Source organism: Aquarana catesbeiana, linkage group LG03 (assembly GCF_042186555.1).
Source record: "Aquarana catesbeiana isolate 2022-GZ linkage group LG03, ASM4218655v1, whole genome shotgun sequence".
Taxonomy (NCBI): domain Eukaryota; kingdom Metazoa; phylum Chordata; class Amphibia; order Anura; family Ranidae; genus Aquarana; species Aquarana catesbeiana.
In genome coordinates this window covers 551008384-551550507 of record NC_133326.1, presented here as the reverse complement: position 1 = coordinate 551550507, position 542124 = coordinate 551008384, and the positions used below count along the sequence as shown (strand labels likewise).

The following is a 542124-nucleotide window of genomic DNA, read 5'->3' as shown; positions in this document are numbered from 1 at the left end:
GAAAGTGGGAGAACTGGGGGTGACAGAGATATGATGGGACCGGAGACAGTTGAGGGGACCGGGGATGACAGAGATGTGATGGGACCAGGGACAGAGAGGGGACTGAGGATGACAGAGATATGATGGGACCAGGGATAGTGGGGGGACTGGGGATGACAGAGATATGAGGGAACCAGGGACAGTGTGGGAAATGGAGAGGACAGAGATATAATGGGACCGGGGAAAGTGGGAGAACTGGGAGATATGATGGGGCAGAGGACAATTGGGGGGACCGGGGATGACAGAGATGTGATGGGGACAGAGAGGGGACTGGGGATGACAGAGATATGATGGGACCAGGGACAGTGGGGGGACTGGGGATGGCAGAGATATAATGGGACCAGGGACATTAGAGATATGATGGGACCAGGGACAGTGGGGGGGGGGGGCAGAGGATGACAGAGATATGAGGGGACCAGAGACAGTGAGGGGACTGGGGATGACGGAGATGTGGGGGGAGATATGATGGGACCAGGGACAGTGGGGGGACTGGGGATGACAGAGATATGATGGGACCAGGGGCAGTGGGGGAAATGGAGATGACAGTGATATGATGGGACCAGGTACAGTGGGGGACTGGAGATGACAGAGATATGAGGGGACCAGGGACAGTGAGGGGACTGGGGATGACAGAGATATGAGGGGACCAGGGACAGTGGGGGAACTGGAGATAACAGAGATATGAGGGGACCAGGGACAGTGGGGGAAATGGAGAGGACAGAGATATGATGGGACTGGGGAAAGTGGGAGAACAGGGAGTGACAGAGATATGATGGGACCGGGGACAGTTGGGGGGACCAGGGATGACAGAGATATGATGGGACCAGGGACAGTGATGGGACTGGGGATGACAGAGATATGACAGGACCAGGAACAGTGGGGGAAATGGAGATGACAGTGATATGATGGGACCGGGGAAAGTGGGAGAACTGGGGGTGACAGAGATATGATGGGACTAGGGACAGTTGGGTGGACCGGGGATAACAGAGATATGATGGGACCAGGGACTGAGGGGAGACTGGGGATGATGGATATGATGGGATCGGGGACTGGGGTGACAGAATCATAGCTGGTTAGGGTAAATAAAGACACCAGTCCATCTCCACATGATGGACCGGGGACAGTAGGGAGACGTAGGATGACAGAGATATGATTGGACCAGGGACAGTAGGGAAACTTGTGATTACAGAGCCTTGATGGGACCAGGGACCATGGGGGGTGGACTGCGGATTACAGATACACAGTAGGGGGGGCTGTGGAACATAGATATGAAGGGACTAGGTTGGCTGTAGGTATTACTGGATGTGCAGGGGATTGAGGATGACAGAGACATTACTGGATGTAGTGGAGGACTCAGAATTCTGGAGCCATTACTGAATGTAAGGGGATCTGGAATGCAGGAGACATTAAAGGTGGGGGGTCATAGACACATTTACCGGATGTAGTGGGGGTCTGGGGATGCTGGAGATATTACTTGGAGAGGAGGGGGGATTGGGGATGATAAGGACACTATTGGATGTAGGGGGGCTGAATGTGACAGTCAGAGACATTACTATATTAGAGGGAGATTGGGGATGATATAGACCAGGGATCCTCAAACTACAGCCCTTCAGCTGTTGCGGAACTACACATCCCATGAGGCATTGTAAAACTCTGACAGTCAAAGACATGACTAGGCATGATGGGAATTGTAGTTCTTGAACAACTGGAGGGCCATAATTTGAAGTCCCCTGATATAGACATTACTGGTTGTGGGGGACTAAGGATGATGAAAACATAACTGGATGTGGTGGAGACAGTAGATAGGACCATACTGTCAGGTCCAAAAATATTGGGACATCAACACAATTCTAATCTTTTTGGCTCTATACACCACCACAATGGATTTGAATCAAAACAAACAAGATGTGCTTTAACTGCAGACTTTCAGCTTTAATTTGAGGGTATTTACATCCAAATCAGCTGAATGGTGTAGGAATTACACCACTTTGTATATGTGCCTCCCACTTTTTAAGGGACCAAAAGTAATGGGACATTTGGCTGCTCAGCTGTTCCATGGCCAGGTGTGTGTTATTCCCTCATTATCCCATTTACAAGGAGCAGATAAAAGGTCCAGAGTTCATTTCAAGTGTGCTATTTGCATTTGGAATCTGTTGCTGTCAACTCTCAATATGAGATCCAAACAGCTGTCACTATCAGTGAAGCAAGCCATCATTAGGCTGAAAAAACAATACAACCCCATCAGAGAGTTAGCAAAAACATTAGGTGTGGCCAAATCAACTGTTTGGAACATTCTTGAAAAGAAAGAATGCACCGGTGAGCTTAGAAACACCAAAAGACCCAGAAGACCATGGAAAACAACTGTGGTGGATGACCGAAGAATCCTTTCCCTGGTGAAGAAAACACCCTTCACAACAGTTGGCCAGATCAAGAACACTCTCCAGGAGGTAGGTATATGTGTGTCAAAGTCAACAATCAAGAGAAGACTTCACCAGAGTGAATACAGAGGGTTCACCACAAGATGTAAACCATTAGTGAGCCTCAAAAACAGGAAGGCCAGATTCGAGTTTGCCAAACAACATCTAAAAAAGTCTTCACAGTTCTGGAACAACATCCTATGGACAGATGAGACCAAGATCAACTTGTACCAGAGTGATGGGAAGAGAAGAGTATGGAGAAGGAAAGGAACTGTTCATGATCCAAAGCATACCACCTCATCAGTGAAGCATGGTGGTGATAGTGTCATGGCGTGGGCATGTATGGCTGCCAATGGAACTGGTTCTCTTGTATTTATTGATGATGTGACTGCTGACAAAAGCAGCAGGATGAATTCTGAAGTGTTTCGGGCAATATTATCTGCTCATATTCAGCAAAATGCTTCAGAACTCATTGGACGGTGCTTCACAGTGCAGATGGACAATGATCCGAAGCATACTGCGAAAGCAACCAAAGAGTTTTTTAAGGGAAAAAAGTGGAATGTTATGCAATGGCCAAGTCAATCACCTGACCTGAATCCGATTGAGCATGCATTTCACTTGCTGAAGACAAAACTGAAGGGAAAATGCCCCAAGAACAAGCAGGAACTGAAGACAGTTGCATTAGAGGCTTGGCAGAGAACCACCAGGGATGAAACCCAGCGTCTGGTGAGGTCTATGCGTTCCAGACTTCAGGCTGTAATTGACTGCAAAGGATTTGCAACCAGGTATTAAAAAGTGAAAGTTTGATGGATGATTGTTAATCTGTCCCATTACTTTTGGTCCCTTAAAAAGTGGGAGGCACATATATAAACTGTTGTAATTCCTATACCGTTCACCTGATTTGGATGTAAATACCCTCAAATTAAAGCTGAAAGTCTGCAGTTAAAGCACATCTTGTTTGTTTCATTTCAAATCCATTGTGGGGGTGTATAGCGCCAAAAAGATTTGAATTGTGTCAATGTCACAATATTTATGGACCTGACTGTAGATGGTGGAAGATACTGACATTACAGAACATAGAGGGAATTATGAATGGTGAGATGCTGGAGGAATCACAGCACCCAGTGCCCTTATCTGACTAGAGTTACCATCTGGCTGGGATTTCCCCAGCTTGGTCAGTAAAAAGGGAATTGTTTCCCAATGATATGAATACAAGGCTGGTACTTTTCCTAGAAAAGGTGGCAACCTTATATCCAACACGCCTGGTGTCAGACAGCAGTGGCATCTCTTGACTTTGAGTCACTTGAAAGGTAAGTTAAAGTGACTGTTCAAATCTAACATTTCAAATGACTCTGTTACCTGTAAAGAAGAGACTGCACCTTTACCTCTCCTGCTGCCAATGCTACCAAACACTGCTCTCTTTTGTAAAATTGGTCTAAGAAGTCCACTGGGAAACTGACACTTCCTGTGGTGTCAAACTCCTTGGTTCCCAGCAGGAGGACGACTTTTACTTTACAGTAGTAGCATTCATTCATAAATGAATGCAGAGCAGGACCCGAGCTGTCATGCTGGGTTCACACTGCAGCAAACTCCGGCTTACAGCAGGAGTCCGGTGCGTCCCCATTTACCATTTCAGTCCGAATTTTTGTCTGAATTCGAACCTGAAACAGACGCACAGGACTCCTGTGCAATTCGCACCGGAGCCGCTGTGGAGATATGTGAACCGGCTCCATAGAGAGCCTGTCACAATCTCCTGCTATGCAAATTGGATGTGGAGAAACCTGCATCCAATTCGCAACATTGTGAACCCAGCCTCAAACTGATAGCACAGTCCTGCAGATTACACAGGGAGATTGCTGCTCTTCCTGTGTAATCATCAGAGCTCTGTGGCAGTTGGGTGTTTTGGTCTGTTTATCAGGGGCACACAAAACTCCTCCTACATAGCAGACTGGTGTCACACTGATGGTGGAGTGCCACTGGATACACAAGTAGGGCCCTTATCTCCCATTCTAATCTGCAGGACTGAGCCACCAGCTTGACATGTCAGTTCTGCATGAGACAGCTGTGCAATTCTGAGGCAGGAATCGCTTCCACCTTAGCCCCACTGACCACCAACGTAAGGAGTATTTTTCCCACTGACCTCCAATGTAAGGAGCCATTCTTCACACTGACCAACAATGTAAGGAGCGTTCTTCCCACTGACCCCTAATGTAAAGAGCATACTTCCCACTCGCCAACAATGTAAGGAGCATTTTTCACACTGACCCCCAATATAAGGAACATTCTTCCCACTGACCACCAATGTAAGGAGCATTCTTCCCACTGACCACCAATGCAAGGAGCATTCTTCTCATTGACCACCAATGTAATGAGCATCCTTCCCACTGACCCCCGATGTAAGGGGCATTCTTCCCACCCACTGACCACAACTGTAAGGAGCATTCTTTCCACTGACCACCAATGTAAGGAGCATTCTTCCCACTGACCACTGATGTTAGGAGCATTCTTCCCACTGGCCCCCAATGTAAGGAGCAGCCTTTCCACTGACCACTAATGTAAGGGGCATTCTTCCCACTGACGACCAATGTAAGAAGCATTCTTCCTGATGACCACCAATGTAAGGAGCATTCTTACCACTGACCACCAATGTAAGAAGCATTCTTCCCAATGACCACCAATGTAAGGAGCATGATGAAATGTGTTGGGTGGAACTACACACAGTGATGTCATCATGTACTGGAGGGGCGCGGTACACACACTCTGGAGAGGTCTGTAATAAATGGTGGCCTGTTCCCTATGCAAACTTATGCTGTGATATCCTAAGGGCCCTTTCACACAGGCTTTCTGATCAGGTCCGCCTGTCTGATTTTCAAGCAGGCCTCTTTAGAAGCTCCATGTGAGTCTATGAGCAGGCTGATGTAAAGGCACCTCTGTCCGTTTATACCCACCTACCTCTGCATCCATCCAGGTTCGCAAAAAAAAAAAAAAAAAAATGGAAAAAGACTGCGTCCTTTTTTGTTTTTGTGGACCTAAAGTTATCGGAGGTAGCCTGATGTAATTGGAAACAAATTTACATTCAGCCACCCATAGAGCCATCACAGGTCTGCCCCTGTCTGCTGTGCAAATGAGGACACAGATTGAATGGACAGGAATGTAAAAAACTGACATCTGTTCCATTTTTTTCACCAGTTCAGTAGGGGATCTGCTCACGAATCACAGCCATGGCATGTGTACACCCCCAGATGCTGCAGATAAAGAGGGTAGCGGTTGATGGGTGGTAAAAGCGTCACTCAAATTGGAAAAATGGACTCTAGATGGACTTTTTAGGCACCACAACATACACAGTCATCTAAAAATAAGTAGTTTATTGTTAAAAAAAGCTTAAAAATGACAAACAAAGTGAGATTAAAATTTCCTAGCACTATATGCTAGAAAAGTTACCACATAAACATCATTGTGACCACTCATAGGCCATACTGTAACTTCTTTGTATAAAACTTGTACAGATGCAGTCATCAATATCTATGTAGGCCTGGTATAGATTGATCTAAAGGGTAAAAAAAAGGAGCTCTATATGTTTTGCGCTGACGTGCTTCTTCAGGACCTTGAGGTAAGTATTGTAGTGGATAATGATATGCCATGGGTTACCTTGGTACTGTAGAACGTGGGCTAGAGGGCTCACCGGCAAAGATTCAAATAGTATAAGGGTCCAAAACAATAAGCAAAAGGGTAGTATATCAGTAAGGGGATATATCAGTAAGGGGGATTTACTATATAGACATTTATAATCAGAAACCCAAAATACTTGTAAGATAACCTCCACCCCTAATCGCCACACTGGACCTGCCAAACAGTCCAGCAAACAATAGAAGAACTGGTTCACACAGTATACAACAGGCTCACCAACGTCTGTTCACCCAGACTCAAAAGCGTGGCTCACCCACAAAGTTTTAACGCCCCCCCCTCCTTAAGGAAGGAGCGAATGTATGTGTTACTTGACCAGCTTTAGCTAATTGATTACTTCAGTCTGGTGAGTTTGCTTCTGTTCATTCTTGAGTGGATCTAAAACCCGCCATTTTTTGTGGCATGCTAGTCTCAGGTCGAATATGAACATTTCCGTATGACAGGATAAGTGACGTAATGTGTTGAATAGTTTTGTATGTATTCTTTAGTTTCTGAGCATGTGTAGTCTTGCTCTGACAATTTTTTTCGTATGAAAACCGTACTAATGAAACGAAAATCAGACGTTGAGTTCTCATCCGACAAAAATGTTATAGTCTACACATCCAGATTTTGTCTGACAAAAAAGCAAAATTGACTGTCGAAAGCACCAAACTAACGATCTGAAAATCGTCAGACAGCTCGTCGCACAAATTTTTTCCATCTGATTTTCGTATCGTTGTGTACGGGCCTTTAGGGTCCATGCATACTGGGCTTAAAAAATGCTGCCTCTACAGGAGATTTGCATTTTTCTTCTACTGCCTATAGAAGCAGCTCAATGTTATCCTATGTGTCCATGCACATTAGGGCTTTTAGAGGCATACTGTATTTCAAGAGGAGAGTTTAGAGGCATAAAACAAGAACAAACTGAATTTAAACACAGGAGAAAGTTATCTTGGAAGTTTGGAGTTTGTTTATACTCCCAAATAATTTCTCCTGCATTTTAAATAAACCAAATGAAGGAGTCTAATGTGAATGCAGTCCAAGGGAGACATGGTCCCTACCTCACATAAATATAACTATATTACCAAAAGTATTGGGACGTCTGCCTTTACACGCAAATTAACTTTAATGGCTTTCCCTGTCTTAGTCCGTAGGGTTCAATATTGAGTTGCACTTTGCAGCTATAACAGCTTCAACTCCTCTGGGAAGGCTGTCCACAAGTTTTAGGAGTGTATCTATGGGAATGTTTGACCATTCTTCCAGAAGCATATTTGTGAGGTCAGGCACTGATGTTGGACGAGAAGGCCTGGCTCACAGTCTCCGCTCAAATTCATCCCAAAGGTGTTCTATCGGGTTGAGGTCAGGACTCTGGGCAGACCAGTCAAGTTCCTCCACCTCAAACTCGCTCATCCATACTATATTGGGATGAAATGGAGCAGAGATTGCAAGCCAGGCCTTCTCGTCTACATCAGTGTCTGACCTCACAAATGCGCTTCTGGAAGAATGGTCAAACATTCCCATAGACACACTCCTAAATCTTGTGGACAGCCTTCCCAGAAGAGTTGAAGCTGTTGTGTCTAATGACACAACAGCTTATTGGCTTTTCTTTCCCACTGCTGATAGCACGAGGAAGGGAGAAGAGAGCCGATAACCGGCTTGTGTTAAAGGGACATCTACACTGATAATCAGGGCACTGATTATTTGTGTCATGATTACCAGTGCAGTGCCACCAGTGCTGCCAATCAGTGCCCACCAGTGCTGCCAATCAGTGCCTGCTCATCAGGGTCTCCTATCAGTGGTCTTTTTTCATTTGTTTAGCTAAAAATAAAAAACCAAGAGGTGATTAAATACTACTGAAAGAAAGCTCTATTTGTGTGAAAAAAAATGCAAAAAACTTTATAAGGGTACAGTGTTGCATGATTGCGCAATTGTCATTCAAAGTGTGACAGCGCTGAAAACTAAAAATTGGCCTGGATAGGAAGGGGGTAAAAGTGCCCAGTAGGCAAGTGGTTAATGTGGAATGTATGTTCCTTGCTAAAGAACATTATTTTTTATCAAGTTGTTATGGGTAAAGTTCCGCTTTAAAATGGAACTTTAGGCTGGCTTCACTTTGCCGCACGGAGCGGCTCACAGCAGGGGTCCGGTGCATCCCTGTTCACCGTTTCAGGTCCGATTTCAGCCCGAATTTTTGGCTGAATTCGCACCTGAAATGGATCAGAAGACGCTCAGGACTCCTGTGCAATTTGCTCTGGAGCTACTCCAGAGATGTGTGAACCAGTTCCATAGAGAGCCAGTAACAATCTCCCAACATGCAAATTGAATGCGGGGAAACCCACATACAATTAACAATAGTGGGAACCCAGACAGACCTGGAGCAAGGCTGGAGGCAATTTACAGCACACACTAATTCTGGTAGCATAAATATTAATGTTCCTTGCTAAAGAGCATTATTTTTTATCAAGTTGTTATGGGTAAAGTTCTGTGGAATAAAACCCTCCTATCCTTTTTTTTAACAAAAGAAAACCCTCCTATCCTTTACATTGCAGCCAAGAAAGCTGCTTCTGTCTGATCTGCAACTGCCATGGTGCTGCACATGTGATCAGTTATGACATCAGACATTGGATGATTGGACAGTTGGATTAGGGACACAAGCAAATGTGACAGTCATGCCGTGTACACACGTGCGGTCTTTTCGACCGGACTGGTCCGACGGGACGAATCTGTCGGACAATCCGACCGTGTGTGGGCTTCATCGGACCTGCAGTGGACTTTTTTGGGCGAAAATCAGACGGACTTTAGGTTTGAAACATGTTTCAAATCTTTACGGCGGACTCGAGTCCGGTCGAAAAATCCGCTCATCTGTATGCTAGTCCGATGGACGAAAACTGACGCTAGGGCAGCTATTGGCTACTGGCTATCAACTTCCTTATTTTAGTCAGGTCGTACGTCATCACGTATGAATCCGTCGGACTTTGGTGTGATCGTGTGTAGGCAAGTTCGATCGTTCAAAAGTCCGTCGGAAGTCCGTCAAAAGTCCATCGGAAAGACCGTCGGACCGTTGATGCCAAAAAGTCTGCCCGTGTGTACATGGCATTAGAAACCCAGCATTCCAGGAATGTAACTGTTTTTTGAAACTGTTAAGTTGATGGGTTTAGTTCTGCTTTATGATTTACTGCTGTTCAGAGGCTTCAGGCTTCAGTAAAATGGCAGCCTCTGGCAAGATGAAACAGGAGCAAAGCTGAGGGCAATTACAGCACACACTAATTTTGGTAGCATAATAATTAATGTGGAATGTATGTTCCTTGCTAAAGAACATTATTTTTTATTTTTATTTTTTAAATTGTTATGGGTAAAGTTCAGTTTTAAATTAATTAAAGATGATCACTGTAAGCACCCCTGTCAGTGTTAAATGGTTTGTCTCAAGCTTTTAAAGTGGGAGTAAACTCCCATCTCTGACTTGTACCTATAGGTAAGCCTATATATACACCTATAGGTATTGTAAATATCTCCTAAAGGTGCACCGTTTAGGAGATATTTACTGTATATGCCGCCGATGACGTCAACATCATCAGAGTCCTGTGCAGTAAACGGCAGCTCCCCCGCGGACCCAGAAGGAAGACGAGTGGCGATGGAAGTGGTCCCCTAGCAGTGATAGTGCTTCGCTGGAATGCTTCGTTTTAGGGTTGCACCGATACCACTTTTGTAAGACCAAGTACAAGTACTGATACTTTTTTCAAGTACTCACTGATACTGATACTTTTTTTTATGTCATGTGACATTAGCACTGATGGGCACTGATAGGTGGCACTGCTGAGGAGTTGGCTGTGTCAGTAGTTTTTTATTTTTATTAATTTTTTTACTATTTTATACCATCTTTTTTAAATTATTTTTTTTACAATTTATATCTTTTTGTTTTTTTTTACAATGCTTTCTTTTTTTAGGGGGGGGGGAGTGGACAGTTTTTTTTTTTCATTATTTATACAATTTTAAATATTTAATTATTGCAATTTTCCCTGTTTTTTTTCTTATCAACCCTGTTGGGGGGGGGGGGGGGGGCTTTGGTGAGATATCAGGGGTCTAAACAGACCCTTGACATCTCCCCTTTTAAGGCAGAGAAAGAGACTGAGGACACAGATTCATAAAGACAGTTTACAATGCTCAGTTGTGAATAGACAGTCAGTGATCACTGACTCAGTGCATTTGGAAAAGGAAGGAGCCGGTAAATGAAAGATTTACCAACGCCTTCCTGACAGATCTGGGACAGGGGGGACCGGAGAAGGATCGGAGGAGGAAACGGAGGGGGATTGGAGGAGGACATGGAGGGGGAGCGGAGGAGGACACGAAGGGGCAGCAGAGGAGGACAGGGATGAGGAGTGGAGTATGACACGGAGGGGGGACTTTAGAAGCATGGAGGAGGAAACGGAGGAGGACACAGGGGACAGTTGAGGGTGATCGGCGCGGCGGTGGGGGCTGTTACAAGCACCGATCACCCTGTATACAGGGCCGTTGATACCACTAGGCAAACTAGGGTGCCTGGCCACTGATGTTCCTACTCTCTTCTCTCTGCAGCAAGCAACTAATGCTGGCCATACACTATACAGAAAATCGTCCGAACACATTTTCGAAAAACGAACGTTCGACTGTGACCGCAAACGATCGTGCCATCATGTAATGACCGATAAATTGTTCAGTGGACATGAATAAATAATTTTTTGTTCGGTTTTTTACATATACCTAGTGCAGACAGTTCGGACGGGAAACACATTAACCTTGCAATTTATCGTACGTTCGGCAGAAATTTTCCAAACTTCCTGTTCGTTTTTTTCCCACAAAAACGTCACAAACGATTATCGATTTGTGCCCGTTAACTTGCCGAAAAACGAATGAAGTGTCTATACGAACGATTTTTTGGCCGATTTTTCGTATAGTGTATGGCCAGCATTAGTCTCAGCATCCGTTCGCACATAGTGTCAGAGGCGCAGCGGCAGCAGAGGACTGTGTCTGTGTCCTGACTCCCGAATGAATGGAAGCAAGCAAACATTCATTGATGGGTACTGGAAGGCTGCATTGATGGGCGCTGGTAGGCTGCATTGATGGGCACTGGTAGGCTGCATTTGATGGGTGCTGGTGAGGCTGCATTTGATGGGCACTTCATTAAAAAGGTGGGGTATACATGGGCAGAGCAAAGGGGGTGGATTCAGGGGTGGAGCCAATGGGGGGGGGCAGTAAAATTAGGTTTTGCCTAGGGTGTCAAAAATCCTTGCACCAGCCCTGCCTGTATAGATTTCAATAAAGTGGCTGAAAGCAGCGGGAGGTAGAGGAGGGGAAGTGGCTGTCAGCTGCTTTATTGAAAGCTATACAGGGAGATCGGTGCTTGTAATGGCCCCCACCGCCACATCAATCATCCCCTGACTGCCCAGGTATCAGATTAGGCATCAGAGCATTTGCACGAGTACAAGTACTTGATATCGGCACCGATACTACTTTCGATATTGGTGCAACCCTACTTAGTTTTCAGGTAAGTTTCACACATTGTGCTAGTTTGCGATGTAGACTAGAACATTATGCCTTTACCTTTCAGGTTAAAAAAAAATAAGTCACCCAGCGATTTACTACCTCTTTAACCACTTCAATACCAGGCACTTAGACACCTTCCCGCCCAGGCCAATTTTCAGCTTTCAGCGCTGTCGCAATTTGAATGACAATTGCGCGGTCATCCATCATTGTACCCAAACGAATTTTTTATCATTTTGTTCTCACAAATAGAGCTTTCTTTTGGTGGTATTTGATCACCTCTGCGGTTTTTATTTTTTGCGCAACAAATAAAAGAAGACCGAAAATTTTCGAAAAAAAACAAGTTTTTATTTGTTTCTGTTACATTTTTTTGTAAATAAGTAAGTTTTCTCCTTCAATGATGGGCACTGATATGGCTGCACTGACAGGCACTGATACAGCGGCACTGATGGGCACCGATGAGGTGGCACCAATGAGGTGGCACTGATGAGGTGGCACTGACAGGCACTGATGATGGGCACTGATAGGCGGCACTGATAGGTGGCACTGATGGGCACTGATAGGTGGCACTGGTATGCGGCACTGATGGGCACTCATAGGTGGCACCGACAGGCACTCATAGGCGGCACTGATGGGCACTCGTAGGTGGCACTGATGGGCACTCGTAGGTGGCATTGATTGGTACATATGGGTGGCACTGATGGGTACTTATGGGTGGCACTGATTTATGGCACTGATGGGCACTGATAGGTGGGCACTGATGGGCACAGATGGGCACTGACAGGTGGCACCGATGGGCAATGACAGGTGGCACTGATAAAACATTGGGGGCATTGCTGGGCAAATCTTGGACATAATGGTGCCAATCAGTGCCCATTTGTGGGCACTGATTGGCACATATTGGGCACATTGGGCACATGTGGATGGCCATGGGGTACATACCTGGCCATCCACATGTTGCCCATTGCCTGGTGGTCCTAGTGGCGATCCCTGGTGGTCCAGTGTGGTGATCTGAGGGGGGGCTGCGCTGATAAACAATCAGCGCAGACCCCCCCTGCCAGGAGAGCCGCCGATCGGCTCTCCTCTACTCGCGTCTGTCAGACGCGAGTGAGGAAGAGCCGATCAACGGCTCTTCCCATTGACAGCGTGATCAGCCGTGATTGGACACGGCTGATCACGTGGTAAAGATCCACGTGTGTCAGGCTGACACACCGCTCCACCGATCGCCGCGATGCGCGCCCCCGGGGGCGCGCGGCGGCATGTTATCCTGCTGGACGTCATATGACGTCCAGTCAGGATAACAGAACCACTTCCCGGACGTCAATCCGCTATAGGGCGGGCGGGAAGTGGTTAAATATAGCTCCCAACTGTCAATGATTTTGAGGGACAATCCCTGATTTGGAACAAAGTCCCTCTGTCCCTCATGTTGGTCTGATCTATATACAGTGCCTTGAAAAAGTATCCATGCCCCTTGAAATTTTCCACATTTTGTAATGTTACAACCAAAAACATAAATGTATTTTATTGGGATTTTATGTGATAGACCAACAAAAACTGGCACATAATTGTGAAGTGGAAGGAAAATGATAAATGGTTTTCAAATCTTTTTACAAATAAATGTTTGAAAAGTGTGGCGTGCATTTGTATTCAGCCCCCTTTAATCTACCTCTACCTCTAACTAAAATCGAGGGGAACCAATTGTCTTCAGAAGTCACCTAATTAGTATATAGAGTCCACCTGTGTGTAATTTAATCTCAGTATGAATACAGCTGTCCTGTGAACCCCTCAGAGGTTTGTTAGAGAACCTTAGTGAACATGAAGGCCAAGGAACACACCAGACAGGTCAGGGATAAAGGTGTGAAGAAGTTTAAAGCAGGGTTAGGTTATAAAAAAATATCCCAAGCTTTGAACATCTCACGGAGCACTGTCCAATCCATCATCCATAAATGGAAAGAGTATGGCACAACTGCAAACCTACCAAGACATGGCCGTCCACCTAAACTGACAGGCAGGGCAAGGAGAGAAGCAGCCAAGAGACCCATGGTGTCAGGAACGGTGTCATTACTGGTTTCACCTGCTGGTAGCACTGTTGCGCTCAGCACCAAAAGGTATAGTTTTGGTGGCCACCAGCGGGTATCTCCCTGCCAAAACTACCAACCAGCTATCAAGCACACCTGTTGGGGTTTGCTGGACTATATATGCCCGCCCTTAACCAAGGCTCAAATGCTTCAGAATTTCCTTCTGCTAGCCTTGTTCCTGCCTGAACCTGCTTTTGTCCTGGACGCCGTTCCATGTACCCTGTCCTTTTGACCTGTACCTGCTCCCTGCTCCTATTACGGTCTGTTTCCTCATACCTGGCTTCTGTTCCCCTTTTGCTTTTGTCCCTGCCTGGGTTATTTATGTTTGTTTCCTGTGCTTATGAATATATAATTATTAGTTAGATAGTTAGGTGTTTTGGGGTTTTTGCTGTGTCTTGTACTTATTACTTGTTTATGATTTGCTGTTTGGTTTGCATGTGTGTCTTTATCTTAAACAAACTTACTTTTTTCACTTACTCGTTTGTTCCTGATTCCTTGGTGCAGCCCAACGATCTGATCACCTCTATTGGATGTCTGTGTATGGCATCCCCTTTCACATAAAAATATCAACCTAAGCGCATTTGGATAAAAGAACTGATCATCAAACTCCAGCTGCAGTAAAAAGCTCACTAATCAGCAAATGGCAAAGAAGCAAAGTGACGATATAAAAACAGTTTTCTGCGCTTTGGGTTGATCACATTCATGTAAACATGCAGAACACACAAAAAATTTATAAAGTCCTATTAGGTGATGAAACAAAGTGCTTGTGCTTAAATTGACATCTCCTGTGCAATGGTGTTCAGACTGGGTGCCCCACATATATGTGCACTCACCTGGATATTGACCAACTGTCACTAGTATGGTCGTTTAGGCATGTGGGGATACCCATAGGGAGCCTGTTGAAATGACGTCTCATGCATGAATCCACAGCTCAGGTGGGAGAATCTGTCCACATGACAACTATTAGTCGTGCACTTCACAAATCTGGCCTTTATGGAAGAGTGGGAAGAAGAAAGCCATTGTTGAAAGAAAGCCATAAGAAGTCCTGTTTGTAGTTTGCAAGAAGCCATATGGGAAATACAACAAACATGTGGAAGAAGGTGCTCTGGTCAGATGAGACCAAAATTGAACTTTTTGGCCTAAAAACAAAACGCTACATGTGGTGGAAAACAAACACTGCACATCACCCTAAACACACCATCCCCACTGTGAAACATGGTGATGGCAGCATCATGTGGGGATGCTTTTCTTCAGCAGGGACAGGGAAGCTGGTCAGAGTTGATGGGAAGATGGAAGGAGCCAAATACAGGGCAATCTTAGAAGAGGGCCTGTTAGAGTCTGCAAAAGACATGAGACTGGGGCGGAGGTTCACCTTCCAGCAGGACAACAACCCTAAACATACAGCCAGAGCTACAATGGAATGGTTTAGATCAAAGCATATTCATGTGCTAGATTGGCCCAGCCAAAGCCCAGACCTGAATCCAATAGAGAATCTGTGGCAAGATTTGAAAATTGCTGTTCACAGACGCTCTCCATCCAATGTGACAGAGCTTGAGCTATTTTGCAAAGAAGAATGGGCAAAAATGTCACTATGTATAGGTGCAAAGTTGATAGAGACATCCCCAAAAAGACTTGCAGCTGTAATTGCAGTAAAAGGTGGTTCTACAAAGTATTAATTCAGGGGGGCTGAATACTAATGCACGCTAAACTTTTAATACATTTTTTGGAAAAAAATTTGAAAACCGTTTATCATTTTCCTTCCACTTCACAATTATGTGTGACTTTGTGTTGGTCTATTACATAAAATCCCAATAAAATACATTTACGTTTTTGGTTGTAACATGACAAAATGTGGAAAATTTTAAGGGGGTATGAATACTTTTTCAAGGCACTGTAATTGTACATAAAGTGCACTATTTATCTTTTAAAAAGTGTTTCCCAGTTCTTCTAATTTCTAAATTTCTGCATTTGTAAATTTCAAAAGCCAATATAAAGGAATAGTAGTCATAAAAAAAAGCACTTGTGGTTTTAACTAATAATTTATTTTGTATAATTCTTCTTTAAGGGGGCATGACAGGGGGTGTGTCCTATGCCTACATACTTTTGCTAATAGGTGTCCCTCGTTCCCACCTTAAAAAGTTGGGAGGTATGCTTTAAAGAGGAGTCACCCCCCCCCCCCCCCCCAAAAAATAAAAAAATTAAAAGTCAGCAGCTACAAATATTGTTGCTGCTGACTTATACTATTAGTGAACTTACCTGTCCAGGCATCCAGTGGTGTCCTCACCAGAGCCAATTCTGGAATCGGTTCTCGGGTGCTGCTGTCGCCATCTTGGCTAAGTGAAACCAGCAGTGAAGCCTTAGGGCTTCACAGCCGGTTTCCTACTGCTCATGTGCCTATCCTACTGAGCTTTGTCAATGGGCTGGCTGGGGGGGGGGGGGGGGGGGAGCTGAACTTCTGGATCACTTTGCGGCTGCGAACTGAGCCAGAAGTGGGAGGAAGTACCTGTCAAAACCAGGTCCCCCCCCGCCCCAAAAAGGTGTCATACGTGGCAGCAGAGAGGGGAGGAGGCAGACAAATGGATCTTCCCTTTTTGGGTGGAGCTCCACTTTAACTGCCATTTCATGCTTGACAGTTTAAAAAAAGGGTTTAGTTCCGTTTTAAGGTTTGCATGTCTGGTACATTAAAACACGTTATATTAAAGAGGAACTAAGGTTCCGCTGTAACAAATAGTGAGAGGACAGGCTTTTTTTGCAGAAGAGACCTGCAATAAAATACACCTACCTACCTGGCTGCCTGCCTGCTGTCTTCTCCGGGGTTGTAAACTGAGCTGTGCATGTTCAGCTTACATTGCTGGCCCTGGCCTCCTGTGCATTTGCAGGAGTGACGTCATCCTGCGCCGGCCAATAAAGACGACCAAAGACCTACACCAAGGAGAAGATGACAACACCAGCTTGGTACAAGGACCATTGAAGGAGAGGTAAGTATTGGTTCCTTCAGTTCTGCTTTAAGGTGGCCCATTGAAATGAATGGGCTGTCAATCAACTCCCCTTTTACGACAAAGAAAAGTGAGAATTTTTCGATTCAGTGCGTCACCATGCAGTATGTTACTGCAACTCTTATGCATCAGGTTAGTATGCTGGGGTGCCATCTAAAATGAATGGAATGGCAATGCACTAAATCATGGGTCTCAAACTGGCAGCCCTCCAGCTGTTGTGAAACTACAAGTCCCATGAGGCATTGCAAGGCTGACAGTTACAAGCATGACTCCCACAGGCAGAGGCATGATGGAACTTGTAGTTTCGCAACAGCTGGAGGGCTGCCAGTTTTGGATCCTAAAGCATGTAACATGTATTTTGGTAATCTTCGCAACCTACAGGTAAAGTGTCAATGGCCATATATAAAGCTGTATATTAGACCTCGTATACTGTGTATCATACCATGTTTCATAGTTACATAGGCTGAAAAATATGCTCTATATATCATTATTTTCACCAAGATTCACACATTTTTCTTAGTGAATCTTTTGTGAAAGCTGAGTGAATCTTGGGTAAAAATAAATAGCCCCCATATGGACTGCAACCAAAAGACAACATGTAAGCCCCCATGTAATATATGGATATTTTATTATCATTTGTATGTCACCAATAGCAATTCTTGCTAGTATTCTCCCCGGACGTGTATTTCATAGACTTTCGTTTAGAGTTAGACCAATTAATAGGCATACATAAACTCCTGCCAGTCTGCGGCAAGTGCGGCTGCGCGCCGAACTACGTCTCCCGACACGGCCGGAGTCTTGTAGGCCGAGAAGAGACGGCCGATTGGCGGAGAAAGGTAGATGTTTTGTGATTGGGCAGAACCGGAGAGGTGGCTGATTGGTGGAGGAATGAAGACGTGTTGTGATTGGGCGGAACGGGAGAGGCGGCTTGTTTGGTTTCCAGGTAGACGGTGAGAGCAGGCGGTTGAAGGAGCGGGTTGGAGAGGTGAGAGAGCGCCTTATGTCGGGGTTTCTATGTCTGTATTAGGAGGGGGCTCTGCGGTATAGCGAGACATAGCTCTATACTGAGCGGCTTCTGTATGCTGAGTAGCTGTTTCCTCCTCCACCATCCCTTGTAGTGGACAGAATAACATTTGGACACACTATGTGCCTGGTGTCTGCTGAGGAACCTGCGCAGGTGCAGGGAAGATGCCCATTGCACCCTGGGAGGGGGGGGAAATAGGGCGATGGTCCTGAATTTACCACAATTCCTGTACACCGCGCCAAACAGCAAAACTTCGCTGGCCATTGACTTCAATGTATTACATGTAAAATCTCAGTTTTTCTGCAAAATGCATTGAAGGAGAATCTGTTTTAAAAGAAATATTGCTGCTTGTCCTTACCAGTCTGATCATCTTTACAGCGTTCTTGTGGTCTCCTAATACAGTATGGACTGTGGCGATGGTTCTCTGTGCTGCTGGTTTCTTGGCATTGCTTGATTTCCATGACAGAGAAATGCTGAAATCCAAACTGGGCACGTGCCACGCTTGTAAACTAGGTGTCATACTCTCTCCCTCCCAAACCGCTCTCCCCGCAGGTATAGCTTACTGATTTCATGCAGGAGCAGAGGAGGGAAAGATCCTCATAAATTAATGGACAGATCTGTCAAAGGTAGATATAAAAGATTTACTATGCTACATTAGTAAACATTTTGCTCATAGGCGTGCGCACTGCAGTGGCAGCTGGTGCTCAGAATTTTTTTGGGGGGGGGGCGCAAACAAACTGAAAAATACTGCCCCCCCCCATCAATTGCAGCCTTACTGTGCCCCATCAATTGCAGCCACTTGTGTCTTACCCTGGCAATAAGCACGTGCACCCCCCCCCCCCAGGTCTTGCAGCTGGCACTTGCACACACCCCCTCGGGTCTCACAGCTCTAGACCCCCCCTCTCCCTCCATGGGGTCCGGCACTTACCCGAAGACTCGCATCCTCTGTGTCTCTGTCCTCTCTCCTACTCTCCTCCACACTCGGGCAGCGGTGGAGGTGCCCGGTCCTTTCATGCTTCCTCTGCTTGCCAAAGCGCCACTAGGCATCCAATAGGCAGGTTTGCCTGGCACTTTGGCCAATCGGGAAACGGGTCTCACCAACCTGCCTCCTGATTGGCAGGGAGGCACTGTAGTGTGAAGATAGCGCTATGGTCACACAATTGGGTGGGTTCAGGGTGCACTCTCTGTGCCCCAAGCACACCCTTTTTTGAAGCCGATTAGAGCCTCTGGCTCTAATCACATGCTTTAAAAAAAAAAAAAAAACACCCCCACCCCCGCCATAGGAATCCATGTGTCCAGCGTCCTGAAAGGGGCCAGGCGCATGGATTGGGGGGGACGGTGGCGCAGGTGAGCCCTCAATGCACGGGCCGTCACTGACACTCACTGTGTCCATTCATAACTGAAGCATAGTAAAATGTAAATACAGGAAGCGGCTCAGCACAGAGCACTTCCTATTCATTTACTGTCCAATGCAGCTGAGGCTGTAGAGCTGCACGATTCTGGCTAAAATGGGAATCACGATTTTTTTGCTTAGCAGATAGATCACGATCCTCGCGGCATAACATCATCTTTCACATTAAAACAAAAAAAATTAGGCAAACTTTTTACTGTTACTTTTTTTTTTTTTATTCATTGAAGTGTATTTTTTCCCCAAAAAATGCATTTGAAAGACCGCTGGGCAAATACAGTGTGACAAAATATTGCAGCTATTGACATTTTATTCCCTAGGGTCTCTGCTAAAATATATATAATGTTTGGGGGTTCCAAGTAATTTTCTAGCAAAAGATATTGATTCTAATTTAAACAAGTGTCAGAAAAAGATTTAGACTTGGTTAAACTTCCTGCATTTACACATTGTTAAAAACTTGGCAGACTGCCTGGATTTTTTTTCTTTACACACAGAAGTTTATCCCTTTGATCGAAGAAGGAAGAGTTTGTTACAGTGTTTCATGTTAAAAACTTGGCAGACTGCCTGGATGTTTTTTCTTTTGACAGCTGAGTGAGCAGATACGTCTCTCCACTTGTTATATGAAAGAATCGGCAAACTCTGCACTAGAGATCGTCAGGGGGGTTGAATCGAGATCACAATTTTTTAACGAATAATTGTGCAGCTCTATGAGGCTGCAGAGAAAGACTAGGGAATCCCTGACCTCCATCCCTTTCTCAAATGTGAGACATCATCGGGAGTCCGTTTTGACCCCTGATATTTTGTCAAAGCCCCCCAGTGGGGAACTTCTAAAAAAGAAAAAAATACCCCAGTCCACTGCCCTCCTGCCACCATCCATGTTTTTAATACATTTTAAAATGTTTATAGTGATTTGTGGGTGTTTTAGCTCATGCGTAGATGTGTTTTTACAGTGGGTCCAGGCCACACAGGCACTACTTGGTAACCCACTTTTAATAAAAGAAAAGCAAAGTTCAACACAGGTGGATAGCCCACGCAAGGGTTCTCCAGCAAACACAACAAATGAAAATTACAGAGCCACCTGGCTGTTTGGTCTCCCAGACCACAAGCTGTTCAGGCTCTCTCTGCCTAGATTGCAGTGCCTTGCTGCATGGGCCCATTCCTGTTCTCAAGCTTGCTCACTCCTCCAGAGACTTAGATTTCCTCCAGCCCTCTGGACCTGCTAACTGCTTTTGTGGCCTCCCAGACCCGCGTAGCTGTCCCAACTCTCCCAGTCTTAAAGTGGAGCTCCAGCCCCCCCACCAAAAAATTTAAATTCAGAAAATACTGTAGCTGCTGACTTTTAATATTGGGACACTTGTCCGTCCAGGGATAACGCGACATTAGCACCCCAGCTGATTTTTCAATCGCCTCTCAGGTGGTGCTGCCGCCACCATTCCTGTTGAGGGAAACCGGCACTTCCCTACTGGGAATGTGTGAAGAGCGCTGTGGTTTGTGAATGGCCCGGTGGTGGGGGAAGGAGGAGGGGGCCGAACTTCCGGGGGAACCTTGCCATGGGGACAGGTACCTGTCAAAAACAGGACCATGAAGAATGAATGTAGCCACCCATCAATAGTATGTCAGATCACAGCAGCAAAAAAAAAAAATGGAATACAGTGTATAATGCATATTTGGATAGAATTTTTTTTTTTTTTAACCAGGGTACAGTCTCACTCTAATGCCCCGTACACACGGTCGGACATTCCGACAACAAAATCCTAGGATTTTTTCCGACGGATGTTGGCTCAAACTTGTCTTGCATACACACGGTCACACAAAGTTGTCGGAAAATCTGATCGTTCTAAACGCAGTGACGTAAAACACGTACGTCGGGACTATAAACGGGGCAGTGGCCAATAGCTTTCATCTCTTTATTTATTCTGAGCATGCGTGGCACTTTGTCTGTCGGATTTGTGTACACACGATCGGAAATTCCGACAACGGATTTTGTTGTCGGAAAATTTTATATCCTGCTCTCAAACTTTGTGTGTCGAAAAATCCGATGGAAAATGTCCGATGGAGTCCACACACGGTCAGAATTTCTGACAACACGCTCCAATCGGACATTTTCCATCGGAAAATCCGACTGTGTGTACGGGGCATTACTGGTTCCCAAAACAGTTGCATTGAAAGCGGAACTACAGTTCCGCTGTGACAAACCACGAGCAGGTAGGCTCTTTATTGTAGAAAAGACATGTCTCTTCTAAAATAAAATATCTAACCTACCTGCTTGCCGCATTCTCCAACATGTAAACTGAGCTGCACATGTGATAACATCCTGCGCTGCCCAATGAAGTCTGGCACCCAGAGGAAGATGCTGGTGCTGGCGAGGGACTCGTATTGTTAAAGAAAACGTAAGTTTAGCTCTGCTTTTAGGAATGCCATAAATCGTAACTGCCAGAGTTTCTTGTGCTCTCAAGTGAGCTGTCAAGCCATCAAATGGCTGGTGTCATGTTCAGCACAATGGCAGCTGCATATCAAACAGGCAACAATGGCATTTTCCTTGGCTGTAAAGGTTAGGAGGGTTTAGTTCCACTTTAAAGTAGAACTAAAGACCTGCTGTTAAAAACTGCAAACAGGCAGGCTGTTTATTGCCAAAGAGGCATGCAGTGTCTGCTTGCAGTCTTCTTTGGAATGTGTACACTGAGCTGCAGAAGCAAAGCTCAGTTTACGTTCCAGCATAGCACCTGTGGGCCCGAGGCTTCATGTACACTAGCTTTAAAAAAAAAGAAAGCTCTCCTGGCAACAGCTTTTGAGCATTTTTTTACTTCTGTTTTTAGAAGAAAATAGTGTTATCCTATGTGTCCATTCACACTTATTTGAACTTGTGGGAACGCTCCTAGCTGCTGCTAAAAGCTGGCACCAAAAAATTCTATATAGAGCATTTTTCATGCATTTTTGTTTAGGCCCCTTTTTAGATGGGGTGCACTCCGTCAAGCGAATCCGCCTGCTCAGTGAAGTATCTCTCTCTGCTAAGCAGGTGGACGACTGGTCTGTATCTGCGCCGTTATGCAGAGCGGATACAGCCCGCTGTTCTCTATGGGGCGGTCAGATGGAAACAGGCCACCTGTCCATTTCCTTCCGAGTGTCATTCCATCCGCTGGACCCCATTCATCTGTTTTTTAGCAAACGGGATTGGATCAGATGCTGGCGGGTGTCAACGGACACATGTCCACTGACATTTCGATGCTACATAGAGAGCTATGGATGGTCCGATCGCATCCACCTTAAAAACCTGACAGGCAGACCCGATCAGTCTGACAGTGTGAAAGGGGTCTTATATTGTGCATCGAGCCAGAATGATTGCATTCCTGTGCAGGTGTGATATCCCATGCCAGCCAATGAAGAAGGCCACAGACACCCAGGAGAAGATGCGGGCAAGGGATGTGAACCTTTGAAAGAGAGGTACGTTTTTAGCTCCACTTTAAGTAGCTCTGTGACGATATAAAACCTGTCCCTGACCACTTCTAAGAGGTCTGTGTTCTAAAAGGAAGCTGCTCTGGGAACTTTGTTTTAGCTAACACAAAACTCTCTTATGGACATCTACTCAGAAGCTCACTGACTGCACACACATCTAAACCACTAAACTATGTGTTATTGGGAAAAAAATATTGAATCTATTAAAATCCCTTTCTTCTTTTTTTTTTCTTTGCAGTGAATTTTGCTGGAGTGAGCTATGGATCGTACTCCACGCCAGGAGACTCGGGGAGTCAGGTATGAGACTCTGTTAGCAGTGATTACATTTATTCTAATCCTTAAAGTAAAGCAAATTGACCCTCCTTTATTACTGTTATTGTAATGCATCTAGGCTGCATAAACAATAACATGTATGGGCTTCTTTTTTATTTAATTATTTTTAACACCCAACTGCATACAAAAACTCTCCTGTCTATCCTGCAAGGTGTTTATTCTCCTTTTCCCTTGCAGAACTTTTTTCCACTTGTAGATGTCCTCCATATTCAAGGGTTTGACAGCCAGCGTTATTCAACTTCTTTTCCTGTGAGCTTAGGCTGACCTGGATCTTCCCCTTAGCCTGTGACCTGGAGAAGAACAACAGTGATGAGCTCATCACTTTCTGTTCACTCCTCCTACCATCATGCTTCTTCTCAGCACATGAACCGATTGGCTACTTGTTCTGCTTCTTCCTCTCTATCTGGCTGATAACTGGTCAAATTCAGGTACTCGCTCACACTGCTCACATTTAAAAGATACTTTTATTTAACAATGGATTACGGTAATTACAACAGAGCTGTTTTAATTTGTGTTTCTTATATCTAGAGTTCAGCTTTAGAGAGATTCTGTCACTTTTTCCTGAACAGGCAAATGACAGGGTCACTTTAAGGCTTCATACTTTTTGACTCCTGAACACTTCTTCCTGGACATTAGGTCTGAAAACTGTACCAAGATGAACAACTCAGTACACACTTCATGTTCACCTCATTTTGTCATAAAGACGCAGACAGTTGGCTGTCATTGTATTGCGTGGCAGCAGAGAGTTTGGTAGTTGATGAAACCTAGCCAATGGTCACAGGGATGCTGCATGCATGAATGTTCACACAGATAATTTAGCTGCATTTTCCCATAAAAAGGACCCGATTGGACACAGGTTTCTGTGATTTTGGCTTATAGGAGTCCTGTGTACCATGTGAACATTACATCAACCCTCATATCATCATATGTCATTTCTTTCCACAGGTACAGAACACCCCAGACCCCAGAGCCCTCCATATTGTCCAGCCTTGCTTCTCACCAAGTAGATTCCACCCCTCTACCTCCCATAAATGAGCGCTTGGCATACCTCCGCCCATCCCGTGAGTTGCTGGAGTATTACCGTAAGAAGATCGCAGAGTTTGATGAGGAGCACGAAGAGTTGGCAAAGAAGTTGGACCAATACAAATCCACTTATGAAGAGCAGGTAAGTTTGAGGGTGTGGGGATTGTAAAATAGTTTTTGTGTTTGGAATAGATTGGCAGGATAGTGTGCTGGTGGGAACCTGAAGCAGAATTTCCCATAGCAACACTGTAGTTTTACAACATTTAACCCTTTCACTGTCTGGGCCATTTTTTTTTTTTTTTCTGCACACACTAAAATAATCGTTATAGGACTGAAGATTAGTTAAAACCCCCAAACAGTGTATTTTCCAGAAGCAGAGACCCTACAGAATAACTTTTTTTTTCTTTTTTTTTTTTTTATTGTCACACAATATCAATACGACTTTTTATTAAGCACAAATTTTCAGTGAAGAATATATTGAAGTTATTAATGTTACGGAGTGCAAATGCAATTTATTATGCAATTTTCAGTAAAATACAGAATGAGGTTGTGATGAGTAAATGACTACCCAAGCTTTAAAACTGCATGCGTCTGTGAAATGGTGTCCGTATCCAACAGGTTATTTGTTTAGAGTTCACGTTAAACAGTGTCCTAGGATTAGTGCTCTTGATCTGACATGCATGGTGTTATGTAACGTGTAGCATAACCAACATTTTCATACGTAGGTGTCCCTGAAGTGTGTATTTACCTACTGATGGGGGTGGTTCAAAGAATATTTTATTTTTTTTTCCACTGTATTGCTGTCACATAGGGGACCAATAGCCCCTGTGTGATGGTGTGTATATATACTATGACATGTTTTTGTTAAGGAGACTTAAAGGGTCTTTTCAGACCCCTGATACCTCCCCTGCTGAGGTAATGGGATGCAGATTAATCATTGGTGGAAGCAATCCAGCATCTGTACAGCTATCAGATCGCTTCCATCTGAAAGCCAAAAGTTGGGTTGTAGCTAGGGCTGAAACAACTTATCGATTATGAAATTAATCAATTACTACTATTTTCATAATCGATTAATCGGCCAGTAACATAATGAAGTTAAAAATAACTAAAATGAACCCTTTATAGTAAAAAAGAGCAAATCACTACTGTAAATATTACTTTCACAGTTCTACAGTAAAAAATGAACCCCTTACAGTAGTGATTATCTGCTTTTTTTTTAATTTTTTTTTTTTTTTTTTGTACTATAAAGGGCTAATTTCGTTTTTTTTTTAACCCCATTATGTTACTTAACGTCTTAGACCTGGTTCACACCTATGTGTTTTTTGGTGCGTTTTGCAGAAACGCACTACAGTTCATTTACATGGTTTCCTATGGGACACGTTCACATCTATGCTTTTTTCAGCCGCTGTGTATTTGGAAAGGGTCAGGGACTTTTTTTTTTTTTTTTTTTTTTAACGCAAAACGGTGCTTTTTTGGTTCAATATACTTCAGTGCAGAAGCTGCAGAAAAGCATGTAATGTGTTTTTGCAGCAATTTGTGTTTAATCTGCCCAACAACAAATTTTCCAGCAAAAATGCAATATGCAGCAAAATCGCGTGCGCAAAAATCAAAACGCACAACAAAAAGCACTGCAGAAACCCATCAAAAGCAAACTGCATATGTGTGTACCGGCCACACGGATCAATTTTCAGACGAGAATATTCAGACGATAAATCTTTGTACATTCGCTGAATAAAAGAATGTTGTTTGAAATTTTCACTTGTTTTTAACATTCTGTTTTTAAAATTAATGTAATTTCTGAACGAAAACCACATACACTGTCTGAAAATTTTCCATTTCTAAATTTTCCCGTCACTTGAAAATGATTGCTTTTTTTTTAAAATTTGATCTCTGAGTCTGATATTTGCCAGATTCACCCTTTTAATAGTAATAGCCTCTAATAGTATATACAGTATATCTCTTCTGTCTGTTATTCTCAGAGTGGATTAGATATTTTGCTCCCTAACCATATACTTGGTTATTTTATATTTACCACTGCATAGAGATATTTAAGAATAAATTGCCTTTTTTTTTAAAAACTTTACATTTTAGCTAACTTATACACCACACTTTTTTAAGGTTATTAAAGTGGAGGGCCACCCTAAAATAAAAAAAGTACATCAATATTCTTAAAAAATTTTTTTTTTTTAACTTACCTGAAACCCCTATTGCTAGGCAGTCTTCCTAATCTGCCTCTTCCTATTCCACGGCGTTGCCTTCTGGGACGTGTGTGTCCGTGTCTCTCCCAGAAAACATCGGGGCCATTCACAAAGCGCCGCGCGACTCGCGCATGCACAGTAGGAAACTGGCAGTGAAGCCGCAAGGCTCCACTGCCTGTTTCCCTTAGTTAGGGTGGCGGCGCCGGCAGCCGATCCGATAGACGGATAAATAGTGAATAATTCCGCGCCACAAAAATAAGTGGTTAATAGAGCAGCTACACCCTGAACAAAATGAATAAATTCATAAATGCATACGTGTGAAAAAAGGGGGGGTTGGGGAGCGCTAGATAATTGTCAAAGAAGCTAATGCACAAAAAAATCCCATTAAATGTGAGCTAAAAATAATACTATCAAATAATGAAAACCAGCTTGCCTGTGTGCATAGAAATTGGATAAACAAAATCGTAAACCTGGAGGCAAAAAATAATTGTGTTCAATAATAATTGTGCAACCGTAACATATAATGTCAAATAAATATCAGATGTGTAATATAATAAAAAAGTCCATCAAAGGTAAAAAATAAATTGTATAGAATCCTGATGTGAATCTTGATATCAAGACGTGAGCAGCAAAATCCCTTCACCATCACTGAAAGACACCAATGTGCTCATGGAAATAGATGTCCTCTTACCAGATGAAGTTGACCAATTTAATGAAAAAAAGGTCAAATAGGCTTTAGCAAGATAATGCTTGCTGCAATGGAGAAAACTGAACCAAACTCTTGTCCTCACATCACAGGGTCTCACGCATGGCATATAAAATAGATGGAGAGGACGGATCGGCCTCGGGGGGCCAACATCGCGGGCTCGCTGGAGAGGTAAGTGTCCTTATTAAAAGTCGGCAGCTACAGTGTTTGTAGCTGTTGACTTTAAAAAAAAAAAAAAAAAAAGGCTGCAACACCCCTTTAATCGATTATGAAAATAATCATTAGTTGCAGCCCTAGTTGTAGCATGATTCCAGTCTTTAACCCTTTTACTGCTATCTTCACCCTCCCAAATATAATTTTATTTTTTATTCCATGCTAAACTTTTGGTGGTTTCCTGCTGTATTAATATACTTCTAAGCCCAACAGATCCAGCGTTGTCTACTTCTTGTGCCCCCCCTCCTACTCCAGGTCCTGTCCTACACCATCATCTTTATCGTTTACATTGTGAGGATCCAGCTGTCTCTTCCTGGTTTCCCCAATATTGCAATACTAGATCTCTGCATTTGCATGAGATCTTCCTTTCTGTTTAGGTGGATGTAATGCCTCCTGGGATATCTGATGCCTGTGTCCCAGGAGTTAGTAAAGGGGAAAACAAATAATTCTCCTTGCCTAGGCAAGAGTAAGGGTGTGGCCAGGCAAAAAAATAAAGGTAAAGAACAAAAAATAAATATCTATACTTTCCCTTAACGTCTTTCAGGACAGCACCTTGAGAGCGTGGCTCCACCCACTTGACAGGAAACACACCTCCACCAAACTTTAAAAGGAGGCTCCTTCCCACTTATCAGTTTTTGTGTTTCCTCCGGAGGGAACACGTGGGTGTTTGGAGCTCTCAAGGCGCTGTCCTGAGAGGCCAGGCTCCCTACTCCACTATTTTTTGTCCTACCTCAAGAGAGCCGGGTCCTCCCATTTCCACAGGTTTATGTGGTACCGGGTGGATGGGCTCCTTCTCCTTCGTCAGTGCCAGGACTGCTCCAGGGTGGGGTGGGGGGGTGTCAGGCATGGCAGGCACTTTTTTTGGCCAGGACATGCTTTTTTTCCTGACGCCGCCGCCATCTTGGGAAGGGCAGTCAGAGGACTGCATCCGCCGGATGTGAGGTAACCGGAAGTGGGGCAGCATCCGACGAGCAGACGTTAGGCGGCATTTCCGCTGGCAGTGCAGGGGGAGGAGGGAGGAATAGGTCTGGTGCCTACATAGTTCCGGTCTGGCGCACAGGCGTTATTAGTGTCCGGAACCGGCGTTTTCGCCACAAGCATCACGCTGCTGCCTCAGCATGGACTCAGGAACTGCAGCAAGTGGGACTGGCACCAGCAAGGCCCAGGTAAGGAGCAGACTGTAGATTCTGCTCAACTTTACTGTGGGGTCTCTCTCTAGCTCTCTTCTCCCTAAATGTTTAGTGGGGCTTGAGGGTATTTTTTCCCCCTGGTGGCGGAGGGGCCTGTCAGGGCACATGAGTCTGTTGTTTTTTCTCACACTGCAGCTGTGGTGAGCATCTTGAGTGTTCAGGCTGACTAAAGGATGGTTTATCTTTTTTTTTCTCTTTTTGTTCCCTTATCATGGCAGACCAAGAGCTCTGACCCTGGGATTAAAAAGAAATGTCCTTCATGCAAAACTAAGTTAACTGAAGGCTGGAAAAAGACTATGTCAAGCATGCATTGACTCCTTGGTGAAGGAAGAAATCGCATCTGCCAAAAAAGAATTGGATGCTACCATTCAATCCTACAAATCCATCCACAAGTCAGCCCACTACCTCACAGTCCTCTCAAGGCTCACTGTTAGTCCCGGTAGTGGAGGCAGAAATGGGTCCTCTGAACCAGGAAGGGCTTTCCCCCTCTCATTCAAATGACTCAGATGAGGATGAGCTGGAGAATGTCTTCCAAATATAAATTGTCTTTGGATCAAGTGGACCGCCTTTTGAGGGCTATTTTTGCTACTTTGGGCCTGGAGGAGTCCATGCAGTGATTTCTGAAACAATCAAAGAATTGGCTGATCCTGATAGGAAACCATTCTTCTCTAGGGCTCATAAGAGAAGGTTCCCTTTTGATGAAGACCCAGCGGCTCTCTGGAATAAGGTTCCAAAACTTGATGCAGCCTTTTCTCAGGTGTCAAGATCTACTGATCTGGCATTTGAGGACACGAGGATCTTAAAAGGCCCCTATGGATAAAAAAATGGATCAACAACTCAAGTGGGCTTGGCAATCCATTATGGGCAACCTTAAGCCAGCAATGGCAACTACTTGTGTCTCCAGAAACTTGGAGTATTGGGTAAATCAGCTTAAAGCTCATATAATAGCGGATTCCCCTAAGCAAGAAATCCTTGATTCCTTTTCTACTCTCTCAGCGGCCGTAGCCTATCAGGATGGCAGCTAAAGCCGCAGCCCTTACTAATTCAGTTAGACAGGCATTATGGCTAAAAACCTGGCAGGGGGACGCAGCATCTAAAAATAAATTATGCGGGGTCCCTTTCTTAGTGGATTTATTGTTTGGCCCTTGACAGGACTGCAGATAAAAAGAAATCTTTTTTCCTGTCAAGAAGGAAAAACAGCCAGTCAAATGTTTTTTTTCGTCCTCAAAGGGCTCTGGAACAAAACTAGCCTCAAGAGAAAAAGAAAAGTTGGTCAGGGTGGAGGGGAAAGGGCAAAGGAGAATGTCCTTTTCCATCCTCCATTAAAGCGCTACGTAAACTGTTGGCGCTATATAAATATTGTATAATAATAATAATAATAATCCTCCTGCGTCATCCAGCAAGACGCAATGACAGCCGGTTACAGGTGGGTGGAAGACTTCAGGGCTTTCTCCCCTATTGGGCAAGCATAACAGAAAACCAGTACATTCTGAATATGCTAGCCCAGGGTTACGTAAATAGAATTTTCAGATCTCCCCCCAGAAAGGTACTTGGTGACAAATCTTCCAAGGGATGTAACAAGGTCCCTAGCAATGACGCACCTGTTAAAGGACCTGATAGATCAAGGGTTTTGACTCTCGTTCCACAGGGGGAGCTTTATCAGGGATTTTATACCCATATATTCCTGATAAAAAAGCCATCCGGAGATTTCCGATTAATCCTAAACCTCAAATCGATCAGTCCTATACAAAAGTTTTCGTATGGACTCTATCTTCACGGTCAAACCTATTGACAAAGGAATGCTTTATGGCATCAATAGACCTTCGAGATGCCTATCTGCATATCCCCATAGCCCCGCAGTCTCAAAAATTCCTAAGGATGGCGATAAATTTGGGGAAAGAGGTTCTGCACCTACAATTCAAGGCCCTCCCCTTTGGCCTTTCTTCTGCCCCACCAATATTTACAAAGATAATGGCAGAAGAGCTTGCACCTCTCCGCCTGCAGGGGATTGCGGTAATTCCGTACTTGGACGATCTACTCTTCTTTGCCCCTTCCAGGGAAAAATTTGTTAGAGGACCTCGGAAAAGCCCGAGGTCATCTAGAAGCCTTGGGTTGGATTATAAATATGCAAAAGTCAAATTTCAATCCGGCCCAAGAAGTACTATTTCTGGGGTATCAGACCTGTTCAATAGAACAGAGTATTTCTCCCAGAAGAGAAAAAGGTAAAAGTCCAAAATGTTGTAGCCTCCTTACAGACAAATCCAGGAATTATCAGTCAGGCAAGTCATGTCATCCCTAGGAACCCTAACCTCAACCATGCCAGCCATTCAATGGGCAAGGTTACATTTCAGACCTCTTCAGACTTTTCTCCTGAGAATATGGAATCGCAGGACAGAATCTCTGGAAGCAAAGGTAAAATCCCCACCAAAGTCAAAAGATCGCTTTGGTGGTGGAGAAGCCAGGAAAATCTGTCAAAGGCCTGCTTTGGTCTTTTCCAATAGAAAAGGTGGTAACGACAGATGCCAGCGTGTGGGGTCGGGGAGCTCACTTGGATCAAAACTTCACGCAAGGAGTGTGGTCTCAGGCAGAGGCAAAGAGGTCCTCAAATTGGAGGGAACTAAGGGCAGTCGCCTTAGCATTAGATGCCTTCTCTCCAATCCTTCAAGGTTCTCATGTCCAGGTCCTCTCAGACAACGCCGCTACCATAGCCTACCTAAACAAGCAAGGGGGCACAAGAAGCAAAACACTGCAGTTGCTAGCTTCAAAGATCCTGGTTTTGGCAGAAAATCATGTACTGTCCTTATCAGCAGTCCACCTCAAGGGCACCCTAAATGTAGTGGCAGATTATCTAAGCAGAAGGCGGATTCAGGAGGCAGAATGGAGCTTGAATCCGGAAATTTTTGCAATGATTACCAGGGCCTGGGGTCAACCACAAATAGACCTATTTGCGTCAGAAGAAAATATGCAACTCCCGGTATTCTTCTCGATTCACAGAAACGACAGTTCCCAGGGGACAGAGGTGTTAATTCAGCCCTGGAACTTTCATCTGGGTTACGCCTTTCCTCCTTTCCAACTGATCCCATTGGTATTGAGGAAAATACAGAGGGGAAAAAGTGGCAGTAATTCTAATTACTCCATTTTGGCCAAAAAGGGCATGTTTTACCACCATTCTACAGATGGCAGTCAAACCATCTTGGCAGCTGCCTCACCGGCAAGACTTGCTCCTACAAGGTCCGATACAACATCTGGAAGTGGCCAGTCTAAGCCTCACTGCTTGGTGTCTGAGGAGCAGTTGTTAAGAAACAAAGGTCTGTCACAACCTTTGGTAACTACATTACTTTACAGTAGAAAAATAGTGACCAGAAAAAATCTATGCTAAATATTGGAAAGTCTACAAAGCAAATTCCACAATTTGGATGTAAGAAGAACTTTATTACAGTATCTGGAAGTAACAAAAAACTTTCGGTCCTCGGACTCTCTGTTTATACTTTTTTCTGAAAAAAAGGGCCAACAAGCTTCTAAGGGGTCAATAGCTAGATGGCTTAAATCTGCTATTCTGGCAGCCTACTCTCAATGGGGGCTATCCCCCCGCTGGGAGTTAAATCACATTCTACCAGGGCTCAAGCCACTACATGGGCAGAAATAGCTGGTGCCACCCCAAATCAAATTTGTAAGGCGGCTACGTGGTCAAGTTACCTTACGTTTGTCCGTCATTACAGACTAGATCTTCTGTCAGCAAGTGAACAGGCTTTTGGCAGAAAGGTCTTGCAGGCTGTGGTCCCTCCCTAGTGGGTAAGTCTCTATTATCCTCTCAAGGTGCTGTCCTGAAAGACGTTAAGGGAAAAATCAAGTTAGACTTACCGGTAACTTGTTTTCCAGGAGTCTTTCAGGACAGCAGCAACCCGCCCTTATTGTATTAAATTACTATGCTGTGACTAACCATATTCTGATTATGTGTTCCAGTTTGGGCCAGAGGTTCACTACTACTACTACTGATGATAAGTGGGAAGGAGCCTCCTTTTAAAGTTTTGGTGGAGGTGTGTTTCCTGTCAAGTGAATGGAGCCACGCTCTCAAGGTGCTGGCCTGAAAGACTCCTGGAAAACAAGTTACCGGTAAGTCTAACTTGTTTTTTTTTTAAAAAGTGGAGGGGCAGGATTTGATTGCAACAAACCTTAAAGTAGAACTAAAGGCAAGACTTTTTTTTCATATTGGATAAATAAGGGAAGGTTAAAACTCCTTTTTCCTGGTGTGTTTTTTTTTTTTTTAACCATCTCTGTCCTATTGGGGAGATTTACCTTCACTTCCTGTCCCATAGCCAAAACAGGAAATCCCTGCTAATTAAGGGAATCTCATTTGGGGGCGCCCAGGTCACCAGAACGAGTGTCCCAATTGGAAGAATTCTCCTCCATTCCTGTTCGGGGGACATCCTAAAATTTGGAATTCTTTTTTACTTTCACTTTGGTTATAATGATAAACAGGGCAAATAGAGAGTTTGAATCTCCCTAATAGGGGCAAAGGTAGCAAAAAAAAAAAATTTAGACGGGTTTTCTAATCCATGTTTTAAGGCTTTCATTTTGCACAGGTGATTTGATCAGTTTCACTGCCTTAGTAATTACCACAGCTGTTTTCATCTGAGGGAAATCCTGAAAACATGACCTGTTGGGGCGCCTTGAGGACTGGGATTAGAACAGTATTTCTCAACTCATCTCAAATCTATCCAAAAAAAAAAAAAAAGTTTTGCTTTTAGTTGTACTTCAAATTTTAAGTGAATGTCTGCTTTAAGTATAGGTCTACCTAAGTGTGCTCATCCACCTGGATTAAGGTATGGCATGCTTTTTATAACCTCCACTACCTTCTCACCAGCCATATTGTATGATTGTTATTCACAGCCTTCTTTGTCAAGAGAAACGCTAGGAAAACTTTTTTTTTTTTTTTTTTTTTGTGTCCTGGCAACATTCGTCCAAAAGAAGCACCCGTCCTTGTACAAATTCTAACAGCGGGTAGGGGTTGTTCCTTTCACTTCATAGGGACATACAGTATAAGATTTCCTTTTGCTTCCTTTGTGGTCACTGGGACAAGGAAAGTAAAGAGAAAAGGGACCACAGATAGCACTAATAGCCTGGCAGTGGTTCTAATTCTTTTCCACTTTGCAGTTTTTACTCATGAATGTATTTGCCACAAACCAATCGCCTGCAAAAATGTAAAACTGGAATGGCAGACAGTCCTGACTCCTTTTTTGTAGCCCCTTTAGTTCTTTTGCAGGATTTACCCAGTGGGCAGAGGCAGCTATACAAGAGAAAAATAAAGGGGTAACTAGTAAAGATTGCTGTTTGGTGTTTCCCCTCTAATCTTGGCACTGCCTTGAAGGAAATCTGAGAACCCAGCAGTCATCAAGAGTCTATGTCCACAAAGAGAGAGATAGTCCTGATGATTGCAGAAGTGTACCTCTGGATAGAGGGTACAGACAGTGGCCAGTTAAGTGGAGGCTGCCTGGAGACACAAGAGTCAAAGGTGTGTGTGTGTGTGTGTGTGTGTGTGTGTGTGGGGGGGGGGGGGGGTGCACTTGGAGATGAGCACAGAGGGACATATACAAGGCAGGGATTGGAAGCATGGGGGAGGGTCATCGGCTTAGGCAGTTGCAATGTGTTGCTCACATAATGAAGCCATACTTCTCCTCGCCCTATAAAAGAGCACCATTCAGGAAAAACACAGAAGTGCTGTTGACTGCCTATCAGACAGAAGACCTGACACTGGATCAAGAGATGTAAGTATTAGCATACACTACCACAAACGCAGGCAAAACCTACAAACTTCCACCGTTTAAACAGCAATGGTTGTAATTATAGGGTCACCATACAGTACGTTCTCTTCTTCCTTTTTTTTTTTTTTTTTTTTTTTTTTTATTATTATATGTGTGTTCGAAATTAGAGATGCGATGAAATTTCGGCCCCGAAAAATTTTGGCTGAAAATGTTCTCTGCATTTTGCTGATCAGATAAAAAGGTGGCAATAATGGCACCGAAAACGCATGCTATTTTACTGCGATTTAGCCACAATTTTACCGTGCTTATGGTGTATGTTTCATAGGTCATGTTACTCAAAAACTGCTTTAAAAATGTAATATGGGTGTGTGTGGCGATGCGTTCTTGCTGCATTTTCAATGCATTTTAATAGGGAGTTGCGTTTTGGTGGGTGGTGGTGGTGGATTTTTTTTTTTTTTTTTTCTGACAAAAAATGCAGCAAGCAGGATTTTTGTGGACCATTCTGAAGACATACATAGAATTTAGAGGGATACATTTTTGTTGCTCTAAAGATGCCAATAATTGCTGACAATAAATTCATCTAAATTTATGCTGGTTAATTAAAAAGTCGAATATAAAAAAATAAGTGGTTGATGTTTCTGTTCTAGCACAAGCTGCAATGGGAGATGCGTCAGCGGGATGAGGGGATTGCGGAGCTGCAAAAAGCTCTCAGTGACATGCAAGTCTATCTATTTCAAGAGCGTGAGCATGTGTTGAGACTGTATTCGGAGAACGACCGGCTAAAAATCAGGTGGGCATTATACATGAGTTTTGTGTTGCCTATAAGATAATTGAACTTGGCTTTGAATATCATATCATTTACACCATTGTATTTCCTCATTTACTTGACACTACATGCTCTCCAGAATCTACTGCTAAAAGGGGTCTGACTTTGCACATTTTGTTCCACAGCATAATCTTTCTATATAGCTTCTTGATCTTTCAGTGTATTGAGTTTGGTCTCTGGCTCATGCTTCCGCCTATTCTAAAAGGTTTTATTTGGTTATCCTGGCTGACAGGTGTTTTTATTCAGCATGCACAGCAGGCTGTCCCAAGTGTGTTGTTTGTACAAAATAGACCTGTGTAATGCAGTCTCTGTCACGAGCATTAACAAAGGAATCTTGTTTTGTTCCCACTGTAACTTCGTTTTATTACCTGTTAATCCTGTTGTGTGTTTGTTTTTAACCAAAACAAGCTGTACATCAAAAGTGGAAGTTGGAGGGATGAGACAAACCATTTAACATGGACAGGGGTGCTTACAATGGTCAGCTTTTATTTAGTTAAAGCAGAACTAAACCCTCCAATACTTTATAGCCAAGGAAGCTGCCATCTTGGCCTCTGTTTGATCTGCAGTTGCAATGGTGCTACACATGTGATCAGTTATGACACCAGCCATTTGCTGGCTTCACAGTTCAGTTGAGTGCAAGAGTAAATGTGACTTATCATTCATGCCGTGCGTTGAATTTAACTGTTTTGGGAAATAGTTAATTTAATGGGTTTTGTTCTGCTTTAAAACATTTATCCCAAAGGGGGGAAAAATGGTTCCTGTAACTGTTTAAAAAGGTGTTAGGTGGAGTTGGGCTTTAATTTGTTGGTCACTTCTAACACTAACATAACTCTCCAGGCAGTGCTGCTGGCAAGGGTGTTTCTGCTGATCCTCCATAAATAAGGGGAGCCCCCTGTGTTACTGGTCAGATCACCAGGTGAAATGGGGGGGGGAGCCTAAAAACCTAAAACGAATACAACAAAAAATATAAATACTGCGCTATCTGTGTAGAAAAAAGTGATATACATTTATATGGATCTAAAAATCCACTGCAACCTCTTGCGAGACATACACAATCGTATAAAATTCAAAATTTTGGTTGCGCTGATTAATATTAATCCTCTAAGTGATAATACCAGTTGAATGACACAATAAAACCAATTAATAAACGATCCTGTGAAAAAAAGATACAAAATAATGCATTTAGTAAAAAAGTCACTATTGAGTCCTTAATAGAAAAAAGAGCCAAGAAAGTTCATATGCTGAAAATGGTACATCAATATATTCCTCCGGTGGCACACAAGCATAACACCACAAGAAAAGTGCAAAAAAAGAAACGGGATAGTACCTCCACCTCTGTACACGCTGCCGCTTACCAGCTATAAGTTGATCTCCTATTACGGGAGATCAGATGCGCTTGTGGCTTATTCCTCCGCCTCGGGTCTCTATACAGTGCGCCAATACTCCCAGCGTCCTCACTAAATAAAAAGCTTCATGCACAGATGCATTCCATAGGTCCTCATGAAAAGACAATGAAAGCTAGCATAGTGTAAATCCTTAATTTGATTAAAAAAGGTCATGATTGCACTTACAATTAGGTTGTTCGTTTAAAAACAGCTTTAAGAATCAAGCTGGCCGGCTCTCGATGGCAGCCTGTTGCTTCTGGGATCTGCGTACACGTGGTGACGTCAGCACGTCGCTCATCCCTGCATACGTTTCGTCACACCTGACGTCGTCCTGGGGCACAGGCGGCGTACTGACTCACCACCTTTTATAATTGTCATAATAACCACTTCCGCCCTGTTCCGAGCTCCCAGTGTCATTTGTTCCACATCCGCCATATTGGAACCTCATACTCAGTTGAGCCACTCAGGTTATTTTAGTTATATTGATATCCATAGGGGAGGGCATTTTCCCAGAACCTGTGATGGCGGATTCAGTGCTACTAAGGGTTGGTTTAAATCGTAAGATGTGGGCATCCGCCAGGTTCCAATATTGCGGATGTGGAACGAATGACACTGGGAGGTCCAAACAGGGCGGAAGTGGTTATTATGACAAGTATATAAGGTGGGGAGTCAGTACGCCACCCGTGCCTCAGGACGACGTCGGATGTGTGACGAAACGTATGTAGGGAGGAGCGACGTGCTGACGTCACCACGTGTACGCAGATCCCGGAAGCAACGTGCTGCTATTGAGAGCCGGCCAGCTCGATTCTTAAAACTGTTTTTAAACAACCTAAGTGCAATCTTGCCCTTTTTTAATCAAATAAATTAAGGATTTACACTATGCTAGCCTTCATTGTCTTCTCATGAGGATCTATTGAATGCATCTGTGCATGAGGATTTTTATTTGGTGAGGACGCTGGGAGTATTGGCGCACTGTATAGAAACCCGAGGCGGGGGAATAAGCCACAAGCGCATCTGAACTCCCGCAATAGGAGATCAACTTATAGCTGGTAAGCGGCAGTGTGTACAGAGGTGGAGGCACTATCCCGTTTCTTTTTTTGCACTTTTCTTGTGGTGTTATGCTTGTGTGCCACCGTGGAGGAATATATTGATGTACCATTTTCAGCATATGAACTTTCTTGGCTCTTTTTCTATTAAGGACTCAATAGTGACTTTTTTACTAAAGAGCCTGGAGGCAGCCCACCCCTCCTTAAAGGCACAGGGGCGCACTGGACACCCAGTATATAGCACAATGGCAGCAAAGGTGTCCATTGTCGTCTCCCCCCACCTGTATTTCAACAGTACAAACAAATGGCCACTGCCCTCACCACAGTGGTGTAGTGGGTAGCTTTCTCGCCTAGCAGTAAAAAAAGTTGCTGGTTCGAATCCCAACCACAACACTACTGCCTGGAGTTTGCATGTTCTCTCTGTGCCTGTGTGGGTTTCTTCCGGTTACTCCGGTTTCCTCCCACACCACAGACATGCTGGTAGGTTAGTTGGCTTCTATCCAAAATTGGCCCTAGTATATGAATGTGAGTTGGGGACCTTGGGTTGTGGGCTCCTTGAGGGTAGGGACCGATGCGAGTGTGCTATGTGTGTGTGGAGTGCTGCGTAAATTGACAGCGTTATATGGGTACCTTTAAATAAAATAATATAATAGATGAGCATCTTAATGAGACACCAATGTACAGGGATAGGGACAATTGTAGACACTCACCCTCACTCACTCAGGTTGAACTGGATTGACTGGTGTCTTTGTTCAACCTTACTATGTAACTGGCCTTGGGGGCAAGGAGCACATGGAAGGGCTTTCATGTGCTCCTTGCTGCGAAGGCCAGTTATAGGCCAATAGCCATTTGTGTACAGTTCTCAAACTAACTAGCACAAACCAATCAGCATGGATCATGATTGTGTGTGCACAGGGTGGATTTGATTTAAATCGAGTCGATTTAAATCGCTAGTAAAAAGGCTTTAAGTTAACTTCATTTTAAATCATAGTTTTTAAAAAGCATCTGTCATCTCTGTCCCGCAGCGGCTCCTCCTCTGACCCGCTATTGGCTCACCGACAGTCACATTCACTTTAATGGGATGGCTGGGGATGCGGCAGTGACACAACAAGGCGGGATGTGGCGGCAGGAGGTGAGTGGATGCCCGCTAACAGACGCTGTCATGATTGATCTGAAATGACAGGTGCTCTTTAAATGTAAGGACTTATTCTTGCTGGTAGTTGGAATCTTTATTTGCAAACAAAATTAAGGTTTCTTATTTAGAATAATTAGCTGTCGGGTTAGTAAAACAGCGATATCCAGGGCCGTTGCTACCACTAGGCAGCCGCCTAGGGTGCACTGCTGCCTAGGGCGCCTGGCCACTGGTGTTCCTACACTCTCCTCTCGAATGGAAGCAAGCAAACCTTCATTGATGGGCGCTGGTGGGCTGCATTTAATGGGCGCTTCATTAAAAAGGTGGGGTATACATGGACAGGGCAAAGGGGGTGGAGTCAGGGGAGGACCCAAAAGGGGGGGAGCTGCAAAATGAGGTTTCGTCTAGGGTGTCAAAAATCCTTGCACCAGCCCTGGCGATATCGCAACTGATTTAAGGTTAATCACACATAGTTGAACTACTAGTCTCTCTTTTTATTTAATTAAAACAATAACATTATATTACATATTCTTGTATTCGTTTAAACAAAGTGAATATAGGCGTGACTGCGCTAACCTCAAATAAGTGAAAATGAAGCAGCTACAAAAAAATGTGACAAACCTATAAAGCATAAATGGTGAATGTTTGTAGCGCTAACACAAATGCACTTATATTGATATATAAGTGAAAATATATGAATAACAACAGATGTACAAAAGTGACGTGTATAAAAAATATATATAACAAAGCCTAATAATTGAAAAAATCAATTGAGAAAAGCCTGTACATCAGGGGTCTCAAACTGGTGGCCCTCCAGCTGTTGCAGAACTACAAGTACCATCATTCCTTTGCCTATGGGACTCATGCTTGTAACTGTCAGCCTTGCAATGTCTCATGGGAATTGTAGTTCTGCAACAGCTGGAGGGCCACCAGTTTGAGACCCCTGCTGTACATGTACCACCAGTAGAATCAAAGATGAAATAAACTGGCACTGTCCTGCAGGCAGGACATCAAAAAATGGCACATCTTCAGCAAAGGGGAAAAGTATATGTACTCTTACCAGAACGGTTGGACTCAAATGTCAATGACAGTCATAAAGGCATTGGTGCCAAAATCGGCGGATAGACGGAACTCCAAAGAATCCAGAACCTCCACAGATGTATGTGGGTGGCCACCAAACGAACCTCCAATGGAAGGAAAACCACAACTGGATCCTGGGTGTCAGAGGACTGGCTGAACAGCTGGGCAACTCTCATCCAGATGGTATGCAAAAAAGAATGCTTCCATATAGTGTAGGTCAAAATAGTAGGTTTTTTATTTCTAAAAACTGGCATACAGCAATAAAAAAACTGTGATCACAAGTAAAATTCAAGGCAATTTGGGGAGCGATAAGCCAGCCCAGGTTTTTTTTTTGTTTTTTTTTTGTTTTTTATTGCTGTATGCCGGTTTTTAGATCTAAAAAAACCTACTTTTTTGACCTACAGTACGCTATATGGAAGCATTCTTTTTTTTTTTGCATACCATTTGGATGAGAGTTGTCCAGCTGTTCAGCCAGTCCTTTGACACCCAGCATCCAGTTGTGGTTTTCCTTTCATTGGAGGTTCGTTTGGTGGCCACCCATATAAATCTGTAGAGGTTCTGGATCTGTTGGAGTTCCGTCTATCCGCCGATTTCGGCTCCCATGCCTTTATGACTCTTTGTCGTTGACATTTGAGTCCACCTGTTCTGGTAAGAGCACATATACTTTTCCCCTTTGAAGATGTGCCATTTTTGCTGTCCTGCCTGCCGGACAGTGCCAGTTTATTTCATCTTTGATTCTACTGGTGGTGGATGCACAGACTTTCCTCAATTGATTTCTTCAATCATTGGACTTTGTTATATATATATTTTTTATACACCTGTTATTCAAACTGAAGTGCATCAACAAAATATCTTTTAAAAAAAGAAACAAATGAACTTAAACTGAATATATCAGCTGGGTCCACATAACTTCAAACACGGTCCTTTCATCACAGCACGTCTTATGTTTCATTCGGGCCACCAGGCCTTGCATCTCTTTGTTCCATTGCTTGCATTTTTCACACATGCCTGCTTTACCCATAGCTAGAGGAACTTCATTAAAAAATTCCCAAACTGGGTCTCTTTTACGGCCTGCGGCCATTTTTCTCCTTACCCACTTCCGGACCGCCCACCGTCATTATATGTTGGTACTTTGAAGAGGAATATCGTTGTTATGGCACCAGCTAGCTGCCCTAACCCAGGTATCCTCTTCTTCAGCGGGCGGTCTGCTTCAAGGTAAACATGGTCTCTGCGGCGGATTCGCCGCAAGATCTCTTTTGTCGGATGTGTGAGAGGCGATCGGATCCTTTCCCTAGCCTGATATGGAGACAAGTGAGGGGAAGATGGCCCCCACCCGTCCCCATATCATTGCAGGGTGGAACCAATGTCAAAACGTCACTTCCGCCCATAGATCTTAAAGGGCCTTTGTCATTTAAAAAAAAAAAAATTTTTTTTTATTTATTTTTTTAATGGATTTTAGTGTAAATGTGAGATCTGAGGTATTTTTGACCCCAGATCTCATATTTAAGAGGTCCTGTCATGCTTTTTTTTCTATTACAAGAGATGTGTTCATTCTTTGTAATAGGAATAAAAGTGACACTTTTTTTTTTGAACAGTGTAAAAATAAAGTAAAATAAGGGTGCCTGGTACTGAAGTGGTTAAATAGAAAACTAGATACCGTATTTATCGGCGTATAACACGCACCGGCGTATAACACGCACCCCAATTTAGGAGGGAATTTTAAGGAAAAAAAAACTTTTAGGAGGGAAGTTGAAGGAAAAAAAACTTACATTTAAATGCCCATCATTGCAGCCTTGTCAGTGCAGCCTTGTCAGTGCAGCCTTGTCAGTGCAGCCTTGTCAGTGCAGCCTTGTCAGTGCAGCCTTGTCAGTGCAGCCTTTCCCAGTGCAGCCTTTCCCAGTGCAGCCTTCGATCCCCTGTCCTGAGCTTTAAAATCGCCGACCGCGATTTGAAAATGGCGCCGCCGGCGCCGAAATACACCGAGCCGGCCCGTGGCTCTTTCCGGCGGCTCTCGTTCACTTTCGGCTCCACTCGTAGTCCCGAGCGGAGCTATCCGAACCTAGCCGAGTAGGTTCGGATAGCTCCGCTCGGGACTACGAGTGGAGCCGAAAGTAAACGAGAGCCGCCGGAAAGAGCCGAGGACCGGCTCGGTGTATTTCGGCGCCGGCGGCGCCATTTTCAAATCGCGGTCGGCGATTTTAAAATTGTGACAGCTCGGGATCGCAGGGGATCGGCGTATAACACGCACCTGCGACTTTCCCCTGATTTTAAGGGGAAAAAAGTGCGTGTTATACGCCGATAAATACGGTAGATGGGTAGATTTTTTACTCAAAAGCATTTTATTAAAATAAATTTGATTAAAAATCAAAAAATCTGATTTAAATCAAAAGAATCCTATTTATTTATTTATTTTTTGTGTAAGCACCATAACTGCCAATCATGGTATGACAGCACAGATTGCCTTTGCCTTTGGAGATCAGGAAGTAGATCTATAGGGGTGACATGATTGACCTTAAATACATCAAGGGGGTGAATAAGGTTCAAGAGAGCAGTTTGTTCAATATGAAACCAAAATCAAAAACATGGGGACATGATCTCAAACTAACTGGGGGGGAAGTTCAAAAGTAATCTTAGAAAGCATTATTTTACAGAAAGGCTAGTTGATGCTTGGAATAAACTTCCAGCAGTGGTAGTGAGACAGTCAACAGTAAATGACTTCAAACATGCTTGGGACAAACGTAGATATATACTCGGACAATAAGGGTCGGTTCACGCTGAGGCTGCACGACTTACAGCGCGACTGCCTCAGGCGACCCAGGACACGACTCAGCGTCCCCAAAGTCGTACAGGAACCTTTTTCTAAGTCGGAGCGACTTGCTCCGATTAGAACGGTTCCATTGCAGAGAACGGGACGCTACTTGTCAGGCGACTAGGTCGCCTGACAAGTCGTCCCAGTGTGAACCGAGGCTCAAGTTAACGGGGGAAAAAAAAAGATTCGATTACTCTTTCCGCCGTCACTTTTTTCTATGTGTATATATGTGCACATGAACTTTAATGGCATCCCAGTTTTAGTCGGTAAGGTTTAATATTGAGTTGGGCCCACCCTTTGCAGCCATAACAGCTTCAACACTTCTGGTAAGGCTGGCCACAAGGTTTAGGAGTGTGTCTATATGGGAATGTTTGACCATTCTTCCAGAAGCGCATTTGTGAGGTCAGGCACTAATGTAAACGAGAAGGCCTAGCTCGCAGTCTCCACTTTAATTCATACCAAAGGTGTTCTTTTAAGTTGAGGTCAGAACTCTGCAGGCCAGTCAAGTTCCTCTACCTCAAACTCGCTCATCCATGCCTTTTATGGACCTTGCTTTGTGCACTGGTGCGCAGTTATGTTGGAACAGGAAGGGGATATCCCCAAATTGTCCAAAATGTCTTGGTATGCTAACGCCTTAAGAGTTCCCTTCACTGGAACTAAGGGACCAAGCCCAACCCCTGAAAAACAACCCCACACCATAATCCCTTCTCCACCAAATGATTTGGACCAGTGCACAAAGCAAGATCCATAAAGACACAGATGAGTGAGTTTGAGGTGGAGGAACTTGACTGGCCTGCAGAGTCCTGACCTCTACCTGATAGAACACCTTTGGGATGAATTGGAGACTGAGAGCCAGGCCTTCTCGTCCACATCAGTGTCTGACCTCACAAATGCGCTGGAAGAATGGTCAAACATTCCCATAGACACACTCCTAAACTTTTTTCTGGGAAGGCTGTCCACAGAGTTGAAGCTGTTAAAGCTGCAAGGGTTGGGCCAACTCCATATTAAACCCTATGCATGAATACTGGGGTGCCAAAAAAAGGGGGCTTGGAGGTATGCTGCTATGACCCAAGAAGGAACTTTTTGTGTTTTGGGTTCTAATAGTTGTTAAAGCTGATCATCAGGTAGAAATGTTATTACTTTTAGACAGGTAATTTACCTTCAATATCTTCTTTTTTTTGAAAATGGTCATCAGGTCTCATAAATCACATATGCAATCCTGCAGAGTAAGGGCTCAGTGTCCCTTGGTACCTATGTGTAAAATTCGTGTCTGCTATGCTTACACCTGCCCTGGGTCACTGGCCATGCAACATCCCCTGTGTGGTTCCTTTTTTCTAGGGCTCTCTGTGGTGGGTGTACCTGGGCATTTCAGACTCCTGATCTGTGCCTTCAAGAACATGGCATCGCTTGAGAGCGAGGAGACTACTGGTGTTTCCCGCCTGTGTGACAAAACATGTCCACTCCCATTGAAAGCTACAACTTCCACTGCATTGTGAGAATTTTGTAGTTTTCTCCACTGCCCCTGCAAAGTAAATGACATTGGCGCTACATTAATACCTCCTCCCGGTGCCTTGGCATAGCTACATTTTTGTCCTTCTAAAACGGTGATCTCACAGACTTAAAGTTAATTTACTCCAAACCCAGGTAGGTTAAAAAAATAATTTGTTTGTAATGTGTATGGGTCAGAAGTAGAACTGGGGCTTAGCTTTATTCCCACCCAAGCTGTTATGAGTTTAGCTTGGACACCTACCTAAACATTCTTTATTTCAGAGAACTGGAAGACAGAAAGAAAATCCAACAGCTCCTGGCTCTGGTTGGAACCAGCAGTGGGGAAATCACTTATTTCCACAAAGAGCCTCCAAACAAGGTAGGAGAAAAAAAACTTAAGCTACTTTGCCCTACTTTGCTTTTTTCAGGAATACAGTACACAGCCCTATGTTTTCTAACACCAATGCGTACTAAAGGTAGCCATGTTTGTGAGTGGAACTAATTTTCGTCAGAATAATCCCAACACTACTACAACACATTCTACTACTAATGAGCATGACCACAATAAAGACTAATTTGTCATTGCATCTTTTTAACAGTTGGGAAATGTTTTGTTGCATAGGAATGTCTATTTTGTGCTGTGTATTACATATCATGTCTTTCCTATGAAATTCTCCTCTTCCTTTCCGGTAGACACAATAAAGTGAGAGTAAATCTTCAAATTAAGGGACAGAGGCTCTGACCTTTCCTTGATCTCTTTAAAACAAAATCGTTTTTGCTAGAGATATTAATACTATTATATGAAAGCTACTTGAAAATGCAGCAGAGAATTGAAAGCTTAACTCCAGCACAAAAAACTTTTATTGAAATATATTCCTTAATGGCCGCAAAGGATATCCAATCCTCTGTGTGCACCAATGCCCTAAACTGTACAAAACCAGCTCATATCTTGTAAAATTTGCAGTGACCTCACTGTGCTGCAAATAGCCTATGTTGAGATCAGAGCTGTAAGAGGGATCTACAGGTTTCCAGCAAAAAAATACAGGAGGGGGCAGGTACAAGACCAGTCATCCTGCACAAGGAGAAAGGGCAGCAGTGATTGGTCTTTATTTCAGGAAGTTCCTGCGCAAAGGAAAAGTTTCATGTTGAAGAATAAAATGGGGGGGAAAAAAAGCACTGATCTGGAAGACTACACAAAACATTCCCAGAATTCATGTAAGAATACATGTGCCTCCTGTATTTAGACAATACTGTATTTTCATAATCATGAGTTTAGCTTTAAAAGGAACTTGTTAATGGACAGCCAGTCTTTAATTGGTGTTGGCTTTGTCAATACATACCATTGCCTTCCTGAAAATCGTCCATTATACCCACATCCCGCACTGTATTGCAGTTTCTTGCATTATAAGTTATGCTGCGCATGCCTAATCTCAAAATGGGAACAGAGTTGATTATAGGAACACTGCTTGCTACAGGGACACAGAGGTCTTTTGTGCAGAGAGGAGAGTTTTTGATAAAGCAATGGTAACTATTGTTTTTATATTTTCCTTATGCTGATTTTATTTAAATGTTCCACCCTTAGGTCACCATACCACAGCGCATTGTCCAGTCAGGAGATCCACATGAAAGGAAAGAACGTGTGGGCCGCTTAGGAACAGGTGGGTGACTACAGATCAGTGTTAAAACAAAGCATTAGACACATATTTCCAGATTAGAAACAGTTTCTTGATTTAGAATAAAGGTAATCTGTGGGTTCTCTTGATGCCCACCCCTTGTCTATTGTAACAACCTTTTTTGTCATGCTCCCCCACCACTCTGTTAGGCCCTTGTCACACTAGAAATCCTGACGCTGTCTGTAGCTTTCCAGTGGCAGGATCACTGCGCAGAGCAGTATTTGTCTCTCTCTTGCAGGCTGGAGCAACATACAAGCAGTTTTTTCCCATACTTTTTAGGCGCCATGCACACAAGCTTTTGAACATGAGCAGCATTTCTTTTTTTCTGCGAGAATTTGGCAAAAAAATGTCCTTAACCACTTCCCGACCGCCTCACGTAGATATACTGCGGCAGAAGGGCACGTACAGGCAGATTAACATACCTGTACGATGCCCTTTAAGAGGCGGCTTGTGGGCGTGCGTGCCCGCCGGGAGCTCCGGGACCGCAGACCCGATGTCCGCGGGGATACCCACGATCGTCCCACGGAGAGGAAGAACGGGGAGATGCTAATGTAAACGAGCATCTCCTCGTTCTGCCTAATAACACTGATCACCGCTCCCTATAATCGGGAGCGGTGATCAGTGATGTTTCACGCACAGCACAGCCCCCCCACACACACACAGCTGGAATCACTCCCTAGGACACACTTAACCCTCACAGCGCCACCTAGAGGTTAACCCCTTCACTACCAGTCACATTTACACAGTAATTAATGCATTTTTAATTGCAACAGTCGCTATATAAATGTGAATGGTCCCAAAATCGTGCAAAAGTGTCCGATGCGTCCCCATAATGTCGCAGTCAAGATAAAAATCGCTGATTGCCGCCATTATGAGTAAAAAATTATCAATAAAAATGCCATAAAACTATCCTCTATTTTTTTTTTTTAGATGCTATAACTTTTGCGCAAACCAATAAACGCTTATTGCGATTTTTAATTTTACCAAAAATATGTAGAAGAATACATATCGGCCTAAACTGAGAGAAAAAAATGGGGTTTTTTATATTTTTGGGGGGATATTTATTTATAGCAAAAAGTAAAGAAATAATGCTTCTTTTTTTTTTTTTTTTCAAAATGGTCGCTATTTTTTTGTTCATAGCGCAAAAAATAAAAACCGCAGAGGTGATCAAGTACCACCAAAAGAAAGCTCTATTTGTGGGAAAAAAAGGATGTTAATTTTGTTTGGGAGCCACGTCATACGCGCAATTGTCAGTTAAAGCGACGCAGTGCCGAATCGCAAAAAGTGCTCTGGTCAGGAAGGGGGTAAATCCCTCCGGGACTGAAGTGGTTAATGTTACAATATGCATGGGTGTTTATGCACGTATGGCATTTGAGAATAAATGCATTCTACTGACCAGAATGTTTTTTCTGGCCATTGGAATATATTTTATTGCTTACACTCAAACTCCTCCCAGAACACACCTATGGGGTATGTGTTTGTTTTTTTTTTTTTTTTTTCCTTATAATTCTGCCTGTAAGCACTTCTCTTCAAATACTCCTGAAATGCGTATGTGTGCATGGCCACATAGGCTAACGGAGGTGATTTTACAGGCTGAAAAACAAACAAACCGCTGAACACCTGTATAAGCAGCATTTTTTTTTTATGCTCCGTGTGCATAAAGCGTTAGCGATCATGTTGCTTGTGAGGTCTCCACAGTGATGGGATCGCTAGTGTGAAATGAGTCTTAAGCCTCGTACACACAATCGGATTTTCGGCAGGGAATTGCGCGATGATAGACTGTTTGCCTAAAATCCGACCGATTAGTACGCTCCATCAGACAATTGTTGGCCAACTTTTCGCCAACAAATTGGATGGTAGGCTGGTAAATTTTCGGCGGACAACGGTCTGTTGTCTGATTTTCCTATCGTGTGTACACAAGTCCAAAGTACAAACGCGCATGCTCAGAATCAATGCTCACCAAACACGCAGAAGGTGCCCAAAGGGTGGCGCTCAAAAGCTGAAATTCCTCATAGTACGTCACTACGTTCGTGTTTGTTGGCAGACAATTGTGTGCCGTTAGTATGCAAGACAAAATCCAGGCACACAAAAGTCTGGTGCTTTGTCTGCCAACCATCCGATCGTGTGTACGAGGCTTAAGACTGTTGAAACAGTCATAAATAACAGATGCTTCCTGGGGGGGAGCATGTGGCCTTTCACAGGATCCAGTGCTTGGACTTAAGTGGTCTATGACCAGGCCCTAACACTGTCACATGGAGAAGGAAAAAGGTTAATTAACCCTCTGTAAGCTGTGACAAAGCTTGCGCAAAGATTAGACTCTGGGCTTTGACAAACGGAGAAGCGGTGGAGCACAGTAAATGTGCATCATGAAAAAAATTATGAAAACATTTTTTTTCTTTAGTGAATTTCACTTTTATATTGAAAAATGTAATTCCATCAGTCTGTAGTTTATGATTTTTTTTTTTCTTCTTTTGCAGCTACAAAAAAAGGCCCACTTAGACTGAACATAAAGGCTGACAGAAATCAGGTGCCCGAAAAGCCAGATGACCAGACTCTTCTGTTGCAGGTGAGTTGGTGTTGCCTGTTTTAGGAAGACAGAATGCAAAATTAACCATTTGTATCCTGAAGTTGTAATGCTTAATCTATTCTAGTGTGTATCTGTGCAATACGACAGTTTCTCAGTTCCTAAAAAAGCTATTAAACATGCAAATTCCTCGTCTCCCAAGTTCTGCCAGGGCAAATATGTCCCCTATGTCTTAGGATTGGGCATCCAGACCTCAACACCTCTTCTCTCCTCATACCATGGCTGCTATCACTCCCTCAATTCACCCTTTGAGCATCTAGCGCTTTACATTTTTAGGACCCTGTCTTTTTTACTAGTTTACTCACCCCATTACTCCCATACTCAACCCATTCTATCCACAGCCCCATTTTAATACGATTTGAAGCGCTTCTCAAATTACACCTGGACCATGGCATGGTTTACTGGTTGTTAACCACTTCCCGCCCAGCCTATAGCAGAATGACGGCCGGGTGGTGGTGGTGGTTCTGTTATCCTGACTGGGCGTCATTTGACGTCTAGCAGGATACTGTGCCGGCGCTCGCCCGTGGAGGCATGCAGTGTGGCGATCAGTGGTGCTGCATGTCAGTCTGAAACACCGCATCTCCGATTGTGGTAAGGAGCCTCTGACGGAGACTCCTTACCACGTGATCAGCTGTGACCAATCACTGCTGATCATAGCGTGAACCAGGAAGTGCCGGTAAACGGCTATTCTCAGATCTCGCTGACAGGGAGAGCCGATCGGTGGTTCTCCCTGTCAGAGGGGGGTCTGCGCTGATAATCGGCACATTGATTATCAGCACAGCCCCCGATAGATGTGCCCATCAGTTGCTATCAGTGACCCATCGGGAACACCTGTCAGTGCCCATCAAAGTACCAATCAGTGTCCATAACAGTACCAATCAGTGCCCACCACAGTGCTCATCAGTAACACCTGTCAGTACCTCATCATCAGTGCCGCCTATCGGTGCCCATCAGTGCTGCATATCGGTGCCGCCTATCAGTACCCATCAATTCTACGTTTAAGTGCCTACTCATCAGTGCCAACTCATTAGTGCCTGTCAGTGAAGGAGAAAACAACATTTTATAACAGAAACAAAGAAACTTTATTCATTTTTAATTTTTTTTTTTAAATGTAGGTATTTTTTAGTTTAATAAATAAAAACCCCAGAGGTGAATAAATACCACCAAAAGAAAGCTCTATTTGTGGGAAGAAAATTATAAAAATGTAGTTTTGGTACAGTGTTGCAAGACCGCTCAATTGTCATTCAAAGTGCAACAGCGGTGAAAGTTGAAAACTGTCCTGGGCAGGAAGGGGGGAAAGTGCCTGGTATTGAAGTGGTTAAAGAAAAAAACGGAAAGACTTTACTTCCTGTCGTTTGTCATCCAAATAGATGTGTCATCATGTCAATATGTTTGCTGCCTATCATAAAAGAACACACAAGGTGGACATCTGTTTGAGATTGCAATGCCCTTATTGTAAGGATGTCTTATGTACAGTCGTCACAGGGTATTATCAGCACTGCTTGCTTTCTTCCTCAATAAAAATATTAAATGTTTAAAAAAATAAAACTGTTAAATTGGAGCTCCTGTTAAAACTTAATGAAGTATCTCCCATAAATTTTGGCAATGTAATCTACATGTAGGTAGAACTTATCCACCTCTTGTAATCTTCACTGCTGAGAGGGTCAGAATTCAGTCAATCGGGCCCCAGTCACACTTCTCATAGCACGATGGTACGTTCCATGCCTCCTCATTCTTCAAACCCCCCCCCCCCCGCCCTGTTTTTCATGCGTTTCCACAGGTTTCCTTAATGTTCGCATGACAAATGTGGCAAAATTGCACCACATTTGAGGTGCTGTCAAGAAATAATGGCATTGCAAGCAGGTTGTACGTTTCTGAAAACATCGTCAGAAACGCATGATTCTGCCTACCTTTTCAGAGAGCGCCCAAGTGTGAATGGGGCATACTGAACACACTTGCAGGGAGGAGCAAAGTGATATTCTCGTAATTGAAATGCTGTTCCTTTTTACAAGGGCAGGCTAGGGAAAGAAAGTGAAACAAAGCTTTGGCAGGTTTTTTTTTGGCTATAGTCTGGTATTAAATGAAATACCTATAAGTGTTGTACTGACTCATTACTTGGCAGATTGCATTTAAAGGTGAACTAAACCCTCCTATCCTTTGTCAGGGAAGCTTCCATCTTAGCCTCTTCTTTGATCTGCAGTTGTCATGGTACTGCGCATGTGATCAACTATGGCACCAGCCATTTGATGGCTTGACAATTTGGTTGAGAGCCAACATAAGCACTCTTATAACTGTAATAGTTCAAGGCAGGAATATTCCCTACTAATGCATAAGTCTCTGTGTGTCCTAATTTGTACAGGTGGAGGCACTGCAGGCCCAGTTGGAGGAGCAGACCCGTCTCTCCAAAGAGCAGGTAGAGTCATTGCTGGATGACCGGAGGATCCGTATGGAGGAGGCTCAAGTGCAACATCAGAGGGACCAGGACAAAGTCAAAGAATTGACAGATAAGTGAGTTTCCAAAGATGGATTTCTTTTGATTGCTCATTACAGTTTCTACATATCTTACAGCAGCCCATCACGGGTATGTGATGGGTAGATTGTGACCGACCCTGCATTTTTTACATTTCAAGTCAGAGCAAGAATGTGAATACAGGGTGAAGGCAAGTCCTAGATTGTGGCAGCTCTGACATGTCATATGATACAGCTCAGGGGAGACCTGGGAGGACTTTTCTCACCCTGCCAGACCTCCGTTTCAGAGGGAGAGGGTGTGTTAGTTACTCCTGACCTTGGCACTGTTTGTGTTGCTGAACTGTGTCACTACTGACCTCTGACTGCCACATTGCATACTACTGACCTCTGAAAACTGCGCTGCATTACTACTAACCCCTGAACTCTGCATTACATACTACTGATCACTGCACTCTGTATTACCTACTACTGATCCCTGCTTGAAAAAAAGCACTACAGACTGGTGATCTTTGATCTGTTCCATGATGTTCATCTGCAGCTCTAAATTCTCAAGAGTTGCCTACCCCTGTCTGGTGATCCTCCTTACCTCTATTCTGTGATATAGGACCAAAGAACAGGGGAATTTTAAATTAACTGGCAATATCATCTAAGTGGAATTGATAAATCTTGAATGTGGATAATTTATTATATACAGAGGTTAGAGGAAAAAAAACAACAAACCCAATATAGATAGGTAGATAGATTAAAGTTTTGGAAGAGCAGGCATCACATTGATGTATGAAAAGGTGCAATATGTAAAAACACACAAGCTTAAAATTCTATTATCTCTGATGGGGTTGACATGCTAAGTAGTAATGCTTGTCGCATTTATTCCTAAATCTCAGGTTCAAAGGAAATTTTTATAAAAATTGAATTTCCCTTGAGCATAAAAATGAACTCTGTATTCTGTTACTTACTGGACCTCGGCACCCTGTGTTACTATTGACCGCTGAATTCCTCGTTAGTTACTACTGACGTCTAAGAGAAGCACTCTGGGCTTGCTAGATCTAGGGGAAAGATCTCATACAATCTTAGTTGAATGGTGTATGGGGGATTAATACTGACTTTAAATCATCAGCATGTGCACCATATAATATGTACATATGTACATACAAATGAAGAAACCATCATAAATTCAGTTATGTATAAAATGCGTATGTATGAGAGAGAGAGACTGCTTGACTCTGAGCAGGTCGGGAACCCAAACACTGCAAGAGAGAAAAGGGATGGGTAGAGAGACAACAAGCTGTCAATAGTTTAGCAAGTTTTAATAATAATAGGTATATGTGCAGCGCTAAATAGAAACGGTCATATAAGGCCGTATGATTGACAGTGGGAGGACAATTGTGAAGAGTGGATGATGGGAGCAAAACCACCACCAACATATGGAAGGCTTACCAGAGCTATTGGACTCAACAAGGCATACGTCTGAGTCATCAGGGCTTGTGGTGAAACCACACCAATACAGCGAACGAGCCTTGCTGATGTCATTGTGTGAACTTGCAGTCTGTTTTACAAGCGCTTTTTATCTTCTCAATGTGAGTGTTCCTCTATTTTTAATATCCATTGTTATGTGGATTTACACTATGTGGAACTTCTGTTTCATTTTTGGTGGCATCTTGTGAGCACATGGGAAAGATTTGGTCAACCCACTTTTGAGTTTTCCTTCTTTGTTGAGAGCTATTTGAATGACCGAGTGATCATCATCCGTTGGTGCCATTAGTTGCAGACGTAGATGTTCGTTGTATTGGTGTGGTTTCACCACAAGCCCTGATGACTTGGCCGTATGCCAGCCCAATAGCTCTGGTAAGCCTTCCATATGTTGGTGGTGGTTTTATTCCCATCATCCACTCTTCACAATTGTCCTCCCAGTGATGTCCGAAGGTGGTCATCCACTTATCAGGATCTACAGCATATTCCAGCTGCCATCCGTTGACTTTTTATTAACTTGTTATCACGTTGTGGACTCTTTCAAGTGCTGATTCTATTTTTCAGGTGACAGCGCAGTATCTTTCACTTTTTATACTAGCAAGTTTTATTAAGTTAAAATACAAAACTTATGCACTTATCCCTTTTCTTTACTCCTGACCTCTAAGGCTGTGTTACTTACTCCAGCCCCTGAACTCTACGATACGCCAACTTTACTGCTAACATCTAAAATCTGTTACTTAGTTCTGATCCCCTACCCACGGTATTGCTTACTACTGAACTGTATTTTGTTTTTTTCACTGACCTCAGGACTTTGCATTTTTATGATCCCTGAACTTTTATTTATTTTTTTTTTTTCCCTCCCCCCAAACAGGGCCTTGCTAGGTTATCACTGTTAAGAACAAAAGAAAATGTGTTGCACACTGTTGATCATCTCTAGTGTTCGTCTCCACATTTCCAGGGTTGCCTGTCCCTGTTTTACAATTAGAAGTGTGGCTTTTAGAATGTGTCTCTATATGCATATTATAGAAGTTTTTTTTTGCCCAGGTTTTATAAATAAAAACACACACACACACACACACACACACACACACACACACACACACACACACACACACACACACACACACACACACACACACACTTGTGATCCACTTATCTCTGCTTTTGTGCAAGGCAGCATTCACTTTTTTTTTTTTTTTTTTTTTGCGTGACAACATAGGACACCCCATTCTCAAATCCTGTGAGGGAGCAGGGGGTATGGCAGATCTGCAGTGCTTGTGTCGATATCCGTGTTAATTTTAGTCTTTTGACTAAAATGGCATTTTAGTTTTAGTCTTCTTTTAGTCTTTTGACTAAAATGGCTTTTAGTGTTAGTCTTGTTTTAGTCGACTAAAATAGTAATCATTTAGTCGACTAAAATGTTTTAGTCGACTAAATTAACACTGGTCGATATGCACACAGCCAGCTTGGGAGCGCGCTCAGGTGCTCCTTCAGCGCACAGCTTGCTGAGGGGGCATTCAGAGGAGAAGACAGCACAGGTAAGTATAATGTCACTCTAACCCGCCTACACGCAATAGGTCATATCCCCACTTAAAATACTACTTTTGGGTCTGTCCAGTGGTGTTTGCTTATTGGAAACGGGTAGGTTTACTTATCCATCTCTATACCAGTGAGATATTACTTCTTGGCATTCTGGATGAAGAAATATGGGCATGGTATGCTAGAATCTTTCTAAAAGAAACCTTGTTTATGGAATGCAAAATAATAGCCATTAAATAGATGTAGTTCACCACTACCTTTTTACCCAGTGGATATCAAATAATCCTGCATGAGAAGATTACACTGTATATGATAATCAAAACTGTCCACCTAAACATTTGAGATACGTGCAGTAAATCAACACTCGCTTTTATAGAGGCAGTATTCAGTAGTTGTAATGGACCGCCTAAGTACCCGAGGGGCCAGTCCTGTGGGCTTCGTATTATATGTTTAGTTGTTGCCCTTCATTGGGGAGGGCTAAGAGATGGAGGCTTGTTTGTGTTTTGTGTCATTATTTCTGTGACTGTTTATTGCCATGCTGTAAATAAATTGATTAGGACTGTATACATTTGCATGGTTGACAATCCTGTGTATGTGGTATATTTGCAATAAACTGTTTCTGTAGGTTGAACAAGACTCAGAAGCTCCTCTATGAGAGCACCAGGGATTTTTTACAGCTGAAGTTTGAAGGTCGCGCCAATGAGAAGTCCTGGATGGCAGAGAAGGACCGACTTCTGCAGGAACTTGATCGTTGCCGGGAGCAGCTGACATTGAGCTGTGACCCAGATCGGGAGAGAGAGCAGGAGATGGTAATCTTTAGACTGTCACAGTCTGAGAAAGCAGCACGGACATCGCGGAGTGAAGAAGTCAAGGTGATCATATAGTGCTGTGCAGACTCTAAAAGCTATGGGCATGGTCTAGGGATTTTGGAGGTTGGGGAGTGGGTATGGATTTATAACCATACAAAGGTTGAATTTCTAAACTTTTTCTTTAATCCTGCATTAGGATGCACAGGGTGAAGTGATTCAGGTGCCTTGGGTTATGCTGCTGCCTTCCAGAGAATGGACACTGGCAATAAAACTGTAGGACAAGCCATTTGACAGTGGTGGCGTCAAACCCTGGCCACCTTCACTAACTTGTAACAAATGACTGGTGAAACCCACACTGCACTGTCACCGATATGCGAAACTCTCAGCCTCGCACTGCGCAAAGATTTTCTGGCATGTGGGACCACCATTTAAGTGTTGGGCAACTGAGAATGATCATCGCTGGGCATAGTTGACTACACAATTAAACCCTTCTACCCCATTGCTGCCACCAGATATTTTTATTGTAAAATAAAATAACAAAGGTGTTTTTGGAAGAGAAGTGGTATCGCAGGAGTAACCACATATAAAATATTCCTGAGTTGTGATAGCAGGTCCTTTTTGAAATTCCAGACCCTTGTAGAAATATGACTTGTGTTTTAAAAGGCTATGGAGATGCACTCCTGGGATTATGGAAAGGAATTCACTGCTGTTATGTGTCCCTATTCTACAAAAAATGTCATGGCTGACTTTGTAATTCTGAACATGGCTGCCTTTCCTCGCACAGCCATTTGGGGTGCCCAGTCCACATTATCACAAAGCCCAGTATAATCCCTCCCATTCCCATCTTGCTCCAGTTATTTGCTAGTGTCCTTAGAAGAACAACATCTTTTCTAATCTGAGACACGTAAGTAAGACACTTTTTTTCTTTCCATTTCATCTAGTTTTTTTTTTTTTTTTTAGCAAGTTTCTACAGTGGTTGCAGATCACTGGGAGGAAGAATTGGTGCCAGCCTGTAATGTGTCCTGCAGGCACTGAACTCTGCTGAATGTACTCTTCTATACACTTGTGTGTAAGTTAACCACTGAGTGCTCTACAGGTCTTGGGCCAGCAGTGCATCCATCTGGTGGAGCCCTGTCTATAAATATTCCCTTGGGAGTATGCCCACCAGGAGGGTCAATATCGCTTGGATGGGGCGTGTCCCCTGGATCCTGCCTTTCCATCCCCAGTGTCTCTGCTGCGGGAGCTGCAGGGTTTCTTAGGAACACCACTGCAGTAAGTAGGAACTCTTCTCTTTATTCAGGGGAGCCTGGTGGCAGCTTAAGAATCTATAAAAATTATGGGGTAGCTTGCAGTGTGCCTCTCATGGGACCTGTCACAAATAGCTGGGACCACTGTCCCCTACCTGAGGCGCAACACCCTTCAGAGTCGTATTTAATTCTTTCAGGACTGGCTCTCTCCTCTGTCTTGTCCAGGAAGGAATTCTCTGCTACTATGTTTGCGTTTGGGGAAAATTTCAACCATGTTAGCTGAGTCTGAGGGATCACAAGTGGGCTCCTACACCCTCTCATCCAGAGTCACTATCTAATTACCCTGTGGCTGCAGCTGCTTCTACATGGTCAGCTAAGGATGAGGAGGATTGTACTATATCATTGTTTGAAACGTTTGTGCATGAGGAGTCTGACATAACTCCTAAACTTAAAGATACCATTTCTTTCTCGAACATCACGGGACACAGAGCCACAGTAATTACTGATGGGTTATATAGGTATCACTGGTGATTGGACACTGGCACACCCTATCAGGAAGTTCAACCCCCTATATAATCCCTCCCCCTTGCAGGGATACCTCAGTTTTTACGCCAGTGTCTTAGGTGATGGACGTGTAAAGATGTCCTGTGCTGAGCTCCAAAGGGAATATCCTAAGATCCTATACTGGGGCAAGCCAGGCGAACCGGATCCATTCAAAGTGTCTTTTCATGGCCGAATTGAATGGTACCCGGGCCTCGTGTCCGAAGAAACGAGGTTTTACCTGTAATGCTTCTCTTTTTAGAGAGCTGGACCCCGCAGATCAGAAAATGGCTTTAAACTTCCTAATTTCTGGCGAGGTGCTTTACGGTCCCAGAACTGTTGGATCCCCCTACTGATGGGGGCCCCAGTCTCTGATGGTTTTTTCAAACGGAGCCCACCGTGAGAGGTGAAGATTGGGTCTGTGTAAACAGCACCCTGCGGCTGGATAAGGTAAGAGGAGATTCCACAGAATTTTTGAGTTCTAGTGGCTTTTCTCCTTTAAGGTAAATGCATGCTATGCCTATTGTGACCACCGGGGGCTGCCAAGAGCACAAACCTACACATGCTGACTCTGTCTCAGGTGTTGTAATCGCTGTTTATGTCCCAGCGTCTCAAGCAGGCTGCAAGCAGGTAAGGTGGAAAGGGGGATTTCTCATGTTTGAATGTTCCCCCCCCAGGCTAGAGAGGGGCCACAGGGGTCTAGAAAGTGGTTATACCACCCGGGCTCTGCGGCCTAATGGCCACCATCTCTCAAGATAGCCGTTCTACCCCAGGCAAAGATCACTGCTTTGAGAGAGCTGATTCTGACAGTAAGGACCAAGAAGGGTCCCTCAGTCCGCCTTTGTATGAGGCTACTAGGGAAGATGGTGTCTTCATTCGAAGCAGTTCCCTATGCTCAGTTTCACTCAAGAATGCTGCAACACAGTATTCTCTCGACCTGGAACAAGAAGGTTCAGGCATTAGACTTTCCGATGCACCTGTCGCATGCGGTGCGTCAGAGCCTCAATTGGTGGCTCATACCCGAAAACCTGCAGAAGGGGAAATCCTTTCTACCGGTTACCTGGACGGTGGTAACAACAGATGCCAGTCTGTCAGGTTGGGGAGCAGTTCTGGAACAGGCTGCGGTCCAAGGGGTATAGTCCAAGACAGAGGACCTTACCCATCAACATTCTGGAGATCCGGGCGATACATCTAGCTCTAAAAGCCTGGACTATCAGGCTACAGGGTTGTCCGGTCAGGATCCAGTCCGACAATGCCACAGCAGTGGCTTATGTCAATCATCAGGGAGGCACCCGGAGCCGAGCTGCTCAAAAAGAGGTGAACCAGATCTTAGTCTGGGCAGAGATGCATGTGCCATGCATATCGGCAGTTTTCATCCCGGGAATAGAAAATTGGCAGGCGGACTATCTAAGTCGCCAGCAGTTACTTCCAGGGGAATGGTCTCTGCATCCCGACGTCTTTTGGGCCATATGCCAAAGATGGGGGGTTCCAGATGTAGATCTCTTTGCATCCCGATTCAACAAAAAGATAGACAGATTTGTGGCAAGGACAAAAGATCCTCTTGCATGCGGGACGGATGCGTTGGTGATTCCGTGGCATCGGTTCTCACTGATTTACGCATTCCCGCCTATTCTGCTACTACCACGACTCCTTCGCAGGATCAGGCAGGAAAGGAAGTCGGTACTTCTGGTGGCCCCCGCTTGGCCCAGAAGGACTTGGTATGCAGAAATAGTAAGGATGACGGTGGGTTCCCCGTGGACCCTACCGGTACGCCCAGACCTGTTATCTCAAGGTCCAGTGTTCCATCCTGCCTTACAAACGCTAAATTTGACGGTTTGGCTATTGAGACCCACGTTCTGAAGAGTCGTGGGCTCTCAGGTCCTGTCATATCTACCTTGATTAATGCAAGGAAGCCAGCTTCCAGGAAGATTTATAGAGTCTGGAAGGCTTATATAACCTGGTGTGAATCCAGAGGTTGGCATCCCAGGAAATATGTCATAGGTAGAATCCTTGATTTTCTACAGATGGGATTAGAGATGAAGCTGGCCTTGAGTACCATCAAGGGCCAGGTTTCTGCTTTATCAGTATTATTTCAGCGACCACTTGCTTCGCATTCTTTGGTCCGAAACTTTATGCAGGGGGTGAAGTGTCTTAATCCTCCGGTTAAAGCGCCCCTAAACCCCTGGGACTTGAATTTGGTCCTGGCTGCGTTACAGAAACAGCCTTTTGAACCAATAAGTCAGATTCCTTTGGTCTTGTTGACAAGGAAGTTAATTTTTCTGGTGGCCATCTCTTCTGCTAGAAGAGTATCAGAATTAGCAGCTCTTTCCTGTAAGGAGCCTTATTTGATTATACACAAGGATAGAGTGGTACTACGCCCTCATCCTAGTTTTTTACCGAAGGTGGTTTCTGATTTTCATTTAAACCAAGACATTGTTCTACCTTCCTTTTTTCCAGATCCCTGTTCTCCGGAAGAGAGATCTCTACATTCGTTGGATGTAGTAAGAGCAGTTAAGGCCTATCTAGGGGCAACTACTCAGATCCGCAGGACGGATGTTTTGTTTGTGCTGCCAGAGGGTCCCAATAGAGGACAGGCAGCGTCAAAAGCTACCATTTCTAAATGGATTCGACAGTTGATCATTCAAGCTTACGGTTTGAAACAGAAGATTCCTCCGTTTCAGATCAGGGCACATTCCACAAGGGCTATTGGTGCTTCTTGGGCAGTGCATCACCGGGCCTCTATGGCTCAAATCTGCAAGGCCGCAACCTGGTCTTCAGTTCATACATTCACCAGATTCTATCAGGTGGATGTGAGAAGGCATGAGGATATCGCCTTTGGGCGTAGTGTGCTGCAGGCAGCGGTACAGGGTCCTCAGGTCTGATTGCACCCTACTTGGTCGTGGTTCCCCCCCTCAGGTAGCATTGCTCTGGGACATCCCATCAGTAATTACTGTGGCTCTGTGTCCCGTGATGTTCGAGAAAGAAAATAGGATTTTTTTAAAACAGCTTACCTGTAAAATCCTTTTCTTTCGAAGGACATCACGGGACACAGAGGTCCCGTCCCTCTTCTAATACACTATATTGCTTGGCTACAAAACTGAGGTATCCCTGCAAGGGGGAGGGATTATATAGGGGGTTGAACTTCCTGATAGGGTGTGCCAGTGTCCAATCACCAGTGATACCTATATAACCCATCAGTAATTACTGTGGCTCTGTGTCCCGTGATGTCCTTCGAAAGAAAAGGATTTTACAGGTAAGCTGTTTTAAAAAATCCTATTTTTGTTCCTTACTGATGCGGTATGCACCTGCCTAGACTTGGAACAGCCTATGTCGACTATACAGTGCCTTGCAAAAGTATTCACCCCCTTGGCATTTTTCGTGTTTTGTTGCCTCACAACCTGGAATTAACATGGTTGGTTTGAGGATTTGCATAATTTGATTTACAGAACATACCCACAACAAATAGGTCAAAATAACAGAAAAAGTCAATGTGCATAACCATTCAACCCCCTAAAGTCAATACTTTTGTAGAGTCACCTTTTTGCGGCTATCACAGCTCCAAGTCGCTTTGGATAAGTCTCTATGAGCTTGCCACATCTTACCACTGGATTTTTGTCCATTCCTCCTTGCAAAATTGCTCCAGCTCCTTCAAGTTGGATGGTTTGCGCTTGTGAACAGCAATCTTTAAGTCTGACCACAGATTTTCTATTGGATTGAGGTCTGGGCTTTGACTAGGCCATTCCAACACATTTACATGTTTCCCCTTAAACCACTCAAGTGTTGCTTTAGCAGTGTATTTGGAGTCATTGTCCTGCTGGAAGGTGAACCTCCGTCCTAGCCTCAAATCACAATAGTGGTACAGGTTTGCTCAAGAATATACCTGTTTAGTACCATCCATCTTTCCCTCAACTCTGACCAGTTTCCCAGTCCAAACTTCTGAAATGCATCCCCACAGCATGATGCTGCCACCACCCTGTTTCACTGTGGGGATGGTGTTCTTTGGGTGATGTGTTGGGTTTGCACCAGACATAGCGTTTTCTTTGATTGGCCAAAAAGTTACATTTTAGTCTCATCAGACCAGAGCACCTTCCTCCATACATTTTGGGAATCTTCCGCATACCTTTTTGCTAACACAAAACGTGCCATTTAGTTTTTTGCTGAAAGTAATGGCTTTCTTCTGGCCACTTTGCCATAAAGCCCAATTCTATGGAGCGTATGGTTTATTGTCGTCTGTACAGATACTCCAGTCTCTACTGTGGAACTCTGCAGCTCCTCCAGGGTTACCTTAGGTCTCTGTGCTGCCTCTGATTAATGCCCTCCTTGCCCGGTCCGTGAGTTTTGGTGTGCGGCCGTCTCTTGGCAGGTTTGCTGTTGTGCCATGTTCTTTCCATTTGGTTATAATAGATTTGATGGTGCTCCTAGGGATCATCAAAGATTTGGATATTTTTTTTAAAACCTAACTCTGACTTGTACTTCTCGACAACATTGTCCCCTCTGTGGAGAGTTCCTTGGTCTTCATGGCAGTATTTGGTTAATGGAGCCTCTTGCTTAGGTGTTGCAGCCTCTGGGGCCTTTCAAAAAGGTGTGTGTATGTAATGACAGACCATGTGACACTTAGATTGCACACAGGTAGACATAATTTCACTAATTATGTGACTTCTGTAGGTAATTGGTTGCACCAGAGCTTTTTATGGGCTTCATAACAAAGGGGGTGAATACATATGCACATGCCAATCAGTTTTTTATTTCTGAAAAATTGTTTTATGTATATATTTTACTTCACCAACTTGGACTATTGTGTTCTGATCCATCACATATAATTCAGATTAAAAAAAAATTGAACTAGAGGCTGTAATGTATAAAATAGGTAAAAAGCTGGGGGGGGGGGGGGGGGGTGAATACTTTTGCAAGGCACTGTAGATGGTTACCAGATTAGGGTCTTTTCAAAGCCCCATCTTGTTAAGACCTTTCCAGTGCACTCACTACTGCAACCTGTTTTGTATGGTGATTAGCCTAATCTTCACTTCCAAGCAATTTACCCAGCAAAATCCTATTGCGGGGCCTTTCCCTTTAGTGGACAGGACATGGATATTCCTGTCTTAACAAGGCTGATCCATGTGGAGGACATCTTGGTGTTTAAAGGCCCTGTGGATAAAACCGTATTCTCCTGCCTGCAACCTGCCACTGTGGTCATGTCTGTCTGCCAGACCTTGGGCATTAGGTCCAAAGATATGTCAGGATTCTGACTCCTAACAGATTTTCTCCCCTCAACAACTGAAGGGTCATGCCTGTGGATCTACTCTACTGTGATGTCCTAGCAACTATTATACTCCTAATTTCCAGAATGGGTCTCCTTTTGCTATTTGGTGTACACTCAGGACATGCTATCCAAGGGCTACAAGCTAGAATTTTTAGATTTCTACATCCGTCGCGCTTCAGGTTGTCAAACCTGCGAACGTCCCTGCAAAGACTAGCGGAACTTCACGCTGCTCTAGCACAGCTGCTTTCCCAAGGGGTCATGGTTATTGTTCAAGAAGAAAGATTCAAAGGTATCTACTAGGGCATGGGGGGCATTCACACCACACTGGATCTAAAGGTTCTCAACCTATTTCTTTTTGGTACTAAAATTTCATATGCAGTATGCCAGGTGAGTCATTGCTTCCCTCCATTTGTGAGATCTTTTAAAATCAATGGACATAAAGGATGCCTACTTGCATGTTTCCATTTTTGTGGCATATTAACACTATCTGCATTCTTCAGTGGATTTAAAACATTAGTTTGTTGCCCTTTTCTTTGATCTGTCCACTGCTCTTTGGGTCTTCACCAAGGTCCTAATCCCTGTATGTGTTCCGTTTTTTTGCTCTCGGGGCATCCACATAGTGGGATACCTGGGCAACCTTCTTCTGATGAAAGATGGCACAGACTTTACCAGCCCAGTGTCCAATCGACTGTTCAAATTCGAGGTTTGGGTGGATCTTTACCAAGTAAAAAACAGTTTACCCAGTAAAAAACTGTTTAGTAGAGTGGAAAGATTAATTTCTTTAATGTATCTATTGCTGTCTGCACCCTCCTGTCTTGGTGACAGCCGCTACCTTGGAATGTTTTTTGCATGGGCAGTACAAAGATTGGAAGTGAAGAAAAATCTCCCCAGTGGTGTTGGACATCCATAAAAACCTGAAGGAGATTTTAAATCTTCTCCAATCTTTCCCAGGCTAAAAAACATTTGGTAGGAATTAAACACTTTTTTAATACCTTCCACACCGTAGTCACCTTGCCTTGTATCACTAGAGCTTTCTTGTTTTCTTGTGACTTGTAGAGCCTCACAGAACAGCTCACACAGGCTCACCGGCTGGCAGACATGTACCGAGAGCAGTGCGTGGCCCTGGAGGACGAGCTGGCAAAGATCCGGGAGGAAGGAGACGTTGGACGGGAGATATTCAAGGTAAGATCTAGATAGGGAGGTTTATGGGTATGGAAATCTTAAAGGCTTCAAAACTTACACACAAAAATAATACAGATATTCAGAGGATTGATCTGCAATATGGAATAGAAGATATAAGTGTCAACAAACCACACAGTACAGTAACCAATGGATACTCTGTCTTCTCCACTCAGAACATAGAGCTCAGCTGATCTTCTAATAAATAAGTTGACCTTTAGTTAATAATTGCTTATTCCTGGTTGACGTAAGTTGTATAGAAAGTTCTGGACTTAAGTATTGCATTGAATTTACCAGTTAACACTTCATAAACCTGTAGCCAGTGAAGGATTTAGAAATGATCGGTCCAGCTCAGAACAAAGCTCTCAGACGAGACTTCTGTACATTCCAGAAGTAAAAGGCAAACATAACTTTCATACCTCACATTCCAGCTGTTCCCATCACAGCCCCCTTTTAGTTCTGTCGTAAAATAAATTAGCAGAATTATAGTCTAGGCTTTCTATTTAAAGTGGAATTCCCAGGATTTTTATACTATTCAAAAGCCTTATGGTTTCTCCCCCCAGCCCGTTGCTAATCTCCTTTTTATATTTCAGGAACGTTCTGACAAGGTTGCTAAACGTCTTCAGCTTATGACCCAGCGCTATGAAGCTCTGGAGAAACGTCGCAACATGGAGGTTGAGGGATTCAAAACAGACATCAAACTTCTCCGCCAGCGGCTGCGAGATGTGGAAAAGCAGCTTTTCAAGGTGAGGGTAAAGGAAAGGCCTGCTTCCCCACAAGTTATGCAGGCTGAATTGACATCTCCACTTTGCTCAGCCTGGGAAGGAGTCTTGTCCCACTCACCAATCTAGGCTATGTAAAGCAAGGAGGAAAAAAACTTGGTCACCTGATCTGCAGAACAAGAATTATGAAAAAGTAGTTTTAAAAAAATCCCTACAGCTTTAGTCACATTACTCACCTGTAATGAAGTATGTCCCACATTATGCAGGCTGTTGGATCCTCGCAAAATCTCCTGTGCAGGCATACCTTGTTCTATTCTGGTCTGCCAGAAAAATAAATCCAGGATCAAGTTGCCTGCACAATTTGGGAGTTACTTCATTACAGGTACGTGATGTGACTAAAACTAGCTCCAGGCTCCTTCAGAAAAAAAAAGTCATCAGTTACAAATACTGTAGCTGCTGACTTTTAATATTGGGACACTTGCCTGTCCACGAATCCAGCAGTGTCTTAACCCGAGCCGATTTTTAAGTTACAAGCGCCGATCTCCCTGTATAGCTTTCAATAAAGCAGCTGACAGCCGCTTCTCCTCCTCTCCCTCCCTGCTTTATTAAAAGCTATACAGGGAGATCAATGCTTGTAACTGCCCCCTACTGCTGCACCGACCATCCTGGACTGTCCCTCCATTGCTCCTCTGGTCCCTCTCATCCCGGATCTGTCAGGATGGAGAGCGAAGGAAGGAACCGTTGTCAATAACCGGCTACTTCCTTTCCTGAATGAACAGATTCAGGATCACTGACTGTCCATTCATAATTGAGCCGAGTAACCTGTGTTTACTATGCCTCTGTCAATCTTCAGGCTGCAGAGAAAGGGACTGGGGAATCTGTTCTCACTCCTATTCCCTGTCTCAAAGTGGAGATGTCAGGGATCCCCTGATATTGCATTAAAGCCAGCCCCCCCCCCCAAAGAGAATTGTAAAAAAAATAAATAACATAAGAAATATTAATTGTAACGAATAATAACTACTGACACAGTCCACTTCTCTACGGACACCATCTACTGCAACCTCGTCCCCCCAAAAAAGAATTGTGAAAAATATAAGAAGACATTAAATTGTAAAAAAATTAATCAAATTTGTGTATATGTGTGTGTGTTTATATAGTGTGTGTATATATTATATGTGTGTGTGTGTATATCCTTCATCCTGCAATTTCCAATATCTGCAGGTCACGCTGAACATTGGACCTGACCAGGATCTGGCAATCCTTGGTGCGGTACGCCAGGGAAACAAGCGTACGCACAAACTCCAGGGGGAACTGCGCAACTTGAAGGCCAAGATCTATGGCCTGGAGAACGAGCTTCGAATTGGCTAAATAGAGTGGTCTGGCAAAACTAAGTTTTTAAGAGGATTTTCCCAAAGACTGTTCAAATTAGCCACTGTTTTACAACTTTCATTGTGGTTTGTGCAGGCTTATTTGATGAAGAGTTTCCTGTTGAGTTGCCTATCGTTTTGAAAATGCAGAGGGCCGCCTAATGGGCAAGATGACATTTTTAGCTCATCGTTTTGCTCACATGCAGTGTCTTTGGGTTGCAGGCTGGCCCACGGAACTGATTTGAAGAAGACCTAAACTCTCTATAAAACTTTTTAAATAGAAAAGAAATCACTAAAGTGGTTGTAAACCCAGAAAAAAAAATCCTTATAAAAGGATTAATAAATTGTCTAACAATGTGTGCCCTTTATTTTCTAGTGTTTCATTATAGATATAACTTATTACCGTAATCCTGCAAGTTACTTTCAGTTCTGGATTTACTCTGACAACCGTCTGCAGGTTGATCTAGCCTCTTCAGTGTTGCTGCCTCAGTGTGTATGCTCCTGTTTTTTCTGTTTAGTCCTTCACCTTCTAGCTGCCCACATCAGGCAGCAATGCCTGCAACAGGGCTGTTCAGTCTACATGATTGACAGCTTTCTCTTTCGTTCGTTGACAGACACAGCGTTCCATTATTCAGAACAACAGGGTTATATCGCCCCCTACAGGAGTAGGCCACTAGGCAGAAAAAAGACTTGGCTATGCCTATGGGCAGTCCTAGGTGATATACACCCCCCTCTCTGCTATAGGCCTTCATTTTTTTTTCTGCCTAGTCAGGACCTAGTTCCCTGCTGGGATCTCGGGTCCTGGAAATTTTTTTGTTTTTGCTTTTTAAACTACTTTTTAGGGCTGCAACTAACCATTATTTTCATAATCGATTAGTTGGCTGATTATTGTTTCGATCGCTTAATAACCTTAAGTGTGGTGTATAATTTATTTAATATGTAAAGTTAAACAAAAAGGCAATTTATTCTTAAAGTGGATGTAAACCCAATTTTTTTTTTTTTGTCAATGTAGAGTATAAGATTTCCTATTATTTGAGCCCAGTCTTGCCACAAAGAGTTAATACAGCTCTGGGCAATCCTCTTTTATTGTTCAGTGAGATAAAACTTGACAAACAGAGAAAAACTTTGTCAAATCCTCCCCCTTGCTGTGAGTGACAGGTGATTTACATCTCGTGCACTAGCCTAAGACGTGCATTATTTTTAATTCCCTCCCCCAATCCTTTCTTCAGCAGCTCTACAAGGATTGGCTGTTCCACACCTCAGCATGATTTGGCATGCTGAAGTCATGTGGTTACTTTCCTGTCTTTTCACTGGATGTTAGAGATCATAGCAGAAGTTCAGTGTAAGAAATACACAGGAGAAAATGCATATTGACAAGGGGAGTGTAGAGGTGGGCGGGGAGTCTACTGACATGACGACTCCACCCACCGAGCTCCAGATAACAGACCCACCCACAGAATCTGCAGTTTTTCAGGTCCCATAACAGACAGAGGGGAGACATTTGACAGGTAAAGAATCACGCAGGAGGCATGTATATCCTTATAGATAACCCCTATGGCAGTAGTTTAGAAAGGATGACATTGGGTTTACATCCACTTTAAATATATATATGCAGTGGTAAATATAAATAACCAACTATATGGTTAGAGAACAAAATCTTTAATCCACTCTGAGAATAGCACAGAAGAGATATACTGTATATACTATTAGAGGTTGAATCTGGTAAATATCCTCAGACTCAGATCCTTTTTTTTTTAAAAAAAAAAAAAAGTTAGACTGTTTGCAGATTTTCAAACAGAACTGTAATATATTATATGCTGGCCATACAAAAACAATGTCATTTTAAGAACGTTTGTTTGATTTTCGAATCGTTAGTGGGGTCAAATCGATGTTCGTTTTCAACCTCAGGGCAGGAAAATTTAGAAATAATAGAAAACTGCTTGGTCAAAGGAATTTTCAGACAGTGTATGTGGTTTTCGTTCAGAAATTACATTCCTTTTAAAACCATGTTAAAAGCAAGTGAAAATTTCAAACAACTTTCATTCAGCAAATGTACAATGATTTTTCATATGAATATTCTCGTCTGAAAATTGATCCGTGTAGCCAGCATAAGGCTCAGTACACACCTATGCAGTTTGCTTTTGATTTGTTTTTACACTACTTTTTGCTGTGCGTTAAGTACAGTATAGAGTGCCCCAATAGCAAGGTAAAGAAAACTTCTGCCTTTTAGAACCACTCATTTCCTGCCCAGGACTACATGTCCCATGATGCATTGCTCCTCACATTCACAAGTTCTCAGGCACTTATTGACCTGTATGGATGATGTGCTGAGCCGTATGTGTGCTGCACTGTATTTCCTGATATGTAAACGAATAATGCATTCTGTATGCAGGCCAACCAATTGGCTGGCCGATTAATTGATTATGAAAATAGTAATCAATTAGTTGTTTCAGCTCTACTACTTTTTTCCTCTTGGATTTTTTTTCCTGTGAGATCTACAATCAATTGCCAGACTGGGCGACGGGCTGGACACTAAGATCCAGTGGGCTCCCCAGTCTTGCCAGCGAGCGCGTGCAGACCGCAGCTACGCGCTAGTTCAGTTGCGACATAGCCCAACTGGCTGGGGGCTAGCCCTGCGAGTTAAACGTCTCACGAGGTTGCATACAACTGGGTCTCGGCGAGTCGCAGCGTTCCTCATGGCTGACGGCCCCCCACTTTGGTGGCAAGGAGGACCTGTCTGGGAGCGTTACCCGTGCACTCGCTGGAGCGGTAGCTAAGGGGCCCCCCTCCCCTCCTCTCTTTCCCTGGAGTGGTGTGGGGCGCGGGTACTCCTTGGGGTGGTTGGTCCCTCTGGGGTTCTCCTCTACATCCCCCCCTTCCCTGGGTGAGGCCTAGGCCTCTGGCTTAGGTGCCTCGGACACTCTGTCCACCCCCCCCCCCCCTCCAGGTTTGTCACTATGGGGGGGGGGGTACACCTTGGCACCTGCTGGATGGTTCGGTGGGTGACCAGGCATCCGCAGATCCGCGGCCCTCCACTAATTTCGGCCACGGCTATTGCTACCTACCGACCGGGAGATGTGTGGGGCGGGCGGTGAGGCCGCCGCTTTGTTGCGGGCATCCACCCTCCTTTCTTGACTTTAGCCTGGTACAGTCCCCCTGCGCACATGTGCACTTGCGGTGGGCAGTCGAAAATTTAGGCCGTGGCTTGCTAGTCCGCATGGCCACGCCAGACGCCTTCTTCCAGGGGGGCGGTGCTGTGACGGCCTCTGATGTCGCCCCCCCCCCCCTTTGGGGGGGTTGTTTGAGTGGGCCCTCCGTAGGCGCCCCCCGTGAGGGGCCTTAGTGGATGCCCCCTGTTCTGGGTCTCAACCAGTGCCCCCTGTGAGGGGTCTAGTGGTGCCCAATGTGCGGGGTCTCAGCCAATGCCCCTGTTAGGGGTCCATTGGTGCTCCCTGTGCGGGGGTATCAGTAGGCGCCCTAGTGCGGGGTCTCGGCCGGTGGCCCTTGTGAGAAGCCTCGGTCGACTTCCCTGTGCGGGGCGGAGGTTTCAGTCGGTGGCCCCCCTTTGTTCTTTGCGTTTTCACAGGTGACGCTTAGGCATATAGGCTTGTAAATGGCGCCCTCCCTGCCTCATCGGTCTCGACTGACCCCATGTCTAGCTCTGCCGTCGTGGATGTGGCCTATCTTGTGGGGTTGGTGGCCACACTCCCTGTCCTGTCAGTGAGGTTGTTACTCCATAACTGCAGTGGCGCACAATAAGGTGCTGGTTGTCTCCCTTATTACATCTGTGCAGGAAATTTTAAAGATGGAGGATGCAGTTGTGGCTGCGGCGGAGGCGCCGGTCCCCTTGGCACCCATAAACTGTCTCGCACGGCAAAAGCGTTCCCTTCTCCCTCCTATTTTGGAATATTTGTTCGTATAGACTGGGAGTGTCCAAAGCGTTCCTTTGTGGTTCCAAAGATGCTTCGATGTGAGGTACCCCTTGTGGGGTTCCTCCTTAAAGAGATGAAGTGGTTCTTCGCCCTTGTCCGTGGTTCCCTCCTCTGATTCCTTTTGACTAAGGACGTTGTACCTGTGGTAAATCCCTTAGGACATTTTGACCTGTGTCCCAGGTCAAAATGTCCTAAGGGATTTACCTTGCATGCCCTGGATGGGTTCGGGTGCATTTGGCAGTCACAGGGTTTTTTCGGAGATCAGACTCGCTGTGTGTGATCACGGACGGGTCAAAAAAAGGGCTGTCCGCTTCTCCTGCAACCTTTCTAGATGGATCAGACAGACAATGACTGGTCTATTCTATCAGGGGTTGAGTTCCTCCTTCCCCTGTTACGGCGCATTCTACTTGGCTGCTTGGGCCTTCCATCAGGTGTCAGCTGCACTGGTTTGCAAGGCAGCCACTTGGTCGCCGATGTACACTTTCACAAAATTCTACATGGATGTGCTAGCATCTGAGGATGCTTCTTTTGGCCACAAGGTGTTGCAGGCTGCTGTCTATTCCCTCTTGAAGGGGTATTGTTCAGGTTGGGCTCCTGTTACCTGGTTGGCTCTTGTGTTAGCCTTGGGATGTTTGGCATTGCTTTGGGACGTCCCTATGGTTCTGAATAATGGAGCACTGTGTTACTAAACCGCTTGTTACTAAACTGAAGGCCTATAGCAGAGAGGGGGGTGTATATCACCTAGGACTACCCATAGGCGTAGTCAAGTCTCTTTTCTGCCTAGTGTCCTACTCCTGTAGGGGGCGATATAACCCTATGGTTCTGAATAATGGAGCACTGTGTCTGTCAGTGAACCCGGAGAAATTGATTTTAAGGTATGTCAAAAATCCCAATTTTTCCTCTACTCTGTTTTGCAATGCCCGGGGAGGAGGACCTGGGCCATTCAGAGAAGAGGAGGCATGTTACCTGCACAGATGAAATGGAGGAAAAAAGGTATTTCATCATTGTATATTTTAGCATCTGATGTATTATGTTGATGGTGTGCCCTACTAATGACCTGTACAGAGCATCTGGGTTTACAACCACTTAATGAACAGGAAATTCTCTATATTGCATTGATGGTAAGATCTTGTAGCTCTGCAGTTCAGGCCCAGAACTTCAAGCAGCAGCAGAGGATGCTGATAATTATGGAAAAGAATAGCTGTGAAGTCCTTCAAGTAGATCTGAACCCTAAGGCTCCATGCACGCTGGCATAAAAAAGTTGCTTCTTCAGGAGTTTTGTGTTCTGCCTGTAGAAGCGGCTCAATGATATCCTATGTGTCCATGCCCATTAGAACGATTACAGGCATATTTTGAGCTCAACGTTTAGCGGCAGGAGAAAAAAAAAACACCTTCTGGTTCACGTTTAGTTTGGAGCTTACTGGCAGAAAAACGTAACTCTCCCAAACTTACATTTAGTCTTCGCCAGACATCCTCCACGCAGGAGCACTATTGGTAGACAATTGGCACCCAATAACAGGAAGTGCTTAAACAATAACCTCCATGGCAGGATTACCAGGTAGTATATTAATTAGAGCTGAAGATTAACAAAATATCCATTACAACTGGGGGGAGTGTATCTACTGGTGTCATGTAGGCTTTACGTGCTCATTTGACACTTCAGTTTGGAGTTCTAGACTTAAAGTGGACAAAAAAAACACCTGCAAGACAAAGGCATAATGAGATAGTATGCATAGGATACTAACTCATTATGAATTACTTACCTGAAATCGAAGCCCCTGCAGCCGTCCTCGTACACCGATCTGGTGGCCGACATCGCTCCCGGAGTTAATTCTGTGTATCGCAAGCTACGGCGCTATGATTGGCCGTAGCCGCGATGACGTCACTCCCGTGCATGCGCGCGGGAGATGCCGGTAATGGCACGTACGTGCCGTTGCTTCAATGCGCATGTGCCAATGACGTCGGCACATACAAATGCAGGGGATATCTCCTAAACTATTCAGGTTTAGGAGATATCCAGGGTAGCTACAGGTAAGCCTTATTATAGGCTTACCTGTAGCAAAAAAAGTGTATTTGTAAGGGTTTACAACCACTTTTAACCTGCAGCTCTATATAAATTCTCTAGTTTTGTACCGTTTTAAAAAACACTTGCAGCTCTCCTATTCCTTTGCTGTCCTATTAATACAGACTATGATTTTTTTTTTTTTTGAGGGTTTAGATCCGCTTTTACTTTTGCCAATGAACAAAAATGTTTGCCTCCTTCTTAAATGTTTGTTTTTATCAGATATTTTTTTATCATGGCATATTTATTAAGGTTCACAAATATAAGTTATTGCAAAAAAAAAAAATAAATAAATAAAAATCAGTTGTGTAGTTTGAGTCATGTTTCTCTTTAGTGAAATTTGTAATTCCACATCAACTTCTTCTTCATGCCTGAACTCCAATTCCAGCGTGGATCCCTCAGCAGTGGTTAAAAAAAATAATAATAATTACAGAACCCACCCCTCATTCATTCATTTCTGCCACTAGATGTTACCAGTCGTCTAGATCGAATGACGGCCAGCCTCATTCTACCTCCCTTCCTGAGTCTTCCTGGGCTCAGAATTGTACTTCTCTGAAGGGAACTGACATGTCATTTTGTGTGTGCCATTCAATGCAGGAGTAAGAACCGCCCACCACTGCCAAAGGAGTACTAGTTATGCTACATGATTGGTCACAAGTTCTTTGGAAAAAGGTATGGGGGGCTGTCTTTGACACACAACTTCATTGGGGAAGGTAAGTACAATCATGTGAAAAGTACATATACCCTATGGAAATGACTTTTTTTTCCCCCAATGTATTTGAACAGGCAAATATTAGCTCTTGAATAAAATAGTTTTCACAGATAAAGATAATATACTTGAACAATTGACAAACAAAATGTACATAGTGGGGGGGAAATTAACAACTTTGTGCAAGCTCATGCTTGCACAGCACTTCTAAAATTAGAAAATGGAGCAGAAGTTGCTCCTTATTAACAAGGGGCACAAGCCCCTTGTTGGGAGCGATCACTTCTCCGTTCTGTGGTTGTAATGGGCACAGGACAGAGAATGAAGAAATTAATCTGCACACACCGAGCTGTCCCTGCTTAGCTCAGAGTCAAGGGAGGAGGAGGGTGTTAACCTTTGTGTAAATCATTGCATGATCACAGGCATGTAAGCTGTCTGACAGCTCGCACCCCATATGACAGGGTCACATCTGGTGGGAATCTGCTTCAATTTTCTATATGGGAAAACTGCTGCATTTCCTCTAGTAATCAGGTGTACACCTGCACTAGTTTCTACTTCACTCTGAAAAAAGCAGGTCTATCTGCTTTGGTAATGTGGCACAGGGTGTTAATTCCCAAAAGTGTATTTATTCTCATAATAAATAATAATGCAGAGCTCCCTAAGCTGCTCAGTGTTTGGATGCCTGGCACAGGATGTAAAACGACTGACAAATGATTTCAAATTAATAATTTCACTGTAAGGAAGATACAAGGTAAAAATGTCCATTGTTTCTGCTTGCTTCATGGCATTCTATGTAAATATTGGTTAATGTGTAGAGGCGTTGGCAACGCACAGGTCGCTGTCCTAGTACTCTTCTGAGTCTTGAACATTTATTGGTAACTGTAAGGGCAGGTTTGCCAAAGAGGGAACATCCTCAGAATGCGGTGCTGCCCTGCCTATTTGGTGTAGAGTTTTTCTGTGTTAAGGCACTGTCTTATTTTAACCACTTGCTTACTGGGCACTTAAACCCCCCTCCTGTCCAGACCAATTTTCAGTTTTCAGTGCTCTCACACTTTGACAATTACTCAGTCATGCAACACTGTACTCAAATGATTTTTGAAGTTCTTTTTTCATACAAATAGAGCTTTCTTTTGGTGGTATTTGACCTTTTTATTTTTTGCGCTATAAATGAAAAAAGACTGAAAATTTTGAAAAAAAAAAAAAAAAAGAATTTTTCTTAATTTCTGTGATAAAACTTTGCAAATTAGTTTTTTTTTTTTTTAATAAATTTTGACCACAATTTATACTGCTACATATCTTTGGTAAAAATAACCCGAAATTATTTGGTCTGTGTCTAAGTTTTAGAGTCTACAAGCTATGGTGTAAATCATAAAAAATTTATCACACCAAGCCAGGAAAGTACAAATGCCCCCCAAATGACCCCTTTTTGGAAAGTAGACATTTCAAGGTATTTAGTAAGAGGCATGGTGAGTTATTTGAAGTTGTAATTTTTTCCCACAATTCTTTGCAAAATTTAAGATTTTTATTTTTTCACAAAATTGTCATTTTAATAGCTTATTTCTCTCACATGGCATGTGCATACCACAAATGACACCCCAAATACATTCTGCTGTTCCTCCTGAGTATAGCGATACCACATGTGTGGGACTCTTTCACTGCCTGGCCACATACAGAGGCCCAACATGCAGGGAGCACTATCAGGTGTTCTAGGAGCATAAATTACACATCTCATTTCTTAACCACCTATTACACTTTTGAAGGCCCTGGAGCACCAGGACAAACACCCACAAAATGACCACATTTTGGAAAGCTAACACCCCAACGTATTTTTTTTTTCCAGAAGTTTTTGGAAAATGTGGAAAAAAAAAATGAAAACACATTTGTACGTTTATAAGATATCTCCAACACATAGCATTTAGATAGCAAAAATTACACCCCAAAATACATACTGCTACTCCTCCTGAGTATGGCGATACCACATGTGTGAGACTTCCTGGCCACATACAGAGATCCAACATGCAAGCAACACCGTTAGGTGTTCCAGGGACACATAGCATGCACATACCAAGAATTACACCCCAAAATACATTATGCTGAGCAAAGCCTAAACAAAAGATTACCTGTGGTTGTAGTAGTGCAGTTGTACACAGGAGGATAGCACTAGTCCAGGCAGCAGGCAGGGACTTGGTCAGCAACGGCGAACACAATTGTCCAGGCAGCAGGCAGGGATACTGTCCATATACAGTCCAGGGTCAGTGCAGGCAGAGATATTGTCAGAAGTGCCAAAAATATTGATCCTGGTAGTAGGCAGGAGCATATGGTGTGGTCAGTGCGACAGGCACAGACATAATGGCAGTAAGTCCTACAGGCAGCAGGCAGAACTATGGCCTCGTTCAGGACAGAAAAGGGACAGGGGTAGAGGCTTCTCCCACCCAAATCTCTTTGAAGCCTCCGAGTCTCCAGACCCTAATCTAGGAAAAAAAAAATTTCTTCATCTGGAAAAACAATTCTGGAGCCCCTCACATATGTGAGACCCCTGTGTTGAATCCTACTAGTCCAGTAGCAGGGTACAAGATCAGTCCATGAGGCAGGCAAAAAACATGGTCAAACAGTACAAGGTCAGTTCCAGATCAGGCAGAGGTATGTACAGAATCATTAGGCAGAAGCATGGTCGAATAACAGTGCAGGGTCAGCTCCAAATCAGGCAGAGGTATGTACAGAATCGGCAGACAGAAGCGTGGTCAAATAACAAGCCAGGATCAGTTACAGAGCAGGCAGTGGCATAAGGTGTGTGAAGGCAGGAACTGAGGATTACGTTTACCATACTTCACTAATAATTTATTGAAGTATGGTAACGGCGAAAACCTTCACCTATGCAGAGGCATGGTTGGGAAAAATATTGGGCACAATAATATGTCTCTTCTGACTCCTGCTCTGGTACACACGTTACATTTTTTTTTTACGTTGTTGGCCTGTTGGTCTGGGAGGGAGTTTATCTGGAAAGTGGCGTTCGGAGAGTCGACTAAGAACATCTGATCGGATGTTTTCTGGTGGGCCGTTCGGGACTATAAGGGCAGTGAAAACTTCCTCCTGGTAACCAAGGAAGCATTTGGGGTTTTGGGTGGAGTTGCGGTAAATGACATATGAGTTGTATATGGCCAATTGAAAAAAATAAATTGCAACTTTTTTATACCAATGGTATATCCGTCTTGTGGCAAGGTATGGTTCAAGCATTGAAGTCGACTCCCCTAGTGAACAAATTATATTCATAGATGCATTTTGGTTTTTGGATGGGGCCATTCCTTCTGGGGATTTCCACGAAGGTATCATTGTGGATCGAAGACATGTAGACATCCCTTCTGTCCCTACACTTCACTGCCAAAATCTCCTTGTTTTGCAGACTTGCCATTTCTCCTTTTTTCAACTTCTTATTGACAAGACTGAGGAAAGCCCTTACGGTCCTTTTTTACGCTGCCACATGCTGGCGTCTTCTTCCGGTGAAGGTTGTGGAACAGGGGCAGAGATATATAGAAATTGTCTACGTATAAATGGTAACCTTTCTCCAGTAGAGGGTATATGAGGTCCCAAACAATTCTCCCGCTTAATCCCAAGTAGTCTGGGCAATTAGGGGGTTGCAGCTGGGTGTCCTTCCCGTCGTACACTTTGAACCCTGTGACTCTGTCACATAATTTGTATACCTTCCCTCCATAGCGGGCCCTTTTGCTGGGAATAAATTGTTTGATTTTAAGCCTGCCACTAAATTTAACAAGGGACTCATCCACACATATGTGTTGGTCCGTGGTAAATGGCTGGGGGAATACTTCAGAAAAATTATTTAGAAGTGGCCGAATTTTGAAAAGCCTGTCTATAATTTGGGTCATTTCGGGGAGGGCACTGGGTATTATCACTGAAATGGAGGAACCTCATTATCATGAGGTATCTGGTTCTGGCCATTAACTTGGAGAAGATTGGCATGGGGTGGGTTGACCAATAGGAATTCAAAGTGTTTTTTTTGGTGAGTCCCATACAAAATGTGGGGCCTAAAAAAAAACCTTCAACTCCTCCACCGTAAGGTCTCTCCACTCGTAGGGACGGGCATAATAGGTTGCACTGGGCCACAACTGTTGATGGCATGTCCTCTGTAAAAATTAAATCAAAAAAATTGATTGGGGAAAAATTCTCTGTGTCCACCTGGACTCCTGGCTGGGCAGTGAAAGGGGGAATGTTGGCTTCTTCTGAATTAGGAGGAAGCCACAAGGGGTTCTGAAGGGCATAGGGAAGGTTGGCATGGGTCCTTGGCCTTTCTTGCCAAGGTATTGCGGTGCTGGTGGATGCCACTGCCTCCTCACCAGAGCGCCTTCATTTTGGCGGGCAGAATATCTTCCTCCTCTGAGTCACTCAGTGTTCCACTACTGAGGACTGGCTCATAATTTATGTCCGACTCAGAATCGGAGTTTGAAAGGGAATTCGAAAAAGAGAGCTCCCTGTTGCTCTCGTCGGCCTGGGAAAGTATTTGGTACGCCTCCTCGGCAGAAAAGCATTTTTGGACATGATTGCTGGTGGTGATGCGACTACACAGGTGTGTGCTAAGCCGGCACTGATGAGGTGGAAGAGATGTGCACTGATGAGGTGAAACAGATGTGCACTGAGGCAGCACAGATGTGCACTGAGGCGGCACAGATGGGGACTGATGAGGTGGCACTGATGAGGCAGCACAGATGAGTACTGATTGCACAAATGTGCACTAATGAGGCGGGACAGATGGGCACTTATTTATGGCACTGATGAGGCGGCACAGATGTGCACTGATTGCACAGACTAGGTGGCACAGGTGGGCACTGATGAGGTGGCACAGGTGGGCACAGATCCCAAATAGGCACTGCACTGATGGGGCACTGTTTGGCACTGTAATTTTGCGTTTTAACTCACTGGAGCACAGATCGCTGTCAGATCCTCTCTCTCCCCTCACACGCGGCCTCTGTGTGAGGAGAGAGCCGGTGTTCTGCCGAGAAAGTTCTGCTCGGCGGATAAGGACCCCCCTCTACTGCGCAGGCGCAGCGCCTGCGCAGTAGGATCCGGCGGAAATAGCCGAAGGTGAATAGCTGAAAATCAGCTGTACATAGCACCTGTAAGAGGGCCCCTCGCGGGCTCGCTTCGCTCGCCACGCTTCGGGCACGGCCTCGCTTCGCTCGGCTCTTTTTGATTCTCCCTCTAGGTCCACTTGGATGGTGGGGAAGGAACCTGGACCTAGGGCGCAGGCACCGTGTACAGCTGATTGAAGAGTTTGAGCTTCGGCTATCTCCAGCGGCTGGCAGTAGTTCGTACTGTGCAGGCGCTGCGCCTGTGCAGTACAGGGGCGGGGGGGCCTTATCCGCCGAGGGAACTTTCTCGGCAAGACACCGGCAATGAGAGATGATCTCATATGTTTACATATGAGATCATCTCTCATTGGCCACGCCGATCGCGCTGTAAATGGCCACTGTGATTGGCCATTTACAGTGATCTGTGACTGGCTGTGTCCAAGGGACACGGCCAGCACAGAATTTCCCCGATGCGCACACGGGGAGCGAGGAAAGGGGAGGACATCCTATGACGGCCTCCCAGAAATTGAAGTCCGCGCTTTAGCCGTCATTCGGCTATGGCCCAGACTTCAAGTGGTTAACTGACAATTGCACGGCCCTGTGATGCTGTACCCAAAATGAATTGTGTCCCCCCCCCCCCCCCACAAATAGAGCTTTTTTTTTTTGGTGGTATTTGATCACCTCTGCTGTGTTTTTTTTTTTTTTTTTTTTTTTTTTTTTTGCGCTGTAAACAAAGACAATTTTTACTTTATTTTTATTTTTTTACTTTCTGCTATAAAAACATATTTTACAAAAAAAATCGAATTTCTTTGCCAATTTAGGCCAATATCTCTTCAGCTACTTATTTTTGGTAAAAAAGATATCCCAATAAGCATATATTGATTGGTTTGAGCATAAGTTATAGCATCTACAAACTATGGGATATAGTTATGGAATTTGTATTTTATTTTTTTTACTAGTAAAGGCGGCGATCAGCGACTTATAGTGGGACTGCATTATTGCGGTTGACAAATTGAACACTGACACTTTTTGGGACCACTGCTATTATTACAGTGATCAGTGCTAAAAATATGCACTGTCACGGTACTAATGACACTGACTGGGAAGGGGTTAAACATCAGGGGTGATCACAGGGTTAAGTGTGCCTAGCTGGTGTTTTACTGTAGTGTGGGAGGTGCTTTTACTAAAGGAAGGCATGCTTGGCAGAGAAGCAGGAGCCATGCCTTCCCTACTGACAGAATGGTGATCTGCCTTGTTTACATAGGCAGATCGCCGTTCTGCCTGTGTACCGAACGATCAGTGGGTGCTGGCTGAAATTGGGTCCATGGGCCCCACTAATGGGCTCCCACTGTGCTTAATCACAGCGGGAGCAATCTGCTGGCGGTACGCCCGATACCCGGAAGTGCAGGATCACGTGTGTATATATACACGTGATCCTGCGCAGTGCAGCCGTCCTGTAGCATTAAAACTGCTATAGGGCGGTTGGCAAGTGCACAAATAATACTACGTTTTTAAAAGCTTCTGTCGGGCAAAGATCAAGTCAGTATGTTGTACACTATATTACCAAGAGTGCTGGGACACCTGCCTTTACACGCACATGAACTTCTCTTGCAGCTCTTTGCAGCTATAACACTTTCAACTCTTCTGGGAAGGCTGTCCACAAGGTTTAGGAGTGTGTCTATGGGAATGTTTGACCATTCTTTCAGAAGTGCATTTGTGAGGTCAGCCACTGATGTTGGACGAGTAGACCTGGCTCGCAGTCTCCGCTCTAATTCATCCCAAAGGTGTTCTATTGGGTTGAGGTCAGGACTCTGTGCAGGCCAGTCAAGTTCTCCACCCAAAACTCGCTCATCCATGTCTTTATGGACCTTGTTTGTGCACTGGTGCGCAGTCATGTTGGAACTGGAAGGGGCCATCCCCAAACTGTTCCCACAAAGTTGGTTTTATGAAATTGTCCAAAATGTCTTGGTATGCTGACACCTTAAGTGTTTCCTTCACTGGAACTAAGGGGCCAAGCCCACACCATAATTCCTCTGCACCAAATGATTTTTTTTTTTTTTTTTTGCTGCTGTGATCTGACGTTAAGAGGGTGGCTACATACATTATGGTCCCACTGTATGTAGGGGCATCCCCACCCCCTCTTGTTCCTGCCCTAGATGGATTAGGGGCTGTGAACTGAGATTTTTAGTGTACAGAACAATGCACATGCTTTCAATGTGCACTGCTCATTCCAAACAGAAGTGAGGGAAAAATCGGGTTCATGAGCTCACAGAGTACATTACAAGAAGGCAGAAAAACAAAGTAAGAAACAATAAAAAAAAAAAAAAAATAGAGTACAGGGCCATTAAGCAGTGGATTTGTATAGATGATTTTGGGTGAATAAGGATATAGTTTAGTGTCACTTTAAGGCCTCATGTACACTGCTGCTGGTAAATGGGGATGAGCCGAACACCCCCCTGTTCGGTTCGCACCAGAACATGCAAACAGGCAAAAAATTTGTGCGAACACCGTTAAAGTCTATGGGACGTGAACATGAATAATCAAAAGTGCTAATTTTAAAGGCTTATATGCAAGTTATTGTCATAAAAAGTGTTTGGGGACCTGGGTCCTGCCCCAGGGGACATGGATCAATGCAAAAAAAACTTTTAAAAACGGACGTTTTTTCGGGAGCAGTGATTTTAATAATGCTTAAAGTGAAACAATAAAAGTGTAATATTCCTTTAAATTTTGTACCTGGGGGGTGTCTATAGTATGCCTGTAAAGGGGCGCATGTTTCCCGTGTTTAGAACAGTCTGACAGCAAAATGACATTTCAAAGGAAAAAAAGTAATTTAAAACTACTGTGGCTAGTAATGAATTGCCGGTCCGACAATGCACATAAAAGTTCATTGATAAAAATGGCATGGGAATTCCCCACAGGGGAACCCCCAAACCAAAATTAAAAAAAAAAAAAATGGCATGGGGGGTCCCCCTAAATTCCATACCCTTCAGGTCTGGTATGGATATTAAGGGGAACCCCGGCCAAAATTTTTTTAAAAAATGGCGTGGGGGTCCCCCTCAAAATCTATACCAGACCCTTCAGGTCTGGTATGGATTTTAAGGGGAACCCCACGCCCAAATAAAAAAAAAAAAAAAAGGGTCCCCCCAAAAATCCATACCAGACCCTTATCCGAGCATGCAACCTGGCAGGCCGCAGGAAAAGAGGGGGGGGGGGGAACGAGAGAGCGCCCCCCTCCCCTCCTGAACCGTACCAGGCCACATGCCCTCAACATTGGGAGGGTGTTTTGGGGTAGCCCCCCAAAGCACCTTGTCCCCATGTTGATGGGGACAAGGGCCTCATCCCCACAACCCTTGCCCGATGGTTGTGGGGGTCTGTGGGTGGGGGGGCTTATCGGAATCTGGAAGCCCCCTTTAACAAGGGGACCCCCAGATCCCGCCCCCCTGTGAAATGGTAAGGGGGTACAAAAGTACCCGTACCATTTCACAAAAGTGTCAAAAATGTTAAAAATGACAAGAGACAGTTTTTGACAATTCCTTTCAATGCTTCTTCTTTCTTCTATCTTCCTTCGGTTTCTTCCTCCATCTGGTTCATCTGGTTCTTCCTCCGGTGTTCTCGTCCGGCATCCTCCTCCGCGGCGTCTTCCTCCCTTCTTCTCGGGCCGCTCTGCATCCATGATGGGAGGCTCCCGCTTTGTGACCCTTCTCGTCTTCTGACGGTTCTTAAATAATGGAGGGCGGGGCCACCTGGTGACCCTGCCCCCCTCTGACGCACGGGGACTTAATGGGGACTTCCCTGTGGCATTTCCCGTGACATCAGAGGGGGCGGGGTCACCGGGTGGCCCCACCCTCCGTTATTTAAGAACCGTCAGAAGACGAGAAGCGTCACACAGCGGGAGCCTCCCATCATGGATGCGGAGCGGCCCGAGAAGAAGGGAAGAAGACGCCACGGAGGAAGATGCCGTATGAGAATACCGGAGGAAGAACCAGAAGAAGAAGAAGAAGCCGAAGGAAGATAGAAGAAAGAAGAAGCATTTAAATAAAGGAATTGTCAAAAACTGTCTCTTGTCATTTTTGACACTTTTTTTGTGAAATGGTAGGAGTACTTTTGTACCCCCTTACCATTTCACACAGAGGGGGCCAGGAGCTGGGGGGTCCCCTTGTCAAAGGGGGCTTCCAGATTCTGATAAGCCCCTCGCCCGCAGACCCCCACAACCACCGGGCAAGGGTTGTGGGGATGAGGCCCTTGTCCCCATCAACATGGGGACAAGGTGCTTTGGGGGGCTACCCCAAAGCACCCTCCCAATATTGAGGGCATGTGGCCTGGTATGGTTCAGGAGGGGAGGGGCGCTCTCTCGCCCTCCCCCTCTTTTCCTGTGGCCTTCCAGGTTGTGTACTCAGATAAGGGTCTGGTATGGATTTTTGGGGGGACCCCACGCCATTTTTTTTTTATTTTGGCGCGGGGTTCCCCCTAAAAATCCATTCCAGACCTGACGGGCCTAGTACAGCTTTTGAGAGGAACCCCACGCCATTTTTTTTTTAAAATTTTGGCCGGGGTTCCCCTTAATATCCATACCAGACCTGAAGGGCCTGGTATGGAATTTAGGGGGATCCCCCACGCCATTTTTTTTTTTTTAAATTTTGGTTCGGGGTTCCCTTGTGGGGAATTCCCATGCCGTTTTTATCAATATACTTTTATGTGTATTGTCGGACCGGCAATTCATTAATAGCCGCCAGTAGTTTTAAATTACTTTTTTTCCTTTGAAATTTCATTTTTCTGTTAGACTGTTCTAAACACGAGAAACATGCGCCCCTTTACAGGCATACTATAGACACACACCCCCCCCCCCCCCCCGGTATGAAATTTAAAGAAATATTACACTTTTATCGTTTCACTTTAAGTATTATTAAAATCACTGCTCCCAAAAAAAATGGCCGTTTTTAAAACTTTTTTTTGCATTGATCCTTGTCCCCTGGGGGAGGACCCAGGTTCCCCAAACACTTTTTATGACAATACCATGCATATAAGCCTTTAAAATTAGCACTTTTGATTTCTCCCATAGACTTTTAAAGGGTGTTCCGCGGCTTTCGAATTTGCCGCAAACACCCCAAATTGTTCGCTGTTCGGCGAACTAGCGAACAGCCGATGTTCAAGTCGAACATGAGTTCGACTCGAACTCGAAGCTCATCCCTACTGGTAAACGGACGTTCAGAGGCAGTTGGGTGCTTTTTTCAACTGCCCCTGAGCTCATCCAATGTTATCTTATGTGTACATGTACACAGGTTCGTTTAATGTCATTTTTAGGCAGTTGTGCTTATAGGCTTTTCTTTGAAAGCAAAGGAATGAGTTCAGACGCTGAAGTTTCAGATGCCAAACACGGTAACTCGCGTTTAGCTGCGTTTCTTTTTTAAAAATTTCAAACATTTCTAAACACAAACACGGCAAAATGGATGTTTTAAACGTGGGTTACTATCTGTCAAGTTAAATAGTTCAGGAGAGGTTGTAAAAACGTCCAGTGTACATTAAGCCTAAGTCCCAAAATACTTTTCTTGCAACTGCGGGGTGCATGTTTTCTTAGAGAACTGTCCGATGCAAGCTTTGCAGTACTATAGAAGGAAAGCTGGTTAGGAAGGTGGTAACACAACACAGAGAAATCAGAGGGAAAACATTGTGCTTGGCTGTGTATGGACAGCTTTTAGGCATCATTGGTGGTCCCCAATCAGCAGGAAAGCCATATGTGCTTGTTGGCTACCTTTTCACCATAGCAGAAGCTTAGCAGCTGAAACACCCATTGCATCGCTGGGGGGTGCACATTGCAGGGGCTTCTATCCTTAAGGCTTCTATCTCTAAGTGATTCTTTCTACAAGTGATATGCACTTCATTCTCTGCCTCACCTGATCATTCCTTCTGTCTCTTTACAGGTATGTGTCAGCTCATCCACATTTTCCACCGTTAACTGAAATTGGAATCTGCCTGCTGTCTCTGTGTGTGTGTGTGTCTCTGGTATGTGTCAGCTCATCCACATTTTCCACCGTTAACTGAAATTGGAATCTGCCTGCTGTCTCTGTGTGTGTGTGTCTCTGGTATGTGTCAGCTCATCCACATTTTCCACCGTTAACTGAAATTGGAATCTGCCTGCTGTCTCTGTGTGTGTGTGTCTCTGGTATGTGTCAGCTCATCCACATTTTCCACCGTTAACTGAAATTGGAATCTGCCTGCTGTCTCTGTGTGTGTGTGTGTCTCTGGTATGTGTCAGCTCATCCACATTTTCCACCGTTAACTGAAATTGGAATCTGCCTGCTGTCTCTGTGTGTGTGTGTCTCTGGTATGTGTCAGCTCATCCACATTTTCCACCGTTAACTGAAATTGGAATCTGCCTGCTGTCTCTGTGTGTGTGTGTCTCTGGTATGTGTCAGCTCATCCACATTTTCCACCGTTAACTGAAATTGGAATCTGCCTGCTGTCTGTGTGTGTGTGTGTCTCTGGTATGTGTCAGCTCATCCACATTTTCCACCGTTAACTGAAATTGGAATCTGCCTGCTGTCTCTGTGTGTGTGTGTCTCTGGTATGTGTCAGCTCATCCACATTTTCCACCGTTAACTGAAATTGGAATCTGCCTGCTGTCTGTGTGTGTGTGTGTCTCTGGTATGTGTCAGCTCATCCACATTTTCCACCGTTAACTGAAATTGGAATCTGCCTGCTGTCTCTGTGTGTGTGTGTCTCTGGTATGTGGCCTTCTCTATCTGTTGCCCTGTGCGAACAACCATGACATTATTTGTTTTTCTGGACTGTCTTACCTAAGTTTTATGTGTTGATCTTGTCTTGGCCTCTTGCTATTCTGACTTTTGAAGCAAAAAGTTCACTTTGATTGCCAGGCACTCTTATAGTCACTCATGATTAATTAACGAACTTCAACCCCACCCCTATAACAGTATATATTTGAGCATCCTTAAGGGGTCAGCACATTGCTGGGGGGTGCACATTGCAGGGGCTTCTATCCTTAAGGCTTCTATCTCTAAGTGATTCTTTCTACAAGTGATATGCACTTCATTCTCTGCACTTCAGCGATTGCACGAAGCAAACAATTACAGCAATCTGCACTGGAAAGCAGCTAACAGACTACAGGTGACCCTGTCTCTCTCTTAAGCTCTCCTTCCACTCTGTAACATGCACTCTCTACCACTACTTCTGACACTCCTGACCTCTCTCCTCAAACTCTCTTACCTTCACCCCCCCTCTCCACCCGCCTGCTTATACATATCACCCTGCCTTCTGTCTTCCCCCTACTACTGCTCTTACCAACTCTCGCTCATTCTACATCCATACACTGATAAAACCTCCAGTACTCTGAAACATGCCCCTTCACATAAATCACAGTCCCACATTACCTCCCTCACCCTCCTGCTTCTCCTAATCTCTGGTGACATATCCCCAAACCCTGGGCCACCATCATCTGTCATTGCCCATTGCTCCCATCCCCCTACACCCTCTGGCAGGAGCCGCAACCCACAGAACTTGGTCTCTATTCCTCTTTCCAATACCAGCCCCCCCTTTTCCTGTGCCCTGTGGAATGCACGTTCTGTCTGCAACAAACTCACCGCCCTCCACGACCTCTTCATCACAAATTCCTTTAACCTACTTGCCATTACTGAAACCTGGCTTCATGAATCGGATACTATTTCTCCTGCTTCCCTCTCCCATGGGGGCCTTCTCTGGACTCACTCCCCCAGACCAAGTGGACGGAAGGGAGGTGGAGTGGGAATCCTTCTAGCTCCATGCAGCACCTATCAGGTTCTTCACCCACCTCCCTCTCTGATACTCTCCTCTTTTGAGGCACACTGCATTCGTCTTTTCTCTCCCATTTCTCTAAGAATTGCTGTCATCTACCGGCCCCCTGGACCGGTATCAGCCTTTCTTGATGACTTCTCTGCCTGGCTACCCTACTTTCTCTCTTCTGAAATCCCCACAATTATTCTTGGGGACTTCAACATCCCTGTCAACACTAACACTACTATTACTTCTAAACTTCTCAGTCTAACCTCATCGCTTGACCTGAAGCAATGGATACAGGCTCCTACCCACTCCAATGGCAACACCCTTGACCTTGCCTTCTCCTATCTGTGCACTCCGTGCAACCTTTCCAACAATCCACTCCCACTCTCTGATCACCACCTTATTAGTTTTGCTCTCTCCTTGTCTTCCACCTCTTCTCCCTCCAACCGCCTAACAGGTACACGCAGAAACCTTCGCCACCTCAACCCTTCTCTTCTCTACTCTGCTACTGATCACCTCTATGACAAAATCTCCCCCCTGTCCTGTCCCAACCTAGCTACTTTCGTTTACAACAGCTCACTGTCTTCCTCCCTAGACAAGCTGGCCCCCCTCACTACACGCAGAATTAGGCCCCGACTGCTACAACCCTGGCAAACAGATGACACCAGAAGTCTCAGAAAACGTAGCCGCGCTCTTGAGCGCCTGTGGCATAAGACTAAGACCCAGGAAGACTTCACACAATATAAATCTGCCCTCCTAAAATACTACTCCTGCCTTCACACTGCCAAACAGACCTACTTTATCACACTCATCAACACCTTCTCATCCAGTCCACGTCAACTCTTCTCTACCTTCAACACTCTACTCTGTCCTCCACTGCCTCCACCCACCAACTCACTCACTGCCCAGGAGATTGCCAATCACTTCAAAACTAAGATTGATACAATTCATGAGGAGATCGCCAATGCGCAAAAACCTCCCCCATGCAACACTCCATGTCCACAGATACAATCATTACTTCCCTCATTCAACCCTGCTACTACTACTGAGGTTGCTAAACTTTTATCTAGCACTCATCTAACCACTTGCCCCCTGGATCCTGTTCCCTCGCAAATGCTACGCTCACCCTCTGACTCGATTCTACGCTCTCTAACTCACATTTTCAACCTCTCCCTCTCTTGTGGCATCTTCCCAAACTCTCTAAAACATGCGCTAGTCACCCCCATACTAAAAAAGCCCTCACTGGATCCCACCAATCTCAACAACTTACGTCCCATCTCCTTACTCTCCTTCTCCTCCAAACTTCTTGAAAGACTGGTCTACAACCGATTAAGCGACCATCTGACCATGAATAAACTTCTTGATCCCCTTCAGTCCGGTTTTCGCCCTCAACACTCCACGGAAACTGCTCTCCTTAAACTCTCAAATGACCTACTAATGGCTAAAGCCAATGGACACTATTCTGTACTACTTCTCCTGGACCTCTCTGCTGCCTTTGACACAGTGGACCACCCCCTCCTCCTCAAAAAACTCCACTCCTTTGGTCTCCGTGACTGTACTCTTCGCTGGTTCTCATCCTACCTATCCCACCGCTCCTTCAGTGTCACTTACAACTCTACTTCCTCTTCTCCTCTTCCTTTTTCCGTCGGGGTCCCCCAAGGTTCTGTTCTCGGACCTCTCCTTTTCTCAATCTACACCACCTCCCTGGGTCAATTGATTGCCTCCCACGGCTTTAAATATCATCTCTACGCTGATGACACCCAAATCTATCTCTCCACCCCCCAGCTCTCTCCATCTGTCTCCTCACGCATTACCAACTTATTAGCAGACATATCAGCCTGGATGTCACATCACTTTCTCAAACTCAACCTATCCAAAACCGAGCTCATGATATTTCCTCCCTCAGGTGCCACTTCCCCTGATCTCCCTGTCAAGATCAACGGCTCAACTATCAACCCATCTCCCCACGCCAAGGTCCTAGGTGTAATCCTGGACTCTGAACTAACCTTTCGACCCCACATTCTATCACTATCCAAAGCTTGCCGCCTCTGTCTTCGCAACATCTCCAAGATACGCCCCTTCCTAACCAATGACACCACAAAGCTTCTAATCCACTCCCTGGTCATCTCCCGCCTTGACTACTGCAACTCCCTCCTCATTGGTTTACCTCTAAATAGGCTATCCCCACTTCAGTCCATCATGAACGCTGCGGCCAGGCTCATCCACCACACAAACCGCTCAGCGTCTGCTACACCCCTCTGCCAATCCCTCCATTGGCTGCCACTCAGTCACCGAATTAAATTCAAGATACTAACTATAACTTACAAAGCCATCCACAACCTGGCCCCTAGCTACATCTCTAACCTAGTCACAAAATACCAACCTAATCGTTCTCTTCGCTCCTCCCAAGACCTCCTGCTCTCAAACTCCCTTGTCACCTCATCCCATGCTCGCCTTCAGGACTTCTCCAGAGCCTCCCCCATCCTCTGGAATGCTCTTCCCCAATCCGTCCGATTTTCTCCTACCTTATCCACTTTCAGACGATCCCTGAAAACTCATCTCTTCAGAGAAGCCTATCTGGCCCCCACCTAACAACTGTACATTTATCTTCTCAATCAGCACATCACCCACAGCTATTACCTCTTGTATCTCTTAACCTTCCCTCTTAGATTGTAAGCTCTAAGTGAGCAGGGCCCTCTGATTCCTACTGTATCAAATTGTATTGTATTTGTACTGTCTACCCTCAAGTTGTAAAGCGCTACGTAAACTGTTGGCGCTATATAAATATTGTATAATAATAATAATTTATATTCTTAAAGAATTTCTAACAGCAAAGGTTTTCCACAGCTGAACACTAGAGGGCAACTATATTCCTTAAAATGGAACTAAACTGTATAGGAGCAACACAAACTGAAAACACTATCTAATTCTTAAAGGATAACTAAACGTTTGTTGTTAAAAAAAAACAAAAAAAAAAAAAACAAACGTAATACCTCCTCTGTGCAGTTGGTTTTGCACAGAGTGGCCAGATCCTCCTCTTCTGGGAACCCTTGGTGGAGTTCCTCTTTTTCTCAAGTGCCCCATTGGAGAAGCGCTGTCCCTTGGGGCACTCATGTGGGCCCGCTCCCCTGTCCTGCTGTTGCGTCTATTGACACAGACAGCAGGACTTTGCCCCGACTCCTGCATCATTGGATTAGATTTACAGAAGCGGGAGCCAATTGCTGCGCTGCTATCAATCTATCCAATCAGGACCTGAGACACCAGCTACAGCTGGTGTGCTCGTTCACAACGCTGGAAAGACCAGGCTCAGGTAAGTAAGGGGGGGGGGGGGGTCTGGGGGGGGTGCTGCACTATAGAATGCATTAAGGTGAAAAACCACAGGGGTTTATAACCCCTTTTTAATAATCAAAGCAAACTCGATCATCCATCCACGTCTCCAAGCTTTATTTTGATGAGAATTCACATTAAAAACACCCCTCTACCATTTCTAGCCATGGCCATCTTTAGTAGGGGCAGATTTATGTAGCGTTTACTTCCTGGAATCCATCTGCCCTTAGGCCAACCATGCAGGCAGGAGGGTGTGCTTAGCTGAGAAAACCCCTCCTCCAGCTGAGAGAAAAAAATTTCATGAAGACTCCTGGGATGTTTGACATTTTTATTTTTCGTCTCTCTCTATTGTTCTGTATTTTATGCTTAACTGTAATGTTTTATTGTTACTGTGTTTTATTGTATTTGCTTTGCAGGTATGGTACGTCCTACTGTTATACAGAAAGACGAAGTGCAGCGCTAAGAGTATCTAGCATCTACTAGACAAATATGTGAAAAACAAATAAGGTACTATGTGCATATGACAACATATAAATGTAAAAAGCCGGCAGTAGAACCAGCTATAGTAAATCAAAGTGTCCAAGTCCAGTGTAAACACACATTGCACTTTCTGCAAGAGAAATATCCCTTGCAGTCCTGAAAAAAAGACACTGGACGGGGGGGAGAATCGATAGTGTTAGGTGCAATTTCCCCCCGGACGGAGCGTGCGCCACGAAAAATGACACCAGCCCGGTCTGGCAGGACAGGGCCCAACACCCGGTAATTTTTTTAAATCCTCCAATGCCTGTCAAGTATCCTCTTAATTTCTTTATGCTGTACAGAGAACGAGGTAAAGAAAGACCATTTAAATTGGTTTTCTTCCTGTGCTCTGGGGCAATCCACCAAGAGTGAACTCCTCTCCACCATTCGGACCTCACTAATGGTGGCATCGAGGTGCGAGGGTTTGTATCCCCTCTCAACAAATCTTTCCCTCAGGGTCAGGGATTGGGACTGAAAGTCTTCAATGCTACTGCAGTTTCATCGCATACAGAGAAACTTTCCCTTGGGAACGGATCTGAGCCATTGATGGTGGTGGCAGCTGTCTACTGGGATATACCCGTTACGATCCGTGGGTTTAAAGAACGTCTTGAGAACCAGCTGCTGATTGACCACTGAAATCTCTAAATCAAGAAAGTGGATAGTCAAACAGTTACCTGTTTGTGATCACTTTTACCTCATATGGCTTTTATCCAATAAATCCCATTTTTTTTTTTAACCTACACCATGTGGAGCTTCCTTTTTTCCTTCTCCATGGCCCCATTTTGAACTGCTTCCTTTGGATCTTCCCGTTCCGGAATTGGACGTATGCGGGAGCTGCTCAACTTCCACCTGTGACTACCACTCTTTACCGGTGACCGCGGCCTGTGGGACATCATCCGGCTGGATATCACAGGAGACCATCCCCACATGCCTATTTGATGCACTGCTATACGGTATGTGCGTCCTACGGATCTGGTAAGGGTATCCATTTATTTCCATTGAAGATCTGTGTGCTGTGATATCTGCTGTTGCCTTTCCATTTGAGTGCCCATACACCTTCTGGTGTCTACTGGTACCCTCCTGTTGGAGAAGACGCCTTTCTTACCTCACATGTTATGGACTTTCACTATTCACTTGGACACTTTGATTTACTATAGCTGGTTCCACTGCCGGCTTTTTACATTTATATGTTGTCATATGCACATATGTACTTAGTACCTTATTTGTTTTTCACATATTTGTCTAGTACATGCTAGATACTCTTAGCGCTGCACTTCGTTTTTCTGTATACTTAGTGGACTTGGTTTGTTTGTGGGTCAGCTGCTTCGGTTACTTTGTTGCAATTTTATTTGGTTAGGCTTAGCGCAGCTTTTTCTATATTTGTTACTGTATGTCCTACTGTTATACTGTAATGTTACTTTGTTATTGTTAACCATTATTTGCTTTTTTTTTTTTTTTTTTTGCAGCATGGGTTTATTCTGACAGCAACAGGGTTTGCTCTCACGATATTGTCCCCATGCTTTGGCATATATATTTTTTTACTTTTTGGCACAGATTGTAATCAAAAAAAAGTTTTATTGAGTTAATGTTTTATTGTTACCATTGTTTGCTTTTCAGGTACTCCATTCAGCTGCAACACAGATTTATTTATTTTGACAGCAATAGGGTTTGCTCTCAGGATACGTAAATCCGTGATTCCAGAGCTGAAGGAGGTGATTTCACCACCACAGTTAAAAAAGAGCATATATTTTTTTATTGTGTGCCCATCATTAAAAGTTGGTGGATGCAGGGCGGTATTCTAATGGTGGGCATACCACTGATCAATCGATTTGTCTGGAGAAATTTGTTCTCTTTTTTCGTTTAGCCCACAGGCTGCATGAAAAAAAGAACATTACAATATATGCCCAACAAGCACCAGCGACGTACTGGTATGTTGCTGGACTTTGAGTGGTTATACCAGAATAATGCCTGCAGGTTTAGGTATCCTCTTGGTATTGTTTTTTTCAGCCAGCATTTGGCTTTCATGTAAAAGCAATTCTAGAGGCTAATTGGCCACTAGACTGCTTTTACAAGCAGTGGGAGGGAACGTCCCCTCCCCTTCCACCATCTTCCATGGTTTTCTCGGGCTCTCCTGTCCCACAGGGAAATCAGAGATTGCAGCCAGTGGTTCTGCCAGCTGACCATAGAGCTGATCGGAGACCAGAATAGCTCCAATTATCTCTATGGTCTAAGAAACCATGATGTCGGTTTTGCTGGATATAAACTGCGCCATTGGGAAATTTTGGAAAGCATCTTATCACACCGATCTTGGTGTGGTCAGATGCTTTGAAGGCTGAGGAGAGATCTAGAGTCTAATAGACCCCAAATTTTTCAAAAAAAGAGTACCTATTGCTATCATAGGGGATATTTACATTCCCTGTGATAATAAAAATGATAAAATGAAAGGAACAGTGTAAAAATAAAGTAAAAAAAGCAAAATAAATAAAAAATAAATAAATAAAAAATAAAGCACCCCTGTTCCCCCACCCCAGTGCTCGCGCGCAAAGGCGAATGTAAGTATCAGTCTCGTGTCGTATGTTAACAGCAATTGCACCATGCCCTCGAGAGCAGTAATTCTAGCAGTAGCCCTCCTCTGTAAATCTAAAGTGGTAACCTGTAAGTGCTTTTAAAAATGTATGTAGTTTGTCGCCGCTGCACAGTTGTGCATAATTTTAAAGCATGTGTTTGGTCTCTATGTACTCAGCATAAGATCATCTTTTATATTTGGGCAATATAGTGTGTTTTAGTGCATTAAAATAAAAAAAAAAGTTTTTTGTTTTGTTTTTTTTTACACAGTATTTGAAGTGAAAACACAATTTTTTTTAGAAGAAAAAAAAAACAAGCACGGTTCTTTTCGTGTGAAACGCATCAACTGATCATCATTGCAATTTTGCCTGGCTTATGATAATAAAGAAATTTCTACAGCATCCTCTGGATTCAAGTGTAATCAATTTTTCTTCTCTTCTTTACATTGCCTACGGTAATGAGGCGGGATTAGCACCTTGGACCGGGTGTGTCCATTTTTTGCCCTTCAGCGGTGTGTGCGCCTTTGTTCTACAACCAAAAGAATGTGCTATTTGTGGGGGAAAAAAAAAAGACGCAAATTTTATTTGGATACAGAATTGCATGACTGCACAATTACCAGTTAAAGCAGTGCAGTGCCAAATTGTAAAAAAAAAAACTCTGGTCATTAAGGGGGGGGGGGGGGGGGGGGGCAAATCCTTCCGGTCTCCAAGTGGTTAAAACAAGCCTTTTTCAGGGATCGGCAAGGTGTCCGCACACAGACACTAGTCGTCTTTTTTTTTTTTTTTTTTTTTTTTTTTGGGTCTGCTCTGCTGAGTCTGTCACTGTCAGTCAGACCCTCCCTCACCCCCCGCCGATGTCATTGCTCAACTCCCTCCTGTAGTGCACTTCAGTTATTATATTAAAGTAATTCTAAAGCTTTTAAAATAAATAAATAGGTTATACTTACCTGCGTTGTGCAATGGTTTTGCACAGGGTATCCCCAAACCTCATCTTCTGGGGTGTCGGAGCTCCTGGCTCTTCTACCCTTGCAAGGTTTTTTTCTTAAGAGTAGGGTTTAATTATTTATGTATTTTATTTTTTTGTTGTTGTTATTTCTGTATTTATTTTACATTTTATTACTATTTTATTTTTTACATTTGAGCAGAAAATCGTGCAAATGCGCACAAAAATGTGCGAATGGTGCGTTTCTATTCATTTCTATGGGAATAAAAACGGAATAAAAACGGGCCAAAAACGCTCAAATTTGCCTGATTCGAGCTACAAAAAAAGCTCCAGAACTTTTTTTGAGCTTCAGGCAACTTGGAGTGGAGGTGTGAACTGTCTCCATAGAGATTCATTGTTTTTATTTATTTTTTTTTCCTCCAGCATTTTGGAGCTTCAAGCTCCAAAATGCTGAGGTGTGAATGGGGCCTAAATGTTACTTAACTGCAGCAAAGAAAAATCAGGTCTCCTGCCCAGACAAGGTTGTGCCGTGTAAACCTAATGACTGAATAGACAGAAATATCTTTAGGCGTTAAAATGATTCCTTCATCTGTGTATTTAGCTTTTCACCAGGAGTTCAACTTTCCCTTGTTATGCCCAGACAATGATCTGTTTTGGACCTGTCTTGTGCTCTCGCTGCAGATTTGTGGGCAGGGGGCGCTCTACATCAGCTGGTCTGTGTTATCTGATATTGGCAGGAATTGCCAACAGATGTCACAGGGCTGAATAGCAGGGACATGAGGTATTGTATAAAATAAACACAAAGAACTGGATTACTGGTAGGAACAGCTGGTTAATATATGTGCTTTCATTTTAACATTTGCCCTGCACATAATAATCTCAGCTGCACCTAGTGTACATTAGAGTAGAACAGAGATGGGGGACACCTGGTAAATGGCAAAATAATATCAGCGTTTCCTGCTGGAATTAAGGCAGCCCATAGATGGGTCAGTTTTTCATTCAACCGGGGGTTGAATGAAAAAAAAAAAAAAACGAACCAGATTCCCTCATACACACATTCAAGATAGATGGGGGAATCCCTGCTGTTTTGTCATTGTATTCTGACAGTAGGGAGACTTCCTCCCTACCCACACCCCATAACCTGCCCTGTCAGAATACATAGATCAGTGTTGCAGGCCATAGCCTGTAGCAATGACTGAGCAGGGAAAATCCGACAGGACGGTTGTACAAAAGTCGATCAGTAGATTGACTTCTGTACAACCACAGTGCCCTATACATGGATCAAAATTCGTCCAGCCCCTGCTGAACTGGCTAATGTATCCATGATCCATGTATGGCCGGCTTAAGAATTGGATATAGAGGCAGGTACACACTAAGGATATGGATCATTTTTTATTTCAAAGGTTTACAGCTACTTTAAAGTGTGATCTAACACTAACTTATCTAGCCCTGTAAAGAAGAAATCGGTATACATACCTTTTTTTGAAGCCAATCTGATCAGGTCTCCAGCAGCGGAAGCTCTGCAGAGGACATAGCCGACAATGGCTGTGAAATGAATGGGGAGTGACGTCACCCAAAGAGTTACTATGGGGCTTCCGTTGTCGGCTGCCTCCTCTGCACCCGCCTACACAGCGAAGCCATGGCTGACAGCTCAGCATGGGATTGAGTTGGATCCGCTTCAAAAAAAGGCATGTATACTGATTTATACTTTACAGGGTTAGATAGGTTAGTGCAGGGATATGCAATTAGCGGATCTCCAGTTGTTGCAAAACTACAAGTCCCATGAGGCATAGCAAGATTCTGACAGACACAAGCATGACACCCAGAGCAGAGGCATGATGGGACTTGTAGTTTTGCAACAGCTGGAGGTCCACTACTTGCATATCCCTGGGTTATTGTTAGATCATGGGTGGCTGTAGAGGCAGGGATTTTAGTGTTAGGGTGGACTTCTAATTTAAGGCAGAACTCTGACTAAGCAGCTAAACTCACACTTGCAATATACATATAACAATTTTAGCTGACAAAATATGTCATTCTTTTTCGCTAGTCTTGCGGTCCAGACATACCTGCCATGCTATAGCATTAGAGCGCGACACATTTGCTGCTGCTTGTGTCACCAATAAGTTCTTAGCATTATCACACTGCTGTGGCCCTCTGTGTGCTGCACCCTCTTTCCTTGGTGCTTGAAACGTGTTATATTGGCAGCATTGTTTTTTCATTGTTTTATGCTGAGATTGTGCTTGGCTCACAGTGCAGAACCTCTCATGCTCAGCTATACTAGCAGTAGTTAGATATTTAAAATGCATGTATAACTGGGCTATAAAGGATTTTGTATTTTTGGCATAAATTCAGCTTTATTTAACAGGGTGTGGCAGTAGGATGTGCCATTGGACCATTGTAGCACCCTCAACTACACCCAAGTCAAGTGTTCTATACTTAAGAGAAGTATGGGGTTTGGTTTTTTTTGCAGATTTATACTTACCTAGGTGGATGCAGCATCTGTCCCCTGCCTGCTCTAACACTGAGAACCGAGTGATCTAACAACGCAGATCGCTCGGGTCTCACAACTCCCCGAGCAGAGAGCTGGTGTCCATCAGTCACTGCTCTCTGCTCTTCCCCTTCCTCGCTCACTGGAGTGCTGGGCTGTGGAGGGAGCGGGAGCAGCCGGGTCAGGCTCTCAGCGGCTCATTGAGAGGCTGAGGCGGGTGCCAGTCCAGGCATGTGGGCAGATCCCAACTTCAGTGTCGTGATCTTGCCCAAGCCTGGACCGGCTCTGTGACTTCAGCAGACTTCAGTCTGCTGAAAATGGGTCACAGGAGTGCAAAACAAACTGCACTCCTGTGATCCACAGGAGAAGTACAGCCAAACGAGCTTTGGCTGTACTTCTCCTTTATTAGCCACTTCCTGCTGTCACTCCTGGGGTATCCAATGTGCATTGTTCTGAAATCATCAACGCGTCTTCTTTCAGGTCAGGCACTCATACTGTATATGAACACAATTCCTCCTGTCAGCCATGCATACCTTCTGTGCTGTCCACCAGGTGAGCCATTGTCCGCCGTGAGTTGGGTCAGGGAAAAAAAATGGCACTACATGGGATAAAGGAAGTTCCTTAGATAAGCTATTATTCATTGTTTTCTGCAGGTGACTTCTTAACCACTTAAGGACTGAGCCTCTTTTTTAGATGTGTTGTTTACAAGTTAAAAACAGTTTTTTGTTTTTTTTTTTTTGCTAGAAAATTACTTGGAACCCCCAACATTATACATTTTTCTTTTTCTAACACCCTAGAGAATAAAATGGCGGTCGTTGCAATAATTTCTGTCACACCGTATTTGCGCAGCGGTTTTACAAGCGCACTTTTTTTAACAATACACTTTTTTGAATTAAAAAATTAGACAACGGTAAAGTTAGCCCAATTTTTTTTATACGGTGAAAGATAATGTTACGCCGAGTAAATTGATACCCAACATGTCACGCTTCAAAATTGCGCCCGCTCGTGGAATGGCGACAAAACTTTTACCCTTAAAAATCTCCATAGGCAACATTTAAAAAATTCTACAGGTTACATGTTTTACGTAACGGAGGTCTAGGGTTAGAATTATTGCTCTAACTCTACTGATTGCGGCGATACCTCACATGTGTGGTTTGAACACCGTTTTTGTATGCAGCCGCTACTCACATATGCGTTCGCTTCTGCACGCGAGCTTGGCGGGACGGGAGGTGCGTTTTAAAAACTTTTTTTTTTCTTATTTATTTTACCTTGTATTTTTACACTGTTTTAAAAAAACAAATTGTGTCACAGATCAAACGGATCACATTTTGAGGATAGTTATCTTTAAAAGCCATTAAAACCCCTTTGTGTCAACTTGTGTGCATGTTATCAGGCCAAAATCACCAGGGTATATAAACTTTTGATCAGGGTAATTTGGCTAGTTTCTGTTGTCATTATGATTTTAAAAAGAGTAAACACAGTTGACTGATAATAAATAGCTTCAGCCAAACACTAACCATGAGTGAAAAATGTTTTTTTGTTATCATTCATATTCTCTGAAAAATGGCCAAGAAATCATAAATTCTGCCAGGTATGCAAACTTATGAGCATGTATGTGTGTGTGTGTGTGTGTGTACTTACCGTAATTTTCCTTTCCTGGATCCTCCCCATGTCAGCCTACTATGGGTCAGCTCTGCCCCGTCTGACCCCTCCAGGACCACCTCTTTTCTAGCCCATAAAAGGGTGGCTGTCTGCCCACACCAGTGTTCAAAAAAACCCTGCCTCGCGACGGATAAACTGGGTGGGAATCCTCCGGCTGACATGGGGAGGATCCAGGAAAGGAAAATTACGGTAAGTAGGGATGTACCAAGCAATATTAAGAAGGGAGGGAAGACAAAAAATAAGCCAAACCCTCAATGCAATGCTACTCAAAATTTTTAATGGGCAACAGCCGCCGTAATAACTGTAGAGCCAAATGTTTCCTTAGGCGGACAAGCCATATTAAGCTTGTAATGCCTAATAAAAGTTGTTGGGCATGCTCCAGCTTGCTGCTCTGCAAACTACCTCAGGGGCGACCTTCGCATATGCCCAGGATGCTGCCATACCCCTCGTTGAATGTGCTTTGATCTCTGAAGGAGGAGGAAGGCCCAGCGTTTTGTATGCAATATGCATGGTCTTGACAAACCAGGAAGACACAACTCTGGATGTTGCTGGCATACCCTTTTTAGGCCCCATTGGGAAAACCTACAGCTGATCTTGTTTGCCAAAGCTTTTAGTCCATTTCAGGTAGGTTGAAACCACAGAGCCCAGGTCTAACCTACTCCACTCATCAGCTGTATCTGCCGGAAAGGCTGGGAGAATGACCTCCCAGTTCATACGAAATTATGTGGCCACCTTAGGTAGAAAGCTCGGAATCGGTCTAAGGACTATCTTGTCTGGGAGCACCAAACAATATGGTTCTTTAGATGAGAAGGCGCACAACTGGGAATTTCTTCTGGCCGAGGCCACGGCTAGTAAAAAACAAAAAACTGTTAAAAGAAATAATGAACAAGAAAAAGCTTGATCAAACGGCGGAACCAGCAATGTTCCCAAGACTAGTGTTAAGTCCTTTTTTGGAAAAAAACTATTTCAATGGAGGTCTGATTTCTATGGCTGCCCCTAAAAAAAATCAGATCACCAACGGATGTAGAGCATATCTTGTACACGACATAGCGGACAAGGCAGGGATTTGACCCTACAGGGAATTATAAGTTAACCCTTAGAGACTACTCTGCAGAAACTCCAAAATGTTAGATACTGAAGGAGATCCAAGGTCCCATCCCTCTCCGTAGTATTCCAGATCCGGTGATAGGTTACATTCGTTCTGACAATCCTGTATAAATGTCATTAACTTTATCCTCCTGCGGTTCAGGTGTCAGGCCCCACTCTGCAGGAGATTTTGACAAGGAGGCAGAGGGAACCACAGCTCCCTGAGCCAGTAAGGTAGAACTACTATTGCTGTGACCCTTTCTCGCTGAATCTTCAGCAGGATTTTGAGAGCCAATGAAAGCGGCAGGAACACATACACCAAGGGGAAGTTCCAAGACCTGGACAGAGCACCCTGACCCAATGCCTGTGGATGCTAGGTCCAGGAGAAGAAGCAAGGCAGTTGACAATTCTCCAATGCCATAAGATCTATCAAAGGCGTCCCCCAGACCCTGAAGATCTTGAGTAGGTACTTGGGGTTGAGGCCCCATTTGTTGTGATCCCCAAAGCCTCGACTCAAGCGATCTGCTAAAACATTGCCAGGCCCTGGGAGTTAAGATGCTGTAAGAGAGCCGAGATTCTTCTCTGTGCAGAGGAAGATTGACATGCCACCTGAAGGAGAGGGTAACTTCTTGTGCCCCCTTGATGAGACACATAAGCCACCGTAGTTTTGTTTTTCAAAAGAATCCTGACAGCTCGACCTCGCAACATAGGTTGGAACACTAAGAGTGCGTCTGACAGCATCCAATCCCAGGAAATTTGAACTCTTTGCCCCACAAAGGTAGCGTTGGCCTTGAACCTGCTGTCCCAGGCAAGTGTGCCCTGCAGCCTGCCAGACTGGCATTGGTCGACACCACTATTGGCTCTGAGGCCTTCAACGGAACTCCACGGGAAAGATTGCGAGCTACTGACCACCAACCAGGGACCAGATTATCGGAATTGACAAATGATCCCACTGAAGAAGAAAGTTGCATTGAAACCTCCTTCTGCGCCACCTGACCCACGGGACTACTGGAACTGCCGATCCGTGTTGAATTGTACTCCTAAATACTCCAACATTTGGGTCAGATGCATCTGGCTCTTCCGAAAGTTGATCAACCAACCGAAACGAGTTAGTGTTTTGCAGGTGAATTCACATGAACTAGAAGGAGCTCATTTGACGGACCCAGAAGTAGCATGTCATCTAGATAATGAAATATTTGCACTCCCTTGACCCTGAGAGTCGCAACAACAGCAGACAGTAGCTTTAAAAACGTTCTCGGAGTCATGCAGAGACCGAATAGGAGAGATTAAAAATGAAAACGAGAGCCTTCCATGGAAGGCCTGAGAAAGCGATGGCGAGATGCGTCTATGGAGACATGAAGATACGCATCCGCCAGATCGATGGAAACCATCCAGTCTACTGACTCCACAACCGAAACATTTCCAATGACTCCATTTTGAATGGTGGAACCTTCATGTAAGAATTCAGGACTTTGGAGGTCAAAAACTGGTCCGAAACCCCCTGAAGCCTCTGGGACCAAAAACAGAGGGGCAACATACTTTTTGACCCAATTTGTGCCTTGGAACCGGAAGGATGGCCCTTGCTGCCAACAGCTCCCCTATATATCCTTGCAAACATTGCCTCCTTTCCAAATCCGTAGGAAGTCCAGGTTCTATGAACAAGCTCTGAGGGGGCCTTGTTCTGAACTCGAGACAATAACGTGATCGAATGATGGCTACAATCCAGGCATCATGTAATTTGTTCGCCCAAACCCCCCCACCCTGAATTGGGCTAGTCTTGCTCCTACTTGAGGGGGTTAAGCGGAGACAGCTTCAGAAGGACTTATTTGAAGCCTTAGGCTCTCTCTCCACTACTGCAAGTTGTTGTGCGACCTGACACATGCAAAGTCGCATGACAAGTCAAAACCCAATCATTTCAATGGTCCCCATTGTAATTGGTGTGACTTAAGTCGCAGGGATGCCAAAAAAGGTTTTTGCACTACTTTGTTCCAACATCTGTGCGATTTGTTCTCATATGGTTTACACAGGTCGAACGACATCGCATCACAAATCGCGCAGCAAAGTCGCTGTGTAAATCGCGCGACTCTGGGGACGCAGCAGTGGAAACACAGCCCCAGGAGTTTTTGGCCCTGGGCTTGGAAGGTTTCTGGAAGGTTGAACCAGCTCCCCTCCACTGTCTGAAAAACTGTCTGTAAGCCCTGGCCTCTCTGAATCCTTCTTTGGATCTCTTGTTAAACCGAAAGGGCTGCTGTGTCTTTTTCTCTTCTGCGGGATTAGGCCAGATCTGCCGCAGGAAACCCGCTGAATTGCTGATTCTAAGTCCTCACGAAGAGTAGCTTCCCATCAAATGGAACCGAACACAGACTGTGCTGAGAAGGCTTATCGGCCGACCAATGCTTCAACCATAAGGCTCTGCGGGCTGTGATGGAATATCTTTGCTGTCATCTTGACCTGGTCGACAGCCACTTCAGCCACAACTCTACAGCAGTCTGCAAGAAGAACTGCCACTTCCCAGACTTTCATCCAAACATCCATCCACCAGCTCCGCTACCCACACTCTTAGGCTCCATTCACACTAGCGCGTTTTTTGATGCATTTTGCATTTTGCAGAAATGCATGGGAATTTTTTAACATGGGTTCCTATGGAACATGTTCACATCAATGCCTTTTTGTATCTCTGCATTTTTGGAAAGGGTCAGGGACTTTTTTTCATGCAAAATGCAGCGTTTTGCATGTAATAGAATTCAATGGACAAGCATCAAAAACGCAAGTGCACCGTTTTTGCAGCGTTTTTGATGCGTTTTTGCCATTTTTTTTTTTTTTTTTTTTAATTTTTAAAAAATTTTTTTTTAGACTGTAAAAAAAAACTGTAAAAAAAAAAAAAAAGCGCAAAACGCAAATCGCGGCAAAAACACGGCAAAAACGCCGCAAAAACGCTGCTCAAAAACGTGGCAAGCATGAAAAAAAAATCTCCAAAAACGCTCAAAAGCAACATGCATAGGTGTGAATCCAGCCTAAGGCTGGATTCACACCCATGCACTCCCAGCGCATTCCGCAGAACCGCACCATAGAACGTGTTCCATAGGAGACCATGATAAATGGACGGTAGTGCAAATCCGCAAAAAGCACCAAATAACGCACAGGTGCGAACCTAGTCCAAAAATAAATAAATACAATTAAAATAAACTTCTCCATCCAAATCTTCAGTGCGTAAGGCAGCTAGGCAGGCAGGCAAAATTCCCCAGTCCTAGAAGGTACAGGATAATAAAAATACTCTGACGGACAAGCAGGGCCGGACTTATCATTGGGCTTGAGTGGGCTCAAGCCCATGGGCCCCGCGTAATAGGGGGCCCCGCGGGCAGGGCTGGATTCACAGCAAACTCCCGCCCGCTAGCCAACCCATTTCGCCGGCACCGCTGCTTATTATTTAACGGGGACCGATCGGGCTTGTGTACTCTCACTTCCTGGTAGCGGTGGAACGCAAGATAGGGCCTCCCATGTCTTGCATCATTTACGGCTGCTTACATCACGTCCGCCCTATTGTGCGTTTCACCGCTACCAGGAAGTGAGAATACACAAGCCTGATCGGTCCCTGTGAAATAAGCAGCGGTGCCGACAAAACGAGCTGGCTAGCAGGCAGGAGTTTGCTGCCCCCCCCCCCCCAAATGTTAGAAATCATGGGGCCCCCGTACATCCTACCTGACAGGGCCCCCTTCGACCCGGTGGCAGGCGACATGACAAGTGACACCCTACATCAGCTGGCAAGTGACACCCTGCATCCTCTGGCAAGTGACACCCTGCATCCCCTGGCAAGTGACACCCTGCATCCCCTGGCAAGTGGCACCCTGCATCCCCTGGCAAGTGGCACCCTGCATCCCCTGGCAAGTGGCACCCTGCATCCCCTGGCAAGTGACGTGGCAAGTGACACCCTGCAATCGCTGGCAAGTGGCACCCTGCATCCGCTGACAAGTGACGTGGCAAGTTACACCCTGCATCCGCTGACAAGTGACGTGGCAAGTGACAATCCGCATCTGAAGGCAGGTGACGTTGGCAAGTGACACGCTCAGGCTCCGACTGATTCTGCTTATGGTGAGTTGAACTATTTTATATAACAATGTGATAATAGAAATATTGCACTTCAATCATTTTTTTTGCGATACAGCACTGCATCGATTTAACTGACGATGCTGTACCCAAACCCTCGGCTACTCTCGGCTCCGCTCGGGACTGCGAGAGGACCCAAGAGCCGCCGAGATACACAGGACTCTGTATCTCGGCGGTGCCATTTTTAAACTTCAAAACTGCAATGACAAGGCTGCAAATGACACTGGGGCAAGGCTGCAAATGACACTGGACAAGGCTACAGATGGATGGACAAGGCTGCATTGATGGGCATTTAAATGTAAGTTTTTTTCCTTAAACTTCCCTCCTAAAAGTTTTTTTCCTTAAAATTCCCTCCTAAACTAAGTCCTGCCCTGCGGACAAGTAACACAGCAGCAAGTAATGAGAAATCTAGAAGGAGGCTTACCAGAGCAGAGTATCAGATTGACCAGCTGGAGACTGAGATCAGCCTAGAGGACAGAGGCTGCTGCAAATCAGCAGTGAGCATTCTGAAGTTTGCTAGGCAATCCAAAGAGGAAGCTGCCTCTGACCTCACCTGCTCAACTCTGAGCTTCCTGAAAGGAGTACATATGCAGGCGGTGAACTACAAGTCCCAGCGAGCCAAACCACTGCCTGAACACACAAAAACATGGAAGGAGAGAGTGCCAGCACCTGCCTAACAAAGGTATATACAGTCATTTATACTGCCAGTGACCTTTGCCAGTAATACACAGTCATTTATACTGTACCATACAATCCCAGCACCACGGGAACCCACCTCCTCAGGAGATTTACAGCCTATATGGGGGGTCTTCTGAATCGGGAGAGGCTGAACCCGACAGGATGGATGGATGGATAAGCGAAAAAAAATAAAAAAATAATTATATATATACTTTAAAAGGACGAAAAAAGAACACTGGTGTGGGCAGACAGCTGCCCTTTTATGGGCAAGAAAAGAGGTGGTCCTGGAGGGGTCAGAGGGGGCGGAGCTGACCCATAGTAGGCTGACATGGGGAGGTCCAGGAAATTATATAATCACACACACTCTGCATTCAGTGTAGTCAATTTTATATATACAGTGCAGGCAGTCTAGTGTGTGTGTGTGTGTATATATATATATATATATATATATATATATATATATGAGTACAGGCAGTGTAGAGAATATATATATATATATATATATATATATTAGTAAAGTTGGGGGTTGTTTAGCCCAAGTGTAGCGCTTACAAGTGAGCAGAGTCTTAGCCAGATATGCAGTTTTTGTTTTGTTTCTTTGGCCCACTTTTATTAAATGAAAGAAATGAACAGTCCGCTCAGAATTACTCAGGCAGAGGTTTTCAATCTTCACACAAAGATTAAATATCCACACCAAACAATGGTAGACTCAGCCTCCTGGCTTATACTATACATACAGCCATGCGGATCAGGCCTTTGTCTGTTTTCCACAGACCATTCCCTTGTCAGTCCATAGATAACAGCCACTCGCTGCTCTGACCCTCAGGCTCGGATTGCTGGCTTCTCTCAGTGCACACCTGCACTCCTCGGGAGGGTGGAGCCCAGAAACATAGTCAGGTGTCTACAAATAGGCCAGCACACACCTGACCAGTCAGTGTGCTGGTGGATCACAAAATCAAGGCCCAGGACTGGGGATTCCATCCCACCCGAATCTCTAAGAAATCCCCAGGCTCCAGGTCCCAAAACAGATTATCCTAAAAAAATGAGGAAACTGAAAAGCCAGTTTTGGTTGAGAATCCTGCATCCTACCCCTGGTGGGGTACCACATATCCCTCCCCCCTGTTTTGACACTGGAGGGGGCCAACACACAAGTTTCTTTTGGCCCCTCTGTGCCAGCTACTATTTACAGTACAATCTTGTCTGACCAAACTTTTTTTCCTAAAGGGGATCTCTACCCAATGGCTCCTTTGGTGTCTCCCTCTAAGCCTCACTGTCACTCTGCTACAGGCTCTAATGAGTCCTTCCCAACTTTTTTTCCAGATCCTCTACCAAAAGCACTTCCTCTCCTGAAATTTTAACGGGGTACCTCTGGCCTTTCGAACAAACCTACCTCCATGCTTCTGGTTCCCAGGTTTACCTGTACCTTTGGACACCACATTTTCATGTACCATTTTTACTACCTGTTCTCCTAAATCAAATGTGTTACCAGGTTTCTCACACAAACCTATTTTTGGGCTGGTGACAACAATCCCTTTAACCGCTTCAGCCGCGGACCATTTGGCTGGCCAAAGACTAGAGCACTTTTTGCGATTCGGCACTGTGTCTCTTTAACTGACAATTGCGTGGTCGTGCCACGTGGCTCCCAAACAAAATTTGACGTCCTTTTTTTTCCCACAAATAGAGCTTTCTTTTGGTGGTATTTGATCACCTCTGCGGTTTTTATTTTTTGCGCTATAAACAAAAAAGAGCATCAATTTTGAAAAAAACGCCATATTTTTAACTTTTTGCTATAATACATATCCCCCAAAAAAATATAATTTTTTTTTTTTTTCTCAGTTTAGGCCGATACATATTCTTCTACATATTTTGGTAAAATAAAATCGCAATAAGCGTTTATTGATTGGTTTGCGCAAAAGTTATAGTGTCTACAAAATAGGGGATAGTTTGTAATGGCGGGGATCAGCAATTTATTTTTTTTTGCGACATTATGGCAGCAGATCGAACACTTTTGGCGCTATTTTGGGGCCATTCACATTTATACAGCGATCAGTGCGATTAAAAATGCATTCATTACTGTGTAAATGTGACTGGCAGTGAAGGCGTTAAGTGTTTCCTAGGGATGTGTTCTAACTGTAGGGGGGATGGGCTACGTGTGTCACAACACTGATCACCGCTCCCGATCACAGGGAGCTGTGATCAGTGTCCTGTCACTAGCAAGAATGGGGAACTGCTTGTTTACATCAGCATTTCCCCGTTCTTCCTCTCCGTGAGACGATCGCAGGTATCCCCGCAGACATAGAGTCAGCGGGACCTGCGATCACGCTCGCGGCACGCACACCCACAGTGCCGCGTCTTAAAGGGCAACATACAGGTACGTTAATATGCCTGTACATGCCATTCTACCGACGTATATCGGGGGGAAGCCGGTCGGCAAGTGGTTAACCATATTTGTCTGAGCCACGGTCAGGATCTCAGCAGTTCTCTGGTCCATGGAGCAGCATATGCACTCTTCACTGACACCAACAACTGACCAGCACCACCCTGGACCATAGCAGCAGAAATGCTTCCCATCTGGCTGTTAGGAGGTGAAACCTCAGACATTTTGGACTAATTTTTCATTTCTCAAAAGCATCTCCCATATACCATTTTGTCAGGAAATAACCCAGAGGCAACTTTTAACAAGAGTAATAAATTCAGGAATAAACCACTCCTGTCTTGTTCTTCTTTGTTCTGTACAGCCTGCCACTCTGTGCTCCACCTAGTGGTACTCTGCAGTACCAGACCGTCAGACTGTGGGGGAGACATGCTAGTAAAGATTGGCTGTACATCCCAAAGTTCAAGCATCTCCTTTTAATACTTTGGCTACAAACCAGACCCTTGATCCCAGAACCACTGGGAACACAGAGAGACTCATTCGCTGAGACTTGAGAAGTTGCAACTTTCAAACAAACATCCTCCTTGGGAGGGTGGAGCCCAGAAACATGGTCAGGTGTCTACAAATAGGCCAGCACACCTGACCAGTCAGTGTGCTGGTGGATCACAAAATCAGGGCCCAGGACTAGGGATTTCATCCCATCCGGATCTCTAAGAAATTCCCGGGCTCCAGGTCCCAAAACGCATTCTCCAAAAAAAATGAGGAAACTGAAAAGCCAGTTTCCTCCCAAATAAACAGACCCCCTGGAGCCCCTCAACCCGCATGGTTGAGAATCATGCGTCTTTCCCCTGGTGGGGTACCACATTACCACAATATATATATATATATATATATATATATATATATATATACATACACACACACACACACACTGCAGTCAGTGTACAGCATATTGACATGGTTAAGGGGAACCTTATGCTAGAATTAAGAAAAAAAATGGCATCGCCCCCCCCCCAGTCGATACCAGGCCCTTTGGGTCTGGTATAGATTTTAAGAGGAACTCCATGCCAAATTTCTAAAAAAAAGTTAGCGTGGAGTCCCCCCAAAATCCATACCAGACCCTTATCTGAGCAAGCAGCCTGGCGGGACAGGATATGGGGAGGGGGACAAGGGCCTCATCCCCACAACCCTTGCCCAGTGGTTGTGGGAGTCTGCGGGCGGGGGAGCTTATCTGAATCTGGAGATCCCGCCCCCCCAATGTGAATGGGTAGGCGATGTCCATCCATCTTCAATCACGGCGCAGATGAACCCGAAAAATAGAAACAAAAACCCAAAAATAATCCGCCTCCATGGGAGACGTCCCACCGCCTGCTGTCTTTTCGCAGTGAAAGCTATTATATAGGCAAGGGCAGGGCCACCCGGTGACGTAACCGAGTGACCCTGCCCCTTCTGACATCATGTGCCGTCAGAGGGGGCGGGGTCATCCGGTTACGTCAGCTAGTTGCATCAATCTAGTGGAACGAATTCCCTTCAGAAGTCACCTAATTAGTACAAAGAATCCACCTCTGTGTAATTTAATCTCAGTATAAGTACAGCTGTTCTGTGAACAGAGGTTTGTTAGAGAACCTTAGTGAACAAACGGCATCATGAAGGCCATGAAACACACCAGATAGGTCAGGGAGGTTATAAAAAAAAAAACCAGAGCTCTGCACATCTCATGGGGCACTGTTCAATCCATCATCTGAAAATGGAAGGAGTATGACGCAACTGCTAACCTACCAAGACATGGCCGTCCACCTAAACTGACAGGCCGTGCAAGGAGAGCATTATTCAGAGAAGCAGCCAAGAGGCCCATGGTAACTCTGGAATAGCTGCAGAGATCCACAGCTTAGGTAGGAGAATCTGTCTGCAGGACAACTATTAGTCGTGCACTCAACAAATCTGGCCTTTATGGAAGAGTGGCAAGAAGAACGCTATTGTTAAAAGAAAGCCCTAAGAAGTTCCGTTTGCGAGAAGCCAAACATGTGGAAGAAGGTGCTCTGGTTAGATGAGACCAAAATTTAACTTTTCGGCCTAAAAGTAAAACGCTATGTGTGCTGGAAAACTAACACCGCACATCACCCTATATACACCATGCCCACCGTGAAACATGATGGTGGCAGCATCATGTAGTGGGCATGCTTTTCTTAAACAGGGACAGGGAAGCTGGTCAGAGTTGATGGCAAGATCGATGGAGCCAAATACAGGGAAATCTTAGAAGAAATCCTGTTAGAATCTGGAAAAGACTTGAGACTGGGGCAGAGGTTCACCTTCCAGCAGTTCAACGACCCTAAACATACAGCCAGAATTACAATTGATTGGTTTAGATCAAAGCATATTAATGTGTTAGAATGGCCCAGTCAAAGTCCAGACCTAAATCCAATTAAGAATCTGTGGTAAGACTTCAAAATTGCTGTTCACAGATGCTCTCCATCCAATCTGACAGAGCTTGAGCTATTTTGCAAAGAAGAATGGGCAAAAATGTCACTCTCTAAATGTGCAAAGCTGGTAGAGACATACCCAAAAAGACTTGCAGCTGTAATTGTAGAACCACCTTTCACTGCAAAGTATTGACTCAGGGGGGCTGAATACGAATGCACACCACACTTTCCAGATACTTATTTGTAAAAAAATTTTGAAAACCATTTATTTTCCTTTCTCTTCACAATTATGTGCCACTTTGTGTTGGTCTATCACATAAAATCCCAATAAATGGGCCTTCCCGTTTGCACAGAAGTTCTCCTTTAAAGGTAAATCCTACACCTTCTCAAGCTTCCCGGAAGGAGAGCGTGTACTTCTGCAACTGAAACTTATTTCACAGGACTCAGCAATGGACACTTCCAGCCTACAACCAGGATCCTCCAAGTGATAAACACCTATGAGCCCCATCTCCCCGATGTGGCACACAACCAAGAACAAGCGAGCTAAGGATAACAAGCCTCCCTGATCCCTGTGGTGCAGCTTTGTTCCTCTTACTCCTGGTAACCCCAGGCTTCTATCTGGATGACCCCCCTTTGTTTACTTTTTTCTATTCTCTGCCAACAGTGATCCCTACTCCTGTCCCGGCAAGACCTACAAAATTGACTCAGAGCTACTGGTATCTTAAGGTTTATGACACATTTAATGTACCCATGTATAAATGGGTGGGTTGCCCTTTTTTCACGGGATTCCCCAGGTGGGTCATCCTCTGGGATGGGGGTATACCTGGTCAATTGCATCTATTATCCAGGACAGGGGTGGGCCACAATTGAGGGGTAAGCCCTCTGTTATGTTATGGTTTACATCTTTCCTGTTTGGCTGACCTCTACACCTCACCCTGCCTCCCCTCAATTTTCCCATGAACCGTCCTCTTGGCTCTTAAATTTCCTCTCTCTACGAATGGAATTTCAAGCCCAAGTTGAGAGCTTCAAAAAAGTTGTTGATTTCAATCACTGGAGGAAGCTTTCTTCCTTCTTTCAGTCTAGGCTTACAGATGGCCTGTATGTGCTCATCTCTCTCTTCTTCCTCTACTTTTCCACAAATTACTTTTCTTTCCTAGTCGTCCCCAGATGCCTCCTCCCCAAGACACAGCTCCAAGGATCCTGATACTCGCTCGACCAAACTACTGCCCCCTGAGACAGAGTTTCGCCAAGGTAGGTGACAATGTAATGGAATGCTACCCAACCCACTTGCTTCATGGCCTGTGAGACAGCACTAACTCCCCCCCCCCCCCCGTATAGCCTCCCATAACACGTAGGGAATGAACTCCCTAATCAAAAGATGGAAAATCTTTCATGCCTTTCAGTCCCAAAAAATTGATGTAGTTTTGCTGCAGGGAACCCACTTCCCAAAACAGTTCAGTCCCTCCTTCCTCCAAAAGCATTATCCTCAGATGATTTTTGCAGCAAATTCCACTGCACAGAAACTTAATAAAACCGAACCTCTTCCATTGGAGATTTAACAAATCAATTTTAAGTGACCCCATTAGAGTAGTGGAACTGGAACAAGCTGTAAAAGAATATTTTCTCCTTAATGATGTGGAGGGAATCACAGCGGAGACACTCTGGGCGGCACACAAAGCGACGACCTGAGGCAGGTTAATTCAAATAGTGTCCCGGATAAAAAGGGAAAGAATAGAAGATATAGAGAAACTTAAAAAGGAATTTGCCTCCTTGCGTTCAAAGCATAAAAAAGACCCTTCAAAAGGTCCCTATTTCACAACTGGACACATCACGTCTAGCTTTAAACCTAGCGCTTACAATTAAAGCAGAAGGAAGCATTAGATGGAGCGGGGCTAAATTTTACCAGCAATGAGATAACATTGGTCCTATGTTAGCTTCAAAACTGTCCCCCTAAATCCGCCTGTTTGCGGTTCTGAAAATTCGGATGCCAGACGGTACCTTAACCCTAAATCCACTTTGCATAACGCAATCATTCCAAATAGTCTACACTGACCTATATAAGGCAGACACAAACGTAGACCTAACTGAAATAAACTCATTCCTAGACAACCTCCCACTACCATTGTTAAGTAAGAACCACACCGACAAGGCCTAGAGGCTCCCATCACATCTGAGGAAGTATTGGAAGTCATCCAAAATCTGAGAGGGGGCTCCGCCCCTGGCCCAGACAGCTTCTCCATTCGATACTATAAAACATTTGCAAACAGGCTTCTCCGTTCCATACTATAAAACATTTGCAAACATCCTGGCCCCAATCTTAGCTAGATTCTTCAACTCTAAAAGGGAGGGCAACCCGTTAGATAATCAGCTTAATTCGGTGTTCATATCAGTCATTCCTAAACCGGATAAAGACACGGGGACAGTGGGGAACTACAGACCCATATCATTGATCAACAATGACATGAAAATCCTTGCAAATAGGGTGGCCTCCTTTATCAGTCTATACATACCTAAGGACCAAGTGGGCTTTATACCTGGAAGACAAGGCCCAGATCAAGTGAGAAGAGCCATAGACACGGGGTTATTTACTAAAGGAAAATACACTTTGCACTGCAAGTGCACTTGGAAGTAAAGTCGCTGTAGATCCGAGGGGGACATACAAGGAAAATAAAAAACAGCATTTTAGCTTTCACATGATTGGATGATAAAATCAGCAGAGCTTCCACTCATTTCAGATCTTTTAGATTTAGAGCGACTGCACTTCCAAGTGCACTTGCAGTGCAAAGTGGATTTGCCTTTCATAAATAATCCCCATAATCTCCATCCTACAATCAGGGTGAGATGGAGGTCCTCGTCAAGAAGGAATGCTCCTCTAGCTTGATCTCCAAAAGGCCTTTGACTCGATCTCCTGGCCTTACCTATTCGCAGTTCTGCAAAGATGGGGCTTCGGCCTGAACTTTCTGGGGCTAATGGAAGCCCTTTACTTGGGACCAGGAGCCAGGATTAACCTACAGGATCATTACTCGGAACCAATTAAGATAGCCAGAGGGACTCGTCAGGGTTTTCCACTTTCACCCCTGATATTTGCCATGGCGATCGAATCCCTAGCAATACCATTCGGGCCCATCCTGATGTGAAGAGGGTGCAGTGTGGTCAATCTTCAAATAAGTGCGCTCTTTTCGCAGATGATATATTCCTCTTTATCACTTCCCCGATTGTATCCCTTCCCAATATCTGTAAATTACTAGACAAGTTTGCTAAAGTGTCAGGCTTGCATGTCCATCTCTATAAATCTCAAGAACTGAACGTGTCCCTCCAGGATACAGTGGTAAAGCAACTGAAACAATCGTTCAAATTTGCATGGAGTGACTCGACCATCCGATACCTGGGGATTTATCTTACTCCAAAGATCAAACAACTTTATTAGGCAAACTACCCTCCCATGTTCCACAAACTGGAATCCGATCTTAAGACGTGGACTTCCTTTAACCTGGCATGGATGGGTAGAGTGAATTCTGTTAAGATGACTCTGCTCCCCAGAATGTTGTACCTATTCCGCTCACTCCCAATCCCGATCAGAAAAGATAATCCTTAATCCTTCCAAGAAGATAATTAAGTTCATTTGGGGCAAGCAGGGTTATCACTTCGCACAACGTATCCTTTACAGTCCCAAATCCCAGGGTGGGCTGGGTCTCCCCGAAATTACTTTGGTACTACCAAGCTGCCAGGCTGGCACAATTATCCACTATATATTCTAGATTGGGGAAGCCATATTGGGTGCACAGAGAGACAAGCAGTGCCTTCATTCATGCTAGACTTCCTCCTATGGTATCCCCCGAGGAATAGACCCCCAGTGATCTCTCCCACCCTGTCTCGCTCACTGTCCCTATGGGACACCCTACGTAATCTTCACTGTTTGGGCTCAGAAATCCAACCTCTTGCACACATTTTTCACAACCCCCAGTTTATCCTGGGTACAGGCATTAGCACCTTCAAATGGTGGTTAGATAAAGGCATGTACCAAATAGAACACTTCTTCTCCTGCACAGGACCCCTATCACTTACACACTGTGTAAACGAACTTGAACTCCCTAACTCTGAAAAATGTAGGTTCCACCAAATCTCACACTTTCTTCACTTGCTCTGGAAAAACAAACCAGAACCACCGACCGTTCACGGAGTATAAACGATGGTGTGGTCAGGTCATGGAGCAAAGGGGGGGCATATCTATAGTCTACTCGTCACTGGCGAGTAGTTCCACAAAACTCCCTTATATGGAGGCATGGGAAAAGGATATACAAGAGGACTGGGATTTGGGGGATTGGCATAGATTCTTTTCCAGATCCTACAAAAGACTCTTTAACTCCGCCTTCATAGAAGCCAACCTCAAGCTTCTCACGAGATGGTAGCTAGTCACTACTAGAATTGCTGCCATCTACCCCTCCGCTTCTCCGTTATGCTTCAGGGGATGTCACACACTCTGCAGGTTGTTACATGTTTGGTGGGAATGCCGAAAATTAGAGGGTACTGTGCAATCCCACAAACTCCCTCAGTAGTCCTACTTAATTTCCCCATCCCAAAAACTCCCAAACATACCCAAAAACAAATCCTCTTTATGCTGGTGGGACCCAAATTATCCATAAAGCCTGGAAACAACCCAAGGTCTCTCTTATCGACTAAAAGAAAGATCTCATGGATCATGACCCAGGAAAAGATAGTGAGTTCCATTCTAGACAAATCTAAAAAGTTTGAAGCAATCTGGGAACCATGGGCCCAACATGTTGGTATCTCTCTCCTACATAGATCCAGCTGAACTTAAGCAGACGAGGGGACATCTTGGAGGCCGACTAGTTCCTTCCTACTCTTCTCTAATCTACCTCTTGCTTTTTCATTCTTTCCTTTTTTCATATCTCCACTTCAATATATGTTTGCATAGACACATGACATTGTTTATTTGTTTGGAGTTACTGTCAGGGCTGGGCTCAGCCCTTCCTTCTCTGAGCTGTCCGCTCAGCTGTCGGCTAATTGCCAGCTCCTATCTCTCCACAGCTACTCACCTGTTGATGATATCCTGCTCGTCAGACCTGCCTACTTAAGCCATCCAGCCCAGAGGATCTCTGCCTTCGCCTTGGTCAACATCACAGATCTCCTGCATTCCTGTTAAAGACTTGCTTGGCTGACATCCCTTCTGGCTCCAGATCCTGCTTGCTGTTTTACGACGCTCATCTCCGGCTCCCTGACATTTGGCTTGTCTAACTATCTGTTCCGGTTCCTGAACTCTGGCTATGTTTTTGACTACATTTACTCTGTTTACCTTTTTTTAATAGTATTAAACAAGTGTGATTTAACTGTACTTCTGTCCCAGTCTGATTCATGGTTTCTGACAGTTACATATCTTTAGTATGAACCAGGAATCCTTGGTTTGTTTAAGTGTTCATCTACAAGAATGTGCGAAGTGAATCCTTCTAGACACTATTTTCATAAGCTAATTGATCCAGTTACCCAATAATGCTGGTCGATACAACGTAAACTCCAATGGAAGGTAACAGCAAGACCTCTTAGGCCTAGGGATGGGAGGTGGCAACTCCAACTTCCCCACGACACAGCGTGTTCCCATAAGGGGTGTCGGGGGCAGGGGTGCTCTCATCAACTCACTACTAGCATCCGCAAGCATCTGTAGTACACACTACAATAATCTATGTACAAGTGAAATAATTCCAGTTCAACAAAGTTGTTCCACTGTTTACTCTGCTACTGTTTTGAGAAATGTCATTATTACCTTTTTCTGTACTGACTTCTTTTTGAAATTCAATAAAACATTTGAAACATTAAAAAAAAATCTCAATAAAATACGTTTACGTTTTTGGTTGTATCATGACAAAATTTGGAAATTTCAATGGGTATGAATACTTTTTTTAAAGCACCGTACACAAATGTATTAGGGGCATTTACAATATTACATTGTAGTAACAAATTACATGCATTACTGCGATGTGATGCCAATCATTCTAAATAGCATCCCATCATACCTTGCAGATGGATGTGTATCGTGGTGCCTCATTACACATTGCATCTGACTAAATAAAACGGCAAGTGGTATTTGATTAAGCAAATATTCAAAATGATGGTGATAATAGTTATAGGTGTTGCTAGTCTAATTGTGCCAGTGTATGATTTTTTTTTTTATGATCTTCTCTCATGGCTTCGCACAACAGATTAATAACTGTTTATATAGCTACACATGGGTCCTGGGTGTGTCAGAGTAGTGCCTCCTGGGAGAGATGCAGATCAATAGGTGTGCAGGTGTTCAACGTCTAGAACCAGTTTTTCCCCTTTGTGTACAGAAAAAAAATTGTCACACCTTGTATACACAGTGCTGGGAAAGACTGAACACCACATTACACAGAGGATAGGGGGAGGTCATACAGCAGGTTTATAAGTGAGGGTTAATCCTCATCACCACCAAGTTCTGGAAGGAGTGGAAAGATAGGCTTAGATGTAAACCTAACCATTAAATCTCATAATGGCTTTAATATGTTGTCATTTTCAATATTTTTAAATCTACAACTCTATTTAAAAATAATACCTGGTGATCCTGCCATAAATGTCCTTGTTCGTGTGCATCCTGGTAGGTGGTGACAATGCTCTGTTCCTGTGTTCCAATTGTGCTACTGCATTGTCACCCAGATTAATACCACATTACACAGGCATGGTTCACTGTTACCGTCAGGAAATCTGCCACGAGAAATGCTCTGCAGTCGTCACTTGAGTGCTTTAGACAGGATGTAGCTAGGGGTGATCAGCAGCACGGAGATACAACAAAGAATGTGATTCATTAATACATCATCAATTTTTTTTTAAGGAAAGCAGTGAAGGTACCTGAATTAAACCTTGTATCAGCGTTTTGCAGTCCTGTGTACAGCAGGGCTGGAGTGTAAGAAGAAGAAACAGTACAAGAAACCAATTAGTTTGTGTGCCGACAAGGAGCATGCTGATAGGAGGAGAGAGGAGTGACAGAGAGATGAGCTCATCACTGTGCTGCTTCTCCTTTCATTGTCCAGTCATAAACTGGGGGCTGGTCCAAAGCAACGTTTGTTCAGAGGAAGTGATTTGAGTCATGTTGGCCATCAAACAGAGGACATCTGGCAGCAGAAAACGAGTACTGCAAGGCAAATCTCTAGATGGAAGCTGAATAGTGCAGTAAAAGCTGTTTTTTTATTTTATGTCTTAATTAGCTATTCATTTTTATGTTGATATAGAATCCTAAGTGTGACTTGGTTAAATTGATGATAGGCAACTCCTATCCTCATTGATTAGTGGTTCCAAATTAATAATAACTACTGCAGTAGGGAACAGACACAAAAGATACGCTCAGCATCTTTCTAAATTACTGTTCTGCTTTATTATGACGCAATTGAAGGTTTTTATGCACATGATTACATAGGTATCACATTAATATAACAATTGTACATTTATGGTAACAAGGGGCGTTACATAGGCAGGCTAATTCTAATCAGGACTCGAAAGAATGTAAACATGTACTGAAAACATTATTAGTGCCGTGTGCACAGTGATGGCAGAGTGCAATACATACAAAATAGAATACAATTATATACAGAACTTACAAATTTCCATTACAGTCTCCCCTCTTTTGATTAATATTTTGATCACTAACCATACCTGCTATCACCTTTAACCTGGAACCACCACACGCTTAGGTGGAGGTAGTCCTGACCAAAGAGGCAAAAAAAAGCTACATTGTGGAGAAAATAATAGCTGAGCAACTTTTTCATTACAAAATGACCTTTCATTGTGAAAAACAAATGATTGATAAGACATATTTACAGAGTACTGGCTGTACACTGCTGTGGCCAGAATGGCCTTCTAGCTGAATTGTTGGCATGCTGACTCATCAGCACATGTAAACACAGACAATGCTACATAAAATGGAAGACGTACAAAAGACAAATATGACTTCAACATGGCTAAACTACTTCTCAAATATATATATATCCCTTACAATTAAAGTAATTGAATCAAAAAGTACCCTAGACTGTGATCACAAGAGGGAAACAAATCAAACACAGAGATTTCTTTAATTTGGTCATTTTTGCAGTGTCTGGTGTGGATCCAGGTGACTTTTCCTTCAAGTTTTGCAAAAACTGTACATGAAATAGATGCTGTATTGAGTCTCCAAACATTTCCTTATATATAAATGTCTCTTAACAATCAACAAGTCACCTGGCTTTAGTTTTAGATCCTTCCAAACTTTTAGGATCTGGAATTGGGGAGAAAACACATAAATGAGTTTGTCAAAAACCTTAAAAGATCAGCAACATTCTCTGTGAGATCCGAATGAAGGACTTCAGCTGCTGAGACAAAATATAAGCAAGTGAGTAACACACTCCCAAACCAAATCCCATAGGGAGAGAGTCCAACATCCCCCTTAGAGGCTTGATAAAATATAAGAAAACATTCAGGCAAAAGTTTTCTAGTTTCTTACTCTACTTTTTCCGCTACATTGTAGACAGTAAGGGGTGTAAAAATAAAACCTCAAAACTTCTAGTAAGGACTCTCCTATAAAAATGATTTCCTCTCTTACTCTCTGTACTTTCTGCACTCTATATTTACAAACTACTTCTGACAACACATTTTACTGTGGCCTTTGCAGTAGCATTTGCCACTGGACATCCAGAAAACATGTCCATACAGACAAAATGCATACTTGTAAGATCCTAACTTGGGCATCTGGATATATCTTTTTGTAATCTCTGGAAGGGATGTTCAGCTTTTGGTAACACCTTTGGTAACAGGTAAAACAAGAAGTGGTATGTTATAAAAACAACTGTGGTGAAACCTGGCTCTATCCCAAGCTCATTTACTAAGGCAGCCATAACTGCTTGTGACTGATGACACGGTCCATGGGTCAAGCTGGAGGGAAAAGAGTGGCTGGCAGACATAAATGATCACCTTTTCCAAAGTCCTGTTTCATAATAAGTTGCCCCCAGTGGACCACTTGTTCTTCTCGTTCTGGGGTCCTTAAAGTTGAATTATTAATCCCAGCTATACTGGGCCAGAACTAGGGTGGAATCTGTGAGTTGCACAGACCCATCAAGTGTCCGGGGCTGTAAATGCAGCATCCTTAGTCACCTGGTCTGCTTTCATGTGTTAAAGTTAATATGGCTACCTCAGCAAGAACCTGGAAGGCTGAAAACAGCCAATCAACTTGGCATGCTTTATTGGTTTACCTGCCGAAGTAAAAACAAACTTCTGGCCCTTCAAATGGAACCAAAAGCTCTCTATATCTTGACTATCTATATAAATGTACACTCTTTTTATAGCTCACAGGCTTTGCTAAAACATGGAGCTCTGTTTCTTGAGCTGGGGAAAAAGGATCCAATGACTTTGAATACAGAGTATCCTTCTGGGTGATAAACTGCATACTCAAATCTACAAAAAATTAAATATCTGGGTCTTCAGGGAGTGTGTCCTGAACTGGGCTCACAGCAGCTGATTCCTACGTCATCAATTTAACACGTGTCTTTTCCTTTCTTTTGAATTAATGTACGCATTTTTCATTGTTAGATTTGTACATAAACAAACTCATATTTTAAACCTTTAGACAAACATTTAGTTAGCTGTATATTTGCTGCACAGAATGTCGGACCATTAAAAATTAAATGTTTGACCAAAACAATATCTAACTTTGTCTAATAGCACCTTTGCATAAAAGCTGCAGCTCTGATATATCGGGGTGAACCCTTCATTACTGGGTCCAGCTTGCATAAATATATTACAATGGCTTGTTTTCTATCATGCTGTTTGTGTAAGAACTCTAGTTTCAAGTAATTTACAAATACTGTACTGGTGACCCCACAATAGGGATAAAACTTTTTCGCAGAAGAGAGTTTAATAAGACTCGTGGCCACTCATTACAATTAGAAGAAAAGAGGTTTAACCTTAAACTACGTAGAGGGTTCTTTACTGTAAGAGCGGCAAGGATGTGGAATTCCCTTCCACAGGCGGTGGTCTCAGCGGGGAGCATTGATAGCTTCAAGAAACTATTAGATAATCACCTGAATGACCGCAACATACAGGGATATGTATTGTAATTCTGACACATTTTCACACACATAGGTTGAACTTGATGGACTTGTGTCTTTTTTCAACCTCACCTACTATGTAACTATGTTTCAAAAGACAACTTTTTCCTGGCAATATTATAACAAATGATAACAATACCCTGTGGTCATGGAGAGATGCCCATAAATCCAAAATATTCTTGCTTTTATACCACGGCACTTACAAGGAAAAGGGGCACATCATTTCACAAATCCACACATTCTGCTTTGGATTTCAAAAATAAAAATAAATAAAAACAAAAAGATCAACAATCTGTATGATGCACCAGAAAACATCAAAAACTATAAAACAACTGGCTGCAGGTGGCATCTATCCTAACAAGGTGTGTGGACTTAATGTGATAGGTCTGTTATATTTAAATGTTATTTATAACAACTCTCACATCATGGACTGACATCAAGTTATTATCAAGAACCTTGAAATTTCATTTTTGTAGAAAAACTTCTTATGTATCCCATCCATCTTGGCTTTGTTAAATATTATGGCAGCTTTATTCCAAATAACAACCTCATCTTAATCTTTTTTTTCTCTCAATAAGAGCTTATTGAATAAATGTAAAATTACAAAAATTGTTATCTTAATCTAAACGAATCCCATTTTTACAAATTTCCCCAATAACCTGGATTTCATTTCCAACCAAAGGTTGTCTAAACCAGTTTCAATATATCTATATTATTAATAAAATTGTTAAACTCATATTAGAAATTAATACTCATTATTACTTAATTTTACTTAATTTCCCTTTTTTAAATGCACTGTTTCCACTATCAAAGGATATTCAATTTGTGTAATACACGGTTAAACGTAACCTTCATTTTACCATGTTTGGAAAACAGATTCAAAATAATTGTGATCACATTGTTTACCATTAGATTCGTTAACCCGGCACATTTTGTTATAAATGTTTTGTCTAAAAAACTGGAATTGGCATGGTGTCCTTCCAGCTTATCACTGACCTCTCATCTCAGCCACATTTCTTTCATGAGAGCACAAAGGAGGGGGTCACATCTGCATACATGACACACACAAGGGATAGAACTAAAGCTCCCAGCATTCGCACACGCATACACCAATATCTCTCTAAAATCGCTTACATTTTTCCCATTTGTGCACAACACATGCATATCATTCTCTCACTTTCTTTTAACTCTTTAATATTTCCCTGCCTAAATTCTGTTTTCCTTATTTTGTTCAGATATCTCTTATATCTAGCTTCTATGATCAGACGGGCAGCCAGAGTGCTCATCCCATCTTCCCTCTCTGACAACATATAAAGTATTCTGTTTTAACTCTCATTTCTCTGTTTCTGACTCTAATAGTTGTAGTGCCTGACCCCAAATTCATCCCACAACTTAACATGAAAATTTCCCTTTCTGTCTAGTGTTAATGTCAGCCTTGATCCATCCTGCTCACATAGATAGCTGTTTCTCTAGCTGTTTACTCTGCATGATTCTTGGTCCCTGTGGATCTTGGTAACCCAGTTACCCAATGTGGATCACTGTCCACTTTAACCATTAATCTAGGGGCTCAGTATAGGCAGAACCGCACCTTCGGTTCATATATAGCTCTCCTCTTGCGCTGGGCATTTTTGAGGGTCTCTTACCCTTCATTCCCTTACTTAATTCAATGCCCATAATGACTGGCCAGTCTTCTCTCTCTTCTCTACGTGTGCCCATACCCTCTTGCCTCTAAACTACTTTATCTAGCAGATGTACTACATATACCTGTGAACAGCACTATTCTTCCCTTTCTTATATATAGCACTCCGATGGACAATAGACAGGGACAACATAACATATAACCACCAATCAATACTGTTCGATTAAGGGGAGTAAAATAGGTACCCTTTGTCCCAAAAATGCCTTACCGATCAAGGAAGTCTGATAACTCAAATGTAAGCAAAAGGCTTACCTCAGCCGGCTGATTATCAGAAATTCCCGGATCGTCTCAAGCTCCTCATTTCGGATACTCAGGGTCACCTGGAATCCCCTCCTAAGGCAAAGCTCGCCATGCTGACTTGGTTAAATTGATGATAGGCAACTCCTATCCTCATATTGATTAGTGGTTCCAAATTAATAATAACTACTGCAGTAGGGAACAGACACAAAAGATACGCTCAGCATCTTTCTAAATTACTGTTCTGCTTTATTATGACGCAATTGAAGGTTTTTATGCACATGATTACATAGGTATCACATTAATATTACAATTGTACATTTATGGTAACAAGGGGCGTTACATAGGCAGGCTAATTCTAATCAGGACTCAAAAGAATGTAAACATGTACTGAAAACATTATTAGTGCCGTGTGCACAGTGATGGCAGAGTGCAATACATACAAAATAGAATACAATTATATACAGAACTTACAAATTTCCATTACAGGCTCCCCTCTTTTGATCAATATTTTGATCACTAACCATACCTGCTATCACCTTTAACCTGGAACCACCACAGGCTTAGGTGGAGGTAGTCCTGACCAAAGAGGCAAAAAAAAAAACTCCATTGTGGAGAAAATAATAGCTGAGCAACTTTTTCATTACAAAATGACCTTTCATTGTGAAAAACAAATGATTGATAAGACATATTTACAGAGTACTGGCTGTACACTGCTGTGGCCAGAATGGCCTTCTAGCTGAATTGTTGGCATGCTGACTTATCAGCACATGTAAACACAGACAATTCTACATAAAATGGAAGACGTACAAAAGACAAATATGACTTCAACATGGCTAAACTACTTCTCAAATATATATATATCCCTTACAATTAAAGTAATTGAATCAAAAAGTACCCTAGACTGTGATCACAAGAGGGAAACAAATCAAACACAGAGATTTCTTTAATTTGGTCATTTTTGCAGTGTCTGGTGTGGATCCAGGTGACTTTTCCTTCAAGTTTTTCAAAAACTGTACATGAAATAGATGCTGTATTGAGTCTCCAAACATTTCCTTATATATAAATGTCTCTTAACAATACACAAGTCACCTGGCTTTAGTTTTAGATCCTTCCAAACTTTTAGGATCTGGAATTGGGGAGAAAACACATAAATGAGTTTGTCAAAAACCTTAAAAGATCAGCAACATTCTCTGTGAGATCCGAATGGAGGACTTCAGCTGCTGAGACAAAATATAAGCAAGTGAGTAACACACTCCCAAACAAAATCCCATAGGGAGAGAGTCCAACATCCCCCTTAGAGGCTTGATAAAATATAAGAAAACATTCAGGCAAAAGTTTTCTAGTTTCTTACTCTACTTTTTCTGCTACATTGTAGACAGTAGGGGGTGTAAAAATAAAACCTCAAAACTTCTAGTAAGGACTCTCCTATAAAAAATGATTTCCTCTGTTACTCTCTGTACTTTCTGCACTCTATATTTACAAACTACTTCTGATAACACGTTTTACTGTGGCCTTTGCAGTAGCATTTGCCACTGGACATCCAGAAAACATGTCCATACAGACAAAATGCATACTTGTAAGATCCTAACTTGGGCATCTGGATATATCTTTTTGTAATCTCTGGAAGGGATGTTCAGCTTTTGGTAACACCTTTGGTAACAGGTAAAACAAGAAGTGGTATGTTATAAAAACAACTGTGGAGAACCCTGGCTCTATCCCAAGCTCATTTACTAAGGCAGCCATAACTGCTTGTGACTGATGACACGGTCCATGTGTCAAGCTGGAGGGAAAAGAGTGGCTGGCAGACATAAATGATCACCTTTTCCAAAGTCCTGTTTCATAATAAGTTGCCCCCAGTGGACCACTTGTTCTTCTCGTTCTGGGGTCCTTAAAGTTGATTTATTAATCCCAGCTATACTGGGCCAGAACTAGGGTGGAATCTGTGAGTTGCACAGACCCATCAAGTGTCCGGGACTGTAAATGCAGCATCCTTAGTCACCTGGTCTGCTTCCATGTGTTAAAGTTAATATGGCTACCTCAGCAAGAACCTGGAAGGCTGAAAACAGCCAATCAAATTAACTTGGCATGATTTATTGGTTTACCTGCCGAAGTAAAAACAAACTTCTGGCCCTTCAAATGGAACCAAAAGCTCTCTATATCTCGACTATCTATATAAATATGCACTCTTTTTATAGCTCACAGGCTTTGCTAAAACATGGAGCTCTGTTTCTTGAGCTGGTGAAAAAGGATCCAATGACTTTGAATACAGAGTATCCTTCTGGGTGATAAACTGCATACTCAAATCTACAAAAAATTAAATATCTGGGTCTTCAGGGAGTGTGTCCAATTTAACACATGTGTCTTTTCCTTTCTTTTGAATTAATGTATGCATTTTTCATTGTTAGATTTGTACATAAACAAACTCATATTTTAAACCTTTCATTAGACAAACATTTAGTTAGCTGTATATTTGCTGCACAGAATGTCAGACCATTAAAAATTAAATGTTTGACCAAAACAATATCTAACTTTGTCTAATAGCACCTTTGCATAAAAGCTGCAGCTCTGATATATCGGGGTGAACCCTTCATTACTGGGCCCAGCTTGCATGAATATATTACAATGGCTTGTTTTCTATCATGCTGTTTGTGTAAGAACTCCAGTTTCATGTTTCAAAAGACAACTTTTTCCTGGCAATATTATAACAAATGATAACAATACCCTGCGGTCATGGAGAGATGCCCATAAATCCAAAATATTCTTGCTTTTATACCACGGCACTTACAAGGAAAAGGGGCACATCATTTCACAAATCCACACATTCTGCTTTGGATTTCAAAAATAAAAATAAATAAAAACAAAAGGATCAACAATCTGTATGATGCACCAGAAAGCATCAAAAATTATAAAACAACTGGCTGCAGGTGGCATCTATCCTAACAGGGTGTGTGGACTTAATGTGATGGGTCTGTTATATTTAAATGTTATTTATAACAACTCTCACATCATGGACTGACATCAAGTTATTATCAAGAACCTTGAAATTTCATTTTTGTAGAAAAACTTAATCTTTTTTTTTCTCTCAATAAGAGCTTATTGAATAAATGTAAAATTACAAAAATTGTTATCTTAATCTAAACTAATCCCATTTTTACAAATTTCCCCAATAACCTGGATTTCATTTCCAAGCAAAGGTTGTCTAAACCAGTTTCAATATATCTATATTATTAATAAAATTGTTAAACTCATATTAGAAATTAATACTCATTATTACTTAATTTTACTTAATTTCCCTTTTTTAAATGCACTGTTTCCACTATCAAAGGATATTCAATTTGTGTAATACACGGTTAAACGTAACCTTCATTTTACCATGTTTGGAAAACGGATTCAAAATAATTGTGATCACATTGTTTACCATTAGATTCGTTAACCCGGCACATTTTGTTATAAATGTTTTGTCTAAAAGACTGGAATTGGCATGGTGTCCTTCCAGCTTATCACTGACCTCTCATCTCAGCCACATTTCTTTCATGAGAGCACAAAGGAGGGGGTCACATCTGCATACATGACACACGCAAGGGATAGAACTAAAGCTCCCAGCATTCGCACACGCATACACCAATATCTCTCTAAAATCGCTTACATTTTTCCCATTTGTGCACAACACATGCATATCATTCTCTCACTTTCTTTTAACTCTTTAATATTTCCCTGCCTAAATTCTGTTTTCCTTATTTTGTTCAGATATCTTTTATATCTAGCTTCTATGATCAGACGGGCAGCCAGAGTGCTCATCCCATCTTCCCTCTCTGACAATATATAAAGTATTCTGTTTTAACTCTCATTTCTCTGTTTCTGACTCTAATAGTTGTAGTGCCTGACTCTAAATTCATCCCACAACTTAACATGAAAATGTCCCTTTCTGTCTAGTGTTAATGTCAGCCTTGATCCATCCTGCTCACATAGATAGCTGTTTCTCAAGCTGTTTACTCTGCATGATTCTTAGTCCCTGTGGATCTTGGTAACCCAGTTACCCAATGTGGATCACTGTCCACTTTAACCATTAATCTAGTTGCTCAGTATAGGCAGAACCGCACCTTCGGTTCATATATAGCGCTCCTCTTGCGCTGGGCATTTTTGAGGGTCTCTTACCCTTCATTCCCTTACTTAATTCAATGCCCATAATGACTGGCCAGTCTTCTCTCTCTTCTCTACGTGTGCCTATACCCTCTTGCCTCTAAACTACTTTATCTAGCAGATGTACTACATATACCTGTGAACAGCACTATTCTTCCCTTTCTTATCTATAGCACTCCGATGGACAATAGACAGGGACAACATAACATATAACCACCAATCAATACTGTTCGATAAGGGGAGTAAAATAGGTACCCTTTGTCCCGAAAATACCTTACCAATCAAGGAAGTCTGATAACTCAAATGTAAGCAAAAGGCTTACCTCAGCCCGCTGATTATCAGAAATTCCCGGATCGTCTCAAGCTCCTCGTTTCGGATACTCAGGGTCACCTGGAATCCCCTCCTAAGGCAAAGCTCGCCATGCTGACTTGGTTAAATTGATGATAGGCAACTCCTATCTTCATATTGATTAGTGGTTCCAAATTAATAATAACTACTGCAGTAGGGAACAGACACAAAAGATACGCTCAACATCTTTCTAAATTACTGTTCTGCTTTATTATGACGCAATTGAAGGTTTTTATGCACATGATTACATAGGTATCACATTAATATTACAATTGTACATTTATGGTAACAAGGGGCGTTACATAGGCAGGCTAATCCTAATCAGGACTCGAAAGAATGTAAACATGTACTGAAAACATTATTAGTGCCGTGTGCACAGTGATGGCAGAGTGCATACAAAATAGAATACAATTATATACAGAACTTACAAATTTCCATTACAAGCGCTACTACTTATTATAAGAAATAGGAAGTAGCTGCTCACAACTTCACAATATGAAGTGGCGCTATGCTTCGAAAACTAAAAGAATATTGAAATGATATAAAGGATTGCAAACAGTAATATTACATGTGTCTGATCTCTTAAGGTAGAGATTGAATAATGTGAATAATAATAATATTTTATCTACTGAGTTTGTACTTTGCATTATTTGCATCACTGGTGTTTTTGGTTACAATACCCAGTAGGGGTATTATTTTATTGTTGGATTGTAATAACACATAAGAATATTAATTTGATAATAAAGTCTGATTTTAGAATATAGCCCTCCCTATTCAGCTCTTTAGGTATCATATGTCTGCTGCCATGCTGCCATGCAGCACTGGAACTTTGAGTACAGTAGATAAATATCATTATTATTCATATTGTTTAATATCTACCTTGAAAGATCAGACACATGTAATATTACTGTTTGCAATTCTTTATATAGTTTCAATACTCTTTTAGTTTTTGAAGCATAGCGCCATTTCATATTTGAAAACAATTATATTCATTTTTATCTTGTTTTATTTATTTTTTGGATTGAATTCTGCTTAAAAAAAATGTTTCACTTCTGTCTGTGTTGCTGTTAGAGAAATTTCCAGGCACTTTATGTCCTGGGGACAACTTTTTACCAGACGGGAAGTAAGGGTACCTCTCTAACATAGCCTCTGATGGCAGTAAAAGTGTATATATGTAAATATATTAACTCGCGCTAGAAGTGAAAATATGTAGATTGCAGCTGCTGTACACAAAATGCTAACACTTGGACAAATGAAAAAAACAAAAAAGATGTAATTTACTTTTATTTTTCAGTAAAACCTGACAGTCCTATCTATCCCCACGCTATCCAAAACAATAACAAAAAAAGAATATTGTATCAAGTACTTACCATAATTTTCCTTTTCTGATGCAAATCTATGGGAGCATACATATGATAGAACTCCGCAGCTTTCTCCACCCACAGGCCCAATGTAAATCTATAAAAGGAATTAAAGAGAGACCTGCCCCCAATATCTATAAAAAAAACAAGATCAACAGAGAGAATCCATATGCTGCCATCAGGGCTGGACTGGGATAAAAATTTGGCCCTGGAATTCATCCAGACTGGCCCACTTTAATTGTGCAAACAAGCACAAAAACAGTATATAAACTATACGCAATTGTGCAAAAAAATAAGTAGCATAACATCCTTAAGGAGTCCTCACTAACCGCTTTTATTATTTCACTTATTCTCCTCTGTATTTTTCTCATCTTTCTCACATCACTGCGTGAAGTTGAGCCTGAACCAAGAAAGCCATTACTTTGACAGGCTGTCACTGAAACCGGCCCACTGAGCCATCGGCCCACCGGGAAACTCCCTGTAGTCCCGATGGCCAGTACATGCCTGGCTGCCATAGATTGGCACCAGGAAAGGAAAATTATGGTAAGTATTTTACAAAATTTTGCGTTTTCCTGATGGTAGCATGGCAGCAGACATATGATACCTAAAGAGCTGAACAGGGAGAGCTATAATCCAAAAACAGACTTTATTACATTTGTTGGAATTCAACATGAATATTGTATTTTACATATATTTCCTTACTATGCCTAAGAGAAGCCAGACTCCCATGGTTTTTGAAAAGACTGAAAGTTTCACACTTCCGGGAGGACAGGATGTGGCCTCCCAGGTTGGAATGTAGCCTGGTTAGCTCCCATTGCGCATGACAATGCGGGCTCCGATCTGTCTATGGGAATTTCCTGATTAACTGCTTTCCGCACAGGCTTCAAAGGCAGCTAAACTGACAGGGATGATGGATGAGTTGAGATAAAGGAAATCAAGGGCCTAGGTGTTTGTAGAATTTGACATCGGTCGGATGATGGCAATTCATGGACCAACACTGCCCCCCAGAGGACCGCTATGGCAAGACGGTCCAAATGATAGCCTGTTGAGGGAACGCCCCAGAGACACTGTGATTCGTCCAAAGGCAAAGTTGGGCAGGCAAAAGGGGGGGGGGTCTGGATGAGGTATGTTTGTTAAAAAGAAATGTTTGCTAGAGAAACAGTCTCTTTAAGACCTGAGGACCAGCCGAGGAGGATGTGCTAGGTATCAATCTTGTATTGTGTTATGATTGTAGGCCTTGTAATATTGCAATTTCTTGTAGTATCTTTATGTTAGTTTTCCTAATTATGCTGTTTTAATACATTCCTATTTTTATTGGGAAATAAATGTAACTTGTTTACTAAGCAGAGGTGTTTGTTATATCATTGTGCTTATCAGACTCATACAGATTAGCTACTATAGGGATTAGACAAATTAGACATGGGTGCAATAGTTATATATGATATATTAGATTGTATAATATTGCACCGAGTACTTCAATTGGCACCCAGAGAGAGTGTGAATTTTATTTTTACACAGAATCCACAAAAACCTAATGTATTTTTTGTATTGAGTCCCTGTAAGCATAAATCCTCAAATACACCCAGAACTGAAAATAGTCTCTAGTGTGGACAAGATTGGCGCTGGCTCGCGAATTCTGAAACCACGCTTGGATGGTCATGAAGATTCTGTGAAATAGTTCATCAAGGAGACGGACGCATAGAACCTGGTGAGATCTTCGGCTGGTATATGTATATATGTTAAACGTTTGTATCGTTAATGTGTTTTAGGCCTGTAACCAGTAAACGGTACTGGTGAGTGAAGGGATTGATCATCCCTGGTACTGATATAGCCTGCAGATTGACAGGATAAACCACACATCTCTGAGGAAAAAGTGGGAGAAATATAGATTTTTTTTTTTTTTTTAATTTTTTTTATTGATTTTCGTTTTTTCATTTTTATTTTTAATTTTTTTTTATTAATTTCATTACTAGTGTATTTTTTTATTTGGTCCCCACGTGAGTGTGAAATAGCGCTCTGTTCCAACAGAAGTTCAATGTGGCCTGCGATCTAAGGGGTTTAGAAATCAGTGGGAATATAGTAAGGCATTGACTAAGAGTGTGCCTTGTGTCTTCTAGACTGTAGAGCTGAGAGGAACAAAGTTGTTTTTAAACGGCTTTTGGATTTGTTTTTTTTTGTTTGTTTTTTTGTTTTTTGCTTTCTTGTTTTTTTGCTCTTGATTGTGGAACTACAAGTCAGAGTTTGCTTTCAAACAGTTTTATCTGTGTGTGTTTTGTTGTCTAGCTGTGGGCATTGTGTAAGCAACTTCAGTGTAGCTATGTGCGAATTAGCATAGCAATGGAAGCCATTGAAGGTTTTGTTAACAAGTATGGTTGTGTTAGATTTGAGTCTATACAAAAGAATGCATTAACACGCCAATACAATGATCTATTAAAACAATGCAGTACTCATAATGATGCCATAGAGTATAAAAAGTCTTCCAAAAAAGGCAAGAAACAGAGAATTGCCAATGCCATATGCATGTTGGTGAAAATGAAAGACATTGCGGAACAAAAAGAATTAGAATGGTATAGTGAGAGGAAACAATTATTTGAACAGGTACAAAGCGTAACAGAGAATATATTGGCAATGGTTGCAAAAGCAGATGCAAATGTTGCTGATCACATTCAACAATTAGTGACTGAGAAGTGTGTATTGGAACAGAGATTAGATGAGTTAGAAAAAACATGTATGTTGAAGGAACAATGTATCGCATCATTGAATCAGAAAGAGGCTGAGAGTTTGCGTGTTATCACACTGCTTAGGGAGGAATTACAGGGGGCACAGGCAACCATAATGGAGTTATCCTCCAAACATGCAAAAGCTGAATGTGCAATGGTGGAGGTACCCTCCGCACATGCACAGTGCTCAGCAAAGATAGAAGTGAAGCATGCAGAAAAAACAGATGCTCTGATTGCTGCAAGTGATGTTGCTATGACAGAAATCAATGGTGGAGATGTAAATAAAAGTGCGATAACTGTGCTTGAAAGTGATTCAGGAGTTGAAACTTCTGATGACTCCTCAGACGATGAAAGTATAAAGTCTGCTTATTCCAAGCATAGTAATCATAGTAATAATGTCCAGCAATGTGAGTTTCCACTGCCGTATGCTCAAAGAAGGGCCTATGCAGAGAGACCAGCCCTCAAATGTTTTTTGCGTAAAAGGGGGGGTCACATCGCTAAGTTTTGTGGGGCGGCAAATAATGGTATCAAAAGAAGATTGCAGTACCCCAAAACGACCCCAAGGCATTATGAAGTGTATTCTGCCTGATGGGGTAGCAACCCAAAGCATGGAGGCCATAGTAATCAAACCCATTTCCCTTTAAAGACCCAAATGTGGAGACTACAGACTGAAAATCATCAGTATGTGGAACAGTTACGTAAAGTCAAAATGGAGGTAGCCGCATGGTTATTCAAATGTAGCACTGGGGGAAACAAAGTTAGCAGCACTTAGTGAGCTGCATGGATGCTAAGAATTGTATGGTCAATGTTTCCTTGCCATATTTTATTTAAATACGACGCTCACATCTAAACCTTATACATAGCAAATGTTCCCCAAATTACAATTAATGAGAAAAGGCTTGGGGGACTTAAAAAGTCAATTGTCATGATAATTGTGTGTAATCACCGTCTTTGTGTTCCTTTTTCAGAGACCTTGGAAGAAGATAAAACTGGTTTGGATACTAATGTCTGTGTTTGTTTACAGGTTCTTCAAAGAGAGAACAACAGTGGGCACATTTAGCAAAACAGGGGTTAGGTTATGGTAAAGCCATAATCGATTATCAAATGGTACCATGAGCTCATTAATTAGTAATTGTTTGCAAACAATGAAAAAATAAGATAAACAATAGTTAGGCATTAAGGGTTTCAAGTGTTACAAGTGAAGTTACAAATGTTGTGATGAGGTACAGATGTTTTGTTTTTGTTTTTTGTTTTTCCCATTAACTAATTGTCTTTCAGATGGAAATGAGCACTCACTTTTCTCAGGAGGAAAATCCATGGATGTCTTTAATTAAAAGTTGAGTGTTTGTCATTGTCTTATGGTGGTTGTCTCGTCATGTTGTTTTTGGGTGATAATGGCCAGAATTTTAATTTCCTTTGTTATTAAGTTTTTAATTTTTTAAATATTTTTGGTATTTGTTTAGTCATCCATTTTATTTTGATTTGTTCAGGTGGAGAAATGTTTGTTTAGTAAAACTGAAAGGGGGGTAATTGGCTATTCCGTCAATTAGCAGCTGAATGGTCATGGGATATGTCATGCAGCTGAATACATCTTGTTGATTTAAGACAAGAGTTGTTGGTAGGAAGCCATTCTAGCTTCTGGAGTTCATTTTTTTTTACTCTTTGTTTTATGTTCATTCAGGTGGAAAAAGTTACAAGGTGTATGCTTTGTCCACCTGAAAGGGGGGTTAGTGCATAGGTCAGAAAGTACAGATAATGCATTGTCTTTTTAATGCTTTAAATTTTGAATTTTTGAGAAGCAACGTTCAAGTTCATGTTTTTTTTTCATTTTTGATCATACCATGGGGATCTATTTTAGAGTGGGTTAAGCCTAAAGAGGTCATGGTTGTGTTGATAGTTTGGTCAGAGTTGCAGATGCCAGGAATACTAAGTTCCTGGGTTCTAAGGAAGGAACTGTAAATAAACGTAGTAAGCGAACATATATTATGGATAAGAATTTGATCCTGCTCTTGTTTTTTTCACTTCCAGAGTCCTGGTGAAGCGTGATTGGAGAGGTCTCTGGAACATGGATGACAGATGTTCATCTGGTTGGCAGTTTGTCTGTGCCATACCACACTGCAAATTTGTTCTAACAGACATCAGGAGAGAAAGGACAAACAAAAGATTCAGTTTAATACTTGTTTTTGCTTGGACAATTTAGTGCTAATCCTGAATCTGAAGGACTGTGCCGATCAACAAGACTTGTGAGACATTTTTGCCAGAGTCTCTCCTGATAAATGCAAACGTGCTATTAATACATGTGCGATGGGTTGGAGGTTGGGGAAGGAATATACACATCCAATCTGTCAGAACCTGAAATGTAAAATATGTTTTTTTTTTGTTGTTGAAGGGAGGAAATTGAAAGAAGGAAAGGTTTTTAATGTATGACATGTATTGACGTAACGGAAGTAATATGGTGCAGGTACCCAGGAGACTGGCGCTTATACATAATAAGGTGTCGGTTGGCCAGACTAGAGGTTGGCCAGGTGACACATCAATAAGGTGGAAATTTCCTTGTATGGGGGGATACGCCTAGTTGATGTCTCACCGGAAAGGTTGAAACCCTGCACAGGCAATGCCAGTGAATACACACAGGAGCACGCTCCGTTAGATAAAGGGAACAAACGCTGGCTACCAGGGTACAATATGCCTTCACCACATGGCGCTGCAACATCTCACAGTGGTTGATAAAAACCTATTACCCTATATGTGCTGAGTATACACTGAATCAAGTGCGATCATTGTACCAGTGACTTGCTCCCAGAGATGTGCGGACACAGAATGAGGTTCATGCAGGGCGCGTATGTCTGAGGAGTAACCGGAAGAGGAGGGATGTATTCAGCACTATATTGGGGGAATAGGAGCTGGGCTGGGTGTTGTTAATGGGGTGGACATCGGCCTCCTGAGGAACAAACTCGCAGCCATAGCTTCAGAGAATAAGCGGGGCTTTGTTACTCAGAGAGATTGGTGGCATCCTTGATAACATTCAACAAAGTCACATAAATACCCAGGTTAAAGTGGTTCAAGATTTTGTCAACCATGTTAAGAGGTTGGTAGAGAATGTGATGGTATAGGACAGGAATCTGTCATTGGCTCTTGCTTGCACGAAGTGGCAGGTGGAAGTGTCAACCAGCATTGAGCTGATTGTACAATCTCTGTATGGGGGGCAGTGGCCTTATGCGTTAGCATCACAGCTCAGTAAGATTTTACCAAAGCACATCTCTTACACTGATCCAAGTTGGTGGTCGAATGCCTGGATAGGCTGTACTAATTTGGATTATGAGAGATGTTATGCTTCCTCATTGATCCCATATACAGAAGTGCAGACTCAATCTGTGTATTCGGTGATATCGATGGGCTTGCTGACTGGGGATTCTACTTTGTTGCATCTGATGCTAACTTACCCACATGTGATCAGAGAGGACGGGAGCTGGAGGCAGGTTGATATTTCCCTCTGTCGGAGGCATGACCATGATATCCTTTGTATGCCAGGTCAATACACAGTGGTGGATGAGAAATGTTGGGAAGATTCATCACTCTGGATGGGGAGAACATTGCCTCAAAGGGAACACCGGTGTATTATTTGGGACATAGGAGAGTTTGTTTCTTTGTCCTAAAGGATACTAATGTATCGTTAGTCATGGAACTAGGATGTTCTGTGAACCTGACAATATCTAGAGGAGCATGGTGTACCCTTGGCGGTGTCTCTGAAATCCAGACACAGGAATGGAATTATGTGGTACCGCATATTGCCAATCTGTCTGTGGATGTCAACCAGAACCGCCCTGTTAATCTGAGAGCCCTGAACCTTGGTATGGGAAGGAAGATACAGGAATGGTTAACAGATTAGGATAGAGATGAGAGCCTTATGAGGATGCTGCAGCAAGAGAGAGCTAATGCTACTATAGCCATCTACCATGACCAGAATGTAATAAAGGAGGTAGTACATCAACTAGAAAATTATGTGGGAGGGTCTTGGTGGGAGGTAATATTCGGACATTCCAGTAAGGCCAACAGTATTTTGAATTATTTGATACATCCTGTGGTAATATTACTCATTAATGCTGCAGTTTCATCATTGGTTCAAGTTGGTATGTGTTGTTGGACTCGACATTTGTATAGGAAAGTCTCACGTTTATCTATACAAGTGGAGGGACGAATTGATGGTAAGGTCTCTTCATACATGGTAGAGGCTTTGCTGCCAGTTCAGAACCCGGAAATACCACTGACGTGCCAGAATTGTGGTAGGAAAGGCCATTGTGAGCGAACCTGCCTAATCCCGGCCCGTATCTACAGTGAGGAGGTATAGGAGGTTGGGAATGGGATGTGTAGTCTGATGGATCATAGGTATATATGTATATATTATGGTAATGGGTTGATTTCATGTTATGGTATAGTGTGATAAAGGTGTATTTTAGGCTAATAACATGGTCCAGAGGCCCTCCTCGAGACTCTATATCGGAAAGCTGGTTGATAGGTTGCTCTGAATGTGTGTTGGTGAATGGTGAGTGAATGGACACCCCTTGCCTGTACTGCACCCCGTCCTGAAGATATCGGAGAGAAGAATACACAGAGTGGTGACATGGAAGCTGTCACGGAAGAATGATGTTGGTGTGTCACCCAGTAGCAAAGCGGCATGTGTTGGGAAACACAGCACGTTAATACAGTTAAGGACTGTTCCATAGGTACTGGTTCGAAAACACATGTTGGGGAGCAACATACGTTAAGACAGTTATGGCTGTTCAATAGGAGCCGTGTCTGAAGAAGGCTGGTATGCGCCCTTCAGGCGCAAAGCGGCTTTTGTTGGAATTCAACATGAATATCGTATTTTACATATATTTCCTTACTATGCCTAAGAGAAGCCAGATTCCCATGGTTTTTGAAAAGACTGAAAGTTTCACACTTCCGGGAGGACAGGATGTGGCCTCCCAGGTTGGAATGTAGCCTGGTTAGCTCCCATTGCGCATGACAATGCGGGCTCCGATCTGTCTATGGGAATTTCCTGATTAACTGCTTTCCGCACAGGCTTCAAAGGCAGCTAAACTGACAGGGATGATGGATGAGGTGAGATACAGGAAATCAAGGGCCCAGGTGTTTGTAGAATTTGACATCGGTCAGATGATGGCAATTCATGGACCAACACTGCCCCCCAGAGGACCGCTATGGCAAGACGGCCCATATGATAGCCTGTTGAGGGAACGCCCCAGAGACACTGTGATTCGTCCAAAGGCAAAGTTGGGCAGGCAAAAGGGGGGGGTTTGGATGAGGTATGTTTGTTAAAACAAATGTTTGCTAGAGAAACTGTCTCTTTAAGACCTGAAGACCAGCCGAGGAGGATGTGCTAAGTATCAATCTTGTATTGTGTTATGATTGTAGGCCTTGTAATATTGCAATTTCTTGTAGTATCTTTATGTTAGTTTTCCTAATTATGCTGTTTTAATACATTCCTATTTTTATTGGGAAATAAATGTAACTTGTTTACTAAGCAGAGGTGTTTGTTATATCATTGTGCTTATCAGACTCATACAGATTAGCTACTATAGGGATTAGACAAATTAATACATGGGTGCAATAGTTATATAGGATATGTTAGATTGTATAATATTGCACCGAGTACTTCAACATTGGACATAGAAGCCTGAATCTTCTTTCTGTCAAAGTCATAAGCCTTCACCGCTTCCAGAGGCTTTTGCTGAGCAATCTTGTTTACTGGACAATCTTGACAATCCAAGATGACAAGGTTCTTGCTGAAGCTTCCCCCTACGAATTTGCCTGATGGATACACAAGCATCCTCCTGGAGTATCTAAACTAGGAAGCATCTTGAAGGTAGGCATATTAGACACTTGGCACATCCAGCTTGTGTAGCATAAGTTCTGTTTCTACCAGAAAGGATAGAAGTACCACTTCATTTGTTAGAGGAAAACCGAAGCCACCTTGGGTACAAACGTGCTTGAGTGGTCTAGACTAGGGTTGTCCCGATACCGATACTAGTATCGGTATCGATACCGAGCATTTGCCCGAGTACTTGTACAAATCGAGCAAATGTTCCGATGCCTAATCCGATACCTGGGCAGTCAGGGGTGCTCCTGTCCCCCTCCATGCTCTGCTCCTGTCCCTCGCCGTGCTCCACTCCTGTCTCCCTCCATGTACCGCTCCTGTAACCCATTGTGGTCCACTCCTGTCCCACGTCATGCTCCTCCGCCCCCTCTGTCCTCCATCTCTCAGGATTGAGAGCGGAGGAAGGAGCCCTTTTCCGAATGAACAGTCAGTTATTACTGACTGTCCATTCATAACTGAGCATATTAACTGTGTTACAATGCCTCAGTTTATGAATGAGGAGGAGCCTCCGTCTCCTTTCCATTCATCTTCAGTGCAGCTGATGCTGCAGTGAAAGGGACTGAGGAATCTGTGCCCTTACTCCCTTTCTCTGTCTCAAAGAGGAGATATCGGGGGTTAAGCCCCCCCCCCAACAGGGCTGATTAAAAAAATAAGAATTGTAATAAATAAATATTTAAAAGGTTAAATTATAAAAATAATAAAAAATATAAAAAAAAAAAAAAAACACACTGACATCATCCACTCCCCCCCCCCCAAAAAAAAGAAAGCATTGTAAAAAATAAATTGTAAAAAAAAAATAAAAATAAAAAGCTACTGACAGTCCATGCATCATCAATACTGCATATTAGTGTCACGTGACATTAAAAAAAAGTATCGGTACTTGTACTCGGTATTAAAAAAGTGGTATCGAGACAACCCTAGTCTAGATCTCAATTTGTCTGAAAGGAAAAAATGTAGGCATATGTAGCCCCAAGCGCTTGCAATTCTGATACTCTGGCCCCTAAAGTTATACCCACTAAGAGCACCTCTCGAATGATATGCCGCCAAGGACTGCTTTCTGCGAACAGAGCCCAGACATGGAAATCCAGGACCAGAGGGAGATCCCACTGGGGAATGTTCCTCCTCAGAGGCAAAGTTTCAGGACTGACCTCCTGAAGTGTTCAGCTATCTTCTCACATGCCCGCTTTTTCCTGGTGAAACCTTTATAGAACTTAGGCAAATCTGCAAATCCAGACCAATGTGAAGAAAAAGATAGCAACTGGGCAACCTTCAGGTTGCGAAGATCAAAATATTGCTCAACTGTGAAGACTGTGAATCTGTTCCAGACTTTGGGGTAAACAGGCTTTGTTGGCTTCCTTCCTGGAACCTATCCAGGATTTAACCACTGCCAGAGGGCGGCATTTTCTCCAATCCTTCCCTCTCAATTTTCAGGCCATTTTGGAACAGGATTTGTAAGAACACTGGTAGCTGAATTGGTGGGTCCAAACTGAGTTCCATGATTAGGGTAAACCAAGCCCTGTGGGGTATTTTAGCATGCTTGCCATCTCAGTGAGACTCTGACAACAGTCTCACTCTTCATTACCAAAGGCAGTAGAGGAAAGCGAGTGTGTGAATGGATGGGGATGTAAACAGATTCAGTTGAGGGAGGCCCCATACTTGAGTGTTATGGGCAACATCTTCTGATGAAAGACCCATTCACTGGGATCAAAAAAACACCTAGTGAAACAATCCACTTTAATATCCCGGGCACCCAGAAGTTTCACCGCCCTTATCTCCTGAAGATCTCCTTCAGTCACGGCCTTGATTGGTTTCACTTTTCTCAGTAACCCGCCATCTGTTCCCCTTTGCCTCTGAATGTATGCCACTGCTGCTGTGTTGTCCATGTGCAGAGTAAATCAGGCAAGCCTGAATGTGAGGTGACAGCACAGTTAGTGCTATCCCAGCTGCTCAGACATCCCATACATGGGAGACTACCGCATCTGCTGGGACACTCTACCCACCTAGTGCTCTGAGATGACGGCAGGTGGAGTACCACCCTGCATCGTTGGCACTGGCAGTAACAATGGTTCAGGGTAACAGACCTAACAGATAGGAACGAGTGAGGGTCCTCTGACGCACCCATCACCAGAAGCTCCTATACATCTGAGGAGAAATGTTTTGAATTGGATCAGGTGCTGCCTGCTGTGTTGTAAAAAGGAAATTGTTTGGAACGTCTAGAGATTCCAGTGTGCCCAGGGTAGTATAGCAATACAAGACACCATTGCCCTCAGGAGACCCATGCATTGTGAAGCTGACATCACTGACAAAAGATATCACCTTCTGAAGATTCTCTTGATGCTTAGCCATTCCTGGAAAGAAAGAGAAAGATGCTCAAACTTCTCCCCCATATCGATGGCTCGTTGGGTCGGTCTCTTGACATCTCCTATCCATCAAAAACTTCTCTGGTTGAACAGAATAATCTCCCATGAATTAGTAGATGGTCTGGACTCTGTAGAACGCCACTCATAGAATGCCACTCAAGTAGTGATGGATTTAAACCCCCCATTTCCTCAGAGGGGCAAACACAGTGTTTAGGATCTTCGTAAAGGTCATTGATGAAGTTGAAAGCCAAAAGGGAATGCAGACAAACTGGAAATGTCCCTCTTCCACAGTGACTCAATTTCTCTAAGTTGAACACTGGTCTCCAGTCTCTGGTTTCTTTTGTATGAGAAACAGAGGAGAGTAAAAGCCTGCAAATCTCTCTGCATGAGGAACTGGTATCATTGCCCTTTGTAGCCATAGAATGTTAATGTACTGAGAAGGGATAACCACCTTCTGAGCAGAATGTGTTACTCTGGTACGTATGAAGAAATGCTTCAGAGGGTGATTTCTGAACCCCCAAAAGTACCATGGAAATGTACTCACAGATGGTGCTTGCCCATCCATGCACATATCCGCCCCCCTGGCCTCCATCACACCAGCCTGTGAAGGGGGGACTTCAGAGAGGTTACTTGTACATCCTTCCATCTGCTCTTGAAGCTTTCCATTCTGGTGAAAGGATCTTGAGTCCCGGAATGTGGACCGCGCCAAACCCAGCGGAGTCTTGACCTGTTACGAGGTGGAAGGCCAGACTAATCTGGAAATGCTGCATTCAACTTCTGATCAAAGGGAAAACTTACAAATGGCATTTACAACCTTTCTTCTCTAGAACGAACCTCCCGCTGCCATACCAAAGATGGCCATTAAGGGCAAATGCATGTGTGCGGATGCTACTGACAACCCCAGGAACACCGCCAAAGCGGCAAAAGAGAAAAAAACAAAAGCTAAAAGTGAACATAAAACCCCCTCTAAGGTCACAAGCAGAAAACATAATAGGGCTCATAGAAAATAGAGAAAAAAAGGATAGCACACACCTAGACAGAAAAACTGCAACTGAAATGCAGCCCTGACTCCAGATGCCATACACTGGCTCAGGTGGGCCACACGAGGTTCTGACCTCTCTAGTTAGAGAACTCCTCAGCCCCAAAAGACCACTAGAAGGGCTCAACATACCCCCCCCCCCCCACCTTCTTGGTGTTTTTAGCAACCTAAGCTGTGGGACTGCACCAAGAAGGAGCTGAACCCAGGTGGACTCCTACTTAGTCAGCAGGTAATGGACTTCTCATAACATCACAATCTTGCGTGTGTAGATCTTTGAAGACAAAAGGAGAATGGGACAAGTCTCTCTTTAGGGAGGACTGAAATGTCCAGTCTGAATATTCAGCAGGGCCTAGCCAATCTCTGGGGAGGTGTGCCCAGATGAAACTAGGTTGCTGTTAGTCTGGAGCCCTGATGTCAGGAGACTAGCCGGAGGAGAGTTGCCCATAGGCCTGGCACAGTGGCCAATTTCCAATATGGCTGTGCCCACACAAATACATGCACACGTATTGCGAACGCACATTCGCCATGGCGAAGACGTGTGCGTGCTGGCGCATGCAATGCATGTCAGATCCTGGTGCCCTCTGGCCTTTAAAAGAGTGACTACAGCACATGGACATTGCTGACTGGTCTTCAGCTTCCTGCTTCCTGATCCTGTGTTTGCTGTTGTTTCTGATAATCTGTAACCGACCCGGCCTGACCTTAGATACTTCTTGTCTCGCTCCCATCTCTGACCTCAGATTGACCACGGATCTTCTCCTGTCTCCTGTCCTGTGTATGGCCCGGCTTGCCTTATCACAATTCTGATATCTGATCTGCTGACCACTGGCTTCCAGACCTCTGCTACCGTCCCCGACTAAATCTTCTGCTGTGCCCCATCTACTGTGATCCACCTTGGTGCATACCTACTGTAATCAGTCTGCATTACCTATCTACAGTACACACCTGCTGCTCCAGCCTGCAGTACTTACCTACTATATCCAGCCTGCTGCACTCTCCATTGCAACCTGTTTCCTGCTGTGTTCAGCCTGCACCACCTTCAGCTCCCCTGGTTCCCACTGCAATCCCTGCTTCTTTGGGCTTTGTGTTCCCTGTTATCACCTTCAGGGGCACCAAGCACTCAGCCGCAAGGAGAGCCCTCTCAGCATTTTGGCTTCAGGACCAGGTACGTGAGACCTGAGGAGATTGTCTTTCCTGTCCTTGTGGGGATGGATCTGTGAGCTGAGAGAAGAGTGGATGGCAGCCCCTGGAGCTCTATGGACTGAATGCTGGACCACTTTGCAAGATGCTGCAGATATGGACTGTCAGGGTACAAAGATCCAGTGGGTAAAGCCTTTACCTGTGCTCATTATTTCATGGTCCCCAGCCATAAACCATGGACTGTTCCAGTCTGCCATTACTTGTGCTCATGCTACTTCATGGTCCCCAGCTCTGAACCATGGACTGTTCCAGTCTGCCATTAGAGCAAACCAAATGTCACCCCCCCTAGGGTTTACATGTACTTTAAATATTAAACAGAAGGAATATCAGAAAATGATGTTGCTTCCTAATTATTTCTCTGGTCATATTGTATTTTAGAAATTGTTTCCCCTGCCGCTAGGAACAATTTGTTGGACCAGGTCCTACCAGTAACAAGAATGTCTGCAAATTAGGAGATGCCGGAGAAGCTCCAACATAAATTTTGTATCTGAGCGGCAATGAGTTTATGGGGGAGGGAGGGGGGATTGGAGCCATCCTCTGATATCATGCAATCCTGGACCTACGAACACAAGTAAGGGGAGGTGATAATGCGGAGTATGTCTGAGAAATAGATGTATGGTCTTGTTGTCTGGGCACACCCTCCTCCCCGTGAAGAACATTAGCAACCCGATAGGGCCACTGGGCATTCCCTGGTGATAAGGTCGTGGGGCCCCATGAAGGAATACATTCTGTCAAGATTGAGAATAAATCTGTCCTTTACCTGCATGGGGGCGGAGGACTTTTATAGCCAGGACATGGGAATGTGGTCACAAGTTTGATTTTAATGTGTAGTGGTTATAGGGGGTTGACGTGATTAATGTTGCGGATAGGTTTTAGCTTGTAGGCTGAATTGTGAATGTTACCAAAATAAGCATAAGTAAATTTATTCGGAGATCTGCACCTGTTCCTTGCAATCTTTAACCTCAGTATTATTTCTGTTTTTTTTTGCTTTACAACTGTCACTGCATATACGATGACACACATCGCTGTACTGTGGGATGGAGAGGGGATCCTTGCTGGCTATCTCTCTCCACAAACCCACTTAGGCCTGCGCTCGATTACCAGTTCAGTGCTGGTGAGCGTCTTAGCACCATTGTGCTACTCCTTTAGAGTATATAGATCTTGCACCCACTAAGTGCGACTTAGATACTCCCTCCCCCTCTGTCTTGTTTCCTTTTTCACACTCACTTATTTTCATTATCTTTCTTCCTACTACCTCTAGTTCCTCCCCATTTGTACCCTCTGACCCCAGTCTTACTCCCCATAACTGGGGGACACGGAGGCTGTGCATGTACTTTCACTGAATACAAAAGGGCCTAAATGTGCCTGAAAAGAGACGTATGTTACTACATGACTTACGACATCACAAGACAGACATAGCATTTATCCAGGAGACACAAGGAGGTAATTTACCCATATTGAAAAACAAATTCTTCCCGGTGGTATATCACTCTACTAATGGGTCTGCCAAGACCTGTGGAGTGTCTATACTTATTTCCCGCAGTGTCCCTTGGAAATGTATTGAGGTGGAATCCGACCCGGATGGACGTTTCTTGTTCCTTAAGGGTGAGATTGGCGGGGTTCCGGTGACCCTAGCAAATATTTATGCCCCTAACAATCATCAGGACCACTTCATCGCTAAAATCATAGACACCCCACAAGAGGGCACCTGATAGCAGGAGGCGACTTTAATGTCCCGTTAATTCTTTCAGAAGATACCTCCGCAGGGCATTCCTCAGTCCCACCTAAAACTAGGAAACGAATCGCTCGCACATTGCACAAAGCACAATTGACTGATGCCTGGAGACTCCTCCACCCGACTGAAAGGGATTACACCTTTTATTCCAATCCACATAAACAATACTCCAGGATAGACTACTTCCTACTTCCCCACACCCAACTGCATGCCCTCCGTGACTCCTCGATTGGGTCCAATACATGGTCTGACCATGCCCCTGTTCTGTTGACTTACGCCCTGACAGACAGTTTCACCTCCAGAACAAAGACCTGGAGACTTAATGAAAGTCTTCTACAGGACGGAGAAGTACTTAAGGATATACTCAGGGAACTAAATGCTTACTTCAAAACCAACAACACTCCTGACAGTGACCCTGGCATTGTATGGGAAGCCCATAAAGTGGTGATCCGCGGAATCTTAATTAAGCAAGAGGCTCGCATCAAAAGATTAAGGTCGGCACAGATGACGTCACTTCTTCATGATTTACACCTAGCAGAAGCCAGACACAAACATGCCCAAACCCCATCAGTGGAAGCGGAAATTCTGCTCTTACGTAACAAAATTAATGACTTATTGCAATTCCGAGCCAAAGCCACGCTACAAGTATGTCGACGGGTATGGTATGAATCGGGGAACAAATGCGGTAAATTACTGGCCAAATCTTTGAGAGAACAGACCCTTGCAAATTATATTCCCCATATTGTGTCACCCTCGGGTCAGAAGATCACACTCCCACAAAAGATAGCAGGGGAATTCAAAGACTTCTATAAATCCCTTTATAACTTGCAGAAGACACCATCCTCACAACTGCAAATAGAGGACTACCTAAACAAATCTGGTATGCCCAAACTGTCCGCCGAGTTCAGTGAATTGATAGACGAGCCGATTACCATGGAAGAAATACAGACGGCAGTTAAGAACATGAAATCATTGAAAGCTCCGGGACCGGATGGCCTTACGGCCCAATATTACAAAATCTTACTGCCGTCTTTGGGAGAGTTCATGCATAAACTCTTCAATTCACTGGACTCAGGCGCACACATCCCGAGAGACACCCTTACAGCACATATAGTGTTAATTCCCAAGGAAGGGAAGGACACTACTGTCTGTGGGAACTTTAGGCCAATTTTACTACTTAATGTGGATCTCAAAATCTTCACGAAAATATTGTCAACTAGGATCCAACGTTATCTGCCGTCTCTGATCCACTTGGACCAGGTCGGGTTCGTCCCAACCATAGAGGCTAGGGACAACACAATCAAAGTCCTAAACATACTACATGTGGTAAATCAGAACAAGACTCCCTGTGTTTTTTTAAGCACGGACGCAGAGAAGGCCTTTGACAGGGTGGACTGGCACTTCATGACTTCTGTCCTAAGACATGTAGGCTTGGGGGGCAGGATGCTAAACTGGATTAATTCAGTTTATACTGTTCCCACAGCCCGGGTTCGTGCGAACGGGGTTTTGTCACACCCCTTTGCGATCAGAAATGGAACACGCCAGGGGTGCCCATTGTCCCCGCTCCTCTTCGCCCTATCACTGGAACCCTTCCTGCGTACAGTGCGTGCCAATCCAGACATAACTGGAGTATACATGGGAGAGTCACAGCAGAAAATTGCCGCATACGCAGATGATATGCTGTTTACCCTCACTAATCCGATGGTTTCCCTACCCAGCCTTCTCCAGGAATTCAAAACTTATGGAGGTTTTTCGAATTTGAAGATTAACTTCAATAAGTCTGAAGCAATGAGTGTAGGAGTGCCCCCGAGCCTTCTTACTACACTCAAGAATAGCTTTAAATTGAAATGGACTAACACAGCCCTGAAATATTTGGGCACACACATACCCCCCAAAATGTCTCAGATATTTGCCCTAAACTTTCCCCCGCTGTTGTCAACTGTCCGAGCTCTACTTGCCAAGTGGCATACAGGATTACATTCGTGGTTTGGTAGATGCAACATCCTTAAGATGTGCATCCTTCCGAAGTTCCTATACCTTCTTCAGGCCCTACCGATCAAAATCCCATCACGCTACTTTAATCAGACTAATGCCCTTTTCTTTGACTTCATATGGGCACACAAAAGGCCCAGACTTAATAAACGACAGCTAATACTACCCAAACTGTATGGAGGTTTGGCAGTGCCAGATCTTCACAAATACCAACAAGCAACCCATTTGACCAGACTTATCGACTGGAACCGCCACCAGTCCACTAAACTATGGACCCAACTGGAACAGACTCAATGTGCTATACCCTTGAACAGAGCCCCCTGGTGCCATAAATCATTACCAAGAAATATGAAAAATCATCCTCTGACAGGGGTAACCACGCGAACATGTTCGTCTCTCTTTACACGATCTCGTCTCACGTCTATTAACTCGCCGCTTCGCCCGATCTTGGGATCTCCAGAATTTGTCCCAGGGTACACAGACCCAGTCTTTCGCTCCCTACGAGCCTCAGGCTATTTTCAGGCGTCCCATTTCATTACAGACGGTCGGTGGCCCTCCCCTTCGTTTAGATTTTTGGAGGGCCCTCCAACTCGATCACTTTCTCAAAACTCTACCCCCTCCGGGAAACTTTGAGCAGACTACATACGAAACTCACTGTACAGAAGAGGGAGCTTTACCCTACACCTTGTCTGTCACCTACCAACTGTTGATCACGCCACCAGACGATCATCAAATGCGTGGCCTTATAGCATGGGAAAGGGACTTACAATGTACCTTCACGTCACGGCAAAAACAAAATATTCTCTACTTTACATATAGATCTTCAATATGCACTAAGATGCAGGAAACCAACTATAAGTTAGTCACCAGATGGTACAACACTCCCGTGAAAATACAAAAGTTCTTCCCATCTTCCTCGGATCTCTGTTGGAGGTGCTGGGGAGATCGGGGAACGATTCTTCATGTTTTCTGGACCTGTCCCAGTTTGGGGCAGTTCTGGAGGACCGTTCAACATATTGTACAGAAATTCACGGAACGTCCTATCCTAGCGGATCCGGCTTTCTTCCTCCTCCATGCCTCCAATATGTCAGGTAAGGCCTACAAAAAATCGTTGATTAGACACCTATTAGATGCAGCAAAGGCATGCATCCCCCTTTTATGGAAATCCACCAAACCTCCGACTGTGGGTATGTGGCTCAATAAGGTGGAGGAAATCAGGAAAATGGAAGATCTGGTTCTCACGGCCAGACATCAAAATGAAAAGTACACCAGGATCTGGTCCAGGTGGCTTATTTTTATATACTCTACTGAGGGACAGATCCTTCTGGAGAGAGATTAAAGGCTGGAGTTGGTTGGCGAGACCCACCGGCTGTCTTTACGAATACAGGCGACCCTAGTCATGTGCATGTACCGCTTCCGTATGCCCCTAACCCCCCCCCCCCTACCCTTCCCTCTTGTTTATATCTCCCCTCTTCTTCTTCAACCCTTTCCCCCCCCCTCCACTCCTACTATTCTTCTTTCATTTCTAACACTCTATTCCTGTTTCTCTGAAAAAGGAAAATGGCAAAGGAAAGGGCTAAGCATATATATATGGGGAACATTACAGGGTTGAATTTTCTATACTCTCTTCTGTAGAATAGACATTTTATCAGGAATGGAAAATGTTATTACCTTGTTTTCAGTTGTGATGAAGAAAGAGGCTGTGTCCTCGAATTCTATATATGTTAATGTTATTTCATTAGGGAATTGCCCTTTCTTGAGCTTGAATAAACTTATATTTAAAAAAAAAAAAAAAAATTGTTTCCTTGTGTACATAAAGCGCTCACTCGTTTACCATCTGGCCATCTCCACGACCGCTACCATCTTTGTTATTCATGTTAGATGCCATTAGGGAACCATCACCCAGCAGAGATGCTCTGCTGCATTGTCTGTCTTTTGGTCAGCCTAATATGGCATATACCATCACTGCACTTTACCAGCTATGATTAAACCTAATGCCGCGTACACACGAGCGAACTTTACGGCAGACTTTGCCCGGCGGACTGGATTTCGTCAGACAATTCGATAGTGTGTGGGCTCCAGCGGACTTTGTTTGCTCAAAAGTTGGATGGACTTAGATTTGAAACATGTTTTAAATCTATCCGATGGACTCTTCTTTCTAGCAGACAAACCGGTTGTCTGTGTGCTAGTCCGACGATCTCAAACTGACGCATGCTCTGAAGCAATTACAAGACAGAAGCACTCGGTCTGGTAAAACTAGCCTTCGTCTTGAAGCTAGCACATTCCTCTTCTGTGATCTTTTAATACAGCGCTTTTTGTAGGATTGATAATGCGAGAGGAATGAAGTTGTTTTTCTGCTTTATATTCACACAGAGTTCTCACAAACTACTTTCTTCATGATTTATCCTCATGCCATGACTAATATAATATTTGTAAAAAGCCAGATCTCCATAAATAAAAAAAATTAAATTAGATTTTGGACTCATCTTTATTTTTTTTTATTGATTTCAACACTTTTTTTGGTGTTTTTTGTGTGGATTTTCAAGTTACCACAATAACCTTAAAGGGGTTGTAAAGGTAATTTTATTTTTTTTTAAAAATAACTAACATGTCATACTTACCTTCACTGTGCAGCTCGTTCTGCACAGAGTGGCCCCGAACCTGCTCTTCTGGGGTCCCTCGGCGGCTGTTTCAGCTCCTCCCCGCAAGAAATAACCACCTTAATGCGAGCTCCCTCGCATGGTGGTTAGTTGTTGCGGGCGCGCTCCCGTGATACAGCCGGCGGCTATAGCCGCTCGCTGTATCACTCGGCCCCGCCCCCCGGCGCGGCGCCTCATCGGATGTGATTGACAGCAGCGCGAGCCAATGGCTGCGCTGCTTTCAATCCATCCACTGCAGCCAATCAGCGACCAGGCTGAGCTGCAATAGAGATGACGAGAACGAGCAGCGGAGATTCGAGGTGTCAGGTAAGTAAAACGGGGGGGCTGGGGGCGGCGGTATTGTCAAAAGTTTTTTCACCTTAATGCATATAATGCATTAAGGTGAAAACATTTTTACCTTTACAACCCCTTTAATATTTTGTGTTGTTTTAATGAACCTTAATGAGGTTGTTGTCCCTTGTTCATTAGACATAGGGTGGTGTCTTTAACAAAGGCAAATTCATTTTTCACTACAAGTGCTAATTCTACTTGGAATTGCACAGAAAGAGCATTTTGAAGTGCCTTCGCTGTGGATCCGAGGGGCACATGCAAGGAACCCCCCAAAAAAAAACAACTTTTTATTGCACATGATTTTATGTTAAAATCAGCAGAGCTTCCCCTAATTTCAGCTCTTCCCCTCAGATTTACATCGACTGCACTTCCAACAAGTGCACTTGCTGTGCAATTTCTAAAGTGAACTTTTCACTAGTACTTTTCACTTGATATTCAAAATGATTTAGCCTTTTGTCAAAAACACACATAGGGGTTGATTTACTAAAGGGAAAAAGACTGTGCACTTTGTAAAGTGCAGTTGCTCCAGAGCTTAGTAAATGAGCAGAAGCTCTGCTGACTTCCATCATCCAATCATGTGCAAGCAAAAATGCTGTTTTTAGAATCTTCCTTGCACGGGATTGGGTACTCTTTGCAAAGTCAAGCTTTTAACTCATTTCTGATGCTCTGGAGCAATTGCACTTGCAGAGGGCAACTGCCCTCTGCAAAGTGCACAGTCTATTTGCTTTTCTTAAATCAACCCCATAGTCTTTTTGACCTGTACCTGCCTACTCCCAAACAAAATGGCGTTTTTGAATCAAAACACATAGGCAATAATGTAAGGTAACCAAAAAATACATTTATTTTTGTTAAAAAAAAATTAGGAAGGCAACACTGGAGACACTTTTAGAATCTGGGAAGCCTTTCGTCCCCCAGGACACACATCAAGTTTGAGGACAAGAAAATTGGTATCTTAGGACTAGGGAGCACAGGGAGCACAGTCAGACCAGACAGAAGCCAGACAATCACTTTCGAGTCTTCCGTGGAGCCTTCCCTGCATGCTTCTCTGCAGCCTTCCCTCCACGCTTCTCTGCAGCCTTCCTCGGAGGTTGTGCCTCTGGTGGTGTACTTGGGGCAGGAGGAGGAGGAGGAGTGGCTTCATCTGCCAGATATGTGGTAGCACTAAGCTGCCCTCTCAAGCCCTTCTCAAATGCCTTAAAAATTAGACCCTCACAGAGGAGCCGTTGGCCCTTTTCCAACTCCAGCAATCTGCTGGCTATATAGGTGCCATACGCCTCCTCTGCATTGGGTGGTTTGCTCAGGATCTGGCTTGCTTCCCGTATGAGGCCTAGGGATTCCTGCTCAGTTTGTGTCATTCTCCTGGGCCTTTTGTGGAGAATGCGGAGGGGAGGCACCTGACACTCCGTGCGGCTTCGACTTGGCCCAGCCACAGCCTCCTCCTCTCTCCCACTGGGCAAGGCCTCCTCCTCTCTCCCACTGGGCAAGGCCTCCTCCTGGCTGAGGTCATCCTGTGTCAAAAAAAGGGACATAGTTGTAATTTTGTGTTATGCAATCACACACAATTTTCACCTCATGACTTTCAAATATAATTTACACAAAATAATAAAGGCTATCTATTTGAAACCACCATTATTTCAGCTGATCAACAATATCTGAAGTATCTTTTTGGCCACTACTGTCTAGTGATATGTCTACATATTAATCTTTGTGCAGAAGTCATTTTTTATGAAGCACTTTAAAAATTAACACGTTAACATCATTAATAACATTTACACAATCACAAATTACACAAAAAAGGATACCTGGCTGAAGCTGGGCGCATCAACTTCATCAATGATAAAAAGGCCCAGTTCATCCTGGGACTCCTCAGCTGGGGTGGAGGTGGATGGAAGGCTGGAGGGAAGAGTGGAGGGAAGGCTGGAGGGAAGGGTGGGGGGAAGGGTGGAAAGTGATTGCCTGGCTTCAGTCTGGTCATCCAGGAATCGCATTTTGTTGTAGTACCACAACTTGGGTACATATACTTGGTCAGCTGCTGCACCGGATCTGAGCGACTCCTGGATTTTATTGTGTTCCCGCTTATACATGTTTCGCAAGATACCAATTTTCTTGTCCACAAACTTGAGGTCTGCCTGGGGGACTCGAGTCTTCACAAACTCTAAAAGTGTGCCCAGTGTTGCCTTCTTTACATCCCTATTATAATATAGTGGGTGTTTGACCTCTCACAGGTTTTTCTTTTCCTGATAGAGCTCAATATATTGGCACAAAAATTCTTCCTCTTTAAAGGGATTCATTTTTTCTGAAAGACAAGACACAAGATCCAAACTAATGTCAGTCACAAATCACAGGATTATTTTTGTTTGTAATCTAGGGGACACATACATACACACACACACACACACACACACCAAACACACACACCCCCACTTTAATCTTACCTTCGTTTCTGACGCTCGCTACTTCCGCACGGACATACGTAGGCCATCGTAATAGCTTTATATACACTGCGCATGTGTCATGCTCCGCCTGCGTCGCCCGCCCCTGACGTTCTTTAGTACGATTTGTCCCCGCCCCTTCACTCTTCGTTGCGCAGTGGGAGTAGATAGCTAAAGATGGCGGAGAGAATCAGTGGAAGTAGCGCGGAGGAAAGCCCGGAGCTCCAAACATCCACATCCCGGAGGAGATATAAGGCCACCAACATGGCTTTTGAAGAGATGGTGGAGATGGTGTCCATATTGAGAAGGGAGGACTACGATGGCAAAAAAGGACCGTACACACGACCGAATATGTGTAAGGACAAAATAATGTCCTCAGTTGTCACCGCTCTAGAAGCAAAATTTGGCACAAAATGGTCGAAAGAACAATTGAGGAAGCGGTGGTCTGACATCAAAAGTCGGGAGCCAGAACAATATTGGCGAATAAAGAAGCTGCTTAAAAAAAGTAAGTACTTGTTGTGTTTTCCTATTGAGATACTTAACTTGCATGCTGATCCTTATTTTTGGACTTTATACAGCATAGTTCGTAAAGACCGTTCTTTGTAAAATACATATGATACTTTAGAAAATGACGTTAGTTTTTCGCCAAATACGATGGTACAGGGTTGGACATACATTTATGTCTTGATAATTTGTCAAATTCCCACAATTTGTTGATGTGGTGTAGATGTGTTGGAAAATATAATGCTTCTTCAAAAATGATTCAGTGTAATGTAAGGACAGGACACAGCAGCTGTTTCCATATCTAGACTCACGAGCACTATAGTGTACTATTTGACCATAAATACATTTTAGAGGGGTAATACACATAGGAGATAATTGAGGTGTCTGCATCTGTGAAACTTGCCTGAAAATGTGCATTGTTTATAATTGTTGTTCAGAGGGAATGTTCATCCTGTCTTCTAAATTTTTGATGATCAAAAAAGGCAATTGGCCACAACTCCTAACCAACGTTTAAGATTATTTAATAAAATCTAAAATATCCATGTGTTTTAACTATACCTTTTGTTCAATTCTCATAGGGGAGAAAAGACTCAGACAACAGTCCAAGGATCCCAGGACCCCCCCCAAGTCACCAGCCTGAGGCAGAAGATACCCCAAGCCCCAGCCCAAGACCACGCCCACCCGACGACCTGGAGGAAGGAGAGGTGGAGGAAGTGTGCGAGGTTTCAAGCCCACCAAGTGAGTGACTGACACCCCAGCTTAAGGTAATGTATTTTGGCGTGCATATTGTAACCCTTGTTTTTATTCACTCATTTTAGGTGAGTTTCTGGTTGTGGAAGGCCAAGCGGCAGAGCCATTCACCACAGACAGTGCCCAAAGACTGATTGGCCAGATAATGCTGTGGAATGGCCAACTAGATAAAATGCGTGACCAAATTCACAGCATGCAACTTCGCCTGGACTCCATGCAACAGGAAATGAAGAACATGATTGATGTTTTGGGTAGAATATAATAACATTTGGCCTAAAAACATCAATCATGTTCTTCATTTCCTTGTGAAGTTTGTTTTTTCTACTAAATGTTTTTAGAATTTATTTGTGATACCCAAATTTACATTATGATGCACACGGTGTGTCATCATGTGCTATCTTCCATCATGGGTTATCAATGTACTTGTTTTGTGTTTGCAACCCCTTCATCCTCAAAATGATTTTGTGGTGCTAGGAACCAAAAAAGGGATTGCACACACAAAACACGTACATTGCTCACTCATGATGGGAGATAGCACATGTTGACTTGACCCTTTTGTAAATCTCAATTTTGAGCATATTCAAAAGGAACGATTTCCAAGGGTGACATCACATGCACCGTTCTTTAAATGTTGAACTTTGTAAGTTCTTTAATGTTTTGTTATGTTTATAAAAACACTGTTGTGAATGTAAATATTTTTCAAAAGGTCTATTTTTGCTAAAATATGCCTTTAATAATGTTTAAAAAAGATATATTTTTACACCAATAAACATCTGTAAAAAAAATAAAAACCAAAAAAATATTCAAAAATGCACCTTTCAATGTGCACAAAGTAAAAATTTTATAATAATACAATGTGTGTGGCTGATTATTTCAGACAAATATTTTTTTTTTGGGGGGGGCCTGATTAAATAAAGGTAAATGCACTTGCCACTACTACAAGTGCACTAGGAGACAGACATAACTAAATGCAAACAAGAATAAAAACAAGATATTTTTGATCAATTATTTTTATTTTTTTGGTAAAATTACAGCTGTTGCTGAATAGCAATGGCCCCCCGACCATTAAAATAATGGTAACATAACGGTCACGCACTTGACGTGCGGTTCGGGGGGCCAAGCCAATACGGCCAATTTCTAGGCCTGTCATTGTGGTATCCTGTTCCAGTCTGGCCTAAGGCCCAACAGAAGATATATATGTTGCTGAATGTCTCCTTAAAAAGTTATGCAAGATGCAGCAAGCAAGTATGATGTAATTTAGTTTATAGTCCGCCAGATTAATTGCAGAAAGGAATAAACGGAACCGGCTGGCCAGAATCCCAAAGGCATTCTCCACAACTCTTCTTGCTCTGGCCAGCCGGTAATTAAATACCCTCCTCTCAGGGGTGAGTGTCCTTTGGGGGAACGGCCTCATCAAGTGCTCGCCGAGAGCAAACGCTTCATCAGCGATAAAAACTAAGGGGAGTCCATCAACATTCTGGTCATCAGGTGGCAATCCCAGGCCACTGGTCTGGAGACGCTGGCACAGCTCGGTCTGTGCAAAGACTCCTCCATCAGACATCCGGCCGTTCTTCCCCACATCCACAAACAGAAAGTCCAAATGTGCCGAGACCACCGCCATCAAAACTACACTATGGAACCCCTTGTAGTTATAGAAATAAGACCCCGAATGCGGTGGTGGCACAATCTGGACATGCTTCCCGTCAATCGCCCCGACACAGTTGGGAAAGTCCCAACGGTCAGCGAACTGGGAGGCCACAGTCTGCCATTCCTGTGTACTTGAAGGAAACTGTGGAGTGAAAAGAAAAACAAAATTAAGATAAGAACTTTGAAACCTAACTTGTATATCAGATTACACAAAAATATTAGTGAACAACAGCAGTCAAACATTATTAATATGTGTGTTTGTAATTGAAATGGTAAAAAACATAAGGCCCACTTATAAGATTAATCACCCCCTCTGATGGCCCATTGATCCATTTGAATGTGGGGGGAGGTGTTCTAATTAGGGCCCAAAACACACCTGACTGTTTTAAACATTTGTGGGGTGGGGGAGGGGTTCTAATTAGGTTAACAAACACACCTGACTGTTTAAAACATTTGTGGGGTGGGGGAGGGGTTCTAATTAGGGCACAAAACACACCTGACTGTTTTAAACATTTGTGGGGTGGGGGAGGAGTTCTAATTAGGTTAACAAACATACCTGACTGTTTAAAACATTTGTGGGGTGGGGGAGGGGTTCTAATTAGGGCACAAAGCACACCTGACTGTTTTAAACATTTGTGGGGTGGGGGAGGGGTTCTAATTAGGGCACAAAACACACCTGACTGTTTTAAACATTTGTGGGGTGGGGGAGGGGTTCTAATTAGGTTAACAAACACACCTGACTGTTTAAAACATTTGTGGGGTGGGGGAGGGGTTCTAATTAGGTTAAAAAACACACCTGACTGTTTTAAACATTTGTGGGGTGGGGGAGGGTCAAACAAGACAATGGAGCAGACAATATACATTGTTCAAGGGACTATAGGCTAGAGATATAAATGGACCCAGGATTGCATGGTGGGGAGGTTATTGAAGGTAAATATGCATGTAGGGCAATAAATGATTAATGTCCACAAACAGGCATGCATGAAGATAAAGGGGACATTCACAGCATATTGAAAGCATGGCAATTAGGTAAGGAGGACATTTATACAATACATTAAAAAACATTTAATACATATCATGTAATGTTAAAGGATAAAACTTACCTTCATATAGTCCTTCTGCAGGACCTGAATGATGGCAGAACAAGTCTCTGGGATTATTATCCCCAGAGCCTGGGGGGAGATGCCTGTCGAGAACTTCAAGTCCTGAAGACTTCTCCCTGTCGCCAAGTAACGTAACGTGGCAACTAGCCTCTGCTCCGCACTGGTGGCTTGCCTCATGCAGGTATCCTGCCTGCTGATATAGGGGGTCAGCATAGCCAGCAGACGCTCAAAGACGGGGTCCGTCATCCGGAGATAATTCCTGAAATCCTCAGGATTATTCTCACGGAGCTCACGGAGCAAAGGCATATGAGAGAATTGGTCACGCTGGCGCAACCAATTCTTCATCCATGAACTCCTCCTCGCCCTGTTCATGGACTGGACTCGGGTCAAAGTATTAACCCCAACACCAAGTCCCCACGCAGCACGAACTCGAGAACGAGTACGTCCACGCGACATGGCTTCAAAACGGTCGGCTGGTCAAACAAACTTATAACAAACGCACTAAAGAACAGCAAGGCCTATGAAGAACGACCTGAAAATCAGGAACGAGCGGACCAGAACGGCCTGCAAGGCAGGTTACGAACTGACCAACACGCACTGAAAAGCAGATACAAACCTCACAAGCACAAACTGAACCGCAGAAAACGATCGAAATAAGCTGAAGTGTGAAAAGCGCAAATCGTCTCTAACCAAACTTCTACTAACACGAGATAAACACGAGATTAGCAGAAGGAGCCCAAAGGGTGCCGTAGTGGGGCTTGAACTTCCTTTTTTCCTTTTTATAATCGTACGTGCTATACGTCACTGCCTTCCAAACCAGCGGACTTTTGCAGTGATCGTGTGTGGCCAAGTCCGTCCGTTTTTAAGTCCGGCGCAAGGAGCCGACAAAGTCCGGCGAAAAGTCCACCGAGCAAAGTCTGCCGTAAAGTCCGCTCGTGTGTACGCGGCATTAGGTTCTGCCAAGCAGTTGCACACAGCAAGATTTTTTAAGATAATGTGACCAGTACAGTCTATATTAGTGCACGTCGGCAGACACACAGATAAATCTGACTACCCTCAGGAGCCACTGAGTTCCAGCGGGTCAGCCTTTGAGAGTAATAAATATCCACTGGCATCAATAAGCTTAATATATCATAAAATATATTTTTTAAGTGTAAGTACCTGAATTTGACTTACCAACCTCTTGCAGGAGTGAAGTATGATAGAAAGAAGGAGTAGAAGGAGATCATTACTGTGCTGCTTGTCTTTTCACTGTCCAATCACTGGCTGGGGCAGATCCAAAATGATCTTGGCTCAGAAGAAGAGGTTGAATGATGCTAGCCATCAGACTGAGGACACCTAGCAGCAGAAAAAAGTACTGCAGGGGAAATCTCACATTTTAACCACTTCCCACCCGGCCTATAGCAAATTGACAGGCGGGCGGTGGTTTAGTTATCCTGACTGGGCGTCATATGACTTTCAGCAGGACAACATGCCAGCGTGCGCCGCGCGGCGATCGTGGACGGCGCAGATCCCTCGGACATAGCTCATCCCGATCACGGTAATCAGCCAATGAAATTGGCTGTTTACCACGTGATCAGCTGTGTCCAATCACAGCCAGTCACGTTTGTCAACACAAATGGCAGTTTCCAGGGATCTCTCCTTCTCTCCCCTCACACATAGATCGTGTGAGGAGAGAGAAGGAGAGATCTTTGAGTTAAATTTACTGTTTTACTGTCTGCACAACACCCATCCCCCCAATAAAGAGAACCTGTCACACAGTCCATCTGGATCTGTCACAGCCCACCTGGACCTGGACCTGGACCACCTGGACCTTATAGATGCTTGCCAACTCAGAATCCGCTATAATCCCCCCTTTCACCGCACAGCCAAGTGTGCAGCCCAGCACTACAAATTTTTCCCAATTGGATTATTTTTATCTATTTTTCCCACAAGATTTGCTGCAGAATATGGTGGACCAAACCAATCTGTATGCAGAGCAATTTATTGCTGCCAACCCCAATTCAATCCTACTCCCGCATGTTCCAGTGGCGACGTCTCACACTGGACGAATTTAAATTGTTTTTAGGCCTTACGTTCAATATGGGGCTTACAAAAAAGAACGAACTCCATGCCTATTGGTCCACCAACCCCATCCACCACATGCCCATATCTTCTGCTGTCATGTCCAGGACACGCTACGACATGATTATGTATTTTCTACACTTTAACGATAATTCGCAGTGCCCTCCCCGAGATCATCCCAACCACGACAAATTGTACAAGATACACCCCTAATAAATTAATTTTCCCAACGATTTGTTGAAGTGCTTATCCCAGACCAAAACATTTGTGAGGACAAATCCCTTATACATTTTACTGGGCAACTGCACTTCAAGCAGTATATCCCAAGTAAGAGAGCCAGGTACGGGTTAAAATTGAATGAATTGTGTGATCGAGCCACTGGGTACGTGTACACATTTCGGATTTATGAAGGCAAAGACTCCCAGCTCCAGCCCTGTGAGTGCCCCACATATATTGGAATCAGTGGGAAAATTGTCTGGGAGCTGGTATACCCCCTGTTAGAAAAAGGATAACATTTATATGTGGACAACTATTATACCAGCCTGCCCCTTTCTTCGCCACCTTTACCGTAAACAAACCCTGGCCTGCGGTACCTTAAAAAAAAAAAACGGAAGGGTTTCCCACAAAATCTATTGACAAAAAATGTACAATACGGAGAATCGGCATTCATGAGAAATGCGGAAGTGCATAAAGTGAAGGGACAAGAAAGATGTCCACATCGTCCTCTCTACCATCTACAACAACACCTTGGTGGAGATCCAGAGAAGACGCAGCCCCGTTGTAAAGCCTGAATGTGTCCACGACTACAATTTGTACATGGGGGATGGATTTAAACGATCAGATGCTACAACCCTATTTGTCAACCCGCAAGACCCGTTATTGGTATAAGAAAGTTGCATTTCATCTGTTTCATATGGCCCTGTTTAACCGCTTGCCACCCGCCAGCCGTCATATGATGGCCAGGTGGTGCGGCTCTCGTTCTGGGAGGGCGTCATATGACGACCCTCCATTTAAACAGGGAATGGGCGCAATCGTGTGCGCGTACCCCTGTTCCTTTGGTGGCGGCATATCACGGAGACACTGCTCGCCACCGAGAGGGGTGAACAGCCATTGGGCATGGCTGTTTACCACGTGATCAGCCGCAATTAAGTCCCGGCTGATCACAGGTGGTACTGCCCCACTTTGCACGGCGCATGTGCGGGACTTTGAGCGCACTGCGCGTGCATGTCGGTGGCGGCGTGTTCCCGGGAACACTGCTCGTCACTGACGCTGGTAAACAGTCATTGACCGGTGGCTGTTTACCACATGATCGGCTGTGATCCTTTCACAGCCGATCACTAAATGTCAAAAAACCGTGGTAACGAGATGTTACCGGGTTCTCCTCCTCACGCACCGATTGTGTGTGAGAAGGAGATTGTGGTAACATCTCGTTACCGCTTACAGTGTACACCTATCACACTGATTGCCCCCCCCCCCAATAAAGAGGACCTGTCACCACCCATCAAAGTACCTGTCGCAGTTCATCTGAGTACCTGTCAGTCCATATGAGCACCTGTCACAGTTCATCAGAGTACCCGAGTACCTGTCACAATCCAGAGTACCCGAGTACCTGTCATAGTCCATCAGAGTACCCGAGTACCTGTCACAGTCCATCAGAGTACCCGAGTACCTGTCACAGTCCATCAGAGTACCGAGTACCTGTCACAGTCCATCAGAGTACCCGAGTACCTGTCACAGTCCATCTGAGTACCCAAGTACCTGTCTCAGTCCATCTGAGTATCGAGTACCTGTCACAGTCCATCTGAGTACCTGTCACCGTCCATATGAGTTCTCCTCCTCACACACCGATCGTGTGTGAGAAGGAGATTGTGGTAACATCTCGTTACCCCTTACAGTGTACACCAATCACACTGATTGCCACCCCCAATCAAGAGGACCTGTCACCACCCATCAAAGTACCTATCACAGTTCATCTGAGTACCTGTCAGTCCATATGAGTACCTGTCACAGTTCATCTGAGTACCCGAGTACCTGTCACAGTCAATCAGAGTACCCGAGTACCTGTCACAGTCCATCTGAGTACCTGTCACAGTCCATCTGAGTACCTGAGTACCTGTCACAGTTCATCTGAGTACCCGAGTACCTGAGTACCTGTCACAGTCCATATGAGTACCTGAGTACCTGTCAACGCCCTTCAGAGTACCCGAATACCAGTCACCAGCCCATCAGAGTACCCGAGTACCTATCTGTAGCCCATAAGATTACCTGAGTACCTGTCACCAGGCCATCAGAGTACCCGAGAACCTGTCACCAGGCCATCAGAGTACCTGAATACCTGTCACCAGCCCATCAGAGTACCCAAGTACCTGTCACCAGCCCATCAGAGTAACCGAGTACCTGTCACCAGCCCATCAGAGTAACCAAATACCTGTCACCAGCCCATCAGAGTACCTGAGTACCTGTCTGTAGCTCATCAAGTTACCCGAGTACCTGTCTCCAGCCCATCAGAGTACCTATCTTCAGCCCATGCCTCGTAGAATATACGTTGGGGTGTTTGCTTTCCAAAATGGGGTCATTTTGTGGGTAATTCCATTGTCCTGGTGCTCAAGGACCTTCAAAAGTGTGATAGGTAGGAATGAAATGAGTAATGCTTTGGCTGTGCTGACAGTATCTCTTCCTGTACTAACTATGGACAGTATTCTTGCCTGCTGCCTGGACGATTGCTTTTGCTGTTGCTGACCACATCCCTGCCTGCTGCCTGGACCGATGCTCTCCTCTGTGGACCACTGCTCTACTAAAACCACAGGTAATATTTTGTTATTTGGTATGTACATGCTATGTGCTATATGGAAATATGGAGGGCCTTCAAAAATGTGATTGTGGTCAGAAAATGATATGTGTAATTTATGCTCCTAGAACGCCTGAAGATACTACTTCAATGTTGGGCCTCTGTACGTGGCCAGGCTGTGTAAAAGTCTCACACATGTGGTATCGCCATACTCGGGAAGAACGCCTGGAGGTGCTACTTGGATGTTGGGCCTCTGTATGTGGCCAAGCTGTGTAAAAGTGTCACACATGTGGTATCGTTATACTCAGGAGGAGTAGCAGAATGTATTTTGGGGTGTCGTTTTTGCTATGTACATGCCATGTGTTGGAAATATCTTATCAATGGACAACTTTGTGTAAAAAAAAAAAAAAAAATGCATTTTCATTTTTTTTCTACATTTTCCAAAAACTTCTGGAAAAAAATGAGCCGTTTAAAAGACTCATTATGCCTCATAGATTATATGTTGGGTTGTTAGCTTTCCAAAATGGGGTCATTTTGTGGGCAATTCCATTGTCCTGGTGCTCCAGGGCCTTCAAAGGTGTAATAGGTGGTTGAGAAATGAAATGTTTAACTTATGCTTCTAGAACGCCTGAAGGCGCTACTTCAATGTTGGGCCTCTGTATGTGGCCAGGCTGTGTAAAAGTCTCATACATGTGGTATAGCCATACTCAGGAGGAGTAGCAGAATGTGTTTTGGGGTGTAGTTGCAAGTATGCATATGCTGTGTATGAGAAATAACCTGTTAATATGATAAGTTTGTGTAAAAAAAAAAAAAAAAAAGAAAAAAATTGTGGGAAAAAAATACAACCTCAAAAAACTCACCATGCTTCTTACTAAATACCCTGGACTGTCTACTTTCCAAAAAGGGGTCATTTGGGGGGTATTTGTACTTTCCTGGCTTGTTAGGGTCTCAAGAAATGACACGTCAGTACATCAGGTGTGATCAGATATGATCAATTTTCCGTGATTGGCACCATAGCTTGTAGACTCTATAACTTTCACACAGACTAAATAATATCCACTAATTTGGGTTATTTTTACCAAAGATATGTAGCAGTATAAATTTTGGCCCAAATTTATGAAGAAAAATTACTTATTTGCAAAATTTTACAATAGAAACTAAAAAAAAGTGTTTTTTTTTCTCTTAAAAATTTTCGCTCTTTGTTCGCTTATATCGCAAAAAACAAGAAACCCAGCAGTGATTAAGTACCACCAAAAGAAAGCTCTGTTTGTGAGAAAAAAAAATGATAAAACATTTGTTTGGATACAATGTAGCATGACTGAGTAATTGTCATTCAAAATGTGAGAGCACTGTAACCTGAAAATTTGTCTGGGCAGGAAGGTGTATAAGTGCCTGGTATTAAAGTCGTTAAGCTAAATATTGCAGCAAAAGCTGGTTTTGTTATTTTATCTTTTACGAACTTAACAACCTGCCCATAGCCGAATGATGGCTACAGGGCAGTTCGATAACTTTGGGAGGGCGTACTATGACGTCCTCCCAGAATCGCGCTCCCGCGCGCCCCCCTGTGGCACGCACAGGGGAGCATCCGTGACCGCCGGATCACATGTAAACAAACCGGCGTGATATTCCTCCGGTTCCTCTCGGATGCAGCAGCACTGTGGGCTTGATGTGTAGTGCCCACAGCGCTGCTCAGTGACAAATCCAGCCATCCATCCATCCCTCTGTATAAGCCATCCACACTCAGCCATCCTGCCATCCACACTCAGCCATCCTGCCATCCACGCTCAGCCATCCCGCCATCCACGCTCAGCCATCCCGCCATCCACACTCAGCCATCCCGCCATCCACGCTCAGCCATCCCGCCATCCACGCTCAGCCATCCCGCCATCCACACTCAGCCATACCCAGCCGGATCACATGTAAACAAACCGGCGTGATATCCGGTTCTTCTCTCCCCTCTCCATCCAGTGTGAGCAGAGAGGGGAGAGATCGGATGCAGCAGCACTGTGGGCTTGATGTGTAGTGCCCACAGTGCTGCTCAGTGACAAATCCAGCCATCCATCCATCCCTCTGTATAAGCCATCCACACTCAGCCATCCTGCCATCCACACTGAGCTATCCCGCCATCCACGCTCAACCATCCTCCTATTCACGCTCAGCCATCCCGCCATCCACGCTCAGTCATCCCGCCATCCACGCTCAGCCATCCCGCCATCCACGCTCAGCCATCCCGCCATCCACGCTCAGCCATCCCGCCATCCATGCTCAGCCATACCCAGCCGGATCACATGTAAACAAACCGGCATGATATCCGGTTCCTCTCTCCCCTCTCCGTCCAGTGTGAGCAGAGAGGGGAGAGATCGGATGCAGCAGCACTGTGGGCTGGATGTGTAGTGCCCACAGCGCTGCTCAGTGACAAATCCAGCCATCCATCCCTCTGTATAAGCCATCCACACTCAGCCATCCCGCCATCCACGTTCAACCATCCGGCTATCCACGCTCAGCCATCCCGCCATCCACGCTCAGCCATCCCGCCATCCACGCTCAGCCATCCCGCCATCCACGCTCAGCCATCCCGCCATCCACACTCAGCCATCCCGCCATCCACACTCAGCCATCCACGCTCATCCATCCCACCATCCACGCTCAGCCATCCCGCCATCCACGCTCAGCCATCCCGCCATCCACGCTCAGCCATCCCACCATCCACGCTCAGCCATCCCACCATCCCCGCTCAGCCATCCCACCATCCCCGCTCAGCCATATCCAGTCGTACCCATCCATACTCAGCCATACTCAGCTGTGCCCAGCCATACTCAGCCGTGCCCAGCCATACTCGGCCGTGCCCAGCCATACCCAGCCATACCCAGCCATACTGAGCTGTACCCAGCCATGCTCAGCCATACTCGGCGATACTCAGCCGTACCCAGCTGTACTCAGCAATACCAAGCTGTACCCAGCCATACCGAGCTGTACCCAGCCATGCTCAGCCATACTCAGCCATACCCAGCCGTGCTCAGCCATACCCAGGCGTGCTCGCCTCTGTATGTGGCCAGGCTGTGGAAGTCTCCCACATGTGGTATCGCCGTACTCAGGAGGAGTAGGAGAATCTATTTTGGGGTATCATTTTTGGTATGTACATGCTATGTGTTAGAAATATTGTATAAATGGACAACTTTGTGTTGAAAAAAAAAAAAATGCGTTTTCATTTTCTTTCCACATTTTCCAAAAATTTGTAGAAAAAAAATGACATGTTCAAAAGACTCATTATGCCTCATAGATTATACGTTGGGGTGTTTACTATCCAAAATGGGGTAATTTTTGGGGTGTTTACATTGTCCTGGTGCTCCAGGGCCTTCAAAAGTGTAATGCCGTGTACACACGACCGGACTTTCCGGCAGAAAAGGTCCAACGGAATCATTCCGTCAGACATTCCGATCGTGTGTGGGCTTCATCGGACTTTTTCTTTCTAAAATTCTGACGGACCTAGAAATAGAACATGTTCCAAATCTTTCCGACAGACTCAATTCCTATCGGGAAAACCATACGTCTGTATGCTAGTCCAACGGACCAAAAACGACTCAAGGGCAGTTATTGGCTACTGGCTATTGAACTTAATTTTTCTAGTCCCGTCATACGTCATCGCGTTCTAAACGAACGGAGTTTGGTGTGATCGTGTGTAGGCAAGTCCGTTTCAGTGGAACTCCATCGGAAAGACCGGCAGAGTCTACTCTGATGGAAAGTCCGGTCGTGTGTACGCGGCATAAGAGGTAGTCAGGAAATTAGATGTGTAATTTATGCTTCAGAACACCTGATGGCGCTCTCTGCATGTTGGGCCTCTGTATGTGGCCACGCTGTGTAAAAGTCTAACACATGTGGTATTGCCATACTCGGGAGGAATAGCAGAATGTGTTTTGGGGTGTAATTTGTGGTATGCATATGCTGTGTGTGAGAAATAACCTGCTAATATGACAAAAAAAAGAAAAAGAAAATCTTAATTTTGCAAAGAATTGTGTGAAAAAATGACAACTTCAAAAAACTCACCATGCCCCTTTCTAAATACCTTGGAATGTCTACTTTCCAAGGGGTTTATTTGGGGGGTATTTGTCCTTTCCTGACACGTTAGGGTCTCAAGAAATGAGATAGGCTGTCAGTACTTCAGGTGTGATCAATTTTCAGATATTGGCACGATAGCTTGTGGGCTCTATAACTTTCACAAAGACCAAATAATATACACCAATTTGGGTTACTTTTACCAAAGATATCTAGCAGTATAAATTTTGGTCAAAATTTATGAAGAAAAATTATCAATTTGCAAAATTTTATAACAGAAACAAAGAAAAATGCATTTTTTTTACAGAGTTTTCAGTCTTTTTTCTTTTATAGCGCAAAAAACAACAACTCAGCAGTGATTAAATACCACCAAAAGAAAGCTCTATTTGTGGTAAAAAAGGACAAAAAATTACTATAGGTACAGTGTTGCATGACTGAGTAATTGTCATTCAAAATGTGAGAGCACCGAAGCTGAAAATTGGTCTGGTTAGGAAGGGGGTTTAAGTGCCCAGTGGGTAAGTGGTTAATTGGCTATTCATTTTGATTTTGTTATTTGGCTGGAGTTCTGCTTTAAATAAATGTATCATCATAGTGTGTAGAGTTTAAGCAAATATTAATTTCACCAATTTTTTTGAAAGTAATGTAGTGCTATCCCTGAAGGGGCCACTGGGAATATTTGACCCTTCCCTAATATTACAGTGGCTGCCCATCACCACAAGCACCATGAAGACCATGAGGCAAGTTTCTTTGGCATCTAGTTACCTTGCGCCTATGCAGAACTACTAGTAGGCAAAGCAATTTCCAGAACACTGCAACGTCACAGAGATCAATTTAAGGTCTTTACTCACAAGTCCCCAGGACAGGTGCCACCTTCCCCTAAACATGAGGGACAATCCTCCCTGAGACAGTCCTTCTCCAGGCCAGATGCCTTGTGGGGAGAGGTCCTGCAATCAGCTTCTAGGAAAATACATCCAAATCCTGATACTGCTGAGGCAGGGGGAAGCAATCAAACTCCCGGCCTGTGAAACCCTGAACAGACCAGGACAAACAATCACTGCTCCTTTTGGATTACAGAGGAAGCCAAAAACTGAAACTGAACTAGCAATTTTGGTTGATATTGAGCCCTGGTTCACACCAGATAATTGTCTTAGGATACTTTTGGAAATAATAATTTAGGCCCCATTTACACCTCAGTGTTTTGGAGCTTGAAGCTCCAAAATGCTGGAGGAGAAAAAAAAATCACTTATTCTCTATGGAGTGGGTTCACATCTCAACTCCAAGTCACTTAAAGCCAAATGCCTGAAGCTCAAAAAATTTCTGGAGCTTTTTTTGTAGCTCAAATTGGGAAGATATGCACATATTTGGCGCGTTTTTATTCGTATAGAAATTAATGGAAACGCGCCATTTGCGCAGTTTTGTGCTCATTCGCATTTTTCTGCTCAAATGAAAAAAAAAATAAAAATAAATTGTAATACTATATGAATAAATAAATGTAAAGTAAATACACACATAACTAAAAATCATCATAAATAAATAATAAAGAATATAAATCATTATTATTATTATTAGGGTGTTTAGTTATTTATTATTATTATTATTTTATTTTTTTTTAAGGGTTAGGGGTTAAAGTTAGGGGTTATTTATTTATTTATTATTGCAGACTATTATTTTTTGTATTTATTTATCTAGGATTATTTTTATTTATTTGTGAATTTATTTTACATGTATTTATTAATTTATTATCATTATTATTATTAGTAGTAGTAGTTTTTAACACCCTAAGAAAAATAAATAATAAATATCCCTAACCCCTAATCCTAACCCCCAACCCCTAATCTTAACTCTAACTTAACCTTAACTTTAACCTCTAAGATCCCTTTCACACTGGAGGCATTTTTCAGGCACTTTAGCACTAAAAATACCACCTGTAAAGCACCTGAAAAAAGCCTCATCTGCAATCCCAGTGTGAAAGCCCGAGTGATTTCACACTGAGGCGATACACTGGCAGGACATTAAAAAAAAAAAAAGTCCCGCAAGCAGCTTTTTTGAGGTGCTACACCGCTCCTAAAGTCCCCCTGTCCATTGAAATCAATGGGCAGTGCCGCCAAAGCGCCTGCAAAGCGCCTCGGCAGCGCCACTTTGCAGGGGGCTTTTAACCCTATATTCGGCCGCTAGCTGGGGTTAAAAGCGCCCGAAAAGCGCTACAAAAACGACGGTAAATCGCCACTAAAACTAGTGTTGGCAGTGTGAAAGGGCTTTTACTGTAACAAAAAAAAAAAAAATTATAATGAATAAATAATAAAAAAAAAATAAAAGCTGATGGAAAAGCTAAAAAGCTGAAAAACCTAGCAACAAATGATACAACGATGATAATTTTTTCTATTGGCTAATAAAAAAATTCCAAAGCCCAAAAAGCTGTATAAAAACACGTAAATTGCACATAAAAATGTGCCAATGTCACACATAACGTGAAAAAAAAAAAAACACCAGAAAAACACTCAAACAGACTATGCTCAGGTGTGAATGCAGCCTTATTCTCCAGTGGCTAATTGATTAAAAAAAGCTGAATTTTTGGTGTTACTTTAATTGTTGAAAACTGAAACATTGCGACGATTTGTAGCAGGTGGAAGACCCAAATGACCAACCCCAAGGCGCAGGTGACTCCTTGTGCTTATGTTTGACCTCTCCTCCAGTTATCTTAGCCGTCAGCTATCACCAGGTATGAATATCTTACAAAGCCTGTTACAGCAGTGTCATTAATCAGTAGACTGACGGAAAGAGTCAGGGAGGGGCCACAACTATGGGAGAGTCACCCCTCCCTAAGAGCAAAGTGCCTGAGCCCCAGGGGGCTGAAGAGGCGATAAGACGATGGGAGAAGGAGGAGGAAAGGACAGGCGAGTGACAGCAAGATGAGGGTGACAGGGGATGGCACTGTAAACAAGGGCTGAGTCTCACAGGTGGGGGCGTACAGGTGATACCAGGAAGAAACAGTGAGTGCAGAAGAGCACAAAGCTGTCTGTCCCTTTTACCTTTCAGCCTGAACTTGCATTCAAAATTAACCAGCATTTTATAACCTCTCAGCAAAGCATCCTGAAAACTGACACTCAACGAGCACTCTCCGCCTTTCCTGCAAGGTAACAGGACACCTGCCTGTGGCGACACGGCCACTTTCACTGCAGCAGTACCTGTCGCAAACATTCCAGAGAGGCCGGTTTGAGATCCGCGCTGGTCATGGCAGGGCGCAGGCGATGACCTCTGCTTCGAGGCGGTGGTGGGCCAGAAAAGGGGCACCATGCTGTACAGACGGGCGCAAGGCAAGCGGGCGTCCAATGTATGGGTGCGCCCGCTCCCAGTAAGGATGCTACAGAAGCATTTTTGGCTGCTGCTACTGCTTTCCATCCTCCTCCTGGGACTGTGGACGGTTTACCTGCAGCTGGCAATCTACCCGGATGGAAACCCAGTAAATCGCAGTAAGTTTGCATTTTCTATCCCTGTGGCTTCTTCGGGCAGGTTACAATATGATGCGAAAGTGAAAGCAAGGATTTTTGTAGCTTTTCTCTTTTTTGATTTATTAGAGTTAAATCCAATCATTAAAATATCCTATGAAATTTGAAACTTGTTAATGAAATTTCAAAATTTGTTTCAGTCTTTTTTAAATTTGCTGTCTTTATTAAAATAATACTTAGTAATCCTGCCATGGAGGTCCTGGTTCAGGCATTTCCTTTTATAGTGTGATAACTGTCTACCAAATGCTCTTTTGTGTTGTCACACTCTCACAAAGGAGACTACTGTGGGCCCTGACTACACACACATTGCACTTACACAACCCACTGTTGTCACTTTTAGGAAGCAAATCCAGAGCAAGGATGAGCACCTGATGCTAGAGTAAGTGCATGTAGACAGGAAGTTGCAGAAAGAGGCATACATGGATAGTAATATGGCTAGTTCAGCAGGGACTGGCCTAATTTCCATCCATGTATGGCCCCTGTGGTTGTACAGAAGTCGATCTACCAATCAACCACCCTATCGAATGTTCGCCTCTTGATTAGCGCTGCAGGCTGTAGCCTGCAATGCTGATCAGTGTATTCTGTTAGCAGGGAAGTCTCTCCACTGTCAGAATACAATAGCTCAGCAGGGAGGATTTCTCCATCCACATCAAAAAAGGACAAAAAAAATGTAGCACGGCCCCCTAGGGGACTGCTTGGATTCACCTGCTCATCTGCATCGCCATGACACTGCGAACCTTCCAACCCACCTGACACTCTGGGTTCAGACATCATTGCAATACGAGTAATATAAGTAATAGGACAACAATCAATGCATTTATATTCTATTAATGTTTACTGGAATACTTCAGTTAAGGTGTGGTTGTACAAAGAGCTAATGGTTCAACTGAGCAGCTCAAACTCAGTCAAATGACCATTTAAGAAATGTCAGTTGAAACAGGAGGCAACAACAGAATATGATATACACCTATGTACAGTGCCTTGCAAAAGTATTTACCCCCCTTGTCATTTTTCCTCGTTTTGTTGCCTCACAACCTGGAATTAACATGGCTTGTTTGAGGATTTGCATCATTTAATTTACAGAACATGCCCACAACTTTGAAGATCTTTTTTTTTTTACTGTGTTACTGTAAAGCACATAACAAATAGGACAAAATAACTGTAAAAGACAATGTGCATAGCCTTTTCTTTGAAGGCCAAAAAGTTCAATTTTAGTCTCATCAGACCAGAGCACCTTCCTCCATACATTTTGAGAGTCTCCCACATGCCTTTTTGCAAACTCAAAACGTGCCATTTTGTTTTTTGCTGAAAGTAATGGCTTTCTTCTGGCCACTCTGCCATAAAGCCCAACTCTATGGAGCGTACAGCTTATTGTCATCCTATGTACAGATACTCCAGTCTCTGCTGTGGAACTCTGCAGCTCCTCCAGGGTTACCTTAGGTCTTTGTGCTGCCTCTCTGATTAATGCCCTCCTTGCCCTGTCCGTGAGTTTTGGTGAGCGGCCGTCTCTTGGCAGGTTTGCTGTTGTGCTATGTTCTTTCCATTTGGTTATGATAGATTTGATGGTGCTCCTAGGTATCATCAAAGATTTGGATATTTTTTTATAACCTAACCCTGACTTGTACTTCTCAACAACATTGTCCCTTACTTGTTTGGAGTGTTCCCTGGTCTTCATGGCAGTGTTTGGTTAGTGGTGCCTCTTGCTTAAGTGTTGCAGCCTCTGGGGCCTTTCAAAAAGGTGTGTATATGTAATGACAGATCATTTGACACTTAGATTGCACACTGGTGGACATCATTTCACTAATTATGTGACTTCTGAAGGTAATTGGTTGCACCAGAGCTTTTTATGGGCTTCATAACAAAGGGGGTGAATACATACGCACATGCCAATTATCAGTTTTTTATTTCTGAAAAATAGTTTTATGTATATATTTTTCTAATTTTACTTCACCAACTTAGACTATTGTGCTGTAATCCATCACATATAATTCAGATTAAAAAAAAACATTGAACTAAAGGCTGTAATGTAACAAAATAGGTAAAAAGCCAAGGGGGGGTGATTATTTTTGCAAGGCACTGTACAGTAGAACACCACTTTGACATAACCTGAAAGGATAAACAAGTTGAGCAGCAATAAATAAGAGCAGAAATAAATATATACGCTGCGCTTTCAAATATACTCATCACATTATATATATGTGATAACCAAAGTGCAAATATGCGTGTGAGTCACACGCCATGATACATCCAATAACTAGTGACTCTGCAGTTTTAACCAGACTCCTGGACCCCTCAGCACTATACCTCGGTTGAGTAAAAAAGGACTGGATAATGGACTGGTTAAAACTGCAGAGCCCCAGAGGTGGTTCACAGCCATGTATTGACTAAGCTTAAGTGCAAAGTCACATGCTCAGAGGTGAGCGTTTAATACCCAGGGGGGAGCACTTGAGTGTGATCACTGTGGCTTGCTACACAGCAGTTTCCAAATCGCATGGATCACTGGGGCTTGTTTTGGATTATCTACAAATCGCATGGACTTTAGAAGCACTTTTGAATTGAAATAATTGGATGACACATATGCACATAGAAGCACTTTTTATTCATCTATATGTTTTAGTGGATTGAGTACACTATATATTTTTATGAACACTATATGATTTTATGAACAATAATTTTGATACAACCAATCACCATATGGATGTACCTCATTGCACTTCTTACTAGTGTGATTATTTATTTCCATTTATATGTTCATTTTCAAGTATTCATAATTATTTGTTGCACTATTGTCAATTTTTACAGTCACTAGTTATTGAATGTATCACGGTGTGTGACTCACATGCATATTTGCACTTTGGTTATCACATATATATAATGTGAAGAGTATATTTCCTCCTCACGCATCACTAACTTACTAACCAACATATCTGTATGGATGTCACACCACTTCCTCAAACTCAACTTTTCCAAAACCAAGCTTATATTTCCTCCCTCACGTGCCTCTTCCCCTGACTTGTCTGTCAAGAGCAATGGAACAACCATCCACCCATCCCCACATGTCAGGGTGCTAGGTGTTATCCTGGATTCTGAACTCTCCTTTTGGCCCCACATCCATTCACTTTCCAAAGCTTGCCGCCTCAACCTCCGCAACATCTCTAAACTACGTCCCTTTCTAACCAATGAAACCACAAAGCTCCTGATTCACTCCCTGGTTATCTCTCGCCTTGACTACTGCAACTCCCTCCTCATTGACTTACCTTTAAATAGACTATGCCCCCTTCAGTCCATCATAAAAGCTGCTGCCAGACTCATCCACCTTACAAACCGCTCAGTGTCTGCTACCCCTCTCTGCCAATCCCTCCATTGGCTGCCACTCGCCCAACAAATTAAATTAAAAATACTAACAATAAGTTACAAAGCCATCCACAACTCTGCCCCCAGCTACATCACTAGCCTAGTCTCAAAATACCAACTTAATCGCCCTCTTCGTTCCTCCCAAGACCTCCTGCTCTCTAGCTCCCTCATCACCTCCTCCCATATCCGCCTCCAGGACTTCTCCCGAGCCTCGCCCATCCTCTGGAATTCCCTACCCCAATCTGTCAGACTGTCTCCAAATGTATCCACTTTTAGGCGATCCCTGAAAACTTTCCTCTTCAGAGAAGATTATCCTGCCTCCATCTAACAACTGCACCATTTTCTCCATTAGCTCATCCCCCACAGCTATTACCCTTTTGTATAGCTTGACCCTCCCTCCTAGATTGTAAGCTCTAACGAGTAGGGCTCTCTGATTCCTCCTGTATTAAATTGTATTGTAATTGTACTGTCTGCCCTAATGTTGTAAATCGCTGTGTAAACTGTCAGCGCTATATAAATCCTGTATAATAATAATAATAATAATATTTGAAAGCGCAGCGTATATATTTATTTCTGCTTTTATCTGCATGTTTTTATGAGACGTGTTTAACGCTTGCAGCTGTTTCACGGTGCCTTTCAGGCAATTTATAATCAGAGGAGGATCACAGGATCTTTTTTATATATACTTAAGTTAAGCAGCAATACTGACAGTACTTCTAGAAAGAGAAACCCAGGCCGGCCTGTTTAAACTCTGATCCTAATGAGAGATGAAGCTAAACATGGATGGTGTAAGTAGCAATGACAGAATGTCCCCGTTGCAGATCTGATAGTCTTCACTGGCAGTCGGAGCTCATTAATTGTATCCAAAAGGGTGTAGTATCAGAGTGGTAGTATATCTTGTGATGACTGTAGCTAAAGAGAATTAAGTACACTGTTTAAATGAAGGTGCAGTGAAGTGTTCCCAAGGTAAAGCTGTCTGTGCACAGTGTCCCAATGAAACAAAGGAAAGGTTTGCAAAGATGGGCAATGGCCCTCTCACCAACGACCAGGCCGATTCAACGCCTTCTAGCTAGCGACTCCCGAATGGATGTTCTGGCTGCAGATCCGCTTGTGGTGATCCCCCATTATGGAGCACGAAGCGTGGGTAGCTGCACTGTAGAGACGGTGCTAATCAGAAGTCTGATAAACAGCAGGCAGCGCTGGATCCCTTCTCTGTCAGGTAGGAATGCTGTGGACTGCGTGGTAGGCCACAACCTCACTCTCCATGTGTGGAAAGGTCCTTCACACATGAGGCCTGGAAGAAGAGAGCTCAAAGCGGGTCTCTGGTTTCGTTTATAGTTCTTCCCAGCAATCTCCCTGGTGGTAGCCAAGATCCCTGGGATATGAAGTCCGGGTGCATAGTCATGCAGGGGAACAGCCGTCTCTTGGAACTACCAATCTCACAATCCCTTTGGTTGGGCTCACAAATATGAGGTCAGTCTGATAACGCTGGGCACTAGAGGGATAACATGGTATAAGTTGTGTCTGTGTGTCTGGGGAGGGGGGGGGGGCAGTGGGCTAGCAAAAAAGCGGGTCTTCCTCTTGCCATGGAAAGTCCGTCTTAACATAGAAGTCCTGGGAATTACACTTTCACATGGGCCAGATCTGTTTTTCTCAGCAGGGGACCTGTCCACTTATCCCCTACTGAGCTTAGCAGAGCAGGTGGATGACAGGTCCGTGTATGCTCCGCTTATGTAGAGCTGACATGGACACAGCCCACTCTGCTCTATGGGCAGTTGGATGGAAACGGACTGGCTGTTCATTTACAACCAACTGCCCTCAGTTTCCCTTCTATTTGTTTTGGCCGGATTAGGTCAGATTGGAGGTAGGCGGGTGTAAACGGACACAGGTCTGTTTACATCCGCAATACCATACAGGAGAATGCAGGGTCTGCTGGAAAAACAGGACTCTATTGGACCGCCTGTGTGAAAGGGGCTTTAAAGAGGGAGTCCACCTGAAAAAAAATTATTAAAAGCCAGCAGCTACAAATACTGCAGCTGCTGACTTTTAATAAACTTACCTGTCCAGGAGTCCAGCGATGTCGGCAGCCGAAGCCAAGCACTAGCTCGGCTCTCGGCTGCTGCCGCCGCTATTCTCGGTGAGGGAATAAGGAAGTGAAGCGTTGCGGCTTCACTTCCTGGTTCACTACTAAGAGGTCCCCGCTATCTCCTGGGACCTGTGTGTCTCCCAGGAGACAGCGGGGGGGGGTGCAGGAGGGGGCATGACCCCCGCGGGAGTCTATTCCCGGAAGTGGGTGCAGATACCTGTCTAATACAGGTATCTGCACCCCCCTTCCCCCTGAAAGGTGCCAATTGTGGCACCGGAGGGGGGGAGGAATCAGATTAGCGGAAGTTCCACTTTTTGGTGGAACTCCGCTTTAAAGGATATCTAAACTGAAGAACAAAAATGTTATATATTGCAGTTTACCAATCCTTAAGTCTAGTACACACGGGCCAAATGTCGGTTGGCATTCAACCCGTGTGTGCTGGAGCCGGTCCAACAGAAGAGGAAGCCACTTCAGGTAGTTATGTAGGTTAAACAATAAGGACCACCATCATTTTGAATTGCTTATTATCCATGTACCAATGCCAGATGGTTATCAAAATATTCTGCAAAGTTCACTTATCTAGAACAATGTATAAAGGGCACTCCCGCTATCTGGATCGACTACTAGAAACCAGCCTGTAAAGTCTCATAAAGGCTTGTTTTTGTTTCTATAAAAATAACAAACATGTTATACTTACCTGCTCTGTGGATTGGTTTTGCACAGAGCAGCCCGGATCCTCATCTTCTCGGTCCCTATTCGGCTCTCCTGGCCCCTCCTTCCTGTCGGGTGCCCCCACAACAAGAAGTTTGCTATGGGGGCACCCGAGCCGAGCTGCAACTCCATGTCCATTCAGACACGGAGCCCAGGTTTGGCCCTGCCCCCTCTCCTGATTGGCTAACTGACTTTGATGGACAGCAGCGGGAGTCAAGGGCCCCACCACTATGTCTCAGCCAATCAGGAGGGAGAGTCACGGAAGGCCGAGGCACTCGTGGACATCGCTGGACAGAGATGGGGCTCAGGTAAGTATAAGGGGGTACTGCTGCACACAGAAGGCTTTTTATCTTAATGCATATAATGCATTAAGATAAAAAAACCTTCTGCCTTTACAACCCCTTTAAAGGCAAATTTCATCTTTTCGGGCAGAATTTCACTTTCCATAATAAATAGAAGCATTTTCTATTGTTTTTTCTGGCCCAGCTATCCCAGTGTGCTTATCTCACCTTATTTACCTTATGTAAACAAGGCAGATTGCCATTCTGACAGGAGGAAAGGCATGGATCCTGTGTCTCTACAAAGCAGGGACTAGAATCCATGTCTTCCCCAAGTAAAAACACCTCCCACACTATAGTAAAACATTGGCTAGGCATACAGTTAACCCTTCGATCGCCCCTGATGTATAACCCCTTCCCAGCCAGTGTCATTAGTACAGTGACAGTGCATATTTTTAACACTGGTTCCCAAAAAGTGTCAAAAGTGTTGGTTAGTGTCCGATTTGTCCAGCGCAATATTGCAGTCCTGCTATAAGTCGCTGATCGCCGCCATTACTAGTAAAAAATAAATAGATAAAAATAAATACAAATATCCCATAGTTTGTAGACACTATAACGTTTGCGCAAACCAATCAATATATGCCTATTGGGATTTTCTTAACCAAAAACATGTAGCAGAATACATATTGGCCTAAATTAATGGAGAAATTCGATTTTTTTTTTAATAAAAATGTGTCTTTTGTTTATAGTGCAAAAATAAAAAATACAGAGGTGATCAAATACCACCAAAAGAAAGCCCTATTTGTGGGAAAAAAAGGACATACATTGCATGACTGCACAATTGTCAAAGTAATGTAGTGCCGTATCGCAAAAAATTGCCTGGTTAGGAAGGGGGGTAAATCTTCTAAAGGTCAAGTGGATAATCAAGGATAGGGATGAGCCGAACACCCCCCGGTTCGGTTCGCACCAGAACCCGCGAACGGACCGAAAGTTCGCACGAACGTTAGAACCCCATTGACGTCTATGGGACTCGAACGTTCGAAATCAAAAGTGCTCATTTTAAAGGCTAATTTGCATGGTATTGTCCTAAAAAGGGTTTGGGGACCCGGGTCCTACCCCAGGGGACATGTATCAATGCAAAAAAAACTTTTAAAAACGGCCGTTTTTTCGGGAGCAGTGATTTTAATGATGCTTAAAGTAAAAAAAAAAAAGTGAAATATTCCTTTAAATATCGTACCTGGGGGGTGTCTATAGTATGCCTGTAAAGTGACGCATGTTTCCCATGTTTAGAACAGTCCCTGCACCAAATGTCATTTTTAAAGGAAAAAATCTCATTTAAAACTGCTTGCGGGTTTAATGTCATGTCGGGTCATGGCAATATGGATGAAAATCAGTGAGACAAACGGCATGGGTACCCCCCAGTCCATTACCAGGCCCTTTGGGTCTTGTATGGATATTAAGGGGAACCCCGCACCCAAATTAAAATAAGGAAAGGTGTGGGGCCACCAGGCCCTATATACTCTGAACAGCAGTATACAGGCGGTGCAAACAAGACAGGGACTGTAGGTTTGTTGTTAAGTAGAATCTGTTTGTAATTTTGAACATTTTTAACGTGTTTAGCTCCAGCCAAAAAATCTTTTCTAAGCTTTTTGGAAAACATAGGGAAGGGTTATCACCCCTGTGACATTTGTTTTGCTGTCTTTCCTCCTCTTCAGAAGATTTCACCTCACTTTTTTGTCCCAATGAAAAATGTTTTTTGAAAATTTGGGTTTTTTTGTGGAACAAGGATTGGAAAGCATCAGTGGAAAGGAGAAATTGTTTTCCCATATTAACTCTTACAGGAGAGAATTTCCCTTCCTAGGGGTAGATTTCATCTCACTTCCTGTTGTCTCCTTCCGTTTGCAAGTAGGAGTCGTTTGTAAGTTAGATGTTTGAAAGTAGGGTCCTGCCCTATATACTCAGCAGAAATTTGGGCCTTAGGTGTTGCTGTGGCCACAACACTGTAAGCCCTCACAGGGCCCTGCTGTGAAATATTAGATCAAGAATTGTAATTACATGCCCCTGTTGAACAGGAGCTGAAAAATTAGGCCTTAGGCACTGGTGCTGGTGCCACAACACTGCAACCCCTCACAGACACTCTAGTTGGAACGCAGGAACGAGCCCTGCTGCAAATTATTGCTTCAAAAATTGTAATTACACGCCCCTGTTAGACAGGGGCAGAAAAATTGGGCCTTAGGCACTGGTGCTGGTGCCACAACACTGCAACCCCTCACAGACACTCTAGTTGGAACGCAGGAACGAGCCCTGCTGCAAAGTATTGCATCAAAAATTGTAATTACACGCCCCTGTTAGACAGGGGCAGAAAAATTGGGCCCTAGGCACTGGTGCTGGTGCCACAACACTGCAACCCCTCACAGACACTCTAGTTGGAATGCAGGAACGAGCCCTGCTGCAAAGTATTACATCAAAAATTGTAATTACACGCCCCTGTTAAACAGGGGCTGAAAAATTGTGCCTTAGGCACTGGTGGTGGCGCCCAGAACCAAAAATGTTCTTACAAGCTATCAGCGTGATGATTGAGGAGGAAGAGGATAATTACTCAGGGATAGTCACTCAGCATCAGCATAGGCAGTCTTTGAAGGGATCTGAGATTTCAAAAAAAATTATTCGGTTACATCAGCATCAGGTGCTTGGTAGCTGGTGGTGATCCAAGACTCATTCATTTTTATGAAGGTCAGCCGATCGACCGAGTCGGTGGACAGACGCACCCTGTGATCGGTTACCACGCCTCCAGCAGCACTGAATGTGCGTTCCGAAAGAACGCTGGATGCAGGACAGGCCAGTAGCTCAATTGCATACTGTGCAAGCTCTGGCCAGTGATCCATCCTCAAGACCCAGTAACCCAGAGGATTTTCGGTGGGAAAGGTGTCCAAGTCTGATCTTGCCCCTAGGTATTCCTGCACCATGTAAAACAGACGCTGGCGATGGTTGCTGGAAACGATCATACCTTGGGGCTGCGGACCAAAAAATTGTCTGAACGCATCGGTCAGACGGCCACCTTCTCCACCGCTCCTTCTTTGACTGACCGAAGCCTCAGCAACACGTTGTCCAGAAACAGGAGTTTGTAACCTCCCAGTCTCTGGGAACGCGTTGCACAGACCTTTCTGCAAGGCCTCCCGAAGATGTTTCATCCTCTGCTCCCTCTGCGATGGCAAGATAAGGTCCGCAACCTTACCCTTGTAACGTGGATCAAGGAGGGTTGCCAGCCAGTATTGGTCCTTCTCCTTGATACCACGAATACGAGGATCCTTACGCAGGCTTTGCAGGATCAGGGAGGCCATGCAGCGTAGGTTTGCTGAGGCATTTGGTCCGGAGTCCTCTGGGTCACTAAGAACGACATGGTCCGCAGCCACCTCCTCCCAGCCACGTACAAGTCCATGTGTTTCTTGGGACTGATCCCTTAAAGACTGCTGCTGATGCTGAGTGCCAGGCTCCACCTCCATACTGACACAATCTTCCTCCTCCTCCTCTTCCTCCTCGTCCTCTTCCTGTGTGATCGGCGGGCACGCAGGAACACTGTCTGGATAAAGGGGGCCTTGAGAGCTAAGGAAGTCCTCCTCTTCCTGCCTCTGTTCTGCCTCAAGTGCCCTGTCCATTATTCCACGCAGCGTGTGCTCCAACAGGTGGACAAGGGGGACAGTGTCACTGATGCATGCACTGTCACTGCTCACCATCCTCGTGGCCTCCTCGAATGGTGACAGGACAGTGCATGCATCCCTGATCATGGCCCACTGGCGTGGGGAAAAAAAACCAAGCTCCCCTGACCCTGTCCTGGTGCCATAGTCGCACAGGTACTCATTGATGGCCCTCTGCTGCGTGTGCAGCCGCTGCAGCATGGCCAACGTTGAGTTCCACCTGGTGGGCATGTCACAGATTAGGCGGTTCTTGGGCAGGTTAAACTCCTTTTGGAGGTCCGTCAGCCGAGCACTGGCATTATATGACCGGCGGAAATGCACACAGACTTTCCTGGCCTGCCTCAGGACATCCTGTAAGCCCGGGTACCTGCCCAAGAACCGCTGCACCACCAAGTTAAGGACGTGAGCCAAACAGGGCACATGGGTCATTTGTCCCTGTCGGAGGGCAGAGAGGAGGTTGGTGCCATTGTCGCAAACCACCATTCCTGCCTTAAGTTGGCGTGGCGTCAACCACCTCTGAACCTGCCCCTGCAGAGCTGACAGAACCTCTGCCCCAGTGTGGCTCCTGTCCCCCAAGCACACCAGCTCAAGCACCGCATGGCATCTTTTGGCCTGCGTACTTGCGTAGCCCCTTGAACGCCTACGGAGCACCGCTGGTTCCGAGGAAGAGGCCATGGAGGAAGAAGAAGAGGAGGGGGTGGAGGAGAGAGGTGTGTCACAATCAGCATTTTGGAGGCGTGGTGGCGGAACAACCTCCAACACTACTGCACCTTGTCCTGCATCCTTCCCAGCTGCCAGCAGAGTCACCCAATGCGCCGTGAAACTTAGGTAACGTCCCTGTCCATGCCTGCTGGACCATGAGTCAGCGGTAATATGCACCTTACCGCTGACCGCCCTGTCCAGCGAGGCATGGACATTGCCTTCCACATGCCGGTAGAGAGCCGGAATCGCCTTCCGTGAGAAAAAGTGGCGTTTGGGTACCTGCCACTGAGGAACCGCACATTCCACAAACTCACGGAAGGGGGCAGAGTCTACCAACTGAAAAGGCAGCAGTTGAAGTGCTAGCAATTTTGCCAAGCTAGCATTCAACCGCTGGGCATGTGGATGGCTGGGAGCAAACTTCTTTCGGCGGTGCAGCAGCTGGGGCAGGGAAATTTGCCTGGTACAATCTGACGTCGGTGTACCAAAAGCAGATTGCCCACAAGTACTTGGCTGTGACACACCTAATTCTACACCTTCATTCCTCTCACTGCAGGTCTCAGAGAGGACTGAAGGTCTAGTGGGGTTGGAAATCTCAGCTGATGAGGAGCAAGGAGAGATCCTCTTTGTTCTTTGGTGTGGGTCTTTTAGATACGCTTGCCAACGAACTGCATGGCAGGTCAACATATGTCTGGTCAAGCATGTGGTACCCAAGCGGGAGATGTTTTGGCCACGCGAGATACGCTTGAGACATATGTTGCAAATAGCAGCGGTGCGATCTGATGCACTCGTCTCAAAAAAGGCCCACACCAAAGAACTTTTTGAATAACGCGCAGAGACTGCAGCGCCCTGCACATGTGGAGCTTTGGGGTGTGATGCAGTCAATGTGCTGCCCTTAGGCTGGCCCCTGGAGGGCATCCTGCCTCGTTGGTGATGTGCTGCCGCCTCCTCCTCCTCCTCCTCCTCCTCCTCCTCCTCTCTCCTATCAGGCACCCACGTTGAGTCAATGACCTCATCATCCCCTCCCTCCTCATCACTGGAGCAAACCTGGCAGTATGCTGCAGCAGGGGGAGCATGACTGCCAGATTGCTGTCCTTCTTGGGCACCCCCTCTGTCCGCGCTCATGTTACTGCCTTCATCGAGCTCAGTATCGTCATCAGAGCCTTCCAAACGCTGGGCATCCTCCTGGAGCATGTACCCAACACTGTGGTCAAACAGTTCGAGGGAATCCTCATGAGGACATGGTGGAGCTAGGGAAGGAGTCACTGATGACATTGAGCTGAGGGAAGAGGCCGCTGCTTTGCCAGACAAAGCACCCTGGGCATGGGTGAGAGAGGATGAGGAGGATGAGGACGGCTTGGTCATCCACTCGACCAAGTCTTCCGCATGTTGCGGCTCAACACGGCCAGCTGCCGAAAAAAAGGCCAAGCGTGTCCCATGGCCACGTGCTGATGAGGATGCACCGTCTCCACGACCAGCACTAGACACAGAGCCTGCTTGCCCTCTCTTATTGGCTTGTGACTGTCTGCCTCTCCTTCTTGGCCTTCCAGACATACTAATGGCCTGTAGCTGCACTAAGCTGGGATAGAACACCTGTAATTTTCTTCAAGTAGCTTTATATACTGTAACCAGACAAGCCTGCCTGTCAGTAGGAAGATAACAGGAACGGATCTAGCTGAACACTGTGAGCAGGACGCACTGTACTAAATGTAAATAGTCTAGCTGCCTGACCGTGGTACTAATAGGATCAAATAGAACACCTGTAATTTTCTTCAGGTAGCTTTATATACTGTAACCAGACAAGCCTGCCTGTCAGTAGGAAGATAACAGGAACGGATCTAGCTGTACACTGTGAGCAGGACGCACTGTACTAAATGTAAATAGTCTAGCTGCCTGACCGTGGTACTAATAGGATCAAATAGAACACCTGTAATTTTCTTCAGGTAGCTTTATATACTGTAACCAGACAAGCCTGCCTGTCAGTAGGAAGATAACAGGAACGGATCTAGCTGAACACTGTGAGCAGGACGCACTGTACTAAATGTAAATAGTCTAGCTGCCTGACCGTGGTACTAATAGGATCAAATAGAACACCTGTAATTTTCTTCAGGTAGCTTTATATACTGTAACCAGACAAGCCTGCCTGTCAGTAGGAAGATAACAGGAACGGATCTAGCTGAACACTGTGAGCAGGACGCACTGTACTAAATGTAAATAGTCTAGCTGCCTGACCGTGGTACTAATAGGATCAAATAGAACACCTGTAATTTTCTTCAGGTAGCTTTATATACTGTAACCAGACAAGCCTGCCTGTCAGTAGGAAGATAACAGGAACGGATCTAGCTGTACACTGTGAGCAGGACGCACTGTACTAAATGTAAATAGTCTAGCTGCCTGACCGTGGTACTAATAGGATCAAATAGAACACCTGTAATTTTCTTCAGGTAGCTTTATATACTGTAACCAGACAAGCCTGCCTGTCAGTAGGAAGATAACAGGAACGGATCTAGCTGAACACTGTGAGCAGGACGCACTGTACTAAATGTAAATAGTCTAGCTGCCTGACCGTGGTACTAATAGGATCAAATAGAACACCTGTAATTTTCTTCAGGTAGCTTTATATACTGTAACCAGACAAGCCTGCCTGTCAGTAGGAATTTAACAGGAACGGATCTAGCTGAACACTGTGAGCAGGACGCACTGCACTAAATGTAAATAGTCTAGAAGATAACAGGAACGGATCTAGCTGAACACTGTGAGCAGGACGCACTGCACTAAATGTAAATAGTCTAGAAGATAACAGGAACGGATCTAGCTGAACACTGTGAGCAGGACGCACTGCACTAAATGTAAATAGTCTAGAAGATAACAGGAACGGATCTAGCTGAACACTGTGAGCAGGACGCACTGCACTAAATGTAAATAGTCTAGAAGATAACAGGAACGGATCTAGCTGAACACTGTGAGCAGGACGCACTGCACTAAATGTAAATAGCAGGAACGGATCTAGCTGAACACTGTAAGCAGGACGCACTGCACTAAATGTAAATAGCAGGAACGGATCTAGCTGAACACTGTGAGCAGGACGCACTGCACTAAATGTAAATAGCAGGAACGGATCTAGCTGAACACTGTGAGCAGGACGCACTGCACTAAATGTAAATTGCAGGAACGGATCTAGCTGAACACTGTGAGCAGGACGCACTGCACTAAATGTAAATAGTCTAGAAGATAACAGGAACGGATCTAGCTGAACACTGTGAGCAGGACGCACTGCACTAAATGTAAATAGCAGGAACGGATCTAGCTGAACACTGTGAGCAGGACGCACTGCATTAAATGTAAATAGTCTAGATAGAAGATAACAGGAACGGATCTAGCTAAACTGAATACAGTGTATATATATATATGCAACACCTGGGATGCATATATATACACAATACACTGTAAGTGCAGCTAACTGACTGACTGTTCTGCCTAATCTATCTAACTCAAATCAAATGACACTGTCTCTCTCTCTCTCTATCTCTCAGCACACCGGAACACACACTACACAGGGCCGCCGTGCAGGCGGCCTTATATAGTGTGGGGTGTGTACTAAATCCCCTGAGCCATAATTGGCCAAAGCCACCCTGGCTTTGGCCAATTACAGCTCTCTCTACTGACGGCGCTGTGATTGGCCAAGCATGCGGGTCATAGTGCATGCTTGGCCAATCATCAGCCAGCAATGCACTGCGATGCCGCAGTGAATTATGGGCCGTGACGCGCCACACGAATTTAGCGCGAACGGCCCATAACGTTCGCAATTCGGCGAACGATCGAACAGCCGATGTTCGAGTCGAACATGGGTTCGACTCGAACACGAAGCTCATCCCTAATCAAGGATAATCTTGACTCTTACTTTGACAAAAGTTCACATCAGCATACTGATTGTGAGATAATCAAACAGACCTTTCCTTTAAAAAAAAGATTTTTTGTTTTTACTTACCATTATTTTTTTCTCACTTCCTTGTTCTTCTAAGGCAACATCACCTTCAGGAACAACTTGTCCCTAAACTGAGAAGTCTTGCAGTATTATCATACTACACATACAGAGTCGGAGTGCATGAAGTGACACGTGCTCCAAACAACATTAAATTCATGAGACCTTGTGGAAAAGTTTATTTTTTTCCTTCAGCAGATGAATGTAATATCATACAGGAAATACAGGAAATGCGTGAAATGGGACACATGACGGTATGCACTTCATATAACACATGCACAGCCAACCACCAATGATGTTATTTACTTCAGCCCCGGAAGATTTGGCTGCTCTATGACCAGAGCATTTTTTGCGCTACGGCATTGCGTCACTTTAACTGACAATTGCGCAGTTGTGTGACACTGTACCCAAACAAAATTGACGTTCTTTTTTCCCACAAATAGAGCTTTCTTTTGGTGGTATTTGATCACCTCTGCAGTTTTTATTTTTTGCGCTATAAACAAAAAAAAGAGTGACAATTTCGAAAAGAACACAATGGGGGTTATTTACTAAAGGCAAATCCACTTTGCACTGCAAGTGCACTTGGAAGTAAAGTCGCTGTAAATCTGAGGGGGACATGCAAGGAAAATAAAAAACAGCATTTTAGCTTGCACATGATTGGATGATAAAATCAGCAGAGCTTCCCCTCATTTCGGATCTACCCCTTAGATTTAGAGCGACTGCACTTCCAAGTGCACTTGTAGTGCAAAGTGGATTCGCCTTTTGTAAATAACCCCCAATATTTTGTACTTTTTGCTATAATAAGTATCCCCAATTTTTTCTCAGTTTAGGCCGATATGTATTCTTCTACATATTTTTGGTAATAAAAATCGCAATAAGCGTATATTGATTAGACATGTGCGGCGTCAATAAATTTGTTTTGTTTCGTATTAGAATTAATTCGTATTTCGTAATTCGTGTCCGAAATTTCGTACAAAATACGAATTTTCGCTAGGTTCGTTAACTTTTCGTAACAATTACGAATGTTCGTTATGATGAATTTATCATTATGAGGGGCTCCCACCATCCCTTTGCTGTGCTGACTTCCTGGGTTTTTAACTTTTAGGTTTGTTAACTTTTCGTAACAATTACGATTGTCTATTAGGAATTTGGATCCGAAATTCGTAAACGAAATTTTGCATTTCGTACAAAATTCAGAAGCATAGCAATTCGTATTTCGGATCCCCCCCGAATGTACGCATTTACGGAAATTCGTACGAATTTTCGATTCGTACGAAACTAATCGCACATGTCTAATATTGATTGGTTTGCACAAAAGTTATAACATCTACAAAATAGGGGATAGATTTATGGCATTTTTATTATTATTATTTTTTTACTAGTAATTGTGGCAATCTGCGATTTTTATCGTGACTGCGACATTATGGCGAACACATCAGACACATTTTTGGGACGATTGACAATTATACAGCGATCAGAGCTATAAAAATGCATTGATTACTGTATAAATGTCACTGGCAGGGAAGGAGTTCACACTAGGGGGCGATCGAGGGGTAACTGTGTTCCCTGACTGTGTGTTCTAACTGTAGGGGGAGGGGACTGATTAGAGGGGATGACAGATCGTGGTTCCTAGCTATTAGGAACTCACGATCTCTCTCTCCTCACAGAACAGAACAGGGACATGTGTGTTTACACACACATGTCCCTGTTCTGCCTCTCATGCCCACGATCACTCGTCCCCCACAGTGCAGCAGGCGCGTGTGCCTACGATCCCGCTTAAAGGAGCCGACGTATAGCTACAATGGCTCACGGGAGCGTGCCGACCTGCCGCAGTATAATGACGGTTGGCCAGCAGTTAAAATGGCAGCATGGGAGCACAGGCAGATCTGAGGCAGTAAAAAATTGCCTACAAATAACCAGGAAGTTGCACACTTGTTGACTAGTTTAGCTACACAGTTGTCAGTTTTTAAAGGGAAGTGGGGGGCGGGAAGGTCTTCTCTAACCTTGTATGCTGTATCCAAGTCATCCATCCATATTATATCCAGCAGTGCAAAAAAGGTTAGCTTAAACAAAAAAAACAATATAACATATATATAACAGGGGGAATGACGCTTATGCTACGGAAGAAGTCAGATTAGCGACAAAACCGGTCGAGCGATAGCGTCATTTTGGAGAATCTACTGCTGAAACCACTGTGTCCAGTACATGCTGTTTTAATCGTCTTTTCATGTAAGTGCATTATCTTGATCCTGGTAAAAAAGGTTTTACACTATTGTGGCATTTGTCTCTCATTTGGGGTATATGACCTGATGTAATGGTTGAAGTAAAAGAAACCTGATGTTTTCCCGGGTGGTGGCTTGAAGTTTCTGCTGAGCGGACCTCTTTACAGACGTGGAGTTTTTACAGACATACGAGCCTATGTTGACTACCCCTGTAATAGGTGGTCAATGCTCTTTGGTAAGGGCACATTCTATTTTTTTGGTGGTGGTCTCGCAAGATGGAGGAAGTGGTGACACAACATTCAAACTTTCACTATTGTGTCACATTTGTGACTCTTGGACTCACTTGTTTATATTATTTATTTACTGTTTATTTCATTTAAGCGCAACATACTTGTTCACCTATATATATATATATAACATATAACAGCCACGCAGGGCCGGTACAAGGGGTGGGCGGAAGGGACGGATGCCCTGGGCGGATCAATTTATTGCATGAAGGGGGGCGCAGCAGTGGCGTACTAACTAGGGGGGGTGTCAGGCGGCTACCTCATCCTCCCCTGTATGAAACAGTGTGACATGCTGACAGCGCTGGGAGAGCTCAGGCGGACTGACCCATTGTCACAATGCTGTGTGTCTCACTCTCTGTTAAACTCTAATAGCCCAGTGAGTACAACTCCCCCCCCCTCCACAGAGATGGAAAAGGCTGCATCGGCTCTGCCCCTCCCTCCCCTCTGTTTCTGTGTCCCGTCTATGCTCCGTGCAGCCCGTGTGCTGCCTCTGAAAGGAATGTGGGGGCGGGAACATTTAAACAAGTAGCCGCCGACGGAACTAGTGTGATCTCTCTCTCTCTCTCTCTCTCTCTCTCTCTCTCTCTCTCTCTCTCTCTCTCTCTCTCTCTCTCTCTCTCTCTCTCTCTCTCTGGATTGGATGGGTGTTTACACTATGCAATCCGATTCCTGCACCATTTTTCAGTTCTCACTGCAATCTGCAAACTGATCTGGGGGTGTCATTAATTTTGAAATTGATACCCGTAGCAGTTTGCAAAGGGCAATGTGGACGGCCGACAAGCGACATGCAATGCAGGAATCCGCACTGGAATCGCTCCGATTTCTGCATCACATATATGTGAACCAGGACTAAGGATGATCTCCGGCATGTTCGCATGCTGCACATGCCGAGCCCGCCAGGAAGTCGGCAATGCGCTGCGCTAATCACAGGCAGTGAGACATTTCCTGATCTCTGCAGCCGCACATCGGGAAATGTCTCAGTGCTTGTGATTAGCGCCGTGCAATGCCGACTTCTTGGCGGGCTCTGCGCATGCAGCATGCGAACACGCCTGAGCTCATCCTTAACCAGGACTCAAGTGGGTTCACACTGATGCCCTGTGGTTCAGTTGCAGTGCTGGTGTATACACAGTTTTCCTGCATTTACCTCAATTTTCACTACAGTCCCACAGACTTCTATTAGGTTACACATTTTTGCAACATTTTCTGAAAGCGCACCAAATGTCCTCTATACTGAATCTTTGGTGTGCTTTCAGAAAACACAGTAAAATTACACAAGCTAATAGAATTCTGTGGGATTGCAGCTAAAAATGGGGATAAAATGCAAAAAAATGCGTATACGCCAGCACTGCGACAAACTCCATTACACCAGTGTGAACCCAAAGGCTTCAGGGTGCTGTTTAATGTAAAGGAGTCCAGAGGTGCAGGGGGTTTTGTAATGTAAAGGGGTCCAGAGGTGCAGGGTGCTGTGTAATGTAAAGGGGTCCAGAGGTGCAGGGTGCTGTGTAATGTAAATGGGTGCAGGGTGCTGTGTAATTAAAAGGGGTCCAGAGGTGGAGGGTGCTGTGTAATGTAAATGTGTGCAGGGTGCTGTGTAATTAAAAGGGGTCCAGAGGTGCAGGGTGCTGTGTAATGTAAAGGGATCCAGAGGGGCAGGGTGCTGTGTAATTAAAAGGGGTCCAGAGGTGCAGGGTGCTGTGTAATGTAAAGGGGTCCAGAGGTGCAGGGAGTTGTGTAATGTAAAGGGGTCCAGAGGTGCAGGGAGTTGTGTAATGTAAAGGGGTCCAGAGGGGCAGGGTGCTGTGTAATGTAAAGGGGTCCAGAGGTGCGGTGGCAGAGGCTGCAGCTACAGTGTTGTATTGTAGTGTTGTATTGTTTTAAGTGTTTTCTGGTTTTGAAAGGACACTGACTCTTTCTTTATACCTGGGGGGGGGGCGCAGTTTGCCATCTTCGCCCTGGGCACCAGATGGGCTTGTACCAGCACTGCAGCCACACATCTGTTTTAGGAAGGAAAGCCTAAGTAGCCAATAGTCCAAAATGGTCTTCGCTTACTCCTATAAATTTGATCAAAGTCCCTTCCACTCAAGTATCATAAATGGCCAAATTGCCACCAAGGTGAAAAGGCCAAAGCGTACCTCATCCTCCTTCAAATAACCTGTGAACTACGTAAAGGAAAACAAACAGAAGGGTAACCGGACTTTAAGTATGCCAATGAGAGCCCAGTAAGCACTACATTTTTTTTTCAAAATATACATTAAAAAGGTATAATAACATGTACCATACAACACAGGACATACCCTCAGAAAAAAACATTCCCTCAGAAAAAAAAAAAATGCTAAAAAAACCCCAAAACTGTAAGGCAAAGGCATAATGAGCTAGTATGCACCGCATACTAGCTCACTATGAAATACTTACCTTAGAAAGAGGCGTCAGTATCTAATCCCGGTCCACGCCGAGGGAGCTGACATTTTGCCCTTGGCGTGTCTTCTGGGTTCGCAGCTCCGGCGCTGTCAGTGCCCAGAGCCATGATGACGTCACTTCTGTGCATGCGTCTATTTCCCAGGAAGGTCCAGCAGCGTCTGCCGGACCTTCAGCTGGGCATTCACAGCGCATGCGCCGCTGATGTCAGTGGCTGCATTCAGGGCGAATATCTCCTAAACCGTACAGGTTTAGGAGATATTCATTTTACCTACAGGTAAGCCTTATTATAGGCTTACCTGTAGGTAAAAATTAAAAAAAGTTAGTATATAACCACTTTAAAATATACACATAATACAGAGCTTAGATATAGGTGATCCATAGTAGGCTGGTCTACTCGTTTCGCAGGGCAGTGCCCGCTTCTTCAGGACCGAGTAACTTAAATATCACAGAAAGCTCTGATTAAATATATCATCTAATAAGAAACAAAACACAGCTATATCACAGAAAATGTACACATATCTATACAATTGCAACATCTCATGCAATTGGTGAGGTCTACTCTGAAAAAAAGCAAAAAAAAAGGGGGGGGGGGGTGAAGGGAGAAAAATATAACAGGGGTTCTAACCCTCCATTTAAAACAAATTATATGACAGGGGTTCTAACCCTCCATAAGAAAAAAAAACACAACAACCATAAATTAATAAATGTGAATGCACAACAATAATCCAAATATCAGTACACAACAGACTGAAGAGGTTTTCTGTTTGCATCCATCAAGTAGTGACAAACCAAAAATAGGCGCCATGCCTTTTGATCAAATTTTTAAATAGATGTAGATCTTACCTGCAGTGGTAAAATGTATTCACTACAAAAGATATCCGTAGTATACAAAGAAAAAAAGAGAATAAGCAAAGACATGAAATCCCCTAGTGTAGATACGCCTGCCGGCCCATGAGACACTTCCAAGATCTATATATGCCCAAAAAGAAAAGAATGAGGGAGAAAAATCACCAAATAAAAAGTCACATCTGCATGCATTATTGGGGGGGGGGGGGAGTATTGGTAAATGCCTGCAAAAATCCATTTATCAAATATTATAAAGAGAGCTTGCCCAGGGGATAGAACTATTGGAAGCTGCACCTGTGAACTACATTGGCAATATTAGTTGCAGGTCTCTCCCATTTTGCCTCCCTCCTGCTGAATTTTCCAAGATAGCCACTTCTGCCTACCCCTCAGACCGACCCTGTAAACGGGAACTAAAATCTACACTCCTAGTGTAAAAACTACCATACTTCTGTAATAAGATATTAATTTGGTCATTGTGTTCAAATTCCCTGAAAAATACCGGAGGCCAGGTGCCCATGGTTCTCTGAGTGAACAAGACACATCTCCATAGGTCTGGTCAGACTGAAGTACCTCAGTGGTCAAACATTAGAAAGGTGGCATAAGATCCTTAATGCCCCGTACACACGATCTGACTTTCCGACATCAAAACCGTGGCATTTTGTTCAAAGGTTGTTGGCTCCAACTTGTCTTGCATACACATGGTCACACAAATGTTGGCCAACAATTACGAACGTAGTGACGTACAAGACATACGGCGAGCCAATAAAAAGGAAGTTCTATAGTCATGTGATATCTCCATTACGAACGCTAGTTTTACAAGACCGAACGCTTCCGGCTCGTACTTGATTCCGGACATGCATGAACTTTTGTGCGACGGACTTGTGTACACACGATCAGAAAGTCCGACAACAACAATTTGTTGGCGGAAAATTTGAGAACCTGCTAGCCAACATTTGTTGGCAGAAAGTCCGACAACAAATGTTCGATGGAGCATATACGCGGTCAGACTTTACGCCAACAAGCTCACATCCAACATTTGTTGTCGGAAAATCCGATCATGTGTACGTGGCATAAGGGTAAACTCCAGTCAGACATAAATATTTGACATTCAAAGGGTCAGACCACCCAAATATAAACATATGTTAGATGCGGGAGAGTCAGTCCCCTGACAATCTCTGCTATCTTACAGTGACTCTTGGTGAGGGCTCGGTGATAAGTCCCTAGGTCTGCATCCCTACACCCCATACCATCCCTACATTGATTTTCCCGGTCTGCATACCTGTTGTGTGCATTATGAGGGCCGCTCAACATCCCCGTGCTGAGTTCCTAGGTCTGCACACATGCTATGCCCATTATGAGGGGCTCCTGGATTAGCATTTCTAATGTTGCCATTATGAGAGGTTGCCACCATCCCTTAATTGATTTCAGCAGGTCTGGATACTTTCTGTGCCCATTATGAGAGGTTCTCACCATCCCTGTGTTGGTTTCCTAGGTCTGCACACCTCCTGTGCCCATTATGAGGGGTTTCCACCATCCCTGCACTGGTTTCCTAGGTCTGCACACCTGCTGTTCCCACTATGTGGGGTTCATACCATCCCTACATTGATTTTCCAGGTCTGCACACCTGCTGTGCCTATTATGAAGGGTTCCCACCAACCCAGCGCTGATTTCCTAGGTCTGCACACGTGCGGTGCCCATTATGAGGCAGGTCTATGATCTCTGTGCTAGGATTCTGGGTCTACATACCTGCCGTGCCTATTATTAGGGACCCCCCTTCAACCACACCTGCAGACCTGGGTTTTCTGCATTCCTAGCATTCATCCCTGAACATATAGGGCCCTAAGTGCAGCTCACTGCCCTCTCCTGCCATAGACTTTTACGAGCTGCAGGCAGCAGGGGCCCTAGGGTTGCCACCTCATCCCTTTAAAACCGAACACATATTAATTACACAGGTTGTGAGGCTAATTTATTGCAGATAAGGCACTAAGTGAGTTTAATTACCACTTTAATCAGCCACAGAACCTGTGTAATTAATGTGTTCGGTTTTAAAGAGATGAGGTGGCAACCCTAAGCAGGGCTGGACGTGGCACCTGTCCCTTGAGGGTGCACTAAAATGTCGGTGGGGGCTGAACATTGCAGGTAGAAGGCCTCATGTGCAAGGGGCCCAAAGGACAAGTCAAGGAAACACAGATCTTTAGATCAGGGGTTCAAGTTTATTAGCTTGAGACTGCCCTCTACTCCTCCCCAACTGCTACGGTCAAAGTAAAAATCCTTTGGATCCAAACCCTTTTCTATCAGCAACGGCACAAGACAAGGGTGCCCATTATCACCTCTACTATTCGTACTTACCTTGGAGCCTCTCTTACAACATGTGCGCCATAATCTGAATATCAAAGGCCTCGAAACTAACACATACCATCACAAGATTGCAGCAAGCGTCAGACATCTTTTTCTGTAAAAATGCTGCTGGCTTTTAGGAGAGTTAAAGAGGTTGTAAACCTCCATTTTCAATTTGTACCTATAGGTAAGCCTATAATAAGGCTTACCTATAGGTACAGTAAGTATCTCCTAAATGTGCACCGTTTAGGAGACATTTACTCTATACTGCGCCAATGATGTCATCGGCGCATGCGCTGTGAAGAAACGGCCCTTCGTGTTGTTTCTTCACTAGCAAGTGCCGTGACTGGCGGTTACCGCGCGCAAGCCCCTACTGTGTCCTCTTTGTTGGCTGACCTGGAGAAATGGAAATCCCTAGCCCTATCTTAGTTTGGCAGATGTAACCTTCTTAAGATGAACATCATGCCATGTCTACTATACCTTCTACAAGTGCTACTTATCAAAATATCACAAACATTTTCGGATGGTCAGGGCGGCTTTCATCAACTATGTTTGGCAAGGCAAATTGCCTTGTCTTAAGAGAACCTTCCTTATATTGCACTGCAGTGCAGATGACCAGAGTAACTGACTGGTGCAGACACTCCTCCACACACTCTGGGTCTCCCTTGAACAGGACATTGTACTGTTTCCTTTGGTAGGTCTCCCCGGCGCCAGCGCCCAACTCTACCCTATCCTCCAATGATACCTTCTAATGCCGCGTACACACGGTCGGACTTTTCGTCTACAAAAGTCCGACAGCCTGTCCGACAGACTTCCGGCGGACTTTCGGCGGACTTGCAGCAGACTTTCTAACGAACGGACTTGCCTACACACGACCACACAAAAGTCCGACGGATTCGTACGTGATGACGTACACCGGACTAAAATAAGGAAGTTCATAGCCAGTAGCCAATAGCTGCCCTAGCATGGGTTTTTGTCCGTCGGACTAGCACACAGACGAGCGGATTTCGGGGTCCGTCGTAGTTACGACGTAAAGATTTGAAGCATGTTTCAAATCTAAAGTCCGTCGGATTTGAGGCTGAAAAAGTCTGCTGAAAGTCCGGAGAAGCCCACACACGATCGGATTACCAGCCAGCTTTAGTCCGTCGGCGTCCGTTGGACTTTTGTAGACGAAAAGTCCGACCGTGTGTACGCGGCATAATAGAACCAACATTAAGTGAACTTTGTAGATACTACAAAATTGCAGCAACAACAAGCTTTCCTTTCCAACTTAAATTAATCATTGGCCACCCAGACTTTGTCCCTGGATACATGGACAAAGCCCCCAGGCTTCAACCTGAACATGGCCACTGCAGCCCAGGGTCCGGTGCGTTCCTGTTCACCGGTTCAGGTGCGAATCAGGTGCAAATTTTTGCCTGAATTCGCACCTGAACCAGATCCAAATGCGCACAGGACCCTTTTGGAATCCGGACTGTGGCCATCCCGGACAAGTGTCAACCGGCTCCATTGAGAGTTGGTCACACTCGCATGTCATGCGAATTGGATGCGGGAAAATCCACATTTAATTTACACGTATGTGAACCCGGTCAAAGGGTTAGTTCGCCTTTAGGGATGTTTTGCACAAATCTCCCCCATGAACTGCAGAATCTAGAACACTTTACCACACACTCTTCAACTTTTTTTTTTTAAAGTGCTTCATTGTCCTTCTGATCAAGTGCACTGACCTATTGAAACATCACACATGCTCAGTGTGTGAACTCTCTCCCCAAACTCAGCTGCTGCGACTACACTGAAAGAGAGTGCTCACTGCGCCTGTGTGTTTGATCCTGTGTTGGGGTGCATGCTTGCAGCAGGGTTGCCAACCTCCCACAGCATTTTTTACTGACAAAACATGGAAATTTTACTGGCGGAGCACAATTTTTACTGGCAACCTGAGAAATTACAGAACTCCTATTGAAAACGAACACAGTGAATATTTGAATAGTATAAACATGATATGGAAACACTTATAACACAGTAATTTGCTTGATTTACACTTAAAAAGTCAACACAGCATGAAATTATCAGCCCCTGATATTTACTGGCAGTTGTAAAAAAAATCACTGATTTTTACAAACTGTCAGTAAATTTACTGGCGGTTGGCAACCCTGGCTTGCAGTGTCCTGCCATTTAGACAGGGTGGGGGGTCGGATTGGCTATTCAGGCTGGGGTCACACTAGAACACACAGTGGCTCACAGCAGGAGTCCGGTGCATCTCCATTCACCGTTTCAGGTCCCATTTTAGCCCGATTTTTGGGCGGCATTCGGACCTGAAATAGATCAAAAGACACACAGGGCCACTCCGGAGATGTGTGAACCGGCTCCATAGAGAGCCAGTCACAATCTCCTGCAAAAAGTCTTCGGCTGGGTTCACACCTATGGGAATTGGATGCGGTTTTCTCTGCATCCAATTCGCATAGGTGTGAACCCAGCCGAAGACTTTTTGCAGACCTCGACACCTATGAAAATGACAGAGGGGTACTTTGTTTATAGGAAACCTATGGTCACATCATACAATTTCATTTTGTAACATAGTCATTGACAAGCCAATATACTTACTCGAAAAACTCCTTTCATATTGTGAGTTCTGCCTTTTTCTACAACTTCCTGGATTCCCTGCATGCATTGCAGAGTCTCCTCTGCACTCCTGCCCACCCCACAACTCTTAAGCCTAGTACACATGTTGGGTGGCATTGGCCAGTTCTATACAAACCAGCCAACATTTGGCCCACGTGTACCGCAGCCTGTCCAACAGAAGCTGGCTTCCGTTGATGGGGCATGACCGATAAATGTCTGCTGATTGGCATCCAATCAGCACTCTCAACCAATGGCTGAAATCTCTGACTGGTGGGGGGGAGGGGGCTGTCCCCCTGTCAGAACACAATAGCTCAGCAAGGAAGATTACTGTACTAACATCAGATTGTTAGTACAGATGTTCCTCCTGAGCTCTTCAGTTTTTTTTGTTTAACCCACTGGGTTGAACGAAAAAAAAAAACTACTAGTGTATACCGGGCTTTACCTGGCTCCTCTCTCAGTCAAGAGCTGTCCTGCCACCAATCCCACTCTCACCTCTTCCTAGTCTCACAGGAGACTCTAAGAGCATCAGGAGTCATAGGCTGCTGCTGCTGTCATTCCAATCCTGTAATGAGGGAGGGAGCAGGAGGCGGGCCCAGGCCGCGCTGTGTGTGTCTTTGAATGCACACAGCCCGGCGCAGGAACGCGCCTGCACAGGTGCCCCCTGCTAAGGGATCAACCACAGGAAAGGAGGAGGAGGAGTGGAGAGTGCAGGCGGGGGACTCCAGAAGAGGAGGTAAGAGACCATTTTGTGCAATACCATTAAAGCTGATTGGTTACTATGCACTGCTGCTCTAGATTCTGTCTGCTCCAGTTTTAGTAAATCCCCCCTCAGAATATCATATGACATTTCTTTGCCTAGATTAGGGGAACAGCAATTTAAAACATTCTTTAAAAAACCAACACTGAAATTAATATTTTGCAAATTGAACATACCTAGTCAAAATAATGTGGGCTCCTTTCCAATTATTAAGTTCTGGTGTTTCCTGAACATTGAGAGATTAAAATACATGATGTGGCATTTGCATGACAAATGGATGAACTGTACTTACACAAAGTATCACTGTAAATCTATTGAGTAACAAAGTTGTTACATATTAACAATTGCCAAATGTCGTTGAGTGTATGTACTGTATGTGGACACCCATTGAGTTTGGGAGTTTCCAGTAAAGGGTACTGTCAATTCTACAGCATACAATGTCTTTTTATAGAATTGTGCAGTTTGAGGAAGGTCCTCTTCTGTTCCAGGATGTATGTACTCCTGTGTACAAAGCCAGCTCCATAAGGACATGGTTTGAACAGCTGGTGTGGAGGAACCGGAGTGTCCCACACAGAGCCCTGACCTCAACCCTACTGAACACCTTTGGAATGAGCTCAGGTGTGTTTGGCTCTTGCTCCAAACCCACCTGGTAATCCCACCAGGAAGCTGTCACTGTCTTTGGCCAATCATGAGTGGCCAAGACATTCCTGTAGTCATTAATACATTCTTAAATGTATTTTTTTTTTAAATACAAGCAATCTAAGTATCTGAATTTGGCCTGGTATCAGCCTTTTGAAGTCCTTGTACAGCATTGCTTAAGTGTGAGAGGGAGAAGGAGTCAGTCAATTATTGTGCTGACAAGAAGCATGCCGATAGGAGGAGAGGGCAAAGCAACAGAGATAGGCTTATTGTGCTGCTTTTGCTTTCACTGTCCAATCACAGCATGGGGGTTGGTCCAGGATGACATTGGCTCAGAGGAAGTTGGTTGAATGACTGGCCATCAGACTGAGGGGTTCTCTGGCAGAAAAGAAGTACTGTGGCGGAGAGCTCTGGACTGAAAGTGAATGTTGTAACAAAAGCTGCTTTTTATTTTATCTTTTAATGGACTATTTATTTTTATATACTGTTTTTGCTAGAGTTCCGCTTTAATCTAATTGGATCCTCCATCAATCTTGCATCCGAATTCCAGAATGTTTGCCTAATAGACCTTAAAATAGAAGTATAGGAATCAGAGTTATTGCACATTTATACTTACCTAGGTGGATGAAGCATCGTTCCGATGCTGCATCTGTCCCCTGCCGGCTCTAACACTGAGAATCGAGCAAACACCGCCAATGGTTCTCACAGCCTCCCGAGCAGAGAGCTGGTGACTGTCAGTCACTGCTCTCTGCTCTGCCTCCTCCTCACTCACTGGAGGGCTGAGCTGTGGAGGGGGCAGGAGCTCTCAGTGGCTTGCTGCGAGTCTGAGCTGGGTGCCAGTTCAGATATGTGGGCAGATCCCAACCCCAGTGTCGCAATCTAGCCCGAGCCTGGACCATCTCTGTGACGTAAGTAGACAGCGGACCTTAGCCCCCTGTCTGCTTAAAATAGGTCACAGGAGTGCAAGACGAACAACACACCTGAGATCCACAGGAGAAGTACAACCAAACGATCTTTGGCTGTACTTCTCCTTTAAGTTCTCGGTTACACATGTGTGACTTGCCATGCGATTTGATCAAATTGAAGTGGTCAAATAGGTGAAAGTAGTTCCTGCACTACTTTTTGCAAGTTGAGGTGCGACTTGCATAGACATCTGTGCATGAAGTTGCACAGATGTCTTCCGAGTTGCACTGACATGCGACTTTGAAATCGTGTGGCTTCAAGTGAAGTCGCACAATTTCAAAGTGGGATTCAGTGAGACCGAAGAATTATAATGGCTTTTGAATCTATCAAGGACCTACACAGGTAAATTATGGTTTTTACAATACAGGCGGTGAACTGCGGTGCAATCCAGTGCACTGTTGAAAGACAAAGCATGTCAGCATTTTTCAGCACTACAACGCACTGCACATCACACCAGCGTTGTGGTATGAACAGGGCACAGTGTGGAAAAATGCGTCATTACACAAAGTGTAAAGGAGCCCTAAAAGAAAACGCTTTGTTGTGAGACGTTCGGCTGGTAGGTAGATGGTCGGTTTGGTGGTTGTTTATGGGTGAAGTTTGGTTTGCTGGCAGCAGCTGTGAAAGGTGCACACACTAATGCCACATCCTGTCCTTGCCTCCTATGTACAGCTGCTCCCGGTAATTGGTCCCTCCGGGGCCCCGTGTGTTTTAACACTTCAATATCACTGCATTATGGCTATAATACTGAGCCCCGGAGCAGTCAGTAACAATTCTGAAAAGCACCCAACCCATAATTAAGCAAACTGGAAAAGTGACAACCCGGAGCTACCAATCAGATAATAGTTTCATGAAGACTTTCCATTGTGATACAAAAGTGCACTTTGCGCAGCGTTTGCTGAATAAAGGCCAGTGAATGACAGGTAAGGAGCTATGTACAAAGGGCAGTGCATAGGTCCAGCTTGGGGATAGCCTAGAGTCAGGGAACATACTTATCATTTATTTATTAGACATCTGGAGCTGGAGAACTGAAGATCCACTGCTGGAACTGACATCTGTTCTCATTGGGGGGACATTTATTAAAACTGGTGCACACAGAATCTGGTGCACCTGTGCATAGTAACCAATCAGCTTCCACGTTTTTGCCCACGTTCACATCGGGCCGTTTTGATATGTCAAATCGCTGGCTAGTGCCGGCAACGGCACCATCCGAATCGGTGTGACGCTGACTTTGTGGCGCCGCACCGATTCCCAAAAGTAGTTCCTGTACTACCTTTGGCGACTTCAAGGGTGATTTCAATAGACATCTGTGAAGGAACCCGCACAGATGTCTCTGAAATCGCTCCCTGACATGCGGGTTTGGAATTTCAAACCCGCATCAGTGTGAACCTAGGCTTATTATCAAAGGATAATTGAACAGGCTGAAGTTAGAAGCTGATTGGTTACTATACACAGCTGCACCAGATTCTGTGTGCACCAGTTTTAGTAAATTTCCCCCTTGGTGCCCTGGATTGAGAAAATGTAGACACTATAGAGGGATAGGCTTTGTTTATATTTCATGTCTGAGGTTTACAACCACTTTATCCTGTCAGGACTCTGTGCAGGCCAGTCAAGTTCCTCTACCCCAAACTCACTCATCCATGTCTTTATGGACCTTGCTTTGTGCACTGGTGCGCAGTCATGTTGGAACAAGAAGGAGTCATCCCCAAGCTGTTCCCACCAAAATGACTTGGTATCCTGACGCCTTAAGAGTTCCCTTCACTGGAACTAAGGGGCCAAGCCCAACCCCTGAAAAACAACCCCACGCCATAATCCCCCCTCCACCAAATGATTTGGACCAGTGCACAAAACAAGATCCATAAAGACATGGATGAGCGAGTTTGGGGTGGAGGAACTTGACTGGCCTGCACAGAGTCCTGACCTCAACCCAATAGAACACCTTTGGGATGAATTAGAGCAAGGAATGGGGTTGCCACCTCATCCCTTTAAACCCAAACACATATTAATTACACAGGTTCTGAGGCTAATTTAATGCAGATACAGCACCAAGTGAGTTTAATTACCACCTTAATCAGCCACATAACCTGTGTAATTAATATGTGCTCGGTTTTAAAGGGATGAGGTGGCAACCCTAGCGGGGACTGCGAGCCAGGCCTTCTCGTCCACATCAGTGCCTGACCTCACAAATGCGCTTCTGGAAGAATGGTCAAACATTCCCATAGACACACTCCTAAACCTTGTGGACAGCCTTCCCAGAAGAGTTGAAGCTGTTATAGCTGCAAAGGGTGGGCCAACTCAATATTGAACCCTACGGACTAAGACTGGGATGCCATTAAAGTTCATGTGCGAGTAAAGGCAGACTCCCCAATACTTTTGGCAATATAGTGTATTTTTCAATAGTTCAAGAATATAAATCTACTTTGTGTGCACCAAATACCCCTGTAAGCCCCAAAATAATAGAAATCACCTTCTAAAAGTACTGTTCTGTATATAGACTGTGCAGAGAGCAAAGCTGTGGGAGGGACCTAGCAGGCTCCACCCACTACAGGCTGCCTGCAGAAAACTACAGGAGGGGGCTGAGACCAGACCAGTCTCCCTGCACAAGGAGAGAGAACAGCAGTGACCGGTCTTTATTACAGGAAGCTCCTACACAGAGTCGATGTTTCAGATTCAGATTGGATTACTGCACAGATCTGGAGGAAATACACAGAGCACACCAAGGATCAAATAAGAATACACATGACTCTTGTAATTAGACATTATTTGCTTGAAGCCAGAGTTTACCTTTAAGCTATTGAGTGCATTGCCAGGAAAGTGACTGATTTATTTTTGGTGTACAGAATGGGAGGCCTCTTATTTGTGTTTAACAACAAAGCCTGCCTTATAATTTATGTAATTTATGAGTTTATACTGGCACTAGTTGCCTAGTGCTGGCTGTCAGTTAGCTGTCTTTGTGCTGTCTGTCCCTGCTTACTGTGATACACCTAACTCAGCAAACACAGAGACCAAAACCACAAAGAAACAACATCACAACAACCCCAGACAAGGGGGGGCAAATTGACCAAGTAAACCTCATAGACTGGGACTTAAAGTGTGTTTAAAACCATTTTTAAAAAGAAAATTAGATTCTGTAAGGATTAGATGTCCTGTCAAGTTTTTATTGCTAAAATAAATAGCCAGCACTCCTTTTACACCATAAATTAAATAATAAAATCAGAGGTGTTTGTGGCATACTGCCTTAGGGCTCTTTCACCAGGGTGGACTGATTGGGTCCACCTGGCTGTTTTTTTAAGGTGAACCTGATCGGACCATCCATTGCCCTCTATGAAGTTTAGGGTTGGCACCTCATCCCTTTAAACCCGGACACATATGAATTACACAGGTTCTGAAGCTAATTTATTGGTGATAAGGCACTAAGTGAGTTTAATTACCATCTTAATCAGCCTCAGAACCTGTGTAATTAATATGTGTTCGGGTTTAAAGGGATGAGGTGGCAACCCTAATGGAGCTGCGGGTGTAAACGAACAAGGGTCAGCGTACACCCACCAACATCTGATCTGATCAGGTATATTTTTTGGGGGAGCGGGCAAACAGTGCACAGCAACCCATTCTTTCTCCCCCCCCCCCCCCCCGGGTCAGTCGGGTCACCAGGAACCCGCGGTCGGTTGGTCGGTTACCAACCGTGCACTTACCCCATTGATTCCTTTGGGGCGACAGGCCAATGGGACCACTTGCCCTTTTGGCCAATTGGGAAAGGGGTCTCAGGATAATAGCGAATATCCGCTGGTGGAGTCTGCTTGTGTAAAAGAGCCCTATTTGGCTACTTTCAGACCGATGCAGTTTGGTTGCTTGAACCGCGGGTGCAGCACAGCTAAACTACGTGTTGGAAGCGGGTTCGCTGCGCTTTCCCATACAGTTCTATTATGTCCTGCAGCATGCAAGAGGTTTAGTGCATTTTTAGAAAGTGCACCAAAACTGCGGGACACTATATAACTCTATAGGAAAGCACAGCTAACCTGCGGGTAAGCTGAAGTGCACCCAAATCATGGTCTAACCACACTGCATCAGTAGCCAAAAGGCCCTTCTGCACAGCATTCTCCCTCTAGACTAAAGCTGGGTCTTCACGTCTAGTTTTTTTTTTTTATTCATCTGGTAGGATGAACAAAAAAAAAAGAAATAAATCTGATTTCAAGCGAGGTGGATACAAGAATCCTCCCGCTGTGCTATTATATTCTGACAGTGAACGCCGATGCCAGAATACACTAATCAGCTTTGCAGCCGATTGGCTGCAGCGGCTGATCAAATAAACATTTTCCAACACTCCCATTTGACTTCTGTCAAACAGGGGGCTCCACACACAGATTGAAATTCTTTGTGTACCCAACTTAAAAGCTGGTCATACACTGTACTAATTTCGGCTCAGCAGTGGGGGGCCCTGTTGGTTGCCTTTCTCTCAACATCCCTTAAATAAAAAATCGAAATAGCCAGGCAGAAAATAGTCAACGGAACAGCGTCTACATTCAATCAGATGCAGCCACTGTTATATATTTGACAGTCGTTTTTCAGAATACAAAAGCCATAGTGGGAGATTCATCCATTAGCGCTGTATAATGTGGATAAAAAATCGATTCATTCTTTTTTTCGTTCAGTCAGCAGGCTGAGAAAAAAAAGAAACTATCAGTTTATGGCCAGCTTAACAAAGCACCCATCCTGGCACACCCAGAAATAGATAGATTAAAAAGCAGATATGCCCAGAGGTAACTAATTCCTCCTCAAAGGTGCAGACACACGCCAAAAGTGCTAGCAGTGACTAGCTTTTAAAGCAAGGTACATGTTTGCAACATACTTACCAGCCAGTCAGAAAGCAATTTAAACATGGTTAGGTGGAGGGTTTTATTGCTGCCTATGTCCCCGCCAGTGTTGCCAACCTACCAGATTGAAATTTACTGACACGACACCCAAAATTTCCTGGCACAGCCAAGTTTTTACTGGCATTTCCAAAAGTTACAAAATTACAGTTTTAAGTGCAAATTTTTGTATTTAGGCTACAAACAAGTACAATATGCAATTAGCAATGTGATTTAAGGTAGATATTAGGGAAAAAAACATATTTCTTATTTTATTTTCAATATAGTAAGTAGCTCAGGGACAGGACTCAGGAGGGCAAGAAATTAGAATAGGAAGGCACACACACATGAAGTTGACTCTTTGTCCCTTCAGTCCACTCCAGTCTAAACAACACTGGCAGTCCCGCTCCCGACCTGCCTGCTCCTGTCCTGCAGACCCGCACACGAGGCTCTGGCCGCTCCGCTTGGCTCCCTTGCACCATGACATCACACGACACGCTCGGGCACTGCATCCACCAGAGCTGCCCGAACACAGTAGCAGGGACTCGGATTGTCTCGGCCATCTCTGGACCGAGCTGAACATCACAGCCATATTTTTTACTGGCAACTTTTTCCTTTTACTGGCATTTACTGGCAGGAGAAAATTGCCTGTTTTTAACTGGCTGCCAGTAAAAATACTGACGGTTGGCAACACTGGTCCCCGCTGAGTATATACACCCTCTCTGTCCTAAATACTACTGTTCTTGGTCTGAAATTGATGGCAAATCCAACATTTGAGCTTGTTATCGGAATAGGAGGTAAAGGGAAATCTTCTAATGAGGGCTCTTGGGAGGAGTACTGAGGCAGGGTGCTGTGATGTTTTCAGGAAGCTACAGTATATACAGCACCCTGTTGGCCCTCCCACCAGCCACGATCTGCCTGTATTGTACAGATAAAGCACAGAGACCCAGTGTTGATGTCACTGGATCTAAAATAATATATGTATTGAAAATTGAAAGGTTTTACTTAAATATTTCAGTAACATGGTGATGAAGTAGGGAGGAAAGAACTAGGAAAGGCAAATAGATTAAATATCAGCTTTAAAGTGGAAGTAAAGGCCTTTTCATAATTCATACCTACAGGTAAGCCTATAATAATATTTACTTTAGCAGTGCCAGTGATGTCACCGGTGCATGCGCACTGCACTCCCAATGGACAGCATGCCGTCCATAGAGAGAGCCATGCCTCGCCGCGGTCGTGACTCCCACATGCAGGCACAAGGGTAATGTCATTGTGGCTCGGCCAGTCACACGGCCACAGCCCTGGAACCCAGAAGGAAGACCGGGTGAAGATGGAAGCCCTGGGGGAGCCGTGACAGTGCTCCACTGGGGGGCTTTATTTTCAGGTAAGTCTTTCATAATGTGCTAGTATGCAATGCATACTAGCATGTTATGCACTTTACTTGCAGGGAGAAGATTTATCATTTTCTTTTCTGTGGTTTACCGCCGCTTTAATAAAGCTGGGATTTCCAGATGTATTGAGTCCCATCATTGAAGCGAGATTGAAATATCTTTAAAAACTTTTTTTTTTTTTTTTTTTTTTAACTTAATGAACAAACGTGCCGTTTGTGACCATTTAAAGGGCTCCACGCTTAACGGTGAAACAGATCAGCCTTTATCTCAGAATCTACGTCTAATCACGCCAAGGTCATTCTATGAGCACAGAGTGCTGTTTTCATGTATGTTACATGAGTCTACTGATGGAGATCCCTATACTGAAATCAAGGGGAACCCAATACCCCCATTGACTTAGCAGAATGTATTTGTGTATCTGCTTCACAGACAGCCATTGTCAGGCCACCATGTCTCCAGGGAGCAATGCGGAATTTCTCTGTGATTCTGTACATCAGATAGAGACAAAGGCCTCAATTTACCTCGGGACATCAAAAAAAGCAAACTTCTCATTGAGACTGTAGTGTGTCTGATGGCAAACACAGCAACACACCACTCTAAAATCACTTTGCCGTGTTTGGGTTCAAAAGTAACTAGATACAAAACTATTCATGTGTAAATGATGGTGAGAAATTCACAGGTGACAAATTCTTTGAGTGCAGCAGAAACGAAACCACCTTCTTGTAAACTCAATTGCATATGAACTTTGACATGTCATTTAAAAGGTTATTTTCCATCTTTTTAAATTTGCAGCTTTTATTAAGGGCCACACATGTGTTCTTTCGAAGTGCGTTAATGCACATGCGTGTTGTGGCTCGTGTTAACGTGCATTGCATTAAGGCAGCCTTTCAATATAAATGGGCTGTCAACACACCTCAATGGATGAAAAAACATGCATGACCCTTTTTTAACAGTGCAGCCCATACCGTGCGATAGAGCAGATGCATTGTAGTAATGTGTTAACAGGAGTTTCCATAATGCACAAGAATGAATTGCCCCATGAATAATCCTTAGTGATCCTGTCATGCAGGTCTTTGTTCAGGCATTGCCTGCCGAAGAGTGTCAACTGTCACCCAGTTGTGCTTCTGCATGGTTAACTGTTGTGAATATCAGGAAGCCAAGCCAGGGCAATGATGTGCATCTGCCATTGGCACGAGCGTGTGCAAACAGGATTTTGTTAAAACAAAGCTTGGCAATTGATTATGCTACACTGTGCACACAGCAAACTAAATGTCATTGTTATGGTTTACTGGCCAACAAGAAAAAAGACGTTGATAAAACTTGCATCCAAAAAATTGTGCTCCACTGGAGGGCTTTATTTTCAGGTAAGTCTTACTCTTTCATAATGTGCTAGTATGCAATGCATACTAGCATGTTATGCACTTTACTTGCAGGGAGAAGATTTATCATTTTCTTTTCTGTGGTTTACCGCCGCTTTAATAAAGATGGGATTTCCAGATGTATTGAGTCCCATCATTGAAGCGAGATTGAAATATCTTTAAAAACTTTTTTTTTTTTTTTAACTTAATGAACAAATGTGCCGTTTGTGACCATTTAAAGGGCTCCACGCTTAACGGTGAAACAGATCAGCCTTTATCTCAGAATCTACATCTAATCACGCCAAGGTCATTCTATGAGCACAGAGTGCTGTTTTCATGTATGTTACATGAGTCTACTGATGGAGATCCCTATACTGAAATCAAGGGGAACCCAATACCCCCATTGACTTAGCAGAATGTATTTGTGTATCTGCTTCACAGACAGCCATTGTCAGGCCACCATGTCTCCAGGGAGCAATGCGGAATTTCTCTGTGATTCTGTACATCAGATAGAGACAAAGGCCTCAATTTACCTCGGGACATCAAAAAAAGCAAACTTCTCATTGAGACTGTAGTGTGTCTGATGGCAAACACAGCAACACACCACTCTAAAATCACTTTGCCGCTGTTTGGGTTCAAAAGTAACTAGATACAAAACTATTCATGTGTAAATGATGGTGAGAAATTCACAGGTGACAAATTCTTTGAGTGCAGCAGAAACGAAACCACCTTCTTGTAAACTCAATTGCATATGAACTTTGACATGTGCATTTAAAAGGTTATTTTCCATCTTTTTAAATTTGCAGCTTTTATTAAGGGCCACACATGTGTTCTTTCGAAGTGCGTTAATGCACATGCGTGTTGTGGCTCGTGTTAACTTGCATTGCATTAAGGCAGCCTTTCAATATAAATGGGCTGTCAACACACCTCAATGGATGAAAAAACATGCATGACCCTTTTTTAACAGTGCAGCCCATACCGTGCGATAGAGCAGATGCATTGTAGTAATGTGTTAACAGGAGTTTCCATAATGCACAAGAATGAATTGCCCCATAAATAATCCTTAGTGATCCTGTCATGCAGGTCTTTGTTCAGGCATTGCCTGCCGAAGAGTGTCAACTGTCACCCAGTTGTGCTTCTGCATGGTTAACTGTTGTGAATATCAGGAAGCCAAGCCAGGGCAATGATGTGCATCTGCCATTGGCACGAGCGTGTGCAAACAGGATTTTGTTAAAACAAAGCTTGGCAATTGATTATGCTACACTGTGCACACAGCAAACTAAATGTCATTGTTATGGTTTACTAGCCAGCAAGAAAAATGACATTGATAAAACTTGCATCCAAAAAATTGCACCTTTTTTAACCACATCAATACCGGGCACTTTCACCCCCTTCCTTCCCAGACCAATTTTCAGCTTTCAGCGCTGTCACAATTTCAATGACAATTGCGCAGTCATGCTACGCTGTATCCAAATGAAATTTTTATCATTTTGTTCGCACAAATAGAGATTTCTTTTGGCGGTATTTATTCATGACTCTGTTTTTTATTTTTTGCGATATAAGTGAAGAAGGAGCGGAAATTTGGAAAAAAAACAATATTTTCTTCTTTCTATTTTAAAAGAAATCCAATAAAATCAAATTTTGTCATAAATTTAAGGCCCCTTTCACACGGGACGGATCCGTGTTGATCCGCCCCGTGTTTATCCGCTGCTCAGCGGGGATCGCTCCGCTTTCCCCAGCTGAGCAGGCAGATGACAGGGCGGGACCCGCACACTGTGCAGGGACCGCCCTGTCAGATCTCCGCTCTCCCCTATGGGGGATCGGAGGAACACGGACCGTCTGTCCGTGTTCCTCCGATCCGCTCTGCAGACGGATAGAAAAATAGGATTTTCTTCCGTCCGCAGAATCGGACGAGAGTGGAGCCGGAAAACATCGGGTGTTAGCGGATGTACATCCGCTGACACCCGCTATCCCATAGGGATGCATGTATGTCCGTATTTCATCCGAAAACGGATGGATGAAATATGGACATACTGTCCGCATGTGTGAAAGGGGCCTTAGCCAAAATGTATTCTGCTACATGTCTTTGGTAAAAAAAATCCCATGTACGCAGATGATCATGTACAGATGTGCGCAGGTGATCACGTACATATGTGTGAAAACAATCATTGGGACATGTGATTTTACTGTTAAATCTGTGGGGGACAGGTGTTTTTACTATGTGAGAACATGTCTGTGGGGACATGTGTGTTTTACATTGTGTACATGTTTTACATGTGTGTTTTACATGTGTGTTTTACATGTGTGTTTTACACTAGTGATCAGTGTGTAAAAAGCTGTAAAAAAACAGCTCATACTCATTGATCACCAGCTGGCTGCATCGATCTGTGTGAGGAGAGGAGAGCCAATCGCCTAGCAACCGGCTCTCTGTTTACATCACATGACGGCTGTGATTGGACACAGCCGTCATGTGATCAGGAGGGCCAATCACAGAGCCCTCCTGCCGATCAGAGATACGCCGTGTCCGGGTGACATGAGCACATTGGGGTCGCGCCGCTGCGCGGGCACGCGCGCGATCCGCCTTCTTCTGAGGGACGTTCCTGAATGTCCAGTCAGAAGAAGAGACCGCCCACCCGGCCGTTTATGTGCAGTGGCCAGGTGGGAAGTGGTTAAAACGCACCATGCATTTCCACGTGTGCGAAACAGCTCTGCGTTTTCAGTGCGTGGGGTGCCATAAATTCATTTATTTCTGTCTGTTGTTTTGATTTTGGCATGCATCTCCAGAAATACTGCTTGTTGCTGGAAAAGCAATCCCTGTCTATATGGACACTGCACAGAACCACTTCTCTTTTCCTGTATGTTGGGTGTAATTCCCAATGTCTGTTCCTAAGCTGGCCATAGATAGATCAAACCTCAGCCGGTTCAGCAGACACAACTGAATATCGATCCATCTATGGCTGCTCCCATTCATCAGAAGTCAATGATGATCGACTTCTCATGATCAGGCTTGTTGGAAAATTTATGTTCGATCATTGCTGCACCCATCGTCGGCTGTAGCATTGTTCAGTGCATTCTGACAGCAGAGGAGTCCCTACCGTCAGAATACAATAGCACAGTGGGGAGGATTCCTCTGTTCACCTCAATTGTGTGGCTGATTGAAAAAAACAGATCCATTTTTGGCCAGCTTTAAGCCTAGTACACTCTATAAGTTTTTTTCTTCAACCCAGCGGGCTGAACAAAAAAGAACTGAAGCGCTCAGTAGGAGCCGCTTTACTAACGATGTTTGTACATCCGATGTTTGTACAGCAATCTCCCCCGCTAAGCTATTGTGTTTTGACAAGGGGACTCTTCGGTCAGTGCTCTTTGGCTAAGAGTGCTGATCGGGTGCCGATCGGCAGACCTTTTCCGGTCATACCTCTTTGAAAAGCCAGTTTCTGTCGGTTCTGATGCCGTACACACAGTCCGAATGTTGGCTGGTTTCTATTGAACCGGCCAATGCCGTCCGATATTCAACCCTTTACGCTGGTTGTATGGACTTGGAGTTTTCATCTATGGTGATTGGTGACATTACTCAACTCTAACCAAAGAGTATTTCTTTCTTTCTTTTAATTTTTTTATTTGTTTAATCTTTTTTCTTTTGCTGTCCCCATTGGGGGTATTAACTCTCAGTTCATGTCATGGTGACACCCAGTGTGTCAGGTTGTGATAGCATATCAATGGGAACTGAGGAAAGATCTCCCCAGTGGGAACACAAACAGTATTGAAATCTCACAGAAGTTCTAATCCTTCTCTATTCTGTCCTGACTCCCGGGCTAAAAATGTTTTGGTTGGAGTTGGGCTTTACTTTATTACTTTATGTACATCCTAACATAATACATTTGTGCGTGTATTTTTATTTTGCCTTGACATTCGCTTGAAGCATCTGTATTGCAGAGGAAGGGGGCTCTAATTGTTGGCGGACGCACCCTCTGTGTTGGGGTTTTGGGGATAAGCTGTCACTGCAGGATAAGGTCAGAAGATAAAGGAGAGATTCTTACATGAAAGTTCTCACCTGTGGAGCTCCATGAGGGGGCTGCCATCTGTCCCATTAACCCCTCCTGCTTGTACCTCATGGCAAACGCCATCAAAGCCATCCATATAATCTGAAAAAAAAAATATTTTTAAAGGGGCCCTTCACACTAAAGTGTCCTGTTGAGGTACGTTAATGCACACTTTAACATGCATTGATGCAAGGCAGCCTGTAATTTTGAATGGGCTGCCAGTGTACAACAGATTAAAAAAAAAACACGTATGACCTTTAAAAAAAAACAAAACACGTATGACCTTTAAAAAAAAAAAAAAAAACACAGCACACAACACACTGTATATGTGTTGTGGTGTGTTTCAGTGTGTTGTGCTCAACTGAGCAACACCCCAATGCACCACACATAAAGCAGGTACATTGCCATGCAATGTAGCTACACGTGTTAACGTGCATTTTAGAACGCACAGACACAGCTCACAAGCGTAAATGAGCCCCTACTATTATTATTTATTATTATTATTATTATTATTATTCTACAGGATTTATATAGCGCCAACAGTTTGTGCAACGCTTTACAACATGAGGGCAGACAGTACACTTACAATACAAATCAATACAGGAGGAATCAGAGGGCCCTGCTTGTTAGAGCTTACAATCCAGAAGGGAGGGTCAAATGGAAACAAAAGGTAATAACGGGGGTGAGCTGATGGAGAAATGGAAAAAAAAGTAGTTGTTAGGTGTGGGTAGGGTAGGCTTCTCTGAAGAGAAGGGTTTTCAGGGATCGTCTAAAAGCTAATAGAGTAGGAGATAAGTGGACAGATTGGGGTAGGGCATTCCATAGGATTGGAGAGGCTTTGGAAAAGTCCTGGAGGCGAACATGGGCATACTATTTACACTGTAGTTCACTCCAAGTAGCTGTTGTAGTTCAGGTCAACTAGCTGTTTGTTTATCTAACAGTTTTTAGGTTACAGTTCAGTCTAGAATTTAAAAACTAGAAAGTTTAAGAACAAGAAAAAAAATCTTTATAACAGTAGAGAGCTTAAAAGTGGTTGTAAACCCTTACATATACCCACTGACGTGACTGGCCTCAGGTGATACACAGATTAAGCAAATCCTCATACATAAGCTGTTCATGTTTATCTACAGCCCTTTCTTCTTTACAGTCTGTTATGGCATACGCATCAAGGAGTATTTCTGGGCTTCCAGAGGGAGGGGGCAGAGATCTGATGTCATACACTGCACAGCAGAGAGCTAAGTGTAATCTGAGACCTGAGTGTAGGGAAAGGACACACCCTCCCTCTATACAGTCTCATAAAGAAACATGCAGAGCCAATCACCTGCTGTGTGCTGCCGGGGGCTTTCATTGAGCCCTCCCCAGGGGTTGCCTGGTGTCCAATTAAACCATCATAAGTGACTCATGCAGATGGCAGAGGAAGAAGAGAGCAGACAGAAATCACAGTTATGCTTTGGATTCAGGCAAGTACACTTTATAGAAGAATGTGCTGTTCATTTTTCATTTCAGAGGTTTTCAACCATTTTAACAAATCAGATTTCATTTGTTTATTCCCTGGGGAAATTAAGAGTTCTCATTACTTATTATAGGCAAGTCCTCTGCTTTTGTTGGTCCAGTGATCTTTACTTTGCAGCTCCGATCCGAGCCACACAGCCTTTGCGGCTTTATACTACACATGTGCACCATGACAGTTCAGTACTATGGAAAAGCCATACCCTTAGCAACAGTAAATTGTTGTTGCAACACTTTAATTACAGGCTGATGGAGATGTTGTTCTTAATAGGGTTTTTTTTTATATCAGAAAATAGGTTTTATTGAGAAAAAATTGCAAAAGGTACAAACAGTCAGAGTTAACACTGTGGATATAGAAAACATAGGAATACTGTGTTTACATCACAGAAAATTTACCATTATTCAGAGTCTATACATTATATCAGGGTAAATATTCTGCACAGTAAGCATTGTAAGGAACACAGGGCCAAACAACAAACAAGGGAAAACACAAAAAAGGAAAATCAACTTGCGAAGTCTGTACTGTCCTCTAACCGAGCATCTCAAACAGGCAATATAGACAGGCAACAGGCAATATAGACATCTATCGTGTCTCACTTAGGCCCTTAGAGCAGTATCTGGGATCACAGCTGTCCCCTCGCCTATGTTTGGAGCAGTCTGGTAAGAACCAGTTGAGGGGGGCTACCCCAGGGTTTTCTAACCACTCTTGCCAGATTTTGGTGAATTTACCTGACACGTTCCTGTGTTGATATGAATTTTTTTCCCTGAACAAGTATAGTATTCACTTGTTGTATCCATTGTGGGGGCCTGGACGGAGAGCCAATACCGTGCAATAAATTTTCTGGCTAGATAAAATGGTCTAGTTAAAGATGTATATATAGAAGGGGAATATAGCTCTTCCTCTGGGCCACCAAGCAAGCAAGTAACTAGGTTTATTGGTAATTGTAGTTGATAGATACTATAATGATCCCAACCACCTCCTGCCAATATCGTACCAATTTGGGGCAATTCCATAGCATGTGGATCAAAGTACCCTGGTGCAATTTCGGGCACAAGGGGGAGTCTCTCCTACCCCACTTATATAACTGTAGAGGAGTTCTGTACACACGATGGAAGAATAAGGTGAACTAGGAAAAATTCATTTTCGTTCCCACACTTGGGCACTACTTTTTAAATGCATTTTTGCATAGCCAATACCCCTATGAACTTTATGTTAAAAGTTCTCCACAAAATATCCTGCAGTATTTTTGTCACGATCCATAAATGTATGGAAGCCTGGACAGGTAAGTGTCCTAATATTGAAAGTATTTGTAGCTACTGGCTTTTAATTTTTCAAGGGGATGGGGAGAGGGGGGGGGGGGGGTGGGGGGGTTTGCTGGAGCTCCTCTTTAAGTCTTCAGCAAGATTTACTATGTAGATTGTATTTTTTCACAGGGGTCGGCAACAAAACAAGGATCTTTGACTTAGCTAATGTGTCATCAGCTCTTGGAACCAGTGTGTGTTTGCCACTTATTGGGACCCATACCTTCTCAGGTTGTGACTCTACAAGCACCTTTTATGGCAAAGACAAAAGAAAGGCATTTTCTTTTGCTTGCGAGAAAGAGGAATACCTGACCGCATTTACAAATCTGGGTAGCAGTTTTAACCTGGGCCAGTCTACCTTTGAACTACTTTACCAATATGTGTACCACCTGTATGGCCAGTCATCTGCAAAAAATGTGAACAATGCAAGATACAAAGCATTCTGCATGGCATTGTCAGCTTTGCCAGAACTATCCATGTCTCCAACAAGTGATGCCCTTTACCAAAACTGTAAAAGGGCAAACTACCAAGCAGCCATAATGAGACCTTCTCTGAAAGGTATAATGTGTGCCCCATCACCCATTGGCAATGGATGGCACCACGAGGATGGGAAGTTAACAGTGACCTGAATGACTAGAAATCCTGTCCCTGAAAGTGTGTTGCAGGTAGTCCACTGCCACTGCAAGCAAGGCAAATGTGAGACTGGAAGATGTTCCTGTATGTCTGCAAGGCTGTCTTGTACTGATTTATGTCAGTGCAAAAATTGTGCAAATATTTCCGAAGAAAAAGAGGAAAGAGCTATATTGTACGATAGCTCTGATGACAGTGATAGGGATGAGACTGATGAGTGAAGACACGGTTTCGTATTTTCGGGTGATTTTTGAGCTGTAATGAATCTGCAAGTACATGTAATAATGGTTATGTAGCAAGGGGAACTCTGCTCGCAACTGGTTGAAAGACTTCACCGCTGGTCCATCAAACAGTTGCGATAAGTATTTGACTACAGCCGCTCTCCATATAGAGTGGTTTAGTAGTTTCCCTAATTCAGAATATGATTTATTACACCAGACAGTGGTGTATTCCAGCAAGCCCACAATGCCCAGTTCCTTCCTCACCTCCGTCCAGAGTCTCAAAAGCAGGTGTACAGTTGGACAGTCCAGCGAGACCTCCGAAAGTCCCATTTCCATTGGGGACATTGCAGAGTACTCCAATAGGGAGTGGACCGGCAAGGTCCTAGAAGGGTCAGCCACCACTGCAAATCCCACCCTGTGAGATGTTGCAGCCGCGCAGCCATACAATAAGTAAAGGAATGTGGAATAGCCATCCCACCCTGGTCTTTAGGCTATTGCAGTGTAGTTAATTTAATACGTGCCACTCCATTCTTCCATAATAGTGCTCTATATTGAGAATCTTGAAAATCTTGAGATCAAACCAATAGCAAGGTATCCAAACGGGGGCATTGTGAAGGACTTATAGCAGCTGGGGAGCCCACACCATTTTTATGAGGTTAGCCCTGCCTGTGACAGATAAAGGCAGTTTACACCAACTGGCACATTTAAGCATGAACTTTTGCAGGATGGGCTTCAGATTTAAGATTTTATAGTCTCTAGCATCTCCTGTTATTACAATTCCCAGATATTTAAAGGCGTGGACCACTTCTACCTGAGATGCAGATTCTGGGAGAGCAGATTTTAGGGGGTCTAGCAAGAGGAGAGACAACCTATGCCAATTAATGGCAAGCCCTGAGTATTGCCCAAACCGTTCTATAAGTTTCATAACAGCCTCCAGTGATCCAGCAGTGTCCCCTAAGTATATCAAGGTATCATCTTCATAGAGGGAGAGTTTGTCCCCACTCTCGCCACAACGAAACCCCACAATATTTGGAGAGGACCTGACCGTGGCCGCCTGTGGTTCCAATGCCAGGGCAAAGATAAGGGGTGAGAGAGGACACCCCTGCCTAGTACCTCTGTATAAAGGGAAAGCCTTGGATACAGTAGCTGCACCCAGGAGAGAAAGGATTTTCCCAACCAGAACTTCCTTAAAATGCCCAAAAGGTATTTCCACTCGACACTGTCAAAAGCTTTCGCAGCGTCGAGGGAGAACACTGCTCTATTTCTGGGATTATCCACTGGTAGCTGGATATTCAAAAATAACTTTCCCTGTTGTGTCCGAGAGATCACTGCCAGTAAATGCCCTGTATTTTCCCCTTCTTCAAAGTAGCATTGTTGCATGAAAAATCTTTTTTTTTCCAGCAGTGGTAGAAACAGCCTGTTGATAAAGGGTCTGGGCTTCCAACCAACTCCATTCAGAAGCCAACGAGGATTTGGCAATATAAAGTTCCTCAGCTTTTCTAGCCTCGTTATAAACCAGGGTTTCCCAGTCTCTAGTGATGTTTTTTTTTTTTTTTTAACTCCTTTTATTGAAAAAGATATAAGACATTGACAGTAATCAAAACGCATGAGCATAGAAAACAATGAGGTACATTTACATTGCACAAAGGTTTTTCGTAATTACAAATATGCTGCGTTCTCCTTCAAACCAATCCTGATACATATGCTCATTAACATAGAATCACAAATTTAGAGATAATTGTTACTCAATACCCTTAGCGATATTTTCAAGCATTGGTTGCAGTAATAGCTGAGGAGCACCAAGCATCCCACACTTTATTATACTTAGCCGGGCAACCTCTGTGTTCAAAAATACGTTTTTCATAAGGTATGGTAATACCTGATTTACCAACTGAAGCCACTTACCTATGGATGGAGGGGTGGTCTGAATCCATTTAAGTGCTACACCTTTACAAGCCAAAAATAGTGTTTCCATTAACATGGTCCTAATATGTCTCAACCACAGTTCTTCATCCAGGACCCCTAGCAAGCACACCAGTGCGGTACATGGAACAGGAACCGATAAAACTGCAGTCAATACCTCCGTCACCCGCTACCAATACCTTGCTATGACTGGACAAAGCCACATAACATGTGCGAAGTCCGCACACGGACGGGAACACCTAGTGCATGTAGAAGCAGGCAGACGATGCATTGCATGCAATCGAACTGGGGTCAGATATGATTGATGTAGCATATAAAGGTGGATCAATTTATTGTTGACAGCCGGAGATACAGATAAATGGCATGAGCATGCTTCCTCCCAGTCCCTGTCAGATAAATCAGGGATAAGTTGTTGCCATTTAGCGCGCGCCACCAGCAAAACTCCGCTAGTCATAGCAGACACAGTGGCAGCCCGTGCACTGTGGTCAAACGCCACACGGGCACCGCCTCCCCCATCCATGCGTCCGACCCCTTTCAGGACACCGGATGTATGAATTCCTATTGCAGGGGTGGGAGGGGGTGGTACTTTTTGAAGCACCTGATTAGAGCCAGAGGCTCTAATAGGCTTCAAAATAGGGTGGGCTCAGGGCGCAGAGAGCGCGCCCTGATCACACCCAATCGTGTGATGATAGCGAATTCATTTTCGCGATTTTCACACTAACCTTCCTCCCCGCAATCAGGAGGCAGGGTGTCTGCTTCCTGATTGGCCAAAGTGCCAGGCCACCCTATTGGATGCCTGGCGCTTGGGAAGAGGAGCGGAGGAGACGCTACTCTGAGAGGAGCTGCTGCAGTAAGTCCCCTCGGCTCTGTCAGAGCCGTGCGGGGGGGGGGGGGTGTAGTGCTGCCAGAGCTGCCATCCACGTGCGCACGGGGGGGGGGGGGGGGTGTTTGCTGCCAGAGCCAAAAACCCCGCGAGTGGGGGGGGGGTCGGTGGTCTCAGTGGCTGCATTTGATGGGCTCAGTGGCTGCATATACTGGGCACAAGTGGATGCATTTGATGGGCACAGTGCCTTCGTTTGATGGGCAAATGGCTGCATATGATGGGCACAAGTGCTTTGATCTAAACCATTACATTATAGCTCTGGTTGTATGTTTAGGGTCACTGTCCTGCTGGAAGGTAAACCTCGGCCCCAGTCTAAAGTCTTTTGCAGACTCTAACAGGTTTTCTTCTAAGATTGCACTGTATTTGGCTCCATCCATCTTCCCATCTACTCCCCAGCTTCCCTGTCCCTGCTGAAGAAAAGCATCCCCACAACATGATACTGCCACCACCATGTTTCACGGTGGGGATGGTGTGTTCAGGGTGATGTGCAGTGTTAGTTTTCTGGTACATAGAGCTTTGCTTTTAGGCCAAAAAGTTCAATTTGCGTCCCCCACATGGCTTCTCGCAAACTGCAAACGGGACTTCTTATGGCTTTCTTTCAACAATGGCTTTCTTATTGCCACTCTTCCATAAAGGCCCTGATTTGTGGAGTGCACGACTAATAGTTGTCCTGTGGACAGATTCTTCCACTTGAGCTGTGAATCTCTTCAACTCCTCCAGAGTTACCATGGGTCTCTTGGCTGCTTCTCTGATTAATGCTAACCCTGCTTTAAACTTCTCCACAACTTTATCCCTGACCGGTTTGGTGTGTTCCTTGGCTGTCATGATGCTGTTTGTTCACTAAGGTTCTCTAACAAACCTCTGAGGGCTCCACAGAACAGCTGTATTTATACTGAGATTAAATTACACACAGGTGAACTCTATCTACTAATTAGGTGACTTCTGAAAGCAATTCATTCCACTAGATTTTAGTTAGGGGTATCAGAATAAAGGGAGCTGAATACAAATACAGGCCACACTTTTGAGATATTTATTTGTAAAAAATTTTGAAAGCATTTTATCATTTTTCTTCCACTTCACAATTATGTGCCACTTTGTGTTAATCTATCACATAAAATCCCAATAAAATACATTTACGTTTTTGGTTCTAACATGACAAAATGTGGAAAATTTCAAGGGGTATGAATACTTTTTCAAGGCACTGTATAAACACTTAGGTAAAAGAATCATCTTTATGAGATTGATTCTGCTCAGCAGTGACAAGGGGAGTTTGGCCTAAGTGGCTGTTTTAATAGCAGAGATTTGTTTAATAAGAAGGCCCCTAAGGTGCGCCTTAAGAGCGTCCCAGACAATGCCCGGTGTCGCCGTGCCCCTGTTTTGACAAATAAAAGTGGTGGGTGCCCTAGTTATGGAATCATCAGTAGGGAATAGCTGGAGCCCGAAAGGGTTCACTTTCCAGAGTCTCTCCACGGTATACCTGGAACAAAAATCAGCGCCCTAAGGAGTGAGTGGTCTGAAATGCTCCGAGGGACATATTCAACCGTACTCATACCGCCCCCCAATGCAGCCGTGCGATCTCTCAATTTTTGCATGTCCTGTCTGATCAGTGTAACTTCTATTTTCACTACCTTAAGTTCTGTAGTTAGATTAGATAGGCTGGTATTACATGAAATGACCGTGGCAAAAATCTCCCTGAGAGTGGGCTCAGGTTCCTGGGTGGCAAGGATGCTGGGATCATTTCCCGAGGCCAGGCTAGCAGGGGTACTCACCGTGTCTCATGGAAGTTCTGCAGGGTCCTCTAGCCAGGCAGGATCGACCTTTGCCTAAGCAGGGGGGTCCAGAGCAGCCTCTACATGTGTAGTGGTCAATTTAGCAGGAGTATCTTTGCCCAGTGTCTTAGCAAAGATCTTTTGAGCTGCCTCCTTTGCTGACTGGGACAAGCAGGTGCCATCTTGGACCTCATGGTCGGGTCCCGTTTGTAAATCTTTACCACGTCTAAACATGTTGCCAGGAGCCAGGAAAGACACAGAGCAGTGCTATGGACAGGGCAGGTCAGCAGCAGTGGATGCACAGAGAGAGAAGGGAGATTTCAGGATAAAATGCAGGAGTCTTGGGGGAGAGAGCCCTCAGTGCGTCCTACTCCATGCGCCGCAAGCCACGCCCCCCCTTAATAGGGTCTAATTATACATATTTATTTGGGAATTTTAATTAACAGGAGCAATAGATTTTTTTCAAAGGTCTATAATTATATTTTGAAGACGTTTATGTTTTGTATAGAGTAGAATCTCCATACAATTAGATCTGAAATGTTGCATTTCATCTCACAGTTAAATAAAGAACCCTAATAAGATCTTTGGTAAACAAGTTCACGCCAGTGCAGTACGTGTCGTGGCTCGTCAAGTGCAAATGATATATATTATGTTATGTAATGCTTCCTACATAACATAAATACTCGTTAGGAACTGCATTCAATGTATATCAGGCTAAAAAACGCACTAAGCACACTTGCATTGCAGCCCTGGGGTTCTAACTCCAATTTCCACCAGTAAAACCATCTGCACGAAATTTGCATGTTCTTCCCAAGCTTACAGTCAGGTCCATAAATATTGGGACATCGACACAATTCTAATCTTTTTGGCTCTATACACCACCACAATGGATTTGAAATGAAACGAACAAGATGTGCTTTGACTGCAGACTTTCAGCTTTAATTTGAGGGTATTTACATCCAAATCAGGTGAACGGTGTAGGAATTACAACAGTTTGTATATGTGCCTCCCACTTTTTAAGGGACCAAAAGTAATGGGACAGATTAACAATCATCCATCAAACTTTCACTTTTTAATACTTGGTTGCAAATCCTTTGCAGTCAATTACAGCCAGAAGTCTGGAACGCATAGACATCACCAGACGCTGGGTTTCATCCCTGGTGATGCTCTGCCAGGCCTCTACTGCAACTGTCTTCAGTTCCTGCTTGTTCTTGTGGCATTTTCCCTTCAGTTTTGTCTTCGGCAAATGAAATGCATGCTCGGATTCAGGTCAGGTGATTGACTTGGCCATTGCATAACATTCCACTTCTTTCCCTTAAAAAACTCTTTGGTTGCTTTCACAGTATGCTTCGGATCATTGTCCACCTGCACCGTGAAGCGCCGTCCAATGAGTTCTGAAACATTTTGCTGAATATGAGCAGATAATATTGCCCGAAACACTTCAGAATTCATCCTGCTGCTTTTGTCAGCAGTCACATCATCAATAAATACAAGAGAACCAGTTCCATTGGCAGCCATACATACCTACGCCATGACACTACCACCACCATGCTTCATTGATGAGGTGGTATGCTTTGGATCATGAGCAGTTCCTTTCCTTCTCCATACTCTTCTCTTCCCATCACTCTGGTACAAGTTGATCTTGGTCTCATCTGTCCATAGGATGTTGTTCCAGAACTGTGAAGGCTTTTTTAGTTGTTTGGCAAACTCTAATCTGGCCTTCCTGTTTTTGAGGCTCACCAATGATTTACATCTTGTGGTGAACCCTCTGTATTCACTCTGGTGAAGTCTTCTCTTGATTGTTGACTTTGACACACATACACCTACCTCCTGGAGAGTGTTCTTGATCTGGCCAACTGTTGTGAAGTGTGTTTTCTTCACCAGGGAAATAATTCTTCGGTCATCCACCACAGTTGTTTTCCGTGGTCTTCCGGGTCTTTTGGTGTTGCTGAGCTCACCACAATGGATTTGAAATGAAACGAACAAGATGTCCTTTAACTGCAGACTTTCAGCTTTAATTTGAGGGTATTTACATCCAAATCAGGTGATCGGTGTAGGAATTACAACAGTTTGTATATGTGCCTCCCACTTTTTAAGGGACCAAAAGTAATGGGACAATTGGCTGCTCAGCTGTTCCATGGCAAGGTGTGTATTATTCCCTCATTATCCCATTTACAAGGAGCAGATAAAAGGTCCAGAGTTCCTTTCAAGTGTGCTATTTGCATTTGGAATCTGTTGCTGTCAACTCTCAATATGAGATCCAAAGAACTGTCACTATCCGTGAAGCAAGCCATCATTAGGCTGAAAAAACAAAACAAACCCATCAGAGACATAGCAAAAACATTAGGTGTGGCCAAATCAACTGTTTGGAACATCTTTAAAAAGAAAGAACGCACCGGTGAGCTCAGCAACACCAAAATACCTGGAACACCACGGAAAAAAAGAAAAAAACTGTGGTGGATGACCGAAGAATTCTTTCCCTGATGAAGAAAACACACTTCACAACAGTTGGCCAGATCAAGAACACTCTCCAGGAGGTAGGTGTATGTGTGTCAAAGTCAACAATCAAGAGAAGACTTCACCAAAGTGAATACAGAGGGTTCACCACAAGATGTAAGCCATTGGTGAGCCTCAAAAACAGGAAGGCCAGATTAGAGTTTGCCAAACAACATCTAAAAAAGCCTTCACAGTTCTGGAACAACATCCTATGGACAGATGAGACCAAGATCAACTTGTACCAGAATGATGGGAAGAGAAGAGTATGGAGAAGGAAAGGAACTGCTCATGATCCAAAGCATACCACCTCATCAGTGAAGCATGGTGGTGATAGTGTCATGGCGTGGGCATGTATGGCTGCCAATGGAACTGGTTCTCTTGTATTTCATGTGACCTTCCTGAAGACAGATCAAATTCGGTATTTAGAATGCTCGTTTTTGAAAACTACTTACATAGTGTGCTATGTCAGCCTCTAATAAAGGGGCTGGCATAGTCTTATATAAATGGGTTAACAAACCCTTTAATGCATATGCTGCAGGGACTGCACTGACTTAGTGAGTTGGCATATTTCTATGGGTTAAACCATTTTACCTCTTTATTAGCAATAAAAATTGACAGGATTTCTTCTCCACTATATTGCATGGTTTCATGAGATAAATACTGCATATTTCGATGAAATACCACATGCAGTATTTTAGTAGCTTTTTTTTGTGAATTGTAAAAAAAATGTGAAAAATGCTATGAGCTATTTTATCGCAAATTTTAAAGAGGAAAATACCACTATTTTTTATCATATTAAAAACTTTGAAAAACCTTATTCTCCTGACACAAACCATAACTGTCTCCCTTTTCTCTTCTCTGCTGATCAGGATACAACAGTTGGAGTGAATTGGGCAAAGCGTTGGCGCACAATAATATCCCAGCTGTGGACCCAAATTTAGAGTTCCACAAACCTGAACAGTGGCAGCGCTCGGTGAGTATGCATTTTTATTGGCACTGGATGTTAGGACATTCTGAAATTTGTAGTTTACCTGCAGACCAAAAATAATAACTTTGCTGTAAATCCTGTTAACAGTCCCTTAAAAAGGCAAGTCCACCTAAAAGTAATTTTATTTTTTTTTAGATCTCTGACATGCTCTAGTGCTAAGATTTCTGACTTTCAGTACCCAGCTCAGCCTATCTGCGGTGGACACATGGACATTACTGTCCCTGCTGGATGTATCAGGATTATTTACATTATGGAGGATGCAGCTGGAAGAGTGAGACTCCTTCACCTGGTTTTGTAATGGATGTAGTGTGAAGGCATTTCTATGAGGAAACATTGTTATTGGAGTATCTCTGAGATAAAATCAGTTTTTAAGGTACTAGCCCAATGTTATCAGCCCCACCTAGTACTCCCCTACAGAACTACAGAACACCTCTCCTACATAAGAGGGATGTGTTCTGTTGTCCACCAGGGAAGAACTGGGCAGGACTGACAACACTGCTTGGCATTTAAATGCGGTAAAGGCAGAGTTGTCAACTCACAACAAGCATTTTCTGAAGCATTTTAAAGGGATGAAACAATTTTTGTCCAAATACTTTAGGGAGCTACAGATTAGTCCTCTGTGTCAGAAGGCCCATGTTAAAAATGAATACAGCATGGACAAGTCTTTAATAATATTCTCTCTGTAACAGGTTCAGGGAGAGAAAAAAATATGATCTTCGCCTTTAATTAAACCAATGTTTGTGCTGCAGGTGTAAGAAAACGGGATGTCTCACCTCTCAGATAATCAAGTCATGTCACAATGTTCTCAGTTCCAAGGTTACCTCTACACCCACTATTTCCTAATCCGCTCATATTCCTCATTACTTGCCAGATATAAAGACCACTTCTCCCAAAACACACATTTCCGTTTCTGGTGGATGCTGGCTAAAATTGTAAACCATTTATTAGTTCCTTAGATCTCCCAGGTCAACTCCCTACATAATATTTTTTTTTTTTTCTGTAGCTTCCAGGGAGGACTGGAGAGTAATACTACAGAGCAGGGGTAGGCAACATTTAAAAGGTGGCAATCTACCTAAACATGGGCGATCAAAGGTCCCTGGGATGTGAGCACGCTTTATTTAACAAAGAAAGTACTGTAACTAGCGTGGCCCCAAAAAAGAGTAAGGATAGCATGGAGAAAATGTAGAAAATTATAATAAAACAAATGCCACCGTAAAAATAAAAACATAGGCAGGCCATGCATGATTCATTTTTTTTTTCATTCAAACAGTGGGTTGAATGAAAAAAATGAATATGGGTTGGAGAATCACTTCCACTGAGCTTTTCTATTCTGCAGGCGTGGAGCCTTCCTTCCCAGCAGAATACAATGATCAGTGTTGCCGCTATAGCTGTGATTGTTCAGGAAAAACCTGACAAACTGGTTGTACACAGGTCGATCTAAAGATGTTTATTTTCTGCCATGTGATTGAACTTTTTAAATCTCATTGGACTCAGCAGTTGAATAGAACTCTTTTTTCTTAAATAATGACACTTCTTGTCAAATTTCGCTCCATGTATGGCTGGCTTTGGCCTACCTTAAAAGTTAGCTTCAGTCAGAAACTTCACTTTCATTCGCAATTTGTTTCATGTCAGGGAGTAATTGGTCACCTCAAGTCTGATACAGAGGTCCATCATGAAGGCAAGACAACTGGTACTGCAGGCTGACTTGCTCAGCTAATTTTAGGCCTGGCTGGCCTCAGTTCTGGCCTGGCTGTCTGATCGCCTGAAAAGCTCCAAAAAACCTATTTCCATTAAAATCAATGAATGCTTTCACATGGGTGGTGTGCTGGTGGGGCAGTGAAAAACTCCTGCGAGCAGCATCTTTGGTGCATGTTTGGAGCACTAAAAAAAAAAGTGCCTCAAAAGCACCTGAAAAGCACACGAAAAGCGCTTCAAAAGGACCTCAAAATGGTTCTTTTAAGTCATGTGACCTTCAAAAAAGCACACCGCTAACGCCCCAAAAGTGCCCCATGTTTTATGGGCAGTTTTTAAGCGCCTCAGTGCGAAAGGGTCTAAGTAATATGTAGCGCAGTGTACAGAGGTGAGTAGTAAATAGGGCAGTGTACAGAGGTCAGAAGTATGTAGGGCAGTGTAGAGGTCAGTAGTTTGTTGGGGAGTGTACAGAGGTCAGTAGTATGTATTACAGTTTACGGAGGTCAGTAGTATGTAGGGCAGTGTACAGGGGTTATTAGCATGTAGGGCAATTTACAGAGGTTAGTAGGATGTAGGGCAGTGTGTGGAGGTCAGTAGGATGTAGGGGAGTGTACAGAAGTCAGTAGAATGTAGGGGAGTGTGCAGAGGTCATTAGTATGTAGAGCAGTGTACAGAGGTCGTTATTGTGTGGAGCTGTGTACAGAGTTTATTAGTATGTAGGGCAGTGTAGAGGGGTCATCAGGGCAAAGGTTAGCAGAGCAGTGCAAAGTGGTCAGCAGGGCAGTGTACAAGGGTCAACAGGGTGGAGGTCAGTAGTGCAGTGTACAGGAGTCAGCAGGGTGGAGGTTGGTAGGGCAGCGTACAGGGGTCAACAGGGTGAAGGTTGGTAGGGCAGTGTACAGGGGTTAGCAGGGTGGAGGTTAGCAGGGCAGTTTACAGGGGTCAGCAGGGTGGAGGTCGGTAGTGCAGTGTACAGGGGTCAGCAGGGTGAAGGTTAGTAGGGCAGTGTACATGGGTCAGCAGGGTGAAGGTCAGTAGGGCAGTGTACAGGGGTCAGCAGGGTAGAGGTTAGTAGGGCAGCACAGTGGCGCAGTGGGTAGCACTCTCGCCTAGCAGTAAGAAGGGTCGCTGGTTCGAATCCCGACCACGACACTACCTGCCTGGAGTTTGCATGTTCTCCCTGTGTCTGCGTGGGTTTCCTCCGGGTACTCCGGTTTCCTCCCACACTCCAAAGACATGCTGGTAGGTTAATTGGATCCTGTCTAAATCGGCCCTAGTATAGGTATGAATGTGAGTTAGGGACCTTAGATTGTAAGCTCCTTGAGGGTATAGGGACTGATGTGAATGTATAATATATCTATATGTAAAGCGCTGCGTAAATTGACGGCGCTATATAAGTACCTGAAATAAATAAAATAAATAAATAGGGCAGTGTACAGGGGTCAGCAGGGTGGAGGTTAGGTGGGCAGTGTACATGGGTCAGCAGGGTGAAGGTTGGTAGGGCAGTGTACAAGGGTCAGCAGGGTGGAGGTTAGTAGGGCAATGTACAGGGGTCAGCAGGGTGGAGCTTAGTAAGGCGGTGTACAGGGGTCAGCAGGGCAGTCTACAGGGGTCAACAGGGTGGAAGTCAGCAGGGGGCAGTGCACAGGGGTCAGCAGGGTAGTGCACAGGGGTCAACAGGGTGGAAAACGGCAGGGCAGTATAAAGGGTTCAGCAAAGCAGAGGTCAAGTGGGTCAGCAGAGGACAGGGGTCAGCAGGGTGGAGGTCAGGTAGTTCAGCAGGACAGAGGACAGTAGGGCAGTATATTCATAGAGCAAGGAAGCGCAGCTTTAAAACACATGAACCAGTAAGCTTTCCCTGCAGTGATTGTTTAATGAAGATTAGATTTATTGCTATTTTGATTTTGTAAAGCACTGTGCAAACTGTTGATGCTATACACGTCCTGTATCCTGAATAATTATAATAATAATAAGAGGGCATTAAGTTTTCTGTCTGCACTGCATATCATAAATAATTATCATATGTCAAATCTTTGTTGTCAACTTCTTTTAATCTTTTCTACATCTTAGTGCTGTTGATCTCCCACATACTCTTTGCAGCCACTTCCTGCCTGTATTTATGTTTACTGTTTGTAAGCATTGGGGTATCATTCAGCATTTTTGGCAGTGCAGTGATGTGCAATGCACATATGCCTGCTATTTACCTTGCACTTCTGATTTGATGCATGTTACCATAATGCACAGGTTCCATCCATAGAAGTTTAAGCAGAATTTTTACATGTTGAAGTTATCCATGGATAACATAGGGGTCTTTATTTTCTGCCATGTGACTGAACTTTTTAAATCTCATCAGACTCAGCAGTTGAATAGAACTCTTTTTTCTTAAATAATGACACTTATCGTGTTTTGTTAGCTTTGTGACTATATCCTATTTTCATTATTTGCACATCTTGTAGGAATGGCGGCTGCAGGAATTTTCTCAACATATTAAATACAATTTGTTACAAACAGAGATAAAAAAGACTATTCTATAGTGCTCTAGTATGCAGAAGAGGTGTGGCTCTAAAGTATAAGTCAACAAGTCAGCTGTACTCCACCTCAAACTGTATGATATTAATACTGAATACACACATTTTGAGGTATTCCCATAATATGTAACTTTTATGTGACTTTCACATCTTTAAATGCTTCCTGTTTTATATTTTGATGACCCTGAAAACACGAGAATCATATATATCTCATGGATGGTGAGGGACTTCAGATATAAGATCCCCTAGCTGCATACAGCATTCAGTCTTTTTAGTAAGGTCCCTTTCAAACGAGAGGTCCAATCGGGTCCGCCTGTCCATGTTTCAGGTGGACCTGATCAGACCCTCCATTCTCCTCTATCGCATCTGGATGTAAACAGACTTGTGTCCATTTACACCAGGCTACCTCAATCCGATCTGGCAAAAACAAGCAGAAGGCGATCCGTTCCCATCCGTCTGCCCGGGTTGGAGTAGATGGCAGTCTGGTATAAACGGATAGCTGGTTTATTTACATCCGACTGCTCATAGAGCAGAGCAGGCTGTGTCTGTGTCCGCTCTGCGTGAACTGAGTGGACACGGACCTGTCATCTGCCCACTCTGCTTAGCAGGGGATCTGTCTGCTGATCCCCTGCAAAGTTAAAGTGTTACTAAACCCAGGACCCTGCATTCACTATATCTGGTTTCCCAGAGTACACAGAACATGGAAATGCAATAGTTTTAGTAAATATAAACTGCTAAATACCTTTTCTCAACAGCAGTTATAGCAGTCTTGTGACTTCTTTTAGTGTCTGGTTAAAGCTTGTAGGAGGAGTTTTCATTCTCCCCTGATTCTCCTATGGGGCTGCAGAACCCCTGAACCTCTTTCTGGACAGTTCTGATTGACCCTGTTCTGATCACATGCACTCTCCCAAGAAAAAGAAAAACCCTCTAGCAATACACACCAAACTGAGCATGTGCAGCTTGCCCCCAAGGCTCTGTCAGCAGATAGATTGGGGACAAGGTAAGAAGGGGAGGGTAAGAGAAAACCGGATCAAACAGCCTTTTTACACAATGCAGAGGATTCCAGCCTGTGTGAAAGAGGCCTTAATCTGAGGAGACTAATACTGGCTATACACATATAGATTTTTCCTGAATACCAAATCTCCCACTGCGGCTACAGTAAATTGATAGCAGGCCCCTCCAGCTATGAAAATACCCAAACAATTCTTACATCTGATTGAATGCTGTTCTGCCAACAATTTTCTACCTGGTTCCTTCAATCTTTTAATTGAGGAATGTCGGATGGGAGGCAATTTTTGCCTGAAATCCATGTATGCCCAGCTTAACAAAGTCATGCTGGCAGACTGAAACACTACACCACAATCAACATATAGCAGATTCTGCAAGAGTAATGGGCAGATATTGAGCCTTCAGTTTAAGTCATTTAAACACATTTCAGTTACATTAAAACAAAATATGTGCAAAGTCTTTACAGTTCATCTGATTTAAAAAGTAGCTATAGCCCGAGTAGAAAAGCCTGTCCTCTGCCACTGTGCCACAGAGAAGAACCCTTGCTCTCTGTGTGGGTGCAATGGTGTCTCTGCAGAGGTCGACACGCACCTTGCTAATGCTACCCATATACTATATGAAAAATCGGACAAAATTCTGTAATTTAGACAGTTTATTTGTTTTTCGGCCAGTTATTGGGCACGAAATCGGTAATCGGTTGTGACGTTTTTTTAGCCAAAAAACGAAGGACAAGTTTGGAAATTTTCTGCCAAACGATCGATAAATTGATAGGTTAATGTGTTTCCCGGTTAAACTGTTTGCACTAGGTATATGTGAAAAAACGAACAAAAAATGTATTAATTTATGTCCATTAAACGATATATCGGTCATCACATGATGGCACTATCGTTTGCTCTCACGGCCAAACGTTTGTTTTTCGAAAATGGGTTTGAACAATTTTTCGTATAGTGTATGGCCAGCATAAGTCAGGTAAAGTTCTCCAATCAGAAGGGAGCATGAAATTAGCTGATTGGACAGCTTTGGCTCTGACTCAGCAGGGGGACCTCTGCAGAGGGACAACTGTCTTCACATACAGAGCACAGGTCCTGCTCTGCAGGCAGGGGACTGACTTTCCTACTCAGGCTGTGGCTTTAATCACTTCAAACATCACTTTAAACAATATGCAAGATGCAGTTAACATGTCAGTAATCAGCAATCATTGATCATTGTTTTAATTGCTCTGCACTGATAAAGGTGAAAGCTGATCAGTAAGGTATGCTATTTTACAGTGTGTTACACACAATGTTTGCTTTTGTATTTTTGGCATGATAGGGTTGAAGTGTAAACATTTTATTTCAAATTGCTGATTAGTATGGAAGATTGTAATGTTTCCCCCTTATCCCCACAGATGCGTGAAAAGGCTTCCTGGAACCTGTCTGTTCCCTGGAGAACAGAGGTACTGGCAAATCTGACCGTTTCACTGTACGATTTAAATTGAAAGATTATAGTACGTGGTGTGATATTATTTGCATGATGACAGATGGATAAACTGTAATGTATCACTGTAGCTGTATTGAGTAACAAAGGCATTATACCTTGACAAATGTTGTTGAGTGTTTATATTTGGACACCTGTTGAGAGTTCAACTTTCCATTGAAGGGTTCTGTTAATTCTTCAGCATACAAATGAAGCGCTTACCCCCGAAAGAGCGGCTAAATAATTGTTATATCCGTAATTCACATTTAACACTCAACCCTCGCAGCCCATAGATTCACAAACACAGTCCATAATGCTTTTTCTCTTGCTTTATTAATCAACATGAACTGGGATGGGAGAAGGACTTCATTTGAGATGCTCTTTTGTTACATTATAATCATTTCACTATCTCTTATGGAAGAACTAGAATCAATTGCGGATAATAGGGAATCACTTTTTTGTGATTTCTTCAATCAGGGAAGATGGAAGTAGATTTGATAGAGAATAATTGATAAAGAGTCACTTTGAATAACGTCTTCATCTGCAGAACTTTTCAAGAACAGTCTGTATCTCTATATGTGTGCTTGCAGCTTTACTGCTACCTTTTTACCACTACTTCCCATCTGCATGGTACTTCCAAGTTGAGCTAAAGAAAAGTCACTCTGAATAACTCCTCCCGCTTGACTGATTGGAATCCTGGGGCATTGCTGAACCCAAAGTCACAGGCCATCACCGCCTGTCTCACTGACTTGCATACCAACATCCCTCAGCCTCTGGCAGTACCCTTCCCTTGGGATTTCACTCACGTGATCAACAGTCCATGTGCCACTCATAAACGATCGATCGCCCAGTTTCCTTCCGCTTTGTTGCTACTTCTCCCGCAATGATTCTTTGTTCCTTTTTTCCTCCTTTATGGCTCGCTCCCTTCCCCGCGGGGCGACCAACATCACCAGCGACTACATGCTGTAAGGTGTCGTCTCTTCCTCTATGGAGATCGGTCCCCCACCCTTCTTGCAAGGGGGGAGCTCCGTTGGCTCTACGCTACCACCGGAAGACTCCCCTCCGGACCATGTGACCCGGCTTTTATATGAGAGTCCTGGGAAATTGCCCAACAAATTAATGATTGGCCGAGACTCGCATACAAACTACCTGCCACTCAAATCCCAAATAAACAAACAGGCCTGCTGTAATAGCACAAGCCTGCCTAAATTTACCTGAAACTATAAACTAACGAAAAAGGTCACCTACTGAAAAGTAAGTGCCCGCTACACAAAGACATTTTAATTGTGTGCTTTCAGCTTTGTGGTACCAGTTCGGGGAAGGCCCTTTTCTGTAACTACGCTTCCGTGTGCAAATTCGGCTCACTATAGACATGACTTGACCAGTATGGTGTGGAGGAGCTTGAGTAGCCTGCACAGAGCCCTGATCCTAACCCTACTGAACATCTCTGGGATGAACTGGAACACCAATTGTGAGCCAGGTCTTCTCATCCAACATCAATTCCCAAAGTCCCCCTCCAAAATCTTTTAGAAAAAACTTCCAAGAAGATTGGAGGAGTCTCCCATGATCCTTAAAGCCCCATACACACTATCAGATTTTCTGCTGATTTTTGTCTTCAGTTTTCCACAATTATATAATATGAGGTCAAACCTTAGGAGTTTCCATTTGTATGCAATCAGGAAGGCCATTGCACTACATGGTTTTGGTAAATCTGAAGACAAACATCCGCAGAAAATCTGATAGTGTGTATGGGACTTTAGAGTAGTGCTAGTCCCATTTTACTTACTCTAGGTCCTATTTCCCGGTTTTATGTTCATGGGGTTTTCTAACCCTTATATAAGTTTCACCAAACACCATGTGTTACTGTATGCAGCTGTTTCTTCACGTTTCACATACCACTAAGGCCGGCCATACACGGTGAGAAATTTGCATGATTTGGGGACTCAGCAATTGTCTTCACCTGGTGGGGACGGGCAGGGGAAGCTGTCCCCGCCGGGAGAAGACCATGATTATCGCTAGCGCCTTTAGCAGCTGCTAGTGATAATCTTAAGAGAATCCGGCAGGCTGGTTCTACCCAAGTCGATTGATCGATCAACTTGGTACATTCAGCCTGCCCATTAATGGTTCGAATCTAGGCTGGTTCCTGCTGAACCGACTGTAATTCAAACCGTGTATGGCCAGCCTTAGTCAATTATGACCAGATCATGTTACCCTGTTATCTGCTTTCTTGTCTTTTCCTGCACTGCTGGGAATCTCATCTGTTATGATTCTTTCTGTATGTTATGTGATTGAGGACTGCTTTTTCTTGCTCTGGTGGAACTCTTAAAGTGGAACAACACTGCATCTGACCACCACAAACTAAAAACACAATCTAATTCATCTTTAATATTCAAAACAAACTTTCCTATCCACCCATGTTGCCTTGCTTTATTTTGCTGAGAAATGACTTTGAAAAACACCCCCTAGCAGTTCTGGTTGTGGACATCTTTAGTAAAAGCAGATGATTCATGTAGGAATCCATCTGCCCTTCGCTCAGGCATGCAGGTGTTTTGTCAGAATCGGTGACCCATCAGAGAGTTAACAGAAGTGACGATTCCGTCAGCTGCGCATGCGTTCCACCGCTTCCAAGTTTGCTAATCTGACAGAACACCTGCAGTCAGGGGAAGGCAGCAGCGGACCCCTTACTACACCCAGCTATGTCTTGAATTTAAGAGTAATTTTAGTAATAAAGTAAGCGTATATAAATAAATATAGTATATTGACATCTGTGATGCTGTTTGGATGTTTCATTTTGAAAGGCTAAAGGTTTAGTGCTGAACAGTGTGGGGTGTACTAACATGGCCTCCGCCACCTTTCTACTGCTCGCTTCCAGCTTCTTTCAAAATGTAACATCTAAGCAGCATCACAGATGTCAATATACTTTATATTTTTTATATACGCTCACTTTATTGCTAAAATTACTGTGAAATTCAAGACGTAGCTGGGTGTAGTAAGATGTCCGCTGCTGCCTTCTTCTGACTGCAGGTGTTCTGTCAGATTAGCAAACCTGGTAATGGTGAAACGCATACGCAGCTGATGAAATGTCACTTCTGTTACCTAATCTGATAGGTCACCGATTCTGATGAAACACAGGCAGAAGAGTATGCTTAGCTGAGAAAACCCCCTCCTCTCCTAGAGACTCCTGGAATGTATGACATCAGTTGCCTATGCATGAAAACTAGAAAGTAACTGAAGAAATGTAAAAAAAAGTTGAAAACAAGTAAATATGATATACTTTCCTACCTATTTACTAATGCTAGCAGCATAAGGATTAAAAATAATGAATGTTGATCAAGAGAGTGAAGTTTCCATTCTAAATAGATACAAAATTATTTAAAAAAAAAAAAAAAGAAAAGAGAGGACATTATAGCTGCAGAGGAAAGGGGGGGGGGGGGAGGAGGTGGGACTCCATAATAATGCCAATGTCCAACAAGCTCATATAGGTGTGATCAGGGCTGACCCAAGGCATTGTGCTGCCTGGGTCCATGAATTAAATGCTGCCCCCCCCCCCCCTAAAAAAAAAAATCACAGCCACCAAAAGGTCCCCACATCCATTATTTTATATCCTAATAATTAAAACTAAAATTAAATTTATCAGGAAGTCAGATTTACATGCAACAACACATTGTCTATAAGCAAAATTATATGACATTCCATTATGTTCAATTCCAAGGGGTGGGCTAGGGCAGTATCGGGACAGGCTAGGGTAAGCAGCACCCTTTTACTTGTCTAATTATCACCAATAGCCAGCTGGAGGGCTATACCAAACTATTGATCAGCGCACCTGCTAATTTTTTCTTTTGTGTGTATTTTTTGTCTAGGGTGGTATATGGACAGGCTAGGGCAGTATAGAGGCAGGCTGTGGTAGTACATAGACACGACAGGCTAGGGCGGTATAGAGGCAGGCTGGGGCAGTATATAGACAGGCTAGGGCAAGCTATTGCCAATTTGCTGGGTAAATAGAAGAGAAGGAAAGGCGGTCGTGGTTCAATTTGCTGCCCCTCTCAAAGTGCTGCCTGGGTCCAATGGACCCACTGGGACCCATAGTAGGGCCGGCCCTGGGTGTGATGGTCAGGTGTCCACAAACGTCTGGCTATATGGTTTATAATATGTAAAATATATTCAAATATAAAGTACATGTAATGCCTATTTGATTGATGTTTTTTTTTTAAATGAGAGCTGCAAAACAAAAACAAATGATAACCGCTTTTGAACATGAACATGAACATGTTAAAGCTTCTCAATGGTAAAATGTATTTGTAGTCCATAATATCAGGTCACCCTCCGTGCAGTAACAGTGCCAAAACCCAGGCAGGGGCTTGTTCTATACCCTGAACTGCCAGTAAATTGTTGTATTTCACTCTTCTCTTCACTCTTCTGGACAAGCAAACACAGAGTCCCAACCTGGGCCCTCCTGCACTGACGCATTTCACCAATAAAACTGGGTTTAATCATAGGGAGCTTGTCTGGAACAATAAAGTTACATTTGCATTGAATGGTCACCTTTTCCTGGATTAAATGTTAAAGTGTATTTTGGATTTTAATAAATAGCTAGATCTGTGCTGAGTTGCAGGCAGACCTTCTCTCATCACTTGTCAGGCCCGTCCTCTACCATCTATGCTATGTATTGTCACATTGAGCTGTCCTAAGAGTGGGGTGGGGAGGGGGCAGAGGAGAAGGAGAAGGTATTATTTGCAGTCTATCAGGTGGATATAGATAGGAGGGGAAGCATTATCTCTTCTACACAATACTTTCTCTATGAGGCCACATTAATCCTCTTTATGGGAACAGATCTCAGGATTGACTACTATGGGGCCCCAATTTAGTCTCCAATTACAGCCCTTTCCCAGCATGCCATTTTTTTCTTATCGCCTCAAAATCTCCACCTATTCTTTTAAGGGAAATACATTTACACTACACAATACAAAGTGGCCCATGTTACCTCTTTGTTATGTATATTTTTCCCATCAAATTGAGTTGTAAGGTTCTTTTTACAAGCATGCTCCACTCCATTCTGCATGGGATCCATGAACAGATCACCTGCTGATTCGAGGCAGAATGGGATGGATGTCACTTTTGTGACATCCATGCCAGTTCAGTTTTTTTTTTGTCAGCATTTTGACAGCGGACATTTGCGGTCCTAAGGTCAATTTACATCAGGCTACAGCCGATCCATCACATTTAGCTCCAGGAAAACTAAACTAAAAAGGATTCTGAGGTCGACAGATGTAAGTGTACGTACATCTGTTTACATAGCTCTCAACTGTCCCTGATTTTGAGGGACTGCCCCTGATTTTGAGCAATATCCCTCTATCCCTCTTTCCTCCTCATTTATCCCTCATTTTGGTCTGATCTATGTAGTTGTATATAAAATGCACTTTTTAACTTTCAAAAAGTGCTTCCCAGTGCTAAACCTTTCATCCAAATTCTAAATTGCTGCATTTTTAAATTTTAAAAGCCAATATAAAGGAATAGTAGTGGTAAAAAAAAGCCCTTGTGGATTTAATTAACTTTTTTTTTTGTTAATTCTTCTTTAACCGCTTTAGCCCCGGAAGATCTTACCCCCTTCCTGACCAGAGCACTTTTTGCGATACGGCACTGCGTCGCTTTAACTCACAATTGCGCAGTCGTGCGACGTTTCACCCAAACAAAATTGACGTCCTTTTTTTCCTACAAATAGAGCTTTCTTTTGGTGGTATTTGATCACCTCTGCGTTTTTTATTTTTTACGCTATAAACAAAAAAAGAGCGATAATTTTGGAAAAAACTCAATATTTTGTACTTTTTGCTATAATAAATATCCCCATTTTTTTTTTTAAAGTAAATTTTTTCTCAGTTTAGGCCGATTATGTATTCTTCTACATATTTTTATAATAAATAATAAAAATAATAATAAAAATCACAATAAGCGTATATTGTTTGGTTTGCGCAAAAGTTATAGCGTCTACAAAATAGGGGATAGATTTATAGCATTTTTATTATTTTTTTTTTTTTTTTACTAGTAATGGCGGCGATCTGCACATTTTTATCATGACTGCGACATTATGGCGGACAAATCGGACAATTTTGACACATTTTTGGGACCACTGGCATTTATACAGCGATCAGTGCTATAAAAATGCATTGATTACTGTAAATATGTCACTGGCAGTGAAGGGGATAACACTAGGGGGCGATATATATTCAAATATAAAGTACATGTAATGCCTATTTGATTGATGTTTTTTTTTAAATGAGAGCTGCAAAACAAAAACAAATGATAACCGCTTTTGAACATGAACATGAACATTTATAGCATTTTTATTATTGTTTTTTTTTTTTACTAGAAATGGCGGCGATCTGCACATTTTTATCATGACTGCGACATTACGACGGACAAATCGGACAATTTTGACACATTTTTGGGACCATTGGCATTTATACAGTGATCAGTGCTATAAAAATGCATTGATTACTGTATATATGTCACTGGCAGTGAAGGGGATAACACTAGGGGGCGATCAAGGGGTTAAATGTGTTCCCTAGTGTGTGTTCTAACTGAAGGGGGGATGGGACTTGCTAAGGGGAAGAGATAGATCGGTGTTCATACCTTGTATGAACACACGATCTGTCTCTTCTCCCCTCAGAGAACCGGGATCTCTGTGTGTAAACACAGAGATCCAGGTTTTCGCCGTGTCACGAACGATCGCGGGAGCTTGGTGGTCATCGAGACCGCTGGGCACTCGCATCGGCTCCGGGGGTGCGCACCCCTAGTTGTCACCAGAAGAAGCGACGTAACATGACAGCGATTCGCGGAGCCGAGCCAGGTTGTCGCAGTACAACTGCGGCGGCTGGTTGGCAAGCGGTTAAGGGGGTGTGGCAGGGGGCATGCCCTATGCCTACATACGTTTGTTAGTAGGTGTCCCTCATTCCCATCTCAAAATGTTGGGAGGTATGTGTTTACATCCACCTGCCCATAGACTTGAATGGAGCTTCCGATCAGGTGCTGAAAAACTGACAGGAAGACCTGATTGGAAAGTCCATGTAAAAGATCCCCAAGATTAACTGTGATGGATCAATTACACCTTTAGGCTCCATGCACACTGGTGTTTTTTATAAGCTAGAAGAAAAAAACCCGCTGGATGAAAACCCCTGATAATAGTGGTTTTGTGGCAACTTGTAGTAGCGTTTTAGTCGTTTTTAGGAACGTTTGCGTTATTGTTAGTGTTTTTTACAGTACATGAAGGGGAACAAAAAGTTAAAAAAAAGCTAGTAGTGTTTTAGTAGCATTTTGAAGTGATTAGAAGCGTTCAGCGTTATGTTTTCTGGTAGAAAAACGCTCCAAAAAACTCTACAAAAACAATTTTTTTTCTTCTCCTAGAAGCTGAAGCTCAAAAAACGCCTAAAGTAGTGTGCATGGACACATAGAATAACACTATTAGTTTCTAGGAGCTGAAAAAAAAATGCTAATAACAGCTTCTTCAGCTTCCTGGAGCTTAAAAAGATGCTAGTGTGCATGGAGCCTTAAAGGAGAATTAAAGTCAAAACTTTTCTAGTTTTAGATGGAGTCGGGGAGGCTTTTAACCTCTGTCAGGTTTTTAATGCTGTCTGTATCTTTTCATTCTGTCAGAACACAACAGCTCAGCGGGGGAGATCACTGTACTAACTTTAGATTATTAGTACAGCAGTTCTGACCTAAGTTGACAGTGTTCTTTTATTCAGCTTGCTGGGTTGAATGGAAATAAAATAATAGTGTGTACAAGGCTTTAATCTCCAGTGTGAATGTAGCCTAAGGTTTTCCAACCACAAAAAAAAAGTATCAGTGCATGGCCAACTTTATTCAGAGACACGCAATTCGTATCTTCAAAAGGAGTTCAGCAATGACAGCCCATGTATTTCAATTAGTTTTTTTTCAATGTATCTCTGCAATATGTTATTTCATGACTGGTCATTCCATTCACTTACCTGCATAGGCCTGCATTCATTATTTCAATACAATAGCTGTAAAAGTTTATTACTATTATTTAGTTTTTTAAATATACCATTACAAACATTTTATATCTGTTCCATAATTGCAAAAAACGTTAGCTGTTGATCCTACTAGAAATCTAGTGCTGTCCTGTCTTCTGTGCAGTGTATTTTGCCCATCTTAAAGTGTATGTATAGCCCAAATTTTTTTTTTTTACTTTTTTTGATAGAGTAGGGAAGGGTTTAATTAAAGCGGTCATTTTTTTCAACTTTCCATCTATTAAATCTTCTGCCCTTGTTGTTTTAACTTTGGATAGTAAAACATTTTTTTTTCTGCCAGTAAATACCTTATACAGCTTACTTCCTGTTTCTTGTCTGGTAAAAAGCCTAGGCTTATGACATCATGCTCAGCTCTCTCTCTCACTCTTGTGAGAGTTTGCCAGCAAGGGAGGGGAGATGAGTCATAAGAGGCCCAATCAGAGCTGCAGAGCTGAAGGTGTGCCTCTGTGTGTCTGTGTAAATCCAGGAAGTGAACAGGCAGCAGTTTCAGCTGCCCACAGTTAAAATGGTTGCAACCAGAATCGGTGGAGGGAGATTTCTGCAGCATATTTGGCAAGTACAGAATCACAGTATATATAACATAATATGCAAAGTGGTTGGGGGGAAGCATCAGAATGGCAAAGATGTTTTTATTACAAATTATGTGAACAGACTACAGTTCCTCTTTAATCCCCTGCCAGGTATTTTTTTTCTTCACTTCCTGTCCCAAAGACACAACAAGAAGTTAGAGAAAATCTCCAAACCTAAGGACAATTCCCCTTTTAGATAGGTGTCCCCAGAAGAGGTGCCCCAATTTGAAGATTTGGATTCACCTCTTGTTTTGGGGATAACTCTAAAACGTTAGATTTCTGTTTGCTAATTTTATTGTTGATAAAACACAAGACAAGGGGAAAGAGACCCCACAAAATAAAAAGTGGGTACTGAATGCGACCTCAAGAGTTATGTAGAGTAGAAAAAAAACCTTTATTGGGGACTACAAAACATTCAAACATCATTATCAAAAAAAACGAAATTGACATCTCCACCCACCACTTAAAAATGACATCATTGCCAGTTAAAACAGTACACAAGTCTCTCACTGTTAATCATCTCCTGCAGCAACCCAAGGCTCACAAGGAGCATATTAAAGCGGCGCCCCCCCCCCGCAAAAAATTCAAAGCCAGCAGCTATACATACTGTAGCTGCTGACTTTTAATATTAGGACACTTACCTGTCTTGGAATCCAGAGTTGTCGGCACCCCAGCCGATGTTTACATTGGCTCTCGGGTGCTGCCGCCGCCATCGCCTGTAAGGGAACCCCGCAATGAAGCCTTACAGCTTCACAGCCAAGTCCCTACTGCACTTCCGCGCTGCACTTTCTGGATGGCCCGGGGGCGGGGGAAGGAGGAGGGGGGGCCGAACTCCCGAGTCATCTCGCCGCACCTAGATATCTCGGAAGTGGAAATGGATACCTGTCAAAAACAGGTACCCGCTCCCCCCCAAAAGGTGCCAAATGTGGCACCGGGGGGGGGGGGGGGCAGATAAGCGGAGCTTCCACTTTTGGGTGGAACTTTGCTTTAAATGGAGCAAACTGAAATAGTTGCTAATAAGAGTGCTGTTAGGTGAGAAGGCTTTGAGTGACTGCATCCACTGGCTTAATACTCCAAAATGCACAAAGCCATCTCAATATCTAATCAGTGGAAAAGCAAGGGTGCTTAGGTCCCTGGATGGTGAACCACGATGACAATTAAAAAGCTATACAGTCCTCCTCACTTGAGAATATAGATGGGCTGATAATGTCCACTGCCCATAATGAATCCACATCAATAGGAAAAACGATCCTTCATCTCAAAAAGCAAATGAAAGTCACTTTTGTTCCACTGCAGTATTAGGAGAGACAGTCAGCTAAACACTCAAAAGTTCAAGTTGCAACAATGTTAATAGTGAAGACACACTTTCCCCTTGTCTTGTGTTTTTGCAGTACTTTGGGGTATGCTGACCCACACCCATACGGTGTTTATATATTATGATTTTTTCTAAATGTTTCCCCTTTATAGTGTCTCCTGTATATTGACACACAATATTGGCTTTCTTGTTGATAATGGTCACCAGTACAACTAAAGGGTGAATCTCCCCAAAACCGACAACAATAAATACTTGACAAAGGGTCTAACCTTTCCCTACTCTATCAAAAACTAAAAAAAAAAAAAAAAAACTCTGCAAACTACATTTCTTCTGTAATCCTGTCCTAGGGTGACAATGCCGCTTCTCCATAGATACATCCATGAAAGTGAACATCAGAGGCGTAACTAGAATCTTCAGGGCCCCGGTGCAAGAAACCATGAAGGGCCCCCACCAGGGGCATTGCTAGGTCTACAAAAGATCTGGGGCTAGAGCCCATAGCAGCGAAGTAAAGAAAGTTATGTGCTTGGGCAGGCATACACATGTATATAATATACATGTCTCTCTCTCTCTCTCTCTCTCTCTCTCTCTCTCTCTCCACCTGTGTTTGATTATACTGATTGAACTTGATTAGGAAAGCCACACACCTGTCTATAAAGACCTTACAGCTCACAGTGCATGTCAGAGCAAATGAGAATCATGAGGTCAAAGGAACTGCCTGAAGAGCTCAGAGACAGAATTGTGGCAAGGCACAGATCTGGCCAAGGTTACAAAAAAATTCTGCTGCACTAAAGGCTCCTAAGAGCACAGTGGCCTCCATAATCCTTACATGGAAGACGTTTGGGACGACCAGAACCCTTCCTAGAGCTGGCCATCTGGCCAAACTGAGCTATCTGGGGAGAAGAGCCATGTGGCTGAGCTCCAGAGATGCAGTCAGGAGATGGGAGAAAGTTGTAGAAAGTCAACCATCACTGCAGTCCTCCACCAGTCAGGGCTTTATGGCAGAGTGGCCCGACGGAAGCCTCTCCTCAGTGCAAGACACATGAAAGCCTGCATGGAGTTTGTTAAAAAGCACCTGAAGGACTCCAAAATGGTGAGAAATAAGATTCTCTGGTCTGATGAGACCAAGATAGAACTTTTTGGCCTTAATTCTAAGCGGTATGTGTGGAGAAAACCAGGCACTGCTCATCACCTGACAAATAGTCCCAACAGTGAAGCATGATGGTGGCAGCATCATGCTGTGGGGGTGTTTTTCAGCTGCAGGGACAGGATAACTAGTTGCAATTGAGGGAAAGATGAATGCGGCCAAGTACAGGGATATTTTAAGAAGCTTAATGATGTAACTTATATAAATTTATGAAAATGAAAAAAACGTCTATGTCGATCAACAATAGATTCAAAGTGTGACAAATTAAGAAGTAAAGTCTCTGATGTTCCTCGGGTGTTTCTTAGACTGCAAAAGACTCATGTTAGTCCAAAAGGTATATAATTCCTTATTCACCACGTGGATAACGCATGCAAAGATGTATGTGTGATGGACCCTCCACATAGAGAAAAGTGAAGGCTTACCAGAAGGATTGAACTCATAGGAACGTACGTTCAATGAGTCAATCTAGCTTGTATCACCAACAGGCAATCAAAAAGAAGGACCTCTCAACTGGATGGCTACAAAACTCCAAACATATCCAGACTCCTGATGGAACTATCTTTAAAATGGATGGCAAACCTTCCTGTAGATCATCTCAGAGGGATAGCCCATATGAAAATAAAGGAAGGGGGGCCACATAGCATAATACCGTTTTGTAAAGCAAATTTAATAAAATAAGTAAATAACTTACATTTCAGTAGTAAAAAAAGCGCTTCAAGTAAAATTATGGCAGGCAGTGGAGTCCCCCGACGCGTTTCGTCTTATAAGACTTCATCTGGGGTACTCACCCACTGCTGCCATGCCCCTTAATATAGATATCATAGCCCCCCTAATGAGGATCCAGCTCGTATCTAAAATTGATAGGCACTTCCGGGTTTAGCCAAGATGGCGAACCCGCGTGCGTTCCAAGCCTCTATTTGGTATGTTTATATGCGTTCCAGTGTTATACTAGGATATTATTGTAAACTGTAATAAGATTAGGAATGAATAAAGATAGAGACCACTTCCTTGAAGAGACATCCCCAATATATAAAAACTAATAAAATTGCTATCATTCTCTAGTGGAGAGTATGATCCGAGATAGGGAAAGCGAATGGCTGGACGTGCGTCACCGCGTCGAGTGGGACGAACGCACGTCACTTCCCTTCTCATGGACCGCTGGGAGTAAACAGCGGTTCAAGCCTCATTTTGGTAATCATCCACCCAGTAACAGGGCGTGCGTCGCCGCGTCGGGTGGGACGGACGCACGTAACTTCCCTTCTCATGGGCCGCTGGAAGTAAACAGCGGTTCAAGCCTCATTTTGGTAATAATCAACCTAGTGACGTCAGTTAAGCTCTATACCGACGACATTGGGAAACCACAGTATGTAGTAACATAAACTAGGATCTGTGCAGCAAAAATGTGAACTTTAATTGAATAAAAGAATATGTGTAAATATGAAAATAATATATCAATAGCAGTTATCACTCGGTGTATCCAATATGTAGTGATATCGTGATGGGAAAATTTTATAAAAGGTAGCCTACTAAGATAATGAAAATTGAACAGTGAAAGAAAGATGAAAAAATGAGAAAAAATAAGGAAAAATGAAAAAAATATAGAAAGTAGAAAAAATAAACATGAAAGATAAAATAAACTAAAGTGAAATAAAATAAAAATAAAATTAAGATAAAAATGAAGTAAATTAGGTAATAATAAAAAATATATATATATAAAAGATAAAAAATGAAAAATGAAACATAAAATAAAAAATAATAAAGTGAATAGTGAAAAATAAAATAAAGTGAAAAAATATTCATTTAAGAGAGTGTTCCAATGTGAACCCAAAACACCTATAGATCCAAAATGTTGATAAAAAAACCATATAGTGTCCCTATCAGCAAGTGAGACCATGAAGCGTGAATGACTGACCTATGCCATTGAATGCTATGGTGTCTATATGGTGATAATTCAATGTGTCCTGACTCCAAAGAAAAGGGGCCGGAGAGTGTGAAAAATCTTTATAGTGAAAATGTCAATGAAATCTTTCTGTGTATATAAATTTGATCTCCATAGATCCGAGATGTATTCTCAAAAGAGTTCTACATAGTTATACATCAACATACAAAACCTCTACTTTCTCTCAGGTGAATATACTAAGAGTCATTGATAAATGCATTTATATCGATTTCCATATTCATACCCCTTGGGGAGAGGGACTGTAGCTTATGTATCCAGAATGTCTCTAGACGGGAAACACCCCTGGTCTTAGCACCCCCTCTCCAGGGTGGGGTATATTGGTCAATAACTAGAAATTGTGAACCTAGTGGGTTGCCGTTATGGAATTCCTTGAAATGTCTGGGTACGCTATGTTTCGACTTCCTCCCTTTAATGAGGGCAATATGTTCACCTACTCTTCTGGTGAAAGTTCTCGTTGTGCGGTCAACATATTGTTGGCCACATGGACATGTAATCAAATAGACTACATATCTGGAATTACATGTACAGAAAGGCTTGATAGTGTACCTTTTCCCTGTAACTGTCGATGTAAAATCTGTTGTTTTGCGTCCCGTTAATGCATTGTGTTGACATACAACACATTTCCTACATGGAAAAAACCCAGTCCAGTTATGGAAAAATGAAGGACGCACTGGAGGGTTAGTAACATTGGGTGCTACTAGGCCACGTAGGGATGGTGCTCCTTTGAAAATTAGTTTGGCTTGTTCAGGTAACATTTTACCTAGAATATTATCTTGCTTCAAAACCCCCCAATGCTTTTTCACAATATTCTTGATTTGTTTATGTTGCACTGAATATGAGGTTAACATTGCCCACTTAAATGTGGAATCTGGTTCTCTTTCGGGTTTCGCCTCAAAAAGGGAATTCCTATCCATATTGGTGACTCTCCGGAGGTCTAATTCCAGAGTGGTGCTATCATACCCCTTGTCGAGGAAACGTTGTTTTAAGATATTCGCTTGTTCTATGAATACATCTAAATTTGTGCAGTTTCTACGAAGACGCAGAAACTGACTACGGGGGACTGCCTTAAGCCAAGATCTGTGGTGACAGCTATCCCTGGGGATAAAGCTGTTTCGATCTGTTGGCTTGAAATAAGTATTGAATTCAAATTGTTTATTAACGATCTTAATTTCTAGATCAAGGAAGTGGATCTCATTTTCACTAGATTCATATGTTAAGGAGATACCTCTATCATTTGTGTTAAGGTATTCGAAAAATTGTTTCAATGATTCTAGAGTACCACTCCATAGGAGGAGGATGTCGTCTATATATCTAGCCCACAGATCCAATGAAGTGGTTCCATGGGTATAAACGACATCCTCCTCCCACTTGGCCATGAAGAGGTTTGCAAGGCTCGGAGCGAATTTCTCTCCCATGGCCACTCCACGTTGTTGTAGATAGTACCGTTGATCGAACCAGAAATAATTATGTTTGGTTGCGAATTCAAGCAGCTCTATCAAATAATCGCATTGAAAGGAAGCCAGAGATTCTTCCCGGTAAAGGAAATGTCTGACAGCCTCTATGCCTCTCTCATGCGGTATGCACGTGTATAACAAGGCCACATCCGCTGTGGCCATAATAAAACCTTCCTGTAGCTGAATCCCTTCCAAACGTTTAATCGTGGAACTGGTATCTTTCAAGAAAGAGGGTGTCTTTGTAACAATAGGCTGCAAATAGAAGTCAATATATTTGCCTATTCTGGAAGTGATAGAATTAATACCACTCACGATGGGCCTCCCTGGGGGGCACACCGGATTTTTGTGGATTTTTGGCAAATAGTATATAGTGGGGATTCTTGGCGCAGAAGGTATCAGGAAAGCTTTTTCTTTTTTGTTTAGGATCTTAGAATCATAACCTTTAGTTATAAGAGTCTGTAGTTGTTTTTTATATATATTAGTGGGATTGTTAGAGAGTTCTACATAAGTGTCTGGTTCTCTCAGTATCCGGTACATCTCCTCATCATATTGGCTCTTATCAAGTACCACTATTCCTCCTCCCTTGTCTGCTGGGCGGACAACTAAATTTTTGCGTGCACACAAGGATTGTAATCCTTTTTTTGGCAATGATGAATGTCGAATATGTTTTTCTGGCAGTCTAGCGAGATCATCAAGAACGAGATCCCTGAAGATTTTTACTGCAGGAGTGATAGGGACAGGAGGGACGAATAGGGAAGGGTTAGATAATCCCGAATGTACAGTGCCTGAGGTAGCTGCTGGGTAATCTGTCCGAGTGGGATTGGAAATCAAGTACCTTTGGATATTAATTTTACGTATAAATTTGTGGACGTCGATAAACGTATGAAATTTATTTAATTTCTTAGGGGGGGCGTATTTGAGACCTTTATCAAGCACTAATATTTCAGCGTGAGTGAGTGCCTGGGTACTCAAATTAAATACCCCTTGTCCTACTACACTCTTTTTCTCTTTTCTTCTCTGTAGTCTCCTCCCCCCTCGGCACCCTCTCTTGGGTCTGGACCCCGTTTTCTGGCGTGTCGGTCCTCGTGAAAACCCTGATTATGATAGGTCATAGGGTTTTGAGTATACGGAGGATCTACATAGCTATCTCTCCTGTTTTTAGAAGTATGGGTATCTCTAAGAGGTGAGTATCTATTATAGGTGCGAATTGGGGAGGAGGGATAGTGATAATATGGACTTTCGTCACGATATGAATCGGGACGTGTCTCATGTCTTGAAAATGGGGGGCGTTGGGGTTGGTTGTCGTACTCCCAATAGGGTCGTGTGGCAGAGTGATGTACATCCCCTCTAGGGTTACCCCTACCGCCACGTTTCCCTCTATGGTTGCCCCTCCCCCTTGAAAAATTTTTGGGGGTCTGTGGGCTGTAATGACGCACTCTTGGTTGGGATTTATAAGGATCTTCATTGTATCTCTCTATGCCCCTGGGGGTCCGACCTTTGATGGCAACCGGTTGGGGGGCTAGAGACTTTGAAGATATAGAGGCAATTGGTGGCACAGTCGTTTCGATGTTGCCAGACGAAACTTCCATAGGTGGAGCAACTAAAAAGAGTTTCTGCCACCCAAAAACACCATTATTTCTATAGTCTCCAACGTCTCTGGAATATTTCTTCTGTTTTTTATATTTCTGATCTCTGTCTTCCTTTTCAAGATGGCTCTGAAGATTGGAGGACAGAGAATTGTATTCTTGGGTATTTTTATGTGCCAGTAATTTGTCTTTTAATTCCTTGATCTCCCTATCGAGAGAAACCAATCTGTTCTTTTTCTTAGAAATAAGTACATTTAAAAAATTAATACCAGCATCATTAAAATATTTAAACCAGGAATCTAAATCAGTTTCACCCTGTTGGGGTTGAACTTCCCACCGGAGGCTTCTTGGTACCATCTGTTCTGAGATGTATTGTTGTAAAAATACTAAATCCCACTGAAGATGAAGTTCAGTGGTCATGATATTTTTTAATCTCAAAAATAGTCCTCCAACCCCAGTGTCACTCCCAGTTGTAACAAATACTCCCTCAGTATTGACCTTATGGGCAGCTCGGTAATCAAAGATATCTATCATAGCAGATGAAAACTCAATGGAAATTAGGGCAGCTGCAGTGTTTGTTCCAAACTACCATATAAACAAAGAAGAGAAAAGTTTAACCCTGCGCTTACCCAACAGGACAGCAGCTCACACAACAAACAAGGATTTTGTCAAAATTTAAGTGCATAGACAAGTGTAGCGCTATAGATTTTAAGAAGCTTAATGATGTAACTTATATAAATTTATGAAAATGAAAAAAACGTCTATGTCGATCAACAATTAATTCAAAGTGTGACAAATTAACAAGTAAAGTCTCTGATGTTCCTCGGGTGTTTCTTAGACTGCAAAAGACTGATGTTAGTCCAAAAGGTATATAATTCCTTATTCACCACGTGGATAACGCATGCAAAGATGTATGTGTGATGGACCCTCCACATAGAGAAAAGTGAAGGCTTACCAGAAGGATTGAACTCATAGGAACGTACGTTCAATGAGTCAATCTAGCTTGTATCACCAACAGGCAATCAAAAAGAAGGACCTCTCAACTGGATGGCGACAAAACTCCAAACATATCCAGACTCCTGACGGAATTATCTTTAAAATGGATGGCAAACCTTCCTGTAGATCATCTCAGAGGGATAGCCCATATGAAAATAAAGGAAGGGGGGCCACATAGCATAATACCGTTTTGTAAAGCAAATTTATTAAAATAAGTAAACAACTTACATTTCAGTAGTAAAAAAAGCGCTTCAAGTAAAATTATGGCAGGCGGTGGAGTCTCCCGACGCGTTTCGTCTAATAAGACTTCATCTGGGGTACTCACCCACTGCTGCCATGCCCCTTAATATAGATATCATAGCCCCCTTAATGAGGATCCAGCTCGTATCTAAAATTGATAGGCACCTCCGGGTTTAGCCAAGATGGCGGACCCGCGTGCGTTCCAAGCCTCTATTTGGTATGTGTATATGCGTTCCAGCGTTATACTAGGATATTATTGTAAACTGTAATAAGATTAGGAATGTAGGAATGAATAAAGATAGAGACCACTTCCTTGAAGAGACATCCCCAATATATAAAAACTAATAAAAAAAGACGTTTTTTTCATTTTCATAAATTTATATAAGTTACATCATTAAGCTTCTTAAAATCTATAGCGCTACACTTGTCTATGCACTTACATTTTGACAAAATCCTTGTTTGTTGTGTGAGCTGCTGTCCTGTTGGGTAAGCGCAGGGTTAAACTTTTCTCTTCTTTGTTTATATGGTAGTTTGGAACAAACACTGCAGCTGCCCTAATTTCCATTGAGTTTTCATCTGCTATGATGGATATCTTTGATTACCGAGCTGCCCATAAGGTCAATACTGAGGGAGTATTTGTTACAACTGGGAGTGACACTGAGGTTGGAGGACTATTTTTGAGATTAAAAAATATCATGACCACTGAACTTCATCTTCAGTGGGATTTAGTATTTTTACAACAATACATCTCAGAACAGATGGTACCAAGAATCCTCCGGTGGGAAGTTCAACCCCAACAGGGTGAAACTGATTTAGACTCCTGGTTTAAATATTTTAATGATGCTGGTATTGATTTTTTAAATGTACTTATTTCTAAGAAAAAGAACAGATTGGTTTCTCTCGATAGGGAGATCAAGGAATTAAAAGACAAATTACTGGCACATAAAAATACCCAAGAATACAATTCTCTGTCCTCCAATCTTCAGAGCCATCTTGAAAAGGAAGACAGAGATCAGAAATATAAAAAACAGAAGAAATATTCCAGAGACGTTGGAGACTATAGAAATAATGGTGTTTTTGGGTGGCAGAAACTCTTTTTAGTTGCTCCACCTATGGAAGTTTCGTCTGGCAACATCGAAACGACTGTGCCACCAATTGCCTCTATATCTTCAACGTCTCTAGCCCCCCAACCGGTTGCCATCAAAGGTCGGACCCCCAGGGGCATAGAGAGATACAATGAAGATCCTTATAAATCCCAACCAAGAGTGCGTCATTACAGCCCACAGACCCCCAAAAATTTTTCAAGGGGGAGGGGCAACCATAGAGGGAAACATGGCGGTAGGGGTAACCCTAGAGGGGATGTACATCACTCTGCCACACGTCCCTATTGGGAGTACGACAACCAACCCCAACGCCCCCCATTTTCAAGACATGAGACACGTCCCGATTCATATCGTGACGAAAGTCCATATTATCACTATCCCTCCTCCCCAATTCGCACCTATAATAGATACTCACCTCTTAGAGATACCCATACCTCTAAAAACAGGAGAGATAGCTATGTAGATCCTCCGTATACTCAAAACCCTATGACCTATCATAATCAGTCACCACAGATCTTGGCTTAAGGCAGTCCCCCGTAGTCAGTTTCTGCGTCTTCGTAGGAACTGCACAAATTTAGATGTATTCATAGAACAAGCGAATATCTTAAAACAACGTTTTCTCGACAAAAATGATAGCACCACTCTGGAATTAGACCTCCGGAGAGTCACCAATATGGATAGGAATTCCCTTTTTGAGGCGAAACCCGAAAGAGAACCAGATTCCACATTTAAGTGGGCAATGTTAACCTCATATTCAGTGCAACATAAACAAATCAAGAATATTGTGAAAAAGCATTGGGGGGTTTTGAAGCAAGATAATATTCTAGGTAAAATGTTACCTGAACAAGCCAAACTAATTTTCAAAGGAGCACCATCCCTACGTGGCCTAGTAGCACCCAATGTTACTAACCCTCCAGTGCGTCCTTCATTTTTCCATAACTGGACTGGGTTTTTTCCATGTAGGAAATGTGTTGTATGTCAACACAATGCATTAACGGGACGCAAAACAACAGATTTTACATCGACAGTTACAGGGAAAAGGTACACTATCAAGCCTTTCTGTACATGTAATTCCAGATATGTAGTCTATTTGATTACATGTCCATGTGGCCAACAATATGTTGGCCGCACAACGAGAACTTTCACCAGAAGAGTAGGTGAACATATTGCCCTCATTAAAGGGAGGAAGTCGAAACATAGCGTACCCAGACATTTCAAGGAATTCCATAACGGTAACCCACTAGGTTCACAATTTCTAGTTATTGACCAATATACTCCACCCTGGAGAGGGGGTGCTAAGACCAGGGGTGTTTCCCGTCTAGAGACATTCTGGATACATGAGCTACAGTCCCTCTCCCCAAGGGGTATGAATATGGAAATCGATATAAATGCATTTATCAATGACTCTTAGTATATTCACCTGAGAGAAAGTAGAGGTTTTGTATGTTGATGTATAACTATGTAGAACTCTTTTGAGAATACATCTCGGATCTATGGAGGTCAAATTTATATACACAGAAAGATTTCATTGACATTTTCACTATAAAGATTTTTCACACTCTCCGGCCTCTTTTCTTTGGAGTCAGGACACATTGAATTATCACCATATAGACACCATAGCATTCAATGGCATAGGTAAGTCATTCACGCTTCATGGTCTCACTTGCTGATAGGGACACTATATGGTTTTTTTATCAACATTTTGGATCTATAGGTGTTTTGGGTTCACATTGGAACACTTTCTTAAATGAATATTTTTTCACTTTATTTTATTTTTCACTATTCACTTTATTATTTTTTATTTTATGTTTCATTTTTCATTTTTTATCTTTTATATATATATATTTTTTTTATTATTACCTAATTTACTTCATTTTTATCTTAATTTTATTTTTATTTTATTTCACTTTAGTTTATTTTATCTTTCATGTTTATTTTTTCTACTTTCTATATTTTTTTCATTTTTCCTTATTTTTTCTCATTTTTTTTCATCTTTCTTTCACTGTTCAATTTTCATTATCTTAGTAGGCTACCTTTTATAAAATTTTCCCATCACGATATCACTACATATTGGATACACCGAGTGATAACTGCTATTGATATATTATTTTCATATTTACACATATTCTTTTATTCAATTAAAGTTCACATTTTTGCTGCACAGATCCTAGTTTATGTTACTACATACTGTGGTTTCCCAATGTCGTCAGTATAGAGCTTAACCGACGTCACTAGGTTGATTATTACCAAAATGAGGCTTGAACCGCTGTTTACTTCCAGCGGCCCATGAGAAGGGAAGTTACGTGCGTCCATCCCACCCGACGCGGCGACGCATGCCCTGTTACTGGGGGAATGATTACCAAAATGAGGCTTGAACCGCTGTTTACTCCCAGCGGTCCATGAGAAGGGAAGTGACGTGCGTTCGTCCCACTCGACGCGGTGACGCACATCCGGCCATTCGCTTTCCCTATCTGGGATCATACTCTCCACTAGAGAATGATAGCAATTTTATTAGTTTTTATATATTGGGGATGTCTCTTCAAGGAAGTGGTCTCTATCTTTATTCATTCCTACATTCCTAATCTTATTACAGTTTACAATAATATCCTAGTATAACGCTGGAACGCATATACACATACCAAATAGAGGCTTGGAACGCACGCGGGTCCGCCATCTTGGCTAAACCCGGAAGTGCCTATCAATTTTAGATACGAGCTGGATCCTCATTAAGGGGGCTATGATATCTATATTAAGGGGCATGGCAGCAGTGGGTGAGTACCCCAGATGAAGTCTTATAAGACGAAACGCGTCGGGAGACTCCACCGCCTGCCATAATTTTACTTGAAGCGCTTTTTTTACTACTGAAATGTAAGTTGTTTACTTATTTTAATAAATTTGCTTTACAAAACGGTATTATGCTATGTGGCCCCCCCTTCCTTTATTTTCATATGGGCTATCCCTCTGAGATGATCTACGGGAAGCTTTGCCATCCATTTTAAAGATAGTTCCATCAGGAGTCTGGATATGTTTGGAGTTTTGTCGCCATCCAGTTGAGAGGTCCTTCTTTTTGATTGCCTGTTGGTGATACAAGCTAGATTGACTCATTGAACGTACGTTCCTATGAGTTCAATCCTTCTGGTAAGCCTTCACTTTTCACATACATCTTTGCATGCGTTATCCACGTGGTGAATAAGGAATTATATACCTTTTGGACTAACATCAGTCTTTTGCAGTCTAAGAAACACCCGAGGAACATCAGAGACTTTACTTGTTAATTTGTCACACTTTGAATTTATTGTTGATCGACATAGACGTTTTTTTCATTTTCATAAATTTATATAAGTTACATCATTAAGTTTCTTAAAATCTATAGCGCTACACTTGTCTATACACCAACATTTACCATCCAACCTGACAGAACTGGAGAGGATCTGTAAGGAGGAATGGCAGAGGATCCCCAAATCCAGGTGTGAAAAACTTGTTGCATCTTTCCCAAAAAGACTGATGGCTGTATTAGATCTAAAGGGTGCTTCTACTAAATACCGAGCAAAGGGTCTGAATACTTAGGACCATGTGATATTTCAGTTTTTCTTTTTTAATAAATCTGCAAAAATGTTAACAATTCTGTGTTTTTCTGTCAATATGGGGTGCTGTGTGTACATTAATGAGAAAAAAAAATGAACTTAAATGATTTTAGCAAATGGCTGCAATATAACAAAGAGTGAAAAATTTAAGGGGGTCTGAATACTTTCCGTCCCCACTGTGTATGTGTATATATATATATATATATATATATATATATATATATATATATATATATATATATATATATATATATATATATATATATATGTCATATATAAAGTATTGTTACATATCTGAGTGTGGATCCCCCCTTACATTAGGGTCCCCAAAGATCCCGCACATACACCAGGGTCCCCAGAGAGGCTCCCTAATTACATCAGGGTCCCCAGAGAGGCTCCCTATTTAGATCAGGGTCCCCAGGGAGCCTCCCCTTACATCAGGGCCCCTGGAGAGCCCCTCCTTACATCAGGGTCCCCAGAGAGCCCCTCCTTACATCTGGGTCCCCAAAGAGCCTCCGCCCTTACATCAGGGTCCCCAGAGAGCCTCCCTACTTACATCAGGGTCCCCAGAGCCCCCTCATTACATCAGGGTCCCCAGGGTGCCCCTCCTTACATCTGGGTCCCCAGAGAGCCCCTCCTTACATCAGAGTCCCCAGAGAGCCTCCCTACTTACATGAGGGTCCCCAGAGAGCCCCTTACATCAGGGTCCCCAGACACCTCTCATTACATCAGGGTCCCCAGACCCCCCTCAATACATCAGGGTCCCCAGAGAGCCCCTCCTTACATCTGAGTCCCCAGAGAGCCCCCTCCTTGCAACAGGGTCCCCTCCTTACATGAGGGTCCCCAGAGAGCCCCTCCTTACATCAGGTTCCCCAGAGAGCCCCCTCATTAAATCAGGGACCCCAGAGAGCCCCTCCTTACATCAGGGTTCGCAGAAAGCCTCCATACTTACATGAGGGTCCCCAGAGAGCCCCTTACATCAGGGTCTTCAGAGCCCCCTCATTACATCAGGGTCTCCAGAGCCCCCTCATTACATCAGGGTCCCCAGAGAGCCTCTTCCTTACTTCAGGGACCCCAGCCTGCACCCCCCCTTCCAGAGGTTGCCGGTGTACCTGGCTGGTCTCTGCTGTGCACCTACAACCCCCCCAGGGCGATCGGCAGCTCTATGGTGCCCGCGGGCTGCGGGATCTCCCTTGGGCTAGTAGTTCTCTTCCCGTAGTGAGGGGCCTCTGACCCGAGCATGTATCAGCAAGAGTGTACAAGCAGAGCGACTCACTTGTACACTGGAGAGTGAAACTGATACATGCTCCGGTCAGAGGCCCCTCCCCTCTCCACTGCATACACTCGGGAAGAGAACTACTAGCCCCAGGGAAATCCCGGCCGTGGACCAGTGTTAATTTTGGCAGCAAATTTTAATTTAGTTTTAGTCTTAGCACTAAAATGAAAATAAAAATGAATAAATGCAGCGCTAAGTGTGATAAGAGCAAGGGGGTGAACTAACGCCCCATATACATATATACTGTGTATGGCAACAAATATTTACATGTGGCAGTAGTTATAAGCCACAACCAATGAAGTGAAGGAACAGGCCCCAATAACTGTAAGCACAGTCCATAGTGGGGTAAAAGTTCATCAACACAAACGACGTGATATTTCTGGTGAGTAGAAAAAGGAACATATGTGGATGGTGTTCTTAAATCAATGAGAGATCTTCATGTACTCTGGGTCCACACATAAGTAGAAGGGGTGAATACGCTTACCAGAGAGGGTGGACACACTCACCATACGGCGGAGTGTCATTCAGGCTTATGGATCAATCGATCCTAGGGGTGCTTGCTGGAGGGTGCTGGTAGTAGGTTCCAATGGTCTCATCTGGGGCAACAATGGATGGAAGATGGTGCTTGGATCCACAACAGATGGATGGGTTCACCTTCACAGCGAGCAGACAGCTGGAGGATGCAGCTTTCACCACACCGGATGTAGACTCATGTGGGAAAAGAAAAAGGTCTCCACATAGTGCATGAATCTGGTGTATAAGGTTTATTTAGAACCACCAAAAAAGGATTCTTTTCAGACAACGGGTAAGATAAATGAATAAAAGTAGTGATCACAGATAAGTAAAAAATATAAAAATCGTGTGGTAACAGGGCATTAAAGCATGTGATGGCACTAACCAATCAAAACTTCTAGCGCAAAGTCACATGTTAGCGTCATTGTGGATGATGTCATCGCGCACCAAGCCTCATTTCCATCCCAGGAAGAGGCTAGTTAGATTGTACGGCAAGGGGTGAAATAACTCCACCCATTCACCATAAGTAAAGGTCATTGCGCGCCGGAACGAAGCGCTCCTATCCCAGCAGCTTCATGTGTCAACGGAAGTGCAAATAAGACGCTGTTATAGTGGTAACAAAAAGAAAAAGCAAACACTAAACCGAAAAAGTTCCAAAAGATCTGTTTAGCGGGACACCTCTTTAATGACCCTGTAACATAAGTGCATAGGGCATCATGAATGTATAAAAAGTATCCCACACTGATGTCCATAAAGTATAGATGCCATATTATCAATACAGTACAAGTGTAAACACATATGGATACATTTACAGCAAACAACTGCAGGTAAGTATATAGAGCCTTGAAAAGACCATAAGGTCTATATAGACATCACATAAGAATATGAAAAATATATACATATAAAAAAGTGAAAATGCACATACAAAATTGTATACAAAGAGGGGAGGGAAGGAAAAGGAGAAAAGAAAAAAAGAAGAAAAAACTTTCCTATCTGGACATTAAGAACACCATCCACATATGTTCCTTTTTCTACTCACCAGAAATATTACGTCATTTGTATTGGTGAACTTTTATAGGGCGTACACACGGTCGGACTTTGTTCGGACATTCCGACAACAAAATCCATGGATTTTTTCCGACGGATGTTGGCTCAGACTTGTCTTGCATACACACGGTCACACAAAGTTGTCGGAAAATCCGATCGTTCTGAACGCGGTGACGTAAAACACGTACGTCGGGACTATAAACGGGGCAGTAGCCAATAGCTTTCATCTCTTTATTTATTCTGAGCATGCGTGGCACTTTGTCCGTCGGATTTGTGTACACACGATCGGAATTTCCGACAACGGATTTTGTTGTCGGAAAATTTTATCTCCTGCTCTCCAACTTTGTGTGTCGGAAAATCCGATGGAAAATGTCCGATGGAGCCCACACACGGTCGGAATTTCCGACAACACACTCCGATCGGACATTTTCCATCGGAAAATCCGACCGTGTGTACGGGCATTACACCACTATGGACACTGATTCCAGTTATTGGGGCCTGTTCCTTCACTTCATTGGTTGTGGCTTATAACTACTGCCACGTGTAAATATTTGTTGCCATACACAGTATATATGTATATGGGGAGTTAGTTCACCCCCTTGCTCTTATCACACTTAGCGCTGCATTTATTCATTTTTATTTTCATTGCACGGTCACTACACTGGTGATGCTGGCTGCTATTAAGTCCACATAATTTCTGTTTTCAGTAGCGCAACGATATATATCCTCTTGTTTCTTAGCACTAAAATGGCAATTTTAGTTTTAGTCCCATTTTAGTCTTCTGCTATTGTTTTAGTTTTAGTTGCATTTAGTCGACTAAATCTCCAGGTCATTTTAGTCGACTAAAACTCATTTTAGTCATCTAAAATCTAATAGGTGTAGTTAAATTGCAATGCATTATTTAAGCATTTCTCTACTCATTATATACTGCTGGAGTGAAAAATCGAATATGTTATTATTTATGTTATTGAGGTATGAACATGCACTACAGACCAGTGTTAATCTTTTGACTAAAATGGCATTTTAGTTTTAGTCCCATTTTGGTTTTAGTCGTATTTTAGTCATCTCAATTGTTTTAGTCGTATTTTTGTAGATTAAAGTGGTATTAAGTTAGTTTTAGTCAATGTTTTAGTCAGTTTTAGTCAACGAAATTAACACTGCTGTGGACACCATAGAGCTGCCAATCGCCCCCTCCCCCCCATCACATACTAAACTGACAGCCAGATGTGCAGGGGGAGATGCCGGGTCTTGGCCCCCCTCCACAGTGGCAGAAGGCCAGGGCCTAGTCCCAAGTGCGACTGCTGCGACTCTGGTAGTTCCAACACATTGTCCAAGACAGGAAGTGTAAATTAAAGGAGAAGAAAAATGAAAATGAAAGAAAAACATATTCAGCCACCATATTTAGGGACCAGCAAACTGCATTGGATTCAATTTTTGTGCGTAGGTTTAGATTCTCTTTAAATCCCCTGACAGTTTCTTTTACCTATGCTTTGAGTTCTCAACTCGACACCTGCTGTGCCAATTATGAGGGGTTTCCACCATCCCTGGGCTATGTTCCCAGGTCTGCACACCTGTTGTGCCCTTTATGAGGGCTTCCTACCATCCCTGTGTTGAGTTCCTAGGTTTGTAACCTGCTGCGTCTAATATAAGGGGCTCCCGCCATCCCTACGCCACATTCCCAGTTCTACAAACCTGCTGTGCCCATTATCAGGGGATCCCCCCATTCCTGCTGGATTTGTATTAATGTTATACCTTTAATATTTTTTATTGTTATATGTTTATGGTTACATGTGTAGCGCTGGTAGATTTACCATCTACCATCTGATAGGTAAATTTAGTAACTTGTTCATTAGGAAGGTTAGATTTGCCTCTGTTTCAGCTTGGCTGACGTTGCGTGTGTTTCCATACTGAGCCATGGGTGTCGCTGTTGCCACCGGCTGGTGTTGAAAGGGCAGCGTGTCTAAGCGTATGGATGTTCTTCTGTCCTGGAGACAACTCGGTGGAGGTGGTCCTCCGAGTTGCATTCTGGGCGAGGGTATTTATGGGACAGACGCCATATTTTGGGGTTCGTTTTTACAGCCACCTGCTGGCCCTCCTGGCCGACAGGTATGCATTAGAGTGCTATCTCGTGGTCCTCCATTCCGGAGGCCCACGTCGCTGCGGCGCATGGGTGGGCCCAGAAGTCTGTCTGGGGCCTACCACAGCGGCTGAGGAATGGTCCTGAGCTGTCTATCCAGAGTGAAGAAGCTGGACAACCAAGGAGATCCCAGGGGAGGACCCGTTATTGAAGGATCATGCAGCGTGCTGGTCTGGAGAGGGGCCTGGTGACTCAGTTGGAGGACGTATCCTAAAGTGATTATACAGCATAGTGTTGCCGGGTTTGGCTTAAAGGTTCAAGCACTGTGACTGACATTCATTGCAGAAAAAACCAATACATCCTGTGGCAGAGGATCGTACAGGTTCATCCCAAACAAGTCTGTGGCAGAGACTTTTGTTCGTGCTACGTACTGGCTGCTAGGCAAGTGAGAGAGGCCTATCCAGGCGTGCAAGGAGTGTGCCCCACCAAGGGAGTGCATTCCACTGAAATATCTAATCCCAAAGGACATTTGTCAAGAATCTTACTAAAAAGGTATTTGAGTTTTCCTCTGCGGTTTTCCTTCTACCTCTTTCCTGCTACTTCCTTCTTTGATAGTTTAATAAAGCATTGAAAACGTACTCGAGAGTTAGTACTACACATGTTTCAAAATATGAAGCTTTTGTATTATAAATGTGAGATGTCTCACTTCTTGTTGGGCCTCAAGATAAAAAACGAATGGAAATCACACAGAAACAAAACCAAAATAACCACTTGACACGTTTTTAGCCATTTCCTACCCTTTTCTAAAAAAAAAAAAAAATAAAAAAATAAAAAAAATGTAGGTTATTTGTATACTCAGGAGACAAGTTGTAAACCTAATACTGCAAAAACACAGGGGCGATATTGGCAGGATGTTCGCCAACACTGCCCCCTTCAGGATGAATTGGAGTGCACATGCAGTTAAACCTATTATTATTATTATACGCAATTTATATAGCGCCGACAGTTTACGCAGCGATTTACAATGTATAGGGGGGACAAGAACATACAGTACAGTTCAATACAAAAGGTACAGGAGGGCCCAGCTCGTAGAGCTTACATTCTAAAGGGAGTAGGTGGTGGTACAAAAGGTAATAGCTGCAGAGAATGATTTGATGGGGGTGGCTCGGGGACAGTTGTTATGTGGGTGTGGGATAACCTATTTAAACTATAATCACTAATGCAAGATTGTTCTGCAGTTTTCTGGTCAGGTGAATCTCCACGTGTTTGAGGATTGGTGTGGAAGCAGCATCAGTCAACTACGCCGCAACATACACTTCCCCCTGTACCCCCACGTGAGTACCATTGCACTGCAGATATGCACATAAGACATAAGACAGAGCTCACCGGACTTAAAAAAATATTTTAAAAACTGTTCTTAAAAAGTAACACTTTTGTTTGCCAGAAAGAATAAAAAGCATACATTTAACAGCTTTCTGACCAGAGACCATTGAAACCTAGATTCTGAGACAAAATTTAGCTGTATCAGGATGCATCAGCTAATGTGACAGCACTCTAATATGCCAACCTACTGTAGATAATTTAGCATTGCTTTTTTTTCCTGTATAAGGCTTTAATTTGGTACACTGTTTTATTAAATACCATGTTTAGCTTTCGTGTCATAAACTGAAATAGACGAAAATGTAAAAAAAAAATAAAAAATACATTTTTAAAATAATTTCATTTTATTTTGGGTACCGTATTTGCCTTTAAACAGCTGAAGCCTGCCAGCCTCAGCTGTCGCAGTGCCTTTTTGTGCTACGTAAAGTGATACAGCAAATGGTATGGAATAAGGGACTTGCCCTCTATAGGAAAAAAGGGGCACATGATTCTTTACCTTTTGGGGCAACCTGTCTTGTGAATGTGAGCAGACCTTATCTTTTGATATATGATGATTTCTGTTTTACATAGGGATTCTTTTTCTTTTCCAGTCTCCCTCTCTTTGTGCAGCACAAGATTTGGGGTTTGTTTGTTAGGCCCGGTTCACACTTGTGCGATGCAAGAAAACCACAAATCCACTGCGGGTTCCCGCATCGCACCGACTCGCATGTCAGTTCACACTTCCATATGCGAATCGCTGGGGAGTGTCAATACATTGTTAACGACACCCCCAGTTCAGCTTGCATATCGCACTGTGAACTGACAGTTCGGACATGAATCGGATCGCATATGTGTGAACACACATGCGATCCGATTCTGGTCCGAACAGAAAAAAGGGTCCTGTGCGTGTTTGGACCAAATGCGGTGTGATATCAGCCATACTATCTGTATGGCTGATATCGCACCGCACAGACATAGCATGTAATGTGAACAGCAGTGCGCTGTGAATTACATGCGATGTCTGGCATCGCACCAGTGTGAACTGGGCCTTAAACAAAATCACAAGATCATCATGTCATATTTGTTGTGGAGATCACATGGTCGGGAACCACACTGATTGCTAGAAGAGATCCGGGAGCTGTCACTTTACAGTTTGGGGTGAGAATAAGGCCTGGTTCACACCTATGCATTTTTTAGTGCTTTTTCAGTTTTGCAGAAACACACTACAGTCCATTTAAAGGGGTTGTAAAGGAAAAAGTTTTTTCACCTTAATGCATTCTATGCATTAATGTGAAATAACATCCGACAATACCGGCCCCCCCCGTTTTACTTACCTGACCTCTTGAAAGTCCCGCGCTCGCCCCCGACATCCTCTTCGCTGCTCAGCCTGGCCGTTGATTGGCTACAGTGGATGGATTGAAAGCAGCGCAGCCATTGGCTGATCGTTTTTTAAGCTACTTTCACACTGGGGCGGGGGGGCGTTAGCAGTATAGCGCTTTACCGCTGTTATAGTGGCACTTTTGGCCGATAGTGGGGCGCTTTAAACGCCCGCTAGCAACCAAATAAAGGGTTAAAAGTGCCGCTGCCGAAGCGCTTTGCAGGCGCTTTGGCAGCGGTGCCCATTGATTTCAATGGCAGGGGCAGTGGAAGAGCGGCAGGCCTCAGGCCATTTGAGCAGAGGTGAGTACAGTAATCCTGACTTTAGTTGTTCTTTAACCTTCTTTTCCAAACACAAAAAAAACCTGTTGCTGTAACAACCTAAAAAAGTGTAAGGCTACTTTCACACTGGGGCAGGTGGGCGCCGGCAGTAGTAAAGCGCTATTCGGCCACTAGCGGGGCTCTTTTAGCCCCCCCAGCAGCCGAATAAACTGCCCGCTGCAGCGCCGCTGCACCGCTCCTACAGCTCTGCAAAGATGCTGCTTGCAGGACTTTTTTTACTGTCCTGCAAGCGCACTGTTCCAGTGTGAAAGCCCTCGGGCTTTCACACTGGAGAGACAGGAGAGGCTCTTTACAGGCACTATGCAGACGCTATTTTTAGCGATGCAGCGCCTGTAAAGCGCCTCAGTGTGAAAGTAGCCTTAGGCTGGGTTCACATATATGGAATTGGATGCGTTTTTAGCCACATCCAATTTGCATAACACGTGAATATGACTGGTTTTCAATGAAGCCATGTGTGGGTCAATTTTAAAAAGGGTCCTGTGCATTTTTGGGTCTAGTTCAGATGCAATTTCAGGTAAAAACTCGCACCTGAACCGGTGAACAGAGACACACTGGACTGCCGTACTAAAACCACAGCCGCATATGTGTGAACCCAGTCTTAGCTGGAGCTGGACTTTAATTTGTCTACCACTAAAGGTCCATTTAAAGCTACATGTCCATCCAAGACTACCCTGTCTACAGGTTGACAACGTTACTGTGCAATTTAACTGCAGAATGAACACTGTTGTCATCCTATTGCAAGTGTAGAAAAAAAAAACTACTGGTGGGATCACCAGATAATAAAACTATGATACTGGGGACTCCAGAATACAAAAACTCTTACGTTAAAAACAGTGACAGACTGCATCCTATTTATCATTTCTGATTTTGCATATAGTTTTAATTCACCAGTGTCCAGTTAAGCATCTGCTGCAGTTGTTATCATTTAACAGGTTACACACAGTGGTAACCTTCTCACAGTGGATTAACTGCAGATCTTTGCTGAGCGCAGGGTGTAACTTTCCACAACCAGTCGGAACACAGCGTGCTCTTGGTCATCATTACACCCAGTGCTGAGTGGGCTGCCATTCTAGAACAGGGAGAATATGCACTTGTTTATCAACAATAAATCCATCTTCACTATTAATGATTCACACTTTATTATTTTTAAACCAACCTAAAATGTGAGCTGGTTTTTGTTTTGGTGCCAATAGAATCGGTACTGTTCAAACAAATCCAAGATAAGAAGTAATGGAATCGCTATCTCTATTGGACAAATCCATCTGGGATTTTTCTGCCTCTGTTGGAAGATGTGCACCTGGACAGAATTTGGGGTATTTTATTACAATGGTGGCTGAGTGTAAGCTCTTGACAAGCTCAGGAGAGGCCAGCTGTTGACATGATGTCATCAGTCTGCTACAGGCAGAAGGCAGCATTTTCTCAGTCTCTCCATCCCCTAGTGATCAGATATTTTTATGCCCTGTACACGCGACCGGTTTTGCCGTCAGAATAAACTCTGAAGGTTTCTCCGACGGGATTCCATTCAAGCGGTCTTGCCTACACACGGTCAAACCAAAGTCCGACCAAAGTCCGACCGTCAAGAACACGGTGACGTACAGCACGTACGACGGGACTAGAATAAAGGAAGTTCAATAGCCAGTAGCCAATAGCTTCCGTCTCGTACTTACTTCAGAGCATGCGCTGTTTTTGGTCCATCGGACCAACATACAGACGAGCGTTTTTCACGATAGTCGGACATTCCGCTCGTGTGTATGGCTTAACTTTGTAGTAAGAGAAACTGTAGCAGGGGCTGATATGTGTCAGAAATTTGAGAACACAGCCAAAATCCACACAGAATCGGGATTTTACATGATTGCGAATTGGCGTTTTAGTCCAGGAAGAAGATGCTAACCCCGGATAATGACTGAACAAAGATGGCACTCTTGTTCTGGAGGGAAAAACAGATGAAACCATTGTTAGGGAGAGTACTGTGATCTTTTTTAAAGGTAATAAACACCTGAAAGTGTTACACTAATATAGTACTACTAATCATGCTGCACATGCAAAATATATCTGATGACAGGTCCGCTTTAATAAAATCATTAAGCTTTTGTTTTTGCTGCATCAGATTCGAACTACAATCAACAAGCTTGCTGTCACTCCGCAATGGACCAACTACGGGCTGCGCATGTTCGGATACCTGCACCCTGCTATAGCTGGTAAGGACAATAAACCGCTAACAATGGCAATCTATAGCTTTATCTGGTGTTTCAACATCACACCCAGTACAACATCACTAGTACACACGGGCCGAATACAGCCCATGTGTATGGAAGCCATCCCGACAGAAGCAGGCCATTCGGCCGGCTTCTGTCAAAGGGTCTTGACCAAAAGAGGTCGGCCAACCAGCTCCTGTTCAGCGTTCTCAGCCAATGGCTCCTGTTCAGCGCTTTCAGCCATTGGCTGAGAGCGCTGACCAGAGTGTTCTGGTGGGGGGGCTGCCCCCCCTGTCAGACCACAATAGCCCAGCAGGGGAGATTGCTGTACTAACATTGGATTGTTAGTACAGCGGCCCCGACCTGAGCTGTCAGGTTTTTTAGTTTTTAAAAAAAATAGTAGTGGGTACGAGGCTTAAGCCAATCTGGCATTTTATAGTGTTGTCAGCTTGCTTGTTAGGAGGAGAGAGGATTGATCTCATCATTGAAAAGCTGCTCCTTTAGGCTTGATTCACACCTTTGCATTTTTAGTGCTTTTTGCATTTTGCAGATTTGAACTACAGTCCGTTTAACATGGTTTCCTATGGAACACGTTCTGTAGTGCAAATCTGCAAAATGCAAAAAGCACTAAAAATGCATAGGTGGGAATCAAGTCTTAATATCCAGTCACAGGGTGGGGTAGATCCATGAAACATCTGTATAGCATTAACTTTGGAGGAGAAAAGTAAAGTCAAGGACCTGGGTATGCTCATGCTGTCTTGAAAGAATCTCAAGACTGGTTGATAGATATTTTGAAAGGTAGGACTATTCACACTTGTATTACTACTATGTATGGGTTTATAACGCATCGGTCTGCTATAGCATTTAAAGTGTATGTAAATCCAATTACTAATGCAGCGTACACATGGGCGGACTTTCTGACCGTCATGACCAGGCCATTTTTTGCAATACGGCACTGCAGCGCTTTAACTGACAATTGTGCAAAGTTGTACCCAAACAAAATTGACGTCCTTTCTTTCCCCCACAAATAGAGCTTTCGTTTGGTGGTATTTGATCGCCTCTATGGTTTTTCTTTTTTTGCACTATAAATAAAAAAGAGCGACAATTTTGGAAAAAAAAACAATATTTTATACATTTTTGCTATAATAAATATCCCAAAAAAATAAATCAGAAAAAATAAATTTCTTCATCAATTTAGGCCGATATATATTCTTCTAGATATTTTTTTTATCATGCAATAAGCATCATCGCAATAAGCGTATATTGTTTGGTTTGCGCAAATGCTATAGTATAGCGTCTACAAAATGGGAAATAGATTTATTTATTTTTATTAATATTATTTTTTTACTAGTAATGGTGGCTATCTGCAATTTTTAGTGGGACTGCGACATTGTGGCGGACAGATCGGACACTTTTGACATATTTTTGGGACCGTTGACATTTATACAGTGATCAGTGCTATAAAAATGCAGTGATTACTGTGTAAATGTCACTGGTAGGGAAGGGGTTAACACTAGGGTGCGATCAAGGGGTTAAATGTGTTCTAACTGTATGCAGATGGGACTGACTGGGGGAGGAGACATATCGCTGTTCCTGATTTAGTAGGAACAGACGATCTGTCTCTCCTCTCCTGCGATCAAGGGGTTAAATGTGTTCTAACTGTATGCAGATGGGACTGACTGGGGGAGGAGACATATCGCTGTTCCTGATTTAGTAGGAACAGACGATCTGTCTCTCCTCTCCTGACATACCCGTTCTGGCTCTCGTACCCATTAATGTGCGTGGCCGGCGGATAGCAAGCGCATCGGGTTCCCCCTCGTGGCTGCTAGAGCCGACGTACAGGTATGGCGAGCCGACCTGCCGCTGTATAATGGTGGCAGCTGGTCAGCAAGGGGTTAAAGTGGCTGAGTGAGGACCATTCGGTGGGAAACCTGCAGCTGCTGTGTAGAGTGGGCCCGGTACGTAATGATGGCCTTAAAGGGTAGCTCCACCAAGAAACAGCAAATTTTGGTGATAGCTAGCATTTATAATGACGGCGGCTGGTCGGCAAGTGGTTAAAGTGGTTGTAAACTTCAGACATGAAATATGAGCAAAGCATATCCCTCTATGATGTGTATACTTTTCTCTATCCAGAGCACTGAAGTGTCATTTCTGTATGCTGCCCCGTTCCTCTGTTATCTGCATTAGTCACTTCTGATAAGTTTTCCTGACACCAAGAGAAAAATGGTGACAATGGAGGAAGCTCTAGCACACATCCTGTGGTTGACAGCCTCATTTCTGTTCATGTGTGCTGTGTGAAGGGGGGTGTGACCAAGCCACCCAATCGGCTCTCAGAGCTCTCCTCACTGAGTGTTGCAGTGTGTAATTTCAGCTGTTTTCTGACATCTCAGACCAGCTTTATTAATTCTGGACTTTGAATGGATGTAGAGAACAGAATACTACAGATAAACAGGTACAACTTATGTAGGAGAATTTATTTTATCTCTGTGTATCACCTGAGGCCAGTCACTTCACTTAGTATATGTAAGGGGTTACAACCACTCTAAGCTCTACTTAGCACACCTTAAAGAGTTTTTTGTTTAGAAAAAAAAGACAACATTACCCTCTGAGTGATCTATGTAGATTGCAAGGATTTTCACAAACGTTGTAGCAGATCCCTACCTGTTTGCTCTGAAGAAAAAGCTGTATGTTCCACTATGTCCTTGAAAGGCTGATTCCTGAATGGTAGTGTCTATGTAGATTCTAATCAGCTAATGTACTTTCAGAATTCTAATGACCAAAATTGCAGCGCCTGCATCTCTTTAGAGGTAAATTATTTCTTTTGAAGCATGTCACCAAAAATGAAGTTTTTGTTGCAGGGGGTGCCCAATATCTGACTTTTATCTTAGTGCAGACTTCTGGGAAAATCAGTGAGCCAATTACACAAGCAGGAAACCTTTCTGGGGAAGTTCCGTACACTGTCTATGTAGAGAACGCCACCAGGTTGCCATATTGCATTACATTTTCCAGAAAATTACAGAGGCTGCAGTCTGAAAAAGGATATGTAATTTTTATCAACATTGAATTTATTTTTGATTTTTAATTTTTATTTTTTATTTGCTGGTTTGTTTTGCACAAAAGTTTAGTTACTCTTTAAAAAAGATGGTCTACCTCAAGGATCTCCAAACTACGGCCCTCCATTTGTTGCGGAACTACATGTCCCATGAGGCATTATGAAACTCTGACATTCACACACATAATTATGCATGATGGGAATTGTAGTTTCTGCACAACTGGAGGGCCATAGTTTGGAGATCCCTGCTAGCTTGATCATATAGGACTAAATAATGCATGACGTTTTTTTTTTTTTGTGATATAAAGGATGTTGTCTGTATGTTTGTATAAATTATTCTGTTTTACTATAATCTGTGGTTTATCAATAATTGAGTGATGTGAAAAAAAGTGAAACCCTTAACAAACACATTCTGAAACAGGGAAAAAAAATTCTATAAGATTTGTAATTTTATGTAACTGCAAGCTTAGAGCTGTTGTTTACCCCATTACTTTTTTATATTGCTCAGAATAACACTTGTTACCTGTTCCTTGTTGCAGGAAATTTCCAATTTGCCGTGTCATCAGATGACAACTCAGAGTTCTGGCTGAGTGAGGACCATTCGGTGGGAAACCTGCAGCTGCTGTGTAGAGTGGGCCCGGTACGGTATGATGGCCTTAAAGGGTAGCTCCACTAAGAACAGATTTGATGATAGCTAGCATTTATTGTGTTAGAGGAGAACTCCAGGTTATACCATGTTGCATTTAAACACTATAAAATGTCAGATCTGCCACGTTTATAATATAGAGGTTGTTAAAGTGTTACTAAACCCAGGACCCTGCATTCACTATATCTGGTCTCCCACAGAACATGGAAATGCAATTAATTTAGTAAATATAAACTGCTAAATACCTTTTCTCATCAGCAGTATATAGCAGTCTTGTGACTTCTCTCAAGTGTCTGGTTAAAGCTTGTAGGAGTTTTCATTCTACTCTGTCCTATGAGGCTGCAGGACCCCTGACCCTCTGTCTGGACAGTGCTGATTGGCCCTCTGCCAATCACATGCACCCTCCCAAGAAAAAAAAAAAAAGTCTCTAGGAATACACACCAAACTGAGCATGTGCAGAGTGCCCCCAAGGCTCTGTTCTATCAGCAGAGGGATTGTGGACAGTAAAAGAAGGGGAGGATCAGAGAAGACAGAATCAAACAGCCTTTTTACACAATGTGTCGGATTAACCTCTTTTGTGCCACAGTGAGTAGAACCAGCATGCTTTACTGCATATACAGGCTGGTTTACTGTTGTAGGTTTAGAAACACTTTAACCACTTGCCGCTGTCATTATACTGTGGCAGGTTGGCTCTATTGCTCAAATCGCCGTAGGTGTACATCGCTTTGTGCACCTTGTCCACAGAGAGCCATAATGCGGATCTATCAATGTAAACATACAGATTCTGTCAGGGGAGTACAGTGTGATTGTCTGTTCCTAGTGATTAGGAACAGCGATCTCTCTATTCCCGGTCAGTACACTCTCCCCACAGTTAGAAACACCTCCCAGGGAACCCATTTAACCCCTTGATCGCTCCCTAGTGTTAACCCCTTCCCTGCCAGTGTCATTTATACAGTAATCGGTACATTTTTATAGCACTGATCGCTGTATAAATGTTACTGGTCCCAAAAAAGTGTCAAAAGTGTCCAATGTCGCAGTCCTGCTAAAAATCACTGATCACCGCCATTACTAGTAATAAAAAAATTATTAAAAATGCCATTAATCTTTTCCCTATTTTGTAGACGCTATAACTTTTGCGCAAACCAATAAATTTACGCTTATTGAGATTTTTTTTTTACCAAAAATATGTAGAAGAATACATATTGGCCTAAACTGATGAATAAATTAGTTTTTTATATATATTTTTTGGGATATTTATTATAGCAAAAAGTAAAAAATTGTTTTCTTTTTCAATTGTCACTCTCTTTTTTTTGTTTATAGCGCAAAAAATAAAAAAACGCAGAGGTAATCAAATACCACCAAAAGAAATCTCTATTTGTGGGATAAAAAAAGACATAAATTTAGTTTGGGTACAACGTCACACGACCGTGCAATCGTCAGTTAAAGTGACGCAGTGCTGCATTGCAAACAGTGGCCTGGTCATTAAGGGGGCAAATCCTTCCGGTCCTTAAGTGGTTAAATAAAAGAAACTATGGCAACATTTCTGTACAGACCAGGGGCCTATTTGTATTGTTGTCTGCAGGCTTAGAACTGTGCTTGGCTACATCATCCCACTCTGCTCACATTGTATTCTTTGTACAGCAGCATGAAATATATAAAAACCACATAAGTCACCTTAATTTTTCTGTTAGATCAGTAACCAACATTTCTAAGTTTTTGTTTGATCAGCAGTTGTAAAATCTGAATTCCCTTTCTTTATGCATGACTCCAGGCAGGAAAACAGTGGACAGCTCCGGGAGAGTTTGGAAAATTCCAGGATCAGGTCTCCAGGCCTGTCAGGTGAGAATTAGACAGGTCCTCTTCATGCTTTGCTAGCATTTGTATAGTTGAAGGGACATTACATTATGTCAGTAGTGAATGGCAAATGTGAATGTAGGGCAGAGCTAGGACTGGTCTGGCTGTTTGGTCCCAGGTTCCATATCCCTGATAGGCACACAGCAGCCAGGCGCACAGTATTTCCCAATCACTTGAGTCATAGAACAGGCTCTTCATGTCTTTTTTTGTGTCTTTTTTTTTTTTTTTTTGAGAGAACTGAGATAGGGTGAGGGTGAGCTTAGGGATACTCCAAAAGACTTTAACAACTTTCATTAGAGGACTTTTTTTTTTTTTGTGCCCTGCATGGTAATATCATATTGGGGTTGATTTACTAAAGGCAAATAGACTGTGCACTGTACAAAGTGCAGTTGCTCCAGAGCTTAGTAGATGAGCAGAAGCCCTGCTGACTTCCATCATCCAATGATGTGCAAGCACGTGATTTCCTTGCACGTGATTGAGTATTCTTTGCAAATGAAGCTTTACCTCATTTACCAAGTTCTGGAGCAACTGCACTTTGCAAAGTGCACAGTCTATTTGCCTTTAGTAAATCCACCCCAATGTGCTAGTATGCATCACATACTGCCACAGTATGTTAACCAGTTGCCAACCGGCCCATAGCCAAATGACGGCTGCAGGGCGGTTAGATAACTCTGGGATCACGTCATATGACGTGATCCCAGAAAGCCGCTCCCGCGCGCCCCCTGGGGCGCGCACACGGGAACATCCGTGACCGCCGGTTCCAGAGGACCCAGCGCATCACGGATCACGTTAAACGGCCGCTGATCGCGGCCGTTTACCATGTGATCGCTCCGTCAAATGACGGAGCAATCACATGTAAACAAACCGGCGTCATGTCATGACGCCGGTTCCTCTCTCCCCTCTCTGTATCGATCGGTACAGAGGGGGAGGGATCGGATGGGAGCAGCGCTGTGGGCTGGATGTGTAGTGCCCACAGTGCTGCTCAGTGACATGTGCAGTCACATCCATCCATCCATCCATCCCTCCATGCTCAGCCATCCCCCCCATGCTCAGCAATACCCAGCACTAAATTACAAATAATAATAATAATACGTGGTCATGTGCATCTGTGTGTATAGTGCAGTGTATGTATAATTGGTGGACAACGTGCAAAGTGGTCATGAGATATATGTGTTACACCTCTATTCACACATGCTACCATATACACCCTCTATTAAAATTACATTATATTGTAGTGAAAATAAAAAAAGAGAAAGAAATGATATCCACATATACTGAAATAAAAAATAAAAAAATATTTTGTGTAAAAGCTGCACCTTTGGTGAGTGCTCTGATATATAAATATCCATATATAAAAAATACCCAGCACTACTCTGCAATTCCCTGTGCAATACCCTGCAATACTCTGCAATACTCTGCAATGCCCTGCAATACTCTGCAATGCCCCGCAATACTCTGCAATGCCCCGCAATACCCCGCAATACTCTGCAATTCCCTGTGCAACACTCTGCAATTCCCTGTGCAATACTCTGCAATACCCTGCAATACTCTGCAATGCCTCGCAATACTTTGCAATGCCCCGCAATACTCTGCAATACCCAGCAATACACTGCAATGCCCCGCAATACTCTGCAATACTCTGCAATGCCCCGCAATACCCTGCAATACTCTGCAATGCCCCGCAATACCCCGCAATACTCTGCAATACCCCGCAATACTCTGCAATACACTGCAATACACTGCAATGCCCTGCAATACTCTGCAATACCCTGAAATACTCTGCAATACCCTGCAATACCCCGCCATACCCAGCCATACCCAGCCATACTCTGCAATACTCTGTGATACCCAGCCATACTTTGCCATGCTCAGCCATACCCAGCCATACTCGGCTATACTCAGCCATACTCTGCCATACTCGGCTGTACTCGGCCTCTGTATGTGGCCAGGCTGTGGAAGTCTCACACATGTGGTATCGCCGTACTCAGGAGGAGTAGGAGAATCTATTTTGGGGTGTCATTTTTGGTATGTACATGCTATGTGTTAGAAATATTGTATAAATGGACAACTTTGTGTTAAAAAAAAATGTGTTTTAACCACTTCCCGCCCGTTGGCCGTCATACGACGTCCTTGACTTTGTGCGGGGATATCTGAATGATGGGTGTAGCTACAGGCATTATTCAGATATCAGCTTTTTCAGCCAGCGATTCCCTACACCATGAGAATGATCATAGCGGCTGTTCCGCTGCTTGATCGTTCTTATGGGAGGCGAGAGGGGACACCCCCCCCTCCCGCCGCCCTTAGGTGCTTCTACCGCCTCACCGCTACGATCCAAGCCGGGATCTTTTTTTTTTTTTTTAATTATTGCAGGCTTTCCAGCCTAGAGGTGAGATGTGGGGTTTAATTGACCCCATAGCTCACTGTAAAGAGGACCTGTCATGCCATATTCCTATTACAAGGGATGTTTACATTCCTTGTAATAGGAATAAAAGTGATCAAAAAATTTATTTTTTGGAAAAAAGCGTCAAACTAAAATAAATAAAGTAAAATGAACAATAAAAAAAAAAAAAAAAATTTCCCCCGTGTCCCCGTGTGCTCGCATGCAGAAGCGAACGCATACGTAAGTCCCGCCCACATATGAAAATGTTTTTAAAACCACACATGTGAGGTATCGCTGCGATCGATAGAGCAAGAGCATAATTTTGGCCCTAAGATCTCCTCTGTAACTCACAACATGTAACCAGTAAAAAATGTTAAAGCGTCTCCTATGGAGATTTTTAAGTAGCGAAGTTTGGCGCCATTCCACAATTTTGAAGGGTGACATGTCAGGTATCTATTTACACGGCATAACTTCATCTTTCACATTATGCAAAAACATTGGGCTAACTTTACTGTTTTGTTTTTTTTAAAGCATAAAACTGTTTTTTGTTTTTTTTAAAAACTCATTCAAAAAATCGCTGCGCAAATACCGTGCAAGATAAAAAGTTGCAACGGCCGCCATAGTATTCTCTAGGGTCTTTGCTAAAAAAACATATATATATAATGTTTTGGGGTTCTATATAATTTTCTACCAAATAAATTGTGATTTTTACATGTAGGAGAGAAATGTCAGAATTGGCATGGGTGCTCCAGAACGCCTGAAGGTGCTCCGTGCATGTTGGGCCTCTGTATGTGGCCACGCTGTGTAAAAGTCTCACACATGTGGTATCACCATACTCAGGAGTAATAGCAGAATGTGATTTTGGGTGTAATTTGTGGTATGCATATGCTGTGTGTGAGAAATAACTTGCTAATATGACAATTTTGTGAAAAAAAATAAATAAAAAAAAAATCTTGATTTTGCAAAGAATTGTGGGAAAAAATGACAGCTTCAAAAAACTCATCATGCATCTTTCTAAACACCTTGGAATGTCTTCTTTCCAAAAAGGGGTTATTTAGGGGGTATTTGTACTTTTCTGGCATGTTAGGGTCTCAAGAAATGAGATAGGCCATCAGTACTTCAGGTGTGATCAATTTTCAGAGATTGGCACCATAGCTTGTGGGCTCTATAACTTTCACAAAGACCAAATAATATACACTTGGGTTATTTTTACCAAAGATATGTAGCGGTATAAATTTTGGCCAAAATATATGAAGAAAAAAATTACTAATTTGCAAAATTTTATAACAGAAACGAAGAAAAATGCATTTTTTTTACAGAATTTTTGGTCTTTTTTCTTTTATACAACCCCTGGCAAAAATTATGGAATCACCAGTCCCTGAGGATGTTCCTTCAGTTGTTTATTGTTGTAGAAAAAAAGCAGATCACAGACATGGCCAAAAACTAAAGGCATTTCAAATGGCAACTTTCTGGCTTTAAGAAACACTAAAAGAAATCAAGAAAAAATAATTTTGGTGGCCAGTAACAGTTATGCCCTGTACACACGATAGGATTTCCGATGGAAAATGTGTGATAGGACCTTGTTGTCGGAAATTCCGACCGTGTGTAGGCTCCATCACACATTTTCCATCGGAATTTCCGACCCACAAAGTTTGAGAGCTTGCTATAAAATTTTCCGACAACAAAATCTGTTATCGGAAATTCCAATTGTGTGTAGACAAATCCGACGCACAAAGTGCCATGCATGCTCAGAATAAATTAAGAAACGAAAGCTATTGGCTACTGCCCCGTTTATAGTCCCGATGTACGTGTTTTACGTCACCGCGTTCAGAATGATCGGATTTTCCGACAACTTTGTGTGACCGTTTGTAAGACAAGTTTAAGCCAACATCCGTCGGAAAAAATCCATGGATTTTGTTGTCGGAATGTCCGATCAATGTCCGACCGTGTGTACGGGCATTAGATTTATAGAACAAGCACAGGGAATAAATTATGGAATCACTCAATTCTGAGGAAAAAATTATGGAATCTCCCTGTAAATTTTCATTACAAATACTACCACCTGCATCAGATTAAATCTGCTTGTTAGTATGTAGGTAAAGAGGGTAAATCATCACGCAGTGTTGCACAAGATGTTGGTTGTTCACAGTCGGCTGTGTCCAAAACATGGACCAAATACAAAGAACATGGGAAGGTGGTTAAAGGTAAGCATACTGGTAGGCCAAGGAAGACATCAAAGCGTCAAGACAGAAAACTTAAAGCAATATGCCTTGAAAACAGAAAATGTACAACAAAACAAATGAGGAACAAATGGGAGGAAACTGGAGTCAACATCTGTGACCGAAATGTAAGAAACCGCCTAAAGTAAATGGAATTTACATACAGAAAAGTTAAAAAAAAGCCATCTCTAACACCTAAACACAAAAAAACAAGGTCACAATGGGCTAAGGAAAGGCAATTGTGGACTGTGGATGATTGGATGAAAGTCATATTCAGTGATGAATCTCGAATCTGCATTGAGCAAGGTGATGATGCTGGAACTTTTGTTTGGTGCCGTTCCAATGAGATTTATGCAGACGACTGTCTGACGAAAACATGCAAATTTCCACAGTCAATCATGATATGGGGCTGCATGTCAGGTAAAGGCACTGGGGAGATGGCTGTCATTAAATCTTCAATAAATGCACAGGTTTACATTGAAATTTTGGACACTTTTCTTATCCCATCTATTGAAAGGATGTTTGGGGATGATGAAATCATTTATCAAGATGATAATGCATCTTGCCATAGAGCAAAAACTGTGAAAAAATTCCTTGAAGAAAGACACATAAGGTCAATGTCATGGCCTGCAAACAGTCCGGATCTCAATCCAATTGAAAATCTGTGGTGGAAGTTAAAGAAAATGGTCCATGACAAGGCTCCAACCTGCAAAGATGATTTGGCAACAGCCAGAGGCGTCACCAGGGGGTGGCTATTGGGGCTACAGCCCCGAGCCTGGGGCTAATAGCCCCAAGTCTCTGGTCCCAGTCCTAGAATGCAGGGGACAGGGGTGGACTGAGCCGTGGTAGCGCTGGCTCCGGCTCCAGCTCCGCCCCCGCCCCCCCGACTCTACTCTCGGTCACTGGTTGCTATAGCCGCCTAGCGGCTAGCAACCAGTGACGTCACTGCCCACTGTGCCCACACTGCCCGGCATTCAAAGCGGAGGAGGATTGCACTTCCTCCTCCTCCGTGCTAGTTCTCATGCCATTTCTGGACTGGAGCGGCCCAGTCCTATCCCAGCGCGCTGTGACAGGAAGTGGAAGAAGGCGGCAAGCACAATTTGGCCGCCGTGCGACATCGATCGGTGCTCGGGCGGGCGGCTCTCCTCCTCTTCTGGCTGCTTCATACACCAGCACCACGGCTGAGCTGCTGCTGCAGGACCTGGACACAGGTAGGTCAGTCAGTGTGTGTATGGCAGGTACCAGGTCAGTGTGTGTGGGTCAGGTAGGTCAGTGTGTGTGGGTAAGGTAGGTCAGTGTATGTCAGGTAGGTCAGTGTATGTAGGTCAGTGTATGTCAGGTAGGTCAGTGTGGGTGGGTCAGGTAGATCAGTGTATGTCAGTGTGTGTAGGTCAGTGTGGGTCAGTGTATGTAGGTCAGTGTGGGTCAGGTAGGTCAGTGTATGTAGGTTAGTGTACGTCAGGTATTTCAGTGTGTGTGGGTCAGGTAGGTCAGTGTGTGTGGGTCAGGTAGGTCAGTGTATGTCAGGTAGGTCAGTGCATGTAGGTCAGTGTGGGTCAGGTAGGTCAGTGTGGGTGGGTCAGTGTATGTCAGGTAGGTCAGTGTGGGTGGGTCAGTGTATGTAGGTCAGTGTGGGTCAGTGTATGTAGGTCAGTGTGGGTCAGTGTATGTAGGTCAGTGTGTGTGGGTCAGTGTGGGTCAGGTAGGTCAGTGTATGTCAGGTAGGTCAGTGTGGGTAGGTCAGGTAGGTCAGTGTAGGTCAGTGTGGGTCAGGTAGGTCAGTGTGTGTGGGTCAGTGTATGTAGGTCAGTGTGTGTGGGTCAGTGTGGGTCAGGTGGGTCAGGTAGGTCAGTGTATGTCAGGTAGGTCAGTGTGGGTAGGTCAGGTAGGTCAGTGTAGGTCAGTGTGGGTCAGGTAGGTTAGTGTGTGTGGGTCAGTGTATGTAGGTCAGTGTGGGTCAGGTAGGTCAGTGTATGTAGGTCAGTGTGGGTCAGGTATTTCAGTGTGTGTGGGTCAGGTAGGTCAGTGTATGTCAGGTAGGTCAGTGTGGGTGGGTCAGTGTATGTAGGTCAGTGTGGGTCAGTGTGTGTGGGTCAGGTAGGTCAGTGTGGGTCAGGTAGGTCAGTGTATGTCAGGTAGGTCAGTGTGGGTAGGTCAGGTAGGTCAGTGTAGGTCAGTGTGTGTGGGTCAGTGTATGTAGGTCAGTGTAGGTCAGTGTGGGTCAGGTAGGTCAGTGTGTGTGGGCTGAAGCCCCTGGTCTTTTTGCCACCTAGCAATGCCCCTGGCAACAGCAATCAGAGAAGGCTGGAGCAGAGTACTGTTTATCACTCATTAAGTCAATGCCTCAGAGACTGCAAGCAGTTATAAAAGCCAGAGGTGGTGCAACAAAGTACTAGTGATGTGTTGGAGTGTTATTTTGTTTGTTTGTTTTTCATGATTCCATAATTTTTTCCTCAGAGTTGAGTGATTCCATAATTTATTCCCTGTGCTTGTTCTATAAATCTAACTGTAAGACCCCTTTCACACTGGGGCGGTTTGCAGGCGTTAAAAATAGCGCCTGCAAACCGCCCCTAAACAGCCTCCGCTGTTTGTTCAGTGTGAAAGCCCGAGGGCTTTCACACTGAAGCGGTGCGCTGGCAGGAGAAGAAAAAATCTCCTGTCAGCCGCTTCTTTGGAGCGGTGAACGAGCGGTGTATTCACCGCTCCTAAACCGCTCCTGCCCATTGAAATCAATGGGACAGCGCGGCTATACCGCGGTAATACCGCGGCTATAGCCGCGCTATACGAGGGGTTTTAACCCTTTTTCGTCCGACAGCGGGGGTTTAAAACCACACCGCTAGCGGCCGAATACCGCGGTAAAACAGCGCTAAATATAGCGCTGTTTTACCGCTGACGCCCCCTACCGCCCCAGTGTGAAAGGGGCCTTACTGGCCACCACAATTATTTTTCTTGATTTTATTTAGTGTTTCTTACAGCCAGAAAGTTTCCATTTGAAATGCCTTTAGTTTTTGGCCATGTCTGTGATCTGCTTTTTTTCTACAACAATAAACAACTGAAGGAACATCCTCAGGGACTGGTGATTCCATAATTTTTGCCAGGGGTTGTAGAGCAAAAAATAAAGAACCCAGCGGTGATTAAATACCACCAAAAGAAAGCTCTATTTGTGTGAAAAAAGGACAAAAATTTCATTTGGGTACAGTGTTGCATGACTTGAGTAATTGTCATTCAAAGTGTGAGAGCACCGAAAGCTGAAAATTGGTCTGGTTATTAAGGGGGTTTAAGTGCCCAGTGGTCAAGTGGTTAAACTTACCTTAAAACAAAGCCCTTCCAGCACTGAGATGTCAGAGCTGCAGACACTCCCATCTTCACCCGGTCTTCCTTCCGGGTTCGCGGACTCGGGTTGTGTGACTGGCCGAAGCCGTGATGACATCATTCCCATGTATGCGTGGGAGCCGCAGTTTACGGCACAGGGCTCTGAAGGAATGTCCCAGGTGGCCGTTCCTTCAGAGCACATGTGCCAGTGATGTCACTGGCTGCATGTACAGTAAATATCTCCTAAACAGTGCATGTTTAGGATATATTTACACTACCTATAGGTAAGCCTTATGGGCTTACTGATCGGTAAAAGTCAGAGATGGGGGGGTTTACTCTTACTTTATTTTTATCTATTCCTTCAGGGTGAAGGCACCCCTTTTAAAGTGAAGGTAAACTGATAATAACAGGGACACCTTAGCAGAAATATAGTCCTGAGTGAAGAAAGGAAAAGCTCTCCCAAAAGAGGTCAGAGAAGGTCTCTAGGTCCAGAAATCTGGTACCCGCTGTGTCCTGAATACTGTGCCTGCAGAATCAGTCAGTTTCTGTACTTGGATTGCTTGTGGCCTGGATCCAAATAAAAGAGCTCTCTACAAGCTTCAGGAGACTAGGCCAGAGGTCCCCCAGCAAAGGCAAAAGCTGGGACCCCAAAAAGGATTATTTTAGCTGAAGCTGAGCTCCCAGGGATGCCACATCCCTCAGACTGGGTCTTACTCCCCCAGAAATAGGGTTGCCACTGTTTCTTCAAGCCAAACCTGGACACTTTAGTGGTGCATGGCATTTTTTTTGTAGTATACAAAACAAATGAAAAAAAAAAATTGTAGTACAAATAGATGTAAAACCTGTATAACCTTTTTTTAAAAATTGTGCTGCACCAAAACGCATGGTATTTTGTTACCATACTATTTGCTACAGGGGAATGAGCGCAAAAGCAAGGTGTGTGGTTGTGGTCTTAATGGCACCACTACACACCTGCAAAAGGGCTGTGTGTGTTTTTGTGTGTAGCGACCTCCCAGACCTCTAGAGGCCTGATGGTGAGAATCAGGGAGAGCTGACATCCTTCCTTGTAGAGTGGGTTAACAGACATGGTGGGTGTAATGCAAAATAAAATGATTTATTGTCTCTTAATAAGAACTGTGGGAGAGTGGGATAGGGCCAGGACACCCTTAGGTAGATGCAATGGTAACTGGCAGACTCCGAGACACTATAGGTAGACAGATATACAGGGAAAGGCCTCCAGCCAGATGCCACATCTGTATAGGTAGGGCCGCTGTCTCCTATGGCAACTGAACTTGTAACAGTCACTAAAGGTAGTTCTACATAACTCTTGGTAACATAGACTAGTTATTCTCTTATCTCACAGTATCCCTCTGTAGATCTTCACTCACTGAGCTTCCAGTCTCTCACTAGACTTCCAGATCCCAGTCGTCTGCGGATCTCCTGAGCTCTTCCACAGCTAACTTGCTGTATACTTCTCAAGCGTCGCCCCCGCTAACCCACTGGGTCCCTGGCTTGGCACTTGCTGAAGCTTTCCCACTTCTTCACCTGGTGAGAAGACCGCTCCAGTACTTCCTCAAGCTTACTCACAGTAGTCTCCGGTAATAAGGTGGATGGTTCCTTAGTGGCAACTGCTTCCCCTTTACTTCCGACCACAACTGGTTCCCCGTCTGGCTGAAGCGTCGCAACTCAGTTCTGCAGTCCCAACCCGGTACTGCTTCTCCTGCTCCTGGATAGGCCTTGGAGCCAGGTGTCCCCAGGATAGGCCTCTGGCTTCTGGCCTAGCAACCTAACATAACACACGTCCACCTAGACAGCCGTTCATGTGGCACAGAACCCCGATCACCTGACTCCACCCAAATAAATATGCTCTCCCAGCAGGCCAAAGGACTAAAAAAAACCCTGCCAATTGGCTGAGAAACCCCATCCATTCATAATCTGACCTTGCTATGCCCTTGTCGATCTAATGTCACCAGCCACAGTGCCACCTTGTGACAGAAGAGAAAAGGTGCAGCAATTCCAGAATTAAAGAGGAATCAGTGGATCTTCTAACAATTAGCCAGGACAAGTACTACCTGGCATACTAAATTTGTTAGCAACCCTGCCTAAACACCAGAGTGCTACATGTGCATTGCAGGAATGCATACAAGTTTGCGCACATTCCTGTAACACAAAAACGTCCACCTAGGGCAGCGTTAATGAATTGAAATTCAAGGAGGTCCAGTTGCTAAAACTTTCTTCCAGGCGAGGTCCAAATTGCTCTCTAATATAACATAAAAAGTAGGCCAATCACATCCATATTTCAAGTAGAATAAAATAGAACCACTTTACATCAGGTGTCCCCATCAGAGCCCCCCCACTTACACCAGGTGTCCCCATCAAAGTCCTCCCCTTACATCAGGTGTCCCCATCAGAGTCCCCCATTTACATCTGGTGTCCCCATCAGAGTCCCCCCCTTCACATCAGATGTCCCCATCAGAGTCTTCTCCCCTTCATATCAGGTGTCCCCATCATTCCATCCCCCCCTTTACATCAGGTGTCCCTATCAGAGTCCCCCCCTTTACATCAGGTGTCCCCATCAAAGTCCCTCCTTTACATCAGGTGTCCCCATCAGAGTCCCTCCACACATCACAGTCCCCCTTACATCAGGTGCCCCCAGGTGTCCCTCCACACATCAGAGTTGTCCCCCTCCTTTCCCCTGTACTAACAGATTATAGACTGCAAAGAAGTTCCTCATTCCTCTCTCTAGTCTCCACACAAGCAGTCTTCATTCCTTGGCAGTGGTGCTGAGAGTGAGACTGTCTGTGTCAGCTCTCTATCGCCCCCTGCAGGCTGGAGGGAGGAGAACACCTAATTCTCTCTCCAGCTATGAGCCACGGTCCAGTCTGAACAATGTGTCTGGTTTTTATGTGTCCTGGACTGTTCAGGTGAATAGGTGGCAACCTTACCCAGGAACAAAAGATCTCTGCTCTGGGTTTCAGCCTATTTATACACCTTTGTTTCAGCCCCTGCTGGTCACTCACTCCACAGACCAGGGATTGGCTGAAGAGGCATTATTATGCATGCCAGGGTCTGTATTCTTCCATCCACTATGTCCCAATACTCCCTGGTATACAGGGGAAAAAATCGATATTGTATTTTTTTAACTTATATTCAATTGGCAACAAAGTCAATAAATCCTGTTCTTTGGATCAGGAAATTGGCAAATATACTAATGTGAATTGCAGTTACCTCTTGCTCTTTGTCTAAAGATCTACTAGATACTAGTACATGTGTACTTTCTGCATTCTGTTCTTTAGATGCCAAGGGGACCATTTGCGCCTGGAGACTAAACTTTAAGGAGGAATATTTCAGGGTGGAGGATAAATGTTAATTCATATCTGTACACTTATCTATCTTAAATCAGGAGCCTTTACAGAGCCTACATTAATGTATATATTGTGCCTCCTTTACAGGCTGTCATCTTCTAGGCGGTATTACTTTGAACTTTTACACAAGCAAGACGACTCTGGCACAGACCACGTGGAACTGGCGGTAAGAGGTCTATGTGGAGCCTTTGTGATATTCTGCTTGGTGAAGTCCAGTACATGACAAAAGGAAATAGGTTTAAGGACCAAAACAAGCACTTACCAGATTTGTAGCTAATTTCCAGGGTTATATCTGTGCGTTCAGTTCCCGGCTCTGCCCCCAGGCTGTGCCCATTATGAGGGATTTTCACCACCCGTGGTCTGCCCTCATGCTATGTCTATTATATAAAGGTTCCCAACAACCTTGCACTGAGTTCCTGGCTCTGCACACTTGTTGTGTCAATTATGAGGGATTCTCACCATCACTGCACTGGGTTCCTGGGTATTCATACCTGCTGTGCACATTATGAGGGAGCTGCACCATTCCTGCACTGAGTTCCTAGGTCTTCATACCTGCTGTGCACATTATGAGGGTCTCCCACCATCTTTTCACTGGGTTAGGTGGTCTGCACACATGCAGTGCCCTTTTTAAGGAGTTCTTGTCAGCTTTTAGTGCTCACTGACCCTACCAGGATATGAAATAGGACTTTTGAAATCAATCTGTGCAACTGCAAGAATTCTTTTACATTATATCCTTAAGAAGTAGTATATATTTTTTCTTATTCCTCTTCTTCATCTCACATAGTGGCGTCAAGCAGTTCCTGGATCCCACTTTACACTAATAGAATCAAAATTCCTGTCTCTTTTCTCAAGTAAGTGCCATGTGTAATGTGTATGGTATGTATTTCAGGAGAGGAGAGTTAGATAGAGGAAGAAGCAGCCATCCAGTATGGTCAGTTTAGGAGATAAGGTGTTTCCTCTCCTGTTGGCTGCTGCAGGGGGTGTGCCAGCATGGCGAGTAGGCAAGGGGCCGTTAATATGTCATTTACTGGCGCCTTCTTTATGTGAATGGACCAAGTCAGTGATCGGTAGTGATCACTGACTCTGTCCATTCATGACTGAAGCATAGTAAACTGTGTTTACTATGCTTCAGTTTGTAAATCAACAGGAAGGTCTGTACAGACCTTCTTTATCTGTCTCAAAGGTGGAATATCAGAGGTTTGTTTAGATCCCTGATATTTCACCAAAGCCCCCCTACGGGGCTCCCTAAAGAAATGTAAAAAATAATAAAAAATAAAATTGTAAAAATATAAATTAATAAATCAAATGGTAAAAAAAACAAAAAAACAAAATAACAGAAACAAATAACTATTGACACCAGTGGCAGAACTACCAGGGTTGCTAAGGTCGTGACCGGGCCCTGGCATTTCACCACTGTGGGGAGGCCCCAAGAAAAGGGGCCAGCTGCAGAACATGTGAAAGTGTCCCACGATCAGTTGAAAGAGCCCCTGCAGGGGGTCAGGGAGACCCTTCATGTTTTTTTGCACCAGGGCCCTGAAGATTCTAGTTACGCCTCTGGGGTAATTCTTCCCTTTTTTCCTCCTCACCTTAGTTTAATAGATCTGTCTGATCTACTGAGAATCACTCAATTGAGCAATTCAGCCATCCAAATGTATGAACTATATGAATATTGGTAGATTGGATACATATATATTGTATGTAAATTGAATATTTTTAGCAGATTAGCGTTAGGTTGGCCCTAGAAAGCTAGATGTTTCCTCCACCAAACAGCAGGTGGGAGACATGTGCCCAAGGCCAGGATCCAACAGTGGTAAAGCTGAAGTTTAGTCACAGAAACTTTAATGTAAATATGTTCCTCAATAGCCACAAAGGACATAACTCCACTTTGTATACCCCAAATGCTTTTACAATTCCAGATATTATCTATGATCATACAGCCTGTCCAAAAACTGAAATAAGAAGAGGGGGGGGGGGGGGGGGGGGCAAGTGTCAATTCCTCACTATTGCCCCTTTCAACCCTGTCTTGACCCAATCCTTCTATTCATGGCCAACTCTGTAAAACTAGCTCATCTATCTTTTATATAATGAAATCTTTCTCAGTCTTGTTTCTCACCATCATCTTAAATGCAAAGTTATTTCACCCCTCTGACCTTTTGTCCACAGATGAATCTAAGCTTCCCCTGGGGGACACATCCCAGACCCCAGTGAGCAAAGCCAGTCACCACAGCCAGAGCTCTGACCAACACCCAGCGGATGTACTGAAACCTGACCCAAGAGACACATTCTATAAAGGTGACTATGTTAGGACTTTCTCCAAAGGTGCTACCGGAGAGGAATAAGTTGATCAGTATTCCAGTATTTCTGCATATACTGTGTTGGCTGAAAGTAGACTTAGTTCTAGGCAGGCAGCAACAGTACAGTGTTAAGATACATATTTGTATGTAAAAAAGTGTTACCTACTAAATCATTTTAAATTCTGTGTAAACAGTTTTGTAATCCAAACATTACTGCCAGAGAGCATGGCCACAGGCTTTACCTCCAGTGCAGCAAAGTTTAATCAAAAATGTGCCGGTTTTGCTGATTGGGCAAAGAAAGAGTAGCAGCACACTGATGAGTCACCACTTTGCCCCATCATCACTACGTCAGTGCGTGCTTAGCCCCTAGTGTTACTCCTCTCTACTATCAGTCTGAGTGCTGCTGTGCAGAAGGAACCATGTGTTTTTATTACCTGCCTGGAGTTCAGCTTTAACTGACTAAACACAAAGAAAGTTCAGTTTTCTCATCTCTTTCTCAGTGGGAGAACAAAAAGCCCTGTCCGCCAACTGCATAATAAAAAAGTATCTGCTAATGGTGAAGAGGAAGCAATGGACATCTGACAGGAAAACAACACATACGGCACTAGGAAGAACAAATAATTATAAATACAGAAGGTACAATATAGTGTAGCAGCCTCTAGTTAGGTAGGTGCTAGAGTGAGGATTTTCTAGCAGAGTGGGTAAATTTAGGCAGGCCTAGCTACTGGCTAGGCCCATTTGTTTTCATACTGGGCTGGGAGTGGCTCAGGGTAGTAGCTGGTGACTCACACAGGCAGCATCACTGAGACCTCCCTCTTCTCTCTAGAGCTTGTGAGAAAGATCTGGAAAGAGAGGAGAGGTGGAGCTGCCTGGGGTTTTTTAGGTAACCCTGACTAATCCTCAACATGGATTGGCAGGGGGCAGGCCTCCTTAAATAACTGGGGTCAGGCCAGCTGAGGAGGAGTTGTCGGGTGGAAGAGCTGGAGTTAAGAGTGTGGAGGCTGTCAGGGCCCACTGGGAGCTCACCAGTCTGGGGCATGACTTTGTGCTGGGGCTTGGGTGCATCCAGGAGGAGTGAAGAGATCCTGGAAATAGAGGCACATGAGAGAGCGAGGAGATGACACTGGGAGAGAACACTTCTAATGCAGCGTACACATGGCGGACCGGACTCCATTGGATAATTTGATCGTGTGTGGGCTCCAGCAGACTTTTTTTCCCCAAAAGTTTGATGGACCTAGAAATTAAACATGTTTCAAATCTTTCCGACGGACTCGAGTCAAGTCCGCTCGTCTGTATGCTAGTCCGACAGACAAAAACCAACGCTAGGGCAGCTATTGGCTACTGGCTGTGAACTTCCTTATTTTAGTCCGGTCATACGTCATCATGTACAAATCCGTCGGACTTTGGTTGATCGTGTGTAGGCAAGTCCGTTCATTCGAAAGTCCGTCGGAAAGTCAGTCGAAAAGTCCACCGGACCTAGTCCATCGAAAAGTCCGCCTGTGTGTACACGGCATAAGAGTCTCCAGGGAGGACAACTGGTCGCAGCCAGGAGGGCTGGTAAGTGAGCACAGTCGGGGGGACTGAGCAGGCATGCCTGAGAGAACTGGGAGATTGCAGTTTGAGATGTGTGCAAAACCAGAAGAGAGGACTGTGGGAAGGGCAGTGGAAAGAGGTCTTTGCAGCCAGGCTGGTTGGCAGGGCCTGAAGAGAGCGATCTGGGAGTGGTAGCTGAATAGAGGACAGCTAGCACCCAAACTATTTCTACACTGCAGGGACCTGAGATTCTTGTTCGCAAAAGGCACTTCATTGAGGTCTGGCTGAAGTAGTGTAAGGCCTACCCATGTGGTGCTAGCTAGTCTGGAGGAGTAACAGTCTGTAGCAAGGGAAGTGCTGGAGGAGAAACGGTGTCCAGCAAATGTTTGTGCTGGAGAGAAGTCTGGAGTGTATATACTGGAGTGTACAGTATATAAAAGTCCCAAGCAAGTTTGCACTGAATATTCCTGGGCATCCCATAATTACCCTTTTCCCATCCAAGTTCAATCCCCTCAATAAAAAAACAAAACAAAACAAAGCATGGAATGGTTTATATCTCTGAGTGACTGAGAGATGGATGTCTGGCTGGGCAGGGTGATATGTGAACCACTATATTCAGCAACCCCTACAGGGACATGGCTACAATAACTTATGCCCCGTACACGCGGTCAGATTTTCCGATGGAAAATGTTCGATGGGAGCTTGTGGTTGGAAATTCCGACCGTGTGTAGGCTCCATCGGACATTTTTCATCGGAATTTCTGTCACACAAAATTTGAGATCTGGATCTCAAATTTTCCAACAACAAAATCCGTTGTCGTAAATTCCGATCGTGTGTACACAATTCCAATGCACAAAGTTCCATGCATGTTCGAAATCAAGCAGAAGAGCCACACTGGCTATTGAACTTCATTTTTCTCGCCTGGTCGTACGTGTTGTACGTCACCGCGTTCTTGACGTTCGGAATTTCCGACAAGATTTGTGTGACCGTGTGTATGCAAGACAAGTTTGAGCCATCATCCGCCGGAAAAATTCCATGGATTTTGTTGTCGGAATGTCCGATCGTGTGTACGGGGCATTAGAGTGATATTAAACCTTCATATTTTTTTAAACAAAAATAACAAACATGTTATACTTACTGTACCTGCTCTGTGCAATGGTTTTGCACAGAGCAGCTCCGATCCTCCTTTTTTGGGTTCCCCCGCTGGCACTCCAGGCACCTCCTCTTCAGCGAGTACCCGTGCATGCTTGTTCCAGAGCCACCCAGTCTGCTTCTATTAACACAGACCGGGCGACTCGACCCCGCCTCCCACTCCCTCATCACAGCATTTGAAACAGTGAAATATTATTGCTAAACAGCGCTTGCTATAACTATCAATACATGCAAAATTATGATATATATGTGCTTATTTAAATAAACAAATGAAATTGAATTCCCTTTTAAAAAATTATAAGTGAACTTATATTGCCGATTTCAAATACTCTGTCCAAATCACTTGTGCAATAAAAGAAATGTCTACACATACATTTGAAAGAAAAGTTCTTTGACACCAAAGCAAACCCTCTTAATGCTGTTCCACCTCATGCTCATATAATATCATCTGCACTCACCAGATACAGATGACCCCCTTGCTATACAACAAGAGGAGCCAACTGCGCTTTTAAGGTCACTGTGGGATGTATCCAGATCTCCCAATCAACTATAGATATTATTCCCTTCTTGATGTTGCTCTGGTCCTTATCCCGTTAATTTGGTTGGCAGAGGAGGTTAAAAAGTAAAAAATAAGAAAGGAGAGGAGTCCTCTCGTAGTGTAAAACCACTTTATGTTTATTAAAATCATTGGTAAAAATCCAAACACAAGGAAATAATCTTTATCACCTCCTTCTCACGAGCAAATACAGCGTTCCACAAAGCACATCACTATCCCCTACTATATTAGCTTCTCTTCAGGCATGGAAAAAAATCACTCATAACCACTTCCTTCCAGGAGTCCACAACAACTTTACTCCCACTACCTCTACTATCCACCATCATACCTGACTTGAATGTAAATAGATGGGTGACAAAAGGGATAAAAGGCGTAGATGACTTGATGATAGGTTCAGCACCCAAAACCTTTACATCCCTACAGCTAGAGTATGGTTTATCCAACTTTGAATATTACACTTATCTACAAATAAACCACTTTATTTGTTCCAACCCAAAAAGTGCTATATCACTACCATGGAATGTAGCCCAATTCTACACTAAGCCAAATACTAAGATTAAAGATATATCTCTGTTTTACAGTCTGCTTAACAAGAAGAATGTATTCATTAAAAGTTCCCACATACAGGCATGGGAAAATGAACTGAATACTAGATATACCTCTGATCAATGGCAAAGGGCACTCAGCTTCATATACGCTGCGACAAAAAGCGTGAACCAATGGGAACTGACACAAAAAATTTTACTTAGATGGTACTTACAGTAACTCCCTATAGAATTGCAAAATTCTCTCCACAAACTGCGGGAAGGTTAGTACGTTATACCACATACTATGGTCTTCTCCAGCTATAGCCACTTTCTGGACAGCAGTGTTTCGACTGCTTACACAAATTCTAAAGATAAAAAGACCCCTATCGCCAGGTCTAGCACTTTTGTCGTTAGACACCGAATCAATACCGATAGAAGTCAGTACCATAGCCATCTATATTCTAAGTGCAAGGTTACTGCTAGTACACCATTGGAGAGACCAGAAAGCTCTTTCTATCCAAGAAGTCATAATGACAACCCACACCCATGCCACATATGAGATGCTGTTTGCTTCCACACAAGGCAGACACCAAGAGGCCAGCTCTCAATTGAATATATGGTTAGAATGGTACAAAATATCCTCTGGGAATACACAGAACACATAGAATGCATTAGGGGAAAAACATTGAGGCTTTAGAACCACTTTAAGGCAAAACCTTTCTTTTTAGGTTTGAATAGAGTGGAGAGAGATTAGAATAATTGTCAGGTTTTTTTTTATTGTCTCTGTCCCCATTAGTGAGATGTACCCTCTCCATTTGTCCTGTTTACCATTATCACCAAGAGTAAAAAAGAAAGAAAATACAAAATAGAGAGGACATTTTCCAATGGGAACACTAGTTCTGATGACCCTGATGACAACCAGGAATTCCCTCACTTTGTAGGGTTTTTTCTCACTCGCCTGTTTTGGCTATTGGGATAGGAAGTGAAGGGAAATCTACCCAATGGGGACAAAGACAGCTATCCTTACCATACTCTATCCAAAATGAAAAAAAAAAGTTTTGTCTTTTAGTTCTTCTTTACTTTAATATACTGTAATATACATTATAAAAACATTTTTGTAATAACTTTTAGCAAAGAAAATCAAGTTGATGATGGTGTTTTTTTTTTTTTAATGTTATAAACATCAGTGATATTGCCTCTATATAATGTTGTCTCTTTGTATTTTCCAGTCCCACTTCTGCCTCTGCAGCAGCTGCACAGTGTTCTGCCCAGCTGTGTGTACAGACCCAGCTACCTGGTAGAAGGTTACCCCCTGCAACGATACCAGGGTCTGCAATTTGTAAGTAGCTGCAAAAAGAGGAGAAAGGGAAGGGGAAAGTGTCAGTACTGTCATGGCTGCCAGCTAGATCTGATTGTCCCACCTATGAGTGAGTTAACACACTTTTTTTGTGCCTTGATATTTCAACAGTTAGTAGAAAGGATAAAGTATCTGCACTGAGCCACTGAGAGCTCCCTTTAGTGGCCAATCTACAGATCTATATATTTAATACAATAACAAAAATATGGAATTAACAGCTTAGTAAAAATGAGAAAGTTGTATCAGAAAGATTATAGTAGTGCAATATGAAGTCAAAATATGTTCCCACTAATATGTTCCCACTAAAAATGTCCTACCCTTTCTGTTATTATTATTATTATTATTATACAGGATTTATATAGTACAGTTTAATGAGTTTGCAAGTGAACAAGTGCCTCCCAGAGTCTCCCAAAAAGCTGAACAAACCACCAACGCCCGCTGGTATACTTGCTTTAAAAATACAAGAGAATGTCCAGCACTTTAACAACCATTATACCTTTACTAACTGCTCCTGAAGTGCTGGACATTCTCTTGAATTTAGGATTCATATAGTGCCCGCAGTTTGTGCAGCGCTTTACAAAATGGTGGGAGACAGTACAGTTAAATACAATTTAATAGAAAAGGGATCAAAGGGCACTGCTCATGACAGCTTACAATCTAAAAGGGAGAAATGGTATTGGAAGCTGTGGGAAGCTACCAGCTGACCCAGGGAGGAGGTGTAGACAGGGAATAGAAGAGGTCTGAGGATGGAACTGTAGGGGACCCCTACAGAAAGAGGAGGAGATAGAGTTGTAAGTGAGACTGAAAGTATGGTGAGATAGATAAGAAAAGAACCATCAAAGTGCAGAGTTATGGAGGCCAAGGGAGTGGCGTTTTATGAGGAGGATTAGGTGGTACCAAAGGCAGCAGTCTAATGCCCTGTACACACGATAGGATTTTCCGATGGAAAATGTGTGATAGGACCTTGTTGTCAGAAATTCCGACCGAGTGTAGGCTCCATCACACATTTTCCATAGGAATTTCCAACACACAAAGTTTGAGAGCTTGCTATAAAATTTTCCGACAACAAATTCCGATCGTGTGTACACAAATCCAACGCACAAAGTGCCACGCATGCTCAGAATAAATTAAGAGACGAAAGCTATTGGCTACTGCCCCGTTTAAAGGCCCGACGTACGTGTTTTACGTCACAGCATTCAGAACGATCGGATTTTCCGACAACTTTGTGTGACCGTGTGTATGCAAGACAAGTTTGAGCCAACATCCGTCGGAAAAAATCCATGGATTTTGTTGTCGGAATGTCCGATCAATGTCCGACTGTGTGTACAGGGCATAAGAGTAAGAGTACAGAGTATTGACCATTGATTTTAGCAGTTAGCAGGGCAGTTTCTGTGGAGTGTTCCTGGCAAAATCCTGACTAAAAGAGGTCAAGAAGGTTGTTATGAGGTGGTAGCTCATGTAGTTGTAGACTATATATTCTAGGAGTTTGACCCATCTCAGATTGTTAAGATTGATGGGATCCAGCAAGTGCTTTTCATGACCCATGCATGTTTTACAGGGTTGGGGTAGATGCCAGTAGATAGAGAGATTGAAAATGTGAGTTGAAGAGTGTAGAATAGAGCAAGAGGGTGACTGTAGTAGTTGTGAGTTAATGGGGTCCAGTGATAAGGTGATTGGGCGGGCGTTAGAAAAAAGTTTAGAAACTCCTCTATGATAAAAGGTTTAAAAGATGGAAGAATTGAATGTGGAAGTAGCTCTCTTTCACATGCATATCTAATATACATTAAAAAGGGCTAAAGTTCCCCTTTAACACTGTCATCATCCCTCCATGTATTCAGGTCCGTCTAAGTTATGTTTTCCCCAATGACTACACCCGGCTCAGTCACATGGAAAAGGACAATGAGTGCATGTACCAGGAGAACACAAGATATTCCAGCAGGTAGGACAAACTACTTCTACACTCTATATCAGCTTGTATGTGAAGAAACGTATATATAAAATTGAATGATAGTCAAAAAAGGATACTGATTTAAAAAAAAAAAGTTTGGATTTACTAAATGCAACAGATAAAATGGAAAACCACTAATGTGATCTGACACTGACAAATTTGTGTCTTTGTCCACCATCATTCACTACACATACTGATTGGTAACTAAAGTGAAGGAGTAAATTGGAAAGGCCTCTGTATTATTGGAAATGGGTTTTTTCTATTGATGAAATTTACACCAGCCCATGACTTGTTGAGGAGGAAGAGAAGAAGTGTACATATTTACAATGAGGATTCAGGTCCCTGCATACTGTATGTACAGTAGATTGCGATTAGAGCTAAAGGATATAATAAATGTAATTTCTTATTCACAGAAAGGGTTGTAGTGTTCCTAAAATGATAAACAGGTAAGGATAACATGTGTAGCAAGAACCCCGAAGGAGCTGCTTTTTATACACAGATTAAATAGGCTCCCTCAAACACGCTATTGATGTGTGTCAAATGCTATGGCTAAAGGGGAATCCCAGGCCAACCTATAATACATCCAATACACACAAAGAAGTGATTTTAAACACTGTGGTGTGTCCCTCTTAAGAGCCACTTTAGTAATGTACTATGAGCAAAGCTTTGCATTTATTCTCTTCACCGGCATGTAGGAGCTCGTTGGATAAAGGTCTCTCAATATAGAAGAGTGATGAGGAGGAATGTTAGTAGCTGGTTCTGTGATGTAGCACTCCTCTATGTGATCCAGATAATAGGTGCCTGTACACAACATTCAGGTGTGGTATCTTATGAAATGCAATAAAGTTCCTGGACAAAGCCCTCTTGCCAATCCTATACGCAATCATCAGTCCTCCACGGAGCGATCGATCGACTCTCCTGGCTGCAGACGTGTCGCAATGGCATCCTGTCTTTGAGCTGTTGAAACGGCCTCTCCCATGAAGTTCCCTGCAGCTGCAGAGCGTCTTGCTGAAGCATGCAGGTTCTGTTCCTCTGGGCTGGGCTGCAGACTGTAGGCCGCAATCCCCCTCACACACAGCAACAGAGGGGTTGCTCTTCTGATGGGATCCAGGAATAAGGCTTTTTGGCCTAGTCCCTCCCTGTCTTTTATAGTTTCTCCCACAATCCTCCTGACTCTGAGCAGTGCAGCCTGGGATTTGCGGTCCTGTCCTTTAAACAGTCAATCAGGCTTCCTTGTGTATAGACTTTATATCCCACACTTCTCTGCTGCTGCTCCCCCCACCAAAGAACCTTTGGTCCCCAAAGGGAGTAAAAAGTCTGTAACCTATTACATGTTTTTTATATACAAGCGGAGAAAGCAAGTTAGTGTACATGGGAAATCAGACAGTTTGCATCTGCATAAAAACCTGGCAGAGGAACCTCCCACCAATTAGCATAGGAGGGGAGGTTGTCCTGCCTACAAGCCACCTGAATTGGGATGGCCCAGCTAGATGTGCCAGGGGGTGAGTTGGGGTTGTCCTCCACTAAATGTGTGGTGGAAGGACCAGGCGCCTCAAGAGTCCTTTTTGAGGTGAGAACAGCTTCCTCAGAGCTTTCGCCCAGCGTATCATAAGTCAATCTCTTAGGTGGGTGAATGGCTCTTCTCTCTCTGTTCTTTGGGCTCTGGCGTTATAGGCACACTGGACTTGGCTTCATCTACAGCTTCTCCTTCTTCCTGCATATCAGCCTCAGCTCCCTCTTCATTGAATGATTGGAAATCTTCGGGGTCTGCTGTCAGCAGGGAAGATTGAGTGTCTTTCAACTCTTCAGAGGGTGGACTTTGAGGCACAAACTCAGGAGCCTCTGGTCTGAGAATCCCAGCGTTTGTCACTTTAGGAGGAGACAAAGGGAATGGCAAATCCTGGCATTTGAGGTGGCCACAACCAGTCTATCCCCATCTCTTCATCTTTGCTGTCCTCATCGTCAACAGCGAGGGGTACAGACTGAGATCTAGTGACTGGTCTGGATCTCTGAGAGACCGTGGGCGTGGACTGTGAATCTAGCTGTGGTGGCAAACAAACTGTTTCTGATAGGGGCAGTAGATGGTTGCGGTGCCAAGTCTTCAGCAGGCCTGTGCTCCCCTCTGGTCGGATTTGATACACTGGGAGTCCTGGCAACTGCTTGCAAATGACATAGGGCTGCGACTTCCAGCGGTCAGCCAACTTGTGCTTTCCCGGGACACCCAGATTCCTCAGCAGCACCCTGTCACCTGGTTGCAAATCCTGCACTCATACTCTGAGGTCAAAGTTCCTTTTGATTCCTTTGTCCTCGGGCATCTGTGGTAGCTTGGGCCTTGTCATAGGCGGTCTTCACTTTTCCGGAGCCGGTCTACATACCCTCTGTGGGAGGTTGCTGAAGTATGATCTAAGGACGTGCCAAAGGCCAAGTCTACTGGCAACCGGGCCTCCCGTCCAAACATTAGACGATAATGGGAGTATCCTGTGGCATTGTTTGCGGTGCTGTTATAAGCGTGCACAATAGAGGCCACATGCTTGCTCCAGTGATACTTTTTCTCTGAATTCAAGGTCCCAAGCATATCTAGGAGGGTTCAGTTAAACCTCTCTGGCTGAGGATCTCCTTGAGGATGGTATGGGGTGGTTCTGGACTTCTTAATGCCTAACAAGTCTAAAAGACTCTTGATGAGGCTGCTTTCGAAATCTCTCCCTTGATCAGAGTGGATACGTTGGGGCAGGCCATAGTGCACTAAGATCTTGGCCACCGTGGATGCTTGTTGATCCTTTGTGGGAAATGCCTGGGCATGCCTAGTAAAGTGGTCAGTCACTACCAGGATATTTCCCTGTCCAATCAGATCAGGCTCCAAGCACAGAAAGTCAATGCACACCAGCTTCATGAGTCCCTGACTCTGAAGATGGCCCATTGGGGCAGCTCGGTGAGGCAAAGTTTTCCTTTGGATACATCTGATGCAGGAGTGGCAACAGCCCTCGGCTTCAGCCTGCATGCAGGGCCAGTAGAATTGGTCCCTCACCAGGTGGAAAGTCCTCTCGGGCCCTAGGTGGCCATGGTTGTCATAAAGAAAGGTTAATATTTTCTCCCAGTGTTTTTCTTCAAGCTCATCAGAGGGGCCCCTTCGGTAGACCACCCCTTGATGCAGCTGCAATCGATCCCACTCTCGGTGCAGGAGATGGGCCTCCTTCGGGGAGTCAGTGAGGAGCATGTCAGGGCATTGGTTCTCCAAGGCCTTCAGTGCCAAGCTACAGAGAGGATCTTCCAACTGGTCCCTTCGCAAGTCCTTCTTAGAAAGTTTTGGCAGACCTTCATCCCCGATTTAGGTGACATTGCAATAACATTTGGGGACACCAATAGCTGATTCTCCAATGTCTTTGGCCCTGGATCCTCCTCCAGCTTGGTGTTCTGCTCCTTGACACAAGGTTCGTACCCCTTCAGGTGTCAGCTGGGCCCATTCTTCTGGAGGATCACAGGAGCAATGGGGCCTTCTTGACAAAGTATCTGCGTCTTTGTTCCCGACCCCCGGTCGATCCTTTAGGCTGAAAGTAAACCCCAATAGGGCAGCCAACCATCCGTGACCTGTGGCAGTGGTGAGGATGTAGGTGAGAGGATTATTGTCGGTCTTAATCATGAACTCCGCTCCGTTTAGATATCCATTACTGCCCACTTCAAGGCCAGAAACTCAAGTTTGTGTGTGGGGTAGTTCTTCTCGGCGGGTGTCAAGCTCCGACTCACATAAGCAACTGGCAGCAAGTGTCGGTCGTGTTCTTGATATAGCACCCCGCCTAACCCATCTCAACTGGCGTCAACGTGTAGTTTATATGGCTTGGTTGTATCTACATAGGCCAGGACTGGAGCAGTTGTTAGGCTCCATTTCAGCTGCCTAAAGGCCTCTTCACATTGGGCAGTCCACTGTTCCTGAATGGACTTTCTGGGTTTTCTGGGCCCTCCAACTGGTCTGACCGGCTTCGTTGGGTCATTGTCTTCCTCCCCATTTTTCAGTAGCTCATTGAGTGGGCGGGCTATCTAAGCGAATCCCTCAATGAATCTTCTGTAATAGGAGCAGAATCCCAGAAATTACCTGAGTTCAGCCACACTAGTGGGTTTCGGCCAGGAGGTGATGGCTTCCAGCTTCCAGCTTCTGGTGGCCAGTGGCCACTCCGTCGGCAGACATGATATGACCAAGGTAGTTGACCGATGGTTGATAAATCTGGCACTTCTCCAGGGACAGCTTCAACCACTCATCATAGTCTTTTCAGGACCTTCTCCAGACGCTCTACATGCTCTTCTAAGGTCTTCCCAAAGATGATGATGTCAGCTAAATACACCAACTCCTCTATCAGGTTCATGTCCCCCAGGGTCTTCTCCACGAGCCTTTGGAAAGTGGCTGGTGCACCGGACAAACCCTGAGGCATACGATCAAACTCCCCACCGGGGTAATAAAGGCGGTCTTCTCCATATCCTCAGGATGCATGGGGATTTGATAGTACCCCTCTTCAGGTCCAGTACGCTGAACCACTTGGCCCCTGACAGGCTCTGCAAAGCGTCTTCTATCCGTGGGGTGGTGTACTGGTTGGGAATGGTCCTCCTATTCAGCGCTCTGTAGTCGATACAAAGCCTTAGTGACCCATTCTTTTTCCATACCACCACTATCATGGAAGTGTATGGACCTCGGGACTCTCGGATGATACCTGCTCTCTTCAATACTGCCAATTGTTCACGCAGGTCTTCCAAGTCCCCTAAAGGAATCTGTCATACTCTCTCTCTGAACAGCTTGTCTTCTTGCAGACGGATCCGGTGTTGGGCGCTCTTTGCACACCCCACATCGAATTCACTCTTTGAGAATTCAGCCTGCCATCTCAAGAGCTGAGTCTTGGCTCTTTCTTTCCATTCAGGTGAGAGAGGAGTGTTCTATGGATAGAACTCCTCGATGGAGATCCCATTCTTCCCCCCCCCCCCCCACCAAATCAGATGGTGAGACTGGGGTAGCTGGATTTACTTGTCCCAGCAACATCCGAGTTATGTTGCAGACACTGACCGAGATCCTCCTGTGGCTTCTTTGCAATGCTTTGGTTGAAATCATTTCGGGAATCATCTCTACTCCCATTTCTTCTTTCTGTCTGCTTCAAGGACAACAAAAGGGCCTGGTTGTTTCCAGTTCCGCTTTACAGATGCCCGTAAAACAGGTCACTTCACCAGGCTGTAACACCTTCTCACTCCAGTCCAAACGCCAAATCTTTCCCACTCCTTCATCTGGGGCCTTCTGTTCTTGCACCAGGCACTGATAGGCTTGTCTCAACATTGGGTGCACACTTGTAGTTGAAGTGTCCTGCTCTTGGACAAGAGGTGTCAACAGTCTTCTGACAAGATCAGTATTGGTCCCTACGATAAGAATGCTTTTACTAGCCCCTGGTGGGCGAGGACAGACCACTACCAAAGTGTCAAAGGTCTCAGCTTTCCCAGCTACGGAGGGATCGAAGGTCAGCTTGACTGGTAGATAGCCATCATAAGGGAAGTTCTGAGTCCCAATGCCCCATATCTCTAGCTCTTCTAACTTCTGTAATGGCAGGTGTTTGAGGTGCCTGTCATAGAAGTCTCTGTAGAGGAGAGTCACTTTAGCTCCAGTATCCAGGAGGGCCTTAGTGTAGATTCCCTCCACTTGGATGGAGACAACCGGAGAGGGTCCCACTAGCTTGGCAGGGAATTTGTGTGAAGTGGCAGGTTTGGCCTGTTCGGTGGCTTGTATCCGCACTCCTTTCTTGTGGAAATTCTGATCTGGCCTGAGTCTCTGTTGAGTTCTGGGGGTCTGGTGTGCATCGACTATCCGATGCCAGGTAGCATGGGTCAAAGGAAGTGGGACACTGGGTCACTCGGAGGTAACAACGGGGGCCCCCTGCAAGGGTTTGGACTCCCACTGCGGTCTCCTTGTGTCTTTGGTTTTTCTGGAGCTAGCTAATGTAGATGGGCACCCGGTTGACTCCTTCACCGGGGGGCCCTCTGGAGTTTCCCGCTGGCTTTCGGTATTGTGTTTCAGGCTTCATTGGGCTTGGGCATACTCGTCGATGATGGCCAACTCCTCCGCAGTTGAAGCAGATCCCTTGGTTTGCTAGCCTCTTCACCTGAGCAACAGTAGAGCTTAAAGACTCCTTGGGCACTGAAACTTCATCACTGGGTAGAACAATGGGCTTGTTGGTCAACAGGGCCATCATCTCTATCAGCTGTGACACTTGAGTCTTAAGGAGCTCAACCTGGGGGTCGCCATCAGCTGCACTGTCCACCCTGACTCCAACAACAGATTCTGGCCTCTGACTTTTTTTTTGTTTTCCAGTATTGCCTCCTCTTCTCGCACAATCCGGATCAGGTCCAGATACTTCAAGATGCCACCATCTTGCAGGGTTCTCAACAGGAGGGTGATGGAGTCCAAAGGCTGGGCACCCCTCAAGACTTGCTGGGCTCAGACTTCATCCACCTTCCGGGGATCTAGACCCTTCTTCAGCAAGATCTGGTGTATAATCTTGTCCAAATGTTTCATGTACTCCGACAGCTTCTCCCCTTTATTTTGGTAAGTGTGCTCCAACTGGTAGATAAGATCGGAAACTTTCTCTGTGTACCCAAACACATCCTGCAGAATGTTCAGGTAGTTCTGGGCAACACAATGTCACTTGCTGAGCTTAAAATTGCAGATGGCTTCTGAGGCATGCCCTTTTAAGCTCTCTGTGATTCTCTGTTTCTTGTGGGTCTCAGGAATGTCCCATTCATCCAAGGCTTGTGTGGCCTGGTCCAGCCACTCTTCAAAGTTGTCCTCCCCTGTGGGCATGGGTTGTCTTCCAGAGAAAGCCCTGAGCTTCAGATACCCAGTTCCAGAGTATGTTGAAGTGACTTTCTGGCATTTTGACACAAAGTCTCCTAAAGCAGCAAAGAACTCCGGCCCAATTGTGGCCAGAGGAGCCATGGAAGGGACTTCTTCCTCTGTGGCTTCAGCTTGACTGGAACTTGCTGGACATGTATCTGATGCTTTCAGCTGAATTAGACAAAGCTGAGTCTTGTTAGCCAATTGTACCAGGGTCCCTCTGAACTGGTCAGGGACCCCTTGCTTCCACTCTAGCAGCGCGTAGGTGCAGGAGGTTCCGCGGTCTGTTTTGACAGCGATCACCCACACCTTCCTGTCTGGGGATAGTGTCTTCACAGCTTGCCTGATTTGTTCCTCAGCCCAGGCCTCCCCTGGGAGTTCGATCACCACACTCGACTCAGAGCAGGCGCCTGGATAGCAGCAGCAAGGTCCATCCTGGTGCTTGTAGGGAAGTTGATTGCAGAGAAAGGAAAATCCTGGACGAGCCCCCACGTGTAGCAAGACCCCCGAAAGAGCTTTTTATTGGTTCAGTCCGTTGCTCTGCCTCTCGACCCCAAAGAAGTGTCCCAGCCCCTTTGGCACACCTAGCAAGATGGATAATAGAATAACCTGATAAAAATACACAACACAGTTCTGTACTTTAAGTTTACTTGGAGTAGAATAAAGTTTAGATTAACATTACTCAGCCAAGGCCTGTGTAAGTAGCCAGGACTTGGTTGAAACAGTTTAAAAAAAACAGTCAGTAACACTATGCAACAAATAAAGGGGTAAATAACAATATACACAGATTAAATAGGCTCCCCCAAACACGCTATTGATGTGTGTCAAATGCTATGGCTAAAGGGGAATCCAGATAATAGGTGCCTGTACACAGCATTCAGGTGGGGTATCTTATGGAATGCAATAAAGTTCCTTGGCAAATGCTCTCTCATCAATCCTATACGCAATCAGCAGTCCTCCACATAGCGATCGATCGACTCTCCTGGCTGCAGATGTGTCACAATGGCTCCCTGTCTTTGAGATGTTGAAATGGCCTCTCCCGTAAATGTTCCCCGCGGCTGTAGAGCGTCTTGCTGGAGCATGCAGGTTCTGTTCCTCTGGACTGGGCTGCAGACTGTGTGCCCCTTGGTAGGCCGCAATCCCCCTCAGACACAGCAACAGAGGGGTTGCTCTCCTGATGGGATCCAGGAACAAGGCTTTTTGACCTAGTCCCTCCCTATCTTTTATAGTCTCTCCCACAATCCTCCTGACTCTGAGCATCGCAGCCTGGGATTTACGGTCCTGTCCCTTAAACAGTCAATCAGGCTGCCTTGTGTGTAGACTTCATATCTCACACTTCTGTGCTGCTGTTTCCCGGTGATTGGCTGACAGTCTCTTCCAATAGGGAGGCTACAGAGCAAGCAGTTCTGTGTGTCTCTGTGTGTGAGAAAAGAGGAAGGGGGGTGAAAAAGCCCACGCAGCTGCTAGCAGGCAGCTCACCCCTCATGGATTCAATCAGCCTGAAGCAGTACTTGCTACACATGCAAAGCCAATGTGTCAGTCTTCTTTACTATTAACACTGTAATGCTCTTTAGGAATATCAATTAATTTCCAGAATGGTAATCCTTGTCTTTATTATCCCTCAGATTGAAATATAACAAATATATGAAGGTCGAACATCCAAAATCCAGATTATCAATCCAAAATCATCCTGGTATGTACCTTTTTTAGCAATTTGGGCTACAGATCCCTTTTTTTTCAAACCAGCAGTTTCTTTCCTCTCTCCGTTCTTCTTTCTTTCATTCCTATTAGGCAAGATTAAAGAATATGTTTGTAGTACATTTGTAGTACAGCAAATTATACAATTACTTTTTTTATCCTCTTAAATAGGTTGGTCAGATGATTATAACCCATCTGATTTCCAGTATGTGGACACAGATTATCAGATGGTGGACAAAGGCGATCAGGAAGACAGGCAGGAGCCGAGCGAAGATGAAATAATTAAACAGAGGAAGCTTTTCCTTGTTGCAGAGACTGAGGAAGAAGGACGGCTAAAGCCCCTGATATCTGAAAATGTACAGGACAAAGCACTTTCTTTCTACGACAACTTAAACACAGCTAAAAAAAATTATTCAGGCTCAGTTTTCTCAAATCATGATTCTAGTCAGCTACCCAAACTAGAGAGGCAGAGCCAAAAGATCCTGACTCCTGATGATGCAAAACCCCATAAGCATAAACGCCGAGATCTTGCCAAAGTAAAACATGACTACAACCAGCGTGAAAACTTTTCAGATGTGCAGGAGAGAAACTTGAAAAAAAGGAACCAAAAAACACAGAAAGAAGCAATAAAGTCATTAAATAATGGCCTGAAAGGCATACCACACCCTGTAAGACAAAGGAAGACATCTACGATGGATTCTCCACTATTAAACAAAATAACCTTGGCTAACAAGGAGGGTTACCAAAGGGTGCCACAAAACAGTAGCAAGGGAAACCCTAAGAAGGAAGAATCTCAAAGAAAAAACAGTAGGCAGTTTACAAATGATGATGACCAAGGACTTAAAGTGGGTATGGCAAACAAACAGGGTTCTAGGCAGGAAGAACCCAAGTTTAATGGAAACATTGATGATAATAAGATTCCAGAGTCTGAGCTCTATCAGGGGAAGTTGCATGACTCTGGAAAGGATGTGAGTAGAAAGCAAAGACCTGAATTTGATCAGGAGAAAATGGAATGGCATAGGAGACCCAAGACAGCTCATTCTAATGGGCAACTAAAGCAAGAATCTCAAAATGAACATCTTCATAGAAATAAAACACAAGAGTTTCAAGATATTAAAAGTAAAAGGCAAGACCTCCTAGTAGTCAAGAAAAGACATCGTGTTTTATCCACAGTTAGCAAGCAGGGATTTGAAAGTCAAAGAAAGCGACAAGGAGCTCCTTTGGTAGCTAATGCTAAGGAGTTGGGCCTTGAACATAGAAACGTAACCAGCCAAAACAATGAAGCAGTTGTGGATAAGAACCAAGGGGGAGAACAAGATGGAGAGCTCGGTGAGCCAGTTCTTGGTGGCTTTAATCAAGAAAAGTACAAAAAGCCGAAAGAACACAGAGTAGCTGCAGATCTTAGTGACAGAAAACAAAGTCCAGAATTGAATAATGGTGACCAAAAACAAAATGACGGTGAAAAGCAAGATCCCTCATGGAAAACAAATAGACTGCTACTTCCTGTTCCAAATCTGGGGAGACCAACTGAAGGAAATCAGGAACTCAACAATCAAAACCCACAGGAGGAAGAAGGAGAAGCCCAATACCAGGAAAATAATGACGAAGATGAAGACGATGACCAAGAGCTTGAGTACCCCTTTGTGTTTGAACAGCCTGTTTTCTGGAACCAGACTTTCCATGTGGGTCAAACAGACTTTCAGGTGGTGAGGTCAGAATACATTGACCTTCAGTGCAACACTTCAGGAAACCTACAGCTGAAAGAGAATGAAGCCTTAAGCATAGTTGGAGCTTTCATGAAACGGCTGAACCAGTGGCATCGAGGGTGAGTACTTGGGGGGGGGGGGGTACCAGATCAGTTTTATGAAAAAAATGTACAAGAAGGAGGAGAGGATTGCAAAGCATAGAGATGGGTCTATAGGAAATTGATAAATGTAAATAAAGCAAATATACAATTGTAGAGCTAAGCCAGCTACAAAAAAGTGACAACACTCTTTCATAAAATTAGAGCCCTATCTTTGTCGGTGCTGGTGATCATTGTAAAAATTTTACAGTTGTTATCAGAACAAAAAGTGATGGGACATATTCCAGTGGGAACACCTGTTCCAGTGCAAACTGGCTAATCAGGGATTTCCATTAATTTTAAATTTCCTTTTCTGTCTAAAAAAAAAGGGAAATGGGGGCACACATTTCCCAATGGGATAAAGACAGGGAATAAAAAAAAATACATGGCAGGGTTTTAGTGGTTGTAATGCTTTTTAATGCCCGATGGTATGTAAGGGCACAGTCAAAGGCCAACTCCTAGAAACCCTACTTAATTTAAAAAGAGTGCTGGCCATCTGGATCACTTAAATATCCACAGTAGGAAAATAGTAAGGCTTGAGGTTTGTTGCCATGTTAGTTGTAAATACATTTTTCTTTTTTCTTGACAGAATGTACAAACTACAGCGCATTATCAACATTGAAAAACGTTTAGACTACGTTAAAGGAAGCCGCTATTTCCTAGAACTTGAACTCTCTGATAGATCTAACCGTGTCCTAAGATTTTCTCAGTATGTGTTTGCCCCAAATTGGACTGGGCTGACCCAAGAAGAGCGGGAACAAGAAAGAAACATGAGGAATATGATGTGGGGGCCACGTCGGAGACTGATGGCAAGCGAGAAGCTGCCAGAACTGTGCTGGCCGACAGGGCTGGCCTGGAATCCCCGAGCTATGGTGTACGTTATAGTACCAGGTGAGGTGGTTAACATAAATGCGTTTTGTGACTTAAATGTCAGACATTTTTTTTTTGACAGGGGACAATAAGGTTAGAACCTCTTTCAGATTTTATTACTGTGCATTAATAATGGCTAAAAATAGATAAATACTCGTGGTATGCTCTGATCAGTTGACATGTATGCCTTGGCAAAGGTCACATAATGTTCTTAGATGTTTATGAACTGCATTAAGGGAGTTGCTAGTCTGTTACAGTTTGTTTCTTGCTCAAAGTGGAAGTAAACCATTCTATCGTTTTCAGCCAAGGAAGCTGCCATCTTGGCCTCTGTTTAATCTGCATCTGCCATAATGCTGCACATGTGATTTGTTATGACACGAACCATTGGATGGTTTGACAGTTTGGTTGAGAGCACAACCAATGTGGCAGCTAGCATTTCCAGCATGCCAGGAATGTTAACTGTTGTTTGAATTTTGAAATCGATGGGTTTACCTCCACTTTAAGGCCATTGTGGGACTCTTTGACTCTCCATCTTAACGACATCTGCACAAATAAAATGGGTTAGCTGTGCAGAATTTTCCAGAAATAAGGAAGCTCTACTGAGGACACAATTTAGTTCTGCTTGAGGTTAAAGCTAAAGGCAAAACATTTTTTTTAGTTTTGTATAGAATGGGGAAAGGTTAGACCCTATTTCAATTTTTATTGCTGCTTTTGTCACACCTCTATGTGTACTGGTAACCATTGTGATCAAGAATGAAAGCAAGTGGAAATAAAAAATGTTAGAGTAGTGTTTACTACAAGAGGTTAGGCAAAATCTTTCAATAGAAACACCAGTTCCAGGGACAACTGTCCAAAATGTGAATTCCCTTATATTGGGAGATTTCTTTGAACTTCCAATTGCATCTTTGGGACAGGAAGTGAAAGGAAATCTCCCCAATGGTACACAGACAGCAAACAAAGCAATGACAGGAGGTTTAAACCTTTCTGTGCTGTATCCTAAACTAAAAAGAATGTTTTGGCTATACATACACTTTCAGTATTTCTATTTATTATGCAAACTGATTAGTTTTGTAAGTGTATAGTTCCACTTTAAATGCTGCTGTAGGTACTCGATGGAAGGGTTGGTTGTACATTTTTTCTGTTTCTTCTAGTAAAGAATCAGGCTCGATGGGTCCAGAAGTTTATAGATGACATGGAAGCCATACATCGCACCACAATGGATCCTTACTTCAGCGTTATTATTGTGGACTTCAGCAGCACTGACTTGGATGTAGAGGCAACTCTAAAACAGTCCCATCTTCCCAGGTGAGGTGACCTGCAAGGTCACTGAAAATGTGACAAAAGGGGACTCTGGGTTAACTACAATATGGGAGACTCGATGCAGAGTATATCGGGGAAGAAGGGTTACATACAGTTTTGCATGATACAAACTTCATACTTCCAGCATGGTATCTTATCATCTCTAAGCTCTGTGCTCTCCTCTCTGCAGTTACCAGTACGTGAGATTGGAAGGGAATTTTGAGCGTTCCTTGGGGCTTCAAGCTGGAGCTAATTTGGTAAAGGTGAGTGAAAAAATGAAGTAATCCTTTAAAGATTCTTTCAACAGAAAATTAAACTGTATCATAACTACTAAGGTCCATTTAGGTTTTTGAGATTTTGACTCCAAAAATGTCAGCCAGAATCAGCAGAAGTAGAAAAAATAAGGCCTCAAGGTTTTTTCATTAAAGGGTAAGTATTTATTTGGTATATAAAAATGTAACAAGTCCCTCAATGTATTTCTTAGCTATAAGATATGGCCACTTCATCGGGATCCCTGTTTAAAACACTTTTTTCTACCAGGTTACCGGTATATTTTAAACAGCAGATTGGTAGCTCATCATTTACCGAGTGCCATTTGTAAATACCACTGGTTCAATAGTGCCATGCAGCCATTCCATCTGCTAACTGAGACACTGCACCGAGCCCATCCAAGAGGTTCGATATCTTGTGACAGCTGTAATTGGTCATCACAGCGATCACATGCTATCGCTTACATGGTTGACCATTCCCCTTCCTCTTACAACAAAAAGGCGAGGGATCATAGTCATTTCTGAACTGGGAGAGAATGAATGGATAAACAGCAGCAGCTGGAAATCTACAGTATTTGTACAGTTTCACTGACTGTGAGATTGTTTTGTACTCCTTTCACTGTCCCACTTCTCCAGCATATCTAAATGCTGTCTCTGTATGTGAACTGTATATTAACCCTTCTCCATTATCCTGTACATCTACATATTATAAATGAGTAGTATAAAAGCTCAGCTGCTCATTTTTGAGTCTGCTGGAACTCTGTCCAAGTGGAACTGGTCTAAGTGCCCCTTTACCAGTGAATCCTGCTGATGATGAGGACTGACTATTGAAGTGGATGCTGAATACCCATTCAAGACTCTTATTTTTGTTCTGGCCACTTACTGTGACAATTTTTGTGGCTTTTATTTTAGCGCTGTTTTTAGTATTTTATGATCCAGTGTTTGATTGCTGGACTTTTTTACTACTCATTTATGCCATTTCTTCCTTTTTAAACAGCTGCTTGATACTTTTGAATATTTATTTATTGCTGCACATAGAATTGTGGGATTTAATATTCTTAAGTGTTTATTTATTTATTTATTTTATACTGCATATAGAACCATAGGACTGATCTGGCGCTGAGCGAGTGTGTTATAGGCCTCATTTTACACACCTTCTCCACATCTGTTAACCTCTTCATGTTCATCCTGCCACTGTATGTGACATACCTGTACATGAAACGCTTCACTGTCTCCTCCCACCTTTTATAACATGCACAGTAATGCCTAGTGCACCATTACCAGGCTCCATGTTTTAATATCATCAATATAGTGCTGTGCAGTTTCTTAATTTGAAAAAAATATCACCTTGGAGTGTCTACTTTCCAAAAAAGGGTAATTGGGGGGGTTGTGCTGTTACATGTGGTTAGGGAGCCCAAACTCAGTCCAGGCTCCTTAAATAGTTTTTAATACACTAATCCTGATGACGTGGCCATTTTTTTTACAAATTCTTTATTTAGCAAGAAATCAGTTTTTAGTATATCCATATAATAAAAAATGAATAAGATCCAGCCGTAGATAGAAAATATAACCATAAACTTCTGACACCACCATTTTTGCCAAAACCTCGTTGCACACCGGCATCCCAGTGCTGTCAAATATACAATCATCCAGAACACCCTGCTGGACATCGGGAGCAGCCAGCCACCATACCTTCATGAAGATGTTGTCCACAAATGCTATATCAGGTTGCTTGATCCCTGTGTGAACTTCTTGCTACAGATTTAAATATATGCATTCATCCTTACATTTTTCCTTTTTTAAAACCTTCAATTTTTTGTTTGAATTACTACACTTTTCCCGATCTCCTCTGTAGCATTCTTTGCTTTTTTTTTTATTCTCTTTTTGCCTGTCTTACGATTATTTGGAGAAGTCCTACAAGATCATAGACTTGCTTCTAAATTTAGTAAATACAAACAATGTAATTATATAAAACAGGATTTTAGCCTGTCGTTCTCTCTTTCAGAATCCACACAGCATCCTCTTCTTGTGTGACCTTCACATGCATTTCCCTCCATCCATCATCCACTTAATACGCACACACACCATCGAAAGCAAAATGGTGTACGCTCCCATGATCATGAGACTGAACTGCGGTGCAACTCCAACCTGGCCTGAAGGTGAGGATGAAATGTGCGATATCAGGGAATGTGTTGTGTCTGAATATCTACCACTGGTAAATGTCGATGGATGTCCCTAATGATCTTAGGAAAGATAAGGGGAATAATTTGTCCAGTTTGGCAAGTTGTAAATTCTACGTTATTCCAGGTAATAGTTTAAATTTGCTATATAATTTGAAAAGTGCAGGCAAGGAAATTATAGAAATGTAGAAATTCTGTCAGTGTTTTTACAGCTCTGACATACTGCAGTGTGGTGAAGAATACTATGAACCCACCACATCAGTCTCTGCACCAGAAAAGCTTGCCCTCCAAATGTCCCCATCGCAGTTACATACTATTATACATTTATATAGCTCTTGCACATTCCACAGTGCTATACAGAGAGTATGGAGCTAGTCACTTCACCCAAAAGGGGAAGTTCCTCGTGTTTGCACCGTCACCCCCCCCCCCCCCCTCCAACTCCCACTTCTGGCTCAGATCGCCGCGTCGATCTCAGATGGAAATTCGGCCCCCTTCCCCCCCCCCCCGCAGTTTTTTGGGAGACATCACGGGTCCCATTAATCTATGGGATCATTCACAAGGCGCAGTGCGGAAACCTTCCTGTTTCCCTTACTTCAGATTCTGGCGCCTGCTTCCAAAGCCAATTGAAGAATCGGCTTCGGGTGAGGACATCACTGTAACCCTGGACAGGTAAGTGTCCTTATACTAAAAGTCAGCAGCTATAGTATTTGTAGCTGCTGACTTTTATTAACTTTTTTGGGGAGAAGTCTGAAACTCCTCTTTAATGTCTCCACTGCAGTCACACACTATTTTTGTTTTATGTTTATATACAGTAGCTCTGACAATACTCCACAGCAGTGTACAGAGAACACTGTGCCATTCACATCAGTCTCTTCACCAGAAGCGCTTACACTACAATGTCTCCACCACAGTCACACACTATTATTATTATTTTTATGCATTTATATACTGTAGTTCTAATATATTCCACAGTGCTGTGAATTTATGCCGCAGTGGTTCTTACATTTTATTGTTTCTACCGCAGTCACACAATATTATTATGTTACACTTATACAGTTCTGACAGCCATTGAAATTAGTGTCTGTACCAGAGGAGACTGCATTTTAATGTTCCCAGTGCAGTCACACAGTATTATTATACATTTATATAGCATTGATCTATTCCACGGTGCTGTACAGTGAACACAGAATCAGCCATATTAGTCTCTGCACTCTGGAGATTAGGTGATCATTTCCTAACAATTTTACCCTTTGTATGGTTTCGTTATTACTCCACAGAAATCAAATTCAAATCTGATATTTACATACAGTTTAAAGGCAGTTCCATGTTCTCAGGAAATTATATCTTTACATTTTCTGTGCAGGTTTTTGGGAGGTAAATGGTTTTGGACTGTTGGGAATATACAAGTCGGACCTAGAGCGTATTGGAGGGATGAACACAGAAGAATTTCGGGAGCGATGGGGAGGAGAAGACTGGGAGCTCCTGGACCGGTAATGGGGCCTTAAATTCTGATCTAGTGAGATGGGTGGATAATACAAGAGAGGCTCTGAAATATTTGTAACACTAGCATGTTGACTTCCACTAATGGCAGGTCTACATCCTGGCGATTTGTTGCTGCATGTGTTTCTGTAATTCTTTCTGCTAAATCATAAAAAAAGAATTGTATCCATGGGTATTTCCTTTCCTAGGAGGTGGATGGAGGGCGCGTGATCAGACGCTTACATCAAAACATGTATGGTTTAATCATGTATAAGGAATACAAACATATAAATATTGAATCATACAAATACTATGTTGCATAAAAACAGGTAACAAAATAGGCACTACAAAATTAAAATTCGGGTATGCCCATGTTGAGGCAGGTATTTAAAAAAGGCTGATGCGTTTCGAGGGTAACCTCTTCATCAGAGCCAGGAGAACAGGAGCACAGTCTGTATGGGCTGGTAGGCCAACATGTGTACATGGGAAGGAGTGGCTAGTAGGAGGGTATGTCCTGTGATGGATAATTAGTTATTCTAAGTTCCATACCAGTCCACGTCCAGGCGTTAGGAAATGTCAGCTAGATGTGGAATGCTCAATATTCCAATTATTGGGTTCTCAACATGTTTGTACACACCTCAGTGTAAAAGATAAAAAAGTCAATATCTCCTCACATCCAGATGAAACAGCTCCACTTCTTATGCTCTCATTGAATGGATTAATGGATCTCTCCCTTATTCTCCAATATTAGAGGAGATATTGGCTTTTTTATGTTTTACACGGAGTTGTGAGCATGAGATTTTTCACTACATACAGCCTGAGATAAGGATTGGAGCAATTTGTTCTCGATGAGACACAAGCCTGCTGCTTCCTGCTTCCATGTGGAGTGAGGAAAGGGAGAGGTCCCTTAATCCATTCAATGAGAGCATAAGAAGTGTAGCTGTTTCATCTGGATGTGAGGAGATATTGGCTTTTTTATCTTTTACACTGAGGTGTGTACAAACATGTTGAGAACCCAATAATTGGAATATTGAGCATTCCACATCTAGCTGACATTTCCTAACGCCTGGACGTGGACTGGTATGGAACTTAGAATAACTAATTATCCATCACAGGACATACCCTCCTACTAGCCACTCCTTCCCATGTACACATGTTGGCCTACCGGCCCATACAGACTGTGCTCCTGTTCTCCTGGCTCTGATGAAGAGGTTACCCTCGAAACGCGTCAGCCTTTTTTAAATACCTGCCTCAACATGGGCATACCCGAATTTTAATTTTGTAGTGCCTATTTTGTTACCTGCTTTTATGCAACGTAGTATTTGTATGATTCAATATTTATATGTTTGTATTCCTTATACATACATGTCTTGATGTAAGCGTCTGATTACGCGCCCTCCATCCACTTCCTACTAAACAGTCTTTTCCAGACCACCCCTGGTCAGTTAAGGCAGCGGGACACGCTTTACCATCTCCTCCAGTCCTTCCACTTTCTACAATACTACCCTTTCCTTACAACTAACGGCCTCACAAGCACAGGAGTATTTCTCACCATACCTTGTCTACTATTTCCTTTCCTAGGCTGATAACACTTATTCAGTTCAGCTGCAGCATTGTCTTCTTTTTTTGTGCACACATTTAAGAAATATTTTGAATATTTCACATTTTCAAGGCTTATAGAGGTACTAAAAGCAATAGCACATTTTATATGCCAGAGCAGGAAACAGGAAATGATGGATAAAGTGTGGTCTTGCATGTTGTTGAATGAACACAGCTGAGCCAGCAGAAAAGTGACCCTGATAAATGAATGCAAAATATTTTCAGTGATGTTTTTGATATCTAGCAGTAGCTGGTCACATTCAGCTGGATGTAATTTGTTATGCTGGAAATATTTCACCATTTCACTCATCGAAGTGACATCTTTGTCTATTAGGTGACCTGCTTGGATACGGGGTGAAATGTCTTCAACATTACAGAATGTGTGTAGTTGAATGTGACTACTGCTAGCTATACCATGACCTAGATAAATGAGAACATTAATAGATGGTTCCTTAGATACATTTCTGGAAATCCAAATAATTGCTCTTTGACATAAACCGAGTTATTATTTCCCTTAATCTGACCCCACAATCTCTTTTTCTCTCTCAGGATACTACAAGCTGGGATGGAAGTGGAGCGTTTGGCAATCCGAAACTTTTACCACCATTTCCATTCCAAGCGCGGCATGTGGAACAGCCGACAGTCAAGATATGTTCAACGTTTTTAAAAATATTGCACTGAGAGCAATTGGCTCTAGGGGTAATTCTCAGAAGAACTCTCCCATATTGGAGAACTCTCTTACAGCATCAGGAAGCCGCTCCATGTCCGTGGTGAAGTGTGGTGATTGGAATTGTCCCATTAGCATGGGACAATGTCATGACTAATTTACCAAAATGTCTATTTATTTGCACTAGCGGTTCCCCCATCCTGTCTTAGGGGAGGCCACCAAAATGTGGATTTCAATATAGTTTTTTAATCAGGGCTCTTCAGTTTGATTGAAGAAATTTGTTGTAAACTGGAGGCTGCCATCACTGTGTTATCCTTTGAAAATTGATGGTTGCTTTTCTGTCATGCCAGCCCTCTGTATTCCGTCTCTGTCGCTCCTCATGGAACAATCCCTGTAAAGAAAAACATATATACTTGCCTGTGGGGAGGTGCACACAGAGTCCGGTTTCATAAACAGAACTGTATTAAAGTCCAACAAAGCACAACTACCTGGTGGGCAGACATCCCAACTGGGCGCACTTACAGAATGTTGCAGCAAAGAATTTATCAGTAGGTCTCAGGTGCACCGTCTGTCTCGAGGGTTGAAATGCGGCCTGGCCAGTCCGGACCCAAACAGGGAGACTTCCAGAAGGATAGCGTGTCCCTGTTCTTTTGCTCCTTGTCTGGAACCTCTCCCTACTGCTAATACTGTCCCTGACAGATGGATGACCTGTCCCTACACTACCCTCTCACGAAATGTGTGCCAAGCATGGGAGCCAGGGTCTTCAATAAACTCTGCCTGACCCAATGTGGCCGGCAGAAACACATGGGGCGGCAGCATCCAATCGGATAGTTAACCCAGTGACCCAAGAAAACTATAGAGGAACCATGTTCCTCTTGACTTCCTCTCCCTCTGCAATACCACTGGTTTTAGCACCCCCTTCAGGGGAGAAAGTAGACTGCACCTGCCTACATGCCTCTGCTGCTGCTGCCCACACGGCCTAACGCTTCTCTGTTGAGTAAGAATTAACTTTGAAAGTTTGCTCAGACACGAAAACTTCCAAGAGTGTCTGTTATCTGATCCCTGCACTCTGCTAGTGATTCCTTCTGCCAACCTTAGACCTGACACAGTAGTTGCATGGAGGTCAGCTGGAGGAACCTCTGAGCGCAGCAATGGACCAAGAGGTCAACAGTCCCAGAAGGCAGACGGTATTTAAGCCAGCGGGACATAATTTTAAAAGTAGGTCTGCATAACAAGCAAGCAACTAGTCATTTTTGAAGGAGACTGCATCCATTTTTCTCTCTATCAACAGGTTTTTCTTTATGCCTGACAAGGGCAACAAGCTACAACAACCCTAAAAGGCTTAGACTTGCAAAGTAGATATAGCTTCCCATAATCATAGATGTGTGAAAATTTTTACAGGGAAGGAGGTCAAATTTGGAAAGTTTGGAAGCATATAGGTGGAGTCATGGGGTTACAGTCCATTTAGCACCAGAATCTTCTCTGGGAATATTGGCAGATAAAATTAGTATTTATTGACTGGACAAAGTGCCTTAATAGGGATTAGGGATTAGGACTTGTATTTATTTATTAAATTTGCGTTTTTTATTTTAAAGTACAGGCATCTTTAGCAATGATATGCTGTATATGTATGTATGTGTGTGTGTGTGTGTGTGTATATAGAGATATATAGATATGCACAGTATTTATTTATATATATATATATATATATATATATATATATATATATATATATATATATATATATATATATATATATATATATAAATAAATAAATAAATGTAAATTGAAAGAAGCTATATATATGTATTTGATAGTAGTGTTGGAGAGTTGGTATCCTTTGGACTGCGCAGGATCTACAAAATCCCAGCAGGATGTTATCCTGGGGATTTGTAGTACCTGGGCAGCTGGATGTGTATTGATTGCCCTGGCATGGTTGATAGCGCAAGTGGTGTCTAAGACTATATATGAGCCAAGATATGGATAGTTCTGTATTGTTCTGTAATGTACAGCAATATACATTGTATAGATTGCCTCCTGTAGCATTTTTACAATATGAATGTTATGCACTTATTTTGACATTTGGAACAGTAGAAGGGAACTGTATATACAGTGTTCATAACATGTACAGCATCCAGGTGTGAATGCAGGGTCACAAATACAGTCAAATGGAATGATTTTAGGAAAACTGATGTAAAATTACTGATTTTGCCTTAACTAAAAGTTTATCAAAATTAGCCTATTGTCTCACCTTTTTGTCAGGTTAGGAAAATATACCTTTCATCCCTGGTTCACACTAGGGTGGCTTTGAAATTGCGCTAATTCAGTGCGATTTTAAAGCTGCAGATCAGTGCAATTTGGCTTGGTATTTTTATTGCGACTTGCAACTTCGTTTAACAGAAGTCATTGCAATCTACAATGAAATCGCAGAAAAGTAATGCAGGAACCTTTTTCAAAGTTGTTGCGACTTCAGTCGCAACAATTTTAACGGTTCCATAGCCAATAGCATGACAAATTGCATTGGTGTGAACCAGGGCTAAAGTGTATGGCCAGCCAAAACTTTTTTTCATAGTTTGGACAGAGTGAGAAAGATCCAAAATCCTTGTTAGATTTTAAAGGGGTTGTAAACCCTCGCCGATTTTCACCTTAATGCATTCTATGCATTAAGGTGAAAAACATTTTTTAATGCAGCAGAGCCCCCGAGCCCCCCTTATACTTATCTGAGCCCCGAAATTTGCGCGGGAACAAGCACACCAGCTCCGGACAGTGTCTCGTGTCCTGATTGGATAGATTGATAGCAGCACAGCCATTGGCCATTATCTGATGTGGGGAGGAGCCGCCAGTGGACCCCAGAAGATAAGGTAAGTCTGATATGTTTGTTATTATTATTATTATTTTTTTTTTAAACAAACCCTTACAATCACTTTAACTGTGATCATAGGCTCCAGATTTGACCATACTTAAAGTGGTTGTAAAGTCAGGATCATAAATAACTTCTATCCCCACTGTTAAATCAAGATCTAAAGTTTTTTTTTTTAATTCTAATCCTAAATACCTTCTCTCACAGCACCGATGTGCAGTCATGTGACATTCCTTTTCTCTCCTTCCCCATCTAAGGAATGTAGAGGGAGGGGCTGAGATAACCCTCTGATGTCAGCTGGCCAGCAGAGAAAGGTCACGTGACTGCACATCGGTGCTGTGAGAGAAGGTATTTATCATTAGAAGTTAAAAAAAACACAAACGCAGTACTTTAGATCTTGATAAAACAGAGGGGATGGCAGTTTTTTTTTGTTTAATAAGTTTTTATTAAAGAAAATATATCATGCATACAGTTGTAACAGTTATAACACAAATCTTCGAATATTTTAACAACAAAGGTTATAGGATTTGTAGAGTTCACTACTTAGTTAGTTTTGTCAGGTGCGCTTAAAAAGTTACAATAAGTCAACCAAGCAGCTGATTTGGATAAAGAAGTGTGAGCTAGGTGATCATCATACATTAAGTGGAATTAAAATAGAAAATATTGCTTTAGTTTAACAAAAATATACATCAGGACAAAATAGTGGTAAAGAGAGAGAGGATAGAAAAGAATGAGTTGAAGATGGGAAGGAGATAGGGTAGGAGGTTGCTGGCATGCTAGACCATGTATTGAGCATAGGGGAGGATTATCTTGGGTGGGTGTTTAATGGCTATGCTAAGGTATTTGGGTTGAAGGGTTAGAGCAAGAGGTTTATATATGTGGCAGTAGTCTGAAATTTTTTCCAGGGTTCCCAGGTTAAGGAATGTTTCTGGGAGGTCCCTCTAATATTGTGGGTGATACTCTCCATAAGGTATACATTGTCAATCATTTGTAGCCAGGCCTTCATAGAGGGAATAATTGGTTGGCCCCACAATGTGGGGATTAAGGCTTTGGCAGTGTTTAGTAGATGAGGGATGATTGATTGTTTGTACGCCTTTATGGGGGTTTTTGTGATATGAAACAGAATAGCCCATGGGTCATTTGGTATTTGAACATCCGCTATCTGAGCAATCAGAGTGCGAATGTTTTCCCAGTATGGTTTAATCAATGGGCAGAACCACCATATGTGTGCGTGAGTAGCTTTGTTCCCACAGTTCCTCCAGCACAATGGGGAACTGGCGGGGAACATTTGGTGTAGGCGAACTGGGGTGTAATGCCACCTGGTGAGCAGTTTATAGTTGACCTCTGTCATTCTTGAGGCCATGGACGAGGTATGAGCAAGTTGGAGGATCCTATCTTTTTGGTTGTCAGTTAGGGAGAGACCAAGGTCAATTTCCCATTTAATCAGGTAGGAAGGAGGGTCTGGGTTTTGAAGTGTAATAAGAGCTTTATAGAATATAGAAATGCAATGTAGAGGGGGGTCTTTTGGAAAGAATATGACTTCTATTTCGTTTAAATCGCTAATACCCCTAAGTGGGTTAGGAAGGGAGCTTAGAAAGTGTTGTAATTGGTGGTATCTCCATTTATCTAGGAACGTGGCTGGTTTAGGGGTGAGGATTGAAGTTAAGGGTTTAAGTGTATTGCCTTTTAGAACATGGTGTAATAAGAGGGGATCCCCTGACCTCCAGGACTGAAAACCTGGGTCCAAAAGACCTGGCAAAAAGTATGTGTGATTGAGAAGGGGTAACAAAGGGGAGTCATAATTCCAGGAATGTTTTTTGTGTAGTGCATCCCATATATCCAAAGAAGAAATGGTAAGGGCCGAGGTGGTGTGGGCGAGGTTCCTGTGGGAGCGGGGTATCCAGGGAGCCATTGAAAGGTCCACTCCACTCAGGTGATATTCGATTTGTACCCATAGCTTCCTGCCAAGGGCATATTTCCATTCAGCTAGTCTGGCCAGTACCGTTGCTTGGAAATAGGCTTTAAAATTAGGAAGTGCCAAACCACCTGAGCATTTGGAGCGGAACAATAATCCCCTGGATATTCTAGGGTGTCTATCCTTCCAGATAAAGCGGGAGACCAGGGACTGTAGAGTAGTAAAAAAACCCACCGGAACACCTAGTGGTAGCATTTGAAAGAGGAAGAGGATGCGTGGCAATATGTTCATTTTAATTATATTAACTTTCCCTAACCAGGTATGTGACAGGTTAGACCATTTTCGTAGGTCAGTTCTAATTTTATTTAACGTGGGGATATAATTATAATCGGAAAATGGATTGAAGATTAGGGGTGAGGTAAATACCTAGGTATTTCAAACAGTTTGATTCCCATCGAAAAGGAAAAAGGGGTTTGAGGAAGAGAGTCTCGGCCTTGGGGATGTTAATGTTTAAAATTTCAGATTTAGATAAATTTATTTTGAAGTTAGAGATTGATTGAAACGTGGAGAATGCAGACATCAGATTCGGAATCGAGATCCGAGGTTGTTGAATAAAAAATAGTACATCGTCTGCATATGCCGCGTATTTATGGGATCTATTGCCTATTTGTATACCTTTGATGTTAATATTGTTCCTGATTGTGGCGAGAAAAGGTTCTAGAGTGATAGCGAATAGGAGAGGGGAGAGGGGACAGCCCTGCCTGGTACCGTTATGTAGGATAAAGGGGTCGCTCAACGTTCCATTAATCCTGACCTGAGCCGAAGGATTAGCATAAAGAGAGGAAATACGGTGAAACATTTTAGGACCCACCCCAAAATGGCGTAAGGTTAGCTTAAGGTACTCCCAGTCCACCCTATCGAAAGCTTTCTCGGCATCAGTAGAGAGGAGTAGGGTGGGCTGGGAGCACCGTCGAACGTATTGAATCAGAGAAATTGCACGAAGGGAGTTATCTTTCGCTTCTCTGGCGGGTATAAAACCTGATTGGTCCGCCGAAATCCAGTTTGGAATAAGGGGAAGTAGGCGGTTTGCCATAACTTTGGCAAATAATTTAATGTCAACGTTTATTAACGATATAGGTCTAAAACTATTACAGAGTGTAGGGTCCTTGTCTGGTTTAGGGATAACTGTAATGTGGGTCAAAAGTGATTCTGGGCGTAAGCCTGAAGAGTGGGAGATTGAGTTTGCGTATTCAGAAAGTCGAGGGAGAAGGATGTCACTAAATGTTTTATAGTATAAGATCGTGAATCCGTCAGGTCCAGGGGCTTTACCAGAGGGGGAGGACTTCAATGCTGTCTGGAATTCCTCAACCGAAAAGTCTTCTTCTAATTCTTTTAGAACAGATATGGGTAATTTGGGAAGATTTGCCTCTCTCAAGTAGGATAGCATACGGTTTCGTCTCTCCTCACAGGGGAGAGATGATAAGTCATTTTTAACATTATATAGGTCCGCGTAGTAGTCTCTAAATGCTTTAGCAATATCTGGGGTTGCATGGGCCAATGTACCTGACGGAAGCTTAATCTTGGGGATGAATGATTGCGACTGTTTAGTCTTTAGTGATCTAGCTAGAAATCTACTTGGTTTGTTCCCCCATTCGTAAAATTTTTGCGACAAACGCTGAAATTTTCTCTTGGTATCTAGATTGAGGAGGGACTTCAATTCCTCACGTTTAAGTGTGAGAGATTTAAGGTGTTCATTATGTAAAGAAAGTTTATGTTGTTTATCTAAAGCCTCTATTTGTTGTAGCACCCGGTTAATTTGTTGACCATGCTCTCTTTTTATCCGCGCACCAAGCTCAATGAGCCGACCTCTAATGGTAGCCTTATGAGCTTCCCAAACGACCGAGGGGGAGGTATCAGAGGATTTGTTATCACTAAAATATTGCGATAAGTGGGAGGCTAGTATAGAGACCTCTGCTTCATTAGTGAGAAGGGAATCGTTAAGCCTCCAGTTGGTAGTGCGTCGGGGTAGGGAGGGCATGGTCAACGTCATCGACACAGGCGCATGATCTGAGATTGATGTGAGACCAATGTGGGCAGAGTGTAAAAAGGGAAGATGGAAATGGTCTAAGAATATATTATCTATTCTAGAGTATGATTGATGTGTTGAGGAGTAGTGTGAGAAATCCTTCTCCTTAGGATGAAGAAGGCGCCAAACATCCATCAATTGATGATCAAGAAGCCGTTTTTTCACAAATTTCAGTTTTTTGAAAGAAATAGTAGAACGGCTTTGTGATGTATCAATAGTGGGGTCTAACGGCATGTTTAAGTCCCCTGCTAAAATAGTGAGTCCTGTGGCAAAGTGTGATAACTTAGTCAGTATTTGGGAAAGGAAGGTAGTTTGGTCATGGTTCGGGCTATAGATATTTGCAAGCGTGCATTGGACATTTCCAATGAATCCCTTAAGGAAAAGGAAGCGACCATAATCATCCGCAAGCATGTCGGTAAGTCTGAAAGACAAACCTTTGCAGAAACCAATAGCTACACCTTTGGACTTATTGGTGTCTGACAGGCTATAGTACCACTGCGGAAAGTTAGGTGAGGTAAGTTTAACGGGTGTTGTATGGGTTAAGTGTGTTTCTTGGAGAAATGCAATGGAACATGTAGCATGTTTAAGTTCACGATATAATTGATGTCGTTTAGCAGCAACATTAAGACCCCTGACATTGTAGGATACAATCTTTACCTTAGCCATTTAAGAAGAGCATGGATATTTTCAGTTTGTTTTGCCAAGCATGCCAGCAGAGAGGGGGGAGGGGGGGGGGGAGGAGAGAGAAGAATAGTAGGAAAGAAGGAGAAGAGAAGAAGAAGAAGACAAACATATACAATAATTATACATGTAGGTCAGATAACTAGTGGGAAATGAAAAAATATCACGCAGTAAACTGCAGTGGTCCCGTTGGGGAGAGAGAGAGCGAAAGGCCATCCCAATCCTTAAACAAGGATTGAATAGGATATCTTCAGGGCCATTCACGCTCGCCATCCCCAGGAGGAGGTGGGGGGGTGGTGTTACGCTGTGGGGGGAGGCGGCGAGGGGAGTGTGCCCCGACAGCACACGGCCTGTAAAAGAAAAACATGTTACCAGCCCGTCATTAATAGGAGAGCAGTGAGTTCCAGTCGGAAATAAGAAAACCCATGTAAGTGGAACCAGAATCAATAAAAACAATAAGCAACCTGCAAGAAATCGCAAATATAGACCAATTGAAAACATGCAACAATTAACACAATAATAAAGGAAAACAAATATTGGTCATTTTACCGGTGAGTCCACCCCGGCTTCGCAAGCACGAGTGCAGAAAAGAGTAAAAAAAAAAAAAAAAAAAAAAAAGGATTCTATATGCACACGCAAACACAGAGATCGGGTCCGGACTCAGCCAATAGGGCCGTTTTGTAAGAATAAAGAAAAAAATGACTTATATTATTATCAATAATATGGGTGAAAAAATAAATGTTTTAGCCTTGTGTTTGTGCAGAGCCTGGGAGAGAAGTGCGACTCATTTTTGAGGGGGTCTTTTTCCAGACAGAATCCATGGGACATGAGAATTTTGGAATCGAATCCTGCCAGCCTGGAAGTTCCATGGGTGAGAGATGTAGGTCCTGCATAAAAGTTGGAAGTTCCTCAGGAAATCTTAATGTATGGGAGCGACCATTTTTGGTAGCAATCAGGCAGGCAGGAAAACCCCATCTGTATGTAATCCCGTCGGATCGTAAGTTATCCAGTAGCGGTTTTAATGCTCTGCGGCGGTCCAGAGTATCTTTAGAAAGATCTGGATAGATACTAATGGTGGCACCGTCAAAGTCAATGTTAGGTATGCCTCGCATCTTTATCATGATGGCATTTTTGTCTTCAAAATAATGTAGGCGGCAGATGACATCTCTGGGCTGGTCCGAGTTAGCGTTACGGGGTCGTAAAGCCCGATGCACACGATCAAAACGCAGTGGCGCGGCGACAGGGTTCCCCAGGATGGTATTAAAAATGCCTCTTATGGAAGGTTCAAGATCAGTATCCCTAGTGGCTTCCGGCAACCCTCTGACTCGAATATTGTTTCTACGGTTACGGTTTTCGAGGTCTTCGAGCTTATATAAGGACGTACGATGAGCAAAAGCCAGCTGGGTAACGGTGTCTTGCAGTTCTTTAATGGCTAGTGCCTGCGTTTCCTGTCTCTGCTCCGTTTCCTCCACCCTGACCAGGAGATGGGACATATCAGATCGAACAGCAGTGATTTCTTTTTTGATAGATTTCTCCAAACTGTGAAACATACCTGCAAGTTCTTTTTTGAGGCCGCTCATGAGTGCTGACATTTCAGAGCCTACGGGGGATCCGGGATCGTCCATGAGATCCGAGCAGCAGGAAGAAGCTGGAGAGCTCTCCCTCACAGAGGCAGCGCGGGATGATGGAGAGGCACTTACTCTCGAGGCCCTGTCTTGGTCACCGCGTGCGTTGGCTAGGTATTGCTGAATAGAACCTGTGGAGACTATATTAGAGAGTGATCTCTTGGTTGTACGTTTAACAGAAGCAGAACGGGGCTTAGATGTTTTGGCGGGCATAATTGGAGCTATATGGCCGATGGCTGCAAGGGACACCCCCCCTCACATTTGAGCAAAGTTATATATTCATCAGAATGTTGTCAGCACCCGGATGGGTTCCCCTTTAAGTGGAGCACAGATATCAAAAAATGTATTCTAATGACAGTGGAGGAGCAAGTAGAATTATTAAAATTATTGTAATTAAGCAAAAATAGAGGCTGTAAAGGTAATGCGTCAGATAAGAAAGATACTTGCTGAAAAATGAGTGCTGTAGGCAAGGTTCAATAAGAAAGGTAGTGGAGAAAGATGGTTGTGGGAGTACTTGGAGCACCAAGATGGCCGCCGACCTCCAGGGGTAGGCCGGAGCCGCGGACTTTCCTAGTGATTGTGTCCGGTCTGACGAATGCCTTTTTCAGTGTGGAGTGTAGGTTCAGAGCGGATCTTTAGGGAGGGGGAGCTGTTACTCACTTAGTCCCAGGGGTCAGGCAGGACAGATCCACCTCAAGCCGGTGTCCAGCTCCCCAGATGATGCAGGCCAGAGGCTCCAGATATGTAACAGGCCGCGGGGCAGCGCCAGGCCGTAGCGCAGCGGAGCGGAGGAATCGGGCCTCCAGGCAGATCTCGGGTGTCCTCCCCCGCCGCTCCCCCGACCGGTCGGCAGCCACTCGCCGAGGATGAGCGTCCGCTCGGCGCCCGACTCACTGGGGCGGCAGGCTAATAGCTCCGATCGGGCCGTAGGCCTCAAGATGGCGGCGGAGCTCTCAGCCAGAAGCGATCCACAGGCCCGGGACACCAAAAACAGCGGGAGTCCATAGAAATAGCACTCCGGGCGCCAAGCAGGACAGCCCCAGGGGCTGGTAAGGTGCAAATCCGGCTCTCAGGGGATATTTAGAGCCCAGATGGCTGCGGATTGTCCGTGGCTTGGAGGAGCTCAGCCAGAACACGTCCTCCACCTTGCTCGTCCAGACACGCCCCCCCGGGATGGCAGTTATTTATAAATGGCATTTTCAAGTAAAAGGGAAGAGCAGCAGGAGAGGAGGGGCAGGGAGGAAATATCTCTCACACAGGCTTCGGAACTGACAGGGAGGGAGGGAGAGCGGTGGAGAGGGGGAGACTCAGAGCAGAGAGCAGACAGTGGGATGACGGAGGCACATAAACTGACCACAGTATCATGGGGAAGCAGCCATGATTACCGTGGTCAGAACACACAGAGGGACACAGGACCAGGCAGGATCAACCAGGTATTTTACACATACCGTGGTACAAATTACAAAGCACAAGCACTGTGCTGTTTAAAGCAAAATTCCACCCAAAAGTGGAAGCTTCGCTGATCTGCTTCCTCCCCCCTCTCCGGTGCCACATTTGGCACCTATTTTTTTCCAGGTACCCCTCCCCACTTCCAGGAGACTGCGCTGCGGTGCCGTCCCTCGGAAGTTCGGCCCCCCCTCCCTCTTCCTCCGCTGCCGGGCCAGTTAGCACAGCGCACTTTGTGCATGCGCAGTAGGGAACGGCTGTGAAGTCCAAAGGCTTCATAGCTGGTTTTCCTTACCATGAATGGCGGCGGCAACACCCAAGAGCCGATCCAAAAATCGGCTGGGGTGCCAACATTGCGGGCTCCCTGGACAGCTAAGTGTCCTTATATTTAAAGTCAGCAGCTACAGTATTTGTAGCTGCTGACTTTTAATTTTTTTTTCCCCCAGGCTGGAACACCGCTTTAACATGCTTTAAAGGAACAGGGTCTTTTTTTTTTAGGTTACAAACGCTTTTAGCTGGTCATACTTGGATCAAAAATCCCAGCTGAACTGTCTGAATTTCTTTACATGTATGGCCACTGTGGTTGAACAGAAGTCAAACTAGCAATCGACTTATGTACAACTATCCTGTTGGAAAAAAGCTACTTGATCAGTGTCACAAGCTATAGACTGCAGCACTGATCTGTGTATTCTGACATGGAGAAATCTCCTTGCTGTCAGAACACAAAAACAAAGCAGGGACCATTCCATCCACCTTGAATATGTAGATGGAGGCATCAGGTTGTTTTTTTTCTTTTCAACCCACTAGGCAAGAAGTGAGAAAACATTTGAAACAGGGACATAGAACATAGACCACAATTAAAATCTGAATGGGGGTTCTAGGCTTTCTTTACTTTACTAAAGAAAAAGAAAGATTTCTGTCTGTGATGCTGTTGGAGATTTTCCCTCATTTCCTGTATGGTGAAACCATTGTTCCTGGGACAGCAGAAAGTAGAAATCATTATAATGAAGCTCCACATAGCAGTAAAAACCCAACAGGGGTTCTAATTCTTCCTCACTCCAACCAAAAATTGTAAAAATGTTTTGGCTTGGCATCCACGTCACTTCCTACTTTGCTTTGTAGAGTGTGTGTGTGTTTTGTATTTCAGTTAATTGAAAAAATAAATAAAGTTAAAAAAAAAAAAGAAGAAGAGCAAAAAAAAATTAAAAAAAAATGGTGAAAAAAAATAGATCTCAAGAACCATTGTAACCTTTAAAAAAAAATCCACCTTAATTTTGCCTTCCCCTTGACCTGATGCATTTAGTCTGCAATGTCCTATGTTTTTCTAAAATTTTGTAAAAATACAAAAAAACAGGTACCTAGTCACAAGCTGTGCCTTAAACCATGGATACATTTATTTTTGAACAGTAATTGTAACAGCCAGGTTTTTTTTAAATTAAATTTCCATTTTGCCCTGCACACTGGCTGGATTTCCTAGCAGACTGACAATGGAAGTGCCTGTTCTTGGTGCTGAAATAAAACAGAGAGAAGGTGGGAGTGTTTTCTTCAGTCTCCACCCATCTGCTGGGGAACATATTACATGTTTTAGCCGATTTTTATTTGCCATTTATATTCAAAGTTTACAATTTGATGTTTAACATCATTATTTATACACAAACATTATTTGCAAATACACATTTAGAGCAGAAGGTATCCCTGATACTTAGAAAGCCTACTGGGCTTTCCAGAAAGAAAGCCCAGCATTGCCTGGATCCCTGGAAAGACTGTGTATAATATAAAGTAGAAGGGAAAATTGACAAACGGACAGAAAGGAGAAAGAGAGGAATGTCCCTCTTGCGTACGTAAGTCTGCAGTGTGTGTAATCTGATCTCCCCGCTATTAAAGTCTATTTACAGCAGATGCTGTTGTGTGAACCTACAGTCATAGATGATTTATATGTGAAATTTCATAGTTTATTTAAATAAAATGGAATACATAATTTTTCAAAGATGTGTTTCAGTACTAAATATATTCAATATATAAGAAGTGTGTGTCTGTAATCTTTCTGCCACTGCCCTGTCTCCTGCCTGCTCATTGGCCTGCTAGTGTCATCCTCCCTGAGCTCTCTTTATCCCATCAGCCCAACCAACTCACGCCCCCTCCTGTATATAAGCTTACAGAGCATTTACTCCAACTGCAAGCCTGATTTCAACTTTCATCTGCTGGGCGACAATTTAGTATGAAGACAGTATTGGCTGAAATAAAATATGCTTTGGGTCCATTGTAGGAATACAATTTATTTTTTAATTTTTTTTTAATAGCTGCCTGGATTGCAACAAATGGTATAAAATCACAGTTAAGAAGAAACTGCACACTTATGTTAAGTCTATTTATTATTTATCATACAAATAACAGGAATTGTGAAATTTGTGGTTGACAGATTGTTAGAAGATCAGCGACAAGAGAAAGGAAAGGAACATCGGATAGTAAATCTAAAACAGAGAGAAGATACAATTACTGTCTATAGCTGTGCACATCGGCATTTTGTACTTACAGTGTTACTAAACCCAGGACCCTGCATTCACTATATTTGGTCTCACACAATACACAACATGGAAATGCAATTATTTTAGTAAATCTAAACAGCTAAATACATTTTCTCATCAGCAGTATATAGCAGTCTTGTGATTTCTATCAGGGTCCGGCCAAGCACTGGTTAAAGATTGTAGGAAGAGTTTTCATCCTTCTCTGACTGTCCTATGAGGCTACAGGACCCCTGACCTTCTGTCTGGACAGTGCTGATTGGCCCTGTGCTGATCACATGCACCTTCCCCCCCTCAAAAAAAAACCCTCTAGCAATACACATCAAACTGAGCATGTGCAGAGTGCCTCCAAGGCTCTGTACTATCAGGAGATGGATTGAGGACAGTGAAAGAAGGGGAGGATCACAGGAGACAGGATCAAACAGCCTTTTTAGATAATGTGCAGAATTAATCCCTTAACTTCCACAGCGAGTATAACAAGCATGCTTTGCTGCATACACAGACTGATTTTACTGTTGTGAGTTTAGTAACACTTTAATCTAAACTTTTATCTAAAGCTAGAATTGTTTTTGTTTTGTTTTGTAGGAAGTAGTGAACAGTAAAATCCTGAGTTTTTTTTTTCCCTATAGCTACTGTATGTTTTGTTGGCAAAATTCCCCCTCCAGGATTATATAACAGGAAAAGAGAGAAGGCATCTATAAAGTTAAAAGAAATCCTCCATTTGGTCTCATTTACAAGGGCGGTAGAAACAGGCAGTTGAGCCACAGTTAACAGCACCTTGACTGCAGAACCGCAAGTTAACCAGGCCAGCAGCCATGATAGTACACATCGCAACACTGCCAATGTGCCAAATGATAATACTTGTCACATTTGGCAGATGGAACCAAATGTGACCCATTCAGGCAGTGATGCAGGTGATTGTGGTGTGGTGCTCTGGGCTCTCAATGGTTAAAACAGACATACAGGAGGAAGATATCCCAACACAGATTGCTTTTCAGAGGGAGTGGTAAAACAGCCACTTATGTAAATGAAGCCTTAAGCATTTGTGAGCAGAACATAAATAAACCTGAGAGGGGTTTCCAACGCTGCCCCACTCTTCAAAAGTAAACAAAAAAGGTTACAGTTTTAAATACACTTAACTATTCAGGAAGTTTATAATTGGCAAGTTTAATGTGCTCATTTTTTTGCCTTCCCTGGTTCCACCCTCCTACCTCCAACATGCTAATGACATTTTTAAAAAAACGTTTCCGTTTTCATTATATACCTCTTTTTAGACCCAGTGATGACATGTGTGTTTCCTGACGCCACCATGGCAGCATACTAGTGATAGGCTCCGCCTTTCTCCCCTCCCTCAGGTCCAATGAAATAGCATAAATTAAAGGCCAGTTAGGCCCCGCCCCATTCTTCTTTTTGTTCTTATACCTCCACGCACCAGTGAAGAGTAAGCAGTACTATGTTCCCCCCTCTGCCTCCAGGCAGCTGCCGGCTGGGTTAAGCCTCTCCCAGTGCAAAGTCTCAGTATCAGGCTGCTAAAAGCGTCAGAGTAGCTTGGGAGCTCCTTCTGTGGGTCTTGATGGAGCTGAGCAGTTTTTCCTCTTTAGGAATGAAATCTGCCTTTAAGGTTGGTGTCTGCAACACTTGTTGGGTTTGGGAAGGCCAGCTATGCATCCTTCTTACCTTTGCCTTTGTTTGTCTTCTGTCATTTTCTCACTTTCTGCACCTCCTGTTCTTTTCCTCCTGCAGTGGCACTAGTCTGAGTACATTACTCCCCCTAGACAGGTTCTCTGTCCTTTGCTGTCCTAGGCCGGCTGTAGGTATAGATTATGTTTTTAGGTTGTGTATGTATAGGTTTGGGGTAGGTGGGTATATATATGTGTGTGTGTGTGTGTGTATGTATATATAATATATATATATATATATATATATATATATATATATATATATATATATATATATATATATATATATATATATATGTGTGTAGATATGTATGTGTGTGTATTGTAGGGGATCAGAGGGGTGGACAGCTGGCTCAGAGACAGCCCATTAAAACAAAAGTGGCTTTATTCAGCAAAATGGCAAATTAAACATAAGATAAGACAGACTTGCCTTGTCTCAAGGTTGTGCACACAGGTACAGTTCAGCAGCACACAGGCTTATAGTTAACAGTTCATGGCTCCAATCAGAGCTACAGTCTTTATGTGGTAAGCTCACCCAGCACACCTTCCAGCAATGGACATTTTCACACAGCGTGCTCCTGTGTCTCTCATTCCTATCATTCCTACTCAAACAGCTCCTCTCTGAGACTTTCAGCCCAGCTGACAATTAGCAGGTCTGAAGGTTAATCTTCGATTAACCCCTTCTTAACCCTGCCCCAGGCTTACCCTCTGCAGTATGTATATGTTTGTGTATATATGTGTGTGTGTTCTTATGTTGGTTGGTATGTGTGTGGGGGGTGTTATATGGAGCGGTATGTGCATGAATTTATATATGCATGCTTATTGTTTTAAAAAAAGGGGGGGGGGAAGGAGAGAGTGTGTAGATGTATATATTTAGATATACATTATTAGAGGGAGAAGCGAAGTCGCTGTTGCCTTATCTATTTTAACTCTTCTCTGTCTTTCTGTGGCTGTCCGTCTCTCAGCTGGTCGTCCCATTTCTCCATGGTTCAAGTATCAGTCACCACCCATACAAAAGACCCTCAACACTTAGGGTGGGGACCACCGTGTCGGTAAGTTTTTAGGAAAAGAGTGCCCTCTCATGCGGATTGCTTTGATTTGCTTCAGCTCCGCGCGCCCACGCTCTCAAAGGCCAGAGCCAGAGGCCATAGAAAGGCGGACGTTCTTCAGAGGAGCATAGCACGGATGCCGCTCCCACTCAGGAGAGAGGTTCCAAGGAAAAACGTCTTGGCTCTTCTTTCCCAGACCCAGCACCCCAACAAGAGTCCTGCAGGACCTGTGGTGCAGTGCCTATGCCCAGGAGGCTGGTGACTGAAGTCGGCCTGGTTGAAGTTTGCAGCTGACAGGTAATACCGAATGTCCTTATTACTTATAAGGTGGCACAAAACTTCTGTTGTAGCCTCCCTGGCGGTATTCCTGAGTGTGGCTCGGGGTTAAAATTCAGTACCATTAGCGGTAACCCCGAGCCACACTCGGGATCGCATTGCAGGATCCTGGGGCGGCGTTACTTACCTTGTCCCCGGGATCCTGCGATGTCCCCCCGCAGTGTCCGAGGACTCCGTCCTCCTCCGAAGCCTCTCCGTGCCAGGCTCCGTTCCCTGCGAGCGGCGCGACGCACGGGGGCGGAGCCTGGCGGCAAATTCAAAAAAATGTCAAAATCATAACACATACAGTACTGTAATCTTACAGATTACAGTACTGTATGAAATGATTTCACATCCCTTTTGTCCCCAGTGCTCTGGCCCATGCCCTGCATGCAGTTTTATGTGATATATACTCTTCTTTCTGCCTGGAAACTGGAGATTGTCCATAGCAACCAAAAAGTGTCCCTTTACGTCAAAAGTGGCTTTAGACCAGCTAGAAAACAGCGATAGTAAATTAGAACACTTGCAGAATTGAGCGATAGTGAATTGTGGGGAAATTTATTTTATTACTATTTTTTTTAATTTTTTTTAATTATTTATTTTTATTTATTATATTATAATTTATGTTTTTGTGTTTCAAACTTTATCATACCCGGGATATCTACTAGACTCTGGTTTGGACAGATTTAAGTGTGTTATTGTTAAGATTTACAGACCTACAATATAAAACGCCAAATTTCCATGCAAAATAATTGTACCGCTTTCAGCACCTAAAATCCGAAATAATCATACCGCCAGGGAGGTTAAACTCGCTGTAATTACTCTAGCTAGTCAGCCCTCTTGTTGCGGGTCTAGCCACTAGCAGAACAATCTGCCTCATGGATCACTCATCCTCTCAGTACTCCTAAGGAGGGGGCGCAGCCTGCAAATGATTTTAGCTCCCTTGCACCAGAGGAAGATCTGGAGCTACTTGGTGTCAGTTTTTCTTTGGAGAACTGTGCATCCAGGCAGTCATGCAGACCATTACATGGGTTAAAAGACAAAGTCCTATTTACCCTTTCAATGAGAAATCACTTTTCCATTAGGAAACTGGTTTAATTCAAGGCGGATATAGCATTGCTGAAACCCATGCCTACAGTGGAACCGGCTGTTGTCCAATAGGGTGGCGGCTGGGAAGGGCCTGCCACTCAACAGAGGCCCTTACCTTGGTGACGGGTACTTTGGGTTTCTGCTCCCAGGATATGGTTGGAGAGGAAATCCTTAGGGGTGATATCTTGGGACCCGGCCAAGATGTATTGGCAAATTTCACTGCGGAAGCAGCAATAGTCTCAGCCTGGTGCCTGGCCAAGGCAATGCTATACTCAGTTACGGCTAGAGGTACCCATTGGGTTGAGACCCGGGGCTGTGTTTGGCTTCCTAGAAACAAAATTGGAATAGTCACTTTATAGTGCAAGATCTCTGTTTGATATGAAACCAGAGACAGCCACGTCGGAAGTGACAGGAGGAGGGTCTGTTCTTCTCCCATACCAGAAAGCAGGAAAGTAAAAAAAATATTTATATTTAACTAAAAATAAATAATAAAAAATAAAGGGAGAAATATGTTTCTCCCGCCAGGTTCCGCTCCTCTAGGGGCAACCTTTCATAAGGTCCATAAATGAAAATTTTTGTGTGTACCGCAGGTACCCACAAAACCCTTTTACCGGGTGCATGCCCAGACTTTTAAGGTAAGTTCCAGTGGGCATCACTTTTACTGGACAGTGGATTGTGCAGATCCTTGGAGGATAGGCACTCATGGTCACTTCGGTGGATTCCTCACTGTTCCTTCTCCAGGCCTTTTTCTCCCTCTCGGGGCTGCCAGATCCACCGCAACCATGGCGGTTACAATACTTAGACACTTCAGACTCAGAGGGGAGCTGTCCTGGTCCCATCTCACAGGAGAGATTGTAGGTTTCCTACCCACCCCTGTTTGTAGGTTGGGGGGGTTGGAGAGAAGCATTCGCTTGCAGCAGATGGCTGGAGGCTTTCGCTAGATCGTCAGGATTCTTAGCCTCACAACCCAAAAATGTTTTCTTTTCTTTTTTTATTCCAAAGTAAGTAAATTTGTTGACTGGTTGGACACATCTCCGCTTTATCAGCCTACCTTTTAGCCTATGAATATCTCTAAGAATATTCACAGAGGTTTCAGTGCCATGTAAGTTCCTCTTGGAGAACAGGGTCTCCAGATTTGCCACTACCTGGGCGTCATTCCTTTCTACATTAAAAAAAAAAAAAAGCCAACTTTTGTTTTCCAACAGTTAAAGTGCCTGTGGGGGCTCTACTGGTTCCTCTGTTTTGCTTCCATCAGAAAAGGACGGTGACGGTCATAAGGAGAGTTCTGAGATCAGATTCCTCTACTTCCGGGAGGACTTCTAGGTGTCTCAGCCTCCTGGCCGAAATGTCATTCATACCAATGATACCTTGGGTACATGGGCACCGTTGCTAGTTTCAACTAGAACAGAGGAAACGGGATCCGGCGCAGCTATGGTCAGTGTCACGCAGTATGTATAGCGGTCCGCGGTGATGGAAAGACTTTGAGGATGTCACGAACCATCTGACTGGATCAATGTGATGAATCATATTGGCAAGACAACCTGGAAGGCGCACTGCAAGGGTCTGTTGGTCAAGGCAAGCGGAGTTTGCTAGCCAAGGAAGGTAGTCTCGAAAGCGCTGGAAGGTCAGGCAGACTTTTTTTTATCACTTTGACCTTGCTACACAGAATCAAGGGTGACCAGTTATCTTGCGGTTGAGTAACAGGACAGCAATTGCGTATTTTCAGCTCCAGGGAGGATCTCGCGGCAATATGCTATTGAGAGATGTAGAACCCAGAATGTCTGGGTAAGAAGATCACCAGCAAATTCCAGACTGACTCGGTTTCCGCTCCCCAAAGCAGAGAATAGAAGCTGAGTTTCTCCATGAAACTGCAATCAAGCCTACTGTATATGTATCCCCAACTTCTTTCGTAATGAAATTCCTCTGGAAGCTGTCAAGAATGAGCATGGTAGTCACAACCACCCCTCCATTCTGACCATAGGAGTCTTAGTGCTTCCTGGCTTTCTACTTCAGAATACAGAAGTCGATTCCCCTTCACACATGCACAGACCAGAGATGCAAGCATAATGGTGGGAAGGGGAAGCCGCAGAACCTGGACTGCTCCAGAGTTGCTCCAAGAGTGAGCTCTACTTTGGGGAGTGCGAAAGGCACTCTACTAACAGCCTCTATGCCAAGATCTGGAACAAACTTGTGTTTTTTTTCTATTTTGCATGGCAAGATATGATTCTTACTGCGCCTCTGGTGGCAGCTGTTCTGGTCCTCTTGTAGGTCAGATTGGACATGAACCTTACCCTATACTCTTTTGAGGTTGCAGGTGTCAGCAAGAACAAGGTTTAATTTGGCCAAAGGCCCTTTAGTTTGCAAAATTTTGAAGACAGGAGGTTTCGTCAACCGCGAGAGAGAATCTTTCACGATTAAAATCTTTCCATGCTGTTGGGGTTTATTTCAACTGTTTACTCCAACAGGGCAGTGTTCGGTTTAAGACATCGCTTACTAACCAGTATTTAGCGCAAATCGTCAAACAGAAGTCTGTTTGAGTTTCAAGCCCTTAGAGCTTCAGAAAAGCATATTGCTTTTGTTACAGGAGTAGAGCTGCATCCTGTAGTTCAGCTTATATCAGAGGTAGCGACAGCCCTCCATCTATCAATCATCTGTCCATTGCCTAACTTTCCAGACGTTCAAGCAAGAAAACCACACAAATTGGTCATTCCCAGAGCTTTAAAGAAGTTTCTGTCCACAATTGCTCTTTTCAGTTCATATGATAAGTTTTTCACTGTTCCAGATGGAATTCATCAGGCAAGATTGGTTGCCTCCTGGACTTTAGCAAGATTGGTTGTGCAGATGGGAAATGGGTCATGAGCCTCCTTCAGTGACAGGATGCATCCTCTTCGAGAGGGGTTGAGGCCTCATAGGTGGCCCAGTTGAAAGCATCTATGGATTCATTCTAAAGGAAAGTGGCATGCTGTTCCCAGCATACCTTTCCAACCTTTACAGAATAGATCTGGGTGCCTTGTCATCAGTGGGCTTCGGAGGAATGACTGTTCAGTCTTCTGTCCCATTTGAAAATATATAAAATAATTATTTTGGTTTGTTAAGTAGAACCCACCCTGTCAGCTAGGATATGTATCACTAGTATGCTGCCATGGTGGCGTCAGGAAAACGGAAAATTGTATCATACTTACCGTAATTTTCCTTTCCTGACTCCAATCCATGGCAGCATACGGACCCACCCTTGTGCGTTTCGGTATCTAGCTAATTACGAAGAATGGGGTGGGGCCTAACTGGCCTTTAATTTATGCTATTTCATTGGTCCTGAGGGAGGGGAGAAATGCGGAGCCTATCACTAGTATTCTGCCATGGATTGGCGTCAGGAAAGGAAAATTACGGCAATGCATGCAGATCATGGCTAGTGGGAGGAGCTGCCAGGGTGCTGTTCATTGTTTCTTGGATCACAACGCCCTGCCTCAGTACTCCTCGCAAGAGCCCTCAGCCCTGATACAGAGGGCTGGCACTTTGGAGGAGCTCGTCTAGGTTCTGTGCGGGCACGTTTGCATGGGTGCAGCAATCAGCTCATTTGAACGGGCTTCTGTACCTGCAGGAAATGTGGGGGAAATAGTCCCCAACCCCTTTTTTAAAACACTGCTGCACAGAACGTTATGCTGCGGCATCATGCAGTTTTGCGCATGCAAAATGTGTGGGGTGCGATTAAGAAATCATTTCTTAATGGTACCCCTGTGCAAAGGCAAAAGAGCAGTGCAGATTGCCTGCGGGTCGGGATCACGCATGATCATGCTTTCCTTCCTGACCCACACATGTGTGAACCTAGCCCTATGCAAATAATAAAATGCCTTGATGGATGGATGTCAATCTAGAGGAGTGGAAGTTCCTGGGCAGGCTGTATTTGCATGAATTATACAAGTAAAAGACGCAACAACTAAGACAGTATATTTCCTATAAGCATTAGGTACACGTGCTGGATGCGCATGGTATTGCATACATAGTAAATAGTGAATTTACAGACTCTGCTGATGTTTCAAAAAAAGTTATAGATGATGAAGGTGGGTATATGAAAAAGGGAGGGGGGGCGGGGGGAGTGGATCAGGGTGATCTGCTGTCAGGGCTGCCATCAGAGGGGGACAGTGAACATGTTCCCAAAAGCTGAAAGACAAGAAGGGGGAGAAGAGGCGCCTCTGGGTGCAGATTTAACATTTTTTAATGTTTTAAAATTGTTTTAAATCTGCACCCAGAGACGCCTCTTCTCCCCCTTCTTGTATTTGCATGAAGCAGGCCTCAGGGCCTGGCCAGTGCACTATTTGGCACGGCCACTTCTTTATTTTTTATTTATTTTTCCCCCAAGTTTGTCACCTTTCACTTTTGTGTGTGTTTTCTCACGGATGAAGGGTGTGAGTCCTTGGGCTTACCCTGACATCTAGGGGGAGGATGTGTGGCCATCAGGTTCCTTCCTCCCCTGCCTCTGGGGGGTTCTCTCTTCGGAGAGCTCAATGAGACAATGTAACCTATATCCCCGTCAGGAGCCTTGTGGGGGGGGGGGGGGGGGGGGGCGGTCAGGGTAGAGGTCCTACACCTTCAGGGAGTGGACTAAAGCACACCCTTAAAGGGAAATAGAAAAGAGAAGCTGCGCTATATAAAATTACACCAGCAATGACTTGTATATAAAGATGTATGCATTGATAAAGTCCACAAAAGACACCCAGGTGAGCTTGATCAAACTTAAGTGCCGCCACCTAATAAAAAAACTTGCTTACCAGATGGCAAGCAAAAGCATGCAGTTGGCTATAACCCAGCCACGGCCTTTGCTTAGTAGGAAACGTCCAGACTGGTGTACCAGATGATTCGTCTAAATACCGCAATCAACTGCGATTGTGGACATCCGTTATTCACGATAGCTCAATCAGGGTATAAGAAAGAAAACCACCCATAGCGTAATAACGTTTGGAACGATTTATTAACAAAAAGAAGTATTGCACTTACATATTAGAAGAATTTAAAAGGCGCTAAGTACAGAGCCGGCCGGCTGTAACAGAAAACCCCGTCCTCCTAGTCAAACGGCGTGATGAGGTCAGCACGCCGTTTGACTAGGAGGACGGGGTTTTCTGTTACATCCGGCTGGCTCTGTACTTACCGCCTTTAAATTCTTCTAATATGTAAGTGCAATACTTCTTTTTGTTAATAAATCGTTCCAAACGTTATTACGCTATGGGTGGTTTTCTTTCTTATACCCTGATTGAGCTATCGTGAATAACGGATGTCCACAATCGCAGTTGATTGCGGTATTTAGACGAATCATCTGGTACACCAGTCTGGACGTTTCCTACTAAGCAAAGGCCGTGGCTGGGTTATAGCCAACTGCATGCTTTTGCTTGCCATCTGGTAAGCAAGTTTTTTATTAGGTGGCGGCACTTAAGTTTGATCAAGCTCACCTGGGTGTCTTTTATGGACTTTATCAATGCATACATCTTTATACACAAGTCATTGCTGGTGTAATTTTATGTAGCGCAGCTTCTCTTTTCCATTTGGTCTGTTTGTGTTATCTTGCAATTTAGCTGCTGCTTTTGAGTTTTATTTAATCAATTTTAAATTTTCTAATTAATATTGTTTGATCTAGCACGTTTTTTTCCTTATATACACCCTTAAAGGGGTTGTAAACCTTTGTGTTTTTTCACTTTAATGCATCCTATGCATTAAGGTGAAAAAACACCTGGCAGTGACCGGCCCTCCTGTTTTACTTACTTACCTGAGCCCTGGAATTTGACCCGCGGGGACAAATTTTCTCTCTCTCTCTGCCCCGGGGGTTCTCGGCTCTTGACTGGATAGATTGATAGCAGAGCAGTCATTGGCTCCCGCTGCTGTCAATCAAATCCAATGATGCAGGCACCAAGGGGCGGGGCCGAGTCATACATTTGGCAGCTATGGACGCCGAATGCTGGACTCGGGAGCGTGCCTGCAAGGTAACCCCCTTTGGGACAGGGCTTCTTCTAGGGGGTTATCTGATGTGGGGAGAAGCCACGATAGCCGTCGGGGGACCCCAGAAGAGGATGTTCGAGGCCACTCTGTGCAAAACAAGCTGCACAGTGGAGGCAAGTATGATATATTTACAAACCCTTACAATCACTTTAAGTGCACTTTTTAGGCTTAAGATTATGGATTTTTTCGTTCTAGGCTTTGCACCACCACGGACTTAAAATGTAATGCCCACATGTGATACTGAACCTCCCTGAAAGAACTCTAAGCCAATCAATGAAGGGGATGAGCGAGGGACAGTCAGACTAGGATGGAAAGAGCTAGGTGGTCTCTATCTGCCTTGCTGTGGCTTCTAATACACATTGTGAGAAGCTAACAGTGTACAGTGAAAACAGAGTAAGCTATTTTGGTTAAGGAGAGAAGTCTGCACTACTGTCAAAATTTAAAGTAGTTCTAAGGCCTGAACATATTGTACCCTAATGCATTAAGGTAAAAAATGTTTAGGTAGCATTATGCCCCCTCACCCCCCCCCCCCCATACTCTCCCCACTCTCACAGGCAGCGGGAGCAGGGCTGAGCCACGTGGTCTGTGTCTATGGATGAAGACCGCACGGCTCAGGATAGAGCCCGCAGGTGTGCCACAATTGGGAGTGGCTTCCTATGGTAACACACCGAGAAGAGGAGGAGCCAGAAGTGCTGGCAGGGGCCCCAAGAAGGGGAGGATCGGGGCTGCTCTGTGCTATTCCATTGCACAGATAAGGTAAGGATAAACCTGTTTGTTATTAAAAAAAGATAGAATGTACAATGACTTTGAGGCCCCTTTCTCAAACTTGTACGATCTGAAAGCATTGCGACTTTGCTGCAACTTGAAGCAATGTCTGTGTAATCTTGAGGTCTATGGACCTCAAGTCGCATCAAAGTATCAAAGTCGGACCAAAGTAGTGCAGGGACTACTTTGAAGTCGCACAGATATGAACTGTACTCACTGGAAATCATGGGATGTGACTTGCCATGCGACTTTGCAGTCCCAAGTCACAGGACAAGTTGCACAAGTGTGAAATAGGCCTAAGGGAAGGATGGAGTTCAGCTTTAAAGCTGCAGGGGGTTACTAAAACTGAAGGGAATACAGACCCTGGCCCAAAACTCCTACAACTGACACCACAAAACCTAACCTGTGTTATGTAAGGTGAGTACTGAGACCCTTCCTTAGCTGGTGACCTAAACAGCTGCCTCTGTGACGTACTCTTCTCCCTGCTGCATACCTGTTTGATCCCTCATTGCACCTCACGCGGCCCCCTGGAGGGGTACAAGCCCATCTTTTGCACCCCGAATGCTGTGATAAAAATGTTTAAAAGAACGGTGATAAACACAAGTGCGGTTGCGACATTGTTCAGCATATCCAGACCCAGATGCTTGGAAACATCATTCAGGTTCTTCCGAGCTGGAGAGGGGAACAGACACAATGGAAACAGGCAAATAAAGCTTGTAAGATTACATCTGAGTACATCTAAATCTTCATTGAATGACATTAAGTGTATCATGAACAATTAGGCTTAATGTACACAGGATGTTTTAAAACCTCTCCTGAATTATTTAACTTGACAGATAGTAACCAATGTTTAAAAACCTCTGTTTTATCGCATTTGTATGCCGTGTTCAGATGCGTTTGCAAGCGTTTTTTGTTTTCTAAAACAATCAAAAATTTACCCCATTAAAAAGGCCTGTTAATGAAACGCGGCTAAACGCAAGTTACCGTGTTTACAAGCTGTTACAGGCATTTGGCATTTTCAAATGCCTCTGAACATCCGTCCTGAACACATTTTTTTGCTTTCCAAAAAATGCTTCTAAACTCAACTGCCTGGAAATGACTATAAATGACCCTGTGTACATGTACTTATAAGATAACAGAGGAGAGTTCAGGGGCAGCTAAAAAAAAAAACGCCCAACTGCTCCTAAAACGTCCGTTTACCAGCAGCAAGGTACATGAAGCCATTTTTTTTCTCAACAAAACACTGTTTTATTTCACTGTTTTATCCTTACATGTCAGTGTTGCTAATCTCCTGCAGCCTCTTTGTAGCCACTTTATGTCTACCTGCTTACCAGTGATAGCTACATTGTATTTCTCTGCCGAGTTTCCTGATAACAGTGAACCATGCCTACATATTGTGTGTTGAAATAGCCACTTGTAGTTGGTATCAAAAGCCTGTGTGACAGGAGAACAATGCAGGAGCACAGGGACAGAGCAGTGTCACCCTATAAGTGCCTGAGCAAGGATCATAATTACATATTCATTGGCAGTCCCCATATGTGTAATAGTGTTATGAATATATCCACTTGACTGGAGTTCTGCTTTAATGCAGTGTTTATTCTACAAATATATTGCTTTACAGAGAATACTGAACCAATCATATCAACTCACTCACTGAACCACTCATATTGACAGGATGACACTGAACCCAACACCTGGAGGAAACTCACACACAGAGAGAACATAAAAATTCAATACATTGAGTGTCTCTGGTGGCAAGAAGACCCAGGACCCCAATTTTTTTTTTTTTTTTTGGCATCTGCTTCTGCAATGCAGGCAGATCAGAGCTGGTGAGAGGGGTACCCTGCCTAGATATGCCTTTCAATAGCCCTCAATCCTAATCAGTGGTGGCCCATCCATATGGGGTGCAGGGGTGCTGCCCTCCCTAATCCATGCACCTGGCCCCTAATCTACATGCAGGGAGCTGGATGCATGGATTTCAATGGGGGTTTTAAAAAAAAAAAAAAAATTAACTGCTTTAGCTCCGGAAGACTTTACCCCCTTCCTGACCAGAGCAATTTTTGCGATTTGGCACTGCGTCGCTTTAACTGACAATTGCTCAGTCATGCGACGTTGCACCCAAACAAAATTGACGTCCTATTTTCCCCACAAATAGAGCTTTCTTTTGGTGGTATTTGATCACCTCTGTGGTTTTTATTTTTTGCGCTATAAACAAAAAAAGAGCGACAATTTTGAAAAAAAAACGCATTCTTTTTTACTTTTTGCTATAATAAATATCCCTCAGTTTAGGCCAATATGTATTCTTCTACATATTTTTGGTAAAAAAAAAAGTTTTATGGCATTTTTATTATTTTATTATTTTTTTTTTTTTTTATTAGTAATGGCGGCGATCTGCAATTTTTATTGGGGCTGCGACATTATGGCGGACACATCGGACATTTTTTACACTGTTTTGGGACCATTGTCATTTATACAGCGATCAGTGCTATAAAAATGCATTGATTACTGTGTAAATGACACTGGCAGTGAAGGGGTTAACCACTAGGGGGCGATGAAGGGGTTAAGTGTGTCCTAGGGAGTGATTCTAACTGTGGGGAGATGGGCTACTAGTCACATGACAGCGATCACTGCTCTCGATGACAGAGAGCAGTGATCTCTGTCATGACACAAGCCAGAATGGGGAAGTGCCTTGTTTACATAGGCAGTTCCCCGTTCTGAGGCTCCATGACATGATCGCTGGGAGACCGGCGGACATAGAGTCCGCCGGACCCGCGGGCACGGTCACGCTGTACGCGGCGGGCGCGCGCCTGCTATACCCGGCTCTTAAAGGGGATGTACAGGTAAGCCCATTTGCCCACCGCTGCCATTGTGCCGACGTATATCGGCGTGCGGCAGTTGGCAACTGGTTAAGCGCGTGGTTAGAGCCTGAGGCTCTAACTAGCTTCCAAAAAGGGTGGGCTCAGAGCGCAGAGCACTGCGCCCTGAGCCCAACCAGTTGTGTGACAATAGTGAATTAATATTCGTTATTGTCTTTCTGCTTCTCCTCCCAGCCAATCAGGAAATGGGTCTTAAGACCCAATTGGCCAAGAGGAACAGCGACCGTACTAGCCGGGAGCGGGGGGGGAGGCGCCGAGGAGGAGACAGGTGGAAGCCGCCAAAGCTGCCTCCGATCTGGATGGGGTAGGTGCGGGGCTGATGGGTGGACAGGCAAGCGATGGAGGGGTATGTTTGCCGATCGACCGACCAATGGGGGGGTGGGATTTGACAGTCCGAGCAACGATGGGGGGGTTTGACCGACCGACTGAACGAACAGGGGGGGGGTCGGTTTGTTTGCCCCCCCCCCCCAAAAAAAATAGAGCACCAGCCCCCACTGATCCTAATGATAGCAGTGGGCTGGATCTTGGGAGGGGTTATGCAAATATCAACATACATTGATGAGTGGATGTCAGTCTGCAGGAGTGGCTGTTCTTAGACAGGCAGTATTTGCATGCAGACTGCTCAAGGCAACATCCATATGTGATGCTGAGCCCCCATGATTGAAAGAACTGAAATTCAGTGAATGAAATGAGACAGGCTGTGGAGAAAAAAGCTAGATGATGCTGGATGTCCTCCAGCCAGAGGTGGGCTCTATGTGATTTTCTGCAGCTTCCAAAGCACATTGTGAGAAGCTCATAGTGTGCAGTAAAATCAATGTAAGCTATTTCAGTACAGGAGAGGAACCTGTACAATTGTGCAAGACTGAATGGAAGGATGAAGTTAAAGTGGTTGTAAATCTCAGACATGAAATATGAACAAAGCATAACCCTCTATGTGTATACTTTTCTCAATCCAGAGCACTTAATGTAATTTCTGTCTGCTGCTTCGTACCCCTGCTATCATCATGAGTCACTTCTGACAAGTTTTCCTGACACCAAGAGAAAGGTGGTGGCAGAGGAGGGATCTCCAGCAGCATAACAGCCTCAGCTTGGTTCCTGTGAGCTGTGTGAAGGGCGTGTGTCTCTCCCCTCCAATCAGCTCTCAGAACTCTCTACAATGAGCTCTTCAGTGTATAATTTCAGCTCTCCGCCCCTTTTTTTCTGAACTCTCAGACAAGCTTTAAAATTCAGCACTTTGAATAGAATGTAGATAAAAGAAGACTGCAGCTAGACAGGTACACTTACGTAGGTGGCCAGTTACTTACTGGGCATATGTAAGGGTTTACAATCAGGGGAGGCCCCTATCGACCGCCACCCCCTATCTATGGGTCCGCCCCCTTTCAGAATGCCAGGCGCATGAATTACAGTGGCAAGGGTGTTTTTTTTTGAAGCACCAATTAGAGCCAGAGGCTCTAAAATAGGGTGGACTCCAGGCGCAGGGCATTGTGCTCGGAGCCCACCCAGGTATGTTAGAATATCAAATGAATATTCACTATTCTCACACTGAGTCGCCTAGTTTGGCACTCCAGATACTTCTCAAGCTTCACCCCACTGGCCTGCTCGGTCCCGGGCTTGGCACACAAGGCTGCTCCACTGGCGGGGTCCCTGGCTTGACACCTGCTGAAGTTTCCCAATTCTTCACCGTTCCTGGATGGTGAGAATACTGCTCCGGTACTTGCTTCAGCTACTCACTGTGGTCCCTGGTAACAAGGTGGATGATCCCTTAGTGACGACAGCTTCCCCTCTACCTCCGAACACGACAGGTAATCCAGTCGGCAGAACCGTCACTTCTGGTTGGACTGCAAGCCGCAATCCCAACCCTACACTGCTTTCTTGCTTCTGGATAGGCCCTTAGACAGCCTAGCAGCCAGATGTGCCCAGGATAGGCCCAAACTCTGGCCTAGCAGCCCGGGTAATACAACACATGTCCACCCAGACAGCCGTCTAGGTGGCACAGAACCCCGATCACCTGACTCCACCCAAATAAATAGGCTCTTCCAGCTGGCCAAGGGACCCAAGAAAATCCCTGCCCATTGGCTGAGAGACCCTATCCATTCCTAATCTGTCCCTGCAATGCCCTTGTCTTATCTAATGTCACCAGGTACCCGGCCATCTAGCGACAGAAGAGAGAAGTGCAGCAATTCCAGACTTAGGGTGAAATCAATTGATCCCTCACAACTGGCCAAGGCAAATACACCTGGCAGGTAAATTTAGGCGCAACCCTGCCTAAACATAAGGGTGCTACGTCAATTTGCAAAGATTTTAAACAAACTTCTTTCACGTTGTCATTATGGGGTATTTTTTGTAGAATTTTGAGGAATATAATGAACATAACAAAATGTGGAAAAAGTGAAGCGCTGTGAATACTTTCAGGATGCACTGTATCCTTTAACCACTGTACTAGAGAATGTTTTTGTTGTCTGTCCCCACTGGATAGAGTTTCCATCACTTCCTGTACAGCTGACCCCCTGTAACCTGGACAGGAAGTACCTGGAGGAAATTCACGCAAGCATTCGTGTAAATTCCATGCAGAGTGGATGTGAGGGGGAATCTCTTGAATGATAACTCGGCAATAAAAACCTGGAAGAGGCTCTGACCCTCCCCTGTGCTATCCTAAAAAAAAAGTTGGTCTTTAACTACCATGCTCCCCAAGTAACCCCTCCAATCTCTTACCGATAATAATGAGAAGGATTCCGATGACCAGCTGTAAAGCCAGGGACAGACTGATGAGGGTGATGAGCGTGACATAGTAGGTAAAGCTTGGCCCCTGCTCGAGAACGGCCTTCAGTTGAGTTGCATTCGCCATAAAGAGCGCCACGTCCAGCATGCTTTCAGCAATACTCTTCTTGGTGGCATAATGATTAAGATTGATGGGTGATCCACTCTGCCGCTCTGCTGAATTACCACCTGCCTGTAAAACAAGTCACTGTGTCAATAACTACTGAATCTATTCAGTAAATACTGCAGCTGCAGTATTTAAGGCCGGTTTCATACCTTCACAGTGTGTTATGTCACAGGTTAACACACATTTCAGCTCACCTGCCCCTTTTTTTCCTCTACATCTTTGCATTGTTGTGGTGTATTGGGCATGTATCTGAGCACAACAAATTAAAAATGCTATTTCATTCATTTTTAATATCCAAGCAAAACTCACCCATTGTCTTTTTTTTTTATAATCAAAATTTTATTTCATTTATATAAATATAACAATTATACAACACACTATACCCCTACAGTCCACCCAAAAAACCACAAGCACAAACTACACCATTACATTACATCATTCCACAGTTACCCCCACCTGTCCCATCAATCCTAAACATAGAAAATGAAAGAAAAAAAACCCACAGAAACAAGAAATGTCCCCCCTTCCTTTCCCTTCCCCTTTCCTTAGTAATCTCCCCCCCCCCCCACCACCACCACCACCACCACCACCACCTCCACCACCACCTCCACCTGCCTTTCCCTCCATTCTCAATACTAATCAGTGATCTATCCCTTCCTCAACCCTCAATACTAATCAGTGATCTATCCCTTCCTCACTTTAGGTGCAAAACAAAATAAAATTACCTCCTTCCTTTAATTTATTGTGTTCATATATTACAATTAATTATTAAATAGTGCAAGTGGTCTTAATTACCCATGTGAAGAAAAAAAAATAAAATTGTACACTCGTGTTATTGTATATTTTAATTTACCTCAACCGAAATCCCTGTGAGAAAAAATTTAAATATTGATTATTCAATTATGAAATGGTGCATAGGGCTTTGTTAGCCAGTGTCAAAAAAAAAAAATAGGGTGTTTCTCCCCACCTCACACTCATGTATTATTATGGCCCACTTGCCCAGTGTGGAGATGGAGTGGGTAAGGAGAAAAAGAAAAAAGAAAGAAAACCCCCCCCACCACCGCCACCACCCCCCACCCTCCTTGCGCAGGATCAGCATAGGAAAAAATATGTCAATATATAATATTTCTTTCCCAGGTCAATCTCTTTTTTTATGCATATTCCTAATGACTGTACCATATCCTTCCTCCCCTACTGAATAGTGATTCGCTCATCTACTATCTCCTTAGCACACTGTTCCCATCTCGCCCATGTCTTTTCAAATTTTCCTTTTTGGTCCTTCACTACATGGACTCACCTCTCCGCTTCCCTTATTAAGTTAACTTCATTTCTCCATTCTGTTACTGTAGGACCCCGAGCTTGCCTCCAGTACTTCGGAATGAGTTTCTTCGCTGCATTTAATAAATGCGGAGTTATACTTTCCCTAAAGCTTTTGATGGGTCCCGGCTTCCCATGAAATAGGTACTGTAAAGGCTTAAACTCCAGGGGATCATCTGTCAGTCTCTTGATCCATGGGGCCACTGATTCCCAAAATAACTTGATTATTGGGCATGTCCACCACAAATGGAGAGAGGTACCCCTCTGTCCACAACCTCTCCAGCACCTATCACTTGTTGTTGGGAAGATTTGTGCTAATTTAACTGGAGTCCTATACCACCTTGCCAAAAACTTATATGCCATTTCTTGCACCTTGGAGCTTATGGATGTGGTAAACGTTAATAAAATTGTTCTTTTAATTTGTTTATTTGTCCATACCTGATCCAATTCCCTCTCCCATTCCCTTACGAAATATGGGGTTGTCTCTTCCTGCCCACTAAGAATCACTCTATACATCTGTGATAACATATGTCTAGATTCTGGCATTTGTACACATTGCCTTTCAAACGCAGTGAGTGAATTCATGGATCTTATTAGGGGCTTTATTTTATTGAAAAAACTCGTCATTTGATGGTATTTCCACTCCGACTCTAAGGAGCCGTTATGCAGTGTACACACGGCCGGACTTCCCGACAGAAAAAGTCCAATGGGAGCTTTCGGTCGGACATTCCGACCGTGTGTATGCCCCATCTGACTTTTTCTGTCGGCATTTCCGACGGACTCAGATATAGAACAAGTTCTAAATCTTTCCGTCGGAAATGCAGATGGAGTTTAGCCCGTTGGCAAGTCCGGCCGTGTGTACCCGGCATAAGTGTAAAGGGATCCCCCACCCTGCACAGCCAAGCACACCGCATCTTCACAGCACACTTGAGTCAGAAGAACAGTCCAGGGCTTTGTTTTATGTTTTATTGAGGGGATATGGATATTATACTTGATCAAAGCAATTGAACTCTTAAGGGACACAATTATATATATATATATATATATATACACACACACACACACGAGTATCTCACAAAAGTGAGTAAACCCCTCACATTTTTGTAAATATTTTATTCTATCTTTTCATGTGACAACACTGAAGAAATTACACTTTACTACAACGTAAAGTATTGAGAGTACAGCTTGTATAACAGTGTAAATTTGCTGTCCCCTCAAAATAACTCAACACACAGCCATTAAGGTCTAAACCACTGGCAACAAAAGTGAGTACACCCCTAAGTGGAAATGTTCAAATTAGGCCCAAGTAGCCACTTTCCCTCCCCAGTGTCATATGACTCGTTAATATTACAAGGTCTCAGGTGTGAATGGGGAGTAGGTGTGTTAAATTTGGTGTTATCGCTTTCACTCTCTCATACTGGTCAGTGGAAGTTCACTAAGGACATGGATTACTGGAACCATGTCCTGTGGTCTGATGAGACCAAGATAAACTTATTTGGTTCAGATGGTGTCAAGTGTGTGTGGCGGCAACCAGGTGAGGAGTACAAAGACAAAGACAAGTGTGTCTTGCCTACAGTCAAGCATGGTGGTGGGAGTGTCATGGTCTGGGGCTGCATGAGTGCTGCCGGCACTGGGGAGCTACAGTTCATTGAGGGAACCATGAATGCCAACATGTACTGTGACATACTGAAGCAGAGCATGATCCCCTCCCTTCGGAGACAGGGCTGCAGGGCAGTATTCCAACATGGTAACGACCCCAAACACACCTCCAAGATGACCACTGCCTTGCTAAAGAAGCTGAGAGTAAAGATGATGGACTGGCCAAGAATGTCTCCAGACCTAAACCCTATTGAGCTTCTGTGGGGCATCCTCAAATGGAAGGTGGAAGAGCGCAAGGTCTCTAACATCCACCAGCTCCATGATGTCGTCATGGAGGAGTGGAAGAGGACTCCAGTGGCAACCTGTGAGGCTCTGGTGAACTCCATGCTAAAGAGGGTTAAGGCAGTTCTGGAAAATAATGGTGGCCACATAAAATATTGACACTTTGGGCCCAATTTGGACATTTTCACTTAGGGGTGTACTCACTTTTGTGTGCTACTGTATGTGTGTGTATATATATATATATAGACACACACACACATACTTCTCCTCTGCCTCCTGCACACAGCTTGATTTCAGAACTACAACTCCCAGGACCAGCTGCCACTATTTGGATGATCTGACAAAGGCTCAGTCAGATAAAAAGCAAGTGCTCAATATAGGCATGGACCGTGGATGCCTTGTTTGTGTAGCAAACTCCTAGTGCCCACCTGTTTTCCTCTTGTGGCTACTAGTCCCAGCACCACCTCTTCAGGCACTGCCAGCCCACCTGGCTGCAGCTGCCCCTTTCTCCAGCCCTCCTGGATACTACTCCACAGTCCTCCCAGACTGACTCTGCATCCAACCCAGACTGCTCTCTGGCAGTCCTCTCTGACTGTATCAATCACCAGCCCACCTGGCTGTCTTCCTCCCTGGAGATTTTGCCAGCAGTGTTCTCCTGCTGTCCTTCTCCCATGCCTCTGGTCAGGACACCTCTGGGTGTCTTAAAGAGGGTCCCTTCCGCACCAGAGCCCAGGCCCCAGGTCACCCCCCCCCCCCGATTAGGGGGTTACCCTATAAGGGCCACCAACAGCCTAAAACTCCATCTCCAGCTTCCACCCGAACTCCACTCACTCTGAGTATTTGGGGGGCCTGCCCCCCTGCCAACCCATCTGTTGGGGATTGGTCAGGGCCCTCAAAATATTCCAAGCAGCTCCACCTGACCTCCACATCTATTCTTCTTGAAGTTTCCAGCAAGTTCCAGAAGTAGGGGGAGGTGTCAGAGATGCTGCCTGTGAGTCATCTAGCCCTCCCTGAGTCACTCAAACCCTGACCCAGAAAAACACAGGCTTGACTGCCAGCCAAGCCAAACTATTTACCTACTCTAAGAAAAAAATGGGATTTTTAAATACAGCTTACCTGTAAAATCCTTTTCTTGGGCATATATCACGGGACACAGAGGCTTGGTAATTACTTAGTGGGTTAGATAGTACCTTCAGGTGATTGGACACTGGTAACCCTAATTACAAAGTGAGTTCCTCCCCTATGTAACCCCTCCCATATGGAGAGTACATCAGTTTTGTAGCAAAGCAATAAGTATCCCACGTATAATCCCAAAGAGGGGCGGGAGCTCTGTGTCCCGTGATATATTCCCAAGAAAAGGATTTTACAGGTAAGCTGTATTTAAAAATCCCATTTTCTTGTTCATACATCACGGGACACAGAGGCTTGGTAATTACTTAGTGGGATGTCCTAAAGCAATGCCCAAATTGAGGGGAGGGAGACACAGATCAGAAAATACATAGACCGCCAACAGACAAGAGGATCTATACTGCTGCCTGCAGCACACTGGGCCCGAAGGCGGCATCCTCATGCCCTCTTACATCCACCTGATAGAATTTGATAGAATCTAGTGAATGTATGGACTGAAGACCAAGTTACAGACTTGCAGATCTGAGCCATGGAGGCCTGGTGATGCACTGCCCATGAAGCACTAACTGCTCTAGTTGAGTGTGCCTTAACCGGAAAAGAAAGAATCTTTTTCTTATACCATAGGCCTGAATAATAACTTGCCAAATCCATCTAGAAATGGTGGATTTCGACGCTGCCTGGCCCTCTCTGGGGCCTTCTTAGAATAAACAGACAATCAGTCTTTCGTATCTGAGTGGCTGCCTGCAGATAGATACTGACTGCTCTTACAACATCTAGAGAGTGTAACAACTCCTCTTCTGTGGACTGCGGATCAGGGGCGGATCCAGAGTCTAATCTCGGGAGGGGCACTGCCAGAAAATACCTTTTTTTTTTTTGCGGGCAATTTATCGGGGAAACAGCTGGTGTTGGCACTTCAATCATCACGGCGCCATGGTTATTATAGTGTCAGGATGATTGAAGCGCATTATTTCTATTCTTACATTGTAATATAAAATTAAATAGTTCAACTCACCATAATGCAGAATCAGTGAGAGCCCTGAGTGTGTCACTTTCCACGTCGCCTGCCACCAAATGCGGATTGTCACTTCCAACGTCACCTGCCACCAAATGCGGATTGTCACTTCCAACGTCACCTGTCACCAGATGCGGATTGTCACTTGCCGCATCACCTGCCACAAGTTGTGAATTGTCACTTGCCACGTCTCCTGCCACACATTGTGAATTGTCCCTTGCCACGTCACCTGCCACACGTTGTGTATTGTCACTTGCCATGTCTCCTGCCACACGTTGTGGATTGTCACTTGCCACGTCACCTGCCACACGTTGTGGATTGTCACTTGCAACGTCACCTGCCACACGTTGTGAATTGTCACTTGCCACGTCTCCTGCCACACATTGTGGATTGTCCCTTGCCACGTCACCTGCCACACGTTGTGTATTGTCACTTGCCATGTCTCCTGCCACACGTTGTGGATTGTCACTTGCCACGTCACCTGCCACACGTTGTGGATTGTCACTTGCCACGTCTCCTGCCACACGTTGTGAATTGTCACTTGCCACGTCTCCTGCCACACGTTGTGAATTGTCACTTGCCACGTCTCCTGCCACACGTTGTGGATTGTCACTTGCCACGTCTCCTGCCACCAGATGCGGATTGTCACCTGCCGTGTCACACTTTCCTGCTAAGGTGGTCTCTTGCTATGTCCCGGAGTCAGGCAGCAGAGAGATGATGTAATCTCTCTGCTGCCCACAGCTGCCTTCACAGTGAGGGTGGAACTGCAGGGATGCAGGGCGGGCTCAGGGTGGTGAGAGATGTCATCTCTCTGCTCCTGTGCCCGCCGGCTCCCTGATTGGCCAGCAGACCACTCACAGTCATATGGAGCCGCCCAGCTACCCCCCCCTCACCCGACTCACTCACTGACCGAGCCGCCCGCACTGTCAGCCATGGTGGAGCCGCCCGCACTGTCACCTACAGGGCTGCCCGCACTGTCAGCCGCGGCGAAGGCTGAGACTGGAGTCCGAACTCCGCTCCGACATGACGGTGACTCACTCACTGACGTCACTCGTTGCTAACGCCTGGGGTGCCTGGCGTCTAGCAACGAGTGCAGGGAAGAGGCTCCACCCACCTCCTCCTGGTATGTATCCACCTTCAGTGTGAGTGACCGCCGCCGCCTGTACTACATACATAGACGCGAGTCTCTCTCTCAGCGCCGCTGATCGGCACATGTGAGAGAGAGACTCGGGCCGGCAGCGGCAGGAGACAATTTCAGACAGTGCTATTATTTCGGGGGGGGGGGGCAATTGCCCTGTTGCCCCCCCCCTGGATCCGCCCCTGCTGCGGATCTGGAAAAAAGGACGGTAGGACCACATCTTGATTCAGATGGAATCCTGAAACTACCTTAGGTAAGAAAGTCGGGTGAGGATGCAACACCACCCTGTCTTTGTGAATAATCAAATATGGCTCTTTACAAGAAAGAGCCGCTAATTCTGATACCCTTCTAGCCAAGGAAATGGCTACCAAAAAGACCAGTTTCTTTGTCACAAGAACTAAAGAAGCATGGTGCAATGGTTCAAAGGGTTGTCCTTGCAAAACGGACAAAACCAAATTCAGATCCCATGGGCATACAGGAGTTTTGACTGGCGGATTCAAGCGCAGTGCCCCCTGAACAAAGGCCCAGACCAGGGAATGCGAGGCAAGAATACTGATAAAGCCGAGATCTGGACCTTGATAGTGCTCAAAGCCAGCCCCATTTCAATGCCTATATGAAGAAAGGCAAGAATCCTGCTAATGGCATACTTTCTAGGATGCCACCCCCTGGGTTCACACCAGGAAACATATGCCTTCCAGATTCTGTAGTAGATGAGCCTGGAGGCTGGCTTCCTAGCATTAACCAGAGTGGAAAGGACTGATTCCGAGAGCCCACGGCTTTTTAGAATGTGGGTCTCAGCAGCCAAACCGTCAAATTCAGACTTCGTAAGGCAAGATGGAATTTACCTTGTGAGAGTAGATCTGGACGTAGAGGAAGAACCCAAGGTCTCCCCACTGCCATTTTTATGATCTCTGCATACCAAGGTCATCTGGGCCAAGTCAGGGCCACCAGAATGACCAACTTTGCTTCCCTTTTGACCCTTCGAAGGAACCGCGGAGGGAAGGCACAGATCAGAGAGTACCGATCCCATGGAATTGTTAAGGCATTTGACCCTTGTTCTAGCAGATCCTTTGTTCTTGACACAAAGCTGTCCAGCTTTCTGTTGAAGCTGGACGCAAACAGGTCTACATCCAGGGTACCCCAATTTTGACATATGGTCTGAAATATGTCGGGGCGTAGAGACCATTCTCCTGGACACAACTGCTGGAGGCTTAGAAAATCTGCCTGCCAATTTTCTACCCCTGGAATAAAGACCGCAGACAGGCAAGGAATATGCCTTTCTGCCCAGAGAAAAATGTGATTCACCTCCTTTTGGGCATCCAGGCTCCTGGTGCCTCCTTGGTGATTGATATAAGCCACAGCCGTGGCATTGTCGGACTGTATCCGGACAGGATGACCATGTAGTCTGGAAGTCCAGACCTTGAGGGCTAGAATTGCCTGAATTTCCAGAATGTTGATGGGCAAGAGCCTTTCGGATCTGGACCATCTTCCCTGGGTGGATGCTTCTTCCAGAACTGCCCCCCAGCTTATTAGGCTGGCATCTGTGGTTACAAGTTTCCAAGTAACTGGGACAAAGGACGTTCCTTTTAGAAGATTCTTGGTCAGTAACCACCAATTGAGGCTCTGGCGCACCCCTGGGGATAGGCACACTGGGAGATCCAAGGCTTGAACCCTCTTGTTCTAGGCAGAGAGGATGCTGTTTTGTAAAGGCCTCGAGTGAAACTGGGCGTAAGGGACAGCCTCGAAAGAGACGACCATTTTCCCCAATAGTCTCATACATAGTCGTATGGAGGGATTTCTCCTTGCAGAGACTACCCGGACCAAATCTTTTATGGCCCTGGCCTTTGATCCGGGTAAGAACACTCTGCTTTGGACTGTGTCTATGACCATGCCCAAATACTCTAGCCTTTTTATGGGCTGCAAGGAGGATTTTTTTTAGATTGAGGACCCAGCCTAGGTACTCCAAGTACTTTACCGTGCAGAGCACATTGTGGCTTAGGTGTGTTAGGGACTGTTCTATGAGTAGCAAATCGTCCAGATAAGCTATCACAGTTATGCCCTGAGCCCTTAGATTTGCCAGGGGCGGGGCTAGAACTTTTGTGAACACTTGGGGAGCGGTAGCAAGACCAAAAGGAAGGGCCACGAATTGAAAGTGGCGCCGATCCACGCAAACCTTAGGAATCTTTGGTGAGCGGGAAATATTGGCACATGCAAATATGCATCTTTGATGTCTATTGATGCCAGGAATTCTCCCCCCTGAAGGGTAGAGACTACTGAGTGGATAGACTCCATGCGAAAAGGACGAATGTTTAGAAACTGATTCAGGTCTTTCAGATCCAGAATAGGTCTGACATCTCCGTTTGGTTTTGGAACCGTAAAGATGTTTGAGCAGAACCCTGAGCCTTGCTCTTCCGGGGCCATCTCTATAATTACCCCTTGGGATAATAAACGTTCTAAGGCCAGAAGTAAGGGCCTTTTTTTTTTCTGGATTCCTGGAGACTCTTGACGTTAGGAAACGAGATGGCGGAAGCTCCTGGAACTCTAAATTGTAGCCCAGAGACACCGTGGAGGCTACCCATCTGTCCTGAATCTCTTCCCCCCAGGCGCCTGCAAATCGCAGCAGCCTTCCCCCCACTCGGCCGAGCAGGGGTGCCCCTTCATAGGGAGGCTTTGGGGTTCTGTTTACCAGACCTTGGACCCCAAGGTTTCTTTTGCCCTTGGCTTTAACCTTGGACCTTTCCCCTAGTATTTGATTGGGGAGGCCGTCGCCACTGCCTGGAGGATGAGGCTCCAGGGGATGGGGACAGAAAGCGTCTAAATGAAGGATGTTTACTCTTCCTTTTGACCGGTAACAACGTGGTTTTACCCCCGGTAATCTTCTGGATATATTTGTCCAGATCATCCCCAAACAGGCGTTCTCCACAAAAACGGGAACCCAGTAAAATATTTTTTTGCATGAAGCCTCAGCTGCCCAATGTTTAAGCCAAAGGGCCCTGCGCATGTGTACCAGCAGGAGAATGAGGCGAGATGCTTGCTGAGCAAAAACCATAATGGCATCAACCATAAAACACAATGCTTTAGGAAGGTCTGCATAAACCTCAGCCCCCTCAGTGGAAAGGAGGCTAAGCACCTGCTTCATTTGTTCCTTGAGGAACTGGCACATGCCAGTTGCTGCGACCATAGGCTGGACCACAGCACCCGCTACAGAGAAAGAGGCTTTAAATAAAGTTTCCAGCTTTTTGTCAGTTGGATCCTTAAACCCTTAAGCATTGTCCACAGAATGGGTCAGGCTCTTATTCACACAAGAAACAGCCACATCTATGGCTGGGACTCCCCATTTCTTGGTGAAACTTTCCTCCACCAGATAAAGCATAGAAAACCTTTTAGGAGGAGTAAATAGTTTATCTGGGTGACCCCAGTCCTCATATAACAATTTATCCAATAAAGGATGAGTTGGGAAGGTGTATGCAGCCTGTGGGGATTTCCGGGATCCCAGGGAGGAAACAGGGGAAATGGAAGCCTCAGCAGAGGGCAATCCGTAAGTGGTATGTATCAACTCAGTATAGTATTGCACCTGTGCTTTGAGGGCCTGGGAGGTAGAAGAGAGCTTCTCCTCTTCCCCTGATTCGTCCAACTGCACCTGATCCCTATCCTCCGATAGGGATATTTCCTCATTATCAGAATGCTCATCCGATAGGGAACCCAAAGCAGAGGAAGGGGATCTACCCCCTTTTCTGCTATCTTTTAAGGAAGCTGTGACAAAAGTAGTAATCCTTCCTTCTAAACCATCCAATAAAGCATCTTCTGTGACATAAACAGGGACCAGGGACTGAAACATTGGGAGAGGCTGCAAAACCTGACAGGGGTACAGACTCATCCTGTGAAGCTGCCTCCAGTCTTGCAGGGGGGGATGGTGTCCTGCAGGTATGTCCAGAACCCCTAAATGTAGGTGGTGATTTTCTGGTGCATTTTTTACCTCCCCAAGAAGCCCTCTTACAAGGAGACATAGTCCTAAGCAGCAAAGCAGAGGTACTAGTGTAAAGTGCAATCACTGTTGTGCTATGGTATTACAATCTAAATATTAGCTATAAACTACACAACCCGATGCCGAGTAGGTGTCTTAGGTTTGCCAGGATCCAATCCACTGAAATGCTTACTGCCAACAGCTCTGTGTCCCATCACTTACAGGAGCTCTGGCGGCTTGGGCTTTTTAAAAACGGTCGCTTTGCGCCTGCGCACTGCAGGGCCGTGCATGCCAAACGTGCACGGCAGCGCAACCACGCCCCCCCCTCCTTCCCCGCTGACCCTGCTGTAAAAGCGCACCTCCTGCGTGCGTAGGACCGTCAAGGCGGCAGAGGCCCGCGTCGCTGCGGTGTGTGGGTGGGCCCAGAAGCCTGTCTGGGGCCTACCACAGCAGTGGAGGAATGGTCCTGAGCTGTCTTTCCTGAGCAAAGAAGCTGGACAACCGGGAAGATCCCAGGGGAGGACCCGTCATGGAAGGATCATGCAGAGTTCTGGTCTGGAGAGGGGCCTGGTGACTCGGTTGGAGTACGCATTCCGAAGTAATCTTACAGTATAGTACTGCCGGGTTGGCTTAAAGGTTCAAGTACTGTACCTGACTTTCACCACAAACCAATACATCCTGTGGCAGAGGATCGTATGGGTTTTATTTCAGATAAGTCTGTGGCAGAGACTTTTGTTCGTGCTACGTGCTGGCTGCTAGGCAAGTGAGAGATGTCTATCCAGGCGGGCAAAGATTGAATCCTACGAAAGGGGGACTATTCAATTACAAGTGTTCAGTTACAAAGAATGTTCTGAAGAAATACAACAGAAAGGTATTTGAGCTTCCCTGCAGCTTTCCTGCTGCCTCTTTCCTGCTACTTCCCTTAATCGTTCTATTAAAGCATTGGAAAAATCTACTCAAGTGTTTGGTGCTTATATCGTCCAGAAGTAAACTCAACGGAACCCTAGACCCGGTGCTGGTGAAACAGAGGTGTCCAGAGTGAAGGTAACAAGCCCGTTTAAACCAGCAGCTCCACCGAGAGTTATTGCTACACATCCAAACAAACAAAAATTAAATACAGCCCTGGCCAAAAGTTTTGAAAATGACACAAATATTAATTTTCACAAAGTCTGCTGCCTCAGTTTTTAGGACGCCAATTTGCATATACGCCAGAATGTTATGAAGAGTGATCAGATGAATTGCAATTAATTGCAAAGTCCCTCTTTGCCATGAAAATGAACTTAATCCCCCCCAACAAAAATTTCCACTGCATCTCAGTCCTGCCACAAAAGGACCAGCTGACAATATGTCAGTGATTCTCTTGTTAACACAGGTGTCAGTGTTGATGAGGACAAGGCTGGAAATTACTCTGTAATGCTAATTGAGTTAGAATAACAGACTGGAAGCTTTAAAAGGAGGGTGGTGCTTGAAACCATTGTTCTTCCTCTGTTAACCATGGTTACAGGCAAGGGAACATGTGCAATCATCATTGTTTTGCAGAAAAAGAAATTCACAGACAAGGATATTGCTGCGACTAAGGTTGCACCTAAATCAACCATTTATCAGATCATCAAGAACTTTAAGGAGAGAGGTTCAATTGTTGTGAGGAAGGCTTCAGGGCACCCAAGAAAGTCCAGCAAGCGTCAGGACCATCTCCTACAGTTGATTCAGCTGCAAAATCGGGGTACCACCAGTGCAGAGCTTGCTCAGGAATGGCAGCAGGCAGGTGCAAGTACATCTGCATGCATGGTGAGGTGAAGACTTTTGGAGGATGGCCTGGTGTAAAGAAGGGCAGCAAAGAAGCCACTTCTCTCCAGGAAAAACATCAGGGACAGACTGATATTCTGCAAAAGGTACAGGGATTGGACTGCTGAACACTGGAGTAAAGTCATTCTCTCTGATGAATCCCCTTTTCGATTGTTTGGGGCATCCGGAAAAAACCTTGTCCGGAGAAGAAAAGGTGAGCGCTACCATCAGTCCTGTGTCATGCCAACAGCAAAGCATCCTGAGACCATTCATGTGTGGGGTTGCTTCTCAGCCAAGAATGGTACAAAAACATCCTCCGAGAGCAACTTCTCCCAACCATCCAAGAACAGTTTAGTGAGGAACAATGCCTTTTCCAGCATGATGGAGCACCTTGCCATAACGCAAAAGCGATAACTAAGTAGCTTGGGGAACAAAACATTGACATTTTGGGTCCATGGCCAGGAAACTCCCCAGACCTTAATCCCATTGAGAACTTGTGGTCAATCTTCAAGAGGCGGGTGACAAATTCTGACAAACTCCAAGCATTGATAATGCAAGAATGGGCTGCCATCAGTCAGGATGTGGCCCAGAAGTTGACTGACAGCATGCCAGGGCAAATTGCAGTGGTCTTGAAAAAGAAGGGTCAACACTGCATATATTGACTCTTTGGATAAACTTAATGTAATTGTCAATTAGGCCTGGTTCACACCTATGCATTTTTTAGTGCGTTTTCAGTTTTGCAGAAATACACTACAGTCTATTTAACATGGTTTCCTATGGATGTAGTTCACATCTGTACATTTTATGGACCGGGCCAGGGACTTTTTTCTGGTTTTGGTTCTATAGGTTTCAATGGATCAAAAATGTGTATTGAAAAATGCAAAATGCACCTGGAATATGCAAATTGCAACCTGCATAGGTGTGAACCAGGCCTAAAAGCCTTTGACACTTATGAAATGCTTGTAATGATACTTCAGTATACCATAGTAACATCTGACAAAAAAGATCTAAAAACACTGAAGCAGCAGACTTTGTGAAAATTTAATATTTGCGTCATTCTCAAAACTTTTGGACAAATACAATTAAATTAAAGGGGTTGTAAAGGTAATTTTTTTTTTTTTTTTAAATAACAAACATATCATACTTACCTTCACTGTGCAGCTCGTTCTGCACAGAGTGGCCCCGAACCTGGTCTTCTGGGGTCCCTCGGCGGCTGTTTCAGCTCCTCCCCGCAAGCATTTACCACCTTAATGCGAGCTCCCTCGCATGGTGGTGAGTGCTTGCGGGCACGCTCCCGTGATACAGCCGGCGGCTATAGCCGCTCGCTGTATCACTCGGCCCCGCCCCCCGGCGCGCCGCGTCATCGGATGTGATTGACAGCAGCGCGAGCCAATGGCTGCGCTGCTTTCAATCCATCCACTGCAGCCAATCAGCGACCAGGCTGAGCTGCAATGAGGACGAGCAGCGAAGATTCGAGGCGTCAGGTAAGTAAAACGGGGGGGCTGGGGGCGGCGGTACTGTCAAAAGTTTTTTCACCTTAATGCATAGAATGCATTAAGGTGAAAATTTTTTTATCTTTACAACCCCTTTAAATAAGACCCAAAATTTCAGGCCTTATGGAAATACATTAGGATAGTAACTAATGATCCCATTACACTGCAGTTATGCATCTTACCACTAGGGGTCAGTAGTGGCAAACAATCCACCAATTAGTATTATGAGAACCAATCACAATAATTATTTATGTATAATTTAAAAGGAAAATATATTTGATGGGGAAAATAACTTTTAAAGTGTACACACCAGATATACATACAGTAGTTCAAATACAAATGTATATAGAAGCTGCAGTAGCAGCACTACATCATGGTCAAGAGGACAACTCTAATTCGCTGAATGGATCATGAACTGTCAGATGTATATTAAAAAGTCATCACTTCTAAACCACTTCGCCTGGTTATAAGGCTGTCCTTCACAATTCAAGTCAAAGTGCCATTGTTCAGAGGAAGACAGAGGCCAATGTAAAGACAAATTGACATACTTCCACTAGCTGCATTTAAACATATTTTTTAGCTCCATCACGTTAGCTTGCTTTCCATCGAAATGTTCATTTTTGGGAAATTTTTTTTTTCCAGAAATACATTTTTAAAATGAAAGCGCAAACCTGAGTTCCCCCTATTCAGCCTAATGGAAATATTTCTATTTTCTTGTTTTAGCCCAGGTTCACATTGCAGCGATTTGGCATGCAATTTGACATGTCAAATTGCATGCCAAATCGGAGGCTATTGCCGGCAATGGCACCGTCTGAATCGGTGAGACCCCGCACTGACTCCCAAAAGTTTCTGTACTACTTTTGGCGACGTCGGGGTGCAATTTGTATAGACATCCTTGCAGCAACCCGCACAGATGTCTCTGAAATCCCCCCCGATGTCGGGACTGACATGCGGGAATGAAATCGTGCGAGTTCAGCTGTATTCGCACAATTTAATTCCCAGTGTCAGTGTGAACCTAGGCTTAAAGCTACAGGCACATTTAAATACCAAAATTTTGTCCATTTACGCATTCCCAAAAAAGTAGCTAAAGATTGTTAACTTAAATTCCCTTAAAGTAAAACTAAAGGCATTTTTTTTTTGGATAGAGTGGAGATGGATTAGAACACCTGTCAGTTTTTAGTTCTGTTTTTGCCCCCATTAGGGAGATTCACACGCTTTTTGTCCTGTTTACCGTTATCATTGAAGATGAAAGTAAAATAAAATCCCAAATTTTGTGTTATCCCCAGAAAAGTAATTGAGGGGAAATCTTTCAATGGGGACACTAATTGGACACTCTAGTGATCTGGGGGTCCCCAAGAGATTCCCTTATTGTGAAGGGATTTCCTCTCACTTCTTGTTTGGCTATAGGACAGAAAGTGAAATCTCCCCAATGGGACAAATATGGCAAAAATAAACCTTACAGGGGTTATAACCCTACTCTTTTCTATCCAAATTGAAAAAAAATAAAGTTTTGGCTATGGTTCTACTTTAACTCCATGGGTATCAGCACTCAGACAAAGAGGGGGCGGGCAACAATGTGAGACAATCAGGCTCTATAGCAATGGTCAATGCTGTCATTCTAACTCATAGACTACTGACAAGTAAAAAACTAGCAGATGGAGAAGAGCAATGACTTTCTTGTTCAGCAGGCTGGGGGTGGGTCGGTGACCAAACTGTATTGCTTAGCTGCAATAAAGAAAAGTGAGGTCAAGGACCTGGCTGTGCTGTCTAGGCTGAATAAATCTTTTGTTAGGAAGGCAACTATGTATGTATTTATTTATTTATTTCAGGTACTTATATAGCGCCGTCAATTTACGCAGCGCTTTACATATACATTGTACATTCACATCAGTCCCTACCCTCAAGGAGCTTACAATCTAAGGTCCCTAACTCACATTCATACATACTAGGGACAATTTAGACAGGATCCAATTAACCTACAAGCATATTTTACAAGTTACATTATCTATAAAGATATATTTATTATACCTTTTGACACCAACTGTTATGACACAACAAAAGAAAATTTGATTCTTTCATAAACTAATTTTTGCTGAATTATATAAGCTGGTGTTCCTGCCTCTTTCCATGTGACCACATGCTGTCATACCGGATGACAGCAAATAATTTTCAGGGTCAAAAGGTTGCTTCAGATCAGACCATCCCTTCTGACTGCCTAAAATATTGGCAATAAATGCCAAATGAACTGAGTGCCACAGGCAACCTCCCTCCCACACCCTACTACCCAGACATTGTGTCATGGCTGAGTCACACAAACTGATGGCAGGCTAAAATCATGCAGTTCCAACCTGCCTGTCATACATGCAAAGACTGAACTGCAAGCTGCAAAATTCAGTCGCACAATATTGATACTCAAGAGTGTCTCAGAACCTGTACTGGGTTTAATTGTCAACTCACCCATAAGTGACATTCCAGTGTGTGATTGATGCTAGAGAGGTAAACCACCTGACCTTTTCTTTTGTCTCTCAGGGATTGTGGGATTTCTGCAGTAAGTTCCTGGGTCTGCACACCTGCTGTGTCCATTATAAGGGGCTCCCACCATCCTTGCACTGAGTTCCTGACTCTGAGCACCTGCTGTGCCCAATATAAGAAGTTCCCATTATTCCTGCACTGAGTTCCTGGGTCTGCACACCTGCTGTGCCATTATGAGGGATTCCCACCATTTCTGCTCTGATTTCCCAAGTCTGCACATCTGCTATGCCCATTATGAGGGGCTCACACCATCCCTGCTCTGAATTTCTCACTTTGCACACCTGCCGTGCCCATTATGAGGGGTTCCCACCATCCTTCACTAATTACCAAGGTCTACACATCTGCTATGCCCACTGTGTTGGGTTACCACCATCCTGCCCATTATGAGGTTCATGGATCTGCACACCTGCTGTGCCAATTGGATAAGATTTCCACAATGTTTCCTTGTTACGTTTCTAAATTTCAGCTGCTGTGCCCATTATGAGGGGCTCCCACCATCCCATTGCTGATTCCTGGGTCTGCACACCTGCAGTGCCTATTATGAGGATTTCCCACCATCCCTGCACTGAGCTTTTTGGTCTGCACTCCTGCCATGGCCAGTATGAGAGGTTCCAACCACCCCTGCTGGCTTCCACCTTCCTTGCAATAAGTTGACCCTCACTTTGCACATGATATGAAGCTCAGAACAACACAATTTAAGCAAAACTGTAGTTAAAGTGAACCTGTCAGTAACTTTACAAATCTGCATAATCAATTTTCAGATATGTCACAATATACAGCAACAGTATAATTTTTCAGAAAAAAGTTCACCTTTTGTCATTAAAATTCTTCCTAAACCTTCAATCCAATGGCTTTGCCTTGGCTGAACTGATGTCATCAGTCTGCCACCCCTGGTTATACTGCAACATTGTAACTTTGCAGCGAATTACAAGTAAGATGAGCTTGGATTTGGCCAAAACTTAGGTGTGCACTGAACAAGGAAGGAAGCTGCCACACCGCCCACTGCCGCTCAATCAACTGCAGCCAGGGCATTCCCTGCCAGCATCTCAGTCCAGGAAGTAGACAATGAGCTTAAATTTTGACTCAACAAAGATGGGGTCATCCTTCTTTAGAGAAAAGCAAATAAAGGCATTGTTAGGGTGAGTACCGTGATCTCTGGGAGAGGTCATAAATACCTGGAAGTGTTATACATACGCATTACTTAGCGTGGTGCACAAAATATGAAAAAATATATCTGGTGCTAGGTTGACATTAATTCAAACAGCTTACTGCTGAAAATGTTGAGTTCACAAAGACTTAGGTAGAACAAGAATAACCTTAAAATGGCAGCCAATTGACTTCCACTTTGACAAGGGTACCCTGCCCAGTATCACTGAAACCTACAACAAGCAACAAGCTTCAGCTAGAGGTCTGAGGGCAATAATGTTATCGGTGTTCTGGGAGAAGGATCTTAAACAATTTTTAAAGGCCTGCAGCTGGGCCCTGACATCCTTCTTGAGTACCATCCAGTTTCCAACCATGGCGTCTGCTGGATATTTTGTCTTAGCATGTTGCAGGACTGGTCCAAGGGGTAGTAGACAGAAGAGAAAAACAAAAGAGATGTGGCTCTCTCCATTCTTTCTTTGGAGGGTCATACAGGCTAGTTCTCGGAGAGCTTGCCCCAGGAGATCCCATTATGTTGTCACCTTGCAGAATATAGTCTGGTTTTTCTGGGTAAGCAGAAAAGTCAGGTGCTTTGGGTGCTTCAGCAGAAGAGGGCGCCAAAAGGACAGGACCTGCAACATGCACTGCTGAAGAAACCTATGCTGATTTATAAAGTATTATAGAGAGCTGCATGCTGCATATATCCTTGAAGGATCTTCTTTCGGGTGAACAGAAGAGATGGCCGTTTTGGGCTCTTCAGCAGAAGGGGAGGACGCAAAATGGGCAAGGTCTCCAACCTATGTTGTTGAAGTAGTTAACAATTCATAAAGTGGGGGGCGTAGTTTGGCTTTTTTATCTTGGGTGCTAAAGAACCATATCCAGACACAGGCAGGTTGAAAGAGGTGTCAGGAGAAAATCAAGGAACAAATTATAATCTTTTGCTGACCTAGGGTTAATTATAAATCTGTGTATAATGCGTTACCCAGCATGCCGGCCCTGGCATTTTATTGCAGCCAAATAATGATTGTTTGCACTTGTGACTCATGTTGTCTACCTTCCAGCATATGAGGTACAGCGCCAGCCTACCCCACCTCCTCTGTGTGTTTATGAGCAGCGCTCAGGGACACACCTTTACATTGGGGAAATCCACAAACCGCCAAATGCACCGTGCAAATAATTCACAGATAATGTTGTATGCTGCACTGATAAAATATTCTGTCTTGTGGCATTCTTCCACACAGTTGGAGGTATGTTTAATCTCATCACACCACAGACCATCCAATGTCCGATTATGTAATCATACTGTATGTATGTAACAGGGTAGATTGCTTTATAAACTTAAAGCAATCTTTAATTACAAGGTTTAAAAGTAGCAAAAGCAGATTTAGGTTGAAAAAACAACAATAAAGGCTCATTCATATGGGTTTATATTAAGCTGCATTCAGAGCCATATTATACACGTACACAGCAGTATTTTATGCTATAGGCCCATTCAAACAACCCCGTTTTGATTCCTAGTGTGTAGCTGTACAAGCCAAAACATGTTTGACTGCATTTTATGCTGAACACATGTAAATGTTTACAAGTGTTCAGCGTACATGAACATGGCCATATGCTTAGATTGTAAGCTCTAATGAGCAGGGCCCTCTGATTTCTACTGTATCAAATTGTATTGTAATTGTACTCTGCCCTTACTGTTGGTGCTATATGAATCCTGTATAATAATATGTGCTGCCACCGCTGTCTGGTGAGTTCAGGGCCAGAGGGGAGAGGTAAACATAAACAGTGTGTAGGCAGCAACAGTGGCATCAAATGATCTCAACCTTTAGTCATTTTGGATGTAACTATTCCCTACTATACTATTCATGTGTTTTTGCCTGTGTCCCCATTGGAGAGGTTTTTCATCACTTCCTGTCCGGATAGTGAAAACCTGACAGAAGCTCTAACTCTTTCCTGCTCTATCCAAAATTAAAATGTATGTTACCCCAACACTTCATATTCCTGATATGTGTATGTTGTGCCATGTACTTGTGTTTAAAAGTATCCTGTTCTCTTTGTATTTCTTCCTTTGTGCAAAATTCCCTTGGTAATCCTGCCAGTCCCCCTGCTTTCTTATTTCAAACTGACCATGCTAGGCATAAAAGCTCATCCATCCCAGCATGGTCAGTCTTCTGCCAGCCCTTATGCTGAGAACATGTTTAGGGAATTTTAAGGAAAAAAAAACTTTTTAAGGAAAAAAACTTACATTTAAATGCCCATCAATGCAGCCTTGTCAGTGTCCATCTGCATGCTTGTCCAGTGTCATTTGCAGCCTTGTCAGTGTCATTTGCAGCCTTATCAGTGTCCACCTGCAGCCTTGCAGCCTTGTCATTGTTCATCTGCAGCCTTGTCAGTGACATTTGCAGCCTTATCAGTGTCCACCTGCAGCCTTGCAGCCTTGTCAGTGTCCATCTGCAGCCTTTCCCAGGCTGCAGTTAAACTGCAGTGACTTGTCAGTGACACTGCAGTTTGAAAATGGCGCCGCAGGCGCCGAGATACACAGAGCCGGCTCTTTTTGGCTCTTCTTGGCTCCTCTTGTAGTCCCGCCCAGACTGGGCGTGACTGTGAGCGGAGCTGAGCGCCGCCCATATACATACATAGCCGAGTGTACTCGGCTAGGTTCGGCTAGCTCCACTCACAGTCACGCCCAGTCCCTGTGTTATGTCCATCATAGGGCGTGACTGGGCGTGACTGTGAGAGCAACTTCAAGAGGCTTGGAGGCAAACTGGAGCAGGAAGATGAGTCTTAAGTTATTCAAACAAGTGGGGTCTAGTAAGGGGGTTTTAAATATGGGGTAACCAGTGCATGTATGAGCGGGGGAGGGAAAGGTTTTGGTGGAGAGGGAGAGGTTAAATGGGTAGGTTTGAGAATTTAGGATAGAGTAACTAATGAAGTAATTGTAAGGGGATAGGGTCCAGGGGACAGGAGGTGAGGTGGGACTCAGAAAAAGGGGTTTGGCAACTTCCTCAGTGGTAACAGGGTCGAAGGAGGAAATTATTAAGTGTGTGGTGTTGGACCTGGTATGTTAGTTACAGGGGAAAGCTAGACACTGGAGATCCCATCATGAATTGTGTCATTCTTTTTGAAAGACCAGTTGCTATAGCAGTAGCGGGACTACCACCGACCAGCAGGATAGGTACACAGACAGCCACTATTGCGGATAATGCAGGCTCACCTGAGGTGCAGAAATTAAGTACTAACCATTGTTCACCAAAGCTCCTGATGGTGGAGATGGATTTTGCTGCGTGTTAGCACCAGGTCAGGTTCCTCAAGATCGCTCCACCAGAAGGTGAGCAAGCCGGGGTCCAGTAGTGGATAAGCATGTGAGGATTGAACAGAAGCATAGTCAGTAAACAAGCCAAAGGTCAGTAGCAAGTAGTTGCAGTTTGGGATCAGGCAGAAGTCGAGGAACAAGCCAAGGGTTGATAACGAGTGCTAGCAAAATATGGACAGCAGCACGGAAGACAAGAGCAAGATACTGGCTACAGAGAGCACAATTATCTGGCAACCAGGAAGTGCAGAGAAGTGGCTTAAATCAGGAAGTACATGGGAGGAGCAAAGAGTTCAAGGTTTAGCAGAAGTGAAGGCGAATGGCAGGGTTTTCCATTGGATCGGACAGGGTGCTGTCCAGCATCTGAGATAGCTTAACAAAAAGAGTCATTGCCAGACACGGCAGAGGTCCCACATTCAAGTCCAGGCCCTGACACTAGGATTGCATAAGTTCATCAGTCAGCTGCGTCTCCATTCACTGTTCAATCACATACTGGGGGAGGGACAGTGTCTTGTCCCTCCCCCCAGCAGAGATAAATCTGGTCTCCTGCCCTTCCAGAATGGGCTACGTGGTGTGGCAGAGCTGTGTAAATTTGGACAGAAATATAAACCTCTGGCAGGTAAAACAGCTCTCACATATGTGCATTTAGCCATTTGCTGCAGTTCATCTTTAAAACAAAAATCATCTGCATATCTCACTTTCTTCACAAATATAAAAACGAAAGGGCTTAGTCTTCATTTATTTTAGGATAATGCGTAGAGCCAGGCAAATCATTCCTTTTTTTTATACCACTCGGCTAACATCCAGAATCAGAAAACCAGTGAGCCAATCACACAAGGAGGGGGATAGGTGTTTCAAGGTTCCAAAGTACTGTTGGAACTACCTAAAGCAGGATGTTTACAATTATACTGAGATCAGCATGCCAGTGAAAGTGCTTAATCAATGATGGGTAATAACTTTTGTGTGGAATCGCTGTGAGCTGTAACAGGTCCTTGCAGCCAGCTGCTTCCGAATTAAAAAAAGGTAATAAAATTGACTTTTCGGGGATTTTTCAAGTCTCATTGAATACATTTCTGACATGTCACAGTATACAACAATAGTATATTTTTTCAGAAAAACTGCACCTTTTATTATTAAAGTAGAACTTTAAGCAAACCCTTTTTCCTGGTGCCTCCATGGCAGCATGTCTGTGATAGAGCTCCTCCCCGACTCCTCCCTCAGGACTAGTGAATAGCATAAATTAAAGCCATAGTCCCTCCCCCAACATTCTACTTTTTTTTCCTCATACCTCTTGAGCTGGTGAAGAGTAGCAATATGTCCATACCTCTGCCTTTGGCAGCGTCCCCCGAGTTCAGCCTCTCCCATGCACAGTCCCTGTTCTTGGGCCGCTATTAGCCCTAATAAGACTGGGAACCCCTTCTGTGGACCCTTTGGGGTCTTTGCTGGCAGAGTTTCCTCACAGGAACGCAGGATCAGCTTCCTTAACACCCTAGGTAGGTTAGATTCTTCTCTTTGTTTAGTTTAAAAAAAAGAAAGGTAAAGTTACAGATAGGATAACTTAAATCTTTTTTTCTTCCCCTTTAAAATAGTTTTATTCTCGTTTCGCACATGCACGATTCGGCCCAGTGCAGCTCAGCTTTCTTTCTCTTACAGGGGGATTCCTAGGGTTTGCGGGACCCCATCTAGGATTGCCTGTGTTTGTTTCTCATAAGGATACGGCCTGAGACCACGGGCATTCCGTTTCTGACTCCCCGCTCGCTCCGGTGAGCGGCGGGGAATGAGCGGGGCGTGTACAGCCACTCTGATGTCACAGGTGCACGTCCCGGGACTCAGTGCACATGCACGACCCTGGAATACATTGGGAGCGAGGGTATTCAGCATGGGCTTGTGTGGCAGTCAGAGCGCTTGCGCTGACGCATGTGCAGTCGGCTGTAAAGCCATGGAGGCCATCTTTGTGTGGGGAAAATAGTGCTGCAGTTTCCCTTATCAATTTAGATTGCCAAAAGGGGGGCAGAGGTGGTAATTAACCCGCCCACCCTTTAGGCTTTAAAAAGTTTGGCTCCATTTGGTCTCAGGGCTGCTACTGATAGCCAGGTATGCCCTAAAGGTCCTATTTTGTCAGCAAACAGGTACGGGACGTTCTTGCATCGCTGGAACCTGTAGTACTATTTCCTTTTCCTAGTGATCTGTTCTTACTCTATCTTCTTGCAGCTGATCCTCCTGCCCATTTCACCATGAGTCATTCGTCACAAAACCAAGATCCTCGTGTGTCCAATAGGTATAGGACCATCTGTTCTGTCTGGTTTCAGTTTTTCTCTGGTACAGCTATTTATCCAGGCGGTGAAGAATGCTATTGCTTGGGAGGATCTGGCAGAACCACTGCAAAAATCAAAAACGTATTTTCCGTTTCTTAAGAGAAAGCAGATTGTCTTCCCATTAATGGGGAAATCAGAGAGATTATAGAGGACGAATGGAGCAGAACGGACAAGAAGTTTTCCCTAGCCTGATTGACCAAATTGTATCCATTAGCAGATACAGATACAGTCTTTGAGCTTGATGCCTGTGGTAAATGCGGCAGTGGTTCACCTAGCAAAAAACGTTACCTTCCCGATGGAGGATTCAACATCATTCAAAGCCCCCCTGGATAGGCAAATTGAACTGGATCTCAAAACGAGTTACCTGGCTGCAGGGGCGGTTTGTAGGCCGGCCATTGCACTAACATCTGTTTCTAACGCTATCAGGTAATGGACATAAAATGTCGAAACAGCACTGCACCAAGACGTCCCTAATTCAAATTGATGGCAGATTTTGTAGGGGAAGCGGCAATTGACACGATTCGTTGATCGGCCAATTCAATGCTGCATTCAGTTATGGCAAAATGAGCCTTATGGCTAAAACCTTGGACGGCTGATCTGGCATTAAAACAAAATTGGTGCAAGATTCCATTTGATGGCAAATCCTTGTTCAGCAAAAAATTTGACAAAGCTATTTCCTGAGTAACAGGGGGCAAATCTGGCTTACTTCCCCAGGATAGGAAGGTCCAGAGAACAAGAGCCTATTTATCAAGATTTCGACAATCAAACTCCAGAGATTTCAGGCAGTCGTGACTGTTTAAAGACAACAAAAGGTCGTGGAGAGGCACTCAGGCATCCTTTCTAGGAGCCAGAAGAAACAAGACCATCACCGCTCCCCAGGAGGGGTCAAGGTTTTTTTTACGCCAGAAGAGTAGAGACGCTTTCAGTAGGAGCCCGGCTAAAGCATTTTTTCCAGTCTGGGCCGTCAGATGCCGGGACCCATGGGTTCTGTCAACAGTTCAGTACGGTCACTTTTGGACCTTTTTTCATCAGGCTCCTCACACATCCTTCAAAGGAACAGAGACACCGGCCTCCCCGCAGAAAGCACTGACCTTAAGCCAGTTTATAAGGTCACTACAGCATCAGGGGGCAGCAGTACTTGTCCCCCCATCGGAATGATTTACAGGGTTTTATTCCACCCTGTTCCTGGTGCAGAAGAGAACAGGTGTGTCACGAAGATCCTGCCAGTAACCGGCGAACTGGCCAGGGTGGGTACACCACAGACTTTAAATGCTTTAATCGATCTAGCTATCCATATCGATAGACGCCTACGAGAGCGCAGGTCTGAGAAAGCTATGGGGTCTTCTCGTCCAACTTGGGTTACCCCTAAGGTTCCCCATCACCCATCATCAACACCACCTACCTCCACGCTTAACTTACCTGAGCCAATGCAATTAGGAGTCCTGCGGCCTTCACTCACCCCAGAGGAACGACAACGTAAATAACTTGTGCCTGTATTGTGGGGAACCCAGGCACTATGTCAGGAACTGTCCCCTCAAACTTCGTAAGTGTTTATCCCTATCTACTGACTATGTGACATCTCTGGTTAAAAATACCACTCACCTTGCTCTTCCTCTTCTGCTACAGCTTCCAGGGAAGGATCTACAAATCACCGCCATTATTGACTCAGGAGCTTGCAGCTGTTTCATGGATTCTCGTTTTGCCATCCAACACCAAATACCCTTGTCACCTAAAGCCCATGGACTTTCTATCCATCTAGCTGATGGGATCGCTATCAAGTCTGGACCTGTCACCCTAGAGACTATGCCAATACCCGTTTTCGTTTCCAACGTCCATCAGGAACAGCTGCGCCTGGACATTATCGCTTCACCCCTGTTCCCCATAATACTTGGCATGCCATGGTTACAGGCCCATAATCCGGACATAAATTGGATCACGGGTGAGGTGACCTTTCCCTCTCCGTACTGCCAACAGTTTTGCAGAACCCAGAACATCCAGGAGAACTCTACTCTGTAATGCCTAGATACAGATCCTAGTCTACTTCAATCCATTCCTTCCGCCTATCATGATTTCCTGGACGTATTCAGTAAACAGAGGGCAGAGGTGTTACCCCCTCACCGGGCCTATGACTGTCCCATTGAGTTACTTCCTGGTGCTGAAATTTCTTTTGGAAGAATATTTCCCCTGACTGAGGTGGAGCAAGGGGCATTGAAGGAATACATTGACGAAAACCTCAAAAGAGGCTTCATCCGTCCATCCACGTCCCCCGCAGGTGCAGGCATCTTCTTCGTGCAGAAAAAAGATAAAACCCTCAGGCCGTGTGTGGATTACCGCGAACTAAACAAAATTACTGTGAAGAATCGGTACCCTCTCCCCTTAGTACCAGAGTTGTTTCAGAGACTGGGGATGGCTACCATATTCACCAAACTTGATCTCCGTGGGGCCTACAATTTAGTTCGTATCAGGGATGGAGACGAATGGAAGACCGCTTTTCGTACCCGTTATGGACATTTTGAGTACCTCGTGATGCCTTTCAGCCTGTGTAATGCCCCTGCCACATTTCAATACTTTATTAATGATGTGTTACGTGACTTTCTAGACCTGTTTGTCATCGTCTATTTAGACGACATATTGATTTTCTCTTGTTCCCTTGAATCCCATCGCAGGCACGAGGCTCAAAAGGCTTTTGAGACTCTCAAGGGCCTTTTTACCTCCGCCTCTGTACTGAAGCATCCAGATTCCTCTCTGCCATTTATTCTAGAAGTGGATGCATCTGAAATTGCTGTAAGAGCAGTATTATCCCAAAGACAGGGAACCAAAGCCCTGCTGCATCCTGTGGCTTTCTTTTCTCGTAAATTATCCACGGCAGAGAGAAATTATGATGTAGGTGACAGAGAGTTGTTGGCAATCAAGTCAGCATTGGAGGAGTGGCGCTATCTGTTGGAGGGTGCCGCTCATCCAGTTTTAATCTTTACAGATCATAAGAACCTGGAGTATTTGAGGTCTGCAAAGAGGTTGAAACCACGTCAGGCCAGGTGGGCTCTCTTTTTCTCCAGGTTCCATGTCACTTACCGTCCTGGCTCCAAGAATACCAAACCTGACGCCCTGTCTAGGATGTTTCACAAACCTCAAGAGATTTCCCCTCCAGACACCATTTTGTCTCCAGGGAACTTTCTTCTACTTCAGGGAAACCTGCTTTCCCAGATTAAACAGGCCTCCGCAGAAATAGAATCTTCCATTAAGACAGAGCTACAGGTTAAGGATGGGTTATTGTGGCATGAGGGTAGGATCTTTATACCTGAAACACTACGAGTTCCAGTACTAGAGCTCTGCCACGATCATGCGCTGGCTGGGCATTTCGGTGTGGCAAAGACCACTGATTTGGTTCAGCGCACCTTCTGGTGGCCTCAGCTGCGCAAAGATTGTAAAGAGTTTGTAGAGTCCTGTACCACCTGCCTTAGGAACAAAGGGCACAAAACAAAGGCATGGGGTCTACTAAAACCCTTGCCTGTCCCAGATAGACCCTGGAAAATGCTCTCAATAGATTTTATTGTAGAACTACCCCCGGCCGGGGGCTTCACTTCAATCTTTGTCATAGTGGACCGGTTGTCGAAGATGGCGCACTTTGTCCCAATGAAGGGTACCCCTTCAGCTACAGAAACAGCACAAGCATTCATTAAAGAGGTCGTCAGGCTCCATGGGGTACCAGTTAACATCGTTTCAGATCGAGGGGTACAATTTACCTCTCGATTCTGGAGGGCTTTGTGTAAAACCTTGGACATTGAACTCTCATTTTCATCGGCTTATCACCCCCAGACTAATGGGCAAACAGAAAGAACAAACCAGACCCTTGAACAATATTTGCGCTGTTTTTCTTCCTTTGCCCAAGATAATTGGATTGCTGTTTTACCATTGGCCGAATTCGCTTATAACAATTCCATTCATTCTGCTATCAAGCAAACTCCGTTTTTTGCGAATTATGGTTTCCACCCCTCATTTTTACCAAACTCTCTTCCAGAATGCACAGTACCCACAGTCCAGGAGAAATTGGATTTCTTTACCTCTAACAACCAAGTTTTACAGGACACCATGACCAGAACCCAGGAGTACAACAAAGCAACCTTCGATAAAAAGAGGCGAGGTGAGCTCTTACTTGCACCTGGGGATCAGGTATGGTTGTCCACCATAAACCTCAGGTTGGCCTGCCCTTCCAAGAAATTGGGTCCCAAATTTCTTGGACCATTCCCTGTTAAACGGAGAATTAATGAAGTTGCATATGAACTTGAACTCCCAGATTCACTAAAGGTACATCCAGTTTTTCACGTGTCCTTGCTTAAACCATCCATTACTAACCCATTTCCAGGTCGAAGTACGGATCCTCCTGATCCAATCCTGGTAGATGGGGAAGAGGAATTCGAGGTGGAGGCTATCATGCACCACAGGAAAAGAGGTAACCAAAATCAATTCTTAATAAAGTGGAAGGGGTTTGGCCCAGAGGAGAATTCTTGGGAACCAGAGGATAATATTCATGCTGAAGACCTGTTACAAGCCTTTAAAACAGCTCATCCAGAGAAATTTTTTCAAAGGGGCATCCGGAGGCTGCCCCTTGGGGGGGGGGCAATGTCACGAAGATCCTGCCAGTAACCGGCGTCCCAGGCGCACGGGAACCCGGCCACGGGTCCCATTGCGCATGCGCGCGCGTTCACGGGTGCGGTCACGCATGGGCACGCGCGCGCGCACTCCCGCTGGTGTCAGGCGGGCTATTTAAACCTGCCTGTCACACTCCATCCCCGCTGTCTGCTCTACAGCGTTCTGTGAGTGTTACCTGATCTGATCTGTGTTTCCTGTTATCTGACCCGGCTTCCTGTTTGACGATCCTGCTATCTGCCTGCACCAGACCCTCTTGGCTTGCCTGACCATCCCTCTGCATTACCCCTGGTACCTCTGCTGTCCGAACGTTACTGATCACCGGCTTGTTGACCCTCCGCTGTGTTCATCAGCTTCCAGTCTGCTATTACCTGCTGTTGTTCCTGGTTCCAGTCCAGCTTCCAGTCTGCTATTACCTGCTGTTGTTCCTGGTTCCAGTCCAGCTTCCAGTCTGCTATTACCTGCTGTTGTTCCTGGTTCCAGTCCAGCGTTCCAGGCTATCTTCTGCTGTGTTCCAGCCCAGCGTTCCAGGCTATCTTCTGCTGTGTACCAGTCCAGCATTCCAGTCTATTACCTGCTGTTGTTCCTGGTTCCAGTCCAGCGTTCCAGGCTACCTTCTGCTGTGTTCCAGTCCAGCGTTCCAGGCTACCTTCTGCTGTGTTCCAGTCCAGCGTTCCAGTCTATTACCTGCTGTTGTTCCTGGTTCCAGTCCAGTGTTCCAGGCTATCTTCTGCTGTTGTTCCAGTCCAGCTTCCAGTCTGCTATTACCTGCTGTTGTTCCTGGTTCCAGTCCTGCATTCCAGTCTCTGTCCTCAGTCTACTCCTCAGACTACTGACTCCAGAGGGTGCCACCACTACTGGACTTTCAGCAACTGTTGATCCTGCCAGGCACCCATACCACTCTTCACTCCTGGTCCTCTGTCTCCATTCCAGGGGAACGGGAGTGGGAGCTGTAAGGGAGGTCTTTTCCTGCACTTCAGGCTCACAACCTACCAGGTACGTGACAGTGTGGTTGGAGACCAGTAATAGATTTGAAGAGGCTCAACAGATACATCCATCTCGAGAGTTTCAAGATGGAGTCACTGCAAACGATCATCCAAGCCATACAACCAGGGGATTGGTTAATATCAATAGATCTGCAGGATGCTTACCTTCATATCCCTATCCTACTGTCTTTCCAGAAGTACCTAAGATTCGCGGTGGGTCATGTCCACCTGCAATTCCAAGCTCTGCCCTTTGCCCTGTGCACCTTCCCTCGGGTATTCACAAAAGTATTGATATCCGTCCTGACCCCTCTGAGAGAGAAGGGACTAAGGATTTACCACTATCTGGATGATATCCTTTTACTGTCAGACAACCCAAATCAGCTTATAGCTCACAGGGACATACTTCTGCCGTCACTGTCGGAACTCGGATTGGTTGATAAATCACGAGAAGAGCCAGCTAGTACCAATGCAGCACATGATTTATTTAGGGGCAATGTTCAATACTTGCCAGGGCACAGTATCATTACCTCAGTCGAAGATGAGGGGTATCATTCAAAGAAAGTCCAAGATCATGTGGAAGTCTCATCTAACAGCCTCACAGTGCCTGAGCCTCAAAGGCACGATGTCCTCTTGTATACCTTTAGCCCCGTGATCTCACTGGCATCTGAGACACTTCCAGAAAGGATTCCTAGCACAATGGAGGAGGCAGCAACTCTCTCAGACAATTCTGTTGATGACACTAATGCGCAGGAGCCTGCACTGGTGGACGAATCCAGGGAATCTCTTCAGGTCCCATCATTTGGGTTCCCACTCATGGACCATAATTACATCCGATGCAAGCGAACAGGGGTGGGATGCCCATTGCAAAGAATTCAGGATACAGGGAAGATGGTCTTTTTCCACCAGAGGCATAGTATCCAACATCCTAGAGATGAGAGCAGCATTCCTAGCCTTGACCTCATTAACACCTCAGGTCAAAGGACAGAGGGTGCTTCTGCGCCTAGACAACAGGGCAGCAGTTTCATATCGAGACAGGGAGGCACCCACAGCAGAGCACTTCTAAGGGAGTTGGAACCAATAATGATCTGGGCCGAAAGAAACCTGGTAGATCTTAGAGTGATATATCTCCCAGGCAAAATAAAAATAAAGGCAGACAACCTTGTCAAGGAAATTTTGGAACAACGAGTGGACACTGCATCCCCATCTATTCAACCAAATTTCCAAACTGTGGCAAACCCCACAAGTTTAGGAGATTCTTCTCTCGCCTTCCACATCCACAGGCAGAGGGCGTGGACATGTTATCATGCCCTTGAAGCTTCACGACGGCATACGCCTTTCCTCCTCGCCCACTCATTTCGAAGTTTCTCCTCAGGTTTCTAAGAGAACCAGTCCAAGTGCTGGCAGTCTTGCCTTATTGGCCGAAGAGACCTTGGTTCCCGCTAGCCATACACCTCAATGTGAGGCCCCCTATCAGAATTCCTCCTTTCTTATCGTAGTCAATGGAGGGGGCGGGGATTAGCACGGTGTTGGCGTCCTCCAACATCCAGCGCGGGAAAGAGTGTTTTTAAAAGCATTAGTGTTACTGCTACAAGCTGCGGAGGGACACAAGAGCAAGCGGGGCATGAAAGAGGTTAGGTGACACAGGCATTCCTTTTGACACATTTACTTTTGCATCAGGCTGAGCATTAATAGCAGCGGCAGGGCTGGACTATTGCTCAAGCAGTGGATGCGTTCCTTCTGGTAGTACCTCTGCTTTGTGCATCGGGCTATGGTCAGAAGGGGGGGTAAAAGCACCTCAAAAAAGGGCTCTAGAAGGACTTCTACAGTCACACGGAAGCCTAAAACCATCTTAAAAAAGATAGCATCCTCCCCTGAGAGTGATATGGCTGGTCAGATTGAGCCATCAGGGGCTTGGTGTTGCAGCTGCTCTTAACACTGCAGCCCCTGTATATATTACTGAAGCGTTTTTTTCCTCAACCATTTTAGGCTTGGAGCAAAAAATTGATGCTTTAATCGCATCCCAGAGTGGGACTAAGCGTAGCAGGCCCCCGTCCATTACTTAGGACCCTCATACTGAGGAACAAGGGGGGAGAGATGACGAATTTCTCTCAGGGGACCAGGAAAAGGCTGATGACTCCTCTTCCGAAGAGCCTAATACGGAAGGATCAGGTTCACAAGAAAGATTGTTGGTACAGTCTCTCACTGAATTGGTCTGCTCCACATTTTTGCTGCCAGTAGCGCAGTCAGTCGATGAGCCCACTTCTGGTTTGGGTTCACTAAAGCTTCCCCAAACTGTTCATGCTTTTCCTATCCATTCTTGGCTAAAAAAGCTTATGTATTCTGAGTGGGAGCACCCAGATAAACAGTTTTTTCCTCCAAAAAAGTTTTCAACACTTTATCCTATGGAGGAAGAGTTTAATAATCAATGGGGAATTCCAGCAATTGACGCTGCTATATCCTCTGTGGACAAAAACCTGACTTGTCTAGTAGACAATGCTCAAATGCTGAAGGATCCAATAGATAAGAAGTTGGAATTCCTTTTTAAAAACTATATTTCGCTCGCAGGTTCAGTGGTTCAGCCTGCGCTGGCAGCGATCGGGGTATCTCAGTACTTAAAGGACCAGGTTATAGAGGTACTCAAAATTATTCCTGATCAGCAGGCCCAAGATTTGGCCGGGATATCAGAGGCGTTGTGTTTTACAGTAGACACTAGGAAAGATTCTATTCTCCAGGCCTCACGGCTTATGCTAGGGCTGGTACATGTGCCTAGAATCTTATGGTTGAAAAATTGGTCAGCTGAAGCGCCATGCAAAAAGCTCTTGGCCAGTTTCCCATTTCACGGTGAACGGTTATTTGGAGACGATCTGGAGAAGTACATCCAAAGAATTTCTAATGGAAAAAGTTCCCTTTTACCAGTTAAGAAGTTTAAGCGTTTTTCTTTTAGACGAGCTTCTTCTACAGTGCCAGGAGCATCAGCCTCCAGGCAGTCACGACGGCCTCCACCGTCAGGTTCAAGAGGTAAACCTCAGGGTCAGTCCCAGGGTCAAAAGAGGCCCAGGGTGAAGAAATCTATAAAACAAAATACTAAAACCTCCTCATGAAGGGGCGCCCCCGCTCGCTCGAGTGGGGGGAAGACTTCTGCAGTTTTCAAGGGTCTGGCAGGAACAATGTCAAGACAGATGGGTGGCTTCCTCAATACCTCTAGGTTACAAACTAACGTTCCGAGAATTCCCATCTCCTCTTTTTCTCAGATCAAACGTTCCCAGAGATCTAGTAAAAAATAAGTCTCTCTTTTTAGCTTTGGATCATCTCTTGTCTCAAATAGTGATATCAGCGGTCCCCTTGGAAGAGCGAGGATTAGGGTTTTATTCAAACCTTTTCACGGTACCAAAACCAAATGGGGGTGTCAGACCCATTTTAGATCTCAAGGATCTAAACCAGTTTTTAAATATCCGCTCTTTTCGCATGGAGTCAATCCGATCAGTGGTTTCCATTCTACAAGGTGGAGAGCTGCTAGCCTCAATCGACATCAAGGATGCTTATCTCCATGTGCCTATTTTTCCCGCTCACCAGAAATATCTACGCTTCAAGATAGAAAATCTTCATTTTTAGTTCGTAGCTCTAACTTTAGGTCTAGCTACTGCACCTTGAGTGTTTACAAAGGTCCTGGCTCCTCCTTTAGCCAGGTTAAGGGCTCAAAGTATAACGATACTAGCCTACTTAGACAATCTACTCTTGATAGATCCGTCGGTAGCCCGCTTAAACCAAAGTTTGGTCACCGCAGTCAGCTACCTGGAATACCTAGGTTCTCAACCTAGAGAAATCCTCCTTAAAACCATCAAGGAGATTGCAGTACTTGGGTCTGATCATAGATACAGCTCGTAAGAGGGTGTTTTTGCCACAGGAAAGGATCAGTTCCATAAGGGAACTGATTCAGTTGGTCAAAGCAAAGAAGAATCCTTCTATTCGACTTTGCATGAAATTGTTGGGAAAGATGGTGGCTTCATTCAAGGCTGTTCCTTATGTGCAGTTTCATTCAAGACTGCTGCAAAACAGTATCCTGTCAACTTGGAACAAGAAGGTCCAAGCTCTGGACTTCCCAATGCGTTTATCCCCCAAAGTGCATCAGAGCCTCAATTGGTGGTTGATATCCAAGAATCTTCAAAAAGGAAAATCCTTTCTACCAGTTACCTGGAAGGTGGTAACAACTGATGCCAGCCTTCTGGGCTGGGGAGCAATCCTGGAAGAAGCATTCGTCCAAGGAAAATGGCCCAAATCAAAAATGACCTTGCCCATCAATATTCTAGAGATTCGGGCAGCACGCCTGGCCCTGAAGGCCTGGACACTCAGATTATGGAAATCCTGTCAGAATCCAATCTGACAATGCCACAACAGTGGCCTACATCAATCACCAAGGGGGCACGAGAAGTCGTGCGGCCCAGAGAGAGGTGAATCATATCCTATCTTGGGCAGAAGACAACATTCCTTGTCTATCAGCAATCTTCATTCCAGGGATAGAGAATTGGCAGGCGGACTAATTGAGTCGCCAACAGTTGTTCCCGGGAGAGTGGTCTCTCAGATGCCCTGGTGTTTCCGTGGGATCAATTTTCACTGATCTATGCATTCCCTCCTGTTCTACTGCTTCCGCGCCTTCTTCGTAGGATCAAGCAAGAAGGGAAGGAGGTGATTCTTGTGGCCCAGGAGATCTTGGATTGCAGAGATCGTAAAGATGGTGGTAGGGGACCCATGGACCCTATCACTATGGCCAAATGTTCTCTCACAAGGTCTGGTATTCCATCCTACCTTACAAAAGCTAAATTTAACGGTCTGGCTATTGAGACCCACATTCTGAAAAACCATGGGCTGTCAGCTTCAGTAGTTTCTACTTTGGTTAATGCTAGGAAACCAGCCTCCAGAGTCATATACTATAGAGTCTGGAAGGCATATGTCTCCTGGTGTGAATCCAGGGGTTGGTACCCCAGGAAATATGTCATAGGTAGGATCCTTGAATTTCTGCAGATGGGATTGGAAATTAAGCTGGCCTTGAGTACTATCAAAGGCCAGGTGTTGGCCTTTGCGGTGTTCTTTCAACGACCACTTGCTTTACACTCTCTGGTTCGTAGCTTTATTCAGGGACTTTCTGGTTTGTAGCTTTAACCCTTGGGACTTAAATTTAGTCCTGTCGGCGTTACAGAAACAGCCTTTTGAGCCAATACGAGATATTCCCTTGGTCCTTTTGACAAGGAAATTAATTTTTTTGGTTGCAATATTTTCTGCAAGAAGAGTATCAGAGTTGGCTGCTCTTTCTTGTAAAGGGCCATATTTGATTATTCATAAGGATAAGGTTGTATTACGGCCTCATCCTAATTTCCTATCGAAGGTAGTGTCAGGTTTTCATTTAAACCAGGATTTTATTCTGCCTTCATTTTTTCCAGAACCTCGTTCTGTGGAAGAAAGGTCACTACATTCTCTTGATGTGGTGAGAGCAGTCAAGGTCTATTTGAAGGTGACCGCTCAGATTCGAAAACAGATGTTTTGTTTGTGTTGCCAGACGGTCCTAAAAGAGGACAGGCAGCGTCGTAATGTACTGTTTCTAAGTGGATTTGTCAAGTGATTGTGTAAGCTTATGGTTTAAAAAAGAAAAATTTCACCTTTTCATATTAAAGCGCACTCCACCAGGGCTGTTAGTACTTCCTGGGCAGTGCATCACCAAGCCTCCATGGCTCAGATCTGCAAGGCCACAACTTGGTCTTCAGTCCATACTTTTACTAGATTCTACCAAGTAGATGTAAAAGGTCATGAGGATATCGCCTTCGGGCACAGTGTACTGCAGGCTGCAGTATAAGTTCTCTAGTCTCTTATTGCCCTAATTTTGTTGTGTCTCCCTCCCTTCAGTTGGCATTACTATGGGACATCCCACATAGTAACTACTATGGCTCTGTGTCCCGTGATGTACGATAAGAAAATAGGATTTTTAAAACAGCTTACCTGTGAAATCCTTTTCTTTGAAGTACATCACGGGGCACAGGGGTCCCTCCCTTCTTTGGTATACACGTGTATTGCTTTGCTACAAAACTGAGGTAATCCCAGTAGTGGGAGGGGTTATATAGGGAGTGGCATGCCAGTGTTCATCACCTGAAGGTGGCCTATAACCCACATAGTAAGTCCGTTTCCCGTGATGTACTTCAAAGAAAAGGATTTTACAGGTAAGCTGTTTCAAAAATCCTATTTTCCCTCAACTACTGACTCAAGGCAAACTAGCTCATCCAGACACACAAAAGCTGGATCTTCGAATATGGAAGTTGAAAGGAGGAGGTTTGAGTCGTTAGGCTGCTCCCAGGAGGTCGTATCCACCCTACTTAAAGCCAGGAAACCAACAACAAATGCCATATATGCAAGGATTTGAGACAGGTTCTTATGATATGCTATAGGGAAGAGGCTTGATCCAGTCTCTCCCTCTACTTCTGATATTTTGAGGTTCCTTCAGACCGGTCTCGAGTTGGGGCTCAGCCAGAGCTCCCTTAAAGTGCAAGTGACAGCAATTTCTGCAGTGACTAATACAAAATGGGCAGAAGATCCCCTAGTAGTCGCACTTCTCAGAGGAGTCCTGCAGATAAGTTTGCCTGTCAGGCGCCCCTTTCCTAAGTGGGAACTTCCCTTAATACTAGAAGTCTTATCCAGTCATCCGTTTGCACCCACCTGTAGAGAAAACCTCAATCTGGAATCTAACTCTAAAAACAACATTTCTTTTGGCCATCACATCTGGCAGAAGAATTTCAGAATGCCACTCCTTGGGAATAGGGGACGAGCATATCTCTTTTTTTCCGGACAGAGTAGAACTTCACCCTCTCCGAGGGTTCACACCTAAAGTTACCACGCCAGCACATCTAATAGAGCCATGGGCGTTGCCAGTTTTTACTGACTCAGAGTTGGACTCCTGTCATGAGTTGGATATATCCAGAGTCCTCAGGGCCTACTTGGAAGCTATGGCAAAATTCAAGAACTCAGAGAGATTGTTTAACCTCCCGTGGGGCAGAAACAGAGGAAAGGAAGCTTCTGGCAGAACCTTGGCATCCTGGGTTATCAAATTGATACAGAAAGCTTACAGGGTGAAGAACATGGAGCCTTTGTCTCAAGTGAATGCTCATTCAACTAGAGCGGTGTCAGCATCATGGGCAGCGAGGGAGAACGTTTCCTTTTAAACAGTATGCAGGGCCGCCACTTGGTCTTCTCGGCACACATTTCTTAAACACTACCGTATTGACCCAGGGACAGTAGAGTTCAGAAGAAAAGCAGTTCATGCGGCTATGTCGGTGTCTAATTAAAATTTCTTCATTAGCATTAAACCCACCCGTGTGAGCTAGTTATTTATCACAGCTATGCTGCCATGGAGGCACCAGGAAAACGGAAAATTGTATCATACTTGCCGTAATTTTCCTTTCCTGATGCCTATCCATGGTAGCATACGCTCCCACGCTCTGTATTCTATATTACAGAGAATATTGGGGGAGGCACTATGTCTTTAATTTATGCTATTCACTGGTCCTGAGGGAGGAGTCAGGGCGGAGCTCTATCACAGGTATGCTGCCATTGATAGGTACCAGGAAAGGAAAATTACGGTAAGTATGATACAATTTTCATTTTTTTTTCCATTTTGGATAGAATAAGGTAGGGTTATAACCTCTGTAAGGTTTATTTTATCCATCATTGTCCTATTGGGGAGATTTACTTTCACTTCCGGTCCCATAGCCAAACAGGAAGTGAGAGGAAATCTCTGTAAATTAAGAGAATCTCTTGGGGACCCCTAGGTCACCAGAACTAGTATCCCCATTGGAATATTTCCCCTCTGTCACTTTTCTGAGGACAACCCAAAATATGGGATTTTCTTTTACTTTCAACGATTATGGTAAACAGGACAAATAGAGAGGGTGAAACTCCCTAACAGTGACAGCAATAAAAACTGACAGGTATTCTAATCTATCTTCCCTCTATCGAAAACTACAAAAAAAGTTTTGCCCTTAGTTATACTTTAAAACTCATTCAAACCCAAAAACAAAATATAAATAAAAAAGGAGATCTAGATCTCAACACGATGACTATGACAAATGATATCATTTATCCCAGCGTGGCACACTGTACATTTTCCGTCTGCCAAGTCTTTGTGTGTTCAACTGCCACAACAGGTGAACCTTAACACCTTGTTCCATATCCAAGGCTTTTGTTGTTTCTCAGGACTGAGAGTCAGAGAAAAGCCTGACTGATTGATCATAGGGCAGGTGACAGAAGGGATAGAGAAGCGACTGGGCTCTGTTCCCATACAGTCAAAAGTGGCGACTCTCCCATGGCAGAAACCTGATCTGCCTTAGTGTGATCTCACTAGCTGGCTACAAGCCAAGAGGGCAGAGAGGGGTGTGCTGAATAATAAAAATTAATTAATCACTCGATAAATACTAATAATGCTAACGTCAATACAGCAGTACATTATCCCATACATAGGTGAGAACACTACTGAATGGCAATGGATTGTGGGAAATATTCTGCCTCCCCAAAACTAAGCATTGCAAGTGTGATCCATATAACAGATCTAGTTGTGGCAAGATAGCTGTAGCTTACAGCTAGCAGACAGTAACTCGATCCAAATGACATCTTACAGATCGTAGAGTGATTTAATCCAAACTTTTAAAAATCATAACAGATGAACACCCTTTTTACACCAATGAGCGATAATGTCTACTCCCCTTAGTTGCCTTCCACTCACTCTCTACCCCAACCCCCCTTTTTTTCTTTTTTCTCTCTTCCCTTCTTAAAGTGGTTGTAATCCTTAATTTTTTAATAAAATAATAAACATGTTATACTTACCTGCTCTGTGCAATGATATGTGTGTGGACCCTTACCTCCTCTTCTGGGGTCCCCGCCAGCACTCTCTGCTCTCCCTCTCCTGCGTGTGCCCCCATAGCAAGCTGTATGCTATGGGGGCACATGTGTAGGTGTGCTATCGAGCAAAGCTGTGTTCATAGACACACACAGCGCAGCTCGCCAACCCCCCCCCCCCCCCCATTTGATTGGCAGCATCAGGAACCAATGGCAGTGCAGCCTGTGAGAGCAGAGAGAGGGATGAGAAGAATTGCAGCCGCCACAAGGCTCGATCAAGAGAGGACGCAGGTAAGTGTTTAGGGAGGGGGGTGGAGGGAACAGGCAGTGGAAGGTTTTTTACTTTATAAACATAGAATGCATTAAGGTATAAAACCTTTCGGCTCTGTTGGTAATCTGGCTTTATTGTAACTGTCATGTTGTATTTTTCTTGTTACAATGAAAATAATAATTAAAAACATCTTAAAAAAAACAAGGTAAAAAAAAAATTTACGTTTAGAACCACTTTAACCCTTAGTTCACGTTCTTCTTTATTTCTATTGTTCCCTAGACTGCTATTTAGTGCTACTCCCTCTTCATCCCACAATTTTGTTTCTTTCTTTTTGTAAATGTGAAAACAAGGGATCTATGACCTTACCTTGATAGATTCCCCCCCCCCCCCCGAGTTATTACCCTTATGTCCCAGTCCAACTCACACCTTGCTGCTTTAAAGTGGGATTCCAGCTTTGAAAAAAAAAAATTTAGAGTCAGCAGCTACAAACACTGTAGCTGCTGACTTTAAATAAGCACACTTACCTCTCCTGGGTGCCCGCGATGTCAGCCGCCCGAGGCTGACCCGTCCCTCGGCTCTCGGGTCCCGGCACCACAATCCTAACTAAGGGAAACATGCAGTGGAGCCTTATGGCTTCACTGCCCGTTTCCTACTGCGCATGTGCGAGTCACGCAGCGCTTTGTGAATGGGACACGTGTTGTGGGACACACACAGTTCCCATAACACACCGTGCCCCATTCCCCAGAAGACAATGCGGGGAGGAGAAGACTGAGGGTTGGTTCACACATGGGCAACACGACTTTAGCGCGACTTTGTACCGCGACTTCAACGCGGCTTCAGTGCGACTTTAGCGCGACTTCAGCGCGACTTCGGCAAATTACGAGGCGACTTGAAGTCGCCTCCATGACAGGCGACTTTGCCTGTGGCCAATCACCTCTCTGGGAGGGAGGGGGGGAGGGAGGGGTTTTCTCTGCAAAGTCGCTTGACTTTACAGAGAGATCCGACTTGCAGGCAACTTACATTGAGTTGAATGGGTACAAGTCGCCTACAAGTCGGATAGAAGTAGTACAGGAACCTTTTCTGAAGTCGGAGCGACTTCAGTAGTGTCAATTAAGACGCTCCCATTGCCTACCATGTTAATCTAAATACAAAGCGACTTGGGGCGACTTGAGGGCGTACAAGTCGGATCCCAAGTCGCCCCAGTGTGAACCGACCCTGAAGATCACCGCGGCGTAGGAAGAGGCAGATTAGGAAGACTGCCTAGCAACAGACATTTCACGTAAGTTAAAATTGTTTTTTTTTTCCCTCCATTTTTTTAGGTATTTTTTTCTGCAATTTTTTTTTTTTAAGGGAGGACCTCCACTTTAAAGTACTGAACTTGCTCTGTTTTAAAGTTATTAAAAAAAATAGAGCCAATGAGCAGGGGCGTTGCTAGGTCTGCAAAAGATTTGAGGCTAGTGCCCACAGCAGCGGTCACCAACCTTTTTGCAGGCCCGCGGGGGGCACACCAGTGGTAAGCAAGTGGTTCAACTCACCATAATGCAGAATCAGTGGGAGCCCAGGACGTGTCACTTGCCACATCTCCTGCCACCAGATGCAGCTTGTTACTTGCCATCGATACCTGCCACTAGATGTGGATTGTCACTTGCCATGTCGCCTGCCACCAGATGTGGATTGTCACTTGCCACTGTCACCTGGCACCAAAGGTGGATTGTCACATCACCTGCCACCATTTGCAGATTGTCACTTGCCACGTCACCTGCCACCATTTGCAGATTGTCACTTGCCATGTCACCTGCCACCATTTGCAGATTGTTACTTGCCATGTCACCTGCCACCATTTGCAGATTGTCACTTGCCACGTCACCTGCCACCATTTGCAGATTGCCACGTCACCTTCCACCATTTGTAGGTTGCCATGTCACCTGCCACCATTTGCAGATTGTCACTTGCCACATCTCCCACCACCATTTGCAGATTGCCACGTCACCTGCCACCATTTGCAGATTGTCACTTGCCACGTCACCTGCCACTAGATGTGGGTTGTCCCTTGCCTCGTCACCTGGCACCAGATGTGGATTGTCACTTGCCAACTGATGTGGATAGTTACTTGCTATGCCAGCCAGTGCCACCAAATGTGCATTGTCGCTGCATTGGTGGCAGGCTGGCAGCACTGTTCCATTTAGTGAGGGCAGGAGAGCGGTAATGCCTGGCGGGCAGTGGGAGATGATGTCATTTCGCTGTTCCTTGCCGCACCTCCGACATTGAAGCAAGGGGGTCTGGCTGCAGAGTGGAGTTCCACCGATGACAGGAAGCACGTGACCTCCACTCCACCGGGCTGTCAATGGCGGGCAGTGAGAAATTATGTAATCTCTCTGCACCTCACTCCGAAATTGAAGAGGGCCGGCTGTGAAGAGCGCTGATGTGGAACAGTCAGAGAGAGATGGTGTTATCTCTGCTCGTCTGCCCGCTCGATTCTCTCCTCTCCTCCGCCTCTCTCATGCAGCCAGCCTGCCCGCCTCTGCCAATGAGTGTGTAGTAACAAATATACAAATATATCTCTGTTCTCCTATGATCCAACAGCATTGGATATATTTGAATTGTATGATTTCCATCTGCCATTTCCTGTAATGATAATGTTGACTACATATACATAATTTGTAGACAGACTAGATAGATTGGACCGAACATGATTTTTGCAAATCTAATGTAACATTTATATTCCGATCTCTACCACTGTATTTGTGACCTTGTTATTTCTGATAAAGAATTTGAAAAAAAAAAGGCAGGCAACAACAATACATGTGTTTACATATATGTGTGATTTCAAATATTAATCAAATGAGAATTAAGTCCAAACAGTGAAAACTCTTTCAGGAACACTTGAAAGAGAAGAAAGGAGAGAACAGGAAAAATAATGCAAACATTAACCATACCACCTAACCGTCCCAGGTTTTGCGGGACTGTCCCAGGATTTCATGTAGATCCCGGTGTACTGAAGATCAGGCCTGGAGTCCCGTAGCCAGTGTACTCCACTCAGGCCACTGGGCTCCACTCAGTAGTGTATATTCAGTGGGTGCAATGTGTGCTCTCAGACACTGTACCCAGTGAGGATTATTGTTGGGCGTCCTGCCTCTAGCTTCTCCCCAATCATCTCCCCGCTGCAGTCATTGGTTGCTAGGACCGACAGCGTCCCAATAAGCAATAATGGACTTTGAAGCTCTGCCCTCTCTCCTGTCTGCATCGCTGCTCCTCCCCCAACTTTGGCTCCTGCTTTCTGGCTCCTGCGGGGGGGGGGGGGGGTGAGACTGTATTTGCTTGCCTGCTGCTGTACCATGGCCGGTTCTAGGGGGTGCTGGGGTGGGCTGTGCCTCCCCAAATTTCAGTTCATCCTCCAAAGCTTCCCACTCACAACCCCCCTCCACACCTGCCCCTGTGCCTAGCCGTCTCTCATCCATGCACTGTACATTCACAGCCTCAGCCCAGGCGGCAATATCTCTTCCTTTGCTCTTCCCCACACAGCACAGAGCTGCAATCCGATTCTCTCTCACACAGCTACATGCACTGCACTATGTGTAGCTGGTGATTATAGCCGCACTACCATTCTGACCAGAAAAATCCACAGGTCAGAAGTAGAACATAATCACCAGCAACACCTAAGGCAGATCGTAGCTGTGTGAGAGAAAATCAGATTTAAGCTCTGTGTTGTGTCGGGGAGAGCCAAGGAGGAGATCTTGCTGCTTGTGCTCAGCCTGTGTATGTATAGTGCAGTGATAGGAGCTATGCTGAGTGCCCTGCCAACAGTCACCCCTCTCCTCTATCCTGCCAGCAGTCACGCCTGTCCTCTATCCTGCCAGCAGTCACCCCTGTCCTCTATCCTGCCAGCAGTCACCCCTGCCCTCTCTCCTTCCAGTGGTGACACCTGTACTCCCTTCCTTCCAGCGGTGCCCCTGTCTTCTATACTTCAATCGATGACCCCGGTTCTCTTCTTCCAGCGGTGACCTCTATCCTCTCTCCTTCCAGCGGTGACCCCTGTCTCCTATCCTTCCAGCGGTGACCCCTGTCCTCCCTCCTTCCAGCGGTGACCCCTGTCTTCTATCCTTCCAGCGGTGACCCCTGCCCTCTTTCCTTCCAGCCCTGAATCCTGCCATCTCTCCTTCCAGCGGTGACTCCAGTCCTCTATGCTGCCAGCCGTGACCCTGTCCTCTATCCTGCCAGTGGTGACCCCTGTGCTCTTTTTATTCTCTCTTCTGCAGTGGTGACCTGTTTCCTCTCTCCTGCCAGCGGTAACCAATGTCCTCTCTCCTGCCAGCATTGACCCCTGTGCTCTGCCCTGCCAGCGTTGACCCCTGTGCTCTGCCCTGCCAGCGTTGACCCCTGTGCTCTGCCCTGCCAGCAGTGACCCCTGTCTTCTATCCTGCCAGTGGTGACTCATGCCATACCCTCCTGCTAGCATTGACCTCTGTGCTCTGCCCTTTCAGCGGTGACCCCTGTCCTCTTTCCTGCCAGTGGGGACACCTGCCCTCTCTTCTGCCAGCGTTGACCCCTGTGCTCTAACCTGCCAGTGGTGGCCCCTGTCTTCTATCCTGCCAGCGGTGACCCCTTTCTTCTATCCTACCAGCGGTGATCCCTGTCCTCTCTCCTTCCAGCGGTGACCCCTGTCCTCTTTCCTGCCAGCAATGATCCCTTTCCTCTATCCTTCCAGCGGTGAACCCTGTCTTCTATCCTTCCAGTGGTGACCCCTGTCCTCTCTCCTGCCAGCGGTGACCCCTGTCCTTTTTCCTGCCAGCGGTGACCCCTGTCCTCTTTCCTGCCAGCGATGACCCCTTTCCTCTCTCTTTCCAGCGGTGATGCCTGTCCTCTCTCCTTCCAGGGGTGACCCCTGCCCCTTCAGCCCTTCCCACTGTTAATAGTTTGACCGATCCCATTTTTTTGCAGGTCACTCGCCCCCTTGGGGTGTCCCTCATTGTCAAGTTCAAAAGTTTGGAGGTATGCATTAACATCCTGGAAACTTGTAAGTCATTACTCGCAGTTGTAAGATGGCACAAAAGACAACTAATGATTTTATTTTCAGAGGGGAATGTAGCAACATGTATTTGGATTTAGAAAATGAGTCATCCTTAGTGGTGGGAAGTCCTTTGCAGATGTGCTATCTATGACACTCTTCATGGTCCTCGGTAATAGATGCAAAATGATAAACATGGATAAGTCAAGAGATAGCTCATACAACAGAAGACCATTTAGAAAAGCATTTAAATTGGTGAAAAACTCAGCCTCGTCCTTAACTTTAAAAGTGTAAAGGTATTAAGTCTGATTTTCTTGTCAGACTCAGGATCAACCAGTTCAGATGCAGAATCGGTGTGAATTGTGATGTGGTCATCATTCAAGAAGTCGGAGGGGGTAGGGGGGCAGGGAGACTATGAAACATCCAGAAATTAAGTGGCTGGTACTGCACCAGTGCTGCGATAAGTGAGGTTGATGTCTGTAGGTACATAGTGCCATTGATCGGGACTGGAAAACTTGCGATGTTTTTAACTCTGTTACTAACATATACATTGAACAATTTTGTTTGGTTGTGTATGCAAACAAATACTATCCTGCTGTCTGTGTAAAAGTGAAAAGAGTCTATTTTAAAGTCTATTTCAGCAATTTCAGCTAACAGGACTGCACAGCGTTGATGCCTTGGAATGGTGCTGGTTTCAGGATCAGCTTTGCCTTACCGAGGACTAAACGCACACTTAATTTGTCTCTTAGATCTATAACTTTGAGGTAGACTCATATCAAATGGAGTAGCAAGGCATCAAACTATCCAAGTTAACCGTGTAAAGCTAGTGTGAGAATCAGCTTCAAATCGACCTCCTCCCTTCTGCCACTGCCAACTGACGCATTTCACCCCTATAGGGCTTACTCAAAGAGGTGGGAGTGGCTACATCTGTTGGGTTAATATGCATCAGCAGCTGTGAACTGAATCCACTACACTAGAAATTAAACAACTAATTGACATAATTGATTATAATCGTTTATGAAAATAGTTGTCAACTATTTTCATAATCAATTCGTTGGTCAGCCGATTAGTTGGCCTGCTACAGAATGCATTATTTGTTTAAATATCAGAAAATACAGTGCAGCACACATACAGCTCAGTACACCGTTCATACATGTCAGTATACACAGTGCAGCTCACAGACAGCTCAGTACACCATCCATCCATATCAGTAAGTGCCTGAGAACATGTGAATGTGTGAGAAGCAATGCCTCATGGAACATGTAGTCCTGGGCAGGAGAAGGAAGTGAGAAGAAATAGAGTAATTCTAAAGGCAGAAGTTTTTTACCTTGCTAAAGTTGCAATCTATACTATACTTTGCGGCTTGCTATAGCAAGTAATTCTGAAGGCGCAAGAAACCAGAAGCACCGGTGTTGTACCCCAGAAGAAGCTGCTCTGTGCAAAAGCATTGCACAAAACAGGTAAGTATGACAAGTTTGTTGTTAAAAAAAAAAACAAAAAACTTTTACAATCACTTTGTTCTGTACAAGGAACATCAGCATCTGAACCCAGAGAAGCTGGAGACTGTTAGGCTGGAGGTAATATAAGGCATTACAATTAAATTTAAAATAAAGGTTTGCCAGCATTATATTTAAAATACTTATATCCATGCAAAAAAAGGCTAAGCCTTTAGTACTACTTTAATGTAAAAGATTTAGATCTCTCCCCCCATCCACACTATATACAGTATATTATTACTTACACTGTTTCACAGTATAAATTAACCCCCCTTATAGTAGTGATTGTCTGCTGTTTTTGTACTCTAAAGAGCTAAGTTTTGTTTTTTTAAGGCCCGTACACACAATGAGAATATTGGAGAAAAAAAAAAAGCATTGGAGCAATCGTCTGATGATCTATTTGTTAGTATACAGCTTTCAAGAGCCGATCACAATAGTTCATGGCAAAATATCTGAAGGGACAAGCAAACAAAAGAATACATTACAATACAATGCAATACATTACATCACTTCTGAAGTTGTATTCTGTCTTACGAGAATTTTTGTAACTTTAGTAACCTATTGGTTTTCGATATGAGACTATCATGCAAAAAAAACAGACTATCATTCACCCGATATTCTCATCGTGTGTACTAAGCATTGACTCCATCATGACAGGTGAAAACATGCTGCTACTACTAAATATCTTTTGCTGGCCATACATGTATCTATTTTGGGATGAGAATATTCGTAGGAATATTTGTATGAAAATTCCTTGTACATTCGATGAATAAAGGAATGTCATTCGAAAATTTTACATTCAATTTAAAAAAAGTATAATTTCAGAACAAAAACCACATACACTGTCTGAAAATTTGTTTGATTGAGAAAAGTCTCCTATTCTGTTTCTTTTAATTTTCCTGTGGTCAAAAATCGAACAAACATTCTTACAATGAAAATTTTCTAAGGAAAAATTTGTTCTTGTGTGGCCAGCAAAAAAAGCTGAGCACACACGGTCTGAATATTGGCTGGTTCAGCAGGAACCTGCTGACATTCAGGCCATGTGTACATCGGTCGTTCCGACAGAAGCTGGTCTAAGAACCGGCCTTTATCGAAGGGACATTCTGGAAAACCCTGTGTTCTGGCAAGGGTGGGGGTGGGGGTCCCTCTTTCAGAACACAAAGGCACAGCAGGAGAGATCACTGCACTAATTTTGCTTAGTACAGCGCTAGGTTGAACTAAAAAACCAAAAAAATTAAAACTACCAGGCTTAAGTGACAGAAAGCGCAGGCAGCTTCTATCAAGCTACCTGCCTATGACAAGGGAGTCTGTCATGCATAATAATATATTACAATCCTGCCTAAAAATCTGCAAAACTGTGTTTTAGGTCTTTTTCCATTTTTTTTTCTTTGAATAAAAATTTTGATCTCTAAGTCTGATGATATATACCAGATTTAACCTCTAATAGTATATAGTGCCTTGAAAAAGTATTCATACCCCTTAAAATTTTCCACATTTTGTCATGTTACAACCAAAAACGTAAATTTATTTTATTGGGATTTTATGTGATAGACCAACACAAAGTAGCACATACTTGTGAAGTGGAAGGAAAATGATAAATGGTTTTCAAATTTTTTTACAAATAAATATCTGAAAAGTGTGGCCTACATTTGTATTCAGCCCCCTTTACTCTGATACCCCTAACTAAAATCTAGTGGAACCAATTGCCTTCAGAAGTCACCTAATTAGTAAATAGAGTCCACCTGTGTGTAATTTAATCTCAGTATAAATACAGCTGTTCCGTGAAGCCCTCAGAGGTTTGTTAGAGAACCTTAATGAACAAACAGTATCACGAAGGCCGAGGAACACACCAGACAAGTCAGGGATAAAGTTGTGGAGAAGTTTAAAGCAGGGTTAGGTTATAAAAAAATATCCCAAGCTTTGAACATCTCACGGAGCACTGTTCAATCCATCATCCGAAAATGGAAAGCGTATGGTACAACTGCAAACCTACCAAAACCTGGCCGTCCACCTAAACTGACAGGCCGGGCCTGGAGAGTATTAATCAGAGAAGCAGCCAAGAGGCCCATATTAACTGTCGAGGAGCTGCAGAGATCCACAGCTCAGGTGGGAGAATCTGTCCACAGGACAACTATTAGTTGTTCACTCCACAAATCTGGCCTTTATGGAAGAGTGGCAAGAAGAAAGGCATTGTTGAAAGAAAGCCATAAGAAGTCCTGTTTGCAGTTTGTGAGAAGCCATGTGGGGGACACAGAAAACATGTGGAAGAAAGTGCTCTGGTCAGATGAGACCATAATGGAACTTTTTGGCCTAAAAGCAAAACACTATGTGTGGCAGAAAACTAACACATCACCCTGAACACACCACCCCCACTGTGAAACATGTGGTAGCAGCATCATGTTGTGGGGATGTTTTCGTTCAGCAGGGACAGGGAAGCTGGTCAGAGTTGATGAGAAGATGGATGGAGGCAAATACAGGGCAATCTAAACCTGTTAGAGTCTGCAAAAAACTTGAGACTAGGGTGGAGATTCACCTACCAGCGGGTCACCGACCCTAAACTCACAGCCAGAGTTTAGATCAAAGCATATTCATGTGTTAGAATGGCCCAGTCAAAGTCCAGACCTAAATCCAATTGAGAATCTGTGGCAAGACTTGAAAATTACTGTTAACAGATGCTCTCCATCCAATCTGACAGAACTATTTTACAAAGAAGAATGGGGAAAATGTTCACTCTAGATGTGCAAAGCTGGTAGAGATATACCCAAAAAGATTTGCAGCTGTAATTGTAATTTACGATTTTGGTTGTAACATGTCAAAATGTGGAAAATTTAAAGGCATATGAATACTTTTTCAAGGCACTGTATATACATATATATGTATATATTCTCTGTTATTCTCAGAGTGAATTTGATATTTTGTTCCCTAACCATATAGCTGGTTATTTATGTTTAATACTGCATATAGATATTCAAGAATAAATTGTCTTTTTTTAAACTTCACATATTAACTAAATTATACACTAAACTTTTTTTGAGGTTTTTATCTGATTAATCGAAACAATAATCAGCCAACTAATCGATTATGAAAATAATCGTTAGTTACAGGCCTAAACTGCAGCTGGGCCACTGTAAAGAATGCACTATCATCTTCCAGCACCACTCATAGATATATGATAGATATGCATATGCAATCTTGGAAAACAGATGAAATAAACACATGAGACAAGCATAACAGCCTGCAGGCATAACAAATAAAAGATTAAATGAGACAAATCAAATAAATAGAGTCTCATGATGTAATCCATATTGACAATCTCATGCAGTATTTAAAGGCTAAGTTCACCTTTTGTTAAAAAAAATAATAAATGGACATCTTTTTGCAGGTAATAAAAATGTACATTTATTATTATTTTTTTAACTCTGCAGCCTGTAAAGCATTACACCATCGCGGGTGCAATGCCAGGATCCTGCAGCTTCTCAGTCAGCTGTCTGCCCTTACCTCCCATACTGTCTGCTGAAGTCCAGGAAGTATAAATGAACCATGAGAGCACTCACCAGCGCCCTCGAAGTTCATTGAGAACTACAAGCCACCTGTCGCCATGGAAGACTGTACTTGTAGTTTATTCATTCACAGGAAACTGTAAATGATTGACGTGGCTATGTGGGCAAAACCTTGCACGGCCGCACTGTTTTTGAATTGTGACAGCGGGTGCGGGGAGAAGATCCCCTACTTGCTGTCACAATGATGGATTGGGGGTCCGGGCAGGTGCTCTTTGGTAACATGTTACATGTTACGACCTAAATATGGATGTATCCTAAAGTCAATTTGACTAACTCCCTGGGCAAATTATCCCTTATAGAGGGCAGATTGCTCCTTCTCCCCCCCCATACCATTTTTTTCTATATATGCTGATGTTAAGCCCCATACACAGTGGCCGAATGTTGGGAGACAACAGGCATTTTTTAAATAAAAAAAAAAGTCTGACATTCGGCCCGTGTGTATGTCGGTCAGTCCATCAGAAGCCAACCATTTGGCCGGCTTCTGTCAGACGTGCATGCTGGAAAATCAGCGTCCGACCGCCACCCGATCAGCGCTCTCAGTCAATGGCAGTGAGCGCTGATCGGAGTGTTCTGGTGGGGGGGGGGGGGGGTCGTACTCCTGTCAGAACACACAGGACAGCAGGGGAGATCGCTGGACTAACCTTGCATGGTTAGTACAATGGCTCCAACCACAACTGTCAGTTTTTTTTTATGCAAACCACTGGGTAGCACAAAAAAAAAAAAACCTGTTAGTGCGTACCTGGCTTTAGGCCTATCACTATGGCTAAGCTTTCAGACGCATTTATATTCTGCAAACAAGGTTATTTTGTTATGTAATCTCCTTTTGTCTAGAGTCATCCAACCTACATGTTAGTTTTCTCTCCACGTTCCTATCACTACGATTATGCAGGAATGGTTTGCTTATACTATTCATTGTAACACTTGTTTTACTTATTTTGCATTTAATGGTATTCCTGTACCTTTATTCATCTGGCATTGTTCATTGATAATGTTGAACAAATCCCATTGAGCTTTATTGTGCTGTCTTTATCTTAAACTTAAAAAAAAAAAACCCTAACTAAGGAAATCAAGGAGTGGAAAAAACAAATATGCACTTCCACATGTGTATATAAGGAGGGTGAGACAAAAAACTAGAGGTATATGTAGTACTCCAAGATATGTGTAATTAAATGTGTAGTTCGAAAATAATTCACAAAAAATACTTCAGGAAAAAGATCTAAAAAATGTAAGAAGTGAAGACCCCAGGGGATATGTGTGTCAAACTTAAAAATCCAAAATACTTCCCTTTTGCTGAGAAGGCAATCTTCTCTTCTCTTGGGATAACCAACTCTTTTTATACCCTGTTTCCCCGATAATAAGACCTAGCGTGATTGTCGGTGATGGCTGCAATATAAGCCTTACCCCCAATATTAGCTCTAGTTAAAGTCCTTGTAGGTCTTATTTTCAGGGTAGGGCTTATTTTTGGGGAAACGGAGTAGGGCTTATTTGGGGGGTAGGGCTTATATTGCAGCCATCACCGACAATCACGCTAGGTCTTATTTTCGGGGAAACAGGGTAATTTGAAACACTGCAAGTTGGATCCGTGACAACGTATGAAATGTCCAGCCATATTGGTGTCTTTGTGGGTGTTAATGTTTGACAAATAATCCCATACTCAAACACATAAGCACCTCATAGTCATGCCCACATACTGTATGTTACAAGAAGTGCAGGTAATTATATAAATTACAAACCAGGTCTGGCAATTAACCAGTTGTCTGACAGAAAAAGAACTGCCATGTGTGCTGGAAAAAATAGTGTGAGGCTTTCCTATATATGCACAGCTAGAGCATCTAGTGGCTGCGCATCTGTATACACTTGTAGTACATGTTTGCCTGCATTTGTTTGAGGTGAAGAGGCTCAGTGAGAGCATGTTGCCTAAAGTGAGTGCATTTTTGGCAACAAATCTGGTCCCCTGAGCTAATATGGTTTTATGGTAGACTGGATCACCATATAGAGTAAGAAGCTATCTAGTAATTATCAGTTTAATATAATTAAACTGTGAATTATAACGAGTGGAAAAGACCACTTGTTTATTGATGCTTTGCAATCTGAAAGGGATTGTCTGATATGTGTAAGGCTGCATTCACACTACAGCATTTTAAATCGCGGGCAGATTTGCAGCGCATCTGCTCACGATTTGACAGTGCCGAGGTGTGAATTTAAAAACGCGGGACCCACATTTGCGATTGGCATTCATTTGAATGACACCTCAAATCGTGGTGCGGGTCTGCCGCGATTGTTGCACGATAAAACGTGCTGCCATCGCGGGATGCATGTCGCCCCAAACTAGCTCCTGAACTATTTTTGGGCGATAAGCATCCCGCGATGTGGGTTGCCATGATTGCAGCACATTTTATCAGCAGATCCGCGCCGCGATTTTGAGGTGTCATTAACATAAATAACATCTTCAATGCGAGTCCCGTGTTTTGTCATTCACACTTCGGCACTGTCAAAACACAAACAGATCCACGTCAAATCTGCCCGCGATTTAAAACGCTGTAGTTGGAGATCTCATTTCCAATCAAGCTATTTCTGGGGGTGTTTCTAGCTGTATTCTGTGCCCTTAGTTCTCTCAAAACAGCATCTTTATCAAACTCCACAAGAGTGGAGCAGTTCTGTCTGACCCTTATGAACTGAACCTTTGTGATTGCTTTTAAGACATGCCCTGGATTGCAACTGCTTGCATGTAACAGAGAGTTTCTCAAGGTAGGTTTCCTGTAAGATTGTACTCCCAAAGTCGTAGCCCACCAAAGTTAGAGCTAGACAATAATTTCCACAGGGTGCTCATCCCCAATAAATTGAAGGTTGCCATCACTGTTGTTAAGGTATTCCAAAAAGTCACTCAGGGAAAATCAGAATAAGTAATGAAAAAGGGATCTTCAATATGGCGAAAAAGACATGATTCGATCTCTTTATGGAGGTAGGCTACTGCAGCTATTGTTTCAATGGGAACATCAGGGAAAACATGGATCTCTCTTTCTGGTACCATTCGTTAGGAATTCAGAAATGAAAGATTGTGGTATCTGAAGTTGTACTAGTGCTTTTTGGGACTCTTTCTATGATTCCCATCTTTGTTTTTTCTCTCTGGATAATGGGGTGTCCCAATCTGTGTGTCAGAGAGTTCCCCTGGGCAGACGCGCTGCTGGTGTGTGTCACGATGCGTTGGGTGCTGGCATGCAGGCGCGTGCGTGTGTGCGGGGGCGCGTGCACGTGCGCCCGGCGTTTGGCGCCAATCTGCCTATTTAGGCTGTCTGCACAGGGGGCTCGGTGCTGTCCGATCTTCAGCTCCCTGTTTCCCTGCACCTGCTTCCTGTTTTGAACCTGATCTCCTGACCACCGGCCTGTCTTTGATTATCCTTGCTTTCTGCCTGCCACTGATCCCGGACTGTCCTGACTACGAATCTGCCTGCTCCTCTGTACCACGTTTCCTGCCTGTTGCCAACCCTGCTTGTGACCCGATCTGCCTGCTCCACTCCTGCTTTGCACCTGCTGCCTGTGCTTCAGTTGACTGGTGATCTCCATAACCACCTTTACCAGGATCCTCCTGCGGCTAACCCACCAGGCTCTCATACCATTCTGTGCTCCCGTGCCTCCTGTCCATACTACCAGGGGCCAGGAACCAGATATGTAAGGGAGGCCTCCCCCTGCTACATCGGGCTCATCGGTCTGGTACGTGGAAGTCTGACAGTATCGGACAGCCATGTCCGAGTCCGAGCAGGGAACCTCCCCCATGGAGGAACTGTGTAGACACCTGGCGGGTCTCACACAAGCCGTAAATAGCCTCCAGGAAGGCTATACAAGATTGGAAGAACGAGTCCAAGTCCTGTCTGCTCCAACCCATCCTCAAGACGCTTCATCTGCCGGAGTGTCATCTGCACCCTCAGTAGTAATGCTACCTCCTGAGCCTAGGGTACCCATACCCGAAAGATTTGCTGGGGACCGTAGTAAATTCCGGGGCTTTCGCAATGCCTGCGAACTATACTTCGCACTGCAACCCCGCACTTTTTCCTTGGAGGCAACTAAGGTGGGCTTCGTAATTTCCCTCTTATCCGGTGAACCACAGACCTGGGCTCACCGCCTCCTGGAGCAAAAATCTGGAGCACTGGATAACCTTGATGCTTTTTTTATCACCATGTCTCAGTTGTATGAGGACCCCCAAGTGACAGCGACTGCGGAAGCCGCCTTGCACGCCCTTCAACAGGGGCGTAGAGCCGCAGAGGACTATGTGGTGGAATTTAGGCGGTGGAGCTCCGACACTGGTTGGAATGACGCGGTCTTGCGTTATCAATTCCGCATGGGATTGTCTGATCCCTTGAAGGATGAGTTAGCACGGGTCAGAATATCCCAAACCCTGGATGAGCTCATCAATCTGTCTATTCAGATCGACCGACGCCTCAGAGAGCGTCGCTCCGAGAGATCTACCAGCCAATTTCGCCCTACCTGGATGCTTCCCAAAGTTCCGAGCTCTCCCAGCCAGTCTTTTCCGGCACTGGCCACACCGGTTCTTGATACCTCCGAACCAATGCAGCTCAGTCTGCTCCGTCCCTCTCTCAATCCAGAAGAGCGCCAGCGCCGAAGAGTCAACAACCTCTGCATGTACTGCGGGGAGTCTGGACACTACGTGAGGTCTTGCCCTAACAAGACACGTAAGTCTTTGCCAATCTCTTCAATTTGTGCATCTGCTCTCTCTAACCCTGCTAATCACCTTGCTCTCCCTATCATCTTAAAGCTTCCAGGAAGGATTATTCCAGTTACGGTCATAGTTGACTCAGGAGCCTGCAGCTGTTTCATTGACCTAGCCTTCGCTGCAAACCATCACATCCCTCTCCAGTCTAAAAATCGGGGACTTGCTGTACATCTTGCTGATGGCTCCTCTCTTTGTTCCGGTCCCGTCACGCAGGAGACCATCCTTTTGTTGGCCACCATGGGCTCCAACCACCAAGAACTCCTGCGCTTGGATGCCATCTCTTCTCCTCTTTTTCCCATCATACTGGGGATGCCATGGTTGCAGGCCCATAACCCCAGCATCGACTGGTCTTGTGGGGAAGTCAAGTTCCTTTCCAAATATTGCCAGCAACACTGCCTACATGCGAGTCCTGCTGAATCTACCCAACTACTTTGTTTGGATACCGACTCCGAATTACAACAGGTGATCCCTGCGCCCTATCGGGACTTCCTTGACATTTTTAGTAAAAAGGGAGCAGAGACTCTATCTCCTCACAGGCCTTACGATTCCCAATCGAGCTATTACCTAGAGTGGAAGTTCCCTTTGGGAGGATTTTCCCATTAACAGAGCAGGAGTTGGGCACTCTAAAAATATACATCGACGAGAACCTGAAGAAAGGGTTTATCCGCCCATCCAACTCTCCGGCTGGGGCTGGTATATTCTTTGTGGAGAAAAAGGACCATTCCTTACGTCCTTGTATTGATTATCGGGAACTAAACAAGAAAACCGTTATCCTCTACCTTTAGTGCCTGAACTCTTCCAAAGATTGGGATCCGCAGTAATCTTTACCAAATTAGATCTCCGTGGTGCCTACAATTTAATTCGTATTCGGGAAGGAGATGAGTGGAAAACAGCTTTCTGCACCAGATTCAGGCATTTCGAATACCTTGTTATGCCCTTCGGCCTGTGCAACGCACCCGCAACGTTTCAACATTTTGTCAATGACATTTTCCGTGATTTCCTGGACTTATATGTTATTGTTTATCTAGACGATTCCTGATCTTCTCCTCCTCAGTCTCCGATCATCGCAGGCACGTCAGAAATGTTTTAGCTCACCTCAGGCAGCATGGACTTTACGCTAAACCGGAAAAATGCCAATTCGAACTTCAAAGCATCCAGTTTCTAGGCCTAATCATCTCTGTTGAAGGTATTAAAATGGACCCCCAAAAGGTATCAGCCATTCTGGAATGGCCCGCTCCCTCCGATAAGAAAGGGGTTCAAAGGTTCATTGGCTTCTCCAACTTTTATAGAAAGTTCATTAGGGGATTCTCTGCAATAATTGCCCCATCACCGAATTAACTAAACAAGGGAATCGGTTCCATTGGTCTTCTAAGGCACAATCCGCCTTAGAAAAACTCAAGGAACTGTTCACCTCTGCTTCTATCTTAAAACACCCAGATCCTGCATTACCATTCGTCCTCGAAGTAGACGCTTCAGAGGTTGCAGTCGGAGCTGTTCTGTCCCAACGGCAAGGCCCAAAGGCCCTTCTCTACCCAGTGGCCTTTTTCTCTCGCAAACTCTCTTCAGCAGAGAGAAATTACGATGTTGGTGATCGGGAGCTTCTGGCCATCAAGTCCGCTTTGGAGGAGTGGTGTTACTTACTGGAGGGTGCAGCACATCCCATCCTGGTCTATACGAATCATAAGAATCTGGAGTACCTCCGAACGGCCAAAAGACTGAGACCACGGCAAGCAATATGGGCTCTATTTTTCTCTAGATTTCAGTTCCACATAACATACAGACCTGGTTCCAAAAATATCAAGTAGGACGCTCTCTCCCGTATGTTCCCTGATTCCGGCAAACCTATGCATCTGGACACTATTCTTCCATCCAGAAATTTTCTTCTACTCCAAGGGGATCTGCTATCCCGAATAAAACAAGCCTCCTCGAATTGGACCCCGACTTCCGGAGATGAGGTGAGGGCCCAGGACGGCCTATTTTGGTACAAGGGTAAAATCCAGGTCCCTGAAGATTTGAGGGTGGCAGTGCTAGAGCTCTGCCATGATCATAAGATGGCTGGACACTTCGGTGTGCTGAAGATGACTGAATTGGTTCAGCGTACATTCTGGTGGCCTATGTAGAATCCTGTACTATCTGTGCACAGAGCAAAAATAGCTGGACAAGAGCCTGGGGTCTGCTAAAATCATTACCCGTCCCGGAAAGGCCGTGAAAGATGATATCGATGGATTTCATCGTAGAGTTTCCCCAGGCAGAAGGCTTTTCTACCATCTTCGTCGTCGTAGACAGGCTAACCAAAATGGCTAATTTTCTGCCTATGAAAGGCACGCCCTCGGCTATGGAGACAGCAAGGATCTTCATCAAGGAAATTGTTAGGCTGCATGGAGTCCCATCAAATATCATATCTGATCGCGGTGTTCAGTTCACCTCCCGGTTTTGGAAGGCTCTCTGTGGTTCTCTGGAAATTTAGCTGGCACTCTCCTCTATTTACCACCCCCAGACTAATGGGCAGAGAACTAATCAGACATTGGAGCAGTACCTTCGTTGTTTTTCGTCTTTCTCACAGGACGACTGGGTTTCTCTTCTGCCAATTGCTGAGTTCTCGTACAATAACTCTTTACATTCGGCCATTAAGCAAACGCCCTTCTTTGCCAATTACAGCTTCCACCCGTCCTTCCTGCCCAGGTCTTTACCCGAATGTGCTATCCCTGCGGTCTCTGAAACCATGGACTTCTTCCTTACAACAACAAACTCTTGCAGGAAACCATGGCTAAGACCCAAGAGTACAATAAGAAAATGTTTGACAAGAAGAGGCGGGGAGAGCTCATCCTGGAACCTGGCAACCAGGTTTGGTTGTCCACAACCAATGTAAGAATGGCCTGCCCTTCAAGGAAATTGGGCCCTAAATTTATGAGTCCGTTCTCAGTCAAAAAGAGAATTAACAATGTAGCCTACGAACTCGACTTACCTGGTACCCTAAAGATTCATCCGGTCTTTCACATATCATTGTTGAAACCTGTTATACCCAACACCTTTGCTGGCCGAAGTACTGACCCACCGGAGCCCATAATTATTGATAACGAAGAAGAGTTCGAAGTGGAGGCTATCTTGGATTGCAGGAAGAGACACAACCAGTTTCAATACCTAATCAAGTGGAGGGGGTACGGACCAGAAGACAAATCCTGGGAGCCAGAAAGCAATCTACATGCCGAAGAGCTCCTGAGGACTTTCAGAAGTACAGAAGTAAGGGGGCTCGGTGCTGTCCGATCTTCAGCTCCCTGTTTCCCTGCACCTGCTTCCTGCTTCCTGTTTTGAACCTGATCTCCTGACCACCGGCCTGTCTTTGATTATCCTTGCTTTCTGCCTGCCACTGATCCCGGACTGTCCTGACTACGAATCTGCCTGCTCCTCTGTACCGCGTTGCCCGCCTGTTGCCAACCCTGCTTGTGACCCGACCTGCCTGCTCCACTCCTGCTCTGCACCTGCTGCCTGTGCTTCAGTTGACTGGTGATCTCCATAACCACCTTCACCGGGATCCTCCTGTGGCTAACCCGCCAGGCTCTCATACCATTCTGTGCTCCCGTGCCTCCTGTCCATACTACCAGGGGCCAGGAACCAGATACGTAAGGGAGGCCTCCCCCTGCTACATCGGGCTCATCGGTCTGGTACGTGGAAGTCTGACACTGTTTTTTCCACAAATTCATGTGCATCAGATCGGAATTCTTTTCCACCTTCTTAAAGCTGTCCTTCACTGCCCATAAAAAGAAAGACCAAAAACTTACTTTAATTCAGTAGTCTATAACTTTGCTGCAGACATCGTTGTTGTGAGTTTCTGTTGTCTTCTCAAATGATGAAACTGTGGAACATTTGCTGAATGTCAGCCATAACAGCAACTGATTCTTGTTTGACAAAGCAAAAATCCTATAAGGTTTTTGGTTAAATCAGGCCCGGGGAGAAGGATGTCATTGAGTGAAACACCTTCATACGGAGCACTGGAGTTAAAGAGCACCCTGATTTGATCTGGCTTGCAAAAATGGTATGCCCCGAGGCAGGGAAAGTACCAATATTTGTCTCTTTCTTTGATAGGTGGTGCAGGCTCAGCATGATCTCTCACAAAAACCTTCTGCATAAAGTCAACAAAGTGTTTTTTCATCCCAGGTTTTCTGTTTAGGGAGTGTTGTAAAGAAACAAATCATGCTTCTGCATGCTAAAATATTATTTGGTAGTTTCTTTCTTGAGGCATAAAATGGTAATGGTGCTACCCAGCTGTTGAAATTGTCTTGATAGAATGTCTTACTCATCCCAGAAATTAAGGACCTTGTTATTGGCTTGTGTGATGAACTGTTGCATGCCTTTAATGCAAAGGCTTTTTTCGCAGGTTAATGATGTGGGCACTGTTCAAAATGGGTAATGTGACCATTTGGCAGGAAGCAAGTTTAGAAAGAAGAAAACTCTGGAATACAGACATTGCCTATGATGACTCAGCCTAGGTGCAGGTGTTGGACATATGGTGCATCATGTGGCCTGTTGATTTGTTGATGAGTCTTGTGTGCTCCTGGGATGTCTCTGCCAAGTTGGAGAATATTGGAATTTCTTTCAAGAGCTGGTATGTTGTCAGCTATACCTCTCAAGTGAGAGTTGTGAGAAGCAGTTGCAGAAGTAAGGATCCCCCCTCTGTTGGTTGGAATCTGTTTGCACTCAATGAGAGTGAGCAATGGTATGTCTACACTGCCATTTCGAGGAGCTACTTCTGTATGGTAAGGCATCTCCTGTTATGTTTAACAAATCGAAAAGCTTTCATCTTGAAATGGATTGGTCACTCTGATCATCTAGAAAAGTATACAGCCTCACAGCCTTTCAGGATGACCCTTGGGGTATACATGAATCAAGTATGAGGCACTGTTTGGTCTGTGCTACCCCCACCATGCTTTGCCTTATTAGGATTTGCTATGGACAAAGTGGGTCTCTCCTGAAATCTTGCAGGCCTTGGAGAAGGTGGACTGAGAGGATTGGACTCCCCAATGGAGAAACTTGGATAATTCTAGTATCTGCAATTCTCTTAATGAACTCACAGAAGTAAGAAAACGGATGATCCAAGTGATACACATTTTTGTATACATATACAATATACTGTATATGTACACATTAGGCAGTTCTTCTGTAGTTGTGACATCTAGTTCTCGGATTGTGGATTTGCAGGTGTTTCCAACTTCTGTAGTTTTCAGGTTTGTCATCCAACTCAGTAAGACCTATCTTGGTAAGCTCTTGGTGAAGCATGTATTTAGCGAACAGTGACATGTCTACATTTTAAGACTTTGAATGTGCAGCTGCGTGAACAAAGTTAGTTACGCTGGCTGGTGTGCTGAGATTGTGAGACTATGGGAAATACGGTGGTGCAAAGATTTTCATACCTGATACTGGCTTAGAGTTGATTTCCGTGTTGTGTGGTGGCTGTGGAGCAGTATGCTTGGTAGAAGGTTATTGACTAGTCCCATGGTAAGGTTTATCATCTTTTATCAACATACTGGTGTTCACAGTTTGCTGAGGTGCGAAAGCCTGGTGTACTTTGGGGGAAGAGTAGGCAAGTTGTCTTGAGAAGTGGTAGGTGCAATGTACTGACCTTGGTTGAGGGACACAGGCTGCTGTTACTGGGAGCTGAAGTTTTGGGAGCGTGCATGAGGAATATGATGCATACAATGCAACTGAATGTCCGCTGCTGTTGCGTCCTTTACTTTCACTAGCAGCTTACTGTAAAAGCTTTACCCTTGCCATGGTTGTGGCATATTCACATTGTTTCTCCAAAGCTTCCATCTCTGCACTCTTGCATGCAGCTTCAGGTTCCATTTCTGCTTTCTTGTGTGTAGCTTCGGCTTCTACCTCTGCTTCTATTAGTGATTGCTTGTGTGCAGTTTCTGCTTCCATCTCTGCTGTCCTTTGGGCAAAGGCTGCCTGAATTTTAGTAACTTCACCATTGGCGCAGTTTTTAATAAACTGTTGACAGAGAGAAGAAAATCTTGATTGTAGAGATTTAGCGAATCTTGAGGAGTCCTGTAGATGCGGAGCTATGGAATTTAGATTCTTGAAGTTGCGTGATTTTAACTTCCGCCTTTGTCTTTGTTTGTAGTACTAAACTTTCTCTCTCTAGATTGAGCTCATCAAATCCTTTTAAATCTTCCTGTGACTCCTCAGTGTTGTACTGCTTTAATAGATTAGTATATTAAAAGCACAGTCTTTGATAATGATTATAGGAAACAATTAATTGTTTGAGAGTGCCCTGTAGCTGTAGTACCTTATGAAAAGTTTGAGAGATGACAGACTTGCATTCAAGACTTAATTTAGACGTGCGATTGGGGGAGTGGAAAAAATGTGCGATTGAGCCGTATTTTTTGCCACCTGCCAACTGCTTCTCCCCCCCCTTAAGTTGCAGTAGGCAGTGGATGGGAGCGTTTACATGCCACGGCCATGATGCTTTATGCCTGCAGCAAAGTTTACCCAACATAGAACAATCGGTGGGCGGCAACCCCGCCAAACTCTACATACTTAAGCAAAACAGGAAAGCTCCACAAATGCTCTGCAACCACGTGCAATGCACATGGTTGCGGCATATTTGTCAGCAAAAATGGGGTTAAAACAGGCAATGAGGAGGCATCACATTGCTTGCTCACAGCCTGTCATTAGCCTCTAAAGTGTGATCTGAACGCAGATTGGGCTTCAGAGGAAAGAGAGATTTAGATGCATGTTTAAATCTACCCCAACAGTCTTATACCGTAAATAATTGACATTAACCAGCAGTTCTTCTTTATCAGACTTATAATTCTGTTTAACCTTGGTTTAACCAAGCATTTACCTTGTCTACTTATTTGCTCCACTGAAAAGAATTTTGGTTCTTGCTGTGACATTGTGCTGACAATTAAAGCGTTAACTTGCAGTCTCTGAGAAATGTATCAATCACTTAGCTCTATGTCTGGAGGGTGTTTGTGAAGCATGGGCTGCCTTCACCCTCACTTGTTTGAGAAGGTATTATAAATACCCCTCATTTTTCACTTCTTGATTAGAGTTTGAACACTGCTGATTGGCATTCCAGAGTCCAGAAACTTATTGACCTTTTATATACACACACACTAATTACAAGCAGACAGATCACAGGTGAGGATGGTTACCTTTAATAACCATTCAAACCCCTTTATGTCAACTTGTGTGCATGTTATCAGGCCAAAATGACCAGGGTATGTAAACTTTTGATCGGGGTCATTTAGGTAGTTTCTGTTGTGATTATGATTTAAAAAGAGTACACACAGTTGATTGATAATAAATAGCTTCAGTCAAACACTAACCATGAGTGAAAGAAAAGATTTTGTGTCATCATTCATATTCTCTAGAAAAATGGACAAGAAATCATAAATTCTGTCAGGGTGTGTAAACTTATGAGCACAACTGTATACCAGTCCAATTAGATAACTCTGCAGTATTGTTGTCTTGTAAACTGTAGGATAGTGTGCTGCTATTATGTACAGGCTTGCATGACAATGGCTGCACTGTCCTAAGCTGCTATGTATGCAGGGTCCATATTCCAGAGCTATTGAAGATATTTTGAAGATTTTTTTGACTGGAGCTATAAATTATTTTTGACTGCCTCCCCAAATCTAAGCATTGCAAGTGTGATCTCTATAACTGATCCATTTATCGGGAGATAGCTGTAACTTACAGTCTCAACAGAGTTGGCAAGCAGTGGGGTAGATTTACTAAAGGAAAATAGGCTGTGCACTTTGCAAGTGCAGTTACACTCTACGAGTGCAGTCGCACTTATTTTCCCCAGAACCCAGTGAATGGGGTTAAGCTTCAGTTTGTGAAGAATACTCAATCAGGTGCTAGGAAATTAAAAAAAAAAAATAGAATTTTTGCTCACACATAATTGGAGGATGGAAATCAACAGAGCTTTATGACATTCACTAAGTTCTGGGGAAAATTAGTGAAACTGAACTTGCAGAGTGCAGTTGTACCTGCAAAGTGAACAGTCTATTTTCTTTTAGTAGATCCACCTAAGTGACTTGATCCAAATGACACCTTGCAGATTATAGAAAGCATTAATCCAGACTTGTGCAGATCATAACAAAATCATATGTTTGGCTCCAATACATGTAGTCAAAATATAAACTAGAGGCACACTGAAAAGAGGGTGGGAACAACTGTACAGAGCACCGCCTAGCTATGAAGTGAGAAAGGGACCAAACAACAACGCATGTGTAACATGATAGGAAAGAATGCAAAGGAAGCAACAATTATGAATGGCAGTTTTATTTTCCTGCAAGGGAGTCATGTGACTGCAGAGCAGCAGCATCATTTTTTCAGTAAGTGGATTATGGGATATGAGGCTGGCATATGAGACATCATAATCTACTACTACTTGGGCCGAGTCACGTACCTGTATGAGAAGCCTGAAATGATGAGGGTGTTCTGCAGGATGTAGAAACTGAAGACTGGAACTTAGGAGTGCTAATATCAGGCAAGCAAGAGTACAGCTGGTCATACACCAAAAATGCAGTAGCAGCCAAGCAGGAAGGCATCAAAAAATAGACAAAAAAGCCGGTCAGTAACTCGGTCAAGCACAAGTTCAGGATCAGGGACTTCAGGGGTACAGACTGAAAGACCATTCAGCAATGATTCTGTGCAGAACACCAGTATCTCTGTAGCCTGGTGTATACATAATGACGCATACCTGTGTGCAGGGTCGTGCATCTAGTCAGGCTTCTATGCCCACAAACATGCGCATGCTTATTCACACGTGCATTAGCCTGACACAGGTACAACGCTCCTGGCAGCTTAGCTGGATTTAGAATGCAAGATTTGCATTTGTAAGGTGGCCACCTATAAAACAAACAAACTGTGAAAAGGGTCTGTTCAACCAAAGAAATAAAAAGTGCACTTTATTATACATTTACATAGCACAAAGGGGGTCTATTATAGGTTTCCACTTTATTACAGATTTTTATTTTACTTAATTTAAAGTGTATAAATGAAAGAAATGTGTTTACATTTAAGAACCTAGCCTTGGTGTCACTTTCACTATTCCCTTTCAGTGGTTGAAATTGCTAAAAAATTTGCAGAGCTAATCGTCCTACAAAATTGAATGTATATTCTTCTGTGCGAATTCTGGGAAAATTAAGTGTTAACAGGCTATTTTCTCTTCAGGTCAGATGTTCTTCATTCATAAACATAGCAAATCAAGAAAATAATGTATTATGGCCACTAGATGGAGTTGATGATCAGTTGAGATAAATACCTATTTACTGTTATCGCCAGCTCCATTTAGTGACCATAATGTAGTATTTTCCATTTTGCTAGAATTAGCAAAGTACATGCAGTTTTGCAGGGCAAATATATAATAATTTCATATGAATAGTTCCTTAATTGTGTACCTGAAAGACATCATAGGTTAGCAGTTGGTCCATATCCCTCTCCTGAAAACTGTAGTGAACTATTGGAAGTGTTTAGCTGTGTCAGTAACGTAATGGAAGTAGCCTTTTATGCTCTCTGTATGGAGGCCATATGCTGCTGTATATAAATAGTACATGTGAAATAATAGCTATTATTTCCTTGGAGTCCAGACTTGGCCTGAGAATATACGCTCTGAACTCAAACCAACACTGTTCTAGATTAGTGGGATGAAGGCAAATTCCAGCCCTTGAAATCTGAATTCCAGGGAAACAGCTAAATACACAGATGAAGTACATACAAGGGGGCTGTGTTACCTGCCAACGGATATGTATTTCTGTCTGTCCACTCCTGAGATTTACGTAACTCTGCCACGCGGCACAACCCTATCTGGCAGGGGAAGGGACCTGACCTTTCTCTGCTGCAGTTTCACTTACAGGTCTTGTCCCTCCCTCAATCTGTGACCAGACAGTGAAGAAGAAGCAGCAGACTGATGAGGTCATCTCTCTGTCACACTGCTCTCTCTTCCTATCAGTGTGCTCCTTGCACTGCATCACAGCAGATTAGTTCTCAGCAGTTGGCTCATAACCCTTCTCCACTCTATCCAAGGTTAGGCTTTAGAATAGATGTAAACCCTAACTTGATGATATCAAGTTTGCTAAACCATTGTGTATCATTGACAATTATCATGTTTTTACTATTTTGCATCCTTCTTTACATCTCAGTGCTGCTATCTCCTGCAGTCCCTTTACAGTCAGTTCATAGGACTCCAGAAGCAGCTTGATCTCATTGCTTAGGTTGGGTTTCCAGATGGTGACAACAGAGGACTTTTTGCCTGTACAATGAGCATCAGCATCACTGCAGGTGATAAGATGACAACGCTGTTGAGCAACTGAGAGACAGGGACAAAGTGTTGTCACAATACAACAGGACGTGCCTAAAGAAGGCATGAATTGTATTATCATTATTGTTAATTTAATGAAAGATGCAGATTAAAAAAAATGCATATTTAAAAATAAAAAAGATGCAGATTTAAACAATGACTTTTGAAATTACGTTATCTTGTTAAAGTTCAAGATTTGAGTGCCTGAGTTCAAATATACTTTAATCAATTGGGTCTATGCACTGTGTTTAGGTCTGTAACTATAAATCGAAAAATCTGAGGGCAAACATTTTACTTACACGTGTAAATGTGTATAAACCCATGTATATAGTATGTGTAATACGTAGATGCAAAGAGTGCATTTTGGTTTTGAAAGAAGTAGGATGATATGAACTACACTTTTAGGCAGCCCATACATGAATCATGTTTTTTTTCCTTTAACCAGCACGTTGAATGAAAAAGACAGACTTGATTCGCCCTTCCACACATTCGATGTGGATGGGGGAATCCTCCCCGCTGAGCTATTATATTCTGACAGTGGAAGACGTTCCCACCATCAGACTACACTAATCAATGTTGCAGGCTATAGGCGAGTGTCAAAAATCTGAGAAATGGCGGTTGTACAGAAGTTGATCGGTAGTTCGATTCTGTACAACCACCCTGCCCATATACGGATTGAAATTCGGCCGGCCCCTGCGGAACTGGCCATATTTCGACCCATATATGAGAGGCTTTGCACATTTAAAGAAAGCATCTAAAGGGAAGCATTTTTACTGATCATTTAAGCAGGAACTTTTGTGCCAGAAAATCCTTGCCTATGTGATCAGCAAAATTCTTACAGCCATTTGCATGTAGCCTTAGTTCTTAGTTCTTAGCACTGTATAGCAGATTGGCTCTGTACTTCTCCATTCATCATTAGGAGTTTCTTCCTGGATGGCTTTACCTTGCTGTGTCCACTACTAAGCACCTTGCTGGACCTTAGTAATGAGGGTCCAACTTTAATGTGAGCTTTTACCCTTAAGGTGACGGTGGTGGTCATTCACTTAGGAGTACACTATCATTTGGATACCTTGGGCTCTTTCTTGTACAAGACCGTTTTGATTTCCCACTATTTAGATATTACAGTGTACCATTTATTTCACGTTTGGTTCATGGAAGTAATATATTTTTGTTTTTGTTGAAATATTCACATATTCCTCTATGCAAATTGATTTATTATTATATTTTATATATTTAGTGTTATTATATTGCACTAAAAGTAAGTTCATTAAGTGTTGTGAGCGCAATTCATACACAAATTAGGGTGAGTTTGTCACATTGTGCTTGCAGCTTATCATTTTGGGCTGTTGCGCAAAATTATTTATACACAATTCAGTTCTCTGCCTTTTAGTCTCATTGCGGCAACCAATGTAGACACTACCCACCAGTGTAAACGATCCCCCCTAATTTAGTTTATTATTACATAAAAATGTCTAATAATACAGGTAAATCAACAACAAAACTTCATAGTAAAGCATAAACAGTCACATTGTGCATTGGGCAAACAATTAGGCTCTCCTGCCGCAAGTTGTGCTTGACTTCAGGAAGAAGAGGTCACATTTTACCAGGAATTTACCCTCTGCACTCAGAGAAGTCAGCCAAGGCAGCGCATATTTTATGGAAGTATATTCCTGTATAGATGGATATGAATGATTTGTGCCCACCAACATCTGGGGCAAGTTAAGAGTTTTCCCTGTTCTGACATGCAAGGCGGAAATTCCAGTGAATGGAATACAGAGGAAAGGGAGGAGAGAATATGAGAAAAAATAATTTACACGCGTTATATAGATAAAAAGATACTGTAGATAAATATACTGTATAGAGAAAGAGTGATACAGCGAAAGAGAGGGAGAGAGAGAGTTGATGGAGAGAGAAAGAGTTAAGCCAGCCATAAATGTTTAAAATCTGCTGAATTGGTCAAGATTCACAGTGGTGTAGTGGGTAGCACTCTCGCCTAGCAGTAAGAAGGGTCGCTGGTTCGAATCCCAACTACGACACTACCTGCCTGGAGTTTGCATGTTCTCCCTGTGCCAGCGTGGGTTTCCTCCGGGTACTTCGGTTTCCTCCCACACCCCAAAGACATGCTGGTAGGTTAATTGGATCCTGTCTAAAATTGTCCCTAGTATGTATGAATGTGAGTTAGGGACCTTAGATTGTAAGCTCCTTGAAGGTAGGGACTGATGTGAATGTACAATGTAAAGCGCTGCGTAAATGGACGGCGCTATATAAGTACCTGAAATAAATAAAAATAAAATAAATAAAGATTCTAATCCATGTATGGGCAGGCTGATTGTACCCAAGTCAATTCATCAATCAACTTGGGTACAGGCTGATTGTACCCAAGTCGATCTATTGATTGACTTAGGTACAACCAGCATGTCAGATTTTTAGCATGCAATTACTGCCGGTGGCTAGAGCAGCTAGCAATAATCATTGTGTTCTCCTGGCAAGGACTGCTCCCCCCTGTAGGGATAACACGATAGCTCCACGGGAGGGATTCCCCCATCAACACTGACTGTGTTGATGGGGGAATCTAACAATTTTATTTCCTGCAAACCACAGTTATGGGAAGGAAAATTGCATTATCTATGGCCTGCCTAAAAGTCAAAAGGCCCTCTACCTGCATCCCTCAGCATGAGCCCCTGCTAAAGTCATAAACGTTACACTTGCAGCAGCAGCTATACTGATCTACTGCTAGCATAAGAGTATGTATACTAGTATGAGAGATAACATTAAAGTTAGCACGGTGCTTCTGCTCTGCATGAGCTGCCCATCCACCAAAATGCAGGCAAAACACAGCCCAAACCAAGGATTCACTTCAAGGGGTTAGTAATAGTATTACAAAAAGCTGTGTTCTGCAGGATAATAATCCTTTATCATTTAACTATCAAGAGAGGAAACTGGACACATCTGAGGATGAAGCAGAAAGCCTGTTAAAAGCTGATTTGCCTGTTTGTCATGCAGCAGTTAATGACACAAGCTGACGTGGAATCTGAAACGGTGAAACAGGGTAGTTCTTAAACAAGCTTTCTACACAAACTTCCTAAATGCCCTGGGGTGAGTGATAAAAAAAGGCAACCCCCACCCCCACCTCCAGTCCCTTCTCCATGAAGTGTACTGACCTCCACACTGATCCTTTCTCTCGGAGTACCCATCTCTCTGTGCTGATGTGGGTGAGTGCTGATGCTGCTGTTGTTGTGGCTGCGCACAGAGCAGAGGGAGGGGGTCATGTCTGTACACACACATGTTCCATTCATCCAGATGAAGTGTGACTTGGTCCATGGTGCGGGGAGTGAAGGCTCGACACAGATTCCTCATTGTGTGCCTGTGGAAAAGCTTAAACGTTTAACACTATGAGTGCGAAAATAAAATAAGTGAATGTTATCTCATTGCAGTACTGTTAAAAAGTTATTGATTCAATTGCTCACAAGGAAACAAAGGGCTTGTGTAGATGCAGTCGGCTCCCTGCTGCCCTACACATCTCCCCTTTCTCATCTACAGAATACATTTTTGTCACCTGCAGTTTACATCTTTCTCTTCTGAAATTGACCCCCTTCTTACCTGCAGATGACCTCCTCTTCTGCAGTTAACCTCCTTTTCACCTGCAGTTGACACTTTCTAAGCTAAGGTTGACCTTTCTCTCACTTGCAGTTGACCTCCTGCTCACCTGCACTTTATCTCCTTCTCACCTGCAGTTGAGCTCCTTCTCATTTGCAGTTGACCGCCTGCTTATATGCACTTCACCTCCTTCTCATCTGTAGTTAAACTCCTTCTCACTTGCAGTTTACATATTTTTCTTCTGCAGCTGGCCACCTTCTCACCTATAGTTGACCTCCTCTTTAGCCACAGTTGACCCCCTTCTTTTCTTCAGTTGATCTTCTCTTCCACAGTGTACCTTCTGACCTCCTTTTTTAATGCATCTAACTTCCTTCTCAGCCACAGTTGACCCCTTCTGTTCTGCAGTTGACCTTCTTTACTTCTGAAGTTTATCTTCTTCTCACCTGCAGATGACTTGCTTTTAAGTTGAAGTTGACTTTCTTCTTACCTGCAGTTGACATCCTGCTCACTTGCACTTCACTTCCTTCTCACCTGCAACTGACCTCCCACTCACCTGCACTTCACCTCCTTCCCACCTATAGTTGACCTTATTCTCGCCTGCAGATGACTTATTTCTCTTCAATAGTTGACCTCCTTCTTACCTGCAGTTGACCTCTAGACATACAGTATGTGCTTAGGTTTCAAACTGGGGAGGTGAAGCAGTCATTCCCTAAATGCTGTCTTATCTCACATGCAATACTAGGGATAAGAGAAAGTTGTTGTTAATCTATCTGATCAATACTTATTCCAACAATGGTTGGAGGTGTTGACAGGGCTACAACCTTGATAAGAATACAGTCCCATGCAACCCTGATTCTAAAATAAAACTGGTAAAAAGGAGGTCCACTGGAAATACTCATCTTTCCTTGTATCTCACATTTCTGGGAATGTCCATTTTCTGGTGGCCAGCTGTGCTCATTAGTTTGATCTCCCAGCCCCAACTACTGTGTTCTGCAGTAATGTGGAAGTTGACTGGAGGAACCACTGAGTGCAGCAGGGGACCGGTAAATTGACATTTTTGGATGTGTTGTATCCTGAAGAGTCTCTTTATAACAGCATTTTGCGCAACTGAAAAGATGAGTCTTCTTTCAAGAGGAACATTTTTTTGCCATTTGCTTTAAGGCTAAATTCACATTGATGATTTAGACCAGTGCGAATTGTAGAGGCAGGAATCCTCTGAGCTCTGAGCGGCTAGGTGCAGCCGCTCACCCTTTTAACTATAATGACAGGTTGCCAGCAGCCACAGCAATTTGTGTGCATCCAGCAGTGATCACTGCAGGTAATCTCTGGCTGTGCAGACAGCCACAAATAGCTGCGGCCACCGGCCACATCTACAGTTGCGCTCATAAGTTTACATACCCTGGCAGAATTTATGACTTCTTGGCCATTTTTCAGAGAATATGAATGATAACACAAAAACTTTTCTTTCACTCATGGTTAGTGTTTGGCTGAAGCCATTTATTATCAGTCAACTGTGTTTACTCTTTTTAAATCATCATAATCACAACAGAAACTACCCAAATGACCCTGATCAAAAGTTTACATACGCCAGTTCTTAATACCGTGTATTGCCCCCTTTAACATCAATGGCAGCTTGAAGTCTTTCGTGGTATTTGTGGATGAGACTCTTTATCTTAGATGATAAAGCTGCCCATTCCTCTTGGCAAAAAGCCTCCAGTTCCTGTAAATTCTTGGGCTGTCTTGCATGAACTGCACATTTGAGATCTCCCCAGAATGGCTCAATGATATTGAGGTCAGGAGACTGAAATGGCCACTCCAGAACCTTCACTTTATTCTGCTGTAGCCAATGACAGGTCAACTTGGCCTTGTGTTTTGGATCATTGTCATGTTGGAATGTCCAAGTACGTCCCATGTGCAGCTTCCTGGCTGATGAATGCAAATGTTCCTCCTGTATTTTTTGATAACACACTGCATTCATCTTGCCATCAATTTTGACCAAATTTCCTGTGCCTTTGTAGCTCACACATTTCCAAAACATTAGCGATCCACCTCCGTGTTTCACAGTAGGAATGGTGTACCTTTCATCATAGGCCTTGTTGACTTGACTTGACCATGTAGCCCATCTTTCTTCAAGTGCCTCCTTATTGTGCATCTTGAAACAGCCACACCATCTTGAAACAGCCACACCACATGTTTTCAGAGAGTCCTGTATTTCACCTGAAGTTATTTGTGGGTTTTTCTTTGCATCCCAAACAATTTTCCTGGCAGTTGTGGATGAAATTTTAGTTGGTCTACCTGACCCCGGTTTGGTTTCAACAGGACTCCTCATTTTCCACTTCTTGATTAGAGTTTGAACACTGCTGATTGGCATTCTCAATTCCTTGGATATCTTTTTATATCCCTTTCCTGTTTTATGCAGTTCAACTACCTTTTCCCACAGATCCTTTGACAATTATTTTGCTTTCCCCATGACTCAGAATCCAGAAACATCAGTGCAGCACTGGATGACAGATGCAAGGGTCTGTCAGGAGTCCAGAAACTCATTGACCTTTTATACACACATAATAATTACAAGCAAACAGATAACAGGTGAGGATAGTTACCTATAATAGCCATTTAAACCCCTTTGTGTCAACTTGTGTGCATGTTATCAGGCCAAAATCACCAGGGTATGTAAACTTTTGATCTGGGTCATTTGGGTAGTTTCTGTTGTGATTATGATTATTTAAAAAGAGTAAACACAGTTGATAGATAATAAATTCAGCCAAACACCAACCATGAGTGAAAGAAATGTTTTTGTGTTATCATTCATATTTTCTGAAAAATGTCCAAGGAATCATAAATTCTGCCAGGGTATATAAACTTATAAACACAACTGTAGATGTGGCCAGTGGTCGCAGCTATTTTTGGCTGTCTGCACAGCCAGAGATTACCTGCAGTAATCACTGCTAGACGCACACAAAGTACCAAATAGCTGTGGCCGCTGGCAACCTGTCATTATAGTAAACAGGGCGAGTGGCTGCACCTAGCCGCTTAGAGCTCAGAAGATTCCTTAATTGATAATAAATGGCTTCAACCAAACATTAACCATGAGTGAAAAAAGTTTTTGTTTTATCATACATATTCTCTGAAAAATGGCCAAGAAATCATAAATTCTGCCAGGGTATGTAAACTTATGAGCACAACTGTATATACATGTACAGTGCCATCATCCATATACTTACAGAGAAGGGATAATATACATTAAACAGTGCGTTTAGTATCACTTTAAAAACTTGTGTAGATGACTAAATGCAGCATGCTTTTGGCTTGTGACACCATTTGAGATAATCCATAGTTCATTGTTCATTGACAGGTGCATCTGACCTGTATCTGACTTCCTTCTAATCTGTAATTGACCTCCTAAATTGCATTAGGCTGCTTCAAGCTACTTTTATATTCCCACTATCTTGTATAGGGAGAAAAGCCCCTTTAACATGAACAAAAGCACTAAAGCTAATAGATCCAACTCAGCTAATGGGTAAATGCAGCATACATTCAATAGCACAGAAACATGTGCTTGCCAATTGCTTGCCCAGCCAGCGCTGCACTCAGCATAATTGCACTGTAATGTATGGGCCCTTGGCACCCTTCATTCATAATATATCTCCAGGCGTATTGGCTGTGGTCTGAGGACATCTTGAAAATAAAGTACTGCTTGGGTCAGCTCCAGATTGAAAGTATGTACTGCAACCTGAGCTTTTTAGCTGCTTGGGAGCATGTTTGTAGATTACAAAATTATCCTGGAGTGGACTATGATGCCAATCCACACTCCCCTGCTGCTTCGTAAAGTCACATGCTTTGTACTTTCAGTGGGTAGAGAGTCCTCAGACCTGTGTAGGCTCTGAGTTTAACTTCCAGTACATGTTGGAAGTTATATGCAATTGTTTTTTTTTCCAATAGAGGGCTACCTTGTCCTCACCCCCTCTCACCTCCTGAGCTTTCCTGTTGATGATCAGTCAAGTTTCCCATTACATTTAAGGACTAAAGTGGGGTTGAAGGGATGGGACCAGGCTAGATTTTATCAGGAAAATATAAACAAACAAACAAAAAAAAAAAGAGTAGGAATTTTAATGGTGCTACAAACTCAGAAAAAGAATCACAACTAGACTTTTAAATAAAAACTTCAATTTTATTACATATATATATATATATATATATATATATATATATATATATATATATATATATATATATATATATATATATATATTTATATATATTTATATATATATATTTATATTATTAAAGACATCTTTAAAAAACCTCAATGAAAGATATATCCAAGATTATCCTAAATTATAAGATTATATTGATACAATAAAAAAATATATATACAGTGGGGACGGAAAGTATTCAGACCCCCTTAAATTTTTCACTCTTTGTTATATTGCAGCCATTTGCTAAAATCATTTAGATTCATTTTTTTCCTCATTAATGTACACACAGCACCCCATATTGACAGAAAAACACAGAATTGTTGACATTTTTGCAGATTTATTAAAAAAGAAAAACTGAAATATCACATGGTCCTAAGTATTCAGACCCTTTGCTCAGTATTTAGTAGAAGCACCCTTTTGATCTAATACAGCCATGAGTCTTTTTGGGAAAGATGCAACAAGTTTTTCACACCTGAATTTGGGGATCCTCTGCCATTCCTCCTTGCAGATCCTCTCCAGTTGTCAGGTTGGATGGTAAACGTTGGTGGACAGCCATTTTTAGGTCTCTCCAGAGATGCTCATTTGGGTTTAAGTCAGGGCTCTGGCTGGGCCATTCAAGAACAGTCACGGAGTTGTTGTGAAGCCACTTCTTCGTTATTTTAGCTGTGTGCTTAGGTTCATTATCTTGTTGGAAGGTAAACCTTCGGCCCAGTCTGAGGTCCTGAGCACTCTGGAGAAGGTTTTCATCCAGGATATCCCTGTACTTGGCCGCATTCATCTTTCCCTCAATTGCAACCAGTCGTCCTGTCCCTGTTGGGACTGTATTGGACAGGTGAATAGCAGTGCCTGGTTTTCTCCACACATACCGCTTACAATTAAGGCCAAAAAGTTCTATCTTGGTCTCATCAGACCAAAGAATCTTATTTCTCACCATCTTGGAGTCCTTCAGGTGTTTTTTTAGCAAACTCCATGCGGGCTTTCATGTGTCTTCATGTGTCATGTGTCTTCCGTCGGGCCACTCTGTCATAAAGCCCTGACTGGTGGAGGGCTGCAGTGATGGTTGACTTTCTACAACTTTCTCCCATCTCCTGACTGCATCTCTGGAGCTCAGCCACAGTGATCTTTGGGTTCTTCTTTACCTCTCTCACCAAGGCTCTTCTCCCCCGATAGCTCAGTTTGGCTGGACGGCCAGCTCTAGGAAGGGTTCTGGTCATCCCAAACGTTTTCCATTTAAGGATTATGGAGGCCACTGTGCTCTTAGGAACCCTAAGTGCAGCAGAAAAATTTTTGTAAGCTTATCCAGATCTGTGCCTTGCCACAATTCTGTCTCTGAGCTCTTCAGGCAGTTCCTTCGACCTCATGATTCTCATTTGCTCTGACATGCACTGTGAACTGTAAGGTCTTTTATATGGACAAGTGTGTGGCTTTCCTAATCAAGTCCAATCAGTATAATCAAACACAGCTGCACTCAAATGAAGGTGTAGAACCATCTCAAGGATGATCAGAAGAAATGGACAGCAATGAGTGTCACAGCAAAGGGTCTGATTACTTAGGACCATGTGATATTTCAGTTTTTTTTTTTTTTATAAATCTGCAAAAATGTCAACAATTCTGTGTTTTTCTGTCAATATGGGGTGCTGTGTGTACATTAATGAGGAAAAAAATGAACTTAAATGATTTTAGCAAATGGCTGCAATATAACAAAGAATAAAAAATTTAAGGGGGTCTGAATACTTTCCGTCCCCACTGTATATAGGACCTTTTTCTACACCTTACAGATGCAGAACCCTTACCTACTGAAGACTGATATACTCCCTATATAGATTTATTTTTTGTATTTTTTTGAAAATTGTATTAGTATGATCTATAGATTTTTGGTTGTGGTCTAAAAAAGTGGAAATTATACAAAGAAAAAGAGTTCCCCTATTGGTGGACTTTTTAGGCACGTATAAAAAGGCGTAGAAGAGTATATATAGTACAGATATAGTTTACTATATCTCTCTCGGAATCAAGAACACTCCGGGTAGACAGACCGTGTCATTGTCGCTGTTTTTAATTTAAAGTTTCAAGGAATGCCAAGTCAGTTAATACAGTGTTAACATCTATTGCTAACTCACACCCACCCCTGAGGAAGGAGGCTAATTAACTCCGAAACGCGTCGGGTGCAAGAGTACTGTTTCATACACTGTATATACACAAATGTAAAACTGCTTGCTTTGCATTCCCAATAATAGACGTTACATTATTGTCATATTTTTTTATATTTTTCTATTTAATAAACTATATCTGTACTCTATATACTCTTCTACGCCTTTTTATACGTGCCTAAAAAGTACACCAATAGGGGAACTATTTTTATTTGTTTAATTTTATAATTTGGATAATTTGGATGTGGCACAACTTCACAGTCAGCCGCCAATCTTCCACGTCATAAAAAAGTGGAAATACACATGATGAAATCCTTGCACTATTTAGGATAATTTTGGATACATCTTAGATTGAGGTTTGTAAAGATGTTTTTAGTATTATATATAATAAAATAGAAGTTTGTATTTAAAGTGATATTAAAGGCAAAAAAAATAACAAATATGTCATACTTACCTGCTCTGTGTAGTGGTTTTGCACAGAGCAGCCCTGATCCTCCTCTTCTCGGTGCTCCAGGTTTCTCCTTCAAGTCGACTGCCCTCAGAGCAATCAGCTTGCAAAGGAGGCACACAAGCAGGCGCGCCCCGAGCCGCTGCTCTGTGTATCAATTCAGACACGGAGTTGCTGGCAGGGGCAGACTGACCATTCGGGCACTCGGGCACAGACCGAGGGCCCCATGCCACTAGGGGGCCCCATCAGAGTGGCCAGCCTCAGTAAAAGCAGGGACAGTATGTAAAAATCTGTGTTTTTTTACATCTGTCCGTGAAATGTCCCTTGCAGACATCATTTTGCTGTAAAAAAAAGAGGCTATAGCTGCCCCGCCTCTGTATTACCTCCTTAGCCAATGGGAACAGTGTACATGCCCCCTTCCTCACCGCGACTCATTTGATTTCAGAGCAGAAGATTGCCGACTGCTGGAGGAGAAGAGAGGGAGGAGGGGACACAGCCTGCAGTGTGGTAGGGGCTGCAACCTGTTGGAAGGTAAGCTTGCTGAGCTGAACTGATTATATTTTTGTCAGTGGCTTGCCTGGTGAGCAGGAGGGAGGGGGAGGATGTGTTTTTCCTCTAGCAGGGCTCCTCCTGTCTCTGAAGCTGTTAAATCGATTTTCTGTGTGAGAAGTGCCATGCTTCTGGAGGAAGGATGTTCTAAACTTCTCCCCCAATCTCTACTACCCTTCCTACTCATTACCTGCCCACCAATACACAGACACAGTCCCCTCCTCTCCCACGTTATCACCTATTGTGTCTGTGAGCTGCTGGGGCACTACAAGTCTCAGCATGTCAGGAGATGGGGGCAGCAGTGTGTTTCTTTTAGGCTGATTTTTGGGTGAAAAGTGCTGGTGTGTGTGTGTGTATGTATCATGCATTGCATGAATCTATCTATGGTTGCTGCTAACACCCCCTATTCAGGTGCCTGGCCCCTTTTCGGGCGCCGGGCACCTGAGTTACAGTGGCTGGGGTGTTTTTGGGAAGCACCTGTTTAGAGCCGTAGGCTCTAATAGGTGCCCAAAAAGGTGAACAGCGAGCGCAATGCTGTGGGCTCGCTGTTCACTCAGCTGTGCGTTAGCAAAGCGAAGGAATTCACTTTGCTAACACTGAACCGCCTCTCAGCCAATCAGGTGCTCGGGTCTGTTACCTGTCACCTGATCGGCTGAGGACGGAAGAAGACATCGAGGAGCGTGCAGGACACCGCCGTTGACCCGCTGCAAGACAGGTAAGTGCCGGGCGATGCACACTGGCAGCATTTGATGGGGCACAGTAGCGGCAATTGATGGGCACACTGGCAGCATTTGATGGGGCACAGTAGTGGCAATTGATGGGCACACTGGCAGCAATTGAAGGGCACAGTAGTGGCAATTGATGGGCATACTGGCAGCAATTGATGGGCACAGTGGCAGCAATTGATGGGCACAGTAGCTGCGTTTGATGGGAGCAGTGGCTGCAACTGACGTTTTTTTTTTCACTTTTTTGTGCCTCCCCACCCTTTTGATCTAATACAGCCATGAGTCTTTTTGGGAAAGATGCAACAAGTTTTTCACACCTGGATTTGGGGATCCTCTACCATTCCTCCTTGCAGATCCTCTCTAGTTCTGTCAGGTTGGATGGTAAACGTTGGTGGACAGCCATTTTTAGGTCTCTCCAGAGATGCTCAATTGGGTTTAAGTCAGGGCACTGGCTGGGCCATTCAAGAACAATCACAGAGTTGTTGTGAAGCCACTCCTTCCTTATTTTAGCTGTGTGCTTAGGATCATTGTCTTGTTGGAAGGTAAACCTTAGGCCCACTCCGAGGTCCTGAGCACTCTGGAGAAGGTTTTCGTCCAGGATATCCCTGTACTTGGCCGCATTCATCTTTCTGTTGATTGCAACCAGTCGTCCTGTCCCTGCAGCTGAAAAACACCACCACAGCATGATGCTGCCATCACCATGCTTCACTGTTGGGACTGTATTGGACAGGTGATGAGCAGTGCCTGGTTTTCTCCACACATACCGCTTAGAATTAAGGCCAAAAAGTTCTATCTTGGTCTCATCAGACCAGAGAATCTTATTTCTTACCATCTTGGAGTCCTTCAGGTGTTTTTTAGCAAACTCCATGCGTGCTTTCATGTGTCTTGCACTGAGGAGAGGCTTCCGTCGGGCCACTCTGCCATAAAGCCCCGACTGGTGGAGGGCTGCAGTGATGGTTGGCTTTCTACAACTTTCTCCCATCTCCCGACTGCATCTCTGGAGCTCAGCCACAGTGATCTTTGGGTTCTTCTTTACCTCTCTCACCAAGGCTCTTCTCCCCCGATAGCTCAGTTTGGCCAGACGGCCAGCTCTAGGTAGGGTTCTGGTTGTCCCAAACGTCTTCCGTTTAAGGATTATGGAGGCCACTGTGCCTTCAGGAACCTTAAGTGCAGCAGAATTTTTTTTTGTAACCTTGGCCAGATTTGTGCCTTGCCACAATTCTGTATTTGAGCTCTTCAGGCAGTTCCTTTAACCTGATGATTCTCATTTGCTCTGACATGCACTGTGAGCTGTAAGGTCTTATATAGACAGGTGTGTGGCTTTCCTAATCAAGTCCAATCAGTATAATCAAACACAGCTGCACTCAAATGAAGGGGTAGAACCATCCCAAGGATGATTAGAAGAAATGGACAGCACCTGAGTTAAATATATGAGTGTCACAGCAAAGGGTCTGAATACTTAGGACCATGTGATATTTCAGTTTTTCTTTTTTCATAAATCTGCAAAAATGTCAACAATTCTGTGTCTTTCTGTCAATATGGGGTGCTGTGTGTACATTAATGAGGAAAAAAAATGAACTTAAATGATTTTAGCAAATGGTTGCAATATAACTAAAAGTCAAAAATGTAAGGGGGTCTGAATACTTTCTGTCCCCACTGTATATGTATAATGTGTGTGTGTGTGTGTCTATGTGTATGTATACTGTATGTTTTATTTGTGCCTACTAACGCTAAACAGAAGTCGATCTAACAATCCTATGCCCCTGAAAAATACACTTGTTGCCATTTGAAGGCAGCTGAATGGTGAACTGCTGAGCCCGGCCTCGAAGCAGACAGCAGGGCAGGTCTGGGTGCGTGCCTGTGCGGTGATATGGCACACATCAAGCATGGCTTTTATTCACACGCCCCACTGCCAGATCTGAGGCCAACCACAGCAGTTCACTATTTTGCTGGCTCTAAGACTCACTTGCGCAGTTCAGAGCCTGCAACAAGTGGATTTTTTTTTCTAATTTAAAGGCCTTTTGCTGCCAGCTGCCTGCCACATCAAGCACTACGGTGCAAAGGCGTGTGTAAGGGGACGCTGATATAAGGTGACACACTGGGGGGCTCTGCCATAAGGTAGGACTCTGTGGACTGTGATGTATAGGGAGAATGTTGGGACTTTGATGTAAGGGAGGACTCTGATGTGAGCGTGGCACTCATCCTGACTGCTGTACTCTATATGTTGTTTTGTTTGTTACTTACTCCTGGCATGGCAGCCACCTGTAATCCTAAGGGCCCCATAATCTTCTATTGCCCGGGAGCCCCATGAGTTGTCAGTCCGCCCCTGGCTGCTGGTCAGCCCCACCCCCTCTCTCTCTTCATTGGCTGTCTGGATGTGATTGACAATTGACTGCCAATGGCTACCGCTGCTGTCTCAGCCAACAAGAGTAACCCAACCGACCGAGGGGAGGATTGTTTGCCGCCCCCAACCCACAAAAACTATACCACCAGCCGCCACTGCAAGGACTTCTTTCCTGCGTGTGATGGGGCAGCCCATTCAGATGAATGGGCTCTCATGACCACATAAACCGCGGCCCGTATGGCCGCACAGGTGTGAACCTAGCCTGAATTCTTATTTTCACCTGCAAACCTCTTGTTAACGCAAGCACTCACTCACTTTTCAAAAAGGCTCAGTCACTTCTTTTGCATATTTCTTTCTTTTGTGCATAGGGCAGCCCTTTGAAATTAATAAACTCCGGGAATGCTCAAAAACGTGTGCAGAGGCGTGGCTTGACGATGGCAGCATGAGGACGTGCCGACTGGAGCTCTGCACGGGGCTGAGGCTGGGAATCGCCCGACTAACGAAACAGGCAAGCTGTAATTACATACCGGGGGACCGCAAACACCCGCCGACCGCTGGGGAACTGCCACTACCTCCAGCAGCAAGAGAGGCACACAGATGGGAGTTGTGACGGCCAGGTACTTGCATGTCACTTTTGCCAACGTCTACTTTCCAAACGTGGACCACCCACAATTTCTGCGGAAGCTTCTCCCTGAAATCTTGGAGTTTGCTGAGGGGCTCCTAATTTTTGGAGGCGATTTTAATTTTGCCATGGACCCCCTTCTTGATGTGTCACGGGGCTCCTCCCATCTCCCTTTTTCTCGCCTCAAACGTCTTAAGGCGGACCTGCATACTCTGCACCTGGTTGATCCTTGGAGGTTGTTGACTATTCCTTCTTCTCCCTGGTGCACCAAACTTACTCGCGGATAGACTACCTTCTGGTTCCGCATAAGGACCTATCAAGAGTGGTGTCTACTAGCATTGATGTTATCTCTCTCTCAGACCATGCCCCCATTCATATGACCCTCCAACTGGGCCCTGTCACCCAGACTCCACCATCATGGAGACTGAACGAATCTCTACTCCAATCAGCAGGGATCTGTGCTGAGCTCCTGACCACCATGCGTGAGTACTTTGCCATCAATGAGTCCTCGGTCACTAATCCTTTAGTGGTATGGGAGGCCCACAAAACAGTCATCCGGGGTGCTCTGAACAAAATAGGAGCCTGCCTTAAGAGGGAGAGGTCTCGCCACACAGAGGAACTTTTCGCCCAGCTACGTAGTCTAGAGTGCTCCCATAAGGCCAGCTTTGCGCGCTCCACTTATCAGGATCTCCTGATAAGTACGTGAGGAGCTCGGTGAGCTCCTATTCCACAAAACGAAGCAAAAATTGGCCTGGGCTCATCGTACAATGTACGAATTCTCGAACATACCGGGCACGTTACTAGCTAGGGCACAGAGAGGTCCATGCATGAGAACCTACATCTCCCAAATCATGGGCTCTTCAGGGCAGAAGCTCCATACTTCCTCAGACATGGTGACGGAGTTCAGATCTTTCTTCGAGGGCTTATACAATTTAGACGGCTCCTCTACTCAGGACCCCCCACTTGGTGGCAGGACCACTCCCCAGTCACACCTCGCCTCCTCGGGCATGCCATCTCTCCCTCTTGCAGTTCAGGGGGAACTGGAGGAGCCAATTAATCAATGCTGAACTTGGGGTGGCCCTGGCCTGTTCAAAGCCTATGGGTCCAGACGGCCTCACCCCAAGCTACTACAAAGTCTTTTTTGAGACTCTTTCTCAACCACTGGTCTCAGCATTAAACTCGAACACGGAGGGGGATTCATTTCCGATTGACACATTGCGTGCCTACATTTCTCTTATCCCTAAGGAAGGGAAGGACCCGTTGCGATGTGGGATTTACCATCCGATAGCGCTCCAGAATACGGATCTGAAATCATTTGCCAAAATTTTGCCAAACAGGCTGCTTCCACATATCCCGAGTCTTGTCCACAGAGACCAAGCAGGCTTTGTGCCCCTTCGCAAACCACGTGACAATACCATCCGGGTGGTGAATTTGATCCATGCAGCCAGGTCCTCGAATCAGCACTTTCTGCTGCTGTCCAAGGACGTAGAGAAAGCTTTTGACTGGGTGAACTGGTCCTTCATACGAACCACTCTAGAACACATTGGTTTACAGTCCTCCATGCTGAGCTGGATACTATTCCTCTATTAGAAACCCCACAGCTGCAGTCAAGGTCAATTAAACGAGATCGGACTACTTCAACATCCATAACAGCACACGACAGGGCTGCCCCCTGTCCCCCTTGATTTTTATCCTTACCCTAGAGCCCTTCTTGTGCACGGTTAGGGCGGATTTGGCCATCGCTGGCTTTCAGAAAGCCTCTGGGATGCACAAGGTGGCCGCATTTGCAGATGACTTGATCTTTTTTCTAACGGACCCACTAACCTCCCTTCCGAAACTCCTTCAGTCTCTACAGGAATATGGTGCCCACTCTTTCTTCCAAATTAATGTATCCAAATCATACTCTCTGGATATCACGGGGGGGGGGGGGGGGAAAGGCCTGATCACATCACTTCGACTTCCACTAGGCAACTGACTTGATCCGCTACCTGGGTGTCGATATCACCCCCGACCCCTCCACTCTCTACCCTGCGAACGTCATACCCTTACTTACCCGCCTCAAAGCAGATCTCCTGCATTGGCACTCGCTTACGTTAACGTGGTTTGGTCGCTGCAATGCCCTCAAGATGACGTTACTGCCCAGGGTGCTGTACTTGTTGCAGGTACTTCCCTTTCACCTTCCCCCAGTGTTTTTCAAGAGGGTGAACTCAATGTTTAGCGATTTCATCTGGTCCCACCGCAAATCTCGTCTCAGGCTACAGCTCCTTGCAAAACATAGGGGAGGAGTCACGAGCGGACGTCTATGCTTATGTGACTTTGTGGGTTCCGGTAGCCAACTCAACCCCTTGGCAGGGGCGTTTGCCACGGATCCCCCGCTGGACTTCTGGAGCGGCTTCCAGTTACGCAACTTTCTGCGTAGGTGTCTTCGGATACAAGGTGCTTCTCACCAACTCACCGAATTGGAACACCTGTGCTGCCAGAGGAAACCAGTCCGTCATGGCCTCTCAATAATATATGCATCCTTGATTCGACCAGCAGAGGGATATATCCCACCCTTTCTGACCAAGTGGGAGTCAGACTTGGGAACCCAGTTTACTGACTCACAGAAAGAGAAAATCCTTAATTTCTCCCAGAAGTCCTCCACACTCCACCACAAGGATACAAGAGACAGGTTACAAGATTCTGACAAGATGGTACAGAGTGCTTACCACTTCGCACCGTTTCCTCCCGCATGTTCCCAGTGTTTGCTGGCGCTGCGGAGGTGCTGAAGGGGACGATGCTGCATATTTTCTGGGACTGTTCCAAACTTGCCCCCTTTTGGCGTGAAGTGATCTGTACAGTCAAGCACCTGACCAAAGTTGACCTGGAAGGGAACCCGGCAGCCTGTCTGCTTCATCTTTCAGACAGACCGATCAAGAAATATAAGGCCTCTCTCACAATCCAGCTGCTATATGCGGCCAGAGCATGCATCCCCCTGTGTTGGAGATCAGAGAACCCCCCATCAAAATCTCTGTGCTTCTCTAAGGTAAACGAATTGAGAAATATGGAGGATCTCACAGCTATGTAGCATAACTGGGAGGAGACCTTCCGAGAGACCTGATGACCTGGAACCACTTTATATACACTGACGCATATTTACAGGAGGTGGCACAAACGAACTAGCCTTCCCGGATCTGACTCTACTCCCTGGGAGAGAGGCACTCTACATCCTCTCTTTTTCTTCCTCTATACCTGTACCCCCAGCTCCTACTTCTCTGGGGTCATCTACTCCCAACATCTACCCCCATTCGGGTTGTTCCCTACCCCCCTATTTTTTCTTTAGTTATACTTTGGAGACCCAGTGATGGGATAAGCACCTCAGATATGAAGTATATCCTGGTTTATATTCTGTTTTCACATTGCCCCATCCCTGGGCTTCTTAGATCCCGGGGAAGTACTACCTCCCGCTACACTACCTGAAAATCCTAAGCTAAGTTACTCCATTCTATTGTGTGTTATATACTTTATTTCAGTTCATCTCTCTCGTTTCATGCATTAAAGTACAGAAGCCTTGATCCTCAATATAAATGTACGATAGACACCCCAGTGTGGTGCATCGAGCACTATCTACAGAAACGTATTCGTTAATATGACCGCATACTCTGTGCAATGCTGAGCCTGTTGTTTTCTGACTCGGCCCTTGATCTGTTATTGGTCTGAGATGCTGTAACAACTGTTTATTTTGACTGTTACATGTAACTTTCTTTGGTAAATAAAGGAATTATATATAAAAAAACAAAACAAAAAAAAAACGTGTGCACACTCCATCGCACCTGCATGGTGTAAACCAGGGGTCCTCAAACATTTTAGACAGGGGGCCAGTTCACGGTCCCTCAGACTGTTGGGGGGCCGCACTATAGTTTAAAAAAAATATGAACTAATTCCTATGCACACATCTTATTTGTAGTGCAACAAAAAAAAAAAAACAGGAAAAAAACAGTACAGTATTTAAAATAAAGAACAATTGTAATCAATATGAACTTATCAGCATTTCACAGACTCCCCTCATTACAGAACCACTCCCAATCACAGACCCCCCTCCCCATCACAGACTCACCCCATAACAAAGCCCCCCCATGACAGATCCCCCCATCACAAACTCCTCTCCATCACAAAGCCCCACATAACAGATTCCCCCCATAACAGACTCCCCCATATCACATACTTCCCCCATCACAGACTTTCCCCATCACAGATCCCCCCATAACAGACTCCCCCATAATAGACTCCCCCATCACAGATCCCCCATATCAGTCCCCCCCCATAGCACAGACACCCCCATCACAGATCCCCCATAACAGACTCCGCCATCACAGATCCCCCCATAACAGACTCCCCCATAACAGATCCCCCATAACAGACTCCCCCATCACAGATCCCCCATAACAGAGCCCCCATAACAGACTCCCCCTATCACAGACTCCCCCATAACAGACTCCCTCATATCACAGATCCCCCCATATCACAAATCTCCCCCATAACAGACTCCCCATATCACAGACTCCCCCATCACAGATCCCCCATATCACAGATCCCCCCATATCACAGACTCCCCCATAACAGACTCCCCATCACAGATCCCCCCATATCACAGATCTCCCCATATCACAGATCTCCCCCATAACACAGACTCCCCCATCACAGATCCCCCATATCACAGACTCCCCCATAACAGACCCCCCCCATATCACAGATCCCCCCATAACAGACTCCCCATCACAGATCCCCCATAACAGACTCCCCATATCACAGATCCCCCCATATCACAGATCTCCCCATCACAGACTCCCCATCACAGATCCCCCCCCCATATCACAGATCTCCCCATATCACAGATCCCCCCATATCACAGATCCCCCATCACAGACTCCCCATATCACAGATCCCCCATCACAGACTCCCCATATCACAGATCCCCCCCATATCACAGATCCCCCCATATCACAGATCCCCCATCACAGACTCCACATCTCACAGATCCCCCCCATATCACAGATCCCCCCTATATCACAGATCCCCCCTATATCACAGATCCCCCCATATCACAGATCCCCCCCCATATCACAGATCCCCCCATATCACAGATCCCCCCTATATCACAGATCCCCCCTATATCACAGATCCCCCCATATCACAGACCCCCCCCATATCACAGATCCCCCCTATATCACAGATCCCCCCTATATCACAGATCCCCCCATATCACAGATCCCCCCTATATCACAGATCCCCCCATATCACAGATCCCCCCATGTCACAGATCCCCCATCACAGATCCCCCCATCACAGATCCCCCCATCACAGATCCCCCCCATATCACAGACTCCCTCATATCACAGATCCCCCATATCAGACTCCCCATAACAGACTCCCCATATCAATATTACACTGCCGCCCCCTATAATATCACAGCACTCCCACTCAACACTTACCTGTATCACGCAGGACGCGAGGCATGGTAGGTCCGGACGGAGGGCGGGACTTTAGAAGTGAGGGGCAGGTGATTGGTTCCTGGGACCGCCCCGATGCCTAGTAACCAATCACCTGCTTCTTAGCACAGAAGGTCCTTTGTGCGGGCCTGTCATGTTTCCCGTCCTGTGTGATGGAGGGAGCAGATGGCAAGGGGAGTGCTGCAGTTTTAAAGGGGTAGTCCGCGGGCCGGATAAAAAACGCTGGAGGGCCGGATTCGGCCCGCGGGCCGTAGTTTGAGGACCCCTGGTGTAAACAAAAAAGGACTGAAGGCTGCAATATTTTGGAATTTTTTGTTTTTGGGTTTAGTTATTCTTTATCTTCTGCTCGTACATCTTTTCATTATATGCTCTGTTTGCATTACCCATTTTTGTGACAGGTTCACCAGTTTCTGTCAAACCCTATCATAAAGTATCATAAAGTATCAATGTGTGTGGACTGGGCCTTTAACTGTAAGGAATCCTTTAAAGCCATCCGTCGGAATTACAGGAAATGCAGAAAGCCTATGGGGGGATTTGGGCAACTGTTTAGCAGCACTTTGATGGTTCTATCGCTGGCCTGTGTTAAATATGAGACGTGCTCTGCAAATGTTATTTATAGAATACCAAATCTCAGCAAGAATTTAACGCCTGCATGAGACTGGCTGAAGCATTGTGCAACCCAGGAGAATGCCGATAGATCAAGTTGAAGATGCGCCACACCTTTAAGACCTATGTGTAATACCATAACGTTATTGATCCAATGTGCAAAGTGAACTTTACTAAGCATGTGGGTCTTATTTGCAGCAAAACTCCACTTAGGGCCCATTCACACCATTTTGACTTACAATTTGTTGTGTTAAGGTAGCCCTTTTATTGAAATGGACAGCCTAACACACCACAAAATGTGTGTGGCATTTTTGGCAGTGCATAGCAATGCGCCTTAGGCCCCTTTCACACGGGACGGATCCGTGTTGATCCGCCCTGTGTTTATCCGCTGCTCAGCGGGGATCGCTCCGCTTTCCCCAGCTGAGCAGGCAGATGACAGGGCGGGACCCGCACACTGTGCAGGGACCGCCCTGTCAGATCTCCGCTCTCCCCTATGGGGGATCGGAGGAACACGGACCGTCTGTCCGTGTTCCTCCGATCCGCTCTGCAGACGGATAGAAAAATAGGATTTTCTTCCGTCCGCAGAATCGGACGAGAGCGGAGGCGGACGACATCGGGTGTTAGCGGATGTACATCCGCTGACACCCGCTATCCCATAGGGATGCATGTATGTCCGTATTTCATTCGAAAACGGATGGATGAAATACGGACATACGGTCCGCATGTGTGAAAGGGGCCTAAGTGTGATGCTGCTTCATTTGCTACATATGTAACATGTGTTGCCAGACGTTGCAATAAATCATGCATTACCGCATCAAAATGGTGTGAATGGGTATTTAAAGTAGTTCTAACCCAATCATTAAAACCTTATACAAGGGGATTAGGATGTGGTAAGGACTTCTGTCTGGATGGAGTTTCTTTTCGGAGGGGAGTTCTTTCCTGGTCAAGGGTGCGAGGGAGTGCTTTTGGAGAGAGGGTGTTTTCTTGTGATGAAATTTATTAGGAGGATTGGTTAAAATAGAACTATAGGAAAAACTTTTTTTTCCCCATTTTGGATAGAGTAAGGGAGAGATTTTTTTTCACCATCTGTATCCCATTCCAGAGATTTCCCTTCACTTCCTGTCCCATAGCCAAATAGGAAGTGAGAGGAAATCCCTGCAAATTAGGGAATGTGGTCACCAGAATTAGTGTTCCCATTGGAAGATTTCCCCTCTATTACATTTCTGGTGACCGCAATAAAAACTGACAGGTGTTCTAATTTCTCTGCACTCTATTAGGTATATTTTAAGATAGGGCTGCTACTGATTAAAATTTTCGTGTTCGATTAATCGATTTTTTTTTAATCGACTAATTTCGATTGATTATAACGCACATACAGATCCAACTACTTTTAGCTGATCTCCTTGCATTGTACATGTGCTGCGCTTGCGCAGTACAAACTACTACGGTGATGCCGAAAATTGACGAACATTACACGATATAACAGTAATAATAGACCCCCCCCTTGCAGAGTAGCACAAGCATCAGGAGCGTGCGGCATCGTCTGGTACAATGACATGTTAATTGCGCATACGCGGTGTACAGCTCACTCACAGCTGTTTATGTTCGGCAACTTTCGGCAGCTCCGTAGTCCTTCGTACTGCGCAGTACAGGGGGATCCTTATCCGCTGGGTGGACCTTTCTCGGCAGAACACCGTCAATGACTGGGGAAGGGGGGAGGAGTCCAGTGATGTCACAGACATCTCCGACGAAACTCCCTGAAGACCCAGAAGCCCGCAGAGAGGTGAGTACCGATCAAAAGAATTTTGATCGATCGAAAATATTAACGATTAATCGAGGAATTAATCTTTGATTTCCGCAGCCCTATTTTAAGAGAAAGGAAGTTTGCATGAGTGAAGGGAGGTATGTTTCAGGAGTAGGAATCTTTGCTCGGTTTGGAGGGGATGTTGCTGTGGGGGGTTGCTTTATAGGCAGGGCCAGTGCTACCACTAGGCAAATTAGGCTGCCGCCTAGGGCACACTGCTGCCTAGGGCGCCCAGCCACTGGTGTTCCTACTCTCTTCTTCCTGCAGCAAGCAACTAAGTCTCAGCATCAGCAGGCTGCCGCCTCTCTGTTCGCAGATAGTGCCAGAGACGCGGCGGCAGCGGAGGACTGTGTCTGTGTCCTGACTTCCCGAATGAAGGAAGCAAGCAAACATTCATTGATGGGCACTGGTAGGCTGCACTGATGGTCACTGGTAGGCTGCCGTTGATGGGCGGTGGTGAGGCTGCATTTGATGGGCGCTGGTGAGGCTGCATTTGATGGGCGCTGGTGAAGCTGCATTGATGGGTGCTGGTAGGCTGCATTGATGGGCGCTGGTAGGCTGCATTGATGGGCGCTGGTGAGGCTGCATTGATGGACGCTGGTAGGCTACATTGATGGGTGCTGGTGAGGCTGCATTTGATGGGCACGTCATTAAAAAGGTGGGGTATACATGGGCAGGGCAAAGGGGGCGGCAGCAAAATTAGGTTTTGCCTAGGGTGTCAAAAATCCTTGCACCAGCCCTGTTTATAGGCGGGGTTTGATCTTGGGGGATATTTGTTTCAAGTAGGTGGAGGGAGGTGTTTTGCAGTGGGGATAGTTACTGGGGAATTGCTTGAGGGAGAGATTTTTTCTGGGGCAGAATTTTGCTTGGGAGTAATAGGGAGAAATTTATGCTGAGGAGAGGGAGATCTTGAAGAAGGGGGAAATATTTTTCTTTTGAGGGCGGTTCTACTGAGGGTGGGGTTTCCTTGTGAAAGGTGGGGGTTTTGCTGGGAAAGTGATTATAGGGGACGGGGGAAATTTTGCTGGAGCAGAGTTTGGCTTTGAGTGGATTACTTGAGGGAAGGTTTGCAGCATGCTTTGCCTTGGTAGGGTATTTTTGCTTAGAAGGGGTGATTTTGCCTTTCGAGGGTTGCTGGTGGGAACGGGGTGGGGGGGGTCGGAGTTGCTTTTGGCAGGGAGTTGCTTGTTGTAAGGGTGGATTCTTAATGACAGAGATTTTCGTTTGGGGGGGCGGCAGGAGGAGGGAGATATTTGCTGTAAAGTATTAATTGTTTTTGCATTGGGACTGTACAGCCCAACGCAGATGCTGCGAACAGGCCCTGAAAATGGAACTGTAGTTTATTTTTCAAACATTGCTAGGAGATGGGGTTTGTTCTGCTAAAATAACATCCTTTCATCTCTCCTGTAGCAAGTTTCTAATTATTGTACACCAGGGCAGCCATCAGAAATTTTTGGGCCCCTTACAAAGCTTTAGGCCTGCCCCCCCAGACCCCTCGAGCCTGACCACCAACATTTCCCAGGGCTTGCCCACGGGCCATCCTACTGAATCTGCACACCGGCCACCTCATCTGTACGCACTCAGCCCCCCCTCTCATGCCTGTATATTTGTCAGCCCCCCCCACACACACCTGTATATTTGTCAGCCCCCCCCCCCCCCCCACACACACCTGTATATTTGTCAGCCCCCTCACACCGGTTTATATGTCAGCCCCACCCCCACCTGTATATATTCCAGCCCCCCCCCTTTTCTTTCACAGCCCCTACTTGTAAAGAAGGTCTTCCTACCTAGTCCCAGCTCATTTTCACAAAGCAGACATGTTTCTGAGAAGCATAGTACAGGCAGATCACACGAGGGGTGCACATGCACATAATTGCCAGAGGTGGCAGTGAAGAGCTTGATGTCTGAGCTCAATGCCACAGAGAGCAGCAGACGCTGTGCAATTGTTTCTGCAATGCACAGCATGGCTCCCCTTCAACCGTCCTGCCTTCTTCTGGCCCGGTGGGCCCCTTACAGTTTTAACGGCTATACCCCCCTGATGGCGGCCCTGGTGTACACCATTCAGGAGCAGAAGTGTAGTAATATGAAACCAGAAAGAAATGTCGGAAAGGATTAAGGTGCTGCAGAATAAAGTAAATGGGGACAATAAGGCACAACTCAGGCATGTCTCGCTGGAGGAGGGCAGACAGCCAGGTGGATCTGTCATAATGAGCAAGCATGCGCAGCAAACTTACACATGATAAGTGTCCTGCAACTGCAGTAATCCAGAACTCTGCACTCTGCATGGTAGTCTGTACGCAACTTACTCCTGACCACTGCCCTTTGTAAACTAGCCTGTACGTTCAATGCAAACTCCAATTCCTTTTGCAGGCTGTATGATTTCCTATGGCGGCCTTGGTTTGGCTGTCATTGCTCCTGCTCCAAAACGCGATCTACATTGGATTGCTTTTCAGAGGCATTGACAGGTGGATTGGAGGTGATATGTTGTTTCTGGGATGCCTGTTTAACCCTTGAAAGACTGCTGCACCAATTCACATTCAGCGCATTAAACGCAATTGCAGAGCAGTTGCAACATGGCCCCATTCACTTGAACGGGTCGTGTTTGGCAGCAGTACTGCCCAGTGAACATGACCTGTAGTATAATTTTTGCATGAAGCTCAGCATCGCAGCCTCAGCATGTGTACCACCCATTCTACCTGCCATGTTGGGTTAGGGGTCATTAAAAGCATGGATCAACCCTCTGTTTTTATCACTTTCCAGCAGCAATCATAAAGCTTTAGCAGTCAAATAAACAGTGCATCCGGAAAGTATTCACAGCGCTTCACTTTTTCCACTTTATGTTACAGCTTTATTCCAAAATGGATTAAATTCATTATTTTTCTCAAAATTCTACAAACAATACCCCATAATGACAACTAGAAAGAAGTTTGTTTGAAATCTTTGCAAATTTATTAAAAATAAAAAAACGAAAAAAATCACATGTACGTAAGTGCCGGTTCACACAGGGGCGGCACGACTTGCAGGTCGCCTCAGCGAGGCGACCTGCAAACGACTTCCGAGGCGACTTGCAAAACGACTTCTGTATAGAAGTCTATGCAAGTCGCCCCAAGTCGCCCCCAAAGTAGTACAGGAACCTTTTTCTAAGTCGGAGCGACTTGCGTCGCTCCTATTAGAACGGTTCCGTAGCACAGAACGGGAGGCGACTTGTCAGGCGACTAGGTCGCCTGACAAGTCGCCCCTATGTGAACCGAGCCTTAGTATTCACAGCCTTTGCCATGACATTCAAAATTGAGCTCAGGCGCATCCTGTTTCCACTGATCATCCTCGAGATGTTTCTACAACTTGATTGGAGTCCACCTGTAAATTCAGTTGAATGGACATGATTTGGAAAAGCACACACCTGTCTATATACGGTCCCACAGTTAAAAACCATGAAGCCATGAAGCCATGAAGTCCAAGGAATTGTCTATAGAACTCAGAGACGGGATTGCATCGAGGCACAGATTTGGGCAAGAGTACAGAAAAATTTCTGCAGTATCTTTATGAGCAGCACAGTGGCCTCCATCATTCGTAAATTTAAAAAGTTTGGGACCACCAGGTCTCTTCCTAGAGTGGGCCGCCCGGCCAAACTGAGCAATCGAGGGAGAAGGGCCTTAGTCAGGGAGGTTACCAAGAACCCGGTGGTCACTCTGACAGAGCTCCAACGTTTCTATGTGGAGAGAGAACAACAACCATCTCTGCAGCACTCCACCAATCAGGCCTATAGTAAAGTGGCCAGACGGAAGACACTCCTCAGTAAAACGTACATGACAGCCAACCTGGACTTTGCCATTTTCTCTGGTTTGATGAAACAAAGATTGTTCTCTGCGGCCTGAATGGCAAGCTTCATGTCCGGAGGAAACCAGACACCGCTCATCACCTGGCCAATACCATCCATACAGTGAAGCATGGTGGTGGCAGCATCATGCTGTGAGGATGTTTTTCAGGGGCAGGCACTGGGAGACTAGTCAAGATCAAGGGAAAGATGAATGCAGCAATGTACAGAGACATCCTTTATGAAAACCTGCTCAGAGCGCTCTGGACCTCAGATTGTGGCAAAGGTTCATCTTCCAAAAAGGACAACGACCCTAAGCACACAGCCAAGATAACAAAGGAGTGGCTACGTGACAACTTTGTTTATGCCAGAGCCAGAGCCCAGAATTGAACTCGGTTGAACATCTCTGGAGAGATCTAAAAATGGCTGTGCACCAATGCTCCCCATCCAAGCTGATGAAGCTTGAGAGGTCCTGCAAAGAAGAATAGGAGAAACTGCCCAAAAATAGGTGTGCCAAGCTTGTGGCATCATACTCAGGAAGACTTGAGGCTATAATTGGTGCCAAAGGTTCTTCTACAAAGTATTGAGCAAAAGCTGTGAATACTTATGTATATGGGATTTTTATCATTTTTTATTTTTAATAAATTTGTAAAGATGTCAAACAAACTTCTTTCACATTGTTATTATAGGGCACTGTTTGTAGAATTTTGAGGAAAATAATGAATTTAATCCGTTTTGGAATAAGGCTGTAACATAGCAAAATGTGAAAAAAATGAATCGCTGTGAATACTTTCCAGGTGCACTGTATCTGTTGCTAGGTCCACTTTAATTACACTGTTGGGGTAAAGGGTGCTGGCAGATCCTGGCCTAATATTGTGCCCATCTGCTTGCCACCATGGATAAGTCATTGTTGCCTGATTCAGTCAAAAATGGCAATATAAAATTAAAAATGTTTCTTGCCTGCTGATTTTCTTTCTTTGGTATAGAGTGTTCAATTGTACAGGACTTGGTTGTGTTTAGATCATCTGTTTTTCATCAGGTCACATGACAAAAGTGGGGTATTTGACACACTGATGGAATGTTTGGAGATACCACTTAGTGAGTAACACGCTCTCTCAAATTGTGCAGGCCTGGTGTCACTGAACAGCTATTTCATAATGTCACAGTGTGTTTTCAAGTAGTAATTTACCACAGGAAAGTAGAAGTTCTTTTAAAAGGATTACGGTCAAGACACAAATAAGCCACTTCTTATAAAGCAGAGATATTTTAGGAGATGACAAATATACAGTTTCACAGTTGATTTCCCCAAGAAAAGATCACAGAATATAAATGTCACATTTAAGGCAAGTAAACATGTTTTCTAGATTTGAATTGAAACTGATGTAAACCCTAATTGCATGACATTTAACCTGTTCTGTACACTATGTATCAAGAATGTGCATGAGAGGGGAAAAATGGGCATCCAATCTGTACCAAGAGCGTCCTTTCCCAAACGCAGGTGAAGCACCTAGGCTATTGTAGCCCTGGCTGGCAGCCCCTTTACTCAGAGGCTGCTATACAGCCCAGGCATACTCAACACCGCAGCCTGTGTCCCCACCCTGCCACTAACAGGAGAGAGGAACAAGGAAATTGGCTGCATTGGCAGCTGGACTTTGGACCTACCCACCAGCAAGAACTCTGACAGCAGTAAATCCAAGTGAGAGCAAACCCGTTTGAAACATTTAATGGTGACCAATCAGCTTTTTCTGCCTCTAAACGCCCCGTTTTTAAACTCTTGTAAACGCCTATAGCACATATGTCAAACTCAAGCCCCACGCTACGGGCCGAATCCGGCCACCAGGCCATTTTGTGTGGCCCTTGCACCCCCGACTTTTTTTCAGCCAGAACTTGGTGGAACTCTGTTCCGCCACCTCCGGTTTTCGCTCTCCGCTCCCCCCTCACCACTGTCACTTGTAAACACAGAAGCCTTCTGTGTTTACAGGGACAGCTTTCCTCTTGGTGGCTTGCAGCTCTCACAGATACCTACCTGCTTTGCACACACTCACGACGGGGCTTGGTGGGAACAGATGCCAACCAGTGATCTCCCTGCAAGTGAGAGAGGTGGAGCCGCCTACACTGTGGGGAGGTACAAGAGCCGGGCCTGGTAGGTGAGATGTATGTAGCGCACCCCTGAACTCTGCACTTCGCATACTCCTGAACTCTGCATCCTGTACGCCGCGTACTCCTACACTTTGCAGTCTGTACGTAGAGTACTCCTGAACTCTGCACTCTGTAAGTTGCATACGCCTGAACTCTGCACCCTATACATAGCGTACTCCTGAACTCTGTAATCTGTACGTAGCATACTCCTGAACGCTGCACTCTGTAAGTTGCATACTCCTGAACTCTACGCCCTGTACATAGCATACTAGCATAGGATATGTCATTGTTGCCTGATTCAGTCAAAAATGGCAATATATAATTAAAAATGTTTTCTTGCCTGCTGATTTTCTTTCTTTGGTATAGAGTGTTCAATTGTACAGGACTTGGTTGTGTTTTAGGTCACATGACAAAAGTGGGGTATGTGACACACTGATGGAATGTTTGGAGATACCACTTACTGAGCAACACACTCTCTCAAATTGTTCAGGCCTGGTGTCACTGAGCAGCTATTTCATAATGTCACAGTGTGTTTTCAAGTACAGTGGAACCTTGGATTACAAGCATAATCCGTTCCAGGAGAATGCTTGTAATCCAAAGCACTCAAGCATATCAAAGCGAGTTTCCCCATAAAAGTCAATGGAAACAAAGATAATTCATTCCGCATTGACTTCAATTGCATGCAATACCGCATGTGGCCAGTGGACAGCTCGACTGAACTCGGAAACCTTCGGAAAGACTCAGGAACGGAGTATTTCCAAGTGTTTCCGATTATTTCTGAGTGATTCCAAGTGTTTCCGAATGGCTCCGAACCGTTCCGAGAGTCACCGGCGCCCCCGCACCTTTGGCCAAATGCGGTACTGCACACCACATTAGCTTGAATTCTGCTTGTTTTGCGAGACAACACTCGCAAACCGAGTCAGGATTTTTTTTTTAAAAGTTGCTCGTCTTTCAAAACGCTCCTTAATCGTGTTACTCGTTAACCAAGTTTCCACTGTAGTGATTTACCACAAGAAAGTAGAAGTTCTTTTAAAGGATTACGGTCAGGACACAAATAAGCCACTTATTATATAGCAGAGATATTTTAGGAGATGACAGACATACAGTTTAACAGTTGATTTCCCCAAGAAAAGATCACAGAATATAAATGTCACATTCAAGGCAAGTAAACATGTTTTCTAGATTTGAATTGAAGCTGATGTAAACCCTAATTGCATAACATTTAACCTGTTCTGTACACTACGTACCAGGTATGTGCATAAGAGGGGAAAAATGGGCATCCAGACTCTACCAAGAGCGTCCGTTCCCCAACGCAGGTGAAGCACCTAGGCTATTGTAGCCCTGGCTGGCAGCCCCTTTACTCAGAGGCTGCTATACAGCCCAGGCATTCTCAACACCGCAGCCTGTGCTCCACCCTGCCACTAACAGGAGAGAGTATCAAGGAAATTGGCTGCATTGGCAGTTGGACTTTGGCCCTACCCACCAGCAAGAACTCTACTGACAGCAGTAAATCCAAGTGAGAGCAAACTCGTTTGAAACATATAATGGTGACCAATCAGCTTTTTCTGCCTCTAAACGCCCCATCTTTAAACTCCTGTAAACACCTATAGCACATGTGTCAAACACAAGCCCAGCGGGCCGAATCCAGCCCACCAGGCCATTTTGTGTGGCCCTTGCACCCCCGACTTTTTTTCAGCCAGAACTTGGTGGAACTCTGTTCTGCCACCTCCGGTTTTTGCCCTCCGCTCCCCCCTCACCACTGTCACTTGTAAACACAGAAGGCTTCTGTGTTTACAGGGACAGCTTTCCTCTTGGTGGCTTGCAGCTGTCACAGATACCTACCTGCTTTGCACACACTCACGACGGGGCTTGGTAGGAACAGATGCCAACCAGTGATCTCCCTGCAAGTGAGAGAGGGGGAGCCACCTACACTGTGGGGAGGTACAAGAGCCGGGTCAGGTAGATGAGATGTATGTAGAGCACTCCTGAACTCTGCACATCACATACTCCTGAACTCTGCATCCTGTATGCCACGTACTCCTAAACTTTGCAGTCTGTACGTAGAGTACTTCTGAACTCTGCACTCTGTAAGCTGCATACACCTGAACTTTGCAACCTGCACATAGTGTACTCCTGAACTTTGCAGTCTGTACGTAAAATACGCCTGAACGCTGCACTCTGTAAGCTGCATACTCCTGAACTCTGCACCCTGTACATAGCATACTCCTGAACTTTGCAATCTGTACGTAGCATACTCCTGAACTTTGCAATCTGTACGTAGCATACTCCTGAACTTTGCAATCTGTACGTAGCATACTCCTGAACTCTGCACTCTGTAAGCTGCATAATCCTGAACTCTGCACTCTGTACTGTACGTAGCATACTCCTGAACTCTGTGTAGCACCATGGAGTTTAGGCAGGGATGTTCCTCACAAATTTACTTGGCAGAAGTAGTTATCCTGGTATAATGTTAGAGATCCATTGATTTGGCCTTGTTGCACTTTTCTCTTCTACCGCTAGGTGGCCGGGTACTTGGTGGTACTATATATGAGAAGGGCAACCCAAGATCAGATTATGGGTATATGGGGTATCTCAGCCAATGGGCAGGGGTTTTCTTGGATCCCTTGGCCTGCTGGGAGAGCCTATATAATCGGGTGGAGTCAGGTAATCTATGTTCTGTGCCACCTGGGCCTATCCCGGGGGCGTCTGACTGCTCGGCTGTCTGAGGGCCTATCTAAAAGCAAGAGAGCAGCGCAGGGTTGGGACTGCGGCTTGCAGTCCAACCAGAAGTGAGGTTCTGCCGGCCGGAGAATCTGTCAGTGGTCGGAGGTAAAAGGGAAACTGTCTTTTTGTCAATGCTCCGACCCTGAGAGCATGCATGGACTCGGATATTCAGGCTATCTCATGGTCGGATCATGCCCCGATTACACTTTCCCTGGCACTTTCCCCAGGCTCCTTTCATAAATGTCATTGGCGTCTGAATGACTTTCTACTTAAACACGACCCATCTAGAGTGGAACTGGAACAAACCCTGAAACTGTATTTTGCAGAAAACTGCTCCCCTGAGGTTTCCACTTTATCTTTGTGGGAGGTTCATAAGGCGGTCTTCAGGGGTCAATGTATATCGCTCTCCACTGCCCTGAAACAGAACGCCAATGCAACACGCCCTCTTAGACAAACTTAAACACTTGGAAGCGCGCTTGCTCTCCTCCCAGTCCCTAGCTACCCTTAAGGAACTCGTCAGTGTCAGGGCTGGACTGAGAGACATTGACTTGGGTAAGATAGAAAAGGCACTCATCAGGCTAAGACAGACTTATTATGATAAAGCAAATAAGCTGCATACGCTCTTGGCGAAACAACTTCGCGACAGGGCAGCGACTACCGCCACTACCCACCTTAGAAATGCAAATGGTATCCTCCAATCTCATCCTACCAAAATAGCCCAACTTTTCCATGATTACTACTCAGTTCTGTATAATGACCCAAGTGTTCCGCACAACCCACCTTCCCCTGACCTATCCCAGGCCATCTACACCTATTTAGCAGACTCTGATACACTTAGGCTCTCCTCTTCTGCCCTGGAGACTCTTAATGCCTATATTACAGAAGAAGAAGTGACGGATACGATTAAATTGTTACCAAATAACAAAGCCCCTGGACCTGATGGACTACCGTACCTTTACTTCAAGACGTTTCTACCACTGCTACTCCCCCACATGACAAATCTCTTTAACTTATTCCTCTCTAATACACCTATCCCTAGAGATATGCAAAATTCTTACCTTACACTAATTCCAAAACCAGGAAAAGATCACACCCTCTCATCCAATTACAGACCAATAGCACTCCTCAATACAGATTTAAAAATTTTTATGAAACTGTTGGCGAATAGATTAAACAACTTTATGCCGTCTTTGGTCCATAAGGACCAAGTAGGATTTATTCCTCTCCGACAGGCAGGGGATAACACCCGGAGGGTCATCGACCTGGTGGAGGTTGCAAACAGGAACAAATTGGAGGGAGTACTGCTCAGTCTAGATGCCGAAAAAGGCTTCGATAGGCTAAGTTGGCCATTTCTGTTTGCGACTCTCAGTCGGGCTGGTATCGAGGGCCCATTCCTCCAAGCTGTCTCCCACCTATATTCAGCCCCTACTGCCCAGGTTCGTACTCAATTCGCCACCTCCCCTACTTTTCAGATCTTTAACGGGACTCGTCAAGGCTGCCCACTCTCCCCTCTTCTATATGCCCTATGTATTGAATCTTTAGCAGCCCATATTAGAAACAACTCAAGTATACATGGTATCCCAGTCCGTACTAGAGATTTTAAGATTTCCTTATTTGCGGACGATGTCCTTCTCACTCTCACGCAACCTCACATCTCTATCCTGAACATACAGGTTGAGTTGGATCAGTATAGCATCCTCTCAGGTTATAAAATTAATAGTTCAAAAACGGAGGTTCTTCCTCTCAATTTATCCCATCAAATGCTATCAACACTTTCGCAAACATTTAACTATTCATGGCAGTCCTCTTCCTTAAAATACCTCGGGGTACATATTACACCCACTTACGACACTCTATATAAAACCAACTTCCCCCAACTGTTTACCTCTATTAGAGCCTCCCTGACCAAATGGAAATCTTTGAAATTATGCCTTTTCGGCCGACTTGCGACCCTAAAGATGACAGTATTACCTAAACTTTTATATCTTTTTGAGACGCTCCCTATCCCCATTCCATCCTCACACCTAAAGAGACTCCAGGGCGACCTGATAAATTTTTTCTGGAACTATAAAAGACACCGAATTGCTAGATCGGTTCTATATGCCCCTCGTAATCAAGGCGGCCTGGCATTCCCCAACATAGCTAAGTACTATCTAGCTGCCCAGTTACGACCTGTAGCCTCTTGGTGTACTCTCCATGCCTACAATCGGTGGACACAGACTGAAAAGTTATGGTTAGCCCCCGTTCATCCGAACTCCATGCTTTGGAGTTCCGATGTACCACCTGGCAGCATACAATTACTAGGACCAATGGCCCTTTTACGTGCACTATGGCGACGTGCCAATTCGGCATATCCGCTTTCCACCACCTCTTACCCAGTCACCTCATTCCGATTTACACCCAATATTCCTGACAGCTTAACTTCACAGATGTCTAATTTCTGGATGGATAAGGCCTTATTCCGCTATGGTTAGTTAATTGATCCTAAAAACAGATTACTAAGATCCTTCCGAGAACTGCAAAACGCCTTTGACATTCCCAAACAGGCTTTTTTCAGTTACTTACAAATACGTCACTACGCACAATCTCTGGTGCCGAATTTGCGATTCTCTCCTCTAACTGACTTCGAAAAACTATGTCTAGAGGTTTCGACCCCTAAGGGCATGATCTCCCGCACCTATCAGATTCTGATCACAGATTTATCACCAGATGGACCGCGGCATACCTATATGGATAAGTGGGAGCGGGCCTTGGGCACAGATATACCCTTGACGATCTGGCAATCCATATGGATTCAGGCCTCTAAGAGCTCCATATGCACGCTCTATAAAGAAAATCAATATAAGATCCTATTCCACTGGTATCAGACCCCTGCTCCACTCCATATTGCCTTGGCGGATCCCCGTTGTTGGCGATGTTATAAAGATAGGGGGACGTTATTTCAGGTCTATTGGACCTGCCCTCTAATCATCCATTATTGGTGTATGGTGCAATCCCTGATCCAGTCCATCTTTGGTACTGGGGTGCTCCTCGATCCGAAGATCTTTCTTTTAGGTCTCCCACCTGCCACCTTCTCTAAAATATCAAAAAAACTCTTAGCCCATGTGCTTACTGCAGCACGATGTCTGGTGGCCCTAAGGTGGAAAAAGAGGGAATCCCCCTCACTGTCTGAACTGCACTCCAGGATCAGAGATGTTAAAAGAATGGAATATATCACGGCCTCATTAAATGATACTCTTGATAAACATAATTGTATATGGGAACCTTGGGTCCTGTTGGAGACTCCTGCGACCTAATGCTCTGCATTTCTTGAGTACCTTTGGCTGGCTTCCTCTCTGGCTGTCCTGGGCCCTGGAGGCGGATGGTTGTCCTCTCTTTCTCCCTTTTCTTATCTACTCTTTTACTCTCTCCACCTCTTCATTATAATTTTCTCCCCTTTTTTATATGTTTGTGTACCTATGTAAAGGGTAATATTGGATGTACTATCAGATGTATGATGATCCTGCATACTCCTTTTGGTCAATCACTATATATGTTTACCTTGAAATGTCCCATCAATCAAATGTCAGTTGATTACTTGCCAGAAGCGCCTGTAATACTACAAACTGTATTTTCTGTACCCTTTACTACGGATCTGTATATTTTCTTGGAAAAATAATAACAAATTGTCAGAAAAAAAAAAAAGGGAAACTGTCGCCACTAAGGGACCAATCACCTTATTGCCAGGGACCACAGTGAGTAACTGAAGCAAATACCGGAGCAGTATTCTCACCGAACGTGCACGGTGGAGAATAGGGAAACTTTAGGCGGTGATCAAGTCAGGGACCCAGCCAGTGGAGGTAATACTTGCAGAGCAGCCTTGTGTGTCAAGCCAGGAATCGAGCAGGCCAGTGGGGTGAAGCTCAAGAAGTATCGGGAGTGCCAAGCTAGGAACCCAGCAGAGAGGCGGGGGTGAAGATTGGAGGAGCTCAAGGTATTCAATTCCAGTGAATCAAAGGGTCTAATGAGAGACTGGGAGCTCAGTGGGTTGAAGAACTACAAGGAGAAGTTGTAAAGGTGAAAGAACTGTTACGCTTTGTGTTAGGAACTGTTAAAGACTGTTGCCATAGGAGACACCATTCCTGCACGTGCAGATGTGGCTCCTTGCTGGAGGCCTTTCCCTGCACGGCTGTCCTATTGAAGTCTCTGAGTCTGCTAATTGAACTTGCAACTACCCAAGGGTGTCCTGGCCCTAATCCTCTTTCCCCCCTATAAGAGAAGTTTGTAAGAGAAATAAACAACTATTTTGCATTCAAGAAGTGTCTGGCACCCAATAACTTTATCCACCTTACACCCACTATGCCTCACAACCCACCACATACAGAAGGATGTCAGCTATCTTTGGCCCTGGAGGTCCTCATTAGACTGAAGGAGGCTGGAGACCTTGCTACATTTGCATACATAGTCTTACAGATACAACTGGCCCTTTGGGGGCAAACATAATGCTGATGCAGCCTGTGATGAAATTGAGTTTGTCACCCTTGGCCTATAGTGTGCATTGACATATAGGTTAACCTGGAGGGGAGTTTAGAGTCAGAGAAAAAGCAGCGTTTTTTAGTTTAAGTGTGCATGAGGCCTTAGGATGGCTTTTTAATGAAAAATAGTGGAATTGTTCTGAAAATATAATTCTTGCTGTATATTGTAACATATCTGGAACTTAGGCAGACTTAAGCCGCATACACACAAGCGGAATGTCCGACAGAAAAAGTCAGACGGAATATTTTCATCGTCTATTCCGATCGTGTGTATGCCTCATCGGACTTTTCTTTTCGAAGATTCTGACGGACCTAGAAATGGAACATGTTCTAAATATTTCAGACGGAACCAATTCCTATCGGGAAAACTGCTCGTCTGTATGCTGTTCCAACAGACCAAAAACGACACATGCTCTGAAGCAAGTATGAGACGGAAGCTATTGGCTACTGGCTATTGAACTTCCTTTTTCTGGGCTCGTCGTAAGTGCTGTATGTCACCGCATTCTGGGCAGTCGGACTTTGGTCGGACTTTTGTTGGACCGTGTGTAGGCAAGACCGCTTGAATGGAATTCCGTCAGAGAAACCTTCGGAGTTTATTCCGACGGCAAAACTGGTCGTGTGTACGCGGCATTAGGTGAAACTTGAATCGAGGAAGCATGTATGCAGCCATTGTTAAACTCTCCTTTTAAAAATACCAGATCCCTGGCTTTTATGTTGGCCCAGTGGTCTCAGTCAATGCATGTTTTTACTTCTTTTGATCTGCATAGTTCTGGGTCTGTTGCAAGCCATAGAGGAAAGAAAATCGCTCTGTTTGTGGCCGGTTTTATAGAAAGTGAGGGCAGGTAGGCATACTGCATTCTCAGAAGGTGGTCAAGAAGGTAGCTTCTGTATTGCACTCCATAGAGGATTCCTTTAACACTCTTGGGAGAAGATTAAGACATGGACAACCTGTGATGGGTAAAACAATACTTTGCTGGACTAGTATGACAATCCAGTAGACATGTGCGCCGTCAATAAATTTGTTTTGTTTAGTTCCGTTCCATTTCTTTTTCGTGTCCGAAATTCAATTTGGATTCGTACGAAATACGAATTTTCGTTAGGTTCATTAACTTTTCGTAAAACTTACGAATGTCCGTTAAGATGAATTTATCATTATGAGGGGCTCCCACCATCCCTGTGCTGTGCTGAGTTCTGATTTCCTGGGTTTTACTTTTTAACTTTTAGGTTCGTTAACTTTTCGTAACAATTACGAATGTTTCTTATGATGAATTTATCATTATGAGGGGTTCCCACCATCCCTGTGCTGACTTCCTAGGTTTTTAACTTTTAGGTTCGTTAACTTTTCGTAACAATTACAAATGTTCGTTATGATGAATTTATCATTATGAGGGGTTCCCACCATCCCTGTGCAGAGTTCCCAGGTCTGTACACCCACTGTGTCCTTTATGAGGGGTTTCCACTATCGCTGTGCTGAGTTCCCGGGTCTGTACACCCGCTGTGCCCATTATGAGGGGTTCCCACCATCCCTGTGCTGAGTTCCCAGGTCTGTACACCCGCTGCGCCCATTATGAGGGGTTCCCACCATCCCTGTGCTGAGTTCCCGGGTCTGTACGCCCGCTGTGCCCATTATGAGGGGTTCCCACCATCCCTGTGCCGAGTTCCCGGGTCTGTACACCCACTGTGCCTATTATGAGGGGTTCCCACCATCCCTGTGCTGAGTTCCCAGGTCTGTACACACGCTGCGCCCATTATGAGGGGTTAATTTTGTTTGTTTATTGAAAAATCTTACAAACAACAACTTATATACAATAAAACCATAATAAATAAATAAAACATATTTACAAAATAATTGAATTTGATAATACAAAACAAGAACATTATAAATGGTACAAACCAAATTGCGCACTACATAATCCCTATGGGAGAGCCAGACTAAGGAACATCACCGTCACCATGCATGTAGCCTTTTATCAAAAATATATTTCATCTTGAAAATCTAGGGGAGTGAATCAAGAATACAAAGAAAAGCCGCACACCCCAAGATCAACAGGCAGCAGCTACAGAGTTCTCATATTCCTCCACGCCCTTATCCAGGCCTCCTGCCACCACTTGTCTTTCTCAAGACCCCGAATCTTCCCAACCTCACCCAGAATGTCCTGAACCACCACTTCCACAGGGAGGACTTTACTCCGTAAGGATACCTGACACCGTGCACTCCACGTGAAATAACGGACTACTAGACTAACTAAAATTAGTGTTTCCAAATCATAATCCCAACGAGTCTGGAATGCCCCGTACACTCACTCTGCATAACTCATATGGGGGAGGAAGGGTATACTCAGAGCCCTCCCCACCCTCTTGTACACCTCTATATTAAAAGGGCATTGAAGTAGAAAGTGATCCATGGACTCCACCACTCCTCCACACTCCACTCTCGGGCAGCCCCGATCACTCATGGAAAGAAACTTCAAGTTGCCCTTCACATATAGTTTTCCATGAAAGGCAAGCCAAGCCTGATCCCTAAACTTCATTGGGATTCTCTCCAAATTAATCAATCGCAAACCCACCCCCAAAACCAGGCTTGGGCAATCCCTCAAGGCCAGTGGCTCGCAAAAAGCAGAGCTCATGATCCGCTTCTCAAGAAGTTTCCTTGGAAGAGATCTGACTTCTCCTGCTGTTATTTGCCACTGCCGAAGCATTTTCAAACACGGGGCAACATAAGCCGGGAGCTGTTCATGCTTGACCCTCAGGCTTTTCACTGGCCCACCATTTTCCCAGTCTCGCAGAAAGGGCCTAAACCAGGACTGGAAAATACCAACCCACCCAGGCGGTCTCTCTGCCAACATGTTACCAAGATTGTACTTCACAAACATTAGAGGAAAAAAAGACTACAGGGTTGACCATCCCTAGACCACCCTCCCGCCTAGGAAGGTAAGTCACATTCCTTTTGACAAGGTTTATTCTGTTCCCCCATAACAGCTGGAAGAAACAACTATAGATCCTGGTATAGAGAGAAACTGGAAAAATGCAAACAAAACTGACATACAGAAAATTCGGAATCAGGTAAGTCTTGATCAGATCAACCTTTTCCCTCAAGGAAAGCTGCCAACCTTTCCAGCTTGCCACCTTGGCATCGGCATTCTCCAGCCTGTTCACCCAATTTGCATGACCATAGTCACCTGGGCCGAATTCAATGCCTAGAACTCGAATTTTTTGTTGGGGCCCTGGGAAGTCATCCGGGAGAACAAAGCTCTCACCTTCCACGCCAATCCAGAAAGCTTCACACTTATCCTGGTTGACCTTTGAACCTGATGCCTCTGCATACTGCCCTATCACTGAGACCACCTCCTGTGCCTCCCCAGTCCCAGAGATAAAAACAGAAACATCATCAGCATAGGCCACAACCTTCAAAGGAGGCTCACCAGCGATGCCCAAAAGGTACCCCACACAAAAGTCCACTCTCTAGCCTTCTAATGAAGGGGTCGATTGCAAACACATATAGCAGAGGACTCAATGGACACCCCTGATGCACACCCGAGCCGACCGCAAAGGGCTGCCCGACCCAACCATTGACCAGAGAAAAGCTTTCAGCCCCTTTGTACAAAATCTTGAGCCAATCAATGAAACCCCCCTCCAGGCCATATTTGTCAAGAAGGAGCCACAAGTACTCATGATTAACCCGATCAAAGGCCTTAGCCTGATCCAATGTCAGCAAAAATGTACCCCAACCAGCAGCCCTATAACGCTCCAAGGCCTCCCGGACAGCTAATACCGCTGAGAAAGTGCTTCTACCTTGGACTGAACAGTGCTGGTGGCGGGATAACAAACTGCCTGCAACTGGGGATAATCGCCAGAAGAAAGTCTTTGCCAGTATCTTTCTATCGACATTAAGAAGGCTAATGGGGCGTCAATTCCCAATCATTGAAGGATCTTTACCCTTTGACAGAAGGATCACTGCAGACTGCCTCATGGAGGGAGGGAGAGAACCCTCATTCAAACAGCCATTAAAAACCTCCGCAAGGTAGGGAACCAGGATTGTCTTAAAACATTTATAGAACTCGGCTGTCAAACCATCTGGCCCTGGCGTTTTCTTGATGGCTAGTTTATCAATAGCCTGGATTACCTCATCTGCAGTGATTTCATCCGTCAAATTCATCAAAGGAACATAATTTTCCAGTCCTGGTGTAGAATCCAAAAAACCCAACATCCTTGTTCGATCAAGGTTCCTTCCTCCCAGGAGATCAGCATAGTATGACCTGACATCCTCCAGGATCCCTGACCTAGACTTCGTCAGAGAGCCCGTACTGTCCCTCAGGCCATTGACCATCTTAACTGCTACGCTCTGTATACAGTTCTGGTAAGGGTCAGGCGAATGGTATTTCCCGTAATCCCTCTCCTGAACCAAAGAGGCGTGCCGGGTCATATTGATGTCTCCTAAGAAGGAGCTTCACCTCAGAGATCGCCCCAGAATCTCCTCCATTCGAAACAAGGCGGTCAAGTTTCCTCCGCAAACGCTGGTAGGTGATATACTTATCTTGCTGCTTCTTTCTTCCTATGGCCTTGAAAAGCCCAACAGTCCGCTGTTTAACAAGCTCCCACCATTCTGACTTGCTGTTGCAAAAGTCTAGGATCGTTACCTGTGCTTTAAAAAAATCCTTAAAGGATTGTCTTACTCTCTCGTCTTCCAGGAGGGCCGAATTCAATCTCCAGATACCCCTCCCCCTAGGTGGCATGTCTGGGGCATTCAGAGTCACAGATAGAATACAGTGATCAGAAAACTCCACTGTCCGACACACAGGTGCCGAAAAAGCGGAGTCTTCCTTTAAAAAAAAACCTATATATCCTACTCTGACTACTACCTCGCTGAAAAGTGAATCCCGTGCTGTCTGGGCAGCGCTTAATGTGCGCATCTACCAGACCTGCTTCCCTAACTATCGCATTAAGAAAAAGGGTGTCATAGCCCAGCTTATCTCTGAAACCTCTCCTGTCTTTAGACCTAGTAATGGTGTTGAAATCACCTCCAAAGATAACCTGCTGGGCTGTAAAAAGAAAAGGCTTAATCTTTGTAAAGAGGCATTTCCTGTCCCACTTCGTCTGGGGACCATAGATGTTAATCAGGCGCAAGTCCTGCCCCTTCACAGAGACGTCTAAGACCATGCATCTCCCTATCTCTACCTCAATTACCCGCCGCCACGTGACCATACCAGAAAAAAGGACTGCAACTCCGCTGTAAGGCTCGGCCGCAAGAGACCAAAATGAGGGACCACGTCTCCACTCCTTCTTTGCCAGATGTATATCGGCCAGACTACTCAGATGGGTCTCTTGCAAAAACAAAATGTCAGCATCAAACTCGCTGAGCAAAAATAAGGCCATATGACGAGCACTTACTGATCTTAAGCTGGCAACATTAATGGTTGCCACTTTTAAAGGAGTGGGAACTGCCATTAGGGTAGTTGAGGCAGCCGTTTCTTAGCCTGACTACTCCCGCTTCCTGGAGAACCAGCGCGCTTCGTTGCACCCTGGCACTCATCATCCATATAGGATGCCGAACTGAATGAGTCCCATTCATCATCATCAGACAGGACCTTAAACTTATTTTCCAAAGGCAAAACTTTAGGATTTAAGGTAACAGAACCCCTTTTTTTCCTTCTTTTGCCCCTCCTCCTCCTATCCTCCAACCACTCCATATCATCCTTGGACAAACCAGACTCAACAGCCTCCCCACCCCTATCCTCCCCTTCACTCCCCTCCCCCCCACTCCCCCTTCCCTTATCTACCACCAGGCCAGCCTCTCCACCATCCTCCCCACTCCTCTGCACCCCACGATCCTCAATAGAAACCCTGCAGCGTCGGGGGAGGGGGATTGGCACCACACCTGACGCACCTGCCTCAGCACCTCTTGCTGCCTCTGCAATTTTAGAAGACACAGACACAGAAGGATTGGACACATTTTTGGCAACTGATACCTTACCTACAGAAGACACGAGCACACTGGGTAAACGCACAGACTGGGGAGACACAGACACATTAGGTATTGGCACAGACTGGGGCATCACAGACTGGGGAGACACATTGGGTATTGGCACAGACTCAGATGGACTCACAGGCACCCCAGCTTCTGAGCTCCGAGCATCCTCCATGTCCAGGCAGAAGAACTCTCTCATGAGCTCAGGATTGTTGTGCATTGCCTCAGGACACTGACTGTAAGGATGTCCCACCGCATTGCACAGATTGCACCTGATAATATTACAGTCCTTCGCCAAATGTCCTATACCCTGACACAGAGAGCACTTCATCACTGGACAGGAGGATGCAAGATGCCCTTTATCTCCACACTTATTGCAGAGCTTTGGCTGGCCTGGATAGAAGATGGTCAGCCTGTCCCTCCCCAGGAAAGCCAAGGATGGCAGATGCTGGACGACATTGTCAACAACCTTTAATTTTAGCTGCACAGACCACCCCCCCGTCCATATTCCCCGATCGTCCACAATCTTTTTTAGGGGGCTCAGGACGTCTCCATACCTCCTCAACCAAACAGTTAAATCCCCTTGTGGTATGGACTCATTGCGGACCAAAATTGTGACCATTTTAATGAGGGGCTGGCGTGATACAAGCTTTGGGATGAGCCCTTTCCAGTCCGGCAGGCCTCTACACACGTGTTCATACTTTTCCCAAAATATGTCCAAAGACTCCGGACGGATAAAGGACAAATCATATTCATAGGAACCTGTCGGACTGATCAGTGCGAAGATATCTGTGGGTGTAAACCCCATCTGTAGAATCTTATCCACCACTGTCCTCCTATGTGGGGTTATTCCACCGCCTTCCCATTTTAACTGCACAACATTCCTCCTTTTAAACAGGGAGGAAGATAAAACATTTTCATGCTCCTTCCCTGCTTGCTGTCCCTTCCCAGATCCTGTAGCAGCAACACCAGCATAAGTTTTTTTTTTACACCAGCAGCATTTGCAGTCTTGTCCTAAGGCTGGATTCACACCTATGCAGTTTTAGTGCTTTTTGCATTTTGCAGATTTGCACTACAGTCCATTTAACATGGTTTCCTATGGAACACGTTCTGTAGTGCAAATCTGCAAAATGCAAAAAGCACTAAAACTGCATAGGTGTGAATCCAGCCTCAGACACAATCAAACCTGCTGGCAGAGAGTCTGAATCAGCTGGGATAGCAGTCTTCTGATTAGAGGCAGGACCCTCCCCCTCCCCCAAACACACAGTTCCTTTTCTGCGATCAATCACAGTCATGGCTGCTGCAGACTCCTGGAAAGTTGTAGCACTACTGCACCCAGCATCTCCTCCACCATTCACAGGAACAGCCGCTGTGCCTGGTCCAGGCAAAGTCTCTGTATTGTCCATGGACCTCTCTGCAGACTGAAGCTGACAGTTATTAGCAGATGTTATTGCATGTTGTACATTGTCTATGGGTCTGGGCTGACTGCCTGCAGCACTACAACCCTCAGCAAGCACATTGTCATTAAAGTTCACACCATCCTGCACACACACTGTACCTGCACCTTGTCTCTCCACAGGGCTAGGAACGGCGTCCATCTTTTCCTCACCATCCTGGGAAGCCACACCTGGAGGGGATTCAAGTTTATTGATGAAATCTAGCATGCCAGAACCTTCAACCTCCTGCTCAGATGTTCCACATTGCTGGGGAGTGAAGGGGACAGAGGCCTCCACCATTGAGGGCTCAGCAGATGTCTGAGGTATTGAAGAGCTGGGCTCATCCTCCGGGCCCACTTTCTCACTCTCTGCTGTCTGTACCTGCATCTCCTCACTGGTCTCCTCACCCTCCATGCAGGAAGCGGCTCCTCTTCTCATTTGTCTGAATCTTTCTTCATTCTTATATTTTTCTTTAAATGCTCCACTATTCTCCTTCAGAGAACTCACCAGTTCTTTCTGCTTCCACAGAGCTTGTTCCAGGTCTTTCAACTCAGGCCTCAGAGCCGGTCTTTTCTTGCTGAACATTTTGGCACAAATCTGTTTTTTCTTTTTAAATTCATTTTTCAAAGCTACCACCTTCTCCTCTTCCTTCTCAATCCGCTTCAGCGTTTCAATAACCCTCTGTCTAAAGGGAGACAGGGACTCATCTTTCCTTGGGCCAGGCCCAGTGTCGTCCACAGGCTGAGGCCTATCCAGGGGGCCTCCACCAGGATCCTCCCCAGGATCCTGCATCACTCCTGGGGCAGAGGAGTAACTCTAGCCCCTGGTCTCTGGAAGCACAGGAGCAAAGGAACCAGCAACCTCGCTGTCAAGGAGCGGAATGGCAGTTTCCCACCATCCCTGTGCTGAGTTCCCAGGTCTGTACACCCACTGTGCCCATTATAAGAGGTTCCCACCATCCCTGTGCTGAGTTCCCGGGTCTGTACACCCGCTGTGTTCATTATGAGGGGTTCCCACCATCCCTGTGCTGAGTTACCGGGTCTGAGTGTACACCCGCTGTGCCCATTATGAGGGGTTCCCACCAGCCCTGTGCTGAGTTCCCAGATCTGTACACCCACTGTGCCCATTATGAGGGGTTTCCACCATCTCTGTGCTGAGTTCCCGGGTCTGTACACCCGCTGTGTCCATTATGAGGGGTTCCCACCATCCCTGTGCTGAGTTCCTGGGTCTGAGTGTACACCAGCTGTGCCCATTATGAGGGGCTCTCACCATCCCTGTACTGTGCTGACTTCCTGGGTTTTTAACTTTTAAGTTCATTAACTTTTCGTAACAATAACGAATGTTCATTATGATGAATTTATCATTATGAGGGGCTCCCACCATCCCTTTGCTGTGCTGACTTCCTGGGGTTTTTAACTTCATCATAACAGATAATCGTAATTAACGAACATTCTTATTTTTGTCCGATTCTGCTGTAATGGAATTTGGATCCGAAGTTCGTAAACGAAATTCCATATTTCATACAAAATTCGTATGTATAAAAATTCGTATTTCGGATGCTCACGAGTGTATGAATTTCCGGAAATTCGTACGAAACTAAACGCACATGTCTACAATCCAGGGCAGTGGAATTTCTCTGGTGACTGGGACAGCTGTCTGTTCATTTCAGAGGTGTCTGGAAAGCCTGCAATTATCTGTCTGTCACTTAAAATATAATCATTTTAAACTTCTGAGTTCACATGCTTCACCGCTGTTGCCTTTAAGGGAAAAAAAAGAAAGAAAGAGAATTGCACAACTTTAACATTACAAAGGTGTGAATCATAATTGAATTATCATTGTCTCTGAACTCTTTGGTTCACCTCACAACCTTCCCAGAGGCTCCGCTTTGACTTTTATTCCTGAAAAGAGCAGGGTTGGTGACTTGTAACAGACCTAGAAAACCAAGAAGTGCCTGAGGCATGAAAGAGATCCGCTCAGTTTTGATCACTGCAGGAATTTTGCTAAGTTCAGAAATTTATATAGGGCCATTTCACACCAGCAAGTTTTGTAGTAAAGATCTGAAATAGGAGTAGGGGTGATCAAAGGGTTAAGTGTGTGCCTAGCTCTGTTTAACCACTTCACCTCCGTAAGATTTACCCCCCTTCCTGACCAGGCCATTTTTTGCGATACAACAATGCGTTAGTTCAACTGACAATTTATGTCCTCTTTTCCCCGCAAATCAAGCTTTCTTTTGGTGGTATTTGATCACCTGTGCATTTTCATAATTTTTTTCTTTTTGCGCTATAAATTAAGAACGACCAACAATTTTGAAAAAGAAACAATATTTTTTTACTTTCTACTCTAAAACACAACCAATAAAAAATGTAAAAAAATCTGATTTCTTCATCAATTGAGGCCAATATGTATTCTGCAACATATTTTTGGTAACCCCCCCCCCCAAAAAAAAAACTCCAATAAGCGTATATTGATTGGTTTGCGCAAAAAGTTATGGCATCTACAAAATATGGGATTTTTTTACTAGTTATGGTGGCGATCAACTTATAGCAGGACTGACAAATCACACACCTAACTGACACTTTTTTTGGGGACAAGTGACATTATTACAGTGATCAGTGCTAAAAATATGCACGGTCACTGTAGTAATGACACTGGTAGGGAAGGGGTTAACATCAGGGGCCATCAAAGGGTTAACTGTGTGACTAGCTAATGTTTCAGTGTATTGGGGGAGATGTTCCTTCTAGTGGAAGGCATGGATTGGTGTTTCTGCTTTACAGAAACACAGGATCCATGCCTTCTGTACTGACAGAACAGCAATCTGCCTTGTTTACATAGGCAGACTGCCATTCTGTCAGTGTACCGAACGATCAGTGGGTGCCGGCAGAAATTGAGTCCATGGGACCCGCTGATCAGCTCCCGCTGTGTAAAATCACAGCGGAAGCGAGCCGCCGATGGCGCGCACTTATGCCCGAAACCCAGAAGTGCAGGATCATGTATATATACGTGATCCTGCGCAGCGCAGTCATCCTGTAGCAGTAAATCTGCTATGGGGCAGTCGGCAAGTGGTTAAAGTGTCACTAAACACACATCATAAAAACTGTCAATAAATGGTGTATTACATGCTGTTCATACTCACTCAGTCACTATGAAATTGTTTTCCTGTATTCTGCAAAAAAACTTGTTGATCCTTCTGCTCTCTATCTCCACCTTCTGTTTGTGTCCTCAATTCAGCTAGGGAATTTGCAGCTGTAGTGGCAACATTGCACATGCTTAGTCTTTTTTATTTTTAAGTTTTTTTATTTATTTTTTATTAAAATAATCACAGTGCAAGTATCCACATACAGAAAGTGAAGGGACAATGTAAAATAAACAGTGTGTGTTTAGTATCACTTTAAGTCTGAATTCACACTGAATGGCCAGCTGCTAGAGAGGTAAACTGCAGCGCTTTTCCCTCCGGCAGATGTCTGTTCAGAATCAGCACATCATACAGCTCCTTTTTTCTTTTTTTTGTTCAAACTTTATTTGAAGTACAGCAACATTCATGTTGCTGTATAGCAATGACATGCAATCCTGTACGGTGCGCTGAGATAAAATGCAGCATGTCTGAATTTTGTCACTGCTCCGGGCTGCGATGTAGTGTGAATAGGACGCACAGAAAACAATGACCGGTGACTGGTCTTGTGTCCGCCCCTCCTGTAGTTTTCTGCTGGCATACTGTAGTGGGTGGGGCTTGCTGAGTACCTCCCACAGCTCTGTTCTCAGTGATGATGTCACTGCTACTCTACAAGGTAATAACTGGGTTTACAAAGGCATTTGGTGCAAACAACATGGATTTATATCTTTTGTGGCTATTGAGGAAAATATTTATATTAAAGTTTTTATGCCTCGAGTTCATCTTTAAAAATCTATTTTTTTTTTTTTTTAATTTACACTTTGAATAGATTGTGAAATTTGTTAGACCCTTTTATCAGATTTTTATAGCTGTCTGTGTCCACGCTGAAGAGATTCACTCTTCCTATTTGTCCACTGAGATGGAAAGTGATAAATAGTCCATTATTTTACTTTATTTTCATTGTAACAGGAATAGATGTGAAAGAGGAGATTTCCCTTAATTTATGGAGGTTGCCTCTTACTTTCTGTTGTATCTTTGAGACGGTAAGTTATTGAAAATCTTTCAATCTCCCCAATGGGATGCAGGACGTAGAAAATGGCCTGAATACATTTTTAATTCTTCCCTACTATATTAAAAAATACCTAAAATTACCTTTTGCTTTAGATATACAGTGGGGGAAAAAAGTGCCTGCTGCACTTGTGAATGAGCCCTTAGTTGCATTTGGCAGCGGCACCCTTAGTGCGCTTTCACATGTAAAGTTGGGGGGGACAAGGGATGGTAAAACCCTGGGTTTGAGTCACTGTTTTACTGTCCCCAATCCCTACCCCCCTTTAGCTGCTTAGGCAGCAGACAAAGGTGTACACATGCCACAGCAGGAATTAAGCCCCCTGTTGCTTTTGGTGGGTGCTACCACCTGGCAATCGTGACACATTCAAGTAAATGGGGCCTCATTGAAAGTGCCCGCTACTGCATGCTTCTGCGGGGTCCAAGGGGTTAAAACTGGTGGTGAGAAAGCAACACAACGCTGCCTGCTTTAGCCACTTGTTTGCTGTACTCACAAGATTGCACAGCGCTTACAGAGTGGCCTCATTCACTTGAATGGATCATACTTGGCAGATGTTGCACCCTGAGGCTGTGACATGTGTACACCCCTGGCCACTGCAGCTAAAGGAGGTGCGATTGGGGCGGGGGTCATAAGATTTTTTTTATCTATGAGGTTTTACCAGCAGCCATTATAAAAGGAAAACAATCAGCGCACACAAATAAATACCCACAATAGGAATTGCAAGTAGAACACCAAAAGGAGAGCAAATCACAACACCTCAGCAGATAATAAAAATATATAAAACAGTGCAGCGCAATAAAGTATAGTTCATGCAATTTGCAATCAAAAGTAAGGTATAGCGATATACGATGAGGCCACCACGTGATAGTAAGAGGATCTTCAATTAATAATCAGGGTGACAGCTCCTCTGGGAGATCGGGAGCGCGCACAGCAGTGGTGGTGATCCCCGGAAAGAGAGCAGAGTGATCCATCTTAATACATCCTGTCCATGTTGCTGGATTGGTGCCGCTGGATCGATTCATTGTCCTTACTTGTGTGGTAACAAGTGTGATTGACCATCTGTTCACTCAGTGGTCCACCAGATCTGGTAAGAAGTGCATATTACTGACGGTGAAGGAGTTGTCACCCTGATTTATTAATTGAAGATCCTCTTACTATCACGTGGTGGCCTCATCTTATATCGCTATACCTTACTTTTGATTGCAAATTGCATAAACTATATTTTATTACTCTGAACCGTTTTTTTTTTTTTTACCACCAGCCAAACTGCAAATGTAAATGAACCCTTACTGCTCTGAGCCCCCTATAAGGCTGCTTTCACACTGATGTGCGGCGGTTTACCTGCACCACGGGTGCAGCGCAGTGCATCTGCAACTTTCTGGGGTTAGCTGCGCTTCGCTATATCTTATGTGGCTTTTGCTCCCTACTACAACTACAGTAGTCCCTCTGCATTGCGCTGCACTTAATGCTCTGGAAGGGCTGGTCAGCAAGCCTAGACAGCGATCTACCAGTCATCTGCCTAGGATCTACTGGGTGCTAACCCCCGGTTTACATTCTGGCACAGCGCCTGTATGCCAAGTTGAGTAAACTCTTTTCTTCACATGCAGGAGTGACGCCATCCTGCACTAAATGAATCAAGACAGCCATAGCCTGGGAACCAGAAGAAGATGGGTAAAAGTTGCTGGCATTGGCAAGAGATGTAGGACTGCTTAAAGCGGAGTTCCACCCAAAAGTGGAACTTCCACTTATTTGTCCCCCCCCCTCATCTGGTGCCACGTTTGGCACCTTTCGGGGGGGGAGCAGATACTGGTCTTTGACAGGTATCCTGTCCCCACTTCCGGGAGTCCTGGCCGTGGCGCATTACATCAGCAGCTTGGCTCCCTCCTCCTCCCTCCTCCTTTATCCGCCACCAAGCCAGTAGAAGAGCGCAGCGGTGCCTCGCGCATGTGCAGTAGGGACCCAGCGTGAAGCAGTAATTCTTCACTACCGGGTTCCCTTACCAGCAATGGTGGCAGCAGCACCCGACAGCTGATGCAAACATCAGCTGCGGTGCCGACATCGCTGGACTCCAGGACAGGTGTCTTATTATTAAAAGTCATCAGCTGCAGTATGTGTAGCTGCTGGCTTTTAGTTTTTGCAGGGGTGGGTGGATCTCCACTTTAAGGTAAGGTAAGTATTAGGACTTTAGTTTTAAGCAGTTACAGCAACTGTTTTTTTTTTTTTCTATTAGAAAATGTTTAAACCCTAAGAATAACATCTGATGTAAGCACCCTCACCAGTTTGGTTTGCTCCATCCCCTGTAACTGTCAATTCTGCTAAACAGCTTGGCCAGTATGTAAATATGGAGAACAATATATACAAAGAAATGAGAAAAAGAAGGAATTCATATACTAAATACTATCATTACAGGTATCAATCCCATACAGTTACCAGAAAACAGTTTTTTTCACTATGGGTCTTTAATTTTCTGCTGAATTGTAGTTGGAGACATAGTTTATGGGCTGCATACGATACTTCCCTTTATAGCTATATCTTTGTGCTGTGCCACGGTCATCAGTAGCTACTTTGCATACCACATGCAGCTACGAGCAACTGTAATTTACTGCAGAAATTCAGTCTTTATGGAACTGGGCAACAAATAGCTGGAAATACTGCGACACAGACCTTTGCCTGTAATTTATTCCTGGCATCAAAAGCCACAATGGAGAGCAATTCTGTAGTTCCTACAAATCACTTGTATGACATGACTCATAGGCTCAATTCACATCTAAGCATTCATGGAACACGTGAGAAATACATGTTGTGTTTGCAGTGCCATTCGTTGTAATGTGACCCCAAATGCAGCCAGCAGCCTTGCGTTTTTGTGCACATCAAAATGCGTGACAAACGTGCCAAAACGTTTAGTTAAAAAACTTTTTGGTGCATTTGTCACGCGAAGGGCAGCCCATTCAAGTAAATGGGCTTCACTATACATGTAGCCCAAAAATGTGCAAAAAAAAAAAAAAAACACACAAAAAATGCGCATTCACATGCTGCTCAGATGTGAATGCAGTTTTATATTACAGGGTCAAATTGTCTGAACAAGCATGTTCATGGTTTCATACTAGTTTCATTCACGTTATTAAGAAATCATGTTTTTGGTTTCCTGTTGTGATCTTCCAGGAGATAGGAAGTGAAAAACAAAAAACTGCGAGCGTTAGTCGATATAGATAGAGAAGTGTTCCAATTATGTCATCAGAAAGGATGTTTAGCCAACACTTTTACATTCTAACCACTAACAATAATTTAAAGAAGTTGTAAAGGCAGAAGGTTTTTTTATCTTCCTGCACTCCATGCAGGAAGATAAAAAACCTGTGTGCAGTAACCCCCCCAATACTTACCTGAGCCCCCTTTCGATCCAGTGATGTCCACGAATGCCTTGCCTCTCTAGGGACTTGCACTCCCGATAGACTTTTGCTGTCAATCACAGCCAGTGAGCCAGTCAGGATATTAAAGGGGCGGGGCCAAGCCATGGCTCTATATGTGAATGGAGCTCTGGAGCGTGCCTGCTTGGGTGCCCCCAGAGCAAGCTGCTTGCTGTGGGGGCACCCAGCAGGAGGGAAGAGCCAGGAGTGCCAGCGTAGGACCCAAGAAGAGGAGGGTCCGGGCTGCTCTGTGCAAAACCCCTGCACAGAACAGATAAGTATAACATGTTTGGCAGGTTTTGTCAAAGACTTCAAGTTTGAGTAACATTCAGATTTGGATTTAGATAGGTGCTTTGTTAGGTAAATTTAGTTACTGGCTCACTGTAATCAGTTGAGCTTCATGTGATTATTTTGGTCTGTTCTGTGTTTCACTGTTAGCAGGGTTGACTGCTTCCCCCTGTCTGTCTGGAAAGGGTCTGGAAGATACCGGGCTGGTTAAGTCAAATCACCAGCTCAATATTTATGCAACCCTGGCCAATCCCTGAGGTGCCCAGATGGTGGCTGGGAAGGGGAATAAATACCCTGAGAGCAGAGAGGTCCTTGTCTGAGAGTAGGATATTCCAGCCTGGAGGGCTGCTGCCCGTCTGGGCAGTCCTCCCCTGGAACTGGGGAAACCTATTCTGCTGAAATTAGTTGATGCTGACTGGGGGCTGTCTTTCAGGATCTGGTCTGGTATCACAGACAAGGTGTCTAAAAAATATTGGGAGGAGGCAACCAATTATCCAAGGACAGGGGCGTTGCTAGGTCTACAAAAGATCTGGGGCTAGAGCCCACAGCAGCGAAGTAAAGAAAGTAATACGCTTGGGCGGGCATACACATGTATATAATATATATGTGTGTGTGTGTGTGTGTGTGTGTGTGTGTATATATATTGTATGTTACATATATTATCATTACATCAGGGTTCCCAGTGAATCACCCCCTTACATCAGAGTCCCCAGAAAGCCCTCCTTGCATCAGGGTCCCCAGAGAGCCCCCCCTTACATCAGGGTCCCCAGAGAGCCCCCCCTTACATCAGGGTCCCCAGAGAGCCCCCCCTTACATCAGGGTCCCCAGAGAGCCCCCACTTACATCAGGGTCCCCAGTGAGCCCCCTTACAGCAGGGTCCCCAGAGAGCCTCACCCTTACATCAGGGTCCCCAGAGAGCCTCCCTTACATCAGGGTCCCCATAGAGCCCCCCCTTACATCAGGGTCCCCAGAGAGCCCCCCCTTACATCAGGGTCCCCAGAGAGCCTCACCCTTACATCAGGGTCCCCAGAGAGCCTCCCTTACATCAGGGTCCCCAGAGAGCCTCCCTTACATCAGGGTCCCCATAGAGCCCCCCCTTACATCAGGGTCCCCAGAGAGCCCCCCCATTACATAAGGATCCACAGAGAGCCCCTCCTTACATCAGAATCCCCAGAGAGCTTCCCCTTACGTCAGGGTCCCCAGAGAGCCCCCCATTACATAAGGGTCCACAGAGAGCCCCTCCTTACATCAGAATCCCCAGAGAGCTTCCCCTTACATCAGGGTCCCCAGGGAGCCTCCACCACTTACATCAGGGTCCCCAAAGACCCCCCCACCTTACATCGGGGTCCCCACAGAGCCCCCTTCCTTACATCAGGGTCCCCAGAGAGCCCCTTCCTTACATCAGGGTCCCCAGAGAGCCCCCTTCCTTACATCAGGGTCCCCAGAGAGCCTCCCCCTTGCATCAGGGTCCCCAGAGAACCCCCTTCCTTACATCAGGGTCCCCAAAGAGCTCCTTCCTTACATCAGGGTCCCCAGAGAGCCCCCCCCTCACTTACATCAGGATCCCCAGAGAGCTCCCCCACTTACATCAGGGTCCCCAGAGAGCCCCTCCTTACCTCAGAGTCCCCAGAGAGCCCCCCTTGCCTCAGGGTCCCCAGAGAGCCTCCCCCTTACATCAGGGTCCCCAGAGAGCCCCCCTTACATCAGGGTCCCCAGAGAGCCTCCCCCTTAGATCAGGGTCCCTAGAGAGCCCCTTCCTTACATCTCTCTGCTCTCTCGCCCGCCCAGCTCTCCCGTACTGCCTGCCCGCTCTCTGGCACTGTCCGCTGCACTCGCGGCCCAGCTGCAGAGAGGCCACGACCACAGCCGTCTCTGAGAGACTCGGGGCTATGGGCCCCAGATTGAGGGCTGTAGCCCCAAAAGCCACCCCCTAGCAACGCCCCTGTCCAAGGATATTAGTGAGTACAGACCGCTATGAGAGATCCCTGAGACTGTGTGCTGCTTTCTTCCCTCTTGTACTAAAGTCCGCGTTGCTCAAAAGGGACATTCTCTATGGTGTCCTGGTGTAGCTCAGCCCAATATTTTATTTATTCTATTTATTTATTCTTACGAATTGGAATAGTGTTCTCAAATTGCTGCTTAAAGTTGCTGGAGCATCCCACAGGTACCCTACTCCTATCCAAGTTCAAGTTCTGCAATAAAACATCAGAAAGATAAACCTTAGACTGTCCATGGAACCAAAGAAGTGCTGCGGGTGCAACTACATACTACTATTTACTTTTTACATAATTTATTTTTTTATTTTTATATTATTGATGTGTCTATATCGCTATATATACATTTTTTTGCTATGTACCATGTGTTTCTCCTGTGTGCTATGTGATTCTTATTAATTGATATGTTCTTGTAGCAAGGTCTGCGGCCTCCTTCAGTCTAACGAGAACCTCCAGGGCTAGAGATAGCTGACATCCTTCTGTATATGGTGGGTTGTAAGGCATAGTGAGTATAATGCAAGGTAGATTCATTGGGCGCCAGACACTTCTTAAATGCAAAGAGATTTTTATTTCTCTTGAACAGAACTTTGGGAGAGAGGGTTAGGGCCAGGACACCCTTAGGTAGTTCCAATGTTAATTGGCAGACTCCAAGAGTTCAACAGGAGGACAGCCATGCAGGGAAAGGCATCCAGCAAGACACCACTTCTGCATGTGTAGGAATGCTGTCTCCTATGGCAACAGTCTTTAAAAGTTTCCAACACAAGGCATAACAGTTCCTTCACTTCCACTACAATCACTTCTTGCAGTTCTTCAGCCCACTGAGCTCCCAGTCTCTCTCACTAGATTAGATGATTCACTGCCACTGAATCCCGTGAGCTCCTCCAATCTTCACTGTAGTATCTTCCTCAAGCATCACGTCTCTGCTGGGTCCCTAGCTTGGCACTCAAGATACTTCTCAAGCTTCACCCCACTGGCCTGCTCGGTCCCTGGCTTGACACACAAGCCTGCTCTGCAAGTGTCACCTCAGCGGGCTGGGTCCCTGGCTTGATACCCACTGAAGTTAAGTTTCCAGATTCTTCACCGTCCCCGGTTGGTGAGAATTCTGCTCCGGTACTTGCTTCAGCTACTCACTGTGGTCCCTGGTAATAAGGTGGATGGTCCCTTAGTGGCGACAGCTTCCCCTCTACCTCCACGACAGGTTCTCCACCCGGCAGAACCGGCACTTCTGGTTGGACTGCAAGCTGCAATCCCAATCCTGTGCTGCTCTCTTGCTTCTGGATAGGCCTTCACACAGCCTAGCAGCCAGATGTGCCCGGGATAGGCCCAAACTCCAGCCCAGCATCCCGGGCAATATGGCACACGTCCACCCAGACAGCCGTTCAGGTGGCACAGAACACCGATCACTTGACTTCACCCAAATATATAGGTTGCCCCAGCAGGCCAAGGGATTTAAGAAAACCCCTGCCCATTTGTTGGGATACCCCATATACCCATAATCTGACTTTGCGTTGCCCTTCTTGTATCTAATGCCACCAGGTACCCGGCCACCTAGCGGCAAAAGAGAGAAGTGCAGCAATTACAGACTTAGAGTGAAATCAATCGATCCCTAACAATGAGCCAAGGTAGCTATACCTGGCAGGTAAATTTAGGAGCAACACTGCCTAAACACCAGGGTGCTACATTTTTTATGAATCAAATCTTTGTGAATTAATATACACTGTTTCTGTTTTATGAATTGATATCTCAGGTTTTCTGAGACCACCTTTATTTATGATCTTTGTATATTATTATTATTGATATCATTATGAAATTATACCAGATTATATTGGTCTTGCATTGCGTTTCTAACAAGCATACCTTCTTAACAAACTTTTTTATTTCATTATTAATTAGGTTTTACTTCTTATTGTTGTTTAATAATAATTTTTAATATACACATATCCTATATGTGATGGCCCCCGGTGTCCTGGCATGTGGCAGTCATGTTATTTGTTTTTTCTCACTCTTCCACAGAAGAGTCCACCCCTGACTGGCCCCCAGTCCACCGACCACTGTGCGACTATTTTAATCCACATGGGTAGTTCTAGAGTTAAGCTGAGGAAGAGGTGAGATACATTGAAACGCATCTTAAAGTGCATGTCCAAGGGCGAAGTCAGAAAAGGGTGGATCTTAGTCTTTTGGCCACATGTCCCAGGTTGTCTGCTGTCTGTATCATTTCACAGTGCTGGTGCTCTACTATTATGGGATCATTAATGCCATGGTGTCTCCATCAGATGTTGCCGCCTCCCTTATTGTGTAGGACAGGGGTAGGCAACCTTAGCCCTCCAGCTGTGGTGAAACTACAAATCCCATCATGCCTCTGCCTCTAGGAGTCATGCCTGTGATTGACAGGGTCTTGCAATGTCTCATGGGACTTGTAGTTTCAAAACAGCTGGAGGGCCGAGGTTGCCTACCTCTAGGATTTTCCAGCAGCATTCCATGTCCATCTGTCACTTTTACCCCTGTGAGTGCATTCCCTATAATTTTTAATGGTGACGCACGCACAGCGTGAAATGCATAGAAGAGAGGCTTGACACGCAAACTGACAGGAGCCCTTCACTTTCGCCAGGCCATTGGAACGCATGCCGCTAGTCACACAACGGTGCGGGACTGATTCTACAGACCTTTGAGCTGCCTTTGTGCCATTTTTATTACATTGGACATATGTAAGTGCAGCTTTCTTTTAAATAAAACTATATTACACTATACCTGCCTTCTGTGGCTCTTTGTGGTGGAGCCAATTTCACAGAGTCTTGTGATGGGAGAAGGAGACAGATGAATACCGTGGAGTATATATGACACTGGAGAGTTTTTTCACATATCCCTGATTATTTGATCTTGACCGTATTTACCCATGTATGGGGGAGAAAGATAGATGGAATTTGATGGAGACAGAGACTGACCTTTGACACAAGCAGTTTGACATTTATGAGACTCATGCTTTATGGTCACTTGCTGGCCGGGTAAATCTGGTGAGCGCATTCTATATTCACTTTGGGTGGAGCACTATTGTTTTGGAGCAATGGAGCATTATTACTTCAGGAGCACGGTGCTGGAGAATATATTGAAGAGTGGTTTACCACAGAAATTTATGGACTTTTATGTATATTGATCATTTGTGCAGATTTTGACTATGATTTACTAATTTATGCTATACTAATTTATAGATTCACCAGTTTATTTTTTTTCTTGTCCAGATAGCGCCCTTTACACACACTTTTTTATTATTATTATTATTATTATTCAGGATTTATATAGCGCCAACAGTTTACGCAGCGCTTTACAATATAAAAGGGAGACAATACAGTTATAATATAATACAATACAATAGGATTAAGAGGGCCCTGCTCAGAAGAGCTTACAATCTAATAGATTTATGATTTATTAGTATATAATAATAGCAGCACTGGTATATTGAGTTGTAGGAGTTGGCGCCGCATCCCCTACTTTTTTTCCACATCCTTTTTAACGAGTTTTCTGGATTTGACTTACTATACTATGCTGGTCTTGTGCAGTGGCTATTTCTCTCCTATTTTTGTATTAGATGGAGCTCCCCCTCCAGGTTATCAGGCAGCATTCCATGCATAGTTTGATAAGGCTGCATTCACACCTGAGCGTTTCGTTTTCAGGCAGAAAGCCGAGATTTTGTACAGGTCAAAAGGTCACCAATGTAAAAAAAGCCTGTAATCTTACAAGAAGATCATGTACTTTTTTGAGCTTCAGCGGACAGAACACTCAGATGTGAACAGAGGCCATTTAAAGGGGTTGTAAACCTTTGTGTTTTTTTAACCTTATTGCATCCTATGCATTAAGGTGAAAAACACCTGTCAGTGACCAGCCCCCAAGCCCCCGTTTTACTTACCTGAACCCTTGAACTTGACCCACGGGGATGCACTGTTTCTCTGCCTGGGGTTCTCGGCTCTTGATTGGATAGATTGATAGCAGCGCAGCCATTGGCTCCCACTGCTGTTAATCAAATCCAATGACGCGATTGTCGGGTGGGCGGGACCGAGTCCTGCATTTGGCCTCTATGGACGCCGAATGCTGGACTTGGGAGCTCGCCTGCAAGGTAACCCCCTCGGGGAAGCGTTTCTCCGAGGGGATTATCAGATGTGGGGAGGAGCCGTGAGAGCTGCCGAGGGACCCCAGAAGACAAGGTTCGGGGCCACTCTGTGCAAAATGAGCTGCACATTGGAGGTAAGTATGACATGTTTGTTATTTTAAAAATAATAATAATAATTTACCTTTACAATCACTTTAAATGAATGGGATTTTGCTTGTTGGGCATTTTGGAACTTTTGAGATGAGTGTTTTACGAGCTGAAAAAGCTCAGGTGTGAATGCAGCCTTATGCTGGCCATACACTATACAGAAAATCGGCCGAACCCATTTTCGAAAAAAGAACGTTCGACCGTGACCGCAAACGATCGTGCCATCATATAATGACCGATAAATTGTTCAGTGGACATGAATAAATAATTTTTTGTTCGTTTTTTTACATATACCTAGTGCACAGTTCGGACGGGAAACACATTAACCTTGCAATTTATCGTACGTTCGGCAGAAATTTTCCAAACTTCCCGTTCATTTTTTCCCCACAAAAACGTCACAAACGATTATCGATTTGTGCCCATTAACTTGCCGAAAAACGAACGAAGTGTCTATACGAACGATTTTTCGGCCGATTTTCTGTATAGTGTATGGCCAGCATTAGTTTTTTCCTATCCAGTGTTGGGATACCCACAAAGCGCAAGATCTTTGTGTACTCTCATGCTGTTTTCATTCACGATTTTAGTTATTTGCAACATTTAGGCTGGATGCACACTTATGCATTTTTTGTGCTTTTTGCATTTTGCAGATTTGCACTACAAAACGTGTTCCATAGGAAACTATGTTAAATGGTCTGTAGTGCAAATCTGCAAAACGCAAAAAGCACTAAAAATGCATTGGTGTAAATCCAGCCTCACTGTGTTAAAATATTTTGTAGTTTATTTTGTGGCATGGTTAGGCAGTTTTCACAGATGGCAGATGTTATGAGCGTTGTTGATCCCATGGAGTTTATCACAGGATCTAACTCTCCTTAGTGTACACATGCCACGGCCGTGATACTTTGCATCCTGAACTAATTCCCCAGTCCCACCCGCCAAGCACTACCCATTTAAGTGAAGAGGGCCACGCTGCAACCTCCTGCAACCAAACACAATGGTTGTGAAGTGGATGTTCAGTATTTAGTGGGTTAAAACAGGTGGTGATGAGGAGATACAACTGAAAATCTCACCGCGTGTACCAGGCATAAGTATATTGTTTAGTGCCACTTTAAAGCAAATTAATACACATTTTTGTTGAGGTCTACTTGAAAAAGTATAAAGAAGGATTCAAAGGCACATAATAAATTGGACTGTTTTAATTTCAGACTGAGGTGTTGTGTTTAGGGGTGTTGGAAAAAGTTCCTGTCTATACTCAGGAAAACATTTTATTTGGCATTTTATGAAATACACTTACAGGCATAAGCTTCAAAGGTCACATGACAGGCTCACTTTAACACTTTAGCCTTGGCTATGCAACAGAACACTGAATCAAAGAAGTCATTAAAAAACGTAAAAGCCTTTTTCTAATCTTTTAGGAGATGGAATTTTGAGAAACTGAGGGATCCCATAATACCCTGGCAGCTATCTGTGATGTGTTTGTGCGTACATAGAGGCTGGGCTGTCATCACATCATACAGAGGTCTTCTGTCTGGGCTCTGGGTCTGGCTCTGCCAGTCTCTACTTGGTTGATGGTGTGGAAGATGACGGCGTTGAAGCCAGGCACTCCTGTGATGCTGCCAGCTGCTCAAGAAAGAAAAGAGAGCCTGTTAAAAGATCAACAACATTTTTCTTACACCTCCCCCACTTTGTCAAGCAGCAAGAGAACTCCAGGCCTTCTCAGAGGTCATGACAGATAAAAGATGTCATATTTGTCAAGACAAGACAAGATAGACTGCCAATGAGTAACATCATAGAATCTAGCAGAGACATATCATGTCTTTCCACATATGGCTCTTTCTCAGAAACAGGCATCCCATCCAGTATGTTCAGTGTGTGCGCTCATTCTAGGGTAGTATTTATTGTAAAATTTCCATATTTTGCTTGCTGTTTTATGTTCTAGGATTCTAATTTATATAGAGTTTTAAAGGTTTTCTTCTGTATTCCTGTCTGTATCTTAGTATATCTTAGTATAGTCATCAACCCACTCAAGAACCACCATACAATAGGGTTGCCACCTGTCCGGGATTCACCCGGACAGTTTGGGTTTGGAATCATGCGTCTGGGTTTCAGACTGCCTGAAACCCGGACACATTATTCAGACTGGACTATGGCTTCCCAGCAGGGTTGCTGGCTGCAGTTGTCTAAGCTGAGAGTGTCTGTTACACCCTCTTTCATGCTGCCCAAAGCCAGCACTAACAACCCCCCCCCCCCACAAAATACACACACAGATGGGAGAGGAGAGAGGGCTCGATCTACACCTCTTCCTCCCGCCCCTACCCCTCTGTGTCTGCCCACACTCCAATCCCCAGCGCTATGCCTCAGTAAAGGAAAGTGGGGGCCAGAAATTTGAAGTCCAGCAGCCTCAGATCCATCTGGATGAGAGGTGCTGACTGCCAAGGGGTGAGTGAGCTCACCATCCATCCCTGTCTGTGACTGAACTCTCCCCCCTTCTTTCTCCTGCCTCTGAGTGAGTACACTAAGGTAAATCAGGGTTCTCAGAGCACCCCTTACATCAGAGTTCCACTTTACACCAGAGGCCACAGTGTTCCCCCTTACATCAGAGTCCTATCCATACATCTTCACTGAGTTCTCAGTGTTTCCCCTTAAATCTGAGTTCCCAGAGCATCCCTTATGTCCGAGTCCCCAGAGTTCTCCCTTACATCAGTCTGTAGAGTCCCCCCTTACAGTGAAAGGGAACTCTGCGAGTTCAGAGGTAAAAGGTGAACTCTGTGGACTCTGATGTAAAGGGGGACTCTTGTTATTAACTTCATATGATTAGAAATGTTATAAAAATTGCTGTGCGCCGCTAAAGTGTTCGGGTTTGACTTGAAGAAAAAGTGGCAACCCTACCATACAATCAGTCATAAAAAAGGTGGGACAGATTTTTTAATTAACAAGTTTGACAAAACAAGGAGGGAAAGTGTTAAGTATGCACTCGTTGCTTCTGTCCTTAGGATGAGTAGCCAATAAATAGGAGAAAGCTCAACACTAGAGATGGGCAGATATCTCCCTGAGACATCTTTTCATATACAGCCACCTTAAATGTGGCCATAGAGTGGTCTGAACGAAAAACCAAACAAAAAAAAAAAATGATTCCTCCATCCACACAAACAAGGTGAACCCTTCCTAGATATCATATTCTGACAGGGGTCCCTCCTGAAATGGACACATTTTGATAAGTGTATGGCCAGCTTAGGAATGGCAATAAGAAAATTGATATCCCCTCAGAGCAAGATAGTACTTTGACTTGCTGCAAATCTCCCAATGTTATGGGGCGGCACAGTGGTGTAGTGGGTAGCACTCTCACCTAGCAGTAAGAAGGGTCGCTGGTTCGAATCCCAACCACGACACTACCTGCCTGGAGTTTGCTTGTTCTCCCTGTGCCTGTGTGGGTTTCCTCCGGGTACTCCGGTTTCCTCCCACACTCCAAAGACATGCTGGTAGGTTAATTGGATCCTGTCTAAATTGTCCCTAGTATGTATGAATGTGAGTTAGGGACCTTAGATTGTAAGCTCCTTGAGGGTAGGGACTAATGTGAATGTACAATGTATATGTAAAGCGCTGCGTAAATTGACGGCGCTATATAAGTAACGGAAATAAATAAAGTCTTCTGCATAGGCATAGAAGATTGAAAGATCAAGCCTATTAAAAGGATGGTTTTCAAACATAATGGAATATTTGTTGACAACAACAGGCACCGGAGACAAAGGCAATTGGTATCACTGTCTAGGAAAGACAGATCAGAAGTCCGAAGAGTTGAGAGCCATTATCAAACCATTTCTAGACACTCTAAGCCGCAGAAACATAGTATAGCTTTCAGTCAGACTGCTTTTCATGGACAGGTTTGTATATGTTCTCCCTAATGTCTATACACTATGAGGTCAAAAGCTTGTGAACACCTAATCATCACACCAATAAATAGGTTTGTTGGACATCCGATTCCTAAACCATGGACACTATAATTAAGTTTCCTAATTCCCCCATATCCTTTGTGGCTATAACTGCTCCTTTGGGAAGGTTTTAAACAAGATTTTGAAATATGTCCTTGGGAATTTGTGTTCATTAGGCCAAAGGAACATTTGTGAGGTCAGGTACTGATTTTGGGTGAGAAAACCTGGCTTGTAGTTAGCATTTCTATTTGTGTTTAGTAGGGTTGAGGTCAGGACTCTGTGTAGGCCACTCGAATTCCTCCACACCAAACTGGTCAACTCCTATAATTTAGGAGCTGGCTTTCTTTACAATGCGACAGTCATGCTTGACCTTTTATGAGAATAACAGACACAATGGGCTGAATTAGATATAAGTCCACTTCAAGTAGTCCAGAATCAGCTATCACATAGGTACAGACTGTCCAGTTGTGAAAAGCAATCAAGGATGATTGAGTGCTCACCATCATATATGATTATATGCTGGCATTAAAGGGGAGTTAAGGGGTTATGGCATCTGCCAATTGCTGGGTATCCCCTTACACCACTTGCTGCGATCACCCCTCCACATGCATCCTTCTGTACATCTGCCAAGAAACATAGATCAAGGGGAGAACTGCAAGAGGATCCCTCACACTGACAACTGGTCGACAGAGGGTGGCTGACTCACATCTCAATAAGCTCCTGCTACATTTTATGCTATGAAAACAATCACACATCTTAAAGAGGAACTACAGTCCGCTCACATAATTTGTACTAAAAACATCTGAAGCTTTCCTCCAACCACTTTGCATATTATTTTATATATACTGTGATTCTGTACTTGCCAAATATGCTGCAGAAATCTCCCTCCACTGAGTCTGGCTGCAACCATTTTAACTGTGGGCAGCTGAAGCTAATGCCTGTTCACTTCCTGGATTTACACACAGAGGCACACCCCTAGTGCTGCAGCTTTCATTGGTCCTCTTGTGACTCATCCCCCTCCCTTCCTGGCAAACTCTCAGGAGAGTGAGAGAGAGAGCTGTGCGTGATGTCATAAGCCTAGGCTATTTACCAGACAAGAAACAGGGAGTCAGCTGTATAAGGTATTTACTGGCAGAAAAAAAAAGTTTTACTATCCAAAATTAAAACAACAAGGGCAGAGGACTTACTAGATCGAAAGATGAAAAAATGAACGAAGTTCCACTTTAAAAAGCATTTATTTTCTCCCCTGGGTGCTTTCTGTGATTAAACAGGATGCTTTTTCCTTACATTTGAATTTTCATCTTCACTTTACCGAAAGTTTTTTTTTTCTGTTTTTTTTCTGCTATTTTCAAAGTTTGTATTAATGTACAACAGCTCTGATGCATTTTGATTTAAACATTTTGGACAATCTTTTCTTTATCTAATCTAATCTAATTCTTTAGGACCCATTTGCAAATCTTCCCATAGAGCACATTTAGGTCCCATTAACACCTGAATGTTTTGTAGCTTGCCGCACCAAAATGTTTAACACACAAAATCCCATGTTTTTTTAATTGTGCTTGTTCACACCCAAGCGTAGTGTTGGTTGAAGCTCAAAAAAAGTAAATGAGCTTCTTTTGAGCTGCAAGCTTCAAGCGGTTTTGGCCCCAAAGGACTTCAGTGGGAGTTCCTAAAAAAAATGCCAACGTGCAAAAAAATGAAATAAAAAAAAAAAAGCATGAAACTGCGCGTTTTTATACCCCAGTAACTAGCTTTCCATTAGCTAAAAATAATTTTTAAAAAGTCTCAGATGCTCACAAAACACGGACAAACACCTGTACAAACGCTAAAAAAAGAAGCCATGTTTAAGTGTGAATGCAACCTTATGCAGATGTGCTTAACCACTACGTACGTTCAAAGAGTGAAGGGCTAATCAAAAGCTGATGGCTGAAGTAGAAGCCATCCGCCTGTGCCACTTTTGTTGAGCCAGTTCCCAGCTTGAAAGTGATCTGGCAGCTGTATAGCCACCAATCACTTTCACAGTGCGGGTGGCACAGTGCCCCTCTCCCTGCCTCCCAGTGCTTCCGGACTCTACCGGGACCACATCAAGCCACTTCAGGATGGAAAGTGGGGATAGACCGAAGGACTTCCATGTCTTGATCTCCCCTGTAAACAAATAAACTGGAAGCGATGATGATTTTGTCACTACTGGTTACACATCCACCATTTCCTGGCTGGTACAGCCAGGGGACACATCTAACCAGGCGGATCTGTGCTCTGTTACATGCAATGAAGAGCAGGGGAGACATTGGGATTCATTAGAGTACCTATCTCCTGCCCAATGCTATCACATTATTAACCCCTTGTGATAGCAAGAAAATAAAAACAAACAAACAAAAAAAAAAGTAAAAAAATAAAATAAAAACTAGAACAAAATGTTTTTAAAGAAAAATTAACTGTAACCCCCAGTTACCTCACACACACATGCAAATGCATACCCGAGCACACAGGTGTATGTAAAATGTGGTCACACCACACATGTGAGGTTACATTATCACCCCGAACGAGTGAGAGCAATAATTCTAGCTCTTCCTGATTAACTGTAAACTAATGAGCTGTAAAGACTTTTAAACTGTAGCGTCACCTTTGAAGATATGACATGTTTGGCATCTACAGTATTTACTCAACGCAACCTCATCTTTTATATTTAAAAACAATTGGTATTGCATTGTGTGTGTTTGCGCTAAAATTCTTTTTATTATATTTTTTCCTGAAAATGTTTGGTTGATGAACAGTTGCATTGAAAAGTAGAGGAGAATAGAGACTTAGGGGGTTATTTACTAAAGGAAAGTGCACTTGGAAGTGCAGTCGCTCTCAATCTGAGGGGAAGATGTGAAATGAGGGGAAGCTCTGCTGATTTTATCATCCAATCATGTGCAAGCTAAAATGCTGTTTTTTATTTTCCTTGCATGTCCCCCTCAGATCTACAGCGACTTTACTTCCAAGTTCACTTTCAGTGCACTTTCAAGTGCACTTGCAGTGCAAAGTGGATTTTCCTTTAGTAAATAACCCCCATGGAGCTTGGCATTGTTTTAAAAAAGCGCAGACTGACCTGCACAGTGTTTGGGTCAAAGCATCTGGTAAGTGTCAGCGAAGGTGTGGAATAACAGCACCGTTTTGAAGAGCACCAACTTTTGCATGATTTAAGGCCCGTACACACAATACGAAAATCGGAAGTAAAATTTCGTCCGATAAACTATCTTCGGATTTTCAAATCGTTAGTTTGGTTCTTTCGACAGCTGATTCCGATTTTTCGTCTGACAAAAGCTGGATGTACAGACTATAACATTTTTGACGTACGTAAATTCAACGTACGATTTTCGTTTAATTAGTGTGGTATTCTTCCGTAAAAAATAGTAAGAGCAAGACTACGCATGCTCAGAATTGAAAGAATACATACAAAACTATTCAACACATGACGTCACTTCTGAAGTTGTATTCTGTCATACGAGAATTTTCTTATGGTAACCTCTTCACTTTCGACATGAGACTAGCATGCAACAAAAAACGGACAAACGGTCGTCCGAAAATCTGATCGTGTGTACGAGGCTTAAGAATGGAGCACAGTTTGGAGTTTCTGGATATACCACTATCAACACTGTTGGAGTTTGGCATATATGGTGGATTGCTATAAGGACATTTTTTTTTTTTTGTAAAATCTTTTTTATTGTATTTTTGGACAAACAAACAAAGAAAAATAAAGATAACAAAATCATACATAAACATCAACAACAGTGCTTATCGGTTGTCTGTATGCTTAATAAGTTTCAAATCATTTATGGCTTCATGTATGTTTACTCGGAGTGCTGCTAGGCAACTAGGATTACTGGTGTCTCTTTCCCCTCTTTTGAAGTCTGTTATATCTTATTCATGTATAGCATCTTCCACTCTCCTCTCTAGGCACAGTTGGATAAGTTTTTATTGATATGGTTATATGTATACCTTATTCATTATTCTCTTCCCTCAGCCTTCAAACCGTAGTTGGTTCAGCAAGCCATGCATGCCAAATTTTATCATATTTCTGGGGACACCCTCTATTTATATATGTGTCTTTGTATAATGGAAGGCTCTCATTTGAGACGCTTCCATTGGGCCAAGGAAGGTACCGTAGGTTTTTTCCAGTGCATAGCAATGTTTTTCCGGGCATAAAAGAGCAACAGCCCAATCAAGGTTCTTTTTGCCACTGTTGGCACCATTGTCCCCACCAGGCCCAGAAGGCACACCTCCATCTTCGCCGGCGTCATAACTGAGGCAACCAGACTAATCATGTCTAGCACCTCAGTCCAATACCGCCGAATCTTAGGGCAGGTCCAAAAAATATGTGTAAAGTCTCCCGGTGAGGTGTGACACCTCCAGCACTCCGCAGAGTGTTCAGGTTTCATTTTATGAAGTCTATACAGTGTAAAGTATGCTCTATGCACTATTTTAAATTGCTCTAGTCTGTCTCTTAATGAAACCAGGGAGCTAAAGGGGAAATCCCACACATCATCCCAGTCATCGTTGTCCAGTGTTGGGATGTTCCTTTGCCAGCGGGACCACAGTTTGTCCATGGGTGGGAGAGACACAAATATCAAATGTTCATAAAGATGAGAGGTTGGTTTTTCGGCGCATCTAGTGCGGAGTGTCTCTTCCAACCCAGACTGGACAACCACGCAGGAGGACCGCGGGAATTGTGCGGTAAAAGCATGAGAAAGTTGCAGGTAACTGAATATGTAATAATTTGGTATATTATACGTCTGTGAAAGTTGGGACAAGGGGATCAACGTGTTGTTTGAAATTATCTGTGATATTAGTTTGACACCGTGTTTGGCCCATGCAAATGGGTTAAGCATTTTATAGAAGTGGGGAATATTTGGATTTAGCCAAATTGGAGCGTTGGGTGAGACTTCATTGTGCCCGTATTTTTCTATCGCCAGTCCTGCCCTCCATGCACGTAAAGTGGTATGCATGGAGGGGGTCAGGGAATATGGGGCCCGAGGTCCCCTGTAGACCAGTAATTTAAGTGCTTCCAATGACCCCATCACCGCCGCCTCTAGAGCTGTAGCTGAATTAGATTTGTCTGGATCCAGCCACCATGTTACTGTTACCAACTGTGCGGCAAGGTAATACTTATGGCAGTCTGGGAATGCCATACCTCTTTGCGTTGTTGGTCTCATCAAGGTACTCGCTATAAGGACATTTTAGTGTTTATATTTTTTTATGCAATAAATGTTTATTTTTTGGCATTTAGAAATGTTTTTTTTTAGATTTTTTATGACACATCTGCACTAGGGATATAAATTGATACCTAGCGCCTATACACTTTTACATTTTGTTTTCACTGTTTCACTTTTGTTTTTTGTGTTTATAACAGTGGTAAATTTATGGTTTTTCAGCAAGGGTATAATAACTATTGACACAGATGCATCTTTGGTGTTGTGATTTTTTTAAAGGGTATATTTTTTATTTATGCTTTTTTTCAGCACACAACAAACAAAAAGAGAACAAACGTACGTACATACATGTACATAAAATGATGTGTTGTGATTTTACTTAATAGATTAAGTAATTTTATGGCCAAACATGAAGGCTTTTACATGTGTGCAAAAAAATGAAAATAACAAAAATGCTCCAATGCTGAACTAGTAGATCTACACCCTAACTGAATGTATTATAAACCATGTATTCTAATCAGTTGCCTTTTTTTTTTTTTTTAATAAAATATTTGTTTTCACTTTTTTCTAATACTTTGTTGGATGGATTTCAACAGGAATGCGGTGCAATTCCTGTCTGACTTGCATATGGTCTCCTGCACTGCTCCTGTGTGAACCCAGGCTGAAGTCACTATGACAAGCCTGGGTTCACACAGCTGTGGTGCGGGAAGTCACATGCGATTCGGTCAGGAATCGCACCGCAATTCTGTTCAAATCGAATGCAATTCTTTGCAGTGTGATTTGAACCTATTAATTTTGTATGGGCTAAAATCACGCCGCAAAGGTACCTGTTTCAGGCATTGAAGGATTTGCACGAGTACGAGTACAGGGGGTCCCCGGGTTACAAACAAGATAGGGACTTTAGGTTTGTTCTTAAGTTGAATCTGTTTGTAAGTCGGAACAGGTACATTTTTTAAGTGTAGCTCCAGCCAAAAAAATCTATTTTTAAGTTTTGTAGATAGCATAGGGAAGGGTTATCACCCCTGTAACATTTGTTTTGCTGTCTGTGCCCCTGTTCAGAAGATTTCACCTCACTTTCTGTCCCAATGACAATTGGATTTTGAAAATTTGGGGTTATTAGGGAAATAAGGATAGGTGATAAAGCATCAGTGGAGACACCTTTTTCCCATATTAACTCTTACAGGAGTGAATTTCTCTTCCTAGGGGTAGATTTCCTCTCACTTCCTGTTGTCTCCCTCCGTTTGTAAGTAGGAGTCGTTTGTAAGTCGGATGTTTGTAAGTAGGGGACCCCCTGTACTTGTACAAATGCTCAGTATTGGCACCAATACCGGTATCAGTGCAACCCTAGCTGTGTGCAATCACAGCCCAGAGCTCTTGTGTTGGTAAACAACACAGAGCTCTGTACAGAGGGAGGGATCTGTCAGTTTCTCATCCCTGCTGAGAGATCTCTTAAGCCTCGTACACAAGATCAGATTGTTGGCAGGGGATTGTCTGTTGACAGACTGTTGTCTAAAATCTGACCGTTAGTACGCTCCTTCTGACAATTGTTGTCCAACTTTCGGCCAACAAATGTTGGATGGCAGGCTAGTAAATTTTCGGCAGACAAAGTCTGTTGTCTGATTTTCGTATGGTCAGTACACAAGTCCGTCACACAAAAGTCGAAAGTACAAACATGCATGCTCAAAATCAATGCTCACCAAACAAGAAATTTGCAAAAGGGGCCCAAAGGGTGGTGCTCAAGAGCTGAAATTCCTCGTAGTACGTCACTACGTTCGTGTTTGTTGCCAGACAATTGTGTACCGTTAGTATGCAAGACAAGTTCCTGGCACACGCCCTTTGGACAAAAATCAGATGCTCAGTTGGCCAAGAATCTGATTGTGTGTACAGCAGCACACTTTACACATAATACACATTGTTAGGCACATATTTAACCCTTTGATGACCCTAGATGTTAACCTCTTCCCAGCCAGTGTCATTAGTACAGTGACAGTGTATAGTATTATCACTGATCACTGTATTAATGTCACTGGTGATGCCAGTGACAGTTAGTCAGTTCCCCCCAGCGTCAGTTAGTGTCAGTTTGCCGGCTGTACTATCGCAGTCCCACTATAATGCCCTGTACACACGGTCGGACATTGATTGGACATTCCGACAACAAAATCCATGGATTTTTTCTGATGGATGTTGGCTCAAACTTGTCTTGCATACACACAGTCACACAAAGTTGTCGGAAAATCCGATCGTCCTGAACGCAGTGACGTAAAACACGTATGTCGGGACTATAAACGGGGCAGTAGCCAATAGCTTTCGTCTCTTAATTTATTCTGAGCATGCTTGGCACTTTGTGCGTCGGATTTGTATACACACGATCAGAATCTCCGATAACGGATTTTGTTGTCGGAAAATTTTATAGCAAGCTCTCAAACTTTGTGTGTCGGAAATTCTGATGGAAAATGTGTGATGGACCCCATACACGGTCGGAATTTCCGACAACAAGGTCCTATCACACATTTTCCGACGGAAAATCCGACCGTGTGTACAGGGCATTAGTCATCAGCACCTCTTTGTGTTGTGATCATGCAATAAACTAAACCGTTTGGACGCCACCCTGTGCTGATCCTTGGTGTGCTGGCAAGTATCTACACTATAAGTCAGTGGTCGCCGCCATTAATAACATAACAAAAATAAAAATTCCAGTATATATACCATAGTTTGTAGGCGCTATCATTTTCATGCAAAACAATCAATATTTTTTATGAAAAACATGTAGCAGAATACATTTTGGCCAAAATTTATGAAGAAATTAGATTTTTTTTTTATTATTGGACAGGTTTTATAGCAGAAAGTAAAAAATATTGTTTTTTTTTTTTTTAATTTTCAGTATTTTTTCGTTTATATCGCGAACAATAAAAAAAAAAACAGTGGTGATCAAATACCACCAAAAAAGGCTCTATTCGTGTTAAACAAATGATATAAATTTAGTTTGGGTAGTTGCATGACTATGCAACTTCCAGTTAGAGTAGCCGAATAACAAAAAATGGCCTGGTCATAATGGCCTGGTCATGAAGCGGGTAAAATCTTCTGGAGCTGAACTGGTTAAAAAAAAAAATTGCACCTTTTCAAACAAACAAAGAAATATTCCATATGAAAAAAACAAACAAGTACCTCAAGGCCCCAAAATGCCATGCAGGTGGTAAGATAAATTGATAATTTGGCAGAGGCGTCATTGTTCCCTAGCAAACCCAAGCATTTCAGTGCCTGCTCATTGGTGGAAATGTGGTTGCATTCTGGAACCCAAACACCTAAATAGCAAGGTGCAGCTCCTTGGATATTTTTTTTAAATTTAGTGCAGCTGTGTGTGACTCTGCCCACACAGCCCGTGTCATCTGTTCACAGGCATCCGTGGATGGAAAGAACACAAGCCCCATCTACCAACACAGCAGAGGGAACCAAAGATGCAGCAGTGGCAGCAGGATGGTGAAGTCACAGCACCTGTAGTCCACAGTTTACTTTCTTCAGCCCTGTAACAGAAGATCTGTACATTCAGACAGACCTGGGGCTGGGACGTAAAGCTTTTGCAGTGCACCCTCGATATTGTGATCACAGTTGCACTGCTCTGCAGAATTCCTTGCTAACATTTAATAAATGCACATTTAAATTTTTATTAATGCGGGTGCATTTTTTAAAATTTTTGCACAAGGTGGACTATGCCTTCAAATGGAATCTTCAACAACGTCCTCCCGTCAAAGGCTAAATGGTCCTTGGCTGAGTGGAGTGCAGCAAACATTGTAAGACCTTTCTTTTCTTTCAAGAGATTCTCCTCAAAGGAGAAGTGTGGAAAATCAAAAAACAATTGTACGTACTCACCTATATGGCTGCAGCATCAGTCTGATGCTGCAGCTGTCCCCTGTTGGCTCTACCAACAGTACAAATATGTGGTAGGATTTTGAATACCCCTCCAATGGACACAAATATATCAAATGATATTAAAAAATATGACATCTTTATTTCATCCAGTTTAAAAGCTTTAGTATAAAACATATATCATAGGTACACAAACATTGATACTACCAATCATCATCCACTAACGGGATGAAAAGTTGCTTGGCTTGGTAGTCTTCTGAGATTAGGAATATATGTTGACGTGTTTCACGGAGGCATCCACTTCCTCAGGATCTCCTATCTCATATATAGGTACAGGTAAATTGTATAAAAATTCTAAGAACAAAAAATACATATTAACATGTACAATGTAACCATCGTCAATTCAATGTCTAAGCAATTAATGGCAATCCTTCAAGGGAGAGGGGGGGGGGGGGCTCTAAGCCTAAGAACTGAGAGATCACATGACCACTTTTTCCTCAGTTCTCTCTGAGCAATGAGCGGGGACTGTGAGCCAGCGCTTTAGCACTAAGGGGAGGAGGGGGCAGACCTGGCTTGCTCAGGCTCTTAGTGGCATGGAGAGGTTGAGCCAGTTGCCGGTAAGGTCAAGATCCTTCCAGAGCCTGGACCAGCCTTGTGTCTGATTTTAGATCACAGGAGTGCAGAAATAAGTGTACTCCTCTGACCAAAAAGAGAAGTATGGCAATAAATCTTTGGTGATACTTTTCTTTTAAAACAGGCTGTACCTAAAGTGCTTGGACATTACCATTATAAGGTGTGATGAGGCTGCATTGCCAGATAAGGATGCACAGTGCATACCAATAATGCCAAAGCAATCAAGACAAAGGGGGTTGATTTACTAAAGGCAAATCCACTTTGCACTACAAGTGCACTGCAAGTGCACTTAGAAGAGTAGTCGTATATGAGGGGAAATTGTGAAATGAGTGGAAGCTCAGCTGATTTTATGATCCAATAATGTGAAAGCTAAAATATTGCTTTTTGTTTTCCTTGCATGTCCCCCTCAGATCTACAGCGACTGCACTTTCAAGTGAACTTTAAGTGCACTTGCAGTGCACTTGTAGTGCAAAGTGGATTTGCCTTTAGTAAACAACCCCCAAAGTGTCTTAGGCTCTAACTGTAATTGATGAAGGATGCAGCTGTCTTCACAACTGCATTTCAGACTCTCTCCACCCTTGGGAAAGTCAGAGCATGTTACAGCACAGAGAGATCCTGTGTAATGGCAGCTTCGGAAGTAGAAAGCTACAGGTTTCTAACCCGCCCCAGTTATTTTGTTGCCATCTTTCTAAAATAACCATTTCTTAAGAGTAAATTGCTTAAAAAGCCCTACACATTTAAAGTGATTGTAAAGTCTCTTTTTTTTCAATAAAAATAACAAACATGTTATACTTACCAACCCTGTACAGTGGATTTGCACAGAGCAGCCCAGATCCTCCTCTTCTCGGGTCACTCTCCGCTGCTCCTGGCCCCTCCCTCCTGTCGAGTGCCCCCCAGCAAGCAGCTTGCTATGGGGGGCACCCGAGCCGCGTCACAGCTCCCTGTGTCCAGTCAGACACAGAGCTGCGGCCCAGCCCCATCCCCTCTCTCTCCTGATTGGCTGTCTGACTTTGACTGACAGCAGCAGGAGCCGATGGCGCTGCCAATCAAAAAGGAGAATCTCGTACGGCCGAGACACTTGTAGACATTGCTGGAGAGAGATGGGGCTCAGGTAAGTATTTGGGGGGGGGGGGGCAGCTGCTGCACACAGAAGTCTTTTTATCCTAATGCATAGAATGCATTAAGATAAAAAAAACCTTTCTGACTTAACAACTCCTTTAAGGCCCGTACACACAATCAGAAAATCTTACGAAAAATTCTGTTTTAAAGTGACCGTACGATAATCTGATCGGTAGTACACAGATCTCAAGAGCTGATCACGACAGTTCAACCAAAATGATGGGACACACATGAAATTTTTTTCTTGTACAGTACCAGGTCGTACAATTTTCAGTACAGTTGTCGTCTGAAAATACAACACATGACATCACTTCCAAATTTCTGTTGTACAATAATTTTTGGAACTTTAGTAACCCCCTTTATTTTCAATATTAGACTAGCATGCAAAAAAAAAAAAAAAATTGCTCTGATAATCTCATTGTGTGTACCAGGCACTAGCATTCTATAGATCTTGTGCCCGGTACACACGATCCGATAATTGTACGAAAAATACAGATTTCGGAGCAATCGTACAATAATCTGATCGTTATTACAGAGATTTCAAGAGCTGATCAGGACAGTTCATCCGATATTATTTAATCCGACATGCACAAAAAAAAAACTTGTATGATGCCAGATTGCATGATTTTCATTTAATCAGTACAGTTGTCATTCGAAAATGCAATACAAATGCATTACAACACATGACTTTAATTTTGAATTTTTATTGTGTTGCACGCAAATTTTCGTGACTTTAGTAAACTCTTCAGATTCGATCTGAGACTAGCATGCAAAAAAAAAAAAAAACAGACGATCATTCGTCCGATAATCTCATCGTGTGTAGCGGGCATAAGAGTACAACCAGATTGCAAGCTGAACGACCACAATAATCCACAGAAATCAGACTGTGGCCGGTGTTCTGCCGAGAAAGTTCCGCTCGGCGGCTAAGTTCCCCCTCTACTGCGCAGGCGCTGCGCCTGCGCAGTAGGATCCGGCGGAAATAGCCGAAGCGGAATAGCTGAAAATCAGTTGTAGGCTTGAATGGAGGAGAAGATTTGGATGCCGCACACCGGATGTAGTCAAAAAACTTCACTTTATTGAAAAAATGGGATCATCAAAATAACAAGACTGTCATGCAGAAAGTACAGGTAAGCTGACGCGTTTCGCACTCAGGACTGAGTGCTTACTCATAGCTCATGAGTAAGCACTCAGTCCTGAGTGCGAAACGCGTCAGATTACCTGTACTTTCTGCATGACAGTCTTGTTATTTTGATGATCCCATTTTTTCAATAAAGTGAAGTTTTTTGACTACATCCGGTGTGCGGCATCTAAATCTTCTCCTCCATTCAAGCCTGCTTTGCCTAGCATTCAGCCAGCACCTGGAGCTCTTCTGCTCTGAAACTTCTACTTATACCTGGGTCAGTGTCAGCCTGAGCGGTGGAAACACTTTCTTTGCTTGTCTGCATCTAATGAAAATCAGTTGTACACGGCGCCTGTAAGAGGGCCCCTTGCGGGCTCGCTTCGCTCGCCACGCTTCGGGCACGGCCTCGCTTCGCTCGGCTCTTTTAGATTCCCCCTCTAGGTCCACTTGGATGGTGGGGAAGGAACCTGGACCCAGAGCGTAGGCGCCGTGTACAGCTGATTGAAGCGTTTGAGCTTCGGCTAGCTCCGGCTGCTGACAGTAGTCCGTACTGCACAGGCGCTGCGCAGTACAGGGGGGAACTTATCCGCCGAGGGAACTTTCTCGGCAAGACACTGGATCTGACTGATGTCTCACACACGCTGGTCCTCATCTCTTGCTGCAGCCACTGACATCACCTCCTCCCCCCTCCTCAGGGCAGGGAGCGGTATGAAGCCTGTGAACATCATTGCCTTGGAGGCGGTACTATTAATCTCCTCCTACTGGGCGTGTCTAACCAAGCCCAAACCAAACAATGGGCGTGGACAGGCCTTTGTCACATGCGGCGTGGGGGGCGGAGACTGGTCGGTGTTAGTAGGCGTGTCTCGGCAGCGCTGCGCCTGTCGGAGCTGGCCAAGCGCTGTACTGGACGGTGTGTATAGCGGTAGCTGGCGGCAGTCATTTGGAGCTTCATCGACTCGCTTCGTGCTGGGGCGCGGAACGTGTCACAAGCTGGTTGGGGCGGGGTTTCTCGAGTAGACGCGGCTTAAGACTTCAAAAAACGGACAGTCCACTTGACTAAGTGGGCATGACTGATAATTGAGAAGACTCCAGTCTATCACAAACTTGCAGGGGGGCGGGGATTTTTTTTTTAGTGGGTGTGGCTAGGTCTGGAGAAGAATTCCAGTAATCGGGGAAGTTGTTGGGTGAATAGTGAGCTCTCCGATGACACATTGTCATAGGTGGGTGGGATCAGGCTTTGTGGACGTTATAGAGAACACGCGGAGGAGGCAGGGATTGCTGTTTCGTGGGCGTGGCCAGCTTTCGAGGCGACCTGTCAAGGAAGAAAGGGGCGGGGCTCGGTAGTGTTATGTCATAAAGCGGAGGGGGTGGGTACCTGAATTTAGTGGGCGCTGTTGGTTAGAGGCGTCTTGTGACAGGCGATAGGGGCGGGGTCAGTCAAAGTAGGCACGGTTAGAGCTGTCACAAGCGGAGAGGGTAGGTATAATCAGTTTAGTGGGCGTGGCCCGGTCTGCAAAAGATCCTATCGCAGATTTGGGAAGAGGGGATAGGGTAATAGTGGGCGGGACTGAGTCGGGAGGAGAACAACGATAGGTGAATAGGGTTGTTGGTGGGCGTGCCTCGGCGCGCGCAGTGTGTGTCAGAGACCCGTCGCGCTCTGTGCGCGCCATTCGGCCAGTAAGGCGAGTGAGGGGGAGGAGGGTGCGTGCCGATTCCTGTCAGGAGAAGGAGGAGAAGCCGCCGCGTCTCATGTTCCGCTCCCAGCATGGCCAGTGAGCTCCGGTCGTGGGAGCCGACCGACAGCCCGCTGCCCGCCCAGGGCCCCGACCCCCGTTGAGAGAACTCTCTTCCTTCTTTATGGATACAATGTCCCTCGCCCCGCCTCGGCCTTCTAATGGCTCGAGCTCGGACAGCTCGCTGGCCCCTAGGGAGGAGGCCCAGAGCCGGCCTGACGATTTCCGGCGCCGCCGCCACACCATGGACAAGGACAAGGCCGAGCACCGCTTCTTCCGCCGCAGCGTCATCTGCGACTCCAACGCCACCGCTCTGGAACTTCCTTCCTCCAACCAACACTGCATCGCCGGCTCCCCGCCCGACTCCGGCCCGGCCTCCCCTCCCACCGCGCCCCCCGAGGAGGAGACCCCCGAGCCCGTCGTCTTGGCCCCGGTCGTTCACGTCACCCGGCCGGCCGTACAAGAGGAGAAGCCGCAGGACGATAACGAGGAGCTGGAGACCAAGGCGGTGGGCTTCTCCCCGGACGGCCGCTTCCTTAAGTTTGACATCGAGATTGGCCGGGGCTCCTTCAAGACTGTCTACAAGGGGCTGGACACGGAGACCACCGTGGAAGTGGCCTGGTGTGAGCTGCAGGTGAGGAGGGGACACGGCAATGACGTGTATTGTGTGCGACATCACTCCTTCATGGCAGAGGGGTGAGAGGTCACAGGAGGGCTGATGGGAGGGTCATGGGGGCCTGATAGGTGACAACATGGGGGGGAGGTCTGATAGGTGACAACATGGGGGGGGGGAAGGGAGAAGGATGACAGTATGGAGGGCTGATAGGTGACAACATGGGGGGGGGTGAAGGATGACAGTATGGAGGGCTGATAGGTGACAACATGGGGGGGGGGTGAATGACAGTATGGAGGCCTTATTGGTGACAACATGGGGGGGGGGGTGAATGACAGTATGGAGGCCTTATTGGTGACAACATGGGGGGGGTGAATGACAGTATGGAGGCCTTATTGGTGACAACATGGGGGGGGTGAATGACAGTATGGAGGCCTTATTGGTGACAACATGGGGGAGAGAGTATGGAGGCTTGATAGGTGACAACACGGGATTGAAGGATGATGGGAGGGTATGGAGGCCTGAGGGTGACAGCTGAGGGCCCCAGTCGAGTTAGGCATGAGAAATAACAAGGAGATGGTAGTGTTGGGGGTTACTGTAGTCAGAGGGATGACAGCAGTGGGGTTTTGTAGACAGAAATAGTGGATAACAGCGGTGGGGTCTGTAATATTTAAATGCCTAAGAGATGACAGCAGGGGTGTTGTATAAAGAAGTTTGAGGGATGATAGCAGTGGGGTCTGTGACTTCCTGAGGTATGAAGGATGATGGTATTTTCAGTCTTTAGAGACTTGAGCAATGACTGGAATTGTGTCAGTAGTGTCTAGAGGTCTATGGGTCTGTGTTTGTATAGTCAGGTGAAAGCAGTACGTTCTGTAGCTTTAAAGGCAGTGGAAGTCTGTAGTCATAGAGTTGACCACAGTGGAGTTCTGTAGTGTGTAGAGACCTTATTTATAATAATAATAATTATTCCGTTTTTATATGGTGCCAACAGTTTGTGCTGCGCTTAACAAAATAAAGGCAGACATTACGGTTACATTACAATTTTGGTACAAGAGGAATGAGAGGACCCTGCTCATTAGAGCTTACAATCTAAAAAGCAAAGGTCAATTCATACAAAAGGTAATAGCTGTGGGGGATGAGCTGATGGAGAAAGTAAAACAGAGTTGGTTAGAAGCAGGATAGGCTTCTTTAAAGAGAAGGATTTTCAGGGATTGTCTAAAGATGGATAGATTAGGGGACAGTCAGACAGATTGGGGTAGGGAGTTCCAAAGGATGGGAGAAGCTCTGGAGAAATCCTGGAGGCGAGTATGGGAGGAGGTGACAAGGGAGCTAGAAAGCAGGAGGTCTTGGGAGGATTGAAGAGAGTGGCTTGGTTGGTATTTTGGGACAAGGTTAGTGATGTAGCTGGAGGCAGAGTTATGGATGGCTTTGTACATTATTGTTAGTACTTTGAATTTTATTCGTTGGGTGAGTGGAAGCTAGTGGAGGGATTGACAGAGAGGGGTGGAGGACACTGAATGGTTGGTAAGGTGGATGAGTCTTGCAGTGGCATTCTTTATGGACTGATGGGGGGGGGGGGGGGGGGATAGTGAATGTAAAGGTAATCCAATGAGGAGGGAGTTGCAGTAGTCAAGGCGAGAGATGACCAGGGAGTGAATTAGAAGCTCAGGGGTGTCATTGGTTAAAAAGGGGCATATTCTGGCAATGTTGCGGAGGCTAAGGCAGCATGATTTGGACAGGGATTGGATGTGGGCCTGAAAGGACAGTTCAGAGTCTAAGGTTACCCCTAGCACCCTGGCATGTGGGGATGGACTGATAGATGTGCCATTGATCCTGACAGAAGTCCGGGGAAGGGGTACGTGGGGGAGGAAATATTAAGAGCTCAGTTTTAGATTACAGTGGTTGTATCCTCTGCTTTGTGATTTATTTTTCCTACAGGTAAGCCTGTAATAAGGCTTACCTGTAGGTAAAATGAATATCTCCTAAACCTGCACAGTTTAGGAGATATTCACCCTACAAGCAGCCACCAACGTCAGCGGCGCATGTGCTCTGAAGGTCCGGCGGATCATGCGGTGTGGGCTCTTCATTCTAAGGTAAGTATTTCGTAATGAGCTAGTATGCGATGCATCCATTATACCTTTTCCTTAGTTTTTTTGTTTTTGTTTTTTTTGTTAGGGCATACAACCGCTTTAAAAAGGTGAACTTTGGCTTAGTGGTTTCCAACGTGTGTGTGGTCCGTGGCCTTTTGACCTTTACAGGGGCTAGGTCTACAGTTGGTTTGATTTGTCATGTTTGGGGCTATGCATACAATGGGTTATTATGGAGTTTGGGTTGTGTCCGTTGTGTGATCATTGTTGTAGGCAGTATCAAATGTGAAGACTGTTGAGAAAGTACGGATGTGAGTAATGCCTAATGAGTAGTCAATGAGAGAAGTGATAATTGTGCAAGCAATCAGTGACAGGAATGTGGTGTGTGAACACGAATAGTCTAATGTAGATTGAAGCAATAATCGGAGTGGAACCGTGTGTGTGTGTGTATGCGAGGTGTGATACAGCCGATGTGGGAATAGGGTTGGGGTGCACAGTGAAGTGAGTAGTTATGTCCTGTGTCTGCAGAGAACCTTGGCAGTAGTACTGTGGAGGGGACATTTTTCAAAACTAGAGCATCCAGAATCGGGAGCAGCTGTGCATGACAACCAGTCATCTTCTATCTTCATCTTGTTCAGTTGAGCTTTGAAGATGAAAGCTAAAAGCTGATTGGTTGCCATGCACAGCTGCAGATTCTGTCTGCTCCAGTTTTGACCAATTCCTTTCAGTGTGTGGGAAGTTTTATGTAGAGTAGGTTGGGACAGTTTTTGCTCAGGACTGGTTTATGTGGTATATGTCACAGGGGTAGTTACAGGTTTGGAAACTGATCACTGGAAGAATACAGGATTTGTTTGTGCATAAATTGTGTACAGCAGTCATAGTTGCTCAGTCACGTAAAGCAGCTGGCTTGAGCTATTGGTTAACCCCAGCCAGCTGTTTAATGTGATAGAGTTCTTAACCGGTGCCCGATTTGCTCACGCACATATACTGCGGCAGAATGGCTCTCCTGGGCGAAATTGTATGTGTGTGTGTATGTATATGTATGTGTATATATATGTGTGTGTGTGTGTGTGTGTGTATATATGTATATGTGTATGTATGTATATATATATATATATATATATATATATATATATATATATATATATATATATATATATATATATATATATATATAATGGCTTTGCCCAGGAGAGTCAACAGAGGGTGCACGAGCGCCGCCGCAGGCACGTGCGCCCGCTGCACAGCGGGGGACCCGGGCGCGATCATGTGCATGTGAGCCAGCACGGGGATTTGTGTGTGTGTGTGTGTGTAAACACACAAATCCCTGTGCTGTCAGAGGAGAGAAGACAGATCGTGTGTTCCTACAAAGTAGGGACAGCGATCTGTAATCTCTCAACACAGTGAGGAAACAGTTAACCCCTTCCCTGCCAGTGACATTTATATAGTAATCGGTGCATATTTATAGCACTGATCGCTCTATAAATGTCAATGGTCCCAAAAATGTGTCAAAAGTCTCTGATCTATCTGTCACAATACTGCAGATCACCGCCATTGCTAGTAAAATAAATAAATAAATAAAAATGCCATAAGTCTTTCCCATAGTTTGTAGACACTATAACTTTTGTGCAAACCAATCAACATACGCTTATTGCGATTCCCCCCCCCCCCCCAAAAAATATCTAGAAGAATACATATTGGCCTAAACTGATGAAGAATTTTTTTTTTTTCAAAATTGTCACACTTTTTTTGTTTATAGCATAAAAAATGCAGAGGCGATCAAATACCACCAAAAGAAAGCTCTATTTGTGGGAAAAAAAGGACGCAAATTTAATTTGGGTACAGCATTGCATGACCGCACAATTGTCAGTTAAAGTGACGCAGTGCCAAGTTGTAAAAAGTGCTCTGGTCAGGAAGGGAGTAAAATCTTCCGGGCTGAAGTGGTTAAAGATTCCCAGTATATTTATTTTATAACCCATACCATACCAAGTACATACTATCCGATTTCATATTTTCTTAAAGCCCTGATGAGGGGGGTGTTGTATGCCCCCCAAAATATGCTGATTGTTGCACTTCCTACATGTTTGGAATAAAATGTGACCTTTTTTTTTTTTTTTTTTTTTACTCTAATGCCCTGAAGTGACGCTTTGATTTTTTTTTTTTTTTTTTTAATTTTATTATATAGACTGAAATATTAGCTCTCCTAGGTGACAGTGGTTTGTCAAAACTTTGTACTTTTTTGGGGTTCAGCCAATATTTGGCCTGTCACCCCTGGGTTTCTTCTACAGGTGTATGTAGCGGAGGCCTGTAATATCAATGGACACTAGATGTATTTATGTAACTAACCAGTGACTTGAGTTGTGTCAGTAAGTATGGAGTTTCAGATAATGTAAGTGAATCCTCAACTTTATCCTGAAAATGCAGTGGTCTTATGAATTTCTTGAGAACTCAATCTCTGAGTCGTGATTATAATGACTAACTTAGCTTGGCTATGTGCATGTCGCATGCAGGGTGGATTTGATTTAAATCAAGTTGATTTAAAATCACGATTTAAATCTATGGTAAAAAGGCTTGATTTAAATCAACTCGATTTTAAATCATAATCAAAAATGTAACTATTGCAGAATATACAGCCTCATGCTACATAACTAAGCTCCATTTCATGCTGAATAAACTAAATTATTAATGTATCCTAAATAGAAACCTGTCTTAGATTTTTTATCCCAAAAGCATTTTATTAAAAAAATTTGATAAAAATAAAAAAATCGATTTTAAATAATAAAAAAAAAAAAATCAGAATATATTTGTGTGGTGTTGTGTTTTTTTTTTTTTTTTTTTTATTTACCCTGGTCACCTGGTAGCTGCTTGTTTTTGTGGAGTTCTGGTTTGTTATGGCAGTGAACTGAAGTGTCTGAACTGGGTAGAGTCTATATACAATAATTTGAGGTGAAAGACCAGGCAAACAGATGAATTCATGTTTAAAGCTTGTTCACACCAAGAGGTTCATGCAAGCATGTGCACTTTTTTTTTTTGCATTCTTGGGCAGCCCCTAATTCCATAGAGCTGACCTAATGCTTGGGGGCACCCACGCGTGTTGGCAAAAGATGGCGTGTTTTTGTGTTGGAAATGTGCAATTTTGCACGCATTCTCTCACTGTGGTTGGTGTGAACTAGCCCTATAATACATAATTTGCTTCTTTTTCAGCTCTGCTAGTCAGGAATGATCACTTTTCTGTTTCTTGGTTGGTACTCAGGTCAGCTCATGCTCACTGGACAGAGGAAAGGATGTTGATTCATTGTTGAATGAGAAGTCTGCAGCAGGAGAAGACTGACCATTCGTTTATACAATTTTTGTTTTAGATTTACTAAAACTAGGGTTGTCCCGATACCACTTTTTTAGGACCGAGTACAAGTACCGATACTTTTTTTCAAGTACTCGCCGATACCGATACTTTTTTTTTTTTTTAATGTCACGTGACAGTTTTTTTTTTGGGTGGGAGCGGGTGAACGTTGTATGTGTGTGTTATATATTTTTTTTTTTTACAATTTTTATTTTTTACAATAATATTTTTTTATTCTTTATTGTTTTTTTTTTTTTTTTTTTTTTTTTTTTTTTTTTAATCAGCCCTTTTGGGGGGCTTTGGTGAGATATCAGGGGTCTTAACAGACAGACAAAGAGACAGAGGATAAAGATTCCCCAGTCCCTTTCTCTGCAGCCTCAGCTGCACTGAGAATGAATGGAGAGAAGACAGCGGCTCCTCTCCATTCATAAACTGACACATAGTAATCACAGAAGATTACAATGTTTCAGTTATGTGACTGGACAGAGTCAGCTGACTCTGTCCATACACAAAGGAAGGAGGAGGGGACAGATAAGGAGGGGACAGCGGAGGGGGACAGAAAAGGAGAGAGGAACGGAGGGGACAGCGGAGAGACACAGATAAGGAGAGAGGAACGGAGGGGGACAGCGGAGAGGCACAGAGGAAAGGAGGGGGCATGGAGGAGGATGCAGTGACATACAGCGGTGACCGATCACCGCTGTATGTCACTAAAGCCGCTGAAAGCCGCTGGGGGAAAATCTTGTAACTCCCCCACGCGCCGATCACAGCTGTCTTCTAGGTATCGGGGGAAGCATCGGGAGCATTTGCCCGAGTACAAGTACTTGGGCAAATGCTCGGTATCGGTACCGATACTAGTATCGGTATCGGGACAACCAAACCTATACATTTTCAATTTGTATGCAATCAGACAGGCCCTTGCGCTATGTAGTTGAAGGTAAATTTAAACAAAATTGAACAGGAAAATTGTATAATATATGGTCAGCTTAAGCTAAATTGTTGAACTGGGAAGATGAGACTCTTAAATTACTGCATGGTTCTCTCGTGTAGTAGGTAAAACATATTTAGTTTTTAAAGCCCAACTTGGGGGGGAAAAAAATGTATATACTGTATTTATCTGTGTATAACACAACCCCAAATTAAGAGGCAAGTTTCAGGAAAAAAAAACCTTTTTTTTTTTTATCCACTTTTAAGCAAATTAATGGTCAGTGAGCGTCAATGCAGTCTGATTAGTGCCCATCTGCAGCTTCAGTGCAGCCCGATCTGTGCCCATCTGCATCCTTCCATTTCAGGATTTTGTTCACACAACTTCTCCCATGTCATCAATTTATTTGCTGATGATGTCATTCTGCTTTTAACTGACCCCTAATGAATCGGATATGAATGCCGATAAAGTGCTGCAAGCATTTAGGTGTGACTTGCCTTTCAGCCACTCCGCAATCCAGCAAGAAGCCGCCGGCTCCCGCTGCCTCGTGTACAGATGTCATCTTGGTGCGAGCCAAGTACCGATGATGGCTTGGTGATTTCCAGCGGCAAAAGTTCCCCTCCAAGGTACGCTGTCGGCGTATAACATGCACCTGCGATTTCCCACTATTTTCAGGGGGAAAAAAAGTGTATGTATGTATGTGTGTGTGTAATATATACAAAGCAAGTTAAGTGGCACCTTACTTGTGCTCTCTAACTTGATTCTGACCTTGGCTTATCATGGCTGCTGAGCCCTGATGCCGTAGTCGGTTTACGTGCCTCCATCATCTCCCCCCCCCCCCCCCCGCTGCTGTTAGTAAAAAACCTACAATTAAAAAGAAAAAAAAAGTGCTGCCATCCTGCATCATTTTTGTGCTGTATCTTCAGGCTGGTCATGTGACTCCTGGCTGAAGTCAGAGGGAGAGCTTGGCTCCTCCTGCTGTATCCCTGGATCGGAATAGCAGAGCGGCCAGGATTCGCGTGATTAGACTGAAGATACAGTAGGCTGGCAGCAAAGCATAATTTAGGGTTACAGACCCTTTAAGCCAGTGTTGATTGGATTGGTCCCCTTCTCACTCCTCTTGATCTGAAGGGTGTCCTGCTGGCTATCCACTGGAAATTGTAAAAAATGAGTCATGCAGGTAGTGACCTGGACACCCAGAAGGACGACCCTTAAAGGAAGTAAACAGGAGAAGGGCACAGCACTGGATGATCATGTGACTTTGGCTGTAAGTGAAAACTAGGATAAGTAGTAAGGTGTGTGTGTGTGTGTGTGTGTGTGTGTGTTTGTTTTTTTTTTTTTTTTTTTTTTCCAGCGATCAGAGGGGAATAACTGTATCCTAGAGTTGGACTTTAACCGATTCAGCTTTTTGCTAAGTGGTTTACTTTAACGCTTATATTGGGACCTGGCATATGAGGTGGCTGCCCAGTTTACATCAGAATGCAGAGTTTGGTTGATGGCATTTTGTAACAACACTGCCAAGTTACTGAGTGCTGTCTTTTTGTTCTTATGGATTTTAATTTAAAGAAAGAGGGGGAGGGTTGGCCATCGCCCTTTGAGGATGCTTTCAAAGTATTTGAAGTATACACAACATTGAATGAGCATTTATAGAATACATATGAAGAGCACTCAAGGGGAAAATAAAAACACCAACAAAGCAAGTCCTGGGAAAAGTTAAATACTTGCACATGTCTTCCTCAGAAGAATGCATACTTCAGGGATATAAGAAAGTGTCTTGAGGGCCTTTTTACATGCTCACTGCAATGTGTACGCATATCAGTTCTTGCATTTTTTAAAATCTTTACTAGTCATTTAAACTCTCTAGGATTAATTTACTATGAAAAACGATATCGGTCAATCCCTAATACAAGCCCCTAGTAAAGTGTCACAACAGATACTTTTTGATTTGTGACTTAAGGCCCCTTTCACACAGGGGCGTCGGCGGTAAAGCGCCGCTATTTTTAGCGTAGTTTTTGGCCACCAGCTGGGCGGTTTTAACCCCCTGCTAGCAGCCGAAAAAGGGTGAAAATGACCCTCGAAGCTTCAATGCAGCGGCGCTTTGGCAGCAGTGCCCATTCAATTCAATGGGCTGGATCGGTTTTTGAGCGGTGTATACACCGTTCCAAAGATGCTGCTTGCAGGAGTTTTTTTAACGTCCTGCAAGCGCACAGCTCCAGTGTGAAGGCCTCGGGCTTTCACACTGGAGTGAGAAGAGAGGCTCTTTACAGGTGTTATTTTTAGCGCTATAGCGCCTGTAAGGCGCCTCAGTGTGAAAGGTGTCTAAGCCTCGGTTCACACCAGAGGCGGCACAACTTGCAGGTCGCCTCACAGAGGCGACCTGCACACGACTGCCGGGGTGACTTGCAAAACGACTTCTGTATAGAAGTCTATGCAAGTCGCCCCAAGTCACCCCCAAAGTCGTACAGGAACCTTTTTCTAAGTCGGAGCGCTCCGATTAGAACGGTTCCATTGTACTGAACGGGACGCTACTTGTCAGGCGAGGTCGCCTGACAAGTCGTCCCAGTGTGAACCGAGGCTAAGGGTCAGTCTATCAGAACCGATTTCCTGCAGAATTAAACCACCTGTTACTTAGCATTTCTTGGGAATTCAATTTTTCCCAATATAGGTGTATGTCACACAAGTGAGTCAGTGACAGGATAGCTAAGAGACTACTACTTTTGAGGTAAGTGGAAGATTGTCCTCAGTGATTATACTCCTGGTGATAGGACAGGAATCGCACTCCATTCTTTGCCGTGCAAACTGAGCCCATTCATTTTATATGGGCTCAAATTGCACCGCAAAGGTATTGGAGCATTTGTACAAATACTCGTGCAAATGCTAATTATTGGTGCAACCCTAAAGCACTTATGAGTATGTATTGGGTGGCGAGTAAAAAAAGTTTTTTGCTGTTTGGAGTACAGTAGTCCCTTTGTGTACTAGTTTGATTTACCAGATTGAAACAAGCCGAACTGGCACTGTGGACGCAGCATAGGAACGTTGGACACAAAGCCACCTGGAAAGGTGCATGTCTTCTTGTTTAGCAGTGTTCATTTTGATGTCAAATTTCGATTTAGTTTGTCAGTCTTTTGACTAAAATGCCATTTTAGTTTTAGTCGTATTTTAGTAATCTGTTTTAACTTTAGATGTATTTTATATAAAATGTGCAGCGCTGTAGTGAGAATGAAAAAAGTGCAAACCAGTGCAAGAAATGTAAAAAATAAAACAAGGAGAGACACCGCAATTCCTTATGATACTAATGCGAGTCTGCTGCATTTATTGTGTAGCCATTCATTTTGGTAAGCCTCCCTTCACATCAGTGGCTGAATAGTTTTTGGCATTGATTAAGTCGGACTATTGGAGATATTTTTTGTATTGCAAATGGACATACTTAAGAGGACGTTTAGCATTTAATCAACGTTGTTTAATTTTTTGCACAGTTTTACACTTTTTTTCATTCTCACTACAGCACTGCACATTTTATATGATTATTGTTTATAGGACTGAGTATATTGCCAGCAGCTGTGCATGTTTTTTTTAATTTTATTTTTTGGTATAGTGCTCACTTTCACCCCTTTTAGTTGTATTTTAGTTGACTAAAATCTCTGTTACATTTTAGTTGACTAAAGTCTAAAAGGTTTAGTTAAATTGTAATGCATTTCTCTAGAATTTCCAAACTCATTATACACTCCTGGGGTAAAAATCGTATAACCTATAGTGGGGATGGGGAGAGGGAGTGCACAGGGCAGAGAACTGGTCAGGGGAGGCTGCTGTTTTGCACAGTGCTCAGGTGAGTAAATGTCCCTACCTCACATTTTTGTTCCATTTTCCTTTGTTAGGGAACATTGGAATTGATTTTTGTCAATTGACCCAGTTGGAGCTTTATTTTTGTTTTAGACCCTGAAAACATGCAGCTGACAAAAATCATGACACAAATATTTTCATTGGTGGATTTGATTTAAACCACGAGTAAAAAGGCTTGAATTAAATCCACTCGCTTTAAATTTTAATTTTTAAAGAGCAACTGTCATCTCTGACCTGTAGTGGCTCCTCTGACCTGCTGTTGACTCGCCGACAGTCCCATTCACTTTAATGGGTTGGCTGGTGATGCGGCAGTGATAAAACAAGGTGAGGGACGTGGCGGGAGCAGCAGGTGTGGATGCCCTCTAACAGGTGCTGCCGTAATGGATCTGAAATTACAAGTGCTCTTTAATTGTAAGGACTTATTCTTGCTGATAGTTAGAATCTTTAATATTTTCAAACAAAATGAAGGTTTCCCATTTAGAATAATAAGCTGTCAGGTTAATAAAACAGCTATATCAGAACCGATTCAATCATACAGTTTGTAGTGTACATAGATTTGCAAAACAATGGGATAAAGTAATATTCCTGAACTTTGGTTTATCTCATAGTTACTGTGTCGTTATGTGTGAATGCATCAATGCAGTGCATGTTACCTCAGCTTGCAGAGCTTGGATTCATTGAATGAGTTTACCAAAAATGTAAATATTGCAGAATATACAGCCTCATGCTACAGAACTAAGCTCCATTTCACGCTGAATAAACTAATGTATCCTAAATAGAAAACTATCATTTAGATAGATTTTTACTCCTCCAAAAAGCATTTCATTAAAATAAATTTGATTAAAAATCGATTTAAAAAAAATAACTAATTGTTTTATATTCACCCTGATTTTCAATGACAAAATTAACATTGTTGTGTAGCTAGGATCTGCTCTAAAGCCAAATTCAATTGGACTTTGATGTCATTAGTTGATTGTAAATGCAGAATTGAAATTGGCCTATAAGATGGTTTGTCTTTTATAATGTAGACGAGACCGGTACGCATAAACATGCAATATATACTTTTAAAATGTGTCAGTTGATAACGTACAGAAATAAAGCACTGAACATTTCCACACAGTGTTTATTATACTGAAACTCTGTCATTGCTATTTCCTGTGACTAATTTCTTTACTCTTCTTAATGTAACATATGCCTGCCTGCAAGTTTCTGCATTTTTTACTTGTTTCGATACTGCTTACCGTGGTTTTGGCTGCAGCAATTATAGTAGAAGGTAGTAATTATGTTAATTGCAGAATATACTTGTGGCTCATACAATACCGAAATAGTGTGCACTGATCTTACTGCACTGTAGTAAGTGCATTTTTCAAACTTTTAGTAAATTGTTTAATGCTGGCATGACAAAAAGCTACATCCTTTGGGTAATGCATCTGTCCAACGTTTACAATCGGATCAAGTCTTAAAGTAGTACAGCCAAAGCTCGTTATTTCTCCTGTGGTTGGATCACTTGAGTGCAGTTCGTTCTGCAGTCCTGTGACCCATTTTCTGCAGCCAGCGGGCTGAAGGGGGCTATGCCGAGCAGACAGTGGTGACTGACAGTGAGAACTGAGTGATTGGCGGTGTTTGATCACTCGGTTCTCAGCCTTAGAGCTGGCGGGGGACAGATGCAGCATCCATCTAGGTAAGTATGATTCTGAAATAAAAAACTTCTCTTTTTAATGTAAATCATCAAGTCTGCATATTATCCACATTAGTGTACTTGAAGCAAAAGTCCCTAGGTTGTTTCCTTTGTGAAGTCCTTTTTTCCTATATTTGGTTTTTATTTAAAAAAACAAAACAAAAGCCTGCTTACCTCATTGGCAGAGTTTCAATTTGTTCAGTGGTTTGCTTAACCTATTCCCTGCTACAGATTAGCAGGGCATTGTCCTTGTTTGACATAAAATCCATTTTGTTAAAACCAGGATTTACCGACCTTCTAAAAGCAAGCCCCAAATGTAGGTTACTTTGCATTTTATGTTTAGGCTACATGCACACAGCCATATGAATTTATGCTGCAAATATGCTGGATTTTTTTCTGCCTGAACTTGTCCCTAATGTTGCATATGTACGCACATTTTATGCACGTATTGAGTGTAAATGCATTCTACAGGCCTGAATATTAATTTATTCTGGCCATTGGAATAAATTAAAGCCCATATGCACATGTTTGTCTGTAAATTATGTCCATAAGCTCCTTTTCAAATGCATCCTATATTTTTCATATATTCCTATAAAAATGCTGCTCTTCACACCGATTTAATCGTCTGATGTGAATAGCCACGTACGTTATCATAGGACTGTGTTTAGAAGAAAAAAAAAAAAAAATGCCTGTAAAAAATAAATTGTATTTTTATGCCTGTGTGCATGGGGGCATAAAGATTGTCTGGGTAAAATAAAAAAAAATTGCTGCTCATTTACTTGTGTATTCTCCTTTGAGAATGTTGCAAGTGCAGAAAAATGCCAATTGATCCTGCCGAAAATTCAGGGAGCGTCTAATGTCTAGTATTGAGCAGACAAAGCTGCTTCTCCTGAACAGTGTTGTTGGCCCTTCCTGAATTTTTGCCTACTGAGCTACAACCCTCCCCTGTCCTGTTCCCATTTCCATAACTTAAAGCGGGAGTCTGGCGAAAAATTTTTTTTTTTAGATGTCAGCAGCTGCAAATACTGCAGCTGCTGACTTTTAAAATAAGGACACTCACCTGTCCTGGGGTCCAGCGATGACAGCACCCGAGACCGAACCGTCCCTCGATCCTCGGGTGCTGCCGCCTCCATTCTCAGTGAGGGAATCAGGAAGTGAAGCGTTGCGGCTTCACTTCCTGGTTCCCTACTGCGCATACGCGAGTCGTGCTGCGCGTTCTCAATGGTCCCCGCTATCTCCTGGGACTTGTCTTTCCCAGGAGACAGCGGGGGAGTGCGGGAGGGGGCTTGACTCCCGCGGGAGTCTATTTCCGGAAGTGGGTGCAGATACCTGTATAATACAGGTATCTGCACCCCCTCCGCTCCTGAAAGGTGCCAATTGTGACGCCGGGGGGGGGGGGGGGGGATTCGATGAGCGGAATTTCCACTTTTGGGTGGAACCCCGCTTTAAGTGTGTGGGTGGGTTCTGTAGTCCAGCATGGGTGGATTGGGCTTGGCTGACAACAATACTTCAGAATGCATTGCAACATATGTAATAATGTTGGATCACTATAGAAAGTTAGGAGCATGTTGGATATGAGACTACAGTATTTCATTTACTAGTAGCGATTTTGAAGAAAGTGGGGGGAAATGTGCATGTATTTCAGAAACTTACTAAACCTATTTATTTTGCCTAGATGTACACTACCACTTCAGCATTTACTAAAAACTGAAATATCCATTTTGGATGAACTGACCCTTTAGCATCCACCTGCCCAGAGTATGCTGTGACTTCAACCAGTAATTCTGAAATCAGCTTTCATTGTAGTATTGAGATCCCTTGTACTGCCTTCTCCAAGAAAATCTAGATCCCCAAAGGAATTGATTAAATGACTAAGGCCCCTTTCACATTTGTGTGACTTGTCCTGCGACTTGGGACTGCAAAGTTTCATGACAAGTTGTTCCCCATGATTTTCCAAGATAACTATTCCTATACGTGCGACTTCAAGTCGTGCTGACTTAAATAATCCCTGTACTAATTTGGTCTGACTTTCATGTGAGTTGAGGTCCATATACCTCAAGTTTACACAGGCATTCCCTGAAATCGCAGCTAACTTGCGTCAAGGTTGCAAAATTGGGGGCAAAATTGTGCGACTTTGAAGTAGCGGTAGTGTAAAATGGGCCTAATGCAGCTATTTATTTCAGCACTGGTGTCTTAGGAATTGTTTAGGTCAGTTCTGGAGGGCCATCTTGGTGCCACCTTATCTCAGCAGTTTACCATCACAGGTTACTTTAACCGCTTCAGCCCCGGATGATTTTACACCCTTCCTGACCAGAGTGTTTTTGCGATTCGGCACTGCGGCGCCTTAACTGACAATTGCGCGGTCGTGCGACGTGGCTCCCAAACAGAATTGACGTCCTTTTTTTCACACAAATAGAGCTTTCTTTTGGTGGTATTTGATCGCCTCTGTGATAATTTTTTGCTCTGTAAACAAAATAAGAGCGACAATTTTGAAAAAAACGCATTATTTTTTACATTTTGCTATAATAAATATAATAAACATCCCCCAAAAATATATAAAACATTTTTTTTTCCTCAGTTTAGGCCGATCATATTCTTCTACATATTTTTGGAAAAAAATTTTTTTTACCAAAGCGTTTGGTTTGCACAAAAGTTATAGCGTTTACTAAATAGGGCATAGTTTTATGGCTTTTTTATTTATTTATTTATTTTTTTACTAGTAATGGCGGCGATCAGCGATTTTTATTGTGACTGCGACGTTTTGGCGGACATGTGGGACATTTTTGACACGTTTTTGGGACCATTGTCATTTATACAGCGATCAGTGCGATTAAAAATGCACTGATTACTGTGTAAATGACACTGGCAGTGAAGGGGTTAACCACTAGGGGGCGGGGAGGGGTTAAGTTTGTCCTAGGGGAGTGATTACTAACTGTAGGGGGGATGGGCTAGCAGTGTCATTACTGTGCTCACAGCTCCCGATGACAGGGAGCTGTGATCAGTGACACTTGTCACTAGGCAGAACGGGGAGATGCTGTTTGTTAGCATCTCCCGGTTCGTCCTCTCCGTGAGGCGATCGCGGGTATCCCCGCGGCGATCGAGTCCGTGGGACCTGCGACCTGACTCACGGGGCTCCCGGCCTGCGCGCACGCAATGGCACGGCGGGAAATTCAAATGGATGTACCTGTAAGTCCATCTGCCCAGCCGTGCCATTCTGCCGACGTACATCGGCGTGCGCCGGTTGGGATCCGGTTAAACAGGAGCAGGGGATATGCTGCAAAAATTTAAAATGTTTCCCTTGCGTTGGAGTAGGACCCTATTTTAAAGCTGAATTTTAGGAATTCAGCCACTTTTGTAAAAAGTAAAGGCACACAACTGGTGCACACATAATCTGGTGCAGCTGCATGTAGTAACCAATCTGCCTTTTAGGTATAGTGGGGTAAAAAAGTATTTAGTCAGCCACAAATAGTGCAAGTTCTCCCAATTAAAAAGATGAGAGAGGCCTGTAATTGTCATCATAGGTATACCTCAACTATGAGAGACAAAATGTGGAAACAAACAAGCATTTCAAGGTCCTGGAGTGGCCTAGCCAGTCTCCAGATCTCAACCCCATAGAAAACCTTTGGAGGGAGTTGAAAGTCCGTGTTGCCCAGCGACAGCCCCAAAACATCACTTCTCTAGAGGAGATCTGCATGGAGGAATGGGCCAACATACCAGCAACAGTGTGTGACAACCTTGTGAAGACTTATGCCGCGTACACACGGTCGGACTTTCCGGCATACTTGGTCCGGCGGACCAGAGTGTGCCGGACAATCCGCCCGTGTGTGGGCGGCGGCGGACTTTTCCGGCGGACTTCTTCCCAAAAGCCCGCCGGACCTAGATTTTAAACATGTTTGAAATCTTTCCGTCGGACTCAGTTTCGGGCGGAAAGTCCGCTCGTGTGTGTGCTGGTCCGACGGAAAGCCCGCTCGTGTGTAGGCTGGTCCGACAGACCAAATACGACACGAGGGGATGGTATTGCATCTCGCGCTCGCTGCAATAGGAAAAACAAATCTTCCTATTGCGGCGAGCGCGGGGCATACCAGGCCCTTAGGTCTGGTATGGATTATAAAGGGGAACCCCGCTACGCCGAAAAAACGGCGTGGGGTCCCCCTAGAATCCATACCAGACCCCGATCCGAGCACGCAGCCTGGCCGGTCAGGAAAGGGGGTGGGGACGAGCGAGCGCCCCCCCCCCTCCTGAACCGTACCAGGCCGCATGCCCTCAACATGGGGGGTGGGTGCTTTGGGGGAGGGGGGCGCCCTGCGCCCCCCCCCCCCCCCCCAAAGCACCTTGTCCCCATGTTGATGAGGACAAGGGCCTCTTCCCGACAACCCTGGCCGTTGGTTGTCGGGGTCTGCGGGCGGGGGCTTATCGGAATCTGGGAGCCCCCTTTAATAAGGGGGCCCCCAGATCCCGGCCCCCCACCCTATGTAAATGAGTATGGGGTACATGGTACCCCTACCCATTTACCTAGGAAAAAAGTGTAAGTAATAAAACACACTACACAGGTTTTTAAAATATTTTATTAAACAGCTCCGGGGGGGGGGATCTTCCTCCGGCTTCGGGGGTCTTCTTCCGGCTTCGGGGGTCCCTCCGCTTCATCTTCTCCCGGCGTCCGGTTGGTTCTTCTCCGCTCTCCGGCCTCTTCTCCCGGTGTCGCAGGTCTTCGGCCGGCCCCTCCGCTCTCTTCATGTAGCTCTATTGCGAGCGGAGGTCCGGACTTCTGGGCTTCTTGGCTTCTTGGCTTCTCTTCTCTTCTCTTCCCCCAGATGTTGACACGACGCTCTCTCCGGCTGGACTGGTCTCTGAGGGCTGCGTTGTGACTTATATAGGCGGAGACCCCGCCCCCATATGATGTCACAGTCCTTGGGCATGCTGGGACTGTGACGTTTTAGGGGGCGTGGTCGAGCTACATGAAGAGAGCGGAGGGGCCGGCCGAAGACCTGCGACACCGGGAGAAGAGGCCGGAGAGCGGAGAAGAGCGGAGAAGAACCAACCGGACGCCGGGAGAAGATGAAGCGGAGGGACCCCCGAAGCCGGAAGAAGACCCCCGAAGCCGGAGGAAGATCCCCCCCCCCGGAGCTGTTTAATAAAATATTTTAAAAACCTGTGTAGTGTGTTTTATTACTTACACTTTTTTCCTAGGTAAATGGGTAGGGGTACCATGTACCCCATACTCATTTACATAGGGTGGGGGGCCGGGATCTGGGGGCCCCCTTATTAAAGGGGGCTCCCAGATTCCGATAAGCCCCCGCCCGCAGACCCCGACAACCAACGGCCAGGGTTGTCGGGAAGAGGCCCTTGTCCTCATCAACATGGGGACAAGGTGCTTTGGGGGGGGGGGGGCGCAGGGCGCCCCCCTCCCCCAAAGCACCCACCCCCCATGTTGAGGGCATGCGGCCTGGTACGGTTCAGGAGGGGGGGGGGCGCTCGCTCGTCCCCACCCCCTTTCCTGACCGGCCAGGCTGCGTGCTCGGATCGGGGTCTGGTATGGATTTTAGGGGGACCCCACGCCGTTTTTTTGGCGTAGCGGGGTTCCCCTTTATAATCCATACCAGACCTAAGGGCCTGGTATGCCCCGCGACGGGGCTAGCAAGGTGTCAATCTCGCCGATAAAAGCGGCAAGATTGACATCCTTTTCTAGTCCCGTCGCACCTGAGTCACGTTCAAAATGAACGGACTTGTCCGTGTGTGGGCAAGTCCGTTCATTCTGAAAGTCCGCCGGAACTCCGGCGAAAGTCCGTCGGAAAGACGGGCGGACTTAGCCCGCCGGAAAGTCCCGGCGTGTGTGGGCAAGTCCGTCCGTTTTAAAGTCCGGCGCACCTGGCGGACAAAGTCCGTCGGAAAGTGTGCCGGACCAAGTAGGATAGAAAGTCCGCTCGTGTGTACGCGGCATTACAGAAAATGTTTGACCTCTGTCATTGCCAACAAAGGATATATAATAAAGCATTGAGATGAACTTTTGATATTGACAAAATACTTATTTTCCACCATAATTTGCAAATAAATTCTTTCAAAAATCAGACGATGTGATTGTCTGTCTGGATTTGTTTCCACATTTTGTCTCTCATAGTTGAGGTATACCTATGATGACAATTACAGGCCTCTCTCATCTTTTTAAGTGGGAGAACTTGCACAATTGGTGGCTGCCTAAATACTTTTTTGCCCCACTGTATTCGGCTGCGTTTCAGTGCAGCAGTCTGGTGTGGTTTTGTTCACTGGTTCAGGTGCGATTTTTAGGTACAAATTTTTACCTGAAATCGCACCTGAACCGGACCCAGAATTGCTCAGGACCCTTCTTAAAACCGCACTGCGACCGCCCTGACATGTGTGAACCGATTCCATTGAAAGCCATTCCGATTCACATGTTATGCAAATTGGATACGGTTAAATACATCCAATTTGCATATATGTAAACCAAGCCTTACTGGCAAAGCTTAATTGAACAAGTTGAAGTTAGAAGCTGATTGGTTCCTATGCACAGCTGCTCCAGATTCTCTGTGCCCCAGCTTTAGTAAATCTCCCCCTTTGTTACCTCCAAAGAGATGCATGACATCTTCTACACTTCTGTTTTTTTTTTTTTTTTTTTTTTACCCCCGACAGGTTTATTGCTCTGCTAACTCCCATCTGAGAAAAGAGAAGCACGGACAGCAGCTATGCCTGCCCCACCCTTCTGCTGCCCATTCACAGAAGCCTTGGTATTTTGTGAATGTGTTCACATAATGCCAAGGCTTCTGTGAATGGGCAACATGGAGACTACTGTTGCAGGCGCAGAGATCAGAAAAATCAGCATCCAGTTATAGCCATCTTCCAGGAGTACTATTAACCTGTCAGATATAAATTTATAGCGATAATTCCAGGAGATGCCATGTACCTCATTGGACCCAACTCATAGTGTGCCTTCACTTTTAAAAAAGGAGCTGAATTGCCTCTCAGGTATGCAACAAGCAGCCTACTCACTAAGGCATTCTTTTCGGCAACCATGTCATAGAGACGAAAAAAAGCGAAATGCCTCCTCTAGAATGCGCACATTGAAGGGAATAAAGAGGACTTGGAGGTAGTGTTGGAGGTCGCAGAGGATTTCTCAGCCCTGGGCTCCTTTACACTCTGTTACAGCTTCATGCTTGCCAATGTTGATATACTCACTTTTGCTGTGTGCAAAAATCTTGGCATTGTTGCTCTTGATTCTCCTCTGCCTCTCCATGCGCCTTTTTAGTACTAATAAACCAGCTTAGTCTAAAAATACATTTCCCGTTCGTGAACAAATTGAATGGGCAAACTATGATGATTGGGGCAATCCTGAAAAGATATTCACCCCTCCAAGAATTCTTGCCAAACTCTATCCAGTGAAAGAGTTCACAAAAATGTAGACTCTTTTGGTACTTGACCCTGCGATCTCAGTCTTTAAAAAGGAAAAAAATAACTTATTGTACCCATTAAAGATGTTCCTTCCTTTTAAACATTCTGCTGGCAGAAAGTCAGAGATCCTAGTAGCCTCCCTGGCGGTTTTCCCGAGTGTGGCTCGGGGTTAAATTTCAGTCCCATTAGCGGTAACCCCGAGCCACACTCGGGATCGCATTGCAGGATCCTGGGGCAGCGTTACTTACCTTGTCCCCGGGATCCTGCGATGTCCCCCGCAGTGTCCGAGGGCTCCGTCCTCCTCCGAAGCCTCTCCGTGCCAGGCTCCGTTCCCTGCGAGCGGCGCGATGCACGGGGGCGGAGCCTGGCGGCAAATTCAAAAAAATGTCAAAATCATAACACATACAGTACTGTAATCTTACAGATTACAGTACTGTATGAAATGATTTCACATCCCTTTTGTCCCCAGTGCTCTGGCCCATGCCCTGCATGCAGTTTTACATGATATACACTGTTCTTTCTGCCTGGAAACTGGAGATTGTCCATAGCAACCAAAAAGTGTCCCTTTACGTCAAAAGTGGCTTTAGACCAGCTAGAAAACAGCGATAGTAAATTAGAACACTTGCAGAATTGAGTGATAGTGAATTGTGGGGAAATTTATTTTATTACTATTTTTTTAAATTTTTTTTAATTATTTATTTTTATTTATTATATTATAATTTATGTTTTTGTGTTTCAAACTTTATCATACCCGGGATATCTACTAGACTCTGGTTTGGACAGATTTAAGTGTGTTATTGTTAAGATTTACAGACCTACAATATAAAACGCCAAATTTCCATGCAAAATAATTGTACCGCTTTCAGCACCTAAAATCCGAAATAATCATACCGCCAGGGAGGTTAAAGGTTCTTTGCTCTCGCAGGCCCACCTCTGCAACCAGCTATTGCTGCCATTTCTGTCATTCGCCATTTACCTCTGAACTCTGTCTCACAAATAGACTCCCTGAATTCTGAGTCTGTCACTACTGACCTCTAAACCAGAAGACTACATTTCTGACTGTTGTGACCAGAGATTGTGTGCATATACTTGTTTTACTAACTGAACTGCAACTCCAGTTATAACATTTGTATTGTGTGATTTTTCTGGATTTTTGGTTAATATTCTGTGTCTATCATTTGAAATACACTTATGATAAAAATTGTAGACCCTTCGTTTCTTAAAGTGGGGTTCCCATTTAAAAAAAAATAAAAAAATAAAAGTCAGCAGCTACAAATACTGCAGCTGCTGACTCTTAATTGGACACTTACCTGTCCCAGAGTCCAGCGATGCGGGGGATTGAAGCCCCACTCGTCAGCCCCCCCCCGTCCGCTCAGCGGCGCCGGCATTCTAACTGTGGGTGCCCAGCTGTGGCTTCACAGCTGGGCACCCACTACGCATGCGCGCGCCGCGCACTGTCACTGGCCCCGCAATCATCTGGGACCGGTCACGTGTCCCAGATGATTGACAAGAGGGAGGGGAGAGAGGCGATCTCCCTTCCTGCGCCAAGGAAAGTGACGTCAGGAGCCCAGGCACTGAAGGCGGCAGACTACGAGGGACCCTCTAGCAACAGGCATTTAGAGGTGAGTGTAAAAAAAAAAAAAAATTTCTCCAAATGTGTTTATTTTTTTTAAACACATTTTTCACATCAAACACTATTTTTTTTTTTTTTTTTTTTGGGTTGGAACTCTACTTTAAGTGAGCAAACGTAAAAAATCTGCAGGGGATCAAATAATGATTTTCCCCATTGTATCACTTTGCACTCAGCACTTTTATAATTTTTTTTTTTTTTTGTGTGCAGTTTATTTTTGTAGTAGTATGTTATTGATTATGATGTATTTTCAGTAATTTCGGTAGGAAATAAAACCTGTATTTTCTTTCTTTGTGTGTGTTTTTTTTGATTTGCATGATTCCACCCACTAGTAAAATGAGAAATTATCCCCTTATGTTTTGAGTTTTATGGTGGAATGAGATGTAGACATTGACTGTTCTAAAGATGTACTACTGTGCTTTGCACTGGTTAAGTGGAGGGCCTTTTTGGTTCTTTTACTCATAACATGTAGGTTGGGGCCCTGTTCACATATGGTGCGGTAACCTTTGTTTTACCGCACTGGATGAACGCAGGTCACAGGTGCGGTGTAGTGAGCTGCTATGGGTTTTTTTTTCTCAGCATACAGGAAGGGATTGCATGTCACTGTACATCAGTGCAACGACAATGATAGTGATTTGAAGTCACTTTGTGCACTTCAAAGTTGACACAAACAAAACTGCGTAATGCACCGAAATGTGCATCATACCCCCTTCTACTGCTGTCTAATAGCAATTTTAGATATTCAGTTGAACTCTAGGCATAAGGGAATGATTTGTGTAGATGTGTACGATCCCTAACGTGAGCATTCATCTTGATGGAATGAAACATAGTTTTATTTTCTGTGCTTCGCATGTACATTGGCACAGTGGTGCACTGAGACCAATTTTATTAACACATTTTTAGCTGGTTGTGTCACTTCAAGGAATAGTAGGCTCTTGACAATATTTTGAGGAATACACTCCTGTACTGTGTTTTACCTCTCTACACATCCTTGTGCAGCTATGCAAGATGCAGCCTGATATTGAGGGATGCCCCTTATAATGAAGCGCCCTGTGAAGTGAAATGGCTACAGTGAAGTCAAACTGTCCTGCAAGTCCAGTAAATATAAAGTATATGACATTAGTTGTTGATCTGCCCCGAACAAACATTACATCACCCGTTTGTCAGTACAGGGGACAGTTTTTGCGGCGACAGCTGTGGGTTGCGTACAAAAGGAAGGTGACCAATGCATAAGAGGATCTGGAAGTGCTGAAGGAAGCTGAAAGGATGTAAGTTTCCTCATTAGCAGAAGCATCAATAACTCTCAAACAATGAATGAAGGACCCAGGCAGTTGTGACTAAGAACATTTCCGTCATTTTCAAATGTACAGTGGCAATGTATTGTTTTAAACTAGCCCCAGGTGTCTGCTAGGTCTTTTTTTGTTTGTCGGTGAGTCAGTCTTGAAGTGTTTTAAGAAGCCCATAGATTATGCGATTTTTTTTATTTATTTTTTTTTTTTTTGTTTCCTTCCACCATGGGTGGAAGGAAAGAAAATTGCTAGATTCCCACATCAACACAGTCAGTGTTGATGGGGAAATCCCTCCAGCAGCACTATTGTGTTCTGCCACCGGGGAGCCTTCTGACCAGTAGAACACAATGATTACTGCTAGCGTAACTGCACGTAAAAAAATCCGACAGACTGGTTGTACCCAAGTTGATCAATGCATTGACTTGGACACAGCCAGCCTGCTTTAGGTGGAGTGAATCTCACCCGGTTCAGCAGGAACTGGCCAAGATTTGATCCATCTATGGCCAGCATTAGTTTGCTATCTACTGGCACTTTGTTGATAAGACCCAAATGCCATGTTCTGCAATTTCAAATTGATTAGAAATCTGTGCTTTGTATAGTCTATAATGAATGACTCAGTGTTTGCAGTGAATTGTGCGCATATCTGAGCGTTCCTGTGTGGTAATTGTGAGCATTCTATATTACATGCGGTCTAAGGTACATTTCTAGCATTCTTTAGTTACTGAAAGTAGAGCAAAAGTAGTGTGTGTGTGTGTGTATGTATATATATATATATATATATATATATATATATATATATATATATATATATATATATATATATATATATATATATATATATATATATATATAAATTTTTATATATATTCTCTTTTTTTAAAATCTAATTGAAAAGGAAGAACTAAAAATAAACCTGCAACACCTCATAAATGTGGGTAACTTGCACAGAGAACCTGCTTTTCACAAGTCTGTGTATTTGAACACCGACACCTTTTTTGAGGCTTTTCTCAGTTAGCAGGGCATACATTCAAAATTTGAGTATTGAGCAATTTAGTAGGAAATGATTAAAACCGCTGGCCAGTTGTTGCTGTCTGTGTCTCCACTAGGAGAGTCTCCTTTTATTTGTCATGTTGACCCTTTTGCCAAAGCAGAAAGTGTTGGAAAATTCAGAATGTAAGAGTTGTCACCAGAGCAGAAGGTGCTGATAAATCCTCCAATGGTGACCCCTGTTTTTGTGACTCCGTTTTTAGGAGTGAGGATTTCCCCTCACTTTGTAGAGATTTCCTCCCTTCCTGTTGCTTCTCCCATACAGGAAGTGAGGGAAATTTCCCAAACAGGTCTATTTAAAAAAAAAAAAAAGTGCATAAAGTAGAACACTGAAAAGTATACTTTTTGCCATCAACAAAAAAAACTTTAGTCTCATAGCTGTATCTAAGGTACTGCTGCCTCTGGCTGCTAATCTCCCCAGACTTGAATTGAGGTTTGGTAATTTTACATCAGTACTGCTCATCATTTTCCTTGAGGAAGCTGCAATGTAAGGATTGCCCTGCTTCCACTTAAAGTGGTTGTTAACCCACTTCTACTAAATCCTCCCATCCTCTGTACCATAAGTATCCCTGTGCCATGTAAAAAAAATCTGCCGGATTGTACCTATATGAGCGCTGCTCCCTTGCACTCAGCTGACTGTCAGCTCTTCTCTCTCTGGCTCACAGTTCCAGTGGGTGGGGCCAAGCCGTCCTGACGTCAGAGAGAGACGCTCATATAGGTGCAATCCGGCAGATTTTTTACATAACACTATTATTTTGGTACAGAGGGGATTACAGGATTTAGTAGCAGTTATGAGAGCAGGGGTGGTGGGCAGGCACTGGTATGAACAGGCAGGCAGGGAGGGGGGAGGAGGACAGAGGCGACCCAGACACAGGAGAGTAGGGCTGCAGATGATGGAGGCACGTACGCTGACCACGGTGTCAGGGCTCAGCAGCCCTGTTATATCGTCGTAAGCTTACGGGGGAGGGTATAGCCAGGCAGGATCAATCAGGTTTTTTAGGTGATACGGGGCAAATTACCCAGCACAAGCCCCGTGCTGTGTAACATGCTTTATTTTATTTTTTTGGGGGGGGGGGGGGGTGTTAACAAATGCTTTAATTCATTCTGTGGATCCATGCTTCCTCTACCTCTCCTGCTGATTTTTGAATATTCCTCCCTCCAAAAGATCACAAGTTGTCATGGAGCCAGTCCTGCCTGTACTAAACAGGCTGCCTAGTTACCATGCCTAGTCCTGCATGTCTATGGGTATGTCAGTAATGGAGAAAAGATCAACTACAGGGAGGCGGCTGGTGACGAAACCCTTGAGATCAGCTTCCACATTTCAGGTTTTATTATTTAATTGCTTATTTCACTTGTAAAACAAAAATTGCTGTTATTGTACAGTGTTCCTCCTCCTTTTCTTTTTAATTAACACATTCGATAAAATATGTGAATGCAAAGTAACAGAAAAGTCCATAGATAAATATTTTAGATAATATATCTTAATATGGAAGTAGCAATTATAACTTTAGAAAGGAGGTTATTCTTTTAACTACGTTTTTTATTTATCTTATCACGATGTATACTAGGATTCCGGACAGCAGTTCAGTTTAAACTTGGTGGAAGTTGACTTCCATGCATGACTGTTATCTATAGGTAAGCCTTGTTATAGGCTTAAAAGAGAAGGGGATATTTGCGCTAACCAATCAATATATACAAAAAATATGTGCACAAGTGATTAAATGCAGCACCTCTATAGGTCAAATACCAAAACCTAAAACCAATATTTAAAAAAGAAGAAAAAGATGCGCAAAGAAACCGCTACAAATAACAATAAATATTGCTGTGAACAAATTCTCTAAAACATGATAATATGAAAAATTTGAGTGGTGTATCAAAAAACAAATAGTCCATGTGATATAAAAAATAAATGAATAAAACCGAAAGTGAATTTATTAAAAACAGAATATCCCAAAAAGATCCTTCAACATTTAGGAGATGCAAAAGTTCTTCACTTAATCTCGAAAAGCAGAACACCTATTCATTCGAATAATCTGGAATACGGAGCATAAAATGTAAATACAAACTGCTTACCAGATCCGTTGGATCTCAAATGATAGGGATTAGAAGCGCTTGTGCATTAGCCTGCCGGCAGGTGAACTCACGGTGATTGAAAGCAGAGAGGAATCCACCTGTTTATCCAGGAATCAGCAAGGACAAAACTTCACTCTCCAGGACACTCTCATAAAAGCCAGGATCTGGGTATTCTCATGTAAGGAGGAATACAAGAGGGCTTCATGGTGCAGTATGTTCCAGCAAAGGTATTTATTTAAAAAACAAACCATACAAAGTCCATAAATTCAAGCAGGTAAGAAAAGCAGGTTTGAATCAGCCGCAGTGTCTAACAATCAGCTGTTCAGCGTGGTGATGTCACAGGCTCATGCTCCACCTGACATGTTTCCCCTTAACAGGCATCCACGGGGAACGGAGATCTCCTGAATTTATGGACTTTGTATGACTTTGTATTGTATTTGCATTTTATGCTCCGTATTCCAGATGATTCGAATGAATGTGTTCTGCTTTTCGAGATTAAGTGAAGAACTTTTGCATCTCCTAAATTTTGAAGGATCATTTTGGGATATTCTGTTTTTGATAAATTCACTTTTGGTTTTATTCATTTGTTTTTTTATATCACATGGACTATTTGTTTTTTGATACACCACTCAATTTTTCATATTATGTTTTAGAGAGTTTGTTTACAGCAATATTTATTGTTATTTGTAGCGGTTTCTTTGCACATCTTTTTCTTTTTTAATATTGTTATAGGCTTACCTATAGGTTAATGTAAATGTCTCCTAAATGTGCACCGTTTAGGAGATATTTACTGTACATACAGCCAGTGCCATCACTGGCAGTGATAGCCAGTGCCATTTGTTCAGAACCCCGGGCCCGACGGCTCCCGTGCGCACGCACGGGAGTGACACCATCACCTCTCCAGCCAGTCAGAGACAGAGTCCACGAACCCAGAAGCAAGATGGGTAAAGATGGAAGCAGCTTTCAGATCTGACATCTTGGCACACGAGGGCTTCGTTCTTAAAGCGGGATTCCGTCCAAAAAGAAAATTTTTAAGTCAGCAGCAAAGAGTTTTAAAGGATACATAACATCATTCATGTCACTCCCTGTGCGATGACAAAGCTTTCAATCGAATATCTCTACAATGCTTATTAATACACATACTAGGTTGAAAGCTTTTTTTAGCCCCTGTTCATACCTATGTGATTATACAGGCCACAATGCAGGAAGAGAATTACCATTATTTTCTATGGGTCCTGTTTTGCACCTTTTTGCATTTCTTTTTTCTTTTTTTGTTCTTTTCCACCGGGGAGCCTGGGACCACAGCAAATGGCCAGGCCAATTGTCCGCAGAGAAGATGGTGGAACTGCTGTTCTCTGATCTTCTCTGTGATAGATGAACCTGGAAGCAACAAGGATTTTGTCATATCCTGTTCCGGGGCTGTTTTCCTGGCCAGGAAAGCAGCAGATCAAACAGATCTGTTTGTCAGCTGCTTTGGAAGGGTCAGCACTCCAATAGACCCCAGATCTCTCCATAAAGAGGACCTGTTACTGGTCAAGCTGTTCCAAAGGATGGCAAGCGATGAAAATATATTTTAAATCCAGAAACGGAAATGCAATATTGAAATTTTACCATTCTTTAGATGTGGTGGTGGCTGTAATCCTTTTCTTTTTTTGAAATCACTTCCTATTCCCCCTCATTTCCTTAACATAGGAAGGATGTTTCTGCACTTTATCATGGGCAAAGTGCACAAAAAGGCTCACTGGATTTCTGGCAGAATCAACAGGCGTTTTTTTTTTTTTTTCTGCACTTATTAAAATGGATAACAGAACTCTCAATAGTACATTTAACAGCTCAAAAGGGAACAAATGAGAGCAGTTTGTTGGGGTTTACACTTAAAAGTGATTGTAAAGCTTCTTGTTTTAAGTAACTTTTTTTTATTTTTTATCTGCTCTGTGTATTGGTTTTGCATAGAGCAGCCCTAATCTTCTTCTAGGGTCCCCCTTGCCAGTGACTCTGGCTTCACCACACACACATACCTACCTACCTTTTATATATGTATTCTATTTTCTATGTATTTTTTTTTCTTTAGTCTGGGTGCTCTGCACCTCTTCAGTAGTTTCCTTTTTACATTGTCTTCCTTCTCTGGCAGTGCAGCTGTTCTCATTGTGACTCTGCAGGCTTCTGTGAAGTCATGCCTTCCTTTTGTGGTTTATGCTCATTGCTTTTCTGAAGTATCAGTACTTTACACTAAGGCATGAACTTTTTGATCTGGTATTAAAATGTATTGAGGGTAATCTATCAAAATTGAAACAGGATCTGAAGCAGGTGTGCAATACAACCAGTGAGCTTCTATCGTTCATTTTCAAAGCTTAAAGAAGGGGTTGTAAACCCTCAGTTTTTCACCTCAATGCATTCTATGTAGAATGCATTGAGGCCATTGGCTCCCGCTGCTGTCATTCAAATCCAATGGTGGGGGGAGGCGGGGGGGGTGGCGGCGCTGAGTCCTGCTGCCTGTGTCAATGGACGCAACAGCAGGACACGAGAACTCGCCCGCACGGGTGCCCCGAGGGAGAGCGCTTCTCCGACAGGGCACTCGAGAAGAGGAGCCAGGAGCACTGCTGAGGGACCACAAAAGAGGAGGATCTGGGGCCACTCTGCAAAACCAACTGCACAGAGGAGGTAAGTACGAGTTTGTTAAAAAAAAAAAATGTTACATATCCTTTAAGTGAACTAACTGAAGAGGCTGGTTGCCATCCACAGTTCTGTCCTTTTCTGATAAATTTTCTCCCATCTGTTCCTTTATTGTAGTGTGCATCTGTGCCATTTTATTTTGACTTCATTCACAATTTTGCGACCTGTCATGTGACTTTGGGCACACAAAGTTGCACAAGTCACAGCTCACTGATTTCACTGGAACCCATTCAAATCTATGTGACTTAATGTCACAGCGACTTTGAAAAGGTTCCTGGAGTACTTTGATGCGACTTGAGTGCCAGATTGTGTAAAAGTTGCATCAGTTGCACGCAAAATGCGATTTTGGGAGTTGCACAAATGTGAATGGTTCCTTTATTTTGATTTCTGTTCACTGTGTCACATTTCAAATAATATCTTTTACATTTAAAGTGGAACTTCATTTAGACTATCTTTCAGTCGGAGTGTTAAACACATGTCTAAACACAGTAATAAGAATGTAATATATTGCAGCTTATCAGGGCTTGGCTTGAAAATGGAAGGGTCAGTAAGTACAGAAAATACTTGTTGATTTTGCTAGAAATGTCCTTGTAATTTTATGTGAGCTGAAAAGACAGCAAAAACAAACACCACTTTTGTAAACTACTAATTCCATCAATTCATCTTGTAATGGAGATGAGCATGGGCAGACAAGTTTGAAGTCCAGCCGGGCTGACAACAGTGGTGTCCTACATAATTACTGTGGAAAGAGAAATGAATATGACCATAAAGAGACAGGAAGTATGGTGTTTGCTAGTTAAAAAAAGCAGAAAAAGGCCTGAAAAGTGAATGCAGCCAAATTTAAAGGCGAGTTTCACCTCTTTCAACAAAATAAAGTTAATCATGTTGCAAAAAGCAAATGTTTGTTGACTTGCATTTGAGCCTGCAAAACACTGCAATGTCAATCAGTGAATCACGGGTACAATGCTCTGACTTCTGCAGACTTTTCTTCCTGGTCAGTTCCATAGCTCACTATAAACCTTCAACTACAGAGTTGTAGGATGTATCAATGGATTGCAGATGTGGTAATCTCAGCACACACGTGGTCCACTGAGAACTACAGTCCCTCTGCTAGACGGCTGTATTTCATGTTACACCCTTCATGCACACTAGCATTTTTATTTTTTTAAGCTAAAAAAAAAAAAAAAAAAAAGCTGGAAAAATTCCTGGATAAAATAAGGCTGGTAATAGCTTTTTATAGTAGCGGTTTAGGAGCATATTACCATTTTATTGGCATTTTTGCAGTAAAAAGGGGGGGGGGGGAACGCTATTGGTAGTGCTTAACAGCCTTTAGGAGTGTTTGTTAGAAAAACACTCAGGAAACTACAAAAAACAATTTTTCTTTTTTTGCTCCTAGATGCTGATGCTCAAAAAAGTGCTAATAGCCTAAAGTAGTGTGCATGGTCCCATAGTATAACATCATTTTAGCTTCTAGGAGCAGAAAAAAATGCTAATAACAGCTTTTAAGAGCTTACAAAAATGCTAGTGTGAATGGAGCGTTAATATGATAACCTGGAATATTACATATTTGATTTGGGGTTTAGATACTCTTAATCTGTTATCTATGGGTCCTATTTAGTGTACCCTTTTAAACTCGTGCTTTTCCCTGGCAATTGTTATCTAGTATGTAAATCCAAGTAATTGAGAATCCGACTAAAGGAATTCCCAAATTCTATGAAATGCAGCCAAGGTATTATGAGGCTTTGTGAAAGTTTACAATGCTCACCACTTCTAATGGCTCTTTTGGGGAAAGACAAACCATAACAGATTCTTGTAGTGGTCACTTCAAAGCTGTGTCTGCTGTTGAATGCGAGTTAAATAGGGAGAGGTGAGGATTTCTCTCTTTATTTGCTCCCCATTCCCCTGTGAAGTATGGGAATTTGGTCCTAGCAAAGACAATCCAGTAATTGGTAGATTCAACCCATGGGGGGGGGGGGGAAAGCAGCCCCTTCCTCTGAGCCTTCAATGCCAGGATGTTTGTGTTAAATAGAACCCTTTTTCTTATAACTTAGACAGTTCTAGGATGTTGTGTAATACACAATGAACTCTCAGTAAACGCACAATGGATGGTCTGTCTGGTAGGTGGGTTTGGTGTTCAGATTAAATTAGGGGGTCCTTGCATGTATAACTACATAACTATATGTTAAGAATGTTTTTTGGGAACTAGATCTTATGACTTATTTGTGGACAAAACACTCTTACAATTGTTAAAGCGGCAGTAAACTCCTGAATTAGATTTTTTTTTCCTACAGGAAACCTTCTTTTTTTTTTCCCACTTTGGATGGATTAAGGGAGGGTTGTGACCCCTGTCAGTTTATTTCGCTGTCTGTCCCATTGCAGAAATTTCCCTTCACTTCCCATAGCCAAACGGGAAGTGAGGAGAAATCCCTGCAAATTAAAAAGGCCCCCCCCCCCCAAAATAAATTATAGAATATTCCACTTGGTTTGCCCTACCGAAGATCCTATCATAGGTGGGACCAGTTGTCTACCTGACATGTGCAACTTACCCTTTTTGGTGAAGTTCTGCTATAATGACAGGTTTTTTTTTTTTTTTTTGTAAACCAGCATGCAGTATAGGTGAGGTGAAGGTACTTCATATCCTGCCTCTAGTAACTCCCTACTAGCAACGTGAACAATGGGCAGTGAGTCTTCTCACCAGGTCCTGTTGTGCGGCTGTGAACTTGCTGTAGAAGGGGGGCCTCTTCAATCTCTGCACAGAATGCCTCTGGTGATCAGCGGTGGGAAGTAGAGGGTGAGAGGATGTTCTCTCTGTGCTAGAGCTGCATGATTCTGGCTAAAATGTGAATCACGATTTTTTTTTTTTTTTGTCTAGAATAAAGATCCTAATTCTCATGGCGTAACCTCATCTTTCACAGTGTACAAAAAATTGGGCTAACTAATGTTTTTAGTTTTTTTGTACATTAAAGTGCATTTTTTCCAAACTAATTGCAATTGAAAGACTGCTGCTCTAATACAGTGTGACTTAAAATATTACAACCGCCGTTTTTATTCTCTAGTCTAGGGTTTCTGCTAAAAAAAAAAAAAAAAAAGTTTGGGGGTTCTAAGTAATTTTCTGGCAAAAAATACTGATTTTTAACTTGGAAGCAACCAGTGTCAGAAAAAGGTTTAGTTTTTAAGTGGTTAAACTGATCTCATTTACGCTCTAAAGGACTAAATATTACAATGCTTGTAGCTATCTCCACCTAAGCCATGTTGTGATAAACTTGGAAGGCTTTTTTTTTTTTTTTTTTTTTTTTGACAGCTGTGAGCTGAGGGGTTCTGCACTGAATCGAGGAAATTCTATTTTTAAGGTTGTGAGGGGGGTTGAACCGCGATCTCTATTCTTTTAATGTTGAATCGTGCAGCTTTACTCTGTGGCAACGGTGCAGATGTGACCACTGTGAATTGTGTTGTGCTGACCTGGGTGTCTAGGCCTCCAGGTCTTAAGGCCCATACACACAATACGGAAAACAAAAAGTAAAACTTCATCCAAACGCAGATTCTGTTTTTTCGTCAGACAAATGCTGGATGTGCAGACTATAAAATTTTTATCATACGTGAACTCAACGTCCGATTTTCTTTGAATCGGTAGGGTTTTCGTACGAAAAAAAAATCGTAAGTGGAAGACCACGAATGTTCAGAAACGAAAGAATACATACAACGCATTATGTTGCTTCTGAAATTTTGTATTCTGTCGTACGAGAATTTTCATATGATGAGTAATCTCTTCACTTTTGGCATGAGACTAACATGCAACAAAAACACAGATGATCGGTCGTCTGAAAATCTGATCCTGTGTACAAGGCTTTAGTCTCTGGCTCTGGTCACTTGCCCTGTTAATGAGCTGTGTACACCAGTACCAGTGAGCACATCTCTGCTCTTGCACTGCGAAGAGGTTGGTGCAGTCTAGTAAAAGCTGTTCCACCACTCCCCTTCCTCTTCAATGTTCTATGGGAACTGTATTGTAAAGGTCCCATTCTGTGATTGATCTTTCAGACTACAATTCTGAATTCTGATAAAAACCATTGTCAAAAAAGGGGTTAAAATCCTGCACTTAGCCTTCTCTCCTGGTGAAGGGAAATGTGACTATTGAAATAAAGTCAAACACAGATACATAAATGAAAATAAATGGCTAAAGAAAAGCTGCAACCTAAAAGGTCCGAACACCTACCATAAGCATTGATAATTAAGTACTTTTTGGATGTTACTGTATTCAAGCGACACAAACTTCTGACAAAAACGTTCTTTAAAACCACTGGTAGATATGTTTTTATACCTGTTGGGAGTTTTCATCACCCCAACTGGTTACAATCAGTTCCCAAAAGAATCAGAAATCCAGAAAATCTCGACAAAGGATAGGAACACACTCTTAAGCTGGCAATACACCTATAGATTATCTGCAGATTTTCTATGGTTAGATGGAAAAAGTGCAACAGATTTGTCCATGTTCGCTAAACTGTGTGGATGGAGGTATCTCCCACTTTTTCCATCTAACCATAGAAAATCTGCAGATAATCTATAGGTGTATGGCCAGCTTTAGTCCCTAGAGACAAAAGTTAATGTTTGTAATACATTTGAATGGTCCTTTTGTGACCACTTTCTCTTCCCAGTATAAATGGGTTAATACAATTTTGACAAAACACTGGAAAGTCCTGAAGGGGGAGATAATGTGTTTGGGTCCAGCTCTCCCTGTTCGACCGAATGTCATTTTTAGAAGAACCCAAAACTTGAAAGATTTGGTAGCTCCTAGTTCCACAGAGATGTTCCCCAAAATCAGAATGTTTGGGAATCTAAAAGACTTATCCATGTAGAAGGTGAAAAGTATGTAAGGATTCAAAAACTGTGGACTGCTTCCTTTACATCTCATACTACAAAATGTACCTTTCCCATTAAGGAGTTCATTACATGTGGAACTGTGGGTGTCCATATACAGTTGTGCTCATAAGTTTACATACCCTGGCAGAATTTAATTTCTTGGCCATTTTTCAGAGAATATGAATGATAACACAAACTTTTCTTTCACCCATGGTTAGTGATAGGCTGAAACCATTTATTATCAATCAACTGTGCTTGCTCTTTTGAAATCATAATCCCAACATAAATGGCCCAAATGATCCTGATCAAAAGTTTACATACCCCAGTTCTTAATGCTGTGTATTGCCCCCTTTAACATCATTTGTGGATGAGGCTCTTTATCTTCTCAGATGCTAAAGCTGCCCATTCCTAATGGCAAAAAGCCTCTAGTTCTTGTAAATTCTTGGGCTGTCTTGAACTGCACGCTTTGAGATCTCCCCAGAGTGGCTAATTGATATTGAGGTCAGGAGACTGAGATGGCCACTCCAGAACCTTCACTTTATTCTGCTATAGCCAATGACAGGTCGACTTGGCCTTGTGTTTTGGATCATTGACATGTTGGAATGTCCAAGTACGTCCCATGCGCAGCTTCCTGGCTGATGAATGCAAATGTTCCTCCGGTATTTTTTGATAACATACTGCATTCATCTTGCCATCGATTTTTGACCAAATTTCCTATGCCTCTGTAGCTCACACATCCCCAAAACATCAGCGATCCACCTCCGTGTTTCACAGTAGGAATGGTGTACCTTTCATCATAGGCCTTGTTGACTCCTCTCCAAATGAATCGTTTGTGGTTGTGGCCAAAAAGCTCAATTTTGGTCTGATCACTCCAAATGACTTTGCAAGAAGGTTTGAGGCTTGTTTCTGTGCTGTTTGGTGTATTGTAAGTGGGATACTTTGTGGCATTTGCATAGTAATGGCTTTCTTCTGGCGACTCGACCATGCAGCCCATCTTTCTTCAAGCGCCTCCTTATTGTGCATCTTGAAACAGCCACACCACATGCTTTGTGTCAACTAGTGTGCATGTTATCAGGCCAAAAACACCAGGGTATGTAAACTTTTGATCAGGGTCATTTGGGTCGTTTCTGATTATGATTTTTAAAAAAGGTAAACACAGTTGATTGATAATAAATTGCCTTAGCCAAACACTAATCATGAATGAAAAAAGTTTTTGTTATTTATATTCTCTGAATAATGGCCATTATTGTTATAAGAGAGATCTGGCTTTATTGCAGGTCACAGGCATTGAGAAATTCACACCCCAATGGAGGGGGAGCAAAATGAAAAAAATCTATATCCTGTCGTGAAACCCATTAGATTTTTTATTTTACGTACTTGTAGACCCTTGAGAATGAACATGAAATGGGATATTGTTTCATTGATAATGGCTGATCTTTCTTTTTCTATTCGTGCTAGTGGTTTTTTTTTTTTTTTTTTAGTGGTTTTATTTATTTATTTTTTTTAAGGTGTTTTTTTTTTTTAGTATTCCTTTTATAATATCTATACTATTCATTCAATGAAAGGTTCTCTTTTAATATCTGATATTATGCCTACTTGTTATACTGGGTTATGTTATATTATGTTCAGTTCTACCTACCTATACACATTGGGTTTATGATGACCCTTTAATATGTATACATATCTGCAAATGGTGATCTTTGTGGAAAGACTCTGTTGATCTCTACAACCTGAACATATTTAAAATTAAAAAAATTTTTTTGAAAAAGTTAAAATTTTATATTTTGGTAATCGTTTTTGAACTAGTCAGGTGGAGCCCATTGTGAGACGTCTAAGCGTTTTAGCTGGCTGGTGCAAACCACCGCTCTGTTTCTTTTTTTTGTGCATTTATTTCTGCTGATGTTTGGCTGCCTTAATGTAAGTTTTTAGTGTGCTGTTTTAATAAACCCTTTTGTGGAAACATTGCACTACGAAGCTATCCTCTTCTTCCTTTTTATGCTCTGGGATTTATCCTTGAGCTGCCAGATTGGATATCAGCTCTTGTAAAGATACTGTGATTCCTGTGTCCATTGAAAAACCAGGTCCACTTTTACAGCTAAAGGCCCTTTCACACTGGGGCGGGCGTCGGCGGTAAAGCGCCGCTATTGTAAGCGGCGCTTTACCGTCGGTATGCGGCCGCTAGTGGGGTGGTTTTACCCCCCGCTAGCGGCCGAGAAATGGTTAAAAACCACCGCAAAGCGCCTCTGCAGAGGCGCTTTGCCGGTGGTATAGCCGCGTCGTCCCATTGATTTCAATGGGCAGGAGCGGTATACACTCCGCTCCTTCACCGCTCCGAAGATGCGGCTAGCAGGACTTTTTTTTAACCGTCCTGCCAGCGCACCACTCCAATGTGAAAGCCCTCGGGGCTTTCACACTGGAATGAAAGCAGCGGCACTTTCGGGTCGGTTTGCAGACGCTATTATTGGCGCAATAGCGCCTGCAAACCGCCTCAGTGTGAAAGGACCCTTAAGGTGTTGGAGCCTGATGCGATCATTAGCCAGTGTCTGATACCGCTGCTATCTGGGATTTTTGGTTTGTTTTTACAGCCTGGTCTGTTGGAGCATGGTGGAATTATTATCCAATGCTTGAAACTACTGCGGTATATTAATGTCTTTTGTGTTTTGAAGAGCACTGAAGTTCCCTTCTATTTGGTTCACTCAATTTCCTTGAAGAGCACAGAAGTTTTCACATACTTGATTCACTCAGTTCCCTTTTGTATAAAGGTTTGCTGGTTGGACATTTTTGCATGCACATCTTTTTATGCACCTTTTTATGAACTTAATTGTATATTTTTCACTTTGAGTCATTTTTTTATACACTTGTTTTTGTAGGAGTGGACTTTATGCCCCTAAATTTTCTCATATGTATTTTTGCACTGTGAATATTCTTATAGATTAGCGCACCTGTTTTCTTTTTAAAAATAAACCATTTGAATGCATTCTACTTTGAAGCATTTCTTTACACCTGCCAAAAAGTTTTGCACAGTACTGTATATATCTCCTCCTCCAGTGTATTTTGAGGATAAACACTGAGCTTCCCTGATTGTTATATGGATGCATGATATAATGGTTATATCTCATACTTCAGTCCTGCCACCGGAATACAGTAGCACAGTGGGGGATATTCCCCATCCACCTTTGAAAGTGTGGCTGGGGGATTCCGTTCATGGTAGTATGTTGTTGTTGGTTGTTCATTTTTTTTTAAGTAGAATTCATCTATGGCCAATTTAAAACGAAACTGAAGTTCTGCTGTAAAAAACAGTGAGCCGGCAGACTTACTTTGCAGAAGTCTTCTGCAAAAAAATGCCCCTATCTGCCTGCTCGCTGTCTGCTCTGGTGCTGTAAACTGAGCTGTGCATGCACAGCTCAGCCTACAGAGATGGACTGGTCTGAGTGCTGGGGTGACTAGCTCCTTTGAATGTGCAGGAGTTGTCCTCCTTCCCCGGCCAATGTAAAGCTTAGAAGACCGGTGCTGGCAAGGGACCATTGAACAGGTGAGTAATGAGCCATTTGTTCCATGTTAAGCCTAAAGCTTTGTATTTGGGGAAGCCTTAATAAAGCATTAGACCTATATCTCTATACATTTTGCTGGTAATAGTCTTCAGCAGCCTCTGCTAAAAAAAAAAAAGTGTCTTTTCCTTCTGCACAAGGAATTGACTTTAACTTTTGGGTGCTGAAATGTGCATGATTTTTACGCTATATGAGCAAGGGTGTCCATGTGTTTGAGCCCTAAGAAATGTGCCTTATGTTAGGAGTTGCTGTCTTGTCACTAAAAGCTTTAATCTCTAAGCCACCTGTAGTCTTTTCAGTGCACTATCTCATAAAGTTTATTGTGATATAGATTGCTTTCTCTGACTTCCTCTTTTGTGCTAAAGAGGTTATTTATTTTATTTTATTTTTTTTACACTGGGCATTTACAAGTGTTTATGAAAACTGTTTATCACAAACTTTGCTGTTCTGCTAAAGCTTGATGTTCAAAATTATGATGGTTTAGCAGGGCCTGGCTGAATTTCAGTCTGTGTGGCCGTTCCTGCTTGTTCTGTTGAATGGCTTTAAAATTCTCCAAACAGCTGCAGCCAGTGATTAACTGTCAGACAACAATGGGGTTGATAAACTGGTGAGTGCAGAACCTGGTGCAGCTGCGCATGATCTGCTTCTAACTTCAGCTTCTTCAATCAAAGGTTAACTTCACCTCCGTGGGGGAAAAAAAAAATAGCAAATAAAGAAAAAAATAATATAGCGCATATAATTGTGACACAATAATTTTTGTAGTTGAATGTTATTAAAAATGACCTTTCCTTTTTCAATCTACAGCCAATGTAATTTTCTGAGAATACATTGCAATGTGGCTACCTGGAGTTTTCTGTACCATGTGTACTGACCACTCCCCAGAAACATCATTTCCTGCTTGTTTGATTGGCTCACCAATTTTCCCAGACGTCTGCCTAAGGCCCCTTTCACAGGATCGGACCGTTCAGGTCTGCCTGTCAGTTTCGACGGCGGACCTGAACAGGCGCTCCATATTAGTCTATGGAGCGTCGGATGTCAGCGGAGACATGTCCGCTGACATCCGACCCGGTCCGATCCGCTTAAAAGCAGACGGATGGCTCTACGTCCAGGTCCGTCGCTGGCGGATGGGATCGGGTGCGATCTGACGAAAACGGACATGCTGTCCGTTTTCGTCCGATCCCTCCATAGGCGGCAGCGGCGCCTGACAAGCCCCTCCCCGCTCAGTGAGCAGATGGGGACCTGTCATCCGCCGGCTCAGCGGAGATCAACGGAGAGATCTCCTGCTGAGCCGGCGGACCGAGGCGGGCTCCGTAGAAACAGAGCCCGCCTCGTGTGAAAGGGGCCTAAGATACAAGTCAGATTTCAGGCATCCCTTGCAGCAAAAATGTCATATTTTGAGAGATGCTTTCAATAGGAATCCATCTAAAGCAGTGTTTCTCAACTCCAGTCCTCAAGGCGCCCCAACAGATCATGTTTTCAGGATTTCCCTCAGATGAAACAGCTGTTTATTACTAATGCAGTGAAACTGATCAAATCACCTGTGCAAAATAACGGAAAGCCTGAAAACATGACCTGTTGGGGCGCCTTGAGGACTGGATTTGAAAAACACTGATCTAAAGGGATGCAGGCCCAGCAGATTTCCTCATTAGTGCTCTGTAGTGCCACACCTGACAGTTAATTATGAAACCACTCCCATTAGACCTACTCAGAACAGAGGCACAGAGAAACACGCAGGGATTTCTTCATAATAACCAAAGGTTGGAATCTGCAACAAAATTTGTTATAATCCTTGCAATGTACACAGATCACCCAGAGGGGAATGTGTGTTTTTTTTTTTTTTTTTTTCTCAACAAAAGTGAAGTTACACTTTAAGCTTTGACAAAAACCCCCAGAATTCTATGCAGAGCTGCACCGGATTTTGCACTCTAGTTTTTAGTAAATCGACCCCACTGTCTTAGCAGGGAAGATTCCTCGACCCACCTTGATTGTGTGGATGGAGTAATGCACTTTTCAGCTTTAAAATAATAAAAAGCCTGTGATGGTGCAGCAAAAATTGGCTGCAGACGTCTCCTACGTCATTTTTAAAAGAAAAATAAGTGACTGAAAATCGGCCAATAACGAGCTAAAGCCCACTGTTGGCTGACATCACAGCTGCTCCAAGCTCCAGAAGGATCCTGAGGATGGTAACCACCCAGATACCTGATCGGCAGCTGGCTCCATTTCTTGGTGAGCTGTTGAGAGCCTGAGCCAGCTGCTCCCGGTGCTCAGGTGAGTGCTGGAGGAGCAGAGTGCCCTCTTCTTACAGCTGACTGAGCGGTTAGCGTTCATGAGATTGCTTACTTCTTGGGCTTAGGCACGCCAGGCGCTTTTACCGCTATAAACACACCTCTCTTTAATACGCTGGCTTTGTTTTTGGTTTGTTTTTTTTCTGTATACACAGGCTAACATAGAGGGGCGTTTAGAGGCAGAAAATAAGCCAGATGCTCTTAAAAGTGGCGTTTTTTTTTAAGCCCAATGTGCATGAGGCGTAAGGCTCAGTTCACATATATGCGAATTAGATTAGCATTTTTAACCGCATCCAATTCGGATAACGTGAATCGGACCGGCTTTCAATGTAGCCGGTTTACACAAATGCGGTACGGCCGCGGTGTGGTTTTGAAAAGGGTCCTCTGCTTTTTGGGGTCCGGTTCAGGTGTGATTTTCAGGTAAAAATTTGCACCAGACTGCCGCGCTAAAACTACGCATATGTGTGAACCCAGCCGTAGGCCCCTTTCACACGAGGCGGACTCCATTTCTCGGTCCGCCGGCTCAGCAGGAGATCTTTCCGTTGATCTCCGCTGAGCCGGCGGATGACAGGTCCCGCTCTGCTCACTGAGCGGGGAGGGGCTTGTCAGGCGCCGCTGCCGCCTATGGAGGGATCGGATGAAAACTGACAGCATGTTCGTTTTCATCCAATCTCATCCGATCCGCCAGCGATGGACCTGGACGTAGAGCCATCCGTCTGCTTTTAGCGGATCGGACAGGGTCAGATGTCAGCGGACATGTCTCCACTGACATCCATCGCTCCATAGACTAACACGGAGCGCCTGTTCAGGTCCGCCGTCAAAACTGACAGGCGGACCTGAATGGTCCGATCGTGTGAAAGGGGCCTTAGACTCTTAAATGTGCACTTCTGGCTGCCATTTTCCACCAAAGACACAAGCTGAGCACTTTGCTGTCTTACATGCTGCCTAATACCTCAAGGACGCATCCAAAGTGACTCTGTTAGTGCCTGATTAAGTATAATTCTTTCATATCAGAATCAGATACACTGAGCCCCCTCAGTCTGCTTCTGTTTTGTGAGTACCCCAAAGGAGACTAGAGGCACTCAGGAGTGGTCGCACATGGGTCACAGTGACCATTCCTCCACAGGCCCTAAGTAAGCTCCAAGTTTCTCTCAGGTTGATACTTAGTAATTCCTCTTTTCCACCGACATTGCTCCATTTCCCTGAATTCAGCTCCTCGTCAGACGTGTACAATGTGGCCTGTCTAATTTATTCCAAAGTCTGTCGCTGCTTCTGGAAATTAGTACCACCAGCTGAAAACATCTACATCCACCTCTGCACCTCCTGATTACGCTCATATGATGCCGCATATATTGTGTAGTGCACTTTCTTGACACTAACCTTTTTTTTAATAGAGGCTGCTGAAGACTATTTCCACCAAAATGTACAGAAACTACTACCGAACCTTTTCACCGCATACTAGCTATAATCAAGGCTTTGATTGCGGCAGCGCTTGCTAATCTCTGGTTGAATGCACCTGTTGAGTTTTGCTCAACCTCCACACACCCCAAGAAAGGGGGGGTTCTTAGAAAGCCTTATCCGTTTTTTGCTCAGGTTACATGGGCTTTATATAATTGGCCTAACTCTGAATTTTTATCCCTCCCAGGCAATTTTTCTGCCTTGTTCCCTTATGGCAGATGAATTGAAAAAAAAAATGGGAGTGTTACTCCTGTGGATCCAGTCATTATTGCAGTAAAGGATCAATCCACTGTTTTCTATTGAAGGTGTTTCTTCCTTTTCAGATTGAGTAGATAGTTTGGAGACTCCTGAAGTCTTCTTTTGCCCTTGCAGATCCAGCCTTAAAGCTGACTATTGCCACCTAATTGGTAATCCAACCTATGACAATTTGGGCTGGACTTAATAAACTTTCTTCCGATTTATATAGACCATCCCCTTTTCTTCAAGATTACAGCTCTTGCCATTGGCTCTTACTAGTCTGTGTAGATGCCATGGCAGAATGTGTTTTGTCAAATATCCAAAGTGTGCTTGCTTTCCATCCACGCACACAGAATTTAATGGCTTAGAGCTTGGGCTGTTGATCTGTTTGTGGCAAATCCCAGAAGTTCACTGGATCTGCTAAGAAAACGCTTACTCACTACAGTTTCTAATTGAATAGGTGGTTTTTGTTTGGGACTTTAAATGAGGCCAGTAACAAATAGAAAAAAAATAACATGACATGTTTTATTAACATAGAAAATTAGTTTAACACATAGCAATTGATGCATGTGGACATTTTATTTAATATATATAAAATGTGATATCACAGCACATTCGATTAAACCATATGTAAGAGAACTCCACAAAATGTACATGGTATGGACATAGAGTAGACAAAATATATAAAAGAACCGCGCTAAATAAGATTGATGATTAAATGAATGAAAACCATAAAGTGATCACAATACTATACTTAAATAGCAACACGATGTAAAAAATCAAAACACTGTGCTATGAGCCACATAGGTATAATATAATTGTGGAAAAAACATAATTAGAATAAGGAAATCAAAAAACACAGTCCATAAACCAAGGTGACTTCTGTTGTCAACAGTCCTTATCATATTAGATTCCACCCATAGTGATTGTAGGCTTTTAAAAACTCGTGAGAAAATCCACCACCTATGAAGGTATATGATTACCAAAAATCAGTAGTAATGAAGCCTTATATCAGAAATCCGCTCAACAGGGACATCACCATCCGTCTCAGCCGGGAGGAATGATCACCAGGATACATCGGAAGTAGTTGGCTCAATTATGGAGACCCAGGGAAATAAGAAATATATCCACCATAGTGTAAATCCGTTTGACCAGTTTATTGATAGTAAAAGTAACACACTTACCAAAAGAAACAATTAAAATCGCATATATAAAATCAGCCGGCCGGCCTGCATACACCCGTTCGTTGTAGAGTGAAACGATGACGTCAGCGCGTCTGCCTTCCGACGTACGTTTCGTCCTATTGGACGTTGTCATAGGAACGGGCGACGCACTGACTCATCGCTCTTTAAATACACTTGTACCACCATACCTCGTTCTGACGCTCTGGTGACCACATCCTGTTAGGGAAACAGGAAGTGCCCAGGACAGACCAAGCCTCCCTGTGAACCAGGAATTGACGCTCATCAGCCTAACCAATGTGACAGGAAGCTGCTATACGCCAAGCCTCCATATGATGACAGGAAGTGATGCTCGTCAGCTTATCTAATGTTAGCATAAAAATGCTGAACTTAGGGCGAACCTTTGTACATAAAGTACAAAACACTGGAACGTTAGGCCTACTAGCTAGACCTCCTAGTACCATCTCATTTAGGGAGTGGACATTCTGACAAGAACAACTTAATGAAAGTCACCCTATCAGAATCCGTCCATAGAGATTAGGATAACGCCATCTAGTGGGGATCAATCAATTAACATTCTTTTAAAGCAACACAAATTCTATTCGAAAAGATGAATAGTTATTGCTATGATGACCAAGGGGCCTATAGCAATCCCTAGAAATTATGGATCATCTCATTTCTCCGCTATATATCAGAAAAAAGAGGTTATCTTAAGTATAGGAACATAAAAAAAAAAAACTATAAAAACAAATAGGCTAAATAGCCATAAAACCATATGTGCCTCAAAGAAAGGGGGGTTGTTATACCCACTCAGCTATCCTATAAGGTAGATAGATATTAAATTATTAAAGGAACCTCTACTAGGAATGAGGTATATCGGATGTTAGGTGGACTTAGGTAGGTACCTTATCCGGTATTCTAATAAAACATTGGCACTCAATATAAAAACCCATATTGATATATATCAGCTCAGCCACCATTCCAGGAAGGTTACAACTCTCAAAAAATTGAGCCTTTATCAGGAATGGGGCATGCCAGATATTAGCTAGACTTATATGAATGTCCCAACCATATGGCGGTCATTACTCAAACCCTGGACATTATATGGTGTGAAACATACGTATTCTCAGAATAAGGCCATACTATGTTGGAAAGTCGAGATCTTAACTGTTAAATTAACCAACAACTTAAGGTCTGAGGGGGGCAAAACCGGTAACAGCTGGTGGGCATTACCCAGTTGGCAATAGAGCAAGGCTACCAAAGGGTCAGAGCAGGTTTACATTAAACAACATAATCTAAATTATATATCATAACTAGTCAACATTCCCAAACCTTCACAGTCAATGGATACATTTTCATATATATGCAACTCTCACAGCCCTATAGGCGTATTATAAACATGTGAATTCATGAGTTGTCAAGAAAGGCGTTGAGATCTACTTCAACGTTGAGTCCAAACGGAGTATAACACCTAAGCCTGTATATCCAGGCCATCTCAAGTCTAGAGATCCCCCTTAATAGGGAACCGCCTCTCCAGGGTGTGGTATACCTATCAATCCCCAGAAATATGGTCTTCCTAGGGTCACGATTGTGAGTTTCCAGATAATGTCTGGAGACTGGATGTTTGGGAAAACCAGCCAGGATGTTGGTTACATGCTCGTTGAGCCTTACGGAGAGAGGGCGCTTTGTCCTCCCTACGTATTGCAATCCACACGGGCATTGCAATAAATACACCACACGCTCAGTAGAGCATGTAATAAAGGTTTTGATCTCAAACTCAGCCAACGTACTGGTAGAAATGAACTTATGTGTCCTCCTATGTGTGCATCCACTCAGGGAGCATATTCTACATTTTTTGCATTGGTAAAAACCAGTCATATACTCAAAAAAACCCTTCTTAATTGGGGGAGGGTCAAGGATGTTGGGGGCCACTCTCCCTCTAAGTGAGGGAGCCCCTTTATATACCATTTGTGGCTTAGCCGGGAGAATGGTACCCAATACAGGGTCATTACGAAGGACATGCCAATATTTATTGATCAGCTTCGCCACATTTCTATGCTGTAAAGAATAAGTGGTTATAAACGGTACAGATGGAGTCCTATCTTTATTGGGAACCTTATCACTAAGTAGAGTGCGCCTATCGATAGTAGCAACCTCATCCAATGTGGTTCTAAGGGACACCTCCGAGTAGCCTTTCTCAAGTCTTGATTGAACGTTTCCTTGAGAAAGGCTACTCGGAGGTGTCCCTTAGAACCACATTGGATGAGGTTGCTACTATCGATAGGCGCACTCTACTTAGTGATAAGGTTCCCAATAAAGATAGGACTCCATCTGTACCGTTTATAACCACTTATTCTTTACAGCATAGAAATGTGGCGAAGCTGATCAATAAATATTGGCATGTCCTTCGTAATGACCCTGTATTGGGTACCATTCTCCCGGCTAAGCCACAAATGGTATATAAAGGGGCTCCCTCACTTAGAGGGAGAGTGGCCCCCAACATCCTTGACCCTCCCCCAATTAAGAAGGGTTTTTTTGAGTATATGACTGGTTTTTACCAATGCAAAAAATGTAGAATATGCTCCCTGAGTGGATGCACACATAGGAGGACACATAAGTTCATTTCTACCAGTACGTTGGCTGAGTTTGAGATCAAAACCTTTATTACATGCTCTACTGAGCGTGTGGTGTATTTATTGCAATGCCCGTGTGGATTGCAATACGTAGGGAGGACAAAGCGCCCTCTCTCCGTAAGGCTCAACGAGCATGTAACCAACATCCTGGCTGGTTTTCCCAAACATCCAGTCTCCAGACATTATCTGGAAACTCACAATCGTGACCCTAGGAAGACCATATTTCTGGGGATTGATAGGTATACCACACCCTGGAGAGGCGGTTCCCTATTAAGGGGGATCTCTAGACTTGAGATGGCCTGGATATACAGGCTTAGGTGTTATACTCCGTTTGGACTCAACGTTGAAGTAGATCTCAACGCCTTTCTTGACAACTCATGAATTCACATGTTTATAATACGCCTATAGGGCTGTGAGAGTTGCATATATATGAAAATGTATCCATTGACTGTGAAGGTTTGGGAATGTTGACTAGTTATGATATATAATTTAGATTATGTTGTTTAATGTAAACCTGCTCTGACCCTTTGGTAGCCTTGCTCTATTGCCAACTGGGTAATGCCCACCAGCTGTTACCGGTTTTGCCCCCCTCAGACCTTAAGTTGTTGGTTAATTTAACAGTTAAGATCTCGACTTTCCAACATAGTATGGCCTTATTCTGAGAATACGTATGTTTCACACCATATAATGTCCAGGGTTTGAGTAATGACCGCCATATGGTTGGGACATTCATATAAGTCTAGCTAATATCTGGCATGCCCCATTCCTGATAAAGGCTCAATTTTTTGAGAGTTGTAACCTTCCTGGAATGGTGGCTGAGCTGATATATATCAATATGGGTTTTTATATTGAGTGCCAATGTTTTATTAGAATACCGGATAAGGTACCTACCTAAGTCCACCTAACATCCGATATACCTCATTCCTAGTAGAGGTTCCTTTAATAATTTAATATCTATCTACCTTATAGGATAGCTGAGTGGGTATAACAACCCCCCTTTCTTTGAGGCACATATGGTTTTATGGCTATTTAGCCTATTTGTTTTTATAGTTTTTTTTTTTTATGTTCCTATACTTAAGATAACCTCTTTTTTCTGATATATAGCGGAGAAATGAGATGATCCATAATTTCTAGGGATTGCTATAGGCCCCTTGGTCATCATAGCAATAACTATTCATCTTTTCGAATAGAATTTGTGTTGCTTTAAAAGAATGTTAATTGATTGATCCCCACTAGATGGCGTTATCCTAATCTCTATGGACGGATTCTGATAGGGTGACTTTCATTAAGTTGTTCTTGTCAGAATGTCCACTCCCTAAATGAGATGGTACTAGGAGGTCTAGCTAGTAGGCCTAACGTTCCAGTGTTTTGTACTTTATGTACAAAGGTTCGCCCTAAGTTCAGCATTTTTATGCTAACATTAGATAAGCTGACGAGCATCACTTCCTGTCATCATATGGAGGCTTGGCGTATAGCAGCTTCCTGTCACATTGGTTAGGCTGATGAGCGTCAATTCCTGGTTCACAGGGAGGCTTGGTCTGTCCTGGGCACTTCCTGTTTCCCTAACAGGATGTGGTCACCAGAGCGTCAGAACGAGGTATGGTGGTACAAGTGTATTTAAAGAGCGATGAGTCAGTGCGTCGCCCGTTCCTATGACAACGTCCAATAGGACGAAACGTACGTCGGAAGGCAGACGCGCTGACGTCATCGTTTCACTCTACAACGAACGGGTGTATGCAGGCCGGCCGGCTGATTTTATATATGCGATTTTAATTGTTTCTTTTGGTAAGTGTGTTACTTTTACTATCAATAAACTGGTCAAACGGATTTACACTATGGTGGATATATTTCTTATTTCCCTGGGTCTCCATAATTGAGCCAACTACTTCCGATGTATCCTGGTGATCATTCCTCCCGGCTGAGACGGATGGTGATGTCCCTGTTGAGCGGATTTCTGATATAAGGCTTCATTACTACTGATTTTTGGTAATCATATACCTTCATAGGTGGTGGATTTTCTCACGAGTTTTTAAAAGCCTACAATCACTATGGGTGGAATCTAATATGATAAGGACTGTTGACAACAGAAGTCACCTTGGTTTATGGACTGTGTTTTTTGATTTCCTTATTCTAATTATGTTTTTTCCACAATTATATTATACCTATGTGGCTCATAGCACAGTGTTTTGATTTTTTACATCGTGTTGCTATTTAAGTATAGTATTGTGATCACTTTATGGTTTTCATTCATTTAATCATCAATCTTATTTAGCGCGGTTCTTTTATATATTTTGTCTACTTTATTCTGCACCTAAGAATCAGAACTGCAGCTTTGTGTTGGAGGGAAGCGCAGTAATTTTATATATTTTTTTGGTATGGACATAGAGTAGAGCTGCACGATTCTGGCTCCCCAAAATTGCATTTGAAAGACCACTGTGCAAATACAGTGTGACATTAAATATTGCAACAATCGCCGTTTTATTCCCTAGGGTCTCTGCTAAAAAAATGCATGTTTGGGGGTTCCAAGTAATTTTCTAGAAAAAAAATACTCATTTTAACTTTGTAAGAAACAAGTGTCAGAAAAAGGTTGGCCTCTGTGGACTAAACGGACATTTAGGAGCAGTTGGGCATTTTTTTTCAGCTGCCCCTGGACTCTCCTCTGTTATCCTATCAGTACATTTACACACGGTCGTTTATAGTCATTTCTAGGCAGTTGAGTTTAGAGGCATTTTTTTGGGACGCAAAAAAAGTGTTCAGAAGCTTTGTTTACAGGCATTTCAAGAGCCAAACACTTCTTAAAGCGGGGGTCCCGCGAAAATCTTTTTTTTAGATGTCAGCAGCTGCAAATATTGCAGCTGCTGACTTTTAAAATAAGGTCACTCACCTGTCCCGGGGTCCAGCGATGTCGGCACCCGAGACCGAACCGTCCCTTGATTCTCGGGTGCTGCCGCCGCCATTCTCTTTAAGGGAATCAGGAAGTGAAGCATTGCGGCTTCACTCCCCAATTCCCTACTGCGCATGCGCGAGTCGCGCTGCGCTTTCTCAATGGTCCACGCTATCTCCTGGGACCTGTGTCTTTCCCAGGAGACAGCGGGGGAGTGCGGGAGGGGGCGTGACTCCCATGGGAGTCTATTCCCGGAAGTGGGTGCAGATACCTGTCTTAGACAGGTATCTGCACCCCCCTCCCCCCTGAAAGGTGCCAACTGTGACACCGGAGGGGGGGAGGAATCCAATGAGCGGAAGTTCCACTTTTGGGTGGAACTCCGCTTTAAGCATTGGTTGTTTTCTATTCATGGAAAGATTGATGGCCATACATGTATCTTTTACTAGATACAAATTAAACTCTCATTTTACAGCAGCGTTGTAGTTATACATTCTTTGGTCATGTTAAAGTCGACAAGGCTGCATTGCACTAGTTTTGCAGTTGTCATATGTACACGACCCATCATTATACTAGGAAAGTGCAAGTTATGTGGAACCGCAGGAAGATTGTTTTCAGATATGACAGATACATGATGCATTTCCTCCACAGTCCACAGTCGCCTGGGAAAACTCAGAACACCAGACTTGCTTAGCTGCTACATGTTCAGGCTTGTCAGCTGACACAATGTTCCCACGTTGTGTTAATGACCGAAGAAAACTGTCCCCTTCCTCATCAGCTGTAAATATCTTAATGTGCAATCTGCATTTTTAAATTCCTGGCATCATATATTGCTCTGTAGTCCAATTGTCTAGTCGCACTTTTTTTTTTTTTGTGCATGTTTATGGGAACAAATAAATTCTTATTATGGAGCAGAAATTCTGATTAGATGGAGCCATAGAGACACATTTTTCTAGAAAATCGCAAAATTGGAGCAAACGGACAACTGATACACAGTGATTCAACAGACTAAACCCTGGTTCACATTGGTGCGATTTGACATCGTCCTAATCTGTACGACCACTTGCGGCGCTGCACTGATTTCAAAAAGTAGTTTCTGTACTGCTTTTTGCGGTTTCGGGGCACCATTTCCATTGACATCTGTGCAGAAACCCACACAGATGTCTGCAAAATCGTAGCCGAAACCGGGACTGACATGCAGGAGTGAAATCTTCAGCTGAACTCGCACGGCTTCATTTCCGCAGCTCAGTGTGAACCTGGGCAACACAATCCGAAAATCATACGAAAAATACTGCTTTCGATAGCCGATCACGACCATTTATCCGATTTATTGTCCGATTTGGACAAGCACGTAATTTTTTTTTTTTCTCGTACTAAACCAGATTGTATGATTTTCGTTTAATCAGTACAGTTGTCATTTTTAAAAAAAAAAGCATTGCCCATTCGTTGCAATGGGCAGGGTGTTTTGGGAGCTCTCCCAACCCGCCCCTTTTCATAACATCACGCAAGCGCACCACCCCCTTGTGAAAATACACACTACAATCAATGGGAGGCGGTTTTCAGGCGATTTGTAGAAGCTATTTCTAGCGCTAAACCGCCTGAAAATTGCCGCAGTGTGAAAGGAGTCTAAGGCTCCTTTCACACTTGGACGCGGGGGGGGGGGGGGGGGTGTTGGCGGTAAAGCACAGCTAATTTTAATGGCGATTTACAGCTGCAATATCGACGCTCCTCACCCCTTGTTCGACCGTTAGCTGGGGTTAAAAGCTAGCGTAGCGCTTTTAACCCCCGCTCGCGATCGGAAGAAAGAAGGGTGAGGCGCGCCGCTGCCAAAGCGCTTTGCAGGCACTTTGGCAGTGGTGCCCATTGATTCCTGTGGCAGGGGCGGTAGAAGATGCTTGCATGACTTCTTTGTAATGTCCTGCAAGCGCACCACTCCAATGTGAAAGCACTTGGCTCTCACACTGGGGCTGCAGGAGAGGTGTTTTCCAGGTGCTATTTTTAGCCCAAAAGCGCCTAAAAAACGCCCCAGTGTGAAAGGGGTCCTAATGTATAGCTATGCCCGACTTCCCTATTTAAAAGAACTGATTGCATCACACTAATTTAATATGTATGCAGAGAAAATGCTTGGAAGTTCATTATGCTATAACTGAAGCGTTTTCCAGATAGCGTGGTTTTAATGGTTAGGTTTTTTTTTTTGTTTTTTTTTTCTTTCCCTGTTAGGTGAAAACACCTTTATTGTGTGTGCATAGTTATCTAGCAGAGTAGGGCTGCTTGTGCTAAGTGGTTCCTAGGCCAGAATTTCTCAGAACTTTCACTTGTTCCACAAAAAAAGATGGTATTTTTCACCTTATGGATAATAAAAAAACCATACTTTGGGTAATATAATTTATTTTCATAAGCAAATGGGTATAGCTTATGATGGGAGAAATTCTAGTCTAGATGTAAAACTCTAGTTTAGTTTAAGCATAGCTGAGGGATAAAAATGAGCTCCACAGTGTGCCTAAATATGACTGTGTACTTCAAGACACCAGAGTTTTGACAGTTTTGCCCCCTGCAATTTAAGAGGCCTGGTAAGACACACCCTCTCTTCTTCAGAACTGTGCATGAGGACTCTGGTGATGGAATGGTGTGGCTGGTCCAAATGTGGTACCAGCACAGGAGTGGGAGCACAGGAAGCAGCATTATATTCCCTAGGGTGTCTGCTAAAAAAAAAAAAAAAAAAATTGTATGTTTGCGGGTTCCAAGTAATTTTTCAGCAAAAAAAAAGGGATTTTAACTTTGACAGAATCGAGTGTCAGAAAAAGGTTGTCTTTTAGTGGTTAAACTTCCCTCATTTGCAGACCGAAGTTTACACCTTTGATCTAAGAACGAAAAGTGTGTGTGTGTGTGTATATTTTATTTCTTTTCTCAGGGTGCAGGAACACCCCCTTTCAATCAGTTCTTGTCTCTGCTCCCTACCCATTTTTGAGCACCGTTTTCTTGATCCCACCCCCCAGTACCACACTTTGTAGAGAATACACAGCCAAGTATCATTTTGTGCTGCTAAGTAATCTGTATGGCATTTGGTAATGCCATACAGCCAGCATCAGTTGACCCCACAGCAAACCAGCAACAATAGACTTCCCCAGCAATAATAGACTATCATAAAAATTAGATCCTCCATCGCTCCCCTTGCCATTAGATACAGTACCATTCAGTACTGGCGGTGCCGGAACTGCCTTCCCCTGAGTTCCCGCTAAAAAAAGCCATATATACAGCGTCTTGAAGCTGCCATTACCAACAAAGGATTTTGTATGAAGTATTATCGTATAAATACTTTTTCCCGTGTCATTTCATTTTGTTACACACAATTTAACTTAATTTCTGAACTTATTTTTTTTTTTTTTCTATGTATGGATTGCATGGGTTGTTTCTGACAAGTGGTGAAAATTTCATGTCAATAGCACCTTTAGAAATATATTTACCCATAAAAAAGGTGATGTGTTCAGTACTTACTTTACCTGCGGTATGTATGTACAGTGCCTTGCAAAAGTATTCACCCTCCTGGCATTTTTTGTGTTTTGTTGCCTCACAACCTGGAATTAACATGGATTGTTTGAGGATTTGCATCATTTAATTTACAGAACATGCCCACAACTTTGAGATGTGTGTGTGTGTGTGTGTGTTTTTTTTTTTTTTTTTTGTGAAGCAAACAACAAATAGGACAAAATATGAGCCCTTGCACACTGGGGCGGTTTGCAGGCGCTATTGCGCTAGTAATAGCGCCTGCAAACCGACCCGAAAGTGCCGCTGCTTTCATTCCAGTGTGAAAGCCCCGAGGGCTTGCACACTGGAGCGATGCGCTGGCAGGATGGTAAAAAAAAGTCCTGCCAGCAGCATCTTCGGAGCGGTGAAGGAGTGGTGTATATACCGCTCCTTTACCGCTCCTGCCCATTGAAATCAATGGGACGGCGCGGCTATACCGCCGGCAAAGCGCCTCTGCAGAGGCGCTTTGCGGTGGTATTTAACCCTTTCTCGGCCGCTAGCTGGGGGTAAAACCGCCCCGCTAGCGGCCGCATACCGACGGTAAAACGCCGCTAATAATAGCGGCGTTTTACCGCCGACGCCGCCCCCCACCCCCAGAGTGCAAGGGCTCTAACAGAAAAGGTCAATGTGCATAACTATTCACCCCCCTAAAGTCAATACTTTGTAGAGCTACCTTTTGCGGCTATCACAGCTCCAAGTCGCTTTGGATAAGTCTATGAGCTTGCCACATCTTACCACTGGGATTTTTGCCCATTCCTCCTTGCAAAACTGCTCCAGCTACTTCAAGTTGGATGGTTTGCATTTGTGAACAGCAATCTTTAGGTCTGACCACAGATTTTCCATTGGATTGAGGTCTGGGCTTTGACTAGGCCATTCCAACACATTTATATGTTTCCCCTTAAACCACTCAAGTGTTGCTTTAGCAGTGTGTTTGGGGTCATTGCTCTGCTGGAAGGTGAACCTCCGTCCTAGCCTCAAATCACACACAGAGTGGTACAGGTTTTGCTCAAGAATATCCCTGTATTTAGTACCATCCATCTTTCTCTCAACCCGAACCAGTTTACCAGTCACGACTACTGAAAAACATCCCCACAGCATGATGCTGCCACCGCCATGTTTCACAGTGGGGATGGTGTTCTTTGGGTGATGTGATGTGTTGGGTTTGCCCCAGACATAGCGTTTTTTTTCTTTGATAGCCAAAAAAGTTCAATTTTAGTCTCATCAGACCAGCACCTTCCTCCATACATTTTGGGAGTCTCCCACATGCCTTTTTCGCAAACTCAAAACATGCCATTTTGCTGAAAATAATGGCTTTCTTCTGGCCACTCTGCCATAAAGCCCAACTCTATAGAGCGTACGGCTTATTGTCGACCTATGTACAGATACTCCAGTCTCTGCTGTGGAACTCTGCAGCTCCTCCAGGGTTACCTTAGGTCTCTGTGCTGCCTCTCTGATTAATGCCCTCCTTGCTCAGTCCGTGAGTTTTGGTGTGCAGCCATCTCTTGGCAGGTTTGCTGCTCTGCTATGTTCTTTCCATTTGGTTATGATAGATTTGATGTTGCTCCTAGGGATCATCAAAGATTTGGATATTTTTTTTATAACCTAACCCTGACTTGTACTTCTCAACAACATTGTCCCTTACTTTTTGGAGAGTTCCTTGGTCTTCATGGCAGTGTTTGGTTAGTGGTGCCTCTTGCTTAGGTGTTGCAGCTTCTGGGGCCTTACAAAAAGGACTTCTGAAGGTAATTAGTTGCACCAGAGAATTTTATGGGCTTCATAACAAAGGGGGTGAATACATCCGCACATGCCAATTATCAGTTTTATTTCTGAAAAATAGTTTTATGTATATATTTTTCTAATTTTACTTCACCAACTTAGATTATTATTATTGTGTTCTGATCCATCACATATAATTCAGTTTAAAAAAAATTGAACTAAAGGCTGTAATGTAACAAAATGGGTAAAAAGCCAAGGGGGTGAATACTTTTGCAAGGCACTGTATCTAATCTCTTTATGGCCACTGACTGGTTAAGTGAATAACCTTGATTATCTTGTTACAATTGCTTTTGAAAGTTGAAGGTATATATTAGGCAGCAAGTGAACATGATGTTCCTGAGTTTTGAAAGCAGAAAAAAATGGGCATCACAGTTTGTTTATATTGCTGCGTAGCCGCAGACCGGTCAAGGTGACCATGCTGACCCATGTCCACAGCCAAAAGCACCTACAATGGCCACGTGGGTGTCAGAACTGGACCACCGCAATGGATGAAGGTGGTCTGGTCTGATGAATTGCGTTTTCTTGTAGGTCATATGTTTGGCTGGGTACATGTGTGTTGCTTACCTGAAGAAAAGAGGGCACCAGGATGCAGTGTGGGAAGGCCGATGGAGGCAAGTGTGATTCTTTGGGCAATGTTCTGCTGGGAAACCTTAGGTCCTGCCATTCATGTGGAGATTACATGACACACATTACCTACCTAAACATTGTTGACCAAATACACCCCTTCATGGGAACAGTATTCTGATGGCAGTGGCCTTTCAGCAGGATAATGCACCCTGCCACACTGGAAAAAATGGTTCAAAGTGGCTTGAGGAACATAGCAAGAATTTTGAGGTGTTGATGTGGCATCTGTGGGATGAAGGCCCCACCTTGTAGCTTACAGAACTTTAAAAAATCTGCTACTGATGGCTTGGTGCCAGATACCACAGCATATTCTTCAGAGGTCTAGTGGCTTTGATGTCTCAATAGGTCAGGGCTGTTTTGCAAGATTACGGCGCTTGCCCTTGGCCATACTGTTCTGCAAACATGCTATGGATAATGGGATTTGTCAAACTTCCAAAATGTCCTTACTTTCTTTGCATTTTAACAGAATTGTATGGCTTTGAGCTTGGTTGACTGACCCTGGTCAGGAAAGGTGTCTTTTGCACATGCTCTTTGAAGGTGAGCTACTCTTGGAAAAATTCCTTGAAAAATATGTTGAGACAGTTATGGAGGGAATATGGGTTTCACACCCCACAATCTTCATTCACTCTGTCCGTTTTCATTCACACCTCCCCTGTTTGTGTTCGGCCCCTCCTTGCATCACCATTAACTATAGGTCCATGCTTTCATGCCAGACCATCAACCTATAAGCCCACTGGACTGACTAAGAAGCCACATTCAGATTTAAGTTTTGCCTCCACCTTTGGAGGTCGGGGGACATCTACTGACGTTTGTTTCAACTTGGAAAAAGAGATGATTTGGCCCTTCAGCTAGGTACACAGCAAGCCTCTTTTTCTGTCCTCTTTCCTTTCTACTACCAGTTTCATTACACCTCATTGCAGCTTTATGGGGTGGTCATCTTCTTCCCTTTTAGTAAGAATTACAAGGACTTTCCAACAGGGAAATACAGGGAGACGTGTGTGTGTGTGTGTGTGTGTGTGTGTTCAGGGATGCATGCCCTTAACACAGCTGTCCTATTTACTGCAGTAGATGGGCCCCTTTCACAATACTGCGTTTTTGACACCATTTTTTGTCGCGATTTCAGGGAATGCCTGTGTAACTCGCATCAAAGTGGGACCAAAGTAGTGCAAGGACTACTTTGAAGTCGTACTAATATGAATGGTTGTTAATGGAAATTATGGGGAATGACTTGTCATGTGACTTTGCATTCCCAAGTTGCAGGAAAAGTCGTACAAGTGTGAAAGGGGCCTTAGGCTTCTGCCTAGTTTCCTGTAGACCTGCCACAATATCTCTCATATTAGTTTTTCTACCTTTTTTAATATCGAATGCTACATGGTGGGTTAGACTCGCTATTCACACATCAATGCAGTTCTTAAATTGTTTTTTTTTTTTAATTTGCTATCTTCTGTGGTGTTACTTTTCCTATAAACGCACCCTGAACGTTGACATCCCAAGTGCCTTGGAGAACATTTGCTACAAGGCTCCCAAGATGAATTCTTTGAGCCATGTACCCAAATGCTTATGCTTTCCCATTTTGGCTGATCTCACATCTCCTTGGGCTCCATCCTGACAACATTCTTATTCCCACTGTTTTTCACCATGACATTTTGCCTGTTTTTTGGTCCCATATTTGAGAACATACTCTCATTAGCACCCCTCTGTTGCTCTTCCACAAGATTTTATCAAGTTATTTTGGTGGTCAACTTTGAGATGGTCTGTGTCTGTATTTTTTCCACTGCAGTTTGTTGCAGCAGATGCAGTGTGCTCTTTGCTGAATTGGCTTGTTTGTTACTTGATCGCTACGGAATCTTGGCAGGATTAACCCCTATATTCTACTCCTCCCTAGATGTATTAATGCTGAGAAATCCCAGAAGCACTTGTTATGCCAAGATTGTCTGTGCCAGCAAAAGGGCATCCACACCTCACATGGGTTAATTTTGTGTACAGGAGCTCAGTGATTAGAAGCTGGCTGACTCACGGATTGTTATAGTAACAAACTACCCAAGGATTGGTGGTAAACAGACTCAGCCTTGCCAGCCAAGCCGCACAGCTACAGAGACTAACTGTGTGTGTGTGTATATGTATGTATGTGTGTGTGTGTATGTATATATATGTATATATATATATATATATATATATATATATATATATATATATATATATATATATATATATATATATATATATATATATATATATATATATATATATATATATATATATATATTGTAATGGCAAGGGGTGTGATGGAGGATCTAATATTTTTTTTTTTTTTTTTAATGGTAGTCTATTTTTGCTGTGGGGTCAACTGATGCTGACTGCAGGGGGTCCATTTTACTGCTTCTTATTCTCATTACCAAATTCCATACAGATTACTTAGCACCACAAAATGATACTTGGCTCTGTATTGTCTACAAAGTGTGGTACTGGGGGGTGGGATCAAGAAAACGGCAAAAAATCTCACTCAAACCTGGAAAAAGATCTATTTTTTTTTTTTTTTTTTTTTATGCATTTTACATAACATAAAATGTTCCCCATTCCCTACCAATGTACTTATTTCACAACACAACCTAAAGCTGCTGTGGGATGGCTCCAAGCCCACAGGTGGAATCCAGTGGCCACTTTAATGAGGCCCTTTAGCAAGACCAACCATTTCAACAAAATATTCTGAGATGAGCCCTTTTTCAGGTGTACTATTTGCTTGTAAAAGTCTGTATGGACATCCAAAATTTCATCTTGGATGTAATGTCAGCTGACTCACAGTTGTCACTCCCATTGCACTCAATAGTTTTCCCCCTTTTTTGTTTTGTTCCCACAGCAACTAAATAAAAGGTTATTTATGCTTGGTTGGGGTGGAGGAGCTGGGCCAGCACAGACTGTATTTGGACACTCCCAGAAGAGTAGAGCACTATATATGACATGTAAAGATGGAGGAGACTGAAATAAACAAATTGTCAAGCAAACTCAAAGGCACGTGACAAGTAATAAACAAATCCTTTATGGAAAGGAAATATCCTGCAAGTAAAGCTTTTTAAAATACTTAATTTCTCTTCTGTTCATTGAAAGACGCAGCCAGGTTGTTGGATCTTGACTACTGGGTAGTAGTGCCATCTGCAGGAGTAAGAATGTAGGTACATACAAAAGAATAACCCAGGGGCAACCCCTGATGGTTATCCAGACCACTATCTACAACACAACCTTATTACCTAGTGCTTAGGAGTTGGGACATACTGATTGTAGGATACCTGGACTATCTGCTCCTCCCTGCTGACTCTTCTTTGGATCTGAAACTCAATCTGCCGGAAGAGTTTGGATGGATCCTGAACAGGTACTGGCCTTATAGTGACCCACTATGAGGGATTCCCCAGTGCGCATCATTTTATACCAGGATTCTGTAGTGGATGATTCTTTCAAAGTGGGACAAACTACCCAGGTCTTTAGGCAAGACTGTTTATCTGTCTCGCAGGTCCGGGGCGTCCTTGACTGTGTGGTGGCATTCTCCCATGTTGGGTTCCTGGAAATCCTTCCTGCACCCATGCTGGTGTATTTTCATTATGGATGCCAGCCTATTTGGCTTGGTAGGAAGAAGGTTTGGACTTGGGGAATGTTGGATCAGTTGTCGGCTCAGAGATAGCAGAACAAGGAGGAATCCAGTCTTTCCATCATTATGCTGGGGCTTCAAGCAAATGGGTTGTCTTTTTTTTTTTTTTTTTTATCGGATGGACCCCCTCAAGGGACACCTAGACCAAGGACAGTTGGGCAATTTCACAGCTATTGCATATGCCAGTCAAGGGGGCATGAAAAGCCCCACAGCGGTGCTGGATGTTGCTCAGATCCTGGGCTGGGTTGAAATGCACTTTCTGACCATGTCTGCCATTTACATTCTGTGGTTGGAAAGCTGGCAAGTGAATTATCTAAGCTGCCAGAGTTTGGATCACAGGAAAATTGTCTCTTCGCCATGATGTCTTTCTTGACTCTGTCTTTGATCGGGCACACCAGACATGAATCTTCTGGCTTCCAGATTCAATTGGAAAGTGCCCAGGTTTGTGGCCAGGACAAGGGATCCTGAAGTGGAAGCTAGATGCACTGGTGGAACCATGGAACAACTACACTCTGATTTATGCGTTCCCACTGAAATGGTATTTGCACAGAATAGAGCTGGAGGGCCTACCTGTAATTGTAGTTTTTCCAGGCTGGCCTTGCCAAGCCTGCTATGCAGACCTAGCCTATCTCTGTCACAGATAGGGATTTGGCCATTAACAGGGCCTGCTCCTGGGCTGTTTTGTATTTACCTAGTGTCATACTTCTGTAGTTGGCACTACAGGCAGTCCTCTGAGTTACAAACACCCAACTTGCATCTGACTCATACTTGCAAACTGAGAGAGACAACAGAAAGTGATAGGAAATCTACACCTAGGAAGGGAAATTCACTCTCTAAGAGTTCTCATTAGGAAAAAAGGGGTCTCCACTGAAGCTTTATCACCAATCCTTGTTTCCACAACAACCCAAAATTTTCTAAATCCTTTTGTCCCGGGGATAGAAAGTGAGGTGAAATCTTCTGAACAGGGTCACAGGCAGCAAAACAAAAATTTCAGGGGTGTTAGCCCTTCCCTATGCTATTCCAAAAACATTTTATTTTTGTCTGGCGTTCCACTTTAAAAAGGTACCTGTCTCAACCTAAATTGAAGTTCCACCCATAAATGGAATGTCCGCTGATCAGATTTCCCCTCCCAAACCCCCCCCCCACTTTCCGGTGCCACATTTGGCACCTCGGAGGGGGGAGCAGATACATGTCAAAATGTCAAATCTAGGTATCGGCTCCCACTTCCGGGAAAGATTGCTGCACAATGTAATGTCGCCCCCCCATGCTGCCTTCTGGGAGACGCACAGGTCCCAGAGCACACCATTTGGAGAGCACAGCGTGAATCGCGCATGCGCAGTAGGAAGCAGACTGTGAAGCCATAAGGCTTCACTTCCTGTTTCCCCTAGTAATGATGCCAAAGTCTGCACCCGGAGCCGAGGGACAGGTCGGCTTTGGGTGCCGACATCGTGGGCTCCCAGGACAGGTAAAAGTCAGCAGCTACAGTATTTGTAGCTGGTGACCTTTTTTTTTTTTTTTTTCTTTTCTTTTTTTTTTTTTTTTTTTTTCCCCCCCAGGCGGAACTCGGCTTTAAGAACAAACCCTATCTTTTTGTAACACGTGGACTGTCTGTATAACCCATCAGTCAAAATCCAATCATCTGGCTTTGTTATTCAACGAACGGAGGAGTTATTAAATATTTTACTTCCAGCAGTTTTCCTTTCCATAAAAGAGGCCAATCTGATCTATTGCGAATTCTAAAAAAAAAGGTTCCTGCACTATTTTGATGCGACTTCAGTGACAGACTGTAAGGTTGCACCGAAGCTGCACTGGAAATCGTGTGACTGACACTTTCACACTGTCACACTAGTGTGAAACTAGTGTCAGATAATATACACTGATTTGGGTTATTTTTATCTAAAAATGTAGCAGAATACATTTTGACCTAAATTTACAGTGAATTAAAGTTAAATTAAATTAAAAGTTAAATTAAACCGTTCAAAGTGCCGTTTTTCTGACCACAAAAAAGCTAAGAACTGATAAACGTGTGTTAATTAGCATTCAGTGTTCTATTTTTTTCAATGCATTGTGGGAGTTTGGGAATGCATTGTGGGATTTTTTTGTCCTCTGTGTATTTTTATTAAAAACGCCCATAAACGCTAGTACAAAACGCTGTTTAAAGCGCGTTTTTCAACCAGCAAACTGGCGTCCAGAAAAAGCTTTTTTGAGCTCCTGTGTGCATGGTGCCCCGTACTGAAGTGGTTAAACAGCCCATTCTATCTTTTAGATGTCATAGCATGGCACTATAACTCAAGATATAACAATGCAGCTATGTCCTTGAATAAACAGAGAAAATGATTTTACTGTGAGTACAAAAATCCCATTTGTTTGTGCTTTTTACCAGCATTTTTTTTTTTTTTCCAAGTTGATGACCAGGTATTTTTTTAAAGGACCACTGAAAAATCAATTTTAACTATGGGTGGTTAATATTTTGTAATTTGTATTATTTGATATGTTACTTTTCGTGTTTTTGCTTTACTGATATTTTTGAACATATTCACATGCAGTCTAACCTGTCCATCAAACGTGACAGTGTTGGGGTAGACTAGAAAAACTGGCGGATATCTGTAATACATACCCATTTCTTCCTGTTTTTTGTCTCTTTAAAACTGCTGCAAGTACAGAAACATTCTGTGACTAGGCACCTTTGTGGTGAAACGTGTTTAGAAGTCTCCGTTCATCTGTGTAGTAGATTTTATTGATCATATATATATATATATATATTTTTTCCTCTATTAAAGACACTTATTGATCTGTCAGAAATCCAGTGAGCTCCTAACTTCTGTGGTGCATCAGTGCTGCTTCGACTGTAATGAAATCACAAGAGGTGTTGCCTGCCTGAGTGCTACCCTGCTGAACAACAGAGTAATGCCCCCTCTGTTCAGCCCTATAGCATAAGGGGTAGGTGGTATATAAATAGAAGATAGAATTAAGGAGCTAGTCAGTCTCCTTTGTAGAATCTCTAAGCAGCAGTCTATTGACCTCTATAGAGAAGCGAGCGTCATCAACTAACACTGTTATAGGTACATTCCCTGTATGGCTTTGACTCCTCATTGTACATGCCAAGTTTGGTGGGTGTTCATTGTTTGTGACATGGCTGTGCTTTTCTTGCAGAAAAATGCTGGATGGTGTTTACGAAGTACTACAACAGCCTGTGTTGGAATTTAAATGATCTGTGTAGAATGCAGTGTCCAGCAAACGATAATAAGGAACACACTGCAGCTTTTCTCTTTCCATGTGGGTGTAAGAATTTGTGAGCCAGTGTTTAAAAATGCAGCTCTTTTTGTTTCAAGAAAATTTAAGTCATTGATGAACTTTCATTGTGCAGATAGGTTAGAGTCATCACTTTGGGCTGGTGGGGCATGTTACCTTCTCAGCACTGTAAATGTGATAGGACAGCTCTACAGCTGGTCAGATCACTTTTTACTTCAAAGCCGATCACAGCAGCTGTGGGCTAGTTTTAACCTCTTTCATGCCAGCACGTTTTATAAATGTACTTTGGTTGACATAGGGCTAAGTACATCTGGTGGGAAAATTGCATTTTACTCTTAAACCGTCACTACAGCAAGATGCTTATATGTGCTTTGCAATGGTTCTCAATCCGTGTGCCACAACACATTTTTGTTGGGGTAGCACAGGTGATGTATTTCTGGTTGTCCATACTTTATTGAATACTTAAGGTGTTTACCTTTTTTTTTTTTTTTGACCACATGATGTATGTGTGCGGTGTCAGGAGGGTGACCTTTGTGCTATGTGTGGGTGTTATACACGCCATTGTCGGCACAGGTTTCTGTGCTGGGAAGCGTGCTCATTGCTTACTCCAAGAACAGTGACCGAGCTGGGAGACAGCTCCCAGTCTCTGTTTATGACACGAGTTGGTGGGATGGGACTTATGGTCATGTGATCACTATGAAAGCCAATTATTGATCGGAAAGTTCATCTCTCCTCCTTATGTTGAGAACTAGTTAGTGGGCCACCGAGAGGGAAGGAGTTGAACCCTAAATTAAAAATGTTGCTGCAGAACTCCGTGCTTACTGAGTTTTAGGTCTTGTTTTCTTTCAGCCTGTGGTTCCTGGCTTCAAGTTTCTCCATCCCAGTGCAGGGACCCATGGAGACACCTCTGTTTGCACACTCCTGGTGGTCAGGTGGGATGGGTCTTTTTGCATCCACGGACACGCATAGTACCAGTGGCAAGGTACTCCCCTTGTCCCCATCCTGACAGTGGCTGGAGCATGCTCTGTCCCTGGTGCCCCTGTGCATCTAAAGCACAGTGGAAGAGTGCTTTACAGCTCGCTATCTTGTGCTCTACTTGCCAGCTACTAGCTATCAGCAGTTGCTTTTATTAGAGCATTTTCACGCTGGGGCGTCGGCGGTCAAGTGTCGCCTTTTTTTAGCGGCACTTTACTGTGATTTTAGAGACGCTTTTCGGCTGCTAGCGGGGCGCTTTTAACCCTGCTAGTGGCCGAATAAAGGTTTCAAAGCGCCGCTCCCGCAGTGCTTCGGTGGAGCTGCCCATTGATTTCAATGGGCAGGGGCGCTTTAGGGGTGGTGTATACACCGCTCCTAAAGCGCTGCAAAGATCCTGCTTGCAAGACTTTTTTTTTTTTTTCTTTTTTAACGTCCCGCAAGCGCACCGCTCCAGTGTGATAGGAGAGACGCTTTGCAGGTGCTGTTTTTAGCAATGTAGTGCCTCAGTGTGAAAGTAGCCAAACTGTTAAGGTTTATGTAAAAATAAGTGCAGCGCTAATTGTCTCAACATGAACTGAGGGTAAAAATTTGTGGCAAGTTTTACACTGTATGTGAAACACTTGGGTGGTTGGAAAACCAAAATGAACAAATGTAATTACAAACACGTTGATTACAATATGCAAGTGCTAAATGTTGAAAGCAAAAACTTAAAAGGACATTTCCGAAAGTAATTCAGAGTCCATCAAGGAATAAGCAAAACATCATTGTGACTTGAAGTGCAGGTAATGCAAAGAAATTGCTGATAGATAATCCACCACCAATAAATAAAAGGCTTACCAAAATGATTGAACTCAAACAGGCGTACACCTAATGAGTCAAACTTATGGTGTGATACACCAGGAGATGACAGCCTCAGCAAACACGACCTTCGGTTTGGGGATAAACTCCGGTGATCCTACTCAATGACACTCCAAATGGCAAAATGTCGCAACAGCGTGCGGTTCAAGCCTCATTCTAAAAAGGTGGAACCTTGACGGTGAGCGGAAATAAACACCAATTCATCTAATTTATCACCACGGAGCTGCATCTCGTTATGGGGAACCCATTACTGTATATAAATGAAATGCGTAGGGATGGGCTCTGCTGACGCCAGCGAATGTTCCTTTTATACAATGAATACTTCTTTTTAAAAATGGAATTGCACTATGTACCCCTTTTTCGTTCTTTCCTCATAACTATACTATACAGGAGAAATTTCTCATCTGGCTCCCCCCTTTAAAAACCCCCATTGAGGGCTACCTATTTGGAGTGTCATTGAGAGGGATCACCGGAGTTTATCCCCAAACCGGAGGTCGTGTTTGCTGAGGCTGCCATCTCCTGGTGTATCACACCACAAGTTTGACTCATTAGGTGTACGCCTATTTGAGTTCAATCGTTTTAGTAAGCCTTTTACTTTTTGGTGGTGTATCATCTATTGGCAATTTCTTTGCACTACCTGCACTTCAAGTCACAATTATGTTTTGCATATTCCTTGGTGGACTCTGAATCACTTTTGGACATTTTATTTCACTGTTCTACTGTTTACTTGTTTTATTGGTTTCATTTGATCGTCTTACCCATTAGAGTTATGTCATTTAGACATCACATTGAGTAAAAAAAAAAAAATGTCTTTTTTTTTTTTTTTTAAGTTTTTTGCTTTCAACATTTAGCACTTGCATATTGTAATCAATGTGTTTGTAATTACATTTTGTTCATTTTGGTTTTCCCACCACCCAAGTGGTTCACATACAGTGTAAACTTGAAACAAATTTTTAGCCTCATTTCATGCTGAGACAATTTATTAGCGCAGCACTTTTTTTTACACTTTTCACTTTGCACTTGATCCTTTGCTGTGTTGGCTGCTACCTAACAATTTGAAAGACAGCACGGTATAGTTTTGTTTATATGTTAAGATTTATGGCATAAACCTGTGCTGACTTGGATCATCTTTGTCTACTAGTAATTTTATGCTTGTGTTTCTATACCACATAAATGTTCATAGCGGAGATGACTCAAATACTGTATTATTTTGTGCACTTACTCTGAAACCTCTTGGTTTTTCAACAAATCCCACCTAATTTAAAGAAAACATGGAGATATGTGCACGGTGCTCCAAAAACCAAGGCAAAAAGGACCCATTTTAAATCCATGCCTAAAAGTCTCTTGAGCTACTCGATTTTTTTTTTTTTTTTGTCAGACGTAGGTAAGTGTTTTTACTATAGGGAAAACAAATTTTTGGCACTTCCATTACCTTGTGGGGGCTAGTGTCGAACTGTTGAGGAAAAACGATGGGCACAATTTCCCTAAATGTGCTTAAAGCAGAGTTCCACCCAAAAGTGGAACTTCTGCTCATTGTACGAGAGAGAGAGAGAGAGAGAGAGAGAGAGAGAGAGAGAGAGAGAGAGAGAGAGAGAGAGAGATCTACCTGTCTAATACAGGTATCCTATTCACACTTCTGGGAGCCTCAGCTGCGGGTATTGACTTCACCGCCCAGGCTCCCTCCTCCTTCCCCAGCCGGAGAGAGGAGCGGAGCCTCGCGCATGCATAGTAGGGTTCCTGGCGTAAGGCTTCACTGCCAGGTTCCCTTGCTTACAATGGAGGCGGCATGCACCCGACAGCTGATGGTAACATCAGCTGCGGTGCTGACATCGCTGGACTCCAGGACAGGTAAGTGTTCGATTTATTAAAAGTCAGCAGCTGCAGTATGTGCAGCTGTTGACTTTTAATGTCTGCAGCGGTGGGCGAACCTCCGCTTATGAGTTTACGTTTTTTGCCATCTGTGTTCCATTGTGGAGATTTCCCTTCACTTCCTGTCCCATAGCCAAAATAAGAGGTGTGAGGAAATTCCCCCCCAAAGTACGGGAATCCCAAGATGCCACCAAGAACTAGTGTCCCCGTTTTGGAAGATTTGCCCTCCTATTCATGTTCTGATTTCAGACAAAAAATTGGCATTTTCATTTACTTTCAATGATAACTGTAAATGGGAAAAGAGGGTGAATCTCCCGTAATGGTGGCACAGACAGCAATAAAAATGGACAAGAATTCTAATCCCTCTACTTAAAAACTAAAAATTGTCACTAAAAGGAAAACGCAGCAGGTCGGTTGATTTTATTTAATAGGGGGCAGATTTTATTTATTGCAATATATAGTTGGATATGTCTATAAGATCATGTACCATCACATGCCGAAAAAAGATTTTATTAAGTCATAGAAACTTGTCACATGCTTTAAGGTGCTTCCCTGTTAAGTCCTTTTAATGGAACAAGTATCTGTGCTAAAGCTAAGGGATTTTTGGTGATTTTTTTTTTTTTTTTTTTTTTTTTTTTTTTTAAAACCTTGATGCCTGCAGCATTTCTCCTAGGTGATTTGACAATGATCTGCTGTATGAACCTGACCTGGGTTCTGATGTGTTGGTTAGAAACTTGAGAGGGTCTAAATGCTGAGATATGTCCGCTCTGCATTTCTACTTTGGCTGTGTAGCATTTTTTCCTTTTTGTCTCTTGGTCTAATGAAACTAATAAAAGCTATGAGTAAACTAAACTGGAGAAATATTACTTCTCCCACTTGTCTCTTGTCTGCTCCATTATCCTCGGATGTATTTGCTGCGGTTAAGTGATGCACAGTGTATTTATGGTCTGCATATAAAACCAAAAAAATGAAAACTATTTCAGATGTCTGGTGTGTTGTGGTAGCCTAAACTTTGGGTCAGAACTCAAGCTGAAAAGCCATAGGGCAGGAAATTGTGGGATCTGCAGATCATCTGTCACATTTATTAAAGAACTCCTAAGTCCGCGTTCACATTGGGCCGATTTGGCATGCAGTTTTATCAAAAAGCATGCCAAATCGGCGGCTATTGCCGGCAATGGCACCGTCCAAATCGGTGCAGTGCCGACTTTGCGGACATCTTAACCCTATGAACCCGCACAGTTGGACTGCATTGCTGGTTTGAAATCGTACGAGTTCAGCTGACTGATTTCTAACCTGCATCAGTATGAACCTGGGCTTAAATGTATATATTTTTGCAAGTGATGCCAGAGTTTGTTCTTGATCAGTGATGCTGGAATGATTGAAAGGGGTTGTAAACCCTTGAGGTTTTTTACCTTAATGCATTCTATGCATTAAGGTGAAAAACCTTTTGTAGTGCAGTACCCCTTTTTTACTTGCCTGAACCCAATCGTTCCAGCGACGGGGACGAGCACAGCAGCTCCAGCCACTGTCTCCGGTCCTCATTGGTTAGATTGATAGCAGCAGGAGCCATTGGCACCCACTACTGTCAATCAAAGCCAGTGACATGGGAGCTGGGGGGCTGGCCTGGTCCTGTCTGTGTCAATGGATGCAGCAGCAGGACTCAGGAGTGCACCCGCACGAGTGCCCCCAGGGAATGTGGGTCTCTGAGGGGGCACTCGGAGGAGCCAATGCCGCCACTGAGGGACCCCAGAAGAGGAGGATCGGGGCTCCTCTGTGTAAAACCCTTGCACAGAGCAAGTCTGACATGTTTGTTATTTTAAAAAAACAACAAACCTTTTGCAACCCCTTGAAGCCTGAAAACTTTTAGGGAGAATTCAGGTAGCTCTATAGTAAGGTTTTTCAGTGTCGTCCATTGTAGCCTTTAAGGCTGCATTCACACCTGAGCGTAGCGTTTTTGAGTGTTTCTTCCAGCGTTTTGTCGCGCGTTTTTTTGGGCATATTTGCGCGTTTCCATGCAGCGTTGTCCGGCGTTTTTGAGCTTTGGCATTTTTTTTATTAGCCAATAGGAAAAATGATCATCTGTTTCATCATTTGTTGCTATGTTGTTAGATTTTGTCATCTGCTTCCTGCTCCAAAAACGCCCAAATCTGCCCGATTCGCGCGACAAAAGGGTCCAGAACTTGTTTGCGCTTCAGGCGACTTGGAGTGGAGATGTGAACCATCTCCATAGAGAATAATGTATTTTTTTCCCCTCAAGCTTTTTGTAGCTTCAAACTACAAAACTCTCTCAGGTGTGAATGGGCTCTTAGTTACAAGATCTTGTACAGACCTCAACATCAATTACTCAGATTTCTTGTTGGTGTATTCTGAACATTTATTCCTTGTACTTGTTTAAAATGTGCTAACAATTCCTGTAGCTCCTCAATGTGCGTAGACTAATCATGGAATTCAATTTTTATTTTATTTTTTTTTTTAAATGCTTCGATTGCTTGAGACCGAAAGACGGAATTAAATTTGGTTGATTTGATATTCCCAGAGTATATATCAATTGTTTAAAAATAAATGATGGGAACATCTTGTTATCAGCACTAACCTGTCATCAAAGATGAATAGGGGTTAAAGATCAAAGTTTCAAGTAAACTGTGGATATGCAAGATGTTTGTCCCATTAGAGAGGCTTACATTTTAAATCTCTTTGCCCGTTAGCCATATAACAGAAATATGCAGGTTTCTTTTTTATGTAATTGGTAACCTCCAGGCAGGCTGCTAAATATGCCAGTTAAATGATTATATGCAATATTTTAACCTGACAAAGAATTTGTTTTTCTGAATGATCTCCTGTTAGCATGTTCCCAGTCAGCAAATTTTCCCTGCAGCAGACGCTGATTTCTAGTGCCTCCCTTCCTCCAGTCTGAGCTGTTGTGTAAAAAAATTCAGGATGGTGATTTTAAGAAATAAATGGTCAGTTATGCCAGTGTCTGTTTTCTAGCAGTATCTTGGCTTTAAAGTGGATGTAAACCCGAAATTTTTTTTTTTTTTTTTTTTATATAATGTAGAGTATAAGATTTCCTATCATTTGAGCCCAGTCCAGTTAATCCATCTGAGCAATCCTCTTTATTGTTCAGTGAGAAAAATCTTGACAAACTGAGAAAAACTTTGTCAAATCCTCCCCCTTGCTGTGAGTGACAGGTGATTTACATATCTCGTGCACAAGCCTAAGACGCATGCAGTATTTTTTTTAATTCCCTCCCCCACTCCTTTCTTCAGCAGCTCTGCAAGGATTGGCTATTCCACACCTCAGCATGATTTGGCATGCTGAAGTCATGTGGTTACTTTCCTGTCTTTTCACTGGATGTTAGAGATCATAGCAGAAGTTCAGTGTAAGAAATACACAGGAGAAAATGCATATTGACAAGGGGAGTGTAGAGGTGGGCGGGGCGCCTACTGACATCACAACTCCACACACCGAGCTCCAGACAACAGACCCACCCACAGAATCTGCAGTTTTTCGGGTCTAATAACAGACAGAGGGGAGACATTTGACAGGTAAAGAAACATGCAGGAGGCATGTATATCCTTATAGATAACCCCTATGGCAGTAGTTTAGAAAGGATGACATTGGGTTTACATCCACTTTAAGCAGGCAACAAACTAGAGGGAAAGAGTCGTTGGACTGAGCTAATGCTAGGGAGGCTACAGAAACTACGATACCAATACATTTTTGTAACCAATTCTATTGGCATTTCCCTTTTGGGGGGTGTTTGCATGATTTTACAATGATTGCTGTATGTCCTCTGTGTGTCATGTCCTTATATTTGATTATTCTTTAGTAAGAGTGCAAAGCTAAGAGCTCTAGCTTAGTCTGCTCCTCCCCCACCCCCCATAACTGTAATATTTTACATCAACTCATGTAGTATTTATTGTCTTAAGCAAAATGGTTTTCCACAATCCAAATACTTTATACCACTCTGGAGTTCTGCAATTCACAAACAACCAGTTATCTTCATAAAAGGTATCTGGGCTTTAAAAGTATTAGTAGAGACCAGCTTTGGTTAAGTTGAATTACAAACGCATGTCTCTCTAATGTCATGTGGCTTAGGCAGGAAAATGTACAATGTAAACACATTAATGGAAGCTAAGGTATGCCAGTGTTATACACATTGGTAACCTGCTCTGGTCTTTTCAGTTGTTTCTAATATTGTTTGCTAGGCAGAGACCCAAAGCATTTTTCAGCCAGAAGAAAAAAGTTGACCTCCAGTCTGTATATGCAGCATAGCATGCTTGTTATACTCACTGTGGAACTTAAGAGGTTAATACTCTGCATTGTGTAAAAAGGCTGTTTTATCCTCTATGCATAGATCATTCCCCCTCCTGCACTGTCTGTCTGGAGGAAGGCCAGCTAACACAGGCAGAGTAGCTGACCTGCATATGCTCAGTTGTGTCTTTTATGCTGGAGAGAACAGTTACTTGTTCTCAGAGCTAGCCAGGTCACATGATATTGACATCACACATGTGGGGCGTGTATATAGACTTCAGTGGCTGTCTCCTCCTTCCTGAACTCTCAGCACTGGAGAAACTCTGCAGTTTATCATGTAACCATTAGGGTTTTCCCGATACCGGCATTTGCGTGAGTATTTGTACTCGCGCAAATGCTCTCGATGCCTGGGAGAGGCTGTTTCATCAGATTAGGCGACCTGGCGCAACCGGAAGTCAATGGGCGGAACAACGGAAGTGACGCTCGTGTCAGCGTTTGGACATAACAACGCCCATCTTGGTACACCCTGCACTCAGTCGCAGTAAGCCAGCAGCAGACATCTTGTTACACCCAGCCCACATAGTTCAGGCTGGGTGTAACAAGATGGCCGCTTTTATGCAGCCGAGTGCAAGGAGTACCAAGATGGGCATTGCAGGCAGCCTTTCCTCTCATGGTAATGCAGTGCCTGCCCATCAGTGCCCATAGATGCCACCTATCAGTGCCCAATGCCTGTAAGTGCCAACTATCAGTGCCAGCCACCTATCAATGTCATCTATCAGTGCCCAATGCCCAAAAGCGCCACCTGTCAGTTCCAGCCACCTGTCAGTGCTATCAGTGCCAGCCATCTGTGAGTGCCAGACATCAGGCGGTGCCGCATAATCGGTGCCGCATATTGGTGCCACCTAATCGGTGCTGTGAAAACTGTCATGACATTTAAAAAAAAAAGTATCGGTAATTGGTATTGGCGAGTACTTGAAGAAAAGTATCGGTACTTGTACTCGGTCTTAAAAAAGTGGTATCAGGACATCCCTAGTAACCGTGGTATACAGATCATCCAAAAAGGTATATAGTGGCAGTATTTCAATGTAAAAAGAAGATTTATAAGCTGTGGGCACTGTGGGGGGATGAAGGAACTATTTTCATATTACTGGGTTTAGTAACACTTTAAGTCCTCATTCACACAAGGTGGATCAGTTTAGTGGAGTCCGCCAGCTCAGCCATACGTCTGATTTTAGCAGATCAGATGGCAAACAGGTATCAGCGGACACCTCTCCGCTGACATTCGTCTCCCCATAGGAGTCAATAGATGGCCCGCTCAGATCCGCCTGAAAAATGGACAGGCGGACCCGAGCGGGCTTGCTGTGTTAAAAGGGCCTAAGTGCACCGATCAAGAATTACAACAGATAACTTTTTGAAGGGGCTTTATTCACAATTTCGAATGGGGCTGTTAAAGCGGTGGTCCACCCACACCGCCAAAAAAAATAAATATTAATAGCCAGCAGCTACAAATACTGCAGCTGCTAACTTTTAATAGATGGCCAGTTACCTGTCCCAGGGTCCAGCGATGTCGGCAGGCGACGCCGAGAACCCGCTTGGTTCTCGGCAGCTGCCGCCGCCATCCTAGGTGAGGGAATCAGGAAGTGAAGCGTTGCGGCTTCACTTCCCGGTTCCCTACTGTGCATTCGCGAGTCGCGCTGCGCGTCCCAAGTGGTCCCCGCTCTCTCCTGGGAGCTGTGTGTTTCCCAGGAGACAGCGCGGTGGGGACGGGAAGAGGCGTAGACTCCCATGGGAGTCTATGCCGGAAGTGGGTGCAAATTACCGCATGTAATTGGTAATGGCCCCACTTGCAAATGTGAATGAGGCCTAAATAAAGGTTCATGTAATAAAAAAATAAAAAATAAAATCTGTGCATCTCTTGTACAGTAGTTTTATCTGAAATTCTAATGCCCTGTACACACGGTTGGACTTTCCGACAGAAAATGTGCGATCGGAGCTTGTCGGAAATTCCGATCGTGTGTGGGCTCCATCACACATTTTCCATCGGAATTTCCGAAACACAATGTTTGAGAGCTTGCTATAAAATTTTCCGACAACAAAATCTGATCGTTTAAATTCCGACCGTGTGTACACAAATCCGACGCACAAAGTGCCACGCATGCTCAGAATAAATTAAGAGACAAAAGCTATTGACTACTGCCCCGTTTATAGTCCCGACGTACATGTTTTACGTCACCGCGTTTAGAACAATCGGATTTTCCGACAACTTTGTGTGACCGTGTGTATGCAAGACAAATTTGAGCCAACATCCGTCGGAAAAAATCCATGGATTTTGTTGTCGGAATGTCCGATCAATGTCCGACCGTGTGTACAGGGCATAAGCGTTAAAAGAAATTGTCACGGTCCTTATTGCTGTGATTATAGGTTAGGCCTAATCTGCCAATAACTACATGTGTACTGATGACTCATGCAGCTGATCAGTGTCTGCTTGGTTTTCATATGGCCAGAACAGAAGATTGCTTTTAGACCTCTTTCACACTGAGGCTTTTTTCAGGTGCTTTTGAGCTAATAGTAGAGCTGCACAATTAATCGTCAAGAATCGTTATCGTGAATAATCGTCAAGAATCGTTATTGCTATCTTGACTAAAGTGTTTCACAATTCTTTCTATGCAAAGAATTTTCTCTGCTCTTCTGAAACCACAGCCCTCAAAAGAAAGGAAGAGAAAAACCAGACAGTCTGCCAAGAAACAAAACATTCTTTATCAGTTGAACTTAAGTATAAACATTGTAACAATTTGTCAATGGAATAGACTTCCTGTGTAAGTGAAAAAAGTTTAACCACTTAAACACTAAACCTTTTTCTGACTTTTGATGGTTTCAAGTTAAAATCATGTTTTTTGCTAGAAAATTACTTAGAACCCCCAAACATATATATTTTTTTAGTAGACACCCTAGAGAATAAAATGGTGGTTTTTGCAATATTTTATGTCACACTGTATTTGCGCAGCGGTCTTTCAAATGCAATTTTTTTTGGAAAAAATTACTTTAATGAATTAAAAAAAAAAAAATCTAACCAGTAAAGTTAGCCCCCCCCCCCCCCCTCCTTTTTTTTGTATAATGTGAAAGATTTTACATCGCAAGAATCGTGAGAGACTCATGATCGTTTTATCCGAAGAAAAAAATCATGATTCTCATTTTGGCCAGAATCGTGCAGCTCTAGCTAATAGCGCATGTAAAGCGCCTGAAAAACTTCTCCACTGCAGTCTGTGTGAAAGCCTGAGTGCTTTCACACTGAGGCGATGCGCTGGCAGGACGTTAAAAAAAAAAAAAAAAAAAAAAAACAAACCTCCTGCAAGCAGCATCTTTGGAGCGGTGTGTACTCCGCTCCTGCCCATTGAAATGAATGGGCAGCGCGGCGCTTTGCAGGACATTTTTAACCCTTTTTCAGCTGCTCTGGAAAAATAACGGTAAAGCGCCGTTAAAAATAGCGGTGCTTTACCGCTGACGCCCCAGTGTGAAAGCAGCCTTGATTTATACCTGCAGTTGGCAAACTCGATAAATGAATAGGAAGGCTATACAGAAAGCATATTTTGCTTTGCTGCCTCCTTGGTCACTTACTGTAGTCCCATGAAAGTCTTATGCAGATAATGGCTTTTTAAGTATTTGCTTTAAGGCTGGACAAACCTTTCATATGCTAATGAATCACTTAGGCACAGGACACTGCATTCTGGAAGGCATGGCAATGTGTACATATGTGCCACATGCCGATGGTAGGAGCCATGCATTTGTCTTTAACCTGACAATGGATTCATAATTCTGTATTATCAGTCTTGAATTACACTCCTCTGCCTTACAACACAGCCAGGAAAATCTCTTTACTGCTTGTGGACCTTGTTCATTGGAGTCATTGCAATTTCTTTAGTGAGCAGGCAGGGAGTTGAGACATGGATAATGGAAGATGGATTTTTGAATTGTTAAATCCACTAAAAATGTACCTAAATCTGTTGCCATGCGGCCTCTTGAGCACTTCTATCAGCATCAGTGACCAGTGGTCTAAAAATGCTTTGTGTTCACCACCAGTGTGCCGAACTGCTCTTGTGTCCATTCCTCCTGCTTAATGCTGGAAAACCCTATGATGGGCCCTGTTAACAGCCATATGTCCTCAGTAAGTGACGTGGGCAATGCAGACAGGAATTTTGCAGACAATGTTTCTCCCCATAGCAAGCGGCTGGCTATAGTTGTTCGAAGAGAGGAGGTGCTGAGATCGCGGACGGTGACCCCAGAAGAGGAGGCTCGGGGCCACTCTGTGCAATACCACTGCACAGAGCAGGTGAGTATAACTTGTTAGTTTTTTTTTTTTTTAACAAACTTTAGTAACACTTTAATTATGGATTTAGGAAAGTAAAGTATTTGGGGCTCTTGGATGTTTGTTTTTTTTTTTTTTTTAAATCATAAAACCTATAGAATAGGTACAGGCACAATGTAGTGGTAGCGGTTTCGTTTAGACCTAAAGGGTTAACACTCTGCCTTTTTATTGCATTTTGATTATTGTTCTGTAGTTGCAAATTGCTTGAGCGGATTACAGAATATATTTCATCTGGAGACAAATGACTGTTTTCTATTCTCTGTATAATCCTCAGATTATGTAGTGGGAAATGTGCTAATGTGTTGCTTTGAGCTGATGGATGAAATAAGTAAACTTCGATATTATGGAAAGTGTATTCCACCTGCACAACATAAAGTGCCGGTTCACACAGGGGCGACTTGTCAGGCGACCTAGCCGCCTGACAAGTCGCCTCCCGTTCTGTACAATGGAACCGTTCTAATAGGAGCGACGCAAGTCGCTCCGACTTAGAAAAAGGTTCCTGTACTACTTTGGGGACGACTTGGGGCGACTTGCATAGACTTCTATACAGAAGTCGTTTTGCAAGTCGCCGTGGCAGTCGTGTGCAGGTCGCCTCGGTGAGGTGACCTGCAAGTCGTGCCGCCCCTGTGTGAACCGGGGCTCAATGTTTTCTTATCTTTCTGTAGCTGATTCTTCATTTTTGATTTACCTATCACTGAGGCTAGGACTCCTCATCCCATGTCCCCCTGTATTGAATTATAGGAATATTAGATGTCATGCAGTTTCTGGTCAATGCTTGTGACTAGAATGTACTGAACTAATGATTTGTTTCTGTCCTATAAATGTATGCTTGTCTTTGTCTGCAGTTAGTGTTTTCGATGTGTTTACCACGTTCAGATCTACATTTTAACTTTGGCTTCCTGTCATGCGAAAAGCATTTTGTGTGTTCCGAAGCCTATAGTCTGTGATTTGTAGCTAAAGACCCACTCAACTGAACCTTGATTGGCCTACAAAACTGCTTAAAGCAACCCTTCACTCCACCGGGGGTGCGGATGACTGTAATAACCAGCACAATTGTTTGATTTGTCACCCAATGACAAGAAGTGACCAAACGAGGATCGGAGTATTGCTAATATGCAGTTAAACTTTTTAAGCTATTCTGTCCTCTTAATGGTCAACCAAAGAGCAGTATAGGACATCTGTGTGCACAAGAAGGGCTTGGGAATGCTACCCTTTTTCTGTTAGTGTATATATTATAGTCATGCAGACTAAATCAAAACCAACATTTCTTATGAGATGTTCCCAGCATCAAATTATGGACTCTGTGTTCATTTCATTTACTTTTTTTTTTTAACAATTGTTTAAATATTTCAATTTTGTTCACATTTTTTTCCATATGTCCTTACAATGATCTGTATATCATTTTACAAATTAACCTACAGGGTTTCTCCTGTGAAAACATGTTTCTGCTGGTAGATGTAATTGGGCTAAGTCACGGATTGTCATTAAATGTGTCGATTTTCTCATGCTGAAACTGCTATTTCCACTTCGTCTTAGTTAATAGTGTCCCCCCCCCCCCCCCCCTCCCCTTTTTGTGGTGTCACCTTTTTAAAGAGGCTGACTTGATTCTTTATGTTCAATTTGATTTTTCTCTGCTGACTGGCTTTGACTGTAGCAGTTTGAAAGCGTAGAAATTAAATTTGAAACCTGGTATTGTCAGACGTCGGTTAATCTGTAATGTTCTGCCAATAGAGAGAACCCCCTTCTAGAATTAAGAGCTGAATCTTTTTATTGACTTTACTCAAGCCGGTTTAAACTAGAATTATGTAAATGCTTGGCACTCATATTCTGTAGCCTCATAGATGTATACTGTATATGCGGTGTGAGAACACTGCTAGTCTCCGTAGAATTGGAGAGAGATTTGGTGATGTCTTTACTGTGCTACTTAGTGTTATCCTTGCTCAATAGAAAAAATTAAACAGCAAGGTCAACAGCAACAGGTAATAAAGGTAAGTTAAAATGTTAACGCAAAAAAATAAAAATACACATACTGGTCCTTTTTAAAGCAGATTAAACAGCAGGGTGCTTGTGCAGTGTAATCTGCCCCCCTTTTAAACTGTAAACAAAACTCCCTGAACCTGCCACTTCCTGTATGCCCTCTCTATACTGACCACGATAACCAGGGCTACTCAGCCCTGACCACCGTGGTCAAAGTGTGTCCCCCCGTCATACGCTGCTGTGCTCTCCTCTCTCCCCCCTCACCCCCTCCTTCCTGCCTGTTGGTGCACTCTGTGTCTGTCACCGCTCCCGCCCGCTGCTAAGAAAAAAAAAAAACACCCTACAATGGTCACTGCAAGCCCATCTATTAGAGGCTGGCATACCACACTTGTAAATACTTTCTAAAAAAAGCGTTCTAGCTATTTAGAGCTTTCTTCAGGCCGGTCACGTGACTCACGACCACTTTACAGCTCAGACAGGGCGTCTGCGGGAGGAGCTGAGCAGCGGCCACGTGATCTCCCCAGGTGAGATCACGGTCCCTCCTGCATTAGCCGTGTATCAGAGCTGAAAAGCGGCTGCGAGTCACGTGACCGGCCTGAAGACAGCTCTAAATGGCTATTTAGAACGCTTGTTTTAGCCCGGGTTCACACCTATGCGAATTAGAGGTGTGTTTCCGCACCTCTAATTCGCATAGCAGGAGAATGTGACTGGCTCCCTATGGAGCCAGTTCACATATCTCCGGGGCGGCTGCGGTGCGCACTGCACAAAAACGCTGTGCGTCTTTGGCTGCGTTTCAGGGCCGAATTCAGGCATAGAATCGGCCCTGATTCGTCCCTGAAACGGTGAACAGGGACGCACAGCGCTCCTGTGCGATCCGCAGCCCGTTGTGGTGTGAACCCGGGCTTAAAAAGGGATTTACAGTGTGGTATGTCAGAGCGGCTGGCAGTTTTTAAGAAATGGGTTTAACAAACACTTTAAGTGGGACTCCAACAAAAACCCACATTTTTTCATGCAATAGACAGACTGCGTCCTATATCCTCCTTCTTCTTCTCTTTTTTTTTTTTTTTTTTGTGGCCTTTTGATACCTCTTTTAAATGTTGAAAACATGACAGTCTTGTTAGGGCGCTAGCTGATACAACCATGTTGACCAGTCCTGTGAGGGGGCAATAGGTGCCCAGACAGCAATCCGGTCGAAAACCTATAGTCTGAGTTATTAACAAATAACAAAAGTAACAACATGGAAAATCAGGGCGTTGGTATACTTTAACGTTATCTAACAGGGGTCTGATTCCGGTATTTATCCCATCAGTGGACTAAATGGAATCTATAGAGGTGTGCCAAGTCTCTTTAAAATAGTTTTTCCATTTGTAATTCTTTCCAGTGGCAATAACATGAATCCTCACAGCTTCTGATCTATAGAAGCTGTGTTCCAGGAAAAAGGCAAGCAGAGGACCAAAGGCTAGTAGTCCACCAGTATTGTCTTTGCTCTCTGCAGCTGATATATTCCCCATACTGGACTCTTGGTAGAGGCAGAGCTTTGCTTCCTTGTTTTGAAACTGCTCCCTGGATGAATGATATGATGAATGAGGAGAGAAGACGGAAGCTGCATGGCTTAGAAGTCCAAAGAGACTTTGCAAAGTGGGAGCTTCAGAGCAGACTTAGAAACTTTAGTGGAAATAGTTTGGCCATAGCTAGTATGTGTTTTTAACTGCTGGCAAAATCACATGACATACGATATGTAGGCATCTGCTCTCGGCAAATCAAATTCCATTTTCCAGT

The 542124-nt window shown here is 44.0% G+C and overlaps 4 protein-coding genes across 16 annotated transcripts in view; 3 read left to right on the top strand and 1 right to left on the bottom strand.

Moving 5' to 3' along the window:
- Positions 1 to 17488: 17488 nt before the first annotated feature.
- Positions 17489 to 67528, top strand: CCDC77 (coiled-coil domain containing 77). Of its 3 annotated transcripts, XM_073621637.1 has the most exons (12): positions 17489 to 17692; positions 22831 to 22889; positions 23871 to 24090; positions 34665 to 34807; positions 44066 to 44162; positions 45366 to 45441; positions 47934 to 48022; positions 50400 to 50548; positions 54144 to 54390; positions 62431 to 62556; positions 63147 to 63299; positions 64497 to 67522. In XM_073621637.1, exons 2-12 carry the CDS (start codon positions 22852 to 22854, stop codon positions 64641 to 64643), a joined length of 1485 nt encoding a protein of 494 aa, XP_073477738.1. In that variant the 5' UTR covers positions 17489 to 17692; positions 22831 to 22851; the 3' UTR covers positions 64644 to 67522. The 3 variants fall into 3 exon arrangements, with proteins under 3 accessions (XP_073477738.1, XP_073477740.1, XP_073477739.1); XM_073621639.1 differs by lacking the exons at positions 17489 to 17692; positions 22831 to 22889; positions 23871 to 24090 and adding an exon at positions 32222 to 32368 and having other exon boundaries at positions 64497 to 67528; XM_073621638.1 differs by lacking the exons at positions 17489 to 17692; positions 22831 to 22889; positions 23871 to 24090 and adding an exon at positions 33924 to 34020 and having other exon boundaries at positions 64497 to 67528.
- Positions 67529 to 162198: 94670 nt separating this feature from the next.
- Positions 162199 to 310671, top strand: B4GALNT3 (beta-1,4-N-acetyl-galactosaminyltransferase 3). Its single transcript, XM_073621633.1, has 20 exons — positions 162199 to 162971; positions 214133 to 214236; positions 220867 to 220914; positions 249082 to 249177; positions 253029 to 253119; positions 256708 to 256808; positions 258586 to 258653; positions 270032 to 270110; positions 270729 to 270795; positions 272108 to 272236; positions 277236 to 277345; positions 279202 to 279302; positions 287793 to 287860; positions 288037 to 289690; positions 290298 to 290599; positions 291730 to 291883; positions 292068 to 292140; positions 294152 to 294305; positions 295690 to 295816; positions 297954 to 310671. Exons 1-20 carry the CDS (start codon positions 162794 to 162796, stop codon positions 298069 to 298071), a joined length of 3822 nt encoding a protein of 1273 aa, XP_073477734.1. The 5' UTR covers positions 162199 to 162793; the 3' UTR covers positions 298072 to 310671.
- Positions 310672 to 310944: 273 nt separating this feature from the next.
- Positions 310945 to 394060, bottom strand: NINJ2 (ninjurin 2). Of its 2 annotated transcripts, none has more exons than XM_073621635.1 (4): positions 393905 to 394060; positions 327677 to 327914; positions 322582 to 322760; positions 310945 to 311155 (listed from the first exon to the last, which is right to left on the bottom strand). In XM_073621635.1, exons 1-3 carry the CDS (start codon positions 394037 to 394039, stop codon positions 322594 to 322596), a joined length of 540 nt encoding a protein of 179 aa, XP_073477736.1. In that variant the 5' UTR covers positions 394040 to 394060; the 3' UTR covers positions 310945 to 311155; positions 322582 to 322593. The 2 variants fall into 2 exon arrangements, with proteins under 2 accessions (XP_073477736.1, XP_073477737.1); XM_073621636.1 differs by lacking the exon at positions 393905 to 394060 and adding an exon at positions 388851 to 389118.
- A 70611-nt stretch (positions 394061 to 464671) lies between these two features.
- LOC141132778 (serine/threonine-protein kinase WNK1-like) overlaps positions 464672 to 542124 on the top strand; it is a 252474-nt gene continuing 175021 nt past the window's right edge. For 8 of the 10 annotated variants that reach the window (XM_073621627.1, XM_073621622.1, XM_073621623.1 and 5 more), the window contains exon 1: positions 464672 to 466196. In XM_073621627.1, coding sequence (XP_073477728.1) covers positions 465687 to 466196 — 510 coding nt within the window. In that variant the 5' untranslated portion in view covers positions 464672 to 465686. The remainder of the gene's footprint in view (positions 466197 to 542124) is intronic. The other 2 variants (XM_073621629.1, XM_073621628.1) reach the window with 1 other exon arrangement.

Coding starts and splice junctions, on each gene's coding strand:
- NINJ2 (XM_073621635.1), bottom strand. CDS start 394,039: ATGAATGGAACATGTGTGTGTACAGACATGACCCCCTCCCTCTGCTCT. Junction 327,915..393,904: donor GAGAAAGGATCAGTGTGGAG/GTCAGTACACTT, acceptor CTTGTTTTACAG/GCAGGTGGTAATTCAGCAGA. Junction 322,761..327,676: donor AATCCTTCTCATTATTATCG/GTAAGAGATTGG, acceptor TCCCCTCTCCAG/CTCGGAAGAACCTGAATGAT.
- B4GALNT3 (XM_073621633.1), top strand. CDS start 162,794: ATGCTGTACAGACGGGCGCAAGGCAAGCGGGCGTCCAATGTATGGGTG. Junction 290,600..291,729: donor GGTGTACGTTATAGTACCAG/GTGAGGTGGTTA, acceptor TGTTTCTTCTAG/TAAAGAATCAGGCTCGATGG. Junction 295,817..297,953: donor GACTGGGAGCTCCTGGACCG/GTAATGGGGCCT, acceptor TTTCTCTCTCAG/GATACTACAAGCTGGGATGG.
- CCDC77 (XM_073621637.1), top strand. CDS start 22,852: ATGGATCGTACTCCACGCCAGGAGACTCGGGGAGTCAG. Junction 48,023..50,399: donor ACCAGACTCTTCTGTTGCAG/GTGAGTTGGTGT, acceptor TAATTTGTACAG/GTGGAGGCACTGCAGGCCCA. Junction 54,391..62,430: donor CGCGGAGTGAAGAAGTCAAG/GTGATCATATAG, acceptor TGTGACTTGTAG/AGCCTCACAGAACAGCTCAC.